The sequence below is a fragment of the Sebastes umbrosus genome, chromosome 5 (genome assembly GCF_015220745.1).
Source record: "Sebastes umbrosus isolate fSebUmb1 chromosome 5, fSebUmb1.pri, whole genome shotgun sequence".
Taxonomy (NCBI): domain Eukaryota; kingdom Metazoa; phylum Chordata; class Actinopteri; order Perciformes; family Sebastidae; genus Sebastes; species Sebastes umbrosus.
In genome coordinates this window covers 9,140,151-9,716,866 of record NC_051273.1, presented here as the reverse complement: position 1 = coordinate 9,716,866, position 576,716 = coordinate 9,140,151, and the positions used below count along the sequence as shown (strand labels likewise).

Genomic DNA, 576,716 nt, shown 5'->3' with positions numbered 1-576,716 from the left:
CTGCACTGCTCTCATACGGCGGTTACAGCTGATAACCGTGCAGAAGCGTAGCACCCACCCTCCGGTTCCCTACAGGTTAACACCGTTAGCTCTGTCAGCAGTTTTGCTGTCGTTTTCACTGTTAGTGCTGTTAGCACAGTTAGCTGCTAGCCGCCGGCTCAGTCATCGCCATGTTGAGAGCCGTGCAGAGGCAACGCTCCCGAACTCACATTTTTCACCTGTAAGATACTAGTAATAATACGCATTTTTAGTTGCTCAAGTAAAAGTTTAAATCCGTCTCAAAGGTCATAATATCACCATGCCATCTCTGCTCTGTCTGCATTTTCACACTTCTCTCTTCCTCTTTCCTCTTTAGTCCTCTCCATCTCTTCCTTCCTCCCACCTTATCCCCTCTTTACCTTCCTCTCCCCTCTCCGTTTCCTGCGTCCCATTGTTCTTTTCTACCCTGAAGCCTCTGAAGTTTAAATTTAGCCAGCGATTCTTCTGGAGGGATCAGTACTTGTGTTGCTTTCTGAGGACGCCCTCAGTGTTTGTAGGAAGTAGTTCAGTCTAATCTTATTTTTTACGGTGTGAGTCTTCTGCTGAGAATAGTTTTAAAGTAGGAACACGACGCAACCAAATACTGCTTTAAAACCAACACTGATCCAGTCCAAGTAGGGAACTGTGTGACCCACTGAAGGTTTAAATATCATCTCATGGAAGACTTTTTAAAAATGAGTTTCTTTGCTAATGTGTGTATTTCTGTTTCTCTCGATGTCTCATGGGCACAAAACAACAAACAGCGATATCCGTCTGAGAATAACCAACAATGATGTTGAATATGAAGACTGTTTTGAGATTATTCCAGATTTCATGTGCTATTTTGGGATTTATACATTATTATTACATACTTATAAAATTTGGAGGTTGATTACCATGGCAACGGTCGAAGCTTTGGGTCAGCCTTAGCTTACGCCTAAAAATATTTTGATTTCCATACGCACGTCCCACATGGATTTCCCTTTATAAATCCCATCAACTTGAAATATGGCAATATTAATCGATACTGACTCCATGCAGGCAATGATGGCGAACTCGGAGATAAAGGGCTATAAAAAGAAATGTCACCCAGTGTGAGATTGAAGTGCTTGTTGGAAGGGGTAGAGGCAAGGGAGAATATATTATTTGGTGAACACAGTGTGAGCTTTAGAAATGCCAAAATAGGCTACAGAGTGGCAGCATGTGATGGAGGTAGTGAATGCTGCTAGCTCAGAAGGTCGGATCCTCTCTGACATAAAAGTCGAAGACCACTTTTTTTATGTCAGCGAGGGTCCAACCTTCTGAGCTGGCAGCATTCACTGCCTCCATCACATGCTGCCACTCTGTAGCCTTTTTGCCGGCATCAACCCCCTTGATGCTATAATAATTGGAGAATCCCTCCGGGGTGTGGTATCGACGGTGGTGGAGTGGGGACACGGATATGCCAGAAGCACTGGATGACCCAGGTGTGTAATTTGTAGGCCCTTGTTTGCAAAGTAAATATGATTCCCGTAAACTGTAAAATTACGACAGAGGTAATATTTCAATTTATTTTACAACTGAGTTTCATCCTTCTGCCATCGGTGTCGCAGTTTCTCAATCCTCCAGTTTGCATATACATGGGTCAGAGTTACCGTGGAGATGAGCACATTCTCCGGACAAGTTTGTATTTTATAAATAATGTTTGCTTCTTTTGTGCCTACGCAATGTTTATAAGTTAAACTCTTTATGAAGGGGAATGTCACCTAAATCGCAAACACTTTATACTTCCAGCTCTATCCAAAGGTAAACAAATCTGTAAACCTTTAACCTCGCTAATTAACATGATATCTCATTTCTTTAATATGTACACAAATAGATACGTACTGTAACAGCACACGTTGTGGCTGTTACAGAACTCAGCTTAAAATTTGTTTAAATAAACTTAAGTGTATTCTTTGTTATCATGACAAATGACAGCACCATGGCTTTACATGCCAACCATGAGATTTCAAAACCAAAGTGGGGGGTGTTTGTTGAAATTTGGGTTTCAGAGAGTTACTTTCCTGCATTCTGGTGACTTTTAAAAAATGAAAATAACAAAAAAATAAGCTCACTGCAACAGCATTTTTATGTTAAATAGGCCTACTTTTAATTTTACTTTTAATTCTCAGGAAAGAACACTGAATAATTCAGCCCTCTGGCGTGAACTTCATTCATTCATTAATTTTTTGCTTCTGCTTGATTATTTCTTTCTCTTAGCTTTCTCCATTGCTCTCTCCTTCTCTCACTCACTGAAGGCCCTTTCAGACACAACGCGACAATGGCACCACTGCGCTCTGAAACCCGTTATTTGCCACACCACGGCGACTTTTCGCTGGGTCGAGCAAAGCCCGACTTTGGGCGCCACAGTGTGCGGTGAGCGCAGCTCAAACCATGTTTTGTTGGTCGCGAGCGTATATACGTATATATATATATCTATGGTCACGAGCAGCTCTCTTCCACCGGGAAACAGCATTTGATGTAGCTCTATTGTCATCTGACTGGAAACCGGTTGAGATAATGAAAAGGAAAAAAAGTTGTGAAAAACGGGAGAAGTGTGACCCTGGGAGACACACTTGACAGGAGTCTCCTGGGAAAATCCGGAGGGTTGGCAAGTATGACCATGGCCAAAGAGCGTGCCACCTACAGGAACCTAAGTTTACAAAAAGATATAACACTGCAATCCATGCTGTGAACTGATGGGTGATCTCTTAGCTATATCAATATATATCTTCTATATATATCATCTATCTAATGATGGTATGATCCATAACTTCATCTTTGCAACTTCAAAAACAGGCATTCTAGAGATACAAGGTTTTCTGACTGAAGCTGCAGTGGTGCGAGGAAGCCCCCTAACATGAAATCACACCGGTCTGATTCATTCAGGCTCCCTCATTGTCACCGCGTAACAGCAGCAACAACAACAGCAGCAGCAGCAAGGGGGAGGCAGCGCAGTGACACACACACACACACACACACACACACCCTGCAGTGAGCCTGCCACTGTGTTCAAGACTGCACGCACATGTTGATTTGATGATTTGACCATAAGAAGGAGAGATAGAGAGAGAGAGAGAGAGAGAGACTCAATTGTGTATCGCCATAGCAACGGGGGACTGTAGAAAAATCTGGTTCTCGCTTTTAATCTCTTTTTAAATCATCTTTGAAAAGATGGCTTAGTGACATTGTGTGTGTGTGAGTGTGAGACAGAGAGAGAGAGATACTCTGAGTATGAGAATGAATCTCTACAGTAATTGTGGCCTACGTGTCTCTCTCCACACCTTCTCCCCCTCACTCACACACTCACACACACACACCCTTCACTTCTTCCTCTTTTGTCAGCGTACAGATTTTCTCTCGGCGCCGGCCTTGTCTTTCTCCCTGCACAACGCCACGTTTCAGAATAGCAATCAGCCTGCCTCATTTGGCCCCTGTCTCCTCGTGTAGCAGAGAATACTTCTGCTCTCGAGTCAAAGGCTGCTCCCTGAAGACGTCTGGGCTTCCCTTCACAGGGTAAATTAGATATCTAAGTGTTTGGATGCTTTGTTGCAACTCTGGTGGTGAAAAGTCAAGATTAAAAACAAAAAAAAAAAACACTGACAAACACGGCAAAGTTGAACTTGAATAATGGCAGATTGAAATCCAATTTGCATCCTTTGTTGCATTTCATATCCTCTTCTCTCCTACTCTCCTACTTATCTCCATCTTTTCTTTTTCCTGTTTCCTATTCTTCAGTAAACAAATGTCAAGTAATGTTGTTGTAGTACAAATTTGAATTTCGGTTTCTGCTTGCAGCGATTGAAGAAGCCTACAGTTTTGCTGACATGAACATTGTAACTTCTCGAGGAGCAGCCCTTTGTACTACATCAGGAATGAGTCAGTGCCTGCCTCTGGTTTACTAATACGACCAACATGTGATTCAGGAAAATTATTAAAAATAGAAGAAATGCATATTTTAGAAGATGGTTTGCATATTTTTTTCTGTGTGTGTGTGTGTCTCAGTTGCAGGATTGTTGCATCATGTTAGAGTTCATCTAAGTGCTGAGCTCAGACTGACTCACACGCAGAGGGGCTCAGAAGGTTACTTTAAATTATAATCCGTTTTAAATTATTGATTGATTACCTAACACTTCAGTCAGCACAGGAATCTAATCGGATGACTCCGGTCAGCCATGAGTCATCGAACAGGTATTCACAGCTTTTCTTTCTTTGAGTTTCTATCATATATAGCTCTTTTAAATCTTCAGAAAGTATCGGTTGGTCTGCAGCTTCCCTTGTCTTATTTATCATCTTCCTCTTTAGAACAAAGTCTCTTTTTTTATGGTGTCTCTGTGTCTTGACATTATGCAGAGGCCAGGGCTGTGTGCTGCCGCTTTACAGTCCCCGGTCTTGTTAATATTTCACATGGTGAGAAGCCAGAGCAGACGCCTGGTTTTCTCCCAAAAGGAAAGTCTTCTCCTCATTTAACCTCCGGCACCAAATCTCCATACTAACCAGCCCAGCCAAGGGCTCGACTAGAGACACACTGATTGTTGCAGTATGGCTCCCCCGTTGTTTCCTTCAGCACCGCGCTACACTTCATTGCCATGCAACATTACAAACACTTTTAAAATTAGCTGCCAGAGAATCACAGTTCTCCTGAGCAACAGAGAGATGGAACTGGAAGACACATGGCTGCCACTGAAAGACAGCTGACTAAACTATGACTGTGACTGTGGACTAGAGGTCAGCGAGTACGAGTTTCCAAATATCAGGTTCAAAGAGGAATTCCACACTGAAGCAAAACAGGCGGATCAATTCTTTGTCTCCTGAACAGTTTTTGATTCTCTATTCGACTGGCAGTGAGGAAAAGTTCAATTACAATGAATTAGATGTAGGTGCTTTCTTTAGAAGGCCCTCTTCTCTGTCTCAAAAGAAACCAGAAGTTTTGCTCAGCAAAAACCTTTTATAAAAGTTGTAGCAGTTTGACAACTTTTGAAAAGTGGAAGCATGTGCATAGTTTAATAACTAACAAGTCTAGAGACAAATGTCGGTGCTGCTGTAATGACAGGGATTGTAAAAGTGACTTTGGCTAAATATTTTACAAACTAAAGACAAATTGAGATTATGACATCACTGCATTAAAGTCCAACTGTCCCTCTACGTCATCACCATATAAAAATTTACAAATCCTCAAACAAAATCCTCCATTTGAATTAAGTGATTCAGTGTATTAAATGAGTTAGTCTTGTTTTTACTAAACCAACTTTCTTAAATGAAAATTACTCGTCGTTGTCATCAATAAAGTGATGACGTCTTCGCCCGGCGAATGCAGATACATAATATCTTTTTTTGTAACAAAGTAATTAATTTACTATCATAGCGTTAGAGCCAAAATATTTTTTTTATTTTGTTATTGTGGTTAAATGAATATAATTTATGGTGTTAGATTACTGCTAGACTGCCCTGTTGGTACAGATGCGTGCCTCTCTCTGTGTGCGTCAAGCGGAAGAGCAAATGAAAGTGTTGTTTTTGAAAGGCTAAACGCCAACCATTATGGATTGAAGTAGAATATTTTGTTAGATTTTGCTACTAAGTAGCAAAAAATATATATCTTTAAGATGGTTTTATATACAGACTTTTGTATAAATTATTTAGTAAGTTTGTTATAAACAAAGTAAATACATTTACAGAAAATGTAGTTTACAAACCATGGACAGTGTTTTCTTAGCAGTGGTATTTAAGACAAAATAAGTATTTACTGAAGGTATGTGTACTGTATTTGAAAAATCTAAAATCTAAATGTCTCTCTTTTGGTTTCTGATGTTTTATCAAAGGACACCACGGGACATGTGATAAACAGATGAGATCTCTATGTTGTCGCAGAAAAACTAATTTCAGTTGGATAAGCTACTGCAACACATGTAGCCTTTCACTGCATTAGTACACCCGGGTAGACAAAAATGTCCAGTCCAACAGCAGCTTATATCCTGCACGCCTGGTTGCCAGACTCAAGACGAATTACATGCCAGAATCGTCACGGGTTCAGTGGTCCTTTTCCAGGTGTTGACACCAGCTGAGTGCTGCTAACTGGAGCCGTTTCTCAGCCCAACTCACCCCAACATCTTAGCCAAATCTGGCAGCCATATGTGAGCCAGAGCTGGCTGCCATTTGGTCTTCTGATGCCAGAACACAGATGAATGCACATTCACATTCAGCTGATGTGAACCTCTATCGGACACTATAGCCCACATTTCGCATTGTTTGCCGCAGAGTTAAATTTGACTAGAGATGTGCTTTATTGCTTTATGACACAAACCAGGAAGAGATTAATGTTCTTCCAGCACAAACAGAACTTACGCTTCAGAGTTTCTCACAAGGGCAGATGGTAGAGGGAGTGAAAGACAGATGGAAAATCACTTTCTAACTGTTTATCCTCTTCAGTAAAGTAGAAGAGAAAATATTTGTCTGAAGAGGCAACTTTATTGAGAGGAAGTGTTGCTCCACGTTAAGAAGATTTAAGGTTTATTGGTTTTGGGAAAATATGGTCTTCATTTAGAGAAACATTCGCAGTGACAGCATTACTGGTGCGAGGCTCTGACTACCAGTCGTCTCGACCACGGTGTCCTATGTTTACAATAATTATACAAGGGTATCACAGATACGATATCTTGTTGATAGTTTAACAATGACTGATGTTTAAATTGCACCTGTATTTTAAAGTGTGTGTATTGTAGAGGAGCTTCCTTTTCATGAAATTATTATTTCATGATTCAATCATGCAGGTCTGCTCACCTCTCCTCAGCAAGAGAGTGGGGGGATGAAACACAGCAATGCACTTAGAAAACTAGATCACATATAATACAAACGGTTATTATTAATTCTGCTCTTCCAGCAGTATAATGACGACTCCAGGGATATTGTGGCCTCGAGGGTAGAATAAGGGTCAAAGGTCATACAAGACCGGCAGCTCATCATGATAATCATCCCACTTTGCTATTATGATTTCTGGGATGGATTTATTTGACTCAGACATATTGTCTCTATTATTTTTTTACTATCCCATTAGGTGACAGCTTTATGTGTATCCTAAACTATTTCATGGCAAAGAGTTTGGAAGGTGGTGTGTTTTTATTATATAGTCTTTCCAAAGCCAAAAATGCAACAGAAGAAGTGAAATAAACAGTGTGTCTATTTACTCTAAAGTACTTCCGAGGCCAAGAAGCACATCATTAACTAACTACATTAGTTTATGTAGTTACAGGCTAACCGGAAAAAGCTCTGTTAATAACTAGCATATCACAGTGTTTCCCCGCTGTTTGAAAGCCGGTCCCAAATGCTACCAACTACTCTTGGATTTTGGGGCGTTTAAACTCAACAACAACCTCAGACAGTGTAAGACGAGTTAGCGCTACGTTTGCTAAACCAGCCTGGTCTCCTTAAAATTACATTCCCACACAACAAAACTGCATTGTCAATTACTGTAATTTCTCTTAATTAATTCAGTTTGTTTTTGTCATATCACCAATACGTTTCTAGGAGCACCTCAGGAGGTACAACAAACTTTCACCCAGGAGGTTGCTGTTCGTGGCCTGTGTGAAACCAAAAGTCAACGTTGACCTATTTTACATTATGTCCTTAAATAACATAACAAACATACTTTTTTTAAGCCAAACCAAGATGTTTTACTGAACTCTTTTTTTTGTTTTGTATCAATTTACAACATGAACCATGTGTTTAAAACTTTGTTTCCCTCGAAATGTAATTGAGAATGCAGTTTCGTTGTACGGGATCGTAATTTTGTAGGAGACGGGGTTGGCTAAACACATCGTTAGACCTCATCCTAAAAGCCTTTCCTCTTTTGACGTTAGAAGTGAAACACTGTTTGAAAACACAAAATAATAGCCAAAGAGGTTTGTTAGAAAGAAGTTATGTTACATTTTTCCTTTTCATTCTTATAATACCAGAACTAACTCGCTGCAACTAGCCTCACTGCAACTGCAATACAAAAACAATGCTGTGTCTTTATTTAGCATTATATTCCCTACATGGATCATCAACTGAGCATATTGACTTTTTGCCTGGGACAGCTTTAAATAGCCTCAGTTTTTAAACACAATATCAAGTGTATTTTTAAGACCCCCTTTACAGGATTCTCATTTAAAAACGAGTCAGCTGGAAACATTAAAAAGTCAGCCGGCGACAGCGTTTTAAAACAATTCATATTGCTAACAGCAATAGCTGATAAAATCTGCTAGCAACAGTTATCATTTCAGGCTGAAAATTAGTACGCAGGCTGCTTTTGTCTACATCTGTCTGAATCAAAGATTTTAAATGAACATTTTAATGAATATTGTATTCTCCGTAAACTGCATTTATGCTGTGCAAAAATGGAAAGCTTGCCAGGTGGACCTACACTAACTGCTATGAATTGGCAATTCAGCCAGACCCACATAATAATTTACATTACCTTTTAAATATATTATTTCATAAATCAAGATGGATTTTTTTGAAGTAATGATTGAGTTGAGTTTTTTTCAGGTAAGGAAACTTATTTTGATTTCTAAATGACCCTCTTATTTTTTAGCATATTGAATCAACACACACACACACACACACACACACACACAGAAGTCGAGATGATGGCTCCATCGATTTGATTACGTTAGTTAGATTAATACACTGGTAGTTGTGAACACACACATTAACCTCTGCAGAAATAATCAGCTGTCACCAGAAATATGGCAGAAATAGATGTGGATTCGTGGAGGATTTATGGCAGTCATTTAGGGAGAGGTTTACAGTTGCAGCAGCCGGGGAGGAAAAGCATGGCTGATGAAAAATAGTCTGTCAATCTGTCCGCCTTGGGTAGAATCTCAAACCCAGGAATCTGACGGTAAGAATGAAATATTATGTGAAGTGTGAAGTGAAATATTCTGCTCTGTCTGTCCTCATTATCTCCCTCTCTCTGTCTGCCTCTCTCTTTTGTCTCACTTTCTACCTTTCTCTCTCTCTCTCTCTCTCTTCATCTCGCTGCCCTCCCAGTCTCTCTTTATCTCTTTCTATCTCACTCAGTGCTGCAGGGAAGTTATTCAGCATCAAATTAGTCCCAGTTTTCACAAGGAAAGAGGAGAGCAATGGAGTGGAGAGTATTAGGAGAGGGTGAAAGAGCATTACCCATCTGTATGTTCTCTGTTTCCTCATGTCTAAGATTTATATTTTTGAAAGATTTATATAGATAAAGAGCGAAGTAGAAAAACAACTTCTACGTAATTGAGAAAAGGATTGTAAAAGTCACGACAACTCAACACACTGCAGCCCTGGGAAACACTGTAAAAGTTGATGTGGAGCACTGTATAAAAATGTTAACAACTCATCAACTCATGGATGTGTTTTAATAGAACAAGCTCACCACCGGCCCTCATAAACATCAAGAAGGCTGCGAATCGCAGGGAACCTAATTAATTAGATCTGACTTTAACTGAAATGAAAGTGGAGAGTTTTATTTCATTTAATTTGTGTGGCAGGAGGAATGATTCGTAGCGCAAACCATGAAGTTATTAGGGCTGACTCAAATAAAAGTGGACAGAAAGGACAGAGCATCACGGTTCATCTGGTCTGCGAGGAATTGAGTTGATTTGCACCAAATTTGATTTGCTGTCGCCAATAAGTAAAATTTGATAACCAGGACAGGAACTGAAAATTGTAATCTTTATACAGGGTATCTGCAGGTCCTGCAATGTCTTAAAAAGCATTGGATCCCTCAATAAAAGGCATCAAAATTCAATTTTCAAAAGTCTATATTTTCTCTTGCCTGCTGTAGGCAGTAATCTAAGGTATAAATGTTTTGTATCTTTGATTGCAGGCTGTCAAGAGACGTGATACACCTATAAACTAAAAGATAAAAAGGATTGTTGGACTATTCATGCTAGAAATCTTTTTTTTGTGGAGTTTCAGTCAGCACCATTGACTCAATGGGCAAGTGTTGATTTTAGCAAAAACTTAAACACAATGGTTTATTATTTCTTGGTTTATGCATCAATCCATTTTCTGCTGTTTATCTGGGTTAGGGTCATGTTGATTTGATTAGTTATATGATTAAAGCTGAGAAATACTGGAAAAAATATATATGATAATATAGGCAATATTGTCCCCAGTGGTTTTAGTTGGTATAGTTGTGAAATAGGTATTAATCTTCAGTTTGTGGTATTAAAAATTGAATTAGGTGAACTGCAGAAACTGATAAGAAATTTGAATATCACCCTGATCAACCAGGCAAGAAAAACAAACAAAAAAACAATTAGATATCAGGAAAAGTCCTGCATTGTGTCACAAATAAATCTGATGATGCAACGTGTCATAAGAATCAAGTTTGCCCTCTTTGTGTAAGTAGCTATGTTTTTTTTTATTGTTTCATAAAACATAAAGAAATATAATTTTATTTTAAATTGTATTAAAAACAGAAAATACAATTACAGTATAGAAAAGATAATAAAAATACAAGTTTGAATAACAATTAAATTTAAGCTAAAAAATACAGAACAAAAACCTGAACAAAATAGCAAGAAGTTCATTTTCAATGTAAATTTACAGTACTGCTGTAGGCCTATGCTATCAACAGTGTGAGACATTTTAATTTAAATGTTAAATATATATTTAACACATTTAAAACTCCAATCCTCTTGACAAGTCAGTGACAACATGTCACAGCTGGACTCGGTCAGGTTCGACTCACTGTGCTATTGTTACAGTCCTTCTACGCAGGCACATTTTAGCATTAGAGCTGACAACCCCCTGAGTCGCCTCCAGTTGTCAGACTTTCATCATTTCCATTACAGACGCAGCAATTCTGCTCCAGCATGGGTCCAGTGTGGAGACTTCAGATTAATTCGTTAAACTTCCCTTTAATTAATCTATCTGGACTAACTGGTCAAACATTAGATGAACTCAGTGATCAGACCTGAAGTCACGGTGCAGTGAGCAGGTTGCTGCTGTCCGTGGTGCTGACAGCAACACGGCAACGCTTGACTGCCTTCATCCAGGTGCAGCACCCACAAAAGCACTTTTGAACGCCTTCTGCAAGCTTTTTTGGTGATGTAATTGATCGTGTCATCTCTTTCCTCTAAGGGTGAACCCCATCCCACTCTCCAACACATGAGCCCTGTGCCTGCCAGCCTGAGAGACAGTCACGCCACATACGCAGTTAATTCAAAAGCTTGCTCCTGAACAAGATGAAAGATTGTATTTGTGCCAGCGACTTGAACCGATTCCCTCGACGCTGTGACACTTGATGCGCCGTAGCTTCTTTGTTGCAGGAATTCTAGTAGGAAATTAGATTTTCCACAGTTTTCAGCTAACCAGAAAGTAACTTTTTGGGGAGACACAAATTTTGTGAAGCACACACCCACACAGGAAGGCACACAAAAACACGTCTCCCTTTACCACACACTCATCCGTGTGTGCATGCGCACGCACACAAAATAACACAGACGGAATAATAAAAATACCTCGGCACTCATGCTGAGATGAGAGCTTGCAAGTGGAAAATAATGACATCTATTGGGAGTCAAGCATCCCTCTGTGCAGCACACACGCACACACACAACAATGCACATGTGCACACAGAAGTTGATAAATACGCTAATTCTCCTGAGCATGTTGTGCATATTGGATTGAAACTGTTCTACCGGTCTTTTTCAGTTCAAGTTGATTCAGTGTGTGTTTGGCTGGCAGTGTTGCTGCTGTGGAAATTAACAGGACGTCTCTGTGTCACCTGTGGTACCTGATGTGCTGCCATAGCAGAGGCATTTCTTATTGGCTCAGGAATCCAGTGCTGCTTGTGTTGTGCCAGTTTTCTGAGTCATGCACTACAAAAGAAATAAATCGAAATGTTATGGCAGCTAACTTGCGCGTACCGTAGAGTAAATTGGTAATATAAAGTTCCAGTAGGTGTCCGGTCTATTTTTTAATTTGACAAGTTGTGCTTCATGACATCACCAAGTCCTGTCTCCTCCTGGTGCCTCCACAACGCCAAGCAAAGTAATCCCAACTGCAACGCAGAGATAAGGATTCACTGTACGCCAGGGGATAATCTCCTGATACTGTGTTGTGTAGCAGCGGGGCGTGCAGTACAGGTAGCATGTGGTAGTCATTTAAAAGTCCCATTACCTGGCAAGTAGACAGCCTTAGTACTGTGGGATTTTCCAAATTATTGCACCTGAGAGAGGCAGGGGTTACCAACAACAGTGCAACAGGAGAAAGCTCTTCCCTGAGTGAGTCACTATGACAGTTGGAGGCAGAAACACATCAGAGTACTGAGTTGGACGGGTTATATATGTATATATTTTCATCCCGGCTTGTAAACCAGAGGAGAAATTAGCTAATGTAGTGTAGAACTGGGAGTAAAATGCATCTCAGTGGTACATGTTTGGACACCACTGGCTTATACTTTTGTTCATATTAAATGATCTTCATCAGCAGAATAGTAAATCTTAACATTTTTTTTTTTATCATTTTCAGAAAAAAGTGGAAAATCTTAACATCTACAATTCCAGTGCCAACTTGGCAAACTTCATATGAGAACAGCTACTAAACGGACCTTGTGGTGAGATTGTTTTCTCAACTATTATCCCAGTGTTGTCAGCCGTAGGTAACCTCTGGGTCTGAAAAGTGAAGCCAATGCAGAAGTGCCTTAAACTTGCATTCTTTCTAACAGCCAGCAGGGGGCGACTCCTCTGGTTGCAAAAAGAAGTCTGATTGTATAGAAGTCTAGGAGAAAATGACCCTACTTCTCACTTGATTTATTACCTCAGTAAACATTGTAAACGTGAGTTTATGGTCTCAATCGCTAGTTTCAAGTCTTCTTCAATACAGCATGATGTTCATTTAGTAAATTATGGTCCCATTTAGAGTCAAATAGACCATAAAGCAGGGTATGCTTTAGGGCGTGGCTGCCTTGTGATTGACAGGTAACTACCACGCATTTTTGTCTTACAACTTTCACAATGTGTTTTCAGTTCATGAAAGTTAATGATAACCTTTTGGTGGCTGTACTTATCTCCAACCACCCTCTAGTGTCAGTTATGGTTGATAAAAAACAATATGGCCAAAATTTGAGGCTTCAAAATGGCAGTCCACCAACCAATGGATGACGCCACGGTGACTACGTCCACTTCTTATATACAGTCCATGGTTGTCAGACAGACCATCGATTTAAGCGATTCATATTAATATGCTCATGTCAGAACACTGTAAGAAATGCAGAGGATTCCGGCAAAGAAAACACAGGGTCATCTGCAAAGAAAAGTTAAACCTGTCTCAACCTTTGCCACAATGCATTGCAACTTCCAACAGTGTTCTGTGTTGGCCAATCACATAGGTATGCAAGCACACCTTCCTGGCAGATAACTTTATGTAAATGCTGTATTTCTACTGTTTACCTCACAATCTTCACACCGCTTGCTGTCTGATAAGCCTTTAAACTCACTGATTGGCTACTGTTAACTGGGACTTCCTGGATTGTTTCTCACTGGTGCTTGAAGCAACGCAAGAAATTTCAAAATGCGATCATGATGCAAAGTTGGAGGACAAAGTAGGGAATGAGCAAAATGTTCAATCATGCTGGAGTTATGCTTTGACATTGACCTCAATGATAGATGCAGCCATTCTCCAAGCATCACTTTATTCCTGTAGCCTTTCAAATCAAAGTAGTAGCGAACTCGGAGGCTTTGAATGGTTGTAATCAGCTTCTCGTCCATTTTTGACCCACCATTGTTCATGAAACAAAATTACTGTGATAGGGGAACAATGAAGTGTGAGAATCTGATTGGCTGTTGACGGCCCATCGATTCAGAGAAGTTTAGTTGCGGACAACTTTTTGTCTTTTGACAAGTTTGTGTATCATCCACACACCGGCCAAGTTTGGTTACTCAGCTCTAAAGGAAATGAATAGTTTTCCAGTGACTTGCTGATTATGTTGCTTGCAGTGTCAATGCAGGGTTAGGGGAGGAATATAAAAGATATTTTTTACAGCAGTAAAAGGCAATAAGTGTGTGTTGTATGAATACTAAAGACGGAGAGCTTCGAGCGACCAACACAGTGAATTAACTAAACAAATGAAGCAAAAAACAAACAAGCCAAGCAAAAAAACGTTTGTCACTCCGTCTTTATATCTGTGTGTAGTTGTCTTTATCACTCCTAGTCAGTCTATTAGTCAGCTTTTACCGTTCCATTAAGTGTTTTCAAACCTTGTTAATGTCCAACCGTAGAGTGTGTCTGCGTGTGTTTAGGAGTAGCCGGGTACAGGCTGTGCTCTGAGTCAGCAGACAAGAGTGGAACTGAATGTTAAAATGACTAAATGCTAAATGCCAGCTCAGTAATGAGAAACTGTCTGAAGTTGTCAGAGGCAGCGCGAGGCCAACTGCTCCAGTTTGATTAAGACACCTATCGTCTGTGTCCCACAAACAGAAAACAGACTGCGCTCTAAAAAGGTCAAGTTTTCAGAATGTGTGAAACATTTGTTCATTTACCCAGTGACATCTCTGCCTTTCACAAAGTATTCTAATGTGTTTAACAAGTCCAAGTTTGCAGAAGTTAGTCTGTGTGTGTGTGTGTGTGTGTGTGTGTGTGTGTGTGAGTACTTCTCTGAAGATTAAACTGCCTCATTATGCCGAGGACAGTCAGAATGAGTTCACATACTGTAGTTCTCCGACAAACTGCAGGGTTTCTAAACAGGTTTTATCAAACTCTTCCGGACCCTTTTTTTATGTCCCCAAACTATGACCCCATTGAATTTGTCAAGTCAAGTTTCAGAGTGGCATACCAGTTCTCATACCCAGGGCGTCAAATACCGCCGCTTTGTCACGGCCCTTGGCGTGTGATACTGACACACAAGGCACCTTTTAACGTCTGTATGAAAAGCACCAGGCTTTTATGTAACTACAATGTAAACTAGGGATATTAATAAAACTGATTAACGCTATCGGTTGAACGGTTAAAAGAAATATTAATAATTAATTCAAAAGCTAAGCAAAACTCAGAGGAGCGGCTTGTCACTTAAAGGAGAAGAGCTGGTCCGCCTTAACAGCTCACCTCAAGAGAGTCTGAGCCGGCGTTGCAAGATACAGGAAGTTGGCTTGGGTCTTGAGCTGAGGAGTTGTAGCATTTATTCACCGACAAATAAACTGTAAACACACTGCTACAGCTACGTTCACAGCTATAACGCCACCAACAATCCCACACTCACCGCCGCCACACACACGTGGTCTGTCGGACACTTGCTAAAGTTGGCATGAATCCACCAGCAACGCCTCAGCTGTGAAAGTAGCACAAACACACACACGGTTTGTTGGACACTCGCTTTTGTTACGCCAGGCAGACGGAGTATCGTTACGCCGGGCAGACGGAGTATCGTTACGCCGGGCAGACGGTGTATCGTTACGTCGGGCAGACGGACTATTGTTACGCCGGGCAGACGGAGTATCGTTACGCCGGGCAGACGGAGTATCGTTACGCCGGGCAGACGGAGTATCTTTACGCCGGGCAGACGGAGTATCGTTACGCCGGGCAGACGGAGTATCGTTACGCCGGGCAGACGGAGTATCGTTACGCCGGGCAGACGGAGTATCTTTACGCCGGGCAGACGGAGTATCGTTACGCCCGGCAGACGGTGTATCGTTACGCCGGGCAGACGGAGTATCGTTACGCCGGGCAGACGGAGTATCGTTACGCCGGGCAGACGGAGTATCGTTACGCCCGGCAGACGGTGTATCGTTACGCCGGGCAGACGGAGTATCGTTACGCCGGGCAGACGGAGTATCGTTACGCCGGGCAGACGGAGTATCGTTACGCCCGGCAGACGGTGTATCGTTACGCCGGGCAGACGGACTATTGTTACGCCGGGCAGACGGAGTATCGTTACGCCGGGCAGACGGAGTATCGTTACGCCGGGCAGACGGAGTATCTTTACGCCGGGCAGACGGAGTATCGTTACGCCGGGCAGACGGAGTATCGTTACGCCGGGCAGACGGAGTATCGTTACGCCGGGCAGACGGAGTATCTTTACGCCGGGCAGACGGAGTATCGTTACGCCCGGCAGACGGTGTATCGTTACGCCGGGCAGACGGAGTATCGTTACGCCCGGCAGACGGTGTATCGTTACGCCGGGCAGACGGAGTATCGTTACGCCGGGCAGACGGAGTATCGTTACGCCGGGCAGACGGAGTATCGTTACGCCCGGCAGACGGTGTATCGTTACGCCGGGCAGACGGAGTATCGTTACGCCGGGCAGACGGAGTATCGTTACGCCGGGCAGACGGAGTATCGTTACGCCCGGCAGATGGAGTATCGTTACGCACATAAAACAGATATGTCAGTCAGACTGTTATCTCAACCTGCCGATAGCGGCATCAAAAAACACTGTGTCCTTCTAAGAAAGATATTTTATTAGGTTTGATAGTATTGTACAGTATATTTCCAATCTTACTGTATTCTGTTTGATTGCATCGCTTTGTTTATGATCTAGCTTCAACCGGCAGTTCAGTCCAGCTCTGTAATTTCCATGATGACCATATAAAAGCTTTCCTTGATCTATTTTTTTTGTTGTTGTCTTTTTTGTTTAATTTCATTCAGACCAGAAAATATTTTGGTTTATCATCCGGTGATTCTCCCAGCCTGGTCGGCACCAGCCCCTCTTATCAAAGGCGGGGAAGCGTCTTTGATTTAGCAGACAACACAGAGTCAGTAATGATGTTCTCAGTGGAGCACCCCCTCTGGAGTGATTGCGGGCCATGTTTGTTGGTGTTGTTTAGATGCATCAATCTCACCGCTGAATGGAGTGGACTCCTGCTGCCACTGTTCAGCATTCAAATTATCTTCCAGTCAATTAGTCACAAAGTTGGGGAGAAAAACTGATAGAGGAAGTTTTTTTTTAAGATTGACCTAAATCTGTCATTCCAAAGATGTGAAATGTAATCTGTGACCAAAAAGCAGAAAGTCACCAGAGCAGACAGAGATCAAACTTCCCTGCTGTTTTGCACAGAATTGGAGTTTACTTTTCATTTCAGACTGGGTTATTTTAGAAGACTTTTATTTTTTTTTTAAAGAACGTATGAACACACACGCACAAGTACACACACCCTCTCACATATATACATATCCCCTCACACACTGACGAGAGTAGAAAAACCTCATTAAGATCAAAGACTTCTTTCTCTTAATTACTCTGTTGCTGAAGCCCCATCCTGCCCTCACACACACACACACACACACACAGCTAAGGAAAGCAAAAAAATAATTAGACTATGGTTATTTTTAACCCGGGATCACTGTTTCTGAGAATGTTTTCTGTGTGTGTGTTGTGTGTGTTCAGGATCAGGACTACCCTACAACCTTATATCCAGTGGTGGATGAAGTACCTGAAAGCCACATTTGAGTAAAAGTACAGATATCTAACCAGAAAATGACTTTATTAGAAGTTAAAGCTGCAGTAGGCAACATTGGGCAAAAAATCCATAATAACCTTTCAGCATATTGTAATTCAAGTGTTCTGAGAGAAAACTAGACTTCTGCACTTCCTTATGGCTCTGTTTTCAGGCTTTAAAAAATCTAGCCCGTGATGGGAAACTTTGGCCAATCACAGGTCATTTCAGAGAGAGAAAAAGCATTCATATCGGCTGTGCACCGGCTGCTGGGCGGTGCTTGGTATTTCCTCAACTGATCTCAACATGGTTGCCAGGTCACAAACTTTCTCATTTTACAGCTAAACAGTGCACTACAAGATGTTTCTGAAAATATTTGAGGTGAGAAATAGGCATTACAGTAACAGAATATTGATGTACATTGTACAATTTACAGGTGAAACACCCTGTGAACTGTACAATCGTCTTTCTGAACTGTAGCAGGAACGGGCACGGCCTGAGGGCAAAGAGTAAGGAACAGGTTGCCGAAATCTTCATGCTGGAGCAGTTTTACAGATGTCTGTCACCAGAGGTCAGAGTGTGGGTACGTGAGCATGCACCATAATCTGCCCAGAAAGCTGCCCAGCTGATGGACACCTCCTTAGCCGCCAGACGGGAATGCAAGAGCTACCGCTACGAAGCTCAACCCAGAACCACAGTAGCACAGGGTAAGTCTGTCAGCGTGCATCTCCTAGTCAGCCCACAGAAAAGAAACCAGTGAAAGTCTAAACCAACCTGTTACTATTGTTGTCAGGAAAGACACATTAAACCTGAGTGCCCTACAAGGAAAACTAAGCAGTTCTACTTTTTGGCTGTACCCAGACCAGAGGTTAGATTGTGCCAGTTTAAGGGAAAGCAACAGATGGCACCAGTGAGAGTGTTCGTCCGATGTAGCTTTGCTTGATAGTGTCCAAATATTTCAGTCACAGGGACCAGTTTTCTGCAATATTAGTACTTTTATTTTTGATACTTTAAGTAAATTTAGTTGATAAGAATTCTTACTTGTATTTAAGTAGGATTTTAAATGCACTTGTAATGGAGTATAGGTAAAGGATCTGAGTACTTCTTCCACTACTGGTCATATGACAAAATGATTTTATAGGTGTTGTTTTTCAAAGTCTTATCTGCTGTGTTATTTTGCTTCCCCTGCAAAGCAAGATAAACTGGGGATTAAAACACAACACACGCTATTGGATAAATCTACATATTAGCTTGCAAAAGCTTTTTGGGGATCACATTTATGCGTCCCCAGAGAGGAGAAAATAGTTCAGTTTAGCCAAGTAGTTTTGTCAAACTTTCCGATTCATTGCAACCTCCTAAACAAGACGTGCATGCTGATGTGTGGAATAGTGACAACTGACAATGACTTTTCTGTAATGCTTTGACTTATCCTACTGCGGCTTTCGCTCACTTGCACATAATTTCAAGGCACTTTTTGCATGTGTGTGGGTGTGCACACATGCATGTAAATCACATCTTTTTATGTGAAATACAATTCTTCCGTGCCACTGGGAGGGCAAATCGTGTTAGATCAGGTCTTTTCGCACATGAGTAGCGAGACTTGAGTCAAGTCAACGCTCTTCCCGGATGACTTACGCCTGACAACCATGCGGGTTTTAAGCCTGTTTTCTTTTGTTCATTAAAGCCTCAGTAACCTAAGATGTGTGAATCTGATTATGCTGTATCAAATACAGTCCCTGAACACCAAAACGACAATGTGTATGTTCTTTGTACCTGCCAACAAAGGCTGATGTCTCTCTCTCATTCGCCAACATGGTGGTACTGTGTGTGTGTGTGTGTGGCATGTAGATGCCACACCTGCCACTTCAAAGCTCTAGCCAGATGGGAAAGCACAGGGACTGGTTACACAGGGACCCACAGTGGGAGGTACCCACACAGTTCACTGGCATTATTCACTATAATTATACATGCAGAAACATAATGGCTGGAGCTCATTACAATGCTGTAAATCATGCACCAGCCCCGTGTCTTCACCTGTGGTCACACTTTGATGGTCCAACCTGCAGCCGCCATTTTGCATCCCTCTTCAAATATGCATTTGTTTAAAAATGTTTTTTAAGTACTGCTATTACAAATCTGTGTGTCAGTACTTGTTAGACGCGTGCTCAGTCGAAGTGTTCAAACTGGCAGATCAGTAGGTAATGTCTTATTTTCTTTATCGCTGCCCGGGGAAAGTACAAAGAAATTAAAGTCATATTTCAAGAGTACTTTTTATAGGAGGTCAGTATCTGTACCTGTAGTCAGAGTGACTTCATTGCATTCTTTTTTAAAACTTGGATTTCAAATTTTTCTCAAATTTTCCTTTTCCATCTGTGTGTTGTAATCAGAGTTTCTCTGTGCTTTGTTTACGTAGCCGGGCCTGCCGCACATGCCTTTTAGTGCATGTTTGTGTATGTGAGTGTGCCCCACTGGCCGTGACTGCACTGCACTGCTCTCATATGGTGGTTACAGCTGATAACGCCATCCCGACCAACAGTGCCGTTGTGTAAGCGTAGCACCCATCCTCCGGTTAGCGCTGTTAGCATTGTTAGCTGCGAGCCCCCGGCTCAGCCATCGCCATGTTGAGAGCCATGAGGAGGCGATAGAAATGCTCCCAATCTCGCATTTAGCACCTTTAAGCTATGGATGCCGATATCTGGTTGTCATATCCTACCAAACATGTATGTTGATGAATGCATTTTTATTATTGGAGGATACAAGGTACTTGATTTGTGCACTGAATTGGAAGAAAGTACTTTGAAACAGTCTTCTGGATTGTTTCCTCTTTCAGTGATAGTCTTAGTCCTTTTCCATGTTTGGCTTCAACTAAAGGGAGGTTCATCTCTGGACCAGAATCATGTTACATGGTAGAGTTGATTAGGATTACAGGGACCCTGTTCACCCTGAGGACCGTCCTTTCGTCTCTCTTCCTTCTGACCAGCACCCGACTCGCCTCCGCTTGCATGCCACAGTCACGTATTCCTTTTTAATACCACAAACCGCTTCCCATTTCAGGGTTGATAAAGCTGCAGAGCTGTTCCTCTCAGGAGCCACTGAAGTGTGTGTGTAGTGTTTTTCTTATCCATTAATGCTTAATATCATTGGCAGAGGGCACAACTCTCCATTTCCTCTCGTACAGCATTTAAGTGTTGAAACATCTATGATTAAAGTGTTGAAATGACTACATCATCATGTCTCCTGCATGCCGCTCCTGTGCATCCTGACTTGGGACAACCACTTCAGTGATATCACGGCAGGTGTGCACACACGTCTTGAAATGGATTTCATGTTTGGCTCTGAAAAGCTACGTGCAAATGTTACACTTAAATGTAAATGTGTGCTATACTTAGAGTGTGTGTGTGTGTGTGTGAGAAAGAGCTTGTGCATTTTAATGGGAGTTGTCGCATATTTATAGCAGCCCCATTTTGACAAAAACAACAAGGTTTTAATATTCCACAGTTCATGCCGTGCATTATAACACTGTCAGGCTGATGGTCTTATCCATTCAAGTGAAGAGAATCAGAGAGGTAGAAAACTGGAGAGAGAGGGGAATGACATGTAACACACACACACACATGCACACACATGATTCATCTCAAACAATTGCATGCACGTACACACAATCAGTCATACACACATGCGCTGACACACTTTCCTTGTCTCAGTCATTCTTTGGCTGGCTGGCATTTCCTGGGATTGCTCTCTCTGCATGAGCTTTCACACTTCCTCTCTCCATGGCTGTAAGCAACACTGATCTGATGGGCAGAGAGAGAGAGTGAGGGAGAGAGAGCAATCAGGCAGATAGTTGGTCAGAGGCAGCCGAGCAAAGAGTGGTAGTCAGTTTGAGACAGACTGTGTGGGAGTGGTGCCGGGACCTGAATTTTTATTTTTACCCTAACCAGTCGTCTTCATTCAAACATCAAACCAGGATCAATCCAGCTGAAGTGAAGGAAAGGTGAAATTCAGGTGAAGAGGGCTACATTCTTGAACGCTGGTGACATGTTAGATGTTCTTTTTTTTCTCCGCAGTTTCCTCTAGTTGGAATAAAATTGTATGATTTAAAGAGCAACTTTATTCCAGAGCAAATGGTTTAACTTCTCACCTTGCTGTAGTGATGTAGAAGTGTACTCTAGTGTGTCAGTACCCTGTCGCATCTATTAGATGTAGTTACAGGTGCAACACACCACACCGCCGACCACTCTGTGATGTTGGCAAAAAAGCCTCACAGTACCAAAAACCTTTTATTATTTAATCTTATTTTAAAGTGTCCATCTTCAAGATTCATTCGAGATGGTTGACTGTTCACTCATTGTGACTATCACTGATTGGTCAGCCCCTCCTCTGATTATTCCAGAAAAATGGAAATGTAAAATATATCACTTCTATTTAGATAGAGATTTCATTTTTTAAAAATCCCTCTCAGACAACAAGTGCTTAGAAGAAAAGATGTACAGGCTTTTATGAACCTGGTTTGAACTGAATCACTGTTATGTCATATCAATCCAACCCGGTATCACGCCAAGGCATGTAAGAAACCCGCCTGTCCACGAAAGGATAGGGTGTCAGTGTCATGTTTTGCCTCACCGAGGCGTGAATATTACACGTGTGTATGAAGATGCAGTACCAGCAGGAGGCAACAAAACCACTCACTTAGGATTAGGAAAAACGTCATGGTTGGCATGTACGGAAACAACGTAACATCAGTATGTAAAACATGTCACAAGTGTCACTAAAAAACACGTGACAAACGCCACTAATGTAACTTAGAAAACAAAACAGTTTTGAACACTGCCCTCCTGGTTGAACGTCCTGTGTTTGTTGGACCATTCCACCTCTCGTCCTACCTGCTATAAGCAGTCTTTCTCACTTTTTATTCTACGTCACTAGCTCTGAGTGTGGCATTTTTACACGGATGCATTTACATAGCAGTCAGTAAAGATTACATGTCGTACAAATGACACAAAGCAAGAATGGCATTCTTATTACACACTTTTTCCTTGTGCATTATCGTGTCATTCACACGGCTTTTTGTGCGATCAATCGGATATAAAGACAGCAAAATTGCCATTTTTTAAATGAAAATGTCACAGAATATTACTGTTAACAGGCTTCTGCACAGCAGTAGGCTGCTGCTGCACAACGCACAAACAGAATGAAAACAGAAGAAAAGATTCAATATTTGATGGACATTAAAGAGAGAAAAAAATGCTAAGTGATTTTCAAAGACTGGGCTGAGACTAAGGTGGATAGCAGTAAGATTAAAAGATTACTCCAGAGAAAGTGAAAGCGAAAGATAATTGAAATGGCGTGCTGCCAAGGACATCCCAAGTCTGCAGTATATAAGGCAGTCTGAGAAATACAACGTAGGCTATCAGATCAGTGGGTTGTTGACAGAAAAAGACACGGTACAGTATATCTACCCAACAATCTGAAGAATTACAGCACAGATTCAGACTTTAACTGAAGCGAAATTATTTTTAATAAAATGAGATGCTAAAATGTCCGGGGAGAATTCAAATGTGTGAAAGCTTATTAAAACATCCCACCCCGAAACAAAGACTGCAGACGTTCAGACGTTGGGAGCAGATGGACATAAAAGGGAAGAGAGGTGTAAAGTCTAGAAATATGAAAGTAAAAAAATGGTTAGTCATCATGAAGCTAAACACGGATGGTGAGCATGCACACACACACGCGCACACACACATGCGCGCACACATTCTCACACATACCCAGACGTACACACACACAGGCTGAGACATCCAGAGCATCCTCTGTGTGCCAGGCTCTTCCTCCAGGGTGAGTTAGTGGTGCTTTTAAGTGCCGACATCAAAGAGGCCTGTATGGGTGTATAAATAGGCTTTAGGGCTGAAAAAGTTTTAGTTGTCATGAGTTTGATACCCAGTCGGTTAGACAAGGTCATGCATTGACTCAGTGACTTCTCTCTAACCCCTCTCTCTCTTACACACACATAAAAAGCACACACGGAGAAGAGTACATGGGTACACAGAGGCAGACAACCACCTGCACACAGGCTTTCAACCACAACACATTGGAGCATGTTCAGCATGTACTGTATGCACACACACGCTTGAAATATAGCAGAGGTTAAACATTTTCCAAATAGCCACAATAATACTGCCAAATAATTTGTTTTTTGTCAGCATAATTGGCTCTGACGTCCAGCCAGGTAGTTCATGGGTAGCAGGTGACTGGTCGTGATACATCTTAGAGTTGGCCGGGGAGGTAAAATGCGGAGAGGGCAATGCATCACGAGGGCCAGACTTTGGAGTGCCACACATGGTACTTCAATCACATTCAGTGATTGAGCCAGTCTCTCACACTGAGCGTTATCATCCCAGCTCTTGGTTTCTATAACACACCCTGACATGACTGTGTTCCCCTGTATTTTTCTCTCTGCTACTCAAACTGATGCAGCTGTGCTTTCACCGTAATTTACTGTAATGGCTGTGCAACGCATCTGTGTCTCGTGATGTCTTTAGATCCGTTTTGCCAAGTCTCTTGTTTGTATTACAGAAAATTCTGTGAATGACAAGCCAAAGCATTTAAGCTGCATCACTTAATATTAGATTGTTTCAACCAGTTGTCAACATCCAGGTCTGAGAAGTGAAGCCAATGCTGAAGTGCTTTAAACCTGCATTCTTTCTAACAGCCAGCAGGGGGCAACTCCTCAAGTTGCAAGAAGAAGTCTGATTGTATAGAAGCTTATGAGAAATGAGCCTACTTCTCACTTGATTTATTACCTCAGTAAACATTATAAACATGAGTTTATGGTCTCAATCGCTAATTTCAAGTCTTCTTCAATACAGCATGATGTTCATTTAGTAAATTATGGTCCCATTTAGAGTCAAATAGACCATAAAGCAGGGTACGCTTTTTTCATGTCTCTTTAAAATTAGACTGCAAAGGACTCCCCGTGTCTCTTTAATGCAGGAAGGAACCTTTCAAGACGAAAGAGAACAACAATTTCCTGTAGATACAGCCTGTAGGTTTAAATAGAATATAATGCAAGATGAGGAAAAATAAGTTAATATCATATCAATGTGATCAAACACAGGAACATCATCTTCTATTTTGCAAGGTAATATAAGGAAATGTAGGAAAACAGCTGCAGGTCTTTGAATCCGTGAGACCAAAAAAACTATTTAAGCTTTTGTCGACGGAAGAGATAAATTTAGAATCAAAACTATATTCATAACTATACCTTATAGAGTTCATCCATGAAAAATATAAGCAGTATGTGTGAAAGTTTAGTTAATTTTTGCCATTGGAACAAATGTTGTTAGGGAGCATTCTTATAGTGCAATATATACATATACTGTATAGTGCCATTGGTTTACAATTCAAGAGTTGAATAACCTAAATATGTTAAAATACAAAAACATCACAAATACTTACAAAGAAAAAACATTAGCTGATGCTAAAATGTACATTAAAATGCCAAAGGTTTACGATTTAGTATTCATCTTTCTCTCCTCTTAATGAGAATACAGGCATCTGCCACTAACTGCAGGCATAAAAACATGAAACTCGTCATATTACAACTAATGTTTCAGTGCGGGTGTCCTGCTCTCATTTACTTCCTGTGGCTGCAGTAAGAGAAGCTTTATATATGACGGGGAAATTAAGAGTCTAAAGCTGACCACATTATCCAAGTAAAATGACAGGGATTTATGACCACTGCTGCAGAGAATGCCAATCACCTGTGAAAGCTTTGTTAACAGGAGCTCATAGCTCGACCAATTACAGTGAAATTTAATGGGTTTAGCATCAATGTCCATGTTTTGGCCACAACAGAGTAGGAAGCAGCTCCTCCAGGGGAGAAAAAGTTTGAAACCAATTAAATGAGGGGAATTATCCCTCTTCCTGTATTCCCTCCATCCTAATGTCTTCCCTTCTCGGTGCAGACTGTGACCAATAAGATAAGAAAGAAATCCCAGCAGCATCTTATGAAAGAAAAACAGAAACAGTGAACAGAGATAAATAGCAAAAGAGAAGACAAAGGCAAAGATAGTGAGTGTGTGTGAATAAAAGCATGGGAGATGGAGATAAGGAGGATGATTTGCTAGAGATAAAGGCTGGCTGCCGTCCTGTAATTTTGTTCTATTCATTCACACGTATCTGTGAGAGGTGAACAAAGTAATGATAAAAGGCAACATGTAAATACCCTGACTGAGAGACCCAGGTAGAATGAGATTAGAAAGGGAAAGAGGAAGAAAAGCATTGGGCTTATTTTTCCTCTTAAATGTGCAGTGCGGTAAAGAAACCAATTCTCTTCCTCTCCTACTGGCAGGCGATGTGACACAGAAGGAGATTTCTGCCAGCTTTTCCCCCAGAAATGTTTTTTTCTCTTGTTGGCAAGATGGGAAATGTCTGTGAAACAACATTTAGACCATGCTACACACTGAAAACAATACTAATGAACGTCCCTGAAACAGCATTAAGAGCATGTCAGAGTGAAACTTTCCAGTAAAAGTAACTCCAGTGAAACCTTTGAAAGAGTATTTAGACCACGTCAGACTGAAATTTCCTCTCCTCCTCTCACCCCAGGCCCATCACTGTACAATGTCGAACAGCAGGAGCCATGGTTGCAGCAGCCCTGTCGTATCTGGGCCTGGGCATCATCACTACGGCGCGGCATCTCTCCGCAGCGAGCAGAAGGGGAGATTACTCTGTGCTCACATCAAAGGAGGTTTGTCTAACTTGGGTCTGGCGTTGTGCTGGTAGAGCGAGTCCTTGGAGCAGCCTCGTCGTTCTTATCTCTCCCCCACAGACTCTTTCTGCTTTCTGCTGCAACACAACTAGCTGCCGGTAACACTGACGCATGCAATCGTGGCTCTGCACGGTCAGACGTGCATGCAGGCAAACACTGGTGCACATTCTCTTGTATGAAAGCACATGCACTAACTCACATACACAAAGACACTCGCAGCTCTTTTTTTTCTTCTGATATTAGCAGAATTTGTTCTGCTGAGTAAGTCTCTCCCTCCTCCAGCCTCTGTTGAGAGCTGAACCTGGTTCAGTGAATATTTGAAATGGGTTAAATGATTATCCCTGGACAGATGCTTTCAAAAAGAAACCCACTGCACAAGAATTTGATGTTAAATCTTTTAACCACTCAAGGTGTACTTAGATACTTTCAACCGAAGACACCACTGAAGCAAAACACACTTATAAATTAGTACATGAAAGACGTAAACAAACTGTTTTCCCTGATAATCATGGCCGTTATACCGGATCCCTTAAACCTGCAGTAGGCAGAATGTTTTTGGCATCACTGGGCAAAAATTCCATAATAACCTTTCAGCATATTGTAATTCAAGTGCTCTGAGAGATTTTAGCCAATCACAGGTCATTTCAGAGAGAGAGAGCGTTCCTATTGGCTGTTCATTCAACAGAGGCAGCTGTCAATCACTCGCGAACTCCGATCAAACGGTCAAACTAGGCAGCGCTGATCAAATATGAATCAATATTCTGTTACTTTAATGCCTATTTCTCGCCTCAAATAGTTTTTAGAAACATCTTTTAGTGTACTGTTTAGCTGTGGTGGGCGGTGCTTGGTATTTCCTCAACTGATCTCAACACAGCGCTGCCTAGTTTGACTGTTTGATCAGAGTTTGTGAGTGATTGACAGCTGCTCAGAGACGGCAGGCTCCAACTCGGCTCTGATTGGTTGTTTACCTCCGGTCTGCGAAATCTTGCAGATGCCATTAGGAGCACCGGAGGACACAGAGGCACATGTTTTTTTTCAGATTACCTGTTTCCTGCACTACTGTCAGGATATAGCAACCGTTTTATAAAAATAACTTTTTAAAATCACATTTGCTCCAATTCTACCCACTGCAGCTTTAAAGCAGCACGGGCTACATGTTTTAAAGCCTGAAAACAGAGCCATGACGAGGTGCAGAAGTCTAGTTATTTCTCAGAACACTTGAATTACAATATGCTGAAAGGTTATCATGGAATTTTTGCCTAATGATGCCAAAAACCTTCTGCCTACTTTGTTAAATGTTTTAAACCTGAAAATGAATAGCAATTTGGAACAGTTTAAACAAGAAAAGTCTACAGTCAGTGTCTAAGACACAGAGGTGCTTTGAGCTAATTGTTAACATCAGCATGCTCAACAAACTCAGCCTCACAGGAAGGAGTATAAATAGCACAACATTACATTCCGTGTGTTATTAGGATGCATTTTAAGCTTTTTGAATGTTATTTGTACGCCGCTTTTCGTGTGTCATTTATGAAAAAGTGATGCGAAAATATGGTGCGGAAATGCAGAAAATTTGCATGTGGATTTATTTTTTTTTCTCCCAAATAGTGCCCACTCCACCCAAGGGGCTAACGATAACTACACAATACATAAACTAATCAGACCCCAAATGTGATGCTAACGCTAGCTGTCGTGGCTAGCCCTGTTCCCAGACCAACATATAATATTAGCAAGTGCATATCATCTCCATGATATCGATCTCAAGCCATATGTTGTCATTTATTTGGTTGTGGAGGTAGTAGTGTTTGTTGTACATTATTGGGTGCTGAGAAAGGGACGGCCCATTGTTATTCCGAAACACCAATAGTCTGAAAAATGTTCCATTGGACCGAAAAAAGCCCATTTGTCCGACAGTCCCTACTCCCGAAAACAAGCACCCATTGTTCCAAGGCCCCGAAAATACCCTCTCTGTGCAACAAACAGGAGCAGATGTCTAATTATTATGCAGAATGACAGCAATCAGTTGGAGCAAAGGATTTCATTGGTCAAACATATATTTCCGCAGGCAGAAATCCGCTGTAGTCGAGGTCCATCTGAATATTATTTAGGTCGCACAAATGTTCTGCAGGAGTTCGTAAGCATTCATAAGAACCCACAAAATCAGTTCTTATAAATTTCCATGCAAAAACCCTTTCACAGTGTATTTTCAGTTCCAGTTTTCATTCGGTGTTCGGTTGTACTTAGCTCCACCCTCTCATGTCACTTCTGGTTGCAAAAACCCAAGATGGTGATGAGCAAAAAGTCGAGGATTCAAAATGTCAGTCCAAAAACCAATGGGTGATGTCACAGTGACTACCTCCACTTCTTATATACAGTTTATCTACAGTCTATTTGGTCATCATAACCCAAAGTATTGGGTAAACTGAAATGTATACACCTGAAGATGGTGCTATATGAAAGGCCAGGGGATTGTCAAAGTTTTTACAATTCATCCTTTTGAGGACATGAAAGAACGTACCCATGGGCAATCCATCCAATAGTTGTCCAGACAATTCATTCTGAGCTTAAAATGTCAACCTGCAGGTGGCGTTAGAAGTCAGGGCAAAAGTCATTACATCGTCTGGGGGACCATTAATGTGTGTACAAAGTTGAGTCCCAATCTATCCAATGAATGTTGAGATGGTTTACTGAATCAGTGAAAACTTTGATCTGCTGGTGGCGCTACAGGAAAAATAAAGGGATTGCCAAAATCATTAAAATTGATCCTTCAGGGAGCATAAATATCTGTATCAACAATCCATGTGGTAGATGTTGAGATATTTCAGTCTGGATCAAAGTGGTGGAGCGACCGACCAACACTGCCATCCCTGGAGCCACACTGCTAACACGGCTGATGAAAAATATATTTTCTTATTTTCTTCAAGTGTCCACAGACAACATCCCTGAATCATTCATGGCTTTTGTTTCACTCTTAAAACAATCTGTGTAAAAAATCTGATAAATCAAATATGTGTTTGGCAGTCAGAGATATAGATTGTGTGCGTGTATGTGTGCATGTGTGTGTATCCTAATCAACTGCAGTCACAGACATTAATCGATCTTGTCGTGAACAATAGAACCAATCTGGCTGCTCCAAAAGTGTGAACCCCACCCATAACACACAGTCGAGCCTGGTTATACTGCTTTGAAATCCAAAACAATATATATACTGTACAGTACATCCCATTTATGAGAAATTAATCAGAATTTTCATTTGTAGATAACACCATGATCTGGAACAGCTGAAATAATTACCATTGCTCATTTACCACAGTGAAGTCAATTCAGTCAGATTAAGGATCAATCTGAATAATGATTTCTTTTTCTTAGTAAAATCAAGACAGACAACACAGACATCAGAGTTACGAGGTTCTAATACAGCAGTAAGTCAAATGCTGAAAGTAATTAACTGGATATCAGTGAGTCATTAACCCAGTTCTGACTGGTGGACCAACAGTTTTACCAGAATTCCCTCCAGTACAGCACACCAGACTCACAGTGACCCCTTGTGGTGAGATGCTCATATTACAGCCAATGAACAGGAATGTAACTCTTTGGTACAAGTTCAAGGGGGGCTATTGCATTAAATTTGCTCTCTTAAATACACTACATACATCTTTTGATCAGGATTAAACAGAACACCCCTGCACTGAGAATAAGATAACCTCAAATCATATTTGGGCATGCACATTTGCTTGTGTATAATATAGGGCTGTCAATCGCTTCAAATATTTCGTCACAATTAAACACATGATTGTCCATAGTTAATCGGGATTCATTGCATATTTTTTATCTGTTCAAAATGTACCTTAAAGGGAAATTCGTCAAGTAGTTAATTCTCTTCTCAACAATGGAGTGGGCAAATATGCTGCTTTATGAAAAATGTATGTATATATTTATCATTGGAAATCAATTAACAACACAAAACAATGACAAATATTGTCCAGAAACCCTCACAGGTACTACATTTAGCATAAACAACATGTTCAAATCATAACATGGCAAACTCATGTGATTATCATATAGTGGGCAAGTGGAGACTCGTGGGTACCCATAGACTAGAGCCCATTTTCATTCACTTATATTGAGGTCAGAGGTCAAGGGACCCCTTTGAAAAATGGCCATGCCAGTTTTTCCTCGCCAAAACTTAGCGCAAGTTTGGAGCGTTATTTAACTTCCTTCACGACAGGCTAGTATGACATGGTTGGTACTAATGGATTCTTTAGGTTTTCTATTTTAATATGATGCCAGTATCTTCACTCTGGCTTTAAAACTGAACCCACTACAACCTCCGAAAAATTGGTTGCGTTAATGCATTAAAGAAATAAGTGGCGTTAAAACTAATTTGCACTAATGCGTTATTATTGCATAAACTTTGACAGCCTTAGTATATTATGAATACAACTTTTTTCATCCACTCTATTTGTCATATAGGAAAGAGTGTTCCCCAGGCTAAATCAATCACTGCAACATTCATTCACAGGTACCAGCCCTCTGACATCCAATAAACTTTGTCCTTGGCATCATTTCAACATCTCCTGTCCTGTTTTGATTCCAAAAGTCACTGCAGAGTCGGTACGCAAACACAAGAGAACAAACTTTAAACCAGCTCTGTCTTTTTAGCTCCTGTATGGAACCTCTGCCACCATGGACAAATCCATCTGCACATTATTACTGCTATTATCCATTCACACTCTGCGTGTGAACAGCGAGGGTTTTTCACTGTCGACTATTGAACTCGCTCCCATCCCCTGTAATGACAAAGCAGTGGAGAAGCTGTCGCGTCTGGCTGTCACTTACATCAATGAGGATCGAGTCGATGGCTACAAGTTTGCCCTCAACCGCATTGCAAACGTCCACCTCCATGCTCAGGTCAGTACAGAGACAAACACCCAGTGAGGAAAAGCTGCCTGGGGCTGTTGTAATATTCTGTCAGTGGGTGATTTGTTCATGTTTAACAAGGGGAGTGGGGTGGGAAAGGTTATTTTGCCTTCTGTTGTTGCTGATATCAAAACATCCCTGTGAACAAAGGAAGTCACACACTGATAGATTTAACCAACCGTGGCCAATCTTCATGTCAGTGGGATCCTATTTGAGAAGATTTGTGTTTTGTTGTTACAAATGACTGTGCACAGTCAAACTTTTAATCAGAAATCACCCTCTTACATTGCCACAATGTGCTGACTCTCACTCCGGGGAAATGATAATGGAATTAAACTCTGCTTTTCAAGGACTCGTTGTGGTCCCCAGACCCTAGTTTGGGAACCACTGAACTATATCAAAGACGTGAAAAATAGCAGCAATTACATTAGTGTGCAACCACTAAAGAATGAAAACAACAATAAATACTTGTTGTATGCACTTTGTTGTGAATGACTGTCATCAGCGCATGCCGCTTATAATAAACATTAAAATTGATGTACAGAATTTTATGTCATGAAATGAGAAGCCAACCCTCTTTCACGCCTCATGAAAAAAGGCCTTTAGGACTGAAGTGACTGTTAATAAAAGTCCGGGTCATTTCGGTCCAGGACCGCTGGGACAAACCTTACACAACAGGCTTTATGAACTTCATGCTGTCAGCCGCTGAAGGCTATTGTAGCCCTTCTGTCGGATAGATCAGGTTTTAAGAGGCTCAGTTCAACTTCATGACCTGAAAAGTCTCCCCATTACAACAAGCTCAAATTGTTGAGATTTGTTTTCAGTGCTACCGCTAAAATCGATATTGTCCAAAGTGTTATAGGGAATTACACAGAGCACCTCCTAAGTGGTTACTTAGAGATGTAACTGAACAGAAGACTTATAAATTTGAGCCTCAGATAAACACTAAAATGTGTCTATTTATTCCATAAACAAAAAATACTGCTGGATCATCTGAGCACACAGTGTTGTTTGTACATGCTCTCTCTTATTACTGTGTTTGCATTGTGCATGTCAGGGCCCAGCAGGCAACGTGTACTACCTGGACCTGGATGTCCTGGAGACCAAGTGTCACATCGGCAGTCCAAAACCATGGAAACGCTGCGACGTCAGACCATTCATGGAAACAGTAGGACACACACACACACATGTTTGTATTTGTACTATGCTTGTGAGGACTCTCACTGACAAAGTGCATCCCCTACACTGCAATAAGGGCAGTATAAGAGTGTCACAATATCTCATTTAAAAACACTCTATCACCTTTATCTTGAATTTCTGAAGTGTCATGACTAGTTTAATAAATCTTATGAAGTCACTTTTGCTTATCCATTGATAGACGTTTTTTGATACTACCAAATTTATATATTCTACATAATAGTTTTGCAGAAGGGGATTTTCTGCAGTATAACTCCTAATTTTAAACCCCTGTGCTGAGCCCAGCTTATTCTAACGTTAAACTTTAAAACCAAAGTTTTACCCCACAAACAGTCCATTGAAGAAGGAAGTCCACCTCCCAAAAATGTCTTCACTCTCGTGGTCTAAAATTTTGGTTCTTGCAAAGATAGAACTACAAGAGCACATACATTTAAGGTCACTTTGACTTGGACTGTCCTAGTTTTGTCACGCCACATGTAAAGTGGCGTTGATTGTTATAACTTGAGTTTCTATCTATTTTATTCTTTTCAGCAAATCTCTGGCAACTGTAACACCACCATTCTCCACACACCAGAGGGATACTCCTACCTGTACAGCTACGACTGCACACTTGTCCCAGGTAACATTAACATAACGTTAGATTGAATACAAGGTGCTTGAACATATAAAGAAAAATACGATATCATAGGGAGATTTGATACCAGAAAATATGGATTTTACCATGTTGTGTTGTATGACTTATGGTGTGGTTTTGTATCTTAAAGAATTAATGTAGCATCTCACTAATGCAACCGCTGGTGCTGATTTGAATTTATCTACAAGTAATATAACATTACAAAGCTCATCAGAAAGAAAAGAAAATCTATCTCGAACAGACATTTCTCTCTGTAGACATTTTAATTAGTCACAAACGGGTGAACATTAATAATACTGGCACACCTACATAAAGCTAAGCCTTAATTAATATAATTAGTCACATCTGTGCTTTTCCCACTATGACAATTCAAAATGTTGGCTATGAAAAATGTCTAATACCCTAATCTCAAACTGAGATTCAATATTTATTTTTTAGATCACTTAAAGGCTCTGAACACCTGCAGGTGTTTACGTTATTTTGCCTGTTTTGACCTCTGCTCAAACTGCAGATATTATATTTTCAAGGAATCTTAAAGCTGTAAGCTGTTCATCCCTTACAACCAATGATGTTTAGCCCACATAAATTGAAACACCTGTATGGGTGTACTATTGGTGCATGGGGGCTTTATTAAATCATGTTTTAAAGCTAATTCAGCTTTTACTTAATACTTCAATGCCCATGTGCCCAACATATTCTGCATTTAATAACTTGTTAGTTTTAATTTCAGTGCAAATTTAACCATAAAACCATCTTTATAATCTCTGTCTGGTTCCTGTAGATCCCCCAGAAAAGCTCCAGCTGACCTGCCCAACCTGCCCCACCCTGCTCCCTGTAGACAGCGCACAGGCTGTGAACGCTGCTCAGGTCACTCTGGCGTCCTATAAGAGACAGTCACCAGTGGGTGCAGGGATGGGAGTGAAGAAGATCACCAGAGCTTCGGTGCAGGTATGACGACTGGATATACAGTTATTACATTAACTCTGATTGGACAAACAAAGCTCCGGGCTGATGTCATTACACAACTATGTGTTGAATGTTAGGTTTATTGGGAAATGACATTCAAGAAAAGTCTCTGTGTTTATATATGAGCAGCAGACACAGTGCACCTTTGGGCTTCTGTGTGCCAGATGAGTACCTTTACTACTCCACAAATACCAATATGATGCAAGAGTTTGGCAAGGTTGCAAAGGATCAGGCCTACTGAAGGCACTTTAGACCGTACTGTCTGGCCAGACTTTTGTTTGGGGAGAAAATTAGAAACTGAATAGTGCGCTTGGGGAGCTCAGAATATTGCTAATTAATTCCCCTAGGTAATGTTTTTGGTGCTCTACATCAGTGGTTCCCAACCTATTTTCCTTGAAGCCCCACTACCACCCCTCCCCCTTTTATCTAAGAAAAGATTTTCACATTTCTGACGTCATCCTTAAAAAAAGATGACAAATCCTTGAACAAAATCCTCAATTTGAATAAGGTGATTCAGTTTATTAAATTAGTTATTTTTTTTATTAAACCAACTTTCGTTAATGAAATAAATGTGGTTGAATAAATGTAATTTATATTGCTGTTATAGATTGATGCTAGACTTCCCTGTTAATACAGATGTGTGCCTCCCTTTATGTGCGGCAGGCATGAGAGCAAAAGTTGGCTTTTAAGGCTAAATGCCAACAAATATGGAGAGAAGCAGAATATTTTGTTAGATAAAAAACATGTTGTGAATTTTGGAAGTGATTAAAATATCTTTTTTAAATAAATGTTGACTTTTGGACTTTACAACGCTCTGGAGTTAGTGCAAATGTTTGTATCACACGAGTTGAAAACGATCCTACCACTATCTAACCTACAGATCGTATAATACTAATAATATTAGTGTAGCCTGATTTTTATCTGCAACTGTGCAGAAATACTGACTTTAAACAGAATGTGGCCAACTAAGTAGTATAAAATATATCTTTTAAAATACTTTTATATAATATAAATGATCAAGTAAGTGTGTAATAATGATTTTATGTTCCCAAGTTGGGAACCTCTGCTCTAGAATCAGGATGATAGCCATTACACCACAGCAACCACACCATCTCTCTGTATCTGCATTTTATATGTGTGTTTATTTATGCAATTTGCCCTTTCCTTACCATATTATTTCTTTATTTGAGGTTGTGCCAGTGAAAGCCAGCTTTGTGGAGTATATAGTCCAAGATTGTCCAGAGGGAGTGACGGAAAGAGGCACCTGCCAGCGACTGACGCTGGAGTCTGACACAGAGGTACTCAACACAGAAAGTGAAAATTATCTCGACATCATAAACATACCGTATCAGACAAGTAACCTGTCATACTTGAGAATTCACACAAAACCCGGAGTTGCATATCATTCCAATCTTGATTTGGACACATCGAAATGTTTCTTCTAAGGACAGTATCATTGAACAACAGTGTCTGAAAGGTGCTCCATTCATTTGAATAAATGGATTCATATGCTGACAATCTGACACTGTTATGACGCTAATTAATATTGTTCATAAAACTTAAATACACATCAATCAGCCAGCATATTGTGTACTATCACTGAAGCAGCTCCTTGATGGCATGACGGATTAATCTCTAGTTTTAAAACTGACACCACTAAAAGGCTGCAGTAATTGACTCTTTTATAAAAGAAGCCTGACAGGTCCTCTTCTCCTTTTTTAATGGATTTGTTTTATCATTATCTATATGATTTTTCTCTCCCTGCTCTATCCCGTTGCTTTTTTCTAGCTGTGGACCCATTATCCTAAAATAAATGAATAAAATGTCTCATCTTCTCCTCTCAGACTGCAGGTTTCTGTGCAGGATCTGTGCATGGAGACTTGGACGTCCATCCTGATGTCCAGGTGGCCTGTGAGATGTTCAAAGCACAGGTACAGGAAGCAGTTAAGAAATATTTACCATCAGAATCGGAAACATATTTCACATGCAAGGAATTTGCCTTTGTGTTGTGGTGCATAACAGTGAGATATAATTATGTTATTGACCAACACATACATCATATTCCTAAGTGAATGAAGCCGAAGTGACAACTGCAATTTCTTAAAGGTTCTCTATACGATATCCAGACCATTAATATAGCAGCAAACAACAATTTGCTAGTGGAGTAATGGTGTAATGGAGGGTATACGCAGGTATACGGAGTATACCAACCTCTTTTTCTGACGGTTTACAGTGCACCCACCCATCAGCCAAAAAGCCGTTGGAATATATATGTATATATATATATAGAAGTGGGTATACCCTCCTATAGGAGGGTATACCCACTTCATCCTCGGTTACCTACGCATCTACCTAGTAGTACACCCACCTCATCAATGACCACTACACCACTGAGAGTAATGTCTACCTGAGCAAAGAATAAGTCATTCTCCCTCTGTTTGTGTTGTAATCCAAGCTTCTCCGTGCTTTGTTGACATAGCCGGGACGGCCACGCGTGCTTTTAGTGCATGTTAATGCATGTGAGCGTGCCCCACTGGCTAGCTCACGGCCACCGCTCTGCACTGCTGTCATACTGTGGTTACAGCTGATAACATCCTCCCGACCAACGGTGGTGTTAGCCACTCCCGGGTTTCCCCCAGGTTAACGCTAACTTCGGTTAACTGTTATTGTCACTGTTAGCACTGTTAGCAGCCAGTCACTGGTTAGCACCTTTAAGAGAGACCAAAGAAAAAATAAATCAAATAATCAATATGTCTAAAATGCGGATGAAAGGAAGAGAATGTAAAACGTTTGAAACTCCATCCTCTATCTACTAACATATTTCTACCATTTTCACAGCTTTCCTGTTCTTTTTTAACAAACAAAGGAAGTAAATCAGATTTATGGGGATACTTTCACCAACATGTGAAATCTGACTACCAAATAAGTTTATTTAAATTCTCTCTGGCAGTACATTAATACAGGAAAACAACAGCATAATGGTTTAACACTCACAGCAGATGTACACCCCAAAGAGGACAGAACATTCAAGTCACTAAAAGATGAAAGTCAGTGAAAAACTTCAGCAAATTATAATATGAAGTGTCACTTCACACTGTGGGACTGCAGTTGGGAAGGTAATAACCCACTGCCTGAGTGAGATTTGATGAATGTTTTATGCTGTTTTTGTTTCAGATGTTACTAAAGCAACCTTTGAAATGATAATTCAACTTTATGAATGAACGCCACTGGCTGTATAATTATTCTGTCGTATCTTATGTGTCGTGTCTTCGAATGTACGTAGTGCTTGTGTGTGTGTTTAAACTTAAAATCGGATGGTCCTGTGCTATAATTATGTTGTCTTCTCACTCTTTTATATAGCTGTGGTGTGTAATGTAATATTGCATGATGGAGACTCTTTTTGCAGCCAGTGAGAGTGAGTTTTTACAATATCAGTTTGGTGTGATCTCGTCTCTTCGTCTGCAGAATGTGGACATCCTCAGACCGGTGCAGCCTCAGGGTCACGACCTCCCGTTGGACCCTGTGATCCCAACCTTCCCGCCTCTGATCGATGACCCAGGAAATGATCCGCTGCCTGTTCCTTCTGACCCCACACTGCCCCCTGCTGTTCAACCGGCGCCGTTTGACCCAGATGTCATTCTCCCTGCGCCCTTTAACCCCGTGGTCGACCCCGTTTTCAACCCCTCTAACCCCTCCTCCTCATCTTCCAGTGAGTCTGCTGAAGATCTAGTAAACCAGCAACAGCAGCCACCAGGTGCTGGATCTTCTGCTTCATCCTCTGAGGAGATAGGAGGCCCCATAGCGCTGCGACCACCCTTTGACTTCCACTACAAGAGGCGTGATCGCAAAAAACGGCAGGCCCTGATGGAGAACCTGATGGAGACCTCACCCTCTCACAACCCCACCTTCCTTTCTGATTTCCCCAGTGGGTCTTCTCCTTTCCGCTCCTGTCCCGGTCCTTCTCGTTACACCACAGTTTAACCGGCGCTGCCAGTGAGGGGGTGGACCAATAAACTGCTCCGCTCCCCGTCACTGGAGGCTGGTAATAAGTTGTGCTAATGAGAGGAATGCTACCTCTTCTCACTGGCCCTGAAATTACTTCTCTGCTGCTACTGTCTGTAATACTGCTCCCAAAGCAGACAAGCTTAAACCACATGTATTTGGCTTCAGATATTTGAACAATTTGAATAAATCTTGGTTTGAATCACCTGTCAACTGCTTGATGCACTTATATACTTAAGCAAACAGTCTGACTGTATACTTACGGTATATTTTAGTGGTATAAAGCCATAACATTTAGATTTTGGAGCTGAATATTTTAGAGCTGAAACGATTAGTCGATTTATCAAGTAGTTGTTTGAGAGAAAATTAATGTGCAACTATTTTAAAGTCATTTGTACACAAAAAGTCAAACATCTGCTAATTCCAGTTTCACAATGTGAACGCTTTTTATGTGTTTAATATCTTTTAAAATGTAATATTTTGGGATTTGGGTTTTTCAAAACGGGAAATTCTTTGACATTTTGTAGTGATTTGATTTTTTTTTTATTTGATAGGGACCATGCAATTTAATATAATTCCAATACAGGGCATAAACAAATAAATCAATTAATTCAATTTAGTTGCAGCACAAAAATATTTAGCTGCAGTGTTTTCTTACAACTCATGTACTGACTTCCCTTGTAATATATTGCACCAAGCCATAATAATGTATAAATTCATTACATTTTTCTTTGAACTTGCCCTAAAATGTTTTACGTGAGCACAAAAAATAAAGTGAGTAAACACAAAAAGTTGCAAAAGAACACAAGAACTACTGTTTGTGAGTTTTAGAGGAGGCAAAATTCCTGTGAGACAAGCAAAAAGTATTGTGTTGCACAAACATATTTCAAGGACATGAAAAAAATACATTCACTGAAAAAAAAAAGAAAAGATTATCGACTTACTGTCTTACTTTGATCCCTGATCTGATGGCAATGTTTTTCAAAACGTCTGATGACAACAATGATACCGTCTCATCTGAAAATGTTTTGTCTTATCGTCATAGTTTTGACAAATGCTCCAAGGTTGGTATAACATTGTCCTCGACCACTCCACAGAGACAATAGAGGAAATGTCAGGGTTTATTAGGATTCTTCACCACAGGGCTGACACTTTGCCAAATAGCATTGAGGCGAAAGACAAGTGCAAACATCTCAGGAAAGCTTTGAAAAGCTTGCAGATACCAAACGTCTGCTTTTGTCAACACAGAAACTAGAGCTAATAAAAAAGCAGGCGGACAGACGGGAGAAGCGGTGGAGATGAGATAAGTCATCCCGTATGCGGCTGGAGTGTCACTCAGTCTGATCTTCAATAAACACAGCATCCCTGTGTTTTGCAGGAACTTGCCCTTTATAAAAAAACACTCCCCAAACACAAGTAGAGCAATGTGCAGTCCAAAAGCAATGACAAATACAGAGTAGAGACCTATCAGGAGATGAAACATAGCCAAGATAGAGCAAAGCCCACAGGTCAAGAAGCAGCAGTCTGTCTTCATTTAAAGGACAGTGGAAACTCCTTGGGGGACAGCAAAGTACACATTTTTGACAGAGAGGACAGGTGGTTTGAAAGATGAGTGAAAAAGGCTAAAATCACCATCCTGAAACAAAGTGAGAGGCTGCGCCACTGCTATTATGCTGCCCTGACATCTATTCGCGTACCACACTTTGGCCATTCTCTGACAAATTAACATTGAGGGTTAACTTGAGGATGTGTTCATTCAAAGGGACTGAAGGGTTACTCCCTGCTTTCTCTGTTTTCTTGCTTTTTGGCATAGATTTCTGCACTAGAAGAAATCCCCAATGTTATACAAGCAGGAAAGTTCAGGTGTGAGTGAACCTCTTATCCTTTCCATCCTGTTGAACTGAGAGCAAATCCTTTTTTGTACAACTTATCGCATAATCTCAAATGGTCAATATTACATTTATTAGCATATGCTTGTTGTTTTTACTCTTGTAGAAATGACATGATATAGCAGATCTGTCAGTAACATAGTTGGTACAGAATTATTTTTGGTAAAGTTAGGGAGCATATGTGGCTGGTTGACAGTAAATATTTGTGTGTGACCGTGTAAGATGTGGCATCTTGAAGTGCTTAATAAGCATAGAATGGAAACAAGAAATGTTGACATTAAAAGTTCATTCCCGACCTTGGAAACACCAGTTGACAAAAACACCACAAGGTCCACTCAGTAGCTGATATTGAGCTTTTGTTTGTATTTTAATATCTTCCAATCCTCATCAGCTGTAGATGTATTTTGACATAGGCCTGGGCTTCAACAGATCCCTCATAAAACATATTTATAACCTTTGCTTTTGGAGATTAGACTTTTAGCCAAAGGTTTAAAAAAAATGGACATAAAGGCTTTTATTTTTAAATTTTTTGAATATTTGATAAACCTGTTGCAGCTTTCACACGCTCCTCGGAATTTCCCCTTTCCGAGTTCAGAATTTATAGACATGTTTGTAAATATATTTATTTATATATTTTTTATATATTTTATATTTAAATGGCAAGGGCAGCATGCTTTATTTTAGAAATTCGAATAGCCAATTTCCCCTTTCCAAGTTCAGAATTTATAAACATGTTTGTAAATATATTTATTTATATATTTTTTTTATATATTTTATATTTAAATGGCAAGGGCAGTGGCTTTATTTTAGAAAGTCGAATAGCTATTTTGTGCAACAGGGGGCAGCAGAGACACTCAAATCTAACTATCTGGCAAATTGCTGCTGAATTAATTTAGGCTATTTGCATTTCATGTTGCTCTATAAAACTTTAATCCATCAGTAAGGGACAAACATTAAAGATTAGAGATTAGACTTTTAGCCAAAAGTTACAAAAATGGACATAAAAAGGCTTTTATTTTGAAACTTGTGTAGAATATTTGATAAACCTGATGCAGCTTTCACACGCTCCTCGGAATTTCCCCTTTTCCAAGTTCAGAATTTATAAACATGTTTGTAAATAGATTTAATTATATCTTTTTTTTTATATATATTTTATATTTAAATGGCAAGGGCAGTAGCTTTATTTTAGAAAGTCGAATAGCCAATTTTGTGCGACAGGGGGCGGCAGAGACCCTCAAATCTAACTATCTGGCAAATTGCTGCTGAATTAATTTAAGCTATTTGCATTTCATGTTGCTCTATAAAACTTGAATCCATCCAGTAAGGGACACAAAATGTCCTTTTGCAACATCAAATTTAAAGCCTATCTTTTTACTGCTCTGATTGGTCTTTTCGTTTGCATTTAAGCAGCGATGTCGACATTTCCGAAAACCCTTGAAGGCATCACTGGTTGGAATCCTAATTGGAGGCAGATTTTCCCGCGAGGAGTGGCTTCTTCAACTTCTGGTTTCCGAGACAACGACGTCTCTCTTTCCTCTCAGACAGACGAGTGAGTAGTTTAGTAGTAAAGCACTGGGTGAAAAAGATTAGTTAAGACGATTTCAAGTTGGTGGAACTATTTTCTGAAGCTGAAGCCATTGTTTGTGATGTATACTGCAGTTTGAGGTAGGTGAAATACCTGAAAAAGTTTGTTTTTGCGACAGTCGTGCTCCATTTCCAGTAAAAAGCGTGAAACTTATGTTGCTGTACTGTTCCTAAAGTTAGTTTGTCTTCATGTTAACAGACTAAAACGTGTCTGTACTATATTAAGTTATCTGCTGTGAGACAGACAGTCAAACAAGCGAGCATGTGATGACATGTTCACACTAAACTGACTCATTTTCAGCTGTCTGTGTCATTTCCCAAACAGCCATCATCATGAATGTGTCACCATGATTTAGTTAGCTGGGAATAAGTTTGTCATAACCTGCAGCTTCCCTATTTTTCCTTTTTAACAAAAACAAAAAAAACATAACAGGAGAAAAAATGGTAATTAATCTCAATTATTAAATCTGCTCTCATTACAATAACTGAGTAGCTTTTCTACACTTTTACATTTTTATGTGTATTCTTCTTTCACTTCTTCTTTTTTTTAACAATATTTTTATTGAATTTTACATAATTTTTTCTTTTTAACAAAAAAACAACAACATAACAGGAGCTGATACTTTTTAGGGTATAAAAATGGGAATTAATTGCAAGTATTAAATCTGCTGTCATTACAATAACTGAGTAGCTTTTCTACACTTTTACATTTGTATGTGTATATTTCTTTTCTTTTTTTAAACAATATTTTTATTGAATTTTACATAATTGTTCCTTTTTAACAAAAAAAACAACAACATAATAACAGGAGCTGATACTTTTAGGGCACAAACATGCTTTGAAACTTCTTAGTATAATAGAAGAATATAAATTACAGGTACAGCCCTATAGCCCTTAATTTAATTTATTATTATTATTTTCATGTATAATTTTACATATTGTATCTGCTCTTGTTCTGTATGCATCTTATCCTTTTACTCTAATGCAATGATATATGAGCCATGTTGTTTGTAAATCTGAATTTGTTAAAAAAAAACAAAAAACTTGCAGCTTCCCTATTTTTCCTTTTTAACAAAAACAAAACATAATAACAGGAGCTGATACTTTTAGGGCATAAAAATGGAAATTTATTGCAAGTATTAAATCTGCTCTCATTACAATAACTGAGTAGCTTTTCTACACTTTTACATTTTTATGTGTATTCTTCTTTCACTTCTTCTTTTTAAAAAAAATATTTGTATTGAATTTTACATATATACACATACAGACAGACTAACAATATTAATAATTAAATTATACAATGAAATGTTTAGTCATAATTTCAAAAAGAAAGAGAGACATGACATTTTATGTATTTCACATATCTAACAAAGAAAACAAATAAAATAAAAGATAAGACAAAATAAATAAATACCTCCTTTCACTTCTTGATGAAGCAACCCTAACTAATGTAAGAAGGCTGTGATTACAGAGCAGCCTACTGTGATGCTGTTGCAGCTCAGTTTTCCATTTTAACTCAGCTTGACCTCTTTTCCCACGCAGGGTTTTAGGGTTGAGTCTCCAATGATGGTTTCTTCAAAAGAAACCTTGTTTTTCACTTTGGAGAACATCCCTTAATTGGACAGGGATTGGTTGGGTGTATGCATATTGAAATGGTTATGGTTGATCTCTAGCATATGTGACTAAATGACAGTTACTCAAAGAGCAAAGAGCTGTTTTATACTTGCATTCATTTGTAGTTTTCCACACAAGTGACCATTCTTCTACTGAAGAAAGTCAAGTAAAAGCATTTTTTAATGTTGCAGGTGAAGAAACTAACATTTTTTCCATGTCATATTTTACACCTGGCACATTATTGCTGTGCCAGTGCTTCCTGGGGTGGGAAAAAAAACAGAGCTTCCTTTAGGGTTTTCAACTTTTATGGCTAGCATACACACACATTCCTATGTTGGTTCTGTCTAGGGCTGCAACTAATGATTATCAATAAAGTCTATCCATCTATCCATCCAATATACTGGAATTTGAATTCCTGTTTACGTTTTGACCAATTTGTTGCTGCATTGAAACGGTTTACACCTGAACTGTAATTCCTGTTAATTTTGAAGATTTTTTTTGCCAAGTTGTTGGTGTACAATTAATTATTTTAATTAAAAATAACAAGTCACTAAGTTTGTTATGTTATCTATGTATTTATTTGTTACATTTTGTTTTACAATGTTAGGAAAGCGATGTTTAAGTCAAGCCTGTTGTTGCCTTACACATAAAAGAATGATCCCGGTCACTTCCACACAGTGACACATACAGCTTATTAATTAAACACTACAATCGGATCAGTACTTAGAATCGTCAGATACCTAAAGCCAAGGTATCGCTATCGGTATCGAGCCTAAAAAAGTCGGATCGGTACATCCCAGAGGAATAAAGAAACCAGGAAGTATTCATATTTAAGAAGCTTGAATAAGAGAATTTTCACTTCTAAAAAAAAATTATTCAAAATAGTTGGCGATTTAATAATTGATTAATCGTTGCAACTGTAGTTCTGATGCAGGACTGTTATTTAGGCCAATACAAATTATGAATGACAACTAATTGCTCTCACTTAATTTTCAACATGCCCACACATCATTCATCCCAGCAATTCAGAGATCTACATTAGCAATAGTTAAGATAAACAGATAATTATAAACATTACATTAACATCAATTTAGATTTTTATAGACAATCAAAAGTGAAAGGGCATGTATTTGGTACTTTCCGTTGTTGTGTTTGTTTTTACATGGCCATACATCTCAGTTCCTCTTGAATTTCTCCTTCAGTTTTACAATGCTACCTGGTTAGAGGCAGTACAAATGAACTGTGCAAATCTAACTGCAAAGTTTGTCCCGGTGTTATTGATATTCTGTTTGTTTATCAATATTTTGAGTGCAGTCTGCAGCTTTTTACCTTGTATTTAATGAGGGATTGTTATAGAAAGGTGCCAGTATTTTTCAATTGCATATGCTGCTTTTCTTTTTATTTACTTTGATAGCTACAACCCACATTTCAAACACCAAGGGATACAGTAATGTAAAACATGCAAACAGGTCAAAACAAATTAAGTTACCGACAAATATTACAAAGGGCTAAAGTGACTTTGAACATCGTGTGATTGGTGCCAGACATTGTGGTCACGGTCGCTGCATCAGAAACAGCTGCACCCTTGGGATGTTTGCCTACTACGCTGTCTACAGTTTACAGGATGATGCAATCAACAAAAAATCGTGCAGTCAGCTGGAGTTCTTTGCGTGAAAACACTTCAGTCAGTGAATGAGGTCATTGGATAAAGGGCTCATCAAACCAATAGGGAGGCAAACAAGTCCTGCATAGCTCAATGCAACGGTATGTGCACAAAGATCAAAACAAAGAGATCACAGTGAGTCAGCATGTGATCGCCAAAATGGGACGTGTGAAGGATAGATCAAATGTTGTCTGGTCTGTTGAATCTAAAGTTTCTGTTTGCTCGTGGGAGTTTGGCACAAATAGGATGAATCCTTCTTGCACGGGTTTCAAAGGTGTGGGTTTTCTGCGCACTCAGTCTGCACCGTATAGCAGGTTAACATCATCTGAACACCACCGTGTAGAATTGAGCAGCATATTAGCCACATATTAAGTTAATATCCCAACCAGTACTATTTAGGTTTATCTGACAACATGGCCACAAAATGTCTTCTATATTTTACAAAACAAGATATTTGAGTGCTTTGAGAAACACTGATCAACATGTTTCACCATTTTCTGACATTTTATAGATCAATCAATTAATCGGGAAATTAATCGGCAATGAAAATAATTGTTAGTTGCAGCCCTAGAAAATTGCCAGTATTGCCTTGAACAAAGCGGACTGGCTAGGGCTAATTATTATTTTCATTATTGATTAGTTTGTCATTGATTTCCTCTATTAATCTTTTAACCATTTGGTCTACAAAATGTCAGATGTTTTATAAAACTCAACGAAATGTATGTCTATAAAAGAGTGAATTTACCAAATCATTAGTTTTAAGTCTTCAGTTCCCTATCCTAGGGGACTAAGAAAACTAGCGAATATTCACATTTTAGAAAATTTTGCTCAGAAAGTTATTTAATTGATTAACAAGTTAATCAGAATTGCTGCCAAATAATTTTCTGTTGATCCACTAATCTCTTAATAATTGACTATCAGTGAATATATTTAAACTGTAGAGCATTGTTGATTCAAGTGCTTTCCCATTTGCGTCCTTTCAAAATGACTCCGATGAATGAATGAAATGAGATGTTGCTGGTGGGAGCACATGACGGTGTGTCAGTGAGTGTTTACTCTCGCTTCCCAGCTCCAGTTTCAAGATAAGAGGTGTGACAGAGATAGTAGGACGGCTGAATTCTGGCGTTATCCAATGGGAACCAGGCACAACAGTATTGAGTCTTTCACAGGGATGAGTCCTTGTCAGTTAGACTTCAGATTTTTTCAGATACACCTTTAGCTTGGCAGTTGACAGGGATCCATCATGTTGTTCAGTCTCTGGCTCTGGTTAGGACTACCAGGCTGACTGTCATGTATGGCATCGTTTCTCTGCTCTATGTACGGGACAGGGAGCATTTACTTCATGTCCGCCAGAGGTAGGCTGCATATTCAGTGTCACATTAACCGTAATATAGTATCTTTGTGGACTTGAGATGACTGCAAAATGATCTGTTTTCATTGTTTAGTATCTGAAGGAAGTTTACAGATTTCTGTGCTTCATATACTGTGATAAAAGCAGATGGCCTGAATGCTTTAACTTTGATTATAGATTTACCTCCTAATATTTGATATAGATTCGAGCTGAAACAATTATTTAATTAAATGGACTTTATGTAAGAATCAGAAATTGCTTTTTAACAGTGACACCTGTGGCCATTAAGGCAACGACAGTCAGCGTCCTGTTGCTCACGCTTGTGCTCGCACTACGTAGACACAAGCCAGCATCGGTCAAAACAGTGAGGCGACACACACAAGACTGGTTAACAGCTAAATCCACAATATCACTATGTATTTCACATGCTTGGGAGTAATGTTAGCTTACCTGTCCAATAGGACTTTTGACGGCTCGGGGTCCGTAATACCCAAAACCAAACTAAGGTCCCTCCATGAATCGAAGGCCCGGCCCATGTTGATCCAAGTTTTCCCCCCAGACGTCGGTCACATTCCTGTTTTGCAAGACGGGCTTCACCAGATATAACTTTGGGTTTTTTTTGTGCACAACTCAGACTTGTGGAGTCTGAGTTGTGGTGGGGGCTGTCGTTTTTTGGTCGTTAGCGGACTCCATTTCTAACCAAACGTTGGCTATGGTTATGCGCTGTTAGCCCTGAAGTGGAGCTGAAAATAAAGGCACTTGCAAGCGCGCATGACATCACGTTCGTTGGATTTTCCCGGAAAAACGGCCTGCATTCTTTACATTAAGGTTTCATTTTTGTTTTGGCTTTTTAAGCAAAAACGCCAATGTTCTTTGGTTAAAGCTAACTAAATGTGAATATCTGCTGGTTAAAATTTTTATTGACCAATCAACCATAAGTAGCAGCCCTAATGGATTTTTTTTTTAAGGGTTTTGTTCTATATTAGACATAATCAGTTAACTGTTCAAATATCAGTCTATATTTTATTATTGGTTACACCTGCCTGTACTTGTTTTTATAGGTATTTTTACAGAGTTCTGTGTCCACATAGATGTTAGGATAGTACCAACAGTTTTTCTGTGTCAGTAACATGACACCCTATTGGCTAACTGATGAAAGATGCTGAGCAGACTACAGGAGGTCCTTACTAACCACAAAGTAAATATTTCATGGCACTACTGAAACAACTGTGAGAATATGCATCTGTGTGCAGGCTGTATTGTCATTGCTGGGTAGAGTCGGCATGTATTGCATCAACCCATTGTAATGTTAGGCATTACACACAAGCCTTGTCAAGTCAGTGTCCCATCGGCACATTTTCCTCTGCTCTGAATGAATTCCAGTCTTCCTGTCAATAACCTGCAGGCTCATTCGTTACTGAATACAATCTGATAACCAGATTCTTGCTGGTCTAGTCTTCAGCACTAACGCCCTTTTCCAAATGGGAGATAGCAGGAGGATGTTGTGTTTTCAAAAGCAACAAGGACAAATGGTACAAGAGCAGCAGCACTAACAGTGACTCTGTACTCTGAGTTGCTTTTGGCGAGAGAAGGCATTTAGAAAGCATCATTTTGATTATTTACTAGTCTAAAGCGTTTCCCTGTGCACTAAGGCTGGGTTACTCACCCTCATTATATAATGATTTAGCTTGCTTTTGGTCAACTGAGGTGCCAACTGTAATGTCACATGGTTTTTTCCAGTCCCTGTGCTCAACCTAATGGTGAGGCAACGTATTGTTTCTTCCCCCTAGAGGGCACATTGGTGCAGACTTCTTAGTTAATTCAGACAAGTGGATTTACCTGGATCGGCTACAGCTGAGTTACTAGAAGCTTCTGAAGGATTGGTGGGATTTACCCAAAGAAATCATTGAGAATTATGTAAATCCAACAATGAATTACCGATCTCATTAAAATGTATATATTATCATGCAGGTAAATTATTTCTGAGGGGCTAATAGAATAATTCCTATATCCAGGCTGCCTGCCGCTGAATGATTATTTCTTGGAGTGTTGAGCAAATAGCCTTAGGCTTCACTGGAGCCACTTAAACTGGCTATAATTACCACTGAGGTCTGGCCTAATTGGAAGTGACACACACCATCAGGCTTAGAGATGCAGGTTAGCAATGGCTAAGTCATAAAGGAATACGACAATCGGCTAAACTTAGCTGACCACGGTCTCTTCGTTCATATCTGCTCAGTAACAACCTGGTGTTAATCTGTGTTCGCTAAAACAAAAGATCTCTCGCCCCGGCTCCTGACCGATAAGGTCGAAGTGAACGCTGAGCGGATTAAGTCCTTTGTTTTGCTGTTACCACGGGGTTAGTAGAGCGCTCTGACGGACAGCAGCAGATACAAAGGGAGCCGTGTCTTCTTTTATTTTAATGACACCGGGACTCTGTGGCTGCGTGCGTTATGTGTATGCACGTGAAGGAAGAGAAGGTAAAGGGTGATGTACTGAAAGAGCTGTGTTTGCTCCAGAGATTGATCGGGAAGCGTGAAATGTCCGTCGTGTCAAACTGTCTTAAGTGCATCAGAATGGGGAGAGGCAACAGGTATGTGGGCCTAAGCGTTGTTATGTCACTCTGCATCGACTCAAGGTAATGAATTGTTGTTAGATATCCGGAAGCATGCTAATCTAGACAAGAAAGCAAAGTATTTCTATTTTGTAGTTTTAAATAGTACTGCTGGCAGATTCTTCCCTAGGTTTCACAACATGCTTGGGTAAACTCTATCCACAGAATATCTTTAAGCACCAAGAGCAAATGCTGTTTTTAATTGTGTGGCTCTATAAAACATTTTCTAATATAAGTTTATGAAGTTCTACATCAACTCTCACTTTTGAAAGAAGGTCCCTGCTGTCAAGTCGAGATTAAATACTTCAATCCTTGCCACCAAGGTGTGTTTAAGTAGTACCGGTGAATGGACATGATGGGGAAGCTTCTGAGTTTAAAGCCGTAAGTTAAGGCAGCACAACAGTGACTTGTAATATGTGAATTATATGAAGCCATATTTGGTCAGTAATTTCTCAATCATTAATCCATTGAGTGGACAGGCTAATAAATAAATGAGTCCTGCAGCTTATACAACATACTCCGATCAGACATAACATTAAGACCACTGACATTGATTATCTCGTTACGATGGCACCTGGAAGTGGGGGGGAATATATTAGACGGCAAGTGAACGTTTTGAACTTTGAACTTTGTGTTGGAAACAGAAGAAATGTCCAAGCATAAAGATGTGAGCGAATTTGACAAAGGCCAAATTGTGATGGCTAGATGACTGGATCAGAGCATCTCCAGAACTGCAGCTCTTGTAGGATGTTCCCAGTCTGCAGTGGTCAGGACCTAACAAAAGTGGTCCAAGGAAGGAAAACCGGTGAACCAGTGACAGGGTCATGGGCGGCCAAGGCTCATTGATGTATGTGGGGAGCGAAGGGTGGCCTGTGTTGTCCGATCCAATAGAAGAGCTACTGTAGCTCAAATTGCTGAAAAAGTTAATGCTGATTCAGATAGAAAGGTGTCAGAACACAAAGTGCATCGCAGTTTGTTGCGTATGGGGCTGCGTAGCCGCAGACCAGTCAGGGTGCCCCATGCTGTCATATTGTTATAGCTGATCGGTGTAGTTTTTTTGTATTTGCTGGGAATTGCAGACCTTAACCCTAACATTAACCATCAATTTCCTAAAGCAATTTGTTGCAGTCTGTTGGGGGGTCAGGAGACCAACTGGGAGGGGGAGTACTAACCTAACCCTTTGAGAACTAGGTGCTTAACCCACTTGCTTCAATGGGTGACATTGAGAGATCAAAAAACAAGCCTTGAGTCATAAACCTGTGATTATTCAAATGAAAATGAATGCCGGTAATTGTCATTTGTTTTCATGTGATCTGCACTAAAATCAAATTGTATCTCAAAAGTCAGGTTAGCATATTTCATTTCTGTAGAAGAAAAGAGATTGAATTCAGTTTATAAACATAACCTCTTTCTATGTCTGAATACAGAGTAGTAGAGCATTGTTTCATCCAAACTTAGGATCAGTCAAGTGGAATAAATTACATTCAGCTTTTGAAATTGTATCTTGAAACAGCATCTTACAAATGAAGTAAACGCTGGATGTCATGTGCACCCATGCATGACTGGATTTGTTTTACTATCATATGATGTAATCGTTTGGATTCACTCCGGTTTCTTTTCTTTTCTTTTTTTTTTCCATTACTGGCAGTTTGATGTTGACAAAAAAGGATGATCTTGCGTCTTAGGAAGGGTGTGGAGGCTATACAATGACACATTTGAGTTTACTTAGTGTTCATGGTGAAATGTAAGGCACATGTTTTCGTTCCAGGGTAATTTTGGAGTTTTTTAGGGTCACGACAGACAGGAAATGCTCCGTCCTATTTTAGATTTATAGTTCTTGTCTGTGGCTTCATGTGGTCTGGACTTTATTCTGCTTAACATTTGCTGTTCTTGTATCTGTATAGTATATATTTGTTTAAAAGTATGGCAATTAGTCAATTCATTGATAAGTTGATCGACAGAACATTAATTTACAAAGGTTTTGATAATTGTGTTATCCTTTAAGAAATTTGGTTTGGTTCCAGCCTCTCAGATGTGACGATTTGCTGCCTTTCTTTCTTCTACATTTTCTGCTTTTCTGTTTTATTTCATTGCAAACTGAATATCTTTTTGGACAACCAATTAACTGAAAAAGTAATTGGCAGATTAATCGATACTGAATATAATAATAATGTTAGTTGCTGTCCTTCTAGTTCATTTTGACATTGCAGTCAATTATAGTATTCAAGCTGTTTTGTCTCAAATATTGTATTTATGTCCAGAGTGAAGCAAAAGAAACTATTGTTGTGTTTAATAAAGAAATCGTGATCTGATTCCATGCTGCACAAAGTGAAAGCAGTTGGGTTACCTCACTGAGAAGTTGGAGCTCTTCATTAACAGCTCACTGTGTTTGCTCCTTTTTCCATTACTCCCTGCAATATTTCAAACCGATCCACTGTCCAAAAATTGCAAAAATGACCGTGCTTTTAATATGAAGCAGCAGTAGGAAATGTTCCGTTTGCATTAGCAGTAACTTAATACAGTATTTTTCCCCTGAATGTCGCCACAGACACTCGGTTCGTTATACTGCTAATATATAAATATTGCAATACTCCAATCACCATTGTGTTGCCTCTTTCGGCGATAGATACTGCCTTTTATAACAGACATTTATTTAAATGAAAATCTTCGAGATTGCCACTTGAAGTATTTCAACAATATCATGACTTTTGGTCATATAGATCACTTTCACTTCTCACGTAGATCCCCTTTCCCTGCAGGATGGAGACATCATGTCTGGACCTGGCTCTGGAAGGTGAGCGGCTCTGTAAGGCAGGTGACTATCAGGCCGGTGTGTCCTTCTTTGAGTCGGCCATCCAGGTTGGAACAGAAGACCTTCAAATCCTCAGCGCCATCTACAGCCAGCTGGGCAATGCCTACTTTCACCTACAAGAGTATAACAAAGCCCTGGAGTACCATCGGCATGACCTCACACTTACCAGGTAAACAGTTTCACAACCTTAATATTAGTTTGTCTTTAAAACTACAACCCTTTTCATACAGATTGGACAACCTTGAAAAATACCCATGTTTTCTGCTGGTACGATTTTAACCAGGGTTAGCGACATACATACGAGTTTTATAAAGATCCAAAGATTTTAAGATTAAACTCCCCAACAATATGTTCTGAACTAATGCTAAAACTTTTTTAATCACCCCTTCCCCCGCCATGATTAAATTGCTAGACTCGACTCCACTGTATCGCTGCTTGCAGCTGTAAATTACTTTCTTGCCTCTTGTGTTTTCGTACTCATACACTTCCGCTAATATTCAAGTCTAATTATTTCCTAATGTTTTTTTTTTCTCCTTTGAAATCCCAGAACAATTGGAGATGAACTTGGTGAGGCAAAAGCCAGTGGCAACCTTGGGAACACATTAAAGCTTTTAGGACGGTATGATGAAGCAGTGGTTTGTTGCCAAAGACATTTGGAGATCACCAGAGCCATGTATGACAAGGTGGGTCCTATATCAGAACCACAAGTTATTTAGGTGAAACACTCCTTCAGTTCCTTATCTTAGCAAACTGACAATAGATGACTTTTCATTATTCTGTAATTCAAAAGTTCAGTCAATGACCAAATGGCCCATTTGCTTTGATTAGAATAAATGGATCCAAATTTGTTTTCAATCGTACCACATGACTTGCTCTGCAGCCACAGAACAGTTTTGGTATGCACGATGACTGCGTACCAACATCTAGAATAGTTAGCCAGCCCGCATGCAGGCAAACAAGCAGGTCTGGTGTCAGTGTATTTTAAGTATATAATTACAGCACTGGTCACGCTGGTTTCCGTCTGTGAAAATGTGGTGTGCGTGCTGTAGGTTGGGCAGGCTCGGGCGCTGTATAATTTCGGGAACGTGTACCACGCCAATGGCAAGAGCATCTGCTGGACTGGAGCCGAGCCAGGAGACTTCCCAGAGGAGGCCAGGATAGCCCTGAGGAAAGCTGCACAGTACTATGAGTGAGTTGGTAGCACTGAACATTGAATGTTTGTTGTTTTGCATTTATTTTAAAAGCCCTGAGGAATGATAAGTGACTTGAGACCTCAGCTTGAGTCACAGGTTTGTTCCCCACAATAACCTTGTTAGTTTTATTTTTTCTGCGTCACGCCAAACATCTGGCCTAGCCCACATGGGATTACAAGAAACCAGCTGTTTTATAAAACATGCATCTTCAGGTAATTCATAAACAAAAACAAAAGAGCAGAAAAAAGTTACTTTATAAATAGGGCTGTTTTAACGGCACTAATTTCTTTAACGCCATCAATCTTCAGTGGTTGTACCAGGCTCAGTTTTAAAGCTTGAATTAAGATACTGGCATCAAAACTATAAACCTAAAGAATCCATTGATACCAACCATATTACTAGTCAGTCATACTAGCTTGTCGCGAGGGAGGTTAAACTATGCCCCAAACTTGCGCTAAATTTTGGCGAGGAAAAACTTTCATGGCCATTTTCAAAGGGGTCCCTTGACCTGGACAATAGTTGTGATTGTTTTGTGTTGTTAATTGATTTCCAATAATAAATATATACATACATATGCATAAAGCAAGCATTTTACCCACTCCCATGTTAATAAGAGTATTAAATCGTTGACAAATCTCCCCTTTAAGGTACATTTTGAACAGATCAAAAATGTGCAATTAATCATGGACAATCATGCGATTTCACGATTTAATATTTTAATCAATTGACAGCCCTAATTATAAATAGTTCTATATTTTTTCAAATAACATTTATGTGGAAGAATTTCAAATTCACTGTACACTGAAAAGAACTTTATCCTGATAAAGGGCTTTTTTTCTCGTCTCCCAGGCTTTCCCCAAGTAACTGGATAATTTAAATGTTCCATATGTGAACAGCAAACTCAGTGTTTGTGCAGCATCCATACTAACAAAATCTGTTTATCTTACTAAACAAAGCACTGCGCAGCTACCAGTAAAAACAAATCTACTTTTCTTCTTCCAGAGAAGAAGAAAATACTAGATCTCAGCTGGGCAAATAAGAGATCTTTGCTTTTTAAATAAATCATGTACAGCATAATTCTCAGTACCATATTCATATTTTATCATCAGCCCACTGATCTACTTTGTGTAAAAGTTTCCTCGAGTAAGATGCTGACCTCCTACGTGGTTACTTTTTGTAAGTTTGCCAGCCAAATTCCTCAGATATAAAATGTAATATACTTGTGACTGGTTGGATGCTGTATAATATTTGTAACAAAAATAGTTGTCTCTAAAGCACACCATAGCTGCCTCAACTTTTACTTTTTGGCAGTGTTAAGAAGTTGCTGATGAAGCGCCGCTTGTCTTTTCAGTCAGCCTGTAGGCAAAATCTGTGTAAATGGAGAGTAAATACTGCTGACTGCCACTGACATGTAGCCATGGTGGTATTATACAGTGTATATATAATGTCCACCTGTCTGCATGTCCTCAAGTGTCTTTTGGCAAGATACCAAACACAGTGTGTGTGAATGATTAGTTTACATCCTGATGACCAGGGGGCACCTTGTATGGCAGCCAGTGTGTGTGTGAATGTTGACATGTAGCGTAAAGCGCTTTGAGTGGTCGGAAGACTGGAAAGGCGCTATATAAATGCAATATATAAAAATCCTTTTACCATTCCATTTCCCATTTTGAGAGTGAAAGTACAGTCTTGACCATGGAAATAGTATTTTGACAAAATAATCTTAACTCAAGGTCCATTTACTAGCTTTTGAATCCAAGTATGAAACCTTGTCACATGCTAACAGGTGGTGGTACATCAATCACTTACTTACACAACTCTGAACTCACTAAAATGTTACTAAAAATATCACAAAAAATATTATTTTGTTAAAATGTATATACTGTATATTATTTATGCAGTTAATTCATCACAAGGAAACAAAAGGAAAGGATTGTTATGTTGTGAGGGCTCACTGACTGTTGAAAATGTCAGATGAATGAAAATCAAGCAGTTAAAATGTGTCCCTGTGTAAATGTGTTGTTTTTTGTTTTTACAAAGAGCAAACCTGTGTCTGGTGAAGGACTTGGGTGATCGGGCAGCCCAGGGTCGTACCCACGGTAACCTTGGCAACACTTACTATCTTCTGGGTGACTTTGACACTGCAGCAGCTGCACATGAAAAGGTAGGTGGCAAACCTGTACGCCTGCTTCAAATTGGCTTCGTTCCCTGTACTTTTAAAGGCCTTTGATAGTCATTCAACAACATTAGTTGATATTGGACAAACGTGTGAAGAAGATGTAGAGATTTTTATCCACATGCATTTTCATGTTGTCTGACCTCATGACTGTGAGTCCTGTGACCGTCTTGAGAAAAAATGTTTCCCGTTAATCCTGACCTGAGTAATGCTGAGTGCCCCCTACTGTTTGTCCTGTTTGGCAGCGGCTGCTCATCGCTAAAGAGTTTGGGGATAAGTCTGCTGAGAGGAGGGCCCACTGTAACCTTGGCAATGCTCACATATTCCTCAGCCAGTTTGAAGTGGCGGCTGGTCATTACAAGTGAGTAAACAAGTGAGGCTCGATGACTTTCTCACCTTGTGATGGTCGTTTGCAGATATCTCTGTATGTCATGATCATGCTCAGACAGGAAACAAGTACGCTGATGTTCCTGATCCTGAAATGTTTTCTTCTTTGTACTGTAACATCTTAAAGGGGTCGTATTTATGCTTTTGTGCTTTTTCCCTTTCATGTAGTGTTGCATATTTTTTGTGCATGTAAAAGGTCTATAAAGTGACAAAGCCAAAAGTCCACACCAAAGGGAGTTCCTCTCCCCCAAAGAAACTGCTCCTGAATTGCCTTGATTGAAGTCCTGCCTTTTGTTCCATAACATGGTGATGTCACCAAGTAAAACATTTGCATAATGGCTAGTTTGGCAAGCCCTCAAACAAAGCTAGTTAGAGCGGAGTCCAAAGGGTTTGGTTTGGTTGAACAATCACAACAGTGGACCAGCTGACCAATCAGAGCAAACTGGGCATTTGGGGAGTTCTAGTAGAAACACAAAATACAATTATGCACCTGAAAATAAGCATAATAGGTCATCTTTAATATTTTTTCTCTCCTCATTCCTTTCGTTCACCCGTTTTCTTCCTTTTGCCTCTATTACTATTACCGCCTCTTTTTCTTCCTCCATTCCTTTATATTTTTTCCTTATTTCTTTCTTCATCCCACTGATACAGCACTTCATTCCTTCATAACTTTCTTCTTTTTCAGCATCTAATTTCCCCTATTTTTGTCTCATTCCTCCTTTTCTCCACACATCTTTTATCTCTTTCTACAGCAATAAAGATGCATGCATACAGTAGAGGAGCAGACAGAGAGATATCCCTAAAGACAGAGCTCAGTGCTCCAGGAGGAACCCAGATTACCAATAGTGACATTTTTATTATTTGTACAATAGAGATTTTAGTACATTGTTCACAACACTTCTTACAACACACACCAGTGGGCCAGCTGATGTGCCAGCTGTTCTAGTACAAACCCAAAATACAAGTAAGCACTTGAAAATAAGCATTATATGTCCTCTTTAAGTGACAGAAGCAAGAAGATGTAATTTCTCTTCTACAACCATAACACAATTAGATTAGGAAAAATGAGATTAAATTTAAATGATCCCCACTGGGAAATTGGTTCATCACCAGCTGAGTTTTATTGGCAACACTTTACTTTATGTCCCCCTATTTAGCATTTATAAGCAGTATCTAATAATTTAATGAATTCATAACGCTCTATAATGTAGTTGTAAGCAGAGGTTTAGTAATGTATTTATCTGCAGGTAGAACTCCTCCTGTAGGCATTCATAAGTGTTTAAACAGAAAATGAATGACAATATAGTAAACATTTTAATATATATGTCTTCATAGTACAAGTTATTATTACTGACAAACATTGTACATTAATAAATACTTAAACATGTCCATAAATCAGTTTACAACTACTTGAACTACATTAAAGATTTGCCGTTTTGATTATATAAAGAAGACAGTCATTTAAAACAGCAACAGACATGTACAGACATGTAGCAGTAGTTTATTACAATGTTCAATCCCTTACTCCAGCATTTTCTTGATACAGAAGCCCTTGGAAAATTGCAACAAAGAAAGAGAAGAAAGTAGCAGATAACTATCATGCTCCTGCTCCCACCCTCCACATTCTTTGACCATCTTCCTCCTCTTCTGTTTCGCCCTCAGGAGGACTCTGCAGCTGGCCAGGCTTCTGAAGGACAAAGCAGTGGAGGCCCAGGCCTGTTACAGTCTGGGCAACACCTACACACTACTGCAGGACTATGAGAGAGCCATTGATTACCACCTCAAACATCTGGTCATTGCTCAGGACCTCAGTGACCGGTATGGGCCATAAAAGACATTTGTTGCTTTATTTCCACCAAACTGTCTTTGAAGTATAATGAGCATGTACAGTATCACTGTGGGTGGCGCCTCAACTAATTACCCGCCAAGATTTGGGGGCGGTGTTACTGCCGACACCCATGAAGCTACAGTAAACTGCAAAAACACTGACAAGCAGTCAAAGTCACAAGGACACAGCATTTGAGGTCTTGCAATGGGATTTAATGTCATTAACACATAATTCCAGCGAAGAAATGTAAATTCACATGCACATCTGCAAACAGGTCTGTACTAGGCAGGCAAGAGACACATCCATTTACAGATTACACATTTTATATTTATTCTTAAATAAAATAAGAGCATTTTTGTATACTCTGTGAAATGTGTACACAGACGATGATTTTAACTTTATTTCAATCGTCACATACATACAGGTACATGCATGAAATTCAACCTCTGCATTTAGGAGCAGTGGGCTGCTGTGAAGCGTCCTGGCTGTGATAAATATGGAATTGTTGAATACCAGCTGTTGTTGCGAAATGAGCACAAGCGCAAGTTAAGATCAGGTTTTTGAGATTGCACTGTATGATAGTTTGATGAATGCCCTCCCCATTCTTGCATAATCTCAGCTGAAGTTGCTCAGCCTGTTTCCCTCTGTGTCCCGCTGCAGAGTCGGGGAAGGACGAGCGTACTGGAGTCTCGGAAATGCCCACACCGCCCTGGGGAATCATCAGCAAGCCATGTACTTCGCTGAGAAACATCTGGAGATTGCCAAAGAGGTGACTGTTTACTGTTTACCTTCTCCCTCAGAGGGCAATCAGTAGCTGCCATCAGGCCACACCCCCCTCTACTGGTTGTATGGGGAACAGCAGGGAATAATGTCTTCTTTGTATGTATGCATTCATTAAAGATTATTATGGACATACAAACTGCAAAGCCAGATTTGGCAATAGTTAGTTTTGGAGTGATATGCTCACATTAAGCTTTGTTTACATTAACCTTGATGTTGTCGATGTTGCAGACTGGAGACAAAAGCGGTGAGGTGACAGCCAGGATGAACCTGTCGGACCTACGGATGGTAGTAGGCCTGAAGTCCAACTCCAACATCCACACCAACATGTTCCGCAACACTAACACTAACAGTTCTGCTCTGTCAGCAAGCTACCCGGGTTTCTCCAGCCTCCAAGGTAAATCTGTGCTCCTGTCATTTTCAGGGCATTTAGACAAATCAATTTTGGGACATGAAGCAATATGCCATTACACTTGTGAATCTGTATAATTGCAATTTTAGCAGCATGATTGCTAGAAAACCCAGCTAAATGATCATTATGTACTAGGGCTGTCAAAGTTAACTGATAATAGTGATAGTGATAACGCAAAATCGTGTGCTATGGAAAATCAATTTTCCCAATCTCCAGAAAAGGCTGCCTCCCGTTGTGATGCTTTGTTTTAGGGCTGCCCCCTCTTAGGCGACTAGTCGACTAATCGTCATTTTAGTCTTAGTCGACTAAGATTTCTTTAATTAATTAATCATTTTCATGCTTTTTTCACGCTTAATGACTTATTTCCAAGAAACTAATGAGCACATCTCTGGTAAACACAAGATTTAAAGTGGTGCTTTTGTGTGATTCTCTGCAGAGAAATTCAGTTTTACAGATCAATCGATTAGTCGACAAAATTGTATGAGTGTTAGTCGAATTTCTTTGGTCAAAGACAGCCCTACTTTCTTCAGAGTACCCTGTATGATTTTTAACCTATAGTAGCGCTATGAAGTAGTTTTTTCATTAGTCCCCAATGGTGTCACCGTACAGGTGACAAAACACAGCAATTTGCCAACAAAGGCAGGAAAGAGGAAGACTGCAAGCTAGTAAACGTGAATGTAAACAATGCAGGATTTAAAACTTCAAAAATTGACTTTGCAAATATTTTATGAGGAAGGACACACAATCAACATGTTTGTTAAATCTCAGGGATACACACAGAGTTTTGGTGAGCAACACTGAATGTAAACATAACTTTTGTGTGTTTACTAGAAAACTCCACAGGGCACCATTAAATCACTGTTTTCCTGTAGTTGTGAAAGTGCTGTATAAATATTAAAACCATGTGGCCACACTGGTGAATTTTGTTTCAGGGGTCAAGTCTCCATCAAGGATATCAGGCAGTGCAGACAACCTGGGACTGACTCCAAGTCCCGACAAAAATCAAACTGGGGATTCATCGGCACATCCGGTATGTATGAAAATACTTCACAAGGCACGAACACTTATGATGTAAAGTACGCAGTGTATTTTTAGTCTTAAATGCATTGCGAACCAGTGGAAGTCACTCTAAATTCAAAACTGCCAAATTAAATGGTTCAACTCTTTAGTTTGCATACATATGCTCAACATTCCCAATTTGTATTTGACATAAAAATCTAGCTTATAACATACAAAACTGTCCAACTGTAAACACCACTCTGCTTGTTAAAGCTATTTTAGATAATTTATGAGGCAAGTGATAGTTCATTTCTTTAAACTAACTGTTGTTGTGACAATGAAAGTGCCCTAATGTGCCAAATGATGGATGCTCATTCAAAGTGATGCATATTAAATTGTGGGTGCAGTTTTCCAGAATTTCAGTCTTAACTTTGATAATGCAAGATGAATTAAATCAGTTATGTGCTACGGCTTGAGGAACATACAATATAATACAGTAATGATAAAATTTCCCTTTTACACAAGAACCTGTTCACCCAACTTATATATAGTGTTAACATGGTTAAAACATTACACTCTAACATGAATCTGTCAGCGATGTTCAGTTAAAAATGATCAGTCTGTATGCATCTCGAATGTACAGGACTGGGAAGAGGATGTATTCCCCGGGTCTTCAAAAAACAACACAATCAAGGCTTCTACTAAGCTCTTCCTCTTCCACCGGCTGAAAAGCAAGAAGCAAAAGAACAACAAATCCTCTCCTAAAGACCAGCAAGAAAACCGCGCCGAGCCCTCGGCTCCTGAGCTGAACGCACCAGTATCTCCTAAGGTATTTCTAAATATAGTAGATTGTCAGATGGGCAGGGATGATTCACCCTCAAGAAATAGTTAGAGGTGAAACATGTATCTTATGACACAGCCTCACTCACAACGATTTTTTCGTCATACTGTAGGAGGAAATGTTTTAATGTGGCAATGTAGGAGCATTGTTTCTGACTCATGTGTTCCAAAACAATATCAGATTGCAGTTCGTGTGAAAGAAAAGAATATATATTTTTTATTATTTTAGTTTAGTAACAGTTTTGTATCAAATTAAAACACCTTCTGTACAAACCATATAGTGGTGTCAAAAACGTTATGCCCTCTGTGTCCACACACAGGAATGCAACTGTATCTTTAAGGTGCTATGCACAAGAACAAACCTATACCTTTTACAAACTCTACTCTAAGTTCACTTTTTACCCCTTTTAAAAGTGTTTTTGTGATTTCATTTAAAAACATCCAAACGTGTAATGGCACTTATGTAACTAGCAAAGAGTGCAGTAGATATTTGCATCGGTTTAATCCAACTAAAATAGGGCTGCTACTAACATTATTTTAATTATTGATTATTCTGTTAAGTATTCTTTGGACTGATCTATTGTTTGATCTCTAAAATGTCAGAAAATAGAGGAAAAGTGCCCATCACGATTCAGACGAGTGTTAGAAAATGAATTAACAAATTTGAAGAATCCAATTACATTAATTAACATTACGTTATTAATTGTATTAGCCCTAAACTAAAGATTACTTCTGTAACAGGAGTTTAGAAATAGGAAGCGATGCAGTATGTCCATGCTGTTTACCATTTCTCTCCTGTATTTTGATTTGATGCCACCCTGATTACCTCAATTATCTGAAGCCCTTTTTCTATCGTTATTAAGTCTATTTGTTTTGTTTTTTAACATTGTAGCCAAGATCACGGGATACTATTGGAGAGGATGGCTTTTTCGACCTCCTCTCCCGTTTCCAGGGCAACAGAATGGACGACCAAAGGTGCTCCCTACTAGATGGCCCAAGCCATCTCACTGCTAATTCCTCTCCCTCCTCCACCCCACCTGTAGCTGAAAGGAAATGTGAGTCAGCCCCTTGTGTTCCCATCTGCATTCACACCACAATGATCTGACTTCAATATGAAATACAACTGAAACTTGTACTTGATGAGGGTCTTTACTTATTTTTTGACAAGCCAATTACTCATCGTATTCAGAGTCTGTTGTGGTGGCCATTCAGTTTCTCCCCTACATGGTGTGAATGCAGCATGTCCACAAATGTGTCCTTTTACATATTAAATGTTGTAGTAAAGTAAATGTGTAATCCTTTGTGTTTGTGTCAAAGATGAGATCTATTTGAATATCCACACCGCTTCTAGCCTTGAAAGTTTAATGTAAAAGGTTTGTGGTTCATCCTTCACTGAGCAAAACGGCGTCTATGGTCCTATTTTGATACATTTTGCCCATCCTGAAAATTGTTTATTATTGAACGCCTCTGTAATGGTCATGAACCCAAGCTTACCACAGCCTTCATGCTCAATGACGGATGAAACTACAATTAAAGGCAGCTTTCAAGTCTATGGGGACTGTTGAGTGCTCAAGACATACATTTTGGTTGGAGCGTTGCTCTAAATTTCATAGAATAACTAACTCAGGAACATCTCATCCTTAAACTCTCTTTTGTGCTCTTTTTCCTGTATTGGCACCACTCACTGTTAATAGCATAGGTGTAATACACCATCCTCCATTTGTTACATATCATGCACAGATAATGAGTATCTCTGTTTTCAGCTATTTTGGAGTGCGAAACACCGTTGCAGGATCCTGGTCATTTCCTGGAGCTGCTGGCCAGCTCCCAGGCCCGTCGTCTGGACGACCAACGAGTCAGCCTGAGCCATTTTCCTGGCTTACGTCTCAGCATCTCCAACCCGCCTCTTACACCCTCCACCTCCAGCATAGATCAAGTCCCTCCACAAGGTAATGAAATACTGCCCATTTTGGTCACCTCCTTCAATTTCACTACTCACATCGTGACTAATAAGGATTTCTCCTCCCAGCCCCGATCTCCAATACAGACACCCCTCACACACCCTCCCTGTACAGTCGACTCGAGGACAGTGCTGAGCAGCCTGAGGGGGATGATGTCTTCTTCGACATGCTAGTTAAGTGCCAGGTGAGAACTAGAGTTACCGACTTGTGGTTCTATACCTACGCCAACCAGTCAAGTTGCAGTTTACATCCATTCCTGTCCGAAATTTCATGCTTTCCAAATTGTTTCCTATTAGACTCATAGTATAGCATACCATAACAAATATTATTAAAATAGTCATAGAATAGTATGTTGAAAAAAGTCATATAGCATGGCATAAAAGTCACAGTATAGTATGTCAAAGGCATGATATAGTATTTTGAAAAAAAGCCATATTATATTAAGTTGAATAAATGTCTTGAATGTCATCAAAATGTCATAAAAAGTCATACTACTGGATGTCATAGTATAGTGTCATAAAAATGTTGTAGAGATGTCACAGTATAGTATGTCTTAAAAATGTCAGTCATACCATAGTATGTTGAAAAAATTCCATAACGTCATAGCCGTATATGTCAGAAAAAAAGTCATGAAAATGTAAAAGTATAGTATGTCGAAAAAAATAAGTCATAGTATGTTGGAAAAAAGTTATAGTATGTCAAAAAATAAAAAAGGTCATATCAAAAAAATAAGTCATATCATAGTATGTCTAAAAAATTTTTTTTAAAAAGTCATAGTATAGCATGTCCAAATAAGTCATATTATAGTATTTCAAAAAAAAAAATCATAGTGTAGTATGTCGAAGAAATAAAAAGTCAATGTCAAAAAGAAGTCATAGTATAGTACTTTATTTCGAAAAAAAATAAATGTCATAGTATCGTGTGTTGAAAAAACTAATAGTATGTCAAAAAAATGTTCATAGTATATTGTGTCAAAAGAAAGCCATAGTATAGTATTTTCAAAATCTTAAAAAAAAGTCAAGTATAATATGTCAAAAAAAAAGTCATAGTATATTTTGTCAAAAAAATAGCCGTATTAAAGTATGTCGAAAAAAAAGTCATAGTAAAGCATGTCGAAAGTGATATAGCATGTTGAAAAATAAAAAAAGTCAGAGTATAATATGTCGAAAAAAAATCATTTTATAATATTTCGTCCCAAACTAAATTGCTATTGATAAGTATCAGCTAACATACTGTAACTGCACTGTCTCTTGTTTGTATGTTTTAGGGCTCCCGACTTAACGACCAGAGGTGTGCCGCTCCACCTTCTAAAACTAAGGGACCAACTGTTCCAGATGAGGATTTTTTCGGTCTCATCCTGCGTTCCCAATCCAACCGGATGGAGGAGCAACGAGTCCTGCCGCCGCCTGCCGTCACCCAATCCAAACCAGACTGACCCCTTGAGTGATTTTTTTTTTTACTCAGGACACAAGATGAAGTTACCAAGCTTCCTTTTTTCTCTTCTTCATACACAATATTCTTGATTCCTGCCTTTTTGGATTGTCCTGACAACGTTCCTGCGAGACTGCCAAGAATACAAGGGACACTAGAAGGAATCAAGGTCCCAAACAATACTAAAATGGGAATTTAGGTTTTCAGAACTCAATGACTTGTTTTTAGATAGCGGACAGCATCTCTGGGTAGTCACCACCTTATTTTGTGGTGCTCCCTGCTGCTCGTTTTAATCAAAGACCTCTGCCAGTGACGTCTGTCTACTCTGGAGGCTTGCATCAAGACACTCACACCACAAACTGTTTGTTGTTGTTTGGACTAAAGGCACTGTATCCAAGGACATTAGCCAAAACGAAGGATTTCTGCTTTATGATGATGGACAAAAGAGACATTATGTGAACCTATCTCAAGCAATTAAACAAATTTGAACTTTGCACAGCCTGTTCTGCCCATTTCCGATTCTATTAAGTCTTTAAGAGTGGTACATCTTGGTGTGAACTGATCTCAGACCTGTCTAGCAATAACTCAGAGGATCAAATGACAAATCTTCTCTGGGGAAATAAAGGTCCACATCCACTTCTACTACTGCAGTGGTGACTAGAGGAGCCATTTATAGTATATGCTTCCAGATATTGCTTTTAAAGACTGCCAGTTTTATATCGTTTTAGGTTGTATGGGTTGAGTTATTATTGCCATGAACTGAAATGGGATTTTCTTTGTTGTAACAACATTTCATAAGGGATTAACTAGTGTGAGGGGGAAAAAAAAAAAAATGTTATTTTAGCTTTTGTATTGAAACCTTCTCCTGACAATGGAGGAATAAAATCTCATGAATTTACATCCCAAATTATTTATTTAACCTTGATTCATTATCTTTAGTGTACGACATGGGGATCCTTTCAAATGACATGCTTTGTAAAAACAATATAATTCAAATTTCAGTGTCAATCTTTCTTTCTTTTTTGCATCTACACATCAATATAAATAAGTGTATTTACAAAGTGCTCTCTGCATCAGTGTTTCTAACCTTCATGTTTGATCTGTTCAGCACTGAAAACCTGCCCCTTCACATTCAATCAATCACCTGAGCAAACCTGGAGTATAATGTTAAAGGGGATTTTCAAGACTGTCCCACTGAATAAATGTAAAAGTGTAAAGTGCATATTAATTGTTAGGTTATAGATGGTTGTACAGTTAAGCTTTTTCAATATCCTCACATTAATGGCCTGCTATGCCTCTGAAGTCTGCCCCTCACGAAGTTTCCTGCACCTGAAATGAGAAAACGGCTCTGCTTATATTCAATTAGAGATGTTATGTCTAGCAACTACATAGAGTATTAAAAAAGTGCTTTGGCACACTGCGCTTGCGTCCCCAGATTAGTCATTGATAATAATAGGCACCCAAAATGGTTTGAACATTACAGCATAAAAAACAAAGGCTGCCAGGATACCAACGATATTAGACTCCCGCACAGGATGAAATGACTAGTTAGCATAAGCCAGTGTGAGCTGCATTTGACCTACCTGGTGATGCAGCAGTTCAAGAAGCAGCTCTTGTTCTCGTCAAGTCTGTACATCCCAGAGTTTGGCAGATCTTGACACACCGACATGAATTTTTGCAGCTCCGATGTCGGGGTTCCACTCTGCTGCTGCTGCTATATGAGTATAACCAGTACACAAATCATCCTTCAACACAAGGTAGGGAGAATAACGATGGGTTTTCAAATATCTAAAATGAGTAAACCTCACCTTGATGGTGTCATAGGTGTCTGTGATGATTGTGATGAAAAGGCTGAGGATCATGTAGATGAAGAGCGAGACAAAGGTATAGAGGTAGACCCTGCTGAAGATCCACACCAGGCTACTCTTCTGCTTCATGTCCTTAAAGGTGGTAAACATGTCGTCTCCGTTGATCAGGGAGAACAGACACTCTGACACCGTGTTCAAGGTCCGGAACTTAAACAAAAGGTCAAAGAGAAGAAAGGTTATTACTTTTATCTGTGTCATGATTAACCAGTGGTGGAGGAAGTACTCAAGATCTTTTACTTAAGTAAAAGTAGCAGTACCACATTGTAGAAATACAAGTACAATATTTGCCTACATACCTTCTCATGATACGGGCCAAGGACAATCCAGCCACATAAACAGTAACTCAGGTAGATAATTCCAGCACACCAGATGAAACGGATAACATTTGGGAAAGCTGCCCTCAGTGTCAGGATGAGAATCTGAAGAGAGCCACAGACAACAACAACAGATGATAAGAGACCTGAGGCCTGTACTACAAAGCAGGATTTGGGGTTATCGAGGTAACTTCAGGGTTAACTCTGGGTTTTCCGTCCGACGAAGGTGGATCCCTTCTTCCGGGGTAGATCGCCATGGTAACTGATGCTGAACAGCTAACCTGCTCCGGAGCAGGTTATGTTCCAGATAAGAGATCAACTCGTATGAAAGCAACGCCTACTGACAAATCAGAGCTCGGTGCGTAGATCGTATGGTAATATTACACAAATACGAAGAACTTACAGTCATAATGCAGGCTAAAAACAACACAGTTTAAACTGACAATTGCAGAAAGGACAGCTGGATTTATGCTGTGGGTGTTTACCGCTTTGAATGATTTTTTTGTATTTATTTTTTTTACTTGCTCTCGAGTCCGTTTCACACTGCCGGAGAAGGGGACGCAGCTGAAAGAAGACTGAATTAGTCATACACACTACATTATTGCTAAAGGACATAATGATGTGTAATCCAATCATCCTTTGGACTTTTAAAAGCTATTTATATGTCTCTGCCCCAACTAGACAACTTTATCTGACTTTTGAGTATTCGGTTAAATTAATAAATCTGTTAATTTACGCATTCACACATCGCAATTTTTTCTTTTCTCAGCTTCAACTGTGTTACTTTTAGTCTGGATTATGTGTTTAACTTCTTCGTATTTGTCTAATATTATAAATCGCTCTTCCTTTGTAAAATGTGCCGCTCTGCCGGTCTGTCTGCAGGTTTGTAGACTTGTCCATGATTGTGATTGGTCATAAACTGCAGACACTGCCCCGTTCATGTGAACGCGCTCGTAGCCAGATAGAGAAACCCTGGGTTGATTTACCGAGTTGATAACCACCTTCGTAGGACCGCTTAGCGGGATCGCGGTTGTTAGGGTTAGTTAAACCAGATAATGAGAAGATACCCTGGGTATGTTGAACTCGCTTTGTAGTACAGGCCTCTGAAAGCAAGTATCTGGAAAACCACACACAAGAATGGAGTTTGGTGCAATCATCAAGAATAGGCCTGAAAATAACCTTACAGATTGAATTTCAAATAAAGACCCAAGCATGTAATGCCAAAGTACAATGCTGTACTGCTTCATTAACGATAAGTGTAAGAAATATTGTGTGGTCCTGCAGGATGTATTGTTACAGTGAGAAAAATTCCCCTTCAAGAGGAGATGTTAGTGTTCAAATATTGGCAGATCTTAAACTATATGAAAAACAAAGTTTAGCAGCATTTCCTTTTCAGAAATATGAACAGTAGGTGAAAGAACAAAAAGGATAAATGCTACTGTATTTGCATTGTATGGGATCTCTATTGTAAACAGTGTGGCAATGGTATCGTTAAATAATTTCACTGCATACAAAACAAATGAACATGTGCTGTAAATGAATTATCTCGTCTTACATTATACTTCCTAAAGTAGCCCATGTAGCGGATGACCCCAATCCAGACAAACATGGTCCCGGTCCCAAGGAAGATGCTGCAGACATCATAACTTGTGAGGACCTGAAAGAAAAGTGGATGTTTAAAATGTGACTAATAGACTCTGAGTATATACACACTGTAGACAGCATCTCATTGTGATGGGACGTAATGTTGAAAGACATTGCAATTTACATGGATCGATTCATATGGATCAGTATTACAGTCATACTGTAATAGAACATCCCCATTACCTTAGTCTGGATCTCTATCTTGAGAATGGAGCCAATGATGGTCAATGTGTCGCTAAGGATGATCAGGATATACCAACCATTCAAAAACTCCAACTTGTCTGACCATGAGACTTCTTTTCCACAATTGTTCTTGCAGTATAGTGTGTACTCCTGTTCACAACAAAAGGAAATGCAGGTGGTGGTACTGTTAATCTCTGTAAGGAAGATATCAGTACTTTTTATTTGTGACCAATTTTTTTATTTTAACATAACAAATAGCAGGGGTAGAATGTAAGCTCATTTATTTGAATACTGTATGTAGGTAAAAATTTGAGATACTTGTTCTTTACTTTAGTATTTCCATTCAATTCATACTTCTACTCCACTACAATTCAGACAAAATATTGTACTTTTGACTCCACTACATTTATTTGACAGCTGAAGTTAACACACACAAACCAAAAAAAAAGAGTATAGTATGTTGAAAAAATTCATAAAACCATAGTATGTCAATTTTTTTAAAGAAGGCATAGTATAGTATGTCGAAAAAAAGGTCAAAGTATAGTATGTCGAAATTTTAAAAAAAAAGTCATAGTATCGTATGTCGAAAAAAAATCATAGTATAGTAAATCGAAAAGAAAGTCATAGTATAGCATGTCGAAGAAAAGTCATAGTATAGTATGTCGAAGAAAAGTCATAGTATAGTATGTCGAAGAAAAGTCATAGTATAGTAAATCGAAAAGCAAGTCATAGTATAGCATATCGAAAAGCAAGTCATAGTATAGCATGTCGAAGAAAAGTCATAGTATAGTATGTCGAAGAAAGGTCACAGTATAGTAAATCGAAAAGCAAGTCATAGTATAGCATGTCGAAGAAAAGTCAAAATGTCGCAGTACAGTATGTCGGAAAAATCATTGTATAGTATGTTGAAAAAAACAAAACAAAAAAAATCACAGTATAGTTTGTCGAAAAAAAAAAAGTCATAGTATGCCATGTTGAAAAAATTTCTTAAAAATGCCATAGTATAATATGGCAGAAAAAAATTATTAAAAAAAGTGATACTATAGTATATAATTAAAAGTCATAGAATAGCGTGTTGAAAAAAAGTCTCTTGAAAAAATGTCATAGTATAGTATGCAATAAAACATCATCAAAAAGTCATGCACTGACTACCGTAAGCAGTCCACACATCAAGCAAAGGAAAACCAACAAATCAGCACCAACAAGAAATAAGATTATAAAAGTTCCAACTTCCATCCTTCAGTATCGGTATTTTAAGGGGGGTGTAAACGTTTTTTTTGCATTGATTTACCTCCACTTTATGAATACAGTACCATAACGAACAGCTATGTATCAGACAATCATACCTATCTAATCATACCTAATAATACATTTCTTAAGTCTGAGTAAATAAACTACAGAGTGGGGAAACAAAAATACTTGCTGTGCTTTATGGTCAGTTCAGTGAACTTACAGATTGCAGTTGAATCCCATTGATCACTGAGCGCGTGCAGAGTGTGAAGGAGATGATGCACGTTATAATGATGAGGCAGTCAAAAAGCACAGTCAGGTATATGTTTCTAGGAGCTGAGGAAACAGAGAGATTAAAATTACTCTCACCTGAAAAGGACGAACATCTTCAAACAGATTTTATGAGCAGCAAATTCTCAAGCTCAGAGAGCAGCCTTAATGAATCCCAGGAATCCTGGACATGACCTTAAAGCAATGCAGATGATTCATTTGTACATACTAAATTCAACTAAGCAAACTTACTTGCTCCAGTTACTTTCCAGTCTCTGCACTCATTGATGTCTACATCAGTTTCCAGGTCAACCTTTATCCTGCCGCTGTGAGCTTCGTTGTCGAAAGTGATCTGTTAACCAGAGAGTCATGTTTAACTACATTACAATTACATCCTTACAGTCAAACCCCATAGCTAAACATTCACTTTCCAAGCCTTAAAGAGAACATTTAACTACGTACATACTGTAGCTGACGCCGTGTGCAAACAGCCTTGCTTTAAGACTGCTCAGTTTTGTGTCCTCAGTAGCTTCATTAAATACATACAAGATTCAGACTGATTCTTTTCATTTGAACTCCTATCTGTTCTGTGTGTCAACAGGTGCAGTGTCACAAGGATTAATTGTCACCATTTATAGCAGCAATGAAGCGATCAGATGTCATACCACTGCTTTTAAAAGACAAAGTCTGATGTGATCCACTAGTGTTTACTGAGCCGTGAGGACAAGTCAAGTGACTTACAATAACAGTAAAGTCGTAGCAGTCTGGCAGCTCTCGATGTCTCACTGTCTGTAAATTTATGGCCTTGAGAACAAATGTGATCTTGACAAAGATCATCCTGGAAGACAAAGCAGATGCATTAACTGAGGGGTTTTCACATCATGTATAAAACCAAGAGAGGAAAATGATTTTGCATTAAGAAAAAGACTATAACTAAATGTTGCGTGCAAACCTTTTGAAGTGCAATTCAAAATCTGGAAGTGCTTCCCGCAATGATGGTCGATACATCGGATAAACTTCATGGCACTCTATTAGATACAAGCCACAACAATAAGAAAAAGACAATGAAAAACAAGTAAACAAATAAACTTGTTAAACCTGGTTAAGTGTTCCGTTTTGCCATACATACCAATATCCACTTGGGCATCTATTTCAAAGGTCTCATTTGCAGGGTAGATGGTACCATTTCTGTAGAACTCCTGACACACTAACATGGGGTTGTAGAAAGGACCATTTTTCTCATATTCGTGATTGCCTACTGTGATGTTGTGCAGATGTCCATACTAGAAATGAAAAATTGAAATCTCAGGTATAATAAAGTCAGGTTACAGCAGTTTAGGGTTAGATTTATGCAGTCAAAATCTACTAAACAAAATGACAAATTCAAACAACATGAACCAAGTCCAATCCCATGATGAGCTACATCTTGTCATGGGAGCTTGTTAAGTTCTTTGGTCATATAAGCATGCAGAGTTATAACATTTTAATAATGATTTACAGTAACACAAAAGGAAAATGAGTCACATGATCAAAATAAACTGACACACCGACAAATAAAATCATGCCATCTTGGTGTTCCTCGCAAAGAGTAAATTGAAAGAAAATCCGAGCATTCAGTTACCTGTTCAATGATGTAATCGATGTGATCATAAACATGAGTCTGTCTGTAAACAGCATACGTATTCATGCCTCCATCAACATAATCTTTCAAGAAGATGTGCTTGAATGCCATCAGATTTTCCTCCTTGAATTTGACAACCATTTGGTTGCTCAGCCCAAAAGACACTAACTGAGATGGGGGAGAAAAGACATTTATTATCAGGGTGGTGAAACAACACAATTAACATCTGTTCAGGTCATGTCTGAGATTAATACCTGGATAGTAATAATGGCAATTTTGACGATCTGCAGTATGAGTTTCCATGGTTTTCGGCCGCGAGCGTGGTACTTCTCACAGGGGTTCATAAAGTAATATTTGATCTTCCTTCTGAGGCTCTCCACATTGTCCAGCTCCTCCAGAACCTGGTGTTGGTTGTCGGCCCAGGGAGGGGAGCCGTTTTCCTCGTACCCGTCATACAAGTCACTGGACTCATCCATATCTACAATCAATCAAATATGAATGAGTTACATGCAATACAAATTTGCATTACAACAATAATGAGACCAATGAAATTTCAGGACAAAAATGAAAAATTATTGATCTCTTTATTTCACATTTACATGTTTGAACTTAAAAAACTAAGCGTAGCCTTGGTGGCATCAATAATGTAAAACAACAGTCAACTATTGTGTCCAGCTGTAAAATGTAAAGCAACCAAACACAATTGCCATGCAATAAATCCTTTCCTTTTGATGCTGATAATGTTCCTTAATTTGTTTACACTGTGTCAAAGATATTGTGATTCAACTATTTTTTTGGAGACCTTAGTGAAGGTGTTGAAGTGTTGGACTTTATTATATTGAAAGTATTTTTTTTTTTTTTTACATTTATATACATAAAGGAAACAACACTAGATAGAATAGAAACACTTCCCAATATTATGAAATCCAATACACTTCCCCTCCGAACTATGGCCTCAAAAAGGTTGAATACACACTAGACAGTATCAACAAAACCTGAACATAAAACACTTCAAAGATTGCATTAGACTGAACAGGTGTGCCCGAGAAACCTTTAATTACCGCCAGGAAATGTATAGATTATGTTTCCTTGTTTTATTTCCTTTGAAGAAAACTAAAACCAGTAAAAAAAAAAACACTTCTACATTAGGCACAGGATCAATATGTAGCTCTAATAGGCTACTACTTCCATTGTCTTTTCCCACAATGCAAATGGATGATCAGAGTGTTGAAGTGTTGGACTTCATTATATTGAAAGAGCATTTTTTTTTTTACATTTATATACATAAAGGAAGCAACACTAGATGGAATAGAAACACTTCCCAAAATTATGAAATCCAATACACTTCCCCTTCCGAACTATGGCCTCAAAAATGTTGAATACACACTAGACAGTATCAACAAAACCTGACCATAAAACACTTCAAAGATTGCATTAGACTGAACAGGTGTGCCCGAGAAACCTTTAATTACCGCCAGGAAATGTATAGGTTATTCTTCTTCGTTTTATTTCCTTTGAAGGAAACTAAAACCAGTAAAAAAAAAAAAATTAGGATATGGTATCAATAAGTAGCTCTAAAAGGATACTACTTCAATTGTCTTTTCCCACATTGCAATTTTTTTTTTAAAAAAAGTCATAGTATAGTATGTCAAATAAAAGTCATTAGTGTGTTGAAAAAATCAAAAAGTCATAGTACAGTATGTCGAATTATTTTTTTTAAAAAAAGTCATAAAATAGTATTTCGAATTTTCAAAAAAAAAAAAAAAACATAGTTTAGTATGTCAAATAAAAGTCATTAGTGTGTTGAAAAAAAAAAGCCATAGTATAAAAAAAATTGAAAAGGTCATAGTATAGTATGCCGAAAAGTCAGTATAGCATATCAAATAATAAAAAAAAAATCATAGTATAGTATATCGAATTAAAAAAAAAAAGAAAATCATATTATAGTAGATGGAAAAAGTCATAAAAAGTCAGTATAATGTCGAAAGAAATAGTCATAGTATAGTACGTCTATAAAAGTCTTAAAAATCCATTTGCATTGCTAATGCACGAGTGTCTGTGGACAGGAAGTAAATGAAGTCAGGTGTACCTGAGCATTGATTATTAATACACAACAGCTCACATTCTGCTCTGCTTCCAACGAGCAGACATATTCATTACATGTGTATGAATTCAGATTATGGCCTATATGTAACAGTGAACAGTAGTGCAATAAAATGAGCTAACAGGCTAACCTGTTACTTACCAAAGTCCCACACCTGGTTAATCAACGTGTTGCATACACCTGTTGTCGTCGCGCGCTTTGTGTCCAAAATGTCTTGGTCTAATTAAAAAAAAAAAATAAACTTAACGTTACTCAAACTGTTGTTTCACTGTGAGAGTCTTGAGTTAGAGGAATTGAACTTCGGAAGTGTGTGTGTGTTGTCTTGTGAGTGAACTCCTCACCTGTGTGTGTCGTGATGTCTCAGGTGAACTTACGACATTAGAGCGTCATTTTACTGCTGCGACCTGATTGGCTCTCGGGTCTGTCTGTTTCCACCCACTCCTGTAACCCTTGGCAACCAAACATTAGCCACTGATGAGCGAAGAGGAAACAGTGTGGAGAGGATCTCAAGCTTCTGTGGTATAACTACACTTTATTGTTTATTATTTATAAATTAACACATAGCTGCATCTCCAGTGGGGGTTTAAGTTAATGTTTACTGTGAATAGCATAGTTAATAAACAAACTGTATGTTCTTGTTGTGAAGTTAGAAACATAGACTAACTTGCTGATAGCAAACAAGCAGCTGAATTAAATGCTAGGTATATTGTATCTATTATATTGTATATATTAACCATTATCTAGCCTACACTATGATACTGTAAACTTAAATACAACAGGGGCAATTTGTACTTATACCTACATTTCAAAATGATATGTATTTACTACATGTTTTCCCAGACAACATGGTTATGTGGGCCCCACATGGGTTATGTTGGGGGTACCATGTGGGTATGGGCTCAAAATGGGCATCTTATCTGTGGCCCACTTGGATCAACTAAGTAGGACGCTACCTGTGTGGTTTCTAGTTGGGTCACTACTGGGAAATTAGTGCATGGGGCCAACATGGAAACTGTGGACAAACCCTCTTACAACCCATATTTCAGCCCATGGAGTCCCCATGTAGTACCCACATTGAACTTAAAGCTGGGACCAAGATGGGTCTTGGGTATGTTGCCCAGTTGGGGTCCACATAACACCCATTGTACTCCTGCATGGACAATTGGCATTGGGCCATTATGGAACCTGCGGACAATCCCATATAGGGCCCATTTTTCAGCCCATTTACTACCCACATGGGCCCCACATACAAATGTTGGCTGGGTTATAGCTATAGTTTCTAATTACAGATGTTCACCCAAAAGGCAAATATATTATAAAACATGTATTTCTAGATGAATTTACCCAAAGGTACATAAAGTAGTAAATATTTCCAGTAGTGCAAAACATGTTAGTAAAAAGGCAGTAAAAAAGTTAGTAGTGCAAAGTACAAAGTACGAAACGAAATATACCAGATATAAAAATACAAGGAGATGAAGAAAACTATTAAAAGTGAATATAGTGCAGAAGAGACTGTTAAAATTGAGTATAGTGCAGGGTAACTCCAATAGCTTATATGATAAGATATATAAAAGAAACACAATATATATTTTATAATATAAAAAAGAATAAAACAAAATAGAAAATAAACTAAAATTGAATAGTATAAATGGGCACAATAAAAGACACTGATGAGCATTTTTTTGCTAATAATAATGTATGTATTTTATGCAATTGTAATTCAAATAACATTTTCATTGCTGGACTTTATTGTGACCTGAAACCTGAATACTTAATTCCCCTCCCTCTATCATTAGTATAAACTGAAGTACACCATCAAAATGTGTGTCAGCCTGAGGACTTGATTACTCTGACTTAATTTTGTTTTCACAGCTAAAGTCAATTTAGATAGGCTTCTCATAGGCAAAGTAAAAATGGCAGGTCAATTCTCTTATCCTCCACAAGATGATGCCGTGTGCATTGATAATGATTTTTCAGGCACTCTTGCGAGACACTGCTCTGCCACTGTGTGTGAATTGAAATGTTCACTCTGAGAGTTGCTCAATGAAAATAGCAATGTGTATAGACAAAACAAATATGTAGTTTGTTGTTTTGGAAGGAGAAATGTAACATGGTGTACAAAAACTTTCTCCCTCTCATTAGTGAAGCTATCCTAAGAGCAAGGATGCCACCCAAGGGACAAAAAAGTAGATCAAGATCAAGCAGTGCAGGCAGTAAAAAGAAAGGGAAAGGGAAACGTAAAGGTGAGTGTCTGAATATTAGTATAGTATTAGTGTGTTTAGATGCATGCATGATGGTATGGAGAGACACAGTAAATGAAATGGTGAACTGACTGTTACTTCCCATTTAGGCAAAAGGAGTAAGTCACCTCAACGTGTGGAAACGCCTGGTAAGAGAAAATTATTAACTTTTTCACTTATTTATTTACCCATCCTGAACTGTAATGTGTGTGAGACAATAAAAAAAATACCATTTTATTACTTTACTTAAAACTTAACGTATTCATGTCAACTTGAAAAAATAAAAAAAATAGGTAAACAATTTTAGTAAAACTGGAGGGTAAACTGAGAATAGATACCGTGTGCATCCAGCTATCTAAACATAAACAACTGGTTTGTATTACTCTGCAGATCCTGAAGGGAATTTTAATCATTTTAGATTATATTAACTAGACATCTCATAAATCTTACATGGCTAACTAAAGCACTTTAAGCACTAAATTTAGTTTTCTACATTTGTAATTTTAATTTGATGATAGAGTCAATTTGTATTTGATTACCTTCATTTATTTGATAGGGAAGGGTCCTTTTAATGAACGCTAAATACCATTTATTCAGATTCGTCTTGGATAATGTATGACACCTACATCTGACTTTGAAGTAGGAATATAGCAAGCATGACTGAAACTAATAATCAGAGAGGTCTTTGAGGAGTTGGAGAAACTACGTATATGCATTGTTATGTTGTGATCTTGAGTGTACTGTTGCATAGCCTTTGGACATGCTCTCTACTCAGCTGTGGCTCCCATTGTCATGGTCTAGTTTACTGTCAACATATCAGCCCTGAAGACATGTTTTTGGTCAAATGCTGGTCACCAAATGTATCTTTTTACTATGGATTAGGTCATTGGCTCTTGTAGGAGTTAAAAGTAATGAGTCCTCAGATTCACATTGGCTGTTTTGTACATATTTCACCCATTTCCAGCTTTTACACCCAGCAGTATAAGTGTTAGATCTCCTAATTGAACACATCCTTAATAGTTTTACTCTAACTTTAACCTAACACTGACCCTAAACTTAACCTAAAACCAAGTCTGAACCTTAACATTTAATAGTTAACCTTGTGGGGACCAACTATTTGTGGCCCACTGACACTAATATAAATGCAGGTGTTCTTTACCTCTAAACCACAAGGACATTAACGATATAATAATCTTATCAGCTGATAAACGTCTATTGTTCAGGCTTGAATTCTTCAGTAGTATCAACAGAGATGAAAACAAACTGCCCTTAATTACAGTGTACTGTAGTACAGTATAAATGTCTTACAATATGCTGTAAAAAAAAATACAAGCCTTGAGTGGATTATGCAAGAGGAAAGAGGCCCGACAAATTTACAATATCTCTTCAGCGCAGCCTACGAATGCAGTTTAATTGCATTCTTTAGGGTTATGGAACATTGCACATCACACTCTCTTCATCTCTCAAGCAAATATTTTTCCATGAATACAACTGCCATATTTGACACTTAACTGTGTGAAATGAGGGGTGTGAGTTTCCACTACAATGATTTGGCGTGAGGCCTAACTGGTGTGAGTTGAAATGGGTGACACACCCAGCTGGGAAGTGGTTACTTAAGCTGTACTTTAGCGTTCCCAGCGTCCCCTCAGCAACCTTGTGGAAAGACTTTGAAGAGAGAGACCGCAAGCAGGATGAAAACTATCATTATGCAGAGCTCTGTTTACTGTAGTGTGCCCTGGACTGAGCCTGGCCTTAGATATGGAGGAGTCTGCATAGATTGTTTATTGAGAAATACTCTATGGTGCAGTGCTGCGGTTTTATATAGCAACAATCCTGGTTAGATGTCTTTAATTGAGCAGTTTATGTCTTGAATTCATGCATTATTGATCTGCCTCTCACATACCAGCAGCATTCCTTCTACAAGTGTTTGGACATTGCGTGTAGGTTGTTCACAAGGACGGCATTTCATACTGTGATATTGTAGTGTGGTCCAGCCTGCAGGGTGGGGCAGGTGAAGGATCAGAAGCGTTGCGCGTTTGATCAGAAAAGTATGGGTAAGAATCTGTGTCACAGTCCGTAGGCAATGGTGACTTTAAAACGTTTCCATTGTGTGAATATCACTTGATAAGTGAGGTTTAGGCTCTTAGTTGTGGCATCTCTACATTCCTGTTTATCATGCTTGTATTGCTGTTTTCAGAGCTGTTTCACCTATTTCTACAACCTGTAGTATATACAGTATAACTCCTTTTGTTCCCTTTACTGTTCAGTACATGATCTGCAATCCAGCTATTAGCATTGTATGTTGTATATGCTTTTAAACCTCTTGGTTTGCATCCATTCACATTAAACTGTGGATGATAGGGAAATGCAGATTTTTCTATGCAGGACATAATCAGAAAGAAACCATTTATATAAAATATATATTGTTTTAACTGGTCTATTCTGCCACCTCCAGCTGTAAGGACTATTTTCACATGATATTTGTACATCTCATTATCTTTTAAATGCACAGACGATGACAGCAATTTGTTTTGTACAGTCTGCGGAATAGACAGTACACAACAACATGACAATTAAACTCATGGCTCATTATTATTATTGTCAACACCATACAGCGTCAAATCTTCAAAAACACCTCTGATGATTTCAGATTGATCCTAAAGATTGTCTTTCATGAGGCCTTATACTCTATAGTGTATATAGTTTAGGAGTGGAGGAAGAGAATATAAAATACGCTGGGTTTCTGTGTAAATTCAGCAGTTTTCTCACTTGTTTGTTTGTTTCTTTACATTATTTTTATATGGGACTTCTTGTTTTCAGATTATCTGTGACAATCTATTTTTTAGATTAACATTGCTTTGCCCAAATTACTTTGGTAAGTGTAATTGTATTTATAAAAGTAGAAAGTCTCAAAACACCCTTAGTGATAAAAAATGGTGTTTTGCCCAAACACTATTAAAATCCATAGTTTGTGATTTAGCATATTATGTTTTTACTGCGTACTCACAAAGATGGGAGGTTTAGATCCAGCACATTTTAATCTATAATTTCCTCTTTCTATAATTTGTCTTGTCTATATTGATTGTGAACTCTCTCACCAAGGTCACCCTGATGATATCTTCCCCCTGGTCCTGACATCAGCCACTCAGGAGCTCTTTGGTTGCCGCACCGATGAGGACGTCACAGGGGACAGCCCTTACAAGCTGCTAAAAAAAGACGACATCATACAGGACATTAAGACAAGAGCCGCAGTGTCCGATTTCAGCCCTGTGAAGCAGATTGTGCTGGTGAGGCTGATCCATTGTCATACTCAGACAATACCCCCAAGACACTGTGATGATACATAGACCCCAAGTTAAGGGCTGTGGGAACAGACAGAGTAACCAGTTTAACTTAATTTCCCCTCTGTCTCTGGTCAAGATTAAATACATGGTAACCACCACTCTTACTTTAAGCATTCATGCCCCTTCTACCACAACACATTACGCTAATGAGACCAGAGAGCGCCCCAAGGGACCCATACAGACTCATCTGTGCTAAGTGCTAAGTAATGGCACCTTTTTTATTTGGCACATAGCCAATGTCTTACCTTGGCTGTGGTAAGACCTTGGCTGTGTGCCACTCACATCTCATTCCATCATCCACCAAATTACTGCATCTCGACCAAATTCCTGCTGTACAAAGTTGCCAGAATCAATTCAAATACACTACATTAATTATTTCCAAAGAAACTTTGTCATGAAAATAGCTGAATGTTGTGAATTCTAAAGTATTTCCTTTGACAGGACTACCCAGAGGATGAGCTGTTGCTGGTTTTTGACAGGGACTTCACCTATGACCAGAGCTTCTACCTGGTTCTGACACCAGAAGCTAAAGACAGAATCCTCAACGTAAGTAGACGGTAGTTTTGGTTACAAGGTTCACTTTTTCCTTTTGTTCTTACTAATGCTCTGTCCACTCCTTGGTGTTTGGAAAGTGGTGCAGTAGGTTTCTGCACTAACTAAATATGTCAATATGACTATTTATAAGAATAAATGCCCTAGTCATTTAGCATCAACATAACAGCACCAGTGTGGCACCAAAACATTTGATTTCAATTTTACTCTGGTAAACAGTTCTCTAGAGGAATGTTCTCTATTATTTACTATTCTTTTATATTGGAGGTCTGTACACTATTTTATCGCTAACAGTATTGGCTGGTATCAGAGGCCTATTTTACTTTGCCAGCTGGCATATCTTCAGTAGCTGATTGAAATAAAAGACTTCCAAAACTACTTCACTTTATCTTTAGCTCTAGCTCAAACATTTTGTGACAAGTGTGACTGTGTGAGATTTCACCAAAATATATCCTACTAACTAATCTTCCATTTGTCCTCTTATTTATACTGTATATGCTTGTATTACTCTCTGTGTTCTGCAGCCCCCAGAGCGAGAGAAGACACCAGAAGTGTTTGAGAATGAAGTCTATAGAACCCCAGAACCAAAGGAATGGATACCTCTTGGCAGTGAGAAGGAAATAGATGAAGAATCTTTCAAAGAAACCAGAGAAAAGGTACTGCAGCATATAACAAAAAACACATTAAATAGGCATATTGAATCTGATTTTTCACCCTATGTCCTTCCATTGCACCTTTCTATTCTGTCTCCTTTTTGTCATCAGCTGTGGTACAAGTTCTCCAGAGTGCGGAGGAAGTTTGGGGCACCAGTCTGTTTTTCTGACCGCAACACTGCAGATGCTAAGGATGGCTACCTAGAGTGTGCTTCCTACCAAGACAGCAGATTCAGCATCAAACAGATGCAGAGGGACTGCGGGATACAGGCTGTTCCCATACTGCAGAGCAGCAGCGCTCAGACACAGTGGTATGCCAGCGAATCAGTACACATAAAATTGATTTGTTCTACGGGGGGGCGGAAGAACTTACAGTTTCTGCCAACACCTCAAGGCATTTAGAAAACAAGATTTTAACACTAAATGCAATATTAAATCTCTTTCTGAGACAAGTTTTTTTCTGCAATTCAAGCCTATATGCCTTATACTATAGATTATATAGCCGACACATTCATGAAATAGCATTCGATATATATAATTTTTTCTCTCTTTATAATTTTAATAGTAACTCCACCTCCACAAATGTATTGTATAAAAATTACCTGTCCACTTTACAGGAAGTTTCAGAGGAATATTTGTACCCAGTACACGCCAAGAGAGTTAAGTGATGAAGAAAAAGAGGACATCCTCCAGTCTGAGAGTCTCAAGAATTTTTGCAACTCAGTGACCCCCAGGTAAGATGAAATATTCTAGAAATTTTGTCTGCTTTCTATATATTGTATAGGAAGACTCAACCCAAATTCATACATTACTGTATCAGCCTCAGGGTACGCAAACCCATCCATTTTTACCACCACATGTAGGAGCATTAGAATATGCAAAAGGCATACTTTTAGGACACCTTCACCTTCCCAGTGTACTGGATTTTCTGGAGTATTAGAAAAAGTTGCAATGTAGCTATGAAGATATTTGACGGAGTAAAATGAAACCATATGCACAAGTTTTGCAACTAGAAGTTTTACCTTCTATTGCAGGGTTTTGCAAGCCCTCCAGCAGGAAGGAATCATGAATGTGTTCTTTGATGACTGGAAGGCTCTGGGGACAGGAGCTGAGGACGGTGACTGGTCTGGGAAGATTTTTGAAGGTTTGATGCTCTATCAGGCCTTCACAGACCAGAAGTACACAAAGGACAAGAAAATCACTAGCATTAATTGGCACCCTACCATCTACGGTAAAGTACAACAGGGAACATGAAAAAATGTCTATAATAGCATATGGTTGGAAAATGTTGACAAGGATAGTATTATCCTTAATTCTCTCTGTAATTTCACTGTCATTGAGAAGTATTAGAATTTAAAATCCTCATCCTTTGTGAAATCATTCATGTTCTTCACTACTGCTTTGTAATGTTGTCATCGCCTATAGAGAAGACTTCCAGCAAGTTCCATAATAATAATATAAGTGCCAAAACATGTGATCAGTGCGAATATATGTTATTCAAAGGAGGGTTAAGAGTTGAGCCACCAATTACATATTTAACGTCTATTTTCCTGTTGCTGTGTAGTTGATACATTGTGTGGTGTGTCTTTTGATGTGGTAGGTGTGATAGCTGTGGCTTTGAAAGAAAAAAAGGAGGAGCAGTCGAAGGATTCCACAACGTTTGTTGTCGGAGCTTCTCTCATTCTCTTCTATAGCTTCTCCGACCCTTCTAATCCCCAGGTATGGAAAGTATAGGAGTATTCCAGTGAATGTGGAGAGTGTACAAGCTGGAAAAGATATCAAAAAGGCCATATTTGTATCTGTCATGGACAGCATACAAGCTAATTCTGACCTCATATCAGTTTGAGACACACTTTGATAACAAATGGCTTAAAGGATATGCTTTCTGCTGTCATTCAAGACCATTTAGCAAAATTTGAGAAGCTCTATTGATCTGACCGAGGCACTGAATCAATGAAACTGAGCTGCTAAATCACTCAAAAGTAATATGAGTTCTGCATGACGTATGCCTTCACTGGTTCATGCGTCATTCTTTGGTTTCACTGTCTGCTGGAGCAGTGATCAAAGTAGCAAAGGGTCCTGTGTAGAGGAAACCAGAGACATTATATAATTGAAATAAGTATATTTATTTAGTGTGGGGAGTAAAATGCCGTAGTACAGTGTTGCAGCTAATTTTAAACTCCAGCAGATTTAAACACGATGCGGAAAAATGACTTCTCTGTAATACCATCCTGCCCCTCCTGGGTCTTATTTCCCCTTTATGCCTGATGAAATGGAATCTGCTGTATGCACTCGGTTTTGTGGATTAAAAGCTGAACCTTGTATGGAGAGACTAGAATAAATAAATATTCGGGATGGCAAGCACCCAATACATGGAAATGTCTACTTTGAAATATAATATTTCTGCCCTTGGTTTTCTGTGTTGTTTGCAGTTGCTGCTGGAGTGCCCAGATGACATTTTTGTGTTTGAGTTTTGCCCCTCTGATCCAAATATTATCGTTGGCGGCTGCATGAATGGCCAGGTGCTGACTTTGACTCTGCTCTGCATCTCTGGTTTGCTGCATCTGCTGCATTTTCTGCCTTGTAGCAGTTTTTGTAACCACTTTTCCATTCCTCTCTCTTTTCATTATAAGGGAAAATTATTAAATAGACCCTCAGTCCTCTTAATCATATCCTGTACAGTTCCAATGTGTTGTTTCTGTTCCCACTCTGTTTTAATTTACATGTGATCATATTTATTTTGAGTGTATTTTGCACCTGGCTTAGATATTGATCTACAGTAACTGATTTTGTGTCTGTTGTCTCAGGTTGTGTTGTGGGACATTTCTGGTCAAGTCACTCACTTACAGGGAGCACAGCTGGGTAAAAAGGTTCCTGCCAACACCGAGACATTCGTAAGTACCCATATCCTTTCTCTAATGTGCACAATGTTGATACAATAATACATGGTGTTCCGTGTCCGTGTTGGTGTATTACACGTGGTATCAGTTACCGTAATTCTTTGGCTAGCAATGATGTCAGCCTGGCTTATTCAAGCACGGGTCCTCAGATTATCAAAGCGTGCAGCATGTTTGCTGTAAGGACGGGTTGTGCTGTATGACAGAGTGAGACGATGATACGTTGCCTTCTGAGTTCTCTCCTCATCCTCACTCTTTCATTAGATGGGAATGCAGTGGCCTAATGGTCCTTTTCAAGCCAGCCACAGCTGTCAAAACCAGTTCCACAAACGTACTAATGCCAGGAGTAAATCTCAAAGCAAGTTTATATCATTACATGACCCCACTGCTAAACGAAAACAGCCTATAAACCTACTCATACAAGCACCATAGTCAGATTGAGGTGATCTAAGTGGATAAACAAAAACTCTAGACTGAAGACTGAAACTTCAAAGAGGGTTTCTCTTTTGGCTTAACATCATAGTAAACTAATATTTCCATGGCATTGCTGCCCTGATTAGACGGTATTATGTAGAGTAATAAAGAATAGATGGGGGAAGAGAGAGGTAAGGATACGTGACAAAAACCAGGGCTCAGATTTATCCCACAACATAGCAAAGCTGTTGAGACGTCCAGACACCAAACACTAAACCAGTTCTGTCCCTAAAGCCTGACCCCCGCTGACATCTTCCACCCGGCTGCTGTATTTAAATAGACATATATGCCCCCATCATCCAGCCCCCATTTGCTTTGTGTGTTTTTATTGCCTCTACAGTGGAACAGCTGTCTCCATCCCTGTCCACACTACCTCCTTCTCTTTTGCTTTCCCCCTCTCCCACCCTCCGTACCTCCCTCTATTCTCTTTGTCCTTGTTTGCTCTTCATTCTCCAGAGTCAACAGCATCAGCTCCCATACTCCAGCTGTTACACAAGCCAATTCCATCCTCCGCCATAGTTTGTCCCCATAGAAGATAACACACAAGCAAATCAGATCACTGCCCTCCCTTGTGTTTGCAGTGTAAACAGTGGCGGTTGTATCTGCTAAAAGGCTTTATTTCGATGTTGAGTGCTGTGAAAGCTGCGCTGCACCAGCACCTGTTGCCAGCTTATCAGATAAACGAAGAATTACAATCCGCCTGTATATATTTCTGTTCTGTTCACACCATTTAAATCCAACTGCAGGGGCACCGCACACAAAAACTCCTTTGTTACACATTCTGTGCAAGATTGAAGAAACAATCTTTGGAGTTGTGTGTTGCAGTATCCATAATTTGTTTATGTATACTATATTTGAATTTCCTGCTGGACCATTTTAGGATGGCTGTTCACCGCTGTATAAAGTCTTTGTATTTAAATTGAAATGTCAGAGCTCACTGTACATGCTGTGCCTTTTGTGTCTGACCTCCCACCAGGACCTCGATGACAACAAAGAGAATAAGACTCCTGTCGTGCGCTTCTGTGCAGTGTCTGCCTTAGAGAGCAGCCACAAAGCACCAATTACTGATGTCCAGTGGCTGCCACCAACATTTGAGGTACACAGAGCTGAAGGCCCGAGGGGTTGGAAGACTGCAAATCTGACGTTAAATAGGAAGAACACTGATCACGTAGAGACGTTATTTCCTGTCATTTTCCATCATCCACAAGGTTAATCAGTATTTAATTTGGCCTATCTTGATTAGTAAAAGGTGTTTTGTGTGACTACACAGTAAAACATTCTTTAATGTTTTCTCAATCTCAAGCTTCTTCTTATCGTATCTAAAGTAAACACTGTGGCATAGTTTCCAACATACCGAAGGCAACTAGAGTACATTTTAATCCTTCGCACCTAAATCTCAAATTGATAATAAAACATTAAGCACTTAAAGGGTCAGGTCTGTTATTGCTCGAATGATTTCTAGATATAGTTTTGGAATATTGACAGAGCTTTTATCGGACTAAGGTTAAAAGCCACTTTATGTAAACAAGTCTAACTGGAGGAAAGGCAACAGTGTGGGCACAGTGAAGTAGTCAGGGCAGAGAAAAGGCTATGAAGGTTATAATGAGGATATGATGATAGCCTCAAGATGTTTTTTTGTACGTGTACTGAATTTTCCTGTTATTTAGCATCTGCGGTCTGTGGTCCAGTTTTCATCTGCTAATAGTGGACCAAACGTACAAGAAAATCATTGAATGTTCTGCACAGTAAATCTAAAAATGTATTGACCTAAAGCGATATTTGCTGCAGTGACACTAAGGTGTTTGGTCTGTAACCCAGCAACAACGAAGTGCAGTGATAACTGTGAAAGATAATGGTAGCAGTCATAAGAAAATACAGTAAAAATGAGCTGTGGTGTCACACAGAGTCACAACATTATCACAGTCCACAGAACCTAAGCATGTTGCTTAGTGTTGTCAGTAATTCTGGTGTCCCACTGGTGCTTATCCCTCGCGTTTATATAGCCAACTGTAATAAATCATGACAACCACTGGCACTCATCTGGATAAATAAAATAAGGCAATCATCAAAGTGCCCCCGAGGGCACATTAACCTCCCATATATCTTCATGACCCTTTTTTCACTATAATCAGCTCTTTAATACACTAAGCCTGACAGACGTTTGTTGATTTTGTGACTCTCTCTCTCTCTGATTAGGTGACCAGGACGGGCATACCAGTGGAGAACAAGTACAAGATTTCTGCTCAGGTTGTCACCTGCTCCCCTGACTGGTAGGGCTTATACAGAAACCTGTTCAATTTAAATGTTAAATTAATGAAATGCCGCCAGCTTCACTGTCAATCGCTGTGACACTCACAGCCAGATTACACGTCCCACTAGACTCAGTGTTTCTCTCTCTGTACTGCTCACCACATTTGGCAGTCACCACATTTGGAGAAGATGCTGCTTTTTGAACCTTCAGTTAGAGAATGACAAATCACAGGCCTCCAACAGAGTCTTTATCAGTCAATATTCACAGTGTGCGTGTTTAATTATGGACAAAAAGATTAACGTTTTTCATTTGTCTCCCTCTAAAGCGCTATATTGTTCTGGGATGTGCGAGTGTCAACAGCGTTGAGCCAGTCAGCGTCAGACAGGAAGCAGAGTGAGAATCAGAAGACGCCCTACAGTATCCCAGAAACTTTCAAACACCTGGACCGGACATGGAAACCTCTGTTCAAGGTACTGCAGAGTCAAGGGATAGTATACATCAAACCGAATCGCCATTGTGTTCAGTCGACAAATGTTAAGTCAACCAATACTGGCAGAAAATTATTCTACCTGCAAATAGAAAATTAAATAAATGTTGACATTGCCTTCCACTGGCATGACAAATTTGCTCTAAGCTTAATGTTGAAACCTCTAACAAAATGGATTTGTGTAGATATATGAATATACCTGTATTCAATATAAAAATGGTGTAAATTAAAGATTTCAAATATAGTCTTTTTGGAAGGAAAAAACAATATAGCATTTAGATTAGCCATTCACTTCCCTTCTTGGCATTTTCAAGAAAGCCAATCAGATTTCTTCTAATATAACCAATTAAGCAATTAATTTTTTGGGAGTTTGGAGAACAGGTTTTATGAAGGACTTTGAGTTTGACTGATTCGCCACAGTGCAAGTAACATTTTATACCACAATGTGAATGTTAACATTATTTCATACTTAAATTTAAAAGCTCTGTGTATGTCTATGTATTTCTATGTATTCAAATAGGGCTCATTTTAGGCTTTTTAGTGTGCAGTTACTTGAGCCATGATTTTGTTTTAAATAATGTTTTGTCAGTTCTTCAAATATCAAAGGTTGTCTTCTTGTCTGTCGTGTCAGGTTTCCCTGCCAAAGATCGATACAGGTGGAGAATACGCTCCTCTGAAGTTCAGCCTGCAACCTTACACCTGTAAAGATAATAATACAGGCAGGACCACAGGTAAAGGATTTTACCCTTCAGGCTGGCTTTGGTTTATTTGTTCCTGTCTGTTGCACTGCCTCTCCCTTCTCCTACAATCAGTCACTCAAATGAGCATTACTCAATTACAATAATTTGTACAATAAATACTGTCTGGTGTTAAGGGTGGATGCAAAGCACCTCATAAAAGTAGGATATTATAACCCACACACACTCAATCAGTTTTAGAAAAAAAAGAAGAACAGAAGTAAAACTTGGTATGCAAGTCCAAAATGTAAAATACAAAATTTCAAACACACACACAAATGTACACTTACAGCAGTGATAAGATATATAAAAAGCTGCAATTGTAACACTCTTTGCCTGCAGTGTCAAAATTGCAGAAGCTATTACTTTTCTTGCCGAGCACACAGGGCCACTGCACCTGGTTTTGCGTACTTTTGCACGAGTATTCCTATTTTTTGTTTTAATTTTTGAAACATCACAGATAAGAGACAAGCTAATTTTGTTAAAGCAGCAGTGGGTAGAAATGGAGCATGATTAATGATTAAAAAAATATTTTTATAAAATGGTCACTATCCTGACCGTAGTGCATGAGACAGGTAATCTGAAAAAAATCATGTGCCTCTGCGTCCTCCGGTGCTCCTCATGGCATCTGAAAGATTTCACAGACCAGAGGAAAACAACCAATCAGAGCTGAGCTGGAGCCTGCTGTCCAGCTGCCGTCTATGAGAGCCGGCTGTCAATCACTTACGAACTCCGACCAAACGGTCAAACTAGGCAACGCTGATCAAATATGAATTAATATTCTGTTACTATAATGCGTATTTCTCGTCTCAAATGTTTTCAGAAACAACTTGTAGTGTACTGTTTAGCCGTAAAATGAGAAAGTTTGTGACCCGGCTGCCATGTTGAGATCAGTTTAGGAAATACCAAGCACCGACCATCAGCCGGAGCACAGCCAATAGGAACGCTCTCTCTGAAATTACCTGTGATTGGTCAAAGTCTTCCATCACGGGCTAGATATTCTAAAGCCTGAAAACAGAGCCATGAGGAGGTGCAGAAGTCTAGTTTTCTCTCAGAGCACTTGAATTACAATATGCTGAAAGGCTATCATGATAAACAATTCGTGAAATTACTGGATTCTGAATATTTGTGTGTTAAAAACAAGTGAGGAGACCAAACAAGGAGCATTACAAAAGTAAATATCCAATGTCTGATAGTTCTCAAAAGTGTGTGCATGGCTGCGAGTCTATATTTTGGGGAGGATTTTGGATTCTTTAACTCTGCTTTGGATGGTTGAACACAGTAATCAGTGGGGCAGGGTTCAATCAGCCCTTAGCTTCTCTCGTTCTCTGTCCGCCTCCCTCTTCTCTCCTCTGGTTTCATAGCACTTTATTAAGTGATACTTCCAAAACAAGGCCCTCATAGTTGCGGAGCATTAGCCTCGCTGACTGTCAGCTCTTTGCAATATGCTGCTCAGGCTCCTTTAGGCCCAGAAGATGATCGTGTGTGTCCTGGCTGGTCAAGAAGAGACCTGTCTTTGTCTGGCTGAAGGTCTTGCCTCCATAACCACAGCTTTGGTGGCTGGCGTTTGTAGAATTAATATGTTCACAAACTGAGGCAATAAATCTGCTGCAGCCCTCAGGCAGTCTGTTATCAAGTTTTTAATTAATCCCTGTGTGATTAATACTTTGCTACTTCAGATGTCTGACTCATATCGATCGAGTCTACACCGTCTGCCTCTGAGCTCTGCCATTCAGCAAGTTTGTGTTTTTGCCTTTTGTCATCTCTGATGCCGAAGTCACTAAGTCGCTGTAGGAAAGCTCCACCCTGCCCTGCGACGGTACCACATGACTTTCCACACCAACTTTTTGCGAGCAACCACTCGTGGGGATTAAGCAACAGTCAGGCCGCAGTGCAGTGTGGTGAAAGTTGAACAATGTCTACATCTGTTGCTGCGCTGAATCGTCTGTCTCACATCTTTACACACATCTTAACTGGAGGAAAGTGGATTTAGAAGATGTGTGATTTGGTAATATGATCTGACCTTCAAGAGCTAATCTAGCAGAGTAAGGCTGAGACTTGATTGGGAGCGGCTCGCTGATAAGGGGGTGTGAACAGATAGTCCTGTACTGTCCCTGACAGACAGTTGGGCTTTTGTGATGGAAAAGGCTTCTTCCATCACTACCAGCCCTGCCTATCTCAACCCTCCCACCCTTCTCCCTTACTGTCCCCCTCCTCACCACCGTCCTCACTCCCACCTCCACCTCCTTTCTTTCCCACTCCCACTCATCTCCCCTCTTACCAACCCATTCACCTCAGCTGTACCCCTCCCCGCCTCCCTCTCTTTTGTCCTCCTGTCGTCTTGTTCACGGTCAGATTACAGAGCGGTCTGCTCCAATGCCACTGTTCAATCTCTCTTATTTCCTTACTTTAAATAAATTGTAGATGTTTTTAATGCCTCTTGTCTTTCTTTCCTGATAAGTCACTCGTGTTTTCAAATTCTTGCATAGTGCTCGTCCACTGCTTTGTTGTGTTTTCCTTTGGTTTGGGGAATTTGTACTATGCAAACAAGACCCAAAATAGCTGCCAGGCATGAGCCATTTAAAGGTGCTAAATGTGAAATTCAGAGCATTTCTATTGCCTCTGCACGGCTCTCAACATGGCGAAGGCTGAGCTCACAGCTAACGGTGCTAACAGCTCTAACTACGGCAACAGTGCTGACAGAGCAAACAGTGTTAACCTGAGAGTAGGTGCTACCCTTCGGCAACGACGCCGGCGTTATCAGCTGTAGCCACCGTAATAGCTAGTGAGGCATGCTCACATGCACTAACAACATGCACTAAAAGCACACAAAGTCGGGTATGTCAACAAAGCACGGACATGCTCAGATTACAACACACACAGAGGGAGAGCGACTTCATTCTCTGCTCAGGTAGACATTACTCCTCTATATCTTTACATAGCAAATAGTTGTTTGCTGCTATATTAATGCTCTGGATATCATATACAGAACCTTTAACTATTGCACTAAACAAGTTCTTTGTGATTTTGTGTAAATGTTGTCGTGACTGGAATGGAACGCTACATGTGGTCTTGACGCACATAGGCCTACCTTTTTGTCTTTGTTTGCTTGCTTCCTCCGTCTTGCTGTGGTTGTTGATTGCAGGCTGTAGTTTCTTTAGCTGTGTTAGTACTTAACATTACTTAGAATCTAGCTTATTGTTTTGTGTCGCTTAATTGTGTTAGTTTTGCGGTAAGAACCATTTCATCTCCAGCACTCCAAACACACTGAGACCAGTCACCTGTGTCTACTTATTACTTGATTGTGTGGCAAGACCCATCACCAACATGTTAATTGCCCTCTTGTGGCGTGGCATGCTAATAGGCCTACCCACAAAATGTAAACTAGTCTTTCAAAAAGAAACCAAAAAACACCCATATTGGCTCCAACAGTTGTATACCCCTGTAGGTAATTGTTTTCTGAAGAACTACAGTGTAATGTCAACATTTTTTGTCCCTAATGAGGATCATGCAACCTCTCTTGACTGGCTGAAAAAGGTCCATGAATGTAACAATAACAAAAGAAAAGTACTAGTTGAACTTTTAACCTTACATTCTACACTCTCCCTTGTTGTTTCCCTTGACAGAAGAAGCTATTGAAAATGATGATAGCACAGAGGGCATCCCCGACTTCAGCCATCTCAGAGTGCCCTCAGCTAAAGCACTCACACCTCTGGAAGATGTCAATAGCAAACTCTGCATTGGAACAGAGGTAAACATTCCTACCAGTGAAGTCAACAACAGCGACTTCAGTACAACACTGGACTGCTGAATGAGCTTGATAACAAAACTAAGACATATATAAAAAAAGGTATGCAGGTTTATTCCATGTTCCCTTGTCACATATTCCATGATGTATGTTTTTACTGCCAGGATGGGGAGATTGTTTACACTGACTGGAAAATGGAGAAGGACGTGTCTGGACGGTTGCAAAGTGGGTATTCTGGTTTACCATTATTAAAGTCAGTTTAAAGCCCATTAACTGCAAATCATGTACATTTATCATGTATTCATGATTGCTGACTATTCTCCAAAGCAGAGCAGAAAGCAGTTTGTTTTATCAGTTTGATGTTATCCACAACAGTAATAGTAACCTCGAAGTCAAAAGACAAAAGAAGCCATCAGCAGTGATAGATTTAATCATAAAAACTAATTTTTAAAATGATTTTAATAGACACTATCATTGTAAGTCAATTCTTTGGTTTGGCAGCCATGCTGAATGTAATCACCATTATATATTAGTCAATACATGTACACAGAGGACACAGAGGGTTAATTGTTCTTTGTATTGCCCTGTTGCTTCATTGGAAGCAAATTACTCTCTCCCTGTCTCTCCTCTCTCTCAGGTGCCAAAGTCCTCCACTGTTATAGCATCCATCACAGGCTGGTAAATACGGTACAGAGGTCGCCCTTCTTCAAAGACATCATTTTGACAACGGGAAGCTGGAACTTCGCCATCTGGAAGGAGGGAGTAATGGTAACAACACCTGTCGCTTCAACTACAGCAGCAGACATTGCAACCAGTTGAAATCACACCCACATACTCGATTGAGTAAAAATTAATAAACACAAAAGAGCCGAGACTTTTAACATAATCAGTACTATACAACAAGATAAAATACATAATATTTAATGTATATCAGACCAGATTTGTTGCATTATAAATCCACTGACTCTGTTTGATTTTATGTTCTACGACATCCAGGATGGCCCCATCATCCTGTCACCGGAGTCTGAGCATGTGTGCACTGTGGGATGCTGGTCCCTGTCCCGACCAGCTGTTTTCTTCATTGGGAAAGAGGATGGCAGCATCGAGGTGTGGAACCTGCTGGAGAAGATCAGTGAACCTGCGCAGGTCCACGCACACGTCACCAATGCCAAGATTACCTGCATCAAACCCTGGACCGGCTCCTGTGAGTTCTCTGCCTCTTTGGTACACAACACAGTACCAGTTAGCATATGTGAGGCTCCATTAAAAAAGACATTACTTGTTTTATTATGTTTTGTTTCTAACTTTTGGGTCTCACATCCAAATCACATTTTAATAGTATGTTTGCATAAATGAAAATAAATGGAGGTAAGCCTGTGATCTAGATTAGAGAGGAAACTTGAGTGTGCTGCTACAAACGTACAACATATATCAATCAAACTTTATTTGAATAGCCTCTTTCGATCAGGTTAGTGCTATTCAATGTGCTTTACAGATGACTGAATAGCTGATAATAACTGAAAACAGTAAAACAATTTGAGACTGTATGTAATATAATAATAAAATCAACAAAATAGATAACAATAGATTAAAAAACAAACAAATAAAAGACAAAATAAAATAGGGAGTAAAACATTCTAAAAGATGAATAAAATAAAATAAAATAAATAATGGCCATAAAACAATCTACTTTACTCTCTGCTGTAATCTCTTGCTGCTGCTCCGATACTGTGCCTGCCTCTGTGTCTGTTTTATTTATGTTTCCATAGCCTTGGTGATAAGTTCCTTGTTGTAAAATTTGTTGAACCGTGAAGCTCATTTACTGGATTTTTTTTTCTTACATACAGCCAAGCAGCACTTCCTGGCTGTGAGTGACGACCTTGGAACGGTCCGTGTTTTCGAAATCCCCAAGACTCTCTACGTTCCCTCCAAGAATGAGGTAAGACAATCCAACCACTTCCTATAATATGTACTCACTTTAAAGAAGGTTAGGAGTTGTCTGTTTAATTAGTATTTTACAAAAAAGGATAATAATGTACCCTTGGTTAAGGTTGAAAAACGAAGGTAACAAATCCAACACTGCAGCATGCCACTAGTTTCTTTTTGTTGCTTTATTACATTGACATTAAGTCCACATATAAGGCATTCTAGTAATAGGCATGCTGGTCACCAAACCTCCAGCATTGTCAGAGAAACTATGATTATGGGTTATTGTGTTATTAGTCACAAGTTTATTTAATGTCTGCCTGCTAACAAGTGCCTTTCTCTTGTCGTCTGTATGCAGAGTTTGAGTATGAGGAAATGCTTTGAGGTGGAGGAAGAAAGGTTGAAGGATTTTTTGAAGAGGGAGGAACTGTGGCCGATACAGCAGAAGGAAGCTGCAGAACTTGAAAAGAGAATGGTGAGCTGTTGATCTGACTGTAGAAAGAATAAACAGGCTTTGTGCTCTCCCAACCATCAATATTTGCCCTTAAAATAGCCTTGAATGAGACCTTGTATCCTCAGCTACACTCTAACCTGACTGACAGCCGCTGGTATTAGGGAACAGCCCTCTGAATGAACAGTGATACCTTCAAATGTCTTTCATTGGCCCAGTTAAAAGTGTGTACACCAGTTCAAAGTTGATGCTGGAAAAGCTGCAACTCTTCCCCTGTTTGAGTCGCTCTTATTCTCTTTCCCTCTCTCTCCCCTCATGTTTAATTCAGTCAGATCGTTATTTGATCCCGAGCACTGAGGAGAGGGTAGTTATTGACAGCCAGTGGCTCGCAGTGTCTCTGCTAACTATAGAAGCTAAATCTTTTAGTGGCTAAATGTTCGAATCCTAGCCTGGATGCAGATGAAGTTTTGTTTTGTTGCAGTGTTTGTGTGTGTGGATATTCTCTTCTTGCTCCTCCAATCAGCCGTAAATTTCTCACATTTTCTGATGTTCACTTCCAGCGTTTGTCATCACATGACAAGGACAAGACTCAGGAATTTAATACAAACAAAACTATACGATTACTATTTGTGTAGTGTATTTGTGTCATCTGGTTATGTTTAGAATGAAATTAAAAAGTGATAACAGAAAATTATCATTTGACAAACCTTCCTTTAAGAAAGCCTGCACCCTCTGGTGAAAGGAAATTAATGAGCAATATTTTTGCAAACTGATTATAACTAATATTTCTGTAATTCCTCTCTGTGTTTTGTCTCCAGGAACCTGAAATGCCGACAAAATACCTGATGGAGATTGAAGAGGAGACCATGAAGGAGCACAAGGAGCTGCAGGAGAGCATCCTGAAGGACATGGGCCTGTGGCGATCTACTGCCGACACACAAGACACCTGATATCACACACGTCTGCACAAACTCACAGGTTAAAAAAAAACAGGTTTTTATCATTTTGTTTATTTCTTTCTTTATAAATTTGATTGCCTTAACTATTTTGACATCATTCATTTGAAATCTCCTTGTTTGTATCTTTGTTGCTGTTTTCACAATATTTGTCATAACTACTAATGTATGGATGTGTTATTTTTATTGAAATGTGATGTATTTGTAATATATGAGAACAGTGAACATTTTTGTAATTTGGTTCTGCCGTCAACATTCAGAGTGTTTCTGGGTTGGTGCTGTAGGGTCAAACATGGATTTTTTTTTTCATCCACCCATCTGATATCTAGTTACTGGGTAATGCCATCCATTTGCCCCCTCTTCACCACCGCTCCCTGAGGAAACAGTCTGAAATACCTCAAGGATCTGACCTTGGCAGGAAGTCATTTTATGGCTCTTTAATTTCATGATACTTATCTGTTGAAAGCTGCTCAAGTACATCAACAATTTTGTATGACTCATCGTGTGTGCTGATGATAAAGAAATGTTTCATAAAGAAGGAATTAAAAGTCACAGACCACAAATCCTTAAAGCTGAAGTGCGGAACTTTTTAGTAATTACGCAAACACAGATGAGCTCACTTCGTCTTCCCCACCCCCAGGAGTGTTTGTTCACGCCGTCGATCGCTTTCTTTTGGATGCAGAGTTTCTTTTTTATCCGAAGCATCCACTCCAGAAACTTTTCTTGGACAATTCTTAGGATTTTCCTCCACACTCTTACTGCTGCTCCATCACTATCATCTCTCCCCCCGTTCCTGGCCCCTTTAGCTCTGGTTGGTTAAAGTAAAACGCAGCACCAAGTCGCCACAGACACCAGACAGCATAACTCCAGTATACTGCGAAATTCAGAGAGCTTTCCCTGGCGGCGATAGGCTTAACCAGCATTGTGTGAACTCGTTTGGCAAGGCTTGAATGTAACGGATGTTCATTTATATGTAAAAGTCCCGTACTCCAGGTTTAATGCAAAAGCTGTTAGTTTCCAATCATCAACTAGTTGGAGTGGGTGGATGTGGGCCTGGTTGCATTTGGAGGGCAAGGCCATACCCTTACTACTTTCTGTAAATCATTCATGATTTTAGAAATTTTGAGTTGGGGAAAAAACATGACTGGACCACATTCTTAAAGCTGCACTAATCAATATTAGTATAAAAACAATGGGTGTAATGACAGCTTAATGTGAAAGGACTCATTTGTAGTGACGAACGAAGTCTTTCAGCTCATCGTTTTTTTGTTTTTAGGGCCCACAATTGTACTGTTTTGGTTCAGTCTCAAGCCGCTCTCATCTACCATGCTTTCAGCCACAGCAGGAAGATGAAGAAGAAAGAGGAAACCAACTGTACAATACCTGCTCAGCACCAATTGGCTGACTAGCTGGTGAACATAGTGGAGCATTTATCAGCTAAAGAGACACATATTTGCCTCAGGAGTTGGAGGTGGAGACCAAAACAGAGTTAGAATATTGGCCAGGTGGCCACAATCATGACTCCAAATGAATGATAATAATGTTGCTCTGCTGCCCTCAAATGCTGCTGTGATTTCATGATCTAAACAGTAGTCACATGTTACCTGTAGATCTGAAGCAGCCTGCTACATTGACGATTTCCTAATGTGAATCCAGTCATTCTAATGGGAGGATTCCTATCTTATCATATCAGTTTATCAGTTTGTTTTTGAGTCAGTATCACCTGCTGACTAGCTGCTGTCCAATCACCTGTGAGACTCGGCTGTTTTTGACATTGCAACAGGCTGCACCTGAACAAGCGGCCTTGAAACTGTGTCAACAGGAACAGGGCAGCAGCAGAGTGCCGTTCACACCTACAAGTATAGCTCTCCAGCAAAAAGAGTGTGGTGTCATTAATTTCAGTTTTCACCCCAAGGGTGAAAACTGAAACTTCATTTCTGAGAATGCTGTTTCCCTTGCAGTGTTTTGCAACCTCTCCGGCTCTCTGGACTCCATTAGTTTCGCTCCTTCATGGGGATAAAATAAGGACGCCTCAGAGTGCTGGGTCCACCTCAGGTCAAGAGCAGCCCAGCAAACCTATAGTCACAAACTGACAGCCGGTATCCTGCCAGAAAAGAGGCTGGAGGGGACAGAGGAAGGGGGGTGGGGGTCGCTGCATAATATAGGGCAGCTGTCTATTGCCAGGTTTTCACACTGTCTGAGATGCCTCAAAAGGAAATAGAGAGGATTGAGAGAGCAACAGCAACACAAATGGTTGAATGTTGGGTGAGAGGGGGGAAGGAGAGAGTGATGAGGAAAGAAGAGATGGAAAACAGAGTTGATTCCCCTCAAGAGAAGTGAGCTGTGGTTGACTTCACTCTGGCCATGACTCATTCACGTGGACGGTCCTGTCACGGAGCGGAGAGGGGGTTTGTGGTGGAGGGTGAAGAATGGGCTGATGTGAGGGTGCACAGAGGCAGGCGTCCATATGGCCCCTGAGGCACCAACAAGGCCCGGGTGACAAAAGGGGCCTCTGCTGCTCTCCAGTCGTCCCCTCCTCAAACCCTCTCTGGGAATTCTGTTTTGCAGTCCCTCTCTCCTCTGCGGAGCCTCTCACTTTCTCCTAGGCCAGCTCAGGAATGTGCCTTCTGCAAACCAACACACACACACACACACAGGGAGTGTCTTCACCCTCGCTGGGTTAGTTATTATTGTAATAGCTGATGCAAAGAATGTTGTGCAATTGAGTAAGCTTGCTTACAACGTAAACACCCGTGGCATTTGAAGTTCCACAGAGACGTTCGCATGCAGGTTAAGCTCCGCTGCTTAGCGCTCACACTTCTTTAATGTTTTGGACAATGACTGCACAGCCATAAACCCAGTGACCCCCCCACTCACTGGTAATGAAGGGTATTCATGATGTCAGATTTTCCTCAGTTGATTTCTTCATCTAAATCCAAGAGATTTCCCAAACATAATAAGAAATAGGGGGGGTGTCTGGGGATGGATTGTCCAATTTTTATCACCAATTCTTCAAAGTTTTCAAGCCAAATCCTGGGAAACAATGTGAGCAGGTGCTGGGCAGGAGGCCTGGCGAATTAAGCCATTGCCTTGGCATTGTTCTGGCTGGCCTCTTAGCTGCTCCTGCTGCGGAGGGTGTTAGGTGGGGTGGGGCGGAGCGAGGGTCTGCTGCCTAAATCTCCCAACATGGGGGCACCCTGCAGACGGAGAGTTACGAGTCACACAAACACATAACATCACTCACATGATGTTGCAGGAGAAGGAACAGTTGGTTTACCTCTGAGAAAATTATGGATCAGACATGTTTCTAATTCTTTCCTTGTCCATCAGAACAACTATATTTGCATCTAGTTAAAAAAACAAACAAACAGTAATTTGTCTGAAAAAGCAATTCCTCAGCACCTTCCTTTAACCTCAGAGCAGCCACTGAGTTGCTAAAATTATCAACAGTTAAAAAATGGTCAGGCTTTGTCGCTGTAAACCGTAAAAGCCGTTTCTCTTTAAAACCTCCGAGAGGCTGTCGGTAGGTTTCATTAGTTGACCCTTGACCTCATAAGAGATCAGGTGACCAGGGCGCTGCTGTGGAATGTTCCCTCTTGACTCCTTTTCATTTTCTAATTTCAAAGCTCTCAACAGTTTGGATTCTTGTCATTTTTACCAGCCCTAACCCAACGTATCGTCCGTGTGTGTGTGTGTGTGAGAGAGAGAGAGAGAGAGGACGTGTATGTCTTGTGTGCAGTCAAGAATACAAATTATAAAAGTACAGTTTGACAAAAATAAACAACTCAAGGTCTACTTGCTAGCTTCTTTTCTAGAGGTATCAGTAGTATCTCACAGTGTTCATCAGCAGTTTGCTTTCTGGGCACTTCTATCCAATGATGAAAACAATGAGATGTGGTGGAAAGCTAAGGAAAGATATAGCTAGCAAGTAGACCTTGAGTCAACATTATTTTGTCAAACTGTACTATAGATGTGTGTTTTTTCAAGAGATTGTTGCTTTACATAATGTTTTTACTCAGAAAGCAAACTCCATCTACTGATGAAGACTGTGATAAGCAGTTGAGAGCTCTGGAAAAAGCTAGTAAGTAAACCTTGAGTCAAGACTATTTTGTCAAACTACTGTTTCCAATCTCAAAACGTTCATGCTCATTACAGTATCAACGTCTCTTTATATTTTTGACCACCATTTAGTAGTGCATTCTTTTGAATGTTTCCACCTTTAATCTTTAGTTTATATTATACTGTCCTTGTTTATATGTTCTTTTGTAAAGTACTTCTTAAGCTCTTGTGCAAAAATAAAGTTTGTTATTATTCCGAGTAAGGACTTCCTTTCAGGCCGGAGATTCTCTCCCACGCATGCTGTGCCAGGCGGCATGAACGACTGATGCTCTTCCGCCTGATCCACATCAAAAGACGGTTCTTCAGTGAGGAAAAATCCACAATATTTCTACCGGAGGAATTCAGGTTCAGGTGCACATTGAGAAGTTTCTCATACGGTATCTTGGCATAAACCCAGACCAGGATGCAGTCCCTTCAAGAGTGGGATCTGTCATCTAAACCATCAGAGCAAACATATGGAAAACCCTTTAGGCTTTTCCTATGGAAACTTCAAACTGTCTTTTTTTAACTTACTGTCATCATTAGAGGTGACAACAGACAAACAGACACTGATTGAAAGATGGTGAAACATAACTTTGCTTCCATGAAATAAAGTCTATTTGTGTGTAAGAAGTTCAAACATAAATCCAAAGCATTGCTATGGATTTTGTTTTCCACATTTTGGGATTTGTGCTCATTTGCTTTCTAGCGAGAAGTTTGATACCACTCTCGTATCTGTGCGATAAATTTTAAACTACTCCAGCAGCCAGATAGTTTTGCACAAAGACTGGACTCAGGAAACCAAGTCGGAAATAGTCCGACACATAATCCCTGTGTCGTTTTTACACTTCAGGTTTTGTATGGTTTAAATAACATGTTAATTAATGAGTTTTAGAAGTGCTGGTGGGTGAATTTTGCCAGATTTGGACAGAGCCTATTCAGTCCAATGAGAATTGCTTGACTGGTGCATACGGTGCATACTGCAAAAAACGTTTTCTAGTGTTCTGGTTTACTTCCAGGTTATGCGGCCCACTGAATATGCCCCGCCCACAAGCTCCCGTTCGGCCCATAGACTTTGCTTTGTGAAGACGTCACAGATGCTTAAATCGTTTTTTCCCAACTTGAGGAAAGTTTTACAAATATAAAACCTCCATGGATCAAAAATTCTGAATAGAAAGAATCATAATCAACCTTGTTTGTAGTTCGAGGTGTCCTGTCAACAGTTTTACAGACATCTCATTTTCAATGGTGGCCTTTGCGGATTTTTTGTTTGTAATATAGCCACTGGAAAATATCGGAAGCAAGGCTGAGCGGCGGCGTCATATCCAGGTCTTATTATACATCCATGTAACCGGCTGCTGACTGTAGCTTCATATTTATCCTATACGAATGTTATCGATCTTCTCATCTAATTCTCAGCAAGAGAGTAAATAAGCATATTTCCCCAAAATGTGTAACTATTCCTTTAAGAAAGGAGGCTAATCGTTGTAGTAGTCAGCAACGAGGAGACTTCTCAAGCAGCAGGCAAACTAAGTTTTCCTACTGACAGCTGGAGAGTGCTCTGCTGACAGGAGGCAGGCGATAGCATACACTAACATACCAACTGTGTCACTCCACTTCCTCTGCGAAGAACAAAGTTATCACCGCGCCTCATTTCAGCATGATGTTACAGGCCGCTTGGAGGATGAATCACTACAAAAGGTGCGCCACCTGCGAGTTTATCAAACCACGGAGGCCCAAAATCTTCTCATTGAGTCCCGACCGCAGCTGCTGTCAAGGCCTCTTTTCAGTCTCACCTTTCACATTTTTCTCTCCTATCAAGCGGAGCAAGCCCTCACCCTCATCCTGTCCTCACGCTGAAAGGAGATTGCTCTCGTCTGGAGGAGCAGGAGGGGGGGGAGAGGTGATGAGCAGCTTACTTCTAGGAGGGATTAGCCTTATTAAAATGAAATAGTCTAGTCCTGAGTGACAGAGCAATAGAGGTGGAGGAGGGAAGAGGCAGGGAGGACAGAGGAGAGGGCCTACGTTGTGTGAGGCCAGGCCCCTGAGGATCTGAAGCGCCGCTCCTCTGTGTTCTCCTTCCCTCCATTCTTCACTTTCACCTCTCTCCTCATCATCTCCCCCTCTCTCCTCTGGTCTGCTCTCACATCATCACCGCGGTCCAGAACAGGCGGATCTGTCAGCGGTGCGTCAAGAGATCTGCCCCGAGGCCTTCAGATGAGCTGCCAAGTACAGGGGGCCGGACCGTAAGGGGGAACAAAAGACCCCCCAAAAAAAACATATCAGAAAGACTGAGACCTTGGTAAAATGTGTTTAATAGCGCTCCTATTGAAGGGCACCGCATGTATGGAATGTGTGCCCGGGGTCACGGTGTAAAGGTTCCCAGCAATTACTCAGGCTTAGCTCGCCCATGTTTATAATGGGTAGTATGTATAGGAGAACATTAACCCACCTGAGCGTCTCTGAATACGTCCAATGAAAGACGTATAAAAGGATTGAACGTGTTGAATGTGACTTTGTAATTTGTACCTTCTGACATGTACACTGTGGTAATCCTTGTTATGCACCTCAAGCCATGTGTAGTGGCCATTTGTCAGAAAAATAAAAATCAAACTTAAATCAAAAGGTCACAGATGCACTATTGTTATGTGGTTTACGCAGGCACGTCGTTGAGGAGTGCAGCACACCTGGGCAGAGATACTGGAGAGGGAAAAGGGAAAACAGCACAGCAAACACATACAGCCGTAACGAATAATGAATGAATGAATGCTTTACTTTAATGTCACATTAAATGTCTGCTATGACGTCTCATCACGGTTAACACTACACTATACTGAGAAAAAAAAGAGTCTGAAACAAAGAGCGTGTGTTTTTGTGGTTGGCCGGTTGACTTGCAGCCATGATACTCAAAAGGTCAGCAGAGATTAAGGGAACAGGGGAGCGAAGAAGAAGGAAAAAGGTCTGGTTTCACATGCAGGTGGCTGTCAAGGATGTTTACCTGAAGACACCCATATCTCTCCCAAATTAGAAATGAACAAAAGTTTAGTTCAGTTCACTCCAGACAGACTGAGCCTGATATCAAGTGGCGACCCTGACCAATCCAAACAGGCCCCGTTGTTATTATGTCTACCTCTGTCCTCATATGGGATTTCACTCTTGCTTTTATTGGGCCTGAGAGAACTGCTTTGCAAGTCAAACACGGATGAAGGACTTTTAAAATAGGCACCTGAGTCTGAGCCCTTTTTCCCAGATGTTTAAAGATGGAATTTAAAGTGTTAGAAATAAATATTACATAAACACTGTAAAAAAAGTGTAAGATAACGGAATTTCCCAGAAACAGGGGCACCAGAAAATGTCTGTTAAAAAACGGAAAAATACTGTCAGTTAATTAACATAAATAAACTGTAAAAAAAATATCTTTATATAATTAGCCTTTATCACTGTAATTTTACAAGAAATATTTTACTTTTAACATATATTTATTGTTAGAATAGTCATACACCGTAAATCTAAGACCATTTACATATAAATCACAAATGAAACATGTAATTTTACGTTGCAAAAGCCCAAATTTACATTAACTTGAAAGTTTTGCAAAACAAATCTGTATTTTTACAAGAAATATTTTTAGAATTCCATGAAATCCTTTTCTTCTAACATAAATGAATTGTTAAAATAGAGTCATAAACATCTATAAAACTGAATAATTATCTTTAAAAATGATCAAGAAAAGCTTAAATACAGATAATTACGATTGTGATTACAAAAAATACTGTAAATCTAAGACCATTTACATATAAATCACAAATGAAACATGTAATTTTTACATTTATTTCTGTCATTTTGAAATACAGACAAAAAAATTTAAATTTCTTGAAAAAAACTGTAAAAAAACTGTTTTTTTTACAGTGTAGAGTGAATCCTTTTTCATGGTGAAAGACTGACAGGGATGTTATTCTCTGTGTTTAAAATGATATACATTTTGAAACTGTCACTTAAATATTTGTCTCCACCTCCACAAAATTCCAGTGAGTGTTTATGAGGGTTTAATGCCGGTAGATGTTTTTTTCCTTGACTTCAGTGGGGATATAAAACAGGGCTTCAGGGCGCAGACAGGTATGTGTACATTCTGTACCCTAGAGCTTTCTCATACCTGTTCAAGGCAGCCATTAAAATGTGTGATATGAACCTACAGTAGTGACATCAAACAAAGCTTAAAACCATTTAGTGGTGAAAGGCCCGCGGCTGCTCTGACTTCTCATGTTAGCTGCCAGAGATATGTATCACCTCAGCTGGAGCCGAGTTTTCAAGGTCCTCATTTTAGATCTGATTTTGTAAAAAAAAAACAGTTTCAGCACACTGCTTTGGAGTCTACCTGTGGTACACACGTCGTTCTAAGTTTAGGTTAATTATCTCACAAGTGCTCCTGGTAATGTGTTTTTTGAAGCCACAGTGAAAGTGCAGCCTTCCAGCAGTGGATTTTACTGGACGGCTAAATGCAGCTGCATCCTGGGAATGTCCCTGAAGCTGGAAGTCGTTCTGGGAGATTCCCACAAGCCAGCAAGGGCAATTCCCCGACTTATTTATCTGTTCTCTGCTGAGGCTGGGTTACAATGCTCCCACAGCAAAGAGATGAATCTACAAAAATAACAGAGTCCAGTTTCCTGAAGCTATAAGGTCAGATTTTCCCAAAGGTCTTCAATCAAACAAAGATGGTGATTTGGGAAAGTGCGGCCGCAATGTGGAGTCATTTAAACAAGAGTGATGTGTTTTTATAAAAGATGATCAGATCAAAGTTATTTATGAATGAATTCCAGGCTTGTCTGTGTGTAGGAGTGAGAATATGTTAACATATTCTGACTGTGCAGACTAAGATATTTCAGTATTTTTTTAGCACAGAACTGTTTTTTTCTTTGTTTAGACAGCTGCATAATCAGATCTCAAAACTCAATTACATCTTTGGCAGATTATGCCTGAATCCAATGATGGACTTTGTATATCTGCCAAAAAACAACTCGTAGTCCACATCTGAACGTAAAATAATATACTTTATTATGACCATACATTTCTCAGGATCAATACAAAGCACTTTTCTGTTTTGTGTTTTAGTGATGCTTTCCGTGTGACATTTTTTCCTCCAAAGGACAAAGAGGACAAGACAGAAAGCTCTAAAATGTAACATGCAGGTGTTTGCTGATATATTCTGTGAAAGAGAGGCTGAAGAGAGGATGCTAAAACAGACAGGAGGAGAGTACTTAATGTGTAGCCACGGCTAAGGAAAAACGACTTCTTTGAGCACCACTCAAACATCTCAGTCAAATTGTATCTTTTAAGTGTTTGCAGGCAGAAATCAGCATCTATTCTAAGATGCTGATCCTATTTAAAAACAAAAACAAAAAATCTAAATGACATGAAACTGCAGGTGATGCTCTTTACGCTGTTTTGTATACTGTAACTGAGACCCTGGTTGTTTTGTGTTGCCCGGTCAGACAGATGGTTTGAAAGGAACCCTGCTGAAACTCACTTTCACCCGACCCGCTCAGACTGACAGCAGCTTCACCATCAGGAAGCAGCAGGACTGTGAACAGATACCATGCCGGAGGATGGGGGTGTGGAACGACGGTGAAAAATAAAATGGAAAATATATAAATAAAAATGCAAACTATACTTCGCCATGTTGAGAGCTGTGCGGAGGCAATAGAAATGCTCCCAATCTCGCATTTAGCACCTTTAAGAAAAAAATAAAAGACTGTAAATGACAAATTGAGATACAAATGTTTGATAGTGGAAATAAAATGGCCATATTCTGAGATAATTGTGAATATACTGTATATTTATAGAGAAAAACAACAAACAATTTTGAAGTGTACCAAACTGAAAATCTGTCTGTCTTTAAGTCCTCTGGAGAAAAAGCTTGACCAGTGCAGTCATCTGTCTATTGGAGGAACAGGGTGACGAACAAACGAGCATACATTACAAAATAAGTCTTTTTACACATAAATATCAAATACAAAGGCAGATGAGAAAGAGCCCTGTTTATGTCAGTAAAGCTTTTGACCATGCAACGTTCAGTACCTTTAAAAAACAACAACACCAATAATCATGAACACAGCTTAGTCCACCAGAGACACGGAACAATGTCAAATATATACACAATACAATAAAAAATATCACTTTTTTCTTGCAAGAGCACGATTTTATCATATATTTTACAGCTAAAGTTGTACCATTAGTCCAGCACATTAAGATGTGTACAGGTAGCTCGAGGGGGAGGAGAAGCGACTATTACTACAACACTATACGAGGTCATCAGAAGTATTTAAATACGCCATTGAAATAGAAGCTGTAAAAATAATATACTCCAAATACATTTATATAATTATATACATATACATATAGGTTAAATACTGATCATTCTGAATCCCTGGATTGCTGAAAACGTCCTTTGTCGATTTAGGCAGCTAGCTATAAGTCGTACTAACCGAAGCCCTCCGCTGACAAGTTTCCGCCGCTGCTCTGAAAAATTGTGCTTCACATTTCGGCCGTGTCTATTATTCACTGTTATGTCAAAAAGCTGGGAGAAGCAGAAAGGTGACTGGTTGGTAGTAGTTAAAGGAATAGTTACACATCTTGAGCTTATTTGGTCTTTTTGCAGAGAGGTAGAAGATTGATAATTTAGCTAATCTTAGCAGAGCATAAAGACACAAACGCACGGATTAAACTACCAAGATGTAATGTGTTAATTTTAGCAGCCCTATCTCCTAAAAATGACATTCCCATGCAACGAAACTGCATCGTGAATTACATTACGTTTTGTTTTTGACGTATCACAAATACGTTTGTAATGATTTACTAAACCTAACAATGTAGTTCTGTTGCATTTTTTGTTTTCTTTTGCTTCAATTTACAACGTTAACCACATGTTACATCTGTTTAAAACTGCGACCGTAATCTGGGAGAAAATACATTTCCCTCAAAACGTAATTGAGAATGCAGCTTAGTTGTATGGGAATGTAATTTTGGAGGAGACAGGGTTGGTTTTAGGTGCTAGTAACTTGTTACTTATTGAACCTTTGGACAGAGCCAGGCTAGCTGTTTCCCCCTGCTTCCAGTCTTTAAACTAAGCTAAACTAAAATAATGATCTTCTAGTTCTAGCTTATTATCTAGCATACAGACACGAGAGTGGTATCAATCTTCTCGTCTAACTCTCGGCAAGAAAGCGAATAAGCAAAATTCCCAAAATGTTGGACTATTCTCTTTTAAGCCTAAAGTGAATATGATGCCACATGAAACACATTTTCTCTGGTTTTTAGTTGCCTGCTTTAAGATGAAACACATCTCTACTGTAAGCCTACAGCTTTCAGTGAACAGAGATAAGAGTTTTATTGTATGCCTGTACATGGGTGTCTAAAACATCTTGCACAATGCAGAACGTAAATAAATATCAAGCCATATTCTTTCATATTTATCTTTAAGAGGAGGTTTTCAGTGGCGGCTGTTTCTCCACACAACTCAGTCCACAGTCCGTATTATTTACTGCGTGAGCTATAATGACAATCTACACTACTGCCTGCCTCATAAGTGCATTATTGTTGTACAACATTTAGTGTTTCATACCTCAATAGAAAAGCTCTCTGCTGCCTTAAAAAGAGGAAATCCACCCTCAAACAGAATGTACACAGGTTCCTCCTATGATCTTGGTTTGCATTACTGAACACGGTGTTTACATGCTCTCAGATTTTTCCAATTCGGCATTAGAGATTATAATGTTCTGGTCAATAACAGCAGGGTTCAATAAAACATCGGAACATATTTCTTCCACCGCCAAAAGTGATAGATGGCCTGGCTTCTATGCACATTCTCTATTAATCTAATTACCTAATTACATATTTTTGTTGGAGACCAGTTCTTAATTGAAAGGCCTAATCCATCCCAGATTTTTTCCTACCACTGCATAGATGTGGAAGTGTCCAATGTCCAAGTGCTGCTTCAGAAGCCAAAATATTTAGGGGGGAAACTCTGGAAGCGCTGGGATGTTTTGTATGAAAATAGTCAATTTAAAAAAGTGTCTATCAGTAACTTTGCTCAACAAATGTCGGCATCAGTATCACCGCTTAAAGTCTTGCATGGATAGAGCCCCATAGTATTCAGGGTGGATTCGTACCTGCTAAAAAACACAATACAACGCAGCCTTTTTCGATGTAAAAACAACTCTTCATAACATCATAGAGGTCATCCTGTTGGGTTGTCAACAGTATCAAGATCACATGAGGGAATGCATTTTATTTCAGGGTGGATTTTCCTCTTGACGTACCACCTTCACACAATTAAGGCACCTTTTAAACCCCTGAGGGGTCAATGGGTTCTTCTAATAAGAAGAGAAGCAACAATAACAACATGGAACACAGAACCGGACTGAAACAAAACCAACGACACAAAAGTAAGACAGTCGACGAAATCAAAGGAGAATAAAAACATAACGGAATGTCTATGGGTAAGGTACAAACGCCAGAAGTGCCCCGTTGCATTTCTTCTCATCTCATCCTTTAAGGTTTTTTTTTACAGCAGCACCGCGCCAACATCACAGGGTCTCCATGGAAACACTGTGGCTGTATCCTGAAGCACCTTGATCGGTAAAGAAGGTCTTCTCCAAACCCCATCGTTCTTTATGAGTGCGTGAGTGGATATGTATGTGTGTGTGTGTGTGTGTCACTGTGTAGTAGGAGTCAGTATCCGACGTTGAGCTTGTTCTTGTTGAGCTCTCTCTCCAGGTTTCCTATCAGAGTGTCGATGCTCTCCTGCAGGTCTTTCAGGTTGACCCTGTTGCTCAGCACGGGGCTGATATCCTGGATCTTCATGTACGCCTGGTAGGTGTGCTCTTTGGGCAGACGAGGCGGCAGGATGTGATCGCACACCCTCTCCTCCTCCTTGTCCTCTAACGGCTGCCCATTGCCTGAACTATCACTCTCTACTTGCTTCTCCTCCTCCTCCTCTTCCTCCTTTTCCTCCTCCTTCACCACCTCCTCGTCTCTCTGAGGCTGCTCCTGCTCAGCAGGATCAGACGCAGGGCTCGTGACCATCTGCTCTTCATCTTCCTCCGCGTCCTCAGGCTTCTCCTGCGCCTCCTCAGCTGCTTCCGTATCCTCCGAGGGCACGTCGTCATAGTCCGCCTCCTCTTTGTTGGCAGGCGGCAGAAACTCACAAGGGAAGTAGCTCTCGCCGCAGCCGCTCCAGTCGCCGGCGTAGCGGTTGCTGGGGCTGTCCAAGCGCCCCGGTTTGGGCCGCAGAACGCCCGCCATCTCCGCTTCGGAGAGGTTCAGGACCTGGGGGCGCTCTTTTCTCCGCCGTAGAGGAGGAGCTGACAGCAGGTCAGATGAGGCCGGAGCCAAAGAGGCCGCATAGGGCTGCGAGGAGGACCGGCCAGTTGGGTCCACAACTGGAGGAGCAGACAAGAAGAGAGACAAAAGACAGGCCGAGTTAATCACGCGTATAGAAGCCATTTGAACTCATATCCTTTAAGGAATGGTTCCACATTTTGGGAAATACGCTTATTTGATTTCTTGCCTGGAGTTAAATGAGAAGATCAAAACCACTCTGTACGGTAAATATGAAGCTACAGCCAGCAGCTGGTTAGCTTAGCTTCGCATAACGAGTGTGAACAGGGGGAGACGGCAAGAGGTTTTATTACAGTGAGTGGATTTTGTTTATCTTTGGAAAGAATATTTCCCAAAATGACAAAATATTTATTTGAAGGGTTAGTTCACCCAAATTACAAGAAGAACAAATCTCATATACCCCTCATGGTATCTAGCCATGCAGATGTTTTTTTGGTTTTATCTGCCCAGGTTTTGAGATATAAGACTCTACCACCACCCCAATTTTTAAAGGGACTATTTTTTCGGTAGAAAGTAGTTCCAGTGAAAACTGAGTTTTGTTTATGGGCAGTCAAACTGCTGCTGTAGTTTTTTTTAATTTTAATTTTTCAATGCTTTGAGTGCCACAAACACAAAACTATCTGCAGAGCAAGATGTCACTTGAAGTACAGTAAGTGACAAAGTACAATTTGTTTGTAATTTGTATGAACTGACCCATTAGGTGTTACAAGTCCCCCTTTGATAACTTCATGGTCAAAAAAACATGCCTTGAAAACAACAGGCCTTTTTTTATAACACAACTGAGACCACAGGTTTATCTGAATGAAGTTCTATCTGGGTAACAAAAACATCTGGATAAACCAGCAACATGAGTCGTGGGAGCCCTGATATCTGCCCTGCCAAAATAATCTGAACATGCCACGCCGTGCTCAAAGTCAGACAAACACATGCACACACACACTGTGACTTTGATGCCATCCTTCTGTCCTATTTGTTATCAACTGTTGACTAAACCAAACTTAAAAATTAACTAAAGTGAAACCCTGTTTGGACATTATGAAAGAATCATCCGACTGTGCCCACCAAAAGGGAACAGCGAGCACTCCAACACAACCAGCACAGTCCGGTTACCTGTCTGTCTTTATCTCTGTGTACCTACACTTTGTTGACACCGCTAGCTCTCCCTTACTGGATCGGAGAGGAACAAAACACAAAAAAAGTGTTAAAAGTTATGGCTATACAAGAGGTAATATATAAACAAAACTGAATTTGATTTAGTCTAGAGGGGTATGAAAGAGGTTTCAAATATTATCTTTACAATAAATGATGACTTATGAACCATGTTGACTCCGGTTCATTCATCAGGAGTGGCAGTTGCTGATGCAGTATTTATATGCATGCCTTGCAACTCTCCTGAGGCTAAAGTCTCAAGCAATTATAACCTAAAACAAACAGGAATTATCCTCCTTTAAGAGGCAACGTGTTATTTAATTTTTCAGACATGATTCACTGATGACACGATTTACGTTATTAGCTGTCAACAAAGGAAATTAAGGCAGGAAGCAGACAAAACCACTGCTCCTTATGCTGATCTCCTTTATATCCCTGCACACAAGCACAATAACAAGAGCGTAATATGAACAAATGCACACAGAGACAGACATTCTCCTCTTCTGTCTGTCTAACCATCTACTCACACATACAGTTGGCAAACTCCATAATTCACACCGAAACACACAACACCCCCTCGGCCTCTTCCAACACACATCATGCTCTCTCTCACACTACCTGTGAATAGTGTCACCGCTATAGCGTCAGATGCCCTTGCACTTAGCCCAAAGACATGCACACTTGAGGCGTGAGCAACAATGCCTCGGAGGGTCGGGTATGTGCGTGTGAGAGGCGTGAAGAGGCGGCTGAAAATATCCCATAATGATTGTGAAATGTTAGGTTGAAGCTTCGGGGGCCGAGGGCCTAAGGTTAAGCCTGGAATGTCTTTAATTATAGTCCAGGCGTCCCGCGCTCTGAGTTGGGGGGAAGTGGGCATAATGGAGATGTCACTGAGGGTGTAAACAGAGGCTTGAACCTGGACTGAACGGTTTGTCAAGGTTATTACAGGTCATTATTATATAGGTACTAGCTGGGTGACATCAGCTGCAGACATGAGTGCAGAACAAGTGCAGGCTACTACTGATGATTAAAAACTATTCTACAGAGCACTTGACCTCATATCCCTCCTTTTGAAATTCCACTTGTACTTCACCAGACTACCAGCAATTATGGGATTCACAAATACTGACTTATTCAGTTGCTGTTTCCCTCTCTGTGCTCCACTTCAGCAGTTTACACAAAAGTGTTTCAACGTGGGAGTCTGAGGATGTGTTTAAATTTAAAAGGCCAGTCCAGACACAGGGTCAGTTCTTCAGACATCAGTAAACAGATCTAGCTAAAGCTGCAGGTTCCAGGGAGGAGTGCTGAGGATTTGAATCGCTCCGGGATAAAGTCTGTCCAAATTGGTGCTAGGAGGAACACTTTGAAAGCATGCATGTGAATTTTGAAAAATGTGTGCTTTCTTTCAATGAAGATGCAGTAAACAGGCTTAGTTTCAGATTGATGACCTATTTAAATGGATATAAATGGATTTTCAAACAGTCTCATCACCTCAATGTTTATAAAAATGTTAATAACCAACAGAGGAACACAACAGGCAAACCGACAACTACTGCAGTAATACGATTATGTCCTATAATAGCAGTAATGGATCTTCGTCGTGTTGCCATAAAGTAGTAGTAATTGATTCAGTCCTGGTACCGGGTGCTCCTTTTTAATGTAGCTTCTATTGGCGTATTGTGTTTTATGTGAATGTGTTTTAAAGTGTCCTGTCTGGATGTGATATAATGTGTTTTAATGCTTTAATAGCAGTTTTTGCACGTGCAAACCAAAGATAAATTTACAATAAAGTATTTTCTATTGTATTCTATTCACAGGGTCTTATCTTTTCAACTTAAGTGTCGGCAGTGGTCAATTTTGTGCTCAATGTTTTGATTCATTTTCCACAGTAGCTGAGATTTTAACTGCACCACAGCAGCCACTGAATGGCTCACACATTGATTAGAGACGCGGTGAGCACAAGATTTAAAAAAATTGAAACGTTTAAGGTTGAGAAATATCAAATTAGTAGCTGTGACTGATACAAATTTCCTCCCCGCCTGCAGCTCTTTCCCATCCTCCTCGACTCTCTCCTGAATAATCTTTGGGTCCCTTCATATCTCACGCCGAGCAGACAGCTGCAGCTGGCAGAGAGCAGCTGTGCAGGCAGACAGATGACCTGTGTGTGAGCGAAGCTGGTACTGGGTATCTGTCCTTGGTCGGTGATTTATCTTAAGACGGGGCGCCACGCCTCAAAAGTTGGGTTTACACTGGGGCTTACTGGCTGGGCTGTGATTGGCTCAGTCTACCATGATGAAGCACTCAGTGGAGAGTTTCATCTCAGACGAGCCAACAGATGGTTGAGCCGATGGCTATCAGCTGTACTTGTGCCACTGGTGAAAAAACCTCAAGGATCAAAGCAGCCCAGCCCTTTAACAGCCCTTTGTAGAGCTGAACCGCAGAGCTGGCACTGACTGTACAAGACCCTCGAGCAGGCAGGGCAAGAGGCCGGTATATACAGACCATAGACTATAGATGGATGATGTGTCTCCACTTCCTCCCACTGTACAAAAATGAAGCTGGATAGCCTACGGGAGCTGGCATTTTTTAGATTTTGACGTCATTTGGAGCCAGAGTCTGCTCGCAGTAGTGATCGGGAGGCTGGAGTCGCGGTATCGAAGCCCCGCCCACACACTCCCCCGAGCCAATCACAAGCTGAACACGGCCGCAGCTTGTTAACGTGAGCCACCTAGCTGCTGCGTTAGAACCACGGTAGCTGTTTGGCTAGAAAGACACAACAACTAACTATAATATCTCTACTACTTAAAATGACAGAAACCATCTTTGGGAAAAATGTATTTGACGTGTTCTTTGACTTTTTAGTTTTGCCCGTGTCCCTTCCACTAACATGGAGGAGGCGGGCTTTATGAACTATACTGCAGCCAGCCACCAGGGGGTGATCCAGATGTTTTGGCTTCACCTTTGGGGAGCTGCCATGTTGTCCATCTTTATAAACAGTCTATGACACAGACTTACTGACATTTATTACCTGATTGTAAAACAGAATGTGTTTCAAACCAAAATACCTTGTAGAACTATATCTAACATAAGAAAATGTTGTCTGAAAAATAACATTTAATCACAAATTCAACAATGACTCACCAGGCCAGAGCTGCAGCAAGTAGTGCAGGACTTCGATGTGTTTCTTGAAGTGCAGCGCGCTGGCCAGCTCCTCGGAGTCGATGAAGACTCTGTTGGTGTGGCAGGACGCATCCTGACGCTGGCTGAGCAGCACGGGGCCGAAACACACCGCCAGGTTCTGACACGTCATCTTGTTCACTTCCTGGCAGGACGCTACCAACTTCAGGTGGTCGAGAAGCTTCTGCAGTGTCATCTGATGACACACATACACACACACACGGACAAATAAGACATGTTATTATAATGATTAGTAGTTGTAGTAATACCACTAGCAGCAGCAGCAGAGCTACACAGCAAAGTCTACTTCATCAAGCTATTTGTAGCAATAAAATGTTGTATTTAATGTAGGAAATGAAGAATTAGTTCACTTTTAACAAACAAAGCAGATATATCAGTACCAGCATGCCGTATATATGTCAGCCGATAAGTAACAAGACATTGCAGTACTGAAAAAATATGTTAGAAACAGTGTCACCATTACACAGTTTATCCTCGGTCAAAATTGGATCCTCATTAAAAATACTTGTTGATGATATTTTTGTGTGTTTATATCATTATAGGATTCTTAAACTCTAAAATATTGACATTGGTATCTGCCTCAAAAAGACTTTATTGTGTGTAATTTATGATTCATCTGAAAATAGTTATATGACTATAGGAGAAAATGATACCGGTACAGGCTTGTGTACTGTGTGCCACCACTAATATCCCCCGATGTAAAAGCCTACGTAATAGAAACTAAACAGTAGTGATCATCATGACCATCATTATCTTTGCCACAATTATCCCTCTCACAACCACCTCTGTGACAATACTCTAGCACTGCGATGACTCTGAGAGGTACGGTTTGTCTTCCTCACCCGCTCCACGTCTGGCAGGTTGTCCAGCAGGCCGACGGTGTGTTCCGTGTCTGCCTGGTCGTTCTCGCAGCCCGCCGCTCCTATCCGCAGAGGCCTGGTGGCCATGGACTCCAACACCGCCTCGTACAGCTGCTTGGTGATCAGAGGCCAGGGCAGCTCTCGCAGGTAGTCCTTCAGCACTCCTGAGAAGTTGGAGAGAAAGAGGATTAAGCGTGAGGAAAAACTGCTGCAGCCAAGATAATGAGTGGATAATAAATAATAAATGAGTTCTTTGCAGCAGAGCTGAGGGTCATTCAGTTTCCCCACACACACAGGCAGCTTTTATACCTGACAAATCACTGACAATATATCTTTATGAAGTGCTGTCATTTAGAAACAAAAGGCTTTTATTTTGCCTCTCTTTTACACCGATGAACCCGGTACACTCTCTTGGCTGCAAATTGAGGTGCCAATGTTTCCTGTGGCGTCTACCGAGATGCCCGATTGGAGTCGGATGGGACTCGGCAGCCAAAAAGTGTCGGGGGTGAGGGGGGGCTAGTGGTGTCTGTGACGGTGCGTTCACACCTGTGACTTCAGCCTCCCCTGTAGTTCAGACAAAAGCTGCGGGAAAACATGAAACCCACGCTGTCTGTCTCCACTAAGCCCCTAAAATATCGCTGGCATGTCTTTTCATCAAAGGCAAAGGAGGAGGGAGGAAAAAAAAAGAATAAATACGGGAATAAGAAAGGATCTTGGCAGTGTGACAGCTCTTTGTGGTGAGTGTCTGCTCGCTGCATGAAGCTGTATCAGTTTTCAGACGGCTGGGGGCTGTCTGTGTAATTAGCAATATTGGTTATGCTCCAAAGTAATACACACAAATGTCTACAAAGAGTAACACTACGGACCTTTTCAAACTTGACAATATAAATATTCTAAATGGGCCCTTTGTATTTCCTGTTGCAATGTTTGTTAATGCAGTAGCTGACAGGAAGCAAACAAAGTTGTTGCCATAGCAACAGAATGGCAATGAAAAGGTCCATATAATATATTTTTAAAAGAATTATGGGAAACTGTCACTACAATGATAAAATTACCAGCAATTAAAGCACAATGTTGATCAAACTAGTGGTATAACTAGTGTTGTGCTGCTGCAATCAAATGTTAAACACTTAACTCAACATATATCAATAAACCCACACTGAATCCGTACATGCACACTGCACCATATATCCAACGCATCCCTTGCAGTTTTGTTCTGCAATGCTGCTGCTGCTGCAGACACTTGCTGCTGATGCTTGAACAACATCTCATAAGCAAGCTCACCTGCCTTCAGTCCAGTCATGTCGCTTCAAGATGGCTTTGTTGAGGAAAAGTCATGCTGCTATGGCTGCTGGTGTTCCACAACTTTGTGTTTCTGTCACTTATCTTTTCAGCTGATAGCCTCAAACATGCACAGAATAAGAGATTTCCTGTCCCTTGCTTTCCACACCTTTGGACCGTGACGACCCAGATTGCTGCTTTTCTACAACAAGCGCTTGTGCCAACATGTTTTGTCATATAATGTCTTGGCTCTGTTCAGGTTTTGTGTATTTGACACTATCAGTGTGCTGTGATGCTGCAGAGACTGTTTCACTGCTCTCCTGCAGAGGCTCATTTCTGATTCTTCCTTCTATTTCTGTGCAATATTTGCTTCGCTCAATTGTGGATTAAGTCTGGCACAAACATTATGATGCATCCACGCTGTTGATTTATGCCATGGTGAAATATGAATATTTAGATTTTAGTGCAATGCGTGTTCTGAGCTGAGTCGCTTTTGTGTCGTAGATTGTTGCATTGATTTGGTGGTTTTCTTATTGGCTCACTACAAACTGGGATCTTTGTATGATATATATCCATGTCAAGCACCGTCCAGTTTGTAGGGATTCCCAAAGTAGTGAGTGACACAACCCCTTGATCTTATGCAACTGACTCTCGCCGGTTACACCCGAGGTGTTTTACCTCTTGCCTTCTATTTACAGTAAACTACAACAAGATTCACTGTAAATCTGCTGACATCCCTTTAGGCCCAGTAAGGACAACGGAGGGCACAATTTAACACGCTCATTTTTAATCCCAGTAAGTCCCCACTCTGCTCTTTAAGGGAGGCTTAAAGTTTAGCAGTCTATTCCTAACTGGCATTGTGGGTCCATCACACATTAATCTAATAAAGTAGACAGAAGAATGTTTTAAAATGAAACTTTGAATTATGTTTTTTAGGTGATGACACTTAAATTTCCTTTCCGACTGCTGCTGCATAAGAGCTTTTGAATATCGTATTATAGAGTGAGAGAAGGATCTAAATTCAGTTCAGTGTTTAGTCTCAGATTAGCATCAGGTTCAGTATCTGCACTGCGACATTCAACACAAACAAACACTCATCAGGGGAATAATCCACTCTAAACTTTAAGTGTTACATTTACTGATAAAACCCCTCTTCCATCATAATGCAACGACATATTTTACAATAAATTCAACAGGTATAAATAATAGAAATAATATGAATCACTTATTTCTTTTGAGGTGTCAAAAGATAGTTCAGACAACTTCCCTTTTATTTAAGTATAATTCCACAGAAGTCAAAATAGATCATAGCAGGGATCATTTAATGTGACTTGAAACAGTTTTTGAAGATCATGAACTCGGTCACAGGTTATCAGGGGTCTTATTAGGACTTTTAACAAAATTTCTGCTGGATGGATTGCCATGAAATTTGGGACAGATATCCATGGTCTCTAGTAGCCTAACCCTGTCAGATGGTTTGTTACACAGAACCATCTAAGAAGCTGTCATTAGAAACTGTTTGGAAAAGGGCAGGCACTTTCAAAAAATACTTGGCAGGTGATTAGATGAACTATCTCTCAATCAAACTCTTGCCGAACCCAGTCGGGAGAAGGGCGAAAACATCTTTTTCATCGAGAAAACCCTTCGGTAACGTTCTTTGCTCTTCTTTCAATGAAGAAATTCTCTCCAGTTCTGATATAACTGATGCTACTGCAGCATCTAATCTCTTCAGGAGCCGTCATTGTTGTTTAAAACCAACAGTTGCCTCTCCGTGTCACCTCACACACCTAAGGAACTTTTGATGATTATTCAAAGCTGTGAATCTGCCTCTATACAAACATAGTAAATACTTGAAAAAAGGTAAATAATAAATAATGTACTGTTTGTGCCAGCTACCATCTTAACAGAAAAAAAACAGCAACTTTGTTCCGCAACTCTTTCCTCTGAACTCGACATTCAACACGTCCTGACACACACACACACACACACACACACACACATACACACATAGAGATACAGAGAGAGAGATATTGTGCATTCCTGAGGCAGGCAGTAGTGGCTCTGAGGAAAAACAACTCATACCCAAACAAGCACACTGGCGGCGCTCCACGTCCGCCCTCCCATCTCAGGTAAACCAACACAGTGACAGCTAGAAGTCAGCAGGGTCAGATTTTAACACGGCTTAAGGCAAACATGCACTTAAAACTTCATAAAATCGCATTGAACGTGTCCCCTGCGCGCTCTGAGCCAGCGTATAGCTGATCTGTGGCGACGTGTTTCCATGTTTGTTTTTTATTCACATCAGTTAACATTTCTCTTCATCGGGGGTTCGGTATGAACAATCTGCTACGAGCAGAATACGATAAGGACACACAAACACAAGATACATTCTCTCTCCTTATCGCTCCTCTAGACACGCTGATTTCCAAATCAGATTACACAGAAATGCTTTGTGAACATCCTCCGGCTTCCCGTTGTCAATCTTTACTGAGACTCAACTGAGATAATAATAATCTGCTTGTTTTCATCGCAGGAAAAACACAGACTGCCTTGAAGCAAAAACGAGCCGTGTGTTTTCACCCTTATCTCTGCAAAGCAAGGCGTTTTTTTTGTCGAGCGAGTGTGCAAAACAAAATGCAGAGAGTTGCCACTTGATTAGTTATTTATTTGTGCCTAAAATGGAAACTCACGCATGGTGGACCCCCTGACCTTCGCTGTGCTGTGAGGCGGATCATCTAGACACAACAACAGCACGACTGTTTTTACGTTAGCGCTGCTTCATGAAACACAACGTCCTCTTCATATGCCTCGCATGCAATATATGACTGACTACGTGTTTAGGCTCTTTCCATTTCAATGACTTTAAAAAATACACCATGTCAGTAAAACCTTGTGCACATGTGCTTGTGTTTGTCTGAAGTGAGGGGAATACAGCCCTTCAGGTAAATCATTAGCCTGCTATGAGTCAGTGCTAGTGTTTACTTTAGTGTCTTAGCCCCTAGCACACATATACACACACACAAGGTCATGGGCTCAGGGGTGAACAGGTGTGTTTCCCCTGCAGGTGCTTCACTTTCCTTCACAGCCAAGCTGACAACAAGCACACGCTGAGTGTCTGCTCTCTCACGTTTAAACTGTTGGTTGTTTGGCTCAGAGATAAGACCTACATATACATATATCTCCACCCACGCGTATGGCTGATTAACACCAAACCGTTAAAATGAGTCCTGCAGTGAAAAGGCAGCTCAGCGATGAAGACAAATGAACCTTCAAAACATGCAATTAAAGCTACAGATGATAGCAGCCTAAAACTATTTAGATGTAAATGTTTTTTTTTGTCTTCTAATCAATTCAGACGTTCAATGTTCCAAATGTGCCACCAAACACTACAAGGCACACAATGCACTGGGGCACGGCTCTACCTTTGACCTCTTGTTCAAACAAAGCGGAAGGTCACTCCTCTTGTCAGTGCTGCAGTCAACGCCTCGCCCCGGAGAACAAATGGGGGTTTGTTCTCCGTCTTGCCCCCTCCCTGCTGTCCTGCACGCCCCCACAGCACTAGGGGGGGCCAGAGGAGATGTGTGTGCGTGTCGCTGCCTCGTCCTGTGGCACGGTAAAGCTTTACACTCTGGTTTCTTCAACTTTTTATGTATTCCCCCAAAACCCCAAATGAGCAAACCCCATTGCTAAATCTGGAAACAGTGGTGCTCTCATGCTACATGTGGAATCATCAGAAATACGTCTTTATGATTCCCGGCCTTGCAGTTTAAGATATTTTCTGACACCCACACAGGCCTGCAGCTCTTTGTAAAGCGGTTGCCTGCTTCCCCGGCCGGCCCAGGGTTCAGCTAATCCCCCATGCGTGAGCCAAATACCATCTGTGTTTGTTCGGCAACAAAGGGGGCACTTGTTAATGACTTTCCATGTCTTCACTGGTGTACTGCCGAGGGTGGGGTAGGGGGGCAAAGTAGGGAAGTAGGCTATGGAAAACACGAGTCAGGCATGGCAAATTAAAAGACCAGGATCAATAACTGTGCTTTGCTGTCAACCAGCCGGGCTTGGGGACACACTGCTTTCATTTTCTGAGGACAGAAGTTTCCCATCATTGGATCACTTCAGAAGCTTTGTTTCCACACAACACAGGTTGAGCTGAGGGCTTAATCATTAGTTAAGGTCGCTACAGTCAGTCTCCTCTAAAACTAAACTTTTTCACACTGATTCATTGTGTATTTTGATTTATCCAACCAGGGTAATCTGTAAGGAGGTAGGTGAAGTCTAAAAGTTTCATTTTGAGGTTACACTCTGCTTATGCTAAGTCTCACTTGGCACTGCTGATGTCATAAACTAAGCTGCCAAACAGCCCATAAGATTTTACTGACTGACCTCCATTACCACTCCAGACTACTGAGTGAAGCCTCTCTTACCGGGTAGAAAAACATCATCTGATATTTTGAGTAACTGAACTATTTAAACTATTTAAACAACACAAAGGGCTACTGAGACTGTCTAAACTGTCTAAAAGCACAAAAGTCCTGCGCCAATTAAGCTTCTTCTCCTGCAGTATTAATAAGGGAAACATAGGAATACTGAGTTTAAAATGAAGTGACTGAAATCAAGAAGAACTTTAAATACCTATCTAATGAAATAGTTCAACATTTTGGGAAATACTGATGAGTGAGTTGGATGGAAAATCGATGCCACTCTCATATAGTAAGTATGAAGCTACCGCCATCAGCTGGTTTTCTTATCTTAACATAAAGACTGGAAATGAGGAAACAGCTAGCCTAGCTCTGACAAAAGGTAAAAAAAATTCACCTACCAGCATCTCTAAAGCTCGCTAATTAACACGTTATATCTTTTTTGTTTAATCCCGTACAAAAAATGAAAGTTAAAAAAGACAAGTTGTGGTTTTACGAGTGGTTATGTGCTGGACTCACGCTGATGAGTTTAGATGCTTGCTCTAATTCCTCTAGCTCGCTTATCGGATTAAAAATACAGTGTGTAGGATATGGCGGTATCTGGTGGTGTGGTTGCAGATTACAACCAACTGAGTACCCCTCCGCCCACTCCTCCCTTTCCTAGACTGCGTTAACGTGAGCCGCCGAGTACAAAACCATGGTAACACCGTTCACCTCGCTCAGAGGTCATCCTTACCATAATAACACTGAAGTTTAGGAGCGATGGAAGTCAGACGGCGCTAGCTCGGTTTTGCATTCTGTGGTTCACGATAACGCCGTTTCACAAGCGTGTCTGAGAACTACAGTGGCCTTCGGGTAACGTAAAAACATGAAAGTCTCTCGCTAGAGCCGGTGTTTGGTTATTTGATAGATACAGTGTAAATTAAAGTAGTTAGGAAAAAGTAACAACACTTTCTTACAGAACGTATTTAAAACAAAGTCGAGTGAATTGACCCAGGACCCTGGAGTCGATGGAGGTTATGAATCCTTTTGGTCCCCACCTCCACATCACCCAACATACTGGAGCTGCTCTACAGCAACACACACTCTTTCTATGACCGCCTTCTAAACACATGTCACACATGAACAGATTAACCGCAAGAGCAGAAGGAGTATTTACTGAACACAAACTGCTGAAGATAATATGGTTTGTCCTGATTTCCAACAGCATGTTGCCCATGTTGATAACACCTCTCTGGTTCTTTTGAGTGAATTGTGATTTGAAACAACGGAGGGCCGCGCACCGAGCATGTTTTGCAAGCTCTGGATTGAACTCTGATCTCTGGGTAATCCCTTTCACTACCTCCGCGTTTAAATTAGCCGTGTGACACGCCAGCCCTCTTAGCTCATCCGTTTGCTGTTCGCTCATTAGCCTCGAGTCTGACTCCGCACCGCAGACACTGCATTTTAATCCAAATCTCAGCCTTTTTAATTTTAAAGATGTAGACACTATAACATGAGGGAACATTTCATCTCAGTTATAAATTCAAATTAGAAGGCATGAGGAGATTACGTTTCAAAATACTGGCAAGAGAAAGTAAAATAAGGTCTATCAACGGGCACATTTTGACCAAATGTTTCATGAAAGTATGTTTTAAGACTAAACCCATGATTATATCCCAGATGCACATTTTTTTGCAGCACACACCATAAACCCTCATCTGCCTCCCTTCCCCCCTCTCTCTCTCTCCCTCTCTGTCCTCTTCCACTCACTCAGGCCCATCTGCAACAGCAACTCGCTTGGTGGAGCAAATTTAGGCAGCGAGCAAAAACCAACAATCCGCGCTGGTGCTGGCCCTTTTTTTCTAACCCGCTCAACTGTTAACTGTGTTCTTTGCCCTGCCATGCAAACGCATGTGGATCAAAGCAGGCATGATAGGACGACGCCTATATGGGGCCTCTTCCCAAAACCAACAGCAGCTCCTACAATGCCCAGGGGTTTCCATGGTCTTCCTCTTTTTGTGGGAGAAACAAAAAAATCATGACCAAGTCATTTTTCTACAACTTCGCCCTCCCCCCCCCCCCTCATCTGTCGCACTGCTGCAATCATTACTCAATCCAATGACACGGCTGTTTTTGTAAGCTGATGATGTGCTGCAACTCACTGTTTCCATTTTTAATTTCACAGCGTCGGAGCGGAAACAAGCTGCAACTCACAGGAATCTGAGTGACATTTAAATTACTGGCTTTAAATAATACATAAATAGACATAAAAGTTGTGACAGTGCTTGTGGGGCAATAAAACAACTTTCACACTAACTCTGCCATCATAAGTAACCTGACTGAGTACGTTGTATAAAACATGTCCTATAAGGGATAATACAGAGCATGTCTCAACCACAAACCTGAAGGAGAAAGAATGACCTGAATGTACAGCACGGTCTGATTCGTGTGTGTGTGTGTGGGCCCTTCCCTCAGGCACCGGTCGACACTGTTAGCTGACTGCTGGAATGCTTTTACTACAAACAGCAGACTCACACACACGTACGCATGTGCTGACCTATCTGCAGAGGACACACCAGTTCAGACACGTTTACTGGGGCAACGACTGGATCAATACTGAATCCAGGCTCCATCTGAGTCACGTCCTCTTTGTTTTATTAATGTAGATGTGCAATAAAGCCATGATCTCTTAATTAAGTTACTCAGTCAGTGAGTTTTAAAGTGTCCCTAGTTTCTAATCTGTTTTAATTGTTTTATTATTACAAGTTTTATAATCTTATATAAAGCAATTTGGAACTTTTGCCAAAAATGTGCTGTATAATTTAAGTTTCATCACTGCCATAATAAACAGCAAAAGTATGAAATAGAGTACACAATGCTCTTCTGACAGATGTATGACATTGAGGTTTAAAATTGATTGATATAATTCAATATACTACATATTTTTGAAACATAACTTGTGACTTTTTTTCCACGAAACATTTAAAAAATGTTTCAATTGTCTAAAATTTTTCAGTGAACTTCTTCTTCCTCTTCTGCTTCATGACAGAACTGATTAAGTAATTAATTGATAAGGCAATTTCAGAAAATTAAGTCGTTTTTCAAGCAAAAATGCCAAATATTCACTGGTTCCAGCTTCTCAAATGTGAGGATTTGCTGCTTGTCATTGTCTTCTTTGACGGAAAGGTTGACATCTTTTGGGTTTTAATCTTTTTTCAGGATAAAACAAGCGATTTGAAGACGTTAATTTGGGCTCTGGGAAATGTAATGGGCCTTTCACTAGTTTCTGACATTTTATGGACCAAACGATTCATCTAGAAAATAATCTGGGATCACCTCTTCTGTAGGTTTCATGGGGAGCGTACCTGATGTTTTGTATACTCAGTGTAATATCTTAATGGAGTACGGGTAAGACCAGAGGGACACCAACGCTCTTTGGAAAAGCCATCTAGTTAAATAACCAATTCCTAATTATACTGAGTGTGTGTGGTGACCCCGTGCTTTTGTTCCCTGGTACCAGCGATCAATTTACCTGTGATGACGTTAACGTCAGGATACGTGTTTTCACACAGCTCCACGGCGTAGCTGTCTCTCTCAAACGCCTCCCGTAGCTCCTTCTTCACGGCCGCAGACCCACACAGACGGTAGAGACCCACCACCTGGACACACACATAGACACACAAGTAGGTCAAATAAACAGAACATTCGACAGAGACGGAGACAGTTTTACCACCCCATCAATCAAGTCGGCACTCAAACAATGTGCTGGACAGAAGCCAAAACTACTTTCACAGAAAATCCACGCCTCTCAAAACTTTTGTCTGTTTTATCTCAACGTAAAGGCAGATTACAGGAACCACTGACAACCTTTTATATATTGTATATTTAGCTCTATCAGGGCTCACTTTTTGATGGGACACAGGAGGCCCAGTTTTTACTATTTATTTACATACATAGGCTACCTTATCTTCTACTTTTCATCTACTTACTATTGTAGTCTTATTTCTCCATATCTTAATTCTGCTACTGTTGTCTACTCTAAATATACTGCGCCTATTGAATGTATGTACATCTTGAAAAAGCTGATCCCTCCTCTGCTGCTCTTCATCCCTTTATTTTTTACATTTGTTGTTTTTTCTCCAACTCAAGGGTTTAAGGGTAGATGGAGTTATAGCTTATGTTATACAGATTGTAAAGCCCTGACACAAACTTGGGCTCAACAAATAAAACCGACTCGACTTGACTGACCACCAGCTGCATCTTCTCAACAGAGACTGACTGAAGACAGACTGTTGTAGCATGTTTCTTTTAAACATTTAAAGTGAGACTATATAACTCTTGCTGAACAACAGCGATAACTGAACTATTTGTCTGACAAGCTAAAATGTAGAGTAACAAAGAGAGTAGGCGGAAGTCAGCATAATGACTCAGTAATGTTGGTTAGCCTACAAAGCAATATGTTGCTAACATTAAAATAAGCTAGTGGTAATACCAGACCACCTTTAGTGGCAAAAGATTAAGAGTAGCTACAAAAGCAAAAGTATATTTTAGAAGAATATTGTGTTTCACTTGAAATCAAGACGCTTTGGCCAGTTACATGATAGCCTAATGGTTCTATTTAAGTGCTAAAAGCTGACAATAACACAAGTATTAAAGGAACAGTGTGTAGGGTTTCGGGGGATCTGTTAGCATAAATAGAATATAATATTCATAACCATGTTTTCATTAGTGTATAATCAGCTGAAACTAGAATCGTTGTTGCTCCACCATGTTTCTACAGTAGCCCAGAACAGACAAACCAAACACTGGCTCTAGAGAGAGCCATTTGTGATTTTATGTTGCCTGAAGGCCACCGTAGTTCTCCGACACGCTTGTGAAACTGCGGTAACGTGAGCCGTGGTACCGCCAGTACCGCCAGCTGACTGACTTGCTCCTAAAGTAGTGTTATTATGATAAGGATGGCCTCTGAGCGAGGCGAACGGCGTTACCGCGGTTTTGCACTCAGCTGAGTGGTACTCAGTTGGTTGCAATCTGCAACCACACCACTAGATGCCGCCAAAAACCTACACACTGTACCTTTAAAAAGAGTGTTAATGTATTGTCTTTTGTCTTGCAATAAAAAAAATTAAAAAAAGAGTCTTCCAGTCAGCAAAGCGACTCAGTATTGTCAGTTACACAGCAACGTTAGTTAACATTAGCCACCGTAAACTACTAGTCAAGTAAGGCTGTAGCGCTAAAATTCCTCGGTAGATTGAAATGAGCAACAGTGTGTTTTGTTGCTTATGAATTAAACTTTTCAATTGTAAGAGGAAGATTTGGTTATTTCTGCTTTCAAATGATATATAGTATAATTTGATAACACTGCTGTGCATCATTTCCAACACATCTGTGAGCTTCATCGTTTGGATTATTTGAAAGCGAATAAAAGAAAAGAATGCGAGCTGTGTTTTGCCAAACTACACTCGGAGGTGTGATAAATACATCACATCTTTATGACTGACTGGATAAACACTGGGCTCCACTAAAAGCCCAGCTGGCAGCTCAGCATTAAAAATGAAAGCACTGCGCAGTAAACCATTAATGTTTCTTTATCTAAGCCTCCAACGGTGTGACCTAAAGGAACTCTTAACAATTTCCTGCAGACGCTGACATTTGATAGTTGAAACTTGGCACCAGTGGTCTCCTTGTTATGTTGGGATTAGGCCTGGCTACAGACATACCATAATTTCTCCTACATGTGTCTGTCTGGTATGTGGCATAGCAGACCAACTGGTGTGGTTGCCCCGGTAACGTGTTAAGTCAGTGGGCTGTGAATGGCGGGTCGGGTCCAGTTCCTCACAAACACACACCCACACACACGCTGCTGGCCTTTCCGGGCTCCAGCGTAGGAGCACTACAATGTCTCCCCACCAGACCAACTATTTGTGAGCGCTCCTCGTCGAGTCGAGCAGCGTTTTCTAAACCTCACACGAGAGGGAGAGAGGAGCACAGATTAGGCAGGGATTTGCCTTTGTGTGAGAGTAAACAGAAGTCACTGGGCACAATGAACAACAAGTCCATTCAAAAAGTCTCTCTCTTTGGAGGGGAGCCGAGTGCAGGCGTGGAACAGCTGTTAGCAAAAAGAGGGCTTGCACTTATGCACTGCGGCTGCCGGGCAACACAACAGGCAGCACCAGCCAAGATCTATATGCAGAATGAGGCAGACACAATGACCACAAAACCAAATGAGTTCCCCCGACAGGAATGTGGATGCTCAGTGACTCTACTACCAGTGATGGGATCAGTTTTTTTTTTGGTCTGGGATTAGCTTAAAGACTTTATAGAGACATCAAAGGAAAGAAAGAAAAGTGCATTTGACCGCATTAATGCTCTTGAGTGTTCGACAAGTCAGTACACCAAGTTGTTGACTTCCTCTAAACATGACTCACCGATCTAATCGACACTAGCGGGGAAATAATGTCCTGTTCTCACCTTCATGACAGAACGCATTCCCGGCATGATTCCATGACTCCCCACATATTTAGTGCTGTCAACAAATATTATAAATTTGAATATAAATTTGAATAGTAAAAAAAATCAGATATTCAAATTTGAAAATTAATATTCAATTGTAAAAAAAAAAAGAGCAGCACTACCGCGGCTGACTGCCTCGCACACACTGAAAGCACGAGTCACACAATGTCACTTTCATGAATTGAAAATGAAATACGTAACGTTAGGTCAAGCTGAATGAGGAATAATTCAACAACTGTAGTGATGGCAGAGAGCTCGGCCGCAGAAAGAGACACCGTGTCATAACAGCAAGCGTTATGTTACGTCATGTAAACAAACCAGCTGTGCGCTCAAGATCAGATTGGAGATCAGATTTAACCACTTAAAAGATGAGTAGTACTGGCAATCTTCCGAGGTTTGTACTTTTAAAAAAAGAAAACGCACGTTTTTGTTGTGATATTTACTGGAAATTCTTTTCAGACTATCTCCCGGCGATCTCCCTCCAGCCAGCTGCCACCTTATGTAGGTGTCAGACAAATACAGCATATCGGCAATAGGCGCCGGTGGGCCCAGACACTATTCTGTCTTTCAGAGATTGTAGCAGGATCAGTCTTAAAGCTAGAGTGACGATACTGGTGTCGTATGAAACTAGAAAACCTAAGAAATTCATTGGTACCAACCATGTCATGTTAGCATGTCGGGAAAAATACCAAACATCACTCCAAAGTTACGCTAAATTTTGGCGAGGAAAAACTGGCATGGCCATTTTCAAAGGGGTCCCTTGACCTCTGACCTCAAGATATGTGAATGAAAACTCTGAGATGAGCAGAGTGAGTTGACAAATTGCATAATTTGCAGTTGAAAAAAGGTAATTAACTGCAATATATCTTATCGCAATACTCAGCAGATAGCAAAATGTTAAAATCGCAATACAATTGTATCATGACATTGTATCGTTGGGCCTCTTGTGATTCCCGCCTCTATTGTCAAGGCGATTTTTGTCAGGTCAGATCAGCATATAAAAATAGTTTTTTCACCGTTTTTTCCCCTCACACTGCTGAACAAAAAGGAAAAAAACTATCCTCTTGTATGAATATCTAGTAAGCCAGTGGGAATTAAAGGGGAGTCACAATTTAATAACGTCTTAAACCTTTTAACGATGCTTTAGCACCGCTGAACTGTACTTTATGAGATTTTTATAATTTACCTAATAGACTATGAAATTACAACCCTATCTAAGAAAAGTTATTAAGGGATCCACTATTGAGAGCCAAGCGTCCCTCGTGCTTATGATCATTAAGTCTTGAACTGCAAAATAATTGATTAATAATTTACTGATGTAGCCTGTGAGAAAACAGAAGAAATCCTTCTTTCTACCAGTCTCTCGTCTGTGCCAGATGCTACATATAGCCCAAATACTACTGCAGTCCTGGCATGTTTGAAAAGAGCCATTACAGATTATTTACGTAACAGAGACGTGTTTGAAAGACGAAAAAAGAAACTCCTTTAACAAACAGATGAAGCCAGCAAGGTTACAGATTCAACGTCTGAAAAGGGCTTTAGTCTGGAAGTCACATCTGCATAGAGTCAAAACTTAAACCTTTACCAACACAATACTACCAAGTCTAAAATGGTGCATCTGTACAGCCATTAGCAACATGTCACAAGATCTGTGTGCATCTTTTACTGTCATGTATGGCAGTATGTGGGTTACTGGGATAGATCCTTTTTAAAAAGTGTTTCTTTTTAATGGGTACAGAGTGCTCACATACATAACTCCCGTCTCTGACACAGACATTATGTGCAGTCTTTTAAAAACACCCACAATCATCCAGCGTCTTAAAAGCTCGGAGAAGCCCTCAGGACACTCATTTCTAAGAGACTCTGAAAAAGAGTCTCCATCAAACATCCACATAATCATTTGTAAAGGCACACCGCTGCACGCCTGGCCGTGCGTGCTTCACTGACACAACCTGCGAATTCCTCTGGGATCTGGTGTCAACCCCGTCCTAACCCCCGTCTGCCTTCAACCTGGGGGAGCCCTTATACTTGATCTCAGACTGATACTGACAGTGCCAGAGAGTGAAAAACAGAGCCAGAGGGAGAAAACTGAGGCAAACAAGGAGACAGAAACAGGCGGGAATCGCTATATGGCAACACAAAGCAGAGTGAATTACATAAACACAAGAAATCTGAGCTAACAGGCTGAAAACTATTGGTTAAGTGAGAAGGTGAGTGAAAAGGACAGTCAGGTGAGTTTGTACTTCCATAACAGGAATGTTTCCTTTTCTTCAATTGGAATTTTATTGGTCTTTCATTACATTTATGCCAAATCTCAAGGGGAAATGTGGCTAAACCTAAATAATTAAACTGACAACTACAGGTACTCATACTTTTTTTTGCAAGAGGCCTGAAAGTTCCTCATTGTGGGGCTCAAAAGCCTTGTTTCCACCACAAGAACTTTCCCCTGGAACTATAGGGGAAACTAATTTGCATGAACTTCACAGGTCTTTAGATCTTGATGGAAACGCAGACAACAATGGGCCAAAGGAACCTTTTTAGTTCCATGACAAGTAGTCCCGGGACTAAATTTACCAGGAACATCTTGGTGGCAACGGGGCTAAAGAGACAACACTGCACTTAAGAGTCTCATGTAGTGTTGAAATGATTAGTAGATTCATTGATCAATTGCTTAACTGAAAAAATAATCAACAATTTTGATCATGGATTCATCATTTGTGAACCAAAATTGCCAATTATTCTCTGGTTCCAGCTTCTCAAATGTGAGGATTTTCTTCTTTCTTTTCTCCAGTTTATATTATTGGAAACGTAATATATTTGTGTTTTGAACTCTTCCTTGGATAAAACAGGCTAATTGAAGAGGTCAAATTGGGCTCTGGGGACAGATGATGGACATTTTTGAGAGATTTTGGAGATTCATTTAATAATTGAAAAAAAAATTAGCATATTAATAAAAAAATATATTTGTTGAACTCTTGGCTGGACAAAACAAGAAATTTGAAGGTGTTACATTGGGCTTTGGAAAACTGTGATTTTCACTATTTTCTGATATTTTATAGATTTAAAGGTTTGGTCAACTAAATAAATAATCAAATAAATAATCAACATAATAATGGATGATGAAAACAATCACTAGTTGGTACCCTAGTTTAACGCACTACCAACTATGATAGACAGGCTCATTATCTACTAACAAAAAATAAATGGTAACACTTCATTTTACAGGTCTGCAAATTTCATGGTCATTAGGTGATAATTAGCAAGTAACCTATATGAAATTTCTTTGGAATTACTGCCAAACTATCCCAATATTTACCTCAAAATGTACTTTATTATAAACATTATTTAATAATTAGATTCCATTATTTCCCAATAGCTGGTCATTTATGTAATACATTTCCAGCAAAAGAATACAAAGTTAATTGATATGCTTTATTTTCATGTCAATAGATAATAATTAGCAAATAACTTATTTGAAATGTCTTTAAAAAACTCCCTGAATCATTACATTAGCTACCAGGTTATATATGTGTAGACAATAAGTCACACAATGGTGAGATTTGTGCCTGATCAGAAGTGTCTTCTATTAGTTTTGGTTTTCCACCTACGATGAAGAGCAGCGCACAGACGCTTCTCAAGCCTAGGGGCCCTATATTTAATAATTATATTCTATTCCAGCATATAATTATTAAATAATGTTTATAATTAAGTAATTTTTGATACGTTTTTAGGTAAATATTGGGGTAATTTGGCAGTAATTCCAAAGACATTTCAAATAGGTTACTTGCTAATTATCACCTAATTACCATGAAATTAGCAGATCTGTAAAATGAAGTGTTACCAAATGAAATGTAATGAGAAACTTTTAATTTGGCATCAGTGAATAAAATCATTTTCTACCTTTGAAACCAAACAAGTGACTATCGGGTTTGCTGTTACTACTCCAGCTACAAGCCCGGTATGCTGCACAAGTGGTCAGAGGCGGGGTCTGATTTGACAGACAGGCTCCTTGGAGAGGCCTAATGTTTGTCTGTTGGCCCCAGGCACCCGCTGCCCCTGGCATGCCCCCCTAGAGTGATCAGTCAGGAACAGTGGCCAGACACTTTTACTGCCGCTGTCTCAGCTCTAATTAGGAGAAACGCCACCGCCTCTCTCTGGGCTTCAAAGAGCACATGAGATGTGAAGGGGGGAGGGGGGGGGGGGGACAAAACAAGAGATGATCACATGATCCAGGGAAACACTCCACCATCAACACCACCACCACCACCACCACCAGTCAGTCTCTTAACTCTGAGTCTTTCTCCTCTCTGAATAAAAGAGCCAGCCGCCCCAGGAAGGCTCAGACATCATGGAGTGTGATACATCTCCTCTGTCCTTTCTGCTCATGCCAGTCATCCAGCATTAGAATTGGCTGCAGGGCGAGCACCCGTCTCACAGCATACTGAGCTAAAAGGAGGCTGAATGAATGTGGGGTTATTTCTCTCCCCATTCTCTCACACATCTCATACAAAAATGCATTATATAATTATATCCTACCATCCGTCTTTTCAAACGAATCTCCAGCTGTTTTCAAATGACAGAATAGGACTTGAATGGCTTCCACCTACTTGTACTGTGTATATATGTGTCTGAAATTATTATTAAATGAATCGATCGAGAGAAAAGTAATCTGCAACTATTTCTCATATAATCAATTAATCATTTCAAATGTTTTTTTCAAGCAAATACCAACCATTCTTTACTTCTAGCTTTGCAAATGTGAAGATTTGCTCCTTTTCTCTGTTTTATTTCATTGTAAATTTACTATCATTGCGTTTTGGACTGCTGGTCAGATAAAACAAGACAATTAAAGATGTCACTTTGAGCTCTGGGAGTTTCAATAATTAATTTTAGGAATGAGAACAATCAACAGATTAAATGATAATGAAAATAATCATTATTTTTCATTCTAAGTGTTGAAATCATTGATCAATTCACTGGTAAATAATCAACAACAATTTTGACAACTAATTAATCATTTATAAAGCAAAAATTCAAAATATTCCCTGTTTGTAGCTTCTAAAATGGGTTTGTTGCTTTTCTGTTTTCTATTATTTCAAACTGGATATGGTCGGGGTTAGGCTGTTACTCAGAAGAAAACAAGCAATCTAAAGACATTACCTTGGGCTCTGGAAATTGTGATGGACATTTGTCACTATTTTCTGACATTTTGTAGTTTAAACTATTAATCGATTAATTAAAACTAGAACAGACAGATTCATGAACAAGGTATATAAAAGCTGCAGCATGACCAGCAGAAACATACTGCAGCTTGTCACAGTGTCACCTGCTAGACTCTTTTTCTCAAAGCCAAACTCTTTGAACCACACTCAGACTCACCTGGCAGCCTCTCTTTTCGATCTCATTGATGCACTTGCTTATGAGCAGCGGCACCATCAGTCCCGTGTTCTCCCTCTCCACCACCCGCCACGCCTCCACACCAAACACCTGAGGCTCCCTGTCTCCATCTGGCCCGCCGTCCAACGAGTTCTGCCACTGCTCCATCAGGCTCAGCTTGACGTAGATCAGGCCCCTCGGCTCCAGCTTCACCGCCAGCTGGTGGCTACGCGTCACCCGGAAGAGCGCGGGCAGCACCACCGTGCCGTGGCAGCAGACGCGGTTGCGTCTCGGCATGGGCTCCCAGCTGAACACCACCAGCTTCAGGTGCTGGGCGTTCTCCAGCTCGATGTTGAAGGTGTGGTCCATGTCTAGGAAGGTAGTTCGGCATGTGAGGAGAGCGGTTCGTGCTTTGTTAACCGAGTCTACTTGGATGGCGCAATAGACGTCTCGAGAGTCGATGCGCGGAGGTTTGAGGTCCTCGGCGCCGTAAAAGTGCAAGCTCATCAGTCCGGAGATGTACTGGCTGCACTTGGGCTGTTCTGTGAAGCTGTAATGGCGGAAAGCATCAATGTCCAGCTCCGTGCCGTTAAGTTTAGAGCCTCCTCCCTCCGTCTCCTTGCTTTTCCCTCCCTTCCCCTCTGCAGAGCCGTGCTTCCCAGATTTGGCCACCAGCTCAGGCGAGTCCCCATCACTGAGGTAACCACCTTTACTGGCGGACTTTGAGCTGCCGTTACTTTTCTTCTTGCTGAAGCTGTGCTGCGTGGACACACTGCTGTCCAGGTGGTAGCGTGAGATCACGTTACGGCTCGCCTGTCCACCCCCAGACGCAGCTAACCTGGGAGTGCCCGAGGAATGGGGGACGACCTCCGACCCGCTCACGTTGTTTCGGGGAGAATGGGCTCTGGGCTCTAAATGACTGCTTCCGGTGCCGTTGTTGCTGTTACTGCTACTCGGGGTCCCCTTGACGCTGAGTTTCCGGCTAAGCTCCGGAAGCTTCTTCATCTTCATGGAGATCTTCCTCACGGTGCGCGGGGACTTGATCTTGTCTGGGAAGGACCAGTTTAGGGAGCTGCTCTTCTTGGCCGGGTTCGGGCTGGAGGGAGGGGAGCTGACGGCGTTGGGCAGGTCAGCACCATCTACAGAGGAAATAACACGGCAAGAGAGAAAGCAGATTAAAAGGAGAGCCTGACGCAGACTTATTTTTCTTTGGTTGACACTTTTGACATTTTACAGACAAATTCTTTGGCAGGATAAAATATTTAGAGAGATTTTTTTGGATTATTCGCAGGAACAAATGGGCACCACCAGTCACAAGTTCTTGAAGTCACTGTAATCACTGGTTTCACTAAACAAGCCACCTCACTGCAATGATTACAAGTAACTGTTCAGATGTCCAGCGAAGACAGACAGGAAAGAAAAGACTAAAACCAAAGGCAAAGTGTGCATGAGCCATAATTTACCGTCTCTCCGAAAAAGCACTACACCTTCATGGCACATCATCAAGTGATTAGGTTTACATGCAACCCAGTAATCCACTGACAGAGACACATTGAGCAGGCAACGCTTCATAAACACTTGAGCACTATATAATACAGTTACAGTCTATATATGTAAACCTAGACAGCGATTTAGATAATTAACAGTTTAAAAATCAAAAATCAAATTGTTCACGAAGAGTTTCCATGAGGCCCCTTTGCTTTATAAGTGGGCTTCATTCAATCAAACACCAGGGAAATTGAAGTGGAATGTCTTTAGCTGCAGCTCCAGGAAAAACAGTGGTCTCCAAGCTGGGAAATGTCTGTCTAGAGACGCCGACTGCTCCAGGGCCGAGCTAGAGTTACTCACTCATTATTCATGTTGAAAAATATCCATTTGGATTGGACCATGTAGGCCGTTCTCGCCTAACTAGATGTCTACAACGTGAAATTTCAGGGTCTAGAGTTCTACGCAGGAGTGACAGCCATTGTTTAGTCTACAGGACTGAGCTGTGGCAGGTCGCTTACCCAACAAGAGCCTTTCTGTGGCTGGGCTATTAATCTTACAATGTTTAAAACTGCTGTAATTAATATTTTTATATTAACAATGAATTAATCACTATGTGTAATGTGAAAGGTGTCACTCATATACCCACAGAGAATTATCAGAGACTGCAGTTCCCCTCTCAGCTCCAAAGAGCCTTTTAGTGTCTTTCAGCTCATTGTTTTTGGTTTTAAGGCCTGTAACATTACTGTTTTGGTTTACCGTCACTGCTCTTGGCCACAGCCAGCCGATTAGACTGTTGTCAGGCTACTAAAAAGGCATTATAAGTTGCCATAAGCACAGTAAATGTCGGTCAATAGGGGCCTACTACACCCAATATTAGGTTTTATCATCTATTCACATGGTAGATTACCAAAAGAAGGTTTAAAAGAAGTTTCACTTTCACTATTTTTAAGCCAAAATACAATGTTTTTTTGTTGCCTAAACCTAAAGAAGTTGTAGTTTTGTTGCCTAAACCTAAAGAACGTAATGTTTCATTCAATTTTCCATGTCAGAATGTGTTGCTTTTAAGTTTTGCTTTCACTTTTAGAATGTAGTAGGAGTAGTAGGCCCGTAATGACCCACATCTATGGTGCTTATAGCTACCGCTAACGCCTATTTAATGGCATGACAACAGTCAAATTGGGTGCCACAGCAGGCAGCTGGTTTCAGCAAAAAAAAGCTCTATAAACCCACTGTACACTACCTGCTCTTCAGCAGACAGCAGACAGACATAGTTAGCGACTAACTGGTGAACATAGTGGATCATTTATCGGCTAAAGAGCCAGATATTTCGCTCAGGAGTTGGTGGAGACCAAAAACAGAGCTACAAGGAGAGTGAATATTGGACTTAAATTCATCTGGGTGGTCTGGATATTTTCTTTTGTACACTGTGTCTCCATCCATTCATATGTGCTGACTGTAACTGTCATAACGACAACAAATAACGACGTACCAATGCACCTTGTACTCTGTTACTGCCTAAGAGCCCCATCACCATCACTGCTCTTTCAGTCATTTTACACATTCAAATAATCTATCTGGCAAAAGAAAGAGAAAGAGTTGGCACGGAGCCATTTGAGATATTAAAGTGCAATTTGTCATATTATGGGCATCCTGCTATTTGTCCAACGTGAAGCTGGAGCCAGTCTCAAACAGAAAACTTTCTACAATTAGCGCTCTTATTATAAGATTTCCTCCATGGCTAACTTTTCTTTTATACACTTTAGAGAGAATACCTCGCTGCATGGGTCCATTGGAGGCTGGACCACATGACTTTGCAGGGAGAGCTTACCTTCTGTAGGCCTAGTTAGAAGTGCTTTTAGACCTGGCCTAGATAGTAAAGAAGACACTAAGTCTAGGGGCTGATGAGCTATTTAGACATTTCATTTGATGAGCATTTAATCCGTGATTTTGGATTTCTCATTTCAAATATAAATTATTCTGTTGTTTTTATCAGCTAATTACTTTCTCTGAATAAACATCAGAAACAAAAGAGTGATTCTGTAAGAGACAAAGAGAGAAAAACAGAGAGCGAGAGATACACAGTTGAAAGAGGAGAGAGAGAGAGCATGACCCTGCCAACATCACCAGCTCTATTTTCAGAGGGGACCTGCTGTGCTATTCTGGGGCGAGGGCCCACGAGTGAAAAGGGGGAGGCAGAGGAGGTGCAACAGGATGGAGAGAAGAGTAAGATGGGGGGCAGGAGCAGGGCAGGGTGTAGCCGGCAGATGGGGGACAAAGGCGCCCCTTGTCCAGGCACTCAGAGGTCTGGATGGTCTACTGGAAGGCTGGCAAGCTGGCTGGTGAATGTACAAAATGAACACGGCTGTTCCCTCACATTCCTCACCAAACCATGTTTAGCCTCCTTTCCCCCCTGGCTGAGTAGCCTTCCTTGTCACGGCTTCCTGCCAATAATAGACACAGAGGCGCTCTGAGAAGGGAAAACATGGGTGGAGGGTGCTGGAGGTGCAAACTCACCAAACAACATCTGGGTGGGGTCGGGTACACAGAGAGCCATGGTCAGGTCTGAAACAAGGTTTTCAGGAGGGGAAATTCCTTGTACATGAAACACGGTTTAACTTTTGAGGTCGTCTATAATCTTAATTTCTCTACACATTGTACTGAGTATTAAAAGTACTAATGAGAATGAAATGTATGATATATAAGTAGAACAAAACTGTAATGGATCAAAACTGCTGTTCAAAATGTTCAATAGTAGTTGCACATTTGGTGCACATAAGACGGCATCACATTTAAACAAGCTAAGTAACCCCGGCTTGGGGCCCTCCTGTGTAAAGTTTGCATGTGAGCGTGAATGGTTGTCTGTCTCTATGTGTCAGCCCTGCGATAGTCTGGCAACCTTTCCAGGGTGTAACCCGCCTTCGCCAAGCTCCAGCCCCCCCCCCGCGACTCCGAATGGGATAAGCGGTTACAGATAATGGATGGATGGATGTTTTATAAGATTTTGCACGCATTTGCCATATTGTGATTATGGTACGATATTGTTTGAAATAGAGTGCTGCAGGAATACGTCTTAAAAACCCAGAAATGAGTTCGCATTTTAGCACATCCCGTTCCCTCGTCTAGAAGTCAGTGTTTTTTTTTAACGGGTTTTTGGTTAAAAGCCTGAAATAAGGTCTGTGGTTAACACAAGCTGAAGAGATTTTAACGTTTTGTTCTACAAAATAAAATACATTAGTAAATACCCCACTTGTGAATTTTGAAGCTTTTCTTGTCTTAAAAAAAGCAATTGCTTACAAGCGGCTAAATGAGACAACAGAGTTTGTCTGGGACATTAAACATCATCCCGCTGAACATGTCAAGCTTAGTGGCGGCAACGTGAAGTCATGAGACTGCGGTATAGTTTGTTTATAGCATAACGTTAGCTTTTTACTTCTGGCGATTTTATTTACACTTCAAAAATTATAAAAGTGGTGTTCATTTGTGGAGATTATCTTGCTGAGTATCATAAACGTGTGTTTGCCACAGAGCTTATTTTTTGCAATAATCCAAAATACAATGTAAAGATCCTATTGGCTTTTTGTTGAGGGAACCCAGGTCGATGCTAACTTCCTGGTTGGCCTACAAAAAGACGTCGTCCCTGCAGCACTCTATTGGTGCCAATACAGTACTTTCAGTTTCAATACCAAAACACAATACTTTTTACAAAATATATCTTAGTTTGGGGAATATAAACATGCTTCAACTTTTGGGTTTCATTTAAAAAAAAATATATATATATATGCCAAATTGCTCAATGCATCAAAAAGTCTAAAGTCTCAAAAGTTCTCTGATGTAGATATCTGAGAGATGAATAAGTAAACAAGCGTAAGAGAATGACCAACTGTACCAACGTTTGGTACATCTCACTTTTCAATATTTGGTTGGTATATCAATATCAGAATAATACTATCAATATTATGATATGGACTATGAAGGATCATACTGCATGTGACAATGTAGATGCAGGACTCAGAAAAGACAACATCAATGTCCATTTACTTGACTTCATCACACTCTCAAATCCTCTCATCTCACATTACTGTATATGAGAGCCTTCCATCAACATGAATTGGGGCAACGTCCACTAGCCCTGTAAGGCAGATCAGCTAGTGACTGTTGCATGGTTAATGACTGTGGCTTCACACACATGCAGCTGTGTCCTCTGTAGCCTTTGGCCTTGTGGCAGGAGCCAGCAGAGTAACACGACACCTCACTAGTTGAGGTTCAGGGGCGATGGTTTGACACCCAACCCTCCAGAGCCATGTTCCTGGGTCAAAGGGCAAAAAGGTCTGCATTTCTCCGGGTGACACCTGAGCCGAGGAACCGTGTCCACCCCCAACGCTTTAACACGCACATGCACTCACCGCATTACAGTAACACAAAGAGAGTGCATGTAAATATGCACATATAAAGACAAACGCACACACACACACGCCCTCGGTGACCCTGCAGCCCTCCTCAGGCGCCCGGTCACTGACACCTCTTGACAATGCCCAGGAATTTATGACGAGGCTTTTCACAACGCTGGCACCAGACAGGTGCAGGAAGAGGGTGTGTGTGTATGTGTGAGGGACGACCTGATCATTATCAAATATGGCTGATATTTGTATCCTCCATAATGAGCCAAATTGTCCCTCCAGCCAACGCCAAGATGTAAATAATAGTCAGATAATGTGAAATGCCCTCCTATGATACAATATTAGGCGCCTTGCCTACAACAATGTGCGTTTGTGTGTGAGAAAGAGGGACACACACTGAGCATACTCTGATAAGCCTTGGAGGGAGACAACAATCTGCTGTCCCTGATTACCCCTGTAAAACCACTTGTATTCACTTGTGTGTGTGTGTGTGTGTGTGTGTGTCTGTACAAGCATGTCTGCCAAATAAATGTATAAACAGAAAGGACCAGGGTGTGCTGACAAACAAGGGGAGTGTAAATAAACCGGTGAATGGCATACTTGTCCTGTAGTTTCTTCCCTCGGTGACCGAGGCCAGGCTCGGTGCTGCTTCCTCTCCTTTTGGCTCTAAATCATTCAGTGCTGGAAGGCCTTTCAGGGGCCGCGGGAGCCCGGCCGTTTCATTACAATGGTTACAAAACCCCTGCTAATATATCCAAGCATGCAGGCCCTTCTCACTAGCACAACATGGCCCCCTGCCAAAGCAGCCCTCATGTAGCCTAGCTCGCCTACCACTGCAGGCATTCCTGCTCTGCTGCGCCTCGACCGACAGAGCGGCTGCTAATTCTGGACAACCTGCAGCCACACCGGCCTCGCTTGCACCGCCACGATCCAAACAACAAGGCAGCTATGTGATGAGTGTTGACCAATGACTTATTTTATCTGAAAACAAACCAAAAACACTTTCAGCACTAAGCGTTTAATGGAGATAAAATCCTAATTTAATGGTTTTACAATAGAACTTCTTTATTGCAATAAATATCGATAAAAAATAAATGCATACTTCATCACACAGAATGAGTTATTGTTGATGGCACAAAGAGGCCGCGAGACACTATAGATCACTTTCAGTACTGCTGAAGCAACAATTAATTAAACTCAAAACTCACCTTTTTAGAACTGCTTTTTAATGTGTGATTAATGTTGTGTGTTTTATATTTTAAAATGTCCTTGTTTATGATCATTTTAGCTGTGTTAAGTGTCTGGGTTTCTTTAAAAAGCGCTATATAAATAAAAGGTATTATTATTATTATAAAAATAATTTATCAAATGCCAAACATTCAAGGGTTTCAGCAGTGTTTAATAGTGGAGGCACCTCACCACACCTGAATCAACGACTGTGATCATTTACCGTTTACAGTTTCATTGAAAATATATATTCAACAGATTAATCAATAATGACAACAGTAAGTTGTAGCCATAAATAGTAGGGGGTTATAAACACTCCTGGAAAACCTCATTAAAATGTTCAGGATCAGATTCTCTACCAACTAAACTACAGATAACTCACTATAGACTAATGCTCTTCTCTCAAACAGCGACTTGACACACACACACACACTGCTATTTATCTTTTAATAACAATTTTAAATTCTATGCCCTCAATGTTGAGTCAATGTTTCCCTGTGGCATCGAAAATAGATATTGATATTTTTCAAGGTATTGTATCAAAGTTAGAAATTCCAGTATCGTGACAACACTACTATAGACAAAGTGAAATCAAGTCCCACCCACATCGGAGGGGAAAACAATTCATCGCCCTCCATTGACTTTGTATTGCGTGAAGGTGCCTCCTTGTGAATTTTGTCTGCTAGCAAACTACAGAAAAATGCCTTAAAGCTACTGTGTGGTGGGATGCACCACCAGCAGGGTAAAGAACCCAGAACTAACTAACTCATAAGCTGCCAAACCGAAATCATAATTGGTGTTTGCCACAGAGCTTATTTTCTGCAATAATCCAAAACCCAATAGAAAAATAACATTTTTGTCGAGGGAATCTGTGAAAATACGTCATCCCCACACCACTGTGACCTCCAATGCATACATGACCAATTAAGGATTATGCATTAGTGTACAGAGATAAAATCCTTTACACATCAACACAGAGACCAGAACAGTTGCAGCTGCTCTGGGGATGAAATGAAGAACAGAACAGAAGGAAGGAGCCATGAGAACACTATGTGACCCGAACTTCACATCTAGCGCCAAGCTGAGGAATCTGCTCTGGTTTTGAAGTGCTGCTCTCACAATGCTGCTCCTCTGAGTTGTTGACTTCCTCCAGGCCCAACCGTGCAATCGTCAGCCGAGATTAGATTCCAGGTTTGAGCTCAGAGGCTTGAACTCTCCTGTAACTTTAGCAGCCGGGGCCAACTCTCAAACGCAGCAGCCAGCGTGACCAAAACAACCCCCAGAAATAGCTCTGATCCCATTCTGAGCGCTGGCCAAGTCAGATTCCCCAAACAGGCGCTAAAGAACAAGAGATTGGGAACACACCACGCTCACCACCCCCAAAGTCCATCAATCATTATTCTCCATACAAATAGAGCATTCAGATGGACAAAAAGTCAGTCAATAGGCAGCACACGAGGAGTCTGGAGTGTATCCGGTGAGGGAAAAGAAGCAGCCAGCCGAACAGAGGAAAGCTATAGTCGCAGAGAGTCATCTATATCTGCACTGCTTCATTAATTCAGCAGGCGCTCTTATTCGTGCTCAATCAACGAAGGGCCTGTCAAGTCTTTAGCCCTGCAGATAAAGTGGAGTCTGTATGGGCTCATATTTATGAAGAAAAGATGGGACTAAAATAGTGTTCAACACTGTGGCTGCACTCCCTGTGTTCTGTGCTTACATCAAAGACCATTATTTCCTAGGAGGCTTGGGCACATTTACAAAAATGTGGTGAGGCAGTTCATGATGTGGTATCCCAAACACACATACAGTAGATGCAGTAAAGATACAGCTCGCTGGCGGTAACAATGATACAACAAACACGTGTGTTTGGTGAGGTTTAGTCTGGTGAGGTTTAGTTTGGTGAGGTTTAGTTTGGTGAGGTTTAGTTTGGTGAGGTTTAGTTTGGTGCAGCAGTTCCTATTCTGCTATTTTTGGTACATGCCAGAGGTGTGGACTTGAGTCACATGACTGGACTCGAGTTAGACTCAAGTTACAAATTTGATGACGTTAGACTCAACTTGAAAAAGTATGCTATTTAAACAGTGTTTGCACGAAGACAATCAACTGCCCGGTACCGCAGGTAACTCCGAGAGCGTTTTGGAGAGATCCATTATTGATGTGTTTTGGAAGAGGATTCACTCGTGGGGGAAAAAAATATTTTTGGTGAATATTATTGGTACTAACATTTGACTATCTTATACTTAATTCCCCAGATCCACTTTGTTTTAACTAATCCGAGAGCATCCAATCAAGTTGCAGGAGAAAACCATGAAGAACTAATGTTACATTACTGAGCGCCAGTTACTCTGTTGTTAAAATGACATTACATTTGGTTAAGAGCGCATTATGACTTGTTTAGGACTCGAAAACTCAAAGTTTAGGACTTGGGACCTATCTGTCTTGACTTGGTCCCACCTGTGGTACACGTTTTCATGAAGCATTAAAAGACTAATGTTGAGTTGTTGTAAATGCAACACGCAAAACAACTGGTATGGCTTATATATAATATTACATTATTTCCCTTTTAAGGCGTACAGAAAACTGTCAGCTCATCAAATGTCTGGTATTTCAGTGAGCTGTAAAGGTCCAGTTTATCTGACAAATCAGTGGAAAATACACAAAAGGTTTCATAGAATTGTTGTTTTGGTAATTATCTATGTCCCCAAACAGGCCCAGTTTGACCCTGTAGTGTAGAGACGGGACACTGAATGCAGGGTGGAGGGAGCACCCACAGCAGGCGGTTGTCCTTTTCACTCCTGCCCACCATCCTCCAACCCTCCCAACCAGAGTGAATGGAGGAGGAGGAGTGCAGTGTCATACTGGAGCCAATACAAACTGAGTTAACAGCATCCGCAATACACACACAGCAATTTCTGTAGGTATAGGAGGTTTCTAACTAAAGCAATATTTTACCTTCCTACCATTCCTTTTGATTTTGCCCACTGCACCCACAACACACACAAACAACCAGTAATGAGCGTTTCTTCTTTGATGACACGTAGCCAGGCTTGTTGCTCTTTTTTTTTTGTTGCAGTGAAGAGTGGGATGGCGTCGCCAAACCCACAGGAATCAATTGCAAAGTCAACAGGCAGCAGAGAGGGAGGCAGTTCCGGAGCGGGAGGGAGCAGAAAAAAAAAACAACACTTCTCCCGCTTCTCATTTTCACAGCGGCCAGTCAGAGCACCAGTAAACCCACACTATCACAGACCTGCTACTCTCATTAAACAGGAGCTTATTACAGGATGTAGATGAGGTGCAGGTCTTTGAATGGTAGCAAGGATGGGAAATGAATCACCTTTTAAAAAAGGCTGATAACTCAGTGAACATTAAAAAAAGCCTCAGAAGCTCAGAACAAGTTAAAACTGCTGAGCAATCAACTCAAACCTGCTTACCCAACATGAAAAGGCCATAATGATAACAGGACATTTCATCCAGACTGCAAAATAGGACTGAAACCTATCAAAAGGTGCAGGCAGAAATACTCTAAATTGAATTAGCTCTGTGCGCTATGATTAGCGCCTTCCCAGTGCTGGTGCACTGAGACTCATTCAGGACTGGTTTAATCCTAATCCTACAAGGAGAGTATCTCAGGAGAGTTTCGCTGAGCCACATGTGATGTCAGAGAGAGCCAGGAGTTTGACGCCGGCCAGTCAATGAGGATCAAGGAGTTTATCAGCAGCCAATAAAACCTGCTGTGTCCTTGTCACAGGCAGGTTTGTTTTGGGAGCATCTCAAGAGGTTAAGAACGTTACACTCCACCAGATAAACCATTTCTTTATATAGACTAAAACTACAGCCTTAAGTATATTCTTTAATTTATAGGAACAGATCTCGACGACTTTTAACTTTTAAAACTATCATATTTCAGGGAGTAAATATATTTCCGAGCTCATTTCATGCCTTCATTCCTGCAGTAAAACTGTGGCTTTGAAGACTAAAAGCCAAAGTATTAGATTTCACTCAGCACACTCAAAACGATTCAGTCTCGCTTTGTGCTCCCACAACTAGAAATGGCTGTTGCGTGCCACAGAAAAGTGTTGTCAAAAGTTGTAATTATAGGCTCAGCTCGAGATGTGCCAATTGGTTCAAACTACCATGTTGCCACATCAGAGAGAACAAAAAGTCGGAAGTTAGAAAAAAACACACTGAGCTTATTAAGAGACAGGGAGCCGTGCGCTGGCTGTCATCATTACGCCGTCGCTGCGGACCAGAGTTGTCAACAATTTCCAAGCGCACGAGGAAATCAAAAAGTGCAGAGAGAGCACTCACAATTGGTTTGTGGTAACTCTGCAGGTGTGTGAAATTGTTTTTTGTATCTGCACACATGATAAGAGCAGCTTTAAAGGGCAAGCTTTCCAGGCGAGTGTTCTAAGAAGAACATTTAAGAAACACCAATTTACAGAGTTCACAGCCCTGTGTGAGCTGCTGTCACTAGTAAATGGATATTCTTTTCTCAGAGGAATGCCTGTTGAATTCCTCCTGGTTAATGTCTGTTTGAGTTTAACTAATGAGGGACACTGATATGGAGTGATATGATTAGACAGCCAAAGCTCCTGTCTGCTCCTATCAAACAGAACAGAACAAGAACAAACTGAGCTAGGATGGCTACATTTGTTATAGATTACAGGAGGAACGTTGGATTTTATACTCAGAAAAACTCTTAAACTTCGCACTTGAATACTTTATATATTTCTGAGTAGAGCTGTAGTAAGCCAGGAATTCCTTGCAGGTAAATAAGTCTGTTGATGCTTTGATTGGAAACATTTTCAGCAGCTGTAATTTGTGCTCAAAGTGTGCACAACCGCAAAAATCCGCTGAGAATGACTGGCTGAGAGACAAAACGCCAATTGGCCCTCGAGCATCGGCCCCAAAGAGACTGAATGGTTAAGTTGACAAAAAGCAGGAGGGGAAGTGCGAATGAGCGTAGGTGTGCATTCGTCTTTTTTTTGCCTTACCTGTGGCTCTGCTGGTGGAAGGCCCCCCCTCCTCCTGAGGTTTGCACGCGAGCATCTGTCTGTGCAGATGTAGTGCCTCTGTGGAATGTACAGCATTCCCCTGACTCCCATCTCCTGAACCGCCGACGCCGCCGCCTAGGCTTTCCCCGAGCGCCTCCGGCCCGACGGCGCTACCGCCGCCTCCCAGGTTCCTGCCACCGTGACCCGCATCCCCTCCCCTGCTGGGCCTCCTCTGGGACTCTGATCGAGGGGGAACCAGCAGCCGAACGGAGGGTCGGCGAGACATCTCCAGTTCATCGTCCTCGGGGATGGGGTTGTACCAGATCTCTCCTTCGTCGTCTGCGTCGTTCTCCTCGGCTGGGTCCACGCTCCGAGGGTGAGGAGACACCTTGGCCTGACCGACGGTAATCTAAATCAAGACAGAAGTTTCCTGATTAACTTTGAGGAAAAGACAAAAGCATGATGCCACCTGAACAGGAACGCACAGCGACCACTGTATTGAATCCCAAGTTTTTAAAGAAATTGTTTGACATTTTGGGAAATATGTTTATTTGCTTTCTTGACGGGAGTTAGATGAGAATTGATAACACTCATGTCTGTCAACGCATTGGTTCGTATGGTATCTTACGAAAAGTTAATCGTAGTTTTTTTGAGCTCACTGATTAACACATTATGTCGTGTTTGTTTGCTCCATTTATGAAGGACAATTTGTGGTGTTATGGTGGGATTCATCTGACACATAGGCTAACCTGAGGCAGGTGTAGGCGGGCCGGCCGTGATGGAGCTCCCCCTGAGGGTCTCAGGTGGTCTGGAGAGGGACTGGGAGGAGGTGGCGACTGATGGGAGCCCTCCTCCTCAGTTCCCAGCATTCCCTGCAGCTCGTCCTTGGCGCAGTGATTCTTCCCGAGGGAGCTCTGCTGCAGCCAATTGCGTTTCTTGGAGACGGTGATGGTGGTGAGCGGCGGCCGCCACGACGAAGACTCACTGGCCCTGCCCACCTCCCGGCCGTTAGCACAGGGGGTTTGGACATTCTCAATGAAAGCTGAGGGTGTGACGGGAAGAGAAAGCGTGTGAAAGTTACAACTTCTTGGCATAAAAGAGCAACTAATCATCATCATGATCATCATTTCAGTAATTATTGAACTGAAGTTAACGACTGAAAATGATGTTTAATCTCACAGACTATTCATGTCCTGTCAAGTTGAAGAAAACATCTGTATCAAGAAACCACAGGTGTAGAAACGCTCATTAGGCTTTATGGAGTTTTCCCCTCTGATCCCTCCTCTTATTCTTGTGTCTGCCTTTTAAAGTCAGGCCTTTGAGTCTTTATTTTGTCTCAATTGATTTTGATATGTTTTATAATGTTTTTTATGATCAAAGTCAAACTTTCAATCACACCACCGCAGTCCCCCTGGAGCACCTTCCCCTTTTTCTCCTCAGTGATTTCCCATTTCGGGAATATGTGGGCTTTGAATTCAAAAGAGATCACAGGGAGATGGAGGGATTGAGCACACACACATATCTTCCATCACAGCAACTTGGAAAAAAGAGCGAAAAAAAAACGCCGGCATTACAGCTGTGAAAATAGAGCAGAGAGGGAAGAGAAGGGGGTGACGATAACTACAGCTGGTGGCGATATGTGCAGTGAAAAAGGACAAATAATAGAGATGGTGACGTGGTCTCTTAATGTCCCCAAAGAGAGCATTAAAAGCATAGCTTTGAGTGTGTTGATGTGTTTGTGGATGTTTTCTTTTTCTCAATCAGATAGTAAGAATTTGTTTTTCCATCGAAATCAAAAAGCACCTTCGCAAATCACCTGGCGTGCTTTTATTTTCACAAGGTTTGATGAGAAGATGCAGCGAGAGAAAAACAACCTCTGAGCATGTGTGTGTGTGTGTGTGTGACGGGCAGGGTCTTGCACTAACATGTACAGCAGGCTCGTGTAAAAGACTGTTTTGATCCTCAGCGGCTCCCAGACGAGCCCCTCCACATGCTATAATGACAACTTCTCCTTTCCTCTAGGAAATGCATTTTCATGCACGCCACCAAATTATAGACCTGGGGAATATTTTCACTTTACGAAATCGAAATCCAACGGAGGGCATCCAGAATGTGCTTGTACGACTGTGCTATTAAAAAAGTGTGAATGAGTCAGAATAAACCCCGACGTCTTTGTGTTATTAATCCAGAGCAGTCCAAGAGAAGAGAACTGAAGTACATTAAAACAATCACATGGTTTCAAATTACATAACTCCTACTCAGTGGATTGAGACTAAGGTATTTTTTTTGCTTGGTTGCTCTTATTGACAAAGCGGCAGAGAGAGAGAGCAGAGGTCTCCACTGGGATTTACTTTTCCCTGGAAGTCAACCAGCCTCTCCGAACTCTGCTATCCTGTGATCTACAATAAGGCTACTTTATAAAGCACCTCGATAATCACCGCCATCTCCAATGCCTCAATAATCCCATAAACACCAACTATGGAGTTCCTCTCATTACAACAAAAACAACTTTATTTATCTTCTTGCTGCCTGACTCTTTCCTCCACTTGAGAAATATGCCAAGTATGATATAAAGTGGGATGAAATTGCTTCTGTTAGGGATGCCATTCCTCTGCGTTCCAGCCGGTTATATAAGAGTACATAAAACAGCTTTCAGTGGCAAGAACAGAGTCCACTTATAAAGCTAATCTCCTCAGTGAAAAAAAACAACGAACGACAAGAACACAACCAGTCACAGCCCCTCCGTCGTCCATTTCATTTGAATTCAAACAGACCTCCACGCTACCTTGATATAAAGCACATCATTAAGTACTTCTTCCTTTCTGCTCTGTTTAATTTAAGGAAGGTTTCCAGCCAGAAACGTGAGCCAACAGTGTGTTTGCATTAGCCTGGCTTATGTTGTGTTTGAGGGCCTGGAGCTTTAACATGTGCCGACTGCAGAGTGCAGTATGCTTCTGCTGCTCTACTGAGTCCCATGAGTTGATGTGTAGGCCCAAACTGGCAGGCTGTAATGATCTGCTGTGTTGGTTTGTTTTCAGCTGTTCTGGCCTGCAGTTCCTTGTTGTAACCCTTTAAACTCTGTCTACAGCCAATGTTTTCACTCAGATTTGAATCTACATGAGGAGAAAACTACAGAAAAGTACATCACAATAGTAATTAGACATTTTTGTACACTAGCCTTGTCATTTACAAAAAAAGCACAGACACTAAAGAAGCTAAAAATTTTAATTTAAGAGGTAGAAGTTTGTTTTACGCACTAATCAAGAAATTAACTATCACACACTTGATGGATGGAGAAGAATTAAATAAGTTGTAGGAAAAAGACAAAGAAGAGGAGAGAGAGGAAAGATTTTTAAGACCAAGACGGATCCAAAAACTGCGGACTCCTGCCGCCCGCCAACGCTCGACCTGGTAACGTGAGACTAAAGAGAGGTGAGATGGTTGTGCATGGAGCTGTTGTCAGCGTGCCATCTTCTTTAAGGGGTCTTTCATAACTGGAAGAGGAAGCGTGTTCTGACACGAGCAGCATTCCAGACCACAGCTCCAGATTTACAGCCTTGCCGCCGTCTCCTTTCACGGGAGCAACACCTTCCCCGAAGCAACGGCAGGACACTGGTTCGACTTAATGAGTGAGATTTCAGCCATTTTCACCGTGACAACACTGTCCAGCTCCTCTCAACTTCTGACATCAGCATTTCCCCCCCTTAACTGCCTTTGATACGAAAAGCTATTTATGATTGTAGCAGATGAAACAGATAATGGAAGTCTGCTTTTCTTAAAAATAATCTTTAAACTACAATAATATATAGTTAGAGAGGAGAACTGTTTTTACAAGATAAGCGGTGTCTTAAGGTGTTAACTGAAATAGTTAAAATTACATTTTCTTAGACACTTAGAGGCAAAGACACAGAATTAAAGCTAATCAGTCGTTTTAGTCTTTGTCAACTAAGATTTCATGAGTCGATTATGCTTTTTTCATGCTGAATGAATTATTTCCAAGAAACGTATAAGCACATCTCTGGTAAACACAAGATTTAAAGTGGAGCTTTGTGGAGAAACTCCGTTTTACAGCTCTGTCGATTAAATCAACTAATCGATTAGTCGACAAAATTGTATGAATGTTAGTCAACTAAGAATTTCTTTGGTCGAGGACAGCCGTACAAAAATTACAAAACATTGAAGCAAAAGATGAACATTTAAAAGATATAAATTAGTTTGTTTGGAACAATGAAGATAAAGAGCTACAATGATAAGTTGATTAATCTATTAGCTGATCATCAGAAAAACACCTATTTTGATAATCGATCAATAGTTTAATAGTTTATAACAAAAATGTCTCCGTGTTGAGGTTGCTTCTTTGTCTTTAATGATAATAAACAGATTTAATATTTGAGGGTTTTGGACGAAACAAGCATTTTGAAGACCTCACCTCAGGCTTTAGGACATTGTGATCAACATTTTACATAATTTTCTCGCAGTCTCAAGATCAGACAACTAATTGATTAATAGAGAAAGTAATCTGCAGATTAATTGATAATGAAAATTGTTAGTTGCAGCCCTAAGTGTTTGTTTGTTGGTGAAAACCAGCAGAGTTCCCTGTTACAGAAGAACTTTTTGGAGACCTTTAAAAAGGTGACTCTTTTATTAGCTTGAATTTTCATTTATGCCTACTAGTATGCTACCACATACGAGATAGCTTTCCAGGAATTAAAAGAAAGAAAACAGCTTTGGTTGTTATTTGGAGTGAGAGACCGATGACCATCACAAGTACGTACTGACCTCCTATAAACACAATGCACAGCCTGCCTCCCATGTGCTGCAATGGCATGAAGACGATGCGTTCAGGGCACCCCTGACCTGAAGGTAACAGATGGCCAGAGCGCATAATACAAGGGTGCACGTCTGTGTGAGAACATAAAGAGAAAAAGAGGGCGAGAGGTGGATGGGGAGGAGCGATGTGGGTTTGTCTGAGGTGCTGAAAGGAATGCAAACATATAAAGAAAAAGCGTATTTCCTGGTTGTGCTGGTGTGAACCTGTGCCACGTGAGCCTGACAGTAAACCCAATTATATTCATGTCTTAATCTTCAGCATCTTTCTCTCTTCCAAGACAAAACACTAGATCCACTTTCCCATAGGCTTTTCTTTTATTTCCTGAATTCCTATTGCTTCATGGAGGCTCCTCTTTTGATAAGTGCTAAACACACACCAGCTAGTTTTCTCCTTCATACAGACAACACTTTGTTGTGTATACAGAGTTTCAGGCTCCCCCCTTCAGAAGGAATCTTTTGCTGTGTGCCATACATTCCTGTTGACGCTCATTCATATGGTAATGAGGATTCTTCTCAGTGTAGATTTTTTTCTTTTTACATCAACGCAGGGCTGAGATCATCCAGGGTTGCATCACATGTCAACACTTGTATCCCGGTGAGGCGTCCTGGCAGCCTGCTAACGCTAATTCCACTTCCTCCTCCATACGTTGGCTTGAAACCCAATTTCTTTTCAATGTCGCAGCTCTTTCAGTGACACTTCTGTCTTGTCTCATTGTTTCTGTTTAAAAAACTGATAAAAATACTTCAGGGGAGGGACATAGACTCACACTGTGACCCAGTTAGGTACAAAACACTGATATAAGTAAGACAAGATATTAAACCACCTGATAAATGCAATCCAGTTACTTTTAATGATAATCAATCATTTAAAATTGCTAGTTTGCCCCACGCTCTTTATAGACTCCATCACGTGACTCATTCATCTCATAAACCATCCTAGTATGAACCCTGATGCCCCTAGTTTCTCACCCAACACCTGATCTGTCTTAAGAGCTACCTTCCTCCATAAATCTGTCCAACGCACCAGACAAGATAAATTTATGTGAAAAAAACAACAACTCTGCAGCTCAGGTTTTTGGCACGAGGCAGAAAACCAAACGCCACATCGTTCTGACATGACTTGACAGCAGTCAAGCAGGATTATATTACACCTGAACTCTCCTGTCTCACTCTGTGGATTTATATCTACTGAGCAAGCAAGAATTAATATAATCACAATGTTGAGCAATACTGCACTGTGTGCCTAATCTTTGCTTCATATTTGATGTGATATCTTTAAAAGATGAGTTCAACATTTTTGGGAAATGTGCCTGCTTACTTGCCGAGATTTAGATGACAAGACTGATACCTCGCTCCTGCATGTCTGTAGGTAAATATGAAGCGATAACCAGCAGCCGGTTAGCTTCGCTTAGCACAAAAACTGGAAAACTGAGGGAAACAGCTAACATGGGTCTGTCCAAAGATAACCACATCTGCCTACCAGTTCCTCTAAAGCTCGCTGATTAACACGTCATATCTCATTTGTTTAATTAAAACGACACGTTGTGGAGCGGAGACTCCGGGAAGTCACCGCTCCATGCTAGCAAGTAGTCTGGCACACGACTCTTTGTAAAACCATAACTTGTCAATTTCAAACTTTGGTTTTTGTACGAGTTAAACAAACAAGATATAACCATAGACTGTGTATATAAGACGTGGACATAGTCACCGTGACATCACCCATTGGTATTATGGACTGACGCTTTGAAACCTAAAGTTTTAGGCAACCAAAAAGGTTATAATTCAATTTTCATGAACCGAAAACACACTGTGAAAGTGACCTGTCAATCACAAGGTAGCCATGCCCTAAAGCCTACCCTGCTTTATAGTCTATTTGACTCTAAATAGGACCATAGTTTACTAAATGAACATCATGCTGTATTGAAGAAGACTTGAAACTAGCGATTGAGACCATAAACTCATGTTTACAATGTTTACTGAGGTAATAAACCAAGTGAGAAGTAGGGTCATTTTCTCATACACTTCTATACAATCAGACTTCTTTTTGCAACCAGAGGAGTCGCCCCCTGCTGGCTGTTAGAAAGAATGCAAGTTTAAGGCACTTCTGCATTGGCTTCACTTTTCAGACCTAGAGGATGGCCACCAGATAAAACATGTTAATTACCGAGCTTTAAACATATTTTTGTATTTTGGACAGTCAAGCCAGCTTTGTCTTTATTGCTAAGCTGAGCTAACTAGCGAGTGATATGGATCTTCTCATCTAACTTTACAACATTTGGGGAAATTAGCTTATTTTCTTTCTGGTAAACTATTCTTCTAAATGCTGTTTTTGGGAGACACAAAAACCTTTTTTTACTTTTTTCTTCTCTGCTCCATGGTGGTCAGTATTCCTAGACATGTAAACAGGGTATGATTTCCCTCTTCGTTAAAAGAGTTAAAAAAAGAAGAAATAAAAGACATAAATATCTGCCTCCCGGGAGAGGATCTCGTACTCCTCTGTTTGTGGTGTCTATGGCTCAGTCTCAACACCAGCTTTGACTGACATACCACTCCTGAGTTCAGGTCTGGCCAAAACATGAAGCCTGGATACTGCCTGCCTGCCGGCAAGCCAATCCTCTGCCACAGCACAACACAACAAAACTATAAATCCTCTGGCTGCAACTACAAACACGCATGCACACACCGGAGATGTGAATATGCATGCTTGTGTGCACAATATCCCTCACCCACACATATGCATATAAAGTGGCACACTCATCTGTGGGTGATAATCGACATGATCTTTTTTAACACAGTAATTAAAGGACAAGTCAGAACAGAAATAAATTAGCTGCAGTCTAATTAAGCCAATATTTTTGTCCTATGACTTCACAGAGAACTTAATTTCCAGAGAACTCAGGGGGAGGAACAGGACTATTTTTAGAAATGTTATAAATATTTGCATAAATTTAGAATTGAGCCATAAACTCAATAAAGAGTTTCAAGCCAAGACAAGCAATTCACTGGAGAGCTTTGGCATTTCTTTTTCTTTTTTTTTTTAAATGGCTCTTTGTGAGGCGCTGAGAGGCCCACAGGGGCAAGATAAGCCCAGAGCTGACCTTAATAAATGCTTAATCGCCCTTCATTTTGTTCATTCATGGCGATGAATTAAGTGACACAACGCAAACAAGTTAAACAACGGGAATGGCATCCTAAATATTCAATCCAGAGTCGCTTTAAAATGCATGTTACCAGGGAGCTGTCCGGAGCAAACGACTGGGGAGGAAGGCAACATGACAGCCCAACCCCCCCTACACACTAAAACACACGCACACACTCACACACACACACACACACCGCTACCACAGAGGATAACTGCAGTGGCTTCTCTCCTGCTTTGGATTCCTCTGGCCACAGCTGTGGAAAAGTTCAGTGGGGACAGAGAAGGAAACGCTGAGCAAAATGGGGAAAAAATGAGAATCAAGGGGGCGAAAGAGACCTTGGAAACTAATATCAAGAAGAGCCCCGTCTTTATTTGAACTAAAACACAGCAGAGGAAAGAGTTTGAGTTGTAAAAGATGGAGCTACGTTGAGCCATCAGTGGCTGGAAGTCAAACACAGAGGCCTTCTTCCGCTCAGCAGCCTCGGAGATCACACTCTTCTATTTCTAGCAGCACAGCACACTGACAGTCAACAACAGCCTGGCAAGTCATCTATTTACTCTGGAGAACACTGTCAGAACACACCGTACAAACAAACACTTACAAAACTATGAGTGACTGAATAAAAAGATTATGTGTTTTTGATCCATACAAAGCGATTTCCACATCATGTGCAACAACAAATATCAATTGATAGTTTACCACACAGGCAGTATCCGAATCCTGTGATTAAACTGGCAAACTGCCTTGTTTGCAGTCAGTTCAGGTCAGCACGGACAAAATATGCAATTCATGTAGTAAAACTATGCACTACACGCAGTAAAATGATAACTTGTATGCAAAATGTGCAACCAGTGTTATGTACTGTAGGTTACCGTCACTGCAAGGTTAACCCGACCCGCCAGATGGTTTGTTTCACAGAACCATCTGAGAAGCCTTCTTTGGAAACTGTTTGGTAAAGTGCAGGCACTTTAAAAAAATACCTGGCAGGTGATTGGATGAACTATCTGTCAATCAAACTCTTGCTGAAGCCAGTCAGGAGAAGAGCGAAAACCTTTTTTCCAGCGAGAAAAGCCTTCAGTGCCGTTCTTTGCTTTTCTTTCAATGAAAAAAAATGCTCTCCAGTTCTGATATAACTGAGGCTATAGCAGCATCCACGCTAACCTCTTCAGGAGCCGGCATTGTTGTTTAGAACGAACTGTCGCCTCTCTGTGTTGTCTCACACACACCTAAGCCACACCAGTAGCTCGTAGGACGCTGATTGGTCCGTGGTCTGGCTTGCCGGACAAAAACGCATTACTTGAAACATAACTAGATGGATTTTCGTGTGATATGTGATCCCGCGATTCTCGTGTTATCTTGTGACATCGAATCCGACTGCCATGCAAGGTAAGTGCAAAGCATCACTTTTGTAAATGCAGTTAAAAGTATGTATAATAAGTGGGTAAATGGAGCTTGTGGTGAGATTATTTTCAGTTTCAGTCTCAACTTTTAAGCCAACATGGACGAGAAGTATTGGACAAACTCCATCTGCTGAGGAAACTTGGTGGTAATGATTGAAAACTCCAGAAGAGCTACTAAATGGCCTTTGTGGGGGAGATTATTTTGCCAACTGAGTAAAGTTAGACCAATGTACATCCCACTTAATCCCTGACTATCTCACATTTGAGTTGCATTTTGAACACTTGAACAAACTCATTTGGTATAACATGATGTCACCTGTTGCTGTCAATGGTTTCATGATACAGATGTTTTCCTGTTTTTGCACCACATCACAAACACAGAAAAATCATTTGACATTTTGTATATAATCAAAAGTCATTCACACACAAACCAACCCACCACCATGAAACACACCAACATGAAACACACCACCGCAGCTAGCAGAGGAGAGAGGGAGTTAGTTGTTACTGAACTACACCGTGAGTGATCCGGCCTACAAACCTGATGTGCTGATTAATTCAGTGTTAAAATGCACCTAAATTAGTGTGAAGGACAGAACCCGCCACCGGTTAGAGAATCATAAAAAGGAAAGCAAAGGAGGTCTCGTCCCTTTGCTTTGCATCCAGAAGAGGAGGAGGAGGAGGAGTGCAGGGTGAACCGCCACCAGACGGAGTTTACTATGAGTGGAGGAGGATGACAATAATCAGACGGGAGGAAGGAGGGTGAGATATCTCTCTGATTTAGAGGATCCACGGGAGTTGAGGCCACTCCGTGTAGCCTTCCTACCTGGTGGTGACTTGGCCTTGACAGATTTAACCCCTCGGCTGGATGTCTGGACCTCCGGTTTACACGCACCGAGGTTACCCTGTGGACAGGGCCGGTGGTCCTGACTTTGGCCTCCGCCGTGGGGCAAAGACGAGCCCTCGATGCGCTGCTTCATCTCGGAGGACAACAAACGGCCCTTGTGCATCCACTCTTGCATCTTGTTGACGGTGACGCCGTGCCCCTTGTTGACAGAGCGTGCTCGGACGCCAGTCAGCTCCTGCTTGTTGTTGTCGTGACCCCGATTTGTCGATGCGTCGGCGTTGCTGTCCGAAGAACCTGTAAGGCTGTTGACTGAGCCGCCGCTCTCGTTGAACTGCCCGCCACGGTCTTCGTCACCGCCAGCATCTTGTAGCAGCTCATCACTGCTGATGGCGTTGTAAAGCACCTGCGGTTCTGACAGCTCCCTCACTCCTGTAGCTTTAAACCCTTCAGCCTCTGTGGCCCCTTTATCACCACTGAGGTCTTGACTTCCAGGTGCCTGAACACAGAGTGAGGGTCCACCTGCGTACCTGATAGCTCCCTCACTGGCAGAGCGCCGTAATGTGGGTCTCATCTTGGTCAAGGACAGGTTCACCGCACTCTTACTAATCAGCCCGCCTTTGAGGCCTGACTCAAGGTTCCCACTGAGGCAAAGCAGCAGTGAGTCAGTGTCAGACACCTGCTGAGCGCTGTGGTCGCCTCCCGAGGACCATGAGTCACTGTCCATGTTTTTGGCGGACAACCTGGAGCACAGGCTGTCCCTGGAGTGGCTACTGCAGGAGGAGGTGGCCTGCTGCTCAGTTAAACCTCCACTAATCTGCTGGACATCCAGGTTGATATCATTCATAGCATTGATAAGAAGGTAGTAAGCTTCTTTCAGCTGGCTCCTAAGCCTGTCTGTTTCCTGGGCGCTGTTGTTACCATCATCCAGCTGACCTTTATCCTGACCCGGCTGCTCTGCAACCTCTGCTCTGTCACCATCATCACTTTTTGTTCTTAAACTTTCATAAAAAGGCAGAATTTCGTTATCATAATAATCCTCATCTTCGCTATCTAACGGGTATCTAATTAGTGACCCCTCTGGGACGCACAGGGATGCCACGTTAATGTCGCATATGTCTAACTCCGTGGGGAAAAAGGTCCCTCTGACGTCCCCTGCATACTCAGCAGGCTCGTAACTCTCCACGTTTCTGATCACAATGTTTTCTTCTGAGGCGCAGTTTGGATGCACGTGTGCCGCGCAATCTGGCGAGTGTGCCTCCAAAGTTCGGTTGTTGTCACAACTCCAGTTGGCGTTGTTGTGTTCATGGACACTACAGTCTCTATGGACGGTCTCTGCTGCCATGTGCCGGGAGTGTCCTCCTCCGTCTCTGGGCTCATCACTATCAGCGGTAGTAGGAGCCGGGCCCTCTGGTGGTTTACCGACCCCTGTGTGCGGCTCTCGGTACAAAACGTGATTTGAATTGTCCCCAAACCCGATTGAGTCGCCGACGCTGCGCTGGCGCGGCACCGACACGAAGAAGTGTTTTTTCTGGACATGCAGTCCTCCAAGTGGGACCCCCGCAGATAAGGTGATTTTGCCAGCGGATCTGAGTCCCCTATCACTCTCTTCCCCCCCAAACTGCACCTCGCTTTGAAGTGGGACCCCCTGGAGCTGCTCGTGAACCCTGCCCCCCCTGACCCCTCTACTGCTGCTGCTGCGCCCCTGGAGCCGCCGTGCGCCAACTACGGACACCTCCGCTGCGCAACAACAACTCTCCTGCGGGACTATCACAGTTTGCACCATCGCTCCGTCAACACAATTCTCGTACGTACTCATTCTCTCCTCCAGCAGCCCTGCTGTGAGCAACACTACCGGGCGAGCCTCCTCGGAGTCGGAGTCTCGCTGCGTTTGCACAACTTTTTCTTTACCTTCTCGGCCACCATTCACCGCCGCAGACGCAGCAGGAGAGCCGTATCCACCACCGCCGGCCGTCGCTCCTTTCTTGGATTTCTTCCCCCGGAGTTTCGCTAGTAAAGTCCTCCGCAGAGGATCAGCCATTCCTTTCCTTTGCCTCCCCCCCCACCCCCCTCCCAGTTAAATTCCTCCCCGGGTTTTCTTTCAGCACGCTGGCTCCAGAAGAGAAGAAGGGCCGAGTGGGTTCTCCTCGCTCGCCGCGCTCAAAGCTCGCCGGGCGGACGGGCTCCTCTCCATTCTCCGCTGTCACCTCTCCGCTCTGGCGCCTCACTCACTCACTGCTGGCTCTCTCTCTCTGCTCAACTGCACCACCTCTCTCTCTCTCTCTCTCTCTCTGCTCCACACACTTTGCCCTCCTCCCTCTCTCCCTCCCTCTTTTCTCCCTCTCTTCCTTTCTCTCTAGCGCCTCACCTTCCCCTCATGTTTGCAGCTCAGATATTTGGCATATTTCCCTGGCTCAAAGTTCAGGGACCTTGCAGAGAAATTGTATTCGGAAAAAAAATGTCTCTTTAAAACCACCGAATATCCAACTGGTTAATGCTTGTCACAGCAAATTTTCCTAATTGAAAAATTGAAATTAGGAAATATTGGCATTTGAGATTGAAAATGACTTCTAATGTAGATCTAGGTCTAATACAGTTTTTCTCGATTGTTTACACACATTTTCTGAAAGCATGCCTCATACTCTCAGAACTCTACACACAAATCAAAAAACACACACACAATGGGCAAAACCCCTCAATTCTCCTGCAAAATGAAACTTTACATTCAAATCAATGTTATTTCTTCTCAAAATGGTATTTTGTTTTCAAATGACACACACAAACCATCATATGAATAGACATTTATAAGAACCAGTTGAACACTGATGTGCTCAATGTAAAACACTATGATGAATGGAAAACACTTCTTCTCCATTCATCATAATGACTTAGGCCTTTTTTTTGTTCAGTGTTACACTTACTACACACAGTACATACATAAGTGTGAAATAATTTAGAATATTGTTTTTATACTCAGAACACACATATACACGGTAACAAATATATTTTATTTTCCCCATAAAAACAATGTACACAGTGTACATCCCAACCAACACAAAGTTGCACATACAGTGGTCTACATACAAAACAACAGAAGAATTTACTGTATACAGTTACAGTAAAAAAAACTATGCTGCATCCTCTCTTCTGTTTCGGTCTGGCCACAGCACCTCATCCACATCACAAGCAATGTTTTCCCTGGCCAAGCAGCGGGGAAAATATCGCTTAGCATGTTGAATCCAGCCATGAAAAGCATCAACTGATTGCTAATTGTTACACTGTGTGACAGGTGTTTGCCCATGTGATGAGTCAGTGTGCATAGTAGGGCAATTGACTTTAGAATTTTGAATGACAGTGTGTTCCTTTTGAAAACGAGATTTTCTTCATGAAAATTGTGCCAAATGCAGAGAATTGTGTGTAGTGTTTTGAAAAAAGTGTGTTTTAGAACTGCAATTTGAGTGTAAAGCAGGAATTGTGCTTGTAGTTTAGCGGAATTGGTTCAGGGGGTTGGTGCATGAGTTACATGTTGTGGTCATTGTGTGTCAAGTACCAGTATTTGTGTGTAAACAATTGAGAAAAACTGTAAAAAGAAATGATTATCAATTAACTTATATAGTTTATAGTTTACTTATAGATTAGTTTTAAGCCATGAATAATAACTTTGGGGTTGCCAGGTTGTGTAATATTTTATTTTGAAGTATTTATATTTTACTCAGGTAAAAGATCTCAATACTTCTTGCACCACTGATGTAATTAAGGCCCGCCAAATAGATTATTTTCATTATTGATTATTCTGCTGATTATTTTCTCTCAAATAAGATTATGGTTTTGTCTATAGTGAAACATTCCCATTATGATTTCCCAGAATCCAAATGTCTTGTTTTGTATGACTGACCTCACCTCATCTTCCCCTCATGTTTGCAGCTCAGATATTTGGCATATTTCCCTGGCTCAAAGTTCAGGGACCTTGCAGAGAAATTGTATTCGGAAAAAAAATGTCTCTTTAAAACCACCGAATATCCAACTGGTTAATGCTGGTCACAGCAAATTTTCCTAATTGAAAAATTGAAATTAGGAAATATTGGCATTTGAGATTGAAAATGACTTCTAATGTAGATCTAGGTCTAATACAGTTTTTCTCGATTGTTTACACACATTTTCTGAAAGCATGCCTCATACTCTCAGAAGTCTACACACAAATCAAAAAACACACACACAATGAGCAAAACCCCTCAATTCTCCTGCAAAATGAAACTTTACATTCAAAACAATGTTATTTCTTCTCAAAATGGTATTTTGTTTTCAAATGACACACACAAACCATCATATGAACAGACATTTATAAGAACCAGTTGAACACTGATGTGCTCAATGTAAAACACTATGATGAATGGAAAACACTTCTTCTCCATTCATCATAATGACTTAGGCCTTTTTTTTGTTCAGTGTTACACTTACTACAGACAGTACATACATCAGTGTGTTGTAAAATATTTTAGAATATTGTTTTTATACTCAGAACACACAAATACACGGTAACAAATATATTTTATTTTCCCCACAAAAACAATGTACACAGTGTACATCCCAACCAACACAAAGTTGCACATACAGTGGTCTACATACAAAACAACAGAGGAATTTACTGTATACAGTTACAGTAAAAAAAACTATGCTTCATCCTCTCTTCTGTTTCGGTCTGGCCACAGCACCTCATCCACATCACAAGCAATGTTTTCCCTGGCCAAGCAGCGGGGGAAATATCGCTTAGCATGTCGAATCCAGCCATGAAAAGCATCAACTGATTGCTAATTGTAACACTGTGTGACAGGTGTTTGCCCATGTGATGAGTCAGTGTGCATAGTAGGGCAATTGGCTTTAGAATTTTGATTGACAGTGTGTTCCTTGTGAAAACAAGATTTTCTTCATGAAAATTGTGCCAAATGCAGAGAATTGTGTGTAGTGTTTTGAAAAAAGTGTGTTTTAGAACTGCAATTTGAGTGTAAAGCAGGAATTGTGCTTGTAGTTTAGCGGAATTGGTTCAGGGGCTTGGTGCATGAGTTACATGTTGTGGTCATTGTGTGTCAAGTACCAGTATTTGTGTGTAAACAATTGAGAAAAACTGTAAAAAGAAATGATTATCAATTAACTTATATAGTTTATAGTTTACTTATAGATTAGTTTTAAGCCATGAATAATAACTTTGGGGTTTCCAGGTTGTGTAATATTTTATTTTGAAGTATTTATATTTTACTCAGGTAAAAGATCTCAATACTTCTTGCACCACTGATGTAATTAAGGCCCGCCAAATAGATTATTTTCATTATTGATTATTCTGCTGATTATTTTCTCTCAAATAAGATTATGGTTTTGTCTATAAAAAAATAGTGAAACATTCCCATTATGATTTCCCAGAATCCAAATGTCTTGTTTTGTATGACTGACCTCACCTCACCTTCCCCTCATGTTTGCAGCTCAGATATTTTGGCATATTTTCCTGGCTCAAAGTTCAGGGAACCTTGCAGAGAAATTATTCAGAAAAAAATGCTGCTTTAAAGGTCCCATATTATAAAAAAAAGTGAGATTTTCACGTTTTTTATTATTATAAAGCAGGCTTAAAGGGACTGTTTGTAACTTTCAGAAATGCTTGTTAACAGCGACACCTGTGGCCGTTAAGTCAACGAAAGTCAGCGTCGGGCTCGCGCTTGCTCGCTCCAAATATACCTGAACGAGCATCGCTCAAAACAGTGAGGCGACACACGTCAGCTAAAACCACAATATCACTCTATATTTCACCTGCTTGGCGGTAATGTTAGCTGACCAGACGAAGGTCTCTCCATGAATCAATGCTGATCCTAGTGTTGGCTTTTCCTGCGGAGCCCCGCTGCTTCAGCCCCGCAGCGACCAACATTGTCAACTTCGACTGCGCCCGCAGGGGGAAACCGGCACCCGGTCGGAGATGGTAACGTTTCTCGCTGCGGAGTCCCGTCACTTCACAAGACACGGGAAACCTCTCTTGGTTTGGAGGAGCTGCAGCATTTATTTCTGCACAAACGTCCACTGTACATTCACTAGATATTCTCAGAGCTAAACTAACTCTTCTGCAGTGTGTAGTGTGCGCGCATGAACGTGAGGTGGAGCGAGAACGCGCGCGCTGTGTGAGTGAAGGCAGGCAGAGGAGCAGTCTGAACAGCGTAGCCACACGCAAGCACACATATGTGAGCGCGCATGGGATCCCGACCCGGTATATTTATACGTGTAAAAAGTTAGAAACAGTCCCTTTAAGTCCTATATAAATACTGTGAAAGTATCGAAACACTCAATCCACAGGGAAATACACACAGCCCCGTATTCAGAAACTCTGCATTTGAAACAAGCTGTCAGGATTTCTGTCCATTTGTGATGTCACAAATATACAATATTTAGACCCTTGGCACAATTTTAAACGTAAACATTCTAAATGTGTCCCAGTTTATTTCCTGGTTGCAGTATATGTGAATGTCATCAGCTGACAGGAAGTACACATGGACCCAAGCTGTTGCCTAGCAACGCAATTCTGTTGCAATTCCGTCAAAATGCGCTAAAACGGAGCGTGTCAAACAGAGGGTAAATACAGGCATATTTAGGCTGACTGTATGAGGAAAATAGAGGAATTTTTGAATATTACAGCATGTAAACATGTTCTAGTAGAAACACAAAATGCAAGTAAGAACCTGAAAATGAGCACGATATGGGACCTTTAAAACCACCGAATATCCAACTGGTTAATGCTTATCACATTAGGAAAGCAGCAAAATTTCCTAATTGAAAAATTGGAACTAGGACATAATGGCATTTGAGATTGAAAATGACTTCTAATGTAGATCTAGGTCTAATAAAAAAAATGATTATCAATTAACTTATATAGTTTATAGTTTACGTGTAGATTAGTTTTAAGCCATGTAGAGACTTTAGGTGATGGTACCTTAAACGCAGCTCCAGCCTCTCTATTGAAATTCAACACATATTTGTCTCCGAAATGTGAATTCAATTCAGCTGGAGAGCAGTGAGCTGGGACTTCAAATTACCACCCTTCACTGGTAGCTGTGAAGGCATTCCAGCAAACAGCAGGAAAAACAACTCTCGTCTCAGGGGAGAAATGTGGCTCTGCAGAGAAAGACAGAGAAACAATGAGGAGGATGGTGATAACTTAAAGCGGCTCTGAATCATCTCGTGCCCTTTACAAATGAGCGGGATTGTGTACGTCATGCAGAATTTGTCTTTTCATAGTTTCATCTTCATTATTACACACCCACAATGGCTATTTTTCATCCTCCAACGGCAACGCCGAGCTAAAAGCACGGCCTGCCACATGATGGATCACTGCCGATTATCGGACTGACACTTTTATCTGAAGTGTATCTTGAGTAATCCTCTCCTCTTTGACCTTGCATCTAACCCCTGTCCCTGCTTGCAGCCCAGCCCGAGACTTTAAGAGCGTCCGAGACAGCGGAGAAAGGAATGAAACATACTTCACTTGAACCTTAAGCCATTTGTTTGCTGTTGCCTCTACTTGGAATGTGTGAGAGGATGAGCTGCTGAAAAGCTGCAGTGGGTGTAAGAGTGCACATGCGCTCTCTGCCTCTAGTTAAGACACACATACGTACACTCAAATACCAACACACATGCATTCCCCCTCTCTCTGGCTGACTCTGACTCCATTATAACGCTCCTGGCATAACTGTGCCTCTCTTTTCTAAGGTCTACCCATGATTGAGGGCATTTATTGTCAGAGCCATTCATGGACAGGGCCCCACATTCACCCTCCTTCTCCCCCACCACCACCACTACCCTCAGTAAAACATGATAAGCATCTGTTATTGCTCTGCAGGAGCCGTGTAGGCCCTGACGCCTCGGCCTGCCTTTCCATCTGACTGACTAGACCCTGTCTGGGCAGTTATTTACAGGTCAAAACCTGCAGGCTGCATGGTGTGTGTTTGTGTGTGAAAGAGAGAAAAAGGAGAGCGAGGGGGTGTTAGGGAGAAGAGGCATCAGGAGGGACAAACACAAGTGTTGCAAGTATTCAACACATTCACTGCAGGGCATGAGCAATATCTTTTTGACACATAACGTCTATTAGTGCAATTTTCATGCTGGAAATATCTTGCATTCCTGAAAATGTGATCTCGTCTTGTGATATCTCTTCGTACCCGAGGTTATACAGCAATACATGTGAAGCGATGGCTTGTTGTATGTGTGGCAATAGAAAACTGTGCTGCAAGAGGTGGTGGTATGTAACTAACATTTATCCAAGTGTTGTACTTGAGTAAAATACTGAGGTACTTGTGCTTTATTTGAGTAATCGTTTGGTCTATAAAATGTCAGAAAATAGAGAAAAATGTCCATTGCAATTTCCCAAAATCCAAATTCGAGGCCTTCTTGATTTTAAGGGGAGTAAGATACCCTTTTAATAAAATACATACAGTTGGCCTATATCACAGCATTTCATTCAACTCTTTAAAGAAAACTAAATTATATTGTTATTTTTAAAGTTTGGATCATTATTTAAGATATAAACAGGGGCAACGGTGAAGACCTGAGCACAAGCTATATTCACAAATCCTACCCAGTCTCGTCCTGCATTAGAAAAGTATGCAGTTAAAACAACTAAAGAGCTAATGGAACAAAAGAAAACACTGAATTTGTTAAAAAAAAAAAGAAGCGTATTAAGTAGGTATGATTGTTTAAAGAAAATACAGAAAAGAATTGTATTAAAAATTCCTAAAAATATCAGGAAAAACTGATCTCTGATGCAATATTCACAGGAAATGCTCAAAATTCACCCAAATCGCTCGTTTTAGACAAACTTCCTGCAGTTATATTTTCTGCATTTTTGCTTAAAAAATTAAAGTAACGAATAATAAATTATTGAAATAGTTGCTGATTATTTTATTCTCTATTGACTGATTGTTTGAGCTGTAAATATGCACTCTGAATGTGTATTAATCCGCAGCTGAAAATAGTCCGCAACAAACGCACTATTAGCTCCTGTTTGAATAACGTTTGTTAAAAACTACAGTTCCCAGCTATTTTAAGAAATGATTTGGAGGATTTGGTCCACCACACAGCAAATTATGCTGATAGTAAATCTGTTGTAATCTGTTGCTCGTAATGGAGTATTTTTCATATTGCTACTTTTACTTGGGTAAAGATACTCCGTTCACCACTTGTTACTGTCATTAGGCTTTTATACAACTGTGATAAGGCTTTGCTCACAAGACTTCTTGGATACATATCTTGCGTCAGTGTCAGCTCACTACTGAGCAAAATTGGTATGAATGACATAAAACACACATGTAATGAGTTAACAAAGATTGGAATGAACACAAAATAAGCACTTGTCAAGAGAGGAATGAGGAAGTTTGTCTCTCTCTTCTTTCTTTTTTTCCTCCACCAGTCACTTGTGCCCTTTGTGAAGGCCGTAGCAGAACATCTGCTTAGCTGGCCTCTTTTCAGACGGGCCCGGCCGACAAGCGCATGAGGAGGAAAACTATGTGTGTGACAGAGAGAAAGAAAAGTAGAGAGAATATATATATATATATATATGTGTGTGTGGATGAACGTTTGTGGGTGCACATGAGTATGTGTTGGGGCTGTGCAGCTGTTGGGGCTCTCCTCCTGATGGCCGTCCATTGTTCCCTCTCTCTGTGTCTCTTGCTCTCGCCCTCTGTCCCGGCCGGTTTATGGGCCTTCCCCTTTTTCTCAATGCACACCGCAACTAAATTTATGTCCTTGGACACAAGCCTTTCTCAGGGTATAAATCAGGCTGGATGGTCCCTGTAAGAGTAGCGTTGCCAAGGGCCTGCAGCTTTATATTCCAGAGTCACATTATTGTCATAGCTATTCACTCATATTTTACTATTGAAGAAAAGGAACTCTTATTGTGCCTCACTGCGTTTATATCCACGCCGGTGTCTTGTTAAAGTTGTGGTTTAAAAGTTTTAATACCTACATTTTGTGCAGAGTAAAAATATTAGAAACTGATTTCAATAAAACAAAGAGTCATTTTCCCCCCAGAACATTATCCTCGTCTGCCATTTAGACAGTAATTGTTCACTCAAACTCTTTAATGACAGAGTCCAGGTTAGATTAATTCTACTCTGTACAAACAATAGTATAGTGAAATGATTAATATGGAAACAAACAAAATGCACTGCAGTGTTTTGCTGCCTCTGTGTGATAGGGACAAACTTTATAACCCATACAACTTAATATCCACACTATAATAAAAGGTCGTTATCAGTGACCTGATTGGTGTAAACACGAGCATTCAGTGTTTGAGCTGGAGCGAGGAAACATCATATCGTCTTGTCCGGAACCCAGATAAACTCTTATCTCTCGTTATATAAACCTGACTGAGATAGCCGGGATATTGTTAACCTATCTGATGTTTGCTCTTGTTGGCTGGGACATCTGTGATTGTTTTATTAAGATGCATAGCAGGAATAAATACCAAATAAGGCCTTCTTAGCTGTAAGTGTTCCGCTGAAGCACACACAGTGACTAATAGAGGATACGATAAGCTGTCTAAGTCAGGAAAATGACATTTCATCCATCCTTGGCTTTTGTGTGATGTCGCTTTACCACTTTAATATTTTGTAGCAGTAAGTCTCTACAACTTAGACTGTTTTTAACAGAAGCTGCTAATAGAGAAAATGAAAGCAAAGCACTCACTGATCAAACATTATATGATCAATGATGCCAGGAAGGAGAGTGACCAGGATAAGATAAATATCATGGAATTGGGCTGCAATTAATCTTTTTTACAACCTTATTTTCATTGCTTGTAGAAGAACAAACAGACTGTAAAAGTAATAGAATAAAATAACAGAAAAGTCCATAATAACAGTGTGTTTACTGTATGTTAAGGGTTACTTTCCCAATTTTCACAGGGCAAACAAGTAAACATGTCCTTAATAAATATTTATATTTATTATTATTCTATTATCATTATACACTTATTTTCTTGATTAATTGATGCATGTTTAAACTATTAAAGGGACAGTGTGTAGGATTTGGCTGCATCTAGTGGTGTGGTTTCAGATTGCAACCAACTGAGTACCCCTCTGCTCACTCCTCCCTTTCCAATACTGAGGTAACGTGAGCCACTGAGTGCAAAACCGTGGTCATGGCGTTCTCCTCGCTCAGAGGCCATCCTTACCATAATAACACTACTTTAGGAGCAACGGAAGTCAGACGGCTGGCGGTACCACGGTTTTGCACTCTGCGGCTGATGTAACCACAGTTTCACAAGCGTGTTGGAGAACTACGGTGGCCTTCAGGTAACAATGTAAAAATGTGAAAGGCTCTCTCTAGAGCCAGTGTTTGGTTTGTCTGTTCTGGTCTACTTTAGAAACATGACGGAGCAACATGGTGGATTCCGTGAAGACTGCTATGTAGATTTGAACGGCTCATTCGAAGTTAACGAAAAACACAACTAGTCTTAGTTTCAGGTGATTATACACTAATGAAAACATAGTTATGAATATTATATTCCATTTCTGCTAAAAGATCCCCTGAAATGTTCCTTTAATTATCAGAAATTGTAAGAAAAAAAAGCTTATAATTTCTGGAAGCCCAAGGTGACATCTTTATATTGCATTTTTTTTGTCCAAAGCACAAAGATATTAATTTTACTGCAAAATAAAATGGATAAAAGTAGCAAATCCTCACAAGGAAGAAGCTGTAACCAGCAAATTTTTGGCATTTGTGCTTGAAAAATAACTTTAACCGATTAATAGCTTATCAAGACCGTCGATCAATTGACTGATTGTTTCAGCGCGGACAATTCGATTTTGATAGGTCATAGATTCAAACACAATTAGTCGTCATACCCACTAGAAAAGAGAAAACACTGAAGATCTATGTGAGCAAACTCACACAACTCGCTGCACCCACTTAAAGCCTGAAACAAGGACAAGGGTCGAGATAACAGAATTCACACAGATAGTATCTCTTCCTCCATTACTGACCAGCAGCCAGGTTAGCTCTACCGAGACAGAGAGAGAGAGCCCGGGCCTGTCATTTCGTCTGCCCCATATCCTTATCAACAGACAACCTCTGACATGTTTATCATGAAGGAGGTCAGACTGCTTGTCTCTTGCTACTGTTCTCTATCATCTCGGAGCTGCCAGAGAACGTTCCTTTCTCTGAGTGCATTCATCACGTGATCAGGAATAAAACGTTCAGTCTCAAAATGTTCTTCATGTTCACTCTGTCTGTGTGAAAACTAAATCACAGTGTTGCTGTTACCTAACCTGCAAGTGTTAACTTTGTCTCAAGATGGCACTCAATGTCTCTAAAAAAAAAAAACATTTATCTTACTACATGTTTTTTAAGAGCTAAACCACATTTAAAATAACATATTTTTTCTTGCTGGTATTTTTGTGGTTGCTCTTCAATGTACAGTATACCGATTATATAACAGCTCCTCAATGTTTCCACTGGAGCAGGCAGGCCCACAAATATGGCAAATAATCTATCATTTGCCAAAAAGAAAACCCACACACATGAGTATTTACAGTACATGAGTTTCAAAACCAATTGTGTTATTTTCTTCTGATTTGTTTCTCCAATCATGATAAATTACCTTTTTTTTTTTTTTTTGAATTTGTCATCCTCAGTCCTGCATTGTCGTTTGCAGCTGATGAAGATTGGATGAAACCTTACAGATGTTCTTGGGTGGTATCAGAGGAATGGAACCAGTGCGTCAACTTAAAACAAGGGGGGTACTTTGGAAATATTCAGCTGCAATCGGTGGCCAGTACCACAGTGTTTCTGTAAATTACAATATTATGTTACTGTCCCACCATCGTTTGGAAAATTTGAGTCACGCTCGATACAAGACCAAGAGAGAAGAATCTATAAACCACAAATAGATCTTCTCTGAGTCATTTAATCTTTTGTTTTCTCTAAAAAAAGACTCGACTTCAACATAATACCATAATAACGCACTTAATATTCTTCTGAAGTGAAAGCTCAAATGACTGGTGGTTAAAGAGATCTGTTTGTCTCTGGCTCCACAAAGGTTTTCTTTTCTGCTGAACATCTGTTTCACACGATCGGTATGACCGCTGGTGTGAAAAGCAACTGTTTGCCTCGAGAAAACATCCAAGGATGAGTGAAGATTTTAGGGAAGTCAACAAGTCAGCGAGTGTGTTGACATGGAACCAGTATCCTAAACTGGTGTAGTGTTTGCAACAACATAAAATCATAAATGCTGATTTAAGCCACACGCCAGCACCATGGCAGTTTCCGTCTGTCAGTTGGTCGACCACTGAAATATCTCCACAACCATCCGACTGATTGCCATGAAATTTTGTACACAGACATTCATGGTTCCCAGATGATGAATCACTGGCATTGGCATTCCCCTGATTTTTTCTCTAGTTTTTTTCTCTATTTCTATAAACCTGTCACTATATCCTGACAGTCGTGTATAAGACGGATAATCTGTAAAATTCATGTTCACTTGTGTCCTCCTGTGCTCCTAATGGCATTTACAAGACTTCAACATGCCAAAAGGAAAACAACCAATCAGAGCCAAGGAGTCTCTGAGCAGCTGTCAATCACTGCTCATGAAAATTGCGAACTCCGATCAAACTGTCAAACTCGGCAGCGCTAATCAAATATGAATCTAGATTCTGTTACTGTAATGCCTATTTCTCACCTAAGATGTTAACAAAAAAATATTTTAGTGTACTGTTTAGCTGTAAAATGAGAAAGTTTGCTCCGGCAGGTGGGCTTGATTTTGGTTCTAGTGTTTTCAACCTGGCTGCCGGGTCACAATCTCTAATTTTACAGCTAAACAGTACACTACAAGATGTTTCTGAAAACATTTGTGGCGGTACTGAGTCAGAAGACTGAAAAACAGTTCCCATCCACATAATAATATAAAATAAAATGCCTTCTTAATAATAATAATGAACAAATGCCTCTTCAATAATGAACAAATGCCTCTATATTAACAAACAATTAAGGAAACTGAAATATTGGTTTTGCTTTTCCTTTTACCCTCCTTTAAAGTTTTCCCAAATAAAATACACTAAAAGAAATGGGTATAAAGGGTTTCATTGAAAATCAACAAATGAATAGAATACAAAAATACAGCCTGCAGGCGTTAGGCTATTGTAAGGCAAGCCAGCTGTTGCACAAATAGCACCTAATCGTCCCAGTGCAGGTAACCTAATTGGTTGGCACTTAACTTGTTTCCCCAACTAGGAGTCAACACTCTCAACAAACAAAACACAAAGATCACAGAATCCCAAAAGGGCCCAAAACAGACCAGAGTTTCTGATAAAGCTGATAACACATGTTGCATTGAGTGAAGGAGAGATCAGAATGACCCTGGGTGTGCAGTTTCCCTCCTCTTTTAAGCCCTACAGGAAGGGCGTCGTTACACCCTGATTGGCCAAGAGGGGAATGCACCAAGCTGCTCTCAACTATCATTTAAGAGCCAGTCCCCACACCCTGCGCAACAGGTGAACTGAATAACCCTCTAATCACTCAGCAACTCAACCAAAAAAACACCAGGGAAAAGGGAAACAACAGCAAGCACCAGAGAATTGGCAGCTGCCACACATTTGAGGCGAGAAATAGACATTACAGTAACAGAATATTGATTCATATTTGATCAGCACTGCCTAGTTTGAGAGTTTGATCAGAGATCACGAGTTTCACGAGCAATGATTGACAGCTGCCATAGAGACTGCTCGGCTCTGATTGGTTGTTTTTGGTACATGATATTTTTTCACAGATTAACTGTCTCATGCACAAATGTCAGGATATAGTGACAGTTTTATAAAAATAACTTTTTATCATATTTGCTCAAAGTTACCAACTGCAGCTTTAAAAAGGTCCCTATAGGATGAATTCTACTGACTTTGATGATTAATTTTTCACTTTTCATCTAGAGCCACAATCTGGTCAAAATTTCAATTTGCCCAAAACTGTGGGTTATGATAAAATACCAGCCTCAGCTGCACTTTGTGTTAAGTGCTAATTAGCAAATGCATGCTAACAGGCTAATCTCAGATGATGAACCTGGTAAATATCCATCAGCATGTCAGCAATGTAACTGTGAGCATGTTAGCATTTGGCTCAAAGTGTCTTTGAGTGCAACCTCACAGAGGTGCTACCTTCGCTGCAGACTCACAGTCGTGTTACCTTTTTCTGTTTCATAAAAACAGAGGAGAAAAGTGTTGTTCATGTATCGGCTGTGGGTCCCCTGCTGCACCACACAACAGCCTCAACGCAATTTACATACAAGCTGTGACATTGTGCTGACTGTGTGAAAATGTCATCAGTCTGATAGTAGCAGCTGTAGGCAGCCAGCTCAGTAAAGCTCCCTGAATGCTCAATGGCCATCACGAGGTCTTGACCTTCCAGTAAATGTGTCACAGTGATAAACGGTTAGTGTGACTGACACTTTCCACAGCCCTGACCGGACCAGGAAGCACTCCTAAGTTATTGGAAACATCTTTCAATTTAGTTAATAAGTCACAATAGTTCAAATCCTCCAATGTAAACCCTAAAATGTTATTTAAAAATTGAGAGTTTAGTTGAGGTGAAATGTGTCAGAGCTTTTTCAGTCGGTGACTGACGCTCTGATCTTGCCAAGGGTAACATAAGACTAAGATGTTCTCTTTTATTAAATGAAGATAAGGTCAGTCATGTGTGACATCCAGTGGGACGAAAAAATGCTTTCCTCTTGTAATATGATCTTTATAATACAAAGAGGCTACAGTCCAGGAATGCTGCAGATATCATATCAAAGAGAGAGGAACACTTCAAAAGCATCAAAAAATAAGATAGGATTTATGTTTTCCACTCGATTCTAAGAATAGAGGATTAGAAAACATGTATTTTCTGGGAACATTTCCAGCTACAAGACTGACAGTGAGATTCTTAAACACTGATGGATGCTACCCTCGCTGGTCGTTGCCCACACAGTCAGTACGGAGAGAGGAGTTATTTGTTCGTAAATATGGCTGATAAAATCAGTCTGCTGCTGCTGCTGCTGTTGTGCAGGACCAGGTACGCATTTCAGACAAGGCCAGGCACATACCTGGAGGCTGGAATCTTATCAGAAGCATATTTACCACTATTTCACGTCAACCCACAATGACAGATAGGCCAGGAATTCCTCTGATCACTAAACTGTTGCAAAGTGGAAACTTTTCTTTTTTTCTCAATGCTTGGAAAACCATTATATTTGCTCCAATGGTCACAAAAATTCAAAGAATGAATTTGGGGAAGTAAAGTCCATTACCTGGATTCTGACGATAGGTATTTAGGCAGCTATTTTCAAGACTTTGCTTTCCAGTGAATGGGACCAAGTGTGAATGTTCTGTTTCTGTGTCTTAAACAAGGTTATAATAGTTTTGATTTTTCAATTACTTTTTTATTTCATATTAGTTTTGACTTTTCAATTTCATTTTAGTTTAGTTTTAGTAAGTTTTCAGAGTGAGTTTGTTAGTTTTAGTTCAGTTTTTTCAGACAGGTTTAGTTTTAGTATGTTTTTGTTAGGGCCAGCTATAATGTCTCAGAAATATGTAGCTACATACATAAAAAAAAATACATGGCTGGAAAACTGTGAGGGAAAGGACATAATTTTAATCTTTAATTCAGTGAAGCAATTGCGTCATAGCACCATCTCCTGGAAGGTCAAGTCCCTTCAATTTCTGTGGTTCAATGTCACAAGAGTTGACAGAAATTCATGTTTTTTCCTTTTTTTGGTACTGATATATTATATGTAAAAAATAAATAAAACTGAAATAAGTTTATGTTAATTTTATTAGTTTTTACCCTGGCAATATTGTTTCAGTTTAGTTTTTTCTTAAGGGATAAAGTTTTTATTTAGTTTCAGTTCACTAAAAATATGTTTCACTGCTTATTTTCATTTTAGTTTCAGGTTACTATAAAAACCATGTTTTTAATTTACTAAAATCAAATGAATGACAGACAGAACAGCGTTCTCCAGTAAAATACCTTTTATTGCCTGAAGTGGTTCATGATGAACAGTATAACACTAAAAACAAACTATAAAATCATCTTTATACAATTTGCTGGCAGAAACAAAAAAGTCCATAAAACAGTACAATGTTCCAAACATCTTTTATTATTAAACATGCAAGAAGTCTTATTTCAGTGTAAAGCGTTGTGTAATACAAGGTACACGAGACTGAATAAACAGTCTGTATGCATCAAGTATCTCAAGAGAACTGAGATGAGACAAACTTCCAAAGTGAAGATCAGAAATCCCTCCTGACGAACAGTATGTACACAGACCCTGCTTGGAATTTGGGTGCCCAACTTTCACGCAGTCAAACTACAAACATGGAGGGAGGGTTTTCTAGTGTAGTTTAAGGGCGACATCTAGTGCCCATAAGCAGGAAGAACAAGCACCTTTTAAAAATGTAATTTCAACAGATTTACAGCCATTTTTGAATCACATTTGGAAAGGAAAGTCACTGTATTAACACAACACAAACACATATTTCATATGTCATTGGTACTTAGGTATTTCGTATAATACAAGACAAACACAGACTAAGTAAACCACCACAGCCGAACGTTATTTTAGGTCATTAAAGCAAACAGAAGGCAAAGCCAACTAACCACATTTATGTTCCTGTATGTTCCAAGTGTCACAAAAGGCTAAATCCTAATTTAAAGGTAACTATTTTTTTTGTAGTTTTGGCCTTCATCCCTGTTGGTTATGAGAACTTTTTATTCACCAATTTCTTTGCAAAGACCCAGGGATTCAAACAAGAGCAATCAGGCAGGTTTAAACAAGTCTCATGTCACCTTGTTGTCTAGCCTTCATGTTTGGGATTAAAGAGAAGGTGATGCCAAACTGGGAGCAAACCTGTCTAATCACTTGTTTGGTAAATACTAGCCTTGCCGCAGTAGTTGGTGTTACACGGTGTTCGGGCATACACAATGACATTACTTGCCCATTACGCGTCACTTTAGGATCAGGCAAAATAACCACTATGGTTAGGTTTAGGAAAAAACTACATTGTTGGGCTTAAAATTACTACGTTTGTAAAGCGAAAATGAAACTGAACGTTGTGAACACGAGACACGAACGAACAGCTGATTCTAACGTGAAGGTGAAACTTAACGCACGGGACACGAACAGCGATCCTGGAAGAAAGCCTTGTGTTTGTTGGACCCATCCACCTCCCCTCCTGCCTGCCCGCCCTGTGTGTCTCTTTCGCTCTTAAAACTACCACAGCACTTTCCCTGAACATTTACTGTTGCCGTGTATAGGTTTACATTGTAGTTAATTGTAAGCCCGATGCGTTTCATACCGGCGCTGAAGGGTGCCTTGTGCGTTGGTATCACACTCCGATGGGCCGTGACAAAGTGTGGGTAATTTACGCTCTGGGAATGAGAACGGGCTGCAAGACTACATGTTCAGAAGTAAAGCGAAGGTGATGCTAAACCGGGACCGAACCTGTCTAATCCCTTGTTTGGTAATGCCCAGTGCACATTGTAAAGCTGTGTCTCTGATATCCTTCTTCCCTGTGTCCTTGGAAGAGAGCTGGTGGATAAAAACGAAAAGGGATGATGACCAAAACTATGAAAACACAACTTAGGCTGTAAAACACCTGAATTTTCCTTTAACTTGGGAAAATAGTCTGCTTTATCAGAACCAAAGTTCTTAAATTGCAAATTTTACAGTGGGACTGTCATATACTATAATTTTTTTAAAGTGTGCTGACAGTCCTTTGAAAACACAACAAATATCGTAATATTGCAAATGATGTCAATATATAGGTAAAATGCCTGTTTATGTTTGCAGCACACCACCTACTTGACCATTGTGCTAATATCTGTGAGCGTTCTCGGCTGACATAAAATATTTAAATAAGAAACAAATTCCTTGTAGCAAGAGACTTTAGGCCTCAATCAATATTTTGCCTGAGGATCCTTTTCTCCTCCTCTACGAAATTCTTGTCGGAGGTCGCTTGTCCCATGTCCCTCTTCCTCTTCTCCTTCTGCTGGAAGGTCTCCACTCGACGTTTCTTGCCAGACAGGTCTTGCTTCTCTGATTCCTCATCTGATCACAAAAGGAGCGGTGGTGGTTTGTTTTGGGATTTTGGGGGGGGTGGATGGAGAGTGGAAAATAAGGATTTTTGAACAACTCAACAGCACGCTAATCAAACATATCAAAGGGCTCTATTTCCGTGTAGGTGCAAAGCGGAGCAAATGCAAGTCTCTCTTTTTCTCTCTGTTTGTTCGGTAATTTTGTGACTCCCAACATGCATTTTCAACCAAGATGGGTGAAGTGATGCAGCTGAGGCTGTGTTGTAACACCAAATGCAAGTCTAGATGTTTTGAGGCTTTAGTTGGCAAAGGGTCGGGTTTATACACAGACCTATCAAAAAACCTTACTTACGTAGTATGTTTGGTTTTACTTGATGTACATCTTTCATGTAGTAGCCATTAACTATGTCCGAGACAATAAGCCTGTTTGAATTAGTACACTACCTGGTTTCTCTACAACTACGGCATGCTCAACAAAACCACAGAGTAAGTCAGTGAAGTAATAGTGGGGGAGAATGAAGCCTATGGCACTGGGTCATTTCATCAGTTTATTCATACTGATAAGAAAGCAAAAAATGTCCCACTGTCATTGCACGGCAAGACTAACCTGATCCGGAGGGTTCCTCCTCTGTGGGTAAGAACCGGGCGTTGCCAGTGAACGGTTGTGGTGCATCTTCCCCGTTGTCTTCATACACATTGGACCACTTGATAGCCATGTCCATGCCTGGGGGAGGTCCCTTCTTCCTCTCTGGCTCTGCGGTGTAGCTCTCAGGAGGGGGAACAGCGTTTGTCTTCCATGGCTTAAACTCTCTGGCAGGCTTCAAGGAACAAGAGAAAAGCAGGATGTGGAAAACTGGCTTAGAGAAGGTAACAAAATAAAGGTTAAGAGTAGTTACTAAACTAGACACCTGAAGCCTCCCACAAATGAGAGATTACATAAATGGCTCTACTCCTTTTGACTGACATTAAATCCACAATAATTATGATGATCAACTGGTCAGTCGAGACACTTTTCAAGCCAAAAAGCCCCTGGTTTGAGCTCCTTATACAAGCTCAAATGCAAATGGGAAGACTCTCCGTTTTATGTCTTTGTAAATTTAATATCTTTGGGTTTAAGACTGTTAGCTGGAACAATACAAGCAATCTGAAGACGTCAACTTGGGTTCCAGGCCGGCAACCTGTGATAGTCATTTTCCACATTTTTCTGATGTTTTATATACACTATACAATTAATAGCCCAATCAAAAAAGTAATAATAATAATCAACAGATTAATCAATAATGAAAATATTGAGTTAATTGCAGCCCTATTGCCAAATACTTAGTAAGAATAAAACTGAAGATAGTTTCCTAGAAATCTATTTGAGTTGTTTGTCAGTCTTGGCTACAGGGACTATTAATGAATGGCTGTTTTAATGACACATTACCAATGTGACACAAGACCTACATGCTGACCCATATTAGTAAAAATGTTATTGGAAATTATGCTAAATCTGTCTCATGTGGCACAGTTATTTTTAATTGCTAATATGTAATTAATTTGTTTTACATACATATCAATTTAATCAATCAAATAGAAATATTGTACTTAAATCAGATAGGGAGAGGTAAGAGGTGTGCCTCAGCGGGTCACCTGTCATGGAAGCTATTGTCATTATTTTCTATTAAAATATCTATTTAAAATAAATGAATTAAACACTAGTAATCAAAATAAGTGTGGTACACGAGACCAATTTAGTATTATTGTTTAATCGTCATTTTAGTAGTAGTACCAGTACTACTACATTATAGATTATAGATATTTAAATCAATATCCTCCTCACAAACACTAACCATACACTTCCATGCAACACACACACACACACACACACACTTACACTTGTCTTTTTTTATATATTTACTGTATTATTATTATTATTATATATATCTTGTCCTAATTGTTTGTTATCACTATTATGTAGTCATATTATGTCTTTATATTAATCTTGTCTCTGGGTGGAGGCTTCAGATAAGCCCAGTGTTTTTTTTTCCTGCACTGTTTATTATTCATTTATTTTTATTTATTTATTGTTATGTTGTATAGTTTTAAATTGTGCAAAATAAATAAACAAATAAACAATTGTTCATTTATTTTTTTTTGTTATGTTGTATAGTCTTAAATTGTGCAAAATAAATAAACAAATAAACAAATACTACATCATTCATACATTTGACTACATTGCTGCACAGCCTGTTTACACTACAGTTTATACATTTGACTTACTATTTCTCAGCAGTCTACCACAGTAGTATACATTTTATATTCCTATATTTGACTGTAGGTGGAGGCTTCAGATAAGCCCAGTGTTGTTTTTTGCCTCTTCCTGCACTGTATATTGTTCATTTATTTTTTTGTTATGTTGTATAGTCTTAAATTGTGCAAAATAAATAAACAAATACTACATAATTAATACATTTTACTACATTGCTGCACAGCCTGTTTACACTACAGTTTATACATTAGACATACTATTCTCAGCACAGTCTACCACACAGTATACATGTTATATTGTTATATATTCCTATTATTTGACTGCACTTGCACACAGAGGGAAGTTAAGCTGTTGTGGGTTTTTACCTCCTATTATTGTTGTTATTATTATATATATCTTGTCCTAATTGTTTGTTATCACTATTATGTAGTCATATTATTTCTTTATATAAATCTTGTCTCTAGGTGGAGGCTTCAGATAAGCCCAGTGTTTTTTTTTTGCCTCTTCCTGCACTGTATATTGTTCATTGATTTTATTTTTTTTGTTATATTGTATAGTGTGTATTGTGCAAAATAAATAAACAAAATAAATAAATAAATAAATAAACAAATACTACATAATTAATACATTTGACTACATTGCTGCACAGCCTGTTTACACTACAGTTTCTACATTAGACTTACTATTCTCAGCAGTCTACCACACAGTATTATACATGTTATAATCCTTATATGTTACTGCACGTGCACACAGACTGAAGGTGAGTTGTTGTGGTTGTGTTTGCACACAGACTGAAGGTGAGTTGTTGTGTTTGTGTTTGCACACAGAGTGAAGGTGAGTTGTTGTTGTGGTTTGCACACAGAGTGAAGGTGAGTTGTTGTGTTTGTGTTTGCACACAGAGTGAAGGTGAGTTGTTGTGTTTGTGTTTGCACACAGACTGAAGGTGAGTTGTTGTGTTTGTGTTTGCACACAGAGTGAAGGTGAGTTGTTGTGTTTGTGTTTGCACACAGAGTGAAGGTGAGTTGTTGTGTTTGTGTTTGCACACAGACTGAAGGTGAGTTGTTGTGTTTGTGTTTGCACACAGACTGAAGGTGAGTTGTTGTGTTTGTGTTTGCACACAGACTGAAGGTGAGTTGTTGTGTTTGTGTTTGCAGACAGAGTGAAGGTAAGTTGTTGTGGTTTGCACACAGAGTGAAGGTGAGTTGTTGTGTTTGTTTTAGCACACAGAGTGAAGGTGAGTTGTTGTTGTGTTTGTTTTAGCACACAGAGTGAAGGTGAGTTGTTGTTTCTTACCTCCTCTGGAGGTTTGACCGTGAGACTCTCCCAGTCGATCTCCTTGTTCAGCGGGTTGTAGAGGAAAGCCGGTTTGGACACGGAGCCGAACAGCTCGTCTGGTTTGGGTAGCGGTAGCGGAGCTCCTCCGGCGGCTCGCTTGGTCCCGTGTCCAGAGGACTGCGCTCCTCCTCCGCCGCCAGCAGCTGCTTCAGTCCCGGCTTTCTTCTTCCGACTCTCTGCCTCCTCGTCCGAGTCGCTGCCATCGCTGCTGTCGCTCAGGTCGTCGTAGCTCGAAAAGAAACCCAGCGAGCCGGACTTCTTCTCTTCTGTCATGTTGCAGAGGTTCCCTGTTCTCTAACTAGTAACAAGCTGTTTGTGTTTAAACTGTTAGAAGAGGAGAATAAAGAGTATGATGTTGAGGATGTAATCTCTACTACTCCATTTTGAATCAGCCTCCAAAATAGTCGTAAAGCTTTTTTAGATAGTGTCGTGACGACTGTCGTAAAGATATTTCATTATAGGAGTTGTTTATTTTTTTTTTCCCAAAAAGCCATTGTTACATGCTGACAAAACTATCTTTTTATATACTTTAAAAATATAGAAATAAAATATAAAAAAAAATTATAAATATAAAAATATAAAAATTATAGAAAATATAATAAATGATACAACAAATAAAATGTAAAGAAAGGAAAAGAAGATGAAAAAAATAATAATAATAATAAAGAAAACAAACACAATCAGGGTCTGTTAAACAATTGGAATAAATTTGAAATGTATAATAATAATAATAATAATCTAATAATTTTTGCCAATTTCGATTTTTTTGAGTTTTAAGTTTTCAATCGTAGTTAAATATTCTATTGAACAAATTCAGATTGACAAACAACATGGCTCATAGATCATTGCATTAGAGTAAAATGATAAGGTGCATACAGAACAAGAACAGATAAAATATGTAAAATTATATATAAACATAATAATAATAAATTAAATTAAGGGCTATACCTGTAATTCATATTCTTCTATTATACTAAGAAGTTTCAAAGCATTTTTGTGCCCTAAAAGTATCAGCTCCTGTTATTATGGTTTTTATTGTATTTTGTTAAAAAGGAAAAATAGGGAAGCTGCAAGTTTTTTTTTTCTTGTTTCTTTTTTTTTTAACAAATTCAGATTTACAAACAACATGAAAACATGAAACAACATCCATTTAAAATGGATTTTCTTTTGCTTTGGGAGTTATGGGGAATTTTAGATATTTAGTTCGTAACATGTGAATAGTTTCTTTCTGATAGATTTGTGAAATTGAGTTTCTGTAAGATATTATAGGGTATGAGATGTGATTAAACATATTTCTAATTGTTTTGTTTGGGAATTTGATTTCACTAAAGTCACAGCCACCAACAAAAATTTGTGGGAGACGAGGTGTGATGGGAGTAGGATTTGTTAATTTCATTATAGGAGTTGTTTATTTTCCCCAAAAAGCCAATATTGCATGTTAACAAAACTGTCTTTTTTATATACCTTATCTGGAATTCAATTCAATTCAATTCAAATTTTATTGCAGACTCAAGGTCCAGATAAGAAAAAAACAATACATTACATATAATACATTACAATACAGGAAACACTATAAAAAGTCATGATTAAAAGATATTAAAAATGTAAATATTAAAAATATATATACATACATCAATGCCTTACATATAAAGAACTATACCAGTGCCTCCACAGCTGTGATTGGTACCGTACAGTGCTAAATCTGATGTTAGACAACTGCAAGATTATGTCATTCTCAGAGTGATTAAGCCGGCATATAAATTTGCACATGAGATTTCTTAATACAGTTTCGTAAAGCTATTTCATTATAGGAGTTTTATTATTATAATTTTTTTTGTTGAACAAATTCAAATTTACAAACAACATGGCTCATAGATCATTGCATTAGAATAAAAGGACAAGGTGCATACAGAACAAGAACAGATAAAATATGTAAAATTATACATGAAAATAATAATAAATTAAATTAAGGGGCTAGGGCTGTACCTGTAGTTCATATTCTTTTATTATACTATATACTACTACTATAAAAAGTCATGATTAAAAGATATTAAAAAAATAAATATTAAAAATATATATACATACATCAATGCCTTACATATAAAGAACTATACCAGTACCTCCACAGCTGTGATTGGTACCGTGTAGTGCTAAATCTGATGTTAGACAACCGCAAGATTATGTCATTCTCAGAGTGATTAAGCCGGCATATCAATTTGTACATGAGATTTCTTAATACAGTTTGAAAAGTATTTCTGCCTGCAGACACAAATATTTCACTTGCACTGCTAGAATGTTCAATAAAGTAGTTTTTTATTTATTCATTTTTCATTACAAAAAAATAGTAAATATTTCACAATATAAAAATAATATAAAATACAATAAATTATACAACAAATAAAATGTAAAGAAAGGCAAAGAAGATGAATAAAACCAAAAAAGAAAGAAAAAAACACAATCAGGGTCTGTTAAACAATTGGAATAAATTTGAAATGTATAATATTAATAATAATAATCTAATAGTTTTTGCCAATTTCGAATTTTTGAGTTTTAAGTTTTTAATCGTAGTCAAATATTCTTTAAAATCAGTATCTTTAAAAGTATAAAATGAGGGTAGTTTTTTTAAGCCATATCATTTCATTGATATAATATTTTGCAAAAGCATTAATCAAATTAATTATGTAAATTTCATTTGCCGAAAAACTGGGATTTGCTAAAAGTGGCCTATTAAGAATTAAGGCCCCATGATTAACAACAAAACAATCAGTTATAACAGAATTGATTAATAAAGACTTATATTGTCTACTACTATTAGTGCATATACAGAAAATGTGATTTTATGTGTTATTACATTCATTCAGGCCCCAAGGCAATCCAGATCCAGAGGTTTTATACTATACTATATGCTATAACTTGCATTTAGCAGGCAATGTGACAGCATGACCAAAGACCAGTAAGCTATGTCATTAACATTTTCTGACCACTAGAGTGCAGTATAGTCCCACCAATGAAGACTCTGCATTGGCCTGAGCATTGTCCACTCTGGTTTGCAACTATACTTTTCTAAAAAACAATTATTTTAAGTATTGGCTATAAAAGCATGAGCTTTTAATAACAAATACATAATCTCTTATACTTCATGTTTACTCATGCTCAGATGTTCATCCAGTGAAGATTCTTTGTTTGTTCCCATTACTTTGACCGCCTTAAAACACTAAAGGATTCAGAGGGTCCATCACTTCTTCTGATGATTTAGAGCAGCTCATAGAACCTAAACAGCTTGTCTGTTAGATTTAAAAGGGTCTATCTTTACCCTCGCACAGGTCAAACCCAGACTAAAATGTATAGGATATAGACAAGTAAACAAAAATGATTAACTGCTCACAACTTCTCTCTCCATTACTCTCTTCCTCCCCATGCCCAATAATAACAATTGAGATGTTTTGCATTTTTAGGTGAGCTGGAGGTCAAAGCTGCACAGAGATTTACTGTAGGTCCGGTCCTAACAGATCCTGAAGGTAAAAGTTTATGTGCAGGAACATTTTTGCATATTTTTTCAGGTCTTCCTTGTTGTGATTGAGCGTTTTACATTTCTTTCTTTGGCACCAGCAGTGGCAGTATTAGTAAGGAATCATGGGGATGGACTGTCAGGACATATGTCATGTGTATTTCATGTTTGTCTTTCAACCAATGTCGCAAGTCGCGACCTCTGAGCAAGCCAAAGGCTGGCAGGTGACATTCCCAGATATTCTCCTTTTGACAGGGAGACAGAATAGAAAGAAAGCTGAACATGTAGAATTTTTTTTTTTACAATTTTGTCTCTGTGATTGACTGACAGTGACATTTCTCTTTCAGCCGGAGCTAATGATTAAAGGAAACCTTCATTGTCCCATGTAACTAATTTTTCTACAAATCCAGGACGGACCGTCTTAATAAACTGGCCATGGATGTGTCTACAAACTGTTGGAGCCAAGCTCCCAGAGGTAGTACCCTGCTTTCTTATCATCACTGTTCAGCTGCACTGCAATTAAATAAATAAATAAAAACACTTTCTTCACAGCTTCAACATTCAAAATGTATGTGTCTTTAAAACAATAGATGTTGTGAGATAATTCCACTTTTTTCCCCCCAGTACAGTTTACCTTGTTCTCCTGAATTGAAACAAGACCAGAAGTGTGCAGATGCACATGTATCAAGAAAATGAAACTTGAATCTCGATGATTCTTGTATCAAGTAATTGTTTTCACCCTTCTTAATTTCCCTGTTTTCAGTGGTTTTCCTCTAACCAGTCCCATGTACTACAAAGACACCATGAGACTCCATTACCCCCATATGAGCTGAAGATTTTCTAATGAATGAAACCTGTTATTTAAATCATATTTTTGACCATCTTAGGGATGCAATACTCTGGGTAAAAAGATGATAAATCCAGCAGGGAGGATACTGATCTATAGCTGGTACAGTTGGCCCTTCCTTTGGCCAATCTCCACAGAGCCTGACCATGATGTGAGAAATTCCCCATGGAGGTGAAAAGCCGCACCTCTCCACGTCTCTGTTTAATCTAGCCATTCATCATATCTTGAATGTCTTTATTTTATCCATTGGCTTAGCTCAGGTCAGGACACATCTGTGACAGCACATCAGTGGGTGGTTTACTCAGTGTTAGCAAACACAGCAGTGGGCAGATGTTTGTTTTTCTTCCTCTCTTTGTCTTTTTTGTTCTATAATTAGAGAGAGATGCATACTAATTTGAGCTGACTAGGACTTTTTCCTCAAAATAATCTTTATTAGTTGACAGAAGGCATCTCCTCATATGTTTTATTGCATCACCTGTGTGCTCTTGATTGTGGAAATCCTGTTTATGTTTTAGATAATTAAACCCACAGTCCATCTTGAAGTTGCCAAGCAACACCTGGAGGATGAAAAAATAGGTTAGCTGATGTGCTTGTAAAACCCAGATGGAAGTTTTCTGTCTTTTATTTGCAGAAATAATGGAACAGATAATAATTAAGACCGGATATCTTTCTGATAATGTGCTGTAGCCTCCATTGGCACAATCCAGCTGTTTCCTCCGAGGAAAAATCTTGTCTTTTATCTGCATGTCATTGTTTGTGATTGGTTGTAGAAATGTTTGAATCCTAAACACTGGTTATCACTTGAATTTGCTTATATTAATTAAGAGTTTAAACAGTCTACCAAAGTAGTTGCAACCCTGAGGTGACCTTTGACCTCAAGCTCTGTTGATGTAGCGGGTTGACACATGAGGTAGAGCAGTGACCTTAAAAAGGTTAATGAGGAGAACAGACACGCTGATGTCAAGATCATTGCCTGTCAGTGGATGTGAACATGACACGTCTTTATGTTTGGGTGGTTGTTTTGGTTTTTTTGTGCAGTCATGTATGACCCAACCAGCAGATTCAATTCTGTAAAGTAGAATTTGGTGATGCAAAGTGATAAAAACAACCTTTTATATTAAAGGCGCTCTATACAATATTCAGAGCATTAATATAGCATCAAACAACTATTTGCTATGTGGAGTAATGTCTACCTGAGCAGAGAATGAAGTCACTTTCCCTCTGTGTGTGTTGTAATCTGAGCTTCTCCGTGCTTTGTTTACATGGCCAGGCAGCATGCATGTGAGCGTACCCCACTGGCTCGCTCACGGCTGCCGCTCTGCACTGCTCTCGTACAGTGGTTGCAGCTGATAACGCCATCCCGACTGACGGTGTCGTTGGAGAAGCGTAGCATCCCACCCTCCGGTTAGTATTAAAAAATATATCTTTTTCTGTGTAAATGATTCAGTACATATGATATGTTGTGGTTGTTGGTGTGTGTATGCAGTTTTTGTATACGTGAGATGGACAATGGACACTGTTACCAATCCTAATGTTATAGGCCCCTCTCCTGATTGTCTTGTCTGCTCAAATAAAACAAACACACTGTTTTTTAAAATAACATTTTATTTTGTATTCATTTAACCAGAATATATTTTTTTACATTATCTACATACAAAGTACACACAACATTTATATACAGTATACCATAACAAGATAGGACCTGTGAGGTATGAAAGAGAGTAGCTTGACTATTTAAAGCAGTTGCATTCTTCATCAAACATGTTTTGGATGTGGCGTTTGAGTGAATGATGTGAAGTGTTTCCAAAAAAGTTTATAGGTGATCATATCAACATAATGTATCTATATTGGGTTTGAGTTCTGCTTCATCTCGTGGTCTGATTGGCTGGCTTGTTGTTCAAATAGGGAATCTGTTATTTTCCTGTGAATATGGGCATCATAAATGTCATGTATCTGTTGAAATATGATATAAATAAATATTATATCTCATTTATTTACTGTCATGTTTAATTTATAGTCTTGTGTAACATGCAGCTATTCTGCACCGTTCCGCTACTGAAAAAATTAAATAGGAGTCAAACTAAACTGTCAAAGCAACACCTGGGGAACTCAAATATTCATACTCACCTTCTCTTCCAGCATCATTCGATATATATGTCATCACTCCTTTTATCTTTCTTACCATCACTTTTTCCATTTGAATCCAACTGTGATACGATTAAGTGGAAAATGGCTGAGGTGGAAACAACATGTGGTGTCATGACTGATCTTTTTTCCCCCCGTGTTTTTTTCTTGAGAGAGAGAGAAAAAAAGAGCTGAAGTCAAGAGGCGACATTCATGTTAAAACATGCATTTTTATATTCATACACGGTGCGTGTACGTGCATTAGCACGATTTGCATATTCACTACCTCACCTCATCTTCATTCTGCAAGACTTTTGTTGGCTATCCCTCATTATCTTCCACTTTTCTTTTGATTCCCTATCCTGTACTTCTGTCCTCTAATTATCAGGTATCACACATACCCTCCACCGCTGTGTTTTTCTCTGGTCACTTAATACTCAATGCGATTTCAAACATGAGCAGTGGCATTCTTTGGCTCATTACATTAACTCAAGGCTCTGTTTGCACTGCAGCCTGTCGGGGCTCGTGGCTGGAGGCCGGAACGGGATCCAACTGATGTGGCAAGAAGAGAGACAGAGAGAGAGAGAGAGAGAGAGAGAGAGAAAAAGATAGAAAGAGAAGAGATGGGGTTTGCTGGGAGAAGGTGTGGGAGATCTGGGTCAAAAGGACAGTTTGAGGGCGAGTGGGGTGGGATGTGTTGTGGGCAGCGGTGGGTGTCGGGGGTGATCATCCCCATCACATGTTCCACGGTGTCCTGCAGTGTGGATGGCTGTGGGCTAAGCACACACAGCACACTCAACCCCATGCCCTTCCTGATGCTTTGATTTTCACCGCTCTCTCTCCTCTGCAACCTCCCACAACATGCCTGTACAGACACCACACACACACACACACACACGCACACACACACACACACACACACACACGCACACACACACACGCACACACACACACACACCTTGAGATCTTGACTGTATACTCTCATTCATATAAAAGTTTAAGAGAGGTAGTCAGAGAGTTCGTGAGAGCAGGTCATCTTATTTCACTGCTCAGTTTAGGCTGAAACGTCAGACTGATAAATGATGACTGTATGAGGTAACCACACTGTCAGTCTTTTATTATGGGTCTTCATTGTCTCTCCAAAACATGTAAGAAAGCTAACCACAACTAATTCTCCCAAATATGTAACATTTGAGCTGCATTCAGGGCTTGTTAACTTATAGAAATTGTCCGCCCATTCTTAGTTGTGGCTCTTTTGAATGCTTCGTTATGGTGCTGCCATCAGTTCCAATTTTAAATCCCCATTGTCAGATGATCGGTCTGCAGCCTGTGGCAGTCCACAATAACATCTTTTGGCTCTTGGCTATCCGTTTGCCTTGTTAAGCTCTTAGTGGTTGTCCAATTGTGTGGTCTCAAGTTCTCCTGAAAACATGTAATGTTTCTTTTTCTTTTCCAGATGTAGATATTTTTAAAGTACTTCGAAAGTAGTGTTAAGCTATACATTGAAATAGCATTTAACCCTGACGTTTTCTGCTTTTTGACAGTCCCTACTCAAAAACTAACATTTGCTTTAATGCTTTATCAAAGAGTTGTCAAATCCCATCTTGTCTGTTCTTAACAGACTGACACAAGACTTGAAGGGGCACTAAAATAAACAGAGACGACCCGGCAGGAGTGCTTCTATGATCTTGCAGATGAGATTCAAGGCTGTCTGCAAAACAGATTGGTCACTACGTGGAAAAGCCTCCCTGTCTGCATGTTCTGCACATGTCACAGAAGAATGCTTTGAGCCGAGGCCAGCAACATCTACTTTTCGTATGCATAATTCAAATGACCCCAGTCAGTTCTGTCCTGTGTCCGCCAATCATCTACAAACATGAGAGGAGAGGAGGACGGAGATTTAGGAGTTGAAAGCCACGTAGTGAATAAATATTGATACGGTCTTTGGGATCTGAAGCACAGAAAAAAAAGTAGCCTTTCCAGCACTATATTGAACATTAACATCAAAGTGAATTAGACAATGCCTGAAAACAGTTTTTCATGTTTTAAGCCAAAAAAATCCATAAGAAACCTACAGAAGAAACCTTCTCTGAACAAACAGCTGTCTGAAACATGAAAGCTTTTTCTCATTTGTTTCTAGCAAATGGCAAAAGAATTTATGTCCTCAAGTCAGAACTGAACTGTCTAACCGAAGAAATTACTGTACATGTATGAATACCATGTGAGGAAGAGATCTTCCCTTTGACAAGAGGGGACAGCTGTGTTTGAGAAATCATGGTCCTTGCTGTGGGTTACTATGTTGTGGCTTTTGTTTGTACAATTTTATCAGGACATGATGCATTACTGGACAACATGTTTAACAAAATACATGTTTGAGAGGAAAAGCACATACATGCTTCATTTACAAAACAGTGAAAAGTCAAGTATTTGGCAGATAATCCCCTTAAAGCTGCGGACAGATTGGAGCAAATATGATTATGAAAAAAGTTAGTTTTACAAAACACATATCGAAAAACACATATATGTCATAATATCCTGACAGTAGTGCATGAGACAGGTAAAAAAAATCATGTTCCTCCGGTGTTCCTCCTTCCTGATGGCATCTGCAAGATTTCACAGACCGGAGGAAAACAACCAATCAGAGCCGATCTGGAGCCTGTGGTCTCTGAGCAGCAGTCAGTCACTCGCAAACTCCAATCAAACGGTCAAACTAGGCAGCACTGATCAAATATGGATCAATATTCTGTTACTGTAATGCCTATTTCTTGCCTCAAATGTTTTCAGAAACATCTTGTAGTGTACTGTTTAGCTGTAAAATGAGAAAGTTTGTGACCCGGCAGCCATGTTGAGATCAGTTGAGGAAATAGCAAGCACCGCCCACCAGCCGGAGCATACTTATATGGAATATAATAAGTATGTTTTCATGAGTGTATAATCACCTGAAACTAAGAATTGTTGTGTTTTCGTTAGCTTCGAATGAGCCCTTCATATCTATATAGGGAGCGGGTCCTCTTCACGGAGTCATGCTCCGCCATGTTTCTACAGTAGCCCAGAATGGACAAACCAAACACTGGCTCTAGAGAGAACTTTCTGTGTTTTTACGTTCCCTGAATACCACCGTAGTTCTCCGACACACTTGTGAAACTGCGGTAACGTGAGCCGCAGAGTGCAAAACCTATGTGGTACCTCCAGCGGCCGTCTGACTTCCGTTGCTCTTAAAGTAGTGTTATTACAGTAAGGATGGCCTATGAGTAATGTAAACGGTGTTACCATGGTTTTGCAACCGGTGGCTCACGTTACCACGGCCTTGGAAGGGGACAAGTGAGTGGAGGGGTACTCAGTTGGTTGCAATCTGCAACCACACCACTAGATGCCTCCAAATCCTACGCACTGGTCCTTTAAATGGACAGATATCAAACTTCTCATCCAATTCTCAGCAAGAATAGGCGTACTTTCCAGAATGTCTATTTCACATGAACCAGTAATTCTACTACAAGGGCCAGATATTGTCAGTACCAGAACAGCCGAAGATCTGTCTGTTCCTGTGCCAGTCAGTCCTTGTCCTGCTGTAGGTCTGCTGTGTGATGGGGCGTGTAGGAAAGGGATTGGGGGCACATTTCACACCTAGGGGGCAGCTTGGTGGGGGGTTTGGCAGCGGCTTGATGAACAGAGTGCACCTGGCTACGAGATGAGGTCCCCCAGCCTCCCTGGTACAGATACGGTTTACAGATCAAAGCAGGGTAATCCCTGCTTCATCCAGTCACACACTCCTCCTCCTACGCCTTCTCCTCCTTGGAGTCCATTCTCCCAAACTCCTCGCCGTCAGAAGCTCGCTCTGCATCTTCGACAACCTGCAAAGCACTCTCTATGAAACAGACCTCGGCAGCCTTCTCTCCCATGCTTGAACTACCTGTTTCCCCTGATGCCCATTTTGAACCCTGAAGCTCTGGCTGTGGGATTTTCCGACTCATTAGCTCTGCTCAGTCAAGTGGAGGAAGCCTGCGGATTCCTTCCAGCCAAGTTCATCAACCCAGCCAGTGCCTCCGACTGTGAGGTGATAAGAGAAAGGGGGTTCACGACATGGGACCCCGCAGCGACTTTGTTTAGTGTGAAATGAGATGAAGAGGAGGGGGACAAGGAGGAGCAAGAGGGCAGAGGATGGGGAGTGCTAATCAAGGCTTGGGGATGGCTTTTGATGGGCAGCAGGGCAGCACCACACCCTAACTCAGTGCAGCGTATTTAACACAGCTTAGCAGTGTAGTTACGGGGGTGTTAACGCTTGTCAGTTATACGACTGCTCCTCTTGGCAGCAGGTGTCTGTTTGACCATGTGTCTGATGTGCAGACGGTGTGCTGTTGACCCGGACTGTTTGAAGCAATACGCCGAACACAGAACAACATGGAAATAAGGGGAACACCTTTTAACACTAACATTCTCCAAAGGTTTACCGATGACCCTGACTGTTCAAATAATGATGCCTGCTCTCGTCACATGCTCACTGACATTTGAACATTGTTTTTTTTTTTGGATGTGTCTGAAAAGGGTTGCAAGGTTAATTGTTCTACCTTTGATGTGTGTATCATCTCCTCCCAAACTGGCTGCATTGGGCTTTAAAGGTTTAGTTCACCAAAAATCAAGTTTTTAAGCATCAAACACTAATTACCCTTAGGCACAAAAGGTGTCTCTGAGAAGCTTGCAGCTTGCTTCTTCTCAGAGGACGGCAGCTGTAATCAGCTTTGATTCACAAATGGCACAATGTAGCCCGATGGTAACCCAGAGTCACGGGTCATACATGGAGAGGCGGAAAGCGGAAGATATTCAAATATACTATGGCACTGCAGCCATATGGATTTATAAAGTGTGTCTGGAGATAATAAATCTACAATACGGCGTCAATTTCTACCACAACTCTCTAGCGAACAAAGCTCGTGTTCACCACAAATTCCTTGATGATAAGCTCTTTCTATTTCATGGCATCTTATCCACAGCTATCCCCGACCACTTGTCTCACAGCCGGATGCACATACAGACCAATGTTATGTGTCTAGCTTCTGCTAACACTGTTCAGATGCTTTGTTGGGCCAATATCCAATGGGAAGCCTTGCATGAGCAACTTCATGCACAACAATTCTGACTAGTCATATTGACGTTTGAGATATCTGTAACCTCTTCTGTCTTTAGGATAATCAAAACTGAATTACGGATGTCTCTAACTGTCGTTTTGACTAGTCAGAATGACGTTATAGATGTCTTGAATAAGAATTCTGACAAGTCACAATAGTTAAAATGCAGTTTTGGATATTTCTAATGTTGTTTTTTTTTTTTAGGGGAGTTTTTCCTTATCCGAAGAGAGGGTCACACTGTAAAGGACAGAGGGTGTCGTATCCTGTACGATTGTAAAGCCCCCTGAGGCAAATTTGTGATTTGTGATTTTGGGCTATAAAAATAAAATTGACTTGACTTGACACTACTTTGCCTCTGAGAGCCAACAATCAAAGATCACATGACCACAAGTAGCCCTTGTCAAATTAACCTATAGGTTGTCGTAGGTATTTGAACAAATGGCCAATGCTCTCTCTCTGCATGAATGGTTTGAGTGGTATCGGTAAGTGTTTTTGCTGTGAAACTGGGTCACAATTGGAATCTATTGTAAATCCAAGATAATGCTATGTTTGGTGCAAACTTTAAACATTTCAGAGCCACCTTTCAAGACTCAAAAGATATTCCTTTTAAAGTATAAGGGAAGGCAAAAGAGGGGCAAAGGAGTTCAAATGTTTTGGTGTAGGTCTCTCATTATTTTCTATTCATGATTTAAAATGCATAGATTTATGCTCGGGCTTCTGATGATTGTGTACTTTTAGGCTGCAAGAGGACAGAGGTCAATAACACACTTGTGTCTGGTCTGGAGATTCACAGGGTCCCTCTGTTGGACATTTACAGGAAGAACTCAAAGCGGCCTGTCAGACACTCCCTGTTACGAGAAGACATGGTCCAGCACCTGTGTTACTGCACAGTACAAACCTCACAGGTCAGCGCAGCTACTGTACAGCGGGTATGTGATGGACTGGATGTAAGCATTTAAGCTGCTGTATTAGATTCAACACAGATTAAATGATACAACAACAAAGCTCTGCTTTTTTTCTACTTGAGCCTTGCAACCTGCGCTATAGTTTAAATTGCAGGACTGTTGGGAGAAATGGTTCACGGTGCTGAAAAGATTAAATCGCTTCCTCCTAATGGGAATACTTACCAGTTTCCTGCTTTGTTTTACCCATTTCTGGACTCTTGCCTCCAATGCTGTTCACAAATGTGTACCTTATTTGTCTTGGCACGCGAGCCATTTTCGTCCGAGAAAAAAAACAGGCGAACAACAGGGCTTATACAGATATAGCCCTGTGAAAGGGGAAGATCAAGTGTCCTTGTCTCTGTGCTGTAAATAAATGCAGAGGAATTAGAGTTGACAAGCAGTCGGTGTTTCTGGAATGACAGCTTGGTTATTTAGCTCCGAAACACCACTAGTGACACACAACACACACACAGGAAATTAAAATGATAATAAAACTGGAAAAGATCATAAAAAGTATGGCAGTTTTATTTATTTAATTTCCATCACAACTTTACAGAGAGCCATCTTCTTTCATTTAGGTGCATTCCCTACAATTCAACAATTAATTTTCCTTTGTGTTGTCCAGCGGAGAAGACAGTCAGTGTGTAAATCCACCAGCAGGCACTTCACACAACATGCGGGGCACAGATAATAGCTGGATGCCTTCATCCACTGTTGCTTTTTTTTTTTTTTTGCTTTACTCATGCCACAGGCTACTCATTTAGAGGAAATTGTTCACAGATCTTAACTCCATTACAGTCTTGATCCACAAAGACGTTTCTTCCATTTAATTCTCTTTTGGACATTGTCACTGACTTCATGTTGTTTTGCTTTGAGTTTGGACACATTCATCATGAGCATGTGCAAATTTCATATATCCCATCTCTTCACAGAAAAACACATGTATTTTTTTTTTTCTGTGAAGAGATGGAATATCTGAACTTGATGATTTTGTGGTTTAAAGCCAACACATTCTCATCTCTCGTCATATACTGGGCGCTTTGTCAGACCCCTGGGGTCACTTTTCAGCCGCATGTAAACAAGTGCTTAATGTTGTGAATTAAACAAAAACACTTGTTCAGGATTAGGCAACAAAACCACTATAGATAGGTTTAGGAAAAAACAACATTGTTGGGCTTAAAACTATTACGCTTGTACAGTGAAAATAACACTGAACGTCGTGAAAACGGGACACTAACAGCGTTCTCCTGGATGAAAGCCTTGTGTTTGTTGGACCCATCCTTTCCCTCCCACCCTGTGTGTCTCTTTCGCTCTTTAAACTGCATCAACCCAGCACTTTCTCCGAGCTTTTACTGTTGCCGCGGATGGATTTACATTGTAGTTCATGGATAACCCGGTGCCTCTCATAGAGGGTGCCTTGTGCAGCGGTATCAAACGCCGACGGCCTTGACAAACCCTCGGTAGGCTATTTGACGCCCTGGGAATGAGCTGTTATTGCCAAAGTGATTGTGACTGAATTGCCAGCGTTGTGATTGAAAACCTCATAACTCATAACAATGCTGGTGATTTTCTCTTTCTTTAACTTAAATTTGTGCACTTCTGTTGTTTTCAATAACTCTGCTAACCTTAGACTTAAGGCCCTGATCTTCCAAGCCATCAGTCGGCCATTGGACAGTTTGGGGCCGTCAGTGAGGGTCCGTCAGGCTAGTTTTGTTTTGGTGTGTCCTGCACCGTCGGCTCTAGTCTGCCCGTGTTGGAGGTTTTTTAGTCGATTCAGGATGTTGAATTGGCGGTGGTACCCGTCGGTGAGAGAAATCACTCTGATTGGCGGTTCAGCTTAAACACATCAGTGCACAAGAAGAGAAACGGAAGTGAGGAAAGCAAGCAAACGAGTAAAGTCAAGAGGAAAAACACAGAAGGCTCTTCTCATTTTTCATCTTCATCTCATCTGATCATTCCAGCACACGGATATTTTCACAACGACATCTTGAATGAAGTAGAGTGGTGAGAGCGGTGTGAAAACGCTGCTTTGTTTCATGTACGTATCATAACAACGGCTTGTATATCCGCAGTCTTCGGTCTTCTGGTTTCCCTTTTTGAATGATGAATACAGACTACCACTACATGCTGTTAGGGAGTTATTTCCTTTCACGCAAGTGTAGAACGTCTGTGCTAATTGACTGTCGGCTGTAGTCTTTGCAGTGTGTTCAAATGCAACTTGTCGGCCAAGACAAAGGTGACGTGAAGCGATGCAACAGTCGGCCTTTATCGCCGCTAGTTCTCTGATGTTGAGCATAGTTCATCAAACTATTCCTATAAAAGACCTTTTCAAAACCAATTGGATAACCTTAATAAATATTGTTTTCAAGCTAAAACCAAAATATATTACTTTATTACTTTATTTAAAGAAAAAAATTCCCTCACAACATCGCAACAACTCTAAATTTTTTTCATAACAAAAGTGCTCAGTTACAAAGGCAGTTTTAAAGTACTAAAATGATTAGATGAAGTTATTTTGGGGGACATTAATTCAGTCTCTTTTTAGACCTTATTACATAATATAACCACAGCTGACATAACCACAGTGTTGGCCAGTTTAATGTTTTGGTTTCCATCAGGTCCTGTGTCCAGCAGAGCCAGTCAGCTCAAAACAGTCTGGAAGTCATGATGGTGATGACCTCATGGCTATCTCTGTCTAGACTGCTTGGATACATGTTTTATTTTCAAGTTTGTAACAGGATAGGTTCCCAGATATTCATGTTGTTTTAATCACAGCTCCACAGCACATGTACAAAACATCTATTCATCTTTCCATGTAATGGATAAAGGCATGTTTTAAGGTGTCCTACTGGGCCACAAGCACTCAGCAGTTTATCAACAAGTGAATATCTCAGCGGCGTATTATTGGCGAGCATGTTAGGGTAAAATCAAAATGGAATCAAAGCTCTTGGGATCCCAGTCAGGTTTTGAGTCATATTCAAATATTCAGTACTTCCTCTCTTTCTGTCAATAATAACAACTACAAAACAACGACTAACGTGCTCAAGTCTTTGATTTCCAACCCGAAAAAGTAAATTCTAAAGTCAAAAATCCTTTCAACTTATAATTTAGTGATCGCATTTCGTATTAAAAAACATAATAAATGTCATAATAATTCAGTTTTTTAGACACATGCAATCATTTTCATACAATGCCTGAATGGCTTCCAACTCCAAGCCCATTTGTTCATATTGAAGATGTGAAAACGATGTCCTGAATATATAGTTGTTTTTTTTTTAAAGTAATTACCTAAAACAGCCAAGCACTGTTAGAAGAAGTGCATTTGTTGGGGACTATTTTCATCTGCAGATGAATACATATTTGGTGCTCTAGTGAGTATTTACAACAGCAGGACGGTGGATGTGAGATTGACTTAAAATAAACTACAGTACCCATGTTGATGGTAATGAAGAAACACAACGTGCAGCAGTGTGACTCACTGATGTGTTTTTAGTAGTTTTTGGAAAACAACAGGGGTGATTATCAGGCCAACATTTTAATAGGATCCATTCATTGTTGGTTTTGGTCTTTTCAAGGGCTTTGTTGACAAGAAAAATATAGGATATATACTAAAATTTGTACTATCCGTTTTGGCTTTCCTTGGTAATAGTGAGATTGTAAGATCAAATTTAGTTTAGTTTAGTTTTATTTAGTTTATTTGACATGGACATCACAGTAGCATTATAATTGTAAAATACATTTATGCACAGGAAATAGATGCACTGTGTTTAGTGTCCTGTTCTCTCCACAGGAGGCTTTTTTAAATAATAAAAAAGAGTGAAAATAGCAAAAGAAAAGAAAATACATCCACAAAATATACACAGAAATATGTCCACAAATACATTTACGAAAATACATCCACAAAAATATACACAAGATACAAAAACAGGGGTTTGTCTACAGGGATATTGGGTATGAGAACATGTTGGTTCTCTTTTAGCCATGATTTAATACCTCTATTAAAAACAGACTGATTGTTACATAATGCAGTGCGATGTTTCTCTTTATTGAGGCCCGTGCGTTGACTCCGGTGTGCTGGTGTCTTATAACAAATTCATTAAGCAGTTGGAAAGTAACATTTACTCAGGTACTGAAGTTCAATTTTGAGGTACTTTACTTCCATTTTATGCTACTTTGTGCATTTTCAGTATACATTTGCCGATGATACTCTGAGAACACAGAGCAGGCTTCACTGACCATCTCATTCATAATCAAACAAGAGCCAAACCTGATTCTAGGTCAGAGTTTCCCGCTGGATTTCTCTGATTTAGGGTCATTGAGAAAACATATGAATGGAGTTCTTTCAGCCAGTTAACTCACACAGGAGGAAGTTCTTAATCTCGTCCTTTTTAATCCAAGAAATGACCTAAGACTTTGCTCTTTTATGTCAATGTAAAACTGCTGGCAGCCTGCAGCATACACAAATGAGGTAATGATGATGAAGTCTTTTGCTGCGAGCGAGCCACACCAAACCTGGCTGTATAGCCCTGATAGCAAACACATGAGGTAGTGGTGGCTGTCCATCTGTGTCTGGAGCCTGGCTTTTTAACCTGTGGCCTGTCTGACAGGTGGCATTGCTTTGCCCCAGTGGACAGAAGGGCTGCAGGGCATGAAGCCGGGCTATTTTTTGCCTCGGTGACAGTAGACGGTGACACGGGGCAGCTGATGGATAGAGAAGTGTCTGAGATTAAACTAGTCCTGACATGCAGAGGACAAAAGGTCCTGGCCACCCATGAGTTGCTGGTAAAAGAAACATATAAATCTCATTGCTTTCCTATGACTCTTTTATGTTTCTGTTACCTTTAAAGCAGCTTTGATCAATGTTTTTATAATAATAATTGATAAAAAGTGCAAAAAGTGTCACGCAAAGTGATGAACACTCCATTCAGCTCTACAGAGCGGTTTAGCATCTTTAAGCTCATTGTTTTTGTTTTGTTTTGTTTTGGGGTGGTGTGTTTGGCTCTTATGAACCAACTGTTCACTACTGGTCCATCACCAAACAGCAAACAGACAACCTAGCGGCTAGCTGGAGAACATATTTAGCAGCTTAAAGGTTCAGAATGTAGGATCTGGCGGCATCTAGTGGTGAGGTTGCAGATTGCAACCAACTGAGACGTTATTGAACCTCTCCCGTGTGCCAAGCGAGTAGGAAAATTATGGTGGCCGACACAAAGACGTGAAAATGCAAATGGCCCTATCTAGAGCCAGTGTTTGGTTGTCCGTGTGGGCAAAGTGGGCGTGTCTGTAAAAGGGAGATTTGTGGGTACCCATAGAACCCATTTTCATTCACTTATCTTGAGGTCAGAGGTCAAGGGACCCCTTTGGAAATGGCCATGATGCCAAAATTTAGCACAAGTTTGGAGCATTATTAAACCTCCTTTGTGTCCCTCCTACAAGCTGGTATGACATGGTTTTCTATTTTTATATGATACCAGTATCATCCCTCTACCTTTAAAACTGAGTGCGTTAATGTGTTAAAGAAATTAGTGGCGTTAAAACAAATTCGTTAACATGAACTTTGACAGCCCTAGTGATAATATGTCAGTGCCGTGTTTGTAGCTTGTTTCTGCTGCCCCCAAGTGGCCAAACACAAATTAGACCACGGACCCCCATTTGATAAGATCTTGTCCCAGGGTCCCCCATCTGACATGATTTTTGCTTTTGAATGTTTTATTACAGAAAGCGTATGAAACCCATGACCAAAATAGTCATACATCTGCCATTGTGTTACGTACGGGTGGAATACGGGTGAAAATAAAGTATTCCCCTTTCTGCTGGGGACCCCCTGGAGGGTCAACGGACCCCACTTTGAAAAACGATGATCTATAGTACCTGATTTGAAAGAAGGAATTTCCCATTTTTACACACACACATTACACATTGTTATATCCAAGCCAGCGCTTGCACAATCTGAAATTGATCTACTTTGTCCCATTTTTGGCTCAGATGTCGAATGCTGTCTGCTTCTTGTTCATGTCTTCTTCTTTTCCTCTTCGGGGTGTTATTGTGGAAACCAAGCATCACAGCTGGTCCTCTTCTCCTGCAGCAGAACATGCATGTTGCCCCCCCCCCTGCTGAAACTGGGAACAATTTTCTGTGCAGTTGTTTCTAATCTTCAGTAGAGCACATTGCTTTTGTGTGTTTGCTCTCCCAAGGAATAAATAGTAAATCTGTTTTTCATTGTTTCCATTTGAAGTTTTGAGTGGATGCATTCGGGCCACTAAAAGCGTCTGCACGGCTGCAGCTCCATGCACAGGTACTGTAAGGAGAAGAATGGAAGAAGTCTTAAAAGAGGAAGTGGAGCTTGCTTTTCTCTCAGATGGCCTCACAGGGGCCGTCCACATCTATTGAAAAAGAGATATTAATCATCAAAACATGCACACATGTAAAAGCCATAAACCCTGTCGTAGAAAAAAATCAGTCTGTTTCCCAGTGTCCCCTTTCTGTGGTTTCTCTGAGCGCTCCCCTATAAAAACCTGTGCCAGATAATACTTTAAACATTCAGAGTGTTTGTTTGAATCCATTATTATGAATCCATGTGGAGTGTATATTCATAGAAAACTGTATTAAAAATAGCTTTCCTTTCTGAGATTATCTAAACTTTTTGGCAGTCGCCCTGACTTCATGGCTAAGCAGGCTAAGTCTGAAATCAAAGGGACTGTAAAGCCAAAGAAGAAGAGCTCAAGAGGCCAGGGATGCTTCTGTTTTCCAAACTCTGCAGAAGTATGGGAAAAACCTGATGGCCCATTTTCACAGAGCCACCATGCTCAAGTCTGCTGTTGTGACAGGTGACATCCTAATCTCTCCCTTTGAATCTAAGGCCGATGTGAGGCCGGACGAGAGGCAATTTGTGAACTCCAGTTCTTTTGTGAACTTTGTTTTTCAGTGAAAAAGAGAGGGTGTGACAGTTTATCTTTCCCCAGACAACCTTCTTCTAAAAGCCATAATTAAATGATGAGTGATGGTCGACGGAGAGGGCTGGGCGGGGGTTGACCTGTGGTCAGAGCGGACAAGTGAAATATTTATGGCCCTCTTAAAGAACGGGAGAGGCGTCAGCGAGCTGGTGTGAAGTCCTTTCTTGGTTGGACATTTGTCACACCCTTGAAGAAGGGAAGGGATGTATTGCTGAAGCCCCGTGTTTCGGCTGCCAATAAGGTCGCTGTCGCGCAGCACTTCACGACTGTCTCCTGCTGTCGCTCTTTAGCACCTGTGTGATCTCTTCTGACAGCTTGCCGACTCTCTGAAACTGGACCCCGGCTACTACTACAAACTGCTCTCCAAGTATCTCAGAGTGGCCAAGTTTAGTTTTGTGTTTGTAAATTGCATTTCAGATACTTCCAAATATTATAAAATGTGTATTTTCCACACATTGTCACAGTATCCGTTTGGCTGAGGAAGCTTTTCCCAGAGTCATAAACCCCATTTCAGTCCATGCTGAGTAAGACGTTCCCTGTTAGCTAAGTCAGCACAAATGCTTGGGTCATGCCCTGCTAACAAAACTGAGATTAAAGGTCCAGTGCACTATTGTCAGAAATGGAATATAATATTAATAACTATGTTTTCTTCAGTGTATAATCACCTGATAGTAAGAATCGTGTTTTCGTTACCTTGGAATGAGCCGTTTATGTCAGCGTTGGGAGCGGGTCCTCTTCACGGAGTCCTCCATGTTGCACTGTCACGTTTCTACAGTAACGGCTTAGGCCGGAGGCGATAACGTTACGCACTCCTGTCGCTGCCGCTCTCTTTCTCTCTCTCGCTTCACCACTCACTTCCCTCGTACACACACATACACCTCTAAAGCTCACCAATTAACACGTTATATCTCGTTTGTTTAATCCGTACAACAACCAAAGTGCAATATATATTGCACACATGCCGAATTATTTCTTTATGCTAAGATAAGTTAGCCAGATGCTGCTAGTAGTTTCATAGCCTACTTAGCAAACAGAAATGAGTGTGTAATCAATCTTCTAATCTTGCTAATAAAAGAAAATTAAATTGTTAATTGATCTTAGGAACAGTGTGTAACATTTGGGGATATCTATTACTCAGCTGGTTGCAATCTGCAACCACACCACTAGATGCGACCAAATCCTACACACTGTACCTTTAAATGCATTTATCAAATAATCTAATAGTCTATACTCATGTTTTATGCAGTGCCTTGTTTCTTTAAGGGTTACAGTGAATGCAGGAATTATCCGCAGAGATGAAAGGGTTTTGGACACATGACATGCTTGAGGATTCATGAGGTTTCAATACATAACAGTGATTTTCTTTGTGACTTTCTGAATCTCTACCATGATTGTTCAACACTTTATCCCTGCGTAAAGATTATCGTCATCAGCGCTGGCTTCACTTTACATGGAAAATAGACGGGATCAGGCCTAAATTACCCAGAGCCTAATGGCATCACTGGAGATAAGAGAGAGAACATGCCTTTCAAGCCATTCTCTCAACCCTCTCGAGAAATGAAAAGGGATTTTGTATGAGGAACATTGTAGTAAGCAAGCATAAAGCCAGTCTCTGTTCCACAGCCAGCTCCTCAGAGAATTCACGCCAGACAGAGGATCAGCTCCAGAGATGAAAGAGAGGTCAAGGTGGTTTTTTTTCTTCTCCTCCTCCCTAAATCAGACCTCTCCTCTCCTCTCCTCACTCCTTATCCCAAACTGAGAGCAGACAGAGCAGACAGAGCAGACGGCTCTGTTTGCCAATTCTTGACCAAGTCGGGCCAGATTGTCTGAATTAAGACACTTCTCTAAAAGGTACAGTGTGTAGGATTTGGCGGCATCTAGTGGTGTGTTTGCAGATCACAACCAACTGAGTACTCCTCCGCTCACTCCTCTCTTTACCAAGACTGTATTAACATGAGCCACCGAGTGCAAAGTGGTGGTGACGCTGTTCACCTCGCTCAGAGGTCATATCCTGACCATAATAACACTACTTTAGGAGCAACAGAAGTCAGACGGCGGCTGGCGGTACCATGGTTTTGCACTCTGATGCTCAGCTCAGCTCTCTCTAGAGCCAGTGTTGGTTTGTTGCCTTGCCACCACTGTAGTCATTCATCATTTCTGCAGGGTCACCATGCTGGATGTACACTCCTCTGTGCTCCGAAACAGATGTTATATTTATCTCCTTTGCAAAGCAAATGCTTCAGGCTTTTGTTTGACGTTTTAATCATCATATCCAAGAGTTAAATACTCTCACTGACTTGTGCAATCTCCCCTAAATTAAAGCTTAAGAGTTTGCATGCCCATACTGCGGAACCACTTCCCTTCAAATTTCCTCTTAACTTTGCATTTGTTTAATTTGGAAAATGCACAATTTTCATTTGTCCCCTTCAGTGAGAAAGATGGGAAAACCATCAGAAGACTTTGGGATGTCGGCCTGATTTAACAACAGGTGATTTTAGAGCCACCGGGGAAAGGCAAAGCAAAGAAGCAGGAATGGAACATTAATTACATCCACAGTATAAAGAGCTAAATGTCTTCATCTTACTCAGCACATTTCTTCACGTCCTGTTCTCATTTTCCTGCCAGGCAGTAGTTTTTTCCTTGGTTAAAGTCAAATTCAAGTACAGACACTGCACTGGTTTCCAAAGAGGCATTCATTGATGATGTCAAGGAAGCCATAAATTATTCATCCATTCATCTTAAACGTGAGTAATTTATGATGCCGCAACAGATGATTTTGGCTGCATTTGAATGCCACAGGTTTTAAAAAACTTGACAGATGGGCTTGTTTTTGTGGTTTTGGTTAGCTTCTGCTTGACATGTGCAAACCTAATTACAGCCGAACAATCGGAAGTGAAATAAAGAGCTCTTTCTGGTAATTTCCTTATAATAGAGCAACAATATAAAACACATTTACACACATAATGAATGATAAAAGACCTCACCAGTTTTCTTTGAATTGAATTTATGTTTTGGTTTACTGTCCAAATGAACCATCAACTAACCAGGCTTTGTTTCAAGAGCCATAGCTCTTAAGATGTAACGAAAATGAAAAGCCAAACATGAGGCAACACCTCCCCGTGCAGCGTGTGTGTTCCTCCTCCGTGCCCTCTCTCCACCCCACATGACCCGCAAAGGGACTTTCACTTTCCCCGCACACTCCCATACTTCCTCTCAGCCCAAACTCCCCCTTCACCCTGGACTCCCCTGGCCCCTCTCTCCCTGCTTTCTCATGGTCCCTTAAGCTCTGCGAACCACCTCACTGCATACACACGCTCTTACATTGAGCATTGTTTCAGCTATCGACTGCTCTGTGTTCCACCATCTGTTGAGCACTCTCCCAGCTGTTTCCCACTCTCTCCCCACTCGTCAAAATAACAGCCCGGTGACACGCACGCAGGACAGAAATTACACAGCGGCCGAGCCTGCTAATTAGAGACGGACGCAGGTTTAGGGTCTAGTAAGTCTGCAGGTAGAGTCAGACACATGCCAACATACTGCTCTCCCTCAGGCTGATTCACGGCAGACGCTTACTGATGAGCAGTGGTGTGGCGGTCGTTGATGAAGTGGGTGTACTTATAGGTAGAGATGGATAGGTTACTCAGGTACGCTCCTATAAATTCCAGAAAAAGAGGTGGGTATACCCTGTATACCAACATGTTCTCATCCCAACTCGTCACACCGCCACTTCGTCATGCCCCTTGCCGTCACTTTTTAAAAAAAAATGACTATACTTACCCTTGGCGTCACTTTAGGATTAGGCAACATAACCAATATAGTTAGGTTTAGGACAGAACTACATGGTTGGGCTTAATCTACTACTACTTTTGTACAGTGAAAATGACACTGAACATTGTGAACAGGGGACGAGAATGAACGGCTGATTGTAACGTGATGCACGGGACACGAACAACGGTCTCCTGGATGAAAGCCTTGTGTTTTCATTCACCTCTCCTCTTGCTCGCCCGGCTTTTCGCTCTTCAAACTACGTCACCACACTCCCGACGCACTTTCTCGGAGCGACTGATAGGTTCACATTATAGTTAATGGAAAGCCTGGTGCGTTTCATACCAGGGCTAAGGGGTGTCTTGCGGTATCGAACACCTATGGCCATGACATGACATGACATGATTTGATGCTCTGGGAATGAGAACGGGCTGTGTTTAACCTCCACTACATCGATGTCGATGAGCTGTTCACCTAATGAAGCACATTTAAAGGTAGGGTTGGTAAAGATTTTAGAATTTTTTTTTGTTCTATTAGTTGAAATTCTCATTACATCTCGACAACAATCACTAAATCAAATGCAAAAAAAAAAAAAAAAAATCTGGTATCTGTGGATGTTGCAGGACTGTAATAAACCAGTTCAATAATTTTATTCGGGCCAAATGAAATGATTGGACGGGTGTCTACTTACCTGCCTGCCAGCATGCGCGCACTCTGCCCCTGCACTTATTGCACGTCACAGGAGTCTTCCACATGCTAGTTTGACAGCTGTGAGGACTAACAACAGCCATGTTCGTTGTTTACGTTCTTTTTGGGGAGGGGCTTTGGAGGGAGGCCTAAAGTGACAGACTGTCAGAGTTGCCAACTTGGCGACTTTCTTTCTAGATCTAGGGACTTTTGGAGCTAGTGCTGCTAGCTACTGTCATTGGAAAAGAGTTGGCAACACTGGGCTCGGTTTCTCGGTTGGATCATTTTTAAAAATCTAGCGTAGTCATTCTAGTTTCTCAAGATCACCGACACTGCCTTTAACTCACCGTGTCTGCAGCATTATGTAGAGAAAACTTAAAAGTAGGCAGGCACTCAAAAGCACATTTTTATTATGTCTATTGGCTGATTACAAGACAACATTGTGTTTTACGCTCTACCAACCGTAGAGCCTTCCCTCTTCCTCATCCACTCTCCTGTTCCTTTTTTCTCTTTAACCAGTCGGGTTGACTTTGGCTTCACTCTGGTCCTGTGAGGCTTAAAGTTTCCACACACCCCACATTTACAAGCTGTTACTGTACTATGAAATGTTAACCTGGAAGACAATATGCTCTCCGACCAGCACATGGTGTTTAAATTCAGGACTTCCAGTGGGAAGCCCTGGAGCTGAAATCACGAGTGTGCAGGTAGGAGAACATGGAGCTCCTGGGACTGGGGCCAGCGACACCCCCGGGTCCAAATTAGATACAGACGCACAACACACTGCTGCCAGCAAGTGCAAAGTATAGTTTTTTTACGAACTGTACATAAGAAATTGAACAAGAAAAAGTCATTCAACTTATGTTAAAGGTGCTAAACACGGGATTGGCAGCATTTCTATTAACTCTCATTGGCTCTCAATATGGCGACGATGAGCCACGGCTCCCAGCTAACGGTGCTAACAGCAACAACAACTAACAACAACTAATGGTACGTGTCTCCATGGGCATTTTTGGACTCAAGGGATTGCCTCGTTTCCCAGCATTGGATGCTTGATGGGCTACCACTAGGCACTTAATTGGACAAACACTTTCACTCATGGGCTGCTGCTCCCAGCTTTCAAACCGGAACCAACATGGCTGCCTCGTTTGGTCTTCATTTTAGATCGACAACTGTTAGTTTGTTGCGCCAGACGCCCTTAATTTGCATAAAGTGGCCTAGACTTAAACTTTATGCAAATGAGGAGCAGGCAATGTGATGGTCTGTCCCTCGAAACCCAACGCTATGCTACCGGAACGCATTGCACGGATGCTTACAAAAACAATGAATGGGAAGCGTGGAAAGGACGGATCCTGTGGACATGTACCATAACAGTGCAAACAACGGGGAAATGCTGACAGAGATATCAGTGTTTACTTGGAGGGAAACCGGAGGATGGGTGTTCTGCTGGCACTGGACGGTGTTATAAGCTGTAACCACCGTATGAGAGCAGAGCAAGTAGTTGTTTGCTGCTATAATAATGCTCTGGATACCGAATTTAGCGCCTTTAAATAAAGTAAGCTCACCATTGCTTCTGGTGCAGTAAGAAGTCAAGCTAGAATGCACACGTGCTCTTCGTGCATTAATATCAGATCATATGGAAGGACTTTGTCTGTGACCACATGCTCTTCTGATCGGAATCCTGCCTTGCCTTCATGTACTTCTAAAACTCTGTAGTCATTGTCCGAAAACACGGGTCCATTTCACTACCATGGCGATTCTGGCTTCGTTACAACACATTTATTGGCTGTCTCGTTGTATAAATTATGAAACTGTGAGAGGGGAATACCACATGTTTCAGGAGGGGGTCAGCGTACGCTCATCTGCGTCTGCCCATTCCGCAAGAGAGGAAAAAGAGAGGCGATCTGATTCTGATTATCGGACACCAGTCACTCTTTGGGCCTAACGTTCTGGTGCTCAGTGCACAATGGACTGATTAGTACACATCTGGACATGTAAAAAAAATTCATCTTGAAAAGTTTGCTGTAAATCTGCGTGCATACTTGGCTGAAGTAATTTTATGGTATAATACAGTTAAAAGCTAACCTCCTCCGCAGCATAAGAGGATCCTATCTCAATAATTTTATCAAGGTCTGTGTGTCTGGAGTCAAACTTTCCCAAGTGTTTACCAGTCAGCAAATGCTCTACTTCTCTAAGAGAGATATTACTTAAGCCTGCCGATGGCAAAGTCAGGGCTTTTCTACAAACTGATCATGTAATTCATTTGTTCATGATGTTGATTCACGGTGTTGTCAGAGGACCAGCATCTCAACATTTTTGTTTCCTGGAAGTGGAAGAAAACATCTGGTCGAAGCATTGCTGTCCCGAGATGCTGGCTGATGGCAAAGCCAGCAAGAGAGAGAGAGAGAGAGAGAGAGAGAGAGAGAAAGAGAGAGAGAGAGAGAAAGAGAGAGAGAGCATCCAGTACAAAGTGCTTCCTCCTCTGAGACAACTGTCTTTGATGAAGAGGGGGAAGAGAGTTTGACCCACTGCTGCTGACACACACAGACCTCCTTAGCTTGTTTGCAGGCACCACGAGATGAATGCTCTTCATTAACCTCACTGTTTATAGTGGCTGGCAGGCTCGCTCGGAGTTTCCATGTCACTTTGACCTCTCTTACATTACTCCTTGTTTGGGCATTGTGACTGTTCACTGTAACTGTCCTTTTGCTGTTTTCAGGTTAAGAAACGCTGTGAGCTCCACCTGGGATTACAGGCAGGAACTGCTCTGTCTCCCAGTTCCCTAAACTGCAAACCATATGGACTCCCTCTCCGTCCAGGCTGAGCTGAGGGAGGCTGCGGACGTCTGGAGGAGGATGCTGGGGTGCGTTGGAGGGGGGGGGGGGGGGGGGGGCCGGGGATCCACAGAGCTCTGTTTGTTATGGGTTAATGGGTTAACCTTGATCGGGAAAGGTGGAAGTGGGTTAGAGGCTGTTTGTTTGGAAAAATCGATGGGAGAGATAAAGTAAAGAGACGGTGTCATTTTCAAGGAGGAAAGAAGGCGGCGCTGTGTTCAGACGGAGAAACAAAGAGGGGTTATTTCTAACTTAAATAAGTGCCAGAGCAATAAAACTCTTGATACACTACTAGAGTTTATACACCTAATAAATCTGTTTGTGTAAATCTCCTGACTAAACACAATGCAGCAGATGGAGCAGATGCAAAATAAAAAAAAAAACTCAAACTACACGGCATGCTAATGTGTTAAATCACCTTCACATTTCATATTCTCAGACCTGCTCAGGATTATGTCACATGGTGGTCTGTAACATAATTGCTTTATTTAACCATTTAAAGAAAACAAAGAAACGCCTGGACATAATTTTACATTTTTTGCCAATTCTGATTATTCTTTCAGTCAGTATCAAGTGTTGTACATCATATGATTCAGGGAGACCTATCCTTTCTTTCTGGTACGGTGTAAACTCACCATTATGCATTAGACCACCTTTGTGTGGCCATATTTGACATAAAAAAACAAAAAAAAAACTCCATAGTCAACCAAATAATTTTTGCTTTTTCAATGTGATATGTTGTATTTGTATTTGTTTTGGAGCTCTATGTGGAGTTTGATGCAAATACATCTTTTCCTCAGTGAGTTACAGCCAATATTGGATAATGTCCAATGCAAAATTGGGCCAAGAGTGTAAATTGGGCCCTTCCCCACTTTCTAACCCCCTACTTCGAACTCTGCCTTCATGTTTATCTCAACTACGCCACTGTAACACTTTGTGACAGCATCTTGCACGATCTGTCCACAGATATTTATTATTCATTTTATGTGAGTGAAATGCAGCTAATAGGAGGCCCTACTTTAAACATAACTATTTTGGATGCTGTCCAAAGAAAATAAAGACCACCACCACTACATGCCTCTGGCCCGCACTGTGCATATTGTTATTTTTACACCAAACTCAACATTTGTATATGATTATTTGCATAATTTTTGACAGTTTGAACCCTGCAGGATCATAATCTTAAACCAGTGAAGCAAAGCCCAAAAGACTTTTTCACTGTGGCTTATCTTTATATTGCCAAGCACTGGTGGACTCTAGGTGGGGGTAGGGGGTGGGGGTGGGGTTACCGCCCCCCTTGGTGCACCCATGTTTGAAGTTGCAGAAAAAAGTGCCCTCTTGGATGCCCCCGTGGTACATAAAACATGATAAACTGCCCTCTAGGGTGGCCTACATGCTAGAAAACCTTCTGCGTGCTGGTGCCCCATCATGTGCTGCAGGTTTTATTTTTTTTCGCCTCTGCCCCTCAGACAGCCTGAGTGTTCCACTGCTGCCAAAAAAAGGTTATGAGATTCAAATTAACTTTTGCTGTGTCTAATCATACTTGAGAGCAAAATAGGTGTACTCCACCCCTGCTAATAGCAGATACTCTTTGCCATTATGCCAGAACAACAGTGACTTGAGCTGCAGCACCTGGCAGATTTGCTTGTCAGCAAACATGAGGCTGCACCAGCTGATCTCTTCTATTTTTCTCTGGCATTAACCTATTTCAGTCTTGGTTTGTGCTCTACAGTATGTGTCAGTAAGTGTATGAGTGTGTGTCTTTGCAAGCAAGTTTAAGCTGTTTTTTTTTTTTTTTTTTGCAATTACAACATGCCCTCCACCCTGCAAAGTATACAGTGAGTAAACATAAATGTTGTACCTGCTTTGGGGCTAACACAGTAGGCAAGGCAGCTTTATTTGTAGAGCACATTTCAGCAACAGGGCAATTCAAAGTGCTTTACATAAACATTCAAGAATATTGCTACAAAGTGCAAAAGAACATTAAGACATAATTCAAACAGTTATAAAAACATAAAAACATTAAAGATTAGAAAATAAAAACAATCTAAAAATAAAAGTTAGGATTGAAGCTAAAATAGAATATAACACTCTAGTGCAGTATATAAGATCATTATCAGGTTTAATTAAAGGCAGCAGCAAACAGGAAAGTTTTAAGCTTTGATTTAAAAGAGCTCAGAGTTGTAGCAGTCCTGCAGGTTTCTGGGAGCTTGTTCCAAATAATTGGTGCATAAAATCTGAACACTGCTTATGCATGTTTAGTTCTGACTCTGGGGACACTAAGCAGACCTGATCCAGATGACCTGAGAGGTCTGAATGGTTCATAACATAGCAGAAGATCAGAAATGTATTTTGTCCCATAAACAATTTAGTGCTTTGTAAACCAGCAGGAGTATTTTGAAATTCTCTGAGAGACAGGGAGCCGGTGTAGAGAGACCTCAGAACTGCACTGATATGATCCACTTTCTTGGTCTTAGTGAGGTAGTCAAAGTAGTCAAAGAAGACAAAGGACATTGATGAACACAAGCCAGAAAGTCTATCCGTGATGTCACGAGCCTGTAAGTGGTGAAATCCAACACCACCAGCTGGTAGGAGTTGTGTTGGGGTGAATACGGATCCCCTTGCATCAGTGCAAGTCAAGGCACATAGCAGAAAGAAAGCACCGCCTGCGGGTGAAGACGCACTAGAGCTGGATCTGCTTGTTGTGTTGGAGGAGACCACTTTGTGAGAGAAGCAGTCGAGCTTTTGACTCTCTGTATCTACAAACAGCAGTCGTGTTTAACACCAGCTGCAGCCCAGCAAGACCAGCAAGCCGCTCTCCAGCCGACCACAACTTGTTTTCTATGCAACTGTTGCGCGTCTCCACTTTTGGATAGAAAATCACCGGATCACTGCGCGCCGCAGAGCGCAGAGGATCTGAGAAGAGAAAGAGTTGGAGAGATCTCTCCTCTCCGGGATCTGCAATACCATGAGGAAATTCTGAAGTGGCACAACATCATCCGTCCACTTTTACGCTTTCCTTTTGGCTTGTTAAACCAGAGGGGGTTTAGCCCATGAGCAGGTATCCTCTTGAGTGTGATTCTGTTTTCACCCAGATCTCTGCTGCCTGGACAAATGCATACAAATGCATTTAGGAGCTCAACGGACAAGGAGTGGACACGTTTCCGCGGCAGCAACGTGAGTGGGCATTTGGTTTAATAGCATGCAGGTGTTAGGTTATACCTATGAAGCTCTATTTTCATATAAAGTGGCAACTTGTGGGACTTATTTCTGTTGTCTGGCGCCAATTGACTAAGCAAAGTCCCTGCAGCTATACGTTTTTGCCACCAAAACGTGACTGACAATACAGTGTTTTCATTCGATCACAATTGCATAATATAATTGGTCTGTATTGTTATTGTTTTTGATTTTGGAATGTTTTCAATTACCTTTAGTTTCTGTTGACTTTTCCTCCTTAAGTTCTGCACATTTAAACATGCACTATCTGCCTTTAAACATGCACTATCTGCCTTTTAACATGCACTATCTATCTTTAAACATGCACTATATACCTTTTAACATGCACTATCTACCCATAAACATGCACTATCTACCTTTTAACATGCACTATCTACCTTTAAACATGCACTATCTACCCATAAACATGCACTATCTACCTTTAAACATGCACTATCTACCCATAAACATGCACTATCTACCTTTTAACATGCACTATCTGCCTTTAAACATGCACTATATACCTTTAAACATGCACTATCTGCCTTTAAACATGCACTATATACCTTTAAACATGCACTATCTGCCTTTTAACATGCACTATCTATCTTTAAACATGCACTATCTACCTTTAAACATGCACTATCTACCCATAAACATGCACTATCTACCTTTTAACATGCACTATCTGCCTTTAAACATGCACTATATACCTTTAAACATGCACTATCTGCCTTTAAACATGCACTATATACCTTTAAACATGCACTATCTGCCTTTTAACATGCACTATCTATCTTTAAACATGCACTATATACCTTTTAACATGCACTATCTACCTTTAAACATGCACTATCTACCCATAAACATGCACTATCTACCTTTTAACATGCACTATCTACCTTTAAACATGCACTATCTACCTTTTAATATGCACTATCTACCTTTTAAACATGCACTATATGCCTTTAAACATGCACTATCTACCTTTTAACATGCACTATCTACCTTTTAAACATGCACTATATGCCTTTAAACATGCACTATCTACCTTTTAACATGCACTATCTACCTTTAAACATGCACTATCTACCTTTTAATATGCACTATCTACCTTTTAAACATGCACTATATGCCTTTAAACATGCACTATCTACCTTTTAACATGAACTATCTGCAACCCTCTTGGACTCTAACCACTGGCACACTTACTTTACACTATACATCCTATATACCACTTTATAGACTGCACATATGCACATATTACATTTATTTATTGTACATACTACATTCATTTATTGACGGACTGCACACATTATGTTCACCCATTCACTCTGTATCTTTTATATCTCTATTATTGTTTTTATAATTTTTGTATACCTTTACCTCTCCTGTGTTTCACTCTGTTTGTTGATGTTGCTGCTATGACACCTGAATTTCCCTCCGGGGATTAATAAAGGTTCATCTTATCTTATCTTATCTTATTGTTTTTGATTTTGGGATGTTTCAAATTAGATCCCTTTAGTTTCTGTTGACTTTTCCTCCTTAAGTTCTGCACATTAATCATACTGCATACTGCACATGTAGACTTTGAAAGTGTTGAATATTTACTGTGAACTTCTTTTTTATTCTTAGCTGATCTTGATACATGTATAGCTGACATCTTGCATGTCTTGGCTTTGAACTCGCCACATGAACATGCAGCCTGGGATCTCCTTCTACATTATAATATGAATACCATGTGGCCTCACTGCTGATGAACGCCCTTCTTTTTTATTTATTTTGCACTCACATAGCTTGATAAGCCGGGAAATAAACATTGAAACTGGCTTGGAAGCAATGATGTGTATTCATCAGCATGACAGTGTTAGACTGTGTGATGATAAGCATAAGAGAAACTGTAAAGACCTAACAAATTAATCAAACTCTGTCAAAGGCTTTAAATGGAAAAACATCTACTGAGTGCCTTTAAACCTTAACATTCCTCATGGAAGTGTTTATTATTGACATCCTGCATGCAGGTCTTGTTGTCCTGCTACATTCAGCTGGGTCTGTGGAGCTACAGAAATGTGCACGCCTCCATAGTCCACTTAGCAGGAAATGTATTTTCTTCTATCAGAAGTGAGTCCAAGTTGTCTGCACTCTATTATGAATCCCTTCCAGATTAGATCTAAACAGAGCTGAGCTCACAATGCATTCTGTTGTTCTCTACTGATAGTGTTTGCTCAACGGAAAACAAAGTGAACCTGAAATCCTGAGAGATCCATTTTTTTCTTTCTCCCTGAGAGTGAAAATGAGAGCCTTATGGGAGAACTGAGTTGACCAAGAACAAGTGTGGCCTCCCCTTGAATTCACCGGGAGAGTTAGTGTGTATGCATCAGTGGTTGACTGGCTCCTGAGCTCCAGACAATCACCCACTGTTGCAAGAGTTGCTGCTCCGTTGCTGGCAGTGGTTGAGCTGTATAGCTGCAGAGACTCGCAGCATGCTGTCTCCTCTACGCTAGTTCCCAAAATAAGTTGATGATGCAAGTTTTTCCGGAAGTGAAGATGGGCTATACTTTGGAGGAGGGGGTCAAGACTAATAGGTGATCAAAATATTAAACGTATGTCTTAATAAGATGGACTGTGTTTTTGGCTTGTGCACCGACACAGTGGTTAGTTTACAATGACATTTAGTGTGATTGATTCGTCTACTGTGTGGTGCACCTGTGCTTCAATGACAGGTGTGTTCAGTGTGTTGCTGAGGTGTTGAATACATGGTTTTATTGTGAACATTAATGGAAACTGAGGAGGGTATACCCTATTGACAATGAGGCTTACTGACAGCTGGCTTCTGCAGGTAGTCTTCATTTATCAGAGGATGCAAATCTCAATGTACACACTCTTCTCATTTGACTGAAGTCTACTGTGAAGATACTGTACAAGGGACGATGTTTTCCATGTCACTACTCCTCCAACTCTTGTTGTCATTACATGAAGTACAGATGCTGTAGCTTGCCATGAGGCTATCATCACACTTAGTGTAATTACTTTTAATCTGGCCTCACGGTATTTGTTTTGTTTTCCATGTATTTTAAGCCAAAGAGTCTGCAATTTTTGGCCATAAGAGTCATAAACTCAGTTGAATCCTATACGGGTGGTCTAACATGAAGTTTAATGGTACAGTGTGTAACATCTGGTGGCATCTAGTGGTGAAGTTGCAGATTGCAACATCTCCCGTGTGCCAAGTGTGTAGGAGTGTGTATAGGCCTTATTTAGAGCTGTTGTAAGAGTAGCGTATAGGTCATTTGGAGAATAGCAGAGTCAGTGCATAGAGTGTGTGTGTAAGTGATTGGTGAAGCAAGAGAGTGAGAGAGCGGCACCAAATGTGTGTGAGTGAACAAGTGAGCAGGTGGAGCAGAAGACAGAGTTAGTTTAGCTTTGAGAATATCAAGTGAATGTTCAGTGGAAGTTGCAGTTTGTGCAGAAATAAATGTTGCAGCTCCTCAAGACCGACAGAGGTTTGACGTGTCTTGTTTCCCGGCAGCTTAATTTCCGGTGATTATACACTAATGAAAACATAGTTATTAATATTATATTCCATTTCTGCTAATAGATTCCCCAAAATAGAGAAAGAGAAATAGAGAAATGTGTTAATGGTTTCAGGAGATAGGGAACTTCAGAGTATTCTCACCTGTAAGCCTGTAAGCAAAAATAATGCATGGTGGAATCACAGCCTGCCCACCAACTTGCTGCTGAAGCCTCTAAATACCTTCTCCACACCGGTGCCTGTAGGGATTTTGGCCCGCCTGTGTGAGTGAGAGTATTTAACCCTCCTAACATCTGCAGGTTCCCCCGCAACAGGAAAAGGGCAAACTATTAAAGGCCGGTGGAAGTTTACTCACAGCTCTTTGTCTGCTCGCTGTCTTGTGGACTAAGTCAATCTTTACTCTGGTCTGCACTGACCTCTTGACTCCAGTCACCTATCTGAGTGAGCACAAACATGCACCACGCTCCTGCAAAGCATCCAGACATGACATACCGGTCTTAGAAAATGTATATTTATATTTATGACTTGCTTGGGGTAGTTTGGAGAAGTATCCGATCTGAGAAGTATTTCAAGCCTTCGGCCAGAGTCAGAACGTCAAGTGGCCAATTGGAACCTGGAAACTTGTTGACCTGCTAATTTCCGCTCGCGGCAGTTTAGACATGAGAAGAAGACAAGCCCACTTAGTGCATCCATAATGAAGTAATTATGAGCAGGACACAGGTGTTAAAGCTGAAACACGGCCAGCAGGAACAGATATTGGCTGGGGATCAGTTACTTGCTCATGTCCAAGAATGTTTTGGTCGAGATTGAGAAGCGAAGCGTGCAGGAACAGAACACCTGATTAGCAAGACGTTTCCATTGAGAGAAATATCTGCTTGGTCTTAGCATGTGGAAAATGTGTGTGTGTGTGTGTGTGTGTGATGCTGTTTATATGATGGATGTAATTTTTCACGTCAGATTCATTTCCCTCACAGTTTGATGTCTTTGCAAAGGGACTTCTGTTATGAGCCTCATTACAGCTCCTGAGAGCACTGCATGCGTCAGTTCAAAGTCATTGCCTTCCGTCTGTTTTGAATTCCACTCCCATTTAGACTTGGGTTAAACTGAGCCGCATTTTTTTTGCCATGGGGAAGTGGAGGTTAGGCAAATGTTCCAAGGTCAAGCTCCATAATCCTCAATTTTCTGAATAACGACTCCATGTGGCATACTTCTAAAGAGTACTACTGTTGTGGTATTCTGAAGGCAGAAACAATCTCTTCAAAGTCAACAGAAGGGATGATAAGTGGCGGGTCGGTCAAGGTGACTCCCATCATGTTTGTTTAGATCAATAGTTCCCAACCTGGGGGTCCCAACCCCCAATAGGAGTCGCTAAAGGTTCACGGGGGTCGCAAGGCCTTCTTGATTTTAAAGGGTGTAAGACGAAGAAGCCTATTAAGTAGGTATGATACACAATAGCCTACAGACAGATAATTGTATTTAAAGTTCCTAAAAATAACAGGAAAACTCATCTCTGATACAATATTCACAGGAAATAATCTGCTCAAAATTCATCCAAATCGCTTGTTTTAGACAAACTTCCAGCAGTTATTGCGCTCATTATCTGGGTTGCTTTTACAGTTTATCGGTTGTTCTGTGCCATTATTGTTATGCATTGAATATATTATGAAATATCCATAAAATATGTCACTTAGTCAGGGGTGCTCAGTTCACTCTATGATAGAAAAGGTGTCCCTTAAGGAAAAAGGTTGGGAACGACTGGTTTAGATGTTCCAACATGTCAGAGAATCTTTCCACCAAAGGTTAGAAATAAAGGAGGAGCTGCTGTTGTACATGATTTTTACCCCCAACATAGATCAACAGCAATTTTACTGGTTCCATCAAGAAGTTCAACATTTCAGATTTCGGGTAGTTACCCGCTTTGTATGCATTGTTGATAGTAATGGATCTGGTAAGTGGCCTGCCAAATTAGACATGTAAACAGTGGCACTGCTCACAAAGTCGCCCCCTGACAGACATCAATGATGAAAGTAAGAAAATTGTTTCCCTTTCCCTTATGAGGACTGTAAACATCGCTCCATCGTCGCTCTATTTGCCAAGCCGCATCGAGCACTTCACCTCTCCATTTGCCTCTCAGCCTTTTTCCTCGTGTTGAATGAAGCATTGTTAGGGATCCAAGCTCATTTTGAGGGGAGAAAAGGCGAGATCTGTTACTGCTGGAACGATTCGTTGCAGAGAGTTTTGAGTTGAGATTATTTATAGTCCTGACATGACACCCCACTCCCCACGTAGTGGCATTTCCCTCAGTCAACAGAGCAGTGTTTGGGGAGCTTTGTCTCGCTTTCAGCAGTCTTTTCCATTAACTGTAAGGGGCTGGAAAGCATGTCATAGTGTGCTGTCACTTAGACTGGCTCAGTCTGCATGTAGCCTTTGTGTCCTGGATATAAGGAACTCCGTCGCTTCCTTCCTGTTTGCATATATAACTAAATAAAAACCTTAAAAAGTTCACCAACTGATGCTGAGACAGAAGGATTGTAAATGGTAGTGTTACGCTAGATGTGCTGAAGCGATGACCGGAGTCTGTTTGGTGGCAGGAGTCTCAGGGATACCTTAAATAGCCCTGAACAAGGAGACTGGGTGACAGACAGACAGTAAAGCTGTCTGAATCAGCATCAGATGGCCCCACTTGACACTCCAAAAGGGAGTGTTAAGTGTTATATTTAGTTTTTTTTGGTCTACTTTTAAACCCTGCCAGCCTTTAAGCAGAACCAGCTACTCGTTGGTTTTGTAAATGTCAGTTTCATCCTCTCTCAACAGATGAATGATTGCAATCATACATTCCCCCTCTCGTTTTCCTCTATTGCTTTTTCCTGCTTCGGGGATGTGTCTTGTGTTCCCGGCATTGGAATGTCGCACCACTTTCTCGATGGGGAACAGGTGACGGACGCGGCTCATAGTGTTTCTACTTACACTCAATCTTTTTCTTTCTTTCTTACTCTTTTTTTCTGTCCGCATCTGTCTCTCTTTGTTTTGCTAAGGGCCACATCGCTCTGGGAAAACAAACGTGGCTGCCTGTCTGTGGCTTTCCGCCAAACAGGGCCACACAAACACTACTGGTAGCCTCCTTGCTGGGTTAATCTGGTCCTCAAAAGGACATGAAGGAGAGATGTTTGTGAGACAGATATCATGCTGTTTGTAGCCATCACACTCACATCAATCAGTCTCGGGTGCGACAGCAGCCTGTGATTGATGGCACTGTTACATAACTGCATATAAAAATAGCGGGACCACTGTCTCCTCCTGTCTTTTGTACTAACCCCACACTGTGTTGAAAATCATCACGCTAGTTGCCAGAAGCCACTTCAAGTTGTGTCAGCAGCTGTTGCTATATGTGCAGGGCTGTCGATGTGATGGATTTGGTTTGAATGTACAGAGTATGCTTTGAAGCAGCCTGTACATGATAAATGTTCAGTAAAGTGTGTTGTGGGTTATAGATGTAGGAGAAAAGAGATGGCATGCAAGTGACTTGGATTACTGTTTAATTACTAAGTTTAGTTTCCCACGTTTACAAAATAGTTATTATTCCATTTTTCAGATAAGGTTTGATTTATGTGATATGACTGATCATCAGAAGAAAACATGAGCAAGGAAAACTCCACTTCTCATGCTCACCTGTGGTGTCACTTATTGTAAAGCTAAGATTAATATTATTTTAGTTAGTATATTACCCTTATATCCAATCAGTATGATAGGGATACAGTATGGTTTTTCTGCAGGTTGGAGACACTGCTCCATAGCTGCAATGATTAATCGATAGATGTTAACTATTAAATTAATCGCCAACCATTTTGATAATCGATTAATTGGTTTGAGTATTTTTTTTAAGAAAGAAATATTCTAATTCCAACTTCCTAAATGTGAATAGTTTCTTTACTCTATGACAGTAAACTGAATATATTTGAGTTGTGGACAAAACAGGACATTAGTGGACGTCATCTTGGGTTTTGGGAAACACTGATCAACAGTTTTCACCATTTTCTGACATATTATAGACCAAACAACTAATCGATTAATCGAGAAAATACTCAACAGATTAATCGACTATGAAAATAAACGTTAATTGCAGCCCTACTCCATACTCTGCTTTTTCCCTACTGGTTGACAATGTCAGTAAATGTTGCACTGGATACCCACAACAAGGATGGTGAGAGGGAATAACAAGGATGACACAACATGTTCTGCTGTTGCTATAGTTTTAGTGATTAACGATTTAATTCTAAAACTATGGGAATAAAGGCTGAAGACATGTGTGTGCATGGTGGTCTGTGTAATCCTCGGCCTCTGAACGTGTTTAAACGTTGCACATGCTCCCCATTTAAAACTGGTATTAGCATAATTTGTATATGAAAATCTCATCTGAATAAGGGAAAATAATGCATGTCATGCACAGTGCTCTAGACATTTCTTTGGCTTTTTACTGAATGTACATATAGCAGATGCTGCCCTACTAGCTATATGGTGGGCAGTGCCACCTAGAGGTGGGGTCAATGAGGGTCAAAGTACTGAAGTTCCAGGAATCTATTAGAGAGTATGAGTAACATATAGGTCCTAACATATCACTGTGTGATTAGGACTGTTTGAAATAAAGAAGAAGCTGGTGGAATATAAATTTATTGACTATAAATGAAAGAATAATGTTTCTTTCAATTGTAAGTGTTAGTTTCACAATCAAAATGTGCTTTTCTTTTATCTGTTTTTAGCATGATGACATTGTCAAAAGCATTAGTACATGGAGACTTGGTTTGTGCATTGCTAACAGATCCATCATTTTGTAGTTAAGTCACTGTTATCATGTACATGGTATTTGTGGCTTTTCAGAAAGATCATTAGCTTATGTCCTTTATGTAAAAAAGCCTGGTTGACAACCTCTTTGAATGGCTTTGGGAATGAAGATTGATGAGACAGAGTGCAAAGTATCTTAAAAGGCAGGCATGACATTACTCTCACTAAATCTCAGCTGGCTTTTCACTCTTTGTGGTCATTGATTTGCTGAGGCATGCATCCATGAACATCAATAAATTGATTTTAACCAAATGTGCCTTTGAGACAAAATCCATCATTATCTGAAAACAATAAAACCTGACTAGAAAATGCTGCCTGCATGACTTTTCACTATAATTCCAAACATAAAAATGTCAAAGTTGAAAGCCTGAGTCAGGATGCCTTTTAAGGGGCTCCCATGATTCTTTCTTACATGTTCCAACAACTGATTTCAACCCAATATTGACTTGGGCTGAAAGTAACGATTACTTTCATTATCGATTAATCAAGTCACTTTTTCTGATAAATCAATTCATTGTTTAGTCTACAAAATGAAATGAAAATACTACTAAAAAAGGCACACTGCACCCATATGTGTCAACCTGACATTGCTTGTTTTGTCCAATCAGCAAGGTATTCAATTTACAATGATATAAATGATTAATCGATTATTTAAATTGTTACCAATTGTTTTTTGTCAATCGACTGATACATTTACTACATACATACATTTCAGCCCTAATATTTATGTTTGAGACTATGGATAAATTGAAAATACAAAGTCATGAGATTATGGTAATCAATTCACAATTTAAGTACGCCTCATTTTCTCTAAATTCTCTAAAGGATTTTTCTTCCTTTATTTTAGCCATGGTGTTTTTACAGTTATGAAATTTGGACCCATTGTGAACAATGTCATAACATTTCTAGACATGTATGTTTAGTCCACTGTTATAAATTGTTCCAACATGCTTGTTTCTGATTGGCTGGCAGGCAGGTATCGCTTCCTCAAACAGACAAAGCTACCGTTCTAAATCACTGCGCAAGGTAGCGAACAAGCAACGTTGTTAATGTTATAACGTTACCCAGATTACCTAACATACTGGCGAAACTAATGTAGCCATAGGTTAAAGTGACAACAGACAAAATAAATTCAGAAATTGGTTGCTGTGGTGATCGTTGGTCGTCCATCAGCTGCCCTATATAAAATAGCAGAGGAAACACGCGGAGGTAACACACAGAGGAAACGACGCAAAGGGGGTGTTCTTCGCCCCCTAGATTGATATAGTTGGAACCTCAATACATCCATGGTTGGGACAGACACCCCAGAAAGTAATCTTACCGCAGCGTCAGTTATCCAAATAACACCAATAACGGTTAAAATAAATTGTAGTTAGCTTCAAGTTTTATTTTCAAGTCTTTTAGGGACCCACGGTGACCCATTACAGCTGGTAGTGTCTAGAACTATCTTTAAAAGGCCTGGGAAGAGGGTGAGGATTTTACACCTGGGTTGCAATTATATGTCAAATAGTTAAGAAAAGGGTCTTGCTCATTACAGGTCATGCTCATGGTGGACATTTTGGCACACACAGGTGCAGCTGGCAATATTGTAAATTCCTCCTTATAGCTCATACGTATATCCTCAGTTCATATCTTGAGTGACCATTCCTATACCTTCTGAACACATTGCCTTGTGCTGGTACAGTAAATATATCCTCCACTGTCTCAAATAATTGCCCATGTATCATCAAACAGCAGCGCCAAGATTGAAAAGCGGCTGTGATGGCATGCTACTCTAGCTGCATATGACAATACTGAGTGCTATGTCACTGTTGGGTTTTGGTACACTGGCTTCTGGCATTTATAAACGGTAACATATGTCACTCGTTTTCCAGTGTCAAGTAGTATGCCATCAGGCAATCTTCACCTCATCACTCAAGAAACTGTGCTTTCTACTCTCTGTTTATTTCAGGGAGACTCTTTCTCCTTCTGTCAACAGGATAAGACTAAACATGAATGGAAAAATAGCCAAGTTATAGTCATTTTTGTTTTTCTCAGACTTACCACAATTTTGTCCTCGTAACTGACTTGTGACTGAAACAAAACCTCAACAAGAGACCATTGTTTTCTGTATGTGAGCGGATTTGCTATTTGACTTGAGTGTATGTAGTCTGGATGTAGTATACACAAATCTTACCTTTGACAGAGTTTCACATTCACTGAAAACCACCCGGCATGCATCTTTATGACGAACAGCAATTCCATGCATAAACTATATCACCAGGATTGTAATTGGATGGGAAAAGGGTGCTGCGGTTGTTAAGTTGTTAGTATAGTGTTGTCTCATAGAGAGATGAGTTTCCAGCCCTTGTCCTCTATGTGAACAGTTATCATGTTCCTCTGTCCCTCGTATTGAATTTGGTTTCATTCTGGAGTTCTGGTTTTCATCCCAGGCTGCAACGCACAAAGCGACTTAGACACATCGCTGATTGGGTCATCTGCCTATATTTCAGTGTTTCAAACAAATCTGTTATTAATTTGTGTTTGTGTGTCCCTTTAGGTGGAACTTTATCCTGCTCCTGTCAGTATGCTCAGCAGTACTCTCCGGAGAAGAAGAATTCCTCGCTCAAGGTAAACAACAGAACCCTATAATGCATAACTAAACATCTGCATTAAGGTTATCACTAGTACTCTTTTTATATAAAAGCCCCCATCTATCTTTTTGTCTTTGTGACTTGTGAACTACTCTCTCTGTCAGTTTATAGCTCTTCATCCATTTCCAGCCTCGTGCTAGCTTACATAACAATCTTCTTAGTGAGTTCCATCTAGTGAGGTATTCATCTGGGTTAACATCTGGATTCTGCGACAGATTGGTGCATCCCCCCATAGTGCAATACATTTTTTGCAGTTTTGTAGACAACAACTCAAAGGTGAATTTTATTGCTTTCTATTTTATACTGGAGCAAGTATATATAGGGATAGTGGCTGCAAACAGGAGCTCCTCTTTCTTTGCTCTTCTTATCGTTTTTGAACCTTCTCCCTCGACATGTCTGCTCCTGCTCTCCAGGCCACAGCATGCATGTAGAAGCAGCCTTTGTCGCTTCTCCACTTGCCCATCGTTTTTTTGCTCTTAGTGCTCTCATCTCTGGTCCATCAGAGAAGGCTTTAATTATTATTATTAGTTATATGCAATCATAATGTGAAGTACAGTACATACTAAGAAGAGCACTCTGGGAAAGTACACCAATCAGTCAGACAAAGACAAAGTCATATTTCTACGTCAACTGAATTAAAATGGAGGCTCTGCCTTTTATTTTTTAACCGAATATTCTCTGGTCTAGCTCGGCTGAAAACACAAAAACACTGAATCCATTGCCGTTTAAAAACCAAAACGTATTAGTGCGGATATAGCCTAAACCGCGCGCTCGGTGAAACACAGAAACCGAGGGTATTAATGATTGTATGAAATTTTAGCAGTGGCCCTCATTGACGCTGCAGAATGAATATGGGGGAAACACTGGTGTATTGACAGCTATACCTCAGCTGGTCAAATGCTGGGGATAAGGTGATATCGATCAGTTAAAAAAACAAAACGAAAAAAACAAACAAAGCAACAACGATGAGAGGAATTGAAGGTGAGAAGGGCAGAAGTTGATGATAGATGTCAGTAGGGGTGTCACGATTCTCCAAATCCACGATTCGATTTGACTTTCGATTTTAAGGCCACATTTCGATTAAATTTTCAATTTAAACATGCCATTGTTAGACTAGTCTTGATTCGTAAAGATCAACAGATCATTGGTTTTATGCCCTGACAACATCATCATTTACACTTTCAAATTCATCTTTAAAAAGAGAACTGAATTGCCTTTTTATTTAGAAGGTGTTAAAATTAGACTATAACAGTCTACAATATAAAAAACTGCACCTTTTCAATATCAGTATCTGTGTGACCCACCTCAGTACATAATCATTACAAAAACAAAACATAAATCCTTCTGCAGTGCATTACAAATGTGCTGTAATCTACAAAAATACGGTTTTGTTTTTGTTTTTTACTGTCGCGCTTGTTTCTCTCTTCTCTCTCTCCTCCGATCATTGTTTGTCACTGAGGGCAGAGCTTTGGACACCTTTGCTGAAATTCAGTCGTGGTTTTGTTCTATCATGATTTGCAGTGACTTAATGTTAAAATAACCAAGTAAGAGTGGAAGAGCTATGATGAGTAAGGAAACTAACTAACTAACTAACTAAGTTTTCTAGCCACTAGGTTAATTCATGCAGTGTAAAATGCCATAGGCATGCAGGAAGTGCTCTGAGTATCGTAGCGACAGGGACGGCCCACATCTCCCATCATGCCTGTTTTCTATTTTATGTTTCGAAATGTAAATGTTACCTTTGGTAGTGTTTGTAATGTAATGTGTCTGTTCAGAACATGGTGGCTTATGTTGGTAATTGGGATTTTTGTGCTGGTTTATAGTTCAAACCATGAGTGAGTTGGCTGGTTAATTTCTTGAATACAGCTATATTTTCTCTCAAATGTGCACAAGAGTCTTGCATTGTCTTCTCCATACTCATCTAAAGTTGATGAGCCCACTCCTAGAAAGATCAATCCATCATAACGAGGGGAGGAGGAATGCACACAGAGTGCTAGAGCAGCTTTTTTTCACATATGAGACAGGTTAATTGGAATCTGGGCTGACTTTACCTCGGGCTAAGAATGTCAAGGATATCTCAGTGCGTGCTCAGATCAGCTGCAGATATATAGTATCCGTACCTGGGCTGCAGAACTATAGACCCTGCAAAAAAACATCCAAGCTGATGAACTGTATTGTTTACAGCACTTACTCTCTCTGTTTTGCCCTCTTTTCCTGCCTCCCTCCAAAGCACTGAAACAGAAAAATAATGCTTCTGTTTCACTGTTTTCAGTGTTTAAAGGTTCTTTATATGATCATTAATATAGCAGCAAACAATTATTTGCTGTGTAAAGATATAGAGGAGTGATGTCTACCTGAGCAGAACATGAAGTCACTCTCCCTCTGTGTGTGTGTTAATGTAATCCGAGCTTCTCCTTGCTTTGTTGACATTGCCGGCCGGCCGTGCGTGCTTTTAGTGCGTGTTCGTGCATGTGAGCGTGGCCAAGCGTGGCTAGCTCATGGCCGCCGCTCTGCACTGCTCTCATACGCCGGTTACAGCTGACACCGACGGTGACGACACAGAAGCGTAGTACCCACCCTCCGATTCTCCCTCGGGTAAACACTGTTATCTCTGTCAGCACGTTCGCTGTTGTTAGCACCGTTAGCTGTGCGCCGCGGCTCACCGTCGCCAATGTGAGAGCCGTTGAGAGGCAATAGAAATGCTCCCAATCCCGTATTTAGCACCTTTAACACACATATTACAGAAACTACACTAGTGGACTCCACTTTCCCCCAAAAAGTACTTCATCCCCTACTAGCTCTACAGTATTTATCTGATAAATGGTTTACCTTAAAGGCAAATATACTATACTATATTACTATACTATATCATTGCTGCTAAAAACATTTCTGTGATTTCCAGTGTAAAATGTTGAGAATGTGGACATCTGCAGTAGCCAAATACTTGCTCTTTAAAGATGTATTAAAACTTGTGACCTTAGAAATCACATCACCTGCTTCAGCTCTTAACAGTCATACAGATGAATGCCTCAACTTATTTTTCTTTCAGATCTAGAAACACACACACAGACACACACAAACACTATAGGCCACATACCACAATATTGTTGCACTTGTAAGAAAACCTGATATTTCCAAAATGTGAACATTTCAGAAGTAGTAATAACAGCATAACAACTTGGTTTATGCTTGATACCATTGTCTCTCTGAGATTATCCAATGTGGTTTGAAAAGGTTTTCAATATACCAGGAGTCTGAGTTTGGAGTTTATTAGACACTTTAATAACAGCATGTTGAGTGTCTGTCTTTTCAGTAGTAGGGATGTACTAATCCCACTTTTCTCTCAGGATACCAATTCTGATAACTAAATTCAGGGTACTGCTTGATAACAAGCACCAATCCCATAACAGTGCTTTTTTGTTATTCAGTTTTTAATCTGTATACCTCACAATGTGGAACAGATTGGGATCATTCTTTTATGTTTAAGGTAACATGAGGCTGTAACTACACAAAACGTGTAACAAGTATAAGTTGACACTTCTTTAGATTGTATTGTTCTACAAAGTAAGGGTATTAATGGTTGATCAGGCATGTCTGGCCAATTCATGAAATAAGGTAAATATCTGCATCAACACTGATCCAATTGTTAAGATCAGTGCAACGGTATTTAACAGTTCTCACTGCTGAAGATGTGGCTAATTTGAAACCTATGTCACAAGTGGTTGGTAACAAGATGTCTACTAGTTCTTCCTTATATCTAAAACTTTGACAACTTTAAGGTATGACTTATGTGACTGATAATATGCTTTAATTCCTGCTGCTTTCTTATATAGCCATTCCTTATACAAAGTCACCATCTGGTAGTTTGTTCAAACATTTCTGCTGTCGGCTTTTCAGAATTTCAGATGTTATTGGCAGTTTGATTTAAACCCCTAACCAAGGTGAAAGGTCAAAAGTTTGTACACGTGCAACTCATCTGAAATAGGCCTCTTATATCTTTGATGTCTTTTTTTTTTCTGCAGTCTTAACGGTTGTTAAAAGTGTGAGCCCACAATGCTCTCAGTCAAAAAGCAACCTTTAAAATCTTTTTGAACCTTTTTTTTTAGGTAAAATAAATAATAGAAGACAATGATGCATTTGAAAACTTTGCTCTGGAGATGCAGATCACTGCTTGAGTTAGTGCATTCAGTTCCCCCTCAGAAATACAAAATCAACTAACCCCTCTTTGAAAGTTGGCTCCCCAAATACAGAGAAAGAGTTGCTTCAAAGGAAGGTAGTGTCTCTGGATTAGTAATGAAAATACCTCAAACTGCCCCTGAGATCTCCCCTCCAAAACACTAGATGCACTCACGCACACGTGCACATATGCACATCTGCACACGTGCACACGTGCACACAGGCTTTAAAAAGCTTCCCCGTTCTTAGACTTTCATATTACTGCTGCCTTGGTCTGCCAGCAGGCTCACAGATGCACACACTCACTCACTCACTCACTCACTCACTCACAATTTCATTATTTCTCACACAGACACACAGGTCAGGTTAGCTTCTAAAATGACCGACCCGTTTGTGATTCAGTTGACGATTACAATTTCTGTCAGATATCTCATTTGTCATTTTAATAATGTAATAATAACATTTTTTTCTGGAACTATCACTGCTCAGTGCTTACATGTGACACATAGTTATGTCTGTTGCTTTTAGTCAAAGCCAAAACTATACAGAATATCTTCTGTCCCCAAATAATTTAAGTGATTTTCAGCAGACATACATACTTTGAAGAATTACCTGTGGGCATGACAAAAGAATGACAATTTGGAGGGAAGCTGCTCGCATGAATCTCTGGTGGCAGATTGATTCAAAAAGGCTGTGTGGACTGGTTTCCTGTATCCTAGTTAGGCCCCATCCTTCTCTAGTCTCCTCCACTCATCTGGGCCACAGCTGCCTTTCTGGTACTTACTCCAAGAGAACAACAGGGAGGGGTCACCAGCATCAAGGGGAGACTGACCAGTGACTTTTTTTTCTCAGTCATTTGACATGAACAAGGATAGATTATGTATTTTTCCACATTTGTTTGCATTTGTTGCAATGACATATCTTGAGTTAAAATTAGGAGCCTTGGAGGAAGAATAAAACATTTTTGACACTTATTAATAAGGCTGCTCCCTCTTAGTTGATTAAATAAAGGGGACGTGCAATAAATTGTAAAAACTAAATCTCTCCAGCATGTTAACCTTACCATTTTTTCCTCTGTCTTTCAGGAGTGGATATCCTCTATCGACTGGGGCTTTCAGCACAAAGCAGCGCAGACGAGAGGACAAGCTCACCTTCGACTACTTACACCACTGTTCCCTCACCTTTGAATATTCCTGTTTCTGGATATGGGGTATTACTCGACTCAAACTCCCTCTATGAGGCTCCGGCAGGCAGTTTGTTCCCGCCTGAGATCGGCGAGGAGTTCTCTGTTGTGGTTAGCCTAAGCTCCTGGAGAGCAAACAATGCTTTCCTTTTTAGTGTCAGAGATGGCAGGGACAGGCTGCGTTTTGGCATTCAGCTGCTGCCACGGAGAGTGGTGGTTTACACTGCCGAGAAAGCCTCCATCTACTTCACCTACAACTGGCAGGATGGGCACCAGCACCCTTTCGCTGTTGGTGTTCGTGCGCGCTCGGTGTCCTTCTATGCGGATTGTGGGGCGGTGCAGCAGCGGGAGCAGACCCTGGGGAGATCTCAGACACTGGGGGATTCTGGGGGTCTCTTCACTCTGGGGAGGATGAACTCCAGAGCGGCAGCATTCAACGGTCGAGTCTGCCAACTAGATATCTATCCCTCAGCCCAAGCTGCCGCGCACTACTGCAACTATCTTAAAACACAGTGCCGGCTGGCCGACACTCACCGATTGCCTTTGCCACACCCTGGTTTGGATATTGAGGTAAATGACCCTCCTTCTAACCCCTTTACAAAGTCCCTTGTTGGAGTAGCAGCTACCCATCATACCCCCTTAAAAGCCACAGCAGCTTCTAAAGTGTCCCCAGGTGCTTTGGTCACACAGTATTCAACACTGAGCCCATCAGTACAACCTCATCTGGGGGATCAGAGCCACATTTCCAAATTGGATCCCCCTGGCCACTCCACCACATCCTCGCTTCAGCCCTACAGCCCCACATTAGCTACCCTGAGTGGACGAGCAGTTCTGGATCTCACCTATAGCACAACTATCACCACTACCAAAAATGTGTTGGCAAAAGGGAGAAGCCCACAGGGGGACACTGATTACTCTGAAAACAGCACAGAGGAAGAGAGCAGCTCCGGGAGCATGCAGAATCCAGATGCCACCCCGGACCTCATTTCCCCAGTCAGGCAAAGTCGAGTGAAGGAAGGACTCAGGAACAACTCCATCACCAGCTCCAGGGACTCTCACTCTGGGCCTCAACAGACTCCTCCGCTCCTGGAGACTCATCTGAGAGCCAATGGCACCACTTTGTACCGGGAGAATCAGGTGGACACATCAGAACATCATGATCCGGATGGCAGCTATGAGGATGTAGACATGGGAGGATATGATTACGGATACGAGGATTCAGAGTATTTCTACGACTACGAAGATGGTTTCCGTGGCCCCAAAGGAGAGCCAGGTTCTCCGGTAAGTGACTGAATTTATGAATGACAAGTAGAGCTATGAGTGTTTATGCAACACGATTCAAAGAATTGAGAACACAAGTCAGTGCATTGCTGTACATGCTCAAGAGGAAAATGTGAATAGAAGCCAATCAAAGGTAATTTATGGCCATCACAATTAAAATGTTATGTAAAATTTGGCTTTGTTACATACACCCAGGATATATGAAAAGATATTTTGGCAGGGCGGTGTAGTGATTTAGAGGTGAAGGCATGTCCAAGCACTGTTCTTTTTTCATGTATCTACAAGTTGTTAAAATAACACGTCATTCCCTTGCTGAAATACTGCCAGACACTTTTGCTCTTCTGTTAGAGAGGATAACTCTATCTGAAGGTTGGAGGTATACCCTGGCAAGAAAAATTAGCTGTCCATCTATCCTTATGATGTAAGCTGGCTGTCAGGATAGCTTTGCCACTGTACATGATCTTATAGCTCAGACTTACAGGTATTGCTTATGTTTCCATGAATGAGATGTGTCGGGACTTTCTATCTGATCTGTTTAAACTTAAAGGAGTGATGTAAGATGTCTGGACTCATCTGCCAGTTTCCATAGCTCACCTATAAAGTGCCTGCAGGTCTGTAGGTTGCAACTTATCTCTACGTCTCCGAGCCTGAGTACACTGTACTGCAGTATTATGAGCATGATACAGTCTAAGCCACAGGCTCTTTTCCATTTGTTCACAATTTGGCAAAAGTATTGATACAAAATGTTTGTTTGTCTTAGCTACTCTGACTGCTTTGATGCAGGCATGTTTTGAATGCTGGGTCAGCTGAAGGTCAGTGGTTCACTCCGTGTCATTGCCTCTTTGTTTGAACTTAAAAAGCTGGTTTACATCCTCAGGGGAAGTATTTCATAGTTTTTCAGCCACACAAGTACAGTGGCATGTGCGGGGTGAAAACTTGAGCCTGGTTAAACCTTTTGTGAGGGGCGATCCAACATTTTTCATTAGAGCCATCTGTGTGGGAAACCCCAGGTGTACCACCCAAAAGCTCCTTTTTCTTTTGTTTGTTTGTGAAATTATTAATGGGACCTATCTGGATCGAGTTTGACTATATGTAATTATAGCAGTGCCTCAGAGGAAAGACTTCAAAAGGAGAGTGGAAGTGTGGACTTCAGTCAGTCCTCACTTCCTTAATACATTTCCCCTCTTGGTAATGTCTCAGTTACATGGTCTGTTATTAAGCTACCTACAGCAGACAGCTTGCATATTAACCACATGTTGGGTAACAATGCAGGGGCTATTCAGCTCAAGTTCATGTCACACAGTGCAACAAGTTCAAAAGATGATTCATTCTGCCCTTCAATTTTTCAGAAATTTGACTTCTTGAATTGACTCCATTAGGAAAGATTTGACCCTTGGCTGGCCAGCACAGATGAAGACTATGAATATTATCATTTTGCCTCGGTTTCTTTAGGCCCTGTTGTTGTGGCGAAGGCGGTGGTGTGCTCAAAGTTTCCATGTGTCAATGTGTGGGAGTCCAGAGGAACAAACAGCTGCTTCTTTATTCATCATGTCTCCCTCTTTGCCCATCAACTGCTCTGACAGGGGATAAGGATGCTCCAGAGAACCCCATTATAATCTCTTGCTATTGCAACTATTCCGAATAGTAAATAAAATCGTACAATGTCTGTTCATCCTCTTTCAATAGGCCTTGACAAGACACAGGAACTTGGCTTGGGTCTTGAGGAGCTGTAGCATGTATTCACTGACAAATATACTCTAACTTACACACACTGCACTGCTCGGTTCACTGTGCTGTGTGCTGACATAAAGCCATCATGTGGCGGCTACACATGTATGTGTTACCGGCAAATATATTTGACTGCTGAAAGCCGGCCGGCTCCAATCGGCTACAGTTTGACGGTGCATCTCTAGCTGTTAGTTTAGGAAGTGCTTGATTTATGCAGCAGAGTTTTCTATGAGCGGAACGCACATTTTAAACGTCAATACAGCAGTCGATAATTTACATTTAGTTGTGGGAAGCCATGATCGTGATCAATATTTGATTAATTGTGCAGCCATAAATAGCACAAGAAATTACAAAGTGCTTTACAAGGCAGACATAATAGAATAAAGGATAGAATACAATACCAGACATTTCAAAATATATGTATTTACGAAGAAATATAAATCAATACAAACGTGGTCCGCGAACTACAAGTAGCCTACAGATCTGATCTAACAGGATGTAACTGTTTCTGTGACTTCCTGTATATTCTTTGAAGGCTGCTGGAAACTTGACCGCAGTTTTTTGTCACCGCCCCCCGCTGCTGCTGCCGCCTGATCTCGGCTACTTTCCAGGCGAGGCGCAGTTCATCTTGAACGAGCCTAATGCTACAATAGACCTGCACGATATGAGGAAAATCTGCGATGTGTGATATCATTGTTCAATATTGAGATGACGATATGACTTGCAATAAATTAACAAATATTGGGCCGTGCATATTAGTTCTACTTATGTTAGCCTGGTTGTCGTTGAATTCAGAACCGGATTAGAATTTAATATTTGAAATATAACTAGGCTAAATGTTCCGATAGCAGCAACAAGAAGTAATGTGTACAACAGCAAAGTCACTATATAAACTCATTAATATCTCACTGGAAACAAATCTAAAATATTAAAATAAATCGTATTCTTGAGTGAAGTTTATAAAGAATGAAAAGCTAAGACATCATTCAGTATCAGTCCTTCCTCCTGTCCTCTGTCCTCCTCCCTCTGCTGATGTGATTCATTGCTGCAGGTTACGTTACCGTTGTTAGAGAGAGGAGGAGCTGCTTTGTCCCAGGCAGCTGATAAGTTTACCAGTAAGATACGTGGCGAACTAAACTAGACTATATACAGACAGCTTTAGTTTTAGCTAGTGTAGCCGAGTACCTCTCTGATCAGCTGTTTGCTGACTTCGCTGTGTGTGTTTATGTGTGGAGAGCTCCGACACAGAGCAGGGAGAGGATGCAGCGTGATGATAAGTACTACGGTCTTTAGCTCCGGAGCACCTTTAATTTAGCGTTTTGGTAACCACCCCTAAATAAAATTATTTTTCTTATTCATCGCGTTTCAGGCAGTCTTTTGCAATGTGTTCATCGTGCATGTTCATATGGCGATGACAATGAAAATACGATTTATCGTATCGTTTATAACTCCTAGCAGCAAAAGCTGTCAATCTCTAAAACCCTTTTGACAGATTCCTTCACAGATTATTTAAGTAAATTAACAGTGTGTGATAATGCATCAGTGTGATGATGCAAGTTAATTTGATTTAGCATGAGTCTCTTTACCAGAACATGAAATGCAGTTATTCCATATGTTTCTTGCTACGTTTTTCCATGACGAAGGTTTATGTTAATCCCGCAGGCTGACCAAAGGCTGGTGGTGTCAGTCTCATCTCCAGAATGTAACTTGACCCTTCTGCTCAGAGATTCGTAATAGAGCTTTTAGTTGAAAACACTTGGCTCCTGTCTTTGAACTTCAAAGCTCTTACATAAATATAGCACATACTCATCATTGTGAAGGCCAAGACAGTGAACTGCATGTTATTGCTTGCCATTAACATACTATATCTCTCTTTCACCCCTTCACTCTTCTCTCTCTCCCCCTCTCTCTACAACATTCCCTTCTTTCTCCCACTGTCCCCCTTGTCTCTCCGATTTAGGGTCCTCCTGGTCCCCCTGGTTTACCTGGTCCTCCAGGAAAAAGAGGTTCTCGGGTGAGTAACCTGCGCAAAGGTGATGGTACACAGGCAACATGACGTAAAGTAATTGTCATCTATTGATCAGGATGAGCATTCTGAACGCTGTGTGTGATAGCGGCATTCAATTAAGAAGAAGTTGAATTAGAAATAGAGGATGTTTTTTAACTACCAGATATGTGTCATATATCTCTCTTCATGCAGTTGAAAACTCCCTTATATGGTGTGGTCTGGAAGGTCATAAATGGAAAACAGAAAAGAGACAAAAAGACAAGGGAAAACCGAAAAGACAACTGTGTACAGACAGTGCATTTTTTGAGATGCTGACCACTCTTCAGGAGCCATAATAGCACAGGAAGTATTGTGGTTTGATCACAGAGTCACTATAAAGAGGTTATGGTCAGGTTTATTGGCCTTTAAGGCACTGCAGTTTCTCATCAACAGCACTAACGCATCTTGTTCTTTTCATCTTTTGTTATGGCAGTTAGCAGGCACTGGACATATGTGATTTGCCCTTTATTTACCGTCACAATCCAGCTGAAACTGTTGGGAAAGAGGCAGTGACAGACATGTTTGTGGTTAGCGTGATTAAACTCAGGAACAAGCCTTGCTTTGAATAGACTCATGATGACAATTAGGTAGTTTGCTTTGAGGACGCAGGCAACATTGTTTACTTGTCCGCACCTTTAGAACAAACAGGTTGAGTGACCAAACTGTTCCCAGATGAAACCAGCTGCAACCAGCAGTAACTTTCGGCATCACAGGCTGCATTTCCACTCTGATCTTGAGACTTCACTGTATGCGACTGCCAAGTCTGTCATGATGCAATGCTGCGATCATGCCACAGGTCCCGGAGGCATCTTTAAACAGAACAAGACACATTTTACTCAATGGATGTGGTATGTGTTTGAGGGAAGGTATATAAATAGTTCACTCTTTTGTAGAAGCTCTACCTGGCACAGCACCATCTTCTGGCTAATTTACCCCGGGGAATGTAAATATCTACGGCGTTTCAGTGTTTATGGAGGACCAAATTAAGACATAAACTGAACTTAATGATTGATTGTCGTAGACAGTTTTGAACACCTGCTTTTGAACTACGTCAGACACTAGCCCTTTTCACACTGCCTGTTCGATGCGGGAATGTTGTGTAGTTATTGCTCCTCACCGTTCTGAAATGTACGGAGATGGAATGGGGTCACAGAGTTGTTCCGCCGCTGAGCTGGCAGCGGAGGTAGTCACAGAGCTGAGCCGACGTCTGTGTGTTTGGGACAGCCGGCATGGCGGAACTACACGCACACACTACGTCGATGCTGTTGCGTTTAACGCCACGCCCCTTTTGCTCTCGCGATGCAGACATGCTATCTTAAATCACACGCCGTCGTTGTTTGGCCCAGTGTGAAAAAGCAAAGTCGGTGTAAAGGCAGTATTGCAGAATCTCTGTGTGAAAGGGGCTAATGACTGTCAAGTGTCCAAATAAGGATCTGGGACAATCATCATACTGACATCATGTTACATCATCTCAGTAACATGGGGAAAATGTGGTTATGTGCATTAGCGGGGTGTTTTCTCTCTGTGTATTATATGTACGTGTGTGTGTGGTTGTCTGTGTGAGTTAATAGTTAACAGTCTACATCAGTTCAAAATAACACACAGATGTAGCATTTGCCCTTTTGCTTCTTTTTCCCTCATAGCAGGGTTTCAGAGAAAAAACAGCCCTGCGTTAAAATGGTGCATTGTTGGGATGAAAGATTATGCAGGAAGTTGGAGTAACAGATAAATGCATTTAAAGGCTTATCAGATGCCAAAACACAGCACAATGGTTAGTAATACCCACAGATCTTTTGTCACAAAGATTGCAAAGTAAACAGATGAATTACAGTGTTACAAAGTAATGTACCCGCAGCGTGTGCTTGCTTGTATTTGACTGGCTAACGCAGCGTTTTGCTGGATGACGTCACGTTGTGTTGCAGCAAAAGTTGAGCCATGTTCAACGTTTTTGCCTGACGACCCTGCTTTGTTTTGTTGGAGCCCGCTGCGTTGGCAACAGACTGGCTCCACTCAAATTCAAGTTAGTCTGAATGCGGACTTATGTCCTGCTGTATTTTAACAGAGCAAGACAGGCAGAATAGAAGGCAGATAGACAGGAAGACAGAGAGAGGTGGCAGATAGTAAAGCATGTCTCCTAGTAAAAGGCTTGGAAAGCACATAGCTGATACAGAACATACTCTAATCCCCATAGGCTAAGTCGTAAAGTGGAGACAGAGGGAGGCTTGGAATCATTATGTGGTGGGAAGCTGAGGGCAGTGTGTGATACTGTGGTTCTGTCTCTGTGTCTCGGCACAGAGCAGCAGACTTATTTTGCTGACTGTAATCGTTAACGTTATCAGACTGAGCCTATGAACCAGCGTACTCCATTTGGTGTGGGCATTTGTCATGGAAACAGACTAATTTACTTCAGAGGTTCTTTTACTCTTAACAATATCTGAAGGGGAAGACAGTTCCTTCGCTCCCCACGTGCATCAATGAGCCTTGGGTTTGACCCTGTCGCCGGTTCACCGGTTTTCCTTCCTTCCTGCAGACCGGGAACATCCCACAAGACCTGCAGTATTGGAGATGCCCTGACCTAGTCGTCTAGCCATCACAATGTGGCCCTTGTCAAAGTTGCTCACATCCTTCGCTTTTCCATTTTTCCACTTCCAACACAAAGTTCAAAGTTCAAAATGTTCACTTGCTGTCTAATATATCCCCCCCACTGCCAGGTGCCATTGTAACGAGATAATCAATGTTATTCACTTCACCTGTCAGTGGTCTTAATGTTATGGCTGATCGGTGTATCTTGACAATGCAAATAGTGTTTGATGCTATATTAATGCTCTGAATATTGTATAGAGAACCGAGAGAAAAATGACAGTGAGAGAAAAAAAGAAAGAAAGAAAGAGAGAGGGAGAGCCTTCTTCCTGACTCTTGGCTGCAGTGCAGAGAAAGCGTTGTCTGTAAGCAGCAGGGTTACAGATGTGCAGGAATGTAGTGTATTTATGGTGTGAGTGTGTGCATATGAATGTGCACATCTAGTTGTAGGCATAAGTGTGCATGTGTGGTTGTGCATTCATTGCATACCTGTGATGTTTGAAGAATTCAGATGATGGTCTGACCTTGACAGACGTGGTGCTAGTGGAGCTTCCATGATTGGTCACGCCAGAAGGTGCTTCCCATTGTGAGATATCAAGCGAGGTTTGAAAGAGAACTATAGTATTCATTTATTTTAGAGGGATTTCCCAACTTGTACGTCCTTGATTCTCGTCCTCGCGTCCTCTCCTCGCGCGTTAGTCCCGCCCATGGGAGATGCGGGCGGAGTAGGTGAGGAGAGAGGAGTCGAGGCAACAGGCATTTAAACAAATGAAACATCCTTGCCTTGGAGCCATTTAAAGCACCGTCAGTTAAATATAACATGTGGCCCAGCTGCATCAACCGTCCATTGTTTTGTGAAATCAAGAAAATGTTCTTATTGATATCATAATTTGCTGTCAACAGCTGTTTGCACTTGTAAACATCATGTCACGATTATAGAAATTGAATTGTGTTTCTACCTTCAATGATTAAAAACAGAAATATCACATCAAGGGATGCAGTTAGAACTACAACTTATGAATACAAAAGGAACAGTTACATTTGTAGAGCATCCTGTCATGGTTGAGATCATTCCAGCTGTGTGTCACGCCTCTTTTATTCGTCACAGTTGCCGAAAAGTCTTCCATATAGGATACACCTGTGTATCCGTGCAAGCTCCTCCGGCAAGCCTCCTCGCTCGCTCGATTTCTGGGTCACAAGCCTGAGGAGCAAGGAGACGAGGAGGCACTAAATCTAGAAATGAGAAGAGCCCTGAGTCAATACTGAGTTGTTGTTGTCAACAATGTACAGTATTTTAATGTGTTTTTTCTCTCTCTGTCTTCATTTGTTCCAGGGTCCCACCGGTCCACATGGAAGCCCAGGACAGCCTGGACCACCTGGGCCCAAGGTGAGTGGCGTTTTCCCATGGTAGGGAGCTATAAAGAGCCTACTACATGATAGCAAATGGCTATACAGTTAGATTTGGCAGAAAAGGCTCTTATGTTCAGGTAAATCTCAATGGATCCGTGCAGAGACAGAGTTTCTACTAAGAGAGCTAATCCCCCTTAATGAACTTGTACATCAACATTAAATCTTAAATCAACGATATGAAATACCAGATAAGGAGGAGGTTGGGGTGGTGGAGGGAGCTGCAGCAGCAAATGGTGTTGGCATGGGCATAATCAATGCCCAAATTGAGGTTTGAAAAAATGTGACTAAAAGGTCATTATTATGCCAGATTTTGAAGAAAAGAGAAACAAATGTGCATATGTTTCCAATACTACATGTTTAAAGACATGGACAATTCCATCATCCTGTATTCTTTTAATTTAGGGCTCCATATGTATTCTACTTAAATGGAATTCCAGTTGAACTGCTGAGACAAAGGCTTTAGTTATGAAATTCAAGAAAATCAGAACAATACATAGAACACTTGGGCCTTTAACCAGATGGATAAATGCATGTTGTGGCCGTCTGCAGCCAAAGTTAAAATCTTCCAAGTCACGTACTTTCATAAGCTATAATTTCCCCATCTAAGAAGTGGTGATAAATGTGATAGTGCCGTTGTTTTTAATGGCACAGTTGGTTGGATTTGGTTGTCATTATTGTACGGTAAAATTAAGATTTCAAAGAAGGTGATGACAAGCCTGAGCTCTCTCTACTGCCTGAGGAAGTGTGCCGTCATACTGGCCTGCCAATCATCATCAGTGAGAAACAGAACCAAGAGCGTGAGATGGCCAATTCATTACTACAAGAAATCAAAGGACGTTGTTTCTAGCTTTGACGTCTTTTTGAAACATCAGATACGTTTTATATCATATTGTTTGCCTGCATGCATTTATGTTCACTGTTTTTTAATACGTATTTATATATTTTATTTACTAAAAAGAGATATACAGTGTAGCGGTAACGTATTTTCCATTAACTATCAGTTAGTCACAGTCATCACATACAGACAAAACCTTTATAGCTCCTCCCACTGCATATTCTAAAACAATTATACCAAGAACACAGTTACTCATTAAATCAAAACTAGCTCAACACTTTTTTGATGCCAAAATGTGTGACAAAAGCTATTTCACAAAGGTTCTCCAAATCCCTGGTAGTCTTTTTCACACAGAAAACGACTTTAAAACCTGACAAATGGGGACTGTACTTTTCATATTCTCCATGAAAAACCATCAAAGACACCGTGAGAACAGTTAGCTGATGCCAGCTGACAAGTTGGGACCTGTTGCTCACTGCTGTTGACCTGTGTGTTTGTGTATACTTCAGGAGGAAGTGCGGGCCAAAGGGGTCAGGTGCAGAGTGGTAGAGTGTGTGTGATGACAAAATTACCTGTATTTGTTGTAATCAGTAAATCCTTTTAGGTTGTATTATCACTAACATCTAATGTTTAAAAGTTGTATTTATATTTTAGGCCCAAACATGACCCAAACCCACATTATGCATTTGAAATGTGCCTGACTCTTGCCTGTATTTGTCAAGCCTCTCAGACTCGGCTCGAGTTGTTTTGTAGACCTCATCAGGAGACCTCTGCAGCTCATGTTGCTTACCCTACAAGACACTGTTATACTGAAGTCACCAGGTCACTGAATTGTCCTTTAAAGTCCCCGTGAAACGGAAGTTATAGCGTCTTTAGCTTCTTTACTGTGACGTATTTCACAGTGAAACTGAATATTTGAGCGGTGTACACTTAAAAGAGTGATTTAAATCAAATCCTTCACATTAAAGGATCGCTAAAAAGGGGGCGGACTTCGAGTTTAGCGTGATACGGAGCTACAGGGGACTGTTGGCTCTACACACACCTCACTCACCTGTTGTTAGATTAGGAGGCTGAAAGGGAAACTTTGCTGGTTTTCAACCAAATGTGTATCACTGCAGCGCGGGAAGTACATGCAGATGAACGGTGCATGGCCTCCGTCCCCGTTCACCCGCAACCAAAACTCCGACAGCTGACTGTTTTGCGTCAAACGGCGGACGTTCATTTGCATGTACTGCCCGCTCTGCAGTGTTATAGAGCTGGTTGAAAATCAAGTCTCCCTTGAATGAATTAGACCTCAGCCACATTGTTTTGGAAATGAAAACTAAGTTTTTTGCCCACTGGTATCCAAACACGCTCTTTCTATCTCCCCTTATTGCTCTGTTAGCTACCATAATCCACAAGTGGTGAAGTGAAGTTTTATATGACCGGTGTGGCTAGCTCGTCTCCCAAAGTCTCTTTTGATTGGATGATTTTTTTTTAGCGCAGGAGTCATCAAACATTTGAAACAGTTTTAAAGAAGAGAAAAGACAGGGATTTGATGGGGATTTTGATGTAAAAATACTCTGATACAGATTTATTTTTTTTACATATATTTGGCAACTAACAAGAGATTAATGAACAATTAACACAGGGACACAGAATTACACCTGGAAAAAATATATGTTTTATTTCATTGGGTCTTTAGATCCTTTACACTCAAGTCTATTATGCTGTAGTAAAAGGTTTTTTATCAAATGGCATCAATTGCAGTAGAGAATGACGTGTTGTTCCCTAAAGAGCCAATCTCTGCTGTTCAGAGCGTGTGCAAGCGGGATTAAACAAGACAAATCCAGATGTAGGCAAGAGTGATAATAATGAGCCAGTGTGTTGTTACAGTATAGCAGAAAAGGCTGCGGGAGTCAAGGGTGGTTGTTGGCCGAAATGACATATACCCCATAGTCTAGATCATTGCAACCCGGGGTTTTACCACAGGGCATAATCATGCTAGTCCCGGCTCATTAGCCACGACACTGACTTCATATACAGAGAAAAAATAAAGAAAAGAAGCATTTTTAAATCACTGGTAAGCTTTTCCCAGCATGGGACCAGATGTAAAGGATACAGTTGGTACAACTGAGCAAGGATGTGGGCTGCTCCATGCAGATGGTTGTGGTGACTGTGGTCCCGACTGGCTACAAGCGAGTGGCTGCATACACCATGCAATCAGTGGGGGAGCAGTCATGCTTTAGGAGCAGAAACAAAGGATAAGTAGATGGTCTACCCTCCCTTCCTTTGTCTTTTGATGTGAAATGTTCTGCTTGTAAGTGGATAGCGCCTCATTTGGAATCGTAGTTAGTGCTGCATAGCTAAATACAAGACAAATATAAGAATTTCATGAATTGTGGTCTCTTTGTCTACCTCACCCCACACACACATAAAGAGAGGAGTGTTCTGTTTTCCTCCTTGATTAGTCAGCCAGCTCTAGGGGAGATAGATAGATTTGTTCTTCGTCACCTCTGACCTTGCTGGGACACTGTGCACGTTTGGCTAAGGGCATCCGATTAGTGAAATATGGGGCCACCTGCTTGCTCCCTGTTCCTTCAGCTTGTACACCCACAGTTGTTTGTACACATACAAAACCAAAATCAGCGCGTCTAATACCGCAGTGACCTGACGGTGAGTCATCCTCACACCCCCAATCCCTCTGTGGAGGTGGAATAGAGATTGAGAGACTCTTTGTCTCAGTACCTCTTGTTGAAATGTGTTTGGTTACTAGGATGAATACATAGGAATATAGTCCCTGATGCTGAACTTAGTTGACGTGTTTTAAGCACACTTTGAAATGTTATGACGATAAGCTTGGAGGACTTAAAAGGGCTTTTCAATCTTCTTCATGCACTGCTGACTTTTTTTTTCAAACAGAAATCAACCCTGTGGTAGAACTTCTGCTCTCCCACCCTCGAGCTTTTCTATGCCTCATTGGCTGTCAGTCAAAACTATGGAAACATGATGCTCAGACACTAGTTTGACGTATTTTCTTACTCTCCAAACCCATTTTTATTTCTGTTCCATTTGTGTCCCTGATGTGCAAATTTTTTTAAGTTTACAGATTCAGAATGATGTATTTTCTTGGCTGTTCCTCCTGCCCCTCTGGAGCAGCTATGTGTTAAGTAGCTGTGCTGAAATTATGTGGAGGTCTCTAAAGATTGTTTCTTTGGCCATAACACCTCTGCAGAGGCAACACTAACTGGAAGAATGTTTGAGTTTAAGCTTTATTTTTAGATGTATGACAATAGAAACGATTTTATGACCCTTATCCACATCAGTTTGGGAAGAAAAGCCCTGAGAAGTCTGGCTTTTGAATGTAATATTGCTGTTCTGTGGAGATGCACTTAACATCAGCTCCATTCTGGCAGACTCTTTGACTTGTTATCCGCCTTGTGGGAATCACACATGTGGTCTGGGATGACACAGACATTGAGTGAGGTCTGGATCCTCAAAGGCATTTGTACTTTATTGCTAAGTGTCACTGCCGTGCTTGGTCACTGTGCAGAAATGCGAATGCCAACTCTGCAATGATTCCTAGCTCTGTCCTTTATATATGAAGAATTGTACGAAAGTGTAAGTATTATACTGAAAGATCAAGGGTCCTCTAGAAGCTGCAGTGTATTCGAAATTATACTGAAAATGCTAAACTATAAAAACAAAAGAAAAAACATGTGCAAGATGTAGCCTCTTCTGGGCCTTTTTGAATTTCTTGTTATTTTAAAAGTCACTTTAAAATGCCTTTTCAAAGAGGATTTATTATGCTTATTTTCAGGTGTATACTTGTATTTTGGGATTCTACTAGAACATGTTTACATGACAAAAAAACACTTTACTTTTGTCATACCAGCTGGGCTGCAGCATCTCTTTTCACCCTCTGCCTGAAACGCTCTGTTTGAACTCCTGGATTATCATTAAGTTTGATGGAAAATCAACCTTCAGTTTGAACCTTCAAACTGCGACAGCTCCAAGTTGAGGATGAACCATAGAAATGTTCAGAAAGCAAAAGCAGTCTCTTCAAAGTCACATACACATACTCACAGAGTCTGGTATCCTTTGCCAGTGTGGTAGAACAGACACCTCCCTCTTTAAAGCCTCTAGTGTCACGCATGGAACTGAGATGAAACCACAGAGTGTAGAAAAACATGGATGTAACATCTTTGACTTCAACCATAGATTTCTAAAGGGACATTTTGAGGTTCATAACTTTTATTCCCACTGCTGTCTTGCCAGCTGTTTGGAGCCATAATATCCTAATTTGAACACCAGTGTGGTGAACACCACAGCTAGCCACTTTACTGTCCTTACATCATCTTGTGGAAGGAAACTTTGCATTTCTAGAAAAGTTGGGGATCTTTCCTGTTGACTTCAATACAGTTGTGGTGCTAACATCTTGCTACCATTAGAAGAACTGCATCTTAAAGGGGAGATATCATGCCAATTTTCAGGTTCATACTTGTATTTTGGGTTTCTACTAGAACATGTTTTATCAAAAAACACATTATTTTTTTCATACTGTCTGTCTAAATATACCTGTATACCTGTATACCTGTACCCAGTCTGCTCTGATTGGAGAGAAATATGATGCACCGATGCAAAGATAGATCTCGAGCCGTGGGTGGTGTATTCTAATGAGCCTGCATGTGACATAGGAAGAGGAGCCAAATCTGAATGGCTTCTTGAATCACATGTTTTCTGATCTAGGCTGCCCACAAAAAACTGCCTGGGTTGTCTTATTTCACAGTTTGTGGATTAGAAAGCACTCCACATACCCAAATGTATGAGCACAAGCACTGAAAAAGGGGAGTTTTTCATGATATGTCCCCTTTAAGGCATCTCCACATTGCCACAGTTTTTGCCGCTTGGTTATGGCCTTTATGGAATAGAAAGCAAACAAAGAGTGTATGGGCAAAGCAGTCCAGATTTTGAGAAAGAGAAAACATGCAAATTCATTTTACTTACTTTACTTGCTTACTCACTATATTATTGTACTTCTCAAAATCAAAATCTTTCAGTTATTTTAATAAAACAACAGACTCTAATGCTGGTAATGGCATTGGGTGTTATATGTATTCAGAAATTATTAAATAATAACAAATAATAAAAAGAACTATTGAAAGTTGGATTTTTTTTAAAATAACCATAATTTGTAAAAAAAAATTCAAAAAAAAATGTAGTTGCTGAAGACGTCCCTTACCCTGTGACCCTGTTTCTATTCTAGGGTTCAAAGGGAGACCCCGGGCTGTCTCCAGGCCAGGCTCCACCAGGAGAGAAGGTAAGAAATCTGCCACCATGTCCTCCGTGCCCCGTTCTGTGTTTCTCTCAGGCCCTCTTATTTGTCACAAAGCATTTACTCCATATTCTCTGCTCACTGTCTGCTTTTTTCTCTGCCCTCGATTTTATTTAACAGTAATTTGAGCAAAATATTATGAAAAGGATCCTAAAATGTTGATTCAGATCATTACATCATAACGGTTTATGTACTGTATACTGTATATGATGAGTCAATAACGACTCAATGCTTTCTAATTTGTGGATGATGAAAAACTGATTTTTGAATTTCATCTAATAAACTGTTTTATGTATATATTTGTTGTTCATTCAGCAACTTCCTCTAACCCCCTTTTTCTACATTTCTGACTCTATTATTCATTTGTCTGGCGTCAACACAGCTGGTCTCTCTTGCTCTCTACTCTCTCTCCAGCCTCGACTCTTTTTCTTCCAAACATCATCACAGTAATGATTTTCTTGAGCAGCACTGCTAAATGTTTTGAACTTATTAAGCTTCAAAAGTTCTTAGTTTCTCATAGTTGCTCATAGAAATCCCCGAAGAAAAACTGTCATCATTTCTCTCTTCAGAGCCTTTCGGGGATGAATTTCACTTAAAACCACACATATAGCATGTGTCCAAGCAATATTTATCCAACTTCATCCGGCTGTTATCCCCACAAATTATTGCAAACCTCTCATCACTCTTTGTAACAAGTCTTTCACTTTTGTAGCATATGTTATTGTATCTTTCTCTCTCTCTGAGCATGTTTGTCTGTATTAACAACATTTCTCTAATCTCCATTGACCCTCTCACCTCACGGCTTTTCTGATTCTTCTGAATAGCCAAATATTGCTCTGCATATGGCTTTTATTAGAAGCAGCATGGATAAGACATCTTTAATACAGACGGATGGTAGAAACTGCCTGAAGTACAAAAGCACTTTTTAATTGTCCGTCTCACACACCTGTGGAAAATCCATCTTTTTTTCGGCACAAGATCTTAAATAATGAATAGTCTAATGAAACATTGGCCTGTTGGTCATTAGCCATCTAGATTCCATGTAGGAAAATGAAGATTTATTCAGTGTTAAATAATTTCTACTTGATTTATTGACTTGAATCTGGGTTAACTGTCAGAGAGCTAAAGCAATGATGTGAATTTCCTTTGATAACGTACACTTCTACAGTCTAGCACTCATCGTTTTAATGCCTTTATAATGTCATCTCTGTAATGAAGGTGTGCAGTGCATCCCCCTTTTTGTGCAAGTGTTATCTTACTCTCTCTTTCATTTGTTCCAACAGGGCGACAGAGGTCCACAAGGTCTACCTGGGCCGGATGGATTTCCAGGTCCACTGGTAAGATTTAGTTAGTTTAAACTAGCTTACTTGTGTTTAAACCAGCTGATGCTGAAGACAGAAGAAGGCTTAGAAGACTTACTGTCAGAAACTATTTTTTGTATGACGTGTCCGAGTAGCTCAATTCGCTAATTTTCAAGTAATCTATTAGATTGCTGCTTATATTTTACTTTTAAAACGGCACGTTACTGCTGTCTTTAAATCATCTGCATAGATGAGGCAAAAGGAGGCACAAATAGTATTAGTTCATACAAGTTAAAGGTTGGTTTAAGAGTGAAGTTAAAGGTAAAGAGCATGCATAGAAACACACACACACACACACACACACACTGTGTTCTCCTCCAAGTGTTAGCCACAGAGGTTGGCTGAGGCCTCTCGTGGTCTAATGTGGTCAGTATTAGGTTACAGTCTACAGCCCACCCTGCTCTCTGCCTGTCTTCAGTCTTTCCGTCTCTCTCAATAGAAAGAAACATATACTGTACATATACTGTATATCTTTAACCTTTTTCTCGCTAATCTTGCTTTCTTCCTTCATCTTTCGACCTTACACTGTGTTTTCTTCTTCTTCACTGTTTTGCATACCTCCCTCTCTGCATATAAATCCATCAGTGTCTCTCTCTCTGAGAGCTTCAGAGCCGGCTGTTGTGGATGTGCTGCTGTCTCGTTTTAACTTGATAGGCTTTGAGGTCAAGGTCAAAGGTCACCCAAAAGAGGAAAGGCACCCTTCTCAGAGTCAGGGGGTCAATGACGCGCACAATATCCGATGCCTCCTCAGGTCATCCATTGTCATGCCTAAAGAAGCAGAATTTCATGGACACTGCTATTAATAAAATGAAGGACACTGGCATTCCCCCTGTTTCCACCAATGTGCACATATTCACAGGCATTCACAAATGTATTGTTATGCTCTAGTGCGTTCAATATCTTCCTCAAAAGGGTACATTGCTGTTGTTGTGCACAGCGTAGCGTTGGCTAGAACTGAGCTTGTGGTCTTTGCAGAACAGACTTAATCTGCTCTAGTAGGTCGCCCTGCTGCCCACATGGCTATATCTACACAGTTGTCCAGTTACTTATTGAAGCTCTGAGTCTGTGAGTCTGGTCTCCACATAGCTGGCCTTCAACTTGCCTCCCAGGAGATCATCCCAGTGTTTGCAGTAGCTGAACCTAATATACCCAGCACATGAACTGTGACCCGTCAAGTTTTTCCAGAGGAAATGAATGGCTCGGGTCCTATGCTCTTTACCCCCAAGTGGGCCTTATATTGAGTGTGAAGGTTCATGTGTCACGACCTCGGAAGCACACGATGGAGTCAATGGGGCCGTGCAAGAAGTCTCTCGCTGTCCCAAAAAGATAATGACCTGGCCCCGACCTTGTGTTTTGTAGCTGTAAGCATCTGTTGTTGATAATCAAGTCAAAGGGAAAAATAAAAGGGCTTAAGAGAAGAAAAGCTTAGATTTACTGAACAATAAATCCTGTTTAGTTTATAAAGAAGTGCTTGTTTAACTAACAGAACCAGCAGAATCTGGCTTTAGCACAAAACTGACTGTGGATTGGAGTGAGCGAACTATTCATTTTATAGAGCGTTTTTATGTCTTTATTGTGTCAGTTTCCTTTTAAAACCTCACTCACACTTTACTCTGCAACCCATTCGGTCAGAACCCAGAATTGCTCATGGACTGGTTCCCGGAAAAACTGCACAGGACAGACAGGATAATGTAGTTTCTCCTTCTGAAATAGAGAATGAAACATTAAAGTGTCAGTCATGCATGCTTGGGAATTTGCAGTCAGAATTAACCTGCTGGCCCCCAAACAACACCGTCCCAGTTCAGAGATCATTAACTGTGACCTTGGACCTCTAGACTGGTGCCAAAATGATGTCTGCAGGAAAGAGGATCCAGACAGAGGATCTGACATCTCTTAACATGCCTCAGTTGTCTCATTCTAGGATGGATGCATGCCACAAATGAACTTAATTAAAATGTAGAGCTCGATTGAGATGTGCAATAAGAACAACAAACTCAGCAGTTCTCTATGAAATGATTCACTAGCAGTCCTTTTGAAGCAAACTTGTAATTGTCTGGTTGTTTTGTTATTGGGATGGCAATATTGGTCGGTATGCTATTACATAGATTGCCATGAAACTTTGTACAGACATTCATTGTCCCCAGAGGATGATTCCTCATGACTTTAGTGATCTCCTGACTTTTCCTCTGACCCCTTCCAGCAGGTTGACATTTTTTTTTCCTTTTGGTGAAATGCCTTGATAACTATCGGATGAATCACCATGGAATTTGGTACAAATATCCATTGTTCTCAGAGGGTTCCTAATGACTTTGGTGATTCCCTGACTTTCACTCTAACGCCACCATGCGGTTATATATAACTAATGACTGACCTTAACTGACTTTTCGTTTAGTGCCACCCATCAGGTCTACAATTTAATTTGACCAACACTTTGGTTTATGACCAAAAACTTGCAAAACTAATGATCCCATCAGCTTCAGCTGTACTTTGTGTTTAGTTCTAATTAACAAATGCATCAGCGGCATGTTAGCATTTTCATTGTGAGCATGTAGCTCAAAGCACCGCTGTGCCTAAGTACAGCCTCATAGAGCCGCTAGTATGGCTGTAACTCGTCTTGTTAATGTCTGTGGTGTTTTGGGTGAAATACTTAAAACATTTGTTTTATTCCATTTCCAAGGGTCCTAAAGGTTATCAAGGGCCAGCCGGACTGCCAGGAGAACAAGTAAGTGGTGATGTGTATTTTTTTTGGCCGTTTTTGGCCACAACTCAAGAATTCAAATGCTAATTATGACAATTTCACACAAATGTGATGACATTTTGGACAGACATTGGTGTAAACTGCAACTTGACTGGTTGGCAGAGGCATGCAAACACGAGGCAGTAATTCTAGTTTTGCCAGAGTTCAGCCGTTGCCATCAGCACCGATGGGACATGTGCGTCGAACAACAAAAGCATCGAAATCGACGACCAGAGACACATTCTGCGATGCAGTCATGCTCATGTTCAATGTCACAGCATTCATACATACACAAAACTTTCATGCATAAACAGGATTAGATACATATGTGCACACGCACACACACGCATGGACAAAACACACCAAATACACAGCTGTGCCTGCGTGCGTCACCAGCCAAGTTACATCAGTGCTTCAGCTGTCCCCTCTAGTCAGTGGTTCCTTTTATCTTCTGTTTATTGCCCCTCTCCTTGATGGAAAAACTTTTCACCTCGTCGAAATGCTAACAATTAATGAGCCCCGTTACACGGACTCTCGTCACGTGTCCTCATCTGGTTCTAAGCATAGAGATTTAAGGAATAACAACATATACAGGTTGCTGGCACGGATTAGATTATTGTGATCGAAAGAAAACGTTTTCTTTTTTGGTTTGAGAATGGAAATGGTCTGTGATTTTTGCAAGCGATGATTGTTTGAAATTGAGCATCAGCTGAATGTTTAAAATACAAAGTGTCATTTTAATTTAACAGTGAGCTGAAAAAGCAGCAGAGAGAGCCAGTGAGGGAGGGGTGGGTCGGAGGGGTGCAGAAAGGTACAGTTAATAGACAGGGTTGTCTTGGTGGAGGCTGTCCGGAATGAACAGTGCTCGTTTTATTCCTCAGTTGGCAATGCTGGTAGAGGTCTGTGTGTCTCCTCTTTCACTTTATCCATCCATCTAATCTCCCTATTCACCGTTCATTCATTCTCTCTCTCTCTCTCTCTCTCTCTCTCTCTCTCTCTCTCTGCTGCAGGGCATACATGGACCTCCTGGGGAAGCCGGGACTGCAGGTTACCCTGGCAGGCAGGTGCAGTGAAAAATACAAAAATATGCTTCCAGTTCCTCCATCGATCCTCTTAGATTCTTCGTTGCTCTACCAAGAACTCTACAGAAAATACACAGCAATGCAATAACGATAACTGCGTAATGCACACTTCTGTCTGCTTTCCTATGCACGTTTCTTTCCCATTTTGGATTTGGACTAGAGCGATAAACAACTGCTATTTCCACTACAATGTATTGGAAAATATAGTTTACAATGACATGCAATTTACAATGAAATGCAGTGGTTTTCCTGATGTTTTTTCATGTGTGCAGTCTGTGGACTTAAATCTTGTTCACTGCCAGCAGTGCGGACGAGGAAATAGAAAGTGCAACTTAAAGTATAACAAACGTGTTTCCTTTTAACTGACTGTAAAGTCAAGATCACTGTATTTCTCTTATCCAGCCATCTCATGTGTTTAGGATTCCCTCTCTGTGTGAAATCATTGAACTTGCGCGTACTGTGACAATAGTCCACCTCACCTGAATCTTTCCTTTTTTGCAGGGCTTAGCTGGGCCACAAGGTAACCCAGGGCCTAAAGGTGTCCGTGTAAGTACAAGTGGCTCTTTGCTCTCACTCTGCCCTCTTTTTTTTCAGCAGCGCTGGATTGAACACTTAATTTCCTGAAAGGATTAGGACAGTGTCAGGCCAACAGCCTTGCTCCAGAGAGACTGCTCACAATCTGAGTTGTATTTCTGACATATACTGCCTGATGTGAGACTGCTTGTGGGGGCTGGTCCGGGCTCTGAGTTGTCTCTATAAAGACTGACTAGTTTATCTTACTATGGTTCGTTCCTCAGCAAGCTCAGAATGCCCCCAAAAACAGGAGAACAGCAGAAAGAAAGAGGACGGAATACAAACAGATGGGAGAAAATATAAAAGCAGACGGAAAGGGGGTCAAATGAGCTAGTGAGAGAAGGGACTTAAGTGGAGCGTTGCAGCCCAGAGAACGAGAATAGCTGGGATTACTATGTCAGAGTGAGGCAGGCAGCGTGAAAAAGAGCCACAAAGACAGTACACTGATAAGATGTGACTGTGTGAAAGAGAAAAATAAGAAGACAGGGTTGCGCAGATTACTCATGCATTGCTTACTGATTACATCCTATGCCAACTTACATAAATACTTGAATGCAGCCAAGGTATTGCTGCGTAAAAAGATGTCTCACAGTCATGTCCAGAATGACGGTACAGCTAATGTATTTCAGGGTTTTCAAAATGATGATGTTGATGTTGAGTATGTGCACACATGCATGCACACGTCTGCCAGTGACGCGATAAGTCATTCCTGCCAAAGGTTTCACGCTATTCCACTGATCGACAGGTGGCGGTAACACGACATTATATGCAGCAATGTGTGAGCAAAGGCAGGGAAGAAGAAAGCTGCTAGCAAGTTAACATGGATGGAAACAATGCTGGATTAAAAGTACTTAGAAAATTGGCTTAGCAAAGGTTTTATGAGGATGGAAATGCATTCAGCACCTGCGTTAGTGTTCAAGGATACACACAATGAGTCACACTTAACGTAAACTTAACATAAACATGCTTGTTTGCAAAAAAAGAATAGATTGTGACAATATTGTGATATGAAATGTTGCTGATTTCCAGGGTTTCATTGGGCCTCCTGGCATCGCTGGGCCACTTGGACTGGAGGGGAAGAAAGTGAGTGATGTTTGTTAAATGCACATGCTGTCGAGATCTTTTTATTCACTATTCCTGTGAACTTGGACACATTTAATTCCCAGTACTATTCACATTTATATCAAAAATAGTCCTCTACTTCATGTCTTCCCACTTCATTTGTTTTCCCCTCCTTTGTCTGATAGTTAGTACCTCCCTGACTGAGGTTTGATAGATGACAGCTTTCAGGAGCACTTTGCACTTTAATCGACAGCTCTGTTACAGTTTATCTTGATATATGTTGAGCTATTTACTACTTACAGGTGTACGTCACCTCCTTTTTACCCATTTGCTAATTTTTCTGTCCTTTTTTAAAAACTATTTGGTAAGATTAAAATATCCCGGGCAGCAGTTATTTAAAGCTGTCATTTTATGGTTTTAAAAAGGATTATGTCACAGTAAAATATGTGAGGAAAATTTATATTTTCCATTTAGGCTATGCCTGAATGACGTTACTCACTCCTTCATTTTGGTGAGATTCCAGTCTCAAGGAAATCCTGTCTTTATTGCGCTGTTATGGCTTTCGACACATCAGCTTGATTTGAGCCAAAGGAACTATTATTTCAATGTGATGACACCATTTTCGAATCCTGGCTTACAATAAGCAATATTAAGAATCTCTCTGTAAAATATTCATTGCCTATTCAGATAGATAAATACGTGAGATTTGAGGAACCGTGCCTTTTCACTTTTCTATAGCCTGTAAACATCTCTTAATTTGAGTCTAGTGGCTAAAACTTGTTACACCATTGTCCCTTGGAGCAGCACAAATTCATGCCCCAGATATGAATCACTTATTCATTTCTTTTTCTTTTCTAGGGCATTCCTGGTCCTGATGGAAGACCTGGTCCCAAAGGAAGACACGTAATAATTAATTAATCTTAATATATACCTTTGTCATCTACCAGTAGCTTTGAGGAGACAGCTGCAGGCATGATTGTCTGTGTTATATCACGGGGCGATGTAAAAAAGAATATAAATGTTATCCATCTTATAATGTATGCAGTATGTTCTCTTAGAATAGCAGTACTTCACATTCACAAAAGCCCCGGGGACATTTCAATTCATTTGTATGCTGCATCTGTTGTGAATGTGCTAAAGCAGCAGGACACTGAGAGCCACTGAGAGAAAAGAACAGAGAGGAATTACTCCTTTAGAGGATTTAACAAGAAGTGGCAAATCACATTGGAAGTGTTTGATAGCATGTGTTTTGGCAAAGGTCCTGCAATGCCAAGTTTGTACCCGGGTGGCATTGCAAAAAAAAAAAAATGAAGTGAGAGACAAATGGAATGTTAAGTTTGGGCCCTCACACTGTGAGAAGTTAATGTTTTAAAAACAAGCCTCAGCTTCTCTGTTGAAGTTGCCAAGCGGGCAGTCGGCCCAGTGTCTGTTTCATCCAAAGGGTTTTTTTCTGGAACGTTAAGCGATGTCTGGCTAACTGGTCTGTGTCTCTGGCCTCAGGGCTGTTGTAAGCCTGTCCATAAGCTCACCAAATACTCTGGCTTATCTTGCTTCATTAAACAAGCATTACTTTCAGACCATGTCAATGCAAATTTGATCTTGATCAACCACTTGGGGAGACTTCATGGTAAATGATAATGTAAAGGTTAGATGCCGTGGATAACAGAAATCATAGAAATTTAAGGGATAGTTTGGGTGTTTTGAAGAGGGGTTGTATGAGGTACTTATCCATATTAGGTGTATTACCTACAGTAGATGGTGGTCGGCGTGCCCCCAGCATCGAGAAACAGACAGGAGCGCTGAAAGCGGAGCAAAGCAATACAGTGCTGTGGACGGGAACAGCAGAAAAACCTATTTTAGCCGCCTAAAAAAAAGGCTCATCTAAAAAAAATTTATATTCATTTAAGTATACGCTATATTTAGAATATTTTCTTATGGCGAACTGAACTGAAATTGAAACGTATCTATACTGTTTTTGTCATCTGAGCCTGCTGGCTTTGGAGAGAGCATAGATAAGTCTCACTTTCAGTTCAGTTCCCTGTTGGAAGGGAGAAGGAAAGGGCTGTCTGACGGCAAGATAAAGTGGTGAAAATATTCTAAATATAGCGTACACTTAAACGGATATTGATTTTTTTTTGGTGAGCCTTTCTTTTTCTGCCAAAAAAAACATTAAGTTGGCATGGCAGAAGACAGACAGTTCATTAAAGTGTGTAACATCATCAGCAATCAGTAGGTCTCATATTCCGTTTTTGAGCGTGCAGGAGGATACAGATAAATGATCATCATTGGTCAATTATACAAATGACTGAGCACTGTATTGCTTTGCCAAGCTGGGGGCACGCCAACCGTCATCTACTATAAGTAATACACCCACTATGGATAAGTACCTCATACAACCCCACTTCAAAACACCCAAACTATCCCTTTAAGTAACAGTATGACAGTAGAGAAAGCTATAAACAACTGTTCATTCACCTTTCTGGAAGTGCTACATACTGCCAAATGGTTGCCCTGACCTTCTGAAATTGAATGTGGATGTACTTCCTCCACAGGGTGTGGTGGGTGATGCGGGGGAGAGGGGACCTCCTGGTCCTGATGGTGATGAGGTGAGAACTCTTGTCTGTCTCCTGGTGAATTCAGCTGTCCTCTTTTTTTTATCCTACACTTTTCATCTATCTGCCTGTTATTTCACCTTTCTGTCCTCCTTCTACGAAGTCAGGGTCTCCCTGCTTGTTACCTGTCCTCTTTCATCAGTGACTGTATCTACAAGTGCACAGTACTGGGCTATTTCCTGCATACACCTTATTCAGACTCATATGATAAAGTCTTTTCATGTATGTTAAGGCCTTTTGTCACCACTTCTGAAATGTATTTAGAATGTGTAATACAAAAAGAAAAATCACATATAAACCTTTCACACCAAGTCTGAGCACATGAAAAAAAAACATTAAGTTGGCTTGGCAGAAGACAGACAGTTCATCAAAGTGTATAACATCATCAGCAATCAGCAGGTCTCATATTCCGTTTTTGAGCGTGCAGGAGGATACACATAAATCATCACTGAGCAGCCTTGATTAATTTATTTTTTGGGGTTCAGACATAGATATGTTGCTTCGTCACCTCACATGTTTGCACATGAAAACATGACGTTGCACTTACAGTATTTCCAGTGCAGCCTTGGGAATGAGGAATGTGCAGTACTGTAAGTGTCCTGTCCTGTGTACTTAGGATGTTGCTGTGATGTTTCACAGGGGCCTGTTGGTGGGATTGGCATCAGCGGCTTTCCTGGTCTGAGGGTGAGTATCAGATTTGCAATATTATCATTTTTATTAATGTGTTATATTTCTCATGGCTAATAGAGACAATGTTGGGTCTGTCATCCACTTGGCTCACAGTTCTGCTTCTGTCTCTCTACGTTTCCAACTTTGTTAGTCTGTCCATCTTTCTTCCTACTTGCCTGTCTCTAGTGGTTATATGTGGTTTGGATGATGGATAGCAGGATGCGCTGTGTTTCTCCATGAGTGATGAATGTGATTTTTCATGCCAACATTTATTCTTTTTGTTAGACTTGCTGTAGTAATTGTTGTTCATGGCAGAAGCTTGTTTCTTACCGTCAATGACAGCCACTACTGAAATCTGAGTGATCCACAGGGACTCAAAGGAATAGAATATAAGTAGGGCGGGATTCAGAATTAAACTGTCTTGGCTGCACGTCATGTATCTTTAGCACTACTGACGCAATGGGCATGCAAAAGTGCAAAAAAAAAGTCCAAATGCTCCAAAACATTGACAAATTTTCCATATGTATAGTGATGGAGATGTACTATTGTGACCAAAGTTGTTCATGGTTGGGTACAGTGAAGATACCCATAACATATGGACATTTGTCATGCAGTATGAAGGGTGCACTGTCAATAATGAAAATTAAAAAAACTCCAGTGTCTAGCTGCCAAAGGCTTAAATGTTCCCAGCATACCCACTTGGGAGGCTCGGTCTTATTATGGCAGTGAGACAGAATCTAGACTGTCACAGACCTAATAGAGAGCGTGCTGTCTGTTTTACTGCAGAATATACAACTGTTAAAAAGTCTCAGAGGCCTCTCAAACATCGCCCTGTTCATGTCAGAAACATAGATAAAACTGTATACCGCACCTTTCCTGTGCCATCATTTCAAGCTTCATTTACACTGGTTTGCTGTCCTCATAGCATGGAGATTTATTGGGGTGCTTGAAGGGTTACTAGTCCACGCTAGGCACATCTGGTTGGATGGGGTTTCCTTAACCTTGACCTCAGCTACTGGCTGTAAGTCATCTTCACTACAGACACAGTCAGACATGAAACATGCAGGCACATAAACAATATAACAGTGAGGGGTTACAAGTGAAGAGCAATCGAAATATGGAGAATACCACAGTTTACTTTGAAGTAAACTCATCCCAATTTTTACTGACACATCTCTACATGGGGTACATTCAGTCTGTCATTTCAGAGTTGTAGACTAACATGACTCAGGTAATGTAATGGGTCATGCCGCTACATGTTGCTGTAAAACTTGGTAGTAACATTTAACATTTAAAGCAAATTTTCATTGTCACTCCAGATTAACTGAAAAAGAATAGATAGAAAACCCTTTCATGTGTTTTTCTGCTCCAGAGTTTACCTCCATGTCTCAGGTCTCAGTCAGATCCGACACACCATAAATCACTCTGTATGATCTGGAAAGAACAGGATGTGACACAGATGTGCACATGTGCATACAAGAATGGGCTACCCACACACATAACAAAAGATAATACTCTTCTCATAGGCAAACAGTGGTAAATGTGCCTCATTTCTCCGTGTTATCTAAAAAAATATTTAGAGATGGTGGGCTGTCTGATTTATTGCCTGCCTTGGCATCTCAATCCAATTTCCTTAAAAAAAAGTCACGGATTCAGAGCCTTTGTTGATGTCTGGACAGAGTGGACACTGTGACGTTTGTGGTCAAAAAGCTTTGGTCATACCATTAACATAATCTTCTGTCACTCTCTTCTGTGACTGTCGTTCTCCAAGTCATGTCCTTTCCCCTTTCTTTCTTTTGATTGCCTCTTAGTCTTGATTGCTCTATTGCTCTTTAAAACATTGTGTGTGTTTTTTTAATATATACTGTAGGTCTTGCTAAGGAAAAGCTGTACACTACAGGTCTGACCAGATTAAGTTTCAGTTAAGGTGCCATACACATTATTGTTCCCTTCACAAATGAATGTTCTTACAACTATTCACCTCACGTAGTTTTGTTGAACATTAAAGGAACAGTCTGTAACATTTAGGGGGATCTATTGGCAGGAATATGATATTAATAAGTATGTTTTCTTTATTGTAAAATCACCTGATAATAAGAATCGTTGTGTTTTCATTAGCTTAGAATGAGCCGTTCATATCTACATAGGGAGCAGGTCCTCTTCACGGAGTCCGGCATGTTGCACAGCCATGTTTCAACAGTAGCCCAGAACGGACAAATCAAACTCTGTTAACTTTTCCTGCTGGGCTGGAGTCAATAACGTTACTCTCTCTCTCTTGCTTCACCACTCACTTCCCACATACACACACACACTTAACGCCCTGGCTCTGCTCCAGATGGCTCTAGAGAGGGCCATTCGCGTTTTCTCGTTGGCCACCGTAGCTCTCCGACGCGCTTGGCACACGGGAGAGGCTTCAGGTGGTTGCAATCTCCTCACCTCACCGCTAGATACCGCCAGATCCTACAAACTGGACCTTTAAGTGCTGACACAAGTGCTTTTGTGGAACAAATCAAAACACCATCAAAGCATTAATACGTTCATAGAGTTGATGATAGGCTCATGATTTATGTATAGTGTAAAATTATTCATTATGGACACGGTCAATCCTGTGAAAAGCTCATATCTACACTTCGAAGCAGAGAAATTAATTATTACTGATTAAAGCTGATGTGGTGGGTACTTGTCTTTATATCAACAAATCATTGCCTGTAAGTACTTTTGAGTAATCATACAAGAGAGCCAAAATACTTGCACCTCCTTAATCCTGTCTTTGATGTAATTCATATTTAGTCAACTTTCCAGCTGAGTGGTTTTGACACAGGATAGATCTCACAAAAAAAACTTTGATTTGACATGTAAAACTCATTTTCACTTCCCGGTGTCAATCACACTCCTGTGGCTCCAGTTGTGCTCACTCAGCTATTGAAAGGCAATTACACAAGGTTGGAACTTTAGTTTAGTAATCAGAACAGAAACGGAGCAGCAAGTGTTCGTGCTGGTATGCAATTGATGTCGTTGCCAGCGTGTGACTCAGCGAAATGTGTTGCAGCCAGACACTCTGTCACAACCTGAATGAAAAAAGAAGGAGACAAAAAATCAACGTTTTAAATGTTATAGTCTTTTTATGTGTGTGTGTGTGTTATTCATTTACCACTCTTACTTCAACCGGTTTTTGATCATTTACACGTGGTATGGTGAGGCCTGCAGATACAGTAATTTAATTGTGCTTTCCCCACTCGCATGTCGTGTCAAAGTACATGATACAATGAATCTATTAGCCTTTATAGGATACACGGGGTGCTGAAACATTCAATGTTTGAATGGCTTTTTTGAGGCTACAGTGGTTGTGTTGAAAGGAGGTACAGGAATGCTGCAGTCTGTTTTTTGTTAAGTCTTTACTCACTTGACTTCAGTGTGGCTGGGAAGATAATGGTTTGGATGATCTTTAACCACCTGGCAGTCAGGCTACATCTTGACAGCAGCGTGGGATGTTGATGTACCAGATTACTTCAGCCGGGCTGGTGGTGTGTTCTCCGTTGAATGCTTCTTTTAATGGAGCGCATGTGATTTGTGTCTGTCCCGATGCCGTACCACAGAGCATCAAACACCAGCCTTACAGGGTCCAGACTCCAGATGGACTCCTAGTTCAAGCCACATGTCCTTGATGACGTAAAATTAAGCCATGTGCTCTCACTCGCCTCTCACTTTTTTTTGTATATTGACCAGGCTGACAGATTGATTGTTTGGATAGAGGAGAATACTCTGACTGATAGTAACATTCTCAGTCTCATGCCCTTTACTGCTGAAAAGTGAAATGAGGAGTTCAAGGTTCCCAATTGTCTTTGTATTCTCTATGCTTTTCCTCAGCATATTGGTTAAGGTCGACACTGTCTCCCTCTGTCCCGACTGTCTTGGATCAAATTCTGACATCTCCTCGCCCTTACTCCTTTCTCCTTTTAGCCTTTCTGCTGTCTCAAAGAGAAAAAATAATCCTTAAGTGAGCAGGTTGCCTGGTTTCCTCAACAAAAATGTTTACCACAGTATAAAAGAGGAATCCATATGTGTATATATATACGTATATATACCTGAATGTGCAAAGGCTGTTTTTAGTTAATTGTGTTTGTGTGTGTCTGGCCAGCATGCTTGTAAAGGGTATTTTTCGGTCCAGCCACACATTCTGGCCATTCTCACCTCGCCTCTGTCAATTAGAGTGGAGGTTGTGGGTTGGCAGTGGTGAGCAGAGCCAAGACCAGACCCACAACTGGAAACACTGTCAACACGGCTTAGTTGTGTTGTAAGGTTGTGACTAAAAGGAATGCGCTGTGTTGGAAACAGCAGATAGTGTTCATGTCAAGATAGCGTCCCTGCCAAGAAGAAATCGGAAACATTTAGTGTGAAAAATGCCATTCAGTGTCAGGGCCAGTATCAGAAGTGTGTGTGTGTGTGTGTCTGTGTGTGTGTGTGTGTGTGTGTTTGTGATACATAAATTCCATTGTGTACCTCTACACCTCTACAGGGGGACCCAGGGCCGGAGGGACTGAGAGGAATGCCTGGTCTGGTGGGACCTCAGGTAAGTTAGACATTGGCCACTGAAAATACTCTAAATTTTAGGAAAATACTGTACAGTACTATCCTAAAGCAATAAGTCTCCTAAAGCAATAAGTCTCCTAAAGCAACAACTCTCCTAAAGCAATAACTCTCTTCAACACCTCATCTCTGTCTAACAGAGAGCTCTCAGCTCTATAGGTTCTGTCACAACCACTCTCCATCCTGTTTTAGTCCTGCGATAATCTTGCACATGTTGGATTTTGCACAGCTACATTTGCACAATTATTTTTCATTGTAGAACAAAACACTGTAACTTGCACACTCTGCTAATGTATATAATGGGTTATTCTATGTTTATAATTTAGATTTTTTTATGCTAGTTGTAGTAGTTGGGTATATTTATAGTGTATTCCAATATTCTTTATATTTTGTATTCTTTGGATATGTTTCTTTAGTGTTGACATGTACATTTTATGTACTGTTCTGGTGATCTGCTGGATCTATCTATCTATCTATCTATCTATCTATCTATCTATCTATCTATCTGTCTATCTATCTATCTATCTATCAAATTAAACAATTGTAATCTGTAAAGTATGTATCTACACATCATGAATCTAGTGCCACCATAAATACATTTCCTGGCCTGTCAAAATCTATAAAGAAAACTGGAAAGAGATATGTTTCAAGCCACAATGTCAGCTTTTATCATCCATCAGCCTCCTCCTTGGCTTCACTTCATTTGCAAATCCCTGCATCAAAATGAATTCTGCCACTGAAGTCACTGATGCCTTACACAAATGTTCCCCTTTCCTCTCTTTCTCTCTAATCTAATGGACTAATTCTTCTACTTCCTCTCCTTTCTTTCTTTCCTCTCCCTGTGGCAGGGCCCAGCAGGACGAGCCGGCCTGCCTGGATTGAAAGGTGATAAGGTGATCTAAATATTTATATTATTGCAGTGTATCTGTTCGTAATGTGTCATTAGCCCACATATCACATAATTCTACATATTACAAGTGATCCTGCTAACGTTTGGATAACACAGCCATTAATACAAACTCAAGTTCAATATCATGATAATAGACGGATCTCGTTAACAGTTTTTTATGTTAAATATTGGTAATGCTCCACAATGTATAGCCTATTGGTTCTTTACAGTGTTGCCATTTGATTTTATGACATTTAAACTGATAGCAGCTTGCCTTGTCAGTTTACAAGTGTTGCTGCGTAATGTTCTTATATTATACAGTATATACTTTATGTACAGGTATATATCTCTCATCTATGGTCGTATTGTGATCACTGTGGCAGAGTAGTGCTGTGTTATATCTCTGTATGATACTGTGAAATTCAGGATGAAGTGGGACAAATGGGCGATCCAGGAGAGATGGGGTACCAAGGCGACAAGGTACGTCTCCCGTCACACAAGCGAGATTTTAAGAAAATCACAGATGCAGATCATGTGAACATTACATGCATGGAACTGTTATTACCAGCAATTTATAAAAAGATCATTAGACATTTTATTCCCACGCTAATCGTTCAAGACTTCATAAGCCTTGTGAAGTGAAAATTCTGACACAATACTCATTACTACTATACAATACTCAACAATACTCTTGTTTTGGTGAGAGCACATGTTGTAATTTGATAATTCTTTACAGTTCATGCATTTTTTTTGTTGTTCTTGAATGTTTAAACATCCCAGAAATGATCTTGGTTGACATCCTGCTATGAAAAATAATTGGACAAAAGCAGGATCTAAAGAGGGACTTTTTCTAAATCAGGAAAATATTAATCAAAGCCTCTACACAAATCTGAAATGCATCATGTTTGAATAAATACAGATGTTGATTCATTTATTACATGAGGTCACCACATAGTGCTTGTCCCATGTGAATACACACACACTACAGGGCATGTTCTCAGTTATATGGAAATGGATGAAAACAAACACACACAAAGGGTGTGTAAGACCAGTTTTAGAGTGTTATGTCTGTTTCTTTCAGGGTGTTGCTGGCGCACCTGGTCCTACTGGGCCAAGAGGGATACCAGGACCACCGGTATGTTCGTGTGAGTGTGTATGTGTATGTGTGTAGACATTACTGAAGGTGTATTTATGTGTGCATTTAATTGTTTATGTCTGTTTTTATACTTATGTGTGTGTGCATGCTATTTTGTACAGTTTTGTACAGCTTTTATAGACAAAGCCAAGTAAACACAGTGTACCACAATGAAATCTGGAATCTATTTTTGTTAGCTTGTAAACTGAAGTAAATCAGTCACACTCGCAACACGTCGGCTTTATCATGCACTTGCTGGTAGTGAGCTCCAATGAGGGGAAGAACGAGGAGGTTTAAATATCTCTCTCTATTCAGGGTGCATTATAAACGAGTCCAGATGTTGTCCTGTTTCCAGAACACCTAGTTTCTATGCAGCATCAGCTGTTGCCGTAGTTACCACAGTCCTCTGAATGATCAGAATAACCACATTGTTCACACAGTGTAATTTTAAGATGAAGAAAAAGAAGGCTTGATGTACTACCATGTAGTGTTAAGGTTTAACCAAACTTAATCAATTCAGTATTGTTTCAGCAAACGGCTTTCATTTGCTTGGGACTAAAATATTCACCAGCAAAAAATGAAGAAAACTTTCTCACACATATCAATCCACAGCTGCACAACATGCTCACACAATGTATACTAAACAAGCAAGCATTGCTGACCATAAAGTGTGAGAGAGAGGATCATTTAGCGTCAGGGGTTAAGTGTTTAGTGATTGACCGAGTGACCTGAGTTCAGCCCTGAAACCTGATAACACGTTGCCTGCAGCATCATGTTATGACTGATTTAGTTTGTTGCTTGCACTACACCCAGCAGTGTGATTAGCATCATCATCAAATTGCTATAAGAATACAACATTATTCAGATCCACACTCAATTTATTGATGAAGAAGTATAAACACAAATCATTATCTAAATTGTGACAGAAGGAACATGTAATAATTGTGTGTTTTTCTGTATTTTAAACAGGGTAAAGTTGGTGAGGTGGGGGCGCAAGGACCACACGGGCCTCCAGGACCAGAGGTACGACATACGTATAGGCAACTATTTTGACAATTGTTTTATTGTTAAAAAATATTTTTTTGTTGCGACCTCTTGATGATTCCAGGTTCTCAAATGTGAGGATTTTCTGCTTTTCCTTGTCTCACATAACTTAAATGGATTTTGGACTGTTGGCTGGACAAAAAAAGAAATTTAATGACATCACCTTGGACGAGATATTGTGATGGCATGTTTCATTATTTTTCTGATGGTTTATAGACCAACCAATGAATTTGGAAAATAATCATATTAATCAATAATGAAAATAATTGTTAGTTGCAGCCCTAATTCAGTCACTGATATCTTGACAATTTTAAACAGATTACTGAGTATTCACGGACCCTACAATGATTCTTAATGATTTTTGTGACTCCCCGACCTATTTCCGCTGGATCATCACTTTGATCAATGACATGATGAGTTGAAAACTAATGGAAGGATTACCATGGAATTTGCTTTAGATATTAATGATCCACAGAGAATGATTTGTATTGTTTTTGGTGATCCTCTGACTTTTCCTCTAGTGCCTTCATTAAAATACTTTTTATACACAAGAAATATGACAATCTTGCAGATTACAATGAATTTGACTGAGCACACTCATCCTCCCAAGATGATCAACTTTGAATATTTTGGACACACTCCAAGCTTTCCTTTATCAATAGATCAAATTATAAACTTTGTACAAAAGATATTACATAATTGTTTAATACTATGTTATCTGGCTATTCATGGACACCAAAGGATGAACCTACTGATGGCTGTGACATCATGACCTTTCCTCTTTTGCCAGCTCTAGGCACAAAATTTCTTCTTAAACACCTCAAAACATAATTGGCAAATAATAGAGTTATACCGATACCAGTATTGGAAATGCCTCCGATACATCCTAAAATGCTGAATTGGGTATTGGCGGGTACACAAGTGTATGCACTGATCCGATATCACGTTATCATATGATTTATAAGCTCATTTACGCTACACAGGAACAACAACGCGTGTCACTTGCTACCTGATCCATACATCCTGCCCGATCGGTGCTGCGCATGTGCAACTCTCAAAAGGGATGAGAGAGAAGTGAGATGACTCACTATTTAGGATGTAAACTTAATGATCCCCTGACTTTTTATCTAGGGTCATCATAAGGTCAAAATTTCACTTTGTCAACTTCAACTTCCCAAAAAGGGGTCATTAGACTGACAAGAAATTAGCTAACTTTGCTAACAGTTATTAATGGTGTTGATATTCCTTTCAGTTATATTCATGACCAAATTATCATGGATGTTTTTCTCTAGTGCACATGGTACAATAAAATGCATCTTGGACAGGCTTATTACATTCCTGCAACAGCCACAGATACTGAATTTTTTTCTTTCTTTTGTCAGAGCATTTGATTGATTTATTGCTGTCAGAATGTAAAGAAAAAAATATAACGAAAAATATTTCTGAAATGCATTAGATACTAGATTTAAGAGAAAAAAGTGAATTGAACACCATTAACCCTTTGTACCTTGCTTCCCCTGTTTTGGCTTTTCCCTCCAGCATGTCGGTGCTTTGGATACCTAACCTTTTGTCAAAGAGGTCATTGTTGATGCTTCAAAGTATGTGAAAAGCATGGAAGTCAGGAGTGCAGCATGACCATAAGTCACATAGGCCATAGCTAACCGGCATATTTCTCTGAAATGAGTGATTGTGTCATGGCAGGCATGCCTGAAGGTATTCAGCCTCCATCAGCTCAGTAGCAATTCATCACTATCTCTACATCAGTTTTCAATAAGCCTGCCTATACACTCAAGAAAAGCCCAACCCCTATGTCTGCCTGACACAGATTTATGCAGGATGCCTTCAGTGATTTGCAAAGAGGAGCCACTGTAGTACATCAACATATAAATAGGCCTACTTTATACCTGCCATTATAAATGCAGCATAATCCTACCCCTCCTGTAATGTACACAGAGGTGCAAAAGAGTTCATTTATTGTGTGGGCTCAAATTCAACCAATTAGTCATGTGACATGACAGGTGAAATACAATAATAATTTCTCTCTTCTTTGTTTTTTTGCAAGGGATTTCCTGGAGACATTGGCATACCAGGGCCCAATGGTCCACCTGGACCAAAGGTACAACAGCATCTCTTGCCCTCTCTCTCTGTCCATCCATTCATTCATTAAATTCATCCAATTGAATCCATGCATTCGGCTGTGTTTCAGGGTTTGCAGGGTGCCAGAGGGCCCCAAGGCCCGCCAGGGCCACAAGGAACACAGGTGAGACAATTCAACATCCAGCTTAATTCCACACGTCTGCTCGGTTACTTGACTTGCTGATACAGAAAAGTGGAAAATATGGCTCATCAAGGGATTTCCATTGGATCATTAGTTTGAGGCAAGATTAACTAACTCAATTCTTCTCGTTTAGCATCTAGTCATATCTCAAACAGTTGCAGCTTAGATCCTTGTGGGAGTTTTTTTTCTCTGCCATATCTCTCGGGGCATGTTCCACTGGGTGAAGTCATGATTCATCAGTGGATGCTTATAAAAACAAGGCTGAAAGTTTTCCAGCTGTGGAAAAAAGGAACAGAAGCCTTTTGGAAGGCGTACAACACACTTTTCTATTGTGCTGAATGGTAGAGCATTGACCTGGACACTGCTCACAGGTGTAGTTGGCCAATGGACTCTCTTCTCAAATGCATTTTTCTGGTATAGGGTCACAGTACATTTCCTCAAGCACTATACTTGAGTTCAAGTACAAAGGTAGATTACATTTATCTGACAGCTGTAGACAGTGGCGTAGGTTTGGTTTCAAAAGCTGGGGGAGCACAGTGAAGGAGGCAGTTGAGACCTTTAAAGCTGCAGTCGGTAACTTTGAGCAAATATGATAAAAAGTTGTTTTTATAAAACGGTCACTATATTCTGACAGTAGTGCATGAGACGGATAATCTGTGTAAAAAACATGTTCTTCTGTGTCCTGTGCTCCTAATGGCATCTGCAAGATTTCACCACACCGAAGGAAAACAAGCAATCAGAGCCAAGCAGTCTCTGCTTGCGAAACTTGCCAACTCTGATCAAACTGTCAAACTGTTACTGTAATGCCTATTTGTCCCATCAAATGTTTTCAGAAACATATTTTAGTGTACTGTTTAGCTGTAAAATGAGAAAGTTTGCTCCAGCCGGTGGGCGGTGATTCGTATTGGCTTGACTATTTTCAAGATTGTGGCCAGGTCACAAACTTTCTCATTTTACAGCTAAACAGTACACTACTAGATGTTTATGAAAACATTTGAGGCAAGAAATAGACATTACAGTAACAGAATATTGATTCATATTTGATCAGCGCTGCCTAGTTTGACCGATCAGAGTTTGTGAGTTTCACAAGCAGTGATTGACAGCTGCCTAGAGACTCCTCGGCTCTGATTGGTCGTCTTGATTCGGTGGTGAAATCTTGCAGATGCCATTAGGAGCACTAATAGGAGGCAGAGGAACATGTTTTTTTCACAGATTATCTGTCTCATGCACTACTGTCTGGATAGAGTTACCATTTTATAAAAATAACCTTTTATCATATTTGCTCAAAGTTACCGACTGCAGCTTTAATGTTGAGAGTTAGAAGTCATGCAGATGGAATGGTCACGTTACTGTGTGTGCATTTCTTGATGTTGTTTGGTGTGCCAGCTGTATTTACTTGTCTGTTGGATTCTGCTGTGTATATGTGGTCATTTGTTTGTGTGTGTGTTTATGCTTGCAAATATTTGTGTATGATGAATTATACTGTGTTTCTGCAGGGCGATGAAGGACCACTCGGCCCACCTGGCAGCGGTGGCCCTACTGTAAGAACTCCCAGATTCACATACTGTAAATACGCAAATACACAAAGAGACACGTGCACACAAACTGAGCCTTTTGCAGGTGGTTTCAATGAAACAATTCCCTTAGATGTTCTATCAGGAAGCAGCTGGGATGAGATGCGATAAATACATGATGAGCTTTGCTATCTTTTGATCATTACGTGTGTGTGTGTGTGTGTCTCTCTCTCTGACTGTCTTTGTAGGGGAGACCTGGAAGGAAAGGCTACATAGGCGAACCTGGCCCCGAGGGTTTAGAGGTGAGTCTAGTTCTGTAACAATATGTCATGCCACAATATGGAGGATGATGGGAGTTGAACTATTTATATATAAACATTGTTATACCTTGTTATTTTTGCATCAATTGCCATGACAAATTATTAGACGTTGAGAAATTGAGATGAATAAAAAGAATGGCTGTATTTGTTGTAAGACATTGCGCTGGGCCTATTTCCTCTTCTTGTTAGCTTCCTGCCATTCACATTGTTGAAGACCTGTGATGCCAAACAAATGAGAATCATCTGCTGTAGCTACTTTACCAGACCTAAATACCTCCATCTTTAGGACACTGACAGTCTAACTCTCAGTTTAAATTATTTAACTGTCAGTTTGTTCTCATTTTTTCACTTCAGCACACCACAGCATTCCAGACTTGATCCTCACCCTGTTTTATTGGCTGTAATTGGCTTTTGTACCCACCACAAATGCAGTGCCACGATCATGGTATCATGTGTTTCAAGATTTTACTATTTTGTCTAGTGCTTACTTCCTTCTGAGTGCCAGTGTCTTCATGTTTGTGACCCATTTATTTCAAGCCCTAGACTAACTGTGTTGTAAACATGCTCTTAATTACGAGAGAGAATTATTTCTTCCAGGGCTATCATGCATATCAGCAAACCACAATGAGAAGCAACACAAAATTATTCCCAGTCCCATTCAGTCTGTGTGTGTGTTCCTTTGTACACTTGTGATATCCTGTGCCAGTAGCAGGGCAGGATGGTGGCAGAGATATCTTTAATTACAGGAAGCTAACCAGCTCTGTTTGATGTTTTTTTGCTTGCAGGGAGAAAAAGGGGACATGGGAAATGTTGGAAAAATCGGAGCGCAAGTAAGTTGCTTTCGCAGTTGTAACGTACAGGACTGACATTAATTAACAGCCATCCTGCTGTCGATTAGTAGCTTCTCATTAAATCCCTCTTTAACAGTGTCGTTGTGGAGTCTGTGCTGTAGCTTTTTATTAGCTCTAGTTCCTGTCCTTAAGTGTTTAATAGTTTGCTTAAAGATTAATGTACACGTTGCATTAAGATGATGACGCAGTGCTTTCCACATTTAAGTGAATTAAATCCTCCGGTGTGGCAACTGTGGAGGAAGTTACAGGAGCATTTGCTCATGTCTTGCTGTTTTCCTGACCCACTTTTTAAAGTTGAGAGACATTTGGAGCCTCTCCCACCACCAAATAGTGTTCTCATCATGAAATTGGCAGAACACCACAGTAGAACAGAAGGAACACCAATCAGAGATCCTCCTCATTTGGGTTGCGCATTAATGTTTATGGCTCAAAGCCTGCCAACGTGTGTTTGATGGCTGGTGTTGCCTAAGAGTCATACTTAAGTTGTCAAAGTATAACAGCTTAAGTAGAAAACGTTGAGCAAAAAAGGCATTTGTCCGTCAAGTGGCTTTGCAAGTGTACCAAAACATCTGTGTTAGGATTGTTTCTAAATGTACCAATTAACTGCAAAATCACAGTTTGATGTGTCCCGCCTCTCTGTTTCATGCTTCAGTTAATTCTTTATACCCAACACAAATAGTCTAGAGGGTTGTTAAGACATGGCTTACCCTTTGTTAAAGCACACAACTGCTCTCCACATCCAAAGTATGTCTGCACTTCCCGGCGGCCCCTTAATGTTAATATTTGCATTCTGTGCATAGTGGAGGCAACCAAGCGGGCCATGTTGGACTGTGTTGCTGCAGTGCACATATGAGAGGGATTAAGCACTTACTGAGTAGAGGGGCCTTTGAAGCCAAGGAGGAGCAATGGGGCTATGCAGAGAAAAAAAAAAACCTTGAAAACATACGGAGGCTCTAATGAATGCCATTACATCACTTTCCAAATAGATTAGATGTGCAAGAACACTGAGAAAGACTGCCGTTGACTAGTGCAGGTTAGCCCAGGGTTGATGCAAGGAGGCCGTAGGCCGCCGCCTGTCTTCACCGAGCACCCTTGTATCACCATGAGGCCTCCCATAAACAGTTTCAAGGGAAATTTTACTGGAGCTTTTTACTGTGTTGTGTATTTTAGACAATTTAGATTGACTGCAGTGTCCCATTTTTAAGTCACCCTCCTGTCCACAGCTAATAAAACATCTAGCAATTACCAAAGGCAGCCACAGGTGTGCTTTGAAATATAGTTCACGTCAACCTCTGTGCTCTCACTTTCATGTCAGTGACTCAGTGTGGATTTACACGTGTGCACAAGAAAGAGGCACGTGTGAAAGAGAACCTTAATACTCTTAACTATAAGTGACCTCGGCTATATTTCTTCTCTAACTGTAGGTTAATGGTCGTGCTAGTATTTTTGTAACCCAAGCCGTGTCGGAGAAACCCAATCGCCTTCAAACAGTACTATAAAAGCTCCCACGTCTCGGCCCTGTCACATGGAAACCCCTTTAAAACTGTTTCCTTCTGTTAAATGATACAAGGTACCACATTGTCCCACTTCTTCTCCCAATTAAGGGATTTGAGGTCAATTTAGAGCTCCCGTTCCCATGCCTGCAGGCTGCATCCCCTCACAGACACTCTGCTACTAATCCGTCGCTCAACTGCTTTACTTGCATCCAACAGGATAATACCCTGTAGGTGATGATGCATGAGTAACACTTTGAGGCTGTCAGCCTTTCTAGCTGAGTTAGGGAGTAGCGAATGGAACAAATTCTCATTGTGTTTATCTTAGTGGTCTGTTTCTTGTCTTTCACTTTGTCACACTCACTTGATCCATCTGTTATGTTATTCTCAGTTTGTTTTTGTCCACTTTGACTCTTGCTTTCCCTCTCATTCTCTAGACACATAGAGGGATACAAAAAAGTAAATAACATATACTATACGTATGATTATGTGACACAAGTAAGAATAGCAGGCATGTAGAATCTCGTTAACTTTAACTACGTGAGTATATCATTCTGCGAGGAGGAAGCGCAGCAATAGAAATTGGCCCTCACAACCAGAGAGAGAGAGATGTAGTCTGACCGCGCTGGTTTTGTGGTTGGCCAGAAGTGAGACCATGGTGTGCAATTGGACAGTCATATGAATCATTATAGTAACACTGTAATTCATGTAGGTTTAAATGTTTTGGGAGCTTGCAATGTCCCGCTGGTTTAGTGCACATGCTGTGGTGCTGCGTACTTGCAGTGTTGTGGCTTTGGTCTGGCTTGTGTCAGTGCACGTTACTTGGTTAATTGGCCACTCTTCATATATAGGTTTGCACTAAGTTTTGTTTTACTTTTTTAGCAGAAATCAACACAATGAGAGGGTTTCAAAAAGTACAGTTGCCCTTTTCTGGCTGAATGTCTGCCTAGCCACTCATAAGCCTTACTCCTGGTCTGGAGCTCCAGATTGTCCATAGAGAGGCTGGCACCGGTCCAGACCACAGGCCCTGTCCCAGACGACTGATCTGGAAGTGGTTAAGCTTCTCCCATAACTCTCATATTTACATTAGCTGGTGTTTTCCCCCATGAGGACTCCTTTACTAAGCAGTTTGTGTCTTCTTGGGGTCATCTATATTGCGTTACTTTATGCTGTGATACTGCTCATAGTAATTTCCAACCACTGATATTGTGCCCAAGAAATATTTTAATCTTGCTTCATGCCAGACAACATAGTTTAGCTCCACTATTCAAAAAAGCTTCAGAAAATATCAAGGTTGCAACCTTTTTGTAGCTATCTTTGTTGAATAACCCTTTAGTAAAACCGATTTTTAATCAATAATAGTGTGCCATGGTTACTGGCAAAAAATGATGTATCATCTGCTTTTGCTTTGTTGGTCTGTCTTGCTGTTTACTGAAGCAGGAATTGACTTGTTTACACCTTGTAAGACCCCTAAATACAGAAAGATTTCTTTAAAAAAAAAGGATATGTTCTTGGTATGACAATACAATTGTAAAGCTTTTGTTTACAAGTAAAAGTATATCGGGAATAAATCAAAATTAGAAGTGCCTTCAGAGGCCAACCTGCAGGTTTCTCCTAAAGTCAGCAGTCCCTTGTTTTCGCTTACGTAAGCATTGCATTGTAATCTATGGCCTCTTGAATTCCAGGTGTCCTAACAAGTTGGAAAATAACTCCTAGATGAATGAAAATCAGGCCGCACGCTAACATACTTTCTCCTGATGTTTGTGTTGATCTCCTCTCCTCTCCTCTCCTCTCCAGGGTCCACTAGGCATGATCGGGATAGCTGGAGTGGTGGGAATTCCTGGTGAAAAGGTAAGGAGTGTGTTTCTCTATCATTAGGCTGTCAGTCAGCATTGGCTGGTTGCTTGTCAGTGGCAGACGCCTGCAATTTGGGCTGTGTTAATCAGCCATGGCGGGAGGCCCTGGAGGGCCCAGAACACACATGCTTAGATGAATACTCAACACTCTCACATCCACATTCATAACAATATAGTCAAATCCATGTCACCATTACTAATTCTAGGGATGTCCCGAATACCATTTTTGGGCTTTGAAGCTTCGGTGAGAAATATTCGAAGGTATTCGAAGCTTCGCGGAGCAGCGCATCAGGCTGACATGTTCTTCTGTCTGTCTCCATCTCCCCTGTTTCAGTGCCCGGTACGGTGCTGCTGCCGCACTACTGTCCACACATGCACCTCTACGCACAACAAACAGCGATATCCGTCTGAGAACAACTAATAGCAATTCATTTTTAATATGAATAATAATAATAATGTTGTGGGATTATTCTTTATTTCATGGCCTATTTTGGGATTTATACATTATTATTACATACTGTATACAGTATTTATATATTACTGTTTAAATAAACAAAAACATTTAAAAACAAAGCATTCGAATACTGATTTGGAGATCGAATACCATGGCAACGGTCAAAGCTCCGAAGCTTGGAAGCATTTGGGTCAGCCCTATTTAATTCATGAGAAAATTTCACTTTAGACAAATTGAACTGTCACCATATGTCAGAAACCTAAAAGTTGATTTGTTCCTGATTAATGTCATTAGACACGTGCTGTGCTGACATATACAGTATATACCACTGCATATGCAGTCATAAAACATGTGAAAGGGATAGCACCACACAGGTGTAAGTCATGTAAAAAATATTCATGATGCAATCTGGAAAGGCCCTGAGGCGTTCCTCATGTTCGGATCCCATTACCTCTCAGCTTAAAATATAATATTTCAAGCGGATCTGCAGCCTTCCTGCTCAAGTGAAATGATTTTACCAGCAGTCTGGGTGTTGATTATTGACATTAGTACCAAAAAACCCACCCCTGTTTTCTCCATTGTTCCCTCTCTCTATCTCAACCTGTTGCCCTTTCCTTCCTATCAAGAAGCCCCTTGTGTGTCAGAACATGTTCTTGTGATAGGAAGCTTGTACTCCACCCCCTGTTATGCAAAATCCTCCTCCTGGTTCAGTCAGCACCAGCCATACCCTGACAGCCTACAAATTCCTTCCACATTATATATATATACAGTACTTAATTCAATGTCATCCTTTGGTTTAGACTTTTCTTTCCAACACAGAGCTATTATTTCTAATCTGCTCACCGTTTGATAGAAGTGCAACAAGAACTGGAAGTGTACTTGTACAGTCATGAATTTTACACAGTTCAAGGAGGATCAAAGCATCGCTGACACGAGTGTTGGAGGTTGTTAGAGTGGAGACATAGGCAGCTTTACTGCTCACCCGGAGTTACCTTTGCTTTTAACACACCGTGCCACCAACTGGGTTTCAAAGTACCTGCTCGTTTTATACTCCACTCAACCAGCTGTCAATCTAACCTTTTGTTTTTGAGAAGCTGCTCTCCAGTTCTATGGCTCTTTATTAGGAAAAGTGTATGTGAAGCTGTGCTGGGGTTTACTGTTTTGAGCTTTCAGGTCATAGTTTAATGATCAGCTCTCTTTCTGTCTTACTGTTTTTCCCCCCAGGGCGACCGAGGACCAGCAGGTCCAACGGGTCCAGTCGGGGAGAAGGGGCCGAGGGTAAGTGCAGACGCTCAGGATATACTGTAGAGCTCTGCTTTTTGTCTGAGAGTTGGTAAACCCGAGAGCCATAGTGTATATATTGAAACAGGATTTTCCAAGAAATCAGCAAAGCTGCAACAGCCTACTAGAGCTCGAATACATTGTTCAGTAAACTAATGTCGGAGGATGATGAATATAAAACTGAACCACTGAGTAATTTTGGCTGTAAGCTTTGGCAGACGTTTCTTAGCTACAAGGTTTACTTCATGGAAATGAAAGCAGACTCAGTCGGCCTAAAAGGTTCCAGACTCCTCGATGTTGTAACTTTTGTACACACAAATCTTTGCAAAATTCAGCTGTGTCAAATTGGTTTTCCCACAGTGATGCTGAAGATTGGGATGAAAAAAACAAAGACTGTCTTGGATCACTCAATCTGGTCTGGTTGACCAAATCAATTGACTAGACTTTGTAGACACTGTATTTGGATCTGTTGAAAGATCTTTTGGTGTTCTCTGTCTGTGATGTCTTTGCAGTCCTAAAATTCTTAAGGCAGGGTCACACATGTGCGAATGCAAGCGAGTGACTATCGCCTGCCGTTGAACTCCATGGGAATGCAAATTTATGCAAATTTGCTTCGTAACCGGAAGTGAATGTTTTTTCACCCCTTCGCTCGCATAGAATGGAAGTGGCGAATGTTGATTTTGCACGTGTGTGACCGTGCCTTTAGTCAGTCCTCTGTTGCTAGGATGAGACCTGTGATAGATCTAACTATTGTAACTGAAGCACTGGTGTTTGGTGTATCAGTCTGAATTAGATGGTCAGTATCACTCACTCCCAGTTTGTACCTCATTGTGACAGTAAAGGGCTCCAGTGGCACACAGTTTTGCCTCATCTTTGACAGAATTTGCAGACATTTGCTAATGTTGTAATTTGGACCGGGAGAATTTTAATGGCAAGTAGAACAGGAAAAGCATATTTGTCCAATCCTAAAGCTGTTTCAAATGCCAGGGTGAGTAAGTTTGTGTCTTATTGAAGATTGTTAGAAACTTCACCAACTCTTCAACACTGAAAAAGGCAACAAATACAAACCGATCCCTACACACACACCTACGTCAAGCCCAGTAAAGACTGAGAAAATATCTTGCTGGACGAGTGTAATCCTCACTGACATTGCTACGGATATATTTGCACAAAAAAAGTGACTCATTGTGTTGTTTTGTCTTCCTTAAATCCACACAACATGTTGAATTTGGGTTTGATAAACGGGTGTATATTTGCAGGTTAATAGCAGGGTAATTCTACCTCATTAGCCCACATACTACTGTGGAAAATGTGTTTGCATGAAAACTATTTTGACAGTATTGATTCCCCATTGAAAAAAAAAGGACACGCTGCTGTCCAGAGCAGCAGTGTTTCCTCTTCCTCCTGTACTGCTGCATGTGAAAGGCTAGGCTGCCTCTCTCACTGTCCCGGGGCCTTGGATTAACTCCATGTCTGTGGCTTTGGGCCCCAATCCTGACCTAGCTGGCTAGCATTCTGACTGATTGGCTGGCTGGAAGAGAGGATGACTAATTTGGTGGCTGGCTGGCTGAATAGTTAGATGATTAAATCACTGCTAGTGTGTGTGCATGTTTGACCGAGATAGAGAGAGAGGGTGCTTTGTGACTTATGTAAGGAGTTATGGTGATTTGTGTGAACCAGTTTGTGCTATAAAGAAGCCTCATTATCAAGGAGTGGCAGTTTGAGTTGTATCACCGCAGATTACAATGATCATCTCATGAAGTTCTGTTTCTGTTTAAAGGCAGGGATTAGCGTTTCCTCGGCAATCTCAGCCACTTTTCTTTGATATTGTGGTGATATTCCTTAATCGATTCTTACTGAGAGAGAATGGGTAGTGGGTAGTTCTGTGATGAGAACCACAACACCCAGCTGTCTCTTTTGTTCTAGCGGATCTGGAGCATAAGCTAAGACAACGTAATATGAAACACAGTTCTAAAGAACAGTCCCAATCCTTTCCAGTTACAGATGTCAGCACATTTTACCGCACAGTCTTGCACTGCTCCAGTCATTGTTAAAGGCACTTCCTGTTCCAGTTCCTGAAGCACAAATGTGTATAGTTTTGAATAATGTGTGTAATGGTAACCACTTTTACTACCTATGGCAGATGCCATTAAACAGTGACATGGTTTCTTGTCTACCTGTCTGTGATGTTTGTTATTTCTGTTTTGGTGTAAGGGCTATCCAGGGCTGCCAGGAAGTCCAGGGGACATCGGCATGCAAGGTGCACTTGTAAGTGTCATACCCTCATATGTAATACCAAATAGTGATTGTTTGCATGTAAATCCATATTTACTGTATGTGTTTAAAAGATACACTTATTTTCTCTTTGCACACCTCCAGAGACGCACATTGGTTTTTCATTAACTTCCTTTGCTGAGATTTATGTTTTCTTTTGCTCCCTCTGCATTTTGGATCGAGTCATACACACATTAGCACTTAATAGACTGAGAAGCTTGGATGCACTGACTCTCATCTTCTCCACTCAGTGTCTTGGCTGGATATTATAAACGCCTAAATTACAAGATTAACTTGGAACTGAATCGGAGGAACGTACTTTCGGTTTTTGTAAACACATAAAATTTAAGGAGCCGATTTGATGTATCAGTTTTCATGTTTCCCACAATTTAGTCTAGACCTGTGTTAACAGTATGTCTTAACCGGCAGATTGTTCAGTAGTTCTGCTGAAGCCTTAGTAGTGCATCCATTAGGGCTAGTGTTGATGTGGGCAAAAAGATACATTGAGAGGTTAGTTAATGTAAATATTCTCACTGTTTGTCTAACCGCACTGTGCCAAAGAAACACTATGAAAACCTACTATGATTTCCCAATCTTTATTCTCTCTTTGTCCGTCCTGTTTTTGTCACAGGGTCCACAGGGGCTGAGGGGTGGTACAGGCATCGCTGGGCCGAAGGGCAGGGGGGTAAGAGCAGTCTTTACCTTTGTAGCATTAGTCGCACTAATCCTTTGTATGTTGTGTTTGTGAGCCTACTTCAACTGAACAACCCACTTCACTTACCAGACCCCTTGTTTGTCTGTTTCGCATCACAGCTCCATTCCCATAAACCAAAGGTTAAAACAATTAAAAGACGTGTTTGTCCTTGCACTTGGCCCGAGCTCATTTTTTTTTAAGGTGCATTTACAACAGTTTCATAAGCCCAATGAATCTCATGGCAATGTCTAATGGATATGGTTTGGTAATACTGGTGAGACATCGTGTGGCTGAGAGGAGAATGACACCTTCAGGTGAGGAGGCAAAGATAGATTTATGTTTTTAATTATGCTCAGGCTTCTTCAAAGCTTTACAGAATTTCAACTGAAATCTAGCAGCAGCTGAAGTCCATCAGATCAGAGCAAACAAAGGAGATTTCATCTGGACACATTCATCTTAAATTAGTTGCAACTCACAGAGACTAGATCACAGTTTGTGTGTTTTTGCTTTAGGAAGCAAAATTACATAGTTTTTATTCAAGAGCAGCTCAAATGATGGGACAAAATGGGTCTTGGGCCAACTCGGTCGGTCTGCAAATCACAATAATCCTATTATGTTCATGTAAGCCTAAATCCATTGATTGAGTTTGTGCACATTAACAGTTTGGACCTCCATGGTATAGAATTATTAGATCTTATTGTGTAAAAATGTAAAACAAACAAAACATTTCTGCTTTATTTTCTGATATGTAAATACACAATTCAAATTTGTATTTGCCATTGACAGTCATTGAATAATACAATATAATGTTAATCTCTGTAACAGTATTGTATTTTACCCAGATATATACTGTAGTTCATGAACAGTGGCCAAAATACATGGTCAAGAAGCAATGTAGCCTATGTACATTTATGAATATTTATTTTCAGTGCATTAATATTTAGATGTTATCTCAGATGTTACCTTTAACTGTTATCGTCTTGATTATGCTGACTGCATGTCAGCCAGGTATTATCCATGATAGTCAAAGATGTTGTACTGTTTTGGAAGGAGTCAGTACGATGTGATAGTATGGAGCTCTAATGTTGGCACTGTCAAGCAGCAGCACATCCTGGAAGGTCCTCTTTTTAACTTTTAATTCTTAGTTTTGCATTTGATTTACATGATATATTTTTCCTAAACTGATAGTTTCCAGTGCCAGACTGCCTAACAGAGCCACATGACTAAAGCTTTCAAGTTAAATGTGAGTCAATTTCAGCGAGTGCAAGAAAATGGGCAGGAAACGCTAACAAGCCTATTGAGTGATACACCTACTGAAACAACACCTCTCACACTTCATCACTCATCCATAATTCCCTTTCATTTTGCCAAGCAAAACATATGGCATGACTTAACAGGCCAGACTTGTGTTGTTTACTGTAATCCATACATGTGTCAGTCTGTGGCTGCATTTCCTGTCTTGCTGAGGTAAGATTTAGTTAGCCTCAATTCTCATTCTCCCTCCTCCTCATCTGTGGTTAGTTTCCATTGTCATCGTCATGGACCAGTTAAAAATTGCGAAAGCTGATCATTTGAACCAGAGTCACATTTTCCCGCCGCTAGCTTTTATTTTTGGAAAATATACAAATCCTTTCTCAACTCTGAGGTTTGTCGATAAGAGATTTAACCTCAGAATGCAACATAAAAGGAAGCAAAATGAACCTGCTGCAGATCTTATCACTCATTCTTATCATTTCCCCCTCTGAGCTACAAAAGAACAAGTCATATCCTGGAGCTGAATTATCTGGTGTGCACCTGCCCTAGTTGGCACGTAGTTCTAAAGCTTTATGTCATCGTGGGAAAACAGTTAGTGCCTCCTCTGAATTATGAGTTGCTCCCCTCATATCTAATGTATCTATCTCTGATTCCTCTTCCCCGTTTTAATGATCACTCACAGTGAAATGCACCTCACCTGCTCCAGAACTGTTGTGTAATAATGTGTGTTATTATTACTTGTAGATAAGCCGTTGTTTGAATTGGCTGCCTTTCTGCAGTTAGAAGTTTTGACACACACACATTTTTTATTGTTAAAACTTGCCTGCTTACTGGTCAGACTAACTGGACAATACATGTTAATGACGGTATTGATTTTTTTTTTTATTAATACATTTCTCGACTACTTACAGTTAACTAATTGAAAGGAATCAGTGAAACACTGGCAAGGATGGACCACAAGTTGCAGTAGCAATGGTCACTTGGCAGAAATGGTTGCCGCAATGGCCTTTAAATTAAGATTGGAGAGAGATATTAACTGTAGGAAGGAACAAAGGGAGAGAAAGATAAAGCCGGGTTTGTCAGCCTGGAAGCTTAAAGGGAGCAGAGCGATCTGAGAGGGATGGGGGTCTGACTGTAAGCCGGAGGCTCTGACAAAAAAGGGAAGTGATAGAGGTAGAGATAAAAAAAAGAGGTGAGACGAGATGGAAACGACAGATAGGCTGAAAGTGGAAAACTCCTGACAGAGCGGACAGGAGAGAAAAGGGGGATGGTCTCTGGTTGTATTTACAGATCTCTATCTGTCACCCTACCTGTGTGGCGGTGCTACAATGCCGGGAAACCCCTGGAATGTTTGTGGGAGTGGTGGGCTGCGGCATCAGGGCGGAAAACCCCCCAAGTAGCTAAAGAATACAGACTAATTACTTTGTTGTTGGTCTTATTTCAGAGCTAACTGTATAATATGTCAACTTATGTATGATGCTTTGATGGTAAATGTTTTCCTGTGCTGCTCATTCTTTGTTGAGTGATGAAAGGTGTGTCTCATGTTGCTGTCGCATAGGGGCCCCGGGGTCCAGATGGCCCACTGGGAGAAGCAGGCCCTGAGGGCACCAAGGTAAGCATGCACACCACCCGGTGGGAAACATCACTACGACATTGCATGTGAAGATGAGATAAATGTCATTTCATCCTCATTTGCCTTTCAAAAATGTACTTTTTCTTTTCAGGGTGAAAGGGGTGACATAGGACAAAAAGGAGAGCCAGGATTCATAGTAAGTTTTCTTTAAATGAATATGTCTTTATGCCTTTGTCTTTTCTCCTCTGTATCAGGTTATACCCAAATGCAGTTATTATGTACCGCCGGCAGCTTGTAGAGAGGAAACCTGAGCTAAATCTGCTGAGGAGTAGCAGGATGAACATCAAAACTGTATTTAACTGATCTAGCGGTATGTAATGCAACCCAGCTTCAGATTTGGCTGTGATGCCGTGTTTTAAATAAAGAGATTTGAAGTGAAATCTCCAATTTTCTAAAAGTGTACAAGTATATCAGCACAGCCATTCTATGTGTGGACATGCCATGTGCATGCATATACTGTATATGTATGCTTGTGTGTGTATGTGTGTTTTTAGGTGCTGTTCATTTAGGTTGAGTGTAGTTGATAGAAGAGGATATTAGTAATTGACACACACCGTCACTGATGTAGAAGTGATACTAATAATATTTTCATATGTGTCAAAAATTGTTGTCACATTAATGTTTATATTTCACAATGGATTATCGAAGGATTGATTTGGCCACATTTTCTGTCTGTCGCAGACAATGCTGCTAAATCGTCCCAATAAAACAACAAAAAACTAACCCAGCATTTTTATCATTGCTCTTTAAACAAAACGTTATGTTACAACTGTTTACTTTTGGGCCAAATTTATGAGCTGGTGACAGTTCCAGTTACATCAAAATCTGTAAAACTGTTATGGATCTGCACTCTTAACAAAGCAATTAACTGTTTTCATAAAACAAGTTAATGTCGGAGCCATAACATCTTTATGTTTTTGTCGTGCTGAATCATTCAAATGTGAAGAAAAATTCCCCAAAAAATAAAATGTAACCACAAAGAACAAGGATCCTGATATTGCTGTTCTTTCTTGATGACCTGAGGGGGAATGTGTAGAGACACATAAAATCGCATCATCATAAATCAGACATGGAAGATTAATACGCTGCCAATGTTTCTCTCAAAATAAATTATAAATCAGTTGGGTTGATTGAAACTGCATGTTAACCATTCAAATAATGATTTCTCTTGTGTAGGGCAAGGCTGGCAGTCCAGGAGCGAGAGGCCCTCCAGGGAAGAATGTAAGTAATGTTTAACTGAATGCTGACTGCTTAATGTCTCTTTCAGAGCTTTAATTATCCTCCTCGCTTTAGCAAGAATCATCATTATGGCTACAGCGGACAACACAGACTTGTAAAACATTTCCACATCCTCCTTTTCACCTGTAATATATATAATTATAACTTAAAGCGTGTGCACCTATAAAGTCACCCAAGAGGAAGTTGTCATAGTTAAAAGAAGACACTGAGCCGTGTTTCCAGGCTCATAATCCAAACATATGTGCATGTATTCCCCCTTATTCAGCTGGTGGGTGTGAGGTTTTCATTTAAAGTGCTGACATCAATTTGTAATGACTCACATTTCCTGCCTCTGTAATTAAGAACTAATGATTGATGATAATTGAATGAAGTGTGTGTGATTTTAACGCTGTTCACAATGCTTTAAGTTTAGATGAGCCATTCACTTGGAACAATTGTTTTATGGTTTTATTGAAAGAATTGTGACAGCATGGGGCGGGACATTGTACAGTTGAAGTCAGTGCTCTCTGGTGGACTAATAATGTAATGCCAAAACTGTTTCTAAATGATCACAAACATATTTGGCATTTATGCGCTGCAAAGTGTTGTTCCTTAACCGCTTACATGTGTGTTGATACCAATATATCTAGCCAATAATAGTCTATGATATCAGCCAGCTGATTTTATTAGTCAGGCTCCACTTTGGATGAGAGTTTAACAACCCCTGATGAATTTGTCTATTCAGCAGCTAAGAATACTATGTAGGGCACTCACACAAAGAAAACAACTAACACTGACTACAGCGTCTTGTTTTAATGCCACAGAATATACAGACTTTTGGCAGCTCTGAAGCACCAGTTTGCCGGTTTTAGTATAAAAAAAAAAAGATGAATGGTAGATTTACATGTTTTTTTACTGCGAAAGGATGAAATAACCGATGTTCCACAGATGGTAGAAACATGCAAACAAAAACAGATCAAAAACAGATTGAAAAGCAGATCCAACTAGGCTGTCTAATAGCGAAGTGATGATCATTATATCCACAGTATGTTTCTTATAGTGCAGTTTGTTTCATCCATTTATGGAAGGATTTACAAAGGACAACCCCCGGTCAGAGAAAAGCACCATCACCTGCATCCTGAACAGGTGTTGGACATAGTTGTTTGGCTTGAGTTATTTTTCCACTGACAAATGAGCTGCTTTCCTCTTGCTCTAAACATATGTTGGCTTAACATTTGACATTTCAGTGTGGTTTGTGTTGTAATTATTCTTAACAGACACACAAATACACACATAGACGCGTGCAGGCCTGTGCTCTATCGCCCTCAGATATAGACATCTGGACATCCGCACATGCACACATGGACATAACGACACACACATACTTGGGACTAGTTGTGACCTGTCCTCATGTTGCTTGATGTTAAATGAAGAACATCTTCCCCTCCTGGGAACTTGCCTACTATCATCAACCTCACTGCTTTGACAAACATACTGTATGAGATACAGTAGAGGGGGGGCAGCATTCCTGTTGTCCACCTCTGGACTCATAGCGCCATCTTGTGTCTGATAAAATCTCCCTCAAAATCTATCATGCATAATTCCTCCCCATTTCTAATGTTCTATGATTAAGAATCATGTTGTTATCCGTGATGTCAGAGCCCATTAAGTTCAATGCTGAATGTAATTTTGTAGTTAATGCGGTTGTCAGTGGTTGTTGTCACAAAGCGCTGTATTATACTGTAGTTTCCATAAATCTTCTCGTTTCCCTAAAATCTTTTATTTTCCCTTTTGTTCAGTGATTCAACCTTACTCTTCAAAGACCTTATTTACACAACTTGAGAAATTTAAGATTTTTTTTTTCTTTTGAGTCATATCTACTTAGTTAATAACCCTAATAACAAAGTTATTTGATTGTTAATTATCATGTGTTAGGATGTAGTGTTTGACAGTATAGTTTGTAAACCAGGCCTGCCAGAAGTTATACGGTTTGATTTGGCCCGCCAGATGTTTCTAGCGGAAAAAATCATAATAATTACGCCATTTTTGTGATGTAAAATGCTCATTAAATATGTAGGATCCCTAGTTATTAATAATTTTTCATAATCTGAGGTGGGCAGAGGGGCACTTTGCGCAGGAAGTCCGTTTGGCACGAGTGAGGTAAGAAAAAAATAGAGAGGTAGACACAGTCGCACACAGACAAAAGGCATTTCAATTAAGGGAGCTTGGGATCCTAGTACCAGTTTGCATCTTAACAATACAATGCAAAACAATAAGTGTTTAAATTTCAGTTTTGGCCCTGCAGAGGGGAAAATATTTGGGCGCCTCTGTTTTAAACCAATTTATTCTGCAGCTAATGGTTGATGCTACTGAATTCATTGCTGTCTCATCAAACTTTGGCACATTAATCTCAGAGCTTTGCTTTGCAGCTCTCTCGCACGCAAAAGTAATGCCGTCCTCTGTCAATGTTGGACTAAACACTGTTTCAAATTAGGGTGTCTTGTCTAAACTTGGCAACACAATGTTTGGACTACAAAGAGATGTGACATTGCAGGAAAGCCAATCCGTTTGTATTGCATCAAAGAGCTCCTGTGTCCTGTCTGTAGGCATTAGGCAGCACTGAAATATTAGACTCAGTCCTCATGTTTGTGGTTAGGTTGTTAATGATGATGATAATGATGAGAAGAGGGCTTCGGCCAAAGCCAAGCTTTCTCATGCTTGTTTTCTGTGATTACACAAATGGATGACTGAAACTACACTTCGCTCATGACTGTGTGTGTGTGTTTTCAGGGTAAACCAGGTAATCCAGGCAGCACCGGGGAGACGGGACCCCACGGTGAGCCAGTAAGTATGCTGTCTTCTGGCACTGATGTGGTTGTTTCAGGAAACTGCAAAAAAAACATGGAATCTATAATGAACCATTATTCTTATTTCGTGAGAAAGAAGCTCTCAGGGTAGGATTTATCTGATAAACACTTCCCTGATGTTGCTCAAACGAAAAATTGAGAGAGCTATTTAGATGTGTCTTTATTTATGGCTTTCTCTCTCTCTGCGTTCCTCGCTCCTTTAAGCCCCATACCTTGCGCTTCCCCTCTTGGATTATCCTTCAAGTTCTTAATTTTCCTGGAAATCAGCCGACCCCTCAGGGATATCAAGAATGTCAAAACAATCAGATACAAATATTTATTAGGGTAGGAGGTTCCAATAACACTAGAGGCACTGGTTTATGTTATGGGTCTCATCTTGCCTTTGGCTGGTCTTCAGTTTGATTCCAGGCATTCTCAGTTCTCAGCTTTACCTACTCTACAGATTAAACATTCAACTGTATGAGTTTGTTTTGTCATTATGTGATAGACTTGTATTGTATGCTCTACTGGTGTTTTAATCCACAATTTACTGTATCTTGGAAGTCCAATGATGATATTATTGTATCATTAAGCTTAAGTGTCCTTAAGGCATCTTATGATGGCTTATTTTCTTGCAGGGACCCAAAGGACCTTCTGGAGAGGCTGGACCTGATGGAGAGCAAGGACCTGAAGTACTTTTCATTACATTTGCGTTACTATTTATCAATTCATTATTCAGGGTTTTTAGGGTGTTGACATTCCTATGTATACAGTACAAATTAAACATGACTCATGCCCTTTGTTGCTCATCATTATAGGGTGGGTCTGGTGCAGAGGGGGAACCAGGTGCCATCGGAGAGCCGGGGTCAAAGGTCAGTGCGACCCTGCCGTATTTTTTGCAACCTCCCCTCCCACCCTTGCATAGAAAACATTTGTGAATTATGTGAAGCTTCAGTTCCTACCACCCTCCAGCAATGTGAAAAACCTTGACCTTGACATAACTGTAGCCTGAAACAACAGGTCATTGTCAAGTTCACCACTGCCTCAGCTTCAAGTATCAGTGGTTGGTGTAAGTCCGGGAGTGTGCATGCACATTTGAGTGTGTTTTGACCTCCAGACAGCCCCGTTGTTGTGTTTTGTGTCCCTGCAGGGTGAGATTGGGCCTCCAGGAGCTGAAGGGGAGCAGGGACAGGAGGGAATGAGAGTGAGTAACTGCAAACATCCCACTAATCCCTTCCTTCCTTGTGTTTGGGTAAATCTAACCCGGTCGTATATTTACTCCCCCTCATTTTGACGACGATGTCTAATCCCCCGGCCCGAAGAAAAGCAGAGCGATGGAATTGTTTTTGTCTGATGGATTATATAAATAGCACTCGGACTGCCTGAGTCTCATCTGAACTGTTCTGTCCACAGAATTAGATTCAACATTCTTTAACAAGGTTGCTCAAACAGACAAGGTTACGTGGTTGTTTCCTTTTACCTTAAAGAGTAACTTAACTACCCTTTCAATTTTTGTTTTGTGCTGACCTCCTGTGGTTCTCACATTAAAGGAACAGTGTGTAACATTTAGGAGAATCTATTGGCCAAAATGTAATATAATATTAAAAGTATGTTTTCTTACCTGAAAAATAAGTATCGTTGTGTTTTCGTTACCTTAGAATGAGCCGTTTATATCTACATATGGAGTGAGTCTTCTTCACGGAGCCGGTAGCCCTGAACGGAAAAATCACTGTGTTAACTTTTCCTGCTTGGGCCGGAGTCGATATAACGTTACTCACTCCATAGTTAACCCCCGTCACTCCACTCAGCCACCGGGAAACAAGACACAGGAAACCTCTGTTGGTCTTGATGAGCTGCAGCATTTATTTCTGCAAAAACTGCATTTTCCACTGTACATTCACTTGATATTCTCAAAGCTAAACTAACTCTGTCTTCTGCTCTACCAGCTCACTTGTTTGCTCACAACATCACACACATTTGCCGCCACTCTCTCTCTCTTGCTTCACCGCACACTTCCCCACGTACACAACCACTCTACGCACTGGCTCTGCTATTCTCCAAATGATCTACACTACTCTTAAAACAGCTCTAGATAGGACCATTCGCGTTTTCACGTCAGCCACCGTAGTTCTCCTACATGCTTGACACACGGGAGAGGTCGCAATCTGCAACCTCACCACTAGATGATGCCAGATGTTACACACTGTTCCTTTTTTTTGAAGTGGGGTTGTATGAGGTACTTATCCATAGTCAGTGTATTACCTACAGCAGATGGCGGTCAGCACGCCCCGAATTTGGAGAAGCAGGCAGGAGCACCAGCACGGGAGCAAAGTAATGTACTGCTGTGGACGGGGGCAGCAGTAAAACATATTTTTGAACACAGCAACTTAGCACGCTTCTGATCACTCCCACCAGTGAAACTGGCTGTAATCAGAAGTGAAACTGCCTTGAAACGTTCAACAAGAGAGGGCAGTGAAAGACTGCTTTTCAGCCTGCTGTTAAGTTACAGTAGTTACTCCCTAACTCTTACACAATACCTCATTATGACTCTGCATACATTGATCATCTACAGTGTAATGAGTTGGTTTACCCAAAGTATATAAAAACAATGTTTTGTACCTTTAGTGATATCTAGCTGTGCAGATAGTTTTACTTTTATTGTTCCAGGATTTGAGATGTTAACATCAACAGCAACAGCTCTTTCCAGAAACACTGTCTATCTCAAAACCTGGACACAAAACCAAAACTATCTGCCATCACACAGGAAATAACAATTTGACAGTTCTCACAGTTGATTTGTCACTTTTTACAACAATGAAGAGGTTTTGTAATAAAAATGGTGGTGTGTTTGTAGGGTCTTCCTGGTCCCGCTGGGGAAGACGGTCCTCAAGGAAAAGATGGAGCCAAGGTAAACATAACAAGATCTTGTTTTTGTTAACTTAACTTGATTCCTTTCTAACAACATCAAGCCTTTAGACAAAATGAGTTCTGGATTTGTGTCTAGTGGGGTTCTTCATATGACAACAATAACAGAGGGTTTCAGTAGACCCTGCTTGCTTTAGATCATCAAAGAGAATAGTTGAGGATTTACAAAAGTGAATTCAAGTCATTTACGGACTATATTACCAAAATGCACTAAGAACACCAATCCATTTAATTTCGCTCTAGATTTGAATGGAATATAAAGTGTAATAAAAGAAATGAAAATAAAAACCATTCCTCTAAAGCCCTTTGTCAGATTCTGAACACCACATGTTGTCTGACCTATCGACCTCTCTCTGTTGGTAATATGAAACATACTAAATTATAACTGAACTGGCTTTCACACTGTTTTTCCCTGATTGTCTGCCTCTCTTTCTTTGCGTCTGTCACACCGTCAGGGAGAGCCTGGTGAGCGTGGGCCAATCGGAGAGCCAGGGGACAAAGGAATAGAAGGAGACCCTGGGCCCCTAGGACCACCCGGAGGGCCTGGGAAACAGGGCTTTCGTGTAAGTTTATTTTATGTTTCCAAACTGCCAGATACAACAATTTTAATAAAAACAACTTCGGGGGGCTGTATTGACATTCTGATTGACTCAGAAAAGACACACTTGCACACAGATCTGAATAATGAAGAATGAAGAATTGTGGTAGATTCAGTTTGTTGTAGAACTGCTTCCTCTGTTTTTTTTTTACTGTGGTTATTTATGTTAGAGCCGACAAGAGATTGATAGATAATGAGCATACAGCTGAAGAGACGTGTCAAAATAAATCACACCCTTAGAATTTTAATTACCTGCAACTGACGGAGCAGTTTACAAAAGTGCTCCTAACCAAATAATGCCCTCGTATCCCAGTAGGGGTCAGCCTTCTCTTCAACAAAGCCTTTTTTCTACTGGGGCAGTAAAAAGGTACAATGTCATAGACTGTGGATGTTTAGCACGGCATGATAGATGTCAGTCAAAGTCTCCTCTAAGTGTTTGTTTGTTTTGAGATCCAGATTTATCTATAGGTGTTTAGGAGCAGGAAGGTCACAGGTGTCAGGAAGGAAGTAAGCTTCAGAGCGCACATAAAAAGCTCTATGAGAAGGCAGTATTGCCCAGTTTACAATTATGTAAACTGGCATATCTGGTAAAACTTTTGAATGGCATTGTGGACTACAAGCTATTAACCTCTGCACAGAAAATTGCCTGCTGGCTGTAGTATCAGGATCCGCAGGTTGGTGTTTATAAGTCGTCAGGCGCCGTTATCAATGCCTCTGATTAGAAAGTACATTTTGAATGTCTGTGGTAATCATTTAATTGGTCTCCTGCTACAGGGGCTCGAAGGAAAACTAGGGTCCCCAGGGAACAGAGGACGAAACGGAAAGAAGGTAAGGACCTTGTTCACCACCATTTTTCCTCTACGGTGTGTTTCCCCTCAGTGAAACGGCAGGAAGTGAGAGGACACAATCCAAGGGCCTGTGGCGTTCAAGTGGTTCCAGAGAACTACTGAGTCATCTTGTTACAGCTGCCTGAGCAATCCTTTGAGTCAGATGTAACGATGCTGACTGGAGTTCTGAGAACTTGAATCAATTTGAGTAGAAAACAAGAAACTGCAACCAGATTTAATGACAAATAGCCTTTAGAGCTATGGATTTGTTTTCTTGCTGAAAGACAATACAACAGAATTGATGCTTCCTGCTATCTAAAGAGGTTAAATGCTGACTTTGAATGTAAAGGATAGTCACCATAGTGGCTATTTGTCAGTGTTGCTGTTTCTCATCCCCCAATGACATTCTGTCTCTTTCCAGGGAGAAAGAGGTCCTCCGGGTCTTGTTGGTGAGATCGGCACACGTGGAGACATCGGCCAGCCAGGCGAGGCGGGGTTGAAAGGTGCCAGGGGAACTCGAGGCACACCAGTTAGTTCCCATTCTTCCTTTCTTTCCTCTCACTTAATCCTGTCTCAGAATCAGACTGAATTAGGTTTTCGGTTTGTCCGTCCGTCAGTCCCATTCTCGTGAACGCGATATCTCAAGAATGCCCTGAGGGAATTTCTTCAAATTTGGCAGAAACATTCACTTCGACTCAAGGGTGAACTTTTTTAAAATTTCATGGTCAAAGATCAGTTTGACCTCACATCTGTCCCATTCTCGTGAACACAATATCTCAGAAATGCTTTGAGACAGTTTCTTCAAATTTGGCACAAGGTCACTGTGACCTCACGAAACGTGTTTTTTTTTTTTTTTTTTCTTTTTTGGGAAATACCAGAAATGGTCCTTTTCGTCTCAGCTTAGCAACTAATTAGCTATTTAGCCTGCAAACGGACATTAGCAGGGCACTTTTCCCGGTGAATGTTTGTTTGGTCACTCGTTCAACAAGGTGCAGGACAAAACGTGTGTCCGTGTTTTTAAGTTGAATAAGGAGGAGACTTTATCAGGAAAGCTAATGTGGGTTGTTGTTCAAAGTTTGTGGCTCTTGTGTCGTGTAGCAGGCTGCCGTCGAATTAATACAAAACTAGGGGGCGCCATCATGAAACCATAAAATATAAATTCCTCCATTTATGTATAATGTAATGTACAGGGAATAGTGAATGTGTGAATGATGCTGTGGCTTCAGACAAACTTTGTTTGAAATTTGAAGTTATAGGGAAAATTTGGCACCTTTTATGTGGATGTCCAATCAGTGTTGAGTCGAGCTTCTGTCCAGCGTTGAGAAACAAGACACGGGAAACTTCTGTTGGTCTTGAGGAGCTGCAGCATTTATTTGTGCACAAACTGCAAACTCTACTGTATATTCACTTGATATCTTCACTGCTAAACTTAAAGTTTTCTCTACTGCGATCACTTTCTCACAAGGGAACAAGGGAGTTCTGTTTTTGAGGGGCATCTAGAGCACATCCTCTGGCTACCCAGAGAAATCCAAGCTGAAATAGCAGCCTGTAGTTCTTCCTTGCATCCAACCTCACTGTCAAATGACGGCGCTGGATGCAGGATGAACAACAGATTTTGCAGCAGCGAACTCAGCTTTCAGGGTCAATACCGCACTCACTGAGGAATTTATTGGTTCAATCGGCTACATTTACCATCTAAACTGATTGGACATCCACATAAAAGGTGCAGAATTTTCCCTTTTAAAAGCAAAGCATCAAATGCTTTTCTTTGTTCCAGGCATGAGAGAGAGCAAGAAAAGACAGGAAAAAGCCAAGAGGAAGGCATCCAGTCTTTTCTTCTTTACAAGGAAAGCCAGCTCCCTTCCCAGTAGAACCACTAAGACCATGTTGTGATAGCTGTGTAGAAAAGATTTATATCCCCGTCATAAAACAACTCCGGGCACAGGATTCAGCTCGCATTTGTGTCTGTTTGAGGCCAATATTATATTTAGCTGAACCAGCAAAACAAAAAAAGCAAAACAAACACCGTCTTATTTTGTGTGTATTTTCTGCATTGCTTCCAGGGTCGGCCTGGAGTCATGGGGATAGAAGGGCAACCAGGACTGGCAGGATACACAGTGAGTTTCTCCTACCTTTAAAAATCCCAATGTACACATACATACAACACAGTTCTTACTGGATAGTTTAGTAAACCCTGACAGGTCTAAGTTTTGGCTCAGCACATCTCACTATGCTTACATTCATTGTAGTCAGTATTTCAAAGTAGCTGTTCAAGGTTTATCCATCAAACCTAATCCTGTTTCAAAGAACTTCATACATGCTTAAGATACAGATCTCAACTCAACATAGCTGTTTTCAATCAAGCTTACTCACCTCCTCCGGTAGCCTTGTGCCGTAAGCCTAGCATGTGCTGGAGACATCCTGGGTTTAAGTCTGGTGGAGGACACATCATCCCTGCCATTCTTATATTTCCCTATTGGTTGATGAATCACCCAATAACAATGATCAATTCTCATCAAAAACACCTCAAATATAACCAGTAAAAGGTTAACTAATGTAAGCGGTACCCACTTGGGGATAGGTGATGTATAGATACAGCCACCTAGAATTTCCCCTCCCAACCGACTTCCAGCCGATTGCCAGCTAGTTCCCAGCTAATTCCCAGCCAACTTCCAGCTGCTTTCAGTCCCCTCCCCCCCTTCTACGGTGTCCTGACAGGGATTAGATTCCACTGTAAACACGCTCATTCATTCAATTGCAGGGTGTCACCATGAGATGGCGCTTCCTTCACAAAAACACAACCCACTGAAGTACAGTGAAGGTTTCTTTGTGTAGACCATGGTTTGCACCGCATGTTTCTCAGACTCACAGTGGTTGCTGGAACTTCAAGAATGCTTGCCGCCCCTTAGTTGTCAATAGTTATTATTTACATATTTTTAACTAACAGCATGAATTCTGATTTTCAGTGGTGGAATGTAACTAAGTACATTTACTCAAGTACTGTACTTAAGTACTATTTCGATGTTGTACTTAACTTAGTATTTCCATTTTATGCTACTTTACACTTTTACGCAAATATTGTACTTTTTACTCCACTTTATATTTCTATACATATTACATATTTTACAGCTTTAGTTACTAGTAGGGCTGTCCCGATTACCATTTTTTGGGCTTTGAAGCTTCGCTGAGAAACATTCGAAGGTATTCGAAGCTTCGGGGCAGTGACGCTGTCGCACTACTGTACGCACACACACCTCTACACATAACATACAGTGATATCCGTCTGAGAATAAGTAATAATAATTAATGTTGAATATGAAGAATGAATAATGTTGTGGGATTATTCCTTATTTAATGTAATATTTTGGGATTTATACATTATTATTACATACTACACACTGATTTGGCGGTCGGTTACCATGGCAACGGTCAAGGCTTCGAAGCTTCGAAGCATTTGTTAGACTAGTTACTAGTTACGTTTATTTATCAAATCTATCAATAATGTAAGCCACCCAACAGAGCAGTATACTGTTGGCTCTGAGAGGCTGTTTACAAATGACCTGCGATCTGATTGGATTAAACCCCCAGCAGGAGATACAGTTTGATTGCAGTAACAACGTACACTGTTCCACACTGTTGATTGTAGTCAACCATTGGGATGAGCAATCACGTTTCTTTCTGCTTCTTGCTCTAGCCGCATGTCTGCTGCTTTAGCGCCCCACACTGCACAGTGTTAAAGTCATGCATGATAACTATGAGTTGTCAACAATAACTACCCCCAGCGACCCCAGCTGCATATCTGCTGTAATGCATTGCCACTGCTTTATTTCTGCACCGTGCTAAAACCACGGTAAGTCTACAACAATGCACAGTGTCGACTAGCGGACTGTTCTGTGAAACCCCTACTCCACAGCCTGGTCAATGCCAACATCAGTTGGTTTAGCTTGCATAACTTGAACAGGGTACCTCAAGTTCATTTTGTCCCTCTTCATCAATGTGTATGGGTGTGTATGAAGGCTCTCAGATTCCGACGCACTTGACTCAGGTTGCTGAGTGATTTCTGGGTCTGTGCCAAAACCTAAATCCTGCAGTGACAGGATGTAAAAGCGTCTCTACAAAGAGTTGTGTTTATATTAAACAGTTCTGATTAATATGCTGACAGTGGATTTCATGTTTCTCCAAGAAACATGCTGTAGCCAGTAGAAGTATGGCGCAGTTGTTAGCTACAATAATCAGCCTTCTTTTTTTTTTAAGGGTCACCCTGGCAAGCCTGGGCCCATTGGACCACCAGGGCCTAAAGGTGAAAAGGTAATATGATACCTGAACTAGTGTTTGAAATTGAATTATGTCAGTGTTGTAGGTGAAATGTACTTCAGTGTGCTGTCCGGTTGCAAAATCTTATGTCTGCCAGTGTGCATGTGTGATTGTGTGTGTTTGTTTGCTACATTCCAGGGTTACCCAGGCGAGGACAATAAGACCCCAGGACTCCAAGGGCCCTTAGGTGAACCAGTAGGTCTTGCTTTCCTTTAAACTCTCCTTTCTGATCCCTAACACTTCTCGCTCTGTTTAGTCCAAGTCATTTAAATACCGGATTGACACTGGAAGTAAAAGCTAATCCTGATCAGCTCCCGATTTTAACACCAAGTACACACATTCGTGTCCCAGCAGATCGACAATAATGTATCAGTGTTCCTGTTCTTAAAGCTGTCATGCATACGAACCCCGATTATCAACCTGTGTGGCTCAGATCTTTTCCACTCATTGATGGAGTAAAATGTTTGACAAGGGTATTTACAGTTCTGGGTAAAGCTTAAGCTTAGCTTTGTTTGTGTTCTTATATTCACCCATAATGTTCTATAGTTAAAGCTCAAACAGGCGTCATTACTCTGCATTTATACAAAACATTTGTGGCTTTGACAAGGGCAAGAGTTTCAGTGAGGGCCATTACTCACCCTAAGTTACCTCAAGGATTCTGCACCCAAGAAAACAAAGTCATTCTTAGGCTAATATCAAAAGAGGATCAGGATGTATCAAAGAGTCTTAGCAGCTTGGGAAAGCTCACAGTTCTACAGTACCATGACTCTTTTGCACTTTGAAAAACATTTCTCAGCACTGGATGTGACCACTGAGACAAGCCTACATTATAGCATTAACAATTAGGGTTACTGGAAGTCTAGATAGCAACCTAGGATATGAGTAGTATTGGATTATCAAGTTGGCACAGTATTGCGGTACATAGCATGAGCAATACAATGGTAGCTTGTGTCTTGCTGCAGCCCCGACCAAGATTGGCTGAAAGTATGGTTCAAGGTGAAATTACGCCTTTTCATTTGACTCCAGTAAAGATCCAGACTCATAGGTCACATCTATACAATATGTTTCATGTGTTGGCCTGAGAAGGGACTCAGTGTTTTTAAGTAGCTGCCCAGCTCAATCGAGGCTTTGTGGGTATAAATGAAGGCACGCTCGTACAGTATGTGTGTTCATGTGTGCGCGTCTGTGTGTACACAGGGGCCCCCAGGAGAACGAGGAGAGCGCGGAGAGCCAGGGGATGAAGGATATCAGGTATAGAGAAAACCATCAAATCAACATCAGACATATCACGCGGTCACCACTACGTGTGCCCGTCTACTTGATTGTTGTTCATACTCTTTTGGCTCCTTTAAACACGGCTCCTCTCAGGTACTGTAAGGGCAGACCACACATGTTGGAGAGGATTACCACATTCCCAGCAATAAGACTGCGGAAATCTGGTGTTTTTGTCGCTTCATGGCTCTCAGGTTTAAGAGTCCTTGCTCTCAAAAAGTTCACATGCACACATTCAGAGTGCAAGCAAGTTGGTGTGTGGGTTCGGCTGTTATTGGATCTACAAACATGGTCTGTAGCTACAACATTTTGAACAGGCAAATAGAAAAAAATCTATTTGATTTAGCTGATGATAACAATACACTGTTTTGTTGTCTTTTTATCCTAATGGGTTATCCCTGTGTTCCTCAATATATTCTTATTAAGAAGATTATTATATTATTATATAAGAAAGTTACAAAGGATGCAGTTGGTCTCGTATCATCCTTTTTCGAAACTGTAAAATCGTGCCTGACCCTCTGAGGTCCTTGCTTAAAGTCCACTAATATAGAGTGACTTTTACAGTATCCTACTTGTATGCTGAATGACAGTAGAGTTATTTTTAACGCATTGTTCCTAGGACACATTTTAGTCATTATGTATCAGTATCTCATACTATGGCCCAAACTGTTGGGTAACAGTTGTGTAACTGCTGGAAGTACAGTGCTACGAAGAAGCACTCGAGATGATCCAGATCCAACCTAGGTTCATAGTCATAAAAACTAATAGCTAGTTTGGCAGTTGTGTCATCATTCCCCAGACTTCCACTGAATACCCCAATAGGTTATTAAAGTGCAGAATTTATTGATCCTGTTAAGTGAGAGCCACCTGTCATGACATTAAACTTGGCTTAGAAACTAATGTGTATTGTTTTATGCTGTGGAATGTGTAATTAAGTTTATTTACTTTACTGTATGTGGAAATGGTACACATGAGAATAAACATATTGTAACATTGCTTTGGACATGATGTTCTTCCTTTAGTAAAGACATGGGAGTATGACATATACATGTCAGGTCTCCTAACCATCACAGCACTGATAAAGGTTGAGAAACAGAGAGAAAACTATAATTATGTATTCGAATGTGTTTCAGGGCCATGTTGGTACCATTGGATCTCGTGGAGCTGTTGGACCACAAGGCCCACCAGTAAGTCAGTAAATGTCTGTAGTACACAGAGCTCAACAAAAAAATCTGTCAAGTGCGACTAAACATTTTCATTGGTTGCACTTAAACCTGGCCATCTCCACACAGTAGTACTGCGAGCATCAAAGCTTGTGCGTGGCGTGGCATTTTACACATTGTTTTCTTCATCTACTCTTGTTCACAACACGGGACGGGGCGTAAAGTCGGGGGGGGCAATGGCCCCTTGGACCCCCTACTTCCAGTGACCTTCTGACCCAACATTTTGGCGGAGATGGCCTCATCTGACTCAGAAAACATTTATCTGCACCTTTATTCCTGTTTACAGTCATTTACATAATATGTTAAGAAATAACCAATTTGTATGGGAACTGAAAATGTATTATTGTGGGGCCAAAAGGTGAAATATTTTGGGTACACCTAAATTATGTGCTGGTATACCTAAATTAAATAATTAGGTGCACCAGTGCAAAGTTAGTCTGGAGCCCTGGTACAATAGCTACAGTATATAATAATAGTACTATATATAAAGACCTTTACACATTTTTGGTTCATGCATTCAAATCACCATACCAATGGTTTTGTACCCATGATGGAGTGCATTAACTATATACAGTGATGTAGAATCATTGAAAGTGTTGAAAAGAACAAAGAACCAGCATACTTACCAGAAGCTCAATATGTGAAATATGTAAATGTATTTTGCCTAAGGGTGACACAGTAGGGCATAGAGTCATTTAAAGCAGAAGGATTATGAGTAATTCTCTGTGCTAAGTAGATAATTCGCCTCACGGAGTGTCCAAAATGGACAGACAATAAAGTGTAATTCCATTAATTCTATTATGTAATTTGAAAAGTTTCGTCATCCCCAATAATGTTGTTTTCCTGAAAAATGTAACCTTTTAATGGCATTATTTCCACAGGTTATCATGTAAACATAGTATGGATTCATATAACATGTTAGTATTATTGTTTGTGTTTGTCTTTGTTCAGGGATCACCAGGCTTCCCTGGAGAATCAGGCCCAAAAGGAGGAATAGGATCTCTGGTGAGTCCAAGAAAATCACCATAGCAGGAAAAACAAACATACATGGATATACGCATATTGTTTCACTCATGTGTAAAGTCAAGAGTGTAATAAGTCATTAAACTTGGTCTCCTCCCTGCAAATAAGATGGACGGTTTCAGCATCAGGATGTTTCTACTGCCAGGCTGCTCTTTTTGAACTGAATAGAGGTCTTACTCTAAACAAAGCCAATAAATCTATTAACACTGCCTTGTTCAGCCACTGCCAGTAGGGTTGGGTGAAAAATCCTTGTCTTTGCTGCCAGAATGAAAGACAAACCAGAGACATATTTTTCACCTGTTACCAAATAAGCATGCTAGTACAACCACTTTGTTACCTCTGTGATTGATGATTTCATCGCTGCTGTGGTGGAATTTTAGTAAAGGAGAAAAAACAGGAATTTCAGCTTAGCTCCTAGTATTAGAAACCAGGTGGCTACGCTGAATACTTGATTCTACGCATCTAAGTTGTCCTTTTTTTTTTTTTACTGACGTCTATCTTAGATATTTTGCTTTTGTTCTTGGATCCTTAAATAGCTTGCAAAAACACCCTAAAATGTGGGCAGCTGGCATCAAAGCAGATATCATTTGGTAAAACATGCTTTCCTGAACTGAAAGGTATTTGCTTTCTTCTTCAACCTTGTCACTGGCCTTCTGATTACATGACTTAATTTTCACTGTGAAACAACTTAAAGCCTCATTGATCAAGTTCCACATAGCCTTTTTAGTAGTGAAGTGTTCAAAGGTTTCCAAATACCACTGACTTACTTCCACATGTGAAACAACTTGTGTGTAAGAGTGATTATATAACCAGATCTAATAATATGGGGGTATTTCTGTTCATTCATTCAACTTGGCCTGAGTTTGAACTGAGTTTGAGCAATGTTGTCACATGCAACATATATAGACCCTGCTTAGAAACATACGAAGCTTAACACACTGCTAGGAAACACTGGATATGTTTAGGATTTGCTGTATTTCTGTTTCAAATTTCCGGCTTTGTTCAAGCATCCCATGGGGGGCATCTTTCTAGGCCTGTTCATACTGTACATAACTCACTGTGTCAGGGCCCAGAGAGAATTATGAAAAGCAAAAGGATGGTTTCAATGGAAGGACGAAAGAGGTATTTTATGTGTATAGTACAAGTTTATAAAGTTTATGTTATTAAGCATGGCAATATACTCTAGAATGTGCTTTTATTAAAAACATAAAGCAGTGAAGGTTTCCTGTGTTAGTGTTATGCCATATTTCACTCAAACACCTCAATGTGATTTAACCAAATGCCATTTGAGGTGTTAAATATACAGTTAACAGTTGTGTATATTTTTAGAAACAGTCCCGAACTTGGGTTCTCCATGAGACTCATATTAGACACGGTCTTTAATATTTCCGCTCAACAATGGGAGGCGAGTGAGATATATAACCTTGTGTGTTTTTGTGAATGCCCATGTATGTTTTCTTTTTCATGTGTGTGTTTATCCAGGGCGCAGCAGGAAATAAAGGAGCAAGAGGGCTGAGTGGAGCTCCTGGCATCGAAGTGAGTATCACATCAGCTCAACCAAATGAGTGGTTCAGAGAGAGACCGCAGCAGCAGCAGCATAACAATTAAGAGCACTTTCCACTGTGATTAACTGTGTGATGATGATGCAGCTTGGCATAGGGAAACAGCTGAGTACCTTAAGCATCACCAAATTATTGCAAATTGGTTACCGCTACTGCATATAAAAAGGAGAGAGAAGGCAATAGATATAATAAAAATATCTCCATCATTAGTTGATATTATGCACAGGTGTTTGCCCGAAAATGTCAGCAGCAACAGTACTGTATTACCTTTTAAGTGTCTGAATATTTCAATGCGCAACTTACAAACCTTACTGATCCGTAATTGGGTGTTGGAAAAAGCAAAAAGTCTGCAGGAATGCAACACTTTAGAGATTTCAATAGGATGTAGAAACCTGGCATGAATAGTGATATGGTGCTCGTGATAAGTCTGTAAATGCCCCTCAGGCTGAGATTGAGAGACGTTATCTGTTCCAGGGGCATATTGGTTCACCTGGTCTCGTGGGACTGATGGGTTACCCAGGGTTGGATGGCCCCACGGGACTGACTGGCTTACCAGGATTTCCAGGAAAACGAGGACGACAGGTAATCAGTGACATCATTATATAGACAGTAATGTACGAATGTAATTGTATGTAATTTTAATGATGTACCCATTTTGATTTATTCCAAAGTACAAAGGAATGTAAAGAAAGTCACGAGTAAATTAATGGCTTCTCTTTATTTTACCACATGTCTTCAGTATATATCACATATGCATAATATCACATTTTGTTATTATCTCCACTTAAAGCAGCAGTGGGTAGAAATGGAGCGAATATGATTAAAAAAAGTTATTTTTATGAAACAGTCACTATATCCTGACAGTAGTGCATGAGACAGGTAATCTGAAAAAAAAAATCATGTTCCTCCTGAGCTCCTAATGGCATCTGCAAGATTTCGCAGACCGGAGGAAAACAACCAATCAGAGCCGAGCTGGAGCCTGCCGTCTCTGAGCAGCTGTCAATCACTCGCAAACGCCAATCAAACGGTCAAACTAGGCAGCGCTGATCAATTATACTGCAAAATCAATCAATCATCAATCATGCCTATTTCCCGTCTCAAATGTTTTCAGAAACATCTTGTAGTGTACTGTTTAGCTGTAAAATGAGAAAGTTTGTGACCCGACAGCCATGTTGAGATCAGTTGAAGAAATACCAAGCAGCCAATAGGAATGCTCTCTCTCTGAAAAGCGTGAAAAGAGAGCACAACAACAATTGATGCATGAAATTGAATTTTCACACAACGAGGTCTATTCATCTTGTTTTTCTGATTTTCTTCAGAATATATCCAGACTGTTTCTGGAGTCCCCACAATGTCTTTGGCCTACTTAAGGGCAATTAGCATTATATAAAATACTGACTAGGTTTAAGTAAGTTACTTGGTTTGCTTTCCCTTTTAGTTAATCATGTATTTGTTAAGTATATAAAAGTAAAGCTCACTTTCACTAATGTCTGTCATGACAGAGATGACTGAGCTACATGGATGACAAGTTGGAATTTTTAAAACACAATAGGCATAAGTGAGCCACAACAATGGTGATCAATCAAAACGTGCAATTTTAGAGGGGTTCGCATTTGAAAATAATGAAGCTGACTATGTGGCTGACACTCACGCAGACATGAACCCAGTTATATGCTGTGTCTCAAAACATTCTTGCTCAGCACCATAAATGTAGGTTACAGAAGGAGTCAGACGATTCACTTGCATAACTGAACTTTCACTGAGCTTAGCGCTAAATCTCTATAACAGACTTGTGGTCTGCATTAGGAGAATTTAAGAAGCCAATGATACACTCTCATCTTTACCTTGTAAGGAACTCGCCTTCACTGGTTCCTCTTGGCTTTTGCCTCATTCACTCAAGAAGCATACTGGAAGTTAAATCGCCATTGCTCTGTGGATTGACAAAATATACATAGTCCACAAATAATAAAGCTGTGTGAATATTGCCTACAACGTAGGTAAGTGAACTAGTGTGATAAGTTGTCAGCTGAAAACAGCATAGGTGAAACACAGCTGCAGACAACTTAATCACCTGACTGTTTTTGTTTGTAGCTGCATTTCGGCTTACTTGTGCCACATTGTCCGATTACATTTGACTGCATCTGAATGCTCAAAGCTTTTCTTCAGATGCTTCCCTCTCTGTAGATTTAAGACTGAGACATACTGTACGACTTGAGATTGACTAATCAGTGAATGTTTGATTTGATTGGCTTCTTCTGGTTGCCACTCAGTGGGTTTATCTAAATACGTGTGCAGCCAGAGTGGATTGTGATTACATACATGAGTGTCTTTGTCATTTTTAGCCAAGAGATGGAAAGCCAAGTCTTTTCTGTCTGACTTTCATTTACATAATCCATCCATAATTTAATTTCCCGTCGATAGTGTTAAGCATCTTTGAGTCCCTGAAAGGCGCTATATAAGTCAAATTTATTATTATTATTATTATTATTATTATTATAATGTTGTTGTGTAAAAGTCTAGTAGGTCTAATTTTGGCCACTGGTGTTTTTCACTTTGACTGAAATGATGTGGTTTCTACTTTCTACTAACTATAGTAACATAGACCACTGTCCTTTACCTGGGAAACCTTGAAAAGCCTCTGCTGCAAGTCAGGATCTGGTTCAAATTTGCATTTTGGGTTATTCTCACATATATATTTAGTTGTGAACTGGATGTGTGTGTGAAAGACAGAAGAAAATAGGATCTCCCATACCTCTTTAACTGATCACTTTTTAACTCTCATTCTTTTTACATTCAAGGGTCCCTATTTTTATGTACATTGATGATATGAATTAATCCATTCGCTTCCCATGGTTAAACGATGACATCTGTTGCAGTGAACATTTGTAGTGTTGTGTTTGTATATGCCTGTATGCAGGGGCACTGCTAGAAAGCCAAGAGTGTCTGAGAGATGGTGTGTGCAAAGGTTGAAGGGGTCAGTCTTAGTTAAATCTCATTAAGCTGATAGACAAATGGCTTTTTCTTGTGCAAGAGCTTCCCAGCACCTGCAGGTTAGGGGTTCAACCAGTAAAACCTGGTTCCTGACTTATCCGCACAGTGATCGAGGAACAGAAGCCATATGTGAAGCGACGACCCACTCAATCTGTTATTCGAATATCACTCGCTCCCTTATGCCTCACCACACTGCTGATGGAGCAGGAAACCGCTATGATGTGTGGTGTGAGAAAGCAACTCAGTGACAGGCAGTCAGTTTTACACTGCCAAAGAATATTATAACCAGGAGAGGACTTCAGCACTGTGGTTTACAGCTATGACTGCACAATGAATTTAGAAATGTGTTTCGACATATTGAAATAAACATTGAAGTTGAAACATAATTGAAGTAATGAATCGATTGTCATATATTATACAGCTTTGCCAGCTGTGTTTTTTGGCTCTCTGACATCAGAAGTTTGAGTGTCAAGTGTTTTAAGAGCAACCTTTAAATGCAAGAACCATCCAAATTGACATCATCTTCTTCATCCATGTAACTACCATTATGAATCTTCACAAGACTTTAACCTCAAATGAACCTTAAAGGGACCATGTGGAGTTTTTTTCCTCTACGGAGAAATGTTTTGATGAGTGGGTTGCCGTTTGGTTTGTATCTTTTGTAAGGACTCTCACACAGACTGCAGACGGTTTCACGCTGTTTTACTACTGTAATGTTTCAAGAAATGTAGCCATGCACCAGCAAAGCTGTATACATGGATGTAAACAGTGCAGCTTCCAAAATATCTAAAAAAAATCATAATTATTTAAAAAATGTTTTTTATATTTTTCATAGTAAAACAATACTTTATTTGACGTTGTCAGGGTCAGAAGAGCTCGATGGGACAAGAGGGACCTGCTGGACGTCCAGGTCCCAGGGGAGAGCTTGGACTTCCTGGACCGCCTGGAGAAATAGGACCGCCTGGTCAGAAGGTGAAAGCGATAATACAAATATTGACCTAAAGTATTCTGAATTGTAGCAGTTTGTCTTGACAGAACAAAGAAATTCTGGTGAAGAAACATTTTCGTAAATTGTTCTAACTTTTTTAATTCCTGACCTTTGTTGGTTCAGGGAGAATTGGGACTGCCAGGGGACAGGGGAGCCTCGGGATTCAAAGGCCTGCAGGGGGCTACAGGTGACCAGGGCAAGATAGGTGACCTGGGACCCAAAGGACTACCAGTGAGTATATACAGGCATTTGTGATTCAAAGCAAAAATCCGTTTCAAAATAGGATTAGATTATTTCCTTAGCCTGGAATAATTGTGTAACTATAGAGTAATATATACTGTATTTAATACTCTTATCAACATGGGAGTGGGCAAATGTGCTTGATTTATGCAAACTTATGTATATACTTTTTATTGGAAATAAACTAACAACACAAAACAATGACAAATATTGTCCAGAAACCCTCACAGGTACTGCATTTAGCATAAAAAATATGCTCAAATCATAACATGGCAAACTGCAGCCCAACAGGAAACAACAGCTGTCAGTGTGTCAGTGTGTTGACTTGACTATGACTTGCCCCAAACTGCATGTGATTATCATAAAGTGGGCATGTCTGTAAAGGGGAGACTCGTGGGTACCCATAAAACCCATTTTCATTCACATATCTTGAGGTCAGAGGTCAAGGGACCCATCTGAAAATGGTCATGCCAGTTTTTCCTCGCCAAAATTGAGCGCGAGTTTGGAGTGTTATTTAACCTCCTTACCGACAAGCTAGTATAACTTGGTTGGTACCAATGGATTCTTTAGTTTTTTGTAATTTCATATGATGCCAGTATTTTTCTCTCTAGCTTTAAAACCGCTTTGAGACCGCTACAACCTCCGAAAGATTGAATAGCGGCCGGGTCCGACGGCAGCCCAGCAGATTTTTAAAAGGTTAATTAAAAATCGCTTTGGTTGTTGTGCTAAAGTTGCGTTAATGCGTTAAAGAAATTAGTGGCATTAAAATTAATTTCCGTTAACAAAATATATAATGGTCATAAAACGTGTCTTTCACAAATAAAATATCTTCTTGAATTGTTTAAGTAGGTCAGAACATTGCTCGTTTTAAATTGATACCATCCCTATGGTTTTATAAGCTTATATACATTCTTTAATACCTCTCTAAATATAGCCTCAGGGGGTTAGATAGCCAATGTGCGTGTCTGACACTTTTCCACCCCGAGCAGAGTAACAAATTATCTGGGCGAGACCAGGAATGGAAACATTCCGCCTGGTAAGGCCAAGTTATGTAAGATCCTCGCCCTCCAGAGACCTGAAAAAGAGGTGCTCCACTTTACTTATGTAACTCCTCAAAGGAGAAGAAAAAAAGAAACAACATTCAATCCCTCGCTCTCCCCTCCCTCCACTAGTTTTCTCCGTTGATGCTCGTGAAACAGAGAGCAGACTCGGGCCCTTGGGTCAGATCCCTTTACACTTCTCAGTGAATAGAGGTTCTCGGTCAAAGTCGCTGGCCCGAAAGCGGAGCCGTCTAGAGGATGTGGACGACTGGCTGTACAAACATAGTGTCTGCCACCCTGGACGACAGACAGTGCTCAGACACAGAGTAGGGTGCAGACACCAAACCCCACAGTGTGTGTTTCTATGGGCTGGGGCTACTGTAGATCCAGACATAAAGCCTTGTGTGTCCTTGTTCTTTTGAAATGGACAAGGACATTTTTACAAGGCCAACTTACTGTGTTTGCCTAGTGTGTCTGGAGCTATAGGTATAAAAACGTACTGTACACTCTATACTCTTACTTATGATATGATGTGTTTCTCGAATGCATACTAAATGTCACAATGACAGTGTGTAAAAGGCTATGTTCATGTTGATGTTATTGTCTTTTCTGCTTGCAGGGGGAATCTGGAGACCTGGGAATGGTTGGTTTACAGGGCTTTCCTGGGCCAACGGTAAGAGATTGAGTAGCTAACCAACCGTAAGAGTGTACAAGATGATAAAACAGAACAGAAGAGGAATATCATTCTTAAAAAAACTTTGAGTATATTGTCCCTGTATAATGACACACAGGGATTGAAAAGATCTCTTTTTCTTTCAAACAGGGGCCGAATGGTGATTTGGGATTTCGAGGTTACCCTGGCCCGAAAGGCCCAATGGGCACTCTGGTAAGTTTAATAGAAATAGAAACAGTAAGCACACTACAGTGCTATCTCTACTGCTGGGATTGAAATTCTAGTAGTGGAATAATATTAAACAGAATACAAGATTCTGTAATACTTGTACAGATCTTTGTAGAGTACACACACTTGCTGTTGTAATCACTTAGGACACCCTGTCTTCTGGGAACGTGTGAATTCAGACAGACTTGTTTATTCATCCTTGACCCTGCTGTTTGTTTCAGGGATTCACTGGACCTGTAGGCCCTGAAGGAATGATGGGCCCAATGGGAAAACCCGTAAGTTTCTGTGTGTGTGTGTGTGTGTGTGTGTGTAATGAGAATGTATAATGACGAGGCAATGATTAGCGAAGTCTGTAGAACTAAGAAGGATGTTGACCCAGTGGAAGTACTTTTAATAAAACCAATCTATTAACTGGCCATGTGCTAATTCAAGTCTATGTAGAATACAGAGTGGGATACAATGCTGTATATGTTTTCATGTTGTTATGTATCTTTTCCACAGGGGCCAAGGGGTCCGAAGGGAAGCAGTGGCGAAATGGTAAGATCTGACTCAAAACCAGCAACCAAACACCGAAAAAAGTCTGTCAGACTGATTATGTGATAATGATTTATATTACGTATGATTACATGCTGATACACCGTGTGATTATATCATGATTATACTTGACTGAAGAGTCAGACTCGAGAATTCCTTCCAGAAAAAGCATTGCTGGGCCAGTTATCATGGCGCCACCTCAAAGCAGATCGTGGGTGTAAAAAACAGACCTACTGTAGATGACGAACGCTGTGTTTAAATGTGCATGAAAGCTAGCTGGGGTTCAGTGATAGTTTTGTTTATACGGTTGTCCTTAAGTGACAGCAGATCGGTATGGCTGAGTCATAGTGAAAGTAGCTCTTTCAGTATCCCGCTGTGGGGCTTTACAGTACTCTCAGACCCTCTTGTGTAAACACTGTCGAGGAAATGCCTTGTCAAAATATTAGCACGGCAAACCACAGTGCAATCCGCATATTCACTTCTATATCCCTGCTACCACTCTGTAATGCTCTGCAATGTACACAACCACGCACAGGCTGTGTACACTATACCCCCGTCATTCTAGCCTTTTCTCAAACACTGATGGTGTCAACTATGTGCATACTCCCACATATACTGTATGGACTACCTGAAACCACCTGAGTGCAGCTGCTCCAGGTAGCTGCTATACAACAATCAGCCAGAGGGGGCAGTAGGTAACCACTGTGGTTATGCACAGTCCAATTCCTACTGCTATTCCTCACAGTCTCAATCACAGAGAAAGGTGATGGGAGAAAATGAATTATGATTCTGCAGTTGTTCCCTGCAGAGTCCCATTCTGCTCACTGTGATGCTGCACTTTAATTATCCAATACACATTATTTTTTTTAAGTTCTCAGCTATCGATATGGTATTCATGTTGGAGTTTTTCACATGGGCTATGCTACAGTAAAGTCTTGAGGTTGCCAGAGCAAACAGGACAAACAGAATACATTTTTTAAATGATTGTTTGGGTGTTTTGAAGTGGGGCTGTATGAGGTACTTCTCCATAGTCAGTGTATTACCTACAGTACCGTAGATGACGGTCGGTACGCCTCCAGTTTGGAGAAACAGACAGGAGCACCGACACCGCAGTAAAGCAATGTACTGCTGTGGACAGGGACAACAAAACATATTTTAACCACCTAAAAGAAAGGCTCACCTAAACAAATCAATATCCGTTTAAGTGTATGCTATATTCAGAATATATTCGGTGGTTTACCTTGCCGTGAGCTATACAGTTTATGTTTCCGAAGGGGAACTGAAGCCGTTATCTATGCTCTCGCCAAAGCAACCAGACTCCATTGAAAAAAATTTACCTCCATGCTGGGGGTGTGCCAACCGTATATATCTACTGTAGGTAATACACTGAGTATGGATAAGTGCCTCATACATCCCCACTTCAAAACACCCAAACTATCCCTTTAATGCATAATTTTAGCCATGTTGACACTGATTTTCTTTCTCACACCTTCAGGGGCCTCAAGGGCCAGAGGGAAATCCAGGACCTAGCGTAAGTGTGAACCTCACTATCATATTTTGGCTTACAGTACACATACTCTATTAATGTAACAATACATTTCTGTGATATGTCTAATTATGAAGCGTCGTGGATGAGCTTGCTTTCAATTCAGTCAGTGCAGGCAGACTTAATTTTGGGCCAGAATGTATAAAAGCTCTGGAAACATGGCGATGTGGGATTACTGGTTTCATTGCTATATGAGATTTCTTTTATATAATCATTATAAAAATACTAAGACTAAAACACTACGCTATTTCAAATGTATTTGTTCAGTCCAGACAAGGCAGTTCTCTGGTTGAACACTCAAACATCTCCCTATAAAGTATTCAACGTGGTTTACCAGAAAGTGAACTGACCACAACCACAACGGGATCATTTTTCACTGTGTCACTCATTTTGTCTTCTTCTTTCTTCCCACCTTAGGGACCTCCTGGTGCTCCAGGTCCAACAGTAAGTGCTTCATGTCACTCAAGTAGACAGGATCCGCTAGAAGGCAGTCCTGTTTTGAGTTTCATGCAAAAGACATAAGGTTTAGACCATAAAGTTGCAGGGGAAATTGTCTATCTTTTGCCTAATTTTGAGACTGTCTGGAGACATTACATTTCTCTTTGTTCCTGAAACTCAAGCTTTGAGACAGCCCAAGCTTCAAAAATCTTTTCAGAGAAATAGAAAAGACAGCGGAGCAAAGCCAGGATGTGATAGATCTAGGGCAAGCATTTTTTATTTGTGTATTTGCTAAACTGTAGATGAGCCAATAAATCCTCCATGTCATTGAAAAGAACACTTTTGTTCAGTAGCATTGGCGTTGGATATCAACAATCATCCTCTTCTGGCACTGTGATAGAAACCCTCCTCACATCTCTTATCTGTCATAACTTGTGGATCAAGTGTAGCTCTCTGCTATCTGAATGACCTTTTCCTGTGCGAACAATTCCAAGAACCCAGAAAAGCAACTCTATCAGATGTCTTTTCGTTGTTTACACACATTATGTGATATAACTGTAGTGATTACGCTGGGTGGAATGTGTTATCCTTCCCCCTACTGAAGTCAGGAATGTCAGGGTTTATTGATGCAGGACTTATTTTACTGTTGTCCTCTGGTATTAACGTGTATTCTTGTTCTATTAAAGTTTTCTCTATAAACCGGACATGTATTGAAACTGCCATGTTTTCTATAACCAATGAAAAGCCTACGGATTAAAATCTTCCAGCGAAATAATGAACAGGGCGGTGAATGTGTTATGTTTTCATTAAACTGAATATGTTGATTTTGAATCCACAGAGGCAGATGTATGTTGACTCAGCAGTCTACGGTCTATCTGACTCCAACGCTGCCCTCAGGACAGAGGTACAGTAAGGCACTAATACACTGAGTCAATGGACGGGGTGAAAGGGTGGATTGTTGCATGGATGGCAGATAAGTTAGCAGATGGACAGATGAATAAATGGAAATTAGTTTAAATTCAAATGCAGTGTTCTTCACAGTTTCTGTTATGCACTTTTTGTCGGTATTATAACTGTAAGGAAGGCACTTGATATATCATTTCGGAGTTTGACAGTGTTGTCTTTCCTGTTCTTAACCAGAGTTTCCAAAACACGGAGATGAGCCTGCCAGACCAGAACACGGAGATACTTAAGACTCTACGTTTCCTCAGCAGTGTGATTGAGAGCATCAAAAAGCCTCTTGGCACCAGGGAGAACCCGGCTCGTGTCTGTAAAGATCTGCTCGACTGTCATCAAGAGCCCAGCAATGGTGAGAGTCTCATCTACCTGATACTGAAAGGATGGGATGGCAGGATTTTAGGCATATGAAGATGTTTGCATTTACCTTTTTCTAAAATACCTCTCTCTCTCTCTCTCTGTCCTCTCTTTGAACTGGTTACTTTCAGGTTGGTTCTGGGTTGATCCAAACTTGGGCTGTACTTCTGACGCCTTCAAGGTCTTCTGCAACTTTACCGCAGGAGGACAGACCTGTTTACATCCAGTGGCCTCTAATAAGGTAACATTGAAGTGGTGAAAAGATGAACATATCAACTTGATAAATAAAATAAACTGCCGTTTGTTCACTTTATTGAAGCCTAAATAAACAGAAATAGTGATTATGTTTTGGATGGTGGGGACAGGTACATGCTCTGTCATTCCCGTCTCCATCCATGTTAGTTGATTAATAGAGCACTAATTTAGATACATTTGGAAAGAGGACCTATTATGCTTTTTTGCTCTTTCCTATTCCTTTAGTGTGTTATATATATTTATTGTGCATATAAAAGGTCTGCAAAGTTACAAAGCCCAAAGTCCACGCCAAAGAGAGTTACTCTCCCGCACAGAAACACTGCTCCTGAACTGCCTGAAACGTCTTGCTTGAAGTCCCGCCTTTTCTTCTGTAACGTGGTGATGTCACCAAGTAACACATTTGCATAATACCTGCGTAGCGGCTAGTTTGGCACGCCCTCAAACAAAGCTAGTTAGAGCGGAGTTTGAAGAGTTGTGTTCGGTTGATCAATCAAAACAGTGGGCCAGCTGACCAATCAGAGCAGACTGGGCTTTTCGTGTGGGGGGGGGGAGCGGGAGCTCAAACAGAGGGTTTCAGACAGAGGGTCAAAGAGGCGCTGCAGCACAGATAGTATGAGAAGAGTAAAGAGTTTTTTGAACATTAAAGTATGTAAACATGTTCTAGTAGAAACCCAAAATACAAGTATGCACTTGAAAATCAGCATGATAGGTCCTCTTTAATTCTACAACAATCCTCTGTATTGTTCTTTGCTTTGACATCGTACGAGGTTATATCACAGCTTTTCAAACATTTGAAGTGTTGAATTGTGGTTGTAATGGCAGACTGCTCACACTACTGCTTCTGCTCTCCGTCACAGATGGTGTTTGATATAGGGAAAGTCCAAATGAAGTTTCTCCACTTACTGAGTACTGAGGCCAGTCACAGCATCACACTCCACTGCCTAAACGCTCCTCCCTACGGCACCGCAGACAGCTTCAGCTCCACTGGATCCTCGCCGCAAGAGAACACCACACTTCGGTTTCGTGGCTGGAACAAACAGACGTTTGAGAAAGACACACTACTTGAACCACAGATGCTACAAGACGATTGCAAGGTAATGAGCAGGACTGATTCAGCAGCACCTTTCCAAAATAAATAGTTGTGAAACATACTTTATCAATTTGGAGTATGAATCACATGAATGATTATTCTTTTTTTTTTCTCTCCTCCACCCCATCCTCTTTCAGATCCAAGATGGCAGCTGGCACCAGTCACGTTTCTTCTTCCATACTCAGGACAGTCGTCAGCTACCTATTGTAGACATACAGGAGTTTCCCTCGTCACAGCCCAGTAGTCAGCGGCATATAGAAATCAGTCCAGTCTGCTTCCTCTGACACCAACATCACCAACATATTTACACAAACTACTAAAATGCAAGGCTGTTACAAAAAATGGCTACCAAAGAGTGAGAGTTTGTTGGAAAACCGTTAATGGGACCTGTCCCAGCAACAACTGCCTCATATCCAATCGAAGGCAGACCTGCATGGAAGAACTCAATCTCTGTGGAACATCCAGGCCTAGAAGGCCAAAGGAGAACAGTGTATACCAATATTTATCAGTAACTGTATAAAGTATGTTTTGTTGATATTTGTTAGTCAAACGGTGCTTAGGTTGACTGTGTACGGACCCACATCACTCCCTGATCACAGGGAAGGGTCTCACCAAGCAGCAGCCTATCAAAACTCACGCCTCCCTCTCACTCCTCACCCCCACACACACCCAGACCATCCTCGGCAGAGGCCTAACCCGAAGGAGCGTGCCAGGCCGCTACATAGGAGCACTGTCTAACTAAAGGTTTTCTATGAGTGCAATAGCATGTGGATAATGTGTGACTGCTTTAAATATTTCATTTTTCCCGATCAAAGGCTATATTTTTCATCGTTTTCATGATATTTTTTGTCTTTGGTCCTGCCCAGTCGGACCTGTACATCTTGACAGATGGTGCTCTACCTCTACCTGCTCATTTGCTTTCTAGAATAGTTGCTAATGTCAAGTTAGACTTTTTTTTTTTTGCCTTTGTGTTGTATGTACCGGTTACATCAAGATTTGTTATGTTGTCTAAGTACTTATGTTGATTTGGTCATTTCTAATTTATGAACCATTTTTGATACACTTCATATTTTTGTAGCTTTTCCTTCTATGTGGTAGGTTCTTCAGGGGAAACCTATCATTGGTGCTGCAACAAAGAATGAGTCATCAGTGAGTTTTTACATTTCCTGTGTATATATTGACAGCATACTGTATGTTTATTTATATCCTTTTTGTTTTTTTGTTTTTCACATTACTGTACCACAGTAAGTTATACTCTCAGAGAATTATTTGGTCAACCACAGCTCAGTCTAAAGAAGTATTTATGTTTTAAAAGGTGTGTTTGTGTGTGTGCACACCTGTGACTGTATGTTTATCATACTGTTATTTTAGTTCATTCAGTGGTGGTTAGGTGGACTGGCAGCTATAATAGGCCAGAGTCAGAATACACAGAAAACACAGTCATTATATTCTTAAGTTATGTTACCTTGAACAAAGTGTAATTATATAAAGTCAGTGCAGGATAAAGGTGGATGCAAATGTGTAAATAATAAATACGTTGACAAATAAATAAATGGAGCATTTTATCCACAAACGGTTCTGTACTTTATTTGTCTAACACGGTCAAAGTCACACAATATGCTGATGATCAAATTATGCTTGAATGCCAACCGTAACATAATTAGTATTATACTGTATACTGTTTCCTACTGACAAAATCTATTTTAGGTTAGTGGCGGCCTAAAGGTTAAAGAAGCAGTTTGATACCCAGACCCCGGCAGGATAAATCTGGTGCGAATGTGTGTGGGTGTGATCGGGGTGTTCTTCACTATTCACATAATAGTTTGAAAGAGAGAGAAATGATTTGGATTCTTATAAACACAACATTAAAGACTAGATTTCAGAAGAGCATTTGGGCTATATTTAGGCCACATAGTGCAAATCGAGGAAAGATGTCATCTTACATCGGCAAAATCAACATAGTGAGTATACTATTCATGACTCTTGTGCCAATCCCTCTAGCACAGGTTAACCTATTCAAACTTTGACATATTATAGATGCACTTTTGCCGGGTTCTCCGGCTTTCTTCCACAGGCCAAAGATATGCAGGTTAGGTTAATTGTTGACTCTAAATTGCCCGTAGGTGTGAATGTGAGCGTGAATGGTTGTCTGTCTTTATGTGTCAGCCCTGTGATAGTCTGGCGACCTGTCCAGAGTGTACCCTGCGACCCTGAACAGGATAAGCGGTCGATGGATGGATATTATAGATGCAAGTAACTCAGAGTGTTGCAGGATAAACTGCTGATCAAATACTGTGTGTGCACATGCTCTCCCTCTCACACACACATGCACAAATCTTACAGCAATGCTGATGTCCATCTGCTTGCTATGTTGGGACCCCCTCGAAAACGAGATCTCAAAGTGTTTTATTCTAATAAATACATTTGGAAAAACAATAAACCCATCCAGTATAAGCATACATAAAAGGTGGTGAGGAGCTAGACTTGCAAATAAACACCTCAATTCGTGCATAGATCATAGACTGTCTACACTTACTACATGTAAGCTACATGAGAGTCATAAAAACAATCTGCAGCTGGGCACAGAGTGAGAATTTGGAGTTACTATGAAGAAAACATGAGGACAACAACAGCTCTGCATTGTATATGGTCTGTGTTTACTTTTGAGGGGAATACACACTTCATTATCATGGGGTACAAATATGGAACACCAAAATACATGTTATCAAGAGCTCGTTATCCTTAAAACATTTTGAAAGGAAATTATCATCACATTTAATTAATGATGTCTAATTATCTTTTGATATGTTTAGATATATTTTCTTTTCTTCTGTGCTGTTTTTTGTATGTATTTCATTGTTTTTATTGGATTGTTTTCCACTGTTTGGTTAGTTTTTTTCTGCACATTTTGTGTACTTCTTGTTGTTGTTTAACTTTTGTTGTATTTTTAAAATTATGTTAGTTTAGATCCTTCTTCCTTTTTTTGTTATTGGTTTTTTTTCCTCCTGCGGTTGGAGGGGAGGTCCTTTATATAAGCCTGTGGCTCCTTGACCTCTCATGACACATTTCTTTTTTTTTTTTTTCATTGACTGGATTTTGTGCAGTTTTATATATGTGCAAATAAATAAATAAATAACTAAATAAATAACTAAATAAATAACTAAATAAATAAATAAATAAATAAATAAATAAATAAATAAAAAAAATTAAATTATATGGACACATCCCCATCCTCATCATCTCAGTGTGCTTACTATGACAACACTGGAGGGCGCTGTAGTTCTCATCCACCAACACCAGGAGGCGCCAACGAGCAGCTTCACAACCGGAAGTCATCTCCACGTGTTGCTGCCAGTTTCTCCACCGGCGGCGGAAGACGGTTTGTTTTGATGCCACCGGGTTGAGTCCAACGTGTGTGAAGGCTACTACTACTACTACTTCTCCTGTCATGTGCTCTGTAACTGTACCAACAACAGACATAACAATGAGAGCAACAGTGGAGAACAACAGTCTGGAAGAAGAAGAAGAAGAGCTGAGAGGAACCAAAAGAAAGATTTCCCTCTCCAAGTAAGTGTTTTAACAGACAGGACAGGAAGTCAGGAGCGAACTGTGCTAATTTACAGTAAGTTTAGATAGATAGCGCTGTAACAGGTTCATGTTAGCTTTAATGTTTGTTCACTAGAGCCCTGCTTTCACTTTTGAAGAAGTTGTAAAGATATATAGATGTTACTGATGGCATGTAAACAACGCCAGGTAGCGCCATGTGCTAGTTAGCTCAAACTCAACTACTGTACTCATTCTTTCCTTGTTGTTACCTTTTTATGTCTCATTTCTGTGAGTGTTGTTGCCCTCTAATACTTGCTGTGTGTTTTCAGGGGAGTTTTCAGTCAAGTGGGTTCTTTATTGCACTTTCTTTGTCCTTTTTATCCACCCTGTGGGGTCTGGAATTAACCTCAGACTGTAGAATTATGGGATATATCATGTAACCTTAATGCATGACTATATTTGGTAACACTTCATTTTACAGGTCCACAAATGTCATGGTAATTAGGTGATAATTAGCAAGTAACCTATTTGAAATTTCTTTGCAATCACTTCCCAATATTTACCTTAAAATTTCTCAAAAATTACTTTATTATGAACATAATTTAATAATTCTATACTAAAATAGCATCTAATGGTTAAAATAGGGCCTTTAGGCTTGAGAAGCGGCTGCTCTTCATTTAGAGGTGGAAAACTAATAGAAGACACTTCTGATCAGACACAAATCTCACCACTGTGTGACTTCTTGGCTACACAACCTGGTAGCTGATGTCATGATTCAGGGAGTTTTTAAAAGACTTCCAAATAAGTTATTTGCTAATTATTATCTATTTATCAGCAGACATGGAAATAAAGTAAAACAATTAACTTTGTATTATTTTCCTGGAAATGTATTAAATTAATTACCAGCTATTGAGAAATAGTGGAATATAATTATTAAATAATGTTTATAATTTAATACATTTTGAGGTAAATTTTGGCAGTAATTCCAAAGAAATTTCAAATAGGTTACTTGCTAATTATCACTTACCTAATTACCATGAAATTTGCGGACCTGTAAAATGAAGTGTTATAATATATTTAATTTAGGCTTTATAATTGCTTTTTAAAAATAATATTTCTTAATATAAGGAAAACCTGTCTGCCATGGTGGCAGGTGACCTGAAACTTTCACCTGCCTTTCACCTTTCTAATTTCATACCCTGCCACCCTGTCACACTTTAACTGTGAAACTGCTCACAATTTGTGTGCACCACCATGCTAACATGTCGTCTGTCTGTCCTGCAGTTGTGGTGTGTGTGGATCAGAGGAGGCCAAGTACAGATGTCCTGCCTGTCTGGGCCATTCTTGCAGGTGAGATTATTGAACACCTAATGTAGTTATTTTACTAACAATTAAAGAGCCACAATGGGCACCTACACAAATCTTAAAATCTTAAGGGCCACAATATATAATTAAAGGTAGGGGAAAGAAAAGACTTATATTAAATTTTCTTGGTTCTACTTAATTATTCTTTAGTTTTTTTTTTGTTAAAACTGACAAGCCCTCAAAAGTCACTGTCAAAGAAAGGATGACAACTGCTGCCCTACAGAATTTATTTGATTATTATTCCACTTTGTTCATGTTATACAACTTAAAAAACTTTATTACAATTGTCATATTCATACATACATAAAAATTGACCTCTGCATTTAACCCATCCTAAGCAGTTGGCTGCTGTAAAGCGTCCGGGGAATGACATGAAATTACATGATTTTATGTATATTTTTTCTAGACACATGTTCAATTCCATGAAGTCGTCTTTTGCTCCTACACATAGATGATGAAGAAATTAAACTGCAGAGGAAACATAAAGTGACAGAATAGTGACAATTCCTAGAAAATTAATTGAACCAATCTCTTTTAATATGTATACTGAGGCTACCCATTAGAGGTGTAATGATAAATTGATTAGTTGTCAACTATTAGATTAATCACCAAGTATTTTGATAATCGATTAATTGGTTTGAGTAACATTTCTTTTAGAAAAAAAGTAAAAATTCTCTGATTGCAGCTTCTTAAATGTGGATATTTTCTGGTTTCTTTACTCCTCTATGATAGTAAACTGGGTGTCTTTGAGTTGTGGACAAAACAACACATTTTAGGACGCTATCTGGACATTTATAGACCAAACAACTAATCGATTAATCGAGAAAATAATCGACAGATTAATCCACAGTGAAAATAACCGTCATTTGCAGCCTTAAAGCAATATAACATAAGTTATGTCCATAACTATGGATCTATGAGACCGAAGGATGACCGAAGGATGACCGAAGGATGACCAAAGGATGACCGTCACCACGGTCTTCACCTTGAATGAAGCCATTCTTCTTCCTATCTGCGAGACCATAATATCAACAAAGTCATGTGACTGACCTTAAGAGGCTGGCCGTAGGTTATAAAGCATCCGGAAAACCATGCCTCTTCCTCCTGCCTGGAACGCCTCAGCCCGTTCCGAGCGATAAGAGATGGTGATGGTCATCCTTCGGTCTCATAGATCCATAGTTATGGACATAACTTACGATCTATTTCGACCTCTGGGACACTACGGGGTGCTTCCCTACCGAAAGACCCCCCACTGTGTCATGGAAAGTAGAAATAGCAGCAGTGTAGCCCCTCGGGGTGCTAGCTGCCCTACCTGCATCCAGCAGCAACTGGAGGAAGTCAAGTACCAAAGCCACCGGGCAGGTGATGGGATTTGCCCCTTTATGGTGGCACCACGATGAGAACAACTTCCACCTTTGCTTGTTATTGTAGCGTGTCGAGGGTGCTCTGGCATTATCTATGGTCTCCCGAACAGCGTTACTCAGGTCATGAGAAACGGACTGAGAAGGGGCCAAGCCCACAGCTGCATAACAGCTGGCTTGGGATACCAAATTTTTCCTCCCGCCTGAGACAGAAGGTCCGCCCTGAGTGGCAAGGGCCCAGGTCGGCCGTGAACCAGGCGAAGGAGGACCGGAAACCAATGTCTCTCCGGCCACCGTGGGGCTACCAACAGACCCTTGTAGTGCCCCCGGTTGATTCTGTCCAGCACATGAGGAATCAATGTTAGTGGGGGAAAAGCGTACAGTAACCCCTTCGGCCACTCGTGAGACAGAGCATCCAGGCCCAGAGGACCGCCTGGAGGCCTCAGGGAAAACCACAGCTGGCAATGGGCTGTCTCCTTGGATGCGAACAGATCTACCTGAGCTATGCCAAAACGAGTCCACAAACTCGCCACCACCTCCGGGTGTAGTCTCCATTCCCCCGGGAGAGGCCCCGATCTGGAGAGGAGGTCTGCTGCCCGATTCAGCACCCCTGGTACATAGACAGCCTTGAGCGAGGCCAGACGTGGAAAATCCCAAGACAGGAGCCTCTGTGCAACCTTGAGGCACCGCAGAGACTTCGTGCCTCCTTGATGATTGACATGGTAAACTGCGGCAGAGCTGTCCAGCTTCACCAGGACATGCCTGCCGCGTATGAATGGGAGAAAGGCCCTGAGAGCCAGATACACAACCCTCAGCTCGAGCACATTGATGTGTTCGGTGTCCCATGGAGGTTTCCAAACACCTCTCGCCATTCTGCCCTCCCAGACTGCTCCCCAGCCTGTCCTGGAGGCATCTGTGGACACCAATGTCCTCTTTGAAGGCAGATTGCCCAAGGGTACACCTTGTGTGAGCAACTTGTGGTCCCTCCATGGGCTCAGAGCTCTCTGACATGACTGAGTCACTCTGAGCTTCACATGCCTGTCCCTCCGTGGATGGAGGTTGAACGCATTCAGCCACCGCTGCAGGGGCCGAGCCCTGAGCAGACCCAGCGGAATCACCAACACTGCTGCTGATATCAACCCCAGCAGTCTCTGAAAGTGAACCAACTGTAGGCGTTTGCCCAGTCGGAAGATACGCAAGACCGCTAGGATTCTCGCAACCCTCTGAGGGGTAAGGGACATGTGCTTACAAACAATCTCCCTGTGAGTCTGATGTAATGTAAGATGAAGATGGATGAATAGGTACAGGAAAAACATGTGGCCTATGTAGTCTTTTAAATAATATATATTTGTGTATGTATTGGACAGTAATGAAATGGATAGTGGCAGTAAAGCAAGCACAAAGAGTGAGGTCCACCCAAATTCTTGACATGGCTCCAGGGTTGGCAGTTTTTGTAATGTAATCAAAGTGAACGCAGGAATCACAGTTATCTAAAGAGGCATATTCACGCTATAACTTGTATTAGTTCCTTTTGTCCATGAACTTGGATAATTTAGTAATTGTGAGTATGATTGCAGGCAGATTTTCCCCTGAATTAACCCTTTCACATGTCATCAGAGATAAATACTTATTTATATTATTAAAATTGCAGTGGGATCAGATGAATAAGATGAGTTCTGTTTGACAGTGATTTTCCCCTGTTCTTCTGCTCTATTTCCATGATGAGATCATATTATTTCATGCAGCATAAAAGCTATATTCCATCTGTGTCTGATATCACTAATAAAAAACGAAGAAATAGTTCTGCTTTTTCTGACAAGAAACAATAAATCGCTAAAGAATTACGTAACAAACAGTTATAGGAAATCTCTTCTACCTTTGCGTGCAGCAACATAATATTTGTGTTGTGTGTTTTTGTTTTTACTGACTGAACTTTACTTTGATTCATGGCCAACAACAACATGCCGCTAGTAATGGCAAAGCTCCATGGCCTTTCCTCTCGAATTCTGAGGATGCTGAAATATTTACAGCCCAACCTTCACGCACTAAATGGCATATTGAAGGTCATACCTGAAAATTTCATTAAGGTTTTTCAAAGGGCGCCAGGGGATGTCCTTCCCTTTTACTCTCATGGTTGCCTGTTGTTTTGGGCATCATTCAGCATTCCTTTTACATAGTTTCTATGGATACAGTCCTTATACAACCCTGGCCAAATACCTGTCTCTCAGCAAAATGGCTCTTTCCATGCCTTGTTTTTTAGTAAGACCTTTCAGAAAGCCAATTACAGGCACTTTTGAATAACCATATTAGTTTCAGTAATCTTTTAATATCATCTCTCTGATTTGAAATTGTTCATTTGAATTAATTTTTCTTCGATCAGTTTACTGATAACCAATCTAGCTATTATACTAACAGAACTGTGTCGTGGTTCGGACACGTTTTGGCTAACATTCAATTAAACTCTACTGTAGTCACTAATGTGTAAAGTTTTCAGTTAAAGGGACTCTATGTAAGAATCAGAAATTGCTTGTTAACAGTGACACCTGTGGCCGTTAAGTCAACGACATTCGGCGTCCTGTTGTTCGCGCTTGTGCTCGCACTACGTAGACACGAGCAAGCATCGGTCACAACAGTGAGGCGACACACGAGACTGAACGTGATTGATAGCTAAAACCACAATAGCACTACATATTTCACGTTTGGCAGTAATATTAGCTGACCAAACGAAGGTCCCTCCATGAATTAAAGGCCCCGGCCGATGTTGATCCTACTGTTAACTTTTCCTACTTCCACCGTCATTCACTGATATTCTCAGAGCCAAACTAATTATCTTCTGCTCTGCTGCTCGCTCGTCTCGCCGCCACTCGCTCTCTCTTGCTTCACCACTCACTTCTCACATGCATGTTTTGCAAGACAGGCGTCACTAGATATAACTTTGTGTTTTCTGTACTTCCGTGGAGTTTGTGTTGGAGTCTGAGTTGTGGTGGAGACTGGTCGTTTGTTTGTAAAAGGCTACACACAGTCCCTTTTAATTTAATGGTGTAAAACAAAAGTCTAACTTCTTACCTTCCTAATCAAAAATTGTACGCTATTGTGTCATATTTGTCTGTCTCAGTTCAGCAGACCAGCACTGCTCTTGGATAACATTTGTTGCAGTTTGTCTTCCATCACTCCTTGTCCAGTTTTCTTTTTGCTGTCCTCTGTGCCGCTGTCTGGACAAGCTGAAATGCTGCCAAACCAAATTCCTGTAAACAGTTGAAGCATTACCTTACTAATTCAGTTTGTGTGCATTTTCCAGCTTGCTGTGTGTGAAGAAACACAAGACAGATACGGGATGCAGTGGAGTTAGAAATAAAACTGCCTTTGTGACCCTCTCACATTTTGATGAAATGACACTTCTCAATGGTGAGTATCTTCTTTACTCCTTCCCATAACTGAAATCCTGAAAGCAGCCAGAATACGTTTAGCTGTTGTGTGGTCTTTTAAACTATAATTAGAACTATACTGTGGTTTACTATTTGTCCTTTACCTGCACTGCAGACTACAGGCTTCTAGAGGATACAGGACGATTTGCTGATGGTGCCACCAGAGACAAACTCATCCGGACTCCTCGTTCCACTTCAAAAGTATGTCCTTGATTTACAAATTAAGTTCATGCACATGATTAATGTTGAGTACTGTACCTTAAAGGTTACTTGTGGAGTTTTTTTTTTATGATCAACTGGTGGCTGTACCACACAGCAATGCACCAGCAAAGACTGGGAAGAAGAAGAAGACTGCAAGCTAGTAAACATGGATGTAAACAATGCTGAATTTAAAATATGTAAAGGTCTAGTGTGTACGATTTAGGGAGATTTATTGGCAGAAATGGAATATAATAGTCATATTATTATTATTATGTTATTATTAGGGATGCTAATTTTAATTTTTTTATTTTACCGATAGCCGAACCTTGTTAACCGATTATTAACCGTTAACCGACAAGATTAGTGCAATGCACCCAGCACATTTGCAAACTGTACTTTTTGTATGAAATAGAAATATATTGAACATACCATTCCCACGTCATTAGGTAAGGTCTTCTCAAATAGTTGTATGTGTCTGAAATTCAGTGTGAATTGTTTTGGTATTTAAGAAGTAAAAACAGATGGTCCTCTCTGAATTGTTGTCACTACTGATCATGTGTTAGCTTTAAAAAAAAGGCAATAGTTCATAACTGTTCAGCCAAGACTATTCTCCTGAGTAATGAAAAATCCATCTCTGCACCAAATCATACCTAAATTGAAAGTTAATACTGGGTAAGATATAAAAGCTTAGAGATTTTCATAAACTGAATCACTGTCAAACAGAGAGAACAGGCTGACCTGACACTGACCACACCATCTGAAGACCAAGTATTCCGTATTTTTCAAACATCTAAGAATGATTTAAAGAGACAATTCAGGATTAAAAAAGGATTTTACTGAAAGAAAAAAAATAAGTTGGGACATATTTATCAAACAACTCACCCCGACATACACCGAAGTGTAAGAGTAACGTTTAAAGACAGCTCTGGCCCGGAATGTGAAGCTAATAACATCTTTATTGAGGCAAATATTTTGTGTGATTGTCTTTATTACGTCTCCTTTTCAGAAACAACCTGAACAATTAAGAAGAGCTTAAGTTACATTTATAGCAAAAATATATAAATACATGTCACTGTAAGATAAGATGCCTGATGCACACAACTCTTGAAAATCCAAAGGTGAAAACAATAATAGGAAAAACCTTAGCTTTACCGAGCTTTACAGCATCATCTAAATGTTTTTCTCTTTGTGCTTTTATTGCTTCACTTATAATTTAATATAATTTGCGGCTGCGGTTATGCAAGGCTTACAGCTGTTGTTCCAAACCACAGACATTCATTTATGTAACGTTCCGTGTCCCTGCCAGCCAGCTTTCACCTGTACTATTACTACATGACAACTTGATATTTTATCGCTTGGAGTGATGCATGTTCTTTTATGGGATTTTTCGAGGCAGTGGATGCTTCAGCGGTCACAAATCAATCAAAATAATGAGGCTTATTCTCAGCAAGAGATAACGGCTTGGCACATGATAAGCTTTGGGATTTGGGTTTCCTCCAGAACAATGCAAGTGCTGTAATCTGTTAGTAACCTTGTATAGTCATACCTTTTAATAAATCTCTTTTACTGTCTCTCACTACGCACCGATCTGAAGTCATGAAGGAGCCACATGAGTGCTTAAAAGGAAAGGCTTGTCCTTTCAAATTTAGATGAGGCAAGTAATAAGAAGTTCAGGTCATCTTTGGTGTAATTGTTAATGAAACGTAACAGATGCAGAACAGATATTTGGTATTTAGACCTTAGCCCCCCTCCCCACTGACTTTTCCTCTGAAATGTCAGCCAGTCTGTTGTCCCAACAAATCTGTTCAAGGCTAAGAATAGAAGCTTTCTGTTACATCCTGTTTCACTAAACAGTTTTTTTGTCTGAAGCATGCTGCTGTGAGATCTTTATTAAAAGTCTGGTAGGTAGTTCCGTTTGCTCCTATGAATCTTGATGTGTTTTTCGGCCTTCATGAAAATACTAAAGCATTAATAATGCACTGCACTGTCGTTACTTTTCTGTTTTACAGGCAAAGAGGCTAGCAGCCAACGCCAGAAAGATGAATATCACATTGAGGTTCCTCCCCGTCACCTTCACTAAGAGCAAAGAAAACTCCACCCTCTTCTACACAAGGTGAGAATAAAATAACTCAAATACAAACAATGTGTTTTTACTTTAAACAGAATATTATTTTTTGTCTTGTCTTTGGCTGTAGTTTCACACAACTAATGTTGCAGAGAGTGAAACAAATTATTTAGATTTAGTCAAGATTGCAGAGGTAATTTAGTGACTGAGGCTCATCACTTTCTTTCCCGTCCTCTTCGGTACAATTAAAAGTACCATGAATATCCTTATTTATTGTAAACAAGACTACAAAAACATTTTTTTTTACTCTGTCATTACTGTCTTGAGAAAATCCACCATCATGAAATATGTAAATAATTATTCATTTCTTAAATATCCTTCACACATGCTACAATATCATAGAAAAGACAGAACACAAACAAAAGTAATAGTAACACAACAACAACATGGGTGTTTGGATTTCCATCAGAGCAGCGCTGCTAAACGTCTTACCCAAACATTTTCAGACTTTTTATGATGCATTCAGTCACAGTCAAAGACAACACTCAACACTAAGTCCTGCTTATAGGAGCTAAATGAGCTTCTGATTAGTGATGTTTTACTTTACCACAGGATGGCACTCTTGTTAAGCCCTAACAGCAGTTGTGTCTAGTGCTGGCTCTCTTTAGGTTATCTCATGGCTGTCGGGTACATGATGATGAAAGTCAGTGGACGTCTACCCATGTCTGTTAAACGTGTGTGATTGATGGTTTACCTGAGGCAGATGAGGTGTTATTGACATCCAGTCTCTGATAATCTGAAAAGAGTTGAGGTTTACCTATACACAACAGTTGAATCCTGTACAAGAGGAGACCTTTCAATCTGCAAAGTTGTAGTCCTTCTGTTGGCCAATGTCAGATGTGTTCAGTTTCAGTATATTTGAAGCTTTTAACCAGCAGGTAGACACACACATGCACTCTTCTTGCTGAGGATCAATGGCACCGTATTCCATACTGCAGAAAAAACATTATTGGGCAGCTGCAGTGCATCTCCTCCAGTACGATATTATCCCAGTTAAAGGACCAGTGTGGATAATTTAGTGGCATCTAGCAGTGAGGTTGCAGATTGCAACCAGGCACATCGGAGAGATGGCCTTCAGGTAATGTAAAAGCGCAAAAGGCTCTCTCTAGACTCAGTGTTAAATTTGTCCATTCTGGGCTACTGTAGAAACATGGTGGTGCAACATGATGGACTCCATGAACAATACCCGCTCCCTATGTAGATATGAAGGGCTCATTCTAAGCTAACGAAAACACAGTGTTTCTTATTTTCAAGTGATGATACATTAATGAAAACATAGTTATGAATATTACATTTCATTTCTGCCAATAGATCCCTCGTAATCCTACAGACTGTTCCTTTTAAGGCCCAGACACACCAACCCGACATCAAAGAAATAGCGGTGCCGAAGGACACCAGCTGCGTCGCCTCAAGTCACCTTTGTCTTGGCCAAAAAGTTGCACTCGAGGACCGGCCGACCGTCGACCTGGTGTGTCAGGGCCTCTAAAGGAACAATTCCTAAAAAACTATTCCAGGATTGGGGGAATAAAAACAATAGCTATGCTACGTGTGTTTCACGCTCTGTAATTACACTCACCAGCCACTTTATTAGGTACAAGGTGTACCTAATTAGGTACAAGGTATACCTAATTAGGTACAAGGTATACCTAATAAAGTGTCCGGTGCTAGTACCGGGTGGTCTTCTGCTGCTGTAGCCCATCTGCTTCAAGGTTGGACGTGTTGTGCGTTCAGAGATGGTATTCTGCATACCTTGGTTGTAACGAGTGGTTATTTGAGTTACTGTTGCCTTTCTATCATCTCGAACCACTCTGCCCATTCTCCTCTGACCTCTGACATCAACAAGGCATTTTCGTCCACACAACTGCTGCTCACTGGATATTTTCTCTTTTTCGGACCATTCTCTGAAAAACCCTAGAGATGGTTGTGCGTGAGAATCCCAGTAGATCAGCAGTTTTTGAAATACTCAGACCAGCCCGTCTGGCACCAACAACCATGCCACGTTCAAAGTCACTCAAATCCCCTTTCTTCCCCATTCTGATGCTCGGTTTGAACTTCAGCAAGTCGTCTTCACCACGTCTAGATGCTTAAATGCATTGAGTTGCTGCCATGTGATTGGCTGATTAGCTATTTGTGTTAACAAGCAATTGAACAGGTGTGCCTAATAAAGTGGCTGGTGAGTGTATATGTGTACTGTAGTCATTCATCAATAGACTTTTTGATGGCTTGTTGTTTTGTTAAAGTTTAAAAATGTATTTGAGCAACATTATGTCTATCATCAGTAGGTCTATCCTCTTCAAGCTTAGATAGTATAGGACCAGTCGTCACTCTTTGTACCAAATATACGTACATGATGCAGATGAGTTTTTAAGAGAAGTTTGGCTGGGAGAAGGTCAGTGCCCAGCTGTTCCTCAGCTGTTGACCTCATCCGAAATTTGGCGGTAGTTAGTAATTACGGTCAGTGAAGGAGCTGTAGAAAAAGGTAAAATGGCATTTTAATGACTATTTTATCATTTAAATTACACACATAATGACATACAACACCACCAACAAGGCTGGTGTTGTTATTTAACCGTTCCCCCATTGGTAGTTTGGGAGAAATTATTTCAGTGTGGTCAACTTTGCAGACTTGTGAGTGAGGCTTATTACTTCCTTTAGACCCTGAAGTAGTAAGTAATTCTTTTCGCATGGGCACTTTTCCAATTTGCTCCGTTCTACTGGTGGTCTTGTCATGTCTGGCATCTTTTCTCCCTCCTTGGACAACCTCCTGCCACTCATTTTCCCATTTCTTTTGAGGCTGAGCGCTGCCACTCTAATCCCTCTGTGGAAGAATAGAGGAGGGAACGAGGGGGGAAAATGGTTATTGAACTGCATATTAAAGTTTTACGAGTCTGAAATGCCCAGGGACAACATTGGGTGCCAATCAGGATTGCCACTAAAAAGAAACCTTTGTCAGTCTCTCCAGCTGGTTTAATGTTGTTGCTTTCCCTTTCGCCACCCTCTTTTCCATCCTTAAAGTCTACCACTCTGTCATGTCTGTCTCTGGTGTTTTGCAGGCGTTGAGTTAAATGTGCGCATCTCAGGATGAGGCAACATTATGTCAGGTTGTAGTAGCACACTCTCCAACCCCATACTACCCATTTCCAACTCTTGTCAGATGGTGGCAGAAAGTTTTTTGTAGCATGAGACCAGAATAAACTGTTAAGTTTTTGTTATTTTATAAAGGGACAACAATGTGGGAAATGTGCTAAATTCCCACAACTGCTCCAGCAAAAGAGACAAGATGAATATTTATGCTTTTGCTGCTGCACTATCCGTAGAGGAATCTTTGGCCAGCTGCACAGCCTTATTTCTTTGTTTAGTCTGGTTAGTTTCTCACTGCGAAGATGTTTCAGCTAACTGCAACAGTGTCCCATTCAGAGACCAGCAAATGGACACAAGGGATGGGATGAAAGGTATACAATAAATTGCGAGAGACGGAGAGAGAATATGCTTCAGAATGTACCAAGTACATAATATAAGAAGCAGATGTGCGAGGAGTGTGACTGCAGCTGGTTAGCGACATATTCATGCTACGCACTCGCACTGCCAGACAAGGATCATTACTGGCAGGCAGCTGACTAGAGGGCTTTCATGCCTGGCAATGGTGTCAATATAAGTGTGAACGCATGTGTGTGAGTTTGTGAGCATACATCTCTTTGATTAAAATGTTTGTACGCAAAATAATGGTCATGCAACTGCTTTCTTTCCACCTATTTGCTGGTGACTAATTAACAAAAAACAAGACACAAACAGTGAAGAGGTTGACGAAAAATCACAGGCTGCCTCTCAGTCCAGCCTTTGGAGGGCAAGTATATAATAGCTGGCATTTGGCAGAACATTGGGAGTAACTGTGTTAGGGTGGAATTGTGTTTTCTACAGCACCAGCCTGGCATGGCAGGGCATTTTCCTCAGCTTGAGTGGACCGGACAACATATCGCAGAGGCAGTTACTGTGGATAATAACTGCACATATTTCTATAATAACTTGAGATCATTGGTAATACGAGAAGCTGTGGATTTGTGCCATGTATGCCAGTCTACCATTTACTGGGAATCAACCTCACTTAACCCAGCTCTCTGGTTTAGAGGAGACCTAATTTTGTTGCCTGATATTGACAGGTGTTGAAGTGCAGTGAACTCAAAAATCAAGTGCTACTTGTGGGGAAAATAATCTTTGTAAATGGAGGAGAGTCATAATCACCCAGAAATAGATTTGTGGACCCAGTGAACCTAGTAGATATGTCTGTTGGAGACACTGTGTGTGTTGCCGTGCCTTATAGCTTGTCAAAGCTCCATACATTTATCCTAAAATATTCAAAATGCATCACATCTTCCATTGAATGTATTTCTTGTGAGGGATGCACAATCTGACTTTTTCAGTCCCAGTACCGCCCAGGTATCGGACGGGTACCGATCCAATACCAGTGTTAAATTAATAAGCTGTATGCCTCACTGTGTGGAAGTAACTGGAATCATTAGATACATAGATATCATTTTATATTCTTTAAATTTAACTGTTATTTATTCTTAAAATAATAAATCATACACCAGTAACAAGGTAGAAAATCTTCAAAATTAACAGGAATTACAATTCAAGTGTAAACCTTTTTAATGCAGCAACAAATGGGTCAAAACTTACACAGGAATTAAAATTCCAGCATATAATGTATATGGTATACAAAGAGAATAGAATTGAACAGATAGGCCCCATTGTCACGATACCCGATCCAGCTATATTTGAGTCAGTATCGGCCCGATATCGGTATCAGTGGATCCCTATTTCTTGCCCTAAAATGCTAAACGTTCCCTTTTGCTTCAGTTTTCTGTTCAGCTGTCGAACAAACCGTCTTCACTCCGCAGTAACTTCAGCTTCTCGTAGAGCCACAAAATAATCAAGATCCTCATCATCATCCACGTGTTCTTACTGCAACTGCTCAGTCCATAAAATCATATCTCGCTTGCTGTAAGCAACCGTGTTATTGTGTGAAGGGAAACTGATTTGTTCTCATTCTTTTTTTGCTTGTGGCCCAGTACTAAATGGCATGTTATCGCCACCTTATGATTACTTCCACCTACAAGTACTTACTGCTATCAAACAATCACTCTGCCTTTGAATGTGGCCATTTTGGCTTCAAACGTGGTTGGTTGACTCCTCAAATGCTCTAGTTAGTACCTACATTCTGGAGAAGCATGTTCCAGCCGTAAGTCAGCCACTATTGTAACGGCTTCATAATAAAAGCCTTCCATTAATTCGCTAGTGGAAAGCTTCTAATCTCAACAGCAGGAAGTGTTTGGCTTGCGCAAACATTAGTCCACCAGACTTCACCAGATTTCATTACAGCAACAGTAGTATGACAAAAGAGATGGTAGGCGTCCTATTGAAGCAACGGTTTGGTCTTGTTCCTGCTGGTAAGGTGCCGTGGAAATGCACGTGCGTAACATGCCACAGCTAAAGCTTGCAATACTGGGACAATGGAAAAAGGGTGTAACTTAAGTACCTCAATTAGGCCAATTAATGCAATTTTGAAAATGATGTAATACTGTAGAAACCTTTGTGGTGTATGAAATATTGCATTTGATGAATAAATGCACACATGGATCTAAGTAGACAGAACCATATTTCACCCTAGATTGCATGGCAGCAGACGACTATTATTCAATTTGCACACAAAATTAAGTTCAAATGAAACAATCAGCAGCAGCTTTAGTGAAACAGCCTTCTGGCTGCCATTGGTGTGATTAACCACTGCTGATGCAGAGCAGAGTCTCTGCCGACTGCCATCCGAGGCAAACCTCACATCACAACGGCAAGCAGCAGTTTCATCAGTGTTGCAAACGCTGTCATCACAATTGGCCACATTGATTGTGGGCTACATACTGCTCTCTGGCTCTAAGTGAACTTCCAAACTGTAAATTCACCAGAAATGTGAGTGTGCTGCATGAATTAGAGGGCATATAAACTTGCCAGGTGTCATGTTTGGTTGACTGAATTTTAATGATTAGGTTCCCATGTGTTGTTCAAAATTAATTACATAGTTTTGTTCTTGGATGACAAAACTTTAGTGTTAATGACTTTTGGCCATGAAACCTTTCTAATTTTCTAAGCCACACTAATGCTTTGGCATTAGAGGTGGCTACATTGGCAAAATATATACAACTATTAGATGGATTTCCATCAAATTTGGTACAAATATTCCCCAGAGGATAAATCCTAATGACCTGGGTTATCCTTTCACTTCAGCATGGGTCAAACTTTCCATCGGTCCATCACGTCAGTTCATGTCAGGATACCTAAAGCTAATGCCTATGCACATCAGTCCAAAATTTATGTTTTTTTGCCCCATTAGTGGTAAGACTCTAAGACTAGCGAAAATGTCGCTCCATTTGTCATCCTTTCAACAACCTTTTTTTTTCTCCCAAGTAATGATCATCACAGCCTCAAGGAGCTGCTAGCTTCGCTGTAGACTACTGTCGTTCCTTTGACATACACGTGCATACTTAGACCCTCCACACGTTAACATCTTTTTTGCCTCTAGACTTGAGGAAAGTGTTCTGAGCTTTTCAGGGAAAGCAGACCCATGACTTAACATTGCGGCATTCGTCCAGCAACTCAGGCTCAAGCCAGGACTTAAAGACGAGTCTTACGATGCAGCTGCCTGTAATCTTTGTCTCGTCTCCCTTTCGTGCATCAGCCTCTCTGCCACTCCACCCTCTGAGGTTGTGCATGGCTCTAGATACTGATTTATTTGTTGTATCTCAGTAGAGAGGCCCCAAAGTCCTGTCATCTCAGTCCACCAGCACCCACTTGCCACCCAAATCCTGGCATCTACCTCTGACGGGCAGATACACAGGACACATGGTTCCACATGCTGCACCAGTTTTGTTGGATCTGTCCAATCCTTAATCCAACCAGATGGATCTGCACTGACTGCCAGACCACCAGTCAGGCTTTCTGCTCTCTAGTGTTGATGGCACAGGCAACTCCAATTGCTTACTTAATCAACAGAGTGGGTTTTTGTTAATGAATTCATCCATCCTCCTCTTGAGTCTGCTTTATTTCTCAGTCTCCCTCACGGATGCAGACAGTTGCTCAGACTCCGTTTAAGTTTAGAGAAAGAGGCAAAGGTGCAAACTGGAATGCTAATGGTTTGCAATTCTTTATGTAAGATGATAATTATGCATTTAAAGTTCAAATATCACCCTTTGTACTCTCACAGTTTTGTAGTCAGGTTTGTGAAGAACAGAACAAAGATAGTATTCACCAAAGACTCCAGACTTTCTATTTATAAAGCTAGTCAGGGTAAAGATGACTAATTCAGCCAATAGCGGGAATGACCACTTATCCCAATGATTGGTTTTAAGGTGAAAGGCTTGTTCTGAATCATCGCTCGTGCTTTTGCCAACTTTTCAGTCTAGCCCCAGAATAACTTCAATTGCTATTGCATATTAATATCAGTCCCTACATTGATTGACTATATATATATATATTTTTTTTTACAAATTCAGCAACAGGCCTTTGTTCCTAAAAGTGAGGCTTTCTGTGGACCTACTTTATGGGTTTTAAGTTTTCACAAGAAGTCCAGACTAGTGATTTTAGCTATTTTTATTGTGTAAATATTGTGTATCACAGTGAATACTATACTATTGTGCTGCCAATTTAAGAAAGAGGAAGCAGCAACCACTTGGGAAGCAGCAAGAGATGACCACTTCCATCCTGTCTAAGCAGCTCAGGCTGCTGAAAATAATTTGAAACCTCAAGTTTTTTTTTTCTCAGGACACTGAGGTTTCAGAATGAGACAAAACAAACGCACATACTGTTACTTTCAGAGCTGATCACAAAATGTCCTGCCCAGTGCCTACCCTTAGGAAATGTTGGACTTTGGAGAGTATGCTTCCGCACATGTGTGCAAACACAAAACATACGTTATAGATTGATAGCCGTTCATTTGCTCAGTCATAAACTGAGAGATTGGAAGGAGTCCGGTTTTGTCCCTAGAAACTAACAACTAACAACCTAATCACATGTACGGTATTAATAATGAAACACGTTTACATTTTTTACCACTCCATTCTGGCCATGTATCAATCCTATTTTGTTTGGTTAAGCTTAGTTCTTGTGGTCCAACAAGCTGTTTGATGAATAATCCCTCTTGAAGGAGAAAATGCCTTTTAATGCAGGCCATGAAGCAAATAGTTTACTGCATGGGATTCTGTTGAGGTTATAAACCTTTCAACATAATCTTTGTGTGGTTTAAGCGCTTAATCTTTTTAAACAGGCATGTTTTCAGCAGGAACTGTACTACTCATATACACTGTTACAAATTGGGAACTGCCTTGCACAACTCGCTTTTTATTGTTTGCTCTCCTTTAGAGTTTTAAATGCCTTGCTCAAGGACAGGACAGTGCATCCTGATGTTTTTCAGCAGGTTCTGGTATTCAAAGCCGTCGTCATCTGCTGTTGATGCTTCTGTTTTGACTTTTTTTCATGCTGCTCTCTCCTCTTTTTTCCCCCAACAATGAATGATGGCACTTATCCCAGGTATGCACTGTGGCCTTGCCTGAAATGATTGCATGCATCTTTAGGCAAGCCCCTTTTCCATTGAAAGACATAGTTTCCATTTGCTGTAATGACAGAATAATGGCATCACACCTGGTGCTCCACCCTCATTCGCTTGCACGTACAAACACATACACACCTGCACACATTTACACGTGCACACACACTGCTGCACTAAAGAAGAAACTCAGCCAAAACCGAGCAAACACATAAATTCCTCTGACTAAGGGGTTAGAGGTGTTAAGTACGTCTACAGTTGCGTAGGGAATCCCCTCCCAGCCCCTTGTTTTCACTCCCAACATGCCTGCCGCTGCCTTCACTCCCTACAGCTTTACCCCTTCACCCTCTCCTTACAGCCAAGTGGAAACTCATAACCACCTTTCATTGGGTGTTCTGCCAGTTCTGCACATACTTCTTCACTTTAGAACTCCTCCTACCCATCCTGTTTCTGTTTTCAAGGAAACAAAACATGCCCCCTGTTGTATAATCCCACCATCTGGATCCACAAAACAGCCTCACAAGCACCAGAACCATGCCTGCTGTCCAAAAAGACACATGGGGGTCGAGTTGAGCAGCTCTTTGACACTGATTTATGGAGCTAATCAGAATATGTACTTTATACCTTTGTACTGTTTTATTTATTTGACCAGTATTTGACTGTTTGTCCATTCCATATAAAAGTCCATTGTGTGTCCAAACGTTAAACGTCTTTGTCAATACAAGAGAATGAAAACATAATGTTAAATGCTTGCTGTTCTTATTGTTCTCCAAACACAACTGAACACTAACATATATTTTATCTTAGGTCCAAATGGGTGCACTTTAAGCTTAAATATCTACATAACTGTTGCAATTTCCAATTATATAAAACAGAAAAACAACAAATCTTCACAATTGAAAAGCTTGAACATGATTTTTTTTGTTTGCATTGTTGCTTGAAAAAATGACTAAAATGATTAATAAATTATCAAAATAGTTTTCTGTTGATATTCTAATTGATTAATTGACTAATCATTTCACCTCTAAAGCTAATGACTGAATTCCCATCAGCCTCAGCTATATTTAAAGACTAATGCTGGCACAGAATGCTAACATACCCAACCTTACATGCCAACTGCACATTTGTTAACATATTAAAGCCCCCCTCCGGCCGGTGTTACTTCCTGTTTTTTGGTTAATGTTTTTTCTCAAACAGAGAATGATGTTGTGGTTAATAGTCCTATGTAATGCATTACTATGGCAACAGGATGGCATCGTTTTTCAACCCAGTTTAGATAAGAAACCAGCTACAGTAGCTTGAAAAACAGCTAGCTATATGGCACTTAATTTGATTAATTAACTGTTAATCAGACCATAGTTGAGACAAGAATTAGCACAATACACCGACCCTCTTTCACTATCGTTCTTCTTTACTGTCTCATCTCACAACAATGTTTATTGCTTTGCCGCTCAGACGCAAAGAAGCATGAGTGCACCTGCACAAGCTTGGAGGATGATGTATGGCCTGCAGCTTCTACTATAGTCATGCGTCATCTTCCCGTTCTAGCAACTACCTTCTTTCACTTTGAGCACAAAATTAAGTCGTCAAAAACAAATTGTCAGGAAATGACTCACATAAATGTGAAATATCATAAAAAATGCCAAAATACACTGGAGGGGGAATTTAAACATTACTAAATTACAACATATTAACATACTTGCACGGCGAATATAAATATTGACATATAAATAAATTATATTAAATCTACTGTATCTACCGGTAACTCTGTAAAGAGCTGTGCAGAGCTTCGTTTTTAGATAAATCCAAAAAAAGATACAATCTTATTTATATTAAAGATATCAAAAGAAACATCCAAGTTGTGCTCTGAATCTCTATTGGTGAGCCCTAATAACAAGGTTTCCGCTATGTGCCTTACAATTATGCTTTTTTGCGTCGTATGTTTCATCTTCATCCTTCAGATCCATCAAGGCCTCCGTCCTTCTACTCTGATGGAGAACGGGTTGAGGAATCAGCTCCACCCTATATATGGCAAATTCTGTGGTCTTGGTCAACGCGAGTCCTTGTAGTTAGGTTCAACTCAGTATGTGGGGTATATGACTGGAGAGCAGGACTTCTTGATGCCTGTGCCAGTAGACTATATCCTATTCCTCAGGGGCAGCAAATTATACTTTCCATGTTTTTCTTGGTTTTATCTACATAACAGGAATCATTCTCTGTAATGTCCGATTTATTTGAATGTGTTGGTGTATTGGCTGGCTGAATTCAAAATTACTATTACTTAATCCATTACTGTAAAAGAATAAAGGCGGAATTACAACTCGTTTTTCGTATCTCCCAAATTGTTTGATGTATTACATTTAGATGACATTAGTACGTATGAACACAGCAGCTGTTTAGGGGATAAATGTTTGGTTGTAGAGCACGCCCAGCAACCCCAAAAAAAAAACCCAACCACGTTTAATAGTTACTGCCCAGAGTATTACCCCAGAAGAAGTGATCATTATGTGATATCCACCAGCTGGTGTCCTAGTATTGAGTGTATATGTCATGGTCTCCATGGCGACTCTGGTTTATTCGTTTACACACACACGCACACACACAGTCACACAGATGGACAAGATTTTGGAAGCAGCCAGGCGTATTGTCTTGGACAGATTAAGGCTGAATCCATTTTATGCTCTGAATTTAAACAAGGACATTTGTGTTTGACTGTGAAGGGAATACTGTGAGAGCGCTGGTGACCTCATCTGTCTGTGAAAAACAGGCATCAAGCACTACTGTTTTTGAAAAGCTGAAACTGAAAATGAGTTTGTCTGTGTCTCCTTTAGAGAACAACAGTTCCTGTGGCACGTGAAGCTCATCTTTCCTCAGAGCAGCACAGAGTTCAGTCAGAGGAGGTGAGTTACACAGCAATATTCATCTATCTTGAATAATATACTCATTAAAAAAGAAAATTATCAACACTGTTTCAATACTCAAAAGGAGTGCTTGTTGCTGTAGGGAACATTTCGGTCGATGTAGGTGCACAGTCTGCATCTGTCTAGGATTGTAAAAGCTACAACGAGACGTTCTCCATTATGATTTGACATGATTTGGATGTTAACAATTACATATTTTCTCCCACATTTGCTTTTTCCTTCACAACCTCCTTCTTGTTTTAGGGTGTCCGACAGGCAAACCTTGGAGCAGATCTTGACCCCTTATATCCATCCCACAGAGTCGGACCCTGTGACGCGTCAAAAGTGAGCCTTTTCACATTAACACTTTAGTGTCACGTGATATTTGCATATTTTGCACGGATGCACAGATCTGACTTTTTCTATCTGGATACGGATACCCTAACTCAAAACTCAGGGTATTGGCAAAATACCAATCCGATACCAGTGCTCTTTTTTCCCCAAAATATAACATCTGTAAACCTCTCTGTGTAGCGCTCATTGAGATATATGTAAGCTATACTATATCCTTCATTTAACCAGTTGAAAAACTCATTGAGATTAAAATCTCTCATCCAAGAGGGACCTGGCAAAGAGGGCAACATGAACAACAATACAACAATAAAAACAAACAATACAAGCAGACAAATACAACTGTCACACACCACAAGTGAACGAGCATGACATCAAGATTGTATGCAACACAAAAACAGCCATAATGCACAAACCGGTCATTCTCAAAACAATTCAGTGAGAAATTAAAGAGCAATCACATCGACCTAGAGCGCCACTTCCTCGATCGGTTAGAATGGACTTAATTTGCACACAGTTGTCAGTTTGCCATTGAACTCTTTGAAAATTCTCTTATTACATTTGAATAGATAATAGATATAGTAGTACTACTCTACTAGTAGTTGATCATTCCTGTGCACTTGATATGTTCAAGTTTTTCAAAACATTAAAGGAGTTGCCATAGCAATTTACACTCCTTCACCTGTTTGTATGTGAAGCCTACTTAACCTACAGTTCAAATATATTGCTTTGGAATACATTTAAACGTAATGCAAAATTGCAATGCAATGCAGATTTTATGCAAAAAGAGCTCTGATATCAGAATTCCATCCAAATTCAGGTATTGGAATCGGATCGGAACTGAATAGAAGTGGATCTGTGCGTCTCTAAATACATGTAACACACACAGTTGAAGCTGTAGAGTTCCTGGTGTTGTGATGTGAAAGCTGTGTTCATATTGGCAATAAGTCCAAAGACATTATTTAGCATGTCCAGTATGTAGCTTTTTTGCCATGTCTGTCTAGTTATATTGAGTTAATTTAGTGCCATCGACTACAGTTCCTGCTGAGTCCTGAAGCAAAGCCAGAAACCTCAAAACGATGTGCTGCATTTACAAATTCAACTACTGAGTTGTTTTGATTCCGTCACTGGGCTCATGAATAGAAGTAGAAAACTCAACAATGTGATAATAGTCCCAGAAGTCAACACCAGTGTGATATATGGTTTGGAAGACCTCTGAGTTTAAGGATAACGACTACTGCTCAACCCAGTTTTTTCTCTTATAAAGTTCAATTGAGCAGTTCTGTTATTGGCAACAACTGTGAGGCTGTGTTTAGTTACTGGATTCTCAGGATTCTCATCCCACAACTGGGAATGAGGCTAGGGGAAACAAAGCTAATTGAATTGCTCACAGTAATTGCTGATGAAATGCAGATACATTCATATCTGCACTATTGCAGCATAGTATAATATCAAACACTAATCCCAACACCAGTGTGACACGGTTTCATTAATTTGCTATTGCATCGTATTGTCCTGGGAACATTACATATGACCTTTTTGTATTGTCTAAAACTGTGTTGTGAAGATGCAGCCTGAGCATCACTGCTGCTTACAGGAATCAGTTGTTAAAACACAGAAATACAAAGACCTGTTTTTTACCAGATTTACTTACTATCTACACCAATCTTTAACTAAAAATATAGGCCGTTTTTAGTGAGGATATCACGAGAACTTATACGTAGGTACCAAGTCGATTCCAAAATTCTGAAAATGTGACGATGCCCGCTTTTCTACAGTACTATAGGTACTGTTAGCGCTCAAGACTAGCATCCCGTCGTACTGGGGATGACAGAAAGTGTGTTTGGGACGCAGTAAACTCACTATTGACATGTGCAGGGCTGGCACCCTATTCTTTCCCCGATAATGCGACATGAACAACGAATTGGTGTTGAAATCGGCAGGATGAGAGCTAGTTAACGTTAGCTGTCAGCTCTGCGCAGGACTGTGCTGCTTACCGGCTGCTAACAGTCTTTGAGTTTATGGTCTCAATCGCTAGTTTCAAGTCTTCTTCAATACAGCATGATGTTCGTTTAGTAAATTATGGTCCCATTTAGAGTCAAATAAACCATAACACAGGGTATGCTTTAGGGCGTGGCTACCTTGTGATTGACAGGTCCCTACCACAGCGTTGTTCGGTCTGGAAGTTGTCCGTGTTTTGGTCTCGGAACTTTAACCCTTTCATAGTGTGTTTTTAGTTCATGAAAGTTAATTATAACCTTTTTAGTCACCTAAAAATGTCTTAATCATCTTTCGGTTGTACTTAGCTCCACCCTCTTGTGTCACTTCTGGTTGCAAAAAAACAACATAGTGACGACCAAAAGCCTAGATGGCGAAACCATTGATTTACATTATGATGAGTTCAGGATCTAGTCAGTAAAATAAGTATTGGGAGGTAAGTTGTAACATTATCATGGTGTGTTCAAATGTTATCTTGTAAAATGTAGTTTTTGGCAAAAAAAATGTAATAAATCCAGTTGTTTGAAGGAGATGTTTCACAGCAATATAAAATAGATAACAGAGAGGGAATTATGACCTGTTTAACTTCCTAACAAAAAACAGTATGCGAATGCTTATAAAGGAGTGTATGTTGAAGTATATGTGATTTATTGTTTTACTTTTGTTTTTTACCACGGTATCGAATTGGTATCGAGAATCGTCTAATTTCACTGGTATTAGTGTTGACTACTAATATTCTGTTATCGTGACATCCCTAGTTTGTAGCCATGACTGCAGCTTTGGTTGTGATGACCTGTATCAGGTTCACCGTCGCCTGCACGCCAGACCAGAGCCCCTGTAATTGAGTTTGGCAGCAGTGAGTTTTAGGATTATGCCTCAGTTACAGACTAAGTACAAATCAGTGTGCATGTACAAGAGCCCTGTATGAGAAGGAATAGATGAAGACATAAATATAGCTCTTAACAGATTCATGTTCACTAAGTCATTCATTTTGAAATCCTCCTTTTCCTCTCTACAGCAAATTCCTAATTTCTAATTAAAATGAACCGTAGATTCATTGTGAACGTTTAAGAATTCATTTAACACTGCTGATCTGTGCCACCACACTTTGTCACAATTGTGCTCAACTGGAATGTGGGATATCTCAATGTAACTAAGGAGAACATTCAGTTTGTAATTCAAAGGTCATTTCATGTCCTGATCTTTTAATATCAACCAACTCAATCCAATTTCAGTCACACAGGATTCGTTTGGTGTGTCTAATTCCCGCAATCTTACTTTCCTGCATTTATCTTTGTAATTTTGCTCTTGCTTCACGTTCTTTTTCATTTCCCAGGCTCATGTTTCTTCCAACATGAGCTGCGGTCTTTGAACAAGGCAGGCTCTCTGATTGCAGAACATTCAGTATTTCTAATCTGAACCTCCAGCAGAACAGCGATCTGACTCCTCTGACCTAACCTTTCTACTGATAACAGTCGGCAGTGAGCAGTCTACTGTAAAACCTACAGCCAGAGCATATTGCTGACCGGAGTAACTCTTTAGAATAACTTGGTCCAGTGCCAACCATTTACACACAACCTCTGCTGAGTCTAGATTCAAGCGAGTGGGGTTTAACTCTCCGTGGCCCATTGGCTGGCTGTTTACAGACGGCTCAGGTGCCGTGGCTGTCAGTTGCATGGAGGATTGTCCCTTACACAAGAAACCTCAGTCATAGCCTGTACATCTATCAGTCAGCATCAGTCAGCAGACCAGACAAGTGTACATTTGGGTCCCGTCTGTGCTACACTCAATGAGCTCTTTGTGTTTTGACCTTTCTGGTAGCCAGACCCTGTTCCCATGTTTTTTTATTGTCTTTTTGAGGTTAAAAGTTGAGTCTCTAACCTCCTTTGTTGATGTGAATTTCTGTTTCAGGTTGAAGATGTATGTGCACACTCCGTTCGATCATGTGAAAGTCTTCATGAAAGCAGAGGGGAGAAAGGCGAACTCTGTGAGGTGAGATTTACTTTCTACTTGTCACCTGTCTCATTTCTTATTTCCACTATAACGGGATATGTTTTTGATTCCTATAGGGGAATTTGTTACCTACAGTATGTTTAAACCTTTTACAGTTGAAAAAATGCTTCCCCAACCACAAGGCCACTTGTTGGGTTTTATGTGATGAGCAATATTTGTTTTTCAACATAACAAAATATATAATATAAATAATATAATACAGTACAAATCTATAATTTAAAGAGTAGATACAGGGTTTATATTCATTTCAGATGTGTGGCTGAGTTTTGAGTATAAAATAAAATGGTCCTGTTATTGCTCAAGCATCCAGTCCGTGTGACCGTTTGATTGGACTTGCCAGTCATGACTGATTTATTCAGTGTGTATCAAATCAAAATAATTTGTTTATGAACATGACATCATTGACTTGTAAATTCCTGCAAAGCTACACAGACTTTTGGCAGCGAGGCCTCAAGAGGTTTCTCTCCTCCCCCTTTTTAACTTTGATTCCAACATTGAGAAATGCCATTGATCAAAAAAATACTCATGTATCTACATCTTCCATCCCTGCTTTCCCTCATTCTCTCTTTCACTCACTGTTTCCATAGCTTCTGTCCTGTGTGCTCTTTCTTCCTGCCCCATCCATCTGTCTTCTTTAATGGGGTCAGGGGAATGGTGTTGATAGCACCCATTTGCCTCACCTACTTTCGGATTCTTTGGCTGTCCTCCATTTCCACTTAGTCATGGAGTGAATGATGGTCCTCGGTGCTCATAATCATTGCCCCATCATGAAACCTCCCAACCCATCCCTCATCCCTGTAACACACACATGCTCCTTTTGTTTTGCCCGGTGGGCTGGGCTGCACACACTTTCTAAGCAGATAAATTATATTTTATGGCAGCATATAGAGAGGCATTACTGAAAGACAAGTGTAGAGATGTGACATGCAAGCCAAGATTTGAGCCTGAGCTGTCAGCCTGCCACCTTTTACCCTCACATTAATGTAATGAAAATTTGAGTACTTTTAAATGTGTCATTATCTCTCCGCCACTATGAGCTTAAAGAGATAGTTCGGGTGTTTTGAAGTGGGGTTGTATGAGGTACTTATCCATAGTTAGTGTATTACTTACAGTAGACCGCGGTCCGCAAGGTGTTTCAAAATAGCATCTAAATAGAAAGACAAGAGTGGACATTACAACCGTTTATAGTATTTATTCACTTGTACAAGGTATGCATCATCCTCATCATCATGGTCTCTCCCCACAGAATGGCAAAAAACATCCAAACATCTGCTATCGTGTTTTCATAAGGAAGCATATATCACTTCTAAAACATAAAAGAAAAAATCTGTTTTGCAAATTGACTGCACAAACAGAAGCAAAAGCTTTTACTGACAATGTGAAGGGATGAAGGCTTGTGTACTGTTAATAAATCAAACACACGGCTTTCTTTTGTTCAAATCAAAACAATTTTACAAAGCTGTCCACGTAGACCAACCAACCAAAATATCTATTGAGTATGTTATGATTTTGTTCATGCTGTCAAATACTGCCTTAAAATAGGACCAGGAAATTGACCTTTTACTTTAAGACTATGATATGATCAATATGTAAAATGCTGGAAAAATTGACTATATATTTGCTTATAAGCTATAACTCATGGCATATGTCATTGAAAGACCCTTTTCCTGCCCTTGTCAATCCACTCTTTGTGTCAATAAAAATGAAGTTGTTAAAAAAAACAAGGACCAGAAATCTACTTGTAACAGCAGGCTCTCTCCTCTGTGTCATCGTACAATTATACATTTACTTTATTTTCTTCCGAGCATTGCAGCTCTAATTCATAGTAGCCGCTTTGTTTTCTTCAGCCGAACCATGTTAGTGCGGGGGTGTAGTATCACACGATATAGTCACGTCAAGGTGGAGAGGTATGTGGGCACAGACATTTCCGAAGAAACTTTTAATTAATGAGTCATAGCAGTTGTTATCGCCCACCTAGCAGTGGTACCAGTTTCCGGAGAAATCCTTTATAAACGACTCCTAACAGCTCTTAGCCCGATACAGTCACAGTCGTAAATCAGACTTCGAGGAAAGAATGTTTTGACTGTGTCCTGTCAAGTCTGATAATGTGTAATTCAGTGGCATAAATCTCCCTCTATCCATCCCTCTTTCTCCCTCTCTCTTTCTGTAACCTTTGCCTGTCATACCTTAATAGCTAGAGTATGTGATTATATAATGGACGACAGTTAAGTTCGTAATTCAATTCCCAGTAAGTGTTTATTGTCAAGATTATATTGAGGATGGATGAATGGAAGGAAGTAGGGTTACATAACAGCAGCATGGCCACAGACTGCAGCTCTAATAAGAAGAGAGGCCCCTACAGACTGAGGTCACATCCCATTTTAGGGGTCCCAAACAAGGTCAGAGCATTGCAACCACAGAAGGGCCTCCACGTTTTTGAATAATGCAGTCTTAGAAGACAACCCCTAATTTTGAAACGTATTATTAATGTCATGAAGTCATGGACAGCGGTAGTCATGGCGACTTAGAGGCCGTTTGTTAACACAAAGAACATGACTGCATGTTGTTGTTGTTGAATGTCTACGGGAATATCAACCCACTCCAATAAAGGAGCTCTTGTGCTAAACTAAACATAGCTGTGTAAACCAGTCAACATTCTCTTACTGGAAAAGGAGACAGACTGTGCATCAAGAGAACCATTCACACCCTTCTGGATGTTTGTTTGTGTTGTGTTTTTTTAATGTTTATTTTGTATTCATCCCGCTCTGAGATCCAGAGGATGCCCTTTCCTCCCGTTCCTTACCTCTTCTTTTCCTGTTGACGTGCCAGAAGTAGAGATGCCGTTTTCACAAACCTCTGTTTGTGTGCGTTCAGTGTTGTAGACCCCATCAGACAGAGATGTTTCTGTCCTGTCCAAGCAGTGTTTTCTCTCACATATTTGTGGCAAACCCTCTCCTTAGCCCTCCTGAGCCTGTCGATCTGCTCTCCCTCAGCTTGCCCTTAAGCGATGGTTCAAATTTGTTTCTGTGCAGCAGATGCTTCCTCAGGTCTCCCGCAATGCTGGACTGGTTTTGGGTATTGTTACTAAAATAGCAAGCAGATAATAGTGCCCTAATTGTTCAGTGTCACAGTTGGATTGTGGTAGTATTTATACATGTGTTCTGAATGCCCACACTCAAAGGCCAAAGGCCAAAAGCATGCTGTCATAGTGAGGACCGGAAGCACTAATCTGTCAAATATGCAGATAGTGGCTTGCACTTTCGGACAGTTTCTCCTCAAAAGGCCTGTTGGTGCACGCACTTGTACACATAAAACATCACGTTGTCAATACAAAAAGTCTACTATGTATTCATACATACTGTGTTTGGCTCACATATTTCCGAGGTCTGCAAATCCTCACATCAACAGTTTGGCATTAAGCAACATACGGTATGCGTCTTTCAAGGTCTGATTTATTCATTCACAATGTTTATAAATGAGGCCCTGGTTGATCATTACATAAGGACACCGAGGACATAGTATTGGCAGCGACAACAAAGAAAGCCGACGAAATTAAATAGAAATTACCACGCAATCCTGGAAGCCTTTTGCAGGCAGCAGCATGCAAAGAGTGTCCAAATACAACATTAACCCAAACAAGAACATTTTTCTTACAGTATGTTACAGTGAGTCAATTTCTCAAAACAATGCTGCTGGCACCAACTAGCACTTTATTATTGCACTAAATTAATCTGAGATTACAACATTTTTATCACAAATAATGTATTCAGTATCAACATATTTGCAGTGTCTCTCTGTCCTGCCACCTTACCGCTGCTATATCCGTGCTGATGGGTCTCAGCGGCAGAGGGGAAAACAATAGGAACCTCCGTGAAGACAGCATCAGTCTTGCCCTTTGCTCTGTTCATTCACTAGAACACTATATAGAGACCAGATGTGTGCGTGTTCTTGGCTGAGCCATGCAGCCGTGTTTCTAGAAATGGCCAGAACTTTAACAATCGCATCATCACAACAGGGAACCGCAATCTGCTTTGCCATCTACCCCTTTCTCACTGTTGTTTACAAACACTTATGTGTTTGTTTAGTTTGTGTATCCACAAAAATAAATAAAAAACATCCGTGAACATTTAATTTATTACAAGTTAGACATAAAACCAAATGGAATGGAAATGCTATTTGTCTGGTATGCACACTGCAAATGGATGCAGTCCTTGGAGATAGCCTGCTTTCTTTAATTATCAGCTTCACAGACTGGTTTCAATGCGTAACCTTTGACCCTATTGTTGGTACATTTTTTTCTTTCTACCCTGGAATCCATCTTTATTTAAGCTATTTCTACTCTTCTGACGTGGAAGTGGGTCAGAAATACTCTGCAACCGTTGTACTGTGTCAAGAATTTGTCCTGTGTGTTTGGAAACCCACAGGCTATCCCTTCTTTCCTTTATCCTGTCCTGCAGGAAGTGCCAACACATTTTGCTGTTTATTTGTGGGGATCGTGCAAAATGATCTGTAGCCCACCTATGAGAAACTCTTCCAGGAGGGAGAGCTTCTTGGAAGCTGGCCCGCCAGTAAAGACCTATAAATGTCACATTATAGCAGAGCGCTTCGATTGGCTTGGGGAGTGGGTGTCTACCTGGGCGGCTCTCAAGTCTGCTTGTGCTTTTAGCAAAACAAACAATGGCTCAACAATGTTCAGTCTGGCTCAGGTTTGACATTTAGTTGGGGGCGGTGCAAGTTACTGTATATATCCAAAAATATATGATGCCTCGCATTTTTGGTGATGACAGCCTGAGCTGTATGCTCCTGAATCAGTTGAGTGTAGAGGCAAGCCTCGTCTTCCAAAAATCCAGTTAACTATTTAGTCTGGTGATTTATGACCGTCCCTAATGCGTGACAGGACTACTTAGAGACAAGACTAGACTGATGTCATCTCATACAAAGAGCTAAAGGAGGGGTAAGAGACCCGCTTAATGTGAGAGATGTTGTTGATTCTTGGTAACTTCAGTTTCCATCTCATGAGACGAACATCAAGCAGGAGCTTCAATGTGCCAAGCTATGACTCTAATCTCTATCAATCCTCGAAAGATTCTCAGCCATCAACGAGCCACGGAGAGAAGAGTTAGAGTTTCAACAACAGTGGCCATTTCTTGCTCTGTCTTTGCAGCCACTTAGCAAACTTGAAATGACCTACAATGAGCCTAATGTCACATAATTAACCCATCATGCTGTAACTGATTTGTCTTGTAATCACATCTTTTTGTGCTTATCTGAAATAGGTACAATGAGTTGGACATTCGCAAGACCCTGAAGGACAACCTGAGCTACAAAACACTCATTGAATATCCCGTGCTGCATGTTGTACTCGGAGATCATTGGAAGGAGTATCCACTCAAAGGACCAGGTAAAAAAACACCCTTATATAGTTTTAAATGTCCTGTCCTCGTACTAATTTCTTCGCCAACACTAACCTACTAATGCTTTATTAGCAAAAAAAACATTTTGTCATCACTATATTCAGCTTCTTTTTACACCTATGTTTTCTGTAACTAAACAAAAGGGTGACCATATGACATGAGTCAAAACCCTACGTAGGTCCAAACACGCACCCATCTCCACTTCCCCAATTCCAACAGCATTGTATCATGTCCTGGTTTCTCCAGCTGAGACTTTGAGACTGCCTGCTCCCTTATTTTTCACTATGGCAACACGCTACCCCAACGGAAATGAGGGTGTTCTGCACAGCATCACGCACACCAGCTTAACCTCAACAGCGGCAGTGGCCAAAAAGAGGATCAAACATGGCTTACTATTTGGAACGGTGATCTCATGAGTTGTGAAATGACAAGAAAAGATGAGAAAACGGGAGATCAGCCTGTGGCTTTTTCTCACCTGCTCGTCTCCTGATGTTTAGGGCCAAGAAGAGTCAAAGTAGGACTCGTGAAAAAACAACATACAGCCGTTTGCTCCCACTCAGAATGTGCACAGTGTGGTCGAACTGTGTATATCTCAGTAGGGTTAGTATGGTCACAAAAGACCACACTAACCCAGTATCATTACACTGTCAGACCCAGACGGGCTGAATGACCAATGAGGTAATTTTAGTCTGAGTATCTGAGTGTGTGAGTGTGTTTTCAGTGATAAGGCCTTGGTGCCACACTGTTTTGCTATAATGTTAGTCATAGAAACATCCTGATAATTACAAATACCATGGCATGGGAAGCTTGGCAGGAAGTGATAAACAGCAATCGGACAGTGTGGCAGCGGCACTTAAAGTCAGGATAAAGTGATGTTGAGGGTCCAGCAGGCTCCAACCATGCAGTCAGTACTCTGGTTTAAACTACATTCAGCCAGTCAAGGCTAACGGTTTGCTGCCTCATTGACCCTGAGCCAACATCTCTTTGACAACATGTTTTACCTTCCTGTTATTTGGGACAGATTGTTCAATTACCTTTTAGTGTCACTATTCCAAATGTAGCTCCAGAGCATTAATATAGCAGCAAACAACTATTAGCTAGAGGAGTAATGTCTACCTGAGAAGAGAATGAAGTCTCTCTTTTTAGTGCATGTTTGTGCATGTAAGCGTGAACTACTATCTAGCTCAAGGCCGCCGCTCTGCAATGCTCTCATCTGCACTGTGGTTACAGCTGATCACGTAGTCCTGACTGACCGCGCCGTTGCAGAAGCGTAGCACCCACCCTCCGATTCCCCCCTCAGGTAAACATTATTATTGTCAGCACTTTTGCCATTGTTTGCACTGTTGTTAGCGTTGCTACCTGCGTGAGCTGTGGCTCACCGTTGCCATGGTGAGAGCCGTTGAGAGGCAATGGAAATGCTCCCAATCCTGTTTTTAGCGCCTGTAAACAAAAAGTTAGCCCCATTAACCCAAATCAAAACACAATTCATTCACAGCATTCTTTTGTATGTCTCACTATGGGTCACTAAGTAAAATGCTGTAAAATGATAAAAAATAATTTATGGTAAGTTGAGAATGCACTCAACCCATAACTCAAACTTTTATCACCTCATCTTTATAAGGTCAAAAAAATGGTGGAACATTTAAATTCTATATAAGTAATGGTCCGCGCCAAAGATAAATGGATAATTGGAGGCAGGCATAGCCTTTTAATTGTGTCTCGTGTTACAGCGCAAAGAAGAAAAGCTGAATTACATTAATCTTTCATATTATTGGCTCAGCTGGATAACCATTACGAGAATGTGCTGGCACAAGTGTCCAAGGTTTTAAAGTGAATTTCACGTAAATTGGTTCATGTGTTTTATAATTCAGCAGACTGTGGGGAGATGATGTTGGGGAGTAATTGCTGATAATTCACAATTATAGTCCTTACAGTGATTTATTCTGCAGCCTTTCTTTCACACATGTCCACCCTGCTTTATTGCATAACTAATTGCTTGGCACGCTGCCTCATCCTGGAAAGCAGCATGGAGCCAAACCATAGCGTCATCATTCCCAAACTGTCCGTACTGTTCCTCTCTCTTTCTTGACATTTTGGTTTACGCATGACCCCCAGCTGCATGTGCTCTAACCATCTTTGTGCGACTGACCGCTCTGATCACTTGTGTATACGTTTGGACATGTACGAATTTTACTGTTTCAAGAGCCGTGTTTGATCATGCATTTTTTTTAATACACAAATGGGGTCATATTGTTTCAGCTGAACCTGCCTCAGCCTGCAAAAGTTTTGCAACAAAGAAGGAAGGGGTGGACCAAGAGAAGAAGGACGCGATCCGAGTTTCACCATCCCTACAAGGAGCTTGCACGCCGGGGGGAGCCAACATCTGGACAAGAACCCCAGAGACCAGCCCTGAAACTGAACCCCCACAAGTGAAAAGGGCCAAGAGAGAAGCAGGGGAGGAAGACTTAGAGGAGGGAGAGATCATGGACAGCAATGATGAAGAGGAGGAGGAGGAAGGCAATCCTGAAGAGTGTGTTAAGAGCTGTGATGGTGCCACAAGCCCTGCTAATGACGTGGGGGTGATTAAAGACAAACCAGCAGACAGTGTGGACGTTAACGTTGATGATGATGGTATTAATAAACACAGTGACAGCAGCAGGGATCAGAGTACGTCTCTGGTTCCACCGATGACAATTGAGCTGTCAGAGAAGAGTGCTGAGGTCAGCATGACTCAGGAGGAGGCTGTGAAAGAGCCGGGGCCTGTTCATACCCATCACTGTCATGATGAAAATGAGTCCGCTATTGCTGCTGACAGCTGCGGACCGGAATGATAATGCCCAGATGCTCAGAGTGAGATGAATGAGGAGGCAGACATATCTGACAGGAAGTCATCAATCCTGTGTCTGTAAACAGTGGACCAATACAACCCGACAGTGTTTTTCAGTTGTTATAAACGGATTATTTTAAATAAACAAAGACAGTGGTTCATACCACCGTATCATTTTGTACACATCATAGACTGTATATAATAGCTGGACGATGCGTCTCCAATTCCTCCCACTGTACAGACGTGAAGCCAAAAATCAGAGCTGCGGTATCGAGGTCACGCGCCCGAACCAATCGCAAGCCGAGCACGACTGCAGCTGGTCAGCGAGAGAGAGAATCACAGCTGTCAATCATGACGTCTCACCCTCTTTTTATAGTATCAAATAACTAATTAAAACCAAACTTATCAGAAAAATGAACACTTGAACATACATCAGCGTGATAAGAACTACCTAAGATGATTGAAAAATTTCTGTCCCATCTGCTAACATGGAGGGGGCAGGATTTATGAGCTATACTGCAGCCAGCCACCAGGGGGCGATCCAGATGTTTTGGCTTCGCTTTTGGGGAGCTGTCATGTCGTCCATCTTTATAAACAGTCTATGGTACAAATGGAATCATTTCAGTGTGAATGTTAATAATTTAGGTTTAGCTAATCTGTCTGGAAGTATGCTTTCTTTAATAAAGATATTTTTTTGGAAATTCTTTTTGCATTTGTGTTATACTGCTGCTCATATCAGACCAAACGCAACACAATTATAACGTTTAGGTAATCTCATATGTATTTATCAATCAACTTTAAAAGTGAATTCTTTACTTTGGAAACATTGACTGGCTATATGTCTGCTGATCTCTATAATCCCTATCTGTAGGTCCATTTATTAGCTGCACTGCTCATAATGATCATGTGATATGATTGAAAGCTCCTAAAACTACATTTTTAAGTCAACATGGATGAATAAAAGGAACTTTATGCATTTACATTGCCAACTGTATAATCTCCACCTGTTGATGAAGATCATGTAATATGATTGAAAGCTCAAGTGCAGCTAATAAATGTCAGTATAAAGCTTGTTTGTGAACAAATGTTTGTTTGTCCTGTGCTACCTTATGCCTTTAGTGTGAAACTATCTAGGATCTTTGTTTACGTTTTTGTAAAGCGTCTTTGAGTATCTTAAAAAACGCTCCATAAATAAAATATATTATTATTATTATTATCATTATAAAGCGCAGCAGTTAAAAAGAAGTCTCATCAGATTGTGGGTCCCTCTGTTGACTATTTGTTTTAATTGAAAACCGAAGGAAACCAGCACCTCGCTGTGCCTCCGTCACCTTTGAAGTTCAGCAAATTTCTCCCTTATGTCAAGCTTTAGTAAGACCATTAGTCTCGTTTTTCCATCAGCTAATAAAAGTTAATGTTGACATGCTCGTTTTTCTGACACCTCTGGGGTGTCTCCCTGTGTGAAAGTTCTTACGCATGTGGTGCCTCTACGCGCCGTATTCTTACCTAATGTTGGTTTATTACGATAGCAGAGTGCCAGTACTAACTGACAGTGTGGCTCATTGGTGGGGCCTGTGTTTATAGATGTGTTTTTATAACCTCCGCTAACCCCTTTTGGATGTTAACCCCTACGGACGGGCGCTCTTTGATGTCTGGCCTGTGATGACGCATTTTCCACCCTTTTGCAGTCAGAGGCGATGATCTCACATTTGACTGCGCATCCCTCTGTGAGGGAGGAAGCGGAGACCCCTAACTCATTTATTCCTTGTCCTTTAGGTGCCATTTTAATGTCCCATGTTCAAGTTTTGCCATACGTTTTAGACCATGTGTTCTTATAATATCCAGCTAGGCCTTCATACTGTTTGCTGAATAAACGGCCCAAAGCTTAGCTTATTTTTTTACTACAGAACTGTTGTTTTGTTTTTAGCATTAGATCAGCAGACTCGGTCACAACTTTGAAATCCCGTCTTAAAACCCACTTTTTTAAAATGGCTTTTCAATCAGATGCATTTTAGTCTTTTGTATGCTTGTGTGCTCATGTGTATATATGTGCATATGTAACTATGAATATGTATATGCTTGTTTCTTTATTTTTCCATCCTATTGTTTTTATTTAATTATTTATGTTTCAGTGTATTCTGTTGTATGTTATATGAATTTCCTTGGAAAGCACTTTGTGCTTGAAAAGTGCTCTACAAATAAACATATTATTATTATTATTATTATTGTTTCGTGTAGCTTTTTCTTGGACCTTATATACCATCTTTGGAAATGTATACAAAAATGGGCAAGTTTTAACAATGCAAAGATATAATGGAGTAGTTTATCATTTTGGGAAATATGTTTATTTAAGTTTTTGCCTAGAATTAGATGAGACATTTGTCTGTTAAAGGAGCAGTGTGTCATATTTCGGAGGATCCATCAGCAGAAATGGAATAAAATATTCATAATTATGTTTTCATTAGTGTATAATCACCTGAAACTAAGAATCATTGTGTTTTAGTTAGCTTAGAATGAGCCCTTCATATCTACATAGGGCGCGGGTCCTCTTCATTGAGGTTGTCATGTTGCTCCGCCATGTTTCTACAGTAGCTCAGAACGGACAAACCAAACACTGGCTCTAGAGAGAGCCTTTCACATTTTGACGTTACCTGAAGGCCACCGTAGTTCTCCGACACACTTGTGAAACTGTGGTAACGTGAGCCCAGAGTGCAAAACCGTGGTACAGCCAGCCGCCGTCTGACCTCCGTTGCTCCTAAAGTAGTGCTATTATGGTAAAGATGGCCTCTGAGCCAGGTGAACGGCGTTACAACAGTTTTGCACTCAGCAGCTCACGTTACCGTAGTCTTGGAAAGGATGGAGTGAACGAAGGGGTACTCATTTGGTTGGAATCTGCAACCACACCACTAGATTGCCAAATCCTACACACTGCACCTTTTAAATATAAGGCTACAGCCAACAGCTGGACAAGCGAATAAGCGTATTTCCCAAAATGTTGATCTATTCCTTTAAAGAAGCAACGGAGATACTGTGTGCCAGCCAGGCCGCCATGGTGCTGTGTTAGGTTTTCTCATGCCACCCACAGTAGTGAGCGTTTTAGTTATGATTAAAATGTTGTCCGTACAGAAACAAAAACATACAGTACGTTGATATGTGGTAACTATTGATGCAGACTGTTTGTACTGTGTAGAAACTGATGCAACATATCACCAAGTGGATGACTGTACAAAGTAGTAACCTCTGGTGCCTTCACATCTGTTCCTTTATTTGTCACGGCTTTGCCTGTGTTGAATTACCACCCATTTTATTTTAGCAGTTCTCTTAATTTTCTATCTCAATAAAGTTACTCAGTGTGACCACAAAAAAGCTCTGCTTTGGTTTCTGTTTGCTGGTAAAAGTAAATTTGAGCTTTTTTTAGTCTTCGGAGAACACATGCATTGGAAATAATTCCTCTAATTTAAGTAAATTGCCCTTTGAAATTTTTTGTTGTTGGTTTGCACTTAATCAGTCTTGATTTGGTGGGCAGGGCTCAATTGTGCTGCGTGCAGAGCTGCTTTTTATGAGGCCAGCTTGGGGACACAGCTCTGCTGTGGTGGCCTTAGCCAGAAACGGGCTAATGTTGGCAGAACTCTACATCGGGAAAGGCAGGTACTGAAGCACAAAATCATGTTTCCAGAGCCTGATGTCACCCATTTTCACATGGCACACAGAGTGGGTGTCATTAGGCACACTGAGAATCATTTATCAAGCAGAACCTCCAAAACGCATGGAAAACATTTTCTGTGCTCAAAATCAAACACATTTCATCTGCAACCAAATCTACAATTTTGCATGCATATTTCACATTTTGAATTGACATTGAACCGATGTTTCGCTTATCTGACTGTTCCAAACATAGAGAAGTACCACTAAATGAGGCCATCTGTTTTAAGAAATGCTGAACCGCAGTGGTTTTCTACTATGGCCTGTTCATTGTCGAGCTTATTAGGGCTATTTTAATATCTGAAGCCAGTTATTTTGTCATATTACAAGTTTTCTTTGGTCAACAAAAACATTACCTCTTAGATAATTTTTCCAAATGTTTCCCTCGCAAGTCCAAATTCATAACATGCAGGTCACATGTGAGGGCTTTAGTTTGTACACAGCATGAGTATTACTAACAAACTACTTTAGGACAGATTGAGACCGAAAGCTCAGGAGTCTTTGGCTGATTGAATTCATCCTGCTCTCGGGATAAACAAAAGCCACTACCACACTTCATTACAAAAAGACCAGCAATGTTGTCCCCGCAGTCACCTCAGAGACTGATCCCCAGTAAGTTGTTTGCAGGAAGTGATTCACTTGTTCCCTTTTTCTGTCTTGTGTCAATCTGACAGTCCGAACCAACTCCGCCTGCTTGTTGTCTGTTATTCTTTTATTATCAGCCTCGAGTTATCGTGGTGAAGTTGTTTTTAGAGCACCTGCCATTGAGCCTCACAAGACTTTCTATTTTCTGTTGCTTTGACCTCCTCACTATATACTGGATAGACCTCGCCAAATATTAGCAATTTATTGGTTTACAAGGTAAAAAGGGAGTACCAAATGATCCCAATGACATGAAACCATCAATCTATCCTCAACTCTCATTTCCCAGCTGCACACCTTTAATTGAATCTGGTTGAAATAATAATGCAAGTTTTGAGATTGCATTCAAGTATATGCAGAATGATTTACAGTTTTATTGGTAAAATGAGATTTTTACCATTTAAATAATATGGCAAAAAACATATTGTCATTTTGTGTTGGAGGAGTTTGTGTGCCCCCATGACCGTGGGAGCTGTCAGTAGCTCCTGGTAGGGTCTCCCAAAGCAAACTGGTCTCAGGTAGGGGTCACACTAAACGTGATTCAAAGAGTTACACCATTTTTGGAAGGGAGTGACTGCACCAGATCAGGTAAACCAGGTCCAGTTCCTTGAGGGGTCTTCACAGGTAAGCACCTTGTAGCCGGGCTTGTACTTGGGGGGGGGTCTGTAGGAGTCTGGTGTGTTGCCAATTGGTGGTCTTAGTAGACTGACCTCTGTTTACAAAAACTCATTGGGGCATTGAATGCCATTTCTGTGGTAGAAAGTACTGGAAGCTATTGCGTGAAGCAATTCCGACTAGGTATCCAAAATTTGGGCTTATCCATACACACAGCATCAGCTTTTTTAAGTACTTTTTGAGGAAGAGAAGAGGAATGACATGCAGTAAAGATTCCTAGCTGGATTCAAACCGGGGATGTTGTGGTTCATGGTCAGAACCTTATACCCCAATAGGCCACCAAGGCACCCCAAAATCAACCAAACTGTCTGAATAGGTGCTGGACTGTCTCCTTTCTCTGTGAATACGCATAAGCTCCTGGCTGAGGACTGCTGTCTTAGTGAGCGTCCTGGAGAAGGTGCCGGCTAAGGACTCTATAGTTCTGCAGGGGGACTTGTTATATAAGTGTATCGTTTATGCCCGTCATTGACTGTCCAAAACAAACACCTTAGGCCAACACGATTGATGGGCAATCACGTTGAAGTTATATTAATCTGATCTGCCATGTTTGATCCTGTTTTTGGTTCTTGTTTCTGTCGAGGTTAAGTTGGTGTGTCTGGTCATGTCCCAAGGTAATGTGTGGCTCAGTGTGAAGCAGTTACAAGTGTCCAAGATGCTGCTCCATGTGACGTAGTTCAAATATTTTAGAGTCAATGAGGGCAAGATGAAGTGTGAGACTGACAGGCAGACTCATGCAGGTATTTTACTGATCTACCTAGGTTTCAAACCTGATTTAAAGTCATGAGTTCAGGGATTGTATGTGGAGCTCAGACACCAAGAGGAAACTTGTAGTGAAACTGTTGCTCCATCGCGTTAAATGAAGTCAAGGAAGTTGAGGTGTTTCAAGTGTCTCAGCACTGTGTAGGTGTTCTTGATATGTCCAATTGGGAAGAAACCCTGGAGCAGGCCTAGCTGGAAGGGATTACATATTCCACCTGGCCTGGGATTTGACGCTTGAATTAATTATGCACCATGATGTCTTTAAAACTCTGAGATAAAAACATTTAAAATGCCATGCCATTTTTCATTCTCATACAACATCTTGAATGTCATCATGTTGTGTGTGTTGCCATCTATTCTGCTAAATAAGACTACTCATTGTAAGGCCACATTTGGTTTGTGCATGTGCTTCTTTCCTTACATTTATATCTGTTTATTTGTGTGGTTATTTAATTGCTGTTTGTAACAACGGGAGGCCTGCAGGCACTTTTTTAATGCACGAAGCCTCGAGTCATAGTTGCCACTCATTAGCTATATTTCCATGGCACAACCATTGTTAGCTCCAAAAAGATCAAAAGATGCAGAGGAAATCAGAAATGTGTTACAGGGGAAAGCCGGTGGCAATATAATGACTAAGGCCTTACTAGCCCTTCACAATACTGGAAACCAGGCTGTAATTACCCAGCATGGGGGAGACAAAAGAGTAGGAAAATGCATCACTCTTGTCACTTAATGTTCCATAGGAACATCAGCTAAATCCTGATCCTGAGGCCCACCACTGCTGCAGAGTTCAAATCACATTTTTAAATGTCAATCATTGTGATGAAGTTTTAAATGATCTGTGAAAGAAAATTATAGCATCTGCATTTCGTTGACCAGCGTTTACTGAAAGTTTAATTGTCGAATGTGAGCATGTCTACATGGAACATAGAAGGCAGTAGCTCTCTTTTGGAAAGTAGTGGTCACACTTGTTATTTGTTTGTTTTATGATCTGTCTGCTGTAAATTAGTTTAAGATTAAGTCATTATTAGGGCTGACCCGAATGCTTCGACCGTTGCCATGGTAATCAACCTTCAAATCAGTATTCCAATGCTTCGTTTTTTTTAGTTTTTTTTATATAGAAGTATGTAATAATAAAGTATAAATCCCCAAATACCTCATGAAATAAGGAATAATCCCTCATTATTCATTATTCATATTCCCCATGAACTCTTATTAGTTATTCTGAGATGGATATCACTGTTTGTTGTGTGTAGAGGTGTGTGTGTGTACAGTTGTGCGGCTGTCCCGAAGTTTCGAATACCTTTGAATATTTCTCGCCGAAGCTTTTGAAGCCCAAAAAAATTGTATTTATGGCCAGTCCTAGTAATTATATAATTTAGATATCTACAGGTGATAGACTAGTATAAAAGTCTGTAGATATCTATGGATTGTAAGTATAAATTAAAAGCATATATAGTTTGAAGTTTGACAAAACTTGATTGAACATTCACTTTATGTAACCTTTTTGTTCAGTATCAACAAGTGTCACATGTAAATTCATTATACTGAAACTTACTAAACTAAACATGCGCTTATTTCACTCGCTTTAAGTGATCATAATGCATCATAATGAAACCAGTAGGTGGAGGGAAGTAGCATTAAATACCACATTAGTCCGTGACATTCAGGTTCCACATTTTATGTCCGTGATTTCTCACATTTTACCGATTTTTGGAGGTATTATATTTGTTAAAAGAAAGGAGCTGAAGTGTTAAAATCCCTTTAACCTATTAAGGAAAGTGAAGGCAAATTTACAGCCTCTGCTTATGTGATCTCATTGGTCTGCCCATGTTAAACAATAGCGAGAGCAGCATGCTCCCAACATTAGCTCAGCTGTTGACGGTACGTGCCCCCTTGGAGATTATTCAGTCCAACATTGTCTCCATCGGGCTGAGACTCAAGACGCCTAAAGACTCAGTGCTGCCTCTCCCATCAATGCTCGGCTTGTTTGAGTAAATAATCACTCCAGTAGCCAGCGGCCCTCTGGGGACCGAGCGAACAGTCCAACAGCCTGGGAGGGAATCGACTCTGATTTTCCCTTAAGCCTGCTCATCAGTTATCCTCATGTAATTGCAGATGGGGATCTGATGGGTGTGTCAGCAGACTTGCATCACTGTCGCTGTGTGTGTGCGTGTGTGTGTGTGAGTTCATGCTGATTACAGCAAGAGGGTCCCACACCCTGTCAGGATTTGGCAAATGGATGTCTTTTACATCACTTTGTTTCCGTGAGAAATGTAACATTTAATATCCAAATTCATAGAAATACAATTTGTAGGATGTTCGGTCAGTTTCGTCCACACAGTCGATGAGTTTTGCAGGTGAAATCAGGGGAGTCGGTCTAAATACATTTCATACACAGAATGCTTTTTCCTATTTTGTCCAGCAGATGGTGCTTTGGAAAACAAATGACTCGGTGGCCAGCCTCTAACCCTCCTTGCTTCTTGCCCCTGGGTTCCTTACAACAGTGAATATTAATCTGAGGTTATAGACATAGGGGCTGTTAAATAGCTGACATCAGTGCTCAGCAGCTTCCAGCATGTTGTAATGACCACTCTCGATCCTGTTAGCTTCTGGCTGCGCAGCATTACGTAGTGCTTGATGAAGCTTTAATGCTAATGTCTTTGTCATATAAACACATTTGGGGTTCAGGGAATGAGGTAGTCGCTGAGTGATTTTAATTGCATGTGTGTGAGAGCCTTGTTTTCCTGTGTGTCTGGGTTTTTACAGGTTTGTGCTGTGTTGGCAGGGACACCACGAATTATTTCTCACAATGATCCAGATCTTTGGGTTCTCGGTCGAGGCTGAGGGATTGTAAACCTCGCCACCGCGCCAGTCTGTACATTATAAAGGAATGCTACGGATGACCGAAAGGACCGCTCACATAACATACAGATGCCGTTACATAACCGAGTTAGCTGCATTGTGTCAACAAGACAAATGACGGTCTGATTGCACGGCACTTTCCAAAACTGTAGTCGGAGAGTTGGAGATGGAAAGTTTCTTCTTTCGGCAGCAACAGAAAGGGAAAAGAGCAAAAAAAAAAAGAGGGCTCCCTGAAAGTGTTTGGACTGTAAATCCGGGCTGCAAGGGGTAGCCACACATCTTTGTGATTAGGTAAACCTCAGCAGCCTTTCATGTGAGCAATCTGTAAAACCTCAGTGGGCACATCCTGTGCGGTATGCAGCTCAATCAAAGGCAATGTGTCCCGCTCAACCTCTTATTAAATACACTCGATTAAGACTCATTTCCAGCAGCTGTGCAGGGAAGCTGTGCAGGAGCGCCGTGCACCTCCAGATAGACGTGTTTTTACAGATATTTGTGTGGCGATAAAATGCCTTTTTTGTGGATACAAGTGAATTCCTGGGAGTGTTTGTGTATATTTTGGAAAATCTTCTTAGCTAAAGTGAACATGTTGCTCTGAAATATTTTCCAACATCTGCCGCCCATCAGGATGTCTGCTCTCTGAGCCACTGCTGCATTCCTGAGCCACTCCCTCTACCTGGATCAAAAAAAGAAACCCTTCCCTGTCGTTGCCCCTGAGCTCTGCTCTCCCTACCCCAGATCAAACTCCACTGTAGGTATTTGTACCAGGTGCAAACATCTGCCAACAAACCCTGTGTCTCAAAAAGAAAAAATAACACGCATCCTTTTCAGACTGATACTTATTGTGCTCTTTAATCATGCATTTCATATTGCGTGTGTTTCATGTACCTTGGGGGTCGTAAAACGTGCAGGATTAAAGCGATCTGAGCTCAGGTAAACATAAATAATGAAAAGCCGGGAGTCAAGTGGTATTTGTGACAGTAGCAACACGCTGTTCCAGTAGCTGTGAAAAGGAATTTGAAGTTTCTGTGACCACAGAAACTGCTCTGTTACCCCCGTTTCCTGTCCTTCCCCTTTTTCTACCTCATAATAGTATTTCTTAATGCTTGTTAAACTAAATCCTGGAAGGCAGACTTAAGCCCTCCCTACTTTGCAGGCCTGTTTACAACTGTTTAGCAGACCCCTGCAGTTTAAGAGTCAACAGAGGCCAATGCAACTAATTCACTTTTAAAGGCAACTGCTAATGAATTAGGTCAATTTGGTAGTGCTAGTCCGCTGTGTGAAAAAAAAAAAAAAAGCGTACTCGGGAATGCATTCATTGTATACAGCCCATTGTATACAATAATAGTCATTGTCCCCCCTTGCATGGTGTCTAATCCCAGCCCATTCAGAGCAGCACTTAAGATTCTTGGCATACTCCCATACTCATTGCTACTCGTGGACTTAATCTTTTTTTTCCCCCCCTCTCCGAATCAGTCAAGTGTATGGCTTAGCCAGATCAAATGAAAGCAAGCTAGCTCGCTGCAGAATGGCATTCCAAAGCACAGAAAAGTCAGAAGAGAGCGCCTCCACGGTTGTGTTATATAAGAACAGACTGACCCTGCTCAGTGTCTGTCTGAGATGCTGTTGGGTCTACAGAATGATATAACAGGAGGATTTCCTCTGGAAACGCTGGCTTTAAATACCCTCCCCCCCACACACCCTGTGCATTTGAACAGACTGAACTCAGGCAGTGTCTTATTTCATAAATAAATCAGTTTTATTTGTGGCATATAAAATTAAATCATTTTACAATTTATTCCAGTATGACACATAATATCCAAATAAAGTAGCTACATTTTTTCGATAAATAATATTAATAACAATAATAAAAACATTCATTCATCCTTTTGACATGTTTCGCTTTGTCTTTTTTTTCATGAAGGGAGTTCAATAGCTGCCACAAAACATGAACAGTAATGCCCACGTCAGGAAGGAATGAAACCGCACGCTTGTCAAACAAGTCCAGAGGTTACATCTCGGTGTCTTGTTCTTAAGATACAGGATGGTATGCTAATTGAAGTTGCGTATGTGCATATCCACATATACACACACAAGTCTACAGTCTTGAGTCATGTCTGATGTAAAGGATCAAAATATACACAGTGAGTTGATATCAGCGACTAACATGAATGTACAAATATTAATTACATCTTGCTCCATAACGAAGCTACTTCGGATGCTCCTTTAATACGAAGCAGTTCTTAGTTGAGAATGCTGATGTAGTCACAGCAAACAGTGCACTTCATTAAGTCCTCATGATGTAAGCCCGCAATTCCTTGGGAATCTAGTTACAACAAGAAGCTGGTAGTTGATTGGTAGTCTTATTTACACCCCTGCGTTCAACCTGGACCGCCATTGGCCGCCAGTACTGCTGATCATCTCTTTCTCTTTGCTGAGGGGTTCTGGACATTCATCACCAATCAGTCTCTGAACTTGTGGATGTCATTGGAGAGGCGGTAGAAGGGGTAGGAGGCTTCGTTGGCATGGGGACAGTTGTAGGTGCACTTGCAGGACTCGATCATCATGATGTTCTTGTTGAAGGTCTCGCCGTCCTCGCAGCGGAACTTGACGCGGATGGTTCTGGTGTCGTGGGGGCTGCAGCAGCGGCCGTCCACGCAGGCGCCGCAGTACTTGGGCCTGTACTTCTTCAGGCTGGAGCAACCGGCGTAGGTGAACTTCACCGGCTGGCTGGACTTCTTGGTTCTGCTGCACTTCTTTCCTTTCTGCGGGAGAAATAAGGAGATGGGAGATCAGTCGTGCGCTCGGAACCCAGAAGTGATGCGGTATCATTCGTGTGTTTCACATCACATTCAGTCACGGTTTGCTCAAGCTTACCTTCAAACTGGAGTAAGGTGACTGGGTGCATTGCCGCACTTCACAGATTCTTGTCTCTTTGACCAGCTTGCACTCGCTGTTGTTGTTGGTGACTCTGGTGGAGATGCCTGTTCCACAGGTCTTGGAGCACTGGGACCAGGGCGTGGTTTGGATGATGCACTTCTGGCTGTCAAACATGTGGACTTCAGGCTGTGATCTGAAGGCTGTGATTAAAAGAAGAAGAACATTAGCATCTTAGAATCCTACATAAGATACTCTATGTATATATCCATAAAAAAACAATTGTCCAAGATGTAAAAACAGCTTTCTTACCAGGTAGAGACTTGAGTTGTCCCTTCACAATAGCAATGAGCTCGTTCCTGTTAGTGAGTTCTGTCTCCAACTCATCGGTAAATATGTCTTTGCCAAAGATCTTCTCCAGGAGGTCTGTATCCTTGCCATTGTCGCACACCCACTCTTCGCAGCACTGGCCTGCCACCTTGACCAGTCTTGGGTTGGCACAGCCCAGGTTGGGCAGGGAGAGCTCCTGCGGGCACAGCGGGACGCATCCCACCGCCCCATCGATGCATGTGCACTGGTGTTTACAGTTGGGCTGGAAGCTCTCTCCGTTCTGGTAGATCCTGCTGTTGTATTCGCAGGGTCTGCCCTCTGACTTGGCTGCAAGAGGAGAAAAAAAGGGGGAAAGGAATGTTATTCTTTCCTGCTCGGCTCAGAAAACGTCTGCTGAAGACATCACATGGCTGCCAGGTAAGGATCAGTTAAACTGTGAAATTCTTCAGGCTGCCTGAGGAGTCTCTTTCCCCCTCCACAGTGGGCTGTCTGTATACTTTGAGGTTTAGTCTATCTACATTCCACAGTGCTGAAATCACTCACCATACTCTTGAATTAAAACCTACTTATTTTCAACACTTAATCTAAAAGCATGCACATCTAGATAGCTGGATAATCTCTATATACATACCTCGGCAGATGCCACGAGTAGTAGCAGCAGCAAAGCTGGCCCCAAAGTTACACTCCAGCCCTTTAGTGTGGTCACAAGGCTCAGTCAGGCTGCAGTCTTCATTCAGCTGCCTGGCGCAAACTTTGCAGCAGCCGCAGCCGTCCAGGACAACACTCACGCCGGGTGAGCACTTGGGCATCTCCAGGGGACACTCACACACGGAGGGACAGGAGGAGGAAGGGGAGGAGAGGACCTGTACAGCCAAACAACCAAATCTTCTATTAATGACTGAAACTTTTTGAAGTCACACAGAATATCCACAAAAAGCTATCAAGCATTTCATCCCATCTAAAGAAACATTCCCCCCTCTCCTTATAGGCTAAACACAGAATCTCTTTCACACAGAAACAGAGTAATGAACTCACCAAATTGAGGTTTCCAAGGAAGGCAACGATAACAGTAAGCATCAGCATCTTGGATAAATTTTCTTCTGCTTGTTCAAGAGGAATCCTTTTCCCAGTTGTATGAAAAGTAGGTATAGTCTGTTCTTCGGAGGAGTCCTTTAGGTATTCCCTCGCTCAGTCGTCCAGTCTCTCTTGATTTTGTTTGCTGGTAGTCTCTCTTGGTGTTAGAGGCTCCTTTTAGAGTAGATGAAGCTCTGGGTAAAGCGGTTGCAGTCTGCTGAGGTCCGGCCACCTCCTCACTTTTATACCGTAGTGGGAAGCTGACGTCGTTCCTGGGCTGCCTGCTGAACTGTTCCCAAACTATGCCAGGAATGTTTCTCGGCGCATTTTCCATCCAAGACCCCTAAGCTCCACCCTGTCTAAAGCTTTCTTTTTTTTTCTTTCTCAAATGGATTTTTCCCCCCCTGGATCCCATCTGAACACACTTTTCCGTCTCACATTTTTCCCTTCTTGTTTATCCCCCCCTTTCATTTTTCTTCCTCTTGCTCGCTTCTCACATCTATCAACTCAAGTTCAGGAGGACTTTTTCTGTAGAAGTACTGGACTTTTGGGTGCTTTATTGTAACTTTTTTCCCCCCTCTGATCTGTTTCTCATTTTTTCTCTTGACTTTATAGACAAATCAGTGAAAGAGACAATTTGATAGGTTTCCTGGGCATCAGTTGACTGTTATCCTGTGATTTAAAAACATCATAAAAACATGCCAGAGGATATCCTAAAGAGATATGAAAAGAAAACGTGCCCAAAAAGTTGTTTATTATAAGGTTACAATAAACACATTTCAGTATCACACTTCTTGTCATTTTTGTGTGCCACTAATGCTTCTTTTAATTAAAAGCAATTAGTTAAATCCAACTTTTATAGCATGTTTTCAGTGGCCCACGTTTTAAAATAGCTGTAGGTTTTTTCTCTGTGAGTGAGTCTAAAAGGTGTGGGCAGAAAATACGTTTAACAGCGTCTATTTCTGGCTTCCCAGTGCCTTTTATTCAGAGGAGCTAAGCGTTTCCAGATGCGCACCAGAGCTCAGACGTAACAATATCGCCATATTTGGTATGGCAGTAGCCTACATTATTAACATATTTCTCTCCCTTTGGCCAAGCAAGACCACAAAGCATTCCTGACAGCTTAAAGGCTTGTTAAATATGTTCTTCATGCAGGGAAATTCCTTTTACATTCACTCCTTGAGGCAATTTGACTTTTCACGCAATGTGTCCATCACGTTTCGGAGGTAAAGTGATCCAATTTTCCACCAGAGATGTTGTGGTGTTGGTGGTGGAGGGGGGAGACAAATACTTGTCTCTACTTTTTTTTTTTTTTTTTACATTGGGGGTCTCAATAAGTCCCCTCTACCGAACGTTTTCAAATGATTCCGATTGATGAAAACTTTCACCCCGAATGGAAAACGCAGTGCGTAAATACGCATCACAAAACCCATTATTATTATTATTCCCATGAACGGCTGGCAGATTCCAAAGAGGACATTTCGCATGAAGGGCAGAGTGTTTATTTGTGTTTTTTTTAATAAGGATCGGACATTTCACTTCTCTCTCTCTCCTTCTGTAACCTCGTGTAGTTTTATAACATGACGATACGAGAGTGAGACAGCAGCACTGAGAGCCTCTCCGGTGAGTTTGGACTTCTTTTCTTTTTCTTTTTCTTTATTCTGCGCACTTAAAGTTGAGACTCGGATGAGTTGTGAACTTTTACTGAATCATCATGCTCCCGTTATATGAATATGAGTCATATAGCCGCTGAAATTGATTCTTAAAACAGATCATAGTCATTCAGTAAAAGTAAATAACTCCGGATAGCGTTTTTTGTTGCGGGTCGCTCGTGTGGATAGGTTGAACACTGAAGCATTTTCAAACTAAAAGTACCCAGACTATTGGTTTTATCCAGGCAGGCTGTCTGGTTAGGTTAATGTGTTTTTAATAAAAAAAAAAAAAAAAAAATTATTTAAAGTATGACCAATGTCCACATATCAGTGCAATATTTCTAATATGATATCCATATGATTACATTGTGAACAGATCCATAAAGCCTGTGTCTGTGAGTATTTGAGACTGGAGGTGTGCCTGTGTGTGCGCAGCCTATTTGGGTAGGGGGTGTGTCCGTGTGAGCACATGTGCAATGCTCTCTTGTGTGTATTTTTCCAAGCTGTATTATGCTAATGAGTGCCCATTTGCCCATGTTAATGTCATATTATGATTTTTAAAGGGACACTCCATTGATTTTGTACATCGCCATCAGTTTACCCATCATGGCGAGTACAACTCAACCTGAATATGAAATATGAAAACAGCTTTAAAAGTCCAGTGTGTAACATTTTGGGGGGATCTATTGTCAGAAATTGAATATAATATTCATAAATATGTTTCCATCAGTGTATAAACACCTGAAACTGAGAATAGTTTTCGTTCAGGCTGGTCTCATATACTGTTTGTAGCTATACCTACGAAAAGTAATGCACTGTAATTTGTGTATATCCCACGAAATCAATTTGTGTGTAATTCACGTATTCATGGAACCAGGGAAATATAGAGAGCGGCAAACGCTGTGTAGGGAGGAGGTCGGGGTGGATGAGCGGGTCAAAAATACCAGACTTCCACCCAGGATACTAGCGTTCGTGTCCCATGTGAAACCAGAAGTCAGCGTTGATTTATTTATGACGTAACTGATGTACTTAAATAACGCCACTTCAGGAGTTATTTTAAGCCAAACCGTCTTTTTCTTAAACCTAACCATGTTGTTTTGTTGCCTAAACCTGAGGAAGTTGTTTCCTGTGAAGACGGAAGTTTATTTTGATAAGACTGGAAAGCGGAAATTGACACCTGTTGCTGGACATTTGTAGGAAAACAAGCGAAAAAGGAGAAATATTTTTTTTGGAAGATATCATATGAACCGTTGTATGAGATTACGTTGTTTCGTTAGCTTAGAATGAGCCCTTCATATCTATGAAGCGGGTCCTCTTCACAGAATCCGCCACGTTGCTCCGCCATGTTTCTACATTAGCCCAGAACGGACAAACCAAACAAAAACATTAGCTGCAGAGTACAAAACCGTGGTACCGCTGTCTGACTTTTGTTGCTCCTAAAGTAGCGTTATTATGGTAAGGATGGCCTCTGAGCGAGACGAACAACGTTACCATGGTTGTGCACTTGCCGACTTACGTTACTGCAGTCTTGGAAAGGGAAGAGTGAGCAGAGGAGTACTCAGTTGGTTGCAATCTGCAACCACAACACTAGATGGCGTCAAATCCTACACACTGTCCCTTTAAAATACAGTGTGAAAAAATAACCCTGAAAATGTCATCAGCATCTCGTTTTGGCCTTGGAGACTTAATACATAGTTTTAACAGAAAGCCTGCGTTACGAACATGGAGTTTGAAAGACATTAGCATTTACCAGGCAGCAGTAGTTGAACAAAAACATCTTATTAGTTGCATTATGGGAAATGTAGGATCTAGCATTTTTGGAGCTTGACCTTGATACACAAATAACTAAAAGTCAGGATATCCTGGCTGTCGATTTTGATCATTCTTTCCTTTCTGTCTCTCACACGTCTCCTAACTTTGTTAGGAGTAAGTTAAGAGCAATACCAAATTGGTGGAATGTCCCTTTAACTTCTCTGAATTGTTTGGACAGCAGGTCTTATGTCATGTTTTGTTTGATTGTCCTCTGCTATGTTGACCTAAAGCCTCTCCAGTGTGTATGTGCATACTGATGTGAGTCTACGTGTGTGCGTATGGCCGCATGTGTACATCCGGCTGTGTGGTACGGCGATAGGAAACAGTGTTGTCATTGTACGTCAATGGAGAATAACACGCACTAATGTTCATTCCTTAATTACCCATTCAGTTCAGGAAATATTCCAAAAGCTGGACATGCGTCTCTGTGTTGCAATTGCCCTGGCATAATAGTTTCCACTAAGGCTGTCTGAGTACCCCCATCACACACACACACACATGCATACTACACACTCCCCAAAAAACGAGAAGGGGGTCTCTTTCCTTCATAGAAATGCTCATTGGATTAGGCTCATAGCTCTGTAGCGTGGTTATCTGAGCATCTCCACAACCTCCAGCTGGGATGCTTAAGTGATTTCACCGTTCACCAAAGTTTGAGAGATTATTGTGTGTTGTGGCTCAATGTAATGGAAACACATTGTCAGATCCCACCAGGAGGACTCACAGTTGAAGAGACAGCAGCCCTCAGAATCCGTTCTCAGGAATTCTGTGGCGAGCGTCCTTCAGCCTCCCCATTTATGTCTAAGTGACGGATGGAACGTTTAAACAACAGATTCCATTGTAGTATATTCAAGAAAATTGTCATAACTGGTATGCAGTGTGTACTAGCAACACTTCCTTTCTCTGTCAGCTCATGCAGCAGCAGGAAGTCTGCTGAGTTATAGGTCGTTCTCGTGTGAACGGTGGCAGAGACCAGGGCAACGATTTAAAATACTGAGTCAAGTTCTGGAGAAATAAGGCTGTAGATCACATATTTACATGGATTTTATTGAATTTATTTATGTAACTTTTGCTGATTGTTTAAAAGGAAAAAGGTCCAGGCTTGATCGATGTGTTCGGACATTTTGTCTTTGTTATCTTGACATAATTAAATGAAAAGGCCTTGAGTCAGGAGGACTGTTCCATAATCTTGTTACAGCAGAATTTATTGTGTCATTTCTTCCGGCAATTTATGCTTAAAGCTACAGACAGAGTGCATATTTTTACTTGAAACAATTCCTTTTCTGTCTGTGATCTTGTGCACATATGTCTATAACACACTTCCTGTTTGTGTCTTTAGTGATGTTCAGGATATTTTTGACATGTGCTTTCACTGTGGGCCTGTTCAACAGGGTTGTAGCTAGCGCTTAGCTGGGATATGGCTAACAAGAGGAAGCTAGAGGTGTTTTGTCGCAGACTTGTTCAGCAAAATGTGTTGTCCTTAAATTTGTAAGGCAATATCGACTGCAATGTCGCATTTCAGAAAGGTGCAGTATAAGTTAATTTAGTCTAAAAATCCAACATTCCTCCACGGTGGCCATTTTTAAATATCTCAATCCAGCATCACGTTAGCTATGCTTTCCACTTGCCAGTTCTACAATCTAGAGACTGCGTTTCCCTCACATTTGTGTTAACATATGCACATCCTGCATTGATCTATCTTAGAGCTTTAACAGTGGAGGAAAATGGCAACAAAGAGAAGTGGTGGAGCAGACAATACCTGTATCACATTTTAATATCAAACGGAACTTCTTTTTAGTCAAGATGTAACTCGCCCAAAGTTTTGGCAGCAAAGTAAGAGAACATAATCTTAGTGAAATAGGGTCACTTAACATTTGAATATCAATTCCATGGCTGTGGTGGCCCGTCTCTTAACACTTGATTTCCCTAGCCTGTCTGGGACTCTGTAGTTTTTAGTAAACTTTACTAAAACAGGAGTAAATAGTGCATTTATTTACGGAAGCAGGACGATGTATGTTGGATTTGATGTTAAAGAACCTACCTTTCTAGCTACCTATAGTATCTATTTCCTGTTTTGTTTGTGATTTAAAAGACCAGTGTGTAACATCAGGTGGCATCTAGCGGTGAGGTTGCAGATTACCGCAACTCCTGTGTGACAAGCGTGTAGAAAAACTACTGTGGCCGACGTGAAAACGCGAATGGACAGAGCCAGTTGTTTTAAGAGTAGCATAGGTCATTTGTAGAAGAGCAGAGCCAGTGCGTATTGTGTATGTACGTGGGAAGTGAGTGGTGAAGCAAGAGAGAGTGAGTGGCGGCGAATGTGTGTGATGATGTGAACAAACAAGTGAGCTTGTGGAGCAGAAGACAGAGTTAGTTTAGCTCTGAGAATATCAAATGAATGTACAGTGGAAGTTGTAGTTTGTGCAGAAATAAATGCTGTAGCTCCTCAAGACCAACAGAGGTTTCCCGTGTCTTGTTTCCCGGTGGCTGAGTGGAGTGACCTGGGTTAACTTCGGAACGAGTAACGTTATCGACTCCGGCCCAAGCAGGAAAAGTTAACAGTGTTAAGTTTGTCCATTCTTGGCTACTGTAGAAACACTGGCTCCGTGGGGTGGACCAACTACGTATGTATATAAACTGGAAAAACAAAGTTTGGAAACTTGTGTTTGGTGGATTATTTCTCTGTTGTTACAATGCTAATTGGCATTGTATTTTACATCGTTGGAAAGCCTGTTTATTTACCTTCGCAATGATGTCCAACTTGTAAGGATCATGCATTTGTGGGATGAGCAGCACAGCTGATTATGTGGGTAGCGCCCAAGAAAAATTTGCCAAAATGCTCTAAACAGTGTATTCTCATAAGGCTACCAGGAAGCCTGCAATGACTACCCTTCACCGTCAGGCCCGTTTGCGCTGGTGTCGACAACACAGACAATGGAACCTGAACATGTGGGGGAATGTCATGTTCAGTGATGAGTTCAGGTTCTGTCTGCCAAAGTTGGACGGCAGGTCAAAGTATGGAGACGACGTGAAGAACGCTATGCTGATTGTAGCACCGATGGAGTAATAGCTTTTGGTGGAGGCTGTGTCATGGTGTGGGGCGGCATCTTCCTCACTGGCAAAACAAGGCTTGTCATCATTGAAGGCCATCTCAACGCAGTGAGATATCGGGATGAGATTCTGCAGCCAGTGGCGATCCCATATCTCCACAATCTGGCACCTAACTTCATCCTCCAAGATGACAACGCTCGCCCCCACAGAGCCAGGGTTATCACAGACTACCTCCACAATGTGGGAGTAGAGAGAATGGAACGGCCTGCCAAGAGTCCAGACCTCAACCCAATTCAACATGTGGGATCAGCTTGGGCGTGCTGTACGTGTTAGAGTGACCAACACAACCTCGTTGGCTGACCTGCAACGAATCCTGGTTGAGGAATGGAACGCCATCCCACAGCAACGTGTGACCAGGTTGGTGACCAGCATGAGGAGGAGGTGCCAGGCTGTTGTGGCTGCGTATGGATCCTCCACCACTACTGAGGCTCCTGACGGTGTATTAAATGAATAAAGTGTAAAATAGCCAATATGTCATGTTTGTTCCTTGTTACTGATAGAGAGTTCAATCATCCAATCCACCAAACAACTCAAAACAAGAGTCAACACCAACAGGAGAATACACTGTTTACCATTGATGGAGCATTTTGGCAAATTTTTCTTGGGCGCTACCCACATAATCAGCTGTGTTGCTCATCCCACAAATGCATGATCCTTACAAGTGGGACATCATTGCGAAGGTAAATAAACAGGCTTTCCAACAATGTAAAATACAATGACCATTAGCATTGTAACAACAGAGAAATAATCCACCAAACACAAGTTTCCAAACTTTGTTTTTCCAGTATATATGTATGTATAGTTTCAGGTGATTATACACTAAAGCAAACATACTTATTAATATCATATTCCATTTTTGCCAATAGATCCCCATAAATGTTACACTCTGTGATGATAAATGTCACTGCATCCTTTCCTCAAGCTGAGAGACTCTTAACAAAACGGACATTTACTCCAAATTTTCAGATAGCTGAAAAACATCTTGAATCAGACCCAATTGAAGCTGCTATCCGAATGCCTCAAAATACAATCCTTTCCTTCTAATGTCATCATTTCATGTCATGTTGTTTCATCACTTTATTTTCTGTGGTAATTAGGTTCATACATTTGCCTGACTGCTTCAAGTTAAATATGCTCGGTGCACCTGGTGTAATCATGCATGTCTGTGTCACTTTAGACGTCTAGCATCTCATCATGAGTCCAATCATACCAGACAAATAAGAGGTGCTGCTTTTTTGGTGCCGCCTCATCCGCAGCTGGAGGATCGTGTCTGCTTTCACTCATTTCTTTTATAGCTGCACAATGTACCAGCCAGGTGTGCCTCAAGTATGAGGGCTTTCCTTCATCTAAAGCAAATTCCTCAGCATGGAGAGAGAAAGAGAGGGTCTTTTCTTGGGCCACGTCCATCCGTGATGAGGAATGATGGAAAGAAAAAAGAAGGAGAGGTCTGGGTGGGGGCAGGTGTTAGTGTTGGGAGGGTGGTGGTGGTGGTTGGTGATCCTGGCTGGAGTGGAAAAAGGAATGTGGGGCTCCTGGAATGTTTAGAGCAGTCGGGGATAATTGAGTGAATTTGGAACAAGAAAAGACAAACCGAGATCCCGCGGTGGAAGAATGTGCTTCTGGGACGTCTGAAGAAACATTCCATCCATTCAGACAGTTTCACCGGGCCCAGAACCTTCCTTAGATGGCACCATAGGGAATATAACCCCCCCACTCCTCCCTTCCTCCTCCCATACACACTCTGACTAACACTGCTCTTCCTTTCACACTCTCCTTACCCTTCTCACACTGCACGACAAGCAGAGTTCCTCTTTTATATATATCCTTTTCCCTTGAGGTTTGTGTACATTATTTCATAAAGCCTGCTAAGAGTGAAGCAGTCGATCGGCAAATTCTCTGGTTCATGAATAGAGACGAGTTCTAATAGTCCCTCTTTCACGCTTTTTATTTCTAACTAGCGCTGCAACGATCAATCGATTAGTTGTCAACTATTAAATTGATCGGCAACTATTCAGATAAGCAATTAATCGGTGTGAGTAATTTTTTAATCGACAATGAAAATAATCATTAGTTGCAGCCCTATTTTTAACAATTGAAACATTTTAACAAATCATCAACAAAGCATGGGAATCAAGTTCATTTCTTAATCTACGGTCTTTATGTCCTTAGCTATAATGCAGATCCAAATATGATAACATTCTTGTTGTTGGTAGTGAATGTCATCTATTCCCTGGGAAACAGTTTTACCATTACAAATATATAATTTACTTTATCCATCCATTGTTTAAATCAATCAATCACAGAGATATAATCTAAAATGTCATATAGTTTTCTGAAACATGTCAATCTTTTCACATGACCAGAAGATGTGGGAATGATTGGCATCCATGTGCCATCACAGCCTCTAACACTGCTGTTGGGTATGAAATAATTATTTTTTTAATGATATTGTCTTCTCATATTATTGGCAAATGATTTCTTTTGTTCTTGATATCACAGATTTCAGATATCATAGACATCATAGCATCCTAAAAATGTGATAGGGTAGCAAATCCCAGATTTCAAAATCAAGGAGGACAAAATACTAACATTAACTTGTTTAATTGGCTCACATCACAAAAGACATACGCTTACGCGTTTTGGTACGGAGCCTTCTTCAGAGCGTGATGGCCACATCATAGCATCCTATGTGCATCTTACTATTATACAGCAACATTTTCTGACGTAATATCATAGCGGTCTCTATCTCCTTTAATTTGGCAAACACATAATCCACTTGAGAGCATGTATTATAAGTATTATATAAATTCTACCTTGGTATTCATCCCTCTTCTCATCAGACACCACTGTGTTTTTCATTAACGTGAAATAGACGGAAAGGACAGCATCGTTGGCGAGAGCAACATTCTCCCCACAAACACCACTTTCACACGGCAGTACCACTCTCTGCCTGAACTGTTACTGATGCCCCAGCGGGGGCGCTGTTGTACCAAAACATAAATATTACTATGCGATATTGACAGAATTGTTATTGACAGAATCATAGAAATATTGTCAGAAACTCTTTTTCATGGCTTGAGAATTAAAAAAATAATAATATTTGGAGCTCCCGTCTCCATATTTGGTGAAATGATGGTTCTTGCAGGTCCCTGCACGACACCACTTCACCATAGTTACTGTATGTACTGGCACCGAAGAAAACAGCGATATTTCAAAGTGATAAGAATTCGATCTTGCAATCTCAATGCTGATAAAACACATTAGGTAAGATAACATTACATTTGTGCGTGGACCATAGCTAAGTTAGTTATTAGTTATAAGCACATGGGCTATTATATTACCAAAGCATTGTCCTTCAAATGGGCGTTGCCTCATGTCTAATCACGTTGTATAGGCTGGTGCACAATATGGTTCAAATGTGATCCATATATAGATATGGTATATATATATATAAATACATATACAGTATATACATATATATGTATATATGTATATATATATATATGTACACTGTACACTGTATATACTGTATATACATAAGATGCATAGTTCTAAAGCAGATAGTAAAGATATGATAAATGGTATCATATGCAACAAGAACACCTAAAGAATCCATTGATACCATTCATGTCATACTAGCTTGTCGCCAAGGGGGCTAAATAACGTTCCAAACTTCCACTAAATTTTGGCGAGGAAAAACTGGCATGGCCATTTTCAAAGGGGTCCCTTGACCTCTGACCTCAAGATTTGTGAATGAAAATGGGTTCTATGGGTACCCACGAGTTTCCCTTTTACACACATGCCCACTTTATGATAATCACTTGCAGTTTGGGGCAAGTCAGCTGTTGTTGCCTGTTGGGCTTGAGTTTGCCATGTTATGATTTGAGCATATTTTTTTATGCTAAATGCAGGACCTGTGAGGGTTTCTGGACAATATGTTTCCAATAATAAATATATACATACATTTGCATAAAGCAAGCATATTTACCCACTCACATGTCTGTATATATATATATATATATATATATATATATATGCATAAACAAACTGAATTCTTTTGTAATTTTGGAAAGAGCCTTTTAAAGCAGGAAGGACTTTGACTTGTGCATGCTTTGCTTTGCTGATCCAGTGTGAAATGGATTGAGCCATATAGGTCCAGAGTGTTCCTGGCTGTCACTTGTTGTGCTGAACGCCTCACTGACACTGAGCGGCTGACAGACAGACAGACTCGTAGAGGCTTTTACACGTGATAGTCGGTGCGCGTCACCGCAGCGCTGTCGCTCGCCTGGAGACTGGAGCAGGGCTGACTGACTGACACTGTGTGCAGCAGGCTACTGTAAATAAAGAATAAAAAAAACACAACAAACTAGCATAAGCAAGCCAGGCAGCATCGAGTTAACTGATAGTAGTTGCTTTCATTCGTTTGTCTTGTTAGGGTGTTTTTTTTTTACAGTCCTTTTTTTTTTTTGCAGATTTTGAGCGTATAACGGGAAAGCAGCTACAAACATGGCTGGTTTGATGGCAGGTTTTGGTCATTACACCCACGCCGTCGTCCGGGGAATCCCCGCGTCCCTGGCCAAAGACGCGCTCCGGAGCTGCCAGCCGGAGAATACCGAGGTGGACCTGGACCAGGCGCGCAGGGAGCAATCGGCGTATGTCGAGGTGCTCGAGACGAGGCTCGGGCTGGAGGTGGTCGAGCTGCCCGCAGACGAGACGATGCCGGACTGCGTGTTCGTGGAGGACGCGGCGGTGGTGTGCGGTGACACGGCGCTCATCACCAGACCCGGGGCAGAGAGCAGGAGGAGAGAGGTAAGGTAGAGGAAGTGTCAAACCTCCACAGATCCACAGACTGCATGATGATTCAATACAGAGAAAATGAAAAAAAAAAAAAAAGTTTGATGTGAAAGTGGAAGAGGATAAGGCGTCCTCCCTTCCTCCCTCCTGCTGCCTGCTGGCATGATATTAATAGTCTGCAGGGGTGCATGTTATTATAGCGAGAAATAGGAAGGTGGCTGATCTATGTGACAGCCTATAACCTCCTGGGAACCGAGTTAAAACAAATTGTCTTCCATTTACTTTTTTTGTGATTTCCTTCCTATTTAGGGTTAAAAGAAAATCTTAACAATTTAAGGCTTGTTAAACTTTATTTTTATTGTACACTGTATAGTGGACTACAGGACTATTTCAGTGTGAAAAGACAAATAAATGAACAGATTATGGCTGTAGAGTGATATTAAACCAAGAACACATTCAAATTGATTTAAAAAAAACAAAAAAAAACATGCCATATCACTGGAAAGCCTAGGATGTCCTCTTTACACTACACCAGGGGTTTATAGAGTAGGTCAACAGAGTAAGCATGTGGACAAAATGTACACTACAGAGGACACATGTCAATGGTCTGGGTCTCAGGAGGATGTGTGATCATAAGCAGGGGTCTAAAATGATTCTCATAAAAGCAATATTTGCCCCCTCGAAGTCTTCAAGTCAGAGCATTATTTCAATTAGTGGAAGTAAATCATTTAAAAGATTAAATCTTTTACAAAAATGTGTTAAACTTAAGTTTTTAGAAGGGTTTATCCTGCATGGGGTCATCTCCGAAAGTTGTACATGTCAAACACCATCTAGTTGCCATATGAAGATCACATTTTAACCATATTGTGCACCAGCCTATACAAAGGGATGATTTAGACATGAGGCAACCAGACATATGAAGATCTATGTGACAGCCTATAAGTGATCATTAGCAGGGGTCTAAAATGATTCTTATAAAAGCAATATTTTCCCCTCTAAGTCTTCAAGTCAGTTCGTAATTATTTCAATTAGTGAATCATTTAAAAGCTTAAATCGTGTACAAAAATGTGTTAAACTTCAGTTTTTAGAAGGGTTTATCCTGCATGAGCTCATCTCTGAAAGTTGTACATGTCACCACCATCTCTTTGCCATATGGAGATCACATTTTAACCATATTGTGCACCAGCCTATACAAAGGAGGGATATCATGATGAGACATGAGGCAATGCCCTTTTGAAAAAAACAATGCTTTGGTAATATAATAGCCCATGTGATTTTTTTTTGCATGTTTATAGTCTTACATAATGCACTTTCCTTATTGATGAATGGACTATTTATTGTTCTTTGTCACTTCATATTGCATGCAGTTTTGTCAATAATATTCATGGGATGTGTTTAAAACATCTAACAAGGTGTTTCTTCATAACTCACACAGTAATTGACTGATCAGGATCTCGAAAGAAGATAAAAGAAAATATGTAATTTAGGAACTGAGAGGCTTTATGACTGCTGAAGTTAATAAATCAAGACATTTTTTGAAAACAAAACAACAGTGCGAGTTCACTTGGTTGCCTAGTAGTGAGGGTATAGCTGTAATGTAGGGTAGCCGGTAGCCATATGTGTGTGTGTGTGTGTGTGTGTGTGTGTGAATGACAATGATTGAAACGGTAGGACGGCTTCTGTGAAAGCCCCTGTCATTTCACATCAGAGTCACTTTGCTTGGCTCACTAGTGCTAATGGTCCCCAGCCTCACTGGGCAGCAGGGGTACTGATTGAAAAGCTCGCTGCTGCATGCTACCTCCAGCCACCACATTTCAGTTATTCTGAACGCGGTACAAGTGACATTTGCATGCACATGTGCGTCCAGCCATCAGCACTCTGCCAAAATCCCTTTCTCACTAAATTGTGAAATGTTTTATATTTCATAAAGAGATAGCAGTGATTTGGGTTTCTGGCCCCCTGTTCTGGCTCAGGAGTCAGCTGTGATGAATACAAAAATAGGTGAGGTACAAGAGCATAAATAATATGATTGCCAAAAGAAGACTGTATAAATCTCAGATGGATTCCAATGAATACATGATTCTTCTATTTATTGAGAATTATATAAACATACATATATTGCGTTAAAATCTACTTATAGCACTGTATCATTATAGTAAAAATCATTCATAAATAATCATAACACTTTATAAAGCATTTTACAATGACTAATAAGGTCTAGGATCATAATACTTAAGAATTACTGGTCACTCACTGACATTTATATTTGTAAAGATCATAGTGTATTATAATTCCCATCGTTGTAATACATTATAATATTTTCATAATGCATTATAAGCACTGTTATAACGAATTACAATGTGGTTATTGTGATGGAATTTCCTATCTATTCCTCTCTCCTTGGTCGGGAGGTCAGAGTGTCTCTCAGAGTGTCCCTCTGTTGGCATTATTGGGTTGGAGTCCTGTCCATGGGAGCCACCGTTATCTGTACAGCTGTGTCTGTAGTAGGGACCATAGAGCCAGTCGCTAGGGGCAACCAGGGTCCGAGATGCCAGAGGAACCGAGCAAGTCAGAACATGATAAGGGTAAAACACTGAGCACCAGGGAGAACGGGCAGAGTCGTGAGGCCTTCATGGAGAGAACACATCAATGGTGGAGACCTGACAATTGCTCCTTGATCAAGCTTCAATAAACTTAACTTTAAGACATCAACAGCTCTGGGGCCTCTTCCTTCCTGTTGACTGAGTTAACCTGAGTATCAGAAATTCCACAACAGTTATAAGTTACTCTAAGTGGTTATTGTTTGCTTTAAGTAAAGTGAAACAATAGTTGCTTAATGCTCTGAATTTGGGATTTAGCCCCTTTAATGATATTAATATTTGTGCATTTTGTTTGTATGCAAATGATGAATAATGTAACCACACTCAAACAACACAGTGTTGCTCATAATACACAGTATAATGCACCATAAACACATTATTTAGCATTTATAGTCAGTATATCTATACAACCTGAGATGATGTTCCTGGAGGAAAGAATATGTAATATCTAAACACTGACGGCATCACAAAAGCACCCAAATCATCTTTATGGGTGCTGTTTGTTTAATAACATTTATCATAGTGTAGAAAAGTTTTCTTCAAACTCTTATCTCGCCTGCTGTTACGACAGCTGCCATGGCAACAGATAAGGTGCAGCCATCAGTAATGCAGGAGCATGTCTCTCACCAGTGCTTGCCTCCCCGGTGTGTAACATATGAAATAACTCGAATGCTCGTACTCTGCTAATGTTATTGTGAGTTTAAAAATAGCGTTTACAATTACAGTGTGTGAGCGCTGCCTCATTATTCACCTACGAGCAGATGGTGCTGTAATTATTAGGCATGTCCTTTTTTTGACCTGAGAAATATGGAAAATGGGAAACAGCAGTTTTTTTAGTCCTTTTTTTATCAACCCATTTGAGAATAAATCCTTTTGCTTGTGGAGGTGAATTACAATTGTGTGATCAGTCACTTCCTGTAGACATGACGCATGTTTTTCCTGCCTGTGTTTGCTTGGACAGTTACAATTATAGCATCATGTTTGAAGGATCTGTGAATAATTGTCTAATGTTGGATTACTTTATCATTGTCCAGTGAAAACTTGGACTTTGTCTAGGTCCTTTGGACTGTCAGGGGAAAAAACTTTCTGAACTTGTGCTTCTTAAACTCTCTGGATCAGATACTGTGGAGTGCAGGTTGTTCAATGCAGCAGGAGAATAGATGTGGGAATTCAAAGGTGTTCTTATCTAAGTTGGGAGGAATCACTTGTTATTGTTTATCACTTTAGTCTGTTTTAAATGCTTTGGGACTTAGCTGTTGGTTTATTGGCTTCATCCATCAGGTCTGCTTTGAGTTCCCCTTTCCTCTATTCCTCTAATCGTGTTGCAGAGTCACTGCAGGAGAGATTAACTAGTTGGTTCACACCATTTAATCATTCTCCTCTCTTACTCTCTCTCACTTTTTTGTAATTGATCATATCCAGTTCATTATTATTGTTCAACTCCATAAGACAATATGGAATGGAATAAGTTACTGAACATTTCTTAAAGGTTTCAGGAGGTATCTCATCCATTAGGTTGTGGCTTAAAAGCTTTATATTATCGGGGGAAATGCTCGTCTAAATGGACTGCATGATTGTTCACTGCAGACTGCAGCATTGTCTAAAAACACTCCAACAAAGAGACAAAGTTAATTATTTCATAATACTGAACACTAAGCTGAAACTGCAACAGGTCCCACTCAAAGTTTACAGCATCCTTCCTCTGTGGGCATAGATAGGGTCACCACGGGTTTCTCGAGCTTTGCAGCCTTGCAGCAGCTGGTTCACTCTCATCTTCCTTCTCGTCTTCCTGCTCTTCAATTTGTAGAAGCTCTTCATTAGTATACTCTGGCTCAAGTAAATACGGGCGGCCATCGAATTCAAAGACCTCATCCACATTGTCAAAATCATCACAACAAACTCTGCCCGGCTAGCACTCACGTTTCCACTGTTGTCTTCCAGCAACACGTCACCTTATGATATTTCAGAATGAGACTTCTCCTTGAGCGAGATTCTTTCCATGTCAGACACTTAATAACAGTCAGAGCCTTTCAGTGGCAAAAACATGCACTTTTATTGGACCTAAATTATTATAACCTTTTTTATTATTATAATTCTTATTCAAACAGGGATGAGGCCTTTGAATCCGATGGCTGCCCATATTTACTTTACTTGAAAAATACCAAAGTAACACTTCAATGTCAAGCTTTTTTAGAATTGAGATAAAGAATATTTACTCAAGGCCAACTGGAAGGCATTTAAATAATACTGGTATCTGCTTTGAATGCATGCCATGGCCACCTGGGTCATAAGATTAGTTATGTGTTTAAAATTTAACAGCATACACTAGTTTGCTTGGTTTATTATTGTACACAGCCACCTTGTGCAGTGTGATTACAGGGCAGAAGGACTGACCCACAGACAGTTCCAAACACAATTGACATCCATTTAGAGTTTTCAGACTGATAATAAACATTAGTCTAGCTTTGTATTAAAGTCCACTTTCTATATGTGTTAATGGTTTTGGTCTGGTATTTACAGACAGATGATGTTGTCTGTTTACGGTCTTTAGTGTGAACCAACAAAGGTCTTGATGAATGGTTTGCTGTAGGTATTGACTCTTTGTGCCTCAAAGACTCTTGCTAGATGCACCGACAGCCCAGCCACCAAAAAATGGTGACAACATTTGAGTTTGAGAAGCAAATGTTGCCGAACTTTCCTCCCCTTTACCGTCGTTGTCTAAATAACTTATCTATAAATTTAAAGAAGAGTGAATCAAGCAGCCCGTTAATACTCTAATTAAAAATGTTCTTAAGTAGTTATGTTTGGCAGGAAGGAAGTGTGTGCACTGCAGATATGGTGTGGATGAGTTCACAGTGAATTTTATTGTCGAGTATCGTCACCGCTCTGTCGATGCTCTGATGCAAGTTTTGAACTGCTGGCACTCCTTGTGTCAATCAAAACCCGCATGTTTTTGCTTGCTTACATACTTTATTGATTCTTTTTCAGCACCTACTGAGGTGAAAGAGTTCAGGTGTCTGTTGTGGATGGGATTCTTCTAAAATATTGAGAGTTACTAGTTCTCTTAAAAATTACAGATTCGGTGTGATGAATCAAATCTCTTTACTTCATGCAGCATGGAGAGAAGACCCATACGGTTGTTCTCTGACTGGACCTTCAGTGCCTTGCCTGATATCCATGTATCATCAGGTAAACAAAAGAACAACAGTTGTTGATCTCATGGCGAGGTTGATTCAAGCAGTCATTCACCTTAGGCCCTCCTCAGTACAGTTGACTGTCAGCGGACTCTCATCTGACTAGCTCACAACTTAAACACAGAGAATCACATAGGTATCACCTATCCAATACATTGATTACTAAATCTAAAATGTTAATTTTCTCTAATATTTCCTGTTGATTATACTGTTTTTAGTACATATTTATTTACAGATATTTGTATTTTTGAAGAGGAATGTATAAAAAGGTAGTTTACAGTTCTGCTTTACCTTCTTCTGAGTGACCTGAGCCACAAATCCACATCCTCACTGTGGTTACAAGCTTGAGGAAGTGACTGAAACAAATAAGTGTTGGACAAAAGTGGCCAAAATGAGTTATCTCCACAGGATATCTGGGTTCACTCACTGTGACAGAGTGAGCTCAAGAGCTCAGCAATCACAGTTGATCTGCTGCTCCTCCACATTCAGACCAGGCACTTAAAGGGCCAGTTCATCCAACTCTAACTCTTGTATGCAGATATCAAAGTGAAAAAGACAAAGCATACATACTTAAAAAATAAGGGCGGGTCCATCTGCGTTGTATTCCGTTTTTAGAAATGGAAACGCCCACTCAGCCATTAGCAAAAAGCAGTGACGTAGGTTACCAAAATATGCTAATTCACAAGGTTATGAATAATGTGAATGCTAGCACTAGCTGAGTCAACGTTAACTGTGCTAAGTTTGGAAATAAGTAATAGTTTTTGAAGTGGGGTTGTATGTATGCTCCCGGGTTCTGCAAGGTAAAATTACTGTTTTTATCAATGGAGTCTGTTGGCTTTGAAAAGAGTGATATAACGGCTTCAGTTCCCCGTCGGAAAAGGCTGTCTGACGGCGAGGTAAAGCGACGCTTCTGTGGGTCTGTGAACAGCCTTTGGGCCCCACGTCGGGGTGTAACCCCCCACAGCCCATAGCAGCGCACAGGATGTGCAGCCTGTTCAGGTGGTCAAATACCACCACTTTGTCATGCCCCTCGGCTTCTGATAACAAGGCACACGCATTAGGCTATACATTGATGGACACAAGTCCCCCTTTTACGGATGAGAACGGGTTTGTTACATCGCTGTGTGTTTCCCCTGTCCCTCTGTCTCTCTTCTGCTTTGTGCAGTGGCTGTTATGTGCTGTTAGCGGTGTGTCAGTTTGACCAAGGCACACACACTAGGCAGAGAGGACAGCCTGCCTTTCGGCTGCATTCATTCAAAATCTAGCAACTCGGCACCTTCCCGCAGGGTTGTGCGGAGTTAGTTGTCTGTTTATCTGTGATTTAGATTGTAACCACTGTGAAACAATCAAAACATCACCTTTTATTTTTCCGATTCACTGCTTTGTTCCCACTAACGGCGCTCATGTGCCATGTATATATATGTAGAACCTCATCATGCAGAAACCTACGTCAGGTCACGTCGGAAAAAGTTTTTAGAAGGGCTTTGGAAATTAGCATTTTGATGCTAAAACGTACATACTATGACCAAAATTTGAATGTTTGGATTTGAATACATAAGAAACCACACAGAATGATATAATTCCCGAAAAAAAAAAAAAAAAAAAATGGACCCACCCTTTAAATGGATCTTTTGTGATTTTGAAAAAAATCTGTATGTGTACCTTCACCAGCTAAAACCACCAAAATTGCTCTTTGCACTTCCTTTTGCAAGACAAGGTGGTCAGAGTGAGCAAAAAGTTGGGCCTAATTTCAAGCCAAAACTTGTTCCAAAATATCACTGCACCGCCTTATCTGCACGAACACACCTTTCGCTTTCTCACCTCACCACCTCGGTACAAGCAGGTTGTGTGGAGCCTCGAAATGACTAAACAAGCACAAAATTGGACTTGTAAGTGATGAAATTAGCATTGCAATTGCAGCAAGCCTTGCACACAACTGCATTTTAATGGAGCCCAAAGACAGATAACTTCTGGAGAGAAGTTTTGCAAGAGAATTAGCAAGTTGTGATAGTCTTGCTTCAGCAGAAGAGGTTTGAGTGTTGTTGTTGTTTTGAGAGCATTGCATTATAGGTGATTGCTGGTTAGTGCTGTTGAATCAGGGCAAGTATAAATCAAGTGTCTCAGAATAGAAGTGCATTTACTGAAGGCACTCTCAATGCATTTTGATCAAGTTGGTGGGTTTGCACCTATCTCACTTCATCTCTTCATTAGATATAATTTACAGTCTCATTATCTAGTGGATCGATGGCATACTCAACAACAACAACAACAACAACGTGAAGGGACTTCACAGATGCAACACTAGATTGTCTAACTCAAATATCGGTAGTTGTGAGATTCACAAGAGCTCAATTAGCTAAGCTGAAAGCATGTTCTGTTAGTGTGCTTGAAATCAGATTTGTTGTTGAAAAAGTACAGCACTTTAACTATTTGCAGTACGTTTTTTTTGCGGTATTGTTGGTCATAAACTCAACTGTCATTCCAGCAGCCGTGACAAGTAGTGACAAGTAGAACTCTGATAAACTGCTTCATATAATTTTGGCTGTCTCCCAGTAGCTGCAGTTGGGTGACTTCTTCTTCTCTGTTTTCATATCCTGTACTTCAGGTTGTGCTGGCAGTCTCTCAGTCTGACAGACAAACTTAATTGCCTGAAAAGAAAATCCCTTTCTGATCCTCCACTCTCACATTTTACTCCCACTGTTTTTACTGAAGCAAAAAAGACCTGAGTTCAGAGCGAGTTAACGGGGCGGTGATGTGTGATTCAGCTTCATCAACTGAATGAACAGTTTAAAGCCACCGTGAAATCATTACTAAACCTGCCACCTTTTACTGGTACTGCTGAGACACTGTGATGACTTAAAGTGCAGCCATTATCTGTTTTGTAAGAGCCAGTTGATACTTACTGTATAATAGTACACTGCTGTAAGCAGTTACTGTAAGTTAAGCTCACTGAGCCTGGAAAATAATGGTCATTAAAAAGTGCTAAAATCTGTCATAACAAGTGTAAAAGGTGTAGGTGTCAATTTGAGTCTGGAGACAGGATGGAAAATTCTGCTCCACAGACACAATATTTAGGTCATGTTTTTATAGACGTAATATTTAGGTTCAGTCCTCGCAGTTTATGTGTCCGTGCGGGCCCCTTTCTGGTCATGCCCTCAAACTAACACCAGACAGCACAGAAGCCCTGTTTTGACTAGACGGCACGCAGATGCAAAATCCTCGCCGTCCTCCTGGCTCTTATATGACTTCCCTAACGGAACCGACCTGGTTTCCTTCAGGGAGGCTTGACATCCGCGTGTGAACGGGGGAGGAAGGTGAGACACCTGGAACCCGCCAGTAGCATGTGGGCCGGGGTCAACGTGCTTTCCCCAACTGTCTGTCACATTCCTACCACATTTAACCTGCCCTTCCTCTCGCTGTTTGTCTGTCTGACTCCTCGTCTGGCGTGTTCGTTTGTAACATCGCAGTGCCGCTTCCTCTCCCATCCTCCGTCTCTTGATTCATTTACTCACAAAAGGATATTGAATCATAATGTCTTCCAAGGTCTAACTCAGGTTAAACTGAATCCATTCAACAACCTGGAATTCAGGATCATTGTTGCCACAAATCAACCACTCAACAATGTAGATGGTCTGCCAGTGACTCCCTCTTTGACTGAGGGAATATAGGTTAGCCTGCTTTCAATACAGGAAGAATGAATTATATTTCCAGTAATATGATAATCGCGACAGTAAATTACTGTGCTGCTGAGATGTCTTTTGTTGGCATGAAAAAGTACTCACATTGAAAACACATTGGGAATCAGCAGTGGAAATGAGGTCTTTGCATTCCACTATAAACTGTTTGGCGGTTAGCCAGACATCTTAACCTAGCTTCTCATACTTTGAGCAGGAGCTTACCTGCGCTATTCTAACTTTTACATAACTGACTAAACTAACGTTAGCTTGCTAATATATGACCCGCTAACAGGAAAAGACGGTCTTTTCTGGAAAGGTAACCTGCAAATTTTGAAAACTTGCAAAAACTCTTTCGAGACTCTCTGCCCAACGACCTATCTTAACATTAATGATTCAAGGTCAAAACCTAACCTCAACCATCTCGTGAGAGTTTTGCAATTGTGTTAACCTTGACACGACTAGAAAAGATGTGATATGGAATATGGTCGACACATCTGACCAGACTCTTGATAAAATGCTGTTTAATAGTGTAGCAAACTGGGAATATTTTAAATTACATTTAACGGAAATAACACGATATACCTCAAACTGCAAGTCTTTATACCAACGCCTTAGACTAAATGACATTAGCAAGGTTAACGTTATTAGACATTTCAACTGCGTAAATATTGCTAACTGATACACATATATTTCTACATGTATGCTTACAGTAAATAAGTCATTTTTACTGTCACTCTCATCTCTGTGTCCAAATTAGCCGACGCTACAACTGTAGCAGCACCCATATACTGACATTTATGTCAAAAAGCATTCAAACGGCCCAGATGGAGCTGACCATGGATGTATAAGGAGCTCAGAGCTAGCGACAGACTTGGCGAAGTTAGCGAAAGTATACACGTGCAACTACGTCTGGTTTTCAAAATAAGGTGTTAACAAAGGGAAGTGTATATACAAAATACATATATGGAAATAAGATTGATTGGATTATATTCACCAGAAGTATAAAACATTACATGTCCCTTATAAATTAAAAAGAAAATTTATTTGTGAGAAAAATGTCTTTATTCTTTGATTTTTGGGTTGCAGGAAAAAAATTAATAAATAATGCCTGACTATGACTGATATATGTGACGTCAGGAAATCTCTGACTACAGACATGCTGAAAATCAAACAATTTTACTGTATTAATTTAGATATTTTCCAAAGGGAAAGTCCCTAGAAGTGTATGATTCAACTTTTCCCATTGCAAAAAATTGCAATAAATCGTAATATCAAATCGCAATACTTAAAAATCGTAATACATATTGAATCGGCACCCAAGTATTGTGATATTAACGAATTGAGAGATAAGTGTATCATCCCAGCCCTAGTTAGCAGTTAGGTTTAGAGAATACTAATGCTATACTACTTTTCCCCCTTAAAACTGATATTTTTGTCAGTAATCGTACGGCTTGTGATACTACAGTAACTCTCTGTTTACTGAGTTGATTGCTTTTGACTGAGCTGTGCTACAGTTGTTTCCAAGCTAAAAACACTAAAGCCGTGAGCTAGTTAGCTAGTTTCCATAGTGTAACCTGGTTATTACTGTTATGTCACATGTGGTTGTTGACGTTCTCTTGATATTCTTTTATGCTCTTTGTGCAAAGCAAATTCCCCCTAGGGGCAATACAAGGTTTCAGTCATACATTCATTCATATTGCTAGTTTGAAACAAGCTAACTTGGGAAGGACTTTACACACACAATTATTTATGGAGATATGAATAGCTGGTGAAACCCATTCCTTGTTTTAGCATCATCATCATCAATGTGTTCTGTATGAGTTGGTCAACACGTGCCAGTACTTTGTCTCTCGTGTGTACCAGCAAGTCTTGCGTAAAGAACATGAATAGACCAGAGAGTCCCCCCCCCCTCCCTGCTGTCACCTTGCACCATGCCCCCTGCCCCCTTTTTTTGCCTCGGGTTCACCCACGGCAACCCCACCAAACCCAGCGCGGTGCAGCAGCCTGCGAGACAGCTGCAGGGACTCTCGTGAACAGGAACTCCTCTCAGCCTCGCAGGATGACCGGGTCACGCTCAGCCGTCACCGTGGGTGTGTGAATGTCTGGTTTGGTATGTGAGACGGAGCAGTGGAAGACACAGGAAGTGGGCCAGGCACGGCGATGTTGAGAAAAGTCACGCTAGGGTCAGAGAGGGCGCAGCACAGCCTGAGACAAAACCCCTTTTTTCACTTGAAGGAGGATAAAAAGTTAATTTCTAATAAAATATTATGCTTTTCTTCTATTTCTCTTTTCTTACCATCTTTTTCCTGCTGTCTGAATCAGATTCAAAGTTGTGTAAATACAAAGTAAAGTAACCTGAGAGGTGACACAGTAGATTTTGGGGGAGACATGGCTCCCAGAGACACATTACATTTGTATAAATGTGATTTTGGTCTTTTCAGAATGAAAAAAAAAATATTTAAATGTCATTTCAAGATAAAAAAAATAAACATTCAACTTAAATTGCTAAGCAATTTATTGCTCTTAAGAAGGGCTGTTTGTGTTTTATTCAAAGATAGGGCACCCTTGCCCTTCTATCGTGGAAAAGGTTGCTTGGTGATGTGTCACCTCTGATTGGAAATGATTGCTTTGAGTCTTCTCAGGCTTTAGTCTGAATGGCGGCCTCATTGACCTAAAGTAAATATATAAATCCCCCTGAGCACCTGAACTTGTAGACATACCATACATAGCTACCATGCATATTAAACGAGTGACAAGAGTGGCTCTCAAATACTAAGTTGTTGTTAATTTGTCATTGGTTGCATGCTTTGGGCATGTTTGCCATATTTATGTTGTTTAAACAGCACTGACAGATGTTGTTTGAAGGCAGATTATGCAACAAACACCTCTAACACTGAGAACTCAGTGGATGCACTAGGATTGCATTTATGTACTTAGTAGTGGCCCTCACTTTAATACTATGATTGCTTCTGCCACATTGTGCTGCACTCTGTAAACATAGCAGAAACCAGTCAAGACTAACTGAGATAAATCTCCGCACGCTCCTATAATCTCCCTCTCTCTACTTTCCGTCTTGCTTCTCTCTCCGTCACTCTTTGACTTCTCACTCTCTCTCACTCCCTCCCTTTCGTTCTCACTCTTAAAAAAAACAACACACTCCCGGAAAGATACAAACTGTCAACATGAACTTCATTGATTTGCTGGAGATGCAGAGCCAAAAAGAATCTCACATCACATCTCGCAGGCTATACCCATCAGTCAGTCCAGTTGATAGTTGTGGTTAAATGCCCAGTTTTCTCTGCTGCTGCCACTGAACGACAACAGCCGTCATTTTATCTCGAGGCCTGTTGATGGGATTTGGCTGCCGCCTCTGATGCTGAAAATGAGATATATCTGTGTCTGAGGAAGTGGTGCACCCACTGTCCAATGGCAATGCTAACATGATGGTTCAGCTGCTGCTGATGGGAATGTTGTTAGATTTGCAGATATTTAGTCATAAATCAAAGTACTGGACACATTTTGACCAGAGTTTGACCTGATGATGAAAGAGTTTTTCTTTATAGTTTTAAAGTTTTTTAATCGCAATCTATCCTGTAATTGTTGCGACATTTCATTCTGGATCAAAGTGGTGGATCGACAGACTGACGTTGCCACCCGTAGAGCCATAGCTAACAATTAGAATTGTAAGGACTTTCTGCTTTTGTCTCTTTTATATCACTGCAATTTGCACACTTTGGGGGTATTTTTGACTGATGATCAGACAAAACAAGCAATTTTGAGATGTCGCCTTGAGATGTGGAGAATTGTGAGGGGAATTTTCACTATTTTCTGACATTTAAAAGACAATAGATTGATCGATAATAGAAAAGCAATCATAAGTTGCAGCGGTAACTGTCTGTCTTCATGCTTTAAACTGAGTACTGAATACTTGATACATGTGATTTGCTGTTTGATGAAGATGAATGGTCTATTAAAGTAGCCTGGGAATGTAACTGAAAAGCTGAACATGAAAACGTTGAAAATGCGTCCTGCTACCCCCACAGTGTGTGACTACAGGTGTGAGCCTGTCAAAACACTCCTCATATCCTACTTGTAATTATCACCAGGAGGCTGACGTGATTGTGTTTTTCCCCCAGTCAGTGGTTTAAATTGACAGAGCATCAAAGGAACCCTCCATCAGACTACTTACTTAAATCGTCTACTTTCCAATGAGCTCACGCAAGCTGAAATAATCTAATTCTGCACACGATTCAGACATGCAGTGTGGGTAGGCAGGGCTCAGTGCAGCGTTGAAAGAACATGGTTGAAACTGTTTTGGTTTTGGCACCGTGTGTCTGTGTAAAACTGAGCAGTGCTCCTGGTGACTTGGAGCTACATCAAGAGTGAAGTAAGCGATGAAACATTGGACAAGACCAATTGTATCGTTACAGTAAAAACAAGGGAAATGAGTTGCGAGTTGAAAATTAACTTTAAGAATAAGAGCTTTAAAGAAGCTCTCTTTCCTCATGAAATTGTGCTACTGTAACTTTAGGGCCTTCCATGTCAATTCCACTCTGGTTGATTCGGAACGAACCGCCTCGGAGAAAGTGAGCAAATTATAAACTCTTCAACCCTTCACCTCACGTCACTTGGAGGGGCTGGGTTTTGTATTTACATGTCAAGATTAAGCCAGCGAGAGCCAGACCCCTGACGCACATGATGCCCACATCCGTTTCAACACACACCTTAAAAAAAACTGCCCTTTCACAACCTTTTAGTCATTCACAGTACAACTAGTCTTTGTTTAAACCATGGGACACAAAACACGAGCTTACACATAGTGGTATGCATATGAATGTGTACTGAATTCCACACGTATAAAAGCTCTCACCTGCAGACATACCTGCATTTCACCCACCCAACCCCATCCCCATCTATCTCTTTTCCGCTGATTTAGACAGCAGGCACGCACTCAATCATGTCAATTTCACGTCTCATTGTTGGATGCCGTCCTGGGAGGACAAGCTAAAGCAAGGCTCAGTCGTATTTTGTACATCGCTGTAACGGTGTCTGTCGAAAATGCAAACCCTCCAGAGCACTGCCCAGGCAAAAACACGGTTTTCACATCTGCTCAACTCTCGGAGCACAAAGCCAATATTGTTTCAAAATGATCTTTCTGACGGGGACGTGGAGTGATTCGTCTCTGCGGCACGCTCCACTATATACTTTATTCCCATCATCATTTCTCTCCTGTTGTGCAAAATGTACTCTTTTTTTGTCTTCCCCCAACAAACCTGTTGTAGTGCTGCAGATTTAAAGAGATCTAAGATGAAAGTGACCAGGAATGCATCTTTCTGTTTTTGTTGACATGTTAACTAATCACAAACGGATGATAATTCACCATCAATGTGAATGCTTTGTCTTTGATGCATGCTTCACATGTCTTCTGTTAATTTTTGGCCCATCCATCACAGCGTGGAACAAATATTCCTGTCACTGCATGAACTTCTTCTGCTCTCTGGAAAGGCCTACTCATCGGTCTTTGATGAAAGTGATATATCTCAGACGCTGTTTTTTTGCTCCAGAACCGCCCTCTCTGAGTTAGCATTTTTTCTCTGCCCTATCATTCAGTCTAACTAATGCTGTTTGCAGAGTAGTTTTTAATTATGCCAAAGTACGGGGCACTCTCAAATTGAATTTAACAGTGAGTGAATCTTGGCCAAAGTAATCTCAGCTGTTGGACAATATGTGGTCCTGTTGTACCCACGTGTTTTATTTTCATCTTTCTGAGCAGGCTTCTACTATATGCCACTGTGATTTTCATTCACTCAGAAGAAATTATAGTCAGACCCCCGAATCTGTGAGCAATTTGAAGTAAGTGGGATTAACAGAGGCCATGCTAATGATCCAGTGATTTAGAGGATTCAGGAAGAAAGCATTCATTATGAACTGAATGCTCTCTGCACAGAAGAGCTCATAGCTGGAGTGAGGAGTGTTCTGTGCATTTATTTTCATGAGGCCTTAGAAGGAATAAGACATAAGCTGATATCAATATTCTGATACTGAAGGTATTTTAATTTTAAATTGCTCTTTTAGTAGAGAGTCAGTCCCCTCAGTCTAAAGTTTCTCTGGATTACTTGGGTATTAGCACGTCTTTGAGAATGTGTATAGATTTAAAAGCCCATTACAAGTTATTAGTTCAGTTTGAAATATATAACCCAAAGCTTTAGTTAAAGCTGCATTAACTATGTTTTATATTAACAAGCTCCAACTGCCCAAAGCTCTATGAAGCATTTTAGCTTCTTTCAGCTCATTGTTTTGGTTTTAAGGCCCACAATTTTACTGTTTAACAAATCAAGAAGAAAAGACATACAAACATTCTTCCTCGTCACAACCTACAACAAAAACTACATGACCCACAACTCTTTACCGATTAGGGCTGTGTATTGGCAAGAATCTGGCGATTCAATACGTATCATGATACAGGGGTTACGATTCAATATATTGTGATATTGTACGCAAGGTGATTTTTTTTCTATCTAATTTTAGGATAAAGAACACACTGCCATATGCATAAAATCTTAGTCCTGTAACATCCACTATCATAGCCCTACTTTTTGTGCAATCTGGGCCACTGTCTTCCACGAATCTTTGCATATAAAGTATTAATTAAAAATGTGTTTTTTAGAATTGATACAGTATAAAACAAAATATTGTGATACTCAAGTGTATCGATATTTTCTTCCACTCCTCATGCTGATCAGTTTGACATTTAGGGAGCTTACGCTAGTAATGATTAATGTAGCTTTGAGCCGCTAGCCTCAAGCAGAGATGAAGAGCAGGCTACAGACGCTGGTAATTTCACTTTTTAAAATGTTTACACTTTTTACATTTTTATTTATCAGATTTATCGCAGCTCCTAAATATAATAAAGGCTAAATATTATATTTACAATTACATTTATTTTTGCGCACTTCCCCTTTAATTTATTCCAATACTGACTACATTTTTGTAGCATATGCTTACTGCCTGTCGGTCTGCGTGAATTTATCTCCAGAATGTGTATTTGCATGCATGCGTTTGTTAACAATTAAGCACACCATCATTCACACAAATATGCTCACTGTGTGTGCATGTGAGTCCATTCATTCTCACACGCAGGAGGTGAGACCCAGGTGTCTAGTTTCCACATGAGGGTGAGTCAGGAGGCAGTATGTGTCGACTGGGTGCCACAATGTTGTCAGAGTGTCAGGAGGAGGCTGGAGGCCACGGAGAGAGTGTCCGTCTGTCGCATCTCTTGCACCTACGTGTAATTTGTGCGTGTGTTACAGTAGTGTTTCTCAGCTGCTCCGAGTTGCTCAAATAACCTTTTAAAGGGTCATTTCACGCAACTAACAAGACACATATTTTCAAATGTATTTATTATAGCCTTAGAGATAGTTTTGGTTTCCGTAGACCACCCAGACAAAAGTTTTCATTGGAAGTACTGTTTAGCAGAAGAACTGGTCCAAAGAAAAAGAAATGTCGTGCTGGGGGAAATTTTATTCACTGCCAGGATTCAAGGTAGTATTTTACAGCTGTCCACCAATTTATCATACCTCCGTGTAAGTGTGTAGCCAAGCTTGTTGGTAACAGCTAATAAATTAAGCCCTAACTCTCTTTCACACATTGCCAGTATGTACCTTACAGCAGTGACCTACAGCTTGGGACTACATTGAGCAATTACCATGATTTGTGGTTATGTATATGCTTGTTGGCATCAACGGTCGTGTTCAATACCTGGACTGAGATGCGTCTGCCAATACTGCCAACACCTTTGATGTCATACTGTATTTCTCTGATTGACAAGCAGAGAGAAGTGTTCAAACTTGAAGTAGCCATCTCAGCCAAAATAATCAAGCATCAGTCATTAGCTGCGTATTTTCAGAGATCCTTGATATGCCTGACTGCAGTTTGATGATGGTTGTATTTGGCAGCTTTGGACATGTTCACAAACAGACAATTAGAAGTTTTGTGCATTGTGCAAAAGGTTACTTTTCACAAGTGTTTTTACACCACCACAAACCTCTAATAAATTTAATCTTGTGTGTAAATTGGCAGTGGTTTTAAAGAGTACTGTATGTGTGTGTGCATGTACGCATTCACATGTGCATGATGGGTAAGAGTTTGTATGTGTGTGTGTGTGTGTGGATGTGTGAAAGGTCCGCAGGGGCAGGGCAGGTATCAGGACCGGGCAGGGAGGTGTGTTTTGCCTCCCCTGTCTGCCCTCGGCTGTCACAGTGTGGTGTGATGTCCGCTCTCAGTCTGTTCTCACGCCAAGGATCATACTGAAAACACACACTCCTTCTCCAGCAGCCAATCTCCTCAGTCACGCACAGAGCAACACGCAGAAATGTGTCAGCACCGAGAGGATTAGTTGAATAATCCAGTTGTCGAAAAATTAGAAAATAATTAGTTGATTAAAGTGATTTGTGCCAAAACACTCGCTGATTCCGGCTCCTCAGATGTGAGAATTTGCTACTTTTATACATTTTATATAACTCTAAATTAAATCGTTTTCAGGGTGTTCGTTGGAAAAAACAAGATTCAATTTGAAGATGACACATCGGGCTCTAGGAAATTGTGATGTTCTTATTTCACGTTTTTGACATATGGATTAAATTGAAAATGGAGATTGATTTAATCATTTTAAAAGAAAGAACATTAGTTGTACACCTACAGCACATACAGAGAAAGTGTACTTTTAAATATTTGAAACACACATTAAAAAGCAGTAAAGTATAGATATCTAACACAAAACAAAGCATGCATTGTCTTTCTGGTTTTAACTGTTCTGGCACACCGTACACTGCTGGACTTCTACCAAAGAGCGTAGGGAACAATATAGACTAATACTATTCGATTAATCATACTAGACTTTTAAACCATTATTTTCCCTTAGAGACAACTTACATTTTCTAACTTACATTTATGATAGATGAGAAGTAGCTTTTGGCATCAGATTTTTGGGAAGTTAGGTCGATCTTCTTGACAGAAATTTTGGACTCCAATACCAGATAGTTACCTTGGCTGCATGCTAGCATTAGTGCGTCCCATTATAATTTGTTAATTTAATTCTAGAAAGAAAACTTGTATCATCTGTATCAATTTTGTCTCAGGTATTTTTTTTTTTCAGACAAATTTGTACCTTCTACCGTGACTCAGAAATATGCCGGCCCCATATATCACGGCCTAAAAGCCTGCATTACTGCCACATTAAGAATGTACAGCAGTGATACTGTAGATGTGGCCAATAGCACCATATTCAACAAAGGGCCTCATATATTAATGTAACATGTATTAGATGAGTTAATAAACATACAATTTTGTCATTAACACCTTACTTCATGACTCTTAAAGGAACAGTGTGTAACATCTCAGGGGATCTATTAGCAGAGATGGAATATAATATTCATAACTATGTTTTCATTAGTGTATAATCACCTGAAACTGAGAATTGTATTTCCATTAGCTTAGAAAGAACCCCTTCATATCTACATAGGGATCAGGTCCTCATCACGGAGTCCGCAGTGTTGCTCCGCCATGTTTCTACAGTAGCCAAGAACGGACAAACCAAAACACTGGCTCTAGAGAGAGCCTTTGACGTTTTTACGTTACCTGAAAGCCACCGTAGTTCTCCGACACACTTGTGAAATTGCGGTAATGTGAGCCGCAGAGTGCACAACCGTGGTACCGCCAGCTGCCATCTGACTTCAGTTGCTCTTACAGTAGTGTTATTATGGTAAGGATGGCCTCTGAGCGAGGCGAACGGTGTTACCACGGTTTGGCACTCGGTGGTACTGCAGTCTTGGAAAGGGAGGAGTGAGCGGAGGCGTACTCAGCTGGTTGCAATCTGCAACCACACCTTTAGATGCCACCAAATCCTACACACTGTACCTTTAAGAGGTAAAATGTGAAAGAGAAACAGTATTAGTGACCTTTACATCATCATCAGCAACATTTGCTGCGTGTAGTGGCCTCACCTTCAGGTAGTTTTTTAGGAATCACCTAATCTCTAAGAGACAACACTGCATGTTAGATAGCAGGGTGATGTTGTGTACACATTGCGTGTGTACACGTGTGTGGGTGGGGGGGGTATTCAAGTTCAGGGCCGTGAAAATTGTTACATTTAGGCCACGGCATGGCCGGTGTCAGTTACATAAGACCCCCTTTCCATTGTGTAACTGTGTTTATTTAGTTTTCCAGCAAATACTTTGGTAAAGAGGTGAATCTCGTAGAAAGACTCAGGAGGATACACAGGCCTCAGAGGTGGAGTGGATGAAGTATTTTGTTGGCACTGCACTTGGAAAAAAAGACATCAACAGTGTTGGGAAACGCTCTTGGGACTGCACAGGGAGGTGCAACATAGATTTTTTTTTTTTTTTCATTCATGTAGGGAATGCTATGCTAGCTCTTTCACTGTTTGTAAAGTGTTCTTACTTTCTTTGTGGAAAGAATTTTTTGGATTTCACTCCTGTGTCATGCCATTTGAGGATACCTCATTGTTTGATACACTGTTGCTTTTGTAGGTATCGTTTGAAGCGGTTGTGTGTTTATACAAATCCCTTCTGCAGCCTATGAATACCTAAAACCTCCCACAGCACTTGGATTGCATGATGATAGACACTGTGGCTCAGTGAATATGACAGATGGTTCAGTGTTGGGGATGGTTTATTGCTATTCAAAATGCATGGTACTGTAACTTCACCAAGCCACTGTGGGTCCATCTATTCATATATTCCCAAATCTGCAAGTCCCCATCAGTCCCCCTTTACTGGATGAAAAAGATGTACTTGGCCAGGCATGTTTTGGCTCAAATCGCTTAGCAACAAAATACAGTTACAGGAAGTAAAAACAGAATCGCTGCAGGGTTCAAAAATGTTCCACTTCCCCCAGCTCTTTTTTTAAATACGCGACTGTGGCCCGCGTCCACCCTTGGCAGCCCAGAGAGGTCGACGTTTGGAGCGAGGGGGAAATCAGCTCTGACAGAATGACAAGCCTCTCCGCTTCTTAGCGCTTACCATAAACTCATCTAATTGCTCTGGGGCTCCAAACCCACAATAAGAAGTCATCCGCTGGGGCCCAGAGCAGCGGGAGGCTCCAGCATACTTCCGGAAAATTGGAAAGATTCAAAAAGGCTCACATGTGTGTGTACACACACACACACACACACACACACACACACACACACACAGTGAGATTGTAAGTTTTAGATTTACACAGATACGCCCGCAGTTGCTATTGGCTAATTCTGTGCATGACTTCCCCTTAGCAGATGTTTGATAGCTCAGAGCAAAGGAACATGTGTCTCTGTGAGTGCACGTGTGTTTATGTACGTGTGCCATTGAATCTTTGTCATAAGATCAGGTTAATAATAAAAACGCTGCAGGGGGTAAATCACACTTGGCCAGTCTCCCACTCGCTGCCCGGCTTCAATGGAAAACAGTTTTGGCAGGTGATCACAGGTCAGAGGCTGCAGGGTCAGTGGAGGATGTTCGTATCAGTTGTTTAGCAGACAGGATCAGCACATTAGCACTCCAGGAAGCCTGATTGCCAGTATCAGCTTTACAGGTCACACGGTTATATCACCAACAGCAACTGACTGGTTATGTATTTGCTCCAGCTAGAGTGTTTGCCATATACTTGGTGTGATTTGTCGTAGATCTAGGCCTGCAATTAATGATTTTGAATAGTCTCTTAATTATTTCAATTAATCAAGTGATTTTTTAGTTCAGAAAACGGTTAGAAATGTTTCTCACAATGTCCCAGAGTCCTTAAGGTGACTATTTGTCCAACCAACAGTCGACAACCAACAGATATTCAACCTACAGTAGTCAAGTTTCTATGCAAATGTAGCTAATTTTAACTGATTTTTGATAGAAAATCAGCAAAAGGAAATGGGAATCAATGCATGTTTTCATCCTTTACATGTATACTAGGGTTGTCAAAGTTAACGCGTTAATGTAAATTTGTTTTAACGCCACTAATTTCTTTAACGCATTAACGCAACTTACGCTTTTTAGGTTGTAGCGGGCTCAGTTTTAAAGCGAGAGTGAAGAAACTGGTATGAACAATTATTGGGCATTTGTGCTTGATGAATTGTATAAATGATTGATCAATTTTCTAAATTAGCGATTTGGATTAGTCATATAATGATAATTACTGTAGAATGGGTTGTGGTTACATTCGTTGGCCCGGTCACATACTGTGGTTGTAAGAGATATGCAGTGATATCGCACTCAGTCACCGTCGGAGGAAAAAACCTTGTATGACTCAGGGATTTGATAATGACTTGAAAGGTGGTGATGACTCAAATAGCCTGAAGCCAAAGAAGCTCTGAAAAGGACTAAATTAGGCTTGTTGTGTTCTTTTGAGCCCGAGGGACGTCTTATCAGAGGGTTCACAATTCTCAGCAGAGGCCTGACGGAGCTGAATGATGGCCAAGTAGCTCCAGTAATGTTTTGGAGACGGTACACTGTTTCACAGATGCCAGGATCATTACAGCAAAGCTATTAGACAGAATATGCCATCCTTTCCTCCGTCATAATGGGTCCATTTCCCTTTTAGCCCACACTCTGCTGTAAAGGTTGACGCACAGGGGAACCATTGGCTGAAATAAATTCGAAATTTCCCTGTTGTCACGTCATGGAAATAGTCTGAATCCTCAAGCAAAGTTTGCTTGACAGCTCCGAGATAATTACATAATATTGGTGAGATGCATGGCAATAATTGCCCATAAACCGAAATGTCAGACGCTGTCAGGCATTTCCTAGCTGGTGGCATCTGTTCGCAGTCGGCCCTGTGTGTGAAAGTTTAGTTCTGCTACAAAATCAATTTATTTTAAGAATGAACATTGAGAGATCTGCTCACAAATGCTTGTCTCAAGCTATCTATCACGTTGTGCAGTGAAACGTGTCTCCCGGGAGAACATGTGATGGAGAGGAGCGTGCAGGTCATGTTTTGGGTCTTGTTTGCCAAAGATAATGTGAACAAACCACAGTCTGAGGTTCACTCAGTAGTAGCAGCTGCAAAAATAGAACACAAACTCAATAGCGCTACAGGGCTACATCTATTTCAACTCTCATTCTTTCTGCTCCTTTTAGCTGAGGAGTCTGCAGTGCAGCCCAACACACACAGAGACACAACATAATTACATTCAGAACTATATATACTGTATAGGTCGAGCCTCCCCGGAGTGGCTGCTAGATCAGCTGAGAGGAGGGAGTGATGTGAGGTAAAGATGCGTGAAGTGAAAGGGACAGGTACATCCCTGTGTTCTGAAAACAACAAGAACTTTGGTATCGTCTGCGAATTTGTCCTTTCAGAGATAAAAAGCTCATTATAAGTCCAGAACTTGGCTGCGAATCATCAAGTTTAAAGCTTTCTTCAGTATCAAAGTGATCCAGTGATAGTTGGCTGTACTTCCATAGATTCATTACAAACAGGAACTGCCAATAGCTAATTCAGCATACTTTTAGTGGTGCCAATTTGCTAACATGTAAACAAATATAGGCCAAGAAACTGGGGCTTATCTGACTCCATGGCAGCATTAAGACCTTTACACACCGGGGGCGTGATGAATAAACGACACGAAAATGCAAAATACTCGTCTGCGAATATTATATGTCTAGGACTTTTATTGTGAAAGGTAAGAACGGAGGGAATGGATCTAGTCTGCGCTGCCTCTGTCAAGGTTGAAAGGAGTAATAAAGTTTGCTGCTCTGGTTTGGACAACTGAGCCTCTGTGTTGTTGTTTCACAAATATAGGTGCAACTCAACCCATTCCGCACAACGTGATTGGTTGATGCCTTATTCATGGTGTGAAAGCTCAGAAAATCGGCCTTGTCCCCCCCAAAAAGGTACCTCGCTTTTTTGCTGTGTAATGTTTGCATTCTTTGTGAAAGTAGTCATGCCAAAAATAACAGTTTGAAGAAATATATTGACGTGTGAATTAATCGCACGAAAAAAACTCTCCCGGTGTGTAGAGGCCTTTATACTTCCTGTTTACATCCCCCAAATTATGGTAAGTGTAGTTCCAAAACTCAGAGCATGATTTTCTTCCAAATAGAAGTGACACGATTCATTAATATATATATTTTTTATGTGGTACCATCAAAACCTTTTGACATTATAGGGCTCAGAATATCCCATAAACATGGTTCTTATATTCTTGGAAAACTGACCCTCTCCTCTATCTAATCATATGCAGATATTTGCAAATAAATGCCCATTTAAAAACCTGCAGCCATGTAGACAAAACACTCAAACAATTTTAAATCAGTGAGGCCTGACTTGGGTCACACAGTGTCAGACTTTGAAAACCACTGGTATAGACTACACACTAAATCCCAACATAAGCAGTCTGGAAGGAAGTATTGAGAACGTGCCGAGCTTGAATCCGCGATTCCTCTTCTTCACGTGTCTTAGACCTCCGATCCCACCCTCAAACACACCCAGACACACACAAAGAAGTCGACAGATAAATAGACAAAAGCGTCCACAGCCAGACGGATTCATACACACAATTAGATAAGAAAACAGACCAAAGCACACACACCCTCCAAAGCTTATCCCACACACTCAAAATACAAAACCTGTACACACAGACATCCCTTTCAGACGCACACGGGTCTGTGTGTCCCAGCAGTGAACAGAACGCATTGTCTGTTTCCTGTTGGCTGAGAGCCGCGCTCGTTGTCCAGCCATAACAGACCGTACAATTCCTCTTCGTCACCATGAATTCTATTGATTGACCTTTTTCAATCAGGCGTGCCAGGTCAGCTTCAGTTGCTGCTGCTTTGCGCACAAGTGTGTGTATGTGTGTGTGTTTAACATGTGTCTACATTGTTAACTTGAGTAGTAATTTACCTGGTCACTGGTTTCCTATATGTTCCTGTCAGAGATTCCCATAGATCTTCCCGGAGCCGTCAGGAGCGCTGCTTAATCTATCCGCCTCATTAACTCTGGGTATGTAACAACAGCAGCTACAGTATTAGGCTGTGCCATATAGTGTAGATGCTCACATAGTGGTCAGAGAAGCATGGAATAAGATAAGGTAATTTGTAGACAATATACAACACAACCAAAATAATAGATCATTTTCATTTAGCACCAATTAGTCAACGTTTCCACTTGTCCAACACCTGAATTTATGACCGGATAACTTGATTAAACTCAGTTTAGCACACTTTGTTCTGGAAGCAGAGCTAAAAGTCTAAACACATTTAGTATTGATACTGTCAAACACACAGGCTCTGTTTCTTGCCACTGTTTTACAATAAATGTTCATGTATTTTCCGTAGAATCCTGAAGGATGTTGCTGTAGAGAAGTGATATCACATCCACGCCTGAGTGTATTCTATTAATCCAGGCCAGGTACCATCGCAGCTCCATTTTTCTTTGCTTCAGGTCCCTGAGGAGTTTGTCATGTGCCAGCTTTCCTTTCATCACAACATGATTAAAACCTCTAATGTGACTTTGCCCTGTCATTCAGTATTCACTTTGCAAATCCTCTCTGAATAGCGAGGATATAAAATGTTTAACTGAATAGCTTTGGTGCCACTAAAGGCATTGTGTTCATGAATACCAAATGAGAACCAGCAATGTTTTGCACCTTGTTCTGACATTTTCTGTAATTGAGGTTGTAGCACCCAGGGATTGAAAATTATCATCTCATTTACTGAGATGTTAATAGATGTGACCCACTCTGGCTGCTGAGAAAGTGATAATGTCCTTTTTATCACAGTGATCCATCTGAACTTTAAAGCTCGTTACGCAGCAGTTTTTACTCATAAGGTGATGTATCTTTAGTTCATCTTATCTTCATTTAATTCCCAGAATGAGGCATCAGGTTGGCTACACCTGCTGTTTGTTACTAGTGCAGTTCTGTCTAATGAAATAATATAGTATGTATATATAATATATGTAAATATATCAGGAGGGTCTACATGATGATTCAGATTAAAGATCCTCCCTTAAAATGTTTATCTGAGCTTTGAACTTAGCAGCAGGCATTACGTCAGCCCCACTCATTCACTAGCACAGTTTTTGCATGCTGTCATGCTTTAAATAGTGCTTCTCCTGGCATGCATACGTAGTAGAGGTCATGGAAGTCTCATCCATCAAATCATCACGTAACATCAGTCTTTCCCCTCTGACCTCTGTATTGACCCGACCGCCCACATCACTCCGCGCTGTAGTCATTGTTTCTCCAGCCTACTGTTGATGAGAAAGATGACATCAGCCCTGTATCTTATGCAAGACACTTCCTCTCTGCACATGGCTCAGACTAAATTTCCCCATCCTCACATAGTCTCCTCCTCTGCTCAGTGGCGCCCCTCAGAATCTTGTCATCGGGGTGGCCAGATGGGGCCGCTGAAAATCTTGGGGTGGCACATGTGCTCACTTTTTTGATGTTGTTTTTTTACCTCCAAATAAGTGTTTTTTAGATAATCTGGCTGAACTGTTGGTTTTGTTACAGCATGTCTGATCATGTGACCGCTCGTGTTTTTTGACCTGTCAGACAGTCTTTTTATGTTTCCATGTTCCCGGACTTCAGCAATAACTTTGGAGGTTAATGATGGTCAGAACAACAATACCAAAGTCATGGTCATCAGATGCCCAAACCACTTCAGCTGGTCTCTTTCGACGTGAAGGAGCAGCGGCTCTACTCCGAGCTCATCACCCTATCTCTAAGGCTGAGCCCAGACACTCTATGAAGGAAACTCATTTCTGCCGCTTGTATCTTATTCTTACCGTGACTACCCAAAGCTCATGACCATAGATGAGGATTGGAACGTAGATGGACTTGTAAATCGAGAGCTTTGCCTTCTAGCTCAGCTCCCTCTTCCCCACAATGGCCGCATAACTGCAGACGCCGCACCGAACCGCCTATCCATCTCCCGCTCCATTTTTCCCTCCCTCGTGAACAAGACCCCGAGATACTTAAACCCCCTCGCTTTGGGGCAAAGAGTCACTCCCAACCCGGAGAGCACAACCAACCATTTTCCAGCAGAGAACCACGGCCTCAGACTTGGAGGCGCTGACTCTCATCCCGACCGCTTCACACTCGGCTGCAAACGGCTTTAACTAGTCAGAGGCAAATAAGGTCAAAATTCGAAATAATATGAACTTTCAACACACAAGATATAAAATTCAAGCTTTGTAAAACGCTTAAGGCTACCATGAGGTTTCAGTGTCGTCACTCTCTCTTCAGGAAAACAGCTCAACTTCCCTGCTTTTGTTACTCCTACTCTGTATCAGACATAAACACAGCCCCACAGACAGACGGAGAGGCCGACCATGGGCGTGATAGACTAAACCGACTGATCAGACAAGCAACGGGAAGTGGAAATGAAAACTAATCAGACAGAGTTGGGGTCTAGTCAGGGAAATAAGGTCAGAAAGCTCTCACTGTCGTCGTTTGCTAGCCCCCTCCTCTCTATTTCTCCCCGTCTCTTTTTCTACCTCTCTGGCGGTAGCGTAGCCCCAATCACAGCACCTGCTTTCCCCATCATCTCTTCGCAGCCATCCCACTCGGTGCAGAGTGAGCGCTGTGCTGTTCTACGGCCCGCTGACTTCAAACATGAGCTACTCCAGGAATGATAATGACAGAAACATGCCTGGAAAAATAGGATTGTCCTCCAAAAATACACTCTGCTCTTTGTGTTGCTGGTCCGTTTTTTGTTTTTTTGTGTGTGTGTGTGTAATTGTGAGTCGGTTCTCAGTGCACAGAGTGATTGATGGTTGTTCTCTTCTACCTGTTTACCAGTGTTTGGATGTGACTGGCTGGGTGCGAGGCGGTAATAAAAGGCTGGCCGGGCAATAACAGGGATTGTTCAAACCCAAGAAGCACACCTGTCCAGTGCCAGAGCTGAGGAGTTACACACACACACACACACACACACAGCCTGTGAGACATTCCCACTGTGCTCCATTTCACATTCCAATCCTCTGACAGCATGTCTGCTTTTATATGATCATATTCAAAGGTTTACAAAAAAATAAATGACACCTTTTAGTTTGAACGACTTGTTTGTTTTTGTTCGACGCTGTCCGCCATTCGGAGAAAAAAAAAAGAAAGAAACGTGATGATTTTTCAGATGGTTAATGGCCTTCACTGTTACACAGCCCTCCAGGCAGATCAATCTGTGGCTCCATCACTGCGTCTCTATTGATCCCCTTATTATTGATTTTTTTTTTTTAAAGATTATATTTTATGTCATCTGTGAAAGTTTATGGCATCTCATTAGGTCATACGCATAGAAATTATAGGCAGACTGATGGGGGAACTGGAGAAAGTACAACATTCATAAACTACAATTAAATGCACAATTGCACATTATAGACTCAAGCTCAATTACTTTTGACTCTTTTAGTGCAGAGTGCGAGTTAGAATTACATTACATAATGACGCAGAGGGCGAACCGGCGCACCGTGTCACATAGAGCAAAGTCACCGTGAAATGTTGGATCAACATGAATGTGCTTGAACCATATATGAATCTAAAGTCTTCAGCAGACTTCAGGAGTTACATCATGCTTGTCAACACGCCGGCCACATTACAGATAAACCTGCAAACAGATGGAAAGTCACGCGTCCGGCTCGCAGGAATGTTCTTGTCATGGCGGCGGGGCATCAAGGTCTCCTCAGGAATGTCGAAGAGCTCTCGGCTGTCACCTGCTCGGCACTAGTCAGCATGACTGGCAGACACGTAAATGGTCTTATTGACCATGTAAGGCTCTAGTGCCAGTATGGATCATGACTCAGTGTTGTATCTGTAGCCTCATACAGACTCATAGATTAAGAATGGATAGAGAGGACACCTGTTGGATCATTTAAGTTAGTAGTTCCCAAAATCTTTGTCTTGTGACCCCTTGAAAGAAAGCTATGCCTTGTCACAAGTAGACATATCTTTACATATGTCTGAAGAGGGATTGTTCCTTCTCAGATTGTGTGACTTTTTCGAGGCCTGAGTAGGTCAAATTTTGCTGTAATTCACAAAGCAAAGATTGCTTTCCCTTCCTATTAATCACCCTGTTTTGTTAAGAATGTAATTTGAAAGAAAAGGCTGCCAGTACCCTATATTTTTGATTCTGTCAGCAAAGCCCATGAGAAGGCCAAAAACACTTTATGTGTTAGTCTCTTCATACTTTCTGACTTCCCCAAGCCCATTGGTTCCTACTGTACATGAAAATCTTTAAAAATGGGCCACAAATATATACTTCCATTAAAAAAGGGCTCAGTAATCTCCTAAAACAGCAGGGCACTTAGCAAACATTACTAAAATGGTAATAAAATAGTGGCTCTATTTTCAGAAAATTTGGCGCAAGTGATATATGGCTTTATGGCAGAAGGATGGTATATGTGGGATTGACTCAAACGAACTACAGTTCCCAGGTTCATGGTAATAAAGGAACATGTCACCCATGTTTTTGTAATCGTTTTGGACAACAAGTCTATGAAACACAGGAATAAGCTATATCAGGCTTTGGCTACACAGCCAATACTTGCTACTAAGATCAAGTTATAGTATCATTTATTATCTATGAAATGTGCCCTAAGTATTTACACTACACTGGCCTATGTAAACTGTATCTTGCCAAATAGATGGGTAAACTGAGTTAAAGTGGCTACATCCATATTATCCATCAGTGTGCTATCTTAGCAAGAATTTTTTTTGAATACTTTCACATTCGTCCTTACCCAAAGCAGCTGACCGTAAGGATTAATCCTAAATAGAGAGAAAGAACAAATTGTTTGACCATATATGGGGTCCGACATAGTGAACTGAAGAGTCAGCAGCGGATGAGGATGGAGTGAGTTATTTAACAACTATTTTATGATGGTCGCAATGTACTGAAATAACGTCAGGAATGTTGCTTTCCAACTGTATTTGTCATAAACTAATACCATATCTGATCACTGACTTACTCATGCGCTGTACTTTTGTCCTTGGGGGGTGTTTTGTGCCTTTTAGTTTGTTGTTTATTGAAGCTGATACGTAATGGAAGTGGAAGCGTAAAATAATGAGACTGCTACGTTCTTCCACCTCAATTGTGATTCCCATTCAAGCACAATGACTAATGGAACACAAGAAACGGAGCGCCTTGAATTGATTGCTCTGACACAGAATGGCATTTTGCATGCACCCTCTTCTATTGTCTCAGATTCGTTCATTCTGTTTGTTTCCTGCTGCCTCGAGGAGGAATTTACTTTTGTTACAGGAAACGCAACCACAAGGCTGAGCGTTTACAATGAAACAATTTGGTGGCGATCCAAATCTTCTTCGTAAGAAGGAAGAGAGTAATGCAAAGCCAAATTCATCGTCATCCTTCCCATAGTTTGTCAGAGGAATCCACTTTTTCCTTTGAGTATAACACACAGTTCATCTCTCCCACCATCTGCGTAATCCTCTCAGATTGGGTCCATGACATCAGCGGGTGATAACAACATGAGAGCCGCCGGCTTCTTTGGGGAAAGTCTTAAATAGTTTGGGCCAGAAATCATAACAAAGTTTAAGGGATTTGGAAAGGTTTTGCGATGATGTACGAAAAGATTTTTTTCTGTCAGATCTTTTTCCTTTATGATGCATGAGCACATTTGGTCCTTGTTTCCAATGCTTATAGCAAAAGGATGGAGCTGGTGCTCGGCCCATTAAATCAGAGCAGAAGTTCATCTAGGGTCCTTTGTGAATGGAGAACACCCCTGAGTCACCCACAGGGCCTTTCTGCATCTGTTTCTCCTTCATTCACAGTCGGTTTTGAAATTTAATTTGTTTCAAATTCAAGCTTTTGGTGGTTGAATGGTTAAATTGTCAGTTCACATCATCCGATTCAGCTTCACTTCTTCATTTTTATAATCTGCTATATTATGCAACTGTTTAGCAGATTCCTTGAACCGTCCAAGCAGGGATTTTTGGTGTCTGTGGAGACAATGATGGAATAAGTGGAACTGAAGCGGCACGGTCACGATTAGTCACAGAAATAAGCCACGGTCTGAACTTATCGAGTAGAGCCTCGTTTATCCCAGCCATCTGAACTGAGAGCTTAGCTGGAAAGGAATGATAGATTAAAGATGGAGACGATAGGGCAACAATATGTCAAATGAATCCTTTGTGGCAGATATCGCATGCACTCACTGTCCAGAGACCTTTTCAGACAGTGTGTCCAAAAGATGTTTGCATTTTCCAAAAGCCAAGGAACTAAAGCCAAAGGAAGTTTCATATAAGGAAACAAAACAAAGTATTTTTTCCCTTAAACTGTCTCTTGCTACACCATGTTGCTACTCATTGAACTGGCACTAAGATTTCTTTGCCAGCAGTTCTGTCGCGCTTCTCTTTGTCACTCCAATCACTTGAAATGAATAACTGCGGCTCACTTTGTCTTATGGTGTCATTGCTGGTTATGTGTGTCAAGTGTTTTACACCATGCATGGAGATCCTATTTAAACCAGTGACTGCATGCCCTGAGCAGAGGGCTAAACATAGCTGAGACCCTAAATGAACAGCCTTTGTTCAGCACTTACTAAGGCATTTGCAATCATGTACAACCCTGAACAGTGAGTACAAAGTGAGGTATTACTCTTATCGTTAGCATGAAGTCAGCACACTTGCATGTGTGCCTCAGCTGTTGATTAGACAGTTAACGGTCTAACTCGGACTGAGTGTATGCACGTGCATTCTTGTCTGATCATATGAATGCATGGCTGAGTGAATGTGTGCCGTCACTGTGAACTGCAGCATGTGTCCTCTTGACCTCGAGGTTCAACTTTGTGGCCTCGCCCCTGTAAGGCAGAAGGCTGGGCATGCTTTGCCCTCCATGCTTGCCATACTGAGCGCTCTTTAGGTAGCTTGTTCATGTGTCACGTTTATTCAAGGCGTCCGGGCGTCTTAAACAGTATTTTGTTTCACACGTACAGCTGTGACTGAAGTGCCATGATGAGATCTGACATGCTGTAGGTTCAATTTGATCTTCCTTTTGCAGCAGTACTGATACGACACCTCAGTTATCTGACAGCTCTTTCCTTAAGAAGACGCAAAACTGTTTTGACAAATTGTCTAAAAATAGAAATGTGTAGCAGCACAAGAGAGCTTTTTTTAGTGACATTTGGTGAAGTCACTGTACACAAAGCTTATCAGATTGCATTTATGTCAACATGAGTCATGTTCTCAGGCAGAGTCACATTATTGAAAACTTGTGGCAATAGTTTTGGCCAGTTTCCCCAATTTGTAGTTGGTTGTGGTTGAATGGTTTGATTTAATTGTAAATTAATCGCTTTTGTTTGCATTTGTTTTGATTTTATAAAGTTTCATAAAACCATTTCCTCTGATCCAGGCCTGTCCATGTTGTATCTTCATACTGCTCATGACTGAACTCAATGGACAGGCATTTGTCATTCTCAGTGTAAACCATGGTCTCTCAAATGATTTGTTTTTCTTATCCTTCTTCTCTAAGTTAAAAGAAATCTTATGGATTTGTAGGAGCATTTTTTTAAAGATTTTTTTGGCCATTTTGTTTTTATTGGGCACAATAAAAATACAGACAGGAAATGATGATAGAAGTGGGGGAAAAAATCGAGTACAGTATGGTGTTGCGATATTGTGCGTGGCAATATTGTATCGATACACAGAAGTCAAGTATTGATCTTTTATTATATAAACCATTAAACCTCTTAACAATCAAATGACCCTCTGGCAGTAATGGACACTATTCTGTCTTTCAGAGGTTGTTGTAGGCTCAGTCTTAAAGCTAGACTGAATATACTGGTACTTTATAAAACTAGACTAACCATGTCATGTTAGCTTGTCGGGAAGAACGCCAAATAACGCTCCAAAGTTACGCTAAATTTTGGCGAGGAAAAACTGGCATGGCCATTTTCAAAGGGGTCCCTTGACCTCTGGCCTCAAGACATGTGAGTGAAAACTCTGAGATGAACAGAGGGAAACTGTATCCTATCATAATACTCAGCATATCACAAAATGTTTAAAATCTCAATAAGATCGTATCATGATAATTTTGTCTCGTGGGGCCTCTGGTGATTTCCACCCCTCGTCTATATGTATATATGTATGTATCGTAACCTCTAAGCCACCAGACACCTTTTAGCACAATTAAGAGGCTGCATAGACATTCACACATGTAGCAAGAATACAGTATATTATATTCTTAGAAAGACAAGAGGTACTTTTAATTAATACTTTGAGCAATTGATCAATAGCCACAAACTTGCACCTTTTATTAGTAACAAATTCCAACTGGGAAAAGCATCCAAGAAGTGGTTTGACTGCTTATCACCTGCAAAAAGACTGTTGGTTGGTTGAAAAATCAATATGATCAAAGAGGTACATCGCCTGCGATGTGTGAGGCACTAAAACATTTTCATCCAGCGCTGGTGGAACAGACTGCAGTATATATTAGCCTTAATCGTGCAGAAACTCCAAGACCTGCAGAGGAAGGGGAGGCTTTGGATCGAAGCTACTAGAATTCCAACAATGTTCCAGCTCAGACCTACCACCAGGAGGTTTCTGTGTTTGTGTGTGTTTGTGTGTGTGTGTGTGTGTGTTGCTGGCATGGACCGCTGGAATGGAACGATGTTAGACCAAGTGGTAACCGTGGAATTTTCTCTTCATCTGCTTTAAGCTTTTCCTAAACCACCGCTGATGCTGCCAGAGACACCATCTCTAGATGATAACAAAGACTAACCAGCTGTGCGAAGTATTCTCCCCTGAACTCATCCTAGCTCCTCCAGCACACCTACGCACAGACAAGACACGTAGACACATTACACATAACCTAAGGCCCAAAGTATTAAAAAAAAAAAACCTTATAAGGTAAAATCGCAGGTCGGTTTAGAGTGAATCTGTTTTGCAGCGTCCCGGGCGAACTTTGGTATTTGCGGCTGGGAAAAGCATCAAGTATGCAGAAAGGACATCCTTCAGTGTTTGTTTTCTCTGCTTCCCTGTATGCATCCTGTGGTTCTGACTGACTGGCTGCTGGCATTACGTAAAAGCCAGACTCCGTGCTTATATATTTTTTTCCACCTCAGTTTTGGTAAATGATTCAGCAGAGCCTGACTAAATGAATGTTTTCAGAGCCCGGTTATGAGTATAAACAGCTTTCCATTTTTTTTGGCCTGACGTGCTGATCGTTCCAAATTTGTGGTTTGTCTATGTGTGTATGCTGCACATTTCAGGCGACGTGACATTTCATGCGTACACGTGCCATTTTTCTAAGCATTTGCAGATTTATTTGATAAAGTATTGATTAATATGCATGTGCATGTATCCCTGTGTGTGTGTGTGTCAATGCATACCTGAGCTCCCAGCTATGTAGTTAATCATGTCCACCTACAGCCCTGCTACAAATGGCGACTCACGCCACAGCTATCCCACAATGCCCCCTTCTCCTCTTTTTATCACCAGCTAGTAATTATGTGCTCCAGTGAGAGGCACGCAACTCGCTCACACACACACACACACACACAGGGACACACACTCTGCTTGATTAGCAAACCTAATGGATCGCCTTGCTCTGTATTCCAAGAACATTCCATAAAGCAGAGGGCCATATAATTGCTTTCTACCGTCAGAACTGCAACAAGCATTACCGCACAACCGCTGCCACCTCCTCCTCTTCATCATCCCTCATCTGCATCCACCTCTACCTGCACGTCCTACCTCAACCTGCTACTTTGGGACCTATAAATGAAATCATCCTCAGATGCCACATAAACCTGCTAGATGTGTTTTTGTTTATGCTGTCATTGAATCAAGTGATTCCCCGTATTGGGGAAATGGTTGTCTGTAGCATAAAACCACAGAATTAGCATCCAGCTCTGCGGCTCTATGCAGCTTTTAGCTCATTGTTTTTGCTTCTCCAGCCAGATTGTATAGTTGAGTCTCACCGCTCTCATAAATCCTCCATATAAAACTGTAGACAGCAGTTTCCAGTAAACAAGCTCTGACAAGCCAAGGCTTTTGCTGCCTGCCCAGCATGAAACAGCAAAGAGATGAAATCAACCAAAAGTTTCAGAACCTGAGAGTCACCGAGAGACCAAAACAGAGCTAAGACACTACGAAATTTGGACTTATATTCCCCACGCGGCAGAAACGTTAGTTCAATGGGATAGTCAAGTTGCTCTGTAGAATATGTAAGTTGGCAATTGTTTGCCGACAGGTCAATTTTACCAAACTGTCAAGGCGATATCATGTTAGGCCTGTGATTCTGTGTGTTTGTTTTGTTGTCTTGCTGCCGCCGAGCAGTCAAAAATCCCTTAGAGCGTCTGTCTGACCCGGAAGAAGGCAGCTGTTTTGAGCATATAGGCTCTATAAACCCACTGTACACCACCTACTCAGCATTAAACAGCAGACTAGTTAGCAACTAGCTGGTGAACGTAGTGGAGCATTTAGCATTGAAAGGTATATTGGTATGAGATCAAAAGCAGAACTAAAAGAGAGTGATAATTGGACTTACCTTTATCAGGTGGCCAGAAACACGACTCCAGATGAATGATAATGTTGCTCCGTAACTGCTGGATGTGTAAATAAGCAGCTGTTCAAGCTCACAAGTTCAGCATATCAACTTTAAAGATGATGATATGTCGATCATCTCCAGTGCTTAAAAAACAACTCAAATGCAGCACAAGTTGAGCTCCAATTGGGATTTTAGATTTCACAGTTTGACAAGTTACAAGTTATTCACTCATTAAGACAAAGAAAGTGCTATACATTGGTATTCATGCATCAGCTTGTCACAATATAGGTATATTGTACAGTATTCCCCTAAATCGCAAGAGTAGTGGTTGTCTGAAAATCAACAGTAACAAAGTATTATACAGTATCTTAGTGCATACTGAAAGACATGTAGACTCAGAACACATGAAACTGTATAGTTTGATTTAATTTCACTTTATTATCAGATGTATCTGAAGTTTGGCTTGCATCCCAATGTGTGCGCTGCTTCACATGTGGTGGGCACATTGAATAAATACATGTATTTTATTTTTAAATATTAATATCCCTATGTGCGGTTAGACTTTGTTTAGATTTGTAAGGTTATCAAGTTTGAGTTGGCACCTATAATGCTGGAGCACATAGGTGTAGTGTCAGTGTCTGTGTTCATGAGTGTTGTGTGTGTGTGTGTGTGTGTGTGTGTGTGTGTGTGTGTGCAACATTTCTTGAACCATGCAGATGCTCACATACATTTGACATTTGCACCTACAGAACAATCTGCACATTGGAGTGAGAACACGCTTGCATAAGAAAACATGTTGTTTTCACTCACAAGTGCAGCCACAGTCAAGTTTGCACATAGTCATGCATTCTTTGTTAGCTTAAGTTTCCATGTCGAAGCAAAGGCTCGGCCGGGGGCTATTTTCCTACCAGCTTCGCTCACCCAATGAGGTCACACCATCCAGAATCTCGAGAATGTCAAGAATGGCGAAGTTTAAGAGCTTCTGAACAGCACTATAGGTTATCAGATGGAAGGAGGCTGATTGAGAGGGGAGGTCGAAATGTGATCCACGTCTATAACGATGAGATGAAGAAGGGAGGGAGGAGGGGAGTGACACGCTTACTTCACCTCATAGCTTCTTCTCTAATCTGTGACCTATAGCTGATGCCAGGACTTCACTTCAACACTACTTCATTTACATTGCAGTTTTAAATCTGATGTGGACACTTTAACATGATTACATTATCCTAACACCAAAAGCAGGATTCAAAACTGAATTTGACACAAATTAAGTGAAGGGAATGTCCTAATTTAACCCGCAAATCAGTTGTAGATTAAATTAAATTACTTGTGAGACCAAAAGCAGTCTGAAACTGCACCACAAGTGAACTAGTTTGTAACAAAGCCACATGCCGGTCACCATTCAGATGTCTTTTCTGAGGTGAAATAGGCCATTTCGGCTAATCAGTCTAACGCTATAGTAACACCTCTTTAAGCCGAGCATTTGATTGAAGTGCAGCCCCACTGTCAGCTAATGGGTCCTTGTTTGCTCCACTGTTTGTTGTACACCATACAGTCGAGCTGCAACTAACAATTATTTTCATTATTGATTAAGCTGTTGAGTATTTTCTTGATTAATTGATTAGTTGTTTGGTTTAAAAAATGTCAGAAAATTGTGAAAAATGTTGATTAGTGTTTCCCAAAAAGTCTTGTTTTGTCCACAACTCAAAGATATTCAGTTTACTGTCATAGAGGAGTAAAGAAACCAGAAAATATTCACATTTAAGAAGCTGGAATCAGAGAATTTTGACTTTTTTTCTTTAAAAATGACTCAAACTGATTCATCGATTATCAAAATAGTTGGTGATTAACTAATAGTTGACAACTAATCGATTAGTCGTCGCAGCCCTTATTATTTTCTTGATTAAGTGATTAATCGTTTGCTCTATAAAATGTCAGGCGATTGTGAAAAAATGCCTATCAACATATACTTCATATTGCTTGTTTTGCTCACTAACAAAACAAGAAAGTCCGAAAGATATTTAATTTACTATCATATAAGACGAAGAAAAGCAGCAAATCCTCATACTTGAGAACATGAAACTGTAATAATAATCAAATACATTTGTTTGCCGATCTAAACAATCGTTTCCGCTCTACCAAGCATACAGATGTCAGTTAATATCAATTCTGGAGTTTATAAGATTGATGGAAATTTAAAACTGATAGCCCCGTCTATCACTCTCCCTAAACCTGGCAGATACACATGAGGCTGCAAATTCCACAAGAAAGATTATTATCATAATTCATATTTCTCGTATTGTTTAAACTATCCTGTGATTCTTTTGGAGGTTTAGTCTTCCAGTTTCTGATTTGTCTATTGAATCATAGAAGGATCAGTATGCAACACAAAACACTAAGTCTAAGGAATGTCTGCTCCCATATAGCAGAACATTGCATCACTAAAAATAAGCAGTTACGTACTAAATACTGGATCTCTGATGAATTAGGCTTTCAATTAGGGCCCGAGCACCGACCGAACAAGACCGAACAATTGTTTTCGTTATCTTTGAAAAATCATCCGATTTGAGAGTTTATTATCTAAAATGTATTCTAATCATTATAAAACCTGCCCAGTTATTTCCTGAAAGACGAGACGTCCCGATGTCCAGACGTGCAGAAGGGTGGTGGGGGGTGGGAGGGGAGGCCAGGGTTGGTAGTCTGTATGTTTTTTCGACAGGGCTCAGGCGGAGATGCTTGCTATTCCCTCAAGTGTCTGGAAAGTGTGCCGTTTCCATTACAGTCTGTCTCGTTTCGCAGCAGCAGTGGCGATGTTTTTGCATGGAGGCCGGAGGGTAAGAGGCAAGCTCTGTGGCCTTGTGAGTCCAGAGGCCTCAGGAGTGCGATGTAAGTGAGGGAGTGGCTGTGGCCCTCCTAGACACACACATGGGTTACATGTGCAGCTTCAAAGACATAGCTGGACGGGCCTAACTGCGGGCAGCCTGTTATCTCTGACAGGAAAGCAGGAGGAGGCTGCCAGGGACTGGTTTCAGACTAGTTAGCTAGATGATTGGGGGTGCCAGTTTGAGCAATGATAGGCTTACTGTTTTGCTAGTTTGCAGATTGATTAACATGATAACAGGCAAAGCTAAACAATAAGCTGAAACTCACTATAGAGCTCCATAAAGCCGAGGGGAGCTGCAGATTTGTGTGATAATTCTCTGTAGGTTCATCACAACCCCTTTGCCACATTGTTTTCACATTGTCTTTGAATACATTAGCCTACTATAAAAATTGATTTTCGCCAACAATCAGTCATGAAGTCACAGTGTAGTATGCATAAGATGGGTCTGCTTGTGTTATGCTGTGTGAAAAAAGCCCTCGGCTTTCTAAAAATGTGTAAGGTTTGTTCTTTTTAGTTTGAAAGTACACAAAGGCCTCTAAACACAACCAGTAAATCTCCATTTTTATTCAGCATTTGGTCAACTTAGTCATCCTCAAGCAGCTGTATCCTACAATGATGACATCAGTAGTACGTTTTCTTACCCTGGCCCAATGGAGCCTAACATACAGCCTTCCCTTGGATAAAAGTTATTTTAAAAAGGTTGATACAATATTCAGAGAATTTATTTGGAATTAGACTCACACGTCAGAAATTCAGAACATGTAACATGTAAAGGACGTAGGTTTGTTAGCCGTTCTCGCCTCCGTTCTAGCAACAACTTTTAGAAATCCCCGGAGATTCGGCAGGCAGAGATCTCCGATTGCCTGGTATCGTGAGACTTATTTCAAATAACAAGACACCTCGGGAATGGCAGGCCACTTAGAAATGATTTAGTTACCTACCTTCCCGAGAATCCTGAGGCATACTCCCAGAGCAACATAAACAGTCCATGTTTTCCTTTTTTTATTAGTCTATTGGATAGATGGCTTGAACTATACTTTAGTTTATCCTCTAGACCGTCATCTCACTAAACTACACATAACCCCTCCATTTAAAGTTAATTATTTATTTCTATTTTATTTTATTTTTACTTTTTTATTGTCTTCTCTCACCTCGACTTCTCTCCCTCATCTGTGTATGTATGTAAGTGAAATATACTGTTTCCTTTATCTAGTCAATAAATACATTAAACATGAAGTTAAAAAAGAAGTTATATAATGGGTCCCTCACAGCACTGATGAGTTGTTGAATTTGGCCCCCAGAAGACAAAGCACTATCTGTGGTGTCGTAGAACCGTCCTCTGGACACCAGAGACAGCTGAAGATGCTTCCACAACCCCCGGGCCTGCACTTGTGTTGTGCTTAATTGCTGCCAAAGTAACTTGTGAAGGTATTGATTCTGACAAAACCTGACTCAGAAGTTACTCAACAATTAATGATTGCAGGTGAAGTTGATTTTACTTGTGTTAGACAGGCTGCTCTGAAGATCAGAAACCCAACTGTATCAGCAAGCCAACAAAGACCCTGAAGAATAAAGATAGCAGCAATCCTGAGCGACCATGCAGTGTACCAGAATATGTCAGCCAGTGTGCAGCAAAGAACCAAAAGCCAACCCTTCTTAACATTCACAGTAACAGCTACAGTGCAGCCACAGCATTAGACACACATGAGACATTACAGAGGTTTACCTGTGTAAAAAATTGTTTCAGTCATCTTGGCTTTTCTCATATTCGTGTGCTTCTCTGTGCACGAGGCCTGTTCAATTCTTCTAACACATCATCATGCAAAGTTAGCTCTCTTACTGCTAAATCCCTGCAGTATGGTTTATTCCACATGGTTTTCTTCTATTATACTTTAAAGGCAGATCCCTGGATCCAGCCCTGCTGGTTAACATTAGCACCTGACCTCTTGTTTCAAGCTGAAAGGTGGAAAAAAAATCTTTCTGGGAAAGCCCTTCATTAACATTTATGGGAAACCTTTTGGCCCATCTTGTTCTTTTTCCCTTTCAAGATTAAAACACATAGCCCTTTTCCTGATTTTTCCATACCAGCCCCTCCCATATGTCTAATTTCACATGGCTGTTTTGGGAAATCCCTCATAATGGGCAGTTAGTCTGTACTTTGCCTGGCAAGCACTCCTTTTTCCCCCTTTGGGAACACGTCCATTGCATTCTTTGGAAATCGTGGGTGTAACCCGTGTGGTATGATGGTGTTTTCTTTCTGCCGAACGCACTGTGTTTCCATGCTGTTTTTAGTATCCTGGACAGAGTGAACAACCGCTGGAACACCTCAACAATGACAAGTATGCAGATATGAAAAGATATAAACAAATTTTTTTACAATCTAGACAGTATGCGTGGCTTCAAAAGGGGGTCAGATACTTTGGTTATATAAGCTCATAGCCAAATTTGGGTTTTCTTTTTTTCTCAGATATTCAGAATGTCAACAGCTTGAACAAAAACAGTATCAGAGTGCATGGTGGGAGGAATTTTTTGAGGGAAGATCCCTTGTCAGTCACACTCTTCATATCCAGTCAAAACTCTCCCCTTATCCTCCCTCCTCATTTCTGTGGAGGGTCACACTCCTCATAACAAGTCAACTCCTCATATCCAGTCAACATTCTCCCCTTATCCTCCCTCCTCATTTCTGTGGCTTTCCTGACCTCTTAGCCGGGGGTTTCTCTTTCTCTGAGGAAGCCAGCACTATACACTAAGAGTACTCGCTGCGTGGGAGGAGAGAGAGAGTGGGGGAAGCCTTCAACAAGAACTTCATCTTAACGTGACTCACCCAAACTCTCCGCCCCCTTTCTCGACCCTTCTTGTCGCTCTGTACTCCCTGCTTTGCACAGCACTCATGGCACCAAACACATCTTTTCTCCTCCCCTGGACAAGCCACGGTAGGTCAGGCTCCGGGCCACATAAATCCAGACAAAGCTTTACAGAATGTGTTTGGTTGGACATTCTGTTCTTCGGCACACCTTGGGCCTCAAAAATGTTGAAACAGCTTAAATATGTGGGAGCTCTTGGTATTTTTACTTTGGCTTTCCAGGGGCCTCAACCCGTGGAACAAAAACAAACACAATGGGGATTCCTACTGGAGTCGCCTCAATTGAATCATCTTTGGTACACGTGACACGCTTGCCAAGTTTTGATTCTGTAAGGGTAATAAGAGTCGGTTAACCGCAGCGCTCGGAAAGCCTGACAGGTTATGGGAAATGACTTCTGGTGACAGTTGTCAGGCATTCCACTTTCCATTCAACTTTTAGTTCCCTTTGTCAATCCTAAACCATATGTACTTCCACAAAACCTCCCTGGCAGACGTCTACTGAAGCATATTACCATCTTACATCAGTTCATCCTGTTTCCGAATGTCATTCAGTACAGTCTGATTTAATTGTTCGACAACAGCTTCTGGAAATTTCAGGCAGCGCACACTTTCTTCTCCGTTCCGTAAAGGGTCATGCTGCTGTATTTGCAAGTTTTAGCTCCATTAACGGGTTGTTTCACCCAAATTGCTGTACACTTTTTCTCACTTTTTCTTGTGGAAGTGTTCCTCATTCGAAAAGGGGAGGATATCCTTTGTTGTTCAAATTGTATCATTCTAGGAAGCAGTTTTTATTTTTGGATAAGTGGAATTGACTTCGTTCAACACAGGTTTTCTCCGGCTTCCTCCCACAGTCCAAAGACATGCAGGTTAGGTTAATTGTCGCCCGTAGGTGTGAATGTGAGCGTGAATGGTTGTCTGTCTCTATGTGTCAAACCTGTGACTTGATGTTTAGTATGATGGATTACACAACCCAAGTACGTTTCAATCAATTTCCAATAATATATAATCATATTGTTTAGAAATTAATAGAAACCAATAGATGACTTGAAATATTGGAAAAAACATTTAATTTTCAAAGCGTGGTTTGGCATGGCCCGGGTTACAAAGTGCTTAGTTGTGATGTAAAGTGCATGTGATTTGTAGCAAATGTACTAAAACGTATGAAACAACCGGTATTGTCCTTTAAGTACTATGAACACTATGGCCTTCTGCTCACACACAGACTTTATACTTAGTAAATGGAGTGATTGACACACTAAATGTGCTCACCTTGATCTCCCAGCCTTGTCACCCTTTACTAGAGATGTGGGTGGTCCTGTGTCTGTCAGCTCAGGTAGACCAAAGGTGACGGCGAGTAGGGTTTCCCACTCGGGTTTCCCCCGAGCAAAGAAAAAAGAAAGGAAGAAGAAAGGCCATACAGCTTCTCTTCTCTGTATGTTGGTGTCAACATGTCTTGCTATACTGTCGAAATGTGACTTTTCACTGATTTGGCCATTAGTGTTTTATTGCTTTGGATAACATTAGGTAAACAGTTCAAGTGTTAACCTCAGTTTATCAGAGAAGAGTTGAGGAGTTTTATGGCCCTTCTTAAAATGTTGGAGAGTTGAATGACCTTTAGCCATCTAGCACTTACAGTGCGTACATTAGGCCTCCAATCTTTGGAATAATTCACTTTTTGTTTCCAATTGATGTCATACAGCACAGGAAATCTTGGTCGTAAAAGCATTTTATTAGCGTTGCTTATTGGTGGTATGAAGCAGAGCGACCTGGGGGGCAATGGAAGCTGTTCGTCTTGACTACAAACAACCATTGCTGACATCCAACCAGCCTGCATTGTAGCAGTGGAGGTGGCCAAATATTTTTTCCTAGGAAAAAAAAGCCAATTCTTGGTTGTGAATGTAATGTGTAGTAAATCTTCCCTGCTGTGCGTAGCTACATTTTTTCAAAGTGTTGTGATAAGATATTATTTTTTATCAGAGCAGTGGAAGCCAGGGAAGGGTGGACTGTAATTCTCCATGAGGTAGGTGAGTTTATTGGCTTTTCCCTCTTGTTTGGGTATAGAAGTCCAGTCTGCGGGGGTCAAACCCAATAAACACGGAGGAGTCGGTGCCAAGTGGAGATGTATTTACCGAAGCCCCCTCTGTTTTTCCCAACGGTGGAAGCTCACGTTCATTCGTAACCAACAGCCTCCATCCTTTTGCTTTCCAACAGTTTCTAGCCTGCAGCTCTCCTGTATTTGTGGAGCCGTCACAGTGAGAGGTATAGGCAGCAGACACATTCTTTACAGCCCTGCTGATTGGAGCTAGCACTTTATTTGCTCTGGGACGGACTCATATTTCTGTTTATTTTTGCAGTACTCGGCACTGCTTTGGTGGTGTCTCTCTATCAGCAAGGTGTTACAGTACAAGATGTTACTGAAGTCGCTCCTTTAATGATTAAGTTTCTCAATATTTCCTCTTTGCATTTTCCTTCTCTTTATCTACATTGTAATGCATATTTGACAGTTACTTCTAATTCCTGATGTATTTACTGTCCCGCTTAGAAATGTGAAAGGTCCTCTTTCCTGATAACAGATGATCTCAGAGGTTAAGAGTGTTATCTAAGAGTCATTCTCTGTTATTCAACAGAGGTGCTCCTTAATCTGTAATCATTTCTCAGAACATCTGTAGTTACAAGGCTTATCAGTCACACACAAGGTTTTATGATCTTCTCAGCTTTAAAATTAATTTAGAAAATGAGAGCGAGATCCTTTGAGCTTCGGTCTCGTGGAGGTAGATAGTGTTATATAACAACCTTGGTTTAACCTTTCCTGAAAAATGAGAATAACCTACTTCTGTGTCTTGGTAGAGAGTATTTTGTATCATCACCCCAGAACCCAAATTTAGACCCAATGAAAGATTCATGATGAGATGTAATTTTGGTATTCTCTTTCAATTTCAGCTTCCATAAAAAGAGTAGGCACAGCCACTAGAGCATTAATAGGAAACTAATTACGGAGAAGTCTTTATTTCTGTTTAATGAGTCTCTACACAACCAGTCATCCACACTTTTATGTGTAATTACATGAAGGGTACATCAGCCTTTCTCAGCTCTCTGAAATGCAATTACCTCTCTCTCACACACACACACACACCATATGCTTTTACAAAGCTGACGGCATCCCATTTAACAATCATAGGCACAATGCCCTGCACTTTTACTTTGTTGCTCACTCTCTTTTCAAATGATTTGTGGAACGCTGGCCCTGCTGCTATCTCTCACCATTCAGAAGGCTGTTAATGTGTCCAAGCAGGACTGTAGTGTGGCATTTTTCCTCCTCGGAGCCCTGATATCCTGGGAGCCCCAAGTGAAAGCAGTCTGACAGTGCAGTCGTTTTGGCTGAAACAGCTTTTGCGGAGGCAGCCTGCCAGATCCTTGTGGTCGATGTGGTGCGAGGGTCTCCAGATCTGCTACTGTTAACTGTGCACGCCCTTCACATTGACCTACTTCTCAACATTTATGTAATCGTAAAGCAGATTGGGGGGTGTGTGTGGGGTGGGGGGGGATGTCATGGCTTGGTTAACCACAGGTATGTTCCAACATACACCAAGGATTTGTTTGGATAACACAAGGACATGCCATGGAGGGTTTGTTTTCTCTTGGCTGCCACTAAATGAGTTGTTGTCATTTCATACTTTCGTAACAGGCTGTGACAGAGCGAACCTTTGCAGTTAGTTCCCTTTAGGAATGTAACATTTGACCACCATGACAGCATCAGACTGGGCTCTTTATTCCATGTCTGCACCCACCTGTGTGTCTCATGTATGAGTGCTTTGTGTGTCCTTTGTGATTACTGTTCCTGCGAGAGTGACTGGAAAAAAAAATCATTAAGTACTGATTTCCGATAAGAGAACTTCCCACTTTCAGATTTTTTTCTCTGTGCATCCTCTATGTGTTTATTGTGTGCCTATATGTGTGCATGTGTATGAGAGGTGTATGAATGCAACAATAGCCCTGTCAGAACCCCATTACAGCCTCTGTAGATTTTCTCCCTCATAGCTGCCATTTATTCAAGCCTTCAGGCGCTCTTTCTAAAGAAGCTCTCAGTGAAACCGCTGCCCCTGGCAAACTTTTGACAAATCTATAATTGAGCCATTTAATCGCAATTACTCCTTTCAGCAAACAAAGGGAATCATCTCTCTGCTCCCTCCATGACGTCCGAGACTTAATACCTGAAAGCTTCAGATAGCCTTATCCACCTCGTTGCTCCATAGCTAATGAGGTTTGTGCATTTATGTCAAATTCCACTTGGTCGATTGGCCTGAAATGCCGCCATTATTGCCGTTCTGTATTCCACTAGTCTTTGAACTTTCCTATGCATTAGGCCTCTGCTATCTGTTCCGATCATCATCTGTGTCCTGGGTGTCTGAGCCAAACCCTCAGCTATGACGCACAAGACTCACTGTTCAGACTTATGCTCATTAGTCAATACAAGCAAGTCACTTTTTGTCTTTGTTTATACACAAAGCTCTTTGAAACAATAGACTGCAACTTTTAACTGATTGTTTATGTTTTCTAGTCCTTTCAGATTTTAAAAGAGCTCCCGAAGCTCCAGTCATTTTTATGCCTCTGCGCCTGCTACAGCCGTGGCCAGAGGTATCATGTTTTTGGGACGCTTGTCTGTCCGTCCCATTCTCGTGAACGTGATATCTCAGGAACGGCATGAGTGAATGTCTTCAAATTTGGCACAAATGCCCACTTGGACTCAAGGATGAACTGATTCGATTTTGGTGGTCAATTGTCAAGGTCATTGTGACCTAACGTCCATCCCATTCTTGTGAAAGCGATATCTCAGGAACTCCTTGAGTGAATGACTTCAAATTTGGCGCAAACATCCATTTGGACTCAAGGATGAACTGATTACATTTTGATGATCAAAGGTCAAGGTCACTGTGACCTCACAAAACACATTTTTGGCCATAACTCAATAATGAATTTGCTAATTATGACAATTTCACACAAATGTCTAATTGGATGCAATGATGACATTTTGCACAGACTTGGTTGTAAATCGCAACTTGACTGATTGGCGGAGGCATACAACCGCGAGACGATGACAAGAAATATCACTTGACTCTGCAGTTCATCTCAGCTCTATGGATGTTTGTATTGTCCTTCAGCTCATTGTTTTGGTTTCGCTCTCATAAATCCTGTTTCCAGCCACAGCAGGCAGCTGTTTTCAACAATAAAGCTCTCATTAACACTACCTGCTTAACACCAAACATCAGACAAAGTTAACAACTGGCTGGGGAACACAGGAGATGGTGGAGACCAAAACAGAGCTAAAAGGAGAGTGAATAATTAGGTGGCCAGAAACACAACTCCAGATGAATTTTAATGTTGTTCTGCTTGATGTGTAAATAGGCTAGTGGTTCTCAAACTTTTATCGGCCATGGCGCCCCTTCAGAGGTCATTTTTTGTTGTGCCATCCAACCCCTAATGTAACATGCATTATGTACACAGATACTTATCAGTTTTAATAATTATGAAAAAAACATTGCTGAACGCCTTCTTTGTTGTTTTAAGCCACCGAACTGTCTGGCATTATACGCCATTGATTTTATGTACTTTATAAATTCACAAACTCCAGCTGATGAGGTTGACCCCATTGCGTGTGAGGCTCAGAGGAATGCTGTGTCCCCATTATGTCGGAGCGTGGGACTCTGTTGCCTGGTGTAGGGAGGCTAGGATGACCTTCAGGAATGCTATTGTTGTGTACTCTATTCCCTTTCCAAATGCACCGGGCTCTATCAGACTGATGGTCCTTTTTAGCAGAATGCGATATCAACGGGTACCAGGGGCGAGAGAATGGAGACGGGGTCCATAAAAAGGCCCTGAATAAAAGGCTGTTCTCTCTGCTCCGTCTCCCCTGTCCTGTGCTGGAACGGCAGGAATGTGTCAGGCAGACCGACTGGATCTCAGAGCCTTCAGCCCCTAATGAATTTTAAAAGGTCTTTTTCATTCAAAGCAGAGTGCTGGCTAACAGCATGTCGCCTGGCCAGGCACTCAGGGGGAAAGGAGGGGAGAGGAGAGAAGAAGAGAGGAGCATAGAGGGTTGGAGGCAGAGGAGAAGGAGGTGCTGGCAAAGTGAGTTGGCACCTAGACCGGGTGGGGTATTGGATGTCCCTCACAGTGAGAGATAATAGGCCACTCTGCATGAGAAGCCACTGTAGGAGCATTCTTGACCCTGCCACGAGGGTCTGAAGAGAATAGAGGGTATGTGAGAGACAAAGACAGAACGAGAGACAGTAAAGGAGTAGAGGAAGAGAAGAAGGGAGAGAAGAGAGACGGAGCTGCTAAAGACGGTGTATTCTGACAAAAAAGAAATTTGAAGTGTCTGCACCTGTTGAAGGAATTGTTCGTCACTTTGGGAAATATGCTTATTTGCTTTCTTGCCTGGAGTTAGATGAGAATATCGATGCCACTCTCATGTTTGAATGGTAAACATGAATCTCCAGTCAGCAGTGGTTAGCTTAGCTTCGCGCAAAGACTGGAAAAGGGGAAACCACTGACCTTGCTTAACGTCCAGACAGGAAATTGGTATCAATCAACTTGACAGTGTATTGACCTCTACTGTATGCCACCTTTTGTCACAAACTTTAACTTCCACAAACCATAATTGTGAGAAAGTATTGACAAAGACAAACCTGACTTAACGATTGATGGACATGAAATTGGTAACTGTACCCAGCGGAGAGATTTACACTTTTGTAAATGCAATATGAATCATATGAGGAAACATTAACTTCATGCTTAATCGGCTGTAATTAGCAGCGTGTCAATGGGGAGCTGTTTAGGACTTGCAGTGGGCATGCTAATTGTTTTGTCAATTGTGATTACAGCACTTAATGCTCTGCCACAACCTATAACAAAACTCATAAACCAGCGTTCATTTTATTGGATTGATGCAGGTGAAAATGGCTAAAGAAGAAGAAAGGACAGTTAAATGTCAGTTACATTGGCTGCTTTATTGTAGAACATTTTTGAGAATGATGTGATCCATCCATTCAGCTGTTTTCTAGTAGAGAAACGTTAGTTGATGACTTGGGCTCAAAGAAAAATGGAAAACCGATTAAAACAATTTTTCCCACAACTTTAAAAATAACATCTTGCGGTATCAATGATTGCAGGGGATAATGTCAGAACAAAAACCTCATTGAACCTTGAAGTGGGTGTGTGACAGCACGAAAAATGTGCACTCCTGCCAACTATGCACAAATATATAGGTTATCTGCTTCAATGAATCTGTTTCTGCTGCAACATGCTGATGGCAGCATCAAAATGAGCCATAAACTACATAAAGAATGCAGGTTAGGAGTGTGATAGTGTAAGGATGGTTTTCTTGGCTTACTGCAGGCCTGTTGATGCCAGCTAAGACTTGGGAACCAATGGGAACCTTGTTGCTGAGCAGGTGCATCCCTTTATGGCTACACTAGTCTTTGAATACATCCAGCACAAACAAGATTTGCTCCAATAAGTCCTCCTGCACGGTCCCTGGATTTCAATCATTTTGGATGAGATGCAGCGACATGTAGTGTTTCTGTTAAACCTGTGCAAGACCTGAGTGATGCAGCCTGAATCACACACTGGATTGTTTGGGACTTTGAATGCATGCTTTGAAAGGCAAAATGGACCAATTCACTTTAGATAAAATATATTTTCGGATTTTTCTTGGTGCTACTACCAAGGAAATAACATTATATGTCCCAAAAGTGCTTTCCCGCAGGCCGTCGCTTTGATAAACCAACTCGTTATCACCTCAAAGCGTGTAATAGACCCACCTTTCCACCAGTGGATAGTGTGTCAGTGTCACGTTTTGCCTCGCCAAGGCGTGAATATTACTGCATGTATGAAGGTGCAGTACCAGCAGGGGGCAACAAAAACATCATGGTTGGCCTTAAAATAAGTATGTAAACTAAGTACAATACGTACGGAAACAACGGAACATAAGTACGGAAAACACATCACAAACGAAAAGTCCTGTGTTTGTCCCCTCCCGCCCGCCATAAACAGTTTTTGTCACTTTTTATTCTACGTTACTACCTCTGAGTGTAGCATATTTACACGGATGCATTGACTTTGCAGTCAGTACAGACTATGCATGACACGCAAAAAAGTAAGAACGGCGTTCTTCTTGCACGCTTTTGCCTTACGCATTATTGTGTCATTCAAATGCCTTTTCATGTGACCATGCTGGATGAACAGTTGAATCAGTCATATACTGTTCACTATCATCCAGTCCATGTATATCCATTTAGTATTTATTTCTTTGGACTATTTGTATTGTTTACAACTTATAGAACACTTGACTTGTATATAGATAGTATATATATATGTATTCAATATTTATATATGCACCTATTTTTTACTTAACAGTCCTGTCTATTTTGTACCTTTATTTGTCCAGCTTCGTTGTCCTTGTCCCTAGCTTTTATTTCTGTGTAAGTACATTGAGAGAGATGTAAAAAAAAAAACTGTCAAATTCCATACTTGGCTATTAAAGGTGATTCTGATTTTTCTGATTAAATCCAGCAGAGCCCATGCTAACCTGTTCAACTTTTGAGAGGCCCAAAGCTAGCTAACCGGGGGTGTTGCTAAGTGGAGCAGATTCTCAGCAACTGCTCCAAGACTACACCCACAAAACTCTTGGAAGGCACAGTATATGGGTCAGAGCCGGCTCACACTTGGTGCTGATGTAAAATGCAAGTTTAAGTCATTGGAAACTGATGTTTGAATAGACTGGATGATATGGTCACTTGGCTCTAAAGCCACAGATTGATATTACACAAGGTCTGCTTTGTGAACATTTTCTTTGGGTGATTTGTTCTAAAACAAGTGATAAATTACAGTATATCTGTAATTTATATTTGTGTAGGCCTGAGCACTCACAAACTGTATACACAAGACCATTACATCACTACACTTAATCTTCTCCTCAGGAACCCCACTAAAATGTGGTGACATGGTACTAATTCATGATACTTTTTCAAGTGTAGTTAGTTCTTTTTCAACCCAAGTATTTGTGCTTTCCCACATATCATTTTCTGTGTGTACTAAATCTCTCAAGCTGCATTTCTTTGGGGTCTTTGTGGAAAGACAGCCTAATTGATGTTCTCTAACACACACACAGCAGACACAGCAGATATCACACTGTTGTCTATGTATAGGGGCCATTACGTTCACATGGTGAGGAGGGGGCCTAAACACCCTTTGGGTCACATCACCTCCAGTGATGTCAGAGGAAATGCCAGAGAGCTGAGGTAAAGAGCTGCTTCATGCAGATTCCTGGGCAGACGACGACTGTGATAGTGGAGGCTCCAGTGTGCTACAGACAGGAGAAGAAAGGAAAAAGCATTAGCTGATAATGATGGTGAAAAGACACAGCACAGTGTGTATAATGTGTGTGGCCTTGTCGGGAAAGGTGTTTCTCCTAACTGTATTTTTTAATTATATACCCAATTTGATGATATGATATTAGGTCCCTGCTCTCTAGCTTTGTTGTGCAAATCTGGCCTCGCTGATAGGCAAAGACATGGTCATTGTTTAGACATTAAATGTTTGCTATGGGTCACAAAGACAACATAACACATGACGAACAAACATCGAAATAACAAGTTCCCTCTCAATCATCTGGATTGTTTACTTCCTCAGAATCTGACTCAAACTTGTATTTGCCACTCAACATACCTACAAACCTGCCTAAATGAAAGGCAGAGAGTTCCTTGGTGGTGCCTTGGCTTGTCTTTGCTTTGCACAAAGAAAAACCATGGGGGATTAACTGTTACCTGTACTTAATATGCTGCTGATGCTGCTGTCAAAACTTTTAAGAAACAGCTTATGAATTTGTGAACCCAGTTACTTGGAAGGACGCTGTGTTCTTCTTCCTGGTTAACTTTAGAAAGATTAGCAGAATTCCTGCAGTGAAGATCAAACATGGAGGAGGAAAGTTTGATTATCCTGTGGGAACTCACAGTCCGGCTTCTGCATAGTGAATAGACATGTAATTGTGGTTGTGGTTGTGAGCCATTAAGTCACATGCTCGTATCATGCTCTTTTTCACGATCATACTTGTATTTTGGGTTTCTACTAGAACATGTTTACATGCTTTAATGTTAAAAAAACACATTATTTTTCCTCATACTGTTTGTTGGAATATACCTGTATTCACCCTCTGTCTGAAACGCTCCATCTTAGCACCTGTCTCTTTAAGACCCCCTCCTGAAAAAGCCCAGTCTGCTCTGATTGGCTTGCAAGAAAAATATGGTGCACCTTTGCAAAGATAGTTCTCAAGCTGTGAGTTTAAAAATTCTAATGAGCCTGCATGTGACATAGGAAGGGGGAGCTAAATCTGAATGGCTTGTTGAATCACATGTTTTCTGATCTAGACAGCCCACAAAAAACTGACTGGGTTGTCTTATTTCACAGTTTGTGGGTTGGTAGACACTCAAGATACCCAAATGTATGAGCACAAGCACTGAAAAAGTGAGTTTTTCATGATATGTCCCCTTTAAAGAATCAGTCATGCAAACAGACCGCTGTAAAAACGAATAAATGCTAGTTCATTAGGTAGCTAAAACGAATTCAGTCTAATACAACAGTCCTGCAATAAATCATGAAGGTTATGATGTTCAGTTTTACTGTTTTAGAGAGGTGTTGATTCGACTTTAAGATCATTTTGGAGGATGTAGTCTGTGGTGCTGTTGAACTGTATCACATAATACAGAGAGGTGTTTCTATTATTTAGCCTATTCTCAAAATAGTAGAAACACCTGTCACTATAACGCCACACAATTCAACAACACCACTAACTGCAACCTCCAAAATGACCATACAGATGAAGGTAGGATGTATTGCTGGACTGTTGTATTAGACTGTACTAGTTTTAGCTAGGTGTACCTAATAAACTGGCACCTGAGTGTATAATACCACAATTGTGTATGTATTTGTGCACAAGGAAAGGAGAATTGTGTATTCATGTGTTCGCATGCAGGCCTTTACTGCGTTATCTGGGAAGTGCATGGCAGTCTACCTGCATGACCTCATGGTTCGGCCCTCCACAAATGAGGAGAAGCAGAACCATTGTGTTCGCCAAAAAGCACAGCGAGCAGGCTGAGGTCATAGTGAGATAGGGCTCGTGGAAACACTGATGCTCTCGCTAACATGACTGGCTGCGGAAACTACACCCGCAGGAACCCCAAAAACAGGACAGTAAAATCACACTGGGCGGTCAGACAGGAGAGCAGACTAGCTGAAGTTCAGCCAAAAAAAGACCTGCTCTTTCCTCAGGTTTCAAGTTCAGCGGAGAGGACATGAAGGTGAAATGTGGTTCGCCCGTCATTTTCCATCCAGGGAATGAATTTCATAATATATGTTAACGTTATCCGGGTGGCAGCCATCCTTTTTCTTCCTTCCCATAAATGTATGAAAGACAGATGACCCCAAACATGAGGACAGGAAGAGGCTTTTTCAGAGTTTGTGCTGGTCCTTCAGCGTACCTATTTTCCACAGCCTCTGCCTTGTAAACGTCCTTCCTCCAAAATGACATCATTTCATGGCTCATTAAAATGATGTCATCGCAACCTGTTGAAGAGAAAAGGTTTTGTTTCATTGCTGCAGTACTGCTAAACACGGTGCCTTAAAGAAATCCAGTGAAAATCCTCAAACTGATTTCCATCATCCTGTTTACAGATGTCTGATTAGAACTGGACCGTATCATAATATTCCTGAAGATAGGAAATGCTGATGGTTTGGGCCATTGGGTGGTGTAGCTTACTGTACGTCATCACAGTTCTGTCTTTTGTTTAATATCAGCAGATGTTTTAAGTGTATTTTCTTGTTTGTGTCCTTGTGGTCGTTCCAGACGGAGGCAATGAGCGAAGCTCTGAAGAAATTGAATCTGAACATCGTGGAAATGACCGACGAGAACGCCACACTGGATGGAGGAGACGTGCTTTTTACAGGTAAACTATGTCTCCTCAATCACTGTTGAACACCTAAAAGTTCTGCACCATCAAACAACAGCCTGAGTCCATCCACGTATGGAAGATTTTACAAAAAAAACTTAACTCTCACTCTCCCTAAAGGGGAACCACTGTTACCTTGAGTTTCTATAAATTCATGCAAGGTATATCACATAGTTCCATAAAGCACTCTGTAAGCTCTAAAAGCCATCTAATAATAATAATATAATCCAATCCAAGATTCTAATATATATAGTAACATCGAAGCGTACTTTCTTTTAGCATTGTTTTGCCAGTTGTTAGTTCATACAGGAACTGAAATAAAATATATAGATGAAGCTATGAAGGTGAGACAGGGTAATGTTGACTTTTACATCTAGCTTGAGAGGTGGCACCGTGTCCTCTGTGTCAGTTTGTTCTGGGTGCAAATGTGGATACATGCGAGCCTGAAATTTAGTACTGTGGGGTTGCTATGATGTTGTTATGAAATGCATCCTCAGGTTGTATCTCCTGCACTGAATTAGTAACCACAAATAATCCTAAAAAATGATTTGATTTAAAAAATGTGGGTGTTGTAAGCTCCTACAGATGTTATTAAAGGTTACTTTAATAGACACTTTATTTTGCTTCTTGAACCATTACTTTGTAAAGCATTTTGAAAATGATTTAGCATAGACCCAAGTGTTGCACAACATCGTTTTGACAGTAAAAAGTACCGTCCAACACACGAATCAACACACGAAAACAAAGCTTTATAGCTCATATAGCTCATCATAATCAGAATCTACAGCAACAGAGAAAAGATAATTTAGTGTTTAACACAACACCCAAACTTGTTGGATGGATCAAACATCATACTGGTGATTTTGCTATTCTTAGATCTTGTACACTGTTAAACTGTAAATTGTAGTCCTTTGAGTGGAACTATGGAAAGGCCACAGGTTTATTAAGGGCTTTTCTCCATGTTTTCTCAAACAGCAGTTCACATTATGAAGGCAAATAAACTTTGCTTCCCACACAGTAAACAGAAATTACATATTTCCTTTTCAAGCCTGGACGCTTTTAGTTTGATTTCCTGCATGACGTGATTTTAAGTTAATCAGCACACAAATAAGTAAGATTTTTGGCATAAACCTGCATAATAAGTTTCTGGTTCTCGAGAGCAGCTTAACAAAAACTTGTTTTTCCACCTTGCTTCAATGATTGAGGTCAGTAGTGACGTGGGTTGTACTTTAGATATTTCCCCGTACAGCTATTAACAAATGCAGAAATTCTCCGACCATTTCAGAAAATATTCCAAAGCAGCAACTTAATGTACATATTTCTGATGGGCTTGCAGCAATATGTTAAAATCATATAACAGGATGCTTTGTGTTGTTTGTCTCTGTCTCATCTGTTATTTTTGCTTCTCAAGAAACGCAATGTGTTATTTCTAACATGATACACTTTACAAATGTCAAAAGATGGTAACGGGTCACTGAGAAGTCTTGGGTTTTACTGTAGTCCTTTACCTTCATGTAAGAACTATGCGTGTACTTGTTGCATTAAAGTACAAATAAGAGGATGTCATTGTAAACAGAAAACATGAGAGCAGTGAGAGTATGAGCATCTGCACTCTCATCTCACAGACAGTTGACTAAGTGTGCAGACCGTTGTGTGTCTGTAAATTTGTGTCTGTGTTTTCGGGATCCTCCACACAAACATTCCTCTGTGCGACCTCGATGACCCGGTTTCTCAGTGCGCTAAGCACAATTTCCCATGAAACATATTCTGTAGCAAAAAACGTTGTGTACCATACTGCACTGTCAAATCAGATCAACAGGACTCCAGGCTCTCACCACGGGCCTCTTGTGCCTCTGGCATCAGATAATAACATTTGGTGAGGGCAGAGAATCGTTGGCACGGTCCACAGTGTGGTGAGTTAAAATGTGGGTCAGTGTCTTCTACACTCTGCAGGCCACAAGGAAAAAGCCTAGTACACCTAATTGGGTTTCTAGACACTGGCTCTGTGCGCTCGTTCCTTCCAGCTGAAATCGGTTTCACATGGCAGGGCTAGAAACATTTCCTGTTGGCAGGGCCCCGGCTAACGGCTCATTTTGTAAAGTCTCAGCAGCTACGTTAGGAGCCCATCCCTGAGAGCTCAGTGTGCTGCTGCAGCCTTCGCCAGGCATTCAGGGCTCTGTCTGCTTGTGCCCCACCATACTGACCACAGTTGGCCTTTCTCACAGGCATGCATAAAGTCACAGCGGTGACTGCAGTGTTCACCTACTGTAGCTCCACAGGCTCGCTGTATTGCTGGTATTCAAGACTTTTAGACTGTATCACTCTAGACTTTACAGATTTGGGAACTTTTTAGATGTTGTATGTTAATACTTCAGATATTATCCTTATCATTGCTCAAAGTCCTATATCCCCTCTGCTTTCCACCTTCTCAGTTCCTCACAGTGGGCTACCTCCGGGTCTGAAAAGTTAAGCCAATGTGGAAGTGCCTTAAACTTGCATTCTTTCTAATAGCCAGCAGGGGGCGACTCCTCTGGTTGCAAAAATATGTATGATTGTGTAAAAATCTATGAGAAAATGACCCTACTTCTCACTTGATTTATTACCTCATTAAACATTGTAAACATGAGTTTATGGTCTCAATCGCTAGTTTCAAGTCTTCTTCAATACAGCATGATAAATGATAAACGATGGTCCCATTTAGAGTTAAATAGACCATAAAGCAGGGTATGCTTTAGGGCGTGGCTACCCTGTGTTTGAAAGGTCGCTACCACGGCGTTCACCGGTCTGGGTATTTTTCTGTTTTCGTCTTAGAACTTTAACCCTTTCACAGTGTGTTTTCAGTTCATGAAAGTTAATTGTAACATTTAGCTCCACCCTCTCATGTCAATTGCAGTTGCAAAAAAACAAGATGGCAATGGCCAAAATGCCGAACTCAATGCTTCAAAACGGTAGTCCACAAACCCATGGGTGACGTCACGGTTACTATGTCCACATACAGTCTATGGTTCTTCATTGTTTTTTTTTAAATGCTCTTTTTACAGCCTCATTAACTTGTATATCTTTGAAGATGGAGTTTTTAGATATGTATACTTATTTCTTAGTGTATGTATTTATTAACTATTCCACATATAGTTTTTTAATCTTATAGCCTTTGATTGTTTTAAGTTTTATGATTCACAATGTTTTTCTGTCTTATCCTATATATTGTGTATGTATTTGTTGATCTGTTTGGCGAGCTGCTGCATACAGTTGACCCTACAGGCATTGATAAAGTTATATTTTATTGAATATCTAAATGAATTAAACTGAAGTAAGTTGCATTGAATTTATATTTGCCTGCACAACTTCAGTGTCGTCTGATTCTTTCTTCAGGTCGAGAGTTCTTTGTGGGCCTTTCCAAACGGACCAATCAGAGAGGAGCAGAGATCCTAGCAGATGCCTTTAAGGTGAGTTTAAATGGTGGAGTGGTGTAAAAAGTGTCCGAATCACAATTCATACTAAAAGTAAAGATAGCTTGCATGAAATTGACTGAAATTAAAGTGTTACATAACACTTACATAACACATACATGCACAAATATGTACATGCCTAAAATTAAATATCTGAATTTCAATATACTTAAACCTCCATTAATTGATATTTATAGCCACTTTGGGGGAGCGCAACAAACCATAAACATAACACTGACATATTATCACCTTATAAAGTCGACATGGCAAACATGCTAGTCAGCAGTTGCCTATTTACACATCCAGCAGAAACAAACAATAGGATCATTAGCATTTATTTGGAGTCTTGTTTCTGGCCAAATGTACAGTAAGTCCAATATTCACACTTCTCCTAGCTCTATTTTGGGTTCCACCCAACTCCTGAGAGAAATATCTGACTCTTTAGCTGCTAAGTACTCCACTATGTTCATCAGCTAGTCGCTAACTTTGTCTGACTGCGGTTTGTTTCTAGACAGGCAGCGTTTAGTGTGTTTTTAGAGCTTTTTTGCACAACACATCTGCCTGCTGCAGCTGAAAGCAACACTAATATGACCTGCGAGAGTGAACCAAAACAGTGAAGACTCTTATACCAAAACAATGAGCTGAAAAACACTATAAATCTCTGTAGAGCTGAGGGGAAATACAAAGTGGGACTATAATCCACTGTGGGTTTGTCACGATTAGCAAATTTTGAAACATTTGACCCATTGTTTATATTAAAAGTATTGATTAGAGCAGCTTCAAGTATCAAAAAATAAAAGTAAGTTGTGTTTTTTGTGTCTTTAAATATCCTTAAGCCAGTTTCAAGACAAACGTGAGATCAGTCAGTCAGACAGAAATATATTTATATTTTTTTAAATATACAACCACCACTCTGCCTTCTTAAGTCTCTGAGATGCACAAGTCTGCTGTGAGCCATCAGACATCACAAACAAGAAATAATATGTTATTAATCATAATGTCACGTCTCTGGCCTTGACTCCAGTAGTTTTTCAGTGTTCTGCTTCCTCTGGGTCTCCCCCTCCCCTGCCTGTGGATGTGGCAGGGGCGCGGCTTCCTCATCAAGCACCTGGTCTCACTCTCCACTCTGCACTCTGCACCTGTCAACAATCACCTAATCAACCCACAGTACAAGAACACCAGCTTTCCTGCCAGTCCTCGCCAGATTGTTCTGCCTACCAGTTGGTATTTTCTCGGCCGCTCTGTATGATAATTACCAGAGTTATTCCTGTGTTTCCTAGTGCTTCTGTTATCTAACATTGTGTTCTCCTGTCTTCTGGATTCCAGTGCCAGCCTCCCATCGAGCCATCCTCACGCCGCCGCAGCTCATTCCTCCAGCTACTCCACCCTGCTCAACAGCCTGCCTGTCCCCTGCCTTCTCCAGCGCCCTCACCACCTTTATTACAATAAATCCACCTGACTTTCAACCACCATCCAGCTGTGTCTGTGTCTGCTTCTGGGTCCTAAACCAAAGCCCTCACAGAACAATCTGGCCCCCATGGACCCAGCAGACACAGATTCACTCCGCCATGCTTTAGCCTCCCAGGGTTCGCTGGTTGGACAACATGACAAGATCCTCCGTGAATTGGTGGAGAATCTGCGAGCCCTTTCCTCCAATGTCATCCAACTCGGCAACCAAATGGACCAGGTCAACGCCCATCTCACAGCTTCATCTGCCACAGCAGCTTCACCAGCTGACCCCCCACCAGCGCTCCCAACGCCTCCACAAGGGCATGCCACCCCAGCCCCACTAGCCCGTGAGCCTTTCATTCCGACTCCAGAACGCTACTCTGGGGATTTGGGGGCTTGTGGGCGGTTCCTTCTCCAGTGTTCTCTCGTGTTCCAGCAGCAACCTACCACCTACGTTTCAGATAAGTCACGCACAGCATTTATTTTGGGTTTACTTACTGGTAAAGCTTCTCAGTGGGCTACAGCTTTGTGGGAGAGGCAGTCTCCTATTTGTAATTCTTACCCGGTATTCATAGCTGAATTGAGAAAAGTTTTTGATCATCCTGTTCAGGGTAAAGAGGCTGCTAACCGTCTCCTCTCCCTCCGTCAGGGCTCTGGATCAGTTGCAGAGTATGCAGTTGAGTTTAGGATCCTGGCAGCAGAGAGTGGGTGGGATGAAGTGTCTTTACAAGGAGTGTTTGTTCATGGGTTAGCTGAGAATATTAAGGATGAGTTGGCTGCAAGGGATGAGACTGATAGTTTAGACTCCCTTATTTCCCTGTCCATACGCTTAGACAACCGTCTTCGTGAACGCCGTAGGGAGAGAGCCAGCCGCCCGCATGCCTCCACTTCTCCTTTCCAGTCCAAACCTGCCCCCCGGGTGATCCCTGACAGCCAGTTCTTCACCAGCCAGCCCCTCAGTTCCTCAGCATCACCCTCAATGGAGGAGCCCATGCAGTTGGGACGAGCTCGTCTCTCACCCTCAGAGCGCCAACGGCGAGTCAAGGCTGGTGTGTGTGTCTATTGTGGCAAGGCTGGCCACTTCCTCGCTTCTTGTCCTCACCTGCCAAAAGATTAGGCTCATCCGGAACTGGAGAGGCCCTGATGAGCCACACCTCCACCTCTCCATCAGCCCCTCACCCCCGTATGCAATTTAATGCATCCCTTGTGTGCCAGGGTGACTCTATCCCCCTTCTTGCTCTGGTTGATTCTGGGGCTGATGATAATTTCATTGACTCCACCCTCGTTACCCAAGCTGGGATCCCTGTTGAAGCCCTTCCTGCTCCTAAGGATGTCAATGCGCTGGATGGAAGGCTCCTGGCCCGCATTACTCATCACACTGTTCCCCTGAGTCTCATCCTGTCAGGTAATCATCACGAATCTATAAAACTGCTAGTTATTCCCTCACCTCATGCTCCTGTGGTCCTAGGTCAGCCCTGGCTTAAACTCCATAACCCCCATATTGATTGGTCCACCGCATCTATTGCTAGTTGGAGCACCTTTTGCCACTCCCACTGTCTCCAGTCAGCCCTAGCTCCCTCTCAGTTAACTGCTGCTCCTACTTTTGAGCCCCCTGACCTCTCTTCAGTCCCTCCTGTGTACCATGACTTAGGTGAGGTGTTTAGTAAGCAGCGGGCCCAAACCTTGCCCCCACATAGGCCCTATGATTGTGCTATAGACCTGCACCATGGTGCCCCCCTTCCCTCGAGCCGTCTCTATAAACTCTCCCGTCCCGAAAGGGAGGCTATGGAGAAGTACATCAACGACTCACTAGTTGCTGGTTTTATTCGACCCTCCTCTTCTCCTGTTGGTGCCGGCTTCTTCTTTGTTGCAAAGAAAGATCACACCCTACGCCCCTGTATTGATTTCCGTGGCCTCAACGACATAACCATTAAAAACAAGTATCCACTACCCCTCATCGACCCCTCTTTCGAGCCCCTGCACAAGGCCACTGTTTTCTCAAAGCTGGACCTCCGGAACGCTTACCATCTGATCCGAGTCAGAGAAGGAGATGAGTGGAAGACTGCATTTAACACTCCCCTGGGCCATTTTGAGTATCAAGTCATGCCCTTTGGCCTCACCAACGCCCCTGCAGTTTTCCAGGCCTTGGTTAATGACATCCTCCGTGACATGCTGAACCACTTCATTTTTGTTTATCTAGATGATATACTCATCTTCTCCCGGAACATGGAAGAACATGTTCAACATGTGAGGTTAGTGCTCCGTCGTCTTCTGGAAAACAAGCTGTTTGTAAAAGCTGAAAAGTGTGACTTCCACGTGACTTCTGTGAGTTTTTCTGGGCTTCATCATCGAGCAGGGGCAGGTGAAGACGGACCCAGCAAAGGTTCAGGCGGTGGCTGAGTGGCCCAAACCCACTACACGGAAACAGTTGCAGCGATTCTTAGGATTCGCCAACTTCTACAGACGGTTCATTCGAGACTACAGTAGAGTGGCGGCCCCTCTCACACAACTCACCTCCCCAGCCATCCCCTTTACTTGGACGCCGGAGGTTGACATAGCATTTGACACTCTGAAACAGTTATTCACTAGTGCTCCAATTCTAACTCACTCTGATCCCTCTTTGCAGTTTGTTGTGGAGGTGGATGCCTCTGATTCAGGTGTGGGGGCCGTCCTCTCTCAGCGGTCTCCTAAGGATCACAAGCTGCACCCCTGTGCCTTCTTCTCCCGGCGCCTTTCTCCGGCAGAGCGCAACTACGATGTGGGAAACCGTGAGCTGTTGGCGGTGGTCCTGGCACTTGAGGAATGGAGGCACATGCTGGAAGGGGCTGAGCAGCCATTTGTAGTTTGGACAGACCACAAAAACCTCTCTTACCTCCGCTCTGCTAAACGGCTAAATTCCCGCCAGGCTCGGTGGGCTCTGTTCCTGGGAAGGTTTAACTTCAGTCTCACTTACCGTCCTGGCTCACGCAACACCAAACCTGATGCCCTCTCCCGCCAGTCTGTCCCAGAGAAATCCTGCTCTGAGCCAGAAACCATTCTACCTCATTCCTGTGTGGTGGCCGCAGCTACATGGGAGATTGAGACCCGCATACGGGAGGCACAGCGCTCTCATCCAGACCCAGGTAATGGCCCTCCTAACTGTCTGTTTGTGCCTGATTCAGCCAGATCTCAAGTTCTACAATGGGGCCATTCATCTAAGCTCACCTGCCACCCTGGTTTCCACCGCACCCTCTCCTTCATCAAACGGCGGTTCTGGTGGCCATCCATGACCCGCGACACCCGTGCCTTCGTGTCCGCCTGCTCCGTCTGTGCCCGCAGCAAGGCCTCCCATCAACCCCCAGCTGGTCTCCTGCGCCCTCTGCCCGTCCCCAGCCGACCCTGGTCCCACATAGCTGTGGACTTTGTCACCGGTTTACCCCCGTCAGAAGGTAACACAATCATATTGACTGTGGTAGACCGTTTTTCCAAGGCTGTGCATTTTGTCCCTCTCCCTAAATTACCCTCAGCCACAGAGACTGCGGACCTCCTGGTCCTCCATGTGTTTCGTCTTCATGGCATCCCCCAGGACATCGTCTCTGACCGGGGACCACAGTTCTCTTCCCAGGTCTGGAAGGCCTTTTGCCAGGCTCTGGGTGCCACAGCTAGTCTCTCCTCTGGGTACCACCCTCAAACGAATGGGCAGACGGAGCGGGCAAACCAAGATCTCGGGGCAGCCCTGCGTTGTGTCACTGCTCACCACCCGTCCTCCTGGAGTAGACAGTTACCCTGGGTTGAGTATGCCCATAACTCACTCACCAGCGCCGCCACAGGTATGTCCCCCTTCATGGCCTCTCTAGGCTATCAACCTCCCCTCTTCTCAGTCCAGGAGGAGGCTGTGGCGGTGCCATCGGTCCAAGCCAACATCCAAAGGTGTCGGCGGATTTGGAGAGAGGTCCGGTCTGCCCTTCTCCGTTCAGCTGTCCGGAATCAACGCCTTGCTGACCGCCATCGATCCCCTGCACCCACTTACCAACCCGGTCAAAAGGTATGGCTTTCCTCCCGTGACTTGCCCCTTCAGGTGGAGTCCCATAAATTGGCTCCCCGATACATTGGACCTTTTGAAGTTGACAAGATCATTAATCCCACTGTTATCAAGTTAAAGTTGCCTTCATCTCTGAGAGTCCACCCCACGTTCCATGTTTCGCTGCTTAAGCCTGTGTCTTCCAGCCCCTTGTGCCCTCCAGCCGAACCCCCTCCACCCCCCCGGATCATCGACAATCACCCTGCCTTCACTGTTCGGCGGATTCTGGACGTCCGTCGCCGAGGCCGGGGTTTCCGGTTCTTGGTTGACTGGGAGGGTTATGGCCCAGAGGAACGCTCATGGATCCCGCGCAGCTTCTTTCTGGATGCCTCCCTCATTCGGGACTTTTATCGGGAGCATCCAGACAAGCCTGGGGCGCCCGGAGGCGCCCGTTGAGGGGGGGGTCCTGTCACGTCTCTGGCCTTGACTCCAGTAGTTTTTCAGTGTTCTGCTTCCTCTAGGTCTCCCCCTCCCCTGCCTGTGGATGTGGCAGGGGCGCGGCTTCCTCATCAAGCACCTGGTCTCACTCTCCACTCTGCACTCTGCACCTGTCAACAATCACCTAATCAACCCACAGTACAAGAACACCAGCTTTCCTGCCAGTCCTCGCCAGATTGTTCTGCCTACCAGTTGGTATTTTCTCGGCCGCTCTGTATGATAATTACCAGAGTTATTCCTGTGTTTCCTAGTGCTTCTGTTATCTAACATTGTGTTCTCCTGTCTTCTGGATTCCAGTGCCAGCCTCCCATCGAGCCATCCTCACGCCGCCGCAGCTCATTCCTCCAGCTACTCCACCCTGCTCAACAGCCTGCCTGTCCCCTGCCTTCTCCAGCGCCCTCACCACCTTTATTACAATAAATCCACCTGACTTTCAACCACCATCCAGCTGTGTCTGTGTCTGCTTCTGGGTCCTAAACCAAAGCCCTCACACATAAAAGCTTTAGGCCAGGAAGATAACAGCATCATCACTCCATTCATCTGGCTTTTGTTCATCCTGTTCTACCTCCTGTTCTCTCTAATTCCATTTCTCTCCCCATCCATCTCTGCTTCCTTCCACCCACTCCTTTCTGTCCATTACATCTGTCCCCCATCCATCCACCTCTGCCTCCATTATGTTCCTACTTCCAGTCTGTGTCTAGGTGGACTATATGCTGTACAGTTCATATAAACATGAACTGTTTCTAGGAGATATAGAAACCCTTCAACACATCTTATCAGCTGCATGATTGATGACAATAAAATGAAAAGTACTGTGACATTTTTCTAAGCCATTTAGCTTAAAATGACCAACTAGACTCCAGCTAGAACATTTAAAACATGATATATATTATACAGTAACGTTGTGCATATTTTTGTAGGGAACAACAATCTGGGAAGTTTAAGTATCAATTGTGGACCTAATGGCATAAAAGGTAGTAGTAACCAAAAGGATAAATACTAAATAAATACTTGTGCAGGATACAATTGAATAAGGTATTTCTACTTTGTTATTTAGCACCACTGAAGTTGAGTGCTCTGAGATTATTGCAGCTGTAAAGAGTCTTAATGGCAGTTAGTCATTAGTGCCTGTCCGGGTCCAGGCCTCAGCTGGCTTTGAGGCATTTGTAATCAGCTGTTGATGCTAAACTGTGCCACCTCTGACCACAGTGGTGAAGGGGAGGGGAAACACCTGCCTCAGTAATTATTTTATTCATCATCATCGATCAATACCTGCATTCAAAGAGAGTATTTAGTTGCAAGGTAAAGCATAACTTGCAACTAAATACTATCTTCATTTGAATGAATGAACTGTTTTCTCCTTTGTTATCAATTTAATAATTGGAGGTTAAAAAAATTCAAGTATTTTTTAAAATATAATTTACAACTTTAGTCTTTTCTCCCTTTGACTAATGTAATATAATCACTAATTTACTCGTCTTAAATTAGCTGTCAGATAAACTCATATCAGGGAAAAGCACCGTTAAAAGGATAAGTCAGGTGATGTTCTATATTTTTCTTATTGTCATCAAATCCCATGGAAGGACCAAAGAAACAATAAATTGATTGTCCTAACTATTGAAGTATTGTCTGTGTAGATAAAGGTTATTACTCTGTGTTAAAGACTTCCATTTATTGTTCAAAAACGATTAAAGACACATCAGTGACCCACAGCATTGAACTGAGTTCCTACTGTCCTGCTACCATAAATACTCTCCAGCATACCTAATTGACTACCACTTAGCCCTGTTTGAGTAGCATTTGCTAAAAACTACAGTAGCCAGCTTTTTTTTAGGAAACTATTTACCCTTTTTTAAAAAATAGAATATATTTGTGACCCATTTCAAGAGGAGTAGGAAATAAAAAATAAGCTTGAGGCTGAGTGCCAGACAGATAGGAAGGTCAGGGAAGTCAGGAAGCATTAAGAGATGCCTTGTTGGTTTTGGTCGTCTCATGGGATTCGTTGACAGTAAGCAAAATATTGATCGCCACCCCCAGCTTTATCCTTTAAGTAAAAAAGGCAACCGAGTCCGGTCTGTCTCTTTTCAACCCTTGTTGACGTCAGTGATTTTGTATTTCACCATATTTTCCGACCAGTATCCGTGCGCTGTGGCTTGACCTTTATTGCCACAACTGAGCTCAACAATCACTCGCACATGTCACACACATCCAAAGGAAATATTCTACAACATATCCCAAACCTCACTGAAACAACAGATTCAGGCAAACAAAGATTTAGGCATGCAGCCTACAAATATGGTCACGGTGTGGGTCACAAACACAGACTGATTTATCTTGTTTACTGTTATTGTAATGTGAAGACGTTTAGTACTGCAGACTTTATGCGTATCGCTTTTGGATTTGCTCTGAGAGGCCGCAACAAAAGAGGAAAGCTGGCTGACTCACAAGTTCAGAGGTGGGTCATGGTGTGAATAGTTCAGCACATTACGGTAACCTGAATGGCTTTAATGCTGTGCTCCCGTCTTCCCATCTGTATCTGATTTGAATTCCTCATTATGGATTCCTCTGTTATCTTTGATAAGACAGGCCTTAATGATGCGTCTCTGGCAAATGACATTAGGAAAAATCACTTGAGCGTCCATTATTGTTTTTTCCGCTTTTTATCAGATTGATTCCTCCTATCACTGTTGTTTTTTTCCTTTCATTATCAAATTAAGGATCACTTTGTTGCCAGGTTTGTTTAGCACTCAACAACTGCGTACAGATGTTGAAGCCCTTTTCTTTATGGTCCTTGCAGAGGTCAGAGCAGATGGTGCTGTTGATTGAACGAGTTTGTTCGGGAAGAAGTAATATAGAGGCTAGGACCGCTTGTTTTCGTCTGCGGCTAAGAGGTGTTGACTACTATCTTGTACCAATAAGAACCTCCAAGGACCTCATCAGTGAAGCTCAGTCTGCTGTGCTTCTGGGTTGGTCAATAGGGTCCATTCAGGTCTCAACATAGCAGTAAATCAGCCTGTTGGTACAGATGAAACGCAATTATCCCTTTTATTCTGTTAAGGATTTATCTTGATAAGGAGAAAAGTATGACTCGTATTTTGTCTTAATGCAGACACAACAAAATGTATGTTCTTTACCACTTCAAAAACAGCAAGATCAGCACTATCTGAGAACATTGTAACGAGAAATGGTCAACAAATTGAGTTGGGTTAATTGATGACCACTTGTCTTTTAAGGAGCACATTCAGTATGTTGTGAAAAAGCTGAAGCTCTTATTAGGATTTTACTACAGAAACAAGTCTTGCTTTTCTTTTTGTGTGAAACAGAAACTGGTGGAATCTACCTTTTTACCTGTTATTGACTATGGAGATGTGTTGTATATGAGTGCTTCTGCTCATTGTCTTTGCATGCTGAATAGCGTATCATGGGTCACTGAGATTCATTACAAACTGTCGTTATTTTACTCATCTTTGTGTACTCTACTCTAAAGTTAATTGGTCATCCTTATGTGCTCGTTGCCTCAGTCATTGGTATGTGTTTATCTACAAAAGCATTCTGGGTGTAATTCCGTCTTTCCTGTCTTCTCTTTTAAAAAGGAAAGATAGAAGTCATAACCTTCGTTTTATGGATATTTTGCAATTTGTTATTCCCAAAGTACGAACTGAATTGGGAAAGAAAGCTTTTAGGTTTTCAGCACCTAATGCTTGGAATAATTTACAATCTGTTCTTCAACTTCAAAACTTAGTTACCTTGAATGAGTTTAAAGCTCTGGTGAAATCGCTGCAGTCCAGGTTGTCAGCAAGTTTTAATGTTGTTAATTTATGTGTTGTCTGTTACTTTTACTATAACTGTGTTGCTGCTATCTTAGCCAGATATTCCTTGTAAAAGAGATCTTTGATCTCAATGGGACTAACCTGGTTAAATAAAGGAAAATAAAAATAATACAATTTCTAATTTTACAACTTCCTGTTCATGGATAAGGAGTAAAGGGAGTTCAAATTACATAATTCCCAGTTGTCCTTTTGTATCTTCTAAACAAGTACCAAGGAAAGAGTTCATGAAATCATCGAGGATGGCGAAATTGAACTTTTACGCATGATGAACTGCCAATTGCTGTACCGTTCATTCACAATAACTATTTCCATGAATCATAGCGCTTTAATTGAGCTAATAATGCAGAACAAATATTGACCTGAAAAGTGTTAACATATTCTTGAATGGAAAATGTTGCAAAAGAGCGTAACTATGGACAATGTACACACTACTTCATAGGGTTTTATTAAGCTAAGAGCTATAAAAAACAATTCAAAACATATTGCATGATTAAGAAAACACATGGATGTCAGTTCTCCAAAATTTAGATGCTCATATAAATATATTCACGTAGATTCAGGACGGAAAGGTCTTGGCAAATAAGCTTTAAGTCTCATATCCTGTCGTAATTCAAATTAAAGCTCGGTATCACTTCAAGGTTTACAAATCTCTGTAGGACTCAACTCTGGCTTTTGTATTTCTCAAAAGGCTTACAGTGTGTCTAACTGTCACAAACTGTGAGTCCATGTATCAAATGCTCAATCAATCAACTTGGAAGTGGGGAAATTCTTCTAGTTCAGTAAATCAAAATCAAAATAAAGTCTGTGGTAAAATGATGTTGTTTCAGGAGGCTATGCTATGCTGTAATTCTTCAAATATGGACCCCAGGCTTTAATTCTTTCTAACAAGGAGGCTAACAGGCATTTTAATGAAGGTCCAAAATCAGCTGTTGAAGGATAAATATAAATAACACACTATAGGCCTTTATAAAGTACTGTAGAAATTATCCTATGCTGCACTAATAGGTACCATATATCCATCAATAAGGATGCAATTGCTGGCTGAATGCTGCTTTTATCCTCAGTCTGAAAAGTTTAGAGATTTAAAGTCCCTGAAAACGTATTTTCTTAATGAGCCTCTCACTTTGAGCGATGGGATTATACATGAACACTACATTTTCTGCTAGTTTGAACAGCTTTGGTCATTTCACATGAGATATTTCTTTATTTGTGTTTGTGTCCTTGCTTCTCCCTGTTTTGAAGCGGGCAGGGCAGCTAAATGTGATGACGGTTGTTGTGTTGTTTGCTCATGTTGCTAGGATACTGTTTATTAAATGTGCTCAAACCACACCCTCACAGTCCTGATGAAGCAGACCAGCTGATATTTTGACTGTTACATTCTTAATAGAGAATAAGTTAATAATATAATACGTTATTTTTTTTCTCCAATTTTTCACTTTGATTGTTGATTATTTAGTCATGAATATTTAATGTTATAGAGAAATACTTCAGATTTATGGATTTTAAAGATGCTTGAATGACATGTTCAGGTGTTAATAAAACTATTATCAATAGCTGTTGTTTTGTAACACCTCCACATATGATATGTTACATCCTGCAGCCACAGAAAGCCTCTCCAATCAGGCTCCTACATGTTGCTCTGTAATAACCCCATGAGCCCTGGGCTCAGTAGCATTATCTCCCAGTCCACTCCTGCTGTTTTCGCCCCAGAGCTGCCCACTACTTCATTTTAAAAGCCACTTTAGACCCAGTTTAATGACACTGCACAAACCACTACAGTGCTTTTTTTTTTTTTATACTGTATATAAAAACAATATATCACATTTCACATAATTTCACCTACACTGACTGGAGCTGCAGCGCTTTGTTGTGGTTCTAAAGGATTGTGAAGCATTGTCGCTGACTATGGAAGACTTGGACTGTATTATCACACCTGTCCAATCCAAACCGGCCTTTATGAAGATTATTTTATTAGAATTAAACTACATATAAATTTGTTTTCTAATATTTCGTTCACCCACATTTGAATAAATGAAGAAGTGTAACACTGTACAGCAAAAACAGGTCATTGTAGATATATGTGGGACAACATTACAGTACTATAGTTTATGTATTGGGTTGTGACATCGTTGCTGTACATACTGTATGTTTTGTCTCTTTCTGTATGGAACTACCTACGAAAAATTACAATTATGTGGAAACAGTTATGTCAGCAGATGTAGAGGCAAGCTGTTAATGTTTGACACCACAAACCTAAAGGGATTCAAAGTGATTCCTGCTTAACAGTTTGACCCTAGAGAGAGCTGCTATTAAAGGAACAGTGTGTAACATTTCGGGGGATCTATTTGCAGAAATGGAATATAATATTCCTACCTATGTTTTCATTAGTTTATAATCACCTGAAACTAAGAATCGTTGTGTTTTCGTTAGCTTAGAATGAGCCCTTCATATCTACATAGGTAGCGGGTCCTCTTCACGGAGTCCACCATGTAACTCCGCCATGTTTCAACAGTAGCCCAGAACGGACAAACCAATCACTAGCTCTAGAGAGAGCCTTTTGCATTTTTACGTTACCTGAAGGCCACTGTAGTTCTCCAACATGCTTGTGAAACTGCGATAATGTGAGCCGCAGAGTGCAAAACCGTGGTACCGCCAGCCTCCGTCTGACTCCTCTTGCTCCTAAAGTAGTGTTATTATGGTAAAGATGGCCTCTGAGCGAGGAGAACAGCGTTACCACGGTTTGGCACTCGGCAGCCCACGTTACCGCAGTCTTGGAATGGGAGGAGTGAGCGGAGGGTTACTCAGTTGGTTGCAATCTGCAACCACACCACTAGATGCTGCCAAATCCTACACACTGTACCTTTAATCTAAATATTTTTTCATTACCTGGGTCTGTCCTATCTTCATATTCAGTTTTTGCCTCACCAAATTGGATTGTGTTTTACAGGACTATGCTGTGTCAACTGTGCCTGTGATGGAGGGGCTGCACCTGAAAAGCTTCTGCAGTATGGGAGGACCTGGCCTTATTGTCATCGGCTCAAGTGAACACGCACAGAAAGCCCTCAAAGTATGGAGATTGTGTGTATATGTGTTGTATGTGCAGTAAAAGCATCATCCCATTGTTATGCTTCCCCCAGCTGTAGTCATAGAAACCATTGAATCAATGTAGTGGCATTGTTTTTATAACTATGACGCAGCTGATTTTTCTTCTTTTTTTTTTGACTCTTGGCTCGATGCTGTTGGTATTAACAGCCCTGTCGTTTTTTTTTATCCTGTTCTGCAAAGTATTCAGCAAGAATAACACTACAAGACAGGACATCACACGTGTTGATTCAGAGCAGACTCCCTTACTTACTACTTGATTGCTGCTTCCCACTGCAAGCACATTGAGACCACCTGTCACCTTAATCCTTCCTCATTAATTCATATTCTCGGCTAAGCTAAGGGGATTGCCCCTGGCGCTCACGCTCCAGCTTCAATTACAAAGGTATTCCATTATAAACAGCTTGAGCTCATTACCGCACAAAAGGCTTCTCAATCGATCGAGCTCCATCGCGTAGCCCTCAAAAAATAAACCCAAGGGATGCTGAAGGATTCAACATGAGCGAGAGGCATTATACACCCCGACAGAGACAGATTAGTCGTTTTCACAAAGAGAGTAATAAATCTCAGCCCATCCCTCCGATGGAATTATCCCTAAAATTCATCAACACATCTGAACTTTTCTCACAGCACGCATGACTGAAATACAGTGTAATATGTAATATCGTATTTACACAGCATAGACTCACATGCTTTATGTTCAATTACATATGTGTGACGACTTACACACAATCTTATACACCCTTGGGCTTGACAGATCCTTTCTGGCAGGACTTTTCATTTGTGGGATATCTCCCCCTACTGGCCCAACCCTACATAAGGTTACTTTAAGTCAAGTAAAAGCCACTTAGTGTATCTCGGGGGGCTATTAAAACCAGACCATCTGACAGCACATCCTAATGAAGCAATGTACTTGAGAGCAGCACAAGGTCAGAGTTGTTGGTTTTGTAATGCATGTTTGAATAGCTGAAGTGTACTCAAGAAGTCAAGAATCCAGGCATAAACACATGCGCTAATTGATTTTATATTCCAGCGTAGACTCATTAAGATTCCTGCCTGTTTGATCACCCCCAGTAATTAGCTACTGGAGCGAGGAGTGGCCGTTAGCGAGACTTAATGACAGACTGCTCGCTTTCTAATTACGGCTTACGTCATCCTCCCTTGCAGCAATTAGCTCCTGTTTTAAAGGACTTTTAACGACTCTGGATTTGTAATTAGGTAATGTTCTCTTTGTGGGGGTGAGATCTCATGAATGCTGTTTTAATGAATTCAAAGTGCTTGTTTTGGATGTGGATGCAGCCCTTATGGCAGTGAGGCTCCTTGACTGTGTACCCTTGGACAAAGACATGTTGTACAAATTAAAGTTGGAGCCCGACTAATTCAGTTTGTCTTTAGGGGGCTAGAATTTTGCTGCTATAAAATATTCAGACAAGAGAGGAGACCCTGACCTGTTGCCAGTGTGGGTTCGGAGTAGAAGGTCTGTATATGTATATGTATATGTCACTGACGTCTGGTTAATAAGGCTGTTCATTTCCAGTCTGTTCAGCAGTGTGGCTCCGTTTTTATCTGGGATGTGTGCTCAGACTGTGTATATGTGAAGGCCAGGTGTAGTCTCCTGTCTGTGTTTAGCTCTCCCACGGATGAGATTGAGAATACACGCTGACCGGATGGATTTCATCATCTATCTGCCGCTGTCGCTGCCAAGCTTCACTCATGAAGTCATCATCCTGAAATACCGCCTCTGTCAGAGGCTGCAGCACCCACTCCCTGCTCTCGCACACACTATTCCCGCCTGGGCCGGCTCTAGTTCACCAGTCAGCTCTTCACTCAGCCCTGTTTTTGTTCATGAGGTCATTACTCTCTCAGGGTTTGGTGGTCTTCACCTCAAGGATGTTTACATGCTTGAGTTTGTATAGATAATGAGGTGACTAAACTGTGAAAGTTAAATTCAGGATGAGTTGTGTTTAATGACCAAATCCTGATCACAAACATATACATAAAATATTCTTTGATATCTGATAAACAAATTGATGGGTTATCTAGTATATTTAATTATCATCCAGCTGCAGTGTCAGAGAGCAGTAGCTGATACCACATTTTAGATTATTTAAATGTAGGTCTCTGAATTGTCGTCTTGTTTCTTTTCTGAGATAATAATCAAAAAAGTGTACGGCTACGCTGACGGCTCTACTGAAACACAGTGGCGTTTGAGCAAAACATGAATGTCTGTACAAAATGATGGCAATCTATTTAATAGCTGTTGAAATATTTCAATCCGGCCTAAATAGTGGTTGACAATGTAGGCTAACAATGCCATGCTGAGAGTCACAACGTGAGCGTGACTGCAGCATGTGTCATACCAGGAAAGGGGCCATATAAGGCATCTGAGCTCTGGGTTTCCTTTCCAGAATCCCTGAGTCAGCTGCAGAGTCAGACAGCAGCAGCTGATATCATATCATAGGTGAGAGTGAAGAGCCTCTGGTTTGTTGCCTTGTTCATGCATAAGATATTCAGAAAGAAAATAAGACGTGAATTGTTTCAGGGCACCACCTTCCCTTATGTCATCTTCCATACCTCAGGCTGCAGCAATAAACACTCCCTATAGACCAGTAATAGTTCCAGAGTGAAATATGAGTCAAGGAGCAACAACAAGCATTTATTGTACATCAACAGGAACCAATTTCATTTTTATCATTTCCCGCTCTATAGTTGGAAATGGCCTCAAGTAGGATTTGTCTTGCTGTTGTTCATCAGTGAAAAGAAGTATTGCAAAACTTTTAAAGGCTTGCTGGGAAGGATTACTACATTGAGCATTATAAACATTCATTCCTGGGGCCAAAATACAGATTATGCTGATGACTACTGTGGACAACATCAGGTCCAGTAAATTGTCAGTGTTTTTGTTAACTGGTCGAGATTGCCCAGGGGGGATTTTATTACCATCCAGTAAATATTTTGTTTCAGCAGCTCTGACTGAGCACATTCTGCTGCCCAGTTACCACTCTGAGTATTAACTGGACCTCGGCCACTGTCCAGAAGTCAGTTGCTGCTGATTTGCTGTAGCTTTATAACTGGTCGACGGCCAGGATGACAGTGTAGAAGCATGGTTTCTCTGTTTTTTCTTTTGCTCTTAAACACTTGCAGAAGACGCACAAATCTGAGGCGAATTGGTGATGTCAGGCATGTCAGACGAACTGATGTCAGCAAAAGCTTCTGGAAGTCTGATTTAAGAATTGCTTAAAAACATACAATAACCAAGATAACCTTCCCTTGTTTTTTTTTTATTTCTTAAGCCCTGCGATTTGAATAAATTGATTCACCTTCAGTATTAAAAATAGATAATAATCTGGTTGAACCCACTGACATTGAACCGAGAACCAACTGTTCCATTCATCGGGTGAATTTTCTGAGGATTTAATTGCATTTCATGGATCAGAATTTAACACGAAGCACGATTAAATTCTGCTCTAGGACATTTTCCTTACACCCACAGTTCTTATTGGGAAAACGAGATGTTTTAGAGACTCTGAGTGAAGCAGGAACTGTGATCTTTGGTGGAGTCAACGTTTATTCTCCCCTCTACCACTCTTAATCCTCCTGTGTGCGAGAGACCGCGTTGCCGGTCACGCACATGGACGGTGTTTTCATTCAGGGCTGCTGCAATCACCTAACACACCCACAAGTGACCTGGGAATGTGTCTGCTCTGGTTACACACATACAGACGTACAGTGTGCGCACATAATGCGTGTACTCCACCCTGCAGCCTTGCACTCAGAAATGGCAATGTCTGCTCATATACACTTAACATGATTTATTTTGTCAGTCATTTCCATGGACTGTTAATTTACTGTTTATACATCAAACATGAGTTATGGCTATTCAACGAAGCCATACTAGTGTAATGCATGATTTACCGCTTTTATTCTTTGTTTTTAACATTGTCGGAGCAAAACTTTCATTACGGCGTTGGCTTTGCACGGCACTTCCCAGAGATCATTCATTTAACAATGGGTCCAGTCGTGTGACAACTTTTTCCTTGGGTTTTCTATTTAATGATGGGATTTACTGCTCGTACTAACCGCACGATTGCTGTTCTATTTATTCCGACCAAGCACTGTTGCTGCTGCCAGAAACATAAAATCTGTCACTTCCTGTGTGCTGAATAGATTTTCCCAGGAAAGCCCTAACAGAGTACTTAGAACAGCACATTTACTTTTGGGTTGGATCAGTAGACATCTATTTATATGACAATAATGCAGGTAATATATTCAATTCAAATTTTATTTCAGACACACAGGAGGTTCCATAGCAATAAAAGAAAAGAAAAAGAAACAAAAAGCATACAAGATAAGACCACAGCAGTTCATCATTCAATTCATATGATATACTGTACTGCATCTCCCATCTAGACGACCAATTTTGAAGAAAAAAACCCCCCGCCAACTTTACCACCCAATCTGCTTGGGGAAAAAGAAAAGGAGTCCAAGGATGTCCCAAACAAATATCTGGTGTCAGAGCCCACTGACCAGGTCTCCGGCACCAACCTCCCAAGAAGACAGTGGTCAGCCCTCAACAGATTCAGGACCAGCCACCATAGGTGGGGCAGCAAACCAAGCCCAGTGTGTACTTGTGGAGAGGAACAAACAATGGAACACATCATTGAAGCTTGCCCTCTCCAAAGACTAAAAGTAATAAATAAATAACTGCAAAGTAATCCATATTTCTATATAACTCCCAAAGGAAAAAGGCCTTTCCCCGTCTCAGTAAACGCCCTGATCTTGGACAGATCCAGTCAGTGGGTCAGCCTTCCAACCACAAAGCCCATTGTGCTCACAATTCTCGCATTTTCCTCCCACGTTTGTTGTTGCATCATCACATTCGCTCACAGCCACTCCTCCAAACCTACAGTATAATGTGCGTCAAGCAAGACGTCATACATTTAACGTTTTGGATGCTGTGTATTCCCATAAGTGGCATTTGGTGACTTTTAACTGATCTGATTTCAACTTTTAATTGTGACCTTATTTGACCGATTATTATTAGTAAACAGCCAACTCATCCTCCCCACGATTAAAGACGATGACAGAAAGAGGAACAGTAGAAAGCACAGAGGAGGTCTGTATCTGGGAAAAAAATCTCACCTCTCAAAATATCTTTTCTGAATGTTGATGCTTTGAATTTTTTTTTAAACTCGCTTTCCACCTCCCCTCCCCTACTCGTCTCTGAGGTATCCGTCCGCAGATGTTCTGCTCATAAACATTAAGAGGCACCTGCCTCTCCTCTGGTCATAACATCCTCACCCCCCGACTTCCACTTGGCAACGGGCGTCATCTCAGCCTCTCTCCTCCCACCGCCTGTCCCACTTTCAACTCCTTCAGATTACATAAATAACATGACATCTGCTGAGAAAGAATGTCTGTCTGCTTCTGTGTTCTCCATTAAGCCCCCCACCCCCAGGCCCCGAGAGTGGTTTGGCCAGCAGAAAGATGTGGTGCTGCCTTTGGTATTGTGGCCTTGTTCTGACTGGAAGTGTCTTATAGTCTGAATTGTTTTCTGTCTGTTTCTCTGAAAGTCATTTGGACTCCACAAAACGTCGTTAGTTTACCTAAATGTCTATTTCCCATCTGTTTCATATCTGTGTGTGTAGATCATGCAGCAAATGAGTGACCATCGCTATGACAAACTGACGGTGCCTGACGACCTAGCTGCCAACTGCATCTACATGAACCTGCCTAATAAGGGACATGTGCTTCTGCACCCCACAGCAGAGGAGTATCCAGAGAGCGTGAAGGTAATGCTCAGCTCATTTCACGTCCACACACAGTAACTTTATCTCATGCACACAATCACACATTCATTTACAATCCTGAGGTTACACCTTTGGGAGGAAGAAACGCCATCAGGACAACCAGACTGGTTTAGTGGCTTCAATTTAATGAGCGCTTGCTTTTGTTGCTCTGAATCCCGTCCAGACCTCTGAGATAAACAACTGGCCGGAGAGGGAAACCCTGCAGTATGTGGTAGTTTTACACAGACCGCCGCAGGTCAACCACATCCAGCACTGTGTTTTATAATGAAGGAACCTGTAGTTTTATGTGAAGTGACCTTTTAGAGCCAGTGTTTGGTTTGTCTATTCTGGGCTGCTGTAGAAACATGGCGGCGCAAGATAGCAGACTCTGTGAAGAGGACCCACTCCGTATGTAGATATAAACAGCTCATTCTAAGGTAACGAAAACTCAGTTCATATTTCCAGGTGATTATACACTAAAGAAAACATACTTATTTATATTATATTACATTTCAGCCAATAGATCCCCCTAAATGTTACACTGGCCCTTTAAAGGTATAATATGCAGGAATTTCCTAAAAAAACAACAACAATGTATAGACTGATACAAAAATAATCCCCCTCAATCATCACTTATGATCCACTAGAAGTGTGTGGTGGTGTCTGTTTCTGCAGAGACGCTGAACCTCTGCCTGTATTTTCTCTTTTTTTCTTTTTTTTGCTGTGTTCAGGATGTTTCTGGGCATCTACAAACAGCCTTTGGGCCCTACGTGGGGGTGTTACCCCCAGCCAATAACAGCGCATTCATTCAAAATCCGGCAAATCGGCACCTTCCCGCAGGGTTTTGCGGAAGTGTGGGTGTGTTTATTTGTGCTTTAGAAAGTAACAATCAGAAATTAACGTTTTATTTCTGATTCACTGCTTTGTTCTCACTAATGCCGCTCCCTCTCTTCATTCACTCTATTGACCATCGCTACTCTCTCTCTCCTTCTCGGCTCGTTGAGCCATAGAGGAGAGGCCAACTATCAAATGATTATGTGTATGTGAAAGCGGTCACTTGTCATGTCGAACACACAGAGAATTATCACCTGACTATGCAGTTTCCCCCAGCTCCACAGAGCGTTTTAGAGTTATTCAGCTCGTTGTTTTTATTTTACAACCACAACTTCACTGTTTTGGTTCTGTCTCACCGCTCTCGTCAGTGTTGTTTCCAGACGCAGCAGCCACTCCTCCATTGATAAACCCCAATGTATGCCTCCTACACAGCATTAATAAGCAGACAAAGTTAGCAGCCAGCTGGTGAACATAGTAGTAGTAGTAGCATTTAGCTGCTAAAGAGACAGACAATTCCCTCGAGAGCAGTTGGAGACCAAACCAGAGCTAAAAGGAAAGTGAATGTTGGACTTACATTCGTCAGGTGAAGAAAAACACAACTCCAAAATGAATGCAAATATTGCTCCGTATCTGCTGGATGTGTAAATAAGCCACTGTTTGTATGTATTTGTCATATGAACTGAATAAGGCGATAGTATATCAGTGTGATATTTACGGCTTGTTGGGATGCCAGTGGACCAAAAAAAATCAATAATGCAGGTTTTAGTGTCTTAAATTACTTCATATACAAACTAGCAAACTACATAATTATACTTACTTCCTTGCACTTAAAATTAATATTTGGTGTCCACATGTCCTAGTGGTCTAAGGTCTACTGTAAAATAACGGCAAAATGCCAAAAATATATCTGAAATAAAAAAAGAAATGCTTCCCTGACTGCACTGATCAAAGCAAAATGGCTTGGTGTTAGATAGAAAATTGTCTTTTTCTACTTATGATTGCCAAGTTGGCACTATTTCAGGATCTCATAAGGGAAACGCCAAAAGAAATATATAGGGATGAGAGTAATTTCAAAGAAAGGTTGAAGAGTTGCTCTGAGTGCCCTCTTAAGAACAATCCTTATAGCATGTGTTCTTTGTTAAACTGCTAAGTGCTGTACGCTGGCCCGACATACCTGGCTGAACTCATCGGCGGTGTCTCACAGCACACACCATCACTGCATGAACACGTATAACCACAACCTTTCTTAAATTTCTTTCAGACATACAGTGACCTACTTGCAAACACATCATTCAAATTTTGCCTTTCACTCATGACACTTGCGTGTTGTTTTCCACTGCAGTTCACCGTGAATGACATGTTATTGTCTCACTTTGTCTGCTCGGGGTTTGGAAAGGCTGAGCAGTAACCGTGTTATTTAGATGCTTTGGGGTCACTCCACATCACAACAAGTCAAAAGGATTCTCACAAGATCGAACCCAGAACCTACAATCTGCAGAGACAGTGCTTAGACCTCAAAATGTACTCTGTGGTTAAAACCCCTACCTCCGCCAGCTATTTTTAGAGGGAAGAATTCACAAAATTATACGTCTTTGGACTTACAACTACGGCGAAGGCTCGTTTTTTTTTCCAGGAAGATTAACTGAGGGAAATCAACTTGAGCATAATAAAAATCTATTTGTGTATATTGCGCTTCCTGCTTTTGGAGGCACCTTATAACGGATCATTTGGAGCAATATTTGAGGAATGTATGTTTGTTCCATGATCCAGTTTCCTCTGTAATGTTCAAACCCACCAGAAATTGGCCTGGAACCCATTTTTGGTCCAAACCTGTGTTTAAGGAATTGTAGCTTATGGAAAAAATATGAATAGCACATAGTTGAGAGTTACCAATCATGCCTTGCTGTACAATAAGTCCGCAGTTGGTACATGTTTCCCCAGGGAACTCGTTGCTTGTTCCTCCAATGAGGTGTAGAGATTTCTCTGCACAATCACAGAGACACTCTGCAAGACTTCTACTGCTTTCCAACTCTAAACATCGTCTGTCCTAATCTCCGGTCTATTTTTAGTTTGCTTGTGAAGTTACATAAGAGTTCCACATTAACAAAGGCAGGGGGTCATGAGAGAGGATTGGTGGAGGTCGGAGGGGGTGGAGACGGGGCATCTTTAATGGTTAGCAGTGGCGACGGCTCTGGAGGGCTCGGTTTGGAGATAAAGAAACTAAGCAGACAAAAGGCCTAGTGAAACATAGCAGCTCCTGCTGTGTGGGACCATGCCACCCTCCGACCCAACATATAAATATCAACCGCAGTAATTAGAACTCGGCTGGAAATGTAAAAAAAAAAAAAAGACCATTTGGATGTGGAGATGCTATAAACGGCAGGGGATTTAATGGTGTTTTGGGGGAGTTATGCAAAAACACAACCTTCCTTGACCCTGTAGTCATGCGGTGTCGCTTGGTCGGTGCAAAACTTTCACTCAGACTGAAATATCTCAACAAGGGTGAATTGCCAGACGGATGTTCATGTTCTCCAAAGGACGTTTCTGTCTGACTGTGGTTACTTTTCCTATAGTGTCACTATGATGTTGACATTTTTTGTTTTTTTTAGTGAACTGTCTCTACTGTTAGATGGATTGCCATTAAATTTGGGTCGTGTCTAGAAGGTAACCAGCAAATTGCGGAAACTTGCAAAAACTCTTGCGAGACTCGCTGCCCCACGACCCGTTTGAGGTAAATACCTAACCTTTAACCGTCTCGCAAGACTTTCCCTAATTGTGGGTTACCTTCTAGAGTAGAGTACATACATACATTCATGTTGCCCTTAGGATGAACCGTAATAACTTTGGTGATCCCTTAACTCATCTAGTGCCATCAGGTCCAGATTTTTATTTATCCAATACTTGTGTTTGTATGTTATACAAAAATGTATAGAAATATGCATTACAGCTGCAGTGGGTAGAATTGGAGCAAATATGATTGACAGCTGTATGAAAATGGAAAAGTTATTTTTATAAAACGGTCACTAGACAGTAGTGGATGAGACAGGTAATCTGAAAAAAATAATGTGCCTCTGTGTCCTCCGGTGCTCCTAATGGCATCTGCAAGATTTCACAGACCGGAGGGAAACAACCAATCAGATCCCAGCAGGAGTCTTGCCGTCTCTGAGCAGCTGTCAATCACTCGTAAACTCCAATCTAACAGTCAAACTAGGCAGCACTGATCAAATATGAATCAATATTCTGTAATGCCTATTTCTCGCCTCAAATGTTTTCAGACACATCTTGTAGTGTACTGTTTAGCTGTACAATGAGAAAGTTTGTGACCCGGCAGGCATGTTGAGATCAGTTGAGGAAATACCAAGCACCGCCCACCAGCCGAAGCAAACTTTCTCATTTTACAGCTAAAACGTCCACTACAAGATGTTTCTGAAAACATTTGAGGCGAGAAATAGGCATTACAGTAACAGAATATTGATTCATATTTGATCAGCGCTGCCTAGTTTGACCGTTTGATCGGAGTTCGCTTGTGATTGACAACTGCCTCCGTTGACTGAACAGCCAATATGAAATGACCTGTGATTGGCCAAAGTCTCCCGTCACGGGCTAGATTTTTTAAAGCTTGAAAACAGAGCCATGAGGAGATGCAGAAGTCTAGTTTTCTCTCAGAACATTTGAATTACAATATGCAGAAAGGTTATTATTAACATTCTGCCTACTGCAGGTTAACACCATATTTTTTAGTGGTATAGTGCTGTTACAGAAGAGTATGATGGTGGAGAGCCATTGTTTAAATGACTTAAGGAGTACTCCTGCCCACATTACACACACTGTTTTGGGTAGAGAAAAATCAAGAATTATGAGGCACATGAGAGCGGCGTCTTTAAACACGGCATTTGGATCACCAGAGGCTTCGTCAGCCATATTGCATCATGAGGTAAGAATTTGTTTAGCTGGTCCCGCTGGCTGTGCCGCAAGGCCTCGCTCAGTATCACAGCAGGGTTGAAATGAGAGTTTAAAGAGAAAAATATCCTGGTTTGGACATGTGGTAGGAAAACACTGGTTTTCTTCTGGAAAATGTCCACAGGGTGACACACTTCTTTACGAGGGTCTTTTGAGAATGTCGTAATAGTTCTCACTCCCATCTTTTTTATATATTTTGCCGGGAGACCAGGAAACATTTTTGAATGCTTGTTCTCCTACTTCACATTTTGTGTCCCTCTGAAAGACTTTTATATGACAGAACATTACAAGTTGACAAGTCGAGTAAACAAACTTAAGTGTTGCATAAGTTCTCCCTTTCAGTTTAACTACTGCCAGCTGAGCTGTACTTTAGCCTTTTCTAAAGGTCTTGTTGTAGTGCCGGCTGGTCAATACTTGTAACACTGGCTCACAGATGTGGTACCCAGGGGCAGAGTCGGGAGGCAGAGCAGGAACAGCTGTTGTCATGACGATAACTATTTTGTATTTGCTTTTTTTTTTTTATGTAGAAGGGGAGGTCCTTGATTCCCAATTATATCATAGTATTAAAACATGTTTCTCCCATTTTTCTCAGTCGACATAATTTTATAATAACTTTCAATAAGTTCTTAACAGAATAATCTACAAACAGGATGGCAGTTTTTCCAATGACCGCCTTGTCTGTGTGTTCCGCAGGTGTTCGAGAAGTTGAAGGACCACATGTTGATCCCCGTGTCTAACTCGGAGAAGTGCAAACTGGATGGAGCCCTCACATGCTGCTCTGTGCTCATCAACAAGAAGGCCAACATCTGATTTAAATTTTGATTGTAATGAATCTGATCCCAGATCAGAGGTGGAGTAGACCTTGTGCCATGTTTAGCCCCCCTGCCCCCTTTAACCCTGCTGAGCCCCTACTGCTCGTGTGTAAACCAATCCTTACTTATACTGTTTGATTTACAACCCTTTCAGAGAAATCGTTAAATTGTTTTTGTTGGACCAACAAAACCAGATGGATCTGTTTGATAAATCATTTTTTTTTGTGCCATTGAAAAGTTTAGTTTTACAACATTACACTGCAGGTTTATGAATTACATCACTAACAGGCAACTTCAGTGGAAAATGTATACAGTCGGTTTGTCCTGTGTACATGCACCACTTTACATGTGATTTAATTTAGTTGTGTTTGGTTATATAATAATGCAAATGGGACTCAATTTCTTATTAATTTTTCAACAACTGTATTTTGGAGGAAACATATAAATTATTAATAATAAATTATTGCTGATTCTTTACAGTTGGTTCTGAGTAAATTTCAAAACCACTAACATACAAATCTATATTTTATGAATTGCATGGCCATATAGATCTGACTATTCAACCTGGTATCACGCCAAAGCATGTAATAGACCCGCCTGTCCACCAGAGGATAGCATGTCAGTGTCACGTTTTGCCTCGCCGAGGCGTGAATATTACACGCGTCGTGTCATTCATACGCCTTTTCGTGCGACCGTGCTGAACTATTAGGTTGTTTTGATTTCTCATATTGAAAATACAGTTCTTGAAAAGCCTTCTGGAGATATGAGCTTTTGGTATGATCGCACTGTTGTGATGATATTATGATTGATAGAAGTACTGCCATTGAGACCTGAGGTGCTCTTACTTTTCACGACTATTACTTAGTAATCATTGATATTGATCGTACCGTACTGGAGACGATTTTTGACTGATCTCAATCATTGCCACCAGCTAGAGAAGAAGCTAAGAGTAGCCTGTTATTCTACAAGGACCATCTGTGGCCATTTCATTTTAGCAATTTGGCATCCCTCCTGGTGAGCCTTTGTTTAGATTCATGTGGGGATGCAAACGTATTAATCTGTGCCAACCCTACAGACGACAGATAAAAGCTGACGGTGTGGGAAATATTTCATTATTATAAGATTATTAATTCCAACAGAACACCTCTGCTCCTCTTAATGTACCATGTCTGCATGGGAGACCAATGACTTCTCTCTTGCTGAATGATTCTGAAGGCACTGCAGTTTTCTCACTCCATTGGTTCTGCCTGTGTTGTTGATTACACTGTTTTTAGTTTTTTTTTCCTGTCTGGCAGTTTTTACTCGAAAACTGACTCAGAGCATGCTGTGAGACCGATGTCTGTTCCGCCAAATGTGACTGCAGTGAGAGAGTTTGCACTCAGCATGCAGAACGAGCTAACTGTTTGGTGTGTTTCCATGTGTGTTCACAATGGTAGCTGCAAACAGGAGCTTAGGGGATGTTGATGAGGAGCTCTGTTTTGGTGGCCTTATCTCTGTTGCTGCTGAATTAATGTTTGAGGCCTGTAGCTATGACAACATAGTGTATGTAAACGTGTATACTGTACATACACTATATGCTGTATACACGTTAAAGCCCGCCATATGTGAAACCATGCTTTTTCTCAATGTGATTGTAAGTGAAAGTTGAGGAAATGACATCAGGAGATGATTCAGCCTCCCTCTGTAGACGTTTGTGTATGGGCAAGTGGGCAGTGATGAAACAGGGAAAGAATTCCTGTTGGGAGGAGAGGCTTGTACACCAGTAAACACTGACTCTCTTAAACTTTCTCTGTCTCACTCTCTCCCACCCTCTGCTATTGCCTCATAGACGATCTGGACTAATTTATGGGCTAGTATCATACAGTCTGGCGAGCACTGTAGATGTGATGGCCTGCCATTAAAGTGTGACACTAGTAGTATATTTTACAGGAGGCGGCTGGCTGGATGCAGGGTGATAGCATAGTTGCAGAGCTTCCAGTTCTGATTCTCACGCAGTTACTCCAGGAGGCTGAGCTAGACAGGACTGGTCATACACTGTCTGAACATTAGTCCAATGTCAATCAGAGGATTTGATCCTCTCACATTGCTCCAAATCACCCATTGGTACTTAACCTTTTCCTATCGCTGATTTCAAATCAGAACGTTAAATACATTTTGTGGCTCCTGGCTGGCAAGCCTGTCTGTGAGTAACTGCTCCTGAAAATGTGTGCTGACTTATTTATCCTCTTACTAATCCCCTTACTCATCACATTAGTCATGATGTTGTGATTGCCCTTGTTCCAACTGAGGTCTCATACAAGTTGTGAGTAACAATTATTTGAATCATCTTAAATTGAGCCTTTCGTCTACTTTGTGTAATAAATTAACATCTAGCATTGAACTGTGTTGTGTTTCTTTTTTTAAAATTCAGGTTAAAATTAGCCCCAGTTGTGGATCTGTAATTTCATTTTAATTTGTTTAACAAGCTTTTGACAATACATGTACAGATATAACCCTCAAGGACACGGTTGGTATATACCAACCGTGTCCTTGAGGGTTATACCACAAGGCTTCATCAGGTGAGATAAAATACAAACCTGAACCAAAATCTAACTTTTAGTGGTGTAGAACAACCAGCTTTGTCTCAGTAAGGACTGGCAGTGACAACTCTGCCCATTGATCTCTGCTACCACCTAGTGACACTAAAAATGTACGACAGACTGAAATAAGGTGTGTATCCAGGCACAGTGTTTGGTTGGAGGCAAGAAAGGCTGCTGTCCAGCAAGCTGCTCAGTTAAAAAATGCTTGAGTCTCCTATAATATAGTGGTAGTAGTAGTAGTATGTACCCATGACAGTCCAAATGGTTGCCTTCACAGAAAATGCAACTGGAAAAAAAAAGCATTTCAATGTTTATTGCCAGAAATACAAACCCTCAAGTTATAATGTAATGCATAATGAACTAAAAGCTTGGTGCGGCTGTTTCATAGAAAATTCCTTTCGTCGTCGTCATCTATGTCAGGAGAGGAGTTTTGGTTACACCTCACATCCGTCTCAGCCTCCTCGACCTCAAGTCAGATTCTGAGGAACTTTTTTAAACTTGTTAAGAAATCCACAAGAAATATGTACTTTGTACAACTTTGTCCAGTTGTGAAAAAAAGGTGTTTTATTTACAGTGCCATCATACTACACGTGTAACAAAAATATATACAAACAAAAGAAACAAACTGTTAACTCTGCTTTAACTGAATATACCTCAACTCATGATAAAACAACTTATAGAAACCAATCTTCATGTGCACACAGCTACACGCTGACATCATTCCCCCAAAACAAATGCTTATATAGTCCCTTTAATCACCAAGAGTCAATCAGCAGCAGGCTGTACCATTCTCACAGGAAACCCACACCTTTCTCTAAAAAGCTAATGAAGTAGGTAATTCCCACTAACTTAGTACTAAAACACTTTCACACACATCCCTACATAGCATATATTTGCAGCCATGGTTAAATTGATCACAATACACCCTCGCTTGGTCTACGCCGGTGACATCACTGATGATGTCACTCAGTGCATGAAGGAAGGAGGTGGTTGGTTACCTCCTCCTTATGTCTGTGGAGCACATGGTGGGTGTGGTGAGTAGGAGAGAAAGAAAAATGATTTACTTTACTAAACTTAACAATGCTGGCCCGTGTTTTAATTTAACCAAAAAATGGAATATGCTCTGTAACCAAACTTACTACCGAACACAAACAAACCTGGAATAGCATGTGTATGCAAGTTACAGTTCATGGTATTATGGCGAAGTAAAGACTAAACAAGCATGTGGTTAAATTTGTATGAAATGGGGACAAATTGTGTTTTCTCACACACTTTTTCACAAATAGAAATGAGTATAAAACAAACAATGGCAATGAAAAAGATTAAAAAAAAAACAAATACCGGTGGTTATTCCGATAATTTAGAATAGTAATAAAATAAACAAAATTGATAAATGTAAACTTTTAGAAAAAAATTGCATTAAAATGCCTAATAATAAAGAAAGGAGTACACACTCAAAACTGTCACCTTGTGTGATAGTCCCAATCCCTCAGGGCACCTCCTTTTTACATTTTTTTCCTTCACTTTTTTGTCCTAGTTACTCTTAGCATAGAACAGTACAACTTGGTGTTATTGTTAACAGGTACCATACAATACAGTCTTCCTGGGTCATTTCTTGCAGTCTCACAAAGTATCTTGTGATCTACTGTCCCCTCTAGTGGACATAAAAATACAGCAGTATTATATACTATTACAAATATAAAGTAATGTATAATTACAATATGCCTAGATATCTTCAACAATCATAGATATGTTATATGATAGTTATATGATAGGTATTTTATGTTCAAATCTGTGGTGTACTCATGGCATTTAACAGAAATTCTAAGAGAGACGATGCCATGATCACAACGAATCCCCATTATACTGTGACTACATGGTAACACACCTTTGTTTAAGACACAGGTTGCATTAATCCTTGAGTTCTTATGTATTATAAGAAAGTGTATACATGTAATATACACCAGTGGAAACAAGGTACACTTGTTGTACTGCACATTTAGCTACAGGGGAAATTAGTATAGAGGTTGCCTGGCCCTCTTGCAGCATTGACCTTGCAGTCGAACCTGTCTGCAGGCTCAGCCAGAGGGAAGTAGGAATGGTTAAGAAAGTCACTGGCTAAGCAGGGTGGGATACAGACTGAGCCATCAGTGCAGTAAGGCTGACATGTTTGGAGGAGCTCAGCACTCACCCCCTGGCCTTCTTTCTCTCCAACCTCCTCGGAGACATAGTTGTTTCCTTTTGGGCAAAGAATGACACTGTCTTTGTTCAGAGCCACATAGTCGGGAAAGACTTCAGTCCCACGGCTTCCATCTGCCTGTTCTCCGCTACAGGAGTTTCTTTCTGGTGACAGGAGCTGGGTGGATCCCTCTTGTAGTTTCCGCAATCTTGAAACCTCGTCTTTAGACACAATCTCCACCACAGATGACGTGTTTTCGTCAGACCACTGCTTTGCTGTTATTGGAGGATTCTGTAGTGTGAGCACAAATTTTGAACATCGTGACGATGACTGACACTGACAAAACATTTAAAAGGGCTGGAATTGAGTGTAAACTAGACTCTATCACTCTCAATTTATATTATATTACTTGTGTTTTACCTATTTCCTATTTGATATTTGAATCTATACATTTATAAATAGAATCTATATCTACTTTTATATTTATATTGTATCTATTTGGCTAAATTAGTCATGGCCAAAATCTATTTTTCCACTGAAAAAAAGGTTTCACAGTTTTGTGTAATGGGACGCTATATAATTGTGTGTAAAATAATTGTGCATGTATCATGTATTATGGTAAATTCTGTCAGTAAATAATTTACCCATCTCGGTCCGTTGACCTCTGTCAGAAAACCTTGTAGGACTTTGTCAAGGTTTGGGACCGGCGGCCAAAAATACAGCTTGAGTTTACTATAAAAACAGACAAAGACGAAAACAAAAAACAGTGAAGAATAGTAAGTGATTATAATGACTTCTAAAATATAAAATGTCAGAAATTTAAAAACATTTTTGGATTTTTTTTCTGTATGTAATCCTAAAAATGACTGATTACAATCTGAGTTGGAATAAACGGTCCTACCTGTGGTAAGTGGAAAACAGGGAGATGAGGATGATGGCAATTATCAGCATCAATACAGGGATACACAGCACGAGCAACGTGCCTGTAAATGTAATTTATATTGCATTAAGGTTTGTATAGTTTTATTTAGTTAGAGTAACAAAGAACTGCATTTCAAAGGTCTATAATGTTTATATATATTATATATATATATATATCAAGGCACAAACCAGAAGAACATTTCACAAATCTATTTCATGAGAGGTGCGTAGGAGAGGGATGAGCGGATAAAAAGCAGAAACATGTACACAAAAGAAAAGACTCATGTACACTGTCTAACTTCCAATAATACATTTATCTGCAGGAGTCTGTTTGCAACAGTATATCAAGGCACAACGTTGCATTTTATACACTGCTACAATCGTTATCACACAACCAAATTTGAATAAACTGCTTGTTGAAGTTCTTACAAAATAACAGGCTAAGAATCAACTAATCCACTGCATCACATTTGGTTCAATTTTGCAGCTTTATCTTGTGATTTTTATACAAACCAATGGGGATTACCGAATAAATAAATAAATAAAGGTGTTTTACACTGACTTTTGTCAGTCTCAGTGTGAGCTTACCTACGTCAGCGGGGGTGTCACCAGTAAGCACATCTGACCAGTCACTCCAGTAGCCGGAATAAATGTACCCATTAGGTTTAGCCCTGAACTTAACACTGTACTGGCTACCTGTTGGAACCTCGAGACATGTGCCAGTCTCAGGACCCTTTAGGGACACCGTCTGGGGACAAAAAAGTCGATTTGACATTTAATTGTAAATTCATTAAATGGCAATTGTAATTATGATGCACTCCTTTTGCATTCTCTCACAAAAGCTTTTGCATTTCTGTTGAAATATAAATGTGTTCCTTCGCAATACTGCCGTTTAATGCAATTGTTTTTCATTCCCTGAAAACTGTTGCATTTGCACAAATATTTTTGCATACCCTCGTATTTTTGCACATTAAATTATCTTGCAACATCCAGCGTTAAACAAATGTGATGGCTCATATTGCTGTTTTTTTACTCTGAATTTGTCACTGTATGTATAATTGAATATTCCCTTTTTTGTGGTAATATCGTGATAGTGATACTCTGCTGTAGCATAACCAGCCATGCCCATTATTTGTCTACAAACAAAAACTTAGGCTGAATATCAGAATAAATCTAAAGATACCATATTTACATAAAATTCTAAACATACTACTTTAAGTTAACTAATGCAAAGAATGTTGCAGGAATCTGAAAGGTATGAAGAATTGCAAAATGTTTGCAATGAGTACTTCAGAAACAAAAAGTCCTTATATGGCCCCAGGGTAACTTAACCATTAAAAAGTATACAAAGAGAAAAACATAAAACTGTGTGGCCGTAAATCACATCTTACCATCCATGCTTCACCCCCTCTGATCTGATAGCCGACTTCATACTGCAAGTGACTCGACAGAGACGGAAGAGGAGCTTCCCATCTCAAGCATAACTTGTCTTTCTCCAATGCTCCTCTCAGATGACGTGGTGGGTTTGTTTTGACTAAAAAAACAAAAGACCAACAATTTGTCAGTAGGCAAAGGCTGTGGTTACACTGGTCTTTTCAATATGACTCTTCTTCACTTTTTGAACATACGATACTATGACTTTTTTTTACATACTATGCTATGAAATCTTTTGACTTTTTTCGACATACTATACTAATCGATTTTTTTTACTTTTTTCGATATACTATTCTATGACTTTTTGAATTTTTTGACATACTATACCAGACTTTTTTTTCGACATGTTATACTAAGACTTTTTTCAACTTTTTTCGACATACTATAATATGACTTTTATTTCAACATAGTATACTATGACTTATTAGAATTTTTAGACATACTCAACTATGATTTTTTTTCAACATGCTATACTATAACTTTTTTTTTTACATACTATACTATGACTTTTTTTTACTTTTTTCGACATACTATATTTTGACTTTTTTCGACATTCTATACTGAGACCTTTTTCAAAATACCATACTATGACATTTTTTGAGGTACTATACTATGATCTTTTTTCAACATACTATGCGATCACATTTTTTCGACATACTATACTATGACTTTTTTTTTTTTACATACTATGACTTTTTTTCTACTTTTTTCGACATACTATATTATGACATTATTGGCCTTTTTTTGACATACTATACTATAATTTATTTTATTTTACATACTATACTATGACATTTTTTGGCTTTTTTCGACATACTATACTATGACTTTTTTTGACATACTATACTATGACTTTTTTTGACTATTTTCCAAATACTATACTATGAACTTTTTTCAAAATACTTTACATTGACTTTTTTTTATTTTTTTCATCATACGATACTATGACTTTTTTTTTACATACTATGCTATGACATTTTTTTTATTTTTTCGACATACTATACTAATCGATTTTTTTTACTTTTTTCGATATACTATTCTATGACTTTTTTGAATTTTTTGACATACTATACCAGACTTTTTTTTCGACATGTTATACTAAGACTTTTTTCAACCTTTTTCGACATACTATAATATGACTTTTATTTCAACATAGTATACTATGACTTATTAGAATTTTTAGACATACTCAACTATGATTTTTTTTCAACATACTATACTATAACTTTTTTTTTACATACTATACTATGACTTTTGTTTTACTTTTCTCGACATACTATATTTTGACTTTTTTCGACGTTTTTCGACATTCTATACTGAGACCTTTTTCAAAATACCATACTATGACATTTTTTGAGGTACTATACTATGATTTTTTTTCAACATACTATGCGATCACATTTTTTCGACATACTATACTATGACTTTTCATAAATTTTTTCGACATACTATACTATGACTATTTTTTTATATACTATATTATGACTTTCATTCATTTTTGTTAAGACATAACTTAAGACATAAAAAAAAGTCATAGTATAGTATGTCGAAAAAAAGTCATAGTATAGTTTGTCAAAACATTTTATGATAAAGTCATAGTATAATATCTCGAAAAGTTTTTGACCTACTATACTATGATATTTTTTCAAAATACTATACTAAGAATTTTTTTTATGACATACTACACTATGACTTTTTTGACTATTTTCCAAATACTATACTATGAACTTTTTTCAAACTACTTTACCTTGACTTTTTTCTACTTTTTTCATCATACTATACTGTGACATTTTTTGACTTTTTTCGACACACTAAACTATGACTTTTTTTTACATACTATACTATCATATTTTTCAACATACTTTACTAGAACATTTTTTTTGACATACTATATTAAGACTTTTTTTAAAAACTTTTTTCGATGTACAATACTGTGACTTTTAATGACTTCTTTCGAAATACTATGTGACTGTTTTACAACATACTTTACTATGACCTTTTTTTGACATATGACTTTTTCGTGAAATTTTTAGACATACTATAATATAACTTTTACATAAAATATGATGACTTATGATGACTACTATACTATGATTCTTTTCGTGACATTTTTTGAGATACTATGACTTTTTAAAAAACTTTTATCAATTCATATGACTTTTTTCTCAACATACCATACTATGAGGTTGTTTTTTTTTAACTTTTTTTCATAATATACAATGACTTATTTTTTTCGAGATACCATACTATGACATTGTTTTCGACATACTATACCTTGACTTTTTATGACATTTTTTCCAACATATTATATTGTGATTTTTTATGACATTTTCAACATACTCTACTATGAAGTAAGAATTTAAATCAAGTTAAACAGGAAGTTAAAGAAATACAGATAACAAATCCAAAGGAACAAAAAAAGGAGGAAGGAAAATCTCATACTACTCTTGTTGAGAGTGAACTCTTGAGTATAGAAGTTTCTGCTGAGTGGAGCTGAAGTGCTGCTGAGCTTGACCCTGAATTTCCTGGACTCATCTCCATGGAAATGGCACAGTTCAGTCAAGTCCCTGTCAGTGAGACACTCGGTCCATTCTGTCCAGCCCAAAGCTTCACTGTAATATCACCACATCAAATTACAGCCGAATAAAGTGGACATCAGTTTGTTTAGGGGGTATTAGTAATGTAGTAATGTAAGTAATGTAAGTAATGTACCTGCGATCCATCTTATATAAAAGCTTGTACTCATTCTCTTCACCATATCTGCTCCCATTCCACTGGCAGGTGATATTTTGCAGGTCAGAGGTGTAGCAGGTTAGTGAAATATCATCTGAAAAAGAGAAAAACATTTTGCATTCATGTATTGCATCTGTGACAGAAGAGTTCACGGGATGAGAAGCTGAGCTATGGATAGCAATTACTTTGTCACCCACTCAGACATTCAAACTCTTTTCTCATTTAGACACACCTGCATATTGGGGAACAACAGCTCGCACAGGGTGTGACCAGCTGCTCCAGTGTCCTGCATTTGGATTTAAGGCACATTTGACAGTGACCTGAACCTCAACCTCCTCCCCTGGTCCCAGAGAGTCGAGTAGTATGTCGCCCTCCTTTGCCTGTTGAAATCACAAACACAAAAGTTAAATGAATAATATTGTTAAATCTTATATATTATTCATTTAGCTTTTTTCACCCATTGTACAATGAATGAACAAAAAACACAAAAATATACATATAGCCTAATCTACAAAGTTTTGTGTAATACACTTTTGGCAGAGAAGAAAATAAACAAATGCGAATTATTGAATCAGTCTCACCCAATACAAAACAAACCTCTAAATACATTTTACCAATGTATTTAGAGGTTTAAGAAAAAAGTCTAAAACTTATTTTTATACTCCATTTTAATTATTTTACAAATATTTACACCTATTATTCACAGATGTATTCAGTTATACTTTTGACTTGACTGAAACAGTTTCTCAGTTTCAGGGCTCCATAATTAACAGATGCTGTAGAAACACAAAAGTCAGTATAGACACAAGCCCATCATGCTAACTTGCATGCTGGGCATACCAATACTTAAATTATATAAAAACTGTCCTTATGCTCACAAACAGTAGTGAATTTGATTTCAGAGTCATTTTAGACACATAATCTAATGGATTTATTGAAGAGTTGTATGTATGTGTGTACCTCTATTGTCTTCTCTCCCAGTCCCTTGGAGGAGTATCGAATCCTAAACATCACATCAGCTTTCCAGTTTTTCGAGACCTTTGTGTGCCATGAAACCTTCAGCTGTCCTGCTTGGTCATTTTGGTGTAACGACACACTGAAGGGGGGATCGAGGAGAACTAGAGACAAAAATGTGATGGGAAAATAAGGAAAACACACTAAAGAATCCATTGGTGAAAATGATTTACTGGTTTTCAGGCAACAGGTGAGGATGCCCCCTGTCGTTCTCTGTGCATGACCTTATTGACAGAAGTTAAGACCCAGGACACACTGGAGGGACTAAAGTCTTCCATTCTGCCTGCATGGGTCCATCTGGGGATACCCACAATAAGCTAACCTTGCTTCTTATGTTTTGCTGCTTTCTATTTAGCTAACATGCCTCCTCTCTTGTATCTCTTCTTTGGGTCTTTGGTCCTCTAAACCAGGATGCAAGAGAGAGATGCAAAATTATATTCACCATATGGAAAATCCTCGATCACTCACATGAGCGTGCATTAAAACACCTAAACATGCTTGAAATAAAGGTACAGTAAATCTGCCCCTTTGATGGTAAGGCTGGACAAATAATATTTGTCTATTTATAGATATTTATTTCATTTTAAAAAAAGAAAGAAGATTAAACAAAAGCAAGTATTTTAAATGAGTAGACAAGTTTGCAAAAGTGTTTCATATTTCATTCATCATCCAAATTATTCACACATTTGTAAATTTGGAGGATCGAGACTTTTGTGAAGAGGACGTCTCCTCTCTCGATATAGGATAACATAAAGGGAAAGAAGACCCCTGGATAGAGTATCTCAATTGATGAGAAACTAGTCATGTTTTTCGAGTGTAAATGCAAATGGGAATCATGAATTACAGCAACACTATCACCAGAAGAGGTGGAGCAACATGGTGATAGATTTTATTTGTTTGTTTAGGAAGTAAATATTGCAAAAAAGAAAAATGTCTTACCGTGGTCCTCCACAGAGACAGTCCGGTTGTAGAGGCTGGTGTTGGTGTTGTGCTCCACCACTTCAAGGTGTGTTTCCACATACATGAAAACATCCGTCGTAGGAAATGAGTAGAAATGGAGGAAGGTTCCCTCTTCTGTTCTCTGGACAGACATTTCATATTTCTCTCTGGACAAACACAGACATTGTGGTATATGTTAATCAATCAATCTATCAAACTATTTTGTACAGCATCTTTCACACAGGTAAGGGTAGTTCAAAGTGCTTTACAGGTGACTAATAGAGGAAGTAAAATACGTGTGTAAGTGAAAAAAATAACATACGAGGATTTGGTTGATATTCTCCGGGCATATACAGCAGCCCACTGCTCCTACATGCTTAGGATGGGTTTAATGCATAAGTCAAATTTCATGTATGTAATGTATGTTACTGTGTAATGATTGTGATTATGTGTGACGGTTGATTTACATTACCAAGCGTTATACAGCAACCATTTCTAAGGATTAAAAGGCTTGTAGTATTCAAGTAGTCCGCTTACAGTGTTCATTTTTGGTCTTTTCACAAATGACAACATATGGGAAAACATTGTAAAACTATGTGTTATGCCCAGCTCGTTCAGGAACATAACAAAAAGGGATCTCCACACAGTAACCGTTTAAATAAGCAAGTAAATTTATTAAAGATAATTCAACTGAAGAAAAATAAAGTCAATAAGGGTGTAAAGTCAGTAGTCAGTTGTGAGGTGTGGGTGATGGGTGCTGTGAAACTATAGTGCTAACCTAAGATACCTGTAACATGGAGGATAAATAAGTTTAAGCAAACCAAACAAACCAAGTTGGGAGCCTGAAAGGCATCAGCCTTCCATGAGGGAGAGGGAGAGAAGCAATCTTGGAATTACCCTACCATGAAAGAGTCATCACTTGATGTGACTGTCTGTCTGAGTCATTCTACTCGACCATAAAATATGCAGGTTGTGCAACGAACTGGCAACCACTTGTTGTGAAGTAAACACAGTGGAACGGGGGAGGGCGAATGCGACATCTAGTGGCTGAATGTTATCAATTGTACCTTTAAGTTTTCTTTTCCTTTATATGGGTTTATGAAGTTTCCCCTTGACCTGTATTCTTGTGGAATACAAGGTGGAGAAGCCAATGACTATAGGACACTTAAAGTTCACAGTAATACTAATAACAACAACATATAACATTAAATAAATAGTAGCATGCCAAAAGTATGAACAATTCCTAACAATATGATTCAGAGAATTTTGAGGGAAAGTAATGTTTATATGATTTAAGACACTTTAAGGTTCCTTAATATACAAAACAAAATAGATTTACTGTCTATAAACATACCCTTCATCCTTGTAGAGTAAATCATAAGTCCTGTTTTCTGTGGTCTCAAAGAAGCAGGTGAAATCCTCTCCTGTCCGGGTGAAACATTTGGGATCCTGCTCATCCTTTAAGAGCAAAACATCTGCTCCAGAAATGACAAACAGAACACATGAGCACATGACCCCCAAAGTCAAACAACGTGGTATTTTTTAACTTCTGAAACAAGATATATTGTGGCAACAAGTTTGTGTTTCAGATTAAGATTTTTTGTTGTGCAAAAAAAACTGTCACCTTGTGGAAACAAGATGTTATGTGGGACCCATTCACTGCCAGGACATACAGATATACGTCTACCTCCTACCTACAATATATTAACATTTTGTTCTCACAAGACTTTTAAAAAAACAATATATTTTGGGACTTTGTGGGCTCTTTATCATGTAGTTAACAGTCAATATTTTCATTGGAAAGAAATAGTACTGAATTTAAATTGGTTAATAGCCCTACCTTCCCTTGACAGATGATTGACAGTTCCATCCTTGTAATGTATCCCAGGCACAAAGCCCACTTGTATCCACAAGCTAATAAGGAGCATCTCCCACCCGCATGGCAAATTCATGGTAGATTGAGGTATTATGTATCCTAAACCACCATGGCACTTTAACTAACACGGCACGGTTGTGTAAGTGCATTGTGTGCGTCATCTGTCATAGCATGGTTTTGAGTAGGCATGGTGGGTAGGGTTGAGCAGTGCTGAGGGGTTGGCTTAGAGAGTTGTGCTCAGAGCAGGAAGCGTGCTTTGTGTACAGTGGAAGTGAGCACTAAAAAAGGCAGTTTGTTAACTGAAACTAAATAAATATATAATGTATGTTTACTCTCAATCACTCCAAATTAAACAACAAACAGGAGATGCTACTGCTGATGAAACCTAGTACATGTTTCAGTCCATCATCTGGATGGACCTTACTCTAAATACAATGCTCAATTTAAAAAACAATGGACTTCAGGAAATCTAGGAGTGGAAAACTGTCAGTACAGATGATGTGGTGTGCTTCACAAGTCCTTTGGTGTCCTCATACACCAGACCCTTTCTCAGCCTCCTGACCCCAATTTATCAAACATTAATTGTTTCATTCCAAGTGTTTAAAATGTATGAAAGTACGTTACATGTAGTTTAGTGGTTAAATGACACATTCCCATTAAAAATGACGTGATTTTATTTTGTATAGTCTCTTGTATTTTGTTGTGAAGTAATTTGTGATAATCACACCAACAGATGATGATTTATAATATTTGACATGTTTTCATCTAAAATCAAGATTATATCAATATTTCTCTATGGAAAAAGAGTCATTTGCATCTCAAAATGACTGGTGAACATACAGAGAGTTTCACCTTGAAAGGTCTTGGTCATGATCCAAGTTTACCGTAAATATAATATATATAAGAACTTTTTTCTCTGACAACAGCTCTGGGTCACTTTTAAGCCATCTCTGAAGTACTGAGTAGAACAGGGCCCAGAGGCCTGTACTACGAAGCAGGATTTGGCGTTAGCGAGGTAACTTCAGGGTTAACTCTGGGTTTTCCGTCCTACGAAGCTGGATCACTTCTTACCGGGGTAGATCGCCATGGTAACTTATGCTGAACACCTAACCTGCTCCGGAGCAGGTTATGTTCCAGATAAGACATCAACTCGTATGAAAGCACCGCCTACTGACCAATCAGAGCTGAGTGCGTGGATCATATGGTCATATTACACACATATGAAGAAGTTTAAGTCATAATCCAGGCTAAAAACAACACAGTTTAAACTAACAAATGCAGGAAGGACAGCTAGCTGTATGCGGTGGATGCTTACCACTTTCAATTATATTTTTATACTTAATTTTTAACTTCCTCTTGAGTCCGTTTCACACCACCTGAGAGGGGGGACGCAGCTGAAAGAGGGTTGGAATAATCATACACGCCTCACTGTTATCACTGGGCATGATTAGGTGTAATCCAGTCATCCATTATACATTTCAAAACTATTTATATCTAGACGAGTATATTTTCTTATATATTGCTTCTTCGGAGCGATAGTGGAGTATATCGTCGTTAGTTGGTCCGGCGGCGTCGCGCTGGCTCGGACAATAACGGGCCGTTATGATGCTCGTCAGTGGGGGAAGAACGGCAGGGCTGGCTCTCCGTGTGGCAGCGGATGGAAGCAGCTGATGTGAAGACGACGGGGCGATCGTCTCTTCCTTGGTGAAGGACGCGGATCCGGGTCTTCCTTCTATAGGTATGGTGGTCTGGACGTCTGATGACCGGCGGGCTGGACCTCCGTGTGGCAGCGGAGGGGAAAGCAGCCAGAAATAAAGGAAAAGGCGGTGCGCTCGTTTCCTTTGATGAAGAACGGTTGTCCTCGGCTTCCTTGGTGAAGCCGGGCTGTAGTCTTCCTTCTGCAGGGATGTGGATCAAAGTCTGATGGACACAACATTATCTTAACTCGTCCAGCGAGGTCAGAAAATGTGGCTCGGTCTTTAGGTGAACGCCGCAGCGTTGGGTACCTCCTGCAGCAACGTGAGTCGCAGTGGAAAGGGCTGAGATTCAGGTGAGCGTGCCTATATCTCCTGTGAGAATAGTGGGCGTTTCACCGGAAAGACCCCACCCCATTTCCTGTTAGCCTCATCCAATGGGGGTCCTTGTTTGGGTTCAAAATGAAATTTCACATGTAGATGCGACATTTTAAGAGCTGGGCAGTTAGGTCCCCTGCTGTGATCAGGTCTCTGGTTTCCCATGTAGGCCAAGGCTCTTTGTCTCGTGAGGTCCCTACAGCTTGGATTATGTGTTTAATTTCTTCGTATTTGTCTCATATAAATTAGTTTACTTTTTGTAAAATGTCTGTCTGCAAGTCTGTGGACTTGTCCGTGTCTGTGATTGGTCAGATGCTGCAAACACCGCCCTGTTCATGTGAACGCGCTCGTAGCCAGACTGAGAAACCATGGGTTGATTTACCGAGTTGATAACCAGCGTCATAGGACCGCTTAGCATGATCTCGGTTGTTAGGGTTAGTGAAGCCAGATAACGAGAAGATACCCTGGGTATGTTGAAATCGCTTCGTAGTACAGGCCTCAGGTCTGCTCAGACTGAAAAGTCTTGCAACAATATACTCAGGACTGCGTCATTGGGTCTTAACCACCAGACAGCATTGACATATCAACCACTACCGCTGGAGAAACCAACATTACCAAAGGTCCGACCCACCTCAGCCACTTCCCCTTCTGCTTGTCAAACACTACAGGACATAAAATGCCTGTGCATCTATTATAAAAAAATAGCTTCTTCCTAAGAGCTCTCTAACTCTCTCAGCTGAGCACTGCCAGAGTGCCGGAGCTGTTATCCAGCCAAACAGTACTGTTTAACTACACCTCAACACCTGCTGACAACACAACACACTCCCAATACCTGCAACTATGCTCATGCTAGAAAAATTACCTCCAGCTCCAAACACCAACACCCTCAGTGCTGTTTCAGGCAAACCCTGATGCCAAGCCACCCTCTCTACCGTTTCAAGCATCTCACCCTCTTACACCAGACATCCCAGTATAATAATTTGTTCCCCGCCAACCACCTTGCAGCTGTATGCCTCTGCCAACCAGTCAAGTTGCACTTTACATCCATGTCTGTCCAAAATGTCATCACTTCATCATTGTATCCTATTAAACATTAAACGTGTGTGAAACTGACATAATTAGCATATGAATGATTGCGTTATGACCAAAAACGTATTTTGTGAGGTCACATAGACCTTGCCTTTTGACCACCAAAATCGAATCAGTTCATCCAGGAGTCCAGGAGGCATACAATTATATTTAGATAGCACGTACAATGATATATGTAAGCCTTTTCATAACACTGTGACCAAATCAGGGAGCAAAGTGTTGACATATGGGGTTTAAAGTGGTGCAGACAGAGCGAGCATTTGATACTCAAAATAATTCTTTAGCTCTTTTTCGGTCAAGGGATAAAAATAAATTTCATGGGGCTCTTGTTCCCTTAATACACATTTGCGTTGTTGTATAGCTGGTGTCTTTGTGTGGGAGTCCTCAGGAAGCTGGCCCACTGAGACTATGTTTGATAGACAGTTGCGTGCCTGCGGTTGGTTTGTGAAGGAAACCCAGTGACAGATCAGCTCGGTGCAGCCGGGGAGATCCGTGTTCCTGAACTCTCCACGGACACTTTGGCCCCCAGCAGCCCGGCCTGTGGTTTCCCACCATTGCTCACTATTTAGCAGGCCAGCAACAACAAAAACATAATAATCTTTGCTTGAGTCAACTTCCTCTGTGTCACAGAAACTGCAGTTTATAACTGGAAACTGGACTTACGCAAAAAGAACAGCTACTTATGTGGTGATGAGTCCAGTCACCACGCAAAACCTTTATTCAAGGAACCAGTTAATGAAAACATACTGTACATTATCATACTATAGATATATTACATTGTGTTAGGTTGCATAGTGTTAAAGGTAAACTATAATGTTGATAGCTGGTAGACTGGCTGTGCATCTGCCCTGTATTAGTAGCATCTTCCAAACAACTACTCTGGTGGTGGAGCTTTGCATGCATCACATGGAGCATTTATATCAGTCTGTATCTCTGACTACATTCAAATAGGAGGCTTTGATACATCTATTTGACCTTTAAAAAGAGAGAAAATATATACAGTAGTAGTTATATTCACATGGCAGTGATAGGCAAACAGTAAAAGACACAGATGGCATGAATGAGGCTGGCTTTAAGTGCTAGAATGTATGTTTTTTTTCATCCTTTTCTAACAGTCTGAGAACATATTTGAGAGTATTTGTGATCTATACTGTGTCTTTTGAATTTCATCTTCATGAAAAGATTTCCTTCTCCATTTAGAGCAATAGAGAGAAAATAAAGTCCAGCGTCGACAACCCCACAGACCCTGTGGTGTTTCAGCAAGTCACATAGCTCCTTATTTGCCGCTTCCCCACAAACACTCAGAGAAAAGGGTCCAGCATTGTAACTTTTTTAACAGCAAGAGGTACAATGTTGTGTCTTTTTTCTGGGACTAGTTTGTAGTAATAGGGGGTCAGTATTTCCCGAAATAATGCAATCGCATCTCTCCACCGAAGGCCCAGCGATACTCCTCATCTCCTAATGCCTCCGATACCTCAACACAGTGTCCTTTCACAGTCCTCCATCTATAGCTGGGTGGCTTTGGTAGAGCGCCTGGTCCTCCTGTCACGATGTTGAGCGGCAGGGAGGCGGCAGTAACGTGGCGACCATCCTCGGGACTTCCTCTTGGATCTACGTGGCATGCTAGGGTCTGGGGGGGCTGGTAGTCAGGCCTCCTCGGCCGTGGCGTCTATCCCAGCGTAGGTGAAGTTCTCAAAGAGAGCCATGTTCACATAAGCCTGGAAGATGGATAGAAGCTTGTGATTTCAGAATTTAATACATAATAAAAATGTCATGGTATTTGGATGCATGCTGGAGGTATGATGGTTCCATCTGTGTCTTAATGCTGAAACCTCATGCATTTAGGTCATGCTGTTCAGACCACACTTGGTGAGAACAACTACACAAGTGTCAAAGATCTGGTGCCAAATGGCTGCAAACCTACAATTTGCAGTAGTTTATTGTAAATTAACTCAAACAGTAACACCCTATATGTAACTTGACAAACTAAATAGCTATAAAAATAAATAATAAATACAAATAATAAAAAATGTCATTAAAATTTCATAATATAGTACGTCATAAAAATGCCATAGTATGGTTTTAGCAACAGGGTAGCCATCTTGTAGTCCTAAGTGGTAACAACAGGACATTCTCCTGTTCTAACCCCTTCTGCCGACATTGTGTGAATGCAGGATTACCTTCCTGGCCTCCTGCATCCTGTTGAGCTGGACAGAGATTTGGGAGAAGGGGGGTCTCTCGTAGGGCCGATCTCTCCAGCACTGCTTCATCAGCTCATAGCTGGACAGAGAGCGACACATTGATGAATAGAACAGAGGAGAGGAAAACAGAATAAGCTAATCTGTAGCTACAAAATTCGAAATACTTACATCTCATCATCACAGTTTTTGGGTTTCTCCATCCTGAAGCCTTGTGGCAGTTTTTCATAAAGCTCAGCGCACGTCATCCCACAATATGGTGTGCCACCTGACACACAAGACACGAAGGAGAGAAAATGCTTTTATGATTGGGATTGTTTATGGAGAAATGGTGAGAATCGTCACCATCGTGCTACCATCACAGGACCACGGGCTGTATGCTTACTTACCTAAGCTTACAATTTCCCAGAGGAGAACACCAAAAGACCACCTGGGAGAGAAGATGCAAGGACAGACATGGGAATAAAATATAAGGGTTTTTATTAATAACACCTGAAAATAATCATTGACTTCAAGAATTGAATGATATTACAGATTTTTCTCAACATCATTTCTAGTATCTAAGCTGACAGACCTTGGCCTCTGTAATTCCATCTGCAGTTGGATACAAGATTTTCTGACAGGCCGACTCCAGACAGTAAGATTAGGAAACAGATACTCATTTATCACAGTTCTGAATAGTGGTGCTCCACAAGGTTGCTGTCGCAGTCCCTCACTGTATAGTCTGTACACATATGACTGTGTGGCTAAACATCATACAAACGGCGTTGTGAAATTTGCAGATGATACAACAGTGATAGGGCTCATTACTAATAGCAATGTGATGGCATACAAGGACGAAGTGAGGAAACATGTGGTGTCACAACAACAGTCTGTCCCTGAATGCGGAGAAAACTAAGGAGCTTATAATTGATTTCAGGAGAATTAAAACTGTTCAATCACCTGTCGATATGAATAACACTCCTGTCCAAATTGTCAACAATTTCAAGTTCCTAGGCATCCATATTTCTGACTCCTCTCCTGGTCCCTTCACATTAGTTGTGTCATAAAAATGGCACAACAGAGACTGTATTTTTTGAGGTGTTTAAAGAAACATGATATTTCCACAAAAACCCTCATCAACTTCTACCGGTCTGCAATAGAAAGCATCTTAACTGGATGCATACTGGTATGGTTTAGCAACATTACATCATATGACAACAAACTCCTGATGAGGACAGTGAAAACAGCATCTAAAATGATTGGATCACCGTCACCACAGTAACAGAACATATTCACCACTCGCTGCAGGAAGAAAGCACTTTGTATCATGCAGGACACAAGTCATCCAGCATATACTCTTTTCTCTTATTTCCCTTCAGGGAAGCACCTACAGAGCATTAGAGCTCGGACCTCTCGCCTCAGAGACAGTTTTTACCCTCAGATGGTCAGACTACTGAACAGTAGCACTAAATGAATGCAGAGCTGTGGATTGTTTTATGGATGTTTTAGGTTGTTTTATAATTTTATTCTCAGGTATTGTCTTATTTATTGTAGTATTTATCAAATGTACTATTTATAGATTTTAAGGGCCGAGAGACAGCCAGGGTAAAATGCATTTCATTGCATTTCACTGTACTTTTAAATGCATATGACAAATAAACTTGAAACTTGAACTTGAAACGCGGAAAGAGATGGGAAACCACTGAGTGTCTCAACAACATGAAACCACCTTCTTTCCTGCGATCGGATTACCGCTAGATTTCAAGAGAAATGCCACCTGTTTCACAGTGTGCCACAGTGTGGTAGATCATACGATCAGACAAGTGTTGCTTTTGGTGCCGGCCTGTCTTTGTGTCTTTGTTTATCTCGTCTCACTCTGTCTTGTTCTCCGTCTCTCCCTTACACTCTGTTTTCTCTTCCTAAACTTTACAACTCTCTCTGACCCTACAGGCAGACTTCTTCCGTTAGCTGTCCTACGCTCTTCAAGCTTGTTCTCCACTGCGTATAAATAGACTCCTGTTGACAGACCAACGTCTCGGTTTTGTCTGCTAAGGTGTACCCAAGGCTTCCTGGTTGTGCTTATCAGTTACACAACACACCATTATCACTCCACCAGTCTGCAGACGGATGATTTGTTTTGCAACATCAGAAGCCTGCCACGTCACTCAATAAGCCCCAAAAGAAATATGTTTTGCATTTTGATACAGCAGTGTCAAATAGAGACATAACTGAAGCTTCTGTGTGATACATATTATGAGCTTTGCCTGTTGCAGTGAGTGCAGTAGTTAAAGTTATAAAATGATGTTAGTTGATCAGATGAGTTGACGCTGTTCACTCACACATCACTCTTGGTCGTATACACGCTGTAGTTCAGGGACTCAATGGCCATCCAGCGTACAGGCAGCCTCCCCTGAAAGCCAAGCAAGAGATTCATGTGAAAACTTCTGCTATGTTGATATATCAACTTGTTTACACTGATTGTGAATATTAAAACATTCAATATAAAAAAGGAACAAATAAAGAATTAAAATATGCTTAAGTATTATTATTATTATGTATTGTAAAATGAAAGGATGTTACTGTGGTGCCACAAGTTGATGATGGAGATGCAGTTAACATTACAAGTACCAAGTCCATGGCCTATTAGGGCAATGCAGTATACTGCTATACTCCCACTACGCACTATGCTGCACTTGACTGCCCTCTAAAGGTCATCTCACATATTATCAGAATTTCTCAGTTGCTGTTTAGGTTGTTAGACTGAATTTAATTTGACGTGACACCAGTGAATAACTGTCAGCTTGCAATAAATCTAAGTATCAGTAAGTAATTAATCTTCTAAATAAGTTGTTAGTTGAATAATAAAATGATTTTTTCAAAATGGTATACTTATAGGCTAAAGATATAATACTGTGGGGTGACAAATTTATATCATGCGTATATATATCTACTGGTAAATATCTGTTGCAGGTTATCTGTGCAAGTGATTTGTCTTTATTGCTATTTCACAGAACAAATTTTACTTATTGTCTTCAACATGTGAGAAATGTGTGTAGCTGATGTCAACAGCATTAGTCCGCTAAAGTGAAAATACATGGAATACAAAAAAGTCAAACAACTTCTGCCCTCTGTTGGGTTGTTTTCTGACAAAAAAAAACAAACAGTGTTTGACCCGACCACTCACCATTGTCTTCTTAACATAAACTTCCTCACCGCGGGACAGGCCGAAGTCTGCTATCTTTGCCACAAGGCTGTCCCCTACAAGAACATTCCTGGCTGCCAAATCCCTGTGGATGAACTGGTACCAAAAGAGTTGAAGAGAGGCGTTATTTCATTAACATGTTTTCTTATTTACTTCATCAACATCTACTGTTATTGGACTTGTTGAAAAAAAATGCCTTCATGAGAGACGTTAAACAGAGGAAAGAAAATCTCAAGAAAAATGCACTCATCCACACAAATTAAAGAAGACCTATTATGCTAATTTTCAGGAGCATACTTGTATTTTGATCAACCGAACCAAACAGTTTGGACTCCGCTCCAGCGCTGCTCTGACTAGCTTTGTTTGCGGGCGTGCCAAACTAGCCGCTTGGCAAATGTGTTACTTGGTGACATCACCACGTCACGGAAGAAAAGGCAGGACTTCAATCAAGGCAAGCAAACACTGGTTCTAAACTGCGTAAAATGCTTTGCAGGCAGTTCAGGAGCAGTGTTTCTGTGGGGGAGAGTAACTCCCTTTGGCGTGAACTTTGGGCTTTGTAACTTTGCAGACCTTTAACATGCACAACAAACAATGTAACACACTAAAGGAAAGGTAAAAGTTTTAATAAACAAACAGGCACCCACATACACGCTCTCTCTCCTCCTACCTGCTTGTCACTTAGGTAGTGCATCCCGGTCGCCACGTCTACAGCGAACTGCAGCAGCTGCTGGGAGGTGAGGGTGGAGGCAGTGCCATGCTCCTTGGCAAAGGCAGGATCGGTCTCCAAAACTCGACTCTTCCTCAGAAAGTCTAGAAGGTTACCATAGGGAGCGTATTCGATGGCTATGTAGAGGTAACCTTGAGAACACAGAGAGAAAGTAACATTAGGCAGAGGACCTTATATGGAAAGGATACTTAATAAATGTGCCATAAATGTCCCTTTTTGTCATCTTTGATATCTTGATATGAGATTTAAACTCACTTTGGGGCAATACATAATGTATTTGACATCACAAGAAAATTAAGTGGTTAATAGAGTTAAGGCTGCTGCTAATAAACATTTCATTTTCTATCTGCACAAGCTGTTAGCAGCTCACCTCCCCCAAAACTCTGACTAAGAGCTTGGCTGGCCTGCCTGCAATAGGCCGGGACGAGACCCAGCTACAGCTGGTAAGGGGCTTGGTCTTCAACAGTTCTGTCTTGACACAGACAGAAGTAAACCAGACCTTTCATGAAATCCTCACAGAGTTCAACCAGATGGCCGAGACTTTGTTAATAGATGACGACTTCCAGCCGAAACCAGAGTTCTTACAGGTCATGAGGCATTTGTGGTTGTTGGAAGGGTTTCATGTTGATTTTACCAGGACCAGAGAGAGTGCCAACACAATTAGCTAATACCATATGTCGAAGGAAAGAATAACGGGGCAGTGGACAGACTGGTCAAAGAAACGGAACATAATAAAATTATGTTCCTTCTCAGTTACAAGAGATTATGGTAATCAGGACATGCTGTGTTTCCTGCAGCAACATCTTTCCAAAACAATTTTCTCTGCTCAAAATGAGAAACCAAGCATATCAGCACAATGAAATACAGTAGGTTGTGTCTGAAATCACATACTAACATGTTATTTAGTATGCTACAACAGTATGTGACATTTTTTAGTATTTACAAAACAAGTATCAAACCAATAGTTTGAAAATTGCATACTATTTCCAGTGAAATATTACAGTATGCAAACACTGGACAAACGCGGTGGCATAAATATCCCACAATGCAATGCGGTAGTAACAACAACGTTCATAACAGACAATGCTGAACATCTCTGTAACGTCAACAACGCTTCAATTTAAGTGTAAGTATAAGATTTCACTTTGCTAGGCGTAATACATTTTTAAAATTACTTCAGATTTGACTCTAACAAATCGTTGTTTTGGTCACATGAGCTTGGGTTACCATGGTTACATGTCTCCAACATGCAAGGAGGCTCTCAGGAAGTGACAACATAAATTACAGTTCAGTGCATCTGAAAAGATACATACTACTGTTATTTCATATAAACGTATGTTGGAACGATAGTACATATATTATGGTAGGTAGTGCATAGTATGCGATTCTGGAAGCAGCCTGTATATGGATTACTGTGATTTCTCCTCAAAATAACAAATGGAAGAACATTAGAGCTCCCAATGTCTTCAGGCTTAGTGTTTACTTTTTCACAGTAAAATCAATCAATGAATTAGCTCTTGTCCTGGCACCAACTTCATTAAAACAACTCGATATGTGTATTTATGGTAGTATATGAGAATATGTCTCCACAGAGATCAGCAAAAAATGCTGTGCTATAAAAAGCTGATCCAGAGGATGCTGACTATTTTGTTTTTCAATCTTTATCTTCCCCTTGACATTTGAGTATCTATCAGATATCTTCTATGTTCATTTCCTCCTCCTGTCCTGTCGGTCAATGCTGAATTATCCCTGCACGCACCTAATTCTTTCACAATGTTGATATCTGTACAGTGGATTTGTTCCAGATCTGTGCAAGATGAGAACGCGTATGAGCTGAAAACACCATATATATTTCCCCCCTTTTTGGGGGGGGGAAATTACAGACATATGCTGAATGGATCAAATGAATAAATGCCTGACACCAGAAAAAAAATGAAGCAGAAAACTCCCAAAATGCCAAAAACAGCAATTGAGTAACAGCTTGTACTACCACTGCAAGCCAGTGACTTTCTCTGTTGCAATAAAAGACAATTCAACAGCTTGAGCAAAGAGAGAGGCAGCAAAGGAGGACCAAATGCAAACTATGTCAAAGAAATATTACTCCCTGAAATCATGTCTTTCGTCTTTATCTCTGTCCTTCTTTATTTTCCCATCTGTACCTTCCTGCCTGCTTCCCTCCCTCCCCTCCTCACCACAACAATCCTTCCTTCCCCTCTTACTTCCTTCCTCTTTCCCTCCATTTTACAATCAGTTTGTTGGTTGAGCACCAAGCCAGTCTTTCCATATTGTAAATGGAATACTCATGTGTTAACGCTTCAAATAGTCTTTTTTGTATAAAATGATTACAATTTACAAATTACAAAATAATAAAAAAACAATTTAAAATGTATGAGGCATGTTAACAAACAGCTAAATCACAAAAGACCATAACTGCTCAAAAAAGAAAAAGACATGAAGGGAGGATAAGGACTTGTTGGACATTTTTAACTTCTTTTTTTTAACATTGTAATGCTCATAAGTTCATTATTCATAAGAATGAGGTTTTGTTGTTTTAGTTGAGGTTGGGGAGGTACAATCTATATGTTTTTTTTAACTCTAATCACTTAATAAAAGAAGAGAACCTGAGTTAAACAACAGATGTAAACACAGTAGAGTGAAGGTCTGCAGAGTCAAGTGCTTGAAAGTGAAACCGGTGGGTTTATTTTTCAAGGCTGATTTGGTTTTGTAATGTCTTCACTGATGTGCTTTCCATACAGACTTCCTCTCCCATATGTTATCAATCTTTGATCAAACAAAAGCAATTATTCGACGTAGAAGCCATCGGATGTAGCTGTGGGATCTGTGGGAAACTGATACTCCACGGTAAGAACTGGAGCCAAGGAAACCTTATACAAATACATAAATACATGTCACAGCAGCGTGCTTGTGAGGCACATGGACAAATCAAACAAATGTGATAGTGCAAAATGCTTCTGGCAGGCAGGGATTATTTCACTTGGACACATTCTGGTGCTTTCCAGGTGCAGATGACAGAGGATCAGATGGGAGTGGATCTGTTTGGATCTCAAGCAGGAAGAATTTAACCTGTTCCTTTACCGTAGTACATACAGGGGTATGATTAGTTGAATAAGGATAGATAGAAGTAGGATCTGGTCAGGATATTGTCTGCAGGACACTGACTAGTATATCATCATAAATCATTGTTATCATCATATTAGCAAATACATTTAGATTATTTGACTATTTGGAAAGTCTCCACACATATTTTGCAATACATACCAATCCAGTATATTATTGACTATACTACATCTATGCACAGGCAAGACATTGCTAAAAGTGCCATGGATGAAATCATAACTCTGAGCTCATATATCCATCACAATGGATCATCTCCATGACAAGTCAATAACAGACTGTACTCGCTGATAAAGGCTGTGTGATACGGTTGAACACTCCAGAGAAAGCTTGTAAGTGGACCTTGAATTGGGTTTGTTTTATCAAAGATCTGTGTTTTTTATTATTTCAGATATAGGCTATATATGATAAATAAGTACATATATAATAAGAAATAGTCGATCTCTTTATACATTCCTCCTAATATATCTTTCTGTTTTACCGTATAAGTTGTGTCCTGGAGCATCTAAAATTTGGGTCCACAAAATGACAGAAGGATTATATTGTATATCACACAATTTATGAGGCCTAGACATCAGGTAAGCAAGGTAAGGTAACATACATACAACTTTCTTAGTTTTGCACCAAACAGCCTAACCACCATCACCAAAAGCCTCAACTCGAAAGCTCATCAATATCCATAAAAGCCACTAGGTGTCGCTCACTCACCTCTGTTCTCACAGGCTCCTATCAGGTTGATGATGTTGGGATGCTGGCCTAGTTTACACAGCACCTCCAGCTCCCCTGCAAAGTCTCGGTGGTCATTCTCTGAGGCAAACTCTGCGGGAAGATCAGCATGCGCGCGGCATCGTTAGACAAAGTGCAAGCAAAGCAGCTTCAGTGTGTTTGTGTGTGATGCATGTACAGCATCTGCATATGGTAATGTGTGCTTGTATGAATGTGTGCCAAGGTCACCTTTCAGCATCTTGATGGCTGCGCTCATTTTGCTGCCATCCTTCTTGATCATGGCTTTGATGACCTGGTTTTGAGACAGTTGTTAGCTTAAATGTTTAAGAATAAAGGACCAAGTCAACCAAAGTAAAACATTAAAAAATAAAATAAAAAAGTGCATTCAAAGCGTAAACACCTGGCCGAAGTTGCCCTCTCCGATGACATCTTCAAACTTTATGTCCTCCCACTCCAGGATTGGATAGGTGAGGGGCTCTGGCGTTGGTTTGGGCCTTCGTGTCAGGGTCAGAGTTCCTGAGTTAAACTGCAGAATAGTCTCCTCACCCTGGGGGTATAAACAGTCATAAGCTCGGCAATAAATACACATTTATTAAAGTTCTTGACAGTAGGATTGTCTCAAAATACATCTGAGCTTTGTCAAATCAGATATGATGGTAACCAAGACTCAGTTTATCCCTTACCGATCCAGACTGGTAGGTGAAGGTGCGGCGACGGTTGAGCAGCGTCTTGCGGATGAAGAAAAGAGCCAACAGTGCCAGCAGGATAGTCACACAGGTGACAGTTACCGAGCCCACCACTGCCACCAACAGCTGGTAACTATCCCCGACAGGCCTCCCTGCCACACCCTGGGTGGTCGGGGTTAAACTCTGAACGCCTTTTTTGGAAAAGAGGAAGAGATGGAAAGGGAGGACGGAGGGGCAGGATGGAAGATGGAGAGAAAAACCAAGTAGGGAGATGGAGATGATTTTCAGACAGTGGAGATAAATAGACCCTGTCACTGTGTGGGTGGTCTTGTTCAACGCCACCTGGGAAAACCCCAGTATTGGCCACAAGTACAGTGGTGTAGAAATTTTCCACTGGGAGCTACTTTTAGCTTGAAGGGAAAATACATGTATGTCCAAGAAACTATAAAAAAAAGTCCTTGATTCATGTCAGTACACTGGATTATTCAATCATTCATTTTGAAAAGAAGTCATTCTAGTAATCCAAAAAATTAAATTTTTGCTGTACTGTTGCTGCCAGATCTGCCAAACCAGAGAGGAAAGGTTTACTCAATCTTTTCTGCTCTGACATCCCATATTTAGGTCTGTCATGTGAGTTTGAATTGATCAAACACATCAGTCGCAGTAACGTTGGATAAAAGGTGGTTGAGCAGACAATAACCTCCTACCTCCATCCCCTTGTGTCATCGCCTGAACAATCTTGCTCCACTCTCCCGGCACTTTGGACGAAGCCCTCACTCTGAACTGGTAGAGTGTGCTGCCGTTGAGTGCCGTCACATCTTTGGTGGTCTTGTTCCCATCGTCTGTGTCCACCCAACGGTGAGGGGTCCCCTGGCCAACTGGTTGGTACTCTATGATGTATTTAATGATGCCTCCATTGGGATCTTCGGGGGGCTGCCACCTCACCTGGATGGCTGACATGGACAGAGGCAGGGCCTGGATGTTGCGTGGGGATGATGGACCTGAGATACAGAGAGATTAGATTCAACAGATTAGATTCTGTAAAACTATATTCTGAAATAACATCACTGCTCCAGTCACAGGCTTTTACACTTTGGTGCTCTGGGAAAGACAAGGGTTTAACAGCATTCATTGCCGTTCTGTCGGATTGGTATTTTTCTAATTTCACTGATTGCAAACTAAACTGGATAATTAATTGACACCTAGCTATCAGCTGCTAAACTCAATTTAACTTTGTGGGCAGGGAGAGAGTCACCAAACAACCAGCAAGCATCAATTATACAGCAAATCTAAGAAGCTCTTATCATCCCATAGATTTCCTTTTTATTTACCATTAGAATTAAATACATGTGAGCCTTTAACATATTGTGTTAGACCTCATGTTTTGCCACAAACCACTGTAAATGTATTACTTGCAGCATATTAACAGCAGAGTTACCCTGGCTGTTGATGCGGAACTGGTACGGTTTGGAGGGCGGCCCCTTGCTGCCACAGTTGATGAGGTGCACCACCACGGTGTAGTCCTGCTGGTACTCCAGTTTGTGGAACTTTGTGGAGAGCACAGTGAGCAGGGTGGTCTCCTCCAGTAGTTTCTCACTGTAGGGCGGAGGCCCGATGAGCTGCACTAAAAAGCCACTGGCTGTGCCGGCATTAACGCCGTTGTTGGCGGGAAGTCGCCAGCGTACAGTGGCATTGCGGCCTTCCACCGAGCTGATGTCAATCTCAGGTTGAACTGTGGGCTCTGCAGCGACAGAGAACACAGGATGAGCTCCTTGTGAATTTATCTCATTATGTCAGTCACGGTTCCCTAAAATTGCCCCTTAAAGGACAGATACAGTATTTTGGAGTAGTAGTTAGGACTGTTAGCTCACAACAAGAAGGAACTAGCTTTAAATATTGGCACTGCTCCTTTCTGAATTTACCCACATGGTTCATTTCAGGGTGCTCTGGTTTCCTCCCAAAGTCAAAAGACAAGCAGTTTAGTTGGAGGTCTGAATGTGTTTGCATGTCTGTGCCACCAATCCAAACTACATTCTAATTCTAAGACTTTGTGTATGTAGTCTGTTTACATGGGGAAAGTGATAAGATAAAGCATACTCAAAACAGTCAATATAAAAACTAAAAACCCTTGATTTTTGAGTATGCTGTTAGTGTATAGTGATGTTCACTATTCTCCCAGGAGCCAGCCTGTTCTCATTCCCAGGGCGTCAAATACCAACGCTTTGTCACAGCCGTCGGCATTCCGTACCGACGCACAGGGCACCCTTTAGTGCCTGTATGAGATGCACCGGACTTTTCATTAACAACAATGTAAACACATCCAACAATAAACACTCAGAGAAAGTGCGCCGGGAGGGGAGGTGGATGGGACCAAGAAACACAAGGCTTTCATCCAGGAGACCGCTGTTCGTGTCCCGCGCGCTATGTTACAATCAGCTGTTCGTTCATGTCCCCTGTTCACAACGTTCAGTGTAATTTTAACTGTACAAACGTAGTAGGTTTTAAGCCTAACGATGTTGTTTTTTCCCAAAATTAACTACAGTGCTTTTATTGCCTGAACCTAAGCAAATGTTTTGTTTACTTCACAACATTAAGCACGTGTTTACTGCGACCGAAAAGAGTATACAGTATACGACGAGTTGGGATGAAAACGCTTTGGAGGAGCTCACAGACGGAAAAAAACTAAAAAGTGTGGATGGCAGAGAAACAGCTCCAGGAACGCCTCCCAGAAGTAAAAGTATTAAATTGTGTGAAGAAAATTAGCTGTCTCTTTATTTGGCAGTAGCATTTTATTTCACAGTGTGATTGATGTCCAACTGTGCAATTATTGTATCGATTTCCTTTTAGTATAAAACACAAAACATTAAATATGCTGATTATGTTTATACTAACTGCAAAAATGGAGTACATTATAAAGATTAGTATATAGTATATACTGTATACAGTTAGTTTGCAGTATGGAATTGGGACACTGTTGGCTCTGTGATGAACCTACAACCTGTATGGGGTGTTTGCTCGCATTTTGGCCGATTATACAGTATACTGTAGGCCACAGCACCCTGTAATGTAATCAAGTAGCTTGAGAAAATGAATGAATGTCAACCATGAATACACTATTTTATGGTGCAGAATTTAATTTGCATCATATGCACTTTTGAATATGACTTCTCACTCCATGGTCTTAAACTCTTCGGTGGTCCCTCTCAAAGGCATGCGAGTCTCTATTCCAAACAGTTTGTACTTGTGCAAGAGACCAACGTTCCCTTGTAACGAATCAAATTAGTTCCATCTCACACACGGATCTAACCACATATTGCCAAAGAGACATTTTCCCATTTCAGTTTTCTTTACTTGCACACTCAGATATTCTCTCTCCCTCTACACCACAATCATTGGGGAATTAAATCCCTGACTCTGCCACTTGAATGCAGGTTCTTGCTATTCAGTGATTAGTTTAGTGACTCCTAGCTGACTGATAGCAAAGGTTTGTTTTTTGTTATTTTGATCCCATAGGGTCTTCATTTTATTTCCAGCAAAGAAGTGCCCACGGATCATTTCAGTCCGCTGGTATCTTTCTATATTTGTCCCGTACTCGAGTCATCAGGACAGATATGCTCACTGGGGGAAAAGACAACTGGCTCCTAAAGGCCTGGGAAAAGCACTGCTCAGAGAACTATTAGTCTCACTAGACACAAGATAATTGTGCTTGCTTAAGTTCTGTGGTTCAGACTGAAGACATTTGTTCTCAGGCAAGATTTCCAGATAAATAAACCAGTATGTGTGCGATCCCAGTTATTTGTGGGTCTTACCGGGACAATCAGTCTCCATGATGGCCTCTGGCCCCTGAGCCCCCTCTCCGCCTTCCCCAGGGCGACTCAGCTGGACACGGACGCGGTAACGTGTTGAAGGCTCCAGGTTCATGAGCGTGATGGGCTCTTTGTCATAAACTGAAAGAAAGTGGATATAGGAAATGCTGATTACGTAAGATTATGGTTTTCCAGCAGAAATGTTGGATAACATTTTGCTTAAAACAAACACCCGCACAGATATACATGTAAAACTATTAAAAACTCAGAGGCTACACTACACAAAAAAAAATCAGCCGAGCACTTGAACTCTCTAGGACATGATGCACACTGTAGAGAAAACATGATTAGGGTGTTTCTTCACTCTATAACTGTAGCTAGTACATTATACATATGTGGAATGAAAATAAATGTTGCTTTCTGTGATAAAGGCTGCCTAAATGACATCTTTGAATGGTATCTTACCTATGATGGATGACCAAGAGTCTCCATTCTCCACAGGCTTGTAGAGAAGCTTGGTGGAGACAATGGGGCCGTCTCCTCTGTGGGAGTCCACCGGTATCACCTTCAGCTGCTTACTCTTTTTTTCCAGCAGTTTGGGAGCAGTAGCGGGAACAGGGGGTTCTGAGTAGACACAGAAACAACTTTGAAAATTCTTTGTTGCTGGCATGTGGTGTGGAAATGGTCACAAAATAATATATTTTCCTCTCTGTTTATTATTTCACATTTTTACTCAAAAGGAACCACACAGACCTTTAATGGTGAGGTTGAACTTGCGGGAGTCCTGGCCTCCATTGGTGGACACCCGGCACTCCCACAACCCTCCTTGTTGAGCACTCAGACGAGGGATCTCAAACAGGGCTGTACTCTTATTGGAGTCCATGACAGTGCGAGAAGCCTGAGAGTAAAGCACATAACACACAATATAATGCGACGCAAGATGAAAACCATATTCAGATTTCCTGTGACTGTTCTTGCTGCTGCTACGTCCTCACTCTGAGAACTTTGTTCCTGTGTGAAGTGCTTGTACAATTCTTTATCAGATTGTTTCTATTATCAAGGAAACAGCACGGAAAGAATAACACAGAATTTTCACATGTCACTTGCAGGCAACACGTGGTAACTGCTGCACTATAGAGTGATACAGCCTTATCTGGTCAGGCCATTGTGTTGTTGACTTCCTCCGAGCTTGACTCAACCTTGTAATCATCAGCCTAATCTTAAAGGGGCAGTAACATTTAATTTTATTATTAATCTGACGTCAAACCACCCGACAATGTTCTTGGAGGTCCTGAAACTGCTTTATTGAACAATTATTAGGGTAATTCATTACCTTTTACATATTTAAAGGACTAATTTGATATTTTAAGGAGTATGCTTCTTTGCTGTTTAGCTGAGAGCTGCAGCAATTAATCGATTAATCGATTAGTTGTCAACTATTAAATTAATCACCAACTATTTTGATAATTGATTAATTGGTTTGAGTATGTCTTTAAGAAAAAAAAGGCTCTGATTCCAGCTTCTTAAATGTGAATATTTTCTGTTTTTTTATTCCTCTATGACTGTAAACTGAATATCTTTCAGTTGTGGACAAAACAGGACATTTGAGGACGTTGCCTTGGGCTTTAAGAAACATTGATCGACAGTTTAATTAATAATGAAAATAATCGTCAGTTGCAGCCCTAGTTAGATGGGAATATCAATACTGCCCTTATGTCTGCGTGTTAAGTATGAGTATTAAGAACCAGGAGGTGATTACCTTAGCTTAGCATTAAAGACAAGGAAACAGTTAGCCTAGCTTTCCCCAAATTACTGCTCATCAGCATCTGTAAAGCTCACTAATTAACATGTTGTATCTTATTTCTTTTTAAATCTGTACACAAACAGAATGTAAATGTCGCTGGCTATTTTAATGTGGTGAAACATTATTAAAAACGCACAATAAATGAACGAAGATATGACAAATCTTGCGGCACCCTCGGCCTGTCCTCAAGGCAGCCACTTTGGGAACCCCTGTACTAGATCACCCTTCTCCCTGTGTGGCCTTGTATTTAATCTCTGCCTGACTACCTTGGTTTAAGTTTTATTCAATCATTGAATTTTGTTTATTTTCAGTCAGGCTTACTATAAGCTATCTTGGCAGGAGTTTTGCAAGCAACTGACGGTCTTTCTACCTTGAGCACAGTGCTGTCCAGCTTTCGCAGCTCGATGCTGTTGTGGCTGGGCAGGGGGTTGCCTGTGGCTGAACAAAAGATCTTGGGGCTTGAGTTCAGATTCCATTCCAAATTGCTATCCAAATCCAAAATCTGGGGAGCTCGGTCTGAAAATAGAGGGAGGCAAGGAACAGAGATTGAGAAAAGACAATGTGGATAGTGACAGAGGAACATTTTGTAAATCACTAGATAGGAAAAAAAAAAGTAATTTTTTTACTTGCCAATCCTCACCTATGTTTTATTTATTCATTTATTATTGTTATTTTTCTTGTGTTGTTGGCTTTTCTATGATGTTGTTTTGTGTTACTGAAAACTTGAAATTCAATAAACTTTAATTCATAAAAAAAGAAAGAGGAGAAGTGCACTCTTGCAAGTGCAGACACGATGACCATTAAAGCTTCAAAACTTAAAAAAGGTGAAGCAAAATGGTTGCAGACTCAAGTAATATATGCAATTTAATTAAACAGTTTCACCAGAGCACCTGGCTTCATCTGGGTTTCATTGGGGTTCTGTCATAAAGCCAGATGAAGCCAGCTTGTTTGGTGAAAAGGTTTAATTAAACTGCATGTTTAATTTGTAAGTTTTGTAACTAGTGCAAGTTACCAAATGTTTGCTGTTGTGATGCACATTGTGATGTGAACAGACTCAATGCAGTCAATTCCACAGAGGACCCAGAAGGAAGAAATTGAATAAAAGAGGGATTAATATGATGTGACGATACCTACCAGACTTCTCACAGTTCTGTCCTCTCCACCCTGTGGGACACTGGCATCCACTGAAACGGTTGCAAACTCCACCATTCTGGCATTTACAGCTCAGGCTGCAGTCTGGTCCATACATATCATTATGGCAGGCTGACAATAGAAAACAGAAAGCTGTACTGCACAGTGTGACGCACAAAAGGGTAAAAACACATTATCAAACCATATGTATATTTGTATGTGATGCAGTGCTCACCCCTCTCACAGCGGCTCCCAAACCAGCCGCTGGCACAGGAGCAACCATAAGGGTCTGGTAGGCAGAATCGAAGCCCCTTGCAATTCCGCGAGGAGTCACATGACTCCTGGCAGTTTCGGCCAAACATTCCTTCTCTGCAGGCTGCAAACCATCAGAGAAAGACAAATTCACAAATGTGTTTATTTAAATTCCTTGAGTTTTGCTGGGTCATGCCTGAACCTGCCTTGCAAAACACCACAGAGGATAGAGCAATTAGTTTGCCAATATACTCAACCCCGCAGGTTTAGAATTTATAGTTATATTTGATAGCATTATTAGAAGACAAACAGTTTAGACCGAAATGTTGTGAAGATGTGATGATGATCAATGTAGTCTCCTTACTTTAGGAACTAACAGCTCAAAACATGTGCACACAATACAAATTGTTGGGTCAAAATTGACCCAATTTGGATCACAGACACAATACTGAATTAGCTTTACCCAGTATCTATGGGTAACACGCCATTGGGTCACCAATTAAGCTCAAAACCATGGGTTGTTTTGACCCAGTATTAATGTTATGTTTTATATTATTGTTGGCTTATGACCAAAAGACATCCAACCAGCTTCAACAGTACTTTGTGTTTAATGCTTATTAGCAAATGTTGGCATGCTGACAAGTTAAAATAAGGTGGTGAACATGGTAAGTATTACACCTGCTAATCATCAACATGCTAGCATTGTCATCAAAAAAATCTGTCTTTACGCACATCCTCTCTCTGTCTCATTTACACATACTAAAATTTGTACTACTATATTTGTGAGGACCTTGTATTGAGTACAGTACAAACCTGTCTCACAGCGCGTTCCCATGAATCCCGGAGGACAGATACAGTCTCCGTCGGCATCATGACACATTCCGCCGTTGAGACACTCCGGACAGTCCTTGTCACAGTAAGGACCCCACTTCTTACCTGGACAGTCTAAAGAGAAAAAGAGTTTTCTTTCCTTTTAGAATAGTATACAACATGTAGAAAGTGTGAAGTGCAAAATCCATACATGGTATGTCCTCCTTGGATATGTGTACTGTTTGTTTGTCTGTTTCAGCTTTCAGTCTATTGAACCCCAAAAACGTTTTGAGTGCATCTGCTATTGACCATCTTAGAGAATGCAGACCTAAAGTGTAATAACTTTAAATACATATCATATCATTTAGATGTGTTTTGGCAATTTGTATTGTATTTTGGACAGTTTTTCAAGCAGATAGACTGTTTATATTGTAGAATTCATTATATCTAAGGAAATAAACAAAGACATTGAATCATGTAGTAAAATGCATCTGGTGGAGAGAGAGAGAGAGAGAAAGAGAGAGAGGGAATAGGGGAATCTCAAAGCAGACGCAGGTGGAGGGTGGAGATAGTGTTAATACCGCTGATGTCTCTTCACAATACTGAGCTACAGGAAATGAAACCAACACATGCTGTCTCTGTAAAACATGTCATGTCTTAGCTTGAATTCAATAAGCTGAAAACCAGAATGGCCAGAATTTTGACATTTGGGGAAATATGCTTATCTGTTTTATTGCTGAGAGTTCAATGCCAATCTCATGTCTGTCCATTAAAAGTAAGGCCAAATCCAGCAGCCGGTTATCAATCAATCAATCAAATTATGTTTATATAGCACATTTCATACGACAGGCGTAGACTCAATGCATTTCAAATAAAACAAAAAACAGGCAAAAAGCATATACGACAAAAACATATAAGAATAAGGTTAGCTTAGCTTAGCATAAAGACTGAAAACAGGAGGACACAGCTAACATGGCTTTGTCCAAAGGTGAAACAAATCTGCATACCAGCATATCTAAAGCTCACAAAATAACACATATCTTTTGTTTAATCCATACAGAAACTGAATGTAATAATGACAATTTGTGGTTCTACAGGGTATTATGTGCTTGACTATTTTCTGGCCGAGCGCAGTGACTTTTCTTTTCTTTTCGCAGTGAGTCTTCTTTTTCAGGGATTTACTTATCTATTTTTGTTTTATTCATTAATTTATTATAAGACGTAACCAAACAATGTCTGTCTTGTCTTTCCACTTGTCTGCTTTCATTGTAGAAAATAAAGGCAATTTAAGCTTCTTTTTTTCCCCCAACCATATTCCTTTTTAATTTTAATTTACATCTGCGCTATTTGAAAGGTGAAGAATTGCATGATGAATCTTAGTAAATCTAGAGTGTGCAGTGAATCATATTTCCTCCCAGTAGATTAGTAGTATACTAGTATATTACTGGGGCAGAACGCGTTATGTAAATTATGTATATTGCTGTGTGTGTGTTCCTGTTTCGAAGTGTGTGAATGTCAGGATCCAACAAACCTCTGACGATGAGCCTCATCCAGGCGCCATGAAGAGGGGTGGCCCCCACGTAGCTGGCACTGTAGATGCCTTGATTGGCAAAAGCTGCATTCTCCAGAGTGAGTACAGCTGTGCTGTTGATCATATCGGTCCAGTGAGTCATATAAAAGTAGTTTCCTACATGGAACATATAAAAAAAAACATTAATGCCATTGTTTCTAATGTGTTAAAAAGCACAATCCTATCATTATTTGCAAAAGATCCTAAATTAAAAAAACCTGTGAGTGTACGACCTCGTATTGCACGTTAAATTCCATGTGTCTGCATGTAAACTGGCTTACCGTTGTACTTCCAGGTCACATCTCTCTTTTCAGAGCCGTGTAGCTGCATTCTTAGGTTTACTGTCTCTCCTTTGTTAGCAGTCAGTGTAAGGTGAGTTGGGACAAATTTTGCTATAATAGAACACAGATACAAACATTATTTTCCAAACATGACACACCATATAAGAAAACTGTAGAGCATAAATAATCTGGTCATAGTTTAGGCTTTGTTATAACACTCTTAGTTAAACCTACTTGGGCTAAAGTTATTGATCATTGTGGTCGTCTCAAGTGGGGGGACTTCCTGAGTGGATTCACAGTAGAAGATACCGATATGATCCAGCCCACGGAAGTCTCTGGCCACCGCCTCCTTGTTCCTGGGCTTATGCACTTTAAAATTTGGCTCCTTGGGTAAAATGAGGATTTTGTTGTCTCTCTTGATGTCCAGCTCAACCTGGGCAGGGCTGCGCTCTCCATTGATACAAGAGATGGTGAAGTTATTGACGTTGGTGACCTCTGCTGTGGAGATCATGGTCAAGTCGATTACAGCATCTGCAGGACAGGGAATTAGAGTTTATTAGTCATAAGGCGCTCGACTTGATTATCAGACTACTACGATTCACAAACCTTTTGAGACAGGAGCATCAAGCATCGTCTCTTATTTAGGCATGTAAATGAAAAATTCAACCACTTCAAGAAAAGACTCAGAACTGCATAGCCTCATATTTTGAACAGCATCTCTATAATTTGATTGTGATATTGTACTTGTCACTCTTCATACAGCACTATTCAACTCCATTTTCTTTCATATATCTGGCGCAGAATTCAAAAGAAATGCCTGTATTCTATATGTAGTCCTTTTTCTAAGATTAAAGTTAGCTCACAATGGCAGATATCAGTTTGGCACGTGTTCTGGACTATGTCAAAGGTTTCACTTTTGGATTAAATGGTGCAGATGTCATCAACTCCTTTTCATACACCTGACACAGTTTACACAAAACCGTGCCATAGACCATATATATATATATATGAACACATGAAGTACAGTACAAAGTCAGTAGGCCTCTGTCTTGAATCTCACAATGTATTCATTATAAAAGTGACTCTTACACACTGACACCCCAGATTGAGAAACTGGCAATATCAGCACCCCTTGTACAAAACATCGTTTCAAAAACAAAAGAGCCTCCAGGAATGTGATTATTTGAACAAAAGTGCCAAACCCAATAATGCCAGTTAGTCAAGCATTCCTTTCTCACTGATATTTAAGCCCCAGATCCACAGAACAATGGCAGGAAACATGGATGAGCTCCTGTTTTCCCAAAGGGTTTAGACATCCACACTCTACACAACTAGGGTATTTATGACTTTAACTACATAAAAAATATATATTTTTTAAATTATATAACAATCAAATAGTGTAAACTTAGGTGAGAAATTGGTCTTTCTTAATATACATAAAAAAATTAATTACTTTAATATTTTGCTCTATTTAAGAGCTACCCAAGCAGCATTAAAATAAGTTCCCCCCTTACCTGATAAATCAAGGAAACACAACACAAACACCCCCAAGATCCTCATGGTATTTAAAATCCTCATTGGTAAGAAGTTGTCGTTACTAGATCACAGGGTTTACAGGGAGAGTTGTACATCCAAAACGGTGACGCTGCGTCACGACGAGTGGTGCGCCTTTTTACGCATAACTTGGCGAATCACCCGGAGCTCCAGTTCAGGTGTAAGATGTCTTCGGTAAGACAACAGCGGTCCTGTATAGTTTTCAGAGGTGGTATCACGGTCCGTCACACACTAAGAGTTGGACCAGAGTCGGTAAGGCTCAGCTTCTTTCTCTGGGTGGGAAAGGAAGGAAGAGCGTCACCAGACAGGAGGACTGCTGGCGCTCCAGACCTCCCAATCAGACTCATGTCTTTATGAGTTTAAACTGTGTCACGTTCTGTTCCAATACAATGCCAACCATCATGATTGTCTTTGCATACAATTGACGCTGTGATATCTTACGAATGTTTACTGTTTTAGTTTTTTTCAAGAAATTTCACATTTTTTGTCTGTATTTCAAAATGACAGAAAAATATGTAAAAATGACATGTTTCATTTGTGATTTTTATGTAAATGGTCTTAGATTTACAGTATTTTTTGTAATCACAATCGTTAACATTTTTAAAGATAATTATTCTGTTTTTTTTAGAGGTTTATGACTCTATTTTAACAATTAATTTATGTTAGAAGAAAAGTTGTGACAGGAATATTTTAGTTCTGTGTTGTGAGAAACATATTGCACACTTGTTTTCATGTCGTGAAACGTGAGGCACCAGGATTTTTGTGCATGTCAGGGATTTTTAAATATACATTTTTTGGAGAATTTAAAGGGGAACTAGGTCTATTTTCAAGATTCATAAATGTTATTAATATGGTCTAAGATAGTCAAACTAAATATTAGTAAACATGAACAACTTTTTCCCAAATCCAAAAACTAGAGTTCTAAAACTCAAACTTGTGATGTCATCAAGTATGAAGTGTGGAGCTGCTCCACAATGAATGTGGAGAGATGTTCTAGATGACACTGAGAGCACCCAGAGGAATGATCTGAATATATGGGAACATTTTCTGATTCACAACCGACAACACGCCAATAGAATAAAGCTCTTTTGGGTATAAAAAAAGAAAATCATTCAGTGGGTCCATAGAATCAGTCTCCCATTCATTGTCTATGGGGCATCTCCAGACTTTATACCCTATGACATCACAAGTTTGAGACTTACTTCTCTGGTTTCTGGCTTTGAGAGAGAGGAGCTCATGTTCACACATATTGATTGAACTTTACTAGGCCATTGGAAAAACATATTGGAATTCGTAATTTAGGTGGTGTTCCCCTGTAAGACTGTGTTTCATCAAACTACATCAACTACCCATACTGACAATTGTATACTCTATCACAATATTATACCGATACTTTACATGCATTTGCGTGGCCAAGACCTACACTCCTCGTGCCCCATGTGTCCTCTGTGGCTGACATTGTATTTTATTGCTGCCCTGACTTTTTTTTAAAGATCCTGTAGAACACCAAATGCAGCAGCAGCAGCAGCTGGTATCACATTTTGCCAAATGCAACAGCTTTGTTCTTTCACTTCAATGAGTTAGTTACAATCCCTGCAGCTTTTATGGTCAGCCTCCCCCCTCCCCTCAATGTGATAATCAGTCAGCCTCAGGAAATGATGAACAATATGCTTGTTGTGTCTATTCTGCCATTTCTGCCCCCGATCTTTTAAGTGCTGTACCGTCTTACTTTGAAACATCCAGTTGGAAAAACGGCACACGCCTTTTCTCATTTTCTCTGCAAAAACTGTTGCACTGATTTGATGTTTTCTTTACATAACCTCGCGGCTTCAGACAATCAACTTAAAGTTGACTCAACTTCTTATTGTTTGAGATATCCTGTTTTCGATTTCGGGAGCTCATGTGGCTTTTCTTTGGCCTGCGAGGAATATTCTATTGTCAAAAAAAAAAATAATGTCAAATAGTGCATGAAGGACACACTGAAAACCATAATGACAGAAGATGTCCTGCTGGTTCAATTAGTTAAGGTAAAAGAAATCAAATTAAAACTGAGATGGGTAGACCCAGGTTGGCACTGTTTTGTCTGCAAATCACACTGTTTCCATTTTGACTCTTGGCAAACAAAGGGTCTTGGCACAGATTTTTATTGTCCCTTTAATCTGTTAATGTGACCTGTGTAGCTCAGAAACCACAAACAACTTCTTTTAAAAGAGTCTTACTTCCTATGCACGCTTTAAAACCTTCCACTGACAGGAACAGTGAGAACAATGATACTGAACTGTCAAAAGAAGACCGCTAACTGCACAGTTCTGGTTGCAGCACACATCCATGTACGGCATAGCCAAAGGTTTACAATAAAACATTATGCAACAAACTGTTCTGTCAAACTACTTTTGCACATAATTGAGGCAATTTTCAGACAATTCTTACAGAATGCTGTAGACTGTGTGATCAAAGTTAGTAAAGGGAAACAAATGAGGAGGAGAGCAAAGGAAGGAGTGCAAAGAGAGAAAAGTGCTGCATGCTGCAGGCACAGCTCGGTGGAGCCTCTATAGGAAACCAAAAGGGAAAAGACCAAAGGCTGGGTCAACACAGACGCTTCAGCCTCTGGCTGCATTAAGACTGTCAGGAGCCAGAAACCAGGGGTGGCTGCTTTTGTGTATGTATGTATATGTGCATGAACATGTGTGCACGTATGTGATGGTGCATTGGCGTGAGACAGATTCTAAGCATGCATAAACAGTATAGTGTAACTGTATGTGTGTACATAGAATACTGTGTGTGTGAGAGTGTGTGTGCGTGTGTGAAGGAAATTATTCTGGAGTGGCCATGTAGGGTGGAGGACACTCTGTGCTCCTCAGACATTAGCTATTGTATCCAAAAGTCTTTGTTGCCGTATAGTAATTATGAACTGTGTTTGTTGTTTGAGTGACCGACGCTCGCTTCATGAACCTACCAGACAAAGTCGGGGCTCAGTGTGTCTCCTGGCCAAGTTCAAAAAGCACAACATTGCTTACCCAGGCATAACAACAGTTGAACACACAATGCAAATCTTGAAGAATCTTGTTCAACCCTGCCAACAATCAAAGAAAGAAAGAAAATGTGCTGTTTCTTAAATTTGAGGCAAAAGAGCATAATTGTGGTTCATTTCAGGTTTCAGGTTTATATTCAGGTTTATATTCCATTGAGTTGTGATTGCTTCTGAAATACAGGGTCGGCGCCAGAGTGTTAGGGGCGGACGGGCAATCAGCTTTGACGGCGGGGGGGGCATTTTTTTTCACCTCATTTAGTCTTTATTAAGTGTATCTTTAACATTATCATGTTTCATGAAAGAAATTAACTGACAGAGAGGTGTATGCATACTGCCACTTATGCGCACAGGCGCGCACGCACGCATACACATGCTGTTATGTCCACAAAAACAGGTTATAAACTAACACCGTGTCCCTACTGTAACAGTAAGGCAATGAAATAAATGCATGACTTAATATAACTAGAATTACCGCCTCGCGATTGTATGCCTCTGCCAACAAGTCAAGTTGCAGTTTACATCCATGTCTGTCCAAAATGTTGTCACTTCATCATTTTATTGGTGTGATATTGTCATAATTAACATATGAATTCTTGAGTTATGGCCATAAACGTGGTCATGTCTAGAAGGTAACCCATGAGTTGGGGAAACTCTCGCGAGATGGTTAAGTTTAGGCATTAATCATGAATAGTTTAGGTTAGGATATAGTCGAGCAGTGAGTCTCGCCAGAGTTTTTGCCAGATTTTGCAATTTGTTGGTTACCTTCTAGACACAACCCAAAAACGTGCTTTGTGAGGTCACAGTGACTTTTCATCCTTGAGTCTGATTGGATGTTTGTGCCATATGTAATACAATTCACCCCCAGGCTTCCTGAGATATTGCTTTCTTGAGAATGGGATGAACGTAAGGTCACACTGACCTTGACCTTTGACCACCAAAATCTAATCAGTTCATCCTTGAGTTCAGGTGGGCGTGACAAATTTGAAGAAATTCCCTCCAGGCGTTCCTGAGATATTTTGTTCACGAGAATGGGACGGACAGACGGACAACCCTAACACATAAACACATATTAATGCTAGCTTACATTTTAGAGTTCTTAGTGACAATTTGTTGGGTCATGCAACCAGCTATCTGTGTAAGGTATTAAAATTGATCTCCTCGTGTCTATGCTTGTCTGTTATATTTTATTCTGTATCTGCTGTAACAGTTTACATTGCCACTCTCAAGCATCATTTTTCACAAAGTCCATTGAGATAAGTCATTGCGGAGGAATGCCACCGAAATTGTGTCAAAAAGTAAATTTACAGCAGCACGCTCCCGGGCATGTTTTAGTGGTTTCTGACATTTTGTTGTGGTTGTAGTGGAGGTGGTGATGGCAAAGCTGGGGGTGTGAGACCAGCAACAGAGGCGGGAGGTCTCTGAGACTTTGTGAGAAAGTTTGTATTAAATTCCCATTTCCTCTCATTGTGTGGCGAACTGGCCCGGCTCCACACGCACTGATCCTGCTGGGCCCTGGGAGCCTAAGCAAGGGTGTCACTCACACCTCTCAGGCCCCTTAAATCACCCCCCTCAATTCCTCCCCATCTGCACTTACAAACCCCTGACCTCCACCCCAACGTACCCCGTGTTGTCTGATAAAGAAAACCATTCCTAAAGATCATGGAGACCAAGAGAGACACAAATCATGTGTGTGTTCGCTTGAAAGTGTGATTACATGAGTGTTTGTGTGTGTGAGAGAAAAGTGTTTTAAGTGAATGAGATGATGAAAGACACAAAACTGATTTTGAGATAAAGCACGTGTGTGAGCATTATTAGTAGAATTTAAAAGCCCCGTCTTAAAAAAAATCGGATTTCCCCAAAGATAAAGTGCTGTAAAGCCTTGATGATTTCAGTATTATGTCTATGGAAGTTCTGAAAGTGTTTTTTAATAGGCAAGGAGTATGGTGATAAACTGACACACTATCAGCCCAGCTACCTGTTCCACAGGAATGGGCCAGACATTCCCATCAATTTCAGCTGTACTTTGTGTTTATTGCTAACACCCTAAGCTAAGATGGCAATCATGAGAAACATTACACCTGCTTTATTATCACTGTGAAATGTTAGCTAACATTAGCCATGTCTGTAGACTCTTAGTCTTGTTTAGATATGAAGCTTTCATGATTTCTGAATCAATTCTCTCAACGACTATTATGTACTCACTAACAGCGGAGCATTAATGCAGCATTATGAGGATGCATGATGAAACAATCTATGACTCCCACCAGATTCATGACAGTACTATTATTTCTAAGGCTTGCAAACATATTTGGGAGATACAGCACTAAAAGAATGATTCAGGGGCCACCTCCTTGGCCAAAGCACACGAAGACAGAAGTGTTTTCAGACCACGACAAATGGTCCTCAACCTTTGTCGCATGTCGCTTCCTTTTCTCTCCCATACATCCTGTCACTTTCCACTGTCTACTTTCTCACAAAGAAAAACTGCCATTCAAGCAACCCTAAGGGGAACATCCCTGCAATAGATGGGTGGACACATGGAATGATGGGAAATCATTTGACAATGGACAAGAATATACAAAGTCAGCGTGGCCACAGGGTGAGCAGGATGCGCATAGATAGATGATGTGATACAGTAGGAGCTACGTGCTATATCATCTTATCTCTGTGAGATGATATAACTCTAGATCAGATAAATATGAACACACAAACACATGCACGCATGCACGCACGCATGCACGCATGCACACGCACACGCACACGCACACACTCTCAAAGCAGCAGAGGTTTGGGAGGGTGATACAAAGTGAGTAACTGACAGGTTGGAAGGAGCACTTGCCCTCCATCCCTCCCATTTCCTCAGGCTCCACCAGCAATCTCATCACCATGGTGAGTCAAGATTTGCCTTATAAAGACATGCTCAACTTCTGTTATATTGATGTTCATTCCATTTAAAAACATCTGTTGCTGCTGATTTTATACCGTCACAGAAATGGTACCGGTTCTATAGCTTTGACATGACTGCTTTCTCATACCAACCTGTGGCGTCTGAGCTGCTATTCAGCTGCTTTCACATACAGTAGGAGTTCATATGTAAAGTAATCTTGAGTGTTTGTGGCTCCTGTGACAATCTCTCATCCACCTTGGCAGAAAGACCCCATCAATAAATCAATCTTTATTCATATAGCAGCTTTCAAACAAATCAAATGCACTTCAGTGTGCTTTGCAAGCGATTGGCAAATGTCATAATGATCAACAGTTACTCAAAGTAGTAAAATGTTGATGAAACAAAATATGAGTAAAATAGATATAGGAATAGTATAAATAATAAAACCACAAAAATTACAAAACTCTACATAAAAGCCAGACTAAATAGATGGGTTTTTAGTTTCCTTTTAAAAATATCATTATTTTCAGCTCCTGTCAGATCCTCTGGAAGGCTGTTCCAGTGGTTTGGAGCGTATCGGCTAAAAGCAGCATCGCCAAATGTTTTTGTTCTGCTTTGTGGAACAGCTAAAAGAGAAGAACCAGAGGATCTTAGGGTTCTTCCTGGTTCATAAACCAATAGCATCTCTGAGAGGTGGTGCATGGTTGTGGAGTGCCTTATAAACTAATAAATCAGTTTAAAATCAATACGTAATATAGGCGTATTGTGTGCTCTCCTTTTGGTCACAGTCAGCACTGGTTTTAATGGTAACTTTTATATACTTTTCTTTCAAGAACTCTGGAAAGCCACATAACGTGCATCATTTTGAGTGTGATACCCACCAAAGACATGAGTAATGAGGCTGAGAAAAATGACTCAAGTTTACCTACCTGTCTTGGCAAAAATACTGCTGGTGCTCAAAAGGCTAGTTGATCATGTTGTGACTTTTATGTGTTTACCTTACAGCATGTTGATGGACCAATTTTAATTTAGTGTTGAACGTTGACCTTGAAAACATGTAGTTATTGCTGTTTGTGGCTAATGAAACTGAAATGTGTCTGTATTGCTGTTTTAAGGATTCGGGTGTTACGATGTGTTGACTTGTCTCGGACCAAGGACTCCATTTTCAAGCACTGCAGAAATGTGTTGCATCTTATTTGGGTCACATGCCTGATTCTGATTGATTTGATGTCATAGGAACAAGTAGTTTTTAATGAGCCTGTTTCCCAAAGCAATTGTAAATACATGTATTTGTTTTTATCTCTGGGTGAAAAATAGATTGGTACACTTTTATGACAATGTGTACCACTAACGGCAAATTAATGCAATAACTGCACTTTAACTCATAAGAGTTGTTGTGTTTTCGTTAGCTTAGAATGAGAAGTTTATATCTACATAGGTAGCGGGTCCTCTCCATGGAGTCCGCCATGTTGCACCGCCATGTTTCAACAGTAGCCCAGAACGGACAAACCAAACACTGTTAACTTTTCCTGCTTGGGCCGGAGTCGATAATGTTACTCGCTCCTGTCGCAGCTGCTCTCTCGCTCTTGCTTCACCACTCATTCACACACACTCTATGCTGCTCCAAATGACCTACGCTACTCTTACAACAACTGGCTCTAGAGAGGGAAATTTGCGTTATCGCGTCGGTCACCATAGTTCTCCTACACGTTTGGCACATAGCAGAGGTTTCAGTTGGTTGCAATCTGCAACCTCACCGCTAGCCAGATCCTACTCACTGCACCTTTAACACAACGTTTTAGCAGTAACAGTGAAATGTTTAATTTACTTTATCACTACACCATTCAATACTGTATATATGTAAACTCTGGCATGTCTTACAAATAGCTCTGTGCTTCCTGTTTCTTCAAAGATGTTGTCTAAGCGTGTCTTTGTACACCGTACATACACACTTAAACACACGTATGAGCTCACACAAATGGAACCGGGATGAAGTAACACGTTCCTAAACTTTCTCTTCCTGTCTATTCATCAGTCCCACATTGGAAAAAAAACATGGTCCTGAATTGAGGCAGATTGACCCCCCACCAACCCCAGTCTCCACAATCTGCCTCCTGGGGTGAGGCTGGGGCACTGGGAAAGGGGATGGGGTGATCTGGGTCCATCACCAGATGCAGTTCATGGTGACCCTCCAGTCTGACACAAAACAAACCCTCCATGTAGTCAGGGATGTTGATGGATGTTGATGTTATACTCACTACTGACCTCGCACAGGTAGACGCACTGTACACACACACAGACACACACCTCATTACTGGTTGTTATGGAAAGCCTCTGGATCAGACTAAGGAAGCCCTAATCATAACAGCATGTAATCGACCTCTAGTGTAGGGTTTAATGTGAAAAGGTTCCCTCCAGTACAGGATCATGTACTGATAACATGATTTCTGACAGTCAGAAAGATAAGTAAAAGGAGAGGCGGGTAATATTTTCCAGATCAGGAGACATAGTTTTGCAATAATTGTCTTGTTTATAAAAGTACACGTCACATATAAACCTGAGACGCTTTTGAAATATAAAATACAGCTCCCAAAAGAATAAGAGTTTGTGTAAGATTCATCATTTCCATCCATCTGTCTCTGGTTTGGTCAGTTTTGGCTGCAGCTTATCAGAATGAAAACACAAATTCCTAATGCTTTGTAAAAGCGGTCAAATGAATGAAAGGAAATATTCTTACGACAATGGCACAGGCATAGTTGTATTGTCTCTTTTGTTAGAAATGGTCAGACGCTAAAGATGGAACAGCTGTTTTTTTTTTTTTTTCATCGCTATTATTATGCTAGTTAGTACAAAATCGTAATTACAGAAATAGAATATCTGTCCCATCGGAACATGGGTATCAAGGAAATTGTGGAAAAGGGAGTGGTACTAAATCCAGCCAACATGTCTGGAATATTACAGGCGTTTTTAAGGAAGTTGAATAACACCCTGGGAGTGAAGTGCTGAAAGGCAGAAAAATGCAAGAGCAGAGATTTTGTGCAAATGTGCCTTTGAGATTACAGTCGCAGAGGCCCCGGAAGTACGATTCAACTACGCATTACCTGGGGAAATGATGTGAGATGATAGAGTGACGCAGAGAATACTGTCAGAGAGTTAAAGAGAGCAGGGAAAACAAGTAAAAGAGAGAGAGATGGACGAGCTGTTGTTGCTTGTCCACAGTGTCCAGAGAACTTGAGCCACATTCAGGAAGAGGTACTGCTGCTGGAGGCTGATATGTGTGTGAAGGAAGTGGAGGGAGCGAAGGGGCAGGAATCACCCTATAGGCAGGAAAAGGCCTGTGGAGGTGATGGCGGGGGTGGAGGTGGAGGGTCTCGGCTCCTGTCTGATAGCTGTTTGCTCAACACACACACAGACTCAAACACAGACGTGCTCACACCGTTTTGCAGTCGTTCCCATCAGCCAGTGATAGGACAGACATAGCAAAAGAGAGCTGGGTAGCTGCTATAGTGCCAAAGCATGCATGCACTTAGTGAGGAAGTTGGTTTAAAACCTTTTCTTACATGCAACAGTGCTGCTTTGCATACAATAGTTCTGCTAAGTGCAAGCCATTGTGGGAAATCCACTTTTTTACTGCACATCTGCTTTAGTGAGAGAATCGGGTTTTAATCTCTAAGGAGCTAAAAAAATTCTTTGTGTCCCGATTGGGATTTAGAGTGTGAAGGCATTTGTTTAAGAAAATTATTCATTGGTTGGCCTCGCTGCTGAATGTAAAAAAGAGAAGGTTTCAAGGTACCTTTCAGTAATAGGTTTAAACCATAGAGTGATTCTTGGTTCTTGCAGTTTTGTGCACTAATCACGGATAAATGCCAAAGCATGGCACTCTCAAATGTTTTTGAGATAGAAACACCGGCTTCTTAAAAGCTTTGTGAATGCCTTCTTTACAAGGAGTTATCTTGCAAAGACACTTAAAAAAATCACAATAAATTTCATAACAGTGTGAACAAAAACAGTTAGACACCAGCTGGACTAGGTTCCTGCATTGACCAATGATCATCACAGCATTTGCAGACATAAATGGCTTGTTTTTTAAAGGGTAACTTTGTTATTTTTCAACCCTTTCAACCCTATTTTCCCTCTTTTTTTGTGTCTAAGTGACTAATGCGGACAATCATTTTTGAAATTGGTTCAGTGTTGAAGGATAAAACTGTAACCGGCAGCCACTTAACAAGCAAGTAAGCAGCATTTCAGTCAATGTAACATTACGTTCACTAAAACTGCTCGTTTTTGCCACTGACAGGCTCAGATTGTTATTATAAGTGTCTGACAACATTATGTATTGGACCTTACAGAGAAATAAAATAATACATTTTGCTTGATCCGGTCTGTTTGTTATTGTGTCCAAGTCTCGCTCAAGAAGTCTTGTGAAATCTGAATATCCGTATACTCTGGATAGGGTTGTCCCGAATACCATTTATTGGGCTTCGTAGCTGTGGTGAGAAATATTCGAAGGTTTTCAAAGACCTCATCAACATCGTCGAAATCATCTCAATACTCAGCCATTGAAAAGCCACATTGACAATCTTTTAGATAACACTATATGCTTTCTGTACTCCAAGACTTCTCCTTGAGCAAGACTCTTTCCATAATGTCAGACACTTATAATAACAATTAGAGCCTGTCATGGCAAGAACAAGCACTTTTAGAGAACGTAAATGACAGTGCCAGCTTGCCCCAAAAGCACCATATTGCAGCCCGTGAGTGGCAGCAATCTAAAGCACTCTCCATCACTACTGGACCAATTTCAGAAATTATTGTCCCTATTAGTCAGTTAGACACAAAAACATGGGAAAATAGGGTCCAGGTTGAAAATACCAAAGTTATCCTTTAAGCTTTCTAGAGGCTTCTATCCAACAACCCATGAGAATGGGTCCATCTAGTCTATCTGTTTTAAACCTGAATAGTGTGCACCACTAAATAATCCAGTCTGCACACAGACTGGACTCGTGCAGATGGAGCTGCAGGCACAGATCTCTTTTGTAGGGCAAACCTGAAATAGTAGTATTAGTACGTCTTGCATACTGTGTCATTATTACCACCATATGAGAACTTTCAAAACGCAAATTCCTCGCTGGACCATTACTGAATCCTGCAGGCACTCTCACTTTCCGCATAAATATTCTCACAGCATTCACAGAAGGATTCGAAAAATGCACAGCTGGATATCATAAAAAATACTTTTACATGAATCTCCCTAATTTAGCAGATCTGCAGTACAACCTAGTGAGACATTTTTAATGCAGCTCTGTCTTTACACTTCCACAGAGGGTGTTTTTCTGAGCTTGTGACATTTTTCTACAGCAGAGTTTATCAGTCAGTGTCTTGTTAGAGCCTGTTAGAGTGCGTTCACACAACCATGACTTCCAAAACACACAGTAAGGTAATAAACTACTGATTAACACGCCATTTGGATAAATCATTTTCCTCACAGGGGAAACATTCAGGTCATTAAACACGGACCCGAATGCTCTTGGTATCCAGCTCTAAAAAATAAAATAAAATAAAATAAACACCCCCCACCATCAAAGAGAGAAACTTACACTAATAATATCCATTTCTTCCCTTTCTATATATACAGTATTACACCTGCAAGAGGTGGTAGGAGCTCAAACCAAACAAATACAGACTCCTCCTACTGCAGTTTAGTATATGTAACGTGAGCACATATAGTCAGGAAAGCTCTTTTATTAGATTAAATTAGATGAAACTTAAACAGCCTTTATGTTGAAAGTGGGTCATCCCAGCAGCAGAGTGAAGGTTATGAAGGAGAAAAAGACAAAAGGGCCTATTTTTGCGTGCAGAGATGCATTTCGCATGGCACCTTGATTAATGAAATTAGAGAGCCCAGATAGAGAGTATCATATTTAATATACAACTCATTGCAATAAAAGAGAATAGTCCTGGATTTAAATAAAAACTGCAGCTGTTTCATTAACAGATTTACAGATTTAAAGCAGATGTGCAGGGAGACTCACAAACATAATCCTATTTCCAGATGGAGCCCGCATATGGACTCACAAAAATGTGAACAATTTGCGCCTGACACCTTGTAAAATTTACACTTATGGTGTTTGCACATCACAATGGCTGCAGCAGGGAATTTTGTGGCAGACAAGAAAGAAATGTGATAATCATTTGAGCCCGCTGAGCGCTGTTGATCATCTGTTCTTGATGCTTAATGACCAGTTGCAGGCTTGTTTGTCACATAGCTCTTCCTCAAGTCCGACCGTCCATTGTTATAGCCTTCAGTGCGACACGTGTTGTTATTTCCCTCCTCTTAAAGGACTTAGCAAGGCCTTCACATCTCTCCACAGAAGGGGCCGTGACCTCAGACCCCACCTCCACCACTTCACTGAGAGGACAAACAGTAAACATCCCATGGTAGAAAAAGTGGGGGAATGCCCATGGTCTTCTCCAAAAATCCTTTCGAGATTAAAATCTGAGTACAGCTCCACCGGTGCCATTAATGACCTTGTTTATGTTTCCCTGCTGAAAATGGACTGAAGACATTACTATCGAAACATTTGACATTAAATGTATGTCCCAAGCTGCTATCTTAGTTATTTGAACAATCAGAACTTGAATATCTTTCTGATTAGACAATTATCACAGCTGTCTAAATGTGTTTTAGAGCGGGTCCTCTTCACAGAGTCCACCATGTTGCACCGCCATGTTTCTACAGGAACTCAGAAAGGACAAACCTGACAAACAACAAACACTAGCTCTAGCGAGAGCCTTTTGCATTTTTACATTACATGAAGGTCACTGTGGTTTTCCGATACGCTTGTGAAACTGTGGTAACGTGAGCCGCAGAGTGCAAAACCGTGGCACCACAAGCAGCTTCCTGACTTCAGTTGCTCCTAAAATAGTGTTATTATGGTAAGGATGGCCTCTCAGCAAGGTGAACGATGTTACCACGGTTTTGCACTCGGCGGCTCACGCTACCGCAGTCTTGGAGAGGAGAGGAGTGAGCGGAGGGGTACTCAGTTGGTTGCAATCTGCAACCACACCACTAGATGCAGCCAAATCCTACACACTATATCTTGAAGGTGCACCTTTACTTATTTGACTGTTGCATTATTTACAGTGTGTTCTACTTACAGGGAGCACACTGCACATTGGGAGCATTTAGCAGCCTAAGAGCCAAATATGTTTCTCATCTTGAGTTGGTGGAGCAAAAATTAGAGCTAAAAGAGGTGCATATTGGACTTCAGGTGGACACAAACACATCTTGAAATGAATGCTAACGCTACTCTGCATTACACATATTTACACGGTGTGTAAATAAGCAACTCTTTGCTAAGAAGATAAAAGGTGATATGTTAGTGGTGTTAACAGCTTGTTTCTGCTGCCCCCAAGTTAACGCATTAATAAAGATATTCACCTCTATTCATCCTTGTTCTTAACCCAATTCAACTCTACACTTCTGCTGCACTGACCAAATTTACCCACAATGACCGTTAAAGTACAATAAATCAATAAACAGGTCTTTCTGAAATATACTGAATAGATAACGCAGGGCATGACTATAATAATCTAACAGTCAGCCAATGACAAACAGCCTCTAGTATCTGTGGTGGGAAAACCCTATCGCTTCTTTCAGCTGATGCTGAGTTATCATTTTACTGTCCTCGTCCCTGCCATCTGCCCCAAGACATGCAGCAGAAGCATCCTGGAACATACGGAGGGAGGGAAAGAGGGAGATGTAAAGATGCAGCGTGGCCAGGAAGTGGCCCTATTGTTTTCAGGGTCACCTCGCTTTTCCTTTCGGAGCCACCAGAGGTCTGTTCTCTCCCCTCAGGCTGTACGTCTTAAATAAACAAAACTCCTTGCCGCCACTATCTCGTCTGATTTCCCCTCTCATCTGACAAAGACTGAGGAAAGGGTTTACATTTCAGATCAACAAAAGCAAGGCGTGGCGACTGGCGGGCGTACAAACTAAACTACACTCACACAAAGTAGATATCAAACAAGATAACTTGATTACCCACTGGCACGGTTTCTACACTAACAGAACATATTTGCAAAAAAGCAGGTTTGACTGGTTGCTTACAGTTTCATTTATGAATGCACACTGCTTGTTACCATTTAAAATATGACATATTTCTCATAAGTCATATTTTACGTCTTCCTGGTTTGGCACCACTGAGTGACAGCATTGCCTCTGACCTGATCTGCTGTGCCATTGGACAGAGAGTCGCACTAGTAGGCGGGAGGGAGCACACCTTAGTTACAAAGTTACTCATTAACTTGTCCTTCTGGGAAGCTGCTATAGAGAGCACACTTCGTTCAACCTTTGCACAACATTTCTCCATTTTACAGACAAAGCAAAACAAAATGTAGTTGAGGCAGATTTGAAATTTGAGAGCGGACAGACAGCAGGTGAACTCGCTGAAGTAAGAGGAAACTACACCGACAGGTGACCAGGTAAGACTAGAAATCAACAGCTGCTCTTCTAAAAGTGGGAGCTTTGACAGGCTTGTCTACACACTGTTGCACTATGTAAAGATCACATGACTGTCTTGACTTGCTTGTTGGGTTACAGCTTATCTTGTGAACTGTTAATGCAATAGTTACCAAATAATGTACTAAAACATGCTTAAAATGCGCATTGAAAATGCCCCAAACCATAAATTGTCAGATAGATTTGTTTACTTTGGCTTTTGACCAAAAAGGGGGATCGACTGAAGAAGGCATTGCCAGTAAAATGTACTTGACTGACTTAGCTGAAAACATTGATATAAGCACCAATATAAACACTTTTATAAATTGTTCTATATTGCTGTTGTTTAGTGCTGTAGCAGTTCATGAAGGCCATTCTTTCTCAATACAGAAAAGACACATAGCCAAAGTGTTTTAGCCAAACCTTTTGCTGCACCTGCTGCATGTTGGCCTCTTGCTGTTTTCACCCAAAACAGTCATGCACCATTATAGTAACTCACTTTCACTACATTTGTTTATTATCTTTTCACTGTCATAGAAGGCCACATTCAGATCTACGTTATTCTATAAAAGAGCCAGGAGCTAAAGCTAATCTTTAAATACCAAACATCATAGTTTGTGCTCATGATGCAGGTTATGCGTGTTGTTTAATTAGCTTAACGATACTGGGGTTGGTTTTTACTCATTGTGTCCCTGCGGTCTCTCTGTTGACACTGCCATTATTCCAGGGCTGAAAGGCAAAAACCAAACATGACATTTGAGTACACTTCACTTGAGCTATTATGACCTTGCGTCAATTAAACTTAAAGGGGAAAAAAAACAAAAGTACAATAGTTGAATTATCCTTCAGATATTTTACACAGGCTCTGTGAGTTTGAGTTAGTGTGTGAGTTACATAATCTCATAAACAATGTCTCTGCCAGCTGGTGTTTAACTCACTGCACTATCAGACCTTATGCCATTATGACAAACAATAGCACAGCACAGCCCGACTCCTCCACACATTTTCAAAACAAGACAGAAATACAGATCTTGGCAGTGGGATAAGAGGGAGGCTTGTTCCATGTCGCTCTGTGGGTTGTCGGGTCGAGGGTCAACAGAAGGACGTCTCTTTGATTTTCTGTGGCGTATGAAAATCTATGATTATCTTAGCCAGGGAGAGAGAGAGAGATGTTTGCTCAGTCAAGTATGCTTTGCGTGATTTGTTATACGAAACCTGTGCATTATGTGTGAGCAGTTTTCAAAATGCACTTTTTAAATGTAATCCCATTGTGTTTTTTTTACTCAAATCAAGCTCTTTAATACATTAGTTCAGTGATAGAAGAGGTAGTCAGATCCAACCAATCCAAAAGTACTGATACAACCATGTAGAAAGTAAACTCCTGCATTCAAAAATCTACTTCAGTGAAAGTACAGAAGTATTATCAGTTTAATGTAATTAAAGTATCAGAAGTAGTGTTATTTTTTACTGATATTATTATTATATATTAAATTATTAGATAATACTGATGCATCAATGCGCAAGTAGCATTTTACTGTTGTAGCTACTTTAGATACAGTTCAGTTGTTAATAAAGTGATTCCCAACTTCAGGGTTCTGGCCTACTGCAGCAGGTCACAAGAAATCTGAGGGATTACGAGATGATTAATGGGGCAGGAAGGATGAAAAGAGAAGGTTCTGCTATGTAAAATTTTCATTTGTCACTTTTTTGGTGAAATATTGGACCAGTTGGCCTTGAAGGGAGCAGTGTGTAGGATTTGGTGGCATCTAGTGGTGTGATTGCAGATTGCAACCAACTGAGTACTCCTTCGCTCACTCCTCTCTTTCTCTTTGAAATAGAAGTATACAGTTGCATAAAGTAGGAGTACTCAAGTACAAGTACCTCAAAATTGTACTGAAGTTCAGTACTTATTAAATTAGTTAATTTCCACACATCTCTCAACCAGCATAATCAAATTTCCAACCATAAAATTGTTTACAGTTAATTTGTCTGTTCAAAGGAATGTGATCACACTCAACGAGCAGAATCTAATTTTGATGTTTAATTCGGTTTGATGACAGAAAGAACATTGTACACCCCCTCTGGCCATCATTAGTGTCTATAAACTGACACTCCACTCACAATTTGGGGCACTGACACAAAGAATGACTAAGAAAAACTGACTCGTCGGCTTTGAGAATCATATTCAAACACAGACTATTGCGGGCAAGGCTCTTACACATGCATGTTCACATACAAACACTAACTGCGGTGCACAGTGGAGCTCACAAAAACACTATCTGACACACAAAGATTTGTCGCTCCCAGGCTTCTCCCGGTCCTGTGCTGCTTGGTGTGTATGTTTTGTTGTGCTTTGCCTGTGTGAGGACAGGACAGGAAGAGATAAAGGCAGCCCTGTTGCTGTGTTTACAGCCAACACTGCTGAGGAGAATAGCTGTAGAAGACGAAGGGGAAGAGGACTAATGGCTGGTGCTAAGCAGCCGGATCCCTCTTGCTGTGAAAAAACACTTCAGAGCCACGAGAGAGAGAGAGAGAGACACACACTAAAATCTTAATCTGGACTGTAACAGAATGTAACAACCACATTTTGGAGAAAGGATTTTAAATGACCTGTTTTCAAGACAGATGATTCAACAAACAACTGATATTGTGTTAATTAGTGAGCTGTAAAGGTGCTGGATGGCAGAGTTTGTTACCTTTGGACAGTCTTTGTGCTAAGCTACGCGAACCGCCTCCTGGCTGTAGCTTCATATTTAGTGTACAGACATGAGAGTGGTATCAAACCTCTCATCTAATTTACAGGAAGAAAGTGAATAAGCATATTTCCAAAAGTGTTGAACTATTCCTTTAACACAGATTCAGGCCCACAACCGATACCTTCGGAACGCCTGCGCTGTTCATTGCAAACCAGCTTAGCAAATGTGCAAACCGAAGCAAGACACATGTACAGTCTTTGAAATGAACGACGAATTTGAGCTTGAATTTGCATTACAGCAAACAAATGGTCTTTTTTTTTAGTGTAAAATTTAGATAGTCTTTGTTTAAAAATATCTGGAAAACATAAATTATGGAAAAAAATCTATTATGTCCTTTAAACCAGGGTCTGGAACATCTTATTGTAAACAATACAGGTTAAAAACACATCAGAAATCCAGGCAATAGCAAGGCATGTTAAACATAAACTACAGTTAGTACACAGTGGAGAACTTGTCTGACTGCATCCTCACAGCTCTACTGTAAACACAGCCGACCTGTGCACTCATGCATGCAAATATCAAATTGCAAATGGCAAATTTGCAAATAGCTCTTTCAAACAAAAGCTATACTGTATATAGATAGACATTATGGAAATGTGCTTATTCACTTTCTAGCGGAGAGTTACAAGAGAAGATCAACACCACTCTCATGTCTGCTCTGTAGGAGCCAGCTTAGGTTAACACAAAGACTAGAAACGGGGAAACAGCTAGCCTGGCTCTGTCCAAAGGTAACAAAACCCACCTCCTAATTATATAATAACTCACTTGATTAATCCGTAAATGACAATTGCCATTTTAAGCAGGGTCAAGTGCATGGATGTATAATAAGGCCTGCATGGATACGGCGTCGCCGCTCAGCCTTGCATCCAACTTTTTTCAGTGGCGACTCGTGGTATTGCAACGAAAAATCCCCCTGCGGCCTATAAAGCATTTTCCCCATAGACCACCATTGTAAATGAGACGTCTGTAAAACTGTTGAAATAATTTTTTGTATGGATTAAACTTATAAACAAGAAATAATGTGTTAATTATTGCCAGGGGAGTTTTGTTATCTTTCAACAGAGCCACGCTAGCTGTTTCCCCCTGTTTCCAGTCTTTGTGCTAAGCTAAGCTAGCCAGAGTGTAATTTTCACAAAATGTTAAAACATAATGTTGGACATATTTGATGGCATTTCCCATCTGCATCGCAGGCCATGTGTCATGTTTGCTGTTGTAAACAAATAATGTCCAGTATGATATTATTGTCCTTTGACAATCATTAACTATGTGGCTCCTGTATTGTAGGAAGCTGTGAAGGATATATTGTCAGATTCTTTCACAGACAAAACACACACCACACACAAATTAGTGAAGTTACCATCGTTTTGTGCCAGCTAGACGACCTACAGAGGAAGGTCCTGCAGTATGTGGGACTTCCTGTTTGCGACACACTTTTCCTGTTGTGAATGATACTCTCCTGAGCTCCTGACAGCTTGTTCTCAATTATGACTTCTGGATTTAGAGGATCCAGGCAGCGTCTCCTTTTTTGTGATGACACTCTCACTCTTCATACATACTAAGTGAAATATTTAGGTCATTTGACTTTTCATGTTCGTTTTGTGTGGTTCAGTTATAAAATATGCATTTGCTGGCACAATGAGTCCAAAAGAATTGAAAGTCAGAGTACACATGGGATATAGGGACAGTGTAGTTTACTGATAAAAACTGAAAAAGCAGATTTCTTTTCTTTTTGCAAGATGCCTTTGTGTGCAAGTGTGTAAATGTGTGTGACTCATACTAATTTAATTCACTATTTCTCTTTCACACTTTCTCTAAAGGCTCGTTTGACTGCAGCAAGACGACGCAGGCTCATATTTCAACTTGGATGATAATGCTGCCACCACCTTTCACTTGTTACTGAACCCAGGAGTGTCCTGTCACTCAACCTTGCCACCTAGTGGAGCTTTGAAGGTTTAACTCCCTCCTGGTCAACAAAAATCTTCCAGACAACTACCTCCCTCATCTGGGGAGATGCCTGTCCTGCAACATTCCCCTCTGATCTCATTTACCTTTTATCTGCTTAAGGCAATACAACACTAGGCAGCGTTGCACATTGTGAAACATCGGTTGGTAAAGAAAATTAAAACCTCCTTTCCAGCTTCAGTTACAGGAGGTCAAAAGCTCTCAATTTGCAGGTCACAAAAACTGATCTTTCACTGACACGTGTGATATGTACCCATGATCCATGGCTTCATGCTAGAGTTGATGCTGCCCCAAAGCAAGAGCATCTAACAAGAAAGAAATTGAGCCACACAGGAGAAGTCACTCCCCAAAAGAGACGGCATAAACAAGAGCAAAGCCAGATGGAACCGTCATCAAACGGCGTGCTCCCTACCGTTACACCAAATGCCACACAAAATGGTAAGAATTCAGTTACAAACAGAAACAATTCATTTGTCCTCAGAAATATCGACAGTTTAGTCTAAATCAGAAGATAGATCATTTTTTGGTAAAGACAGACATCTTCAAATGAATGATAGAGGGTTAAATGTCTGATTTGAGGTGGCATTAAGCTGACATTTGGTTATTTGGGTGCTTTCCACAGTGACAAGGATGTGATTCATTTTCCTCTCTTGCAGCCACTTTGGCAAGCCAGACAGTCAAATACCAGAGTCACAACTGGGAGTTCCTGGTGGCTGTCCTGTGCACAGCCATCTCTGTCTCCATTCTCATCGCCCTCCTGGCTAAATGCCAGGTGGTCCGCCGCTACCTGGCCAGCTACAGGCACACAAGGCTGACGGAGACAGACTCCGTCAGCCAGTATGACCCATCAGGTTTGTTTTTTTTACCCATAAAACAACAAACCTTCATTTTATTTGTGCAGTAGTTCCCGAAAGCTTTTACATCTAAAGGTACAGTGTGGAGGATTCTAGCAGTGTGGTCGCAGATTGCAACCAACTGAGTACCCCTTCGCTCACTCTTCCCTTTCCAAGACTGCGATAACGTGAGCCGCCGAGTGCAAAACCGTGGTAACGCCGTTCGCCTCACTCAGAGGCCATCTTTACCATAATAACACTATTTTAAGAGCAACGGAAGTCAGACGGCGGCTGCTGCTACCACGGTTTTGCACTCTGCAGCTCACGCTACCACAGTTTCACAAGCGTTTAGGACAGTGGGCTTCAGATAACGTAAAAACATGAAAGGCTCTCTCTAGAGCCAGTGTTTGGTTTGTCCGTTCTGGGCTACTGTAGAAACATGGCGGTGCAACATGGCAGGACCCGCTCACTATGTAGATATGAAGGGCTCATATAATCTAACAAAAACATGATTCTTAGTTTCAGGTGATTATACGCTAATGAAAACATAGTTATGAATATTATATTCCATTTCTTCTATGAGGTGCCCCGAAATGTGACTGTTCCTTTAAGTCTGGAATAAATATTAAAATGCATACAAATTATCAATAAAAAAGCTAAACCTTATGGAGCATTTTAGTGTATTTCAGCTTATTGTTTTAGTTTTACGGCCTGCTGTTTTTCGCTAAAAGTTCTGATAAACTGAGTGTACGCTACCTGACCAAGCACCAAACAGCAGACAGACAAAGCTGGGTGTGTAAATAAGCCACTGGTATTGACCCCATACAACTTTATAAGGTGATGTCTATGTTGAGTTTACACCTTGTTGTGCAACATTTCAATAAGATGGAAAATGGGATGATTTCCCATAAGACACACACTCCACTTGTGCACAGATAAAATAATAATCATTATAAAGTCATTTGGGAGTAAAATCTTTGTCAAACTTCGTCTGATGACACAAATCCAAGCATTAGTCACTTTTCTAAACATCAACCCCACTGTCACTGTCAGAACGACATATAGGACTTACCGTTAAATGCTTGTAATGCAGTACAACTCGCTACAACTCTTGTGTTTCTATCTTCCAGGCCTGGAAGTGGAATTCGCCATGCATGGGGGACGTGGAATTAACCCTCACTGCATCCCACCCGGGGGCGAGGAAGACGATGACGGCTTCATTGAGGACAACTACATCCCAGCCAGTGAGAGAGCGAGGGCTGAAAGAGCAGCGGAGAACATGGAGGACACAGAGGACACAGAGGAAGAGATGGATGAAATTGAATTTACAATCGCTTAGCAGGACTGTCTCTACACCTCCTCGGCTGTCGTATAAACCCCTCAACCACCGACTCCACTCCCAACTTTTCTTTATTCTTGAGTAGGATTCATATTGTCAATCACAAAATGGGTAAAAAAAAAAAAGTTAGGAAAACATAAAAATGTAAATACCAGTGGTCAAGTGTCATTTTAAGGCAGCACAGAATGATGTAATGCAAGGTGCATTATTAAAGCAGTATAGTTCTCAATGCACGATTTAAGGATCCATAAAAGTCCCCATTAAAAAATAGAGGTCGTTTGTGTCAAGCCTTATTTGTCAGTATACTGTTACTGTTACTGTTACTCTTAGTTATAAGATAATCAGAAACAGCAACAATTTTTAAAGGACTGAAAAAATAAATCAAAGGTTGTTTTTTGTAAATATGAACATTAACTAATCACCTTTGTATCTGTTGATCAGCGTTTGGCTGACTTGATTGAAAGAAATGTATGATTTAACCAAATATACACGGTTGCTGAATGTAAACACTTTGCACTGCCATGTTTTGTTAGTGACACATAAGCAAAAGTGTAAATACAGTATGCATGGGTGTATAACATGATTGATTAAAAGCCAATTCAACATTTATAAAGTGCTCTGAGTAGCAACATGATACTCAGTAAAGTGGTGGCCATCTTTCCTTATAAGACAGTTTTCAAAGCAACAGCTACACAAGAGAAAATTCAGTTTTTATCTTTTACATTGTGTTGTTACAGCATTATTGCGTTTTTTATGTGCCATAAAGTAGCCTACAACGTTAAATACGTTTGAAAAAAAGAGGTACAACTCAGGGTCTGTAATTAACATTTTTCCTCACCTGCCATTGTGGCAGGTCACTGAATATTTCTACCGGACACTAATTTCTTTTGTCTGCCACTTCTGAAATCTAGGTTTTGAATTGTAAACATGTAACTTTAATCCATGACTATATTTGGAAAACCAAAACGAATAAAAGACACTTCTGATCAGACCCAAATCTCACCATTGTGTGACTTATTGTCTACACAAATGTAACCTGGTAGCTGATGTCATAATTCAGGGAGGTTTTTTTAAAGAAATTTCAAATATGTTATTTGCTAATTATCATCAATTTATCAGCAGACATGGAAATAAAGCAGATCAATAAACTTTGTGTTCTTTTCCTGGAACTGTATTAAATAAATGATCAGCTATTGAGAAATAGCGGAATGTAATTATTAAATAATGTTTATAATAAAGTAATTTTCGATCAGTTTTGAGGTAAATATTGGGTAATAATTTGGCAGTAATTTCAAAGAAATTTCAACTACTTGCTAACTATCACCTAATTACCATGACATTTGCAGACCTGTAAAATGAAGTGTTACCTTATATTTAATTTAGGCTTTAGAATTGCTTTTTAGAAATAATATTTCTTAATATAAGGAAAACCTGTTTGCCATGTTGGCAGGTGACCTGAAGTGTTTAATTGACACAGCCAACATTTACCCTGTATTTGGCAGGTGGCAGGTGCTAATTTCATTCCCTGGTACAACTACTGCTAAATAAAAAATGTAGGCCTGCTCAATTAGCCTACAGTAGTGATGTGTCGGTCACGAACGAGTCGGCTCTTTGAGCCGGCTCTTTTAAGTGAACGATAAGAGCCGGCTCCCGTCCAAGAGCCATTCTTTTTTTTTTTTTTTTTTTTTTTTTTTTTTTTATTAATTCAAGGCAGAATGATAGGACAATTTTCTCCGCGCCACGGGCACTCCATGCACTTACTGTGACTGAATGTTGTGTTGACATTCGTGCGACCAATCAGGTGATGACAGACAAGGATCATACCTTCAAGCAGGGAGGGGCGGGGGTGCACGGTGAGCTGACGGTCTACATGTACAGAGCAGGAGGGAGAGGAGGAGAGAAAGAGAGAGAGGAGAGCGGTGCGCGAATAGCAGACAAGATGAGTGACAGTCAGAAACGAAGCGGCATGTAAAATTATGGTATTCTGGAAATTATAAGGTTTAGTATAATTATATTGAATAATTTAAATGATATATGTGCACACATACTAATCATAGGTCAAAACAGCGCTACATTTGGCTGAATTCTAAAATGCAGAAGTGGTACAATGAAGAGGTCGTTTGGCAGCCGAAAGAGCCGGCTCTTCTTGGTGAGCTGAGCCAAATGATCTGGCTCACTAAAAAGAGCCTGAATTCCCATCACTAGCCTCCAGTAAAGCCTCATCAGCCTACCTGTAATTAACTAGCTACTTTCTTCTTGGGCTCTTGGCTGCTATTTGTAGACTGGTGACTGGGGCTGTGCATGAATCCACTACTTTATTCACACTGTATACTCATCATATGGTTTGGTCAGGAAATTGTAAACAGTATGACATCAATAAAAATCAAGAAAGTGTCTCCTGGACTGTATTTTAAAATCCTAAACTCCAAACTTGTGAGGACTAGTTTCTCCACTAGTGTGCTCTGTTTGCTTTCATTAAATCGTCACACTCTCCTTTCGTTTTAAACTTTACAACAGTGGTATCAACAACAGTGATTAAGACTGACACTGTGTCTCGAGAAAGAGGCCTAGAGCTGTTTGGGATCCTGTGAGAGCGCCCAGCTGATGAGAGCAGTCTGACAGGTCTGTGGAGAGCCGGTCAGGCGAGCCTCCTACCCGGAAACACCAAGAGTCAAGTTCACACCAACGAGCCGGAGCAAAACCGATTCCGCCTTCAAAATAAAAGTGAAGAGTGGGTGTTTATAAAAACCCATAGAAATTAGGGTGAACCAGATCACAATGAAACCAGTTGGGGGCAACATGGAAACTGTGGACAAACCCACTTACAACCCATATTTCAGGCCATGTAGTCCCCATGTAGTTCCCACATAGAACTTAAACCTGGGGCCGAGATGAGTTTTGGTTTATTTTGCCCAGATTGGGCCCATAAAACACCCATTGTAATCCTGCATGAAACCCACAAGGGCAATTGGCACGGGGCCATTATGGAACCAATGGACAATTCCATATAGGGCCCATGTTTCAGCCCATTTACTACCCACCTGGGCCCCACATACAAATGTTGGCTGGGGAACAGCGACACCTGTGGCCGTTAAGTCAACGAAAGTCAGCATCAAGCTCATGCTTGTGCTCGCTCTACATAGACATGAACGAGCATCGCTCAAAACAGTGAGACGACACACGTCAGCTAAAACCACAATATCACTCTATATTTCAGCTGCTTGGCAGTAATGTTAGCTGACCAGACGAAGGTCTCTCCATGAATCAATGCTGATCCTAGTGTTGGCTTTTCCTGCTTCAGCCTCCTGACCGCGGCCGGAGGGAACAGGGGAAACACCGGAGTTTTGGTCAGGGACAATAACGTTTCTCGCTGCGGAGCCCCGTCACTTCACAAGACACGGGAAACCTCTGTTGGTCTGGAGGAGCTGCAGCATTTAGTTCTGCACAAACGTCCACTGTACATTCACTAGATATTCTCAGAGCTACTAACTCTCCTACAGTGTGAAGTGTGCACGCATGCACGTGAGAGTGGAGCGAAATAGCGAGAACGAGCACGGCGTGTGAGTGAAGGCAGGCAGGCAGGCAGAGGAGCAGAGTACAGCAGAGACTACGGATTCTCTTTGGGGCCCGTGTGGGGCCCATGAGGGGCCACTGCGAGCAGAACCCACAGTGGGCCCCACACTCTGGGGCCCGGGTGGGGGCCCAGTCTGCCTAGTGTGGGCAGCCCACACCTAGCCCACACTTTGGGCTGGGTGTGGGCTGACCCACCGGTGCCCCACCTGGGCCCTTAAGTGTGGGGCCCACACGTGCCCCGCATTTCACGGCGGTAACGGGGCCCACAGTGGGTTGCCCACATGGGGCCCAATTTTCTGCCCGCAGGGGCCCCGCACAGCCCCCAAAGGGGCATGTTTGCTGGGTAGGATATTACGCCCATTTTAGCTGACTGAAATGATAAAAAAACAAATTATTCGGTGTATAGATTACAGATTTCTACAATTGGAGAATGTAAAAATCACCATAGACCTACAATAATGATAAATAAAAATGAAAATGTAGGAAAAAAAAAAGAAAGAAAACAAGTTTTTCATTAACTGAGGGGCTAAAGAGCCACATGTCGCTCCGGAGCCGCAGGCTGCAGACCCCTGATGTAGGCTATCAAAAGTAACTTTTGAGCATATACATAGCTACTTAACTGATTTTAAAATGACTCAAACACAGTACTTGAGTAAATACAGCCTACTCAGTTAGGCTATAGATACTTTATGCCATCTGTTGGTAATCTTGGGTGAATTCCATTTAAAAGTCCCCTCACTAACCACCGGAAGTTGTGTTTGTGTCGGTGCACCCAGCTTGATGCTCCGCTCCGGAGAAGCAGCGAGTTGCACCGACTGAAGAGAGAGAGAGAGAGAGAGAGAGAGAGGAGGAGAGGAAGAAGGAGGATGATGGGAGCGAATATTATCCCCTTTAAGTGACCCACATCTGTCAGTAGACCTACATATCACTGTAATCTAGGCTAGTTCTTGTTCTCGAGGATTTTTCTCCACCAAAGATGTCTGCGTCGGCGATATTCATCCTCGACCTGAAGGGAAAGGTAAGTTTGTGGCGACTTGTTGTGGGAAAGTTGACATCAGGCTGATCAACCAGGCACCTGCTACAAGAGTAGATCAGCATGTGAAATCCAGGAATTGAAGGATTTTTACATTTGTACTGCTGTTAACTGTATATCATACTTGTATTGAATGGCTAACTTCCTACTGTATGAGCCCTCATGTCAGACTAGAGATCAGGAAGGAAGAGAGAGGCTCAACTGGACCAACTGGTTTCACTAATGCTGACTTGACACTGAGAGCTTGTTCTTGTGCAGCGATGCAGCCTTTAGTGTAGCCTATATGTGATGGGTCCTATTTCAAAGTTTAAATACTTTTTGCAGACCCCCAAAAGGTCATCCTTTAAAAAAAATACACTTATAGTGTTTTTTTAATGTGATAGGATTTTTTTTTTAAACTTATTGCCAAAACAGGACATTCACTAGAAATGCATTTTGTATCACTTACAGGCTACAGTATCTAGGGCTGGAACAATTAGTTGATTGATTAACCAGCAACAGTTTTGATACATTGTTTACTTGTCTTCTTTAAAGTTGAAACATTAAGCTACTTTTCAAATATGAGGATTTGCTACATTTATCTATATCATTTAGGGCTGTAACTCACAATAATAATAATAATAATAATAATTAAAAGATCAGCAACTAGTCTGTCAATTATTTTAAAAAAAATACAGTGCCTTAGGTTTATTAATGTGATAGGATTTTTTTTTTAAAACTTATTGCCAAAATTGTGTCTGGACATGACATTCACTAGAAATGCATTTTGAGAGACAAACCCATATTTTTTAGGCACTTACAGGCTACAGTATCTAGAGCTGAAACAATTAGTTAATCCATTAACCAGTAACAGTTTTGATACATTGTTTACTTGTCTTCTTTAAAGTTGAAACATTAAGCTACTTTTCAAATATGAGGATTTGCTACATTTATCTATATCATTTAGGGCTGTAACTCACAATAATAATAATAATAATAATAATAATAATAATAATTAAAAGATCAGCAACTAGTCTGTCAATTATTTTAAAAAAAATACAGTGCCTTAGGTTTATTAATGTGATAGGATTTTTTTTTTAATTTATTGCCAAAATTGTGTCTGGACATGACATTCACTAGAAATGCATTTTGAGAGACAAACCCATATTTTTTAGGCACTTACAGGCTACAGTATCTAGAGCTGAAACAATTAGTTAATCCATTAACCAGAAACAGTTTTGATACATTGTTTACTTGTCTTCTTTAAAGCTGATGTGACAAACATTAAGATACTTTTCAAATATGAGGATTTGCTACTTTTATCTATATCATTTAGGGCTGCAACTAATAATAATAATAACAATAATAATAATAATAATAATAATAATAATAATAATAATAATAATAAAAAAGATCAGCAACTAGTCTGTCAATTATTTTCTTGATTAATCGCTCAGTCTATAAAATGTTTGTTAATGACACATAAGCAAAAGTGTAGATACAGTATGCATGGGTGTATAACATGATTGATTAAAAGACAATTCAACATTTATAGAGTGCTCTGAGTAGCAACATGAAGACACTGTGATACTCATTGGACATGACATTCACTAGAAATGCATTTTGTATCACCTACAGGCTGCAGTATCTAGAGCTGAAACAATTAGTTAATCCATTAACCAGAAACAGTTTTGATACATTGTTTACTTGTCTTCTTTAAAGCTGATGTGACAAACATTAAGCTACTTTTCAAATATGAGGATTTGCTACTTTTATCTATATCATTTAGGGGCTGCAACTAACGATAATAATAATATTATTAATATTATTATTATTATTAATAATAATAATAATAATAATAATAATAAAAAGATCAGCAACTAGTCTGTCAATTATTATCTTGATTAAGTAGAAAATAGTGAAAAATGTCCAATTCCCACAAGTACAGGGTGATGTTTTCAAATCGCTTGTTTTGTCCAAAAATATAATTACTGTATATATGATAATTATATTATTCTAATCTATTTTAGCAGACTTTTAGCTTATTTATTAGTGCTCTTGATTATTAGCTAATTACTTTATAGTTTTTTCACTAATTGTTTTGCACTGAATTACTGAGTGGTGGATGTGTGAAACACAATTTCGTTTTTATGTGGAGCATAAAAGTAACAACAAATAAAGGAATCTTGAATCTCATCAGAAGCCAAAGAAAAAAATATTTACATTTGAGAGGATGGAACCGGTGAATTTCTTTGCATTTTTTTTGTTTAAAAATGATTCGTCAACTATCAAAATAGTTGTTGATTCATTTTCAACTAATCATTACAGCTTTAATATCATATCTCTTTGGGTTTTGGACTATATTGGTCAGACAAAACAAGCAATTTGAAGACGAAACCTTATGGGCTCTGCAAAATCCTTATGGGCACATTTTCTCAATTTTCCGACATTTATAGCCTGAATGATTAATTGAGAAAGTAATTGGTAGTTTAATGAAAATAATCCTCAGTTACATCCCTAATAGTATCTGAAAATAGCTGTGTTTTTAAATAGATTTCTAAACAACTTAATGTATTTCAATTGTTAGATATGTGTGCTGTAGTATGGGATGAGTTCAAGAGAACACTGAATTTCCACTACGTCTTATTTCATCAGGTTTTTACATCTAACCCTCACAGGGTTCATTTATTTGAGGGCAAGAAAAGGAATCACTGAAGAAGCCTTATATGCTTGACAATACCCATCAGGGGGGAAAGGATCAGTCCCTCATAGCCTGGATGTCTGATTGTACAGATTAAAGGGTTTCTCTCTCTCTCTCTATTTATCTGTCTATCTCTGCCCTGGGGCAAGTCAGTAGCTCTTCACCTTCAGTCCTCCTCTTCCTCTGCCCGGACCAGTCCAGTTAGAAAAGTGTTAAAATATCCAAAATGACACCAATGATGAAAATAATTAGGTAATCTGGTAAATACCAACCAAACCAATTGTGTACAGGTAGACAGGTCACATTTCTAGAGTTCACAGTTGAAAACACACAGCTACTAGAGAAGCCAGTTTCCACTTCTGCCCTTTATCCCCCCACCACCTCTAAGTTGTAGCTCCTGGGCACTAGACCGCACACGGCTAGCTGCTGGGACCTGCTATGTAGACTGAAATGTCAGGCTATCAAAATCAGCATGGCATCATTTGTTCCCGGTGAAGTTTTGGGTTGTAATGAGTAGCAGCACATTACAGGGGGCATGAAAGTGTAAGGTTTAACATTTTAGACATACAACGGTGGTTACAAAGGAGCTACGGCTCTAAGTTTTTGTATTATGAGTTTATTTATCTATCAGGGGCAGTGCAAATCCACATTGACCTCATCAGTTCAATCATTTTATTCTTGATGGACACCACTTTGGTCCAGACCATAAGAAGTGGACGTCGTCACCGTGACGTCACCTATTGGTTTGTGGACTGCCGTTTTGAAGCCTCGAGTTCAGCATTTTGGCCGTCGCCATCTTGGTTTTTTTTGCAACCAGAAGTGACACGAGAGGGAGGAGCTAAGTACAACTGAACGCTGAATAAGACATTTTCAGGCGACCTAAATGCTACAATTAACTTTCATGAACTGAAAACACACTGTGGGAGAGGGTTGAAGTTGAAAGACGAAAACATGAACAACTCGTACAATGTCGTAGTAGCGACCTGTCAATCACAAGGTAGCCACGCCCTAAAGCATCCCCTGGTTTATGGTCTATTTGACTCTAAATGGTACCATCATTTACTAAATGGACATCATGCTGTATTGAAGAAGATGTGAAACTAGCGATTGAGACCACAAACTCATGTTTACAATGTTTACTGAGGTAATAAATCAAGAGAGAAGTTCCACTTCCACATTGGAACATTCACTTCTCATTACGGAGGTTGCTGCTTGGTCCAGACTGAAGTATCTCAACAACTGTTAAATGGTTTGCCATAGAATGTGGTATTGACATTTCAAGTCCTCATGTCTTTGGTGATTCCCTGACTTTTCATGTGGCGCCATCAGCAGGTTGACATCAATCATAAATCCCTGCAAAACTAATGCCGTTCCCATCAGTTTTATCTGTACTTTGTGTTTAGTTATTCACAAATGTTAACGGCTAATGGTAAACATTATACCAGTTAAACATCAGCATGTTAGCAGTGTCACTGTGAGCTCAATGCACCGCTGTGTGTGCCTCACGGAGCTGCCAGCATGCCTTTTGACGCTTAGTTTTGTTGAATTGGTAGTCTGTAGCAACAATGAACCTCTAGCTGTTTAGAAAAAGAGGCACTATGAGCATGCACAATGTTAAATGGTTGCAATTGATTGGCCAACTCAGTGGCGTCTTTTTGCAGCCTTCAATATGCCATTATTTTGTCTGTAAGTAAGCAGTAACAGTTGACTCCCAACAGCCCTGTCACTCTAAAATATCATTACCCTGCTATATTCCTCTCTGAGTGATAATGGATTTACGCTTAAAGATTTGTGCCGTAATTGGTTTCCAAACTGTTGATGAGTCATGTAAACTGACATTAGCTTTGTAGAGTGTTTTTCTGTTCCAGTTTGCCTCTCAGTGATACACTCCAGCGAGGGTTTTTCTGGTTGCCATTTGCCTTTAGAGGTCAGCAGCGAGTGGTTCCTATTGATTTCACACATTGTGAACAGTCACTGATTGCCTTTTGTGTCCCAATAACTAAAGTCTCTGGAATGAGAATCCCTTGGTGGTTTTTAAGGTGGTTTTAAGAGAAACATATTTTGTTGTCGTTGTTTTTGTGAAATTCAAGTGAAACAACACAAATGGTGATTCTTCTAGATTTAACCAGCAATGGATCATTACAGTAAGAAACTGTCCTATTCTGCTATAGAAAATGCCATTGTAAAAAAACGGCTACATAATTTTTCTTTTAAACTATTCTTCATTGTGCATTTTATACTGAAAAATGCACTATTTATACTGTAGGTTGTGCACATTTTATACTGTAAATGTGTGCCTGTCTATGCCTAAACATTATTTTCCCCTTCTTTCTATCTTATTTCTTATTTAAATTGTATTCTTAAACACTATTATTATACCTCTTTGAGCTACTCATCCTATATGAATGTAACGTATGATTCGATTTGTAGAAACATAATGGAGAGATGTAAACATAATGATATTTGTAGTATTTGGAAATACCAACACAACTTCTCAGAATATGTTTTTACCAGACAGTGTGGTGTCTTAACACACATTCACACTAGAATTTAATGAGACCTGGATTATTAAGTAGCTGCGCTCTGCTTCGGGGCATGAAATATGCTAACTGTTTGTGTGAGGTGTTGTGTTTGATGTGTTCTGCCTCTGAATATACGACGCTATCTAATGTTTTCCTTTTTAAACTGAGTGTAACTGACACCCATTCGAACCGACGTGACATGAGAATGGTATGTTGACTCTTAAATAACCTAAAGGTTAAACATACGCTATTCTAAATCATCATTGTGATTGCAGCGAGGCCGTAATTGTCACAGCTCCCAGCGTCATACAGTATGTATTGTCAAAGTATGAACCTGAGAGCTCGCAACTCCCTTAACATCTCACTGTGCTGTTATCCTCACATCCAGTTATCAGCTGACTGAAATGGCTCTCAAAAAACAAGAAGGCGAAGGAAGGTTATACACTCATCAATATACCGACAGTGGGGAGTTAGAAACAGCAGAATAATAGAGAAGTCAATAACAAATGTGTCACTCCTACTTTTTTATCAGAAATGGTTTTGATTTAATCTCAGAGAATTACAGGAACACAGTGATAATGTTACTCGGTGATTCATTTATGTATTTTCGTAAGCGGAAACTAACAATGTCCTTTACAAATAACTTCCTCCAACTCATAAGTTTTGAGTGTGTGCACATGACACATGTGCACTGCTAGCAACATCAGCGCCCTGATCTATGTAACTGATATACTGGTGGCAGCGGTATACAGTGTTTGTGTTTTACTTTTTAACCCTTTGCAATGTTCTTTAGGCACTCATGTTGTGCAGTGTGGGTTGTGGATGAGTATTTTGTTGTTTTGAACCATTTGTAATGTATCTATGGTGCATTTTTAAAAGGGCTGCAACAAGTATTGATTAAATATTTAGTGTACACAATGTCAGAAAATAGCAATCACAAGATAATTTCATCTAATTGCTTATTTGTCTGGCCAACAGTCCAAAACCAAAACTTTCAAGAGAATAGATTACAACTTTATTGTCCAGCTTTGGTTTGGAGTTTGGAGCATCACTTAGCCTCCTTTCCGACAAGCCAACATGGTTGATACCAATGGATTCCTTAGGTTTTTCTAGTTTCATATGATGCCAGTATCTTCACTCTAGCTTTAAAACTGAGCCCGCTACAACCTAAAAATCCGAAGTTGTGTTAATGCGTTAAAGAAATGAGTGTCGTTAAAACAAATTTGCATTATCGCGTTAACTTTGACAGCCCCTATATACAATACATATACAATAATTCATATTGATACAACACTTTCCGTTATGTTTGTCTATCAAAGTTTACTTCCAGAACAACAAAAGTGAACCTCTGGATACCTTTCCATGCAGGGGTCTGCAGTGTTGCTGCTTTTTTGATACAAAGATTTGTCTCATAGCTCATTCTCTGTCTCTAGTGACCTCTGAACTCTTCACTCTGTGGTTTGTGTCTCCTCTCAAGCCGAGCAGTGGCCTGTTCATATCCTTTATTCTCCCCCAGATTACTTTACTTTCCTGGCATTTCCTTTTTGTTTATTTCTTATTTCCTCCTGCCTTTGTTGTATGTGCCCCTGTGTGACCCTTGCACAACAGACTCTTCTTTTAAAGAAAGGGGGAAGCTGTGTGTGCGTGTGTGTGTATTTGTGTATATGTGTGTGTGTCATCTAGATCCCTCAAGCGTAGAAGCTTTGATCTCTTTCTTCACTTCACTCGGTGTGTCCGGACTCCAGCAAGACTACTGAGTCATCTTGTTGCGTGTGTGTTTCTATTAAGATTAAGAGGCGTGTGGCGGTTTCTCAGGGCTAAATGAAGCGAATCTTCAATAAGACGTCGACAGTTATTTAAAAATACATTACAATTGTGCAATTCTGTGATATAAATATGCACATTTCTATACTTTTTGATAAATGTTAGTGTTGTCGTCACTTCAAAACCATGACTTAACACAACAAGTGCTCTTTCTAGGTCATTCTTGTGTTATTTGGACATGTGTTGTTCTTTTTCTTGTGTGTATTCTTTTCAGTGCATCCACAATAGTTTGTTTGTTTGCAGAAAGTAATCCAACTGTGTGTTCAGTACATATCAGGAGGATGTCAGTCTCTTAGATTCATAGAAATACGGCGTCTTTTATAGACTCAGCTATTCGCACTGACATTCAACCATTCAAAACAGAAATATCGAGTTCTCTCGTGACACGTGTCTCAAAAGAACTGACTGCATGCAGTCATAAGAGGCTCTATCTGTAGTATTGGGAAAGGCAAGGCAAGGCAAGGGAAAGGCTGCAATTATAGGCGTGTCAACAAGTAATTGATTAACTAGCTAGATTTATTAATAAGCACACATCCAACTTTTACTACAAACAGGTTCTAGCTCTTTTTAGAGGGTTGTTGAAAGCCAATCTGGAAAATGTAGGCACTCGCTAACAATGAAGAGGAGTCAAAATGCATACAGTACAAGGGAAAGTGGTTGTATGGAAGACTCTTCTTCTACACTATTAAGCACTAAAGACAAATCACAGCTGAGGCTGATGGAAATGTCATTAGTGTTGCAGCTTTTTTGGCAGTGGGAAACCTCTGGGACTGAAAAAATGAAGCCAATGCGGAATTCCCTTAAACTTGCATTCTTTCTGGCTGTCAGATTGTATAGAAGTCTCTGAATGACCCTACTTCTCACTTGATTTATTACCTCAGTTAACATTGTAAACATGAGTTTATGGTCTCAATTGCTAGTTTCAAGTCTTCTTCAATACAGCATGATGTTCATTTAGTAAATTATGGTCCCATTCAGAGTCAAATAGACCATAAAGCAGGGTATGCTTTAGGGTGTGGCTACCTTGTGATTGACAGGTTGCTATCACAGCGTTGACCGGTCTGGGTGTTGTCCGTGTTTTTGTCTTACAACTTTAACCCTTTCACAGTGTGTTTTCAGTTCATGAAAGTTAATTGTAACATTTAGGTCGCCTGAAAATGTCTTATTCAGCGTTCAGTTGTACTTAGCTCCACCCTCTCGTGTCACTTCTGGTTGCAAAAAGCCAAGACGGCGACAGCCAAAATGCCAAACTCGAGTTTTCATAACGGCAGTCCACAAACCAATGGGTGACATCACGGTGACCATGTCTACTTCTTATATACAATCTGTGATATTTGGTCAGAATCCAAAGTATTTGACCTGATGTTGGCGCTAAAAAGTCAGAGTGTCACCAAAGTTATTACAATGCGTCCTGAGGGGGACGTGAATGTATGGACAAAATTCCATGGCAACTGATCCATACTTGTTGAGATATTTCAGTCTGAACCAGAGTGGTGGACCGGCCCACCAACAGACAGACATTACCATCCATATAACCACGCCGCCGGTGTGGCACCTTTTGTTTGCCATAATTTCAAAGCTGAGAATCACTCGAGCTTTGTTAAAGTCTGCATTAGCTCTTGTTTCATGTTGAGGTTGAGGTGGTCATTCATCATTCATCATCAGAAGTTGGCAACACAGTTTGTACAGTACATTTCCTTGAAGCATGTTTAAGCTTGAGTGCTCAGGTTTGGTATCTCCAGCCAAAAGCTATACACATTTAATGACTGGGTAATGGCTCTATAATGATGTCTTCTGCCTCTATATTTTGTTCTTTACATTCTGGATCCAGGTCCTAATCTGCCGCAACTACAAGGGCAACATGGACATGAATGAGATCGACCACTTTATGCCCATCCTGATGAAGAGAGAAGAGGAGGCTGAGATGACGCCTCTGGTCACCCGCGGCTCCTCACACTTCCTGTGGATCAAACACAACAACCTTTACTGTATCCATTTGAGATCACGTCTTTCTTACTTTACTGTTCCCATCAGTCGTATATATCTCCAGAGAAATTATTAAATATAAAATGTAGCAGAGATTTTACAGCCTCTAACACATATACCTGAATATTTCCTCGGCTGTCTCCAGCTCCATAAGAAGTCCCCGGCTTCTCAGCTTCTGTCTCATCACATCACGTTTCACTGCCAGATGAAAAATTGAACACAGATTCACTGTGATGTGTTATGCACTGTATATCCTACTCTCTTAATGCGAGATTGGGCAGTCAAACTTCCTTACACATTATTAATTCAGCATGATATTGCAGTTGTGAGTAAGTGGTATTCCCAGTGCACTGCATTAGACAACTGAGCTGTTTTACCTCCCTGTGGCCATGTGCTCAATTGCTCGCCACTGTGATGCATTCTGCTAACTTTTTATTTCAAGGCATTCATCTCGTAACCACCCACAGCACTAATAGATATTCGTTTCTGTAGCTGTACAGTTATTCCTTAACAGTCTGTTCTTCAGTGGTGGCGATGACGAAGAAGAATGCCAACGCTTCCCTGGTCTACGCTTTTCTTTATAAAATTATCCAGGTGCGTTTGTTTCATCAGACTTTAGTCCAAATCTTTAACTTCTACTTGCTACTTGTGTTCACCTGTGTTATCAACACACCCAGCCTGATTGAAGTGATTATCTGTATCATGTTGGCGTAAGAGGTGCAACTACCTCTCTTATCATATAACAGTCATTGGCTGTTTTCTCACTGCATATATCTATTCAATACTGTACCTTTGAAAACAAACATCTTGCTACAGGTTTTTGCTTTTTGAATACAGCCAGCCTATGGCATAAATGTACAATTTTCCATCCAATACACAATGAAAAAAGCATGAAAAAAGTACAGTACAGCCAAACAACTTGCATGTTATATAGCTACTATAATATAACACGCGGTGTATGTCGAACTGCGTCTGCCTGTTTGTGTCCGTAGGTATTTAAGGAGTACTTTAAGGAGGTCGAGGAGGAGAGTATTCGCGACAACTTTGTGACGGTGTACGAGCTGATGGACGAAGTGATGGACTTCGGTTTCCCTCAGACAACCGACAGCAAGATCTTACAAGAGTAAGACAACAATAAAGACTGCTGTGTCTGCATGTTCACGCCTAATAATAGGAGTGGTTAATATTGACAATGGCTAATATTGACAAAACTTACAAAAACAGTGTGTAACATTTCGGGGGATCTATTAACAGAAATGGAATATAATATTCATAACTGTTCATTAGTGTGTAATCACCTGAAACTAAGAATCGTTGTGTTTTCGTTAGCTTAGAATGATGAGCATTTGTGATGATGGTCCTCTTCATGGAGCCCGCTATGTTGCTCAGCCATGTTTTTATTAGTGTTACTATGGTAAGGATGGCGTTACCACGGTTTTGCACTCGTCGGCTCACGTTACCGCAGTCTTGGAAAGGGAGGAATGAGCGGAGAGGTACTCAGTTGGTTGCAATCTGCAACCACACCGCTAGCTGCCGCCAAATCCGACACACTGTCCCTTTAAAAGTGAAGCAGTTACTGTACAATTATTTTTCCAACACCATAAAAAAGGTCTAGATTTTAACATTTGACAAAATTTGGATCAATTATGTGCGTTGGCTCTGTGTTCAGGCACTTTAAGTGTAACATTAATCCGGCTGATGAAGGTGTGAAGGTTAAAGTATCAAATTCTCAAAGGCTGTAATGCACTAAGGCACTCCAGTCCGATTTTAATGTAACCACATTAGCTCAAGTGGTACCTGTATCATCCATCACGGAACAAAACATGAACGTTTTTCAGTGAGATAGCAGCTTTGTATTTCATACTGTAAGTGACCAGCAGAGATGGGAGTGAGAAGAGTATGCAGTGATTCTGTTTGAAGTACCACTGGCTTTTGTTTGTTGTTTTTCATTCAACACAGTACAGCTGGTGACTAAAACTACAATGAATAAGGGAACTTTATTCAGCAAGTGAAATGAACTGAAGCAACTACTATTCTTGGGCTTCACAAGTGTTCACGGTGTACACAGGGGTTGTTTTGCTTTTTCCCTCCTCTTTGCTCCTCAGAGAGGCGAGAGTTTGTTTCCAGGGAAAAGGCTCAACGTTCACTTTGCAGTAGTATGATAACATGGGCTCTGTGTGCATGTGATCGGCTTTGCTTCTAATTAACGGTGAACTTTATATTTGAAACGTTCCAATTTGCACATTTGGTCCATTGTTTACCATTTGAATGTCCCAAATGTGATTGGGCATACTCTGGTGGAATGTGATTGATGATTCGTTTTTGTGTGCTGTTTGTGCACCAAGGCTTGGCTGAGGTTGTAAGTGTGTGTGTGTGTGTGTGTGTGTGTGTGTACAGTATGTGTGTTTAGTGTCTGAATAGGGCTGATAATTACCAGGCTCCTATTGGCACTCAGACACAATGACACCGTCAGCTGGACACACTCGAGACTCTCAGACAGAAAAGCCCCGCTCTTGTCTTCTCCAAGGAGACACAGTGTCATTTCTCTCCACACACACACACACACACACACACACATTCACTGTGTCTCTCTGTCTGCAAGCTATTCCAGTTCTTTGACCTGTCCATGACCCACCCACCACAAAACCGTTTTTTTCTCTTTCATTATAACACTACCTGGTGAAAGTATAAACGTGTGTGTGGGTGTGTGTGTGTGTGTGCGTGTGCGTGTGCGTATGCGTGTGCGTGTGTGGGGGCAGATGCAAGAGACTGAGCAAGTGAGACTGCAGGGATGCATGTGAATGTGTTCATGTGTGTGTCTTTGTATGCACCTTCATGCATGTGTGTGTGTTTGTTGTTATTGCTATTGTTATGCTAATCTGTCAGTTTGCTGCCAACCCCGCTTCCAGATCCTTTCATTAGCATTTCTGAAGAGAATCGGGGCAAAAACAGAACAAACAGCGAAGCAACAAAAACAACCCAACATCGACCTCAAGCCCACTTGTCGCAGCCTTTTATCTCTCAACACTGTCAGACTTTGCTGCGCGTCGACATGCGTTCAAGACCCTCTAGGTGGGAGGAACTGGGGTGGAAAACTAGGGAGAACATTTTTCCTCAATCTGTCAATCAATCTAAAACTTGTTTATTTAGCACTTTTTGTTGTTGACATCAGATAGGAAATGTACAGTTGGACTGAAAACAAGTTAGTTAGTGTGTTTATGTTTGCGTTTGTTCAGAAGGCATTGATTATTCAGAAGGCATTGATTGATAAATTGGCATTTAGAATGGCTATAATCAATATTTTGTGGCTATAATCAACGAATGATAAATGTGAAAACAATTGTGAAAGTGGTCGCTCATAGTGATGAATTTACAGAGAATTATCAACCAAATCTGCAGCTCCTCTCAGCTTCACAGAGCTTTACATCAAGTTTCAGCTCATTTTGCCGTCTTGTTTAGCCGTCTGTCCTGCAGCTTCACTGTTTTGGTTGACTCTCACGGCTCTCATATATAGCATCATTTTCGGCTGTTTCCAGCGAAACAGCTCTAAAAACCCACTCTACGGTACTTGCTCAGCACCAAACAGCAGACAGACACAGTTAGCAACTAGCTCTTAGCGTAAAGAGCCAGATATTTCCCTCAGGAGTCGGTAGAGACCAAAAACGGAGCTAAAAGAGAGTGAATATTAGACTTACGTTCATCAGGTGGACAGAAACACAACCCCAAACGAATGATAATGTTACTCCATAACTGCTGGATGTGTGAATAAGCAACTTTACTACCATATCACTCACCATATCAACTTAAAAGGTGATGATATGTCAATGTTATGTTCACAACTTCTTTCCGTTGCCCACAAGTAGCAAAAAAAAAAAAAAAAAAATTATTGCAAGTTTAAAGAAAAGAAATGAAAAGAAGAAAATAAAACAATTAGTTATTTGAGTAAATAAATCCTCATATACTTTGAACAGTTGAATCAATGACAACAGATATACAATACATTTTCAATTTTGGTTACCAGAAGCACAGTGTAATCTGGAAACAAAGTCTGGAGCAAGATTATTAATACCCAAGCTGTTTGACTTGTGCATAACTCTACATGCAACCCTTCTCTCAAATTAGAAACTGCACATGGAACACAGATACCATTCCTGTTGCTGTATATAGTCGATGGAAAAGAAAGACCTCACACATACTGTACACATACACAACGGACATCATACGTGACATTGGTGGTAAGAATCACAAGCACAATGTCATTCCAAAATTAGTACTACCATTAATGCTATTTCAGCAATGGCACCACTTTACCCACCTTGTTGCAGTTCCATATAGATACAGCCACAACAAAAAATATTTATTTGAAGTTATGAAAATGGCATTGTTACTTTTTGCTCTTCTGCTGGCTTTGCACTTTTTTCTTTTCTTTTTTTTGTAAAAGAGGAGCTTGAGGACAGCAGGATTGTGTGGAACATTGGGTCAGTGTGTTATTGACTCTGGGGGAAATGCTCAGGCCTCTGGAGGAGAAGGAGAGGTGAGGGACAACTGAAAATAGGAGAGGAGAAATGGGGAAGGGAAGAGGTCAGAAGAGGGAGGACAAAAGAGACGCAGTTTGAATCACTGTCAATCTGTATCTTTTTTATTTGTGTTAGCAGCTTAAAATAGAAGCGTGCATTTTATTTCATGAATTTAAGCAGATCTGAGGCACATCACTGCAAAACATCTGTATCTTGTCTTTTTGTGAATATTAGCCGCTTTCTCCGCAGCAGGTTCAAGTGCAGGTCAACAGCACCAGTTCAGAATATTCATAACAAAATATCGAAAGCACCATTTGTGTTCTTGAAATGCCCACCCAGGTTACTGTATAAATCACCTGGCAGTCATAGGGTGATGACTTTTTCTTATTTTCAGTGAGTGGCAAATGAAAAAAAATGATGCACTGTAAATACATCTTAGTTCAGTTGAATATGATATAAAACAGAGAAAAATAGGACATTTCCATATTCGAGAGGTTGAAAACAGCATTTTCTGCCATTTTTGCATTAAAAATTATTTTAACGATGAATTGATTGTCAAAATAGTTGGCGATTATTTTACTTTGATCAACTAATCGTTCAGTCCACTACTTGTTGCAGCCCTAAATTGATATTTAATTTATTTTGAATACTTTGTTTTTTTATATAAATAAAGCGGTATATTATAAAATCATGAAAAGAATGAAAACCCCAGAAGTGGACATTTGGACACTGTATTCCAGGGAACATTTGGTGGCATAAATTAGAAGAAGACAGCTCTTCAGTGGAAACAAAGCCCAGAGAAGTAAACAGTGGTGGGGGGCAGGTGGTTTGGTTAAAAACAGGCCTGGTCACATGTTGTTTATCTAAGTACAGCGCTCTCCTATTCTCATGATAATTCATCATGTCTCCCTGGACACAGTCAGAGGATTGTTAAGACAGAGTGGCTCTCCAGCTTGCACAATAAGAGACAATTTACAGCGCTGTGCAGTGAATAAGGGGAGCGATGGATGGAGTAACACATAGACTAAACATACTCTTGCTGATAACTATAATGTATAAACAGAGTAAACATTTGCCACAGTCAAGGCTAGGGCTCTTACGTATATTATTGATCGCACCAATCAATATTTTTATAATAACAATGGATCAAATTTATACATGTAATGTGAAAACGAAGGGAGATTTTCTGGCATCTCCTGCTCAAACCACTTTAAGACACTTGATGCTGTGGATTAATTTACCCAAGCAGCACCATAATAGTTTAGTATCATGATGTAAACAAATGCACGCAAGTCATATCATCTGTGGTTACAGTCACAATGGGTTCATATAAATCTCCATTTTCCAATTACATCCACGAATAATCTTCATTCAACATGAGTACCAACCTTATTTAATTTATGCACACTAGAATTGCCAATTTATTTTAAGTCATGAGGTGTGATTAATACAAAATATAAAAAAAAAAAACATTCCTTAAAGAGAGATTGGGTTTGTGTTACAAGAAAAAAATATACGGTTTGTTACCATTTCCTGTTTATTTTTCTTTTAAGAATCTTATTTTGTTGATGAGACTTATGATATTACTCCTCTACATGTGACAGTCTTTAAAGGAGATTAAGAGATTTTATTATTATTTAACACTGCAGCTGTTTGTTGATATACTTCTCAGAAATTGGAAATTCTGTCTCTACCTGAAGCATCTTAATGAGGACGATGCTCTCGTGCGCTTTCAGGTTGCAGCAGGATTACAGATTGAATTTGGAAACAGTCTGACGCATGTTCACATCTTCCTTTCTGCCTTTGTCTCTTTCAGGTACATCACCCAGCGGGGTCATAAATTAGAGGTCGGGGCTCCTCGACCTCCTGCCACCGTCACCAATGCCGTGTCGTGGCGGTCAGAGGGCATCAAGTACAGGAAGAACGAAGTTTTCATGGACGTCATCGAGTCAGTAAATCTACTGGTGAGGACAATAATTGCTTTGTCAACATCATATTGTACAAAGCAATGTTCTCAGAAAATATAAATTGACTCAGCAAAGAGTTACAGACATTTATTTGGTATGACATGCATTAGCTCTTATCATCCTATCCATGATGTTTACTAAATAGACAATGTTTTACAATGTAATACAATATAATATAATACTACAATATGATTATTATTTAATTAGGAACTCTTTTCTTTTACTTAAATATACAGTATTAATTGGTTTTCAAATTTAATTTTCCAATACAACAAATAAGGTCACAATAAGCAAAACAAATCAGATATATACATGTAATCACATTGACTCCAGCTGAGTGGGTGCGTCAGTGCTGAAAGTGTCTTTGTGAAAACGCTGGCATGTTTTGACTCCTCCCAACAGTCTCTTTCCTTCAATAGAATTGCGAAGGAAACAGTCTCTAATATCAACAAGCCTCTATTCTCTTTCAATACAACATTTTATGGTGTTTATGTTTCTCCATTGTGTGCACTTCAAAAGGTTTGTCAGTAATCTAAGCAGATAAAATACATTAGTCAGAATTAATACTCAGCAAGTGATGCAGCTATACACCGTTTTCAACTTTTGATATGATCTCTACTGTACCTACTTATAATGTTGAAACTTCTGTAAAATGTTTTGACTTTGTAAAAATGTAGTAAAATGTCGCTAATCATGGTTTAAAAATAATAATTCTCTTAATAAAGGGAGCAGAATTTCTAACTGTTATACTACTACTAATAATAAAATGGACTCGTAATGTAATAAATTCAGTTATTATATTCTTCTAATTATTTCTATTTGTTATATCTGTCTCCCGTTAACCTTATATATAGTCAGCTATACTATACACAAAGTAATAATCACTGATCAGTGATATTATGTGATGTTATTAAGCTACATGATAAACCCATTTAGAGGAACATCTAGTATTTTTTAACAGGAATACAGACAAAGGCTCAGATTTCCTGCAGCTAAAGAAGCAGAACAGATTTGTATACATGAACATGCCGATGTCTTTTAAGCTAAAAGAAAGAGAAATGACTTTCCTCTGAAGTATATTGTCCTTGAAGCAACACCTCAAGGACGACTTGACACACAGTTGCAGGTTTTTGTAAGACTAGAGTACTGTACGTATTTAAGCACTGCTACAGAGCTGCAGTTGCACTTCCTTATCTGTGACCAGGGACTTTTTGTTTTATGTTATCAGAGGTTTTTCATCCTCTTTCACGTTGATGCATTGCTTACATCTCTCATGCTGCATGCTGGGAGCTTTTCAGTCTTTGTCCCTCAGTCTGTTTGTATGTACTGAATGGCTGCTACTGATCTGTATCGCCCCATTATTTAAAACAAAGCAACTTAAAGTGCACATTTCTAACAGTAAAGCTGGTGTACTTTCTGGTGAACTTTGTGTAGATTTGACTGTCAAATATTTAAAAGTGATCACAATACATGAATTAATACCTTTCTTGTTTAATGCCATGTGTTGCTCTTCTGTCTATACAGGTGAGCGCCAGTGGCAGCGTCCTGCGGAGTGAAATAGTGGGCACCATCAAGCTCAAAGTCTGCCTGTCGGGGATGCCTGAACTCAGACTGGGCCTCAATGACAAAGTGCTGTTTGAAATCACAGGCAGTAAGTAACAACGAGTCATGTTCAGTGTCATACAGTCTTGTTAGTACACGTCTTATATGCTTAAAAGCATTTATGAGGAAGCAATGGAGGCACATAGACTGTGAAGTTGACTTGGATCACATTCAACAAATATGAGAGAGCAGAAGTTGAAAAAGTGATCTTGGATAATTTAAGTAGAGTTGTATCTTAGGGCGCTTTCATAAGCCAAAGTCTGTTTTAATCGAACTCTGGTGCGGTTCAAACCCTGGTGCGGTTCATTTGGGCGGTTGTGAACGCAGTAATCAAACTCTGTTGTGGACCAAAACAACCGATCCGAGACCGCTTGCGAGAGGTGGTCTCGGACCGTTTCCAAGCGAACCAAAATGCAGGCTGCCTGTGCGGGCGGATTTGTTGAGATGGACACAAGTAAATGACAGCTGTAACATGAATGTGAGAGGACTGACCTTTCGTTTTCTTGACATCTGGGCAGTGACGTTTATGAAGTCATTTGAGATAAAACTAGAGGAGAAGGGATTTGTGTGCACCGTAGATCAGCGCCGATTGAAAACACTTAGACCCTGCTCCTTCGTACATGCCCCTCAGCAAATGAATGGTTTGTAATCAATGACTCAGGTCATGCAAAACAATTTAGTTTGACAATGTGATTCTGATGCTTCTTGAAAAATGCAATATGTTATAGTTTAAGTGTAGTGGTATGCGTCTACGACATCAGGCAGGGGTCATAAGTTTATCTCATTATCTGTCTTCCTTTCCATAAATTGCACCAATACCAATTTACAGACTGTTACGCATGAGTGACATGTCAGAGGAATATTTACGAGATTTCTGCTAGAATAATGCATAAATGCCCCCAAAAATATTTGCGAATATGCTTTAAATCTTGAACTCACCCTCACACATCCACCTTCACCTCCTCTTTAAACCCCTCACTCCTGCAAATCTCACACTCGGCTTAGCTTTCATCCTTCCTCATCTTCTTCTCCCTCTCCTCCTACTTTCTTCTTTTTTTTTTCAATAACGTCTCCCACTGCTACATCTCCCCTTGTCTATTCCCGCACCCTCTCCCCCTTCTCATCTCCCTCTTTTCCATCCTCTCTTTTGCCTACATTTCTTCCCCCCTACCACTCCTCACTGATGGGGATGGGGGAAAGGCCCCATCACTGTCTAGCCTCTCCGTTAATCCTCACCCCAGGCTACAGCCCTGCAGATGAAAGGTGAGGGTGTGTGGATATCCTGTATATGCAGCCCACAATCCCCCCGCTGTGTTTCCCAGTCTGGGAAATAACATATCCTAAGAAAAAAAAATTCCGAAATAATGATCAAACAAACACACTGACAGATACAGCAAAACACACACACACACACTCGCGCTGAATGTTTATACAAATATTAAAATGTTTCGCCCTCTCATCTTCTGCAGTTACACTTTTTTACATATCATTTCGCAGTCGTTTGGCGTTTATTATGTTTGCCTGATCTGCACATTTTATCACAGCTGGATGCAGCCAAAATGTGAGGAAGTGTATAAGTAATTTAACACTGCCCTCTGCTGGCAGAAGGCCAGAATTATCACTACAGGGAACCGAGAGAAAATTAAAACTGGTGCATGAAATTACATAGCCCACAAAAAGGCATTTTTTTAGACACAAATTGTGGCCTTTTATCTAAAATATCATTTGTAACACTTGAGTGTCTACACCTGCTCACATGTCCCTAAGATTAATCACAGTTACGTATCAGAGGTGATGTCTGTTTGTTTGATGTGTGGATGTAAGTGTTTGGTTTTGGGACTATTTGTTTATTCTTTGATTACAAGTACAGCATGAGCTGAGATTCCGGTTATTAACAATTATTTTCATTATCAATTTATCTGCTGATTATCTCCCAATTAATTGTTTTAGTAAAAAATGCCCAGTGTGACATCTTCAAATTACTAGTTTTGTCTAACCAACAATCCAAAATGCAGATATTTTCGGTTATACTATCATTTCATGTCTTCACATTTGAGAAGGTGGAACCAAGAAATATTTAGCATTTTTGCCGGGAAGCTGACTTAAATGATTAATTGACTACCAAAAGGAGTTGTAGATTCATTCCCTACGTATCCCGTGCCCTCGACCTTTAAATGCTGAGAAGTCTGTGTTAAAGTGTCTCTCTGGCCCCTGCGTGTCAGTGATATCAAAGCACTGTGAGATACTTTGGACAGTAACATTTTCCAAATGCCATAATAAAATGGTTTCCTGTGTTCCCCATGTCTCTTTTTTTACTTTGCAACAGCAGACAGAAAACAGATTAGCTTCCTCCTGTCTGCTGCTGTATATTAAAGCAGCCTTAAAGGTGAACCACAGGGGACAACGCTGCATCTTCAATCCCCACCTGGCATCTACACAAACACACAGACACACACCTGCCTCTTGTTCCGGCGGCCCCTGGGGTCCAAGCTGTGACAGGGACTGTCCCGTACGACCTTTCTTTTCTGTCTTCTATGGAACGCTGCATGCCAGTGTATGTGTGTGTGTGATTTACTGACATAAAAACAAACCAAAATAGAGAGGCAGAAACCGTTGTAAAGGGCTTCCCTGCTTTGCTTGTCCAGGAGTGTTGTGCTCTCTCTAGACCTGACCCCAGCTAGTCCCCTCTCAGGCATGAGGAAATGTCACACACACACACACACACACACACACACACACTAAAGCAAAATCAATAGAGAAACGAGCGAGTATCAAGCAAATATGCATAAACCTATGCACGTACACGCACTCAAGAGAGAGAACAATGAACAAGGAAGCTGCATACACAAATACACACAAGTACACACACACACACACACACACACACACACACCTTCTCTCCGACAGCGCTGGTCCAGGGTTGCATTCAGAGCAGGTGAGGCAGGCTTTGAGCTGACTGTTGAATGGGGGATTTGCTTGAAGGCCCACAGGCCCACAGTCATTACAGCAGTTTTCCACCACTCAGCACCCTCCATTAACCACAGAGGAGGAGAACATCGGCCTTTCTCCAGCAGACTACAGATGCTGCCATTAAGGAGGTCGCGCTTTTTAAATGCCTATTGCAACAGCGCTGCACTCTTGCTCCACCCTTGAGAGGAATTGCCCAGAAAAAGCTTAATTTTGTTCACAGAGAAAAATGATCTAGCCGACACAATCTGCTGATTTTGGTCTACAGCAGCCTCTGTGGTATATAGTTTTAGAAATGTAGGTCGCTGCTTAATTGGTCACTAACTCTTGTAACTATACTCTAGGGCTATCTCAATTAGGCGTTTAACAGAAAATGATTCGACAGCTAATTTAAAAGGTATTATTTATATATATATATAGACTGATGCAAAAGTAATACCTCTCAATCATCACTTATGATCCACTAGAAATGTGTGGCAGTGTCTGTTTCTGCAGAGACTTTGTCCTCTGCCTGGATTTTCTCTTTTCCTCTTATTTTGCTCTTCTGGGCGTCAGCAAACAGCCTTTCAGCCCCACATGGGGGTGTAACCCACAGCCAGTAACAGTATGCAGGGTGTGCAGCCTGACTGTATTTATTTCAAAATCAACTTGGCACCTTCCCGCAGAGTTATGCGAAGTTGTGCACAGTTTTAGTCGTGTTTATTTGTGCTTTAGAACGTAACCGCCGTGAAACAATCATAAAATCATGTTATTTTTTCTCTGATTCGCTGCTTTGTTCTCACTAACGCCGCTCCCTCTCTTCACTCACTCTATAGTTCGCTCGACCATCGCTGCTCTCTCTCTAATGGCCAACTTTAAATGCTGTGTGTATACAAACAGCTACCGACAACGGTTACATATTATACCTTTTAATAATCAATTCATAATTTGTTGTTTATCCAGCAAAAATGCCAGATATTCAAATATGATTTATTTATTTTCACAGTATTTCTTCATCAATAAACTAAGGATTAATATTTCCCCCTGTGGCTCTCTGTGTCTGACAGGTTTTAAACACCTCAACTGACAAATGGTTGTGTACTTAAGCAGTCATATTACCAATGATATAGTGAGGAAAAAACAGTGGGACATCTCCCGTTGGGATAAAGATTTCCCTGTAGGCGTATTTCACAAAATGAGACCATAATAAACAATCTGCATTAGTCTAGTAGGCGGATTCATTTCACAAACAGTAAATCAGAATCTTTTGACAACAAAGCAAATGGTGTTTTTTTTTGCAGAGTAATGAAAAAACACTTAAATAAAGACGGATATGTGTTTATCAGAAGTGTTTTATTTACGTTGTTGTGTGTGTGTGTGCAGGTGTGGGTGTATTTGTGAGGCAGTTGAATGAGCTTCAGTGGGGAGAAGATGATGGTGTGCTTGTGTTTGTATGTTTGTGTGTAGCAGCTAAATAACTGTTCAGTGGGGGACAACAAGAGGGCAGATGGATTTTTAAGCACACTGTGCGTCAGTGTGTGTGTGTGTGTGTGTGTGTGTGTGCGTGTGTGTGTGTGTGAGTGAGAGACTGAGTGAATGTTTGTCAGTCATCATTACCTTGACCTTGATTTCCCCAAGGCTGGCTGGAAGGCTCTCAATCTTTTTTTGTGTATTTCTGTGTGTGTATTTGTTTGTTTGTGTGTGTCAGGAGAGAAGAGTAAGACAGTGGAGCTGGAGGATGTGAAGTTTCATCAGTGTGTCCGTCTGTCACGCTTCGAGAACGACCGCACCATCTCTTTCATCCCCCCCGACGGCGAGAGCGAGCTCATGTCCTACCGCCTCAACACTACAGTGAGTAGGACACACAAACAAACTTCTCTCTTTAACACACACTCACACCAGCTGCACACCAGCGACACCAAGAGCACACTTGTTATTTGTCTCACAGTACGGCGTGTACACAGATTCCATCACAACCTAGACAGTTCCTTCTTTTCCTCATCTTACTCGCACAAATCATGTTCAATTTTTACGTTCTGATAATTTGGTAGATTTGGCCGATATTGGCTTATCACAGATAGTGATGTCTATGTTGGCAAATATGCAACTATAATTCTAAATAACCCTTAAATTAACCCTTATTTTTCTTCTTTAATGTTTAAAATAGTTTTGTTGTATTGTGTGTTTTTGTGTGCTGTATTGTTATTATTCATAATGATTTAACTTCCAGTGAGGTTTACTGTTTAAAATGTATCATAATCTTATATTTACTACTATTGTCACAACTTTTTTGTAACCAAATTTTAAATACTATTACATTTATGTGTTTGTGTAAAAAAACAACTATCTGCACGTACTGTATATCAGCAACAGCAATGGCTGTCAGTGTGTCAGTGTGCTGTCTTGACTATAACTTGCCCCAAACTGCATGTGATTATCATAAAGTGGGCATGTCTGTAAAGGGGAGACTCGTGGGTACCCATAGAACCCATTTTCATTCACATCACATTTTTTCCTTCGCCAAAAATGTTATTTAAAGTTTGGAGTGTTATTTAGCCTCCTTTGCGACAAGCTACTATGACATAGTTGATACCACTGGATTCCTTAGGATTCCTAGTTTCATATAATGCCGTATCTTCAGGCTAGCTTTAAAGCTGAGCCCACTACAACCAAAAGATCACAAGTTGCGTTAATGCCTTAAAGAAGATTAAATGCGTTAATGCGTTAAAACAAATTTGCCTTAACGCATTATTATTGTGTTAACTTTGACAGCCCTAATCAATATGATTCAAAATCCACCTGTAAGTTTTTGAAGTTGTGAACCCTTAACAAACAGGATGAAAGCCAGCGGGATGAAGGTGTAAAGCGTGGAGGAGAATTGAGCAGCAACAGTCAAACAGGGATTTTTTCCAGAGCTCAGATTTTTTCTTTGCGATCAGATACATGTTAGAAAAATCTCACAACTCACTCCGACAGGTAGCAGGCAGACGGTCAGAACAGTTTCACAGGTGTAGCAGATTCGGTGCGGTGCCACTCGACCTGATCGCCTCTCTCTGACACACCACACTGCTTTCCCAACTTGGATATGTACCTGCGGTCTATACCAACAGTGAAGGGCACATGAACTCTCCTACAATAAATTAACTAGATTTATCTACAACTTAATCTTGATATGTACAGATACAAAATACAAATGGATATTACCTAATACAGATGAAATAAAATGCATAATAAACTGAAGAAATGTCTAACAAAAGCCAAACAAAGCCCTCTACCCACTCCCCCCTCTCTTCCCTGGCTACTTGGTTCAGCCTAACGAGGTAACTGATGTCAGCTGGAGTCCTGTCACCTGCTTTTTCAGGTGTGAGCTCCATGAAAACACGCCTCCCGCCCCCAGACTAGTGGAGATTCCAAAATAAAAGAACAACATAACAACATGAACTTCCAGCCGCGGAACGGAGGAAGGGAAATAACTCTGAATTCAGCTATTAGTGCATTTTACAACTTTTAGGACCTAAAGATTTAAATAAGGGCTATTCAGGTGTTCGTTTTGGGAAGTTGATTTACCTAAAAAAAATGATACGCCAAGTTACAGACGTCTCTTTCCCTATGTAAGTCTATGGGAAAAAGTAATTTTGGGCCCAATGTTATCACGTTACGGACACTGAAGTTGTAGTACCGCCGTTTGGCCACTACGGAAATTTGCTTCAACGCCTGGCGCTCTTCCTGGGGTCTTGATCTATGCCCATGGCCTCTTGCCTGTTTTTTACGGTCAGATCTGTGCGTTGTACACAAACCAAGTAGCCGACAGTTTGCATAGATGCATGCAAAAATAATAATATATAATGCCCAAAAGAAAGGTCTACATTTTTTGGTCGAAAGGAGAAACACACCTACTTTTAACCATTATGAAAGACTTAGATATCAAGAGGTTTTTGAATATGCGCAAATATTGCAACCCCGACCTTTTCAAGAAGGTGGTTGAAGGAATTAAAGAGGGAGGCTGTCTTCGCCACCGGTTACGTTGATATTACAGAGTATGCGCGGCTGCATGTAAACGGGAATATTAGTGGAATATTCATTTTCAATAGCCATATAAACAGGTTAGTAGGAATATTGTCCTTTTTGGAATATTTTGTGCATGTAAACATAGTCACTGTAAAACTGTGTCCACAGGGTGTCAACACAACATCAGATATACTGATATAGTCTCAAAAGAGAATAGAGTGGACAGCCAAACTATGAAAGAAAGCTTCTAGTAAACCTGCTTGTAGTAAAATATTAACTTTCCACAACTATTCAAATCAAATTCAATCAAAATCTCACACTAAGAAATAAACAATATGACTGCAAATATATGTTAACGCCGAGTTACAATGACAACTAATATGTTTCAAGATAAATAGCGGTTTGGTTTGTCTGCTGCGCGACGTGTTGCCACTCATCCTGACATGCTGTTCAATGAACCAGAGGATGCTTGAGGGCGGGGGGGTGTGGGGGGTGCTGCCCTGCCTGAAATCTATGTGAAGTGCGAGCCGTCTGAACAGTTATTGTCTCCCTTGTACAAACACAATCTCTCTCTCTCTCCTGTCCACTGTGTCACTGGTGATGTGTGTTTTAGTGATGCACTTCAGCTCTGTGCTCGCCTCTCTGACCTTGTCCACTCTCTCTCTCTCTCTCTCTCTCTCTCTGACAGGTGAAGCCTCTCATATGGATCGAGAGCGTGATTGAGAAGTACTCTCACAGCCGCGTGGAGATCAAGGTGAAGGTAAGGATGAGTGACACACATACAGAGCACGACAACCGTTATCCACTCATCTAGTCCCTTCACTGGAACTTGTTTAGTATTTATGACACATACTTCCCAGGTGGATTACCGCTTACCATCTGTTTGAGGCAGTGACGGCCACACAGACTCAAAATAACAAGCCGCAGTGTGCATAATCACAAAGACCTCCTGGATTTGAATTTGAATGCGCATGCTCTTTTTTGTTGTTGTTGTTGTAAAGGTCTCAGATGACATTTGAACTCCGTCCTCTTTCACCTTCCACAGGCTCGGAGTCAGTTCAAGAGCCGGTCCACCGCCAACAATGTGTCCATTCTGGTGCCAGTGCCCAGCGATGCTGACTCACCCAAGTTCAAGACCAGCACCGGCAGCGCCAAGTGGGTGCCCGAGAAGAGCGTGGTGCAGTGGACCATCAAGTCTTTCCCTGTTAGTGTGGCAACAAAACATCACAGTTTATAACTTAAGATACATCAAGTACATGTTAACGCTGCAGAACGGTACTATCTTGTTTATGTTTTTAGTTTAGTTTATTTTACTTGCACAATTATTTGGATATAAAATAGAAGAAAATGTAATTTCAGTGCAGGAGATGAAAGAAGCCTGGAAGGTTTAAATCATCCTCCCCTATTCAAACAAATAGAAATGACATTATTACTCATCAAAAGCAAAACAAAACAACAAATGAACAAAGAACACATAACACAAAAAATATCTATAAACACAAAACTCACAAGCAAGGATAAACAGTAGTAAAAGAAGAGAAAAAACGGACAAACAAACCTAGAGTAAGTAAATATATACAACCAACAGAAGCATCTAGCCACGGTGTTCAAGATGAAATGAGAAATTTCTTTATCTCTGTCCTAAAAGCTGGCAAGAAAGATGACGATTTCAGTTGCATATTCAATGAATTCCTGAACTGAGGACCTCTAAATTTGATAAAAAATTGATGTCTTGATGTACGTTCCACCACTATGAAGTTGTAAAGGCAGAGCAGCATCAGTGTGATACAAAGTAAGTAGTACATTTACTCAAGCACTCTACAATTTTGAGGTACTTGTACTTTACATTTCCATTTTCTGCTACTTTTATATTTCTGCCCCACTACAATTCAGAGGCAGCTATTGTACTCTACATTTATTTACTTTGCAGATACATATGAATTATACAAAATATAATCAACAAATTAATTATGATGAGGTAAGACGTTATTGATCCCCGAGGGGGGATTCACAAGCTACTTGGCAGCATATAAAGTAATTAAAATGAGCTCCACCTAAACCAGCTGCAACACTAAAGTGATAAACACGTTAATGCATCAATAATTATAAACCAATGATAAACATTATTCTAGACTGGGCCATTCGCTCTTGTCATAAAGAGTACTTTTACTTTTGGTCCTTTTAAAGTGAAGATGAAATTTAAAAAAAAAAGCCTTTTTAACCCTTTTAGATCACCGGTCATATTGTGCACCTATTTAACAATATCTGCAGAAGAAATTACCAAAAAATCGATTTCTTTCTATTTTTATAAATTCATTCAAAATTCATTAATCTTTTCTTCCTGTAAAACTAAATATGATGTGTGATTACGTAAGCTAGTACCAACCGGTTTCAACCAATAACATCATGACATCCATCTGTCAATCATTCTGCAACTTTAGCAACAAGCGAGGTGTGTGTAGAGCCAACAGTCCTCTGTACTGTAGCTCCGTATCGCGCTACAATCTAAGCCCGCCCACTTTTTAGCGGTCCAATCAAATGCAAAGGAGTTGATTTAAATCCCTTTTGTAAATATTCAGTTTCACTGCGAAATACTTCACCGTACAGAAACTAGAGACGCTCTAACTTCTGTTTCACTGGGACTTAAAGTATATTTTGATGCTAATATTTTTGTACTTTTGTAAAAGTTTGAATGCATGACTTTTACTTGTAACAGTACATCTATACTGTGGCATGGCTGCATGTACTGAAGTAAAAGATCTGAGTACTTCTTCCACCACTGATGATGCCTCATATCTACATACGCTTTAATCAGTCCCAAAAGAAGTTGTATTTTGACTCTGACAAGTATTAGACAGCAGCCATTTATCACATTATCATCAGCCTCTCCACAGACACACGATCACATCTTATCTCTCCATTTCCTGCTGTTCATTTCACCATTTTGGGTGCCAGTCCATGCTGTCACCAGAACTATTAAAGAAAAGAACATTTTAACAGATTTTAAAAACTCGCAGAGCGTTAATTCAGTAGAGGTTCCTCTTATCTGTGAAGTTCTGATATCCGCTCAGTAATTCATTACACCGTCAGCCTGTCAAGATGGGTTAAGAACTGCCATTACTGGTGACGTATTGTCATCCAGCCCTTGTTTCACTCTGCAGCTCATTTCTCTCTGTCACTATCAACCTTACGGACGCTATAAAACTGCATATTCTCTCAGGAAACCATACTCAACGTGTAATGTTTGATGGAGGTTTGAGGACACAAAGATGAATCAGAGGCTTGTTGTGATAAAAGACTGATGAACACACTCATCCACAGTCCAGCATCCTTCAGCTCTGTCCAGTTATTTACAACCCCGATCCACAAACATGACTCTCCTATAACAGGGAAGGTAGCTGGACAAAGGTGACGTCACATACAATAACTTGTTGTTTGTTGGCTTTTGTTGACAGGCTACTATCAATCAAAATAGAGAAGATCACAACAACACAGTCCCTTAAACTCTGTTGTTTTCAATACCATAACTTTGATTGTTGCTTATTTAGTCATAAATCTTAAGTGTTATAAAGAAATCGTGGTTTGAAACCAAAGTTTCAGTGGCTTTTAAGTCAATCTGGTAACTGATTTGCAGCAAGTAAAACCAAAGTACAAACTGACAGACCACATGCTCAGATGATGTGTTACACAATTGCTGGTATGAAGAATGATTAACCCTCTTCTTGTGTTTAAAGCCTAGATATATCTGGCAGATGTTAAATCTCCTAAACTGCTGTAAATCTGATTCACATGAAATGACATGGGAGTTGTCTCACGCTGTCATAAATTTAAAGTTTGTTTTGTTTTCTGACAAAACAGTCTTTTTTCTCTATTTTACCAGATGCAGTAACAGCTTTGTGTTTTTTTTTCTCTTTTCTGTTTTTTGCATGTGTAGGGTGGTAAGGAGTACATGATGCGGGCACACTTTGGGCTTCCCAGTGTGGACAGTGATGAGCTGGACGCAAAGAGACCAATCACAGTTGACTTTGAGATCCCTTATTTCACCGTGTCTGGGATTCAGGTTGGAACCTTTTATTAACAACCATTACACTCTTTTCTTTAGACAAATACATGTATAGTGTATATGATCCCCACCTGAGTATAAAAAGCTTAAAGGTAGGGTCGGTAATGCTGAGAAACTTGCAAGAGCCGACTAGATTTTTAAAAATGATCCAACCGAAAAACCCAGCCCAGTGTTGCCAACTAGCTCCAAAAGTCACTAAATCTAGTGAGAAAGTTGCCAAGTCGGCAACACTGACAGTCCGTCACAGGAACTCTGGCAACCAGCAGGACAGGGACCCAAAAGCACGACACCCAAGCAACAGTCATTACTTGACAAACAACACAGTAGATCACAGGAAACTGTCTGGGAAAGACAGGTGACGGTACCAAAAAAAGGGGAGCACACAGACTAAATACACAAGGGGGGGAAGGATGATTGGGGGACGGATGAAACTCATCAGGGCGGGCCAGGTAATCACACAGGCGGGAAATACACAAGGGGCAGGAAGTGAAGTATCTGAAATGAGAGACAATTATACCAAAATAAAACAGGAAATAAAAACTGAAATCCCCCAGAATTATCATTATGAATGTAAACAACGAACATGGCTATTGTTCGTACTCACAGCTTGTGGAAGACTCTGGTGATGTGCAATGAGTGCGAACAGGCAGACAGTCCGTCCAATCATTACATTTGAGCCAAATTAAATGATTTGACGTGTTTATTACAGTCCTGCGACGGCCACAGATTCCAGATTCTATTTTTTTTTTTGTCAGAGCAGTTTGATTTATTGATTGCTGTCAGGATGTAATGAGAATTTCAACCAATATAACAAAAAAATATTTGAACAACACTACCAATGCTACTTTTTAAGGTGCTCCCTGAAAACCATGTATCCCTGAAACAAAAGCTTTCAGAGAATTTTCACTCATTTCAGATTTCTGAAAAAGATCTTAAACAACTCCTCTTGACGGAGTACAGTAGTATGCAAATGAGGTGGATACAGTGTATGAAAGCAGTGCAAATATTTGTTATTGTAATCCCTGTTTTTAGTTATTTTTCATGCTTGGTCTTTTTTATCTGTAATATTTCTTGTTTGGAAATTGTATTTCTTTCACTTTATTTTAGATATTTTAAAAATACTTATGTCTGTTTGTAAATTGGTGCAAATACAGCTGTCTTTGATTTTAATGTTAGGTAGGTTCCTTTACAAGGGTTTTTTCATCTCACCTGTGCATTTTCTTATTTTATTGTATATTTCTTCTCTTTTGTTTTATGTTATTATTTGCACACATAAATAACTAAACTAACTAAATAACTAAAATATTTCATGCTAAGAAAAGCAGCACATTTTTTAGTTCTGTAAAAGGCATTTTCAGACAATCTAATTGTTTTTTTAAATTTTAAATTTTGAAAAATCACCAGATTTGGAGATACATTGTTGGCTCTAAACAGAAATGATCTGCTATAAGTGGGCTGTCATGAACCCACTGAAGCACACAGAGTTTGGGTAGATGTTGGTAGTGAAATAACTATATTTAACCTGTCTGTGTTCCCTAGGTGCGTTACCTAAAGATCATAGAGAAGAGCGGTTACCACGCATTACCATGGGTGCGCTACATCACACAAAGTGGAGGTGAGAACAAACACACACAGTACAGATTCTGTTTCCTCAACTCTCACGTTTGGATCTTTTACACGATGTCTTCTGTGCAACAAACCTTGCGGCAAACTGATATTCTCCGAAACTGTAGGGGGAAGTGTATCGAAAATGTTAGATGTGCAGGCGTGAACCATGGATGTATAAAGAGAACTGGATACAGCATTCGAGCCGGACTCCCGTTTTATTCCTATGAAAGTTGCTCAGTGGCGCATGAAGCCAAAAAAAGCTTGACCTCTGAGTATAAAATAACTTGTATCTTTCGGGCGATCTTCCGCATCCATTGGGCCCATAGATCAGGCACGGTAGCGTTTCCTTTAACCCCGCCTCTCAGCCCTCGCTCCAGCCTAAGTCTGGGTCTCATTCACATGAAAGGAGGAAGGGAAATAACTCTCAGTCTAATTCAAGTGTTCGTACTGGAAAGTTGATTTACCTCAAAAAAATATCTGCTGTTTTACAGACGGCTCTTTCTCAATGTAAGTCTAAGGGAAGAAGTCTTTTTGGGCCCAATGGCATCACGTGAAGTTGTAACACTGAAGTTGTAATTCCACCATTTGGCCACTAAGTAAAATTTGCTTCAAAGCTTTGCGCTCTTCCTGGGGGCTTGGCGAAAACCTGTAGCATGTGACCAACGCAAAGTAGCGTGTCTGATGTTATGACGTCACTTTGGCCGTGCGGACACACAAACACAAACCTTGCGAATGCGTCAAGCATAAATCAAGCTTTAGGCCTGTTGTGACTGTTGCATCTGTACTTTTAAATCCCCCGATAATCTGCTTTTATTTATTTATCTAAAGAATAACTAAATTATCAACAATCAAAGTAAAATCCTTAAGTATTATTTATTAAGAGTTTAACACTCAAAAACTCAACCAGTCTGTCTCATCAGGACTGTGTGACTGTGGTTTGATCAGATTTGCTTGACAGTCTCCTCCAGTGAAGAGAAATTTAAAAACCAAAGCACTTTTTCAGAGATGTTGAAAATACAGTCACATAATATTAAGTATGATTTATTAAAATGAATGTTGATGATGAATATCCAGTGCCCACACTGTGTAGGACTTATGAACTCCACTTTTGCTGTTTTACTTTCTTCTGTTTTATGAATTTTGAGTTGATGTTCAGGATGGTTTTAAAATCCCCAAAAACCATTAGCAAATCGGAGCTTACCCCGAGGTTAAACATGATGTTTTCCTTGCGAGAGCAGTATCAGGATCAGTCTCTCTGCATCACTATTCAGTGTGTGCCCCAGGACTGAACCCAGCTGTATAACGTACATCATATCCATTACCTGGCGCTATCGCCATGAGCCATGACCTCAGGGGGCTTAAAGTGACACCACACAGGATGCCAAGGATAGAAACTTTACAATCCTGCTACATGTGGCTTGTGGCGTTAAATTCTTGGTTTTGAACAGCTGTAAAGCTGAGAGAATGCAGGCAAGTTTGTTTAGCAAAGCTGGCACCTGGGATCTTTAGGTACAGTTGCCGCCCTGGGAATGAACCCTTCAGCATCTTTCAAACTCAAAATGTGACACCAAGAGAGACAAGCACCAAGAGATGCTTCAGTAATTGTGTGCTTTGAACTTTTGTCACCCCACTAACTTTTCGATTTTACCTTGAAAACATGAAGAAGCTACCTTAAACACATGCTTGATTTTGGACAGATCACACATAGTTGCATATTTCCAAATTAACGCTCCAATATATTGATTAGACTGCAGCAATATCCTCCTTACTATCTCACTAGTTTAAATGGAGGGGGGCAAATGGAAATGATATGGAGATGGAATCCCAATACCTCCGCTGGACCACTGCCAGAAATCGTTAAGTTTCATACCTGCTATGCGCCCGAGAAATGAACCTGACTCTGTAACATCCATCATAACCACATTACCTGGATGTGTCGGGTACGAGTCGGGGGCTGCCGGAGGTTGAATGATGCCACAAAGTGCCGGGAAGCTCCCAGGGTGGCACTCAGCGGATGCCGAGGTTTCTATTGCCCTGCTGTAACATCAGCAAGGAAGCAAAGGAGAGGGATAGAAAAGAGGAGGAGGAGGAGGAGGAGGAGAAAGAGGAGGAGGAGGAGGAGATGAGTAAGAGTAAGAGAAAGAAGAGTGATGAAGTTTGATAGGGACTGGAGAGAACGCTATCACCTTTCTCTTATTGTTACCATCAGCAACATGGGGAGGGAGGGGGGGAGAAGACGGTGCTGATCACATTTCACTCAGCACTACACACAGACACACTCACACTGATTAAACAATACCCTGATACTGTAGACGGACTGCGCTGACTTATTAATGAGTGATGAACAGGCATTTAGTGGCCGTACTGTACCGCAGTAAGTGACAACTCCACAGATATCAGACAGTCAGTGATCAGAGTGTGATCAGTGCAGCATCTCACTGCAGCTGCTTCTTTGAAATTGGCTGTCAAATGACCCCTGAATGGTGATTTTTGTTTCACAAATATCCGGAAATTATACTGCAGAGTTTGAAGTAATGCATTTTCAGACAGTAATGTTCAGTACAGTGCATGGCCAGAAATATGTGTGGACACCCAAACATTACACACATATGTGTTTCTTGAACATTTTATTCTGAAATCATGCAGTTATAATATGCTGCACACTTCTGGGAAGGATTTCCGCAAAGTTTTGATCTCATTAAACCACAAGAGCGTTGCTGAGGTTGGCCACTGATGTGAGTGATAAGGCCTGGTTCAGGGGTCAACAACATTTTTAATACGAAATGCCATTTTTTTTATTTTCTTGTTAATCAGTGTGCCATATTTACATTAAGTTTAATTATGACACCACATCAAAATTTAAATCTCCAATGGACATTCATTTTATTCCATCTATACTGTATAGGCAACGTGCATAGCAACATTTTTAATAAGCATTTTTCTCCCATAATCAGGACATTGTAAATATATATGAGAGCACTGTGCTAGAAGACTGCCATCCATAAAAACACTACCAGCCTACCAACCTACCAGCTTCCACCAATCAGCAATACAGTTAAATTCTGCGAATAAGACAACGAGTCCTAGCCAATCAGAGGCAGAGAAGGGCGGGTCTTGGAATGCAGCTGGGGAAAAAAATATCAAACTACAATAAATAACAGGCTGCGCAACTTCCAATGGCTGCCCAAAAAGCTGTCGTGCACACTTATTGCTAGTGTGCCATTGGTTAAGCTACCGCATGCAAATGGTGGCACACATGCCTCAGGTTGCCTACCCCTGCTCTAGAGGTTATTTCAGCTTTTAAGCTGTAATCTCTGCTGTCTACAAACTTCTACACCATCACTTCTCTCTGTTCTGCTGTTATTACAGACATGTCTGAGCTAACCGCGGCCCCTCGACTCCTCCATGGACTCGCCTCTTTTGTTGTGACGTTTAACCCGCAATGGTCTAGGGCTAATGGGAATGTTGTTTGCTAATAACTAAAATATTAGATAATTCTTTAAAAGATTACCGTTCAGGAATATGGAGTGAATGACACAATACACTGTTGAGCAAGGCCATGTTCTAAGGCTGGAGTTTTAGTTATCTGTGTTATTACCATAGACTGTATACAAGAAGTGGACGTAGTCACCATGACGTCACCCATTGGTTTGTGGACTGCCGTTTTGAAGCCTTGATTTCGGCATTTTGGCCGTCGCCATCTTGGTTATTTGCAACCATGAGAGGGTAGAGCTAAGTACAACCGAATGCTGAATAAGACTTTTTTAGGCGACCAAAAAGGTTACAAGTTCTAAAACGAAAAACACGGATAACTCCCAGACCGGTGAACGCCGTGGTAGCGACCTGTCAATCACAAGGTAGCCACGCCCTAAAGCATACCCTGCTTTATGGTCTATTTGACTCTAAATGGGACCATAATTTACTAAATGAAAATCATTCTGTATTGAAGAAGACATGAAACTAGCGATTGAGACCATAAACTCATGTTTACAATGTTTACTGAGGTAATAAATCAAGTGAGAAGTAGGCTCATTTTCTCATAGACTTCTATACAGTTAAATCTTATTTTTGCAACCAGAGGAGTCGCCCCCTGTTGGCTGTTAGAAAGAATGCAAGTTTAAGGCACTTCAACATTGGCTTCACTTTTCAGACCCGGAGGTTGACTCTCCAAAGTCTGAAACCGCAGAGAATTAAATATCTATGTAAGGAAATAATGTGTTAAATATTGGAGATGTGATTTAGTAGAATGCCACTACAGCGAGTTGGTGCAAATCTTGTTTAGGTCTTTAATGGGCCTCATATTGGCAGTGATTTGATGTGCAAGAGTGATGAAGGGAAGAAAGCTGTGTTAATGCTCTGATGTTACATTTCTTGGCAGATTACCAGCTCCGGACAAACTAAAGGGCACAGATGCTGCTAGACGAATGGATATTTTCTCTCTCTGTCTGTCTTCCTCTCTCCTCTCCTCTCCTCTCCTCTCTCTGTTTCTCTGGCTCCCCGTCTGCGATGGACAGCAGAGGTCAAGCGCAGGAGGACACGTGGAACTGTTCCCCTACTCTGAACGGAAACAAGACATCATCCCTTCCTTTAAGACACTCTCAACTAAGATGCCGGGAAAGGCCGTGGCATCACCTCTGACCTGTGATTTTTTTAAAGGGCTCCTCAGGACTCAAGCCAAACATTTTAATATGTGAATAATGAACTGATAACTTTGTGACACCGTCTGGTTCTGACACGCTCTCAATTCCTCATTTTTAAATGATATTCCTTGAGGTTAATTGAGAGCACAATTTGGAGGAAAAAGACATTTTTAAGAAATATTATGAAATTTGGAGTATTATCATTTTTGGGTACTTGGCTTCTCCACTGAGATGTGTAGCTTTTTACTGTGTAACATGCAAACCAAACAATAGCGTAGAGCCAATATACAGTAACTGTGATTGGTCATTTTCATTTTATATTTCTCAAAGGGTCATTATATTGCAGATGGGTGATTTTTCTAAATCAAAAGTGTGCCATGTACTCAAATTTCATTATTTTCTGTAGAGAAAGCTGTTGCTCCATGCAGGATTTTAACCACTGCACCACATCTGTCAGCATCTTTAACTGTAGGGGTGTTTATTCCTCATATGTTTTCTTCTTAATAACCCTTTTATGATCCATATATAGTACATTTTAACTCCTTTGTTAATGTTCATCGCCTTTCAGAGGCGTATGTTTTTCCGGAACCTTTATATTATATATTCATTGCCTTAAAAAATTGCCTATGTATCATCACCTTTAGCACTGTGAACATAATCCCCAGTGCACCGAAACTAACACCAGCGACCAGATCAATGATTAATAAGGCACAATATTGTCAGAGGCGTCGGCAGTGCAACATAATACCGTCGACGCGCTCTCGTGGGGCCTGTAACCTTGTCCTTGTGCTCGAAATCAGCTTGCAGCTTTGAGAGTAAAGGAATGAGCACGGTGCAGAATTTTCTGTCATTTCTATCTGTTGTTTATATTGTACTAGTTAGTCCCCTGTGGGAAGTGTTTGAAGGGCAGAACAGGGGGTTGAGAAGGAGAGGTGGGAGCAGGACAAAAGGTAAAATTACCTGCAGGGATTCTGAGAATATTGACAATATGTTGAGGTAATTGTTTTTCCATGACTCGTTTGTTTTTTATATGTCGACCTCTGCCAGCCCGTATACTTCTTCAGAGCAGTTTGTGGTGTGGTTCACTCCCTCTGTTGTGCATGCATTGCACCACATCAGTTCAGCTGCACTGCCAGCAGCAAAGACGAGAGTCCTGTGTCCATTTATTGCATCTCTGCTGGTGAAGTACAAAACCTTTTGTTACAATCATTCCAGCATCTTGTGTGGGCATTTTTCTGACACCAGTGAGGGTTGTTAAAAGTGTGTGTTATTGTGTGTTTTCATTAATTTATCAACTACTATTTGTCGATAGGAAGCAAAGGGATATATTTGGAAATAAACATTTTTTTGTATCTTGTTTTGGAATACAATAAGACATGTTTTTTTAAGACTGTTTCATCAAATGTTGATAGATGAATAATATGATGAATTGCAGCTCAGAAATGAAGCACATCAGCAATTTGACTTATTAGTGGACAGATCTGCTTTGAGCTCTCTATATATATATTTAACCCCAAATATCACATACAAGGAGTTTGATTAAAAACAATAAATGTCCGATTTGACATAACACATTATTCAAGTTCTTTGACAGTTGAGGAGCTGTAAAGCAATTTTGATGTTGCTATTTGTAAACATGTCATACAAAGTTGGCCGCTCCTCGGCACAACAAGGGAGAGAGAGCAGCGATGGTCGAGCGAGCCATAGAGTGAATGAAGAGAGGGAGCGGGGTTAGTGACAACAAAGCAGTGAATCATAAATAAAATGTTATTTTCTGATTGTTTCACGACAGTTACGTTCTAAAGCACAAATAAACACACCCACACCTCTGCACAACCCTTTTGGGAAGGTGCAGAGTTGCCGGATTTTGAAAGAATGTCGCCGAAGGGCAGATTTCATCCTGGGGACACATAAAAACACACAACCCGTTCTCATCCGTCAAATACGGCTGCTTTGTATCTGACAGAGGGGAGCTTGTACCTCTCTATCAGACGCCAAGGGGCGTGACAAAGTGGCGGTAATTTGACGACCTGAACGGGCTGCATACTGTTATTGGTTGGGGGTTACAACTTTGCAGATGCCCAGAAATGCCTTGAACACAGCAAAATAAGAAGAAAAAAGAAAATACAGGCAGTGGTTCAGGGTCTCTGCAGATACAGACACCACCACACACTTCTAGTCGGTCATACAGTAATTATGTATTAGTATTATTCATTTTGTATGAGTCTATAAATAGTTTTTTAGAAAATTCTTGCTTATTATCTTATATTAATATTATATTAACAACACATGGTCCCAATCAAGCCCGAGTGTGAGCAGAATGAATGTGTTCAAAATGTTTTCGAATCCACAATTACTAGAGATAAAGTACTATTACATACTATAGGTAAGTCAAACAGGGTAATACTGGTGCAGATCAGATCACTTTAAATAACGTACATTGATGTATAGTGGTCAAAGTGAAAGTTTATGAATTTTGAGTTTAAGACTAAACCTATAGCGGAGCTGTAAAATGCCTAAATCTGTCACAAATATTGTGATACAGCTAGAAATACATTTGGATTCATTCATTTGTACTTGCAGTAAGTTAAAGCAGGACACATTTCATCTGCTTTAAATTGTTTGTGTTCAAATATTCTCACTGTCTTGGCCTGACAGCAAAGCTGTGAATCCTCTCCTCCCACTCATTCCTCTCTGCTCTTCCCTCTTCGCTCTGCTCACCTCTTATTGCTGTCACGCATGGATACACAACCTGCCATTGCTACTTTATACTGTGGGTCAAAAGACAGATCCATGTAAGTAAGGATTACAGGATTTCTGCAGCGTGAACCTCGCTGTTTTCTCTCTGTGTGTGTTAGATAGAGAGAGAGGGAGAGAGGGAGAGTGGTGCTAGTCTATACCAGCCCCTACAGGCCGCTGCCTTGTGCATTGTGCCTTCAGTTTGCTGTCCGTCATCACTCCAACAATGTTTAACTGTGTGACCCCTTTTGTCTCAAGGCAATAGGCTGTGCGTATGTGCAGACAGATAAAGAGGCGTGACTGACTCTCACACACACACACACACACACACACAAATGAGACACGATGCAGGACCTTTTCTGAAGCTCTTCTGTATAAGGCGATGTGAGGAATGACTCTCAAAGGCTTTTTACAAACACGAATGACCTTCATTTGCCACCACTGTGCAAAGTTTTTCTTAATAGTGGACTTTTTGCTTTGAAAGTGAATGTTTCCGGAAACAAATGAGACTCAATAATAACAATGCAGCAATGTCAGCATACGGTAAATTCACATAATTTAGTGAAAGATGATGACGCATATTGACAACCCGGTTCAAACTTTTGCAAGTGCATTGAAATTCTATGACTGGCCGAGTGGATGTAATGGATTTAATTTCACAGATTTTTTTTCCCCCAACAGTTATTTCTCCTTCTCTGCTTTGTGAGGAATGATAATGAGCTGTTATCTGAGCTGATAATAGGCTACATCGAATATATCAGAAGTCTACAATTGTCCCCCCAAACTGCAGCCTCATGCGAAAATTAAACACATTTTTTGTAAACCATTTTCAGAGACGTGCACTGAGATTCTTCAAATTGATCCAAATCGAAATAATGTGCCCCCTTTCTTTTACTTAAGTGCTTCAGGGATTTAAATAAATTGAAGTTACTCTCACTACAAACATATCCATATAACTTAGAGTCAAAGGAATTGTGCTGCTGACTCATCCTCTTACTCTTTCTGTAAATCTTGTAAAAGGATCCCAGTTTCTTGAATGTATGTCACATTTTCGGTAGAAATATATGACGCCATCCAAACTTTGTCATGGCAAGATTGCAGCTATCTATCTTGATCTTAGCCATCAGAGGGCAATCAATCAATCAAGCTGACTGATACACACCATATCACTATTGCATTAACCTCTCATGTTGAATTTGTTAGCAAACACAGCACCTGACCTGAGATTCATTAGGACAGTTTTATGTCATCTTATGTATTTTATGCCCCTTAAAAACCTTTCCCAGAATGCACCAGGACAGTCTACTCCAACATCACGAAGGGAAAGAGAGCCTCCCAGAGGGTCACGTCTAGAAGGTAACCCACAAGTTATGAAAACCTGTGAAACTCTCACAGAGACTCGCTGCCCGACAACCTATCCTAACCTTAACTATTCACGGTCAATGCATGGATGTATAAAGAGAACTGGATACAGTGTTGGAGGCAGGCCCCGTTGCTCAACGTTGCTCAGTGGCACATGAAGCAAAAAAAGTTTGGCTTCGGAGTATAAAGTTACTTCCGTCGATCTTCTGCATCCATTGGGCCCATAGAGCGGGCATAGTAGCGTTTCCTTCAACCCGGCCTCCCAGCTCTCAGTCCAGCCTCGGTCTCATTCACATGAATGGAGGAAGAAAAATAACTGGTTTTGGCAATTAGTGTAGTTTTACAATTTATAGGACCTAATTATTTAAGGGCTATTAAAGTGTTTGTTATGGGAAGTTAAGTTACTTTAAAAATATATATATATCCTCTGATTTACAGATATCTCGTCCTTAATGTAAGTCAATGGGAAAAAGTTGTAATTTTACCATTTGGCCACTACAAAAATGTGCTACAAAGCCTGGTGTTCTTCCTGGGGGCTTGGGTCAATGCCTAACCTCAACCATCTCGCACAAGTTTCACAACTTGATGGTTACCTTTTAGACACAACCCTCACAGAGTGCTTGAAAACCTATAGACTACGTAGCTGGTTAGTTCGCCAAACACTCTTTGCCTTTTGAAAACGCCACCTCTTTAAAAAAAAAGAAAGTTAAACGCTTTGGGAAATACATTTATTTGCTTTCTTTGATTAATGACTGTCCGCTGCTTGTGTGTGCCCGATGCTGCCATGTGAATCTGCAACTTGTTAGAAACACCCGTCTTTGAAATAACAAAAGTTGACAATGACAAGTCCAAACTGTGTTTATGGACTGCAGCCATTCCCTACTTATACATTCAACAGACACATTTATATAGAGTTCGGTTTCTGATAAATGTAAATCCAGTAGCTATTTATCCCTTTAGCTCTGATTTGGTCTCCACCAACTCCTCAGGAAAATATTTGGATCTTTAGCTAGCGAGATGCTAGCGAGTTCATCATAGTTGTTTGCCCGTTGGTGGTGTGTAGGTGGTGTACAGTGGGGTTTATCAGAGCTTTATGGCTGAAAGTGTTTCCAACAAGGATCAATGAGAGCAATGAGACTCATCCATATAATAAAAACAGCTAAGAGGCTAAAAAAAACTCTGATTCTCCATGACTTCAGCACAATCATGAATGAGCATTTTACATTAAGCCTACATAGAGTAATTTGATTCGATGTTAATATCAAAAATATAGATTAAAGCAGGTTTAAGGAAAACGAGGTGAAGACAATACTGCGTTGATGCACAAAAACACAAATAATCCATACATTCTTAAGTGCTGTGATGTAATTCTGCAACAATCAGGTTGTCTTGTATCATGTGTACAGGCGGCCAAATGTTTCGACCAGGTCTGTGACAAACACCACTGCCCTATACTGAATATATTATGGTATATTATTATAAAACTGAGGAAAGAAATGAGATCACGGGGAGAAGTCATTCCAATTATCCAGAGTTTAGCCTCACTGAGCTATTGACCATCCTCAAATGTGTCAGCTGAATATTTCCATATCTTCATATGAACATGGACAGAGTGAGGGAGGTGCATGAATCACAAAGATAATTTAAAAATATGTTTTTATATATATTATATATTTACGTTGTCCCATCTATCACTCATTCACTCATTCTGCCATTTACATGTTAGCCTTTCAGCTGGTGTTCTTATTCATGTTATGGTACAATAATGGAGCAGGTAGTGGTCAGGCGTGTGGCCCAAGGACACTTTTACAGGATACATGTTTATAACTGATGAATTATCTTGAGTGTGTGACAGTCCAATTTGTAGCTGACCCCTCTAATCACTCTCTTTTGTCGACTTTGGCAATGTCTCTTCATCTGTGTAGAAGTGCTGTGGAGAAGAGCTTCATACAGTATAAACCAAATGACCAGTTTCATTGTATAGGCTATGCTCACACCACAGGCCTTTGTGTTCGATTCCAGACAGCTGCACCAGTCCGATAACAATAATATCAAAAGATTGCACTTCTCCCTTTAGTTTAAGATGTGTTTCAGCTGATATATGTGCTTTTCATTTCACTGAATCTCCCTAAATACCACTTGGGTCAACGTTTTAAAAACTTCTTTTCCATGCTTTTGTTGGTGTCCTGCATACTAACACTCCCTCTATACCAAACTGCCACAGGCACCAACATGTTGGCATTTGTCCTATGTGAATGGTTAGTAATAATAAGTAAGATTTATAGAATTTAAATAAAATGCTGATTTAAGCTTTCAGATGTCACTCGTGTACATTACATAGCACAGCATCTGAATTTGTCACATGTTGAGAAATAAATCTGAATTGGGACATTTTCAGCTGCATTGTGAGCATAGCCGTCAGTGTGTTACTCTTCAGTCCTCTCATCCTCGCTCTGTGAGATTTGATTGCTTAATGCGGACATCTTCACCAAGCAGATATTACAAATTTCATCATTTTGCCTCATACACAGTCTAATCAGCTATAGAGACAAAGCTGAAGCATGTAAGGGCTGAATCTTCAGATTTCTTGTAATATTTTGGGCTGCTCTAATTTAGTTGAGGCTAAATGTTCTGACATGGAGAGCAAAAATACACTGTCGTAGTGTCTCATATGAGATTAGCCAGACTGGAGGTAGTCTCTCTGCGACCCTGGCGGTCCATGTGTCCAGAAACAGTGAAGATATTCAACATCCGGTCCACCAGCCTTCGTCCGTGCCTCGTCCTCTCAAGCAGGATGACCACAACAGAGTATATTCCAACGCCCACAACGGCAGCCCCCCCTCCAGCTAGCAAAACCACTCCGGAGATGTACATGTCATTAAGGGCTTGGCCAGGCTTCGGCATGTGGTTAGCCAAGGCCAGGCGTAGTAGGACCCCTCCACAGATCACCAGCGACAGCCCTGTGATCAAAACCACAAGGAGGTCAGATAAACCGCCACTTTTTAACATATTGATCCGCTGTCGGCTTCGAACGCAATTCATGTCCTGCACGGCCGAGCTGAGCAGCTGTTTGAGCAGGACCCCCAGGGCCAGCAGGCAGAGGGCCGTGCCCACGCCCAGCCGCCACTCGCTTGAGACGCTGGTGGTGGTGGAGAGGAGGCCGACCCCGCCCAGCCCGCAGCCCAGGATTAGAAGTACAGCCACGCAGTAGCAGAGCAGAGACTTCCCAGGATCTCTGAACCACCACAGCTCCACCTGCTCCTCCAGGATGCCGTGCTGAATCCGAAGTGGGTCTGCTGGACCATTCAGGCCCTGCTCGGGGCCTCTCGGACCCCTCAGGGGGGGAAAGTCGTCCAGTTCAGGCATCCTGATGCCACTCCCAGCCTGCTGAATAAAGTCGCCACCACCACGGAGAAGACGGAATCCACCTGACAATCCTTTCAGTCCTTATTTCGTCAGGACCAGTGGAAAATGACACGTTTCACAGGGTTGCTCCGTATATTATCTGCAAATATGCAGAGGAAATGAATGTAATGCACCAAATGCACTAAAACACTTGACTGAGCTCAGTGTATTTGTAGTTTTTTTGGCCTCTATTCAAAGGCTCCACAACATCAGTTCAGGTCTCTTGGTCCTGTGTGAATAAAAATCCTTGCAGCTCACACTAACTGGATACAGAAGTGGATCCAAATCCTCCTTTCAGCTTCAACATCGAAGGCAAAGAATCCAAACAGCCACAGAATTTCCAGTCTGGTTTTGCAGAGCGGCAGCAGCAGTCACCTGAAGAAGACAGATGTAGATGTATCAGGGTTTGTGCAGTGTGTGATTCCACTTGCCATATATCTATGAAGCAGTGTTTTATTTGCTCATCATGTGTGCCCTCTCTGCCACTGGTAGCTGTGCAACTTTGCTAATTTATAAGAGATATGCTCGAGGTTATTTGGTTATAGCTCAGCGCTCCATACAAATTTAGTAAATTCAAATCAACATGTCTCATGTATGAACATGCTGGTGTTGCGACTAGAGCTGCAACGATTAATCGATTAGTTGTCAACAATTAAATTAATCAACAACTATTTCTTTTATGGATTAATCGGAGTATTTTTTTAAGAAAGAAAAGTCAAATTTCTCTGATTCCAGCTTCTTAAATGTGAATATTTTCTTGTTTCTTTACTCCTCAAAGGAGGAAAGAAAATAATGAACAGTTTAAATCGACAATAAAAATAATCATTAGTTGCAGCCCTAGTTGGGAACTTTGCAAAATACTTGGTAAACAGGCAGATAGCTAAAAAAAACTTGTTGATCTTTTATAGTGTGCTGGGTCTGAGTTGACTGTGAGCTAACTGTATGACTAACCAGTACATAGCCTACTGTATATTCTGTTCCTGATCAGACAATGACAGCACAGAAATAGAGGCAGGCTTCCCATCCATCATTCCTTTAGGCTACACAGCACAACGCAGAGTTTAGGGGTTGCTTAACCAGCCAGTTTCAGTGGTGTCTGGCTGAGCTCAGTTACATCAAGGTACACAGAAACTGGTTTTACATGAGCACTAAACTGTGGCCTTTAAACCCTCTTTGTTCTGACCGTCCAAGTACTCTCTGAACAAAGAAATACAGGTTTAATATCTGTTTGTTTTGCAAACCTTGATCTGTATAAGCCAAGTTAAAGAGTAACTTCACAGTAACACCCAACAGTGATGCGGGGTGTGGTGGTGAGACATACAAAAGACATCAGTAAAACAGTACTATTCAGCTTGGTGTCACCCTACTCTCTCTAGGTTTGCGTATCTTTGCCGTATGTGGTGGATAAAAATTAGGGCTGTCAAAGTCAACGCGTTAATAACGTGTTACCTAATTTCTTTAACACCTTAACGCAATCCATCTTTCGGAGGTTGCAGCGGGCTCAGTTTTAAAGCTAGAGTGAAGATACTGGTATCATATAAAACTAGAAAACCCTACTAGAGGAGGAAGGAGGCTAAATAACTCTCCAAAGTTGGGCAAAACTTTGGTGAGGAAAAACTGGCATGGTCATTTTCAAAGGGGTCCCTTGACCTCTGACCTCAAGATATGTGAATGAAAATGGGTTCTATTGGTACCCACAAGTCTCCCCTTTACAGACATGCCCACTTTATGATAATCACATGCAGTTTTGGGGCAAGTCATAGACAAATCAGCACACTGACACACTGACAGCTGTTGTTGCCTGTTGGGCTTGAGTTTACCATGTTATGATTTGAGCATATTGAGCGTACATTTTGAACAGATAAAAAATGTGCGATTAATTTGCGATTAATCATGGACAATCATCATAATAAATATTTCAATAGATTAACAGCCCTAATAAAAATCCGTCAAACCAAAGATGTACACACGCACAGTTTCTCTGAACATCCAAACTTGCTGTTTTGACTGTGTAAAAAGCTTGGTGTGCTGACACCGGCAACCTTTTCTATCTCTCATTATCACTATGCTAATGAGTTGCCACTACAGAGGTGGCTGGATGAAACAAGCATCAGCTGCCGATAGAATAAACAATGCCCACACACACACACACACACACACACACACACACACACACACAATCAAACAGCTAATGCACAAATGTAAATTTTAATTCTCTCATCCTCCCAAACACACACCCACACCAGCTCCCTCAATGAATCCTGCCATTTGAACTCTCCACTACCTTAAGTCCAGTTAAAGTTTGTTTCTCCCTATTGTGTGCATTGTCTATACTGACCTGTTATGTATGTTTGTATATGTTTCACCACATATCTGTTAAGGACTCATTATACCTGCCAATTTCATTATTTTCTAATATTTTCTCTTCTATTCCCCCTCCTCTCTTCCTCCAGTCTTTACTTTACCTCAGCATATTTAATCTGTAGTTTGTAACCTCATCACACTCCCATAACATAATCATGTAAACATATACAGCACACACACACACACACGTACACAAACAAACATCCTCAAGGTTATGGCTTTCGACAGCTTGTCTTTTAAAACCTGTCAGCGGCTTTATTTCTATCAAAGTCAGCAGTGTGCGGCACAAGCCCACGCGCCCCAACACAGACTGACAGAGTTACGGCTTGTCCTCACCGGTTGTGGATTTTTGCTAACACAACAAACGCCGTTCTGCAAAATAAAACGTCAATCCGAACAAGCAGAACATGATCTCACATTTAGACTGGAATATCTTTTTTTTTTAACTTGGTGGTACCTCTAGAAACCAGTTAAAATGCAGCGACAGAAACACATTTCTATCAGTCTTATTCATCCCTGTTTAGAAAAGACTGTAAACTAAATGCTAGATCACATTTCTTATTAGCGTGGACAGGTATCGCCTCGTGCTGAGGCGGAGCAGCAGCGCCGTGACACGGGGAGATATGAAGTGCATATACAAGGTGTGAAATGAAGAGTGAAGTAATTACAGCGGAGAAGGAGGGGTGTTTATTGGCAACATGCTGTTCTGGGAGCTTTTCTCATCCTGCATCTGATGGATGATAGTGTGTGTGTGTGTGTGTTTGTGAGTGTGTTTTGCAGGAGTAAATGAGTAGTAAAAGATGATGTGCATGTGTGTGTTGGCATGTGTATTTATTCTCTTACGATGTGCTTGTGTATATTTCACACAGAAAGACAGAGATGAAGGTGTGTGTGTGTGTGTGCGTTTGTTGAGTCACTAATTAATCCCAGCTGGTTTGAGCTCAGTGTCACCGACAGATAGCACCACAGAAATAGCACAGTAATTGAGGTGTGTGTTTTTTTGTGTCTGAGGTTGAGGCGCCAAAGGTGTAAAGGTGACAAAAACAATATATGTGACACTCCACCACTACCCACCTCTTTGTCTTATTAAAGGTTTGAAAATATCACCTCCCTTCATACAGCACAACTTTATGAAAGATTATTTTCTGTTTCGTCGGAGAGCTCGCAGTAAAGTGAGGCAGGGACACAACCGGGTGATGGAGCGAGAGGCGATGGCACGCAACAAAGATCATAAGATGAAATCGAACTCTTAACGACGCGAGTATATCTTAGTCCATGTTGTGCCTCTCACTCCAATCCCCATAGACACGTACACACACAGAACCACTGGACTGTGTCTGCCTTTCCTCTTTTATCGCTTATGTGACCTCTACCCCATAAATATCTTTACAAAAGCACTGACTCACTGCTTCACTCTCCGCTGGCCTCCTGTTAAGTACAAGAAAACAGGTATAGAGGCACAAACAATTTACACAACTCCACATGACTTTCCAAGACACCTTAGCGTTCTGGTTATCTGGAATTAAAGTCGCTAAAGGCCCCTTTAAGGCCTTTACACACCAGGGGCGTGACGAATAAACAACAATGCGAAATACTCGCCTGAGTATATTATATGTCTTGGGCTTTTATTGTGAAAGGTAAGAATGGAAGGAGCAGATATTGTCCGCGTTACCTTTGTCAAGGTTGAAAAGAGTAATAAAGTTTGCCGTCTTGATTCGAACTACGGAGCCTTAGGCGCAACTCAACCTGTTCCGCCCAACTTGATTGCTTGATGCATTTATTCAAGGTGCGAAAGCTTGGAAAAATCTACCTCGTTCTGAAAAAAAGTCCCTTTTTCGCTGCATAATATTGGCATTCTGTGTGAAAGTATTCATGACAAAAACAACAGTTCAAAAAAACATGTAGACATGCGAATAGAGATGTCATGGTGAGGAAATGTTCCCAGCGGTAGAGCATTCCCTGCAGGGCTGCAGGCCTGGAGCCACTGCACCGTGCACACCGGCTGTGACCACTCCGTTCTCCACGCGGCGATTGCCTCATGAATGTTATGGTTCCCTTATAGCATTGGATTTAATTTCATTTAAGTCGAAAGTTTCTGAAAGCTCCGAGTTCACGAGTTGTGACGTGTCAGAGGCCGTGGATGTATTTCCTCTGTCATTATGTCTTTGCATTTACTGCATTGTTATCCACTCCCTAGCTTGCTAAATTGTTAGCCTCTGTGGCTTCCAGACACCGTCAATAACGTAAATATTGCCGTTGACACTAGCACTACGATTCCCCAGGTATTCATGCCACAACCTGACATGTCTCAAACTGATATCGTACAGTCCGAAACAGACTGCTAACAAGATTTTATTAGACCCATCTCCCAATAAACCTACACGATCGTTGTTGTCGCACACTCTAAAGACACCTTTTGTCTGGAATGAAACGTTTCAGTCCTCTACACCTGAGCACTAAAAACCTCCTGTGCATTAAGTCTAACGAGGAATCTTCACACCTTAGCTGTGAAGTTTCACACAACTCCCACAATGCTCCTTGCATATTCATAAAAGACGGATGTGCTACTGTGTCTGACTGTAAAAATGAATAAAAAACAACATACTGATAATCCACTTTATCCTTTCATTTGGCCCAATTAAGGAGTTTTGGATTGACAAGCCAAACTCCTGCAAAATCAAAGGAAAACTCAATGAAATAATGAATTTGACAGTTACTTATACTCATCAAAAAACAATGGTTATATCAGCGTATTTTCACCGTCTGAAGTATCTCACAGAGGCTATTGAGAGCTGCACCAGTGATCATTATCACAATTTAATTGAAACAGATACTCTCTCTGAAGAAAATCCTAAATGGATTTCTTTTAATTGACAGGAACATTAAGTGTGCGCTGGACGCTCAGCCAAACTAAAATGACTGAAGACATGCTAACCGTCCAAACATTCTCTGTTATGCTAATGCACTGAGAGTAATGATGAAAAATCCCACAGATAAACCTTGGGCATCATTCTCTTTTCTCTCTCTGTTTCTGCCTCGTCCAGGTTTTCAGCCTGCAAGGTCACCAGAGGAGCTGTGCTTTGGAGTAAAAAACACTGTGCTGCACTCCAATTACCTGGGAAGCATTGGGACTCCGGTATTCCCCCCTCTGTTATGTCAGCCCGCTGAAATCATTTCACCGGCCATTAGTGTCTCATTTTATTGTTGATGCGTGCTTCTTTTAAAATTGGTAGTCTGGCATTACATACTAATCAGAATGCCGGTCGGCAGAGGAGGGTAGAAGACGGCAACAACATCCAGTGAAAGTGCCAAAATCTTGCTTCTTGTAAGAAATTGCAGGGACTCAGGTGGGATGTTTAATCAGGAGGATGAAACTGCAAATGCCTTGACACAAAGTCAGTGTTGGGACCAGTTAGCAGTGGTGTAATGCACGACGTTACAGCATAGATGAAGGCATACATGTACGCAAGGAAGCACTGACTGGAGTCCCACATGTATTTACTTTTTGCTATCAGGGAAAAGCTTCTTCTGCTTTATTCACGTGTGGGAAGCACAATGAAAAAAGTGTCTTTCTTCTCCCACGTGCCAGGAAAAATGGTAATATTTCTGCCAAAAGTGCTGCAGCTTTTCTTACTGTAATTCATTTAGATCACAGAGGCCAGAGGGGAAAGGAAGAGTGGGGCTCAGAGTGAAACTTAAGCAACACTTTAAAACCGAGGAGTGGGCGTTTCCTTCAGCGTTTTTATATCAGTCTTCTTGTGGTTTCCTGTTTCTTTTAAATGATGTTTGCTATATTTAGAATTTTGTCAACGTTTGCATCTTCTCTCCACATGAACATTGAACGAGATATTTCTGCCAAATAAAGTAAAAATATGTCAGGCACAACTCAGGGAGTCCTTCTGGTCCTGCTGTTGGATTTCCTGCTGTGGGCTGAAGGGGAGTCCACGGGAGACTGGGCGATGTGTTGCCGTGGTGACAAAGCAATACTCTCTCCTTCCTGTCTCCTCCTCCCTCCCCCCTCACGCACACTCACACACACCCCCTCTCCTCTAGTCAGGCGTTGATTCTCTTGGCGTCCCCACGGGCGAGGAGAGGGGTCAGGGTTGGCTCCATCTGTCTATGTGATGGGCATCGGTGCCAAGCGCCACAGGGGCTGGAGGGAGAGGAAAGAAGGCTCGTGTGGAGTGGGAGGGTAACGGATGTTTCTGAGCTGTCATCTGGGACTCCGAATGGGGCAAAGTCTGAGGCTGGGGAAGTGGGATAGGGATAAGGGGGTTAGAGGAGAGGGGGCCGAGGATGGAGGGATAGGCTCGGGGCTAGGGATAGTGCTGAGACTTCACTGGCTGTTCTTGGGGTTGCAAATGTAGCTGGCAAAGAGAAATGATGCTGAATAGGTCTTTTTGCAGACAAGCTGGAGCTTTCTTTCTTCTCTACGGTCACAATGGACAGCGGAGGCACCCGGGGAGCCTCACTCTGTCCGGAAACAGTGAGGAGACAATGGCCGAGTCAGTGTCACTGTCCTCGCTCTGTCGGGGATCACAAGGGAAAACCTAAGACAGAAAGAGAGGAAGAAAGACCTTTACATCAGCTGCACTATACTGTACTGTAATCTCACCCCTATGGCTCAGCTTTGCAGGGCTTACCTATTTAGTTCAACCCTGTTCTGCCAACGAGTTACAGTTTATATCACTCACACAGCATCATCTCAAAATGCTTCATCTCTAGGAACTGATGTATGATTACCGTCTTTTATTGTATCATCTGAATTATAAAGCTAATCAAATTATGAGCCACTTAAACACAGCAGTATGGCAATTTATTATATATATTATATATTGGATGGATTGCCATGAAATTTTGTGCAGACATTAATGGTCCACAGAGGATGATTTCTAATGACTCTGATGATCCCCTGACTTTTCATCTAGCGCCACCAGCAGGTCAACATCTACTGGATTGGATTGACACACAATTTTGTGCAGATATTCATGGTCAGGATGCAAAATTAACTTTTTTTGTCCACTGGCCAAATGGCTGAATGTTTAAATTTGACCAGCCACTCAATAGATGTTTTGTTTGGCTGGTGAGTGAAGCAAATCTACCAGCCACTTGCATATTTTACCAGTGTTTGGCCAGAGGACGGTACTAATTTTGTACCTTTTCATGGTCCATAGAGAATGTAACATAATGACCACTATGAGATTGACATTTTGTGGTTTTGAGTTAAATGTCTGGACATCTATGGGATGATTGCCAAGACATTTGATAACGGCTCTCAGGATGAATTCTAATCACTTTGGTGATCCTCTTTATCGGGCGCCACCATGCTACAATTACTGTTTAATACTTTATGACCAGATTTTAACTAAGCCTCAGCTGTACTTTGTGTTTGGTGCTAATAAGATGATCTTAGCATGCTGACACGCTAAACTAAAATGGTTAACGAGGTAAGCATTGTGCCATGCTGCACAGCAGCTTGTAGACTCTTAGTCTTAACGGTCATTGACATTTCTGGAGACTTTAAACAGCTTCCTCCCATTTCAATTCTCCCTCTGACTCTCTCTGGCTCATCTCAGATGGTTTAATTCCACCCTTTCTGAGCGAGCTCATTTCTCAGCTTATGGCACAGCATCACCCCAACCGGCACGACCAGCCAAGACCTGCCCCCCCGACACCTTTATCCACACACACACACACACACACGCACGCACACGCTCATCTCCATCTGTTTTCCCTCCGATCCTTCCTTATCTCCCCGGCCTTCCACACCTTCCTCACTTTGTTCTACCTCTCTCTCCTCTCCTCTTCTGTCTCACCACCAATTCTCCTTTATCTGCTAACTTTCTTATCTCTCTGCCCGTCTGCTGTTTGCTCTGGCGTTTTGGTGTCGGAGAGAGAAATGTGTGTGCATAGGGTCGGGGGGATTACTTGTCTATGCCACAGATCCCCCTCTGGCTCCAGGTAATGCTGCCTGACTCAAAGCCGCTGTGGCATGCAGGCACATAAACACAGCGTGCAGTACCTGTTTTCATGCTGTGGTGTTTACATTGTTCTCTCAGAGAGATGTGGTGTCATTGCCCCCCCTCATTCCCTCTTGTACCCATCACTTTAGAAATCCACCTATTCATAAAATTCAGTACTGTTAACCCCAAACACTCATTAACCATAAAGGCCCAGATAATCAAAACCTGATCATGAAAGTGCACAGAAAACATTTTCAATCTGTTATCTAGTACGGCATGTGGCATTTCCCCCTTTTTAAATGGAGCTTCCTCCTCTCAGTGGTGGTGCACACTGCTGTTGACAAAAACGTGGCCCAGCCCAGTCTAGTTCAGTTTAGCACAGGCTGTGGTCCCCATCTCAGCCCCTTTTACTAAGGCAGGAGCCAAATGAGGCTCTTAAATGCTGGGAACCAACTCAAAATGGCTTGAATATTTTTCTGCTTCCGTCAAATAATCTCCCTCACCAAATTACAGCAAAGAAATGCAGATTTTGTTTTTGGGGAAGTTGGAGGAAATTAACTGAATGCCGTACATAATGAAGCTGTGTCAGTCCCTGCATCGGAGGAGTGACTGTTGATTATAAAAAAAAGAAAAGAGAAACCTCTGGGCAGCCAGTTGCTCTCCTCTGTCGTGCACAGCTGCAATATTAAAACGCTGATCAAATCACCAATTAACATGCTGGTCCCCTTCTGCTTCACTCCTGCTGACGATGGGAAAGAGGCTGCCTTCGCTTTTTTTTTTCTTTCTTCAGTCTTTGTTTTTTCCTCTTGTGGGTTCAGAGGTGATATTCAGCATATTCTAATTTGATATTGGCTGTCTAGCGATAATGATTGTAATGAATGAGATGGCTGGCTCCGTGTCTGGCTGTCTGTCTTATTTGTTGACTACTTGAAGTGACATGATTTAGTTTGAGAAACTGGTGGTTTGGTACATTTCCCAGAAGAATGAAGCCCATACTGACTCTACTGCTGATCCCATGTCTGTGCACTAAAGCTAGAGCCAGCAGCCGATTAGCTTAGCTTAGCATAAAGATTGGAAACGGGGGGAAACAGCTAGCTTGGTTCTGTCCTACCAGCCCCTTTAAAGCTCAGTATTTTACACATCGTATCTATTTTTGATTTAATCAGTATAAAAACCGAGATGTGAAAAAAAAAGGGGGTTATGTGCCAGACTATTATTTGGCCTAGTCCTATAACTTCCTGGTTGCCTAATAACTATCCTAATGGCTAAGAAATAGTCTAGTCAAATACCTGCAAAACTAAAGACTTTCCCATCAGCCTCAGGCAGCCGTACCTTGTGTTTAGTGCATAGACTGTATAAGTGGACGTAGTCACCGTGAAATCACCCATTGGTTTGTGGACTGCCGTTTGGAAGCCTCGAGTTCGGCATTTTGGCCATCGGCCAATACAACCGAATGCTGAATAAGACATTTTCAGACGACCAAAAAGGTTATAATTAACTTTCATGAACAGAAAACACACTGTGAAAGGGTTAGAGTTAGAAAACAGGGACAACTCCCAGATCGGACAACGCCGTGGTAGCGACCTGCCAATCACAATTTAGCCACGCCCTAAAGCATACCCTGCTTTATGGTCTATTTGACTCTAAATGGGACCATAATTTACTAAATGAACATCATGCTGTATTGAAGAAGACTTGAAACTATACCGATTGAGACCATAAACTCATGTTTACAATGTTTACTGAGGTAATAAATCAAGTGAGAAGTAGAGTCATTTTCTCATAGACTTCTATACAATCAGACTTCTTTTTGCAACCAGAGGAGTCGCCCCCTGCTGGCCATTAGAAAGAATGCAAGTTTAAGGCACATCAACATTGACTTCACTTTTCAGACCCTGGAGTTGTTCACTGGTTTAGTGATAATTAGTAAATGTTAGCATGCTCACAAGCTAAACTCAGATAGTGAACATGGTAAACATTAGGCCTATACCTGCTAAACATCTGCATGGCGTTGTCAATGCAGCCTACTAATGTCAGCATTTAGCAGAGGACAGCCTCACAAAGCGAGCCTTGTTGAAAGGTTTTGCATAGAGCAGCTTAAAGAGAGCTTGTCTGATCTTTATATATTTATGTTGCTATGTGTTGCTATGCATATATCTATATGTTTCTGTGTCCTGGCTGTGGAAACAAATATCCCTCTGGGACAAATAAGTCTAAATATAAAGTTATGCTCAGCACTCTGAAAGAGAGAATGACTTTCCTCAACACAAAAATGATTATAGACCTATTATCTAACTCTTCACCAACTTTCACTATATTGAATTGGTTGAATTTAATTGATTATAGGTGACATTATAGGTGGACAGAGGTGGACAGTCGGTACAGCTGCTATTGACAACACACTACATGCCTGACTGTATCTGCTGACTGTGAAACAAAATGCCTCTCGGGGATATTTAAGATTCTGTCCTATACTCTCTACTCCACTCTTTGTCTGGCATCTATGTCACACACACACACCTCACCTATACAGAGCTCTCATATAACTCCTCCACTTTGCCCGGTCATCCACAGACACACTCACCAACTCACTTTGTTTTCCTCCTCCGATGTTCTTTCATCCAGCAGCGCCCTGTGTTGACTCCAGGCTCTTTTTCTAATGAGGTCTATCACATGTTGTTTTCAGCCTGACTTGTTTTAAATGTTAGATCTGCTAAGTGTAGGCTATTTGGCGTAGTGAGAGAGTGACAGCATGTAACCTACTTCAGATGCCCGGTCATGATTCGTCTTGGGTCGTTAGATTAGTTACAACAGATCTATATGAGCAAAGTGGCCCAGGGAGTCATGCATGGACAGCGTATTGATCTGTTCAAATGGCAATAACTTGAATACAGCATTGACAACACTTCCTCTCGCTGTGGTTTATGAATTTTCCACAATGCTGCAAAACTGACCTCATCAGAGTATATGAGGGTAGCCCATTGACACTATCATGTGCATGTACTTCCATCCTGCTGGCGCAAAGGTTAGGGTGTGACACAATGTCAACATGTTTTACTTCCTTGTTTTTAATGGAAATAAAATTGCCTATTCATTCGTTTGGAAAAGTCCAGAACACACAAACGTTTCCTCGCTGCTACTGACAAAAAAAGTTTCACCGTAACCCAGATTACTATAATTGATATAGATCTCACAGTTAAATTCATTAACAATAGATGTGTTTAGAGGTTAATGCTTCTGAATCTGCAGTCTTGTCTGCTAATGTATTTACTTTATAATGATTTAATATTCAGTTGCAGGTAAGTACATTACAGTGATTGGTGAAGTAGAATATGGCTTTTGTGTTTGACAATTTTATCAATATGTGTTGTATGAGCCTTACAGCAAGTCCTCACAAACAACAAAGGTTGCTTTTCACCTCAAAACTTTGGATGACTTTGAAGATGTATGAAGTATGATGTGGTAAGTCATAGGTAAAAAAAAATAAAAAGTAACAAGAAAACTTATTAATAATAGAGCATGAGCATGCCTGTTATAAAATAAATAGGTAAATAAATAAATAAATAAGGCAAAGCTACCATTTGCCTTTGAATAGAAATATACAAGAAAAACTGAATGCAAAGAAAACACAGTTAATTAAACAATATTATGTCACAGTAACATTTAAGGCCATTTTTTTTAAATTGTATCACGTGATATTATTTCAGTATAAATTCACAAGGTTATTGATTGCCTAATATAGGATGTATGAATTCTTATATTTAACTAATAACAATAATTTTGTTTATTATTGTTGTTTTCATGTGGAGTAAGGTAAACGTGGATAATTTAGCACCTAAAAATCAGAATCAGAATCGTGTTTATTGCCAGGTGTAAGAGGTATATAGGAATTTGCTTTGGTTTTGTTGTTGCAAAGAAGCAGTATAATAACAAAAGAATAGATAAAAACGTTAGAATAAAATAAGAATAAAAAAAAATTAAATTCTACCAATATACAATAAACAATATAAGCTATAAACAAAACAAAATCTACCAACAAATAAGTTTAAAATGATAATAAAAAATAAAACTGATAGATACAAGTAAAAAGGTGTTTGATTAGAAAAAAAAAAAAGTTGTAATGGGGCAGTTCCTGTCTTTTTCTATCTAGTTTATCAGAAGCCTCTTAGTCTTACCTGTGCGCTCAGCTGCTCACACTCGACCTCTTCTATTCCGGATCTACCTCGTCTTTAATCCTATAATGTCCCACCCTGTGTCCTCCACGGCTGCAGTGCCTTCATGCCTTCACCCTTTCCGGATCAAAGTGTCTGTAGAGTCGCCTAATAAAGCCAAAGGAGCAGCTTGAAGGTGCTCCGCGTCCTGCCTCCTCCGCTCCTCTGAAGAAGCCTCTCGGTCTCTGCGCCTCTCTTCTCCACCGGACAGACTTCCCCCGGTTAATGCAGGTGTGGCCGCGCGCAGCGTGCAGGAGGACGCCGATGGGAGGAGACAGAGAGTCGGCGGATCGACCTCCGTGGCTCCCCGTGGGGGAACCGCAGCACATGACACGGGGTGTGACAGCCCCTAATAAATAAAAACACACACTGTGGTTGTGATATCAGCAGATGAGCTGCAGGCTTTTTCTGTTTTTGTTTTATATATACAGAGCAGAAGTGGTTTAACCCATCCAGTCTCCATGGGGGAGGAAAAATGCACTGTGCAAAAGCTCATCAATAAGCCTATTGATTGATTGATTGATTGATTGATTGATTGATTGATTGATTTGGTAATAGCACCTTTTCTGCTATTTGTCTCTGCAGGCACTGCAAACTTTATTAGTTATTTAAAGGTTGAAAGTTCTTTCTTGACCTTGGAAACAATCTCAGCTCAAGGTCCATTTATTCAGCCCAGTCACACACAGCACAGTTTGTAAAACAGTCATGCAATTTGATGTCTTGATTGGTGTACCAGCTGCTTAGCTTTGGGTGGGTCTCCCACTTGGCACTCAGGCCCACCCAATCAGAAGGCTTCCTTTTTTTTTTTTGCTGGATCATCCAGTGAATAGCAGTCAGCACTGTTTCAATTATCTGACTATGACCATGAAGTGGTAGTGCATTTCACAGCAGCCCTTCCTCTTTCACTCAGTGTACAGTGCTCGTAGTGATGGCAGCTGTCAAAAACACAAACAGAAAGCCTAGAATTTTACTTTATCCATTTAAAGGGACTGTTTGTATGAATCAGAAATGCTTGTTAACAGCGACATCTGTGGCCGTTAAGTCAACGAAAGTCAGCGTCGGGCTCGCACTTGCTCTCTCTAAATAGACATGAACGAGCATCGCTCAAAACAGTGAGGCGACACACGTCAGCTAAAACCACAATATCACTCTATATTTCACCTGTTTGGCAGTAATGTTAGCTGACCAGACGGAGGTCTCTCCATGAATCACTGCTGATCCTAGTGTTGGCTTTTCCTGCCTCAGACTCCGGACCGGAATCCCGATAGACCGGCACCCGGTCGGAGATGATAACGTAACTCGTTGCGGAGCGCCGTCACTTCACAAGACACGGGAAACCTCTGTTGGTCTGGAGGAACTGCAGCATTTATTTCTGCACAAACGTCCACTGTACATTTACTAAATATTCACAGAGCTACAAAGTCTTCTGCAGTGTGTAGTGTGCGCGCATGTGAGTGTAGAGGTGGAGCGAGACAGCGAGAACGCGCCCGGTGTATGAGCGAAGGCAAGCAGGCAGAGGAGCAGAGGAGCAGAGTACAGCCGAGACTCCGACCCGGTGATTTATACGTGTAAGAAGTTACAAACAGTCCCTTTAAAATAAATTCTCCTCTGTGTTTATTATCTACGTCAGCCAGTTACATAAAAGTTACTACGAATATGCATATACATTTGGCTGAATGTCACCAGATAACACTGTCACTTGGTAAACGGAAACACCTGTACATTGAGGAACAGAAACCTGAGGAGCAGGAGGAAGAAGTTCAGCCATCATTCTCAACCGTATATTGAAATGCGGCTGTGTTTTGTGTGAGAGTGAGAGTCTTTGTCTGGTGAGGATCTTTGTTTCCCAATCTAGATGGTCTCTCTCTAACTGGCTGGAGGTGTGGGACGGTCTGGGGTGTGTCGGCTGCTGATTGGTCCATCCATCATCTCTGCAGTTTAAAAATGCTCAGGTGCCCAGCAGTTTGACAGCAGCCTTGTTCTGTCCTCCTCGGCCTTCAAAACCTTTGTGTTAAAGCTGTGATCTAGAGTTGAATTAGTAGCCTTGGTGCCCTAGTTGGCTTCGTAATTGTGTAACTTGTTGTAGGTTTTCTTTGTTGCTAAAGATAGCACTTAAGTGGTGGTAGAGGTGAACTGCCCTTGTCACCGTACCCATAACAAAGCCTACTGGTGAAAGACTCTTTTCAACTGTCAGTTGGATAAAACTGGCATCAGGGGGCATTACATCAGACTGAACTCTTTGTCCCTGCTCACCTTTGAAAGGGACTATGATGAAGTCATTTCAGTGTTCAACACCAAGCCCTGTCATCTCCTGCTGGAATCGTCAAAAGTAAGCTAGTTTACAATTATAGACCAATGGCCTATTTCATTATTATTGTTTATTGGGTATAGTTTATGTTCGGTGTTCAAATTGGATTTTATCCTGGTGTTTCTGCCAGCTGTGTGAGTATTTGGCCGCCGTGCCAGGCTATGTTAAATTGTATTTCTTAACGTTAATGCAGGTGATCTATCCATATGCTTGATTAAACTGTGATGTGTGTGAATATGTGGCCGCCGTGCCAGGTTATGCTATGCTGTTTATGTTTGTCTTGTTGGATCAGAATCAGCTTGATTGTCCAGGTATGAGTAGACCTACACACATAGGCTACCAGGAATTTGACTCTGGTTAGTTTGCTCTCATTGTACGACGGAAATAGAAATGCAGCTAAAAACAAGGTCAACAAAGCTGAACAAGAGGTGCCTGTAACATCACCTCTGATGATGATGTATAAGGCTTGTAGGATTAAACTGTGGTGGTGTGGTTGGCTAACATATGCCTTTCAGAATCTTATAAGTAGATGTTTGGTCTTGGACGGGACAGGCCCACCTGATTTTCTCTGTGCCCACCCACGCTGTGATTTCTGCCTACGCCACTGTCGTGTACATAGACATGAATTTCAATTTTTTTTCGTCATGTGGACATTTTGTGGGTGAAGTATTCCTTTAAGACCATTCTTGCTGCCTTGTTTAGTGTGATCTGCAGTCTCCTCATATCTCTCTAAGCTGCATTGCCCCACACTGCACAGCAATAATTAATGTGAAAGTAAATTATTAGACTATGAGATATATTACCTTAAGAATGTCTTTGGATAAAAGCTTTTAAATTCTTCCAACCATTCGTGACATTTTCATCCCTCTTTTAGGAATATCTGTAATATGAGCCGTCCATGAAAGATTGTTTTGTATTCTAACTCCCAATAATATATATCCTCTGTAACATCTTTAATTTGAACACTGCCATATGTGAAGTACCATCACTCTAATTTCTTCCTCTTTCTTAGTACATATAATCATAATTTGTTTTATTTACAGTTAATATCAATTTATTGTTTCCGACCCATTTTATGACATATTTAAAATAATTTCATAAATATTCATGTAACTGAGTTTGTGAATCTGCTGCTGCAGTGATGGCTGTATCATCTGCAAACATATGTGCATTTGAATTGGCTAGCATAAAGGGGAGATAATTTGTGTGTATAATAAACAACAATGCTCCGAGGCAACTCCCCTGTGGGATGACACACGTAATCATACGAGGGGAAGAAAATGAACCAATATTGCTTTCTACCATTTGAAAAGGATTTTATCAAATTGATAGCATTCATACTGACGCCATGATTAATGATTTTTTTTAAGTAATTGTGTAATCAATCAAATCAAACGCAGTGAAATCCAGAAGAAGTAGGGGCACAACTTTACCTTGATCAAGAGCATTTCGCCATTTCATCTCTCTCCCTCTATATATAGATAGATAGATGTTGGCATGTCCCTCTTCATCTGTTGATTCTTGAGGATCTGGATCATATTCAGAATCATCCTCCCCCTTTCAGCAGGCTTCCTCCTCCACCACTTCTTCAGGTTCGATATTTTCATCCTCACCATGGGCCACGATCCAAAATTAGATCAAGTGCTTCATTCACAGTTAGTCACTCGCACATTGTGGTGCTACCACAGAATGGCATGTGCAGACAGAGATGACTTATTTATAGACCAAAGCTTACAAGAAGTGATCAGTGTAGTTGTGTTGGATACAGCATTGTGTCTATGTGAGAGTGTGAATGTGGGAGTGTAGCTGGATGCAAGAACTCTGCTTTTATTTGTGCATTATAATTATGAACATCAATTTGTGTGTAAACCATTTTGACTTTAGAGAAGAAAATGCCTTCACAGTTAATTGTTCCTTCTAATAAATAGCCTCCCTGTGGCGTAAGACATCGATCATGGCATCTCTGACACAATAGCTGTTATTGATTGATTTTGTTTGGCTGTACCAAAGAGTACCTCACATCTATTTACCTCCTCTGTATTAGCCTAGAGATGCACCATTACTGGGCTAATGTAAAAAAAATAACATTTTATGCCTCCAGGGTCTAAATCTGTAGAGTAGATTAAAATTATTCCTTAAATGAAAAGAGGGAACAAGGCTTAAACATTAGCAGGATGAAAGGCATCAATCCCATTGATACAAAATATGGATTCAGTGTACTGTGATGTCTTTAGATCTATTATATAAGTGCAGTATTTTAATTAAGCCCTATACCACCCTCGGCTTTTCCCCCATTTTAATTCTAGTTTTCTGTCTTTGATGCAGTGGACAATGTTTGGTTTTTAAAATGTAGCTGTAAAATAAATTATTTGAAAGCTTAGTCATTCAGGCTGATTGTTTATCCCGTCTGACAGCGAGGGTGTCGTATGTGGAGTTTACAAAGGGGATCCAAACGCAGAGTAACAGGCAGGACAGGTAGTTAGAAATAAAAGCGAGCTTTAATCCAAAACAACAAAAGGCAGGGAGGGGAACCAAGTACAAAAGAACAAATAGAAACAAACAACAAAAACCAAACAGAGGACCAAAACCAAAAATCACAAACCAGGGAAACACGAGGAACACCAGGATCAGAGCAGGAGGTAACAAGGAACACGGAGGACAAGGTAGACGGGGCTGGAGAGACAAACGAACCGACCAGGACAGAGGGGAACACACAGGCTTAAATACAAGACATGATTACACACAGGTGAAACAAATCAGGGCGGGGCAGACAATCAACAAAAGGCGGGAAAACAAACAAAGGTGGGAAGTAAAACCAGACAAGACACAGGAGGAATGAATTACCAAAATAAAACAGGAAACACCGGAATCATATAAAAGACACCAAATCCAAAATCACATAAAAGTAAATAATACCAAGAGACTGGCACAGCCAGAACATGACAGAGGGCTGGTTTGTGAGTTTTGCAAAAAGCTCATCCTACACAGTGTGACCAGTGAGGTTATTCATTTGTGAGAACAGACAGATCCAGCGGGTGCTGTATATACTCCAACAGAACTGCTTGTTGGATGATAGAACAACGTTCACCCACACTTTCTCTACATCGGAATGGGCAATCCGACATTAGCACCCACTTCATGTGGTGATCGGCCAGGTGTGTGGAGGTGACAAAGTAAGTAGGGTTTGAATTTCTCTCTCTAGCTTCCTTTTTTCATTCTTTACACTACTACTTGCATTTTATATAGCATAGGATAGCATATTTAATAATAAAACGCGATAATAACGCGTTAACGCAAATTTGTTTAAACGCCACTAATTTATTTAACGCATTAACGCAACTTGCGATTTTTAGCAAAATGAATCACAATTTTTTGTCTTTTCAAAATGTACTTTAAAGGGAGATTTGTCAAGTATTTAATACTCTTATCAACATGGGAGTGGACACATATGCTTGCTTTATGTAAATGTATGTAAATATTTATTATTTGAAATCAATTAACAACACAAAACAATGACAAATATTGTCCAGAAACCCTCACAGGTACTGCATTTAGCATAAAAAATATGCTCAAATCATAACATGGCAAACTCAAGCCCAACAGGCAACAACAGCTGTCAGTGTGTCAGTGTGCTGACCTGACTATGACTGGCCCAAAACTGCATGTGATTATTATAAAGTGGGCATGTCTTTAAAGGGGAGAATCGTGGGTACCCATAGAAACCATTTTCATTCACATATCTTGAGGTCAGAGGTCAAGGCACCCATTTGAAAATAACCATGACAGCTTTTCCATTCCTTTTTGAGTAAATCCTGCCATTAGTCTCTCAGTCTGTGTTTCAGATGACAGCTCACTGCCTCTTATCCTACATGCGGTGTTTGAATGTCTGCTTTTGAGGAAGCTCTGAAGAGCAGCTTCCTGCTCTGATTTAGCAGCAAAGCAGAAGTTATTGTTAACCTGTGGAGAGTCACGCAAGCTGAGGCAAACCTAAACTATTTTCGAAATGTATTGTGTGCATCTACATCTACTGGTGCTGGCTGATGCACCCTTACCGATGCACAGCACAGTGTTTCAGTCGATTCAGCCAGCACACACACTCAGGGAGGTATACAGTGAAGTGGACTCTAGTGGGGAGTGACTGGCAAAAACAAAGACAGACTATCATTTGGTTACATTAGCAACTGACTGACTTGTTTATGTTTTTTTAGTTGAATTATGTGGCCCACCTACAGAACTAAAATGAATATCAACAATGAATGAATTTAAAGTGGCTGTCATCAAATGGCTCCAAAGAGGGAAACTGAAACATCAGTGGGAAGTAAAGTGTTCGTGATGTATTCTCACAGCAGTATATTTTATTCAAAGTGGAAGTAATTTGCAAAAAGGTCATGTTTTCCTTAAAAATGCTTCACACACAGCAACTAATCACTGGTTAAACAGCAGACTACACACACTCATCGTCAGTTTGGCACATTATATTGATTACTGCGTGTTCCTTCCAAAGCAAAGCTGTTCCCCTTTTGGTCAAACAGCTCATTCCCTGTGACCACATCACGTCAAGTTAATTTACTATAAAACATTTGTGATAGATAATATTATATTTGCTACATTATGAGGCCAGACCTTGTTTGTGTGTCCCTGTCTACAAAGACCTTCATTCAAATGTTGTAAGTATCTTTGGAGAAGAACCTTGATAATTAATACCTCTTAGAAGTACAGCAATGGGATGTTTTAATAAGCAAAAACGCATTGAAACACAAGGCACACATTAATTTAATTTTATTATTACAACTGATTCATATGTATACCAAGATGTCACCCACACAGTGCCAAGAGGTTGACATTCTGTGTGAGTGTCAACTTGTTTTTCATCATGTTCCTCTTCAGAGCCACCGTGTTTCTCTCCAGGTGCTCCCTGTGGCAGGAAAACTCCATCTGTGTTTATTATACCTCTTGCTCCACCTGGGAGAAAAGGGGAGTGTACTCGTGAACAGATGTACTGCAATCTGTTAATACTGGAGACACTGCTGTAAGAAAACATCGGGAAAAAAATGTGTTCTCATCCCAAAAAATAGTCACGTTGCAGTGGTAGATGGTAATCTTGAACTTTAAGACAGTTGAAGGAATGTCCTGCCCTGGAGGGTAATTTGGTTTATATTAACTTTGTTTAGGTGATAAGATGGGAGAGGAGAGGAGAGGAGAGGAGACGACAGGAGAGGAGAAAATGGGAGATGACCGGGGACATTGCCACCGACGTATGGAAGCGGTTAGTGAAGCACGCAGGAATAAATACAGTCACTTCAATAACTCTTCATTTCATCCACATGAATGCACAGACGCCCAGATTCCCACCCACACACCTGCACATACATTACCATTTTGGGCCAGAGGACAAGTGTATTGCACAGACAGCCCAATCGCACACACACAAATGCACACAGTTGTGTTTCCATCAATTTAGAGGACATTTCATTGACTTACATTAATTTCCTGAAGACTTACCGACACTCATTCCCAACTCGTCAAATACCGCCGCATGGTCAGTGCCCCTAAGCGTCGGAGACTGACCCCTCATGCATTACTTTTGGACGTGCCATGGACGCCGTGTCAATATACGCTCATTACATGCATAGTGTCCTTTCAAAATAATCTTCCGTTTCCACAGGAAGTTAGGTTTAGGCAACACAACCACTTAGTTTTAGGAAACAGTCGTGGTTGATGTTAACTTCACTGACTGACGACTCAAGTAACTCACAGGACTGACAATGCCAACATGTCACAAAATAAGTCAATGTTACTTTTAGTTTCACACGGGACACAAACATCGGTCTCCTGGTTGAAAGTCCTGTGTTTGTTTGACCCATCCACCACCCCTCCCGCCATGCTTAACGGACTCTCCCTCTATTAATACTACGTCGCTTGCGCCGACCATCAAATAACGGCGTGGGTGGGTTTACATTGGGGCCTGGTTTGTCACATACTGACGCTAAAGTGTGCCTCCGTGCGTTGGTATCCCATGCCAAGGGTCGCTACCCAATTGGCGGTATTTAATGAGTTGGGTGTGAGACCTGGTTGGACTTACCCTAACCCTAAACCAAGTCTTCACCCTAAAATGTAATGATTGACATCATGGGGACTTGCATTTTGTCTCCAAAAGGAAGGCGAGTCGCCACAATGTGACTGTGTAAACAGATTTCGGTCCCCACAACGAGTAATACACATACCATTTGTTTCCATCACCTAAAAGGACATTGCATTGACTTATATGCATTCCCTGGTGACTTAATCTAACCCTAACCACAACAACTAAATGCCTCAACCCTAACCAAGTTTTAACCCTAAAATGGAATGATTTACATTGTGGGGACTTGATTTTTATCCCCTAAAAGTAGATGAATCCCTACCATGCACTGCCTAAACAAAGTCCCCACAACATGAGTAATACATGTACGCACACAAACACAAAACTTCTGGATCAAGTTTTGAACAACACTGATAGATTAATATACTCTTCCTTTATCTCCACTCCCACCAAATGTTATGTGTAAAGGTAATTTTGTTTATGTCTTTATTGATTTCACTCTTAAAAATATGTGCAAACCAAACTTTTTGTGCAATAGATGACATGTCGTTGCACCTTGACCTTAAAACCATACATCTACTAAACTACACAATCATACAGTGTGCTTAGCCCCGAACACAACCCTGACTTTAACCAACACTTAGTTCTTAACTGTAAAACAAGTCTTAACCCTTGAACAGCTCTATCACACACACAAACACACACACACACACACACACACACACACACACGCTGAGGCTGATCAAGCACCTGATCCTCGATCTATACGGACCAGTGTCTCATTTCCATTTAAATTAAAGATACCTCTAGTTGGCAGGACGATACAAACTTTCGTCCATGATGAGGGAAGCAGAAACGTTAGCAGGTGCAAAATGAGCTTTTTTGATCAATAATAGTTTGTTTTTGTTCTATCTAATGGTCGGACAGATGTTTGCCAAGAATCTATAATCGCCTTATTTCAGTGGTGGGAGAAAATATTTCAAAATGAATTTAAATTATTATTATATTTTAGACTTTTAAGAAAACAGTCACTTGGTGATTCCTATTATCTTATATTTAAAGATGATGACACAGCAAAAAACTTTGGATGAAAGCAGTGTAACCGGTGGCACAGATGTGGATTGGAAAGTGGAACAAAAATGTTATATGATATATAATCTTTTATCATACATTATCTCAAAGTGCTACAGTTACATTTTCTGACATTGGTTTGAATTTTGTTTTTGCATTTTAGCGATGCGATACTTTCCTATCCTGAAAGAGATAGAGTAATAGAAATAGAAACTTAAAATTAAATAATCCATCCTTCTTCCTCTTCTTCTTGTTCTTCTTATTCTTCACCCCAATTCAACCCTGAACTCCAGCTTTTGTTTTATAATTAATCATAATCACCTCTCAGGTACGCAAGGATCATTCATAAACATCCTGGTATCTCAGTGGTGTGCAGTCAGCATAAGCAATTTTTTTAAATAAAAAAATGGTAAATGTGCTCTTTATACTTTCTGTGTTTTTTTTAACCATTTTAGAAGTTACAGTAAGATGAGAAAACATGATAGTTAGTCTCTTTTTTAAACTGCCATACTGTAAACTCATGTCTATCTATCCTGTGAAAGTATAGTTGTGTTTTTGGTTCTCCTTCTACAAAGACGATGATGCTTTGATATGCCATGAAAGAGAATGAATATCACTAGCATTTTACCAACACAGCTCTCGACAGGTCCAAATCCAGTGATATGATCAAATGCATCCCAGGTGAAATGCGAGTTGTGGTTTTCAAATGGATTATAATGAGAGAGAGGCTACAAACCAATCTGACAACAGAGCATGTGAACAGCAGCTGCACTCCAAGCAAATCTTTATTCATGAATGGGCGGTGAATGTACAAACTCTCTCTCTCTCTCTCTCTTACTCACAAACACCAACAGAAATGCTTCCTCTTCGTATTCAAAGCAGAGAGTCAAATATATTTTTTCATCAAATTAGTTTTACAGAACCTCACTGTTGGTGTAATCTTTCAGCGAGTCAGCATCTGTGACATTTACACAAAAAACGACTTATGAATGACCTCCCCAACACCCTCCTCTCTCCACTATTGGCTCACAATGGAAACCACAAACACACAGCAACCGCAGGCGAGATGTAAATTTCTGTCCGCCCGCTGGACGGTAGCGTGGTGGTGCTGATGAAATATAGACTTGCTCTTTCCAGGGAGGGCAAATGCCAGACTGTCACAGGTTCAGCTCAGACAGACAGCAGCGAGCCTTTTGTTACTGAGGATCTGACTCCTACAGCACTTGTGATGAATGGGTAAAGTTTTGGGACAATATTAATGAGCTGTATCGAGCAAGGAGTCTGCACAACACGGTTGCATTGCTTAAGGAGTTTGATTAAATGGACTTCTTGATGCCAAAATCAATTTGAACCTTTTCAGTGTTTTTTTTTCTTTCTTTCTCTCTTTTTTCTAATTTTTTTCCTGCTAAAGTCAGATATCCTTTCCCTTTGCATACCAAAGATAAAGTTTTCAAATATATTTAGCCACCTAAGTTCTCTAAAGAGGAAGTTAGAAATATAAATTAGTTTACAATGACTCTATAACAAACATGGGTAGGTTCCCCAATCTAGGGGAAGTTGTGCATGCATTTCCTCTTTTGTCTTAAACACTTCCTGCTTTCTGGTGAATTTTTATGCACCAATTTATGATGGACATGTCTTTATTTATGTAAAGGAAGACACAAAATTCAGGCGCCAGGTGACAATTCAAAATATAATGGAATATAACGCAGTAAGGCTCTCTGGCATTCTGTATTGCTTTCAAATATTTATTCTCCCATAGATCAACTTTTCTCATTTAATGTAATTTCTACTGAGTCAGCACATATGTTGGCATGATTAACTCTTCCCTCCTATTTTCTGTCTTGTGTTTGGGAAAGTAACCTCTTTAAATATGCACGTGGCACCTATTCAGGTCAGTGATACATTAATTAATTTTGATACATTCATTAATATACCCCTAGACTTTAATAGCTGATATGCATGTTTCAGCACAAGCTGTTCTTTATACAGCGCTCATAGCTATACCTATGAAAAGTAATGCACTGTAATATGTATATATCTCACAAAATCAATTTGTATGTAATCCACGTAATCGTGAATCAGGAAGTATAAAGAGCGAGAAACTCTGCGTAGGCAGAAGGTAGGGGTGGATGGGGGGGTCAACAAACACCTGACTTTCGCCCAGGATTCTGGTGTTTGTTCCCCGTGTGAAACCAAAAGTCAACGTTGACTTATTTGTCACATAACTTCCATATTTAAGTAACGCCACTTCCAGAGTTAATTTAACTGAAACCCCAATCTTATCCTAAACCTAAGTAATTAATTGCCTAAACCTAACCAAGTCGATCTTTTCCTAAATGTAACTATGTTGTTTTGTTGCCTAAACCTAACCATGGCAATGACAGAAGTTTATTTTAAAAAGACGGTATGCATGTAAGGAGCGGAAACTGATACGTACGTCACGTGTTGCTGGTCATTCGTAGGCACAAAGAATGAGGAATAATTTTTCCAAAGATATTACATTCAAAACATATCACACATATCTGTATTCACTAAAATTGAGAATAAATAGTTGGAATATTTGGAGAAAAAAAGGTGTAATATTACATGAATAAAGTTGTAATTTAATAAGATAGTGAGCGTGAGCCTTCAGGTAATCCCCTCCCTTTCAGCCAATCAAATGCTAGCATGCTAGGTTGTCTCGGAGACATATAGCCTCTGGGAGGGAACATCGGAATGATCTACTCCAAAGATAATGTGTTTGCCCAAATATTGGTATGAACATGTCTCTATATGCAAACTTAGGCCCTTGTCTTTGTGTTTGTGTTCTGATTCAGTGTGATCATTCACGACCCAGACTGCAGCTCAGTCACCTTGCCCGCTGTGATGTATGACACTGTGGCTCATTGAGCACAAACAAGGAGGAGACTTTGGAGAATTTAGAAAGGCTTGTGCAAATGTGATTGATGATGAGATGATCCGACGAGATGGGATGAGATCGTTCTCTCCATCCATCGTTTTTAACAAAAAATGGCGAGCCGCATCTCAAGCAGCCTTCATCTGACAGACGAGAGATGGAAAATGCCACCACGATGATTACAATATTTTTGATTACTATTCTTTGTCGAGAAAACGGGAAACGCAAATCAAATCATCATCAAACACTCCTCAACCTCCAACTGTCTTTCTGTGCATTAGACATGCACATTACATCAGCACTTTTAGAGGTGTACCCGTGGTTCATGCAGGTGTCCAGGTAAGAATTCAGAAACTTTATGTGCACTTTATAATGAAAGGTCTCATCTGTCTCCGGGATAGAGTCTGAATGGTTCTCTCCAGAGACCGTCTGATATTTTGCTGCTCAGCCTTCATCTTGTCAGTCTCCACATTTCAATCATCAGTGTCCTTCTTCAGGGTGCTGAACTATAGCATGGACAAAGCTCATGTCAGCATAATCCAACCCAGTGTGATAAAAGCCTTGCAAAAGCCATCATGATTTTCAGGACAAAATAAAACCCGTAGCTCTCAAAAAGTGCTCATGCAAGACTTCTGGGCTGAAAATGACATAATTTCACCATCATTTCATCCACTACATTTTATAAGAATGAGATACTGTGATAACCCTTTTTCTCCAGTATTCTGGGTCATTTGTCTAAAGCACAGATATTTTGGGAGTGCATTGATGTAAGCAGTACTCATGGTGTCCATGGTAAGAGATCTTCATTAGCACCACAGCTGGCACTGCAGCCTGGCATTTATCTGGAACTGATAATTACAGATATGAATTTTCTACAAGTAGATTAATGTTCATTTACACTTTCAGCTACGCGTCTGAGCCTTCAAGTCCCGGGGCCCAAATGCACATCACACCAAGCAACTGAGGTCCTCCTTTTTGGGTTTTTGTTATTTATGTGGATTTCTGTTTCTTTCTGGCATGTTTTGTAGTGTGTTCATTCCCAGCCCTGTCTCCTAAAAATTATGTTCCCATACAACAAAACTGTATAATGAATGACGTTTCAAGGGAAACTAATTTTGTCACAGATTACGTTTGTTTTTCACGTGTCTCAAAAACATTTGTGATGATAGTCCACAGAAGTCCTCATATAGGTTGGGTTGGTTGATGGTCTTTCACCCTGGAGACTGGTGTTCGTGTCCCGTGTGAAACCAAAAGTCAATGTTCAATTCTTTTAATTCACATCCATAGCTAAAATGACATAACAAAATAGTAATTTTAAGCCAAACCAGACTCCAGTCAGACAACGGTAATTTTACCCCGCTGAACATCGAAGCACTCTTCATTCAAACTTGACAGAAACAAAATAAAACTCATCAAAATTGTCTTTGTTAGTCTGTCCACTGCTGCAACAATTACAAACGCTGATTTGAGAGATTAAAAGAGAGACTGAATAAGTAATAATAATACAATTGTATTAGAAGCTGTATACAAACTGTTTTCTGGCGTTTGTGACATCAAACGTGACCAGACCGTTCTCATTTCCGAGGCGTCAAATATCACCGCTTTGTCACGGCCGTTTGTTTCAATTTACAACATTAACCACATGTTTAAAACTGTTTAACCTGTGATCGTAATCTGGAAGGAAAAACGTTTCCCTCGAAAGTGAGAATGCAGTTTAGTTGAATGGAAACATAATTTTGTAGGAGACAGGGTCGTCATTCCATATACCAACCCGTTTGCATTCCCAGGGCGTCAAATATCGAGGCTTTGTCACGGCCATCACCGAAACCGTCGCACAAGGCACCCCTTACCGTCGGTATAAAACGTTCCATTAACTACAATGTAAACCCATCCGCGGCAACAGTAAACACTCTGAGAAAGTGCGCCACGAGGGGAGTGGTGACGCAGTTTAAAGAGCAAAAGACACACACATACACACCGGGCCAGTCCAAGAAACACAGGGCTTTCATCCATCCATGACCCGTGCGTCACGTTGCAATACTTTTTAATTTCCACAGTAAGAATGTAATAGTTTTAAGCCCAACCATGTATTTCTTTCCTAAACTTAACTATAGTGGTTTTGATGCCGAAAATAAAGTGACGCCAAGGGGCGGGACAAAGCGGCAGTTGGGATGAGAGCGTGTTGCATATAAACAAGCCTTTTTCTACTGGCACGAAAAATATACGCAGAGTTTATATTTATTCAGCAACTTTGCCAACAGAATTGGACAGCCATCATTCTGTCTGCTTGTTTGGCAGAAAAGTATCATCATGTTCATTATCTTGTATGAACTAAACTCATTCCAAAAGTTGGTCATGGGGCGATGTTGAGAACATTATTATTTTGACTATTGTTCTTACTGAAAGGGACAACTTCCAAAGGGACTCACATAACTCTGTTAAACTTTGTGTGTCTGTCAGCAGGCAGAGAAAGAGGCAAACCCTGCATTATTGAAGCAACAATGGGTCACTTGAGAGCTCATTTCCAGTTTCAACTGTTCCCAAAGTTAGCGGGATAGACAGGCAGTCAAAGTAAATGTAGGGATTGAGTCCCACAGTGTTGCAGTAATTGGCTAAAATGTGTAAAAGTAGCTGAAAAGCAGAAATAATTTGCAAGGTTTTCTGTCCACACTAGACGCTGCTATGTGAGAGTCATTTCAAAGTGCCTGCACACCCACATAGGTGTGTTCAGTTATCTGGCTTAATCACACCTCTGCTCAGGTTGAAGTTGGAAGGGGTTATGAGGTCTCCAAACTGCATGAAGTGGTAAGGTGTTAATGTTCCCGCCCTTACTGTTGCAACAAATCTAACAGGAGAGTGATAAAGATGTCAATCAAACACAGTGTGTACACGCCCTCACAGTCCTGAGAAGAAGTCTAATCAGGCAACACAAGAGAAAACACCTGTGTGAGTGTGTTGACGTGCGAACAGTCTTCACACAAGGAAGATAACATCAATGACTTTGTTCATATTCACAAAGTAAGCACAAAACGTGGATGAATATGATAGCACGCCTAATGGGAGCACTTTGTTAACTGCAAACAAAATGATTAGTGGGTAATATAATTAGTGAGTGATGTGTCTGTTTGCTGCTCAAATCTTACAAGCAAGTACAGTAGTTCATACCCATTCAGTTTAGATTATAAACAGAAAACACCCAATCATGTTTCAGCCTTTGACAAAGAGCTTAAAAACACACTATGCGGAACAAATTGCACACTAAATGTACCAACACATTCTCATCTCAACTTGTCATATACTGACACTTTGTCAGATGCCTCAGCGTCACTTTGTCAGTTGCATGCAAAGACATGCTTAGGCAACAAAAGCACTTAGTTAGGTTTAGGAAAAAACAACATGATGAAAATGTGACTTGACGTTCATGGGACAGGAACGAACAGCTGATTGAAAAGTGAACGTGAAACGTAACGCACGGGTCACAAACAGCAGTCTCTTGGAAGAAAGCCCGGTGCGTCGCATACCGGCGCTAAAGGGTGCCTTGTACGGCAGTATTTAACGCCAACGGCCGTGACAAAGCATCTGTATTTGACACCCTGGGAATGAGAACAGGCTGAATGTCCACATTTATTTAAAAAAGCAAAATACAAAATACTATGTGTTAAGTTCCTTATAGGCCTGACCAACACAATGATATAAAATAGATCGGTAACACTTCATTTTAAAGGTCCACAAATTTCATGGTCATTAGGTGATAATGAGCAAGTAACCTATTTGAAATTCCTTTGGAATTACTGCCAAATTACCCCAATATTTGCCTCAAAATTGATCAAAAATGACTTTATTATAAACATTATTTAATAATTATATTCCGCTATTTCCCAATAGCTGATAATTGATTTAATATATTTAATAATATACTTAATTTATTAGCAAATAACTTTTTTGAAATTTCTTAAAAAACTCCCTGCAATCATTACATTAGCTACCAAGTTACATTTGAGTAGATAATAAGTCACAATGGTGAGATTTGTGCCTGATCAGAAGTGTCTTCTATTAGGTTTGGTTTTCCACCTCCGATGAAAAGCAGGGCACAGCAGCTTTTCAAATCTAAGGGCCCTATTTTAATAATGATATGCTATTTTAGCATATCATTATTATATTCTGTTTATAATAAAGTAATTTTCGATACATTTTAAGGTAAATATTGGGATATTTGGCAGTAATTCCAAAGAAATTTCAAAAAGGCTACTTGGTAATTATCGCCTAATTACCATGACATTTGCAGACCTGCAAAATGAGGTGTTACCAATAGATCTTGTCAGAGAATATACTGTATAATCAACACATAAAATATACTGTAACATTTATATGTAACATTATTGATTTTACCAGAATATTTTGATTTCAGGAGTCAGTAGAGAACATGAATAGCGAGGCAGTTTTGTAATATGGTCTAATAACGAATAATGATGTGTGTGGAAACCAGAATCAGAGACAAATTGTAAAGCAGCATGGCATACTGAATCTAACATTTTCAAATAAGAATGTGCATGCATAATTAATAATAATTAATTGCTGATAAAGGCATTGCTTGAATAATTTTTTTTCTTGCACCAAAATTAAAAACTAAAAATTAAATAACAGAGGGTCGGTCCACAGAAAGCTCTACATATACCTGGAAAAATGTCTGCAGGGCCATACTGTACAACAACAGCACAGAGAAGCAGCAAGAAGTTGTAAGAAGGCACAAAAGGATGGAGAGCAGTAATCAGAAACATGGGGAGACGGGAGATAAATGAGTGAACAATGAGTCAGTGAGAAAGGCAATTATTTTGGGGGAGGACCACACTGAGGGGAGGAGAGATGGGATGGAGAAGAGTGGGCTAGGGAGAGGACGACAAACAGAGACGGAGAGCGGCGAAGAGAGAATGAAAACAAAGAAAGAAAGGTAGAGGGATGGACAGACGCAGAGGGGAGAGGTGTTACTGTGAGAGGAAAATGTCATCGATCGCTCCCATACAGTCATACAGTCAGTTAGTAGTCCACATACAGTATCAGATTACTGTATATTGCATTCTGATCTGCAATTAAACACCAAACACTCAGTGAGAAATGGCAAATGAATGAGGATGAAATGGTAGCCAAAAAGAACCCCCATCCCCCCAGGATTTGTGTTCAAGTATGGTGTCAAGAACCCATGTGTGTGTTCAGTTTGCTGCCAGAACATGCATTCAAGTCATTCCCCATAAATGAAAGCGATCTATTAGCTGTTGTGCGAGAGTTAGCCGAGCACAGAAGCCCTAACTACGGCCAGATGGACTAACTGGTTGGCTGGCAGGAAGTAACAGGCTGTACGCTTCTTTTTGATTGGCTCTAATTATGATCTACTGCCGTTGCCTCCCAGAGAATTGCTGACAGGGTGATGTGTGTTGTATGTGTGTGCGCACACACACTCA

At 40.7% G+C, this 576,716-nt stretch overlaps 15 protein-coding genes and 2 long non-coding RNA genes across 35 annotated transcripts; 10 read left to right on the top strand and 7 right to left on the bottom strand.

The window, feature by feature from the left end:
• The first annotated feature begins 30,815 nt into the window (after positions 1–30,815).
• Positions 30,816–38,137, top strand: si:ch211-262h13.5 (uncharacterized protein LOC571127 homolog). Its single transcript, XM_037768886.1, has 7 exons — positions 30,816–31,116; positions 32,183–32,293; positions 32,854–32,941; positions 33,738–33,904; positions 35,113–35,220; positions 35,767–35,853; positions 37,388–38,137. The coding sequence occupies exons 1-7, from the start codon at positions 30,892–30,894 to the stop codon at positions 37,901–37,903; spliced, it is 1,302 nt and encodes a 433-aa protein (XP_037624814.1). The 5' UTR covers positions 30,816–30,891; the 3' UTR covers positions 37,904–38,137.
• Positions 38,138–41,210: 3,073 nt separating this feature from the next.
• On the top strand, positions 41,211–64,443 carry LOC119488585 (G-protein-signaling modulator 2-like). 3 transcript variants are annotated; one of them, XM_037770365.1, is made up of 15 exons: positions 41,211–41,362; positions 51,399–51,620; positions 51,999–52,134; positions 52,501–52,640; positions 54,685–54,808; positions 55,066–55,181; positions 56,870–57,025; positions 57,696–57,804; positions 58,047–58,212; positions 59,160–59,257; positions 59,870–60,055; positions 60,959–61,121; positions 61,830–62,015; positions 62,096–62,211; positions 63,295–64,443. In XM_037770365.1, the coding sequence occupies exons 1-15, from the start codon at positions 41,226–41,228 to the stop codon at positions 63,460–63,462; spliced, it is 2,223 nt and encodes a 740-aa protein (XP_037626293.1). In that variant the 5' UTR covers positions 41,211–41,225; the 3' UTR covers positions 63,463–64,443. The 3 variants fall into 3 exon arrangements, with proteins under 3 accessions (XP_037626293.1, XP_037626294.1, XP_037626295.1); XM_037770366.1 differs by having other exon boundaries at positions 41,314–41,478; XM_037770367.1 differs by having other exon boundaries at positions 41,344–41,478; positions 51,382–51,620.
• Positions 64,353–89,577, bottom strand: mcoln3b (mucolipin TRP cation channel 3b). 6 transcript variants are annotated; one of them, XM_037770372.1, is made up of 17 exons: positions 89,419–89,577; positions 78,031–78,138; positions 73,034–73,141; positions 72,847–72,911; positions 70,843–71,066; positions 70,589–70,756; positions 70,097–70,250; positions 69,920–69,995; positions 69,709–69,805; positions 69,220–69,319; positions 68,921–69,033; positions 67,468–67,617; positions 67,196–67,297; positions 65,623–65,745; positions 65,267–65,473; positions 65,042–65,172; positions 64,353–64,787 (listed from the first exon to the last, which is right to left on the bottom strand). In XM_037770372.1, exons 5-17 carry the CDS (start codon positions 71,062–71,064, stop codon positions 64,748–64,750), a joined length of 1,683 nt encoding a protein of 560 aa, XP_037626300.1. In that variant the 5' UTR covers positions 71,065–71,066; positions 72,847–72,911; positions 73,034–73,141; positions 78,031–78,138; positions 89,419–89,577; the 3' UTR covers positions 64,353–64,747. The 6 variants fall into 6 exon arrangements, with proteins under 6 accessions (XP_037626300.1, XP_037626297.1, XP_037626298.1 ...); XM_037770369.1 differs by having other exon boundaries at positions 72,834–72,911; positions 89,419–89,576; XM_037770370.1 differs by lacking the exon at positions 78,031–78,138 and having other exon boundaries at positions 72,834–72,911; positions 89,419–89,576.
• Positions 73,151–93,971, top strand: dnai3 (dynein axonemal intermediate chain 3). 2 transcript variants are annotated; one of them, XM_037770362.1, is made up of 23 exons: positions 73,151–73,211; positions 74,835–74,935; positions 75,043–75,081; positions 78,035–78,219; positions 78,718–78,822; positions 79,353–79,484; positions 79,593–79,792; positions 80,099–80,215; positions 80,516–80,712; positions 81,082–81,200; positions 81,914–82,003; positions 82,289–82,375; positions 83,829–83,948; positions 85,049–85,122; positions 85,429–85,573; positions 86,222–86,321; positions 89,954–90,078; positions 90,240–90,300; positions 90,713–90,843; positions 91,072–91,279; positions 91,923–92,014; positions 92,360–92,476; positions 93,271–93,971. In XM_037770362.1, exons 2-23 carry the CDS (start codon positions 74,857–74,859, stop codon positions 93,400–93,402), a joined length of 2,655 nt encoding a protein of 884 aa, XP_037626290.1. In that variant the 5' UTR covers positions 73,151–73,211; positions 74,835–74,856; the 3' UTR covers positions 93,403–93,971. The 2 variants fall into 2 exon arrangements, with proteins under 2 accessions (XP_037626290.1, XP_037626291.1); XM_037770363.1 differs by lacking the exon at positions 81,914–82,003.
• Positions 93,972–106,059: 12,088 nt separating this feature from the next.
• syde2 (synapse defective 1, Rho GTPase, homolog 2 (C. elegans)) lies at positions 106,060–154,271 on the bottom strand. 3 transcript variants are annotated; one of them, XM_037769307.1, is made up of 8 exons: positions 151,985–154,270; positions 142,535–142,827; positions 141,786–142,194; positions 129,683–130,818; positions 121,323–121,449; positions 112,092–112,273; positions 111,193–111,424; positions 106,060–106,943 (listed from the first exon to the last, which is right to left on the bottom strand). In XM_037769307.1, the coding sequence occupies exons 1-8, from the start codon at positions 154,041–154,043 to the stop codon at positions 106,234–106,236; spliced, it is 5,148 nt and encodes a 1,715-aa protein (XP_037625235.1). In that variant the 5' UTR covers positions 154,044–154,270; the 3' UTR covers positions 106,060–106,233. The 3 variants fall into 3 exon arrangements, with proteins under 3 accessions (XP_037625235.1, XP_037625237.1, XP_037625236.1); XM_037769309.1 differs by having other exon boundaries at positions 153,914–154,265; XM_037769308.1 differs by lacking the exon at positions 106,060–106,943 and adding an exon at positions 106,956–108,069 and having other exon boundaries at positions 151,985–154,271.
• A 16,489-nt stretch (positions 154,272–170,760) lies between these two features.
• On the bottom strand, positions 170,761–175,098 carry c5h1orf52 (chromosome 5 C1orf52 homolog). The gene is made up of 3 exons (XM_037771001.1): positions 174,642–175,098; positions 171,705–171,915; positions 170,761–171,110 (listed from the first exon to the last, which is right to left on the bottom strand). The coding sequence occupies exons 1-3, from the start codon at positions 174,954–174,956 to the stop codon at positions 170,956–170,958; spliced, it is 681 nt and encodes a 226-aa protein (XP_037626929.1). The 5' UTR covers positions 174,957–175,098; the 3' UTR covers positions 170,761–170,955.
• A 28,904-nt stretch (positions 175,099–204,002) lies between these two features.
• Positions 204,003–300,599, top strand: LOC119488797 (collagen alpha-1(XXIV) chain). 2 transcript variants are annotated; one of them, XM_037770706.1, is made up of 60 exons: positions 204,003–204,642; positions 215,589–215,659; positions 220,944–222,322; positions 226,011–226,064; positions 230,011–230,064; positions 236,168–236,221; positions 237,520–237,573; positions 240,275–240,319; positions 241,345–241,398; positions 241,918–241,962; positions 243,019–243,072; positions 243,910–243,954; positions 245,604–245,657; positions 246,303–246,347; positions 250,849–250,902; positions 251,768–251,812; positions 252,235–252,288; positions 252,890–252,943; positions 253,913–253,966; positions 256,050–256,103; positions 256,194–256,247; positions 257,762–257,806; positions 258,028–258,081; positions 258,885–258,929; positions 262,241–262,294; positions 263,978–264,031; positions 266,249–266,302; positions 266,940–266,993; positions 269,815–269,868; positions 269,981–270,025; positions 271,066–271,110; positions 273,898–273,951; positions 274,592–274,645; positions 274,772–274,825; positions 275,104–275,157; positions 276,808–276,861; positions 277,334–277,441; positions 278,251–278,304; positions 278,725–278,832; positions 280,367–280,420; positions 282,558–282,611; positions 282,756–282,812; positions 283,815–283,868; positions 285,023–285,076; positions 286,064–286,117; positions 287,618–287,671; positions 288,172–288,279; positions 291,553–291,660; positions 291,800–291,907; positions 293,576–293,629; positions 293,780–293,842; positions 294,079–294,132; positions 294,359–294,394; positions 295,887–295,922; positions 296,355–296,381; positions 297,214–297,279; positions 297,516–297,684; positions 297,821–297,930; positions 298,802–299,038; positions 299,172–299,318. In XM_037770706.1, exons 1-60 carry the CDS (start codon positions 204,590–204,592, stop codon positions 299,316–299,318), a joined length of 5,178 nt encoding a protein of 1,725 aa, XP_037626634.1. In that variant the 5' UTR covers positions 204,003–204,589. The 2 variants fall into 2 exon arrangements, with proteins under 2 accessions (XP_037626634.1, XP_037626633.1); XM_037770705.1 differs by lacking the exon at positions 204,003–204,642 and adding an exon at positions 206,224–207,266 and having other exon boundaries at positions 299,172–300,599.
• A 1,722-nt stretch (positions 300,600–302,321) lies between these two features.
• znhit6 (zinc finger HIT-type containing 6) lies at positions 302,322–335,601 on the top strand. 2 transcript variants are annotated; one of them, XM_037770899.1, is made up of 10 exons: positions 302,322–302,601; positions 303,865–303,930; positions 308,605–308,711; positions 308,847–308,932; positions 310,942–311,045; positions 322,482–322,550; positions 322,815–322,895; positions 326,811–326,891; positions 332,189–332,313; positions 333,557–334,573. In XM_037770899.1, exons 1-10 carry the CDS (start codon positions 302,483–302,485, stop codon positions 333,598–333,600), a joined length of 882 nt encoding a protein of 293 aa, XP_037626827.1. In that variant the 5' UTR covers positions 302,322–302,482; the 3' UTR covers positions 333,601–334,573. The 2 variants fall into 2 exon arrangements, with proteins under 2 accessions (XP_037626827.1, XP_037626826.1); XM_037770898.1 differs by lacking the exon at positions 333,557–334,573 and adding an exon at positions 334,586–335,601 and having other exon boundaries at positions 302,337–302,601.
• A 9,930-nt stretch (positions 335,602–345,531) lies between these two features.
• On the bottom strand, positions 345,532–348,303 carry ccn1 (cellular communication network factor 1). The gene is made up of 5 exons (XM_037769701.1): positions 348,039–348,303; positions 347,635–347,866; positions 346,986–347,330; positions 346,674–346,876; positions 345,532–346,561 (listed from the first exon to the last, which is right to left on the bottom strand). Exons 1-5 carry the CDS (start codon positions 348,084–348,086, stop codon positions 346,259–346,261), a joined length of 1,131 nt encoding a protein of 376 aa, XP_037625629.1. The 5' UTR covers positions 348,087–348,303; the 3' UTR covers positions 345,532–346,258.
• Positions 348,304–349,305: 1,002 nt separating this feature from the next.
• Positions 349,306–442,259, top strand: ddah1 (dimethylarginine dimethylaminohydrolase 1). Of its 2 annotated transcripts, none has more exons than XM_037769702.1 (7): positions 349,306–349,700; positions 359,125–359,461; positions 412,054–412,153; positions 415,529–415,602; positions 428,330–428,449; positions 434,133–434,276; positions 439,761–442,259. In XM_037769702.1, exons 2-7 carry the CDS (start codon positions 359,159–359,161, stop codon positions 439,875–439,877), a joined length of 858 nt encoding a protein of 285 aa, XP_037625630.1. In that variant the 5' UTR covers positions 349,306–349,700; positions 359,125–359,158; the 3' UTR covers positions 439,878–442,259. The 2 variants fall into 2 exon arrangements, with proteins under 2 accessions (XP_037625630.1, XP_037625631.1); XM_037769703.1 differs by lacking the exon at positions 349,306–349,700 and adding an exon at positions 358,866–358,988.
• A 740-nt stretch (positions 442,260–442,999) lies between these two features.
• mpl (MPL proto-oncogene, thrombopoietin receptor) lies at positions 443,000–454,619 on the bottom strand. Of its 3 annotated transcripts, XM_037768845.1 has the most exons (13): positions 453,519–454,619; positions 453,303–453,372; positions 453,033–453,153; positions 451,679–451,859; positions 450,686–450,843; positions 449,958–450,105; positions 449,705–449,819; positions 449,435–449,604; positions 446,950–447,092; positions 446,147–446,306; positions 445,539–445,620; positions 445,282–445,369; positions 443,000–444,928 (listed from the first exon to the last, which is right to left on the bottom strand). In XM_037768845.1, exons 4-13 carry the CDS (start codon positions 451,830–451,832, stop codon positions 444,458–444,460), a joined length of 1,689 nt encoding a protein of 562 aa, XP_037624773.1. In that variant the 5' UTR covers positions 451,833–451,859; positions 453,033–453,153; positions 453,303–453,372; positions 453,519–454,619; the 3' UTR covers positions 443,000–444,457. The 3 variants fall into 3 exon arrangements, with proteins under 3 accessions (XP_037624773.1, XP_037624772.1, XP_037624774.1); XM_037768844.1 differs by lacking the exon at positions 453,303–453,372; XM_037768846.1 differs by lacking the exon at positions 453,303–453,372 and having other exon boundaries at positions 451,679–451,845.
• On the top strand, positions 446,313–447,101 carry LOC119487818. The gene is made up of 2 exons (XR_005206799.1): positions 446,313–446,600; positions 446,880–447,101. It is a non-coding gene; the product is annotated as an uncharacterized LOC119487818 (long non-coding RNA).
• Positions 454,620–457,395: 2,776 nt separating the features above from the next.
• tie1 (tyrosine kinase with immunoglobulin-like and EGF-like domains 1) lies at positions 457,396–478,873 on the bottom strand. Of its 3 annotated transcripts, none has more exons than XM_037770611.1 (24): positions 478,540–478,873; positions 477,260–477,556; positions 477,026–477,136; positions 476,706–476,861; positions 475,178–475,309; positions 474,348–474,488; positions 474,116–474,244; positions 473,352–473,497; positions 471,931–472,075; positions 471,643–471,801; positions 471,181–471,318; positions 468,810–469,112; positions 468,079–468,372; positions 467,369–467,562; positions 467,086–467,232; positions 466,914–466,977; positions 466,668–466,778; positions 462,765–462,955; positions 462,080–462,193; positions 461,235–461,305; positions 459,303–459,343; positions 459,085–459,181; positions 458,896–458,995; positions 457,396–458,433 (listed from the first exon to the last, which is right to left on the bottom strand). In XM_037770611.1, exons 1-24 carry the CDS (start codon positions 478,601–478,603, stop codon positions 458,362–458,364), a joined length of 3,417 nt encoding a protein of 1,138 aa, XP_037626539.1. In that variant the 5' UTR covers positions 478,604–478,873; the 3' UTR covers positions 457,396–458,361. The 3 variants fall into 3 exon arrangements, with proteins under 3 accessions (XP_037626539.1, XP_037626540.1, XP_037626541.1); XM_037770612.1 differs by having other exon boundaries at positions 468,082–468,372; XM_037770613.1 differs by lacking the exon at positions 468,810–469,112.
• An 8,522-nt stretch (positions 478,874–487,395) lies between these two features.
• Positions 487,396–500,496, top strand: LOC119489048. Its single transcript, XR_005207086.1, has 3 exons — positions 487,396–487,407; positions 489,352–489,358; positions 500,233–500,496. It is a non-coding gene; the product is annotated as an uncharacterized LOC119489048 (long non-coding RNA).
• Positions 492,827–500,108, top strand: c5h1orf210 (chromosome 5 C1orf210 homolog). The gene is made up of 4 exons (XM_037771179.1): positions 492,827–492,981; positions 497,571–498,153; positions 498,372–498,566; positions 499,679–500,108. Exons 2-4 carry the CDS (start codon positions 498,096–498,098, stop codon positions 499,885–499,887), a joined length of 462 nt encoding a protein of 153 aa, XP_037627107.1. The 5' UTR covers positions 492,827–492,981; positions 497,571–498,095; the 3' UTR covers positions 499,888–500,108.
• A 3,746-nt stretch (positions 500,497–504,242) lies between the features above and the next one.
• On the top strand, positions 504,243–540,213 carry ap1m3 (adaptor related protein complex 1 subunit mu 3). Its single transcript, XM_037770871.1, has 12 exons — positions 504,243–504,478; positions 513,351–513,507; positions 514,032–514,099; positions 514,498–514,628; positions 519,839–519,986; positions 521,514–521,640; positions 526,246–526,388; positions 529,234–529,305; positions 529,591–529,749; positions 532,480–532,605; positions 534,148–534,223; positions 538,595–540,213. Exons 1-12 carry the CDS (start codon positions 504,437–504,439, stop codon positions 538,615–538,617), a joined length of 1,272 nt encoding a protein of 423 aa, XP_037626799.1. The 5' UTR covers positions 504,243–504,436; the 3' UTR covers positions 538,618–540,213.
• A 3,458-nt stretch (positions 540,214–543,671) lies between these two features.
• On the bottom strand, positions 543,672–559,274 carry LOC119489120 (transmembrane protein 125). Of its 2 annotated transcripts, XM_037771313.1 has the most exons (3): positions 558,865–559,274; positions 551,842–553,276; positions 543,672–546,737 (listed from the first exon to the last, which is right to left on the bottom strand). In XM_037771313.1, exon 3 carries the CDS (start codon positions 546,321–546,323, stop codon positions 545,625–545,627), a length of 699 nt encoding a protein of 232 aa, XP_037627241.1. In that variant the 5' UTR covers positions 546,324–546,737; positions 551,842–553,276; positions 558,865–559,274; the 3' UTR covers positions 543,672–545,624. The 2 variants fall into 2 exon arrangements, with proteins under 2 accessions (XP_037627241.1, XP_037627242.1); XM_037771314.1 differs by lacking the exon at positions 551,842–553,276.
• Positions 559,275–576,716: the final 17,442 nt, after the last annotated feature.

Coding starts and splice junctions, on each gene's coding strand:
- si:ch211-262h13.5 (XM_037768886.1), top strand. CDS start 30,892: ATGGACAAATCCATCTGCACATTATTACTGCTATTATCCATTCACACT. Junction 32,942..33,737: donor CGACTGCACACTTGTCCCAG/GTAACATTAACA, acceptor TGGTTCCTGTAG/ATCCCCCAGAAAAGCTCCAG. Junction 33,905..35,112: donor TCACCAGAGCTTCGGTGCAG/GTATGACGACTG, acceptor TCTTTATTTGAG/GTTGTGCCAGTGAAAGCCAG.
- LOC119488585 (XM_037770365.1), top strand. CDS start 41,226: ATGTCGACATTTCCGAAAACCCTTGAAGGCATCACTGGTTGGAATCCT. Junction 60,056..60,958: donor ACGCACCAGTATCTCCTAAG/GTATTTCTAAAT, acceptor TTAACATTGTAG/CCAAGATCACGGGATACTAT. Junction 62,016..62,095: donor AGATCAAGTCCCTCCACAAG/GTAATGAAATAC, acceptor TTCTCCTCCCAG/CCCCGATCTCCAATACAGAC.
- mcoln3b (XM_037770372.1), bottom strand. CDS start 71,064: ATGGATGAGTCCAGTGACTTGTATGACGGGTACGAGGAAAACGGCTCC. Junction 67,298..67,467: donor AGATAGAGATCCAGACTAAG/GTAATGGGGATG, acceptor CTTTTCTTTCAG/GTCCTCACAAGTTATGATGT. Junction 65,173..65,266: donor ACACCTATGACACCATCAAG/GTGAGGTTTACT, acceptor ATACTCATATAG/CAGCAGCAGCAGAGTGGAAC.
- dnai3 (XM_037770362.1), top strand. CDS start 74,857: ATGCCACCCAAGGGACAAAAAAGTAGATCAAGATCAAGCAGTGCAGGC. Junction 79,485..79,592: donor TCAAAGAAACCAGAGAAAAG/GTACTGCAGCAT, acceptor TTTTGTCATCAG/CTGTGGTACAAGTTCTCCAG. Junction 90,301..90,712: donor CGTGTCTGGACGGTTGCAAA/GTGGGTATTCTG, acceptor CCTCTCTCTCAG/GTGCCAAAGTCCTCCACTGT.
- syde2 (XM_037769307.1), bottom strand. CDS start 154,043: ATGGCTGATCCTCTGCGGAGGACTTTACTAGCGAAACTCCGGGGGAAG. Junction 142,195..142,534: donor CCCGCCTACACCTGCCTCAG/GTTAGCCTATGT, acceptor GTCTTGATTTAG/ATTACCGTCGGTCAGGCCAA. Junction 112,274..121,322: donor TGACGTTAACGTCATCACAG/GTAAATTGATCG, acceptor CCAACTTCTCAG/GAGTGCTGAAGGACTACCTG.
- c5h1orf52 (XM_037771001.1), bottom strand. CDS start 174,956: ATGACAGAAGAGAAGAAGTCCGGCTCGCTGGGTTTCTTTTCGAGCTAC. Junction 171,916..174,641: donor CGGTCAAACCTCCAGAGGAG/GTAAGAAACAAC, acceptor TGTTCCTTGAAG/CCTGCCAGAGAGTTTAAGCC. Junction 171,111..171,704: donor GGAGGAACCCTCCGGATCAG/GTTAGTCTTGCC, acceptor TTTTGTGATCAG/ATGAGGAATCAGAGAAGCAA.
- LOC119488797 (XM_037770705.1), top strand. CDS start 207,202: ATGATGCAAGTTTTTCCGGAAGTGAAGATGGGCTATACTTTGGAGGAG. Junction 252,289..252,889: donor TGGGGTACCAAGGCGACAAG/GTACGTCTCCCG, acceptor TGTTTCTTTCAG/GGTGTTGCTGGCGCACCTGG. Junction 283,869..285,022: donor CAGGGGATGAAGGATATCAG/GTATAGAGAAAA, acceptor AATGTGTTTCAG/GGCCATGTTGGTACCATTGG.
- znhit6 (XM_037770898.1), top strand. CDS start 302,483: ATGTGCTCTGTAACTGTACCAACAACAGACATAACAATGAGAGCAACA. Junction 302,602..303,864: donor AGAAAGATTTCCCTCTCCAA/GTAAGTGTTTTA, acceptor TCTGTCCTGCAG/TTGTGGTGTGTGTGGATCAG. Junction 332,314..334,585: donor GTATCCACTCAAAGGACCAG/GTAAAAAAACAC, acceptor ATATTGTTTCAG/CTGAACCTGCCTCAGCCTGC.
- ccn1 (XM_037769701.1), bottom strand. CDS start 348,086: ATGCTGATGCTTACTGTTATCGTTGCCTTCCTTGGAAACCTCAATTTG. Junction 347,331..347,634: donor TACTCGTGGCATCTGCCGAG/GTATGTATATAG, acceptor CTCCTCTTGCAG/CCAAGTCAGAGGGCAGACCC. Junction 346,562..346,673: donor CACCTTACTCCAGTTTGAAG/GTAAGCTTGAGC, acceptor TTTCTCCCGCAG/AAAGGAAAGAAGTGCAGCAG.
- ddah1 (XM_037769702.1), top strand. CDS start 359,159: ATGGCTGGTTTGATGGCAGGTTTTGGTCATTACACCCACGCCGTCGTC. Junction 359,462..412,053: donor CAGAGAGCAGGAGGAGAGAG/GTAAGGTAGAGG, acceptor TGGTCGTTCCAG/ACGGAGGCAATGAGCGAAGC. Junction 434,277..439,760: donor AGTATCCAGAGAGCGTGAAG/GTAATGCTCAGC, acceptor TGTGTTCCGCAG/GTGTTCGAGAAGTTGAAGGA.
- mpl (XM_037768846.1), bottom strand. CDS start 453,630: ATGAATTTGCCATGCGGGTGGGAGATGCTCCTTATTAGCTTGTGGATA. Junction 451,846..453,032: donor TTACTCTACAAGGATGAAGG/GTATGTTTATAG, acceptor GTGTTTGTCCAG/AGAGAAATATGAAATGTCTG. Junction 450,844..451,678: donor TGTCTCTGTGGAGGACCACG/GTAAGACATTTT, acceptor TTTTGTCTCTAG/TTCTCCTCGATCCCCCCTTC.
- tie1 (XM_037770611.1), bottom strand. CDS start 478,603: ATGAGGATTTTAAATACCATGAGGATCTTGGGGGTGTTTGTGTTGTGT. Junction 475,310..476,705: donor GATGAGGCTCATCGTCAGAG/GTTTGTTGGATC, acceptor TTTTCTCTTTAG/ACTGTCCAGGTAAGAAGTGG. Junction 458,434..458,895: donor GGATGCAGGAGGCCAGGAAG/GTAATCCTGCAT, acceptor TCCATCTTCCAG/GCTTATGTGAACATGGCTCT.
- c5h1orf210 (XM_037771179.1), top strand. CDS start 498,096: ATGGAACCGTCATCAAACGGCGTGCTCCCTACCGTTACACCAAATGCC. Junction 498,154..498,371: donor ACCAAATGCCACACAAAATG/GTAAGAATTCAG, acceptor CCTCTCTTGCAG/CCACTTTGGCAAGCCAGACA. Junction 498,567..499,678: donor CAGCCAGTATGACCCATCAG/GTTTGTTTTTTT, acceptor TCTATCTTCCAG/GCCTGGAAGTGGAATTCGCC.
- ap1m3 (XM_037770871.1), top strand. CDS start 504,437: ATGTCTGCGTCGGCGATATTCATCCTCGACCTGAAGGGAAAG. Junction 519,987..521,513: donor TCGAGTCAGTAAATCTACTG/GTGAGGACAATA, acceptor CTGTCTATACAG/GTGAGCGCCAGTGGCAGCGT. Junction 529,306..529,590: donor GCGTGGAGATCAAGGTGAAG/GTAAGGATGAGT, acceptor CACCTTCCACAG/GCTCGGAGTCAGTTCAAGAG.
- LOC119489120 (XM_037771313.1), bottom strand. CDS start 546,323: ATGCCTGAACTGGACGACTTTCCCCCCCTGAGGGGTCCGAGAGGCCCC.